The following is a 576,716-nucleotide window of genomic DNA, read 5'->3' as shown; positions in this document are numbered from 1 at the left end:
CACAATTCTTCACAGACCTTGAAAGAACAATTCTCAACTTTATATGAAAGAACAAAAGACCCAGGATAGCCACAACAACCCTGTACAATAAAGGGACAATTTCCAGAGCCATCACCATCCCTGACTTCAAGCTCTATTATAGAGCTATATTCCTAAAAACAGCTTGGTATTGGCACAAAAATAGACAGGTAGACTAATGGAATCAAATTGAAAACCCCAATATTAACCCACACACCTATGAACACCTGATTTTTGACAAAGAAGGTAAAATTATACAATGGAAAAAAGAAAGCATCTTCAACAAATGGTGCTGGCATAACTGAAATGTAGAAGACAAATAGATCCATACATATTGCCATGCACAAAACATAAGTCCAAATGGATCAAAGACCTCAACATAAATCCAGGCACACTGAACCTATTAGAAGAGAAGGTAGGTGGTACCCTCAAACAAATTGGTACAGGAGACCTCTTCCTGAACATAACACCAGCAGCACAGACACTGAGATCGACACTTTAATTAATGGGACATTCTGAAACTGAGAAGCTTCTGTAAGGCAAAGTACACAGTCAATAAGACAAAACAGCAGCCCGCAGAATGGGAAAAGATATTCAGAAGGGTGATTTCCAAAATATACAAAAAACTCAACAAGATAGTCTCCAAAACACCAACTAATCCAATTAAAAAGTGGGGTACAGAACTAATTAGAGAATTCTCAACAGAGGAATCTAAAATGGCTGAAAGACTCATAAGAAAATGCTCACCGTTCTCAGTCATCAGGGAAATAAAAACAACTCTGAGATACCATCTTACTCCTGTCAGAATGGCTAAAATAAAAAACACCAACAACAGTTCATGCTGGAGAGGATGTGGAGAAAGAGGATCACTCCTCCACTGCTGGTGGGAGTGCCAGCTCATACAGCCACTTTGGAAATCAGTATGGCTGTTCCTCAGGAAAATGAGAACCAGTCTACCACAAGATCCAGCAATTCCACTCTTAGGCATATGCCCAAAAGAAGCACATTCATACAACAAGGACATCTGTTCAACCATGTTAATAGCAGCATTATTTGTAATAGCCAGAACCTGGAAGCAGCCTAGATGCCCTTCAACTGCAGAATGGATGGAGAAAATGTGGTACATTTACACAATGGTGTATTACTCAGTGGGGAAAAAACAAAACAAAACAAAACAACGGAATCTTAAAATTCTTAGGCTAATGGATGGAACTAGAAGAAACCATACTGAGTGAGGTAACACAATAGCAAAAAGACAAAAATGATATGTACTCACTCATATATAGATTTTAGATCTAGAGCAAAGAAGTAGCAGCCCACAATCCACACTGCCAGAGATGCTAGGAAACAAGGAGGACCCTGAGAGAGACATACATGTCCCCCAGAGAAGGGGAAAGGGACAAGTTCTCCTAAGCTAATGGGGAGCATGGGGGAGGGGAGAGGGAGTTAAAAGAAAGAGGAGAGAAGAGGAGGGGAGAGGAGGACATGAGGGAACTGGAGATCTAGTCAGGGGAAGAATAGAGGAGAGCAAGAAAAGAGATACCATTATAGAGGGAGCCATTATTGGTTTAAAGAGAATTCTGGCACTAGGGAAATGTCCAGAGATCTACAAGGTTGACCCCAACTAACAATCTAAGCAATAGTCAAGAGGCTACCTTAAATGCCCTTCTCTGATAATGAGATTGATGACTACCTAATATGCCATCCTAGAGCCTTCATCCAGTAGCTGATGGAAGCAGAAGCAGACACCCACAGCTAAGCACTGAGCTGAACTCTGGAATCCAGTTGCAGAGAGGGAGGAGTGATGAGCAAAGGAGTCAAGACCAGGCTGGAGAAACCCACACCAACAGACCTGAACAAGGGTTGCTCATGGACCCTGGAACTGGGAAACCAGCATAGGACTGTTCCAGACCCCCTGAAGGAGGAAGTCAGTTTGGAGGTCTGGAAAATCTATGGGGCCACTGGTAGTGCAAGTACACAAATGAACTTTTGAAGCCCTGTCCACATAGAGGGATACTCTCTCAGCCTAGAAACACAGGCCCTGCTCCAAACAACATGACTGACTTTTAAGATCCCCCATCGAAGGCCTCACCCTCCCTGGGAAGCAGACAGGGGTTGGGATAGGGGGTTGATGGGGAGCAAAGAAGGAGGGGATGGAGAGGGCACTGAGATTGACATGTTAAAGAGGCTTGTTTCTAATTTAAATTAAAAAAGAAAACAGATTACCTTTTAAGATAAGTAATAAAATGATTGGTCCTTTCTTTGTAACCATAAACATAGCTTGCCAGTAAAAGAATATCTTGCTTGTAATACTATTAATCTATAACAAGTTGCTTGAGTATGAATGTATATGGGCTCTTGGGATAATTTGATTTTCATCTGTAATATATAAAATGTTTAATCATGTAAGGGATATGGTAAATATGCTCTTTTTTTGCTTGTATCATTGTAATCATTCACTTGAAAAACAGAATGTAACCAAATTGTAATTGTTATATTGCCTGAAAGATTTTGCTGGGGTATATAAGCTGTAAGGGAAAGAATGAGAGAGTTAAAATAAGTTAGAAGAAAGCATCAAGAATGAGAGAGTTAGAAAGAAAACATCAATAATAAGAGAAGAAAATCTTCAGGAAAATAAAGAATAGAGAATGCAAAAGAAGAATAAAGAAAGAGTCTGAAGGAAACCCTCAAGAGAGTGTGTATGTCTTTTCCCTGACACCTTCAGATAAAAATGTCATAGTATGTGCCAACTTTGTGGATTCTCTTTGAGCCCTGTGCTGCTGGAGGCTGGTCCCCCAGACAGCAAACTGTGGTTACAAATTGTGTTCACAAAATACTTCTACGTGCTCCTCACTCTCCTCCTCCTCCATCTTCCCTTTTGAGTAACAGTAAAGTTGAGTTTCTTGGCCATTTTGTAAAATCGTAGGTCATAAGATGAATTCTACCTCTTAAGTTGTAAGGAGAAGTGATGTGTGTGTCTTTTATATAAATATGCCATCCCTTAGAATTTTCTTGGCTTCTGCCATGAAGGACATATTCCCCATATCAGAAACCTAGTATTTCTGACTCATACCAAGCAAGAGACTCAACCATCATTGTGAAGTAAATGAATCAAGAGAATCAGTCAGCCTTGAGGAGTAACTAACTGAGATTTGGGAATTATTTGTCACACAGTGAAAAATATTGAGATAATTTATGTAAAATATCATTTGTTCAATATGTTCACCCATCCAGAACACTCAATTTCAACATTAGCCATCTAAATTACTGCAACTCTCTTTTAGCATTGTTTGCATGAATACAGGCATGTACATATTCCCATGTTTCTCTTCTTGCACCAAACAACTGATTAGCCTTCCATTCTTGGTACTCAAGGGGCAAAGTGGAGTGTGGCTTTAAAGGCTCAACACAGTTGTGGTAGACTCTCTAGACCTAAGGAAATCCCAAAGGAGTGCACTGATCTTAGTGTCACCCACAGACTTGGTAAATAAGCCCTAGGCATTTTAACAGGCAAGTCCTGTTATCAAACTATTATCAGTGTAACTTCCCCAAAGGAGGCTAAAGCAAAAGCAGAAATGGAGATGGTTCCTTCGGCCAAGGATGAGAGACTGGAAAGAGTCGGTTGGATTATCCTTCCCCACAGCCTGAACGATAGTTGGTCTGTGGGGACAACAGAAGACCTCCAATTAATTATTACTGGGGTACATGAAATTATAAACAAAATTCCTTATAATAAATTTTTCAAATGAGATCACATGTTTTATTTACAGTACTGACCCATTTTGGGCTTTAAAATGTAGAAACAAAAACAACCCCCTTTCTTTTTCAAACAGATGGGGAAAGTCCTCCATAGTTTTTCTTTCTCTGCTTCTGGGTAGTACATGCTGTCTGTGTGGGAGAGGGCAGGCCAGGCTCTGTGAGATGGAAGAATAATTCTCTCATTTGCTGTTGGAAGGATTTAAGCTGTATGGATCTCTTTACTCCAGGATGAGGGAAAGAAATTCTTACTGAGGGTCAGATGTTTTGTTTCTGAATTCAGCATGATTCTTGGCTAGAAAACAAAATATTATATGCAAAAGGTAAACTTCTGTAAGTGAAGAAGCTTCCAGGTTTGAAGAGATGGGTTGGTAGTTAATAGCATACAATGTTCTTGCAGAAGACTGGAGTTTGGTACCCCGAGTCCACATTAGGCAGCTCACAACTGCCTGTAACTCCAGCTGAAGGGGATCTAACACCCTCCCTCTGGATTCCAAAGGCACTACATTCTACTTGCATGGGATCTCCAAATGACCTGGTGACACTTTTTCAGGTGACATATATTCACATAATGTAAATTAATAGTAATAATAAAGACACTTCTTTCAGACAGTTTCTGCATCTAACATTAGGAATCCAACTGACACAAACATTATACAAAGAAAGTAAGCAAAGAGGAGATAAGTTGAGCTTCTGTGTCTCCTTGTCTTTTGTCTACCTGTAGCCTCATAAGGTGATTTATGAACCTTGAGGGAAGGGGTACTATATGGAAAAACCTCTGTTCTCACAGTCTTCAATTTGCTCGACTCTGTGATGCCAGTTACTAAATGTCCATATTATCTATTTACTGACAAATCTATGAATGCATACCTACAGGAATGATGGAATGAGGCATTAAGAAATCAGGTAGGGCCAGGCAGTGTGGCACTCGCCTTTAATCCCAGCACTGGAGGCAGAGGCAGGTGGATCTCTGTGAGTTAGAGATCTCTGCAAAAGCTAGTTCCAGTACAGCCTCCAAAGCCACAGAGAAACCCTGTCTCGAAAAAAAGAAAAAGACATAACTGTCCCTAAAAACAAAACAAAACAAAAAAACCATAAATGCATTGTTATAATTATGGAGGAAAAAATATACAAAGCCAATATTTCTATGAAATAAAAATGTTTCAGGGCTGTACAGCCTCCATAATCACTAGTAGAAAATCAATTTCTTGCAACTCCTAGCTTCTGGCAGCTACCAGTATTCATTGGATTATGGTTACATCATGAAGATCTCTGTCATCATCTTCTCATGGTCCTCTGTTCTTCCATCTGCCTCTCCTTTCCCTCTGTCTCCTTTTATAAAGTTGTTTGTGGTGGTGCATAGACCTACCTGCACAATCCAGAGTTATCTCCCCATTCTGAAGTTTCTAGCTATTAACATCTACAAAGATACTCTCTCCATTTAAGGTAGCATTTACTGTTTATAGAAATGAGATTGATATTTTCAAAACAAAAACCTTTAAGAGTCAAGTGTGACCCAACTATGGAAACCATGGTTTTTGACTACATGATCTTGATTTTTTTTTCTGGGTTCAGGGTATTGATCACCAGAGAAAGACCATTTCTACCAGGGGACACAAAATGTGTTTCACTAAACCTAAAATAGTGTCACCAGGTCATTTGGAGATCCCCATGCAAGTAGAGCTACAGGTAATGAATGAGTGATAAGAGTAGGGATGAATGTGCCTAGACTTCAGAAGACTCACTGGGTTTGCCATCTGGCTATTTCATATTTAGTAGAGAAGGTAAGTGGATAGATAGAGCACTGAAGGGCCAACACAAGCAAGAGTACTAATTAGGATGTAAGTCTAAGTCTCAAAAATGGACAAGTACCTCAAAGTGGCTATATGTTTATGAATGATGAGGGACACTGGAATGTGTGGTAGAAGAGAGGTCTCTTGAGGTAAATGCTAAAAGTTTTAAAGACCACCTACAGGTCCCTTGTGCACCATATCCAACCTCTCCACCAAGCCAGATCTTCCAAATCCTTCTCCAGGATCTAGCCCAATGACTCTCCCTGACCCTCCCCATCCATGCTTTCCCCCAACACTACAGATCTAGCCTTGGTCACACATTCAGTGTCCTGCTCTATTCCGTCCACCCTGGTTGCCCTGGACTAACCTTTATGCTTCTGCCAGTACCCTCCCTACATATCCCCAAGGACACAGGCCCCTCCAGTGCCACATTTAACCCTTCCCTCTGCCAGATCTATCCTCACACTAAGGCTTGGAGCAGGAGCCACATGCTGTCCATAATTCTAGTCCCCAATACCAACCCGATGTCTTTCCATTCAAGCCATTTCCAACCCCTAGGTCCAGCCTACTTGCACACCCTCTCTTTCTGCCCCAACCTGCTCTGTCCAGACCAGGCACAGATTTAACAAAAGAAGTCCACATTCCCAGATGTCATTGCAAAAACACCAACAATATGAGAGACATCAAGCCAGTATGTATTCTTCAGAACCTACCAGTTCTATAGAAAAGTTGCCAATGGAACTCAACTAGATAAATTCTAAAGCACAGAATTTAAAAGAACAATTGTAAGCTCAATCAAAGAATTCAAGGAGTTTAAAGAAGACACAAAGAAATAGCTCAATGAAACAAAGGGAGAAGAAAGTTACTGAGAATAAATTCCCAAGTGATATCCAAGAAAACACAAGCATAGGCTGATGGAAATAACAAGGACAATCCAGGACTTGAAAATAAAATTCAGTAAGGAGATAGAAACGTAAAATAGGTCTTGAGTTGAAATGAAGATTGAAATGAAAACCCAGTAAGTAACTCAACTAGAAAACTCAAAGGAAAACCTTACAAGTGAAATAATTCAAGCAGAAAATAGAATATGGGGACTTAAAGATAATGTAGTCTCTCTGTTTCTAGACTGTGGATCAAGATGTGATCTTTCAGTTTTCTGCTGCTGCCCCCATACCCTCCCACCATTGAGGACAGCTAGCACCCTGGAACCATAAGTCAATGTCCATGTGGATGCAGTAGTTACTTTCTTATTGCTAACATCAAATATTGTGACCAAAGGCAACTTAAGGAAGAGTTTGTTTTGGCTTTCAGTTCCAGATGCCTAGAGAGACCAGAAGTGAGGCAATGCTGCAAACCCTCAAATATTTCATAATGTACTTCCTCCAGCAAGGCTCCATGCCCTAAAAGTTCCACAACTTCCCCCAATAATGTCATCAACTAGCAACCAGGTGTTCACATACAGGAGACTATGAGGGACATGTCTCATCCAAATCATCACATTTCACTACCGTTCCTAATAGGCTTGTGGTCATCTCATGGTACAAAACTCATTTAGCCCAACATCAAAGGTCCCCGCAGTCTTTAATAGTCTCAATGCTATTTGAAAGTCCAAGTCTATAATCCTAGCACTTGGGAAATAGAGATCAGCCTAGGCTATCTTAAGCTATGAATTGAGACTTTATCTCATAAAGAATGGAATAGGATAGGATAGGATAGGATAGAAACAACACAACACGGTGACCTAATTTCTTGGACTATAGACATAATACTAAACATTTCATATATTTGAGTTTATTTACTTGTCTTAGTCATCCTAGGAGGTAAGTTATGAAAAGTGATAGGGTAAGATTCAGAGCTGGTCCTAAATTGAGGACACAGGACTTCAGACCAAACATGACTTCCACCCTCCAACCATGCAGACTACCTGCAGTGTATATAGTGTTGTTGAGGTTAGTGAGGACTTACTTGGCATATCAGGTGACTAATTTGCTGGACCTAATTTGGTCCTCCCACTAAGATGGTGACAGGTGAGAAAATGCTGACATTGAGAGATACATGGAAGGTAATTAGGCTACCCAAGTTGGATCAACCATGAAGCGGCCAATTTTAATCCATTCATTCTGTAGCTATGTATGCAATGACTTTGCTCTGTTGTCTCTGTCAATGATCTGTGATACCAGCTAAATTTATAAGCTAAATTTCTAGAGAAATTTTTTTCTGAGAACCAACTCTTGCATCCCTGAGATGTGAGTTTCACCAGGCCAAATATCCAGATGGAGATTTTCCAACAAGGCCAAGAAGCAGGTTACAGCATGGCTGGCTCTGTCCTGAGATATCATGCTTCTGAGGCTGACCCTTGTCGGGCACGATGGGCATCAAAGCCTTCAGGGAATGGGCAGTGACAGCCTGAAGGCTCCTCATTGGTCAGGCCCCATCAAAGGCATTCTTGCCAGTCTGCTCCACTGAGTCTGGGTAGATCAAAGGACCCTGTACTGAAGTTGGGTTTCTAGACAGCCCCAGTTCTGATCATCAATTGTCACTTTTGGCAGTGACAGCAGAGAGTCCAACATGACAAGACTGTCACAGCCAAGTCTCCCAGGGCATACATCAGAGCATCAGCTCCAAAGGGTAGGAAGCCACTGAAGGCCCCTCTGGGCCTTGACCCCTGATGGGAAGGGAAGGAAGAACTAGAGAGGCCTGAGAGGAAAACGTTTGGAGCAAGATCACTAGAGTAAAGTTGCTGCAGGCAGGAACCCAGACCCTGGCACTGATATTCCTGCCTCTGAGCCAGAGCTGATTGCTCACATAGCTGGGAAGCACAGTTGGCAAGCTCACACATATTTACTCTCTCACATATATCTGTGGTTATAAACCGAAATACACATATCTGGCCAGATGCCTATGATTATGACCATGTCCCCCTCACACAAATTCTCATGCAGACAAATTATTCATACACAATTTTCCTTTACAGATATTATATTACACACACACACACACACACACACACACACACACACACACACACACACACACACACACACACGCACATATGCACATAACCTGGTACACACCTAGGAATGCAAACCCATAAACTCCTAGGCACACATACCTGTGAGTTTGCTAATTGTACAGTCTTAGTTTGGAGTCCATTGGTGGTAATGACACAGATAGCCCTTTCAGGTAAGAGATTTATGCAAAGAATTTTGAATGCCACAGACAGGTAGCATGGGGAGGGTTCTGAAGAGAGCTAAGAAACATGAGGTTTTGGACATGGGGCTATGTCCCTTGCCATATATTTAATAAGTAGTCCACAGTATGTGCTTATAGTCAGGTTGCCTGTGACTTCTGTGTAGGAAGGTGAGAAGAAAGTTGTGGCCCTTTAGTTAATATGTCTAGCATATAGAATGTGCCACCTATAACCCCTGACTGCTGTATGGGGAGCTTGGTGAACTTCCTTTGTGGAAGTGAGCACATTAAGCATATACCCTCTAACGGCTTCTGCCATCTCTTAGGGTTGGCCTCCAGCATTCTCTTTACAGTAGGGAAGGATCATGATTCAACACTAGTCTCCAAGTGCAGAAATTGCCTATAATCCGCATGTGATGCCAGTTATTCTCTGAGTTCTCTATAGAAAAATCTAAACATGGTGTCCAAATCTGTATCAAACAGGATTTATGTCAGCTCTTTCTAGGGACTTCTGCCAACAGCAGCTATAAAAATATCAGCATGTTAGACTCCTGTTCATTGAGGGTTATCTGGTTTCCAGAAATTTCATGACCAATAGAAATATCACTTTTACCTTAGAAAATAGTTACATTTTCTGAATCAGCAGGGTTGGGTTTTTTTTTTGTTTTTTTGTTTTTTTAAGCATAATGGCCTAGCTGTAAATCAGAGGAATTGATTATAATTTGGGAAGTTGAAAACACTTTAAAAGGCAATTAATATTAGAATTTCATTCACTTTAAAATTTAACTGATGAATTTAACTAAAGAACTTTCCATACTTAAGTTTGGGTCTTACTCAAGCACCTTTCTGGCTCATGATAAAAATCACACAACTGAGAGAGCTAGCAAAAGACCCATTCCTCGAAAGACTGAAGCCAATACTTGCAAAAGATAGAGGCATGCACATCGAGTGCCCCATCAGAGCCTGGGCTGCTGGGAGCTGTGGCAGCTGACAGGTCAGAAAGAACTTGTTTAGAAGGGAGCGTGCCCATGGCAATGTTTCCTCCCTGGGGCAGATGTCCATAATGGCTGGCTACTGTGGACATACAAAGGTCTGGCTCTCTTGGCTCCATTTGCCAGTGATAACAGGTTGTCCTAACCTCAGATTCTTGCAAGATCAGCTGAGGCTTCTGTAATGACCACAGCAGAGTACAACTGAAAGTCCCCAATAATCCTCCCAAACCCAAATTTTTTTCAGAGGCAGTAATTGGCCCCAGCTGACTTGGCCAATTATCTCTCATTAATGTGCTCTCATCAGACATTCCAGTGTCTTCATTTTTTGACATTACTGACCATAATATAACATCAGCAAATGTATTAATAGCATATCCCAAATCTCCTGGTCTCTCCTCATCTCCAGGGCTATCATTCAATAGGAGCCACATCTCACCTGGCCCATCTCCAACTGTCTCCATCCTGGTAACCAGGTTTGGCTCTGGATCTCTGCATTCTAAGTTCTACACAGTAATGAGGGTAAGCTTTCCTAAACATAATGTAGCCATTACATTTCTTTGCTCAGAACCTTTTGATATCTTCCTGTGTAATTAAGAAAAGAACATCCCAAATTCTGTGCCTGCTCGCCTCTATCTTATGTGGCCTAGTATCTCCTTGCTCTGTGATGTCATCTCTTGCCTCCTCCTCCCTAATTCATCTCCAGCTCTATGCTACTGCCTCTCCTGTTGTTCCTTGAAGATGAAAGGCATGCTCCAGGTGCAGGTTGAACTGGCAGCATCCATTCTTGGATACTCGTGAATTATTCTTGAATTTTATTTGGTTCTTTTCCCAACCCTACTTCAACTGAGAGGTTGTCCCCAGCTGTTATCTAATATATTGCAATCTCCCACCTGTTACTATGAACCTTTCATTGCTAACACCACTTCATAGCCTTGATCACCACCTATGATAGCATATACTAACTTAACTCTCTGTATCCACTCAATGTGAATGCATGCAATTCTGACTGCTAGTGTTACAACTCCACTACAAGCTTCTAGCAAAACACAAGTTACAGACAAATACAAAGTGAAACGAGGCAGATAAGCATTGCTTTACACATGGAAGTTCTAATATAATGAACAGATTAAAATTGTACAGAGCAGAGAGACTTTGGCAGAGTCCAAGAGGATGTTACTTAGAATAGATAGGTGGGTATATGTGTATTTACTTGTTTTTTTTTGTTTTGAGGGGTGTGGAGTTTGAATGAAAAATGTCCCCCATAGTCTGAGGCACTTGGTCTCTGGGTGCTGTTTGGGAAGATGTAGGTGGTGAGGTCTTGATGGAAGAAGTGTGTTACTGTGGGTGGGCTTTGAGATTAAAAGCCTCTCATCATTTCCAGTTTGAGATTTCCAATTCAAAATGTGAGCTCTCTCAGATTTATGCTCCTGCCACCATACCTCCTGCTTGCTGTCATGATATCCCCAATGTCATGGGCTCTATCTAGTATTCTAGAATCCTAAACCCAAACAAATCCTTCCTTCTGTAAGTTGCCTTGATTGTGCTGTTTTATCACAATGATAGGAAGGTAGCTAATAGAAAAGCATGTGTCTAAGACAGATCCATGTCCTGCCTTCTTGTGCTAAGGCCAAGGGCTGAGACAGTGTGAAAGTTTTCACAGTTAGTTATAAGCATTGGGAGGGCAGATAGGTGCTCAAGTGGCCTACTTCTCCTCTGCTTCAGCCAATGATAACAGAGCTCTCCTGTAATCCACCAGGAAAGGAACAGGAAGATTAGCTGGAGTGGCTTGCGGCATCCAACCATGAGAACTAATTCAGAGTAGTTTTCTGAATTAGTTTTCCAGAGTCTGGAAGGTCTCCAAAGTATAGAGTCTGCCAGGCGTGTGCCCATCCTTTTGACATTGTGACACAACATTGTCACCTACAAAGTTTCTATTGAAGAACCGTACATTGAGTTATCCCAGAACAAAACAAAACAAACAAACAAACAAACAAACAAAAAATCCCACCAAAATTTCTTAATGTTTTAAGAAAGTTTACACTTTTTGTTTGTTTGTTTGTTTGTTTGTTTGTTTTGGTTTTTCAAGACAGGGTTTTTCTGTGGCTTTGGAGGCTGTCCTGGAACTAGCTCTTGTAGACCAGGCTGGTCTCTAACTCACAGAGATCCGCCTGCCTCTGCCTCCCAAGTGCTGGGCCTAAAGGGGTGCGCCACCACAATTTTATGTTTGTCCAATTCATAGTTCTCCTTGGATACACATGGCCCAGGTGCCACAGGTTGAACACACTTTAATATTTAAAAAGTACAAAAGCCATAAGCTGGCCTGTGGAAACAGATAACTGAGGCTGGCTAGGACCTTGGCTGTTGGTGCAGGACTAGATCACAGCCACTTTCTCCTTTTGCAGCTCTCAGCCCATCTACCCCATCTTACAGCTTGAAGCCATATAACCCTCCTTACAGAGAGCTCTGATGCTACTATTGGGGAGGAGGAACATGTGGAAGTGGCTATTCACAAGGTACAGACAAGGAACAGGGAAAGCTGTACTGGAAACAGAAAAAATAGGGGTGGCTATAATGTCCAAACCCCACCCCCAGGGACCTAGGCTATCTATCACCATCTAGGCCCTGCCTCCTAAAGGCTTCACAACTTTCCAAATAGGACCACAAGCCCAGCATTCAAAACATGAACCTATGAGGGTACATTTAGCATAGCATAATGGAGAGACTTTTCCTCTTTTCCTCCTCCAGACAAAGTGATCTCTGCCAGCATGCGTGCCCAGCCAGAATGAATCAAAATCCTTCTGACGCTATGAGCCAAGATAGATCTTTCCTCTGCTCTGCTATTTCTCTCAGGTATTTTTTCACAGCCATAGGAAAAGTAATGTACTCTGAACCAAGATTGCATTTCTTTCAACAAAGGACTTCTTAAAATAAACTCATGGGCTGGGAGATTACACTAGCTCCCTAAAATGACTGCAATGGAGTGTTAACTGATCAGTTTGTCTCAACTTCCAGCCCCTTCAGTCTACCTGAGGGATTATAGGGAGCTCTCTAGAATATGGATAAGACAATTGGTAAGAGTCCAGGTTTTCAAGTGAGCAGTTGAGAGTTCATATCCTGGCTCTGCCATATGCCAACTATGTGATATTATTGTGACCTCTGTGAGCATCAGGGTCCTCGTTCTGTTATGAGATGGAATACCCCCATGGTTACCGTATTCAGTGCTACTGGGACTCAATGGGATGACACAGGTCCTGGCCCAGGTCAGAAATTCTATTAATATTGACTGGCACCTCTTGCCTCTTTCTTGGCTTCATGGATGTGGTTCTTTCCTCTCAAACCAGAAGGAGAAACCTCCTCCTTCTATCAGTGTATTCTCTGAGGCCTAGGCTGAGGCGTCTTCCTCTGTGTTAGCTGATGTCATGCCTGTGTTCTTCAACACCAAGAATTAGCTCTTTATTACTGGGTCCCCTTACAACCTTGCATTCCCTGAATCACAAGAGGACTCAAGGAATAAATGGAGGCTCTTCTTAAAGGCATTGCATCAGGGAGGTGGTGTGGCTCTGGCTTCGGAAGAGGTGGGCTTGCAGTTCTTCCCAGGGTCTCTGTGAGTGTCCTCCACCTTCATTCATAAGCCCTCAGCAGCCTGGCAGCCCAGCAGGCTGGGGGACAGGGTTTCCAGGTCATCTTTCATCTTTGCTCCTGGTGTTTGTCCCTTTGATCCCTGAGAAGATCAAACAAAGCTTACTAATCAATGGCTTCCTCCTTGCCTTTCGGAATAGATCATCAAACAGCCTGCACCTCTCCCTATTTCCATCCTACCCTCTCTTGTTTTCAGATAGGGCTCTGAGGTCCAGGCTATGGCCCACCTAGCACCTTCACCCAAGTACTACAGGTATGATGATCTGTTTAGTTTCTTTAATTCTTATTAGTATAGGGATAATTCGGGACTCACTCATGGATACATGACAGCTAATTGCCTCTTACCTATGGCCTTGGTGAGTGGACCCAGATCCATTCTATCATTTCCTCAGATTGGCCTGGGAAGCACATAGCAATGAAAGGAGAGGGGGAAAGACAAATAGGGCCACCCAGCAAAGATGAATTGTTCTGAGCCCCTTTCCGATTTTTTCAATGGAATGTTGAAGTGAGGCCCTGGCAAGCTAATAGATGTCAGACATCAGGAGAAAGTGTAGCATTATAAGTGCATACAAGTGTTCCTTCACTTACAGTGGGGAGTATGTGAATATTCTAGTTACTGTTCTGTTCCAGAGCTGGGCGGTGGTGGGCACACGCAGTTAGTCCCAGCACTTGGGAGGCGGAGGCAGGCAGATCTCTGTGAGTTCGAGACTAGCCTGATCTACAAGAGCTAGTTCCAGGACAGCCTCCAAAAGCCACAGAGAAACCCTTTCCCAAAAAACAAAAATCATGATCCAAAGCAATTGAGGGGAGGAAAGGGTTTACCTTATCTTATGCTTCCAGGTCATAATCCATCACTGACAGAAGTCAGGGCAGGATCTCAAGTGGGAGTAGAGGCAAAAGCCACTGAGAAAAGCTCCTTACTGGCACTGGCCAACGATACCAGTTTTGTGATACAACTCAGGACCACTTGCCCAGGGAATGATGCTTCCCATGGGCTGGACACTTGCGCCTCAATCAACAATCAAAACAATTACCCACAGACAAGGCTACTGGCCAACCATATCTGGACAGTTCCTCAATTGAGACTACCTCTTCTCAGGTATCCCTCCATTATGTCTTGATGACAATGAAAATTAATCATGACAGTATAGATAAACACATTGTTTACCAAGTATTACAGTTTAGCAACATGGTACTCTGCTGTGTTGGTTATGGGGCTGACATGGAATTATAATTAAATCAAGCTATACATTTCTAACATGGGAGAACATTAAGTTAAAAATGGAACATTAAAAATTGAAGTACAGTTTCTACTGTTTATATTACTCTTGTCCCCTCTTCCAGTAAAAAGTAAATTATAAGTGGAACCACTGTAGTTTGAGCATAGAAGTCCTTCTCATTTTTCCACACTGTGACATAGGCAAGACTGTGAAAGAGAGTAACTGTGCTTCCTGCTTTTTCCAGGACCAAGGCAATTCCTAGAGTGCAATCATGGTGCTTGCTTTATAGTAAAGTCACACTTGAGAATCTTTGTCATGGGCTGAATTGTTGGATTCTCTAAACCTCATCTGTTGGGGTCCTAAGCCCCATTTTCACAGAATGTAGCTAAATTTGGAGATGGAACCTTTAAAGAATAGGTCCAAATTTTCATTGGAGTAGAGCCTAGCCCATTCAGACAGATGTATTTATAAGAAGAAAAATTGCTGATACAAAAAGAGACACTGGCAATGAGCATACACAGTGAAAGGGCCAAGTGTGGTTTCAGTGAGAAGACAGCCATACACAAGCCACAGAGGCTGTAGCAGACACCCACTCTGCCCACACCTGCATCTCAGACTTGTGGTCTCCACAATAATAAGAACTTAATTTCTGTTGTTTGAGGCACTCAGTCACTGGTATATTGCTCTGGCAGCCTCAGTAGATTAATATAGTGCCCTTGAAAAAGAGGAGCAATAGTAAAAGCTAATGGTTATAGGGCAGTAAACTGACATACATTAGCGCTTGTTAGTCTTCACAGTAAGTCTGTGTAGGGCTACATCATTTATCCTCACTTTACAAAGAAATGCCTGAGGCAGAGCAAGGCAAATCAGCCTGCTCTGAAGTCAAAGCTAGTAAGTAGCAGAGGGGTGGCTTCATTTTGTGTGCTCTCAAGAGCCAAGCCTAAGGCAGGAGTTAAAGGACTGACATTCAGGAAGAACACACCAGGGCCTTGAGGAACCCCCCAGCGGGTTCTGAGGATCAGTCAAAGTGAAAGATGAGGCAGGGCGAGATTCAAGACTGTGAATCTTGCTGACCTGAGAGAAGCTGAACCACCTTAATGGCAGCAGTGCTAAGCCACAAGGTTGGGGTTTTAGGTATCATCTGCAAGGAGAAACCAGTTCTTAGAGTCTATATTAAAGGGAAGAAGTAGGAACACTTAGAATGTGGCTGCTGCCAACTGTCTTTTCTCACTGACTTGGGACCACACCATAGGAAGTAAATCCCAATGCACTCCTGCATCTCACCAGTTCAGGCCCACTTCTAACATGTTCTAGGCTGAAAAGGCAAGAATGGGACTGTAGACATTCTTGCACTGCGGTCTCTTTACTAACTGGACCATGTACACACTCCAATTTCTTGCCTTTTTAGGTTAAAACATGTTAGAGGCGAGCCTGGCTGATTAAATTCAGATCCTCAGCACATACATAAAGGCCTGACACAGTGGTGTGTGTCAGTACTAACATTAGCAATGGGTAGGGAAGGGAACTAAGTGGAGACAAGCAAATTCCTGAAGCTCACTGGCCAGGCATCCCAGACAAATCAGTGGGTTCCAGGCTCAGTGAGAAACCATTGTCTCCAAAGACATAATGGGGAGAAGGATAGAGGAAGATAACCAATATCAAACTCAGGCTTCCACATGATCACACACACCTACCCACATGGATAAACAAACACCTACATAACACACACACACACACACACACACACACACACACACACACACAAAGAGGACAAGGGGCTGTACGGGATACATTGAAACCCTAAGGTCTAATGTGACAATACTTGGTTAGGTTGGGAATGGGTGTCTTTGGGAGATCATTAGATCATGAAGGTGGAGGAACTTACCATACTGTTACTATTCTTAAGCAAAATTTCAACCTCTCCACTTTTCTTTCTGTGAGGACATAGCAAGAAAGTAACCATTTGATGGCTAGCAAGAGCCTTCACCAGAAATTGAATCAAGCAGAAGGAAGGTTGAGCAATGTATTCTATTGTGTATGTTCTACTCAGTATAAAGTGATTTGTATCAGTCGCCCAAATGGACTAGGTAAGCTGACTAATACAGAGATCCACACACCATGTGTCTATTTAGTAGGGACACACAAGGAAAAGTAGCTGAAGAAGGGCCTGTTTCTTCCCTTCTCTCTTGTCCAGTGTACATTGCTTGTGACAGGAGAAGCCACATCAGAATGTGGAATTTTTAGGACTCTGCTATCAGGCGCTTTGTTGAGGTGGGTAGGGTGGACGCTCTTTCAGGTTCTCAGCTTACATGCTCTGCTTCTGTTACTCCCACCCCAGTTTGTGCCCTAACCCTTGAACAGCTTTACAAGTTCACATGTGGGAACCAAGTTCTATTCCCAATCTCACAGTCATCCCTGGGTCACATTTCAGGCTTGGGATAACTTAGTGATTGAAGGCTATTTTTAGGAGTAGAGGACAGAAGAGGCCCCCAAAGCAGTCTGGAGGTTATTTTCTCTGGAAATTGTGGTACCCACGTGCCATTGTGTGATCTTCAAGGAAACAATGAGGATGTTAGGTTCATACATTATGCTGGTGGCCCCTCATACTCCTCACTGTAAAGGGAATGTTATGGGTATCCCAGAGTAGTGCCCTATGACAGGTGGGACCCAGAGCAGATACCCGTGTTGCTCCTTTCTGAGACAACGGAGCAAATCATATCTCATACTTATGGCACAGCATCCTATCAAAATCTAGAGAGCTCCATCCAAGAGAGAGAAAATAAATACACTGGAGCACCTGAGAGGAGCAGAAATTTCAAGTCAAGCATAACAGGTTTTGAAACTGTGCTGTCTGGTTCTCTAGCCTATCTTGTTAGTACTTTACAGTGTTTAGGGGACAGAGACAAAGTAGGGACAACCAGGAACATTTGAATGGACAGAGACAGTTAACTGGAAACATGCACTTAGGGTGGCCCATGAAGGGCACCTATCAAGAATTTCAAGTCAGCAATCCTCTTGCCTTCTTTATTGTACACTCAGTTCTTAGAGCAGGGCTTTGCCTTCTTCTGAATCTAGTAAAGACAGGCTGTAGGCACATTAGAGAGATAAGTACTCACTGAGGAATGTCTTCTCATGTAAGTCATACTAATAGACTATGGCTAGATTATACTAGAGCTAAGCTAGCTGAGGCCTGGAAAGGGAAGTGGCCAGTTTGAGATGACTGAAGTCAGGATTTGAATTGCAGCATGGTGTTGCTCCAAATTACCAGTGTATTTTAGTTGTGAAATACCAGGGCCACCCATAGCCGCACTAAATGATAGTCACTCATGTTATAGAATAATGGTTTTGTACACTGTAAGGATGTGTCTTTGTCAAGATGCTTGCTGATTGGTTTACTTAAAGAACTGACTGGCCAATATCGAGGCATGAAGAGGTTGGGCAAGAGAGCCAAACTGAGAAGACTCTGGGAAGAAGAAGGGTGGAGATGGGAGTTGCCAGGCAGATGCAGAGGAAGCGGGTGATTAATATGGAGTGCTGAACAGAGGTACTACCACGTGCGAGAGCGGTAGATAAGAAATACCGGTTAAGTTGTAAGAGTGGATTAGCAAGAAGCCTAAGTTATTGGCTGAGCATTTATAATTAATATTAAGTCTCTGTGTAGTTATTTGGGATCAGGCTGGCAGGACAAAAAAACTGCCTACACACTCATTTCCAAAGGCATTTATTAGGAGCATTTCTGTTCCATCCACTGCTGAGCTGCCAGGAGAGAGCTGTGGGCCAGACTAGCTAGAGTTGCTAAACACCAATGGGGGCATGGACAGGTAAAGTGGGAGAGTACCGAGTGGGTGGTACCAAGATCAAGGCTTTAGAAAATTTAGGGAACACCCAGAGGAGAGTTTGCCTGGACCCTTGAGGGTAAACCGGAAGTAGCAGGGAACAGAGGGATACCCTCTCCAAAGAAGAGAGATGGGAATCAGATCAGGCATGGCTGATCTCAGAGCAGCCTGAAGCCCCCTGGACTTGGGGCATCCTGGAAGTTTGAATGTGCAATTGTCAAGCTTACCAAAGCCTAGCTGGAGATGAGCAAGGCCTCTGAATGACTTTAAGCCTCGAAAGCACCAGATCATAGACAGGGTATATCATGCATGGCCCTATTTACCCTGAAAAAGTATCTGTCCTTGCTCCTCTTCCTAATCCTGTCTAAATTTCTCCTGGACCCTGTTGCATTCATTTCTAGCCTTGTGCAGTGCCTGACATTCATTTGCTAAGTGAGTGAATGAATAGATAAAAGAACAAATGAGCAAATGAATGAATGAGTGACTGAGTGGATGATTAAATCACTGCTACATGGTTGCCTCCTGCTGTTTTAGCTACATTTTCTGTACTGTGCTGTTTCTGATTTTAGTGGAGGACTGAATGTGGGCTCTGCACACAGGCCCTGAGGCTGTAAGTCTGTGTGTGTGTGTGTGTGTGTGTGTGTGTGTGTGTGTGTGTGTGTGTGTGTGTGTGTGTGTGTGTTTAAATCAGCCAAACCAAATAAACACATGGCAGAACCCCAGGCCTGGGGTTCTTCCACTTGGCACATCCAGCTGGCACGTGGCAGCCCCTCCTCAGCCTCCCTTAGCACCTCCCTCTGAGTTGGAGGTTTGGCTGGGGATTTGAGAGCCCCCCTTCCTCAAACTCCAGCAGTAGCAGCAGGACTCTGGGCCCTTGCAGAGCTGTTCCCTTTAATTAGAGGGAATTTGAAACTGCTTCTGCCTGGAAACTCTTTGGAGCATTGGTTGGCAGCCCTGCAGACAATGAGCACCCAGTGGACAGGGCTGTGACCAAACTCCCTGCCGGGACAGGACAGGCATCTGACACCCTTACAGCTTCTTGCCCACTTTACCCTGTCCAGTTACACCTGCTGCCCACTTCTTGTGATCCACTTTGGGGAACTCTGGGGCTCTAGAAAACCTTAGAGTTTTCTTCCAGTTGGCACCATCAGTTTTCACCTCCACAGATCAAACGAAATTTTCCTGGATCCCCCAGACAGCCAGGGACAGACCTCATTTTCCAGTCAGAAACAGGGCTAAAACTATACACCTTCTTATACTAAGATTTTAACTTAGTTTTTCTATTATACAGGACTACATAAGGCCATTTTCATGCAAGTATATAATGTGCTTTGAGCCCATTGTCCCCATATCTTACATATCTCACTTTCTGGCATTCCTGCGTGCTTTCCAGTCCATTTTGTATCTATTTTCATGTCATCAAGACACATATGATACTATGTATCTCTGCAATCTAGGACCCACAAATGAGAGAAAATGTGTGTTTCTCTTTCATTTAATAGATTGTCTCCAGAGGAAGAAGAAATCGCTTAGCACTTAGGAGCACTTCCTGCTCTTCTAGAGGACCTGAGTTCAGTTCCCAGCACCCATATGGGTAGCTCACAACTGCCTGTAATATCAGCACCTTGGGATCCAGGGGGCTCTAATGCCTACTTCAGGCTTCAGTGGTCAGCTGTACAAACATGGCATATATACACAGGCACACATAAAAATATTTAAAATTTTTTCTTTTAAACTTTAAGACTATCTCCAGGTGTGTGTATCCATTTTACTGTAAATGCCATAACTTCACTCTTTACAGACAGAAAAAAATCCCTTTGCATATATAGGCTATATTTTCTTTCTCATTCCTCTGCATTTGGACACCTACTTTGGATCCGTGACTTCACTATTGTGACTGGGGCTGCAATAAACACTGACGTGAGCAAGTGTCTTGGTGATGTGCTGACTTGAACCCTTTGGGTAAATACCGAGGAAGGTATAGCTGGTCACATGGTGGGTTTATTTTTAGTTTTATGAGGGCATCTTCACCCTGATTTCCAGAGAGGCTGGACTACTTCCTAGCAGTGTATAAGAATTCCCTTTCTGTTTCATCACTCTCTGCTACCAACAGATAGACTCAACAAGCACTGTCTGTTGTCTTACCTCCCTGAGTCACTGAAGCAAAACCTCCTGTCCGTCTCCTCTGTCGCCCTCCTAACACTCCTCCTCCTCCCCTCCGTCTGCATTTGTGCACCTACCCCTCCTGGTCTCATTGCCACTGTAGCTCCTTCTGTCTCTAATCCCTTCTTCTGTCCGGCTACCACACTGATCTCCCTCAATTACTGATTTGATCTGGCATTTCCTTACCAAACTAAATAAAACACTTTCAGTGGTTCCTACAGAAGACATTGTTGTTTCTCATCATCATAGTGCCACAGTGATTCAGATCCCACAGTATAGGTGGTTACAAAGAATGACGACTACATTCTCAGCCTCTTTGCAGCCAGATATGGCCATTTGACATAGTTCTGACCAATCATGTTTACCTATACTTGAGTATACAACTTTAAGCATTTTTCTTAAGGATAAGTAGTATCCTTTTGTCACATGCGATGGCTAGACTAGAGTAATCATCCTGGGCAATCGGTGACAGTGCTTGTCATTCCTTCCAAAATCTCACATGAGAAAGGAAGAAACTTCCATTCTGATTAACCAAACATCTGCTGTGTGAAGGTTTCTTTGATGCCCAAGTCATTCCTAATTGTAATGAATTATCACCTACAGTGGAAGTCTGGGGGTCCTATACACTCATGGCACCAGGAGCCAGGTCAGCAGGACCACGGGTGACGCCGATAGGGCGTTGGAGACCAGGAATGGATTTGCTTATTTTTTTCAGTATTGTTGATTGAGTCATTCAGCTTTCCATTCAACAAGTATTTCCAAAATCCATTATGTACCAGGCACTCTCAGGCACTGAGAGGGCCAGGACAGATTGGATTTGGTCCATTCTTGGAGGGGATTCAGTTCTGTTTAGAGAAGACATTTCAAATAGATAAACAAAGAATCCTAGAGACTGTAGAAGCTGGTGCACAACAGTGATTATCAGCAACATTTAGAGAGGTGGATTAGTGGTTAAGAACACTGCACTTGCTGCTCCTCCAGAGGACTCAGGTTCAATTCCCAGCATCCACATGGAAGTTCACTACCATATATAACTCTAGTTTTAGGGGATCCAGTGCTCTCTTCTGGCCTCTGTGAATACCAGGCATGCAGACATACATTCAGATAAACATAAATAATGTTTATGTACACATAAAATAATAAGACAAATTTAAAAAAGAGAGCACTCGCTGCTCTTTCAGAGCACCCAGGTTTGGTTCCCAGTACCCACACAGCATCTCACATCATTACTAACTCCATTTCCAGGGAATCTGGCACCCTCTGTTGGACTTCACAGGCACTGTACACAAATGGTTCAAAGATAGAAACATGAAAGTCAAGCACTCAAGACACATGAGATACAAAGAAAATAAGATATTTTTAAAGACCAGCAACAGAGACTGAAAATGGAGTGAAGTCAAGCCTATGAACCTGACACACTACCAAGAGACAGCCTCCTGCCACTCCCTCATCCAGAGGCTGAGTGAAGAAGGGAATTCTGGACAAGAAAAAGTTGGGAGGATCCGATTCGCTACTGCTACAATCACTTCCCATTCAGAACTGGAAGAGAACTGGCTATAACAGAGCCTAAATGAATATTCCACACTGGCTTTGTTACACTGAAGACATCCCATGTTTGGCTTCTTCAGCTCTTTTCTCCATGTATGCTGTGCAGAATTAAATAGTACAGCAGAATGAGATGACACAGGTCCTTTCATCTCCAAGAGCAACCTGTTACCATATGGACAGAAAGGAAGATGCTCTAAAGAAACCCTTGTGCCTTCTCCAAAACCCTGCGTCAATAATCAGACTAAGGAGAAGGTGGGCCTCAAGGCTCTGGCATTTCCTCAGAATCTAATGCTCAGGGAAGGAAAGAATGGAAGCCTGGTACTAGCCGGAGAGGATCTTGTCTCCCAGAAGACAAAGTTCTGACAATTTGTCAGATCATTGCACAGGAGAGTCTAGAGCAGAGAGGGTTGTGGGTCACTGATGGGCATGACCACACCTTGATCAGCTGTGATCTGATTTGTCATGTATACTTCCTGCTCTCTGCAGTAACCTAAAGTTCATATCAGTACCCCGAAGATAGACTAGGGGTCACAAAATCCCTTTATGTGTTCCTCTTCTCAGTGTGGCCATAAGGAATGAATGCCTTTTTGGCCCTTTTACAGTTACTTGTAGTTGGCCAGTTGAGGATGGATAGCCAAGCCTAGCTTATTAGGGGTGCCCAAGCCTAGACTTAACCCTAGGAACTTCCATATCAAACCCACCCTTGCAGATCCAAGGCTTAGGGACTGAAGGCATGAGTGAGGGTCTGACCCATAATGGGATGCTGGTAAAGTCTTCCCAAGGTCTTTTGTATCCTCTACTTCTCTGTTCCAAAATGTGCAGCCTTTAATAGGAGAGCTGAGTAAAGTTGAAATTGCTCCTATCTTGAAACTTTTCAAAGAATTGGTTGGTAGACTTACAACAATGAAGAGTCCATGAATAGGACTACAGTACCAGGGACAGAATAGAGATCTGAAATTACATACTTCTAGATGTCAAGTAATATTTAAAATAGGGAACAACTCATTCTGCACAGGATTGAGTAATTAGATCTATAAATAGGTGTTAATAGTTGATATATAAACCTGTCCATCAGCTCTTCCCAAACAAAAGTTTTCAAAATGACTATAAGGGACTGAAGAGATTGCTCAATGGATTAAGCATACATATTATACAAGCATTGAGTACCCAGCTTGGCATTGTCCGCCCAAGATATATGGGGCCCAGAATATATCTATAAGAATCCCTGGGGCTTAATGACTGCCAACATAGTCAGAAAACCAAGAACTGCAGGCCTAGAGAGAGAGTGGAAGATATTACATTAGAAAGATGGTAGAGAGTGATAGATGAGTATATGAATGCCTTCCCCAGGCCTCTGTACGCACACACACAGGCACGTGCATACACAGAAGTTTAAATTAAAATGATTATATAAAAGTGACTTACTTGAGTCATATTAACATTTAAAGAGACCTCTCACTGTAGAAAGTGCACAAACAGAAGTCCCAGATGGCATCATTTCTTTCACTCCCATTTTGTACTCCTTACTATGGCAGTCTCAAGTGTCTTAGGCTGTCCCCAAACTCAGTATAGTGCAGAAGACAACCTTGAATTTCTGATCCTTCCAGTACAGGTATTACGAGCATGCACTAATCACACCTCATGTGTGGGATGTTGGGGATAGAACCCAAGGCCTGGTGTATGCTAGCAAGCACTCTGCCAACGGGGCTACACTCCCAGTTCTCCATTTAGCCTTGAGATTAAACACCATTTAACGCCCTGCCCCCGGCTGGGAGTCCATTGGAATCTGAGGAGCCAGGACCAGGACCTGGTGGTAATCAAGTCATCTCTGTCTCCTTGGTTTCCCCTGTGAGTGCAGATCCCTTCAACTGGTCCTCCATCTTCCAAAGCAGCAGCGAAATCCACTGCTCTGTCTGGTCTCTTTCATCTCACCTAATTCCATGTGTTCTATACTGTCCCTAAAGATAACCACAAGGAACACATACCTGACATATTCCCCCTGCAGGAAACACTTTGCTCTTGGGAAAATGATCTTCTAAGAATGCCTTCAGAGTATAGACAAGGAGAAGGCAGGGCCACACTTGTCAGCCGCTGAGGACCTTAGAAATAACTCCTCCAGCTGCTTGGTTCTAAAAAGGGAAAGCTGAGACCCAGAAAACTGGAGTACTTTGCCTGAAAGCACATACAACATTTTCGAAAAATTCCCCAGCACTTTGGGTGCTTCGCAATCCATTTCTCTGCGTGCATCTTATAAAGATGTTTTTGAACAGGTGGAAGAAGCAGCCTTTCAAAGCTAAGCAAGCCACAACGTCCTCTTGGTGAAAGGACCATTTAGGGATCAGAGCATTTGGGGAACCTCCATGGTCTGAGTATGTCAAGAGAGCAGAATGATGGTGGAAAGCAACGTGTAAGGAGGACAGGGGGACAGGACCATGCAGCAGCAAAGATTCTAGGGGATGGGAGGGGGATGGACTTTCCTCACTGGTCTGGAGGCAGAGAGCCTCTAGAGCAGTGGTACTCAACCTGTGGATCATGACACTCCCCAGGGGGATGGCGTTTTCACAGGAGTCACATATCAGATATCCTGCATATCAGATATTTACATTATGATTCATGACAGTAGCAAAATCACAGTTACAAAGAAGCAACAAAAATAATTTACAGTTGAGGGTCACTGCAACATGAGGAACTGTATTAAAGGGTCTCAGCAGAGGTTGAGCACCACTGTTAATTAATGGGTTGCAGTGGTGTTTGAGAACCACTGCTCCAAAGCCTAGCAGGTGGGTAGTCAGCTGGGAACATTAGTGTGTTTGTTCCACTCTGACCCTTTGTTTTTCTTGTTGGCAGCAGCTGGATTCCTCTAAGGGAGAGGATAGGGACACCTTGATTGAATGAAGAAGAAAGTGAGTGTGAGAACCTGTCTTCACTAACAATCTAGGAAGCCTTTTGTCATAGCCCACTGATGGGCTTCCTAGATCCCACTAACGATGTCTTCATCCTCTGCCTGCTCCCTTCAGTTCTCACCTACACAATGGGAGGATTAGTCTAGTCCAGTTGTTTTACAGTTTCACCTCTGTGGCATTCAAACCAATCCCTTTTGTCTGTTTTTACAACCAGTACTCACAGCGAAGCTCAGCCACAATAACTGGCCCTGGAGTCAGGGTCTACACCATTCATTTCCCTTCCTAAAGAAGCCCTGAGAATTCAGCTTTAAACATTAGGACCAGATGAGAGAACTTCTTGCTCCTGACAGGAGTCTCCATCTCTCTTAGAGAATCTGTTGTATACACAGTGCAATTTGACATCTTGGTGATATCACTTCTCAGTAATTGTAACATCAGCATTATGAATTGAAGTGCTGGCCCAGGGTTTCTAGTCCAAGAGAAAGATGAATGAGTAGAAGTCAGAAATGGCACAAGATTCATCTGAACAGATTCTGCAGGTCTTGGTTTTTTGTTTGTTTGGTTTGGTTTGATTTGTTTGCTTGTTTGTTTTTGTAGGTACCCTCCAGCTGGAATACTCTGGTCTTCCCTCAAGGCCTCTTTGCCAAGGATCTGTTTTCTGAAGATAAGACCTGGGACCAGATGTGATGGCAGGTACCAAGCTGAATAACAAACACACACACACACACACACACACACACACACACACACACACACACACACACACACGATAGTTTTTTGAGACAAGGTTTCTCTGTGTAGCCTTGGGTATTCTGGAACTTGCTCTGGCTGGCCTTGAACTCTCAGAGTTCCTCCTGCCTCTACCTCCTGAATTCTGGGATTAAAGGTATGTGCCACTACCACCCAGCAGAAAAAAAAATTAATGTTAAAAGAGAGAACTATAGATCAGGTATTTACCCTAATGTTCCATGGGAAGATATTTTTGTCACTAAAGGTTTTAGGACACAAGCGTGGAACTCTGACATCTCTAATAAGTGGGGCTCAGCCATGCTCTCCCCAATTCAGAGTACACTATTTAAAGAAACGGACAATAGTGATGTGCAGAGAAAGGAGGTTGTTTTGTTTGTTTGTTTTTATTTGTTTTTATGTGGACTCATGGAGAAGATAAGGCGATCCAGTATCTTAGTTAGGGTTACTTTTTCTGTGATGACACATGACAAAAAGCAACTTGGGGAGGAAAAGATTTATTTGGTTTATGCTTATATAGGAACTCAAAACTTGAGGGAAGAGCTGATGCATAGGCCATGGATAGGTGCTGTTTATTAGCTTGCTCCTCATGGCTTGTGCAGCCTGCTTTTTTTAAGACCCCAGGACCACCAGCCCAGGGATAGCACTTCCCACAATGGGCTGGGTCCTCCCCATCAATCACTAATTAAGAAAATGCCCTAAGCAGTACCTTATGGAAGCATTTTCTCACTTGAAGTTCTCTTCTTTCAGATAACTTTAGCTTGTGTCGTTGACATAAAACTAGCCAGCACATCCAGTAGTCCCAAGTCTGTCTTCAGTGTACTCTTGTGAGGATAGGGTTTAAATGACAGGCAAGAGGTAAATATTAACTATGAAGTCCTGATCAAGGTATGGTCCTGCTTGTCATTCTTTAGGCTCTTAATTTGCCCTTCATGGTAGTTTGATAAGGCATCCCTGGAAGACAAACTTCTTTGGATATACAGGACTTTTCCTTTTCCTTCCTCAGTATGGGATTCCTGGGGAAATTGTAATTTTTGGGGGTTTGTTTCAATAGCCTCACGGCTGGAGGGACACAAATGTCTCTAGAATATTTGTGTCTGCTAGGATGGTTACACTTTCGTTTTACTGTAAGAATATCTACCAGAGATGGACGTGTCTAATGAAATGGAGGAGTGGTTGATGAGTCTTTTTCCATTCAGTGACAGACCAGCCTCTGCTCAGGCCACCACATCTGTAGCATTCCCCTTCCACAGGTACAGTGTAGACATTATCTGTGAGACCCTACTTAACAGACTTCCCCAGGTGCCAAGATCACTCACCTGAGAAGTGAGAGATCTTCAGTGCTTCACACTATGGTCCCCAACTCCTTTCCAACCTCTTGTGTGACAAACAGAGACCTGGCCTCAGGCTCTTGCTGTGAAACCTCCCTCATCCTCAAAAAGTATAAAAACAGTTTTCTGTTTCTGCCAGGTGGGCTCTGATGTCTCTTCAGAGATCCCACCATTCTGTTTGAATTTGGTACTGGAGTCTGAACTCTTTGGAGCCTCTGCCGTGCTATTTCCTCTGGGTTTGTCCATAGGCTCACAGAGAGTGGCATTTATTAGGAGTTGTGACTTTGTTGGAGGAAATGTGTCACCAGGGGTGGGCTGTGAGGTTTCAGAAGCTCAAGCCAGGCCCAGTGACTCCTTTTCCTGCTGTCTGCCAATCCAGGTGTAGAACTCTTGTCTCTTTTTCCAGCACCATGTCTGCCTGTGAGCTTCCATGCTTCCTGCCATGATGATAATGGACTAAACCTCTGGAACTGTAAGCCAGCCCCAATTAAATGTTTTCCTATATAAGAGTTGCTATGGCCATGGTGTCTCTTCACAGCAATAAAGCCCCTAACACAAAAGTGGTGCAGATTAACTACATCCAGCTATAAAAACTTTGTTCCCTTATGCGTTGGTAAATGTTTCTGGATAGGCCTGCTGAAATGAACCCTGCCCAGGGCTGGAGAGGTGGCTTAAATGTCACCAGCCCTTGGTATTATTGCAGAGAATCTGGGTTTGGTTGTGTCCTCTATGCTTTTTAATCCAACTCCATTGTGAGTTCATGTCTTTGAGGGTAACTGTTGACTGTTCAGGAGGCCTGTTCCTGGTTAACAGAGTCTATTTCTTCCATCTCTGTGGGTATAAGGAAAAGAATAAGAGAATGTTAGTAGAATTAAGTCTCTCTATAAGCAGTGGTGCACAGATAAGTGGCCTGTTCCTCAGTAGACAGGAAAAGAAGTGGAGTGACCCACAGCTGTGCTTGGGCTGGTCCCACCTGCAGGCCTGGCCCTGCCCCAGCTCTGGAGCAGGGCAGGAAGTCTTTAAGCACCTTCAGAAACCAATCCAGTGAGGCTTACTGTCATTTGCCTTGCTTGCCTTCTTCATAAGTGAGTCATTATTTCCCTAGTACCGCGTTCAGGATTCCACTGCTTTCCCAGCTCATCTCTCATTGTTGGGTTGGCCTAGATATTGGTTTGTATTACTAACTAGGTTTCTGTGTTCCCCAGCTTCCTGTCACCTTCACCTGGTGTTTGGAGCTGGGCATTTCCAGTATGAGACTGGAATATTTAATCCTAATCTCTGGTGACTTCTCCAGCCACCATTCTCTTACAGTGGCTTGGGGGAGGGCACCATATTCTTTCCATCTCTTCTCCAGATGCTGAAGTTCTTCTGCCTCCAGCTGATCTCTGACTAGACAATTAAGGGAATAGTCCCCATGGAGATTTAGAGACTGCAGCATTACTTGGCACTCAGCTCCTTGAAGGTTGAGATTACATTCCAGAAGGCAGACAGGGCCTGTCTCATGCATACCATCAAAAGAATACTGGATGAACAGAATGAAAAGGTGTGTGCTCAACCTCACAGCTCACCTTTTCTAGGATGAGGCAGCAGAGTGACCTGGTCTCAGACTATGTATTCTTTTTTTTTTTTTTTTTTTTGGTTTTTTGACAGGGTTTCTCTGTATAGCTTTGGAGCCTATCCTGGCACTCGCTCTGGAGACCAAGCTGGCCTCAAACTCACAGAGATCTGCCTGCCTCTGCCTCCATAGTGCTGGTATTAAAGGCGTGCACCACCAATGCCCAGCATAGACTATGTACTCTTGAAGATAATATTCTTCTCTTAAATTCTTCACTTTCTGATATCAGCTTCTCTAGCAGATTCTGATGTCTTAGTTAGGGTTACTATTGCTGTGAAGCGACACCGTGACCATGGCAACTCTAATAAAGGAAAGTATTTAACTGAGGCTGGCTTACAGTTCAGAGGTTTAGTATATTGTCATCATGGCTAGAAGCATGGTGACAGGCAGGCAGACATTGTGCTGGAGAGGTAGTTGCGAGTTCTACATCTGGATCGGCAGGCAGCAGGAAGAGAGAATGACATGGGGCCTGGCTCGAGCATTTGAAACCACAAATGTCAGCCCCAGTGACATGCTTCTTACAATAAGACCTACTCCAACAAGGTCACCCCCCAATAGCATCACTCCCTATGAGCCTATGGGGGCCATTTTCATTCAAACCACCATACCTAGCTAGCCACATCTCAGTCCAATTCCTCCTTTGAGTACCATCTTTTGCCCCCATATCTCAACCCCTCACTACTTGCCAGTCTTTCCTGCCTTGGCCAGTCTCTTCTAGCACCATGCTCTGTGGATGGTTCTATCCTCATAGAGAGGTCTGTCTGTGATGGTTAGTCTTTGTCACTTGACCAAAATTAGTCATCTGGGAAGAGGGAGCTTTGGCTGTGGAATAGCCTCCACCAATTGGCCTGTGGTTATGTCTATTGGGCATTTCCTTGATTTGATGACTGGTGCCACTCCTGGACAGGGGATCTTGGGTTATATAAGAAAGTAAGCTAAGTAAGCCATGAAGAGCAAGGCCAGGAGAAGCTTTCTTCCATGGTTCCTGCCGCTGATCTTGCTTGAATTTCTGCTCTGACTTCCCCCAATGATGTCACCTAGAAGTAAGAGATGAAACAAACCTTTCCTTCCCCTACATTGCTTTGGGTCATGATGTTTATCACAAGACAGAAATCAAATTAGGGCAGTGTCCTACCCTGTTAGTTATAAAGTCCAAATCTCCGAGCCCTTCATTCATAAGAGCCTCTGCCCATATACCTTAACTATTTATATATACTATATATACTGCCTCCAGGGCCAACCTTGCGTCTTAACTGTCTAGGATGATAGAAAGAGCTTCATAAACAACCCTTCTACCTAATTCCATAGGAAAATCCTTATATTCAGCCTCTGCCTGTAAGCCAGCTGTTGCTCCCCACCAAACATACTTCTTTCTGTGGTGCTGGGAGAGGTAGGGACCTAGAACAACTTTGATGGAATTTTGCACTTCCCATGGCCTTCTAATGCTATAATGAAAAGACCTGCATCATGGATAAGAAGGGGCAGGAAAGGAAGAAGGCCCCCAAACCCTGAACCTCTCTCACTGTACTGGTCTCTGTTCTCACACAGCTCTGTTGCAGAGAAGGAAGGGCTATAATCATCATGGCTAAATACAGCAGGACTAGGAGGAAAAGCTGTTCAGAAAGAATGGAGATGTATGGAATGTGTCCAGTAAGGGGCTCTGAGGGAAGTTAGGGACAGACAGCGTGAGCTTTGGAGCTCAATCCCCAGAACCATGATAAAAAACAAAAACAGAGCCAGGAATGGTGGTATTTGCTTGTAATATGAGTGCAAGGAAGGTGGAGACAGGAGAATCCTGGTGTTCGCAGTCAGCTAGTCTAGCCGGCTGGTGTTCTAGGCCAGTGAGAGGTTCTGTCTGAAAAAAATAAAATAAGTACACAGTGCCTGAGGAATGATATTCATGGCTGTCCTTGGGCCTCTACAAAGTATATGTGCTTATGTGCATGTGAACCCACACACGGAGCATCCCCACACATTCTCTCTCTCTCTCTCTCTCTCTCTCTCTCTCTCTCTCTCTCTCTCTGTGTGTGTGTGTGTGTGTGTGTGTGTGTGTGTGTGTGTGTGTCTGTATGTCTGTCTGTCTGTCTTAAACCATACACTCCAATATAGAAAATCCTTCCCATCATTTTGGTAGAGCCACCCTATTGCAGAACATCTCAGGTACTGGATGCCTTGTGATTCTGTCCACAGCACCTTTGAGTACTATGCTCTTCATGAGTTGAGCCAAAGCCTCTCTTGTGACAGTAACTGTGTTAGATAGTCTCTTAGCTCTTCCTCCTGAACTTCCACAATCCCCCCCAGCTTGGGAAGAGCTCAGGTCACCCCCAGGAAGGCTAATCATCCCCCCCCCCGTTTATAACCCTCTTCTGAAGCAACCAAAATCCCATTTCTCTTTAAATGTCCCTGTGGGGCTAAGAAGAGTGTCTTATAAGAAGATAAAGTTGCAAGTTCAGAAGCCCATTTTAGGTCATTAAAACACACCAATGTCTTCAAGGCATTTAATTATGCTCCATCCTAAAGAGAAGCATCTCCCAGCCTCACTTCATCAGTTCCCTCCAGCTTTGAACCAGTGCAGGACCCTTGACAGCTGAGGGCAGCCCCCACCCTGTGAGCTCCCTCCCAAAGTCCATGCCTGCCCACACTTCTCATCTCTAACACCCTTTGCCATGGGGGCTGACTTTTTTACATGCAAATTTCACATAAAATCCTTCAAATGAAAACAGGTACTTTTCATTTTGCTCCTATAAACAGACACTTTCTAAATATTTAGACATCTGTATATAATGCCCTTAAACTGTTTGTTCTGAAGCATAAATAGGTATCTACATGTTTGAGTTACTGTCTGATGTGTTTCTCATTTAAGGAGAAAACATAAAAAATAATTGGAATAACCACAGCCAGGAACAATGCTTACCCAACATGTCAGTGTCTTTTATTATGTCTGAAAGTAAAAGCTTCAGTTGTGATTCTTTCCTTCTGCTGGAGAAGAACCATAGCATGGGTTGATTAACCCTTTGCAGTTTTCTGCTGGCTTTGAACAAGGGCACCAACACACACTCCATTTCAGTGTTTAATACACTTGGGGCAGTCAACTGGCTCTCCATTCCTTATCTTCACGTTGTCACAGAAGGGGATAGATTCTTATTCTATTTCCAATGTGAGAAAAGTATGATCCTTTCTTCAGTCACTTTTTTTTTTTTATTTACCTACCAAAGTGTAGAAGACTTGAAGAATAAGGACAGAAGCCCTATAGACTCTCCAGTTCGACTTTTAATTCTTATGGTCTCCACCAGTCAGGCCTGCATTTTTCTACTCATTTTCTACTCATTACATGGGTCAAGAAGCCTAGTTCAGGACAAATGAAGATTTAGGACCCAGAAGAGAGATCAAAGCCATTTTTTCTACGATTAGCTTTATACTGAATTTCTCTTTTCCATCACTCTGACTCTAGTGGGGTTTAGTTTGTTTACTTTAATATACATGTATGTGCATCATCATCTGTGTTTGTACTTCATGGATATGGAGGTTAGAGGTTGACATCGTACCCACCTCCATTGCTCTACCCCTTACTCTTTTGATACAGGTTCTCTCACTGAACCAATAGCTAATCAATTCAGCTAGATTGGCTGACCAATGTGACAGACTCTCTTGTCTGTGCCTCTCTTTCCAGCTCTGGATGAGAGGCATCTACTGCAGCTCCAGGCTTTTTTGTGTTCCTGGGGAGCTGAACTTAGGTCATCCTGTCTGATCAACAAGCATTTTATAGCCCCTTTGTAGTTGGCTTAAGTGGCTGGATTATATTATTATACAGTGGGATAAGTTTTACATCTAAATTTTTACTATCAAACAGGATACCCCTGACTCCTGAAGCTCCTTCAGTGAGCAGGTGAAATGTTAACTTTTATTCCATCCTTAAGGGGCAGCCTGCACAGATTATTATTTATGACTTGCTTCTGGGAGATTGAACTCATCTCTCCCTGTAGCATCTTTCAACAGCCAAAGTCTTATCCAGCCCCTGACTGTACCTCCCAGCTATGGGGAATTTTCTACTGTAAGAGACAGCCTCTTTCACTGTTGATGAGCTCTGGATGGCAGAATGATTTTTTGTTGTTATGCTTTGTTTTATTTTGTTTAAACAGTGTCTCATGTACCCATGGCTGGCCTTGATCTTACTGGGTAGCTGAGAATGCCTTGAGCTCCTGATAGCCCTGCCTTCACGCCAAGCATGCCAAGTGCTAGAATTACAGGTGTGTACCGCTACACCCAGTTTATGCAGTGGTCGGGAACAAATACAGGGATTTGTGCATGCTTTACAAGCAAGCTAGCCACTGGGCGATATTCCTATAACAGTACTATTCTTTGTAATAGGGGAGAATTCCCTGTAACATCTGTCCATTGGCTCCATTCATTCATTGTTTGACTTACAAAGTGGATAATCAAACATCAGTTCTATAATGTTCTCTACCAGTAATTAAAATGGAAACAAAAGTAAGGAAGCCTCCATTTCTGCAAAGCCAGTGAGAAAAATAAGACACAACACTCAGTAATTTTGGCTTCACATGATGTCCACCCAGCAGACAGACCCATTTTCATATGAGGGGAGGCCAGTACCTGAGCCCTTGGAGAACAAGGGTAGCATGACATCTTGCTTTCTTAGGGTAGTGTTGGATCATTTTTGGAAGTGGGGACCAGAAAGTCCATTTCCACAATGCAATGTAGCTTCAGGACCTTGAGTCTGTGGAGACCCCAGGATCCATGCACTTGCACACATTCAGAGTAGAGGAGTAGGTTTCCCTAGCCTGTGGCTGAGCAGCTCCAGGGTGGGTAGGGTTGGACAAACTCATACACACTTCTTCCTCTTTCTTCTCCTCTTCCGCCTCTTCCTTCCTCAATGAAGCAGGCAGAGGGACCCTTTTCAGATGTTAGATCTTACCACTGCTCATTATAGAACCTTCTAGAAGCTGAAGGAACCCAAAGGAATAGCTAAAGTGCTCTGAGGCCAGGAAGACCTGTATAATCCTATCTTCATGACCTGCCTTCACCTGTCTTCTTTTACTATTATAATAACATAAAATTAGATTGGTAAGTTATAAAGGAAAGGGTTTATTTTGGTTTATGATTCTGGAGGTCTAAATTTGATAGGTCACAGAGTCCCAAGGCACTCTCTCTCTCTCTCTCTCTCTCTCTCTCTCTCTCTCTCTCTCTCAAGTAAAATATTGTACAGGCCATCAATATTGTACAAGGAACATCTTTATCCCAGTTGTTGACATGGGCTACCACTGAAGACGGTGGATGGTCATTATCAGGCCAAACAACCCCTCTATATAAACTTTAAAGTGTCACCTCTAAGCAGATGGACCCTCTTGATTCATGGTTCAAAGAGCAAGTAAAGCCTGGGTTTTAGTGCTACCACCTCCTTTCAACTATAGCTTTGTACAACACACAAACTATCCAGTCATTTCATTCTGTGTCTCTCTGAGTCATGTTGACCATAACCACCTCCAGTCCTTATCACTCGCCCTAATTCACAGAGGACCATGGACTCTATGGTTTTGTTGTTAATCACTTAATGGCTGTCTTTCCAACTGGGTGATGCTTTGGAGGAGGGTGTCATCTGTCTTCACTGATGAGCAGAGGCAGGCACAGAAAGTGTTTGACAAGTATTGATACAATAACCAGTTAAAAACAGCATTACTATGAGTTGGCTCCTTCTCCCAGACTTGAGATGGTCCCAAACCTGAAGTCATTTTAGTTCATTGTTTGGGCTCTCTGATCATCTTGACACTAACATGTTCTCATTTCCAGCCAGTTTTACTGAGGCTCTGGGCCCCTCTTCACCCCAATTAGCACCTTTGAGACTCAGTTTAGCCCATCAGTGGTGTTTGAAAATGTTTGACTCTTCAGTGTGCAGCACTGGCTAGCAGAGGAATGGAAACTTGGACTTATGCTATCAAGTATGTGGAAGCTGATACTTTCCCCAAGGCAGAAAACAAAACTTGGGTTACAACATTTGCCCCATTTCATCAGAAACGAGGACTCCTGGCGATGAAATCACTGATCTAACCAAAGTCATATTGCATAAGTGGAGGGACTGGGACTCAAACTTTGATTGTTCTGCCTCCCTGAAGCCACAGTCTTTCCATTATGGCAGATCTCTGTGTTCATTGAATTAAATGTACATGCCAAGTCAGGGACCATTCTGGGTCCAGATATCTCAAGCCTGAGTGAGCAGGGACTGTGGAGGCAGGAGAGGTCAGAGTCTGGAGTTAGATCCACTGAGAGCCCAACATCAGTCACTCCACTGAAAACAGCACTGGCCTCACAAAGGAGATGACGACTTAGGCTGGGGACAGCTGAGAGGATGTTTATCAGGACAGCCAAGGGAGATTAAGTCCTGTTCACTCAGACGCCCTGAGCCTGAACTGCTGTTTACTGCCAGCAGCGAAAAGCCAGATAGAAACTTGTTTTTCCTCTTTTCCTGGTAATAGCTTTTGGCATTCATCTCAGGACAAAGGGAAAAGGTTACAGACCTGGGCCAACTGCCATCTCATTCCATCTTCTAAATAAAAGAAACATACCCCCCCCCCAATGAAGGCAGCAGATGGCCAAACTTCTTAACTTTTAAATCTCAGAGACTTTGGGATCACCAACAACTAGATGGATTATTGGAGTTTGGTGTCATCTTCGGAATTCTGTCTTGTTTAAGGGACATGTCAAGGCAGCTGGAAAAGATGAATGAGGCTAGTGAACAAAATCCTCAAACCTCAGCTGGAAAAAAAAAAATCAAACTAATATTTGCAGAGCCAAAGGACATACCACCTCTTGATTGTAGTCTTTTTTTTTTATCTTTGAAATGTACAATTAATACAGGCACATTAAAATGAATTAGAGAAAAATTTTACAGAAGCAGATTTTTAAAATCACATAGACAAGGTTTGCCTCTGGCTCATCATCTTGTCCAGATGCTCTGTGTTTGTTTGTATTTCTGTCTCATCATTTTGAGCTTCTATGTGTAACTGGGTTATAATCACCCTAATGATTATGTGGCTCACTACATCCCATGAACACTGTCAGAAACTTTGAAAATATATTTTTCAGGGCTGGAAAGTTGACTCAATAGTTTAGAGCACTTGTTCATATAGAGGACCTGGGTTCAATTCCAGGCACTCATATGGTGGCTTACAACCCCCTGTAACTGTAGTTGCAGGGGATTTGATGTACTCTTCTGACTTCTGAAGTCACCTATACACCTATATACCTCTTCTGACACCTGGTGCACCTACAGGCATGCAGGCAAAACATTCACACATATAAAATAAAATAAATCTAAACAAAAAAGAAATAAAATATTATAGTACCTACCATTATAGGGAATTATCTAATGCAGTTTAATTGTTCATTGACTATGATATTTAAGCTGCTTTTTATTAAGGCATTAGGTAGCTATTATTAATGTAATAGATTGCTAGTAAATTAATTATTGTTTAAATGTAGTTGTTCTTAAATTCAAATATATTGAATGCAAGAGGTCTTGTTTTGTAGGGAACTGCAAATTATACAGCATAATGATTAAATAAGAATTAACTACTTGATTCTTAGCATTAGCAGAGAATGTTAAAATCAGCTAAGTTAAATTCCGATTGATGATGGTATCCTTGAAGGCTGTAGTGAGCATGCTCATTTGTAGGAAAGTCTCTGTGCATGGAAGTGTCCGGGTCTACCTTGAGAGACTAAGACACATTCCTGTCAGCAACTTCCCCACAGAATGAGAAAAAAAAATGAGGTTCTTCCTTCCCTGTAAGAGTATCACTCTTCTCCCAGTCTAAGAGAGCAATTACAAAGTCACTTAATTTGTATCTAATCGTTTAATAAATATTTATTGAGGGCTTCCCACATGTCAAACACTTCCATAGTCACTGGATTGGAGTGAAGAACCCCACATACACCTCACCCTTCAGGGATCTTACAGGATTCTGGTGCAGGCAAGTTTGGGAAAGCAAAAGACACATGTATAGGTATCTTACACAGACGTCGAAGAGAAGGAAGGCAGCTCGGAGGAAGGACCCCAGAGCTGAGATGAGAAAGTTGGGTCAGTCACTCAAGACTCTGTGGAAAGTAAGTAGTTTAGGCAAGAGACAGTGTCCACAGAGATTAGGGACTGAGGAGATCAGAATGCACTGCCAGAGTGTCATCAGCATGGTGCTTTCTTGTGCACTGCCTTCTGAATAAAGAAGTATGGGATGTCCTAGGACTAAGGAGTTACAGAAGTCACATCCCTATGGATTATCTAGACATGCCCTGCAGCCCTGTTTTCCAGAGTGTGTGCAGAGGAACACTGCTGCCCTGAGTCATAAAGGTTTATACTGAGGTAAAAAGACTTCTCTGTCAAAATACATTCCAGATACATAAGGCTAAATAACAATGGGTACGTGTCTTTCACTGGGTACTGCTTGGTGTGTTTCCCAGGCACACCATCATGGTCATTCTCTAGGTGACTTTGATACATGGCAGGGTTTCTAAGCACTCTGCCACAAAACCATTCCCTGTGAGATACCTAACAATACCAAGCTTCAATGGAAACTTTTCTTCAAGAAGTTCAGACCAGTCGTGACTTTTTATTAATGGAGACTGAGGCTGGGGAGGGGCAAAGAGCACAGAGAAGGAGACTAGCAACTAGATCTGACCCTCGGGTCACTGTCCGCTTAAGTGTAATTTGGTGTCTGGCAGCCGTGTTCCCCTTTGAGTGTAAAGTCTCCCCTACAGGCTCATGTGTTTGAACTTGTCCCTGGATGGTGGCACTATTGTGAGTGGTTGGGGATCCTTCATGATGTAGGGCCCTGCTAAATGAGGTGTACCTTCCAGAGGTGGTCATTGAAGATGAAAGATAGGGCTTCTGTTTGGTCCAAATCTCTGCTTCCTGGTCTTCCCATGTATCTGGCAGCTGGTCAGAGTGACCAGAAAAATCATTGATACAGTCACCAAGCTAATGTCACTATAAGCTATTTTTCAGCCTGTCCTAGAATCTACAGTGTGTTATCTGTTAAACCCACAACTGCCCTGAAAAAACATGGTCTGGCAGCAAAGTTTCCACCTGGCCTTAGGGTCAATGCATGGTTATGGACACCTTTTTTTCAAGACCTGCTTATCCTTGCTGGAAGTACCTAGGTTCTGTACTCCATCCTACCCTTCCATGATGGGCCTGTTCTTCTGAAACCACCAACACTAGTCCTAGTGATGAATGGGCCAAGCAAAAGTGAGCTTAACAATCGCCCCATGTTAGCCCTGTAGTCAGTCAGTTTAGAAATGTCCATCTGTCCTCTTTGTAAAGGTTTCCAAGAATGTCACACTCACCAGCTCAGCCCCTCTGGGTCTGGATAGACTCCCAGAAAAAGTTATCTACACCCTGTCCAGAAGCCTAGCAAGAGCCAGTATTCAGAATCCCCAGTCATTGGGTTTTAGGGCAGGTGACTGCTGGGCAAAAGCATTTAGCTTCAAAGACTACCTACCCCAGTCTCTTATTTTTCCCTCCAGCTACACTATAGAGATGACTGGAACCTACCCTGGGGGCTCAGTGCTGGCAGCCAACAGCCATCATGTTTGACTTGAATAGCAAAGAGTTTCAAGATGATTTGTCTAAAGAGAAGCAGCTATGGATTTGCCTTTGATTGCTCTTCATTCTCATAATGAGAAAATCTATAAAAAGCACCAGGAGGAAGAGGGACTTTTTATTGTCTTTCTTTCTTTCTTTAATGACAACAGGGAGACATAATGAGGAGAGAAGGGGGCTTTCTTGTGGGTGCCGGGGTCTATCTCCCACAAGAAAAGCCTGGCTCGCCCCCAGCTCCTGAAGAAGGAACGCGTGAGAAAACGAGGCAGTGGGGAACAATAAAACTTTCAGAGAAGGACATGTGTCTTTTCAGGGAAAACAGGAGCAGCTGAGGGAACAGAGGGATCCTGATGAGATCAAGATTTGTGTGTGGCTCCAGCCACAGACCTCAGAACAGGCAAGGCAGGAGACTGCTTCAGAGATGGAATCTCCGGGAGGAAGCATGCAAAGCTAGCTCACAGCCATGCTGAACTTACACTATGGCTTATTCTTAACCTAACTTTCAAATTGTGAGAAGTGTGAGAGGCTCCAACAGGGCAAGAGGAGGACAAAGAGGCAAGTGTGAACTGTGTCCCTCCATTTGTCAGTCTGTCAAAAGCAAGATGACCACCCCAAAACCCCTGACCCTGATTAGGGGTGTAAACTTTCGAGTGCCTGTAGACTCTTACCTCCCTGACCTCCCGGACCATCTAGGCTCTATCCTAGACAAAATAATACCCATAAATTAGCTACTACAGGTCCAGGAGAGAGCATCTAGCCTCTAGGTCTAGCTTTCTACTTGGGGCCTGGTCTTAGGCCTGGCCTTCAGGGACCTTTCAAGCCAAAGGAATCAGCTGCCGTGAGTGGGTGTACGGTTGTGTGGGATATTAGGGGTATAGGAAGATGTCTCTGGGCTAATTATTTGGGCAGTTCACAGAAGGTGAAATGGAAGGTGAACAGGGGAGCGGCTCTGTCAGGATCATTTGGATGATTAAGCCCAGGGTCTGATGTTTTGAATCCTGTGGTAGCTCTCTTTCCAGGGCTTATGACAGACCACAGCCAAGTATGAACAGAGAGAGCTAGTGGCCTCCACTTCACAGAATCTAGACAAGGACACATACTGACTTTCTGAAGAAGTAGGCTCTAATGATAGTGAAGAAATAAACTTGAGAGTGTGAGGATAAGCAGGCAAAGAATGAACACTTCCTTCTTCCATATCCTTTATACAGGCTGCCTAGACAGTGTGGCCCCAGATTAAAGGAGGATCTTCCCACCTCAAAAGATGCAGTTTAAAGATGGATCTTCCATTTCAAATTATTTAATTGAGGAAAATCCCTCACCAATGTACTCACCTGGTTGAGTTTTAGTTAATTCCAGATGTAGTCAAGTTGACAACCAAGAATAGCCATTAAATATATACTAAAGAAAAGCCTGTCACTAGAGTTGGCCTCTGTGTCTGAGAGTCAGATCCACTTCAGGTGGTATCTTCAGAGCAGGATGACAGAAATGAGATTGTTATTAGCATCATTGCTGGAGAGGTCATTGGATTCCCAATGTACCGTTTCCCTCAAATGTTCCCTTTATGGTGTGGCTTCCAGGTTCTTCACTCTCAAGCATATGAAGATCAGGACAGTCTGAGTTTGGTTAAGAAATTATTATGGGAATAAAAGATTGCAAAATGCATCAGAGTTGGGGGTTTCATGAGTGTGAAAAGAGTAGAAGACATGAAGTTCTTTCTAGAAAGCCACAATCCAAGGCATAGAGGAAATGAAACGGGTGTTGGTGAACTGGAGAAGGGAGTCCTTCACCCTACAGTGGAAAGAGACTAAGAGGGCTGGAAGCCACTGACCATCACATTTTCTGAGAAGAACTACATACCCTTTCTACCTTTCAACTTCACACATATATCGTCTTGTTGGCAAACTGACACAAAACCTCAGGGGGATGACTATTTTCAGAAAGTCAGATCTAGCCAGTGCAACACAGTAGTAATGCTGGAAACTGGCTTTTAAAAGCATTTATAGCACAGACACTCCAGTCTGACAACCCTACCCATAGGGTCAGAGAAGCATGGCACTTCATGCCAACAGCCGTGCATGTTCTGAGATAACTACAGATGTCCTTAGGATGACTTTGTGGTACCCAAGTCAATAGTTTAAAGATCGGCCAAATAATATAAAAGGGGCCAAGGTGGAAAACCCAGTGGCTTTGGTCACAGGTTCCCGGGTGGGGGATGACTCAGGATAAACGGGAAAACCAGGAGCCACAGTGCTGATGTTCTGGTTTGGGCAGGGTTTCTATAGATGCCCAGTCTTCAACAGTGTCTGATATCAGAATGACTTGGGAAAACTAAACCAGGATCCAAGCAGAATCATAAACTGTTCTTAAGAACAGAAGATAAAAAAAAAGATCAAATTGCATTTTTTCTTAACGAGTCAACCAGAATAATATGGCATTGTTTTCTTCAAAGTTCCCCTGAATAATTGTTCAACAATGCTTCTATTATAGCCCTTTTCCTCATGAATAGTATTATATTACTTCCTAAGTAATTTGTCCTACATTTTCTGATACAGAATCTAGAAAGTTATATAATATTTTGACTAAACATTGCATAATTGTATTCTAGAGTACACCTTTTGTAACTTCAGAAGAAACTTGAATTCACTCCTTACTGGGATCCAATTTTTATTCCAAGATCTGCATTGTGGTTTGGGGAATGGATTGGTATCTGTAGTCATGAGAGAATCTAATAAATAGATACCATGGGATTTTATCTATAAAATCCCATGACTGTCCATGGAATTGTCTTGTGACTAGCAATGCTCTGCTCCCATGATGTCAGTGGAAGCTTTGAATCAAACAATACCATTATGTTTAGAAAGACAGACCAGTCTGTGCTCCAGGGCTGAAGAGATGCTTGGTAGGTAAGGGCATTTACTGTTCTTGCAGAAAGCCAAGGTTCAGTTGCCAGAGTCCGCATAGTGGCTCACAATCTCCTCTAACTCCAATCCCAAGGGATCCAATGCCCTGTTCTGATCTCCAACATTCTTCATACATGGACTGCATATACATACACTCAGGAATATGCACATACACACAAAATAAATAAAAATCTAAAACTACTGGAGCCAAAGAGGCAATAAGGAAGAAAGTTATAGACATACTCTCTTGCCTTAAAATAGTGAAAGTTCTGTCCCTATGGTCATCACATTCCTAGGCTGGAATACATGTATCCATGCAACACCTGCTAAGCACCTGTTATATCTAAAGCAGCTTCATGAGTGCAGCAAGGATGCTTGGACATTCTATAATTGGGTAATAGAGAGAAACATATGACTTAAGATTGACTTCACTGAATCGTAACTTGAGAAACTGAGATGGTAAGTGAAGGAATAAGAAGCCAGTGTTAGTGACTGAATGGGTTATTGCTGTATGCCTCATCTGGCCAGCATAGCTCTAGCCCTTGCTGTCATAAGGGCTCATAGATGGACACTTAAGTTACATTGGTTCTTTCTGTAACCAAGACTGGTGGCTAGCTGAGCAAGAGGTTCTCTGCACATGTGCCGAGGACTGATATAGATATAGATCTAGATATATAGATCCAAAGGCTATCAAGCTACATCTAATAACCACAAGGTCAACCTTAAGATGAAAATTAGCTATAAAGAAGCAAGGAGATAGAAGCTTAGTCCCAGTGGCATCCTGGGCTAAACTCAGCTCAGCCCTGTCCCTTCCCAGTTGGCATCACAATCTAGCTCTTAAGCTAGTTTGAGTTGACTTAGCTGATACTTTCCACATAATAACCATTACAGATACATTAATACCACATGCAAGACATTTGTAATAGAAATGACACATATTAATTGAATATAAATGGTATTTATGAACACATAGAAGGAAATGCCACCATGTGAAATTAAATCTTCTATAAACACTTTAAATTCATGTGACTTTATGTATGCAAAGGAATTGGGAGAGGGTATCTAAAAACACTAGAGGACAGTAGATGATGGAAGTTGCTACTGTCTACCTCAGCCAGCTCACCTATAGAGACTGAAACCCATCAACAAATCCTGAAGCAAGTGAGAAAGTTCCCCTCAACCCCAGTGAAAAATCAGGCAGGTGTATGATCCCGTATACTAGGATATGGTGACAATTTCTGCTTCCCTAATGCCAGCACAAAAGCCAGTCTCAGAGGCTTGCTTCCCCTCGTTCCTGCTAGGTCTCCAAATTCCCTGCTAAATTTGTCACTCAAAACTACACCCAGAACAGATAGCCAGGGATTTACAGTTCCATCATCTCTACACATTCATTTTATCCATGCAACTGGTTATTGCACGCACGTGTACAAAGATGCCCCTTGCATGCCAGGATAAGCCTGTACTCATCTGTGATGCAGAAGTGGTACCTGTTCTCCTTGCATCCTCAGTAATTCTCAGTTCCTGGACCACAGCTTATCAATATGCACAATGTGCAAGGCATCCAGGACATCTACTTGTGCCTGGCACCCTCAGTAGCTTCTCCCTCTGGTTCCTATGTTCAATGAAAGTTTCTCCCTCTGGCATGTCCAAAGCCTGCACAATTTCCCATTACAGAATAACTAACAACCAAAGTTCTTGCAATGTTGTTTATTACTCCTTATTGATGGCTTAAAATAAATACAACAATGAAATAATCCACAATAATCCATAGCTCACTAGTCCCACCATGGTCACTTCACAACCTAATCATGCAAAGAAGTGTCTGCCCCTCTATCCGTACAGAAGGGCAGAATTATACATCGTCTTATCTATGCCTACATTGTAGCTCCTCATTTTATGTCTGACACAAAGACATGCCATCACCATTTATCAAATTTTAAAACTACATAAATAGATTTTGTGTTTGTGTTTTCTTGTGTGTGTGTGTGTGTGTGTGAGAGAGAGAGAGAGAGAGAGAGAGAGAGAGAGAGAGAGAGATGGTTATATAGATGGTAAACTAATTGTCACCAAGACTAAGTCCAGAGTTCCTCAGAATGGGAAGGGACCTCAGAGAACAGCTAGCATGAGCCTTCATCAGTACAGAAATCCCCTTCAGTTCCTAGATGAGGCCACATCAGTTCTGTTGAACACTGGCTGTAACTGAGTCAATGTGAAGAGGTGCTGAGACTTCAGATTCCAGTTCATTGTCAAGCCCCCAGAGCAAGAAAGGATTAGCAAACACTGGCATCATTTATTACAGCTTAAAAGATCTTTCCTAAAGACTTGATATTTTGACCCTGCCAACAAATTTACAATATTTTATAATATATTATCTATTTTACGATGAGGAAACATACTTAAAAGAAGTTAAAGAAGTCCCCTGAGCAGCCAGCTAGCTGCTGTTCCATCTCTGGCCTCAATTTAAGTCTTAAGCTTCAGAGCCAAGGTTTCACGTCTGTTCCTTCTCTTTATAAGAGAGTGATTGTTTCTGTCTGTTTGTTTTCCTTTTGGAGGAGGCAGTACACAATAAGGACTGGACCTAGAGCATCATACGTGTTAGAGTAACACTGAGCTATATCTCCAGCCCTCTTTTTACATTTTGTTTGATGAAGGGATCTCACCAGGTTGTTTAGGCTGTCCTTGAACTTATGTCCCTCCCATGAGCAGCAATTACAAGCTTCCACCTCCAGACCTGGTTCCTTTAAATTTGTGAAATGACAGTAATCTTTTTTGAAATAAATGTTTATTGCATAAAGAGCCTGATAGATGGGATAAGGCAATGGTTCAGTTGGCAAAGTGCTTGCTGCTCAGCTCATGGATCTGAGTTTGGATCTGCCACAACTATACAAAAATCCAGGTATGTTGGAGAGCTCCTGCCCTAGTACTCAGGGAGGGGGTAAGGCAGAGCTAAGAGTCCCTGAGCTCATCTTACAGAAGCTGTGAACTTCAGGACCAAAACTCTGTCTCAAAAATAAGGTGGAGAGTGACAGAAGACTCCTGACATTACCTCTGGCTTCCACAAGTATGTGCATTCAAGCGCGCGCGCGCGCACACACACACACACAGAGAGAGAGACAGAGACAGAGACAGACAGAGAGGAACAGAGACAGAGAAACTTCTGGTAGCATGAAAGAATACAGGGGAGAAGGAACATAAGAATAGACTGAGTTATTGCAGGAGAAAGACATTTGTATTCAATATTACTTTACTTTCTTTTCGTTTTTTGGAAAATAAACCACCAACTTGCAACAATTAGGTTGTCATTACAGACAGCTTAGAAGAGGATGTTTTAAATTAACAGCTCAATTGTCAGGTTTCTTTGTAAAGCATTTTACTGGCGTGCACATTTGGAGAGAATCAGTCCTGGATGAGGCCCGTCTGCTGCTCACTCCACTCTGTGGAGCAAATGAAGGCCACATGCATGTCTCCTCTTTCCTCCTTCCAGATTTTGACACGCTAGCCATGCTTCCCTGGGCCACCAAAAGAGTGTACAAGGTTTTTCAGAAGGGAAAGGACCTCAGGGAACAGCAGGATCCTTCACCTGTGGAGGAATCTTCCTTCATTCCCCCTAAACCCCCAGCTAGACTTCACAAACCCTGCTGAGTGCTGACTGTAATTGAGTCAGGGTGAAGAGGTGCCGGGAGTTCAAGTTCAAGCTCTCTCTAGCTCCAGGGACTCAAGCCAATGCCAAAAACTCTCCGGAATTCATTGTGTAAAAATTTCAGAACTACAGTGAATGGCAAAAACAATACAAAATGCCCAGTTGAAGCTCTGGCTGATAGTAGTGTGTACCTAATAAATGTTAGAATTCTTTCTGTCCATTTATTGCTGGGTCCTTTGTGGATTCTAGGTCTGGTTCATCTGATTGTGGGGAGAAAATGTTTCTGTCACCCTTTGTGTATTGTCTAAGGGCTCCCTATGCCCTACATCACATTTTCTTCTGTACCAAATGCATGGCTTTTCTGTTCTTTCTTATTAAGAATGGCTTGCCCTATGCCATGTGTCCAAGTCTCTCTGATCTGCTTGCACCATGCATTTAAAACACCCCCCACCCGATGTCTAACCCCAATCAGAAATTCAGCAGTATGGGCAACCAAGTTAGAGGAAGATTATACTTCATCCTTCCTGTCTCTCCTTTTGTTGTGTAATCATTTCATTTGGATGGAAACATTGTGTAAGGAAATACCAGGGGGTTTAGGAAGCTCCCAAAATGTACAAGATTCAGGAAACCCAGAAGGTTAAAAGACCCATAAGTCCCCCTCCTCAGGGTTATATAAACAGTAAAGTATTTCTGGGGAGGAAAAGATTCTTCAGTGGAGCTGCCCACAAGATGGGCAGAGAACTCCCAGGTTGTATCTTTCTTGATTTGTTACTCAAGCTGGGGTGAGCCTTTTGGAGAGAAGCTGTCTTTGGACCACTCATGCTCCTTCACCACCAATAGTCATCAGCTCACCATGTTAGACTTGGGTAGAATCATTTCTTCCTCTGTTGTCAGTGTCCTATCTCCCAGGAAAGTCCATCTTAACTTCAGATTCTTTCCTGTCTTTGAATTTATGAATTACCCACTCATTGATGGCCCAGGGAGGGGAAGGCATATTGTTGGATTCAGGCAAGGTGTAAGTTAAATACTCTATGAGTGTGTGTGTTGGTGATGTGACTACATAAAAGCAACCCCAGAATCCCTCTGACATCAGCCATCCCTGTCCTAACGCCAGGGGATCCACATTGCCCACCTTTGACTTGATAGTCTAAGGGCCACCCTATCTTCCCTAAGGGCTTCTGGGTTAACAGGATACATAAACACAACAAAGATGAGCAAGGGCCTGTGCTTATTCATGCAAAGGACACTGGATTCCTCTAACCCTGAGATTCTTTGTTTCTTGGTATTTTTGTTGGGAAAGGCAAAAGAAATAAATTTGACTTGTGGGTTTGGGTTTTGCAAGATGTGGTGGTTAGAATACAAGGAAAGCATACATTGAAGAAACAGCTCAGAAATTAGCTTTGTGATGAAGTATTTGGTATCATATCCTAAGATAATGTGGATTTTTACCTCCACACTGGGAAGAAATGATTCTACCCAAGTCTAACATGGTGAGTTGATGACTATTGGTGGTGGAGGAGCATGAGTGGTCCAAAGACAGCTTTTCTCCAAAAGGCTCACCCCAGCTTGATAACAAATCAACTAGAAGTTACTGCAAAGGGAAACTAGTAGTTGGAGAATCAGCCAATTTGGGTCCCTCCCATCCCTATGCCAATTAGGGATGCTTTTGTGAAAAGCCAGGACAGTGCTAACATCATAAATATGGGCTGAGTTCTTTAATGTGCATCCAAAGCATTAGAATATGTAAAGAGATTTGCAATAATTAGGGGCAGATTTTTGAGATTTTAGCAAACCCTTCCCCTAATGTCTGATTTATTTATTATTGGAAAATCAAAGAATGCTTTGTGTTAATGCGATATCCAGGCCAGGGGCTCTCAATGTGTAGAGTTGGCTTTAAAGGGACAGACATGGAATCTAGAAGCAACTCAAGTCTATACATTTGGAACTGGGACTGGAGGCTCAGGGCCCAGTGGTGAGGGCTCAGCTTGTTTCAAAGATAAGTCACCCCAGGTGAAGGCTGGAGGAAATCGCATGCTGCCACCACAGTCTCCTTCAATGCTTTTGTCCCAGAACAAGTGTTCAGAGACTGATGTGGGTGTTGATGCCCACACTTTAGGAAGATGCCACAAACTGGAGAACCCCTCCCCAAGCTGCTGGCTTTCAAATGCAGGAGTCTGAAAATATAAACTTTCTTCAGATCTATTCGGGTCAGGGGCTGTGGAGGTAGCTCAGTCAGTAATGTTTGCCTTCGGAAAATTCCATACGCCATTTAAGAAATACTACCCACCCCCTTTCTTTTCAGAGGAGGCAAAAATCCACATTATCTTAGGATATGATACCAAATACTTCATCACAAAGCTAATTTCTGAGCTGTTTCTTCAATATATGCTTTCCTTGTATTCTAACCACCACATCTTGCAAAACCCAAACCCCCAAGCCAAATTTATTTCTTTCGCCTTTCCCAACAAAAATACCAAGAAACAAAGAATCCCAGGGTTAGTTTCCCTACAGCCCAAGGCTTGGGACAGCAAGATCTGCTGACCTCCACTGGACACCAGATGGTAACACTGAAGTCTGGAGAGAAAAACGCAAACTTAAAGTAGAGAGAATTTTAAACTGCACCTGAAATATAAAGTGTGCTAAAGCCACCAACTGTGGGACATGGGGCAAGTGACCTTACCTTGGTGTTCACTTTTGGAAACAAAGATCATTTCTAGTGTTGGGAAGGTGATGTGACCACCAGACGGGGCCAACACAGGACTGTCTACACAGTCTCTTAGTTCTTACTTCAACTAGGAAGTAGGAGCAAGTTGCCAGTGAGCATCATAGGGTGTAAGAGTATGGGGAAAGCCCCTGTCTAGCTTGGAAGCTTTTCATGGGCCAAGTGCAAGGCTCCAACCACTGAAGGAAATGGAGTAGCTAGGATGCAGAATGAAGTCCGTTTCCTAGCTCTGTAAACATCTAATAGTCCACTGTGCTTGGTGTCGAAGGAAGAACAAATATAGATGCCCTCATCTTCCCCGAATCATTGATTCTGTTTGGCTTGGGAAAAATTATATGGCCATCTTTATGGCAAACTGTAAAAAAGTATTTTTGTTCCTCATTTATCCAAGAATAACACAATCCCCCTCTAAATAGCTATTTTATTATGACCGCAATCAAAGCTGAAAACAATTTCATTTTCCTCCTTTGAGGTCTTCGGAAACAATTTTAATTTCCTAATAAAGCAAGGCAGCCCAGGGTTCATTTCTAAAAGGCAGCAGTCGGGAGTGTGAAGCAAGAGGCCAGGAATCAGAGCTGAGCCTGTGCCGGGGCTCTCCTGAAACCTGTATTCCAGATGGCTCAGAAGCATCCTGGAAGCCATCTGCAGGGCACTTTCTCAAAAGGTTCTGGTCACAGGAGAGACAGAACATGCATCCTGGTCACTTGGAAGCCTCAGAAGAGATACAGCTTCACAGAAGCAGTCCAGAGTTTTAACAGGTAGCACTGGGCTAAGGACTTCCCAGTGGGCCTAGAGCATCATAAATCCTGTCTTGTATCATGACAGCTACCAGCAACTCTCTGCCTTCGAACCCACTTGGAGAATGGCATCACTTCTTCTGCCCTGAGCTATCCAATGTCTTGTGTCCCTGCATGTCTTCAGATGCCAAGTCTTTCTCATTATTTGCTTGGACTTTCCTTGGATTTGCTTTTTGCCTTCTGCCTGTTGCAACTACATTTGCTCCCATGCTATCCCATGGCTTTCACAATACTGCTCCCTGAAGTTCTTATTGGTTGTTAAATAAAGCACTGTTGGTCAATAGGGAAGCAAGATAGGAAGGAGTAGGAGAGAAGGAGGATTCTGGAAAATGTGGTAGAGAGTCGAGTTGCCATGTGATCACCATGAAGAGAGGACACATACAGCCGGCAACCTTTTTAAGATAAGTCCTTATAAAATATATAGATTAGTAGTTATGGTTGATAATTAAGACTGAGCTAGCATGTAATAAATCCTAGGCCGGGCATTGGTGATGCACGCCTTTAATCCCAGAACTTGGGAGGCAGAGGCAGGCAGATCTCTGTGAGTTCAAGGCCATTCTGGTCTACAGAGTGAGTGCCAGGATAGGCTCCAAAGCTACACAGAGAAACCCTGTCTCGAAAAGCCAAAAAAAAAAAAAGAAAAAGAAAGAAAGAAAGAAAGAAAGAAAGAAAAAGAAAAAGAAAAAAATAAAGAAATCCTAGTCATTGGCCAGCAGCATTGTTACTAATATTAATCTCTGTGTGTTATTTGGGGGTCCTAACATGGTGGCAGAACTCAGGTGGCTGGCAGAAAGAGTTATTGTTACAGCTCCCTGCTGTCATTGTGTCCCCAGCCATTCCTTATCATCATTACCGGCTCAACCTTGCATTTAAGTCCTCTATCTAAATTATTCAAGGTCACTCAACTACTTTGAGCATTAAACTCCCAGGTTCTTATGACTCATCATTGTTCTGCCCCTGCTTACTCCCTGGGCTTCCCCTCCCATCTCTTCTACTTCCCTATATATTCTGAATTATAGCCATTTAGGTCATTCTGCTGCTTCCAGGCCCATGGAGCTGAAGTACTTTTCCTTCCCTTGTCTGCCTAGTGAGCCCCTTCCTCTTTCAAAAACATTACATTTTTTGAGAAGCCATCATGGACCCTCTTTTGTATGGACCCTTCAGATGATTCTGTTTGGGTTCGTTTACATAACCATGTGTCATCTCCTTGATTAGTCTCTCCATGTTTGAATTATCTTTATGGCTCCTTGTGATTGAGGCAGTCTTGCACATGTGGGTGTGAAGTAAGCAGGGAAGGGATGGGAAAAGAAAAGACAAGGAGGAGAAAGAGAGGGGAAGTCAAGAGAAAAGAAGGAGAGGGGGAGGAAATGGAGGGGAGGGAAAGAAGGAGTCTCAGCCCACAGAAACATCTTTTCATGTCTACCCCAAACTCTTTCCACTTGGAGACATAAAACTTAAACTTGTGTGGAATTCAGGACCTCAACAGGGCAAGAAAGACACATGTGCACATGTGCATGCGTGCCTGAGTACATACATTCCCAAGAGCTTGCATATGTCAGCTGTATGCTTTGGGGAGTGGGGAAGTTAGTACTGACAACCCCCCAAAATGTTATTTAGAAGAGTCTTATAAAAGTGGGGCCTTATCCTTGACATATTTTCTGAACATTTTATGGTGAAAAAATTGTAATGGTCAAAAGCTGAGAGAATTATACACCCATATACCCCCAAACTATAACTAACATTTCACGGTATTTGCTCTCATGTAGTGTATACCCACCCATTTCTCTACCAGGTATACGTTCAACTTAGTTTCTGATGCATTTCAGGATAACTGCCACCTTTAGTTGTTCTTACCCACTCCTTCCTTAAACAAGGCTACTGACTGATGGAAAGAAGTAAGAGCTACAAGCAAAGCTGAGCACTGAAAGATGAAGGCAGGATGAAGGGAGAGAAAAAGAACTTACCAGGCACCTCTGCACTATTAGCTATTAATACAGTAGACCTCCCATATCTAGAATCTGCTGCTTCATTTACCTACCAACCACAGCCAAAAAATATCAAGTGGAAAATTTCAGAAATAAATCATAATTTTTAAGTCACTTGCCATTCTGACTCTGATACCTTGCTTTGTCTTTCTGTCTTGCCCAGATCATGAATCTATTTTTCCAGTGTCTATTATATATATATATATATATATATATATATATATATATATATATATCTTCTATTGATCACTTAGTATCAACTCAGTGACCATATATGACTGTTGAAGTTTCACAATGCTTGTGTTCAAATAACCCTCAGGTAGCAGCCTATTATTTTTGCAATGCCTATGTCACCTCACATCATCGGATCACATGGCTTTTTGATCATGTCATGTTATTACAAGATGAATGAGCACAGTGTAGTAGGTGAGACAGTGAGACACCACATTCACATGCCTTCCATCACAGCATACTGTGGCAATTGTTCTACTTTACCACTAGCAATTATTGTTAATCTCTGATTGTGTCGAATTTGTAAATTAAACATCATCATAGATATACATGTAATATATAGGGGAAATGCACTAAGGTTGAGAATCCCTTTTTAAAAATTCTTGAGACCTAGAGTGGTTCTGATTTTGGAGTTTTTCAGATTTTGGAATATTTGCAAAGACTTCAGAATGTCCAAAACTTTGAACACCACTTCGGTACTTGAAAAAAAATGTCCTCAGAGCATCCCAGAGCTGGGTTTTGAACATGAGGAGTACCAGGTTGAGTATTCATGGTTGACTAGTGTCTGTCCCTGGGCTCAGTCATCATTGGAGATCCTGAAAAAAGAGCATCCTTGGAGTCCATAGACAGCCAACCTGGCTGAATTGATGGGCTCAAGGTTCAGTGAGAGGCCTTTCTTAGAACATAGAATAGAACATCAGGTAAAAAGGGCATAACACACATGCACACGCGCGCGCGCACACACACACACACACACACACACACACACACACATACACACCATGAGTGGGGGGGGGCATGAGAGATGGAAGAGAGAAAGGGGAGAGAGAAGAGACAGGAGAGAAAGGGATGGGGAAGGGACGGGGAGGGGAAGAAGGAGGGAGAGCAACCTGAACTGTAGAAGCCCAGGTCTTGACTCCTCCCCTAGCATCACTCTTAGCACAAGTGCCTGCACTGGCACTTCAGTTTGCATGCTGCCTCCAAACAATTTGCATTCCTTGCGATGTGAATTCTAGAAGGCACAACCCTAAGTAACTTTTGAGTTCTGAACACACTAGGCAAGGAGAAAGGGGAAGCGTTTCAGCTACCCACAAAATCAAAGTTTCTCAGGAAAAGATGCCCAAATTTGCTGAAACCAGACCAGTGAAGTCAGAAGACACATGAAGTTCAGGGCTGTGGATGGAGGCGTCCAGACTCATCCAGGCAGCAAGGGCATTCGGAGCAGAGAGTAACGAATGGATTTCAGCCTTGTCAGGCCATGGCCTTCATGCCTTTCCAATTACAGGGCCTCAGTGCCCGACCTTGTGCTATCACCATGGCGAATGTGGTTAGAGTCACCCTTATCACAGCAGCCTGTATTTCTGCTGGGTTACCTAAGGACAGGAACATAAAACTTGCTCAGATGAGGGTCATGTGCATCCCAGCAATCTGGCCCATTATCCTTGTGCTCATTTGCATGCGCTCCTCCTCAGATTGCATCAGTTAGCAGAAGCTTTTATAGGTGTGCATTGTGCTGTCAGCTTGCTTTACAGCGCAGTTAGCCCATAGACACTTACAATGAATGAGCTTCTCGCCACTGCTCACAAACACATTAACAGCGAGCAGGTAGCAAATTATCTACAGCTTCCATAATCTGCACTTATGTAAATACCAGATTCTTAGTAGGCTGGGATTGTTTAAAAGTCCCTCATCATTTGTCAGGTGGTATGTCAGTTTAATGGGTCTCCATGCTCATTTGTGGACCACCATATCCCACTAAAGTGTCTGCATTGTCTGGCTGGTCAATGGGCTTCCAGAAACCAACCATGTCTGAACAGGAGCCAAACTTAAAGCCTGGGTATTTGAACCCGTATTTCTTGGCTGTTCTGCTAAGGAATCCCAGAGAAATTCCCTAAATCTACATCTACAGGAAAGATGTAGATGCAGGCAATGAGGAAGAAAGCAAATCTGGACTGAATTTGAATATCTCTTCCACTTACTAGCTGTGTTATTTGTGGCATTTTGCCTCCGTTTCTTCAAATGCAAATGGGAATAACTGTAGCTCATACATAAGTATGAAGTGCAGTAAAGAGCATTGGACAACAGCAAACTTAGCCAGCACTGAACTGAGAGGTGTAAAACGTGCAACCTCACCTTCCTTAGGGCCCAGCTCTTGTTACAATAACTCCATCTGTAAACTCAGTGCCCCTCCCCCAGGCCCAAAGACACAGCTAGCCAGTGAGGGCTACTTCCCAGTCTGTGTTCTTCTCAAAGAGCTACTTGTCACAGTACTGGTTGGGGGACCAGAGAAAGAAATAGTTAGCTTTCAAAAACATCAGTTTGTGTGGGAGACAAGATCTTTGGACTCTGCAGTTCATGGTGCCAATGGAATAACCACACCATGAACTGTTCTTGCTACATAACAGTAAGTTGCTGACTTAAAGAAACAGGGTCCCAGGGAGCTGGAGAGATAGTTCAATGGTTAAGAAACAGGGTCCACGGACAAGAGCCCAGTGTGGATAAATAGGGTCTTCTGCATAGCCAAGGTGTGCAATAGGCCATGTTCCTTTCTAGACTTGAAATCATCTTTCTGCCTATATTGAGGTAGAATTCAGGTGCTTGCTCATGGAACTGCAGAAACCAAGTTCCTCCATGACAGAAAGGTCACCTGATAATGGCTGGCTGGAACTTAAAATGTGAAGAGCTTAGAAAAATCCCATCACTAGATCTATTCAGACTAATCTCTCTATTTGGGGAATATTTGAAAACTCTCATAAATAAAGAGTGAGGATAATAAAGGAAGCCTGCCAACAACTTAGAGACTAAGTATACATTGAGATTTGCATAGGGTTCCACCCAAGAAGAGCAAATGTTTATTGAGATCCCTTCATATGCCATGCTGTAGTTCCAATACTGAATGCAAAGCATGTCTATGATGGAAGTATTAGAGCCCATTTTATAGACAGCGATACTGAGGTTGAGATAAATAAATGGGGAACCTTCTAATTGCATCTTTTGTGTTGGATGCTACTGTAAGATAAGCTAAGGACTGTGGAAACAGACCATAGAATAATAGAATGTGAGCAAAGGCATAAAAACTTATAAGGGGTTGATAAAATACAAACACAGATGAGGGGCCCCTGAGGGAGAAGTGGTACCAGAAATGGATCAAAGAGGAGTTCACAGAGGCAGAAACTACTAGAACAGAAGGGAAGCAAACGTGACACAATGTGAAACCCTGATAAAGTTTGTTGTGGGGACTGGGAATGGAGGCATTCATTATAGTGTTTGCAACACATTTCAGAATGTGCTGGAAATATGCATAATAAAAATAAAATTAAAAAGATGAAACACACAAGGCCTCAAAGATCAGTTATGGCTTTGATCACCAACATTAATTCTCCCCAGGAAATGTCCATGGGTGAATCCCTGCCTGCTGCAGCCACTAACAGTACTCATGAGTACATGTCTTGAATGAGTCTTTGAAGTTGGCTGGTACAGTCCAGGCTAGACAACAGGAAGTTTATAGTTCAGAAAAATGCTACGCTCCAGCTGTGACAACCAGGAGTCATGCCGGGTAGGCATGCCCAGTGTCCTTCAAGAAACAGAGAGGCAAGAGTTCTCAGCTAGGAAGAGTGTAGGCATAGAGGGTGACCTTAAGAGGGACATACTTTTAAAAGATAAGGAGAGAGACACAGAGTGCCTCCTTTTTTTCAGAAATCCATAAAGCTCTCTGAACAGTCATCCCATCAACTGTGTACAATAACCACTAGGTAGATACATTTTACAGATACCCATATTTATACCAATTTTACAGATGAGGTTGACCATGACGCAAACTGATAAAAATGATCTGCACAGATATGCAACAGGAAACTGAAGCACTGGAATCTGCCTGTCCAGATCCTGTGTGATTTTAATACAGCTGTTCTTATCCCACTACTATGCATCCTTCTGGGAGTTCCTTTCTGTCCAAGGTAGTCTCTTTCTTTGTACCTGTACCAAGCAGCAAGAAGGAGTCTGTTATCTGGAAGACTGTGTAAGGCAGAGGCCCATGCTGGCGTGGTCAGTCAAGTGTTTGCCATGCAAGCATGAGGATCTGAGGTTGCTCAATTCCTAGAATCCACCTATAAATCATGGGCATGCTGCATACTTTCCATAGCTGAACTGGGGGCAGGGTTGGGCAGAGACCGGCAAATCACTGGAGATTACTGGATGGCCAGTGTAGTTAATGTGATGAGTTACAGGCCAGTGAGAAACTGTCTCAAAGAACAAGGTGGGTAGTGTCCCAAAAAAGAAGGGAGTAGGTAGCAAAGGAGAATTTGAAGCCAAGGAAATCAAGATAGCAACATGCTGGAGGGTTTTGAGTATTTCTTGCCATACAGAATGGCAACAGGCACTGAGATGACAGGTGAGGAGGGTCAACCACACTAGACCACTACCTATGGACAGCAATTCCTTCTTGTTCTACAGAATAATGGATGCCTTAGAAGAAAACAGAATCTATCTGAAGGAAAAAGGGGACATGGAAGAGAGTAGAACTAATGCTAGTTTCAGGGATATCAACCACTAGGCCTTCAGACACCTAAGGCAAGTGACATTCACCGCACTAAACATGTCTGGTTGCTCAGGGGGTGCAATTGCCACCCAGTGCTTCAGACAATTTATAGAGAGGCTCCAGTCTCACTTCTCGAAAGGACAGCAGATTTGCCATACAAAGAGTCTGTTTAGTTCATCTCTTAACCAGAAGAAATTTCTCAGCAAAAGAGAGAGAGATGGAAAAAAAAGAAAAAAGGAAAAAGACCAATGGGGTGGTAGACACTTAAGCATGTAAATTCACTCCAAAGAAAGAGTTAAAGTGCTTTCTAATATAAATTGGTTTTCGGTATTTCAGTGCCAATATAATTAGATTGTAACAAGCAAAGCCCTGTAACATAACGCAGCGAAAATTTAAAAATTTGATTCTGCCTGGCAAACAACCAAGTCCCTGCGTGTGCGCAAACCTGACATTAATAAGCTACAAGAGATTACATGATTTAGAAAAGAAGCACGTGGTGTTACCAAATCAAATAATAGATCTCTAGGCTATAATTAGGAGAATTGGGACTCAACAATGAAGTCATAATACTGTAATTTAGCTGTGAGTAACAGAGCCACAAAGTCACATTAGGAGGTGGGATTGTGTCGCAGTGGCATGTAGCTCGCAGTGGGGCCACAGCTCCAACATGCCACACACAGCCACCTGTTGCTATCAGGGAGCCACATCATGGACCCTGGCCCTTGGCAGCCTCATGGGTTCCCCACAGTGCTTTAGAAACACCACCTTCAGATGGAACTCCCCAGGGAGAGCTTAGTCGGGGGAAGAGCTCCTGCCAGGGTGATGTGGGGCAAATTGGTCCCTCAGCGTGTGTTGGGGTCTAACAAAGGACACATTATAAACATAGAAACATAAGCAAAGCAAAACAAACACCATGAAAAATACAAAGAGAGAGTGAGAGAGTCCACCAGTGCCATTTATAGTCCCCAGGCTGCAGGGGATTGTCAGGTTGGGCGAGCGCATTTTTCCTTTGAAATCATTTCTGCTGAGACCAGACAGGGCTATACTCAGCCACCTCCTGGCAGAGTAACACTATCCGCACTCATTGGTCATAAAACCATATAATTTCATGTTGAAAAGAAATCCTAGCAGGCCTTCTTAATCTAGGGACCCCCCAAGGGGTCTGTGGATAGAACTGAATTTCAATATAATTGGCTTGCTTTGTAATCCAATGTATTTTATGCATTTCAGAATGTGATCCTGAGGGCGGGGGTCTGGAGAAGACGCTGGGAGTGCCTCTCCACACATCCCTCCAACTTTCCTGTAGGCCCAGCTGGCTCCCTAAGCCAGTCTCCGAGAATGTTCTCCATGAGCAGCTATGCAAAGCAGCACCATCTAGATACCCACAGGACAGGTACAAGAGCCAGAGTCTGAACACCATGGAACTCCCCAGCTCCTTATGTTCTGGGGAATAATTCAGAGAAGTTGCCTTGCATCTTGCGGCAGCATCCCTGTAGGATAAAGCTCCAATTTTCCACTTTATTGCCTTCCCACATCTCCATGGATATTTTCTGTTCCTCTCAAATAAGTGACTTGTGCTTAGGATCTGCTTCTGGGAAAATCCAAACAAAGACAGGGTCATACATCAATCAACTGCCAGGGGGACTTGTGGCAGTCAGAAAGGTTAAGAGTCCTGTGAGGTCTCTTCCCTCCAATTACCATTTCACAGATGAAGAACCTACAGTGCGGAGCTAAGCACCTTCCAGGCATGAGTTTCAAATCATGGCATCATCCGTTTACTGCCTTGTAGCTCTTGTTGCTCTCAAGATCATATCATGCTCATGTTTTTGTTTTGTGAAATCTGCTCTTTCTACCAGACTTCTTGTTCCTGTCCAAATTCTCTCTACCGATAGCCATGGGAAAGAACCCCCCACAAACACACACACTCCCACCTTGTATGGTATTTGGCAAAGACTTTGTCCTGCTTGACCCTACTTCTGTAGCCACTCCCAGGCATGAGCCACAACAGAGTATGGGGCAAACATCTCTCTTATTACCTCTAACCACTGGGGTCAGAGGACACTGGGTTAGGGACAGTGAGTGTTCCATCCATCACAGGGTTCCAGAGAAAAGCTAAGAGGTATAACATCACACTCGTATTGGTCCTAGCTTGCTTTCTATTTCTGTGATAAACATTGAGAAAAAGCAAGTGGAGGAGGAAAGGGTTTATTTGGTTTACAGTTCCAACCCATCATTATGGAAAGCCAAGGCAGGAACCTGGAAGCAGGAATTGAAGCATAGATGGTTGAGAAATGTTGCCTACTGACGTTTACTACCCTCCTCACACTCAGCTGCCTTTCTTATACACTCCAGGCCTACCTGCCTAGAGGTGGCACTGTTCACAGTGGAGTGGGTCCTCCCATATCAATCAAGAGTCAACTAAATACCCCCAGACATGCCAATCAGATCGAGGCAATCCCTCAACTGCAGTCCTGTCTTCCCAAATGAGTCTAAGTTTGTGTCAAGTTAACAGCTGAAGCTATTACAGCTCCACTCATATTCGTGTTATTGGCTTCTGATGGACATTGATCCAGTCATGATGTAATAAAGCTACAGTGCAATGAAAGGAGGTTACAAGGCTAACAGACAGAAGGAAAGTGAAGATACAACTGTACTCGGGGTACTATAATACATAAATAACACAGGGCCTTATCATAACATTAGTGGTGGCAAAGCCAACCACATTGGTTATTTTATTTACTTGTCACTAGCATCTCTAGAAGTAGACATTGCTACTTTGAGATAAGGAAACTTCCCCAAGAGCTTTTGTTTTAGTTTGATTTCTACTGCTGTGATAAAACACCATGATTAAAATCAACTTGGGGAGGAAATGGTTTATTTCAGCTTATAACTCTCAGGTCACACTCCATCACCAAGGGGAGCCAGAGTAGGAACTCAAGGCAGGAGCCTGGGGGCAGGAATTGAAGCAAAGGCTATGGAGGAAATTGCTACTGGCTTGCTCTTCATGGCTTGATCAGCCTGCTTTCTTATATATCCTACCCAGGAGTGGCATCAGCCACAATGGGCTGGCCCTCCTACATCAAACACTCATCAAGAAAATGCACTACAGAGTGACTCACAGGCCAATCTGGTAGGGGTATTTTCTCAATTGAGGTTTCTTCTGCTTAAATGACTGTATCTTGTGTCAAGTTGACATGAAACTAACACAGCTTGTATTTTACAATTCACCCCTCAAGCATGCAAGTGACTTGCTTTTTCTTACTCTTCCAGACTACAAAAAAGTCTCTTTTTCCCTCTTCCTTACAAGATGGGGAGTGAATGTTGGCTTGGTGTAGGGACAAAAATCCAGTGATATCTTCTACTTTCCTATAAATGACTTCTAAGATCTTGTGATGATTCTCAAGTTAATACAAATCACAGAGCTTTACATATTCTGACACAGAAAATGAATAAAAAAAATTACAGGGTACTATAGGTAGATTGTCTTCAGGCAAAATGGCCTTTCTGGATTCCACAAAATTACTTTTAAGACAGCTGGACTTTCCAGCCAGTATGCAATGGTCAGAAAGGCAAGAAAAAGGACAGAGAGGAGAGCAGGGGCAGGGGAGGGGAGGGGAGAGAAGAGAAAGGGCAAGGGCAGGGGAGGAGAGAAGAGCAAGGAGAGGGGAGGAGAGGAAAGATGAGGGGAGGAGAGGTGAGTGGAGGTAAGGGGAGGAGAGGGGAGGGGCAGGGAGGGGAGGAGAGGGGAGGGGAGGAGAAAGGAGAAAGACAGCCTGAAGCAGACAGACCATAGGTGGGCTCTGAAGGAGATTCCTCCCATACAACAGCCTTGCCCTCTCTGGTCTGACCTGCAGCACCTCAAATAATGGAGCAAATGAGGAGCTCTGGTAATGTGCTTTCCTCCTGTGACTTTCACTGGGTCACCATAAGAGAGGGTCAAGATCTAGGGTCTGCAAACTATATTGTAAATCCAAGCAATTCCATAGTCAAGTAACACCTCACAGCAGCCACGTCAGTTGTGGTTTTGATTTCTGAACTTTTAGTTACCCATAGTCAACCAAAATCCAAAAATCACCATATCACACTTATACCCCAAATCACCACATAATTCATTGACAGGACCAGATAACATAGTGACACACATTTTACTACAACATCCCACTACAGTGGTCAACTTTGTAATCCATTGTTGTCAATTTCTTACTGTGCATAATTAACACATTAAATGTTAGTATATTTGTTTTCATATAGTGAAGAACACAGGATGTAAAGAATTGAGTCCTAAGGTGACAGGCCTGCCATATCACTCTGTGTTCCTACAGGGAGATGCCACACAGCCAAGTTCTCCCTCTCACCTTAACTCATGCTGCCATTCACTTCTCTTCTCCCTTTGCCACAAGCACACAGTGCACTGTTGCTGTGACCGGAGCTACTGACCCAAGGGAGGACACACTGGAGACTTTCCTTGTGTTTATTCCTTTTGTCACACTCCTTCTTTGTCTATGCAGACCCAGTTTCTGCTTTGCTTAATTTTCCTGTCATTTATTGTGAAGGAGATACATGGTGATGAATTCTCTCCATTTCTGTTTATCAGGCAGTATCTTTGCTTCTTCTTCGCTGCCAAAGAACAATTAAAGGGGACAGAGAATGCTAAATTGACTTTTGTTCCTTTTAATACTGCACTCTCTTCTTACTCCAATGGCTTCAGAAGAGGAATCTCCTAGGACATTTACCTTGTTCCTCTTTAAGGGGGCCTCTCTGGTACCCCACCCTGCCTTCTAAAGACTTTCTCACTGTTTTAGTTTGTTTTAATTTTCCTTGGCTGAAACACTTCAGTAAAGAGCTTTGGTATATATATTGACGCCATCTGTGGCTTGGTGTCTACCATTGATTTTGGAAAATTCTTAAAATACTTTTGGATTCTATTCTCTTTTCTTCTGTTTTCCAATCATACACAGGTGTTACTATTTGAACTTTCTCTTCTAGCCCTTGGACAGTGTCTGTTTTTGATCATCATCCATTCTTCTCTTTGCATTTCATTTTCCAGAGAGCCTGCTATTCTACTCATGAGTTACTAATTAGTTTCTTGCCTAAGTCTAGACTACTGAAATCTCATCAAAGGTGTCTTCAGTCTGTCCCAGTGTTTCGGGTTCCGAGCATTTCCTTTTGATTCTTAGAAATTGCATCAACCTAGTTACATTATGCATCCCATCATTCTTGAACATTGTTTGTTTTCTGTGTTAGGATCTTAAAAAACATTGACTTTATTTTTAATTATGTATGTATATGTGTATGCATTTGTGTTGGTATGTACACATGTGAGTGCAGGTATCCTCCAAGTCCAGAAGAGGGTATCAGAGCCACTTGGAGTTGGAGTGAGATAGTTGTGTGATAACCTATGTGGGTCCTTTGCAAATGCAGGAGCACATGCTCTTAATTGCTGAGCCATCTCTAGGGCTCCTGCATTAAAGTCCTTAGCAGGTTAATGGTGGCTATGTTAAATACCACATCTAGTAATGAGGGCATCTGTGCAGTATCTGAGGCTGGTGCAGTATCTCATGCTTCATACTGTCTTGATGTTAGCATGTCTGGTAATATGTTATTTGTTGAAAGGCTGAGTTGAGGAACAGAGGACTGTAATGTGATGATTTGCAGTGATCTGGCTTGGGTATGGGCTATGTTAATATTGGCTGCAGCTGGGGGTACAAGAGGCTTTGAATTCCTCTAGTGACCTTGATTTTGTCTTTGGGCTTCACTGAGTATTCTTCAAAGAATCTGTGACTTACCTAGCATCTAATTGGCTATAATCCACTACTACTATGCTGGATCCCTGCTTGTATGGTGGTAAGATTCTCAAGAATATAGTATTCTTTAATTTCAATAAAACTCCATCTCTTGCTAGACCAGGGACATCTACCATAATTGTTACTAAATTATTTTTCATTGCTGCTTCTCCCCAAGGTGAGACAGGAAGGCTAGAGAGGCTTATGGTAGGAAGAACATCCTTCTCACTAACAAGGCAAGGTCTAGGGAGTCTTTTCAAACCCCTTCTTCCCATGGAGTGCCTCTCTGTCATAGAGAGTTCTCTGGATGTTTCATAATTATTACTCCTCTTCTGTACCAAAGCCACCCATAGATTTTTCTTGGCCTTGCTGATTGGAGATAAGGAGTCCTAGAGGCAATCCGTGAGAGTAGGAGATCCCAGTGACTGCAGCCACCTAGGTCACACAACCTCAAACAATTCATGGGGATTACCCATGCACTGTCCCTGCCATTTTCTGTCTCCTGCCACTTGTAACACGCTGAGCAGATCTCAGCTGTGGCTCTCGGGCCTACCTGTCTCTCCAAGTTTGCAGGAGCTGCTTTACCTGTGCTTCCCTGATGGGCCAAGGGAAGTTACTAGTTTGGGTGATTTACTCCACTTTCAGTTGTGAAAGAATAAAAGTTTAGATAAAGAAGGAAAAAGCTATTGTTGTGTATGTGATATCTTTCTTGCAGCCAAAGGTAGGAAGCAAACCCTGAAGCAGCACTTTAGATTCTTCCGTCACATTGAATTACAGATTGCACTATGAATATTAAACATGTCCTGTGATAACCACCAGGAAGTAAAGAACATCAAATTAATACAAGTGCTTATCTGTGTGTGTATGCATGTATATGTGGATGCATATTATATACATGTATAGATTAGACGACAGCCTTTAGTGTCATTTCCTCAGACACAGTCCACCTGTTTTTGAGACAGGAACTCTCATTGACCTGGAACTAACCAAGTAGTCTAAACTGGCTGGCCAGTGAGCCCCAAGGATCTGCCTAAATCCATTTCTCTATCACTGGGATTATAAGTTTGTATTGGATTCAAGTCCACATGCTTGTAAGGGAAATGCTTTACTGAACCTTTTCTCCAACCCCATACACTTAGATAAGATACATCTTCTCTGTGGCCATTTGACAAACTTTGTCTGACCAATCTGTCTATATCAGTAGCAGAAGCATTCAAGAAAATTGGCCTGTGTCCCCATCACTGATGTATAGTCTACCATCGAGTAGGTTTGTGACCAATGTTCATTGAATAAATATTTTTATAAATCTTTGTTGTTTGAGACACATAGGTGAATCTCTAAATAGTACTACATAAATTAACATCTATTGCTAAAGACATTTTATATGTTGCCTTATTACAAATATATAAAGTCAGTAAGATTGACAACCACTAACCCCAAAATCTGTAATCCAAAGTATTACAACACATTTGTCATTGGCACATTTTACAATTGGGGTATTTGGATAAGAATATCCAAAGGAAATATCCATACACTTGTTCAAGCATTTTGGATAAGAGATACTCGGCCCGGATTATCCACTGTTTTCAAGTGAGGCAGTTCAGGTACAAACAGCTTATGGGACATGCTCAAGGTCACAGGGCCCTTAAGAGTCAAAGCCAAGATTTCAGATGCAGGCCTTGGCATTCTATCACACTGCCTTTTCCCCTCAGCTCCTCCTGTGTGGCCTCAGCTCACCGCCTCTGTTCCCTCCTCCCTTCACACCAGATGAGCCACAGACGGCTAAGTAGGCAGCGAACACTTCGCAAGATGTTTTCATCGATTTTGCCAACACTCAGCTGCTTTATCGGCTCTGATGAAACATTTGTGACAACCACAGCAATTGCAACGATCATTTCCATGCTGAAAACATTTGCCTACAAAGCAGACATTTTTTTTTCTCTTTAAAGTAAACACTGGGGCTGCCTATGCTCCCTCTGAATCCTCGAAGGCAAAATACCCCAAGCCAGTTGGCAGTGGGGAACAGGAGGTAGGCCTCTACTCCAGGGAAACTTGTCTAACATCTCCATTCTTATCTTGAGGCATCTCACTCCCACTTCCATCCCTCAGCCTGACATTGGCACTGACTGTGCATGTGGTTGTATCTGCTCTGTGTCTTGACTGCATCATGAAGGGAGTGGGTAGTGTTCTCCTGATCTTCAGCCCAGAGCTCTGTACCTCCACTTCATGAATGAGTTAACAGTACAAAGAATATTTTGAGCCCCTAGTCAGCTGGACTGTTTCCAGAGGCAAAATGAGACAAAAGGTAACACAGCGGGATGGAAAGAGGAAGAAACTTTTGGACGGTTTCTTTAAGTGTGTTTCCATAAGTCCCCTTTCAAAGTGCACCAGTGGACAGTGTTGGCTACATTGTCAAAAAGGTTAAAGCTGAATGTAATGTGAAAGGTTATTGGTAGGTCTTCTTGGAACCTTGGGCATGCCAGTTTGCATGTTAAGTTGCCAAAAAGCTCATACAGTGTCCAGCGAATACAACTGAGTCTACATCAGTTCTTGCTGGCTCTTCTGGGTCCAGGTGTAACACAAAACAACCTTGCAGAAATGCTTTCTACACAGCCAAAGGGGAACCTCCAAACATGATGGTGCTTACATAGACACAAAGGGACAATCCACAGAGATCCGTGGCCTTCCCTAGTCTAGATTACTGAAGCCTTCCAGAGATATAGAAACTCTCTAGGTTACATGGCATCTTTGTTGGATCAGCCTATCAGACAACAGGGAATATCTGCCTGTAGGGCCATACTAGATCCTCCCAGGGACCTACACAGCCTTGCCAACCTTATAAATGCACATGGCATCCTATCACCTAGATCAGAAGGTCTAACAGGGACATCCAGTTCCTTGATAGCACATATGATGTTATTATCTGCAAAGATGCTGCACCACATTCATAACTATCATCAAATTCATGTGGTCTATGCTCTGAAATTTGGACATAGATGGTAGAATCATAGAGGCCTGACAGTAGGTACACAGAGATAAGGTAGGAACCCTCAGGAGCCCCTGAATTGCCTAGATGAAAGCCACAATCTAAAAACTGTGCACGGTGTGCCTTTTATCAAAGAATTTGGGATCTGAAAGTTTCATTCTGTCTTTGTAGGACCTGACCAAAAGTCAGCTGCAACCCATGCCAGCCAGTGGGCAGGTCAGAGAACCGCACCCAAGTCAGCCAGCCTCTCCCCTGTGTCTTATCTGCACAGCGACTCATGAACTTTGTCAGTTCCCCTAACTGACTGTGACTGCTTCGTTTTCAAAATATCAGTCGGCCTGTTGGAGTAATTTTATACTTAAATTATTTAAATGCAATCTATCTATTGAAGCAATTTCCCCTGCACTGGAGAAGTGTTTTCTTTTTTAGGAACTGAAGCATGATAAATAAATGAATAAAGACTTGTAGCTGTGTGTCTCTCCTGAAGAAGCACTTCAGCGGTGAGTCCCTCCTGCTAGAGATCTTGGAACTCATAATATTCCCTGTGGCTCTGCTGCTCAGCATTAAAAATAACCAAAGATCCGAGTCACAGTTATTTTTTCCTTCCTAGACACGGAGCACATTTTATGCCACAATGACTGGGACATCACGGGGACAGTGCAGAGCTTGCTAATGTTCTCCGCTGCCTCTCTCCCCAGGCCTGCAAGCAGTTAGAATGGCTTAGCGATGATCACAAACGCTGTCCCATTTGGAAAGCTCTTCTTTAAGACAGCACAGATTAAAATTCATGAAAGGCGGCTTGCTTGCATAAATAAATTAAAAGATGCAAAACTAAAGTTTAAACACCCATACACAACTAGCATTTTGCAAACACCATATGCACCACAGTTCTCAATTCGGGGCTGTCATGCAAGGAGGAAGGAAAGAGGCCTCATTGGGGTTGAAAGCGTAAAATCGGGAGCACCAAGAGCACCTTTGGCACAGAAGTGGCTCCGCAGCAAAGTGTGAACTAATTGATTTGAACCTTGTCTAAATGGGTATGGATTTTAGAGGCGCATGCCGATGTCTGGAGCATCCTGTAGACTCTGAGAGAGAAAAGCACACCATGCTAGGTTCAATGCCTTGACTGCCTTTGCTAAAACATGGCTGGTGACTAACACCCCAGTTTTGTCATTTGTGAGATAATCAAAGGATGGCTGAAGAGATAGTTCAGGCAGTTAAGTGTTTACCTTGCAAGCATGAGGGCACAACTTTGCTCTCTAGAAAGCACATAAAGCTAAGTGTGGTGGTGTGCACTGTAATCTCAGTGCTGGAAGCAGGGACTGTAGATCCCCAGGGCTTGCTGGCTGCTCAGTCTAGCCTACTTGGTGAGCTCTGGGTCAGTGGATGACATTCAAAGAATGACAGCTGAGGTGTCCCTCTAGCCTACACACACACACACACACACACACACACACACACACACACGTGTGCACCTACACACATGTGTGCACAGATACACACACATGCATGCACACACACTCATATGTGTACACATACACAGGTGTATGCACAGATACACACATAAACCCATACACATGCATGCATACACACACACTCACACATGTGCACGCACAGGTGTATTCACAGATATGCACATGAACACACACAATAAGCAAAGGAAAATGAAACTGTGACTTGAGACTGCCATGTGGAAATGAAGGCCTCTACTACTGCCACACCAGCTGGGTTAGAGTAGACCCTCCCTCCCTTCCTATCTATTTCCATCTTCTTAATATTTGCTATGCTTTTAACCTGTGGTGACAGCATGGAAAGAGAATGAGTTCTGGGGTCAAAACTCTCAGAAGTGAGAGTCCTGCATCTGCTGCTTACTAGCTATGTGATCTCAAAGAGTTCATTTCATCTCTTTGAGCTTCAGTTTCTCTATTTGTCAACTTAAGATGCAATGCCGGCCAAGTATCTGATCTTTGCAACACTATGAGAGAGGCATGGTAACAAGCGCATCATCATTTCAATAGAAGTAAACTGATGCTAAAAGATGGAACCCAAAGTCACTTGGCAGGTGAGTGGCAGAGCAGGGACCAATGGTCTAAGGAGCTTAAGCCCTGCAATTCCATGACATGTATATTTTTGGTCTTGTTCTGGGCCTTTTTCTTACCCTACAGGTGACCACCACCTATCAGCAGGTCAACATCTGGTCCAGTTCTATGTAGCCATGGGCAGTTTGGTGCATGAATGATTCATCCTGAAGCTCCAAAGCTTTGCCACTCACTTCTGATTCTTCAGTGCAACTGGCATCAACACAAGGGAGTTTATTCCCTGCTAAGAAAAAAGTGTGTTTTTGATAAGGCTTTTCAAGGATCCCAAGCTGCTGCCCTTAGATGGGGAGAGTGATGAGTTAGAAACTCAAAAACCTTTGCAAGGGAGCACTGAGTTCTTGGGAAACAGCATAGAAGTATCAGCAACCAGTTGTTCTAATGGAGGAACCCCAGGAACATCAATCTAGCATTCTCAAACTGGTACTTTCAGGAACACAGACCTCAGGCCAGATCCAAGGCAGCAGATTCTAAGTCACCTTGTATCTGTCAAAGTTCTTGATGCCCAGCAAGAAAACAAATTAGGATCAATGGAAAGGATTTTAAATGTGAGGCAGCTTTTTACAAAGAATATCAGGGGAAATATCCTTCTGAGGTAGGATGGTAGCCTGAACTCCTTTCCCAAAACACCTAGAAATGCCAGAAAAAGATGATCAGCAAGGCTTGGGTGATTGCTTAGTTGGTAAAGTGCTTGCCTCACAAGCACAATGACCTGTGACTGATCCTCAGAATCCATGACAAAAATATGGCATGGTGGCATACCCTTGTCATCCAATAGATGGCAAGAGGGCAGAGACAAACAGACTCCTGAAGCTCTCTAGTCAACCAGTTTAGCCTACTTGGTAAAGCTTCAGGGCAATCAGAAACCCCGTCTCAAGCAGCAAGTGGAACCTGCTTCAGTGGGGAGAATAAAGCATCACTGCCCGTGCACTGACCTGGGAACTGCTCTGATAAATGGGTGGGAGGTGGGAAAGGCAAGGAATTCCAACGTTATTGACCTAGAAGCTTGAGGTTTTATGCTGACATTGTAATAAATGATGAAGTCTGCACAATTTGATGTAGATGGAAGTTTCTGTCCCTCCCAGTCCTGCAGTCGTTCAGTCCCAAATAAAAACACAGAGGCTTATATTAATTATAAACTGTTCAGCCTATTACTCAGGCTCATTACTAACAAACTCTTATAACTTAAATTCATCCATAATTCTTATCTATGTTTAGTCACATGGTTTGTCACCTTTTCTTAGTATAGCATTCTCATCTTGTTTCCTCTGCATCTCACTGGAGACTGCATCTCTGCCTTTCCTCTTCCCAGAAATCTTTTAGTCTGCTAGCCTTGCCTATTCTTTCTTCCTGACTACTGACCAATCAGAGTTTTATTAAACCAATACAAATGACAAATTTTTACAGTGTACTAGAGTATTATCACACATCAATTTGATGCTTGAACAAAGGCCCCCACAAAAATCTAGGATACTCAAGGAAGAAAGAACAGACTTAACATCCCTTCTGTGATCAGCTTGCATACAGGATACACATCTGTCTCAAAAGGGGCTCTAGGGCAAAAAATAAAATCTTAGCCAAGAATATGTACTCATAAAGTCATATTTTTTCATGGGTCTGGATTTCAAATTTATATTGCATTGTTTGAAAGAATACCTTGCAATGAAACTAGGTAATTACAAAAGCCTCAGAAGCAGTTGAAAAGAAAATGGGTTAATGGACTGTCAGAATTATTTTCAAAAGAAACCAGATAAAACAGAAGTTAGAGGGAAAATATTGTCAAAGCACTGGAGAAAACAGTTGAATTCTAGACACAACTAAATGCCATCTTTTAATCATGAGATTAATGACAAGGACATTTCTGGACACACAAAGACTAAGAGAAATGGTGCTGATGGCCCTCCAGTTTTCAAAATTACTAAACATTACAAATAATAACAATGAACACTGGGGTGAGAAGGAAGAATTAAGCTCTCATAGTTTAAGTGCTAAGCACAGAAGAAATTGAAGAAACATAGCATTTGGTAGAGAGATAAAATTCCCATAAGGGCTAAGGAAAAGCATGGGAACTTTTGGTTAAAACTAGAGAGCTTGGTGCATTATTAATTATACTGTTATGTCTCTGAAATCTCACTAAATGACAGTGGAAATTCTTAAAAGCTATGCAGTAGGAAAGAATAAATAAATAAAAACAAAAGCATAAGAGAAGAAAACAATAAGAAAAAAATCTTTGAACTTGAAATGCTAAATAAAAATCTGCTAACTGTAAATGAACCTTCCAGCACTAGAGAGACTGAGGCAGGAAGAGGAATGTAGTTCAGGGCCAACCTAAGTTACATAGTATGAATTTCATGCCAGCCTGGGATACATCATGAAACGAGAAACAAACATATAAATTCCTAACAGTAAAACTGAGGAAGCTGAGTCCTAAGCCAGCAATGGGAAAAGTCAAGAGGCAAACCAGTTTACATCATAAAATTTTCCAAAGGTCAAAAACCATATAGCAGTAAGACCTTATGGGAACTAGCATAAGATGGGAGCAAAAACCCCATGGATTGGGTTTAAAGTCTGCATGGTATGACTGGATCTCACTCTGTTGTCCACATCGGACCCTGCCATCATTTACCATCAAAGGCAGAATCTCCAGAACAACAGCCTCTTCATTCCCTGGGGACTCCTGGGCCAGCAAACCATTGTCACTAGGTGCTACCTCCAGCTGAGAGGCTGGACCAAGCACCCTGGGATGCAGCAGCCTCTCTGGTGAAGTTAGGTAAATGCTGCTCTAAAGCAAGGGGGTTTTGAGGAGCAGGATGCTGGGCACAGTTGACATAGATGCCAGTTCTGAAACCTAGGAGTGGCTGGTTAGAGTTTGCTCACTGAATATGATGGCCATCCTCCTGAGCCATGGTGACCTATCTCATAACACGTCTAAAATTTCTATTCAGCTTAGAAATCTGAAATATAGTAAGAAAGCCACACACTATAAGCCACTCCTGTAACTGTAAGCCACTGCTTATCTATGAAAGCACCTGACAGCCCACATCTTTTTAATGGCATAAAATGGATGAGCACCGAGGAAAAGGATAGGAGAGCTCTAGAGACACCAACTGATTATATTCTTTCTTTACTAATGGCATTCTTAAAAAACACGAGTATAGTAAAATTTGGAAGAGGATGTTAAAAGGCAAAGAATAGGCCATGGAAATCTAAACCATTATAACAAAACAAGGAAAACAGCAGAAATTACAAAAACTTCCATAAAATACAGTGGTAATGCAAAGTAAAATATAAAGTAAATTAAATATAAGCTTTAGGAGCTAGTAATAAAATAATAGAATTTCTAAGAAATTTGAGGAAATGAAACATATATGCATATATACATATGTGTGTATATATAGTCATTTATGTATATGATTTTATATATATGCATGTATATATTTATATGTGTATATATACATATGTATATGCATAAAATTGCATGTGTATAGATATAACATATACATATATGTACATGTGTATGCATATGACATTCATGCATATACTACAATAAAAAGAGTCAGGACTGAAGAACATAAGCTCCTAAAATAAGATAAAAAAGTTCATCAAGACATGAAGCTTTTCAAAGTCCTTTTTAAAGACCACACAGCAAGGCTCATTACTATGAAATTTCCAAAGGCTGAAGACCTAGAAGCCAGATATGGTAGTGCATGGTTTTAGGAGGAAGAAGGCTTGCTGCAGGCTATCCCATGCTAACTGAGACCCTGACTCAAAAATTCAACAGCAAATATAATAACCAAGAAAAGTCTCACAGTTTCCACATGTGTTCAGAAAGTCATACATCACAAAAATTCAGGAGTGAGAACAGCTTCTGACCAGGACCAAGAAGGAAGCTGGAAAACACCGGGGTGTTTGATTGTTCCTAAACTATCATTAAAGTATGAGAACAGAATAGAAACAACACAAAGGTAAAAGGATAGTAACTGGCTTCCATTCAGCTTTCCCAGGAAGCTACTAGAAAATGCACTGCAACAGAATGAGAGGGAAACAAGAGTAAGGAACGGATCCAGGGGCTGGGGAGATGGCTCAAGCAGCAGACATCCACCTCACAACTGTAAGGACCTTAGTTGGAATCTCCAGAACCCACATAAAAAGCCAGTGTTGTGGCGTGCGCCTGCAATCTGAGGGACAGTGAGATGAGAGGCACAGGCAGGCAGATCTCTGAAGCTCACTGCCAGTGAACCTAGTCTACTTATCAATGTTCTCGGTCAAGAAAGAGCCTGTCTCAAAGAAAATGTGGAAGGCACGCGTGCAAGGACACCCAAAGTTGTGTTCTTACCTACACACACAGACATGCACACACATGGATACATATATACACAGCAGAAAAGGAAGCAAAGAAAGAGGAACCCAGCACAATCAAAAGATAAAATAGGAACTGAATGATCAAATAGAGAGTGTGTCACTGACATCATGGGAGTTAGTAACAATGCTATGAGCTCTTGGAAGTGAAGTGGTTGCTTCTGGAAGGGGAAGGATAGAGGCAGGGAGGTGTTGTTGGTGTGACTTTGGAAAGCTATTGAATTCTCTGATCATTATCCTATAATTCATCATAATATCAGAATTTGTCCACCATGGCCTGTTCCTGGTCAGGACAGGAAAAACATCTTGCCGGCTGCCATCATTGAACCAAGACTGACCCTGAACCAGATATTTCCAGTGCTATTGGATTCTTCAACTTTGGTCCTTAGTTGACTTAAATAAGAATCATTTAAAAACAAAGGGAAACACTAAAAGATGAAAAGTCTGGAAAGTTACAGTTTTACTTAAATATGATCATGTTTAAGAAACAATGTAACCAACAGAGGTGTAATCATTTTTTTCTTACTCAAATTAGTTCATTTTAGTAAATGTATTTTTAGATGTTCTGAGGATAGATGGAGTGGGGAGGTGCTGTTTTGTAGGTGAAATGACTGCTCTGAGATTCTGGCCTTTTTACTGCTGGTAGAAGAGGTGAACAAGACCCATTGCTTCTAGTTGCTTGGAGATCTTGCTGGAGTCACATGGCAACTGTTGGAGACACTCCTGGCAATGTCAAAACAGCAAGTGGCCTCATCTTCTGCTTTAGATTTTCCAAACAGGAAAGGACAACACAAGAAACAGCTTTTTCCATTATTTTCCACAGCCCCAAAGGAAATTGGCTTCAATTTTAATAACATTTCTCTTGCTTGCTTATCATTATACAAGACTCTAAATGTGGGGGATAAGGTGAAAGAATGAAAAAAGAGATTGTTTCTTCCGTCTAGTCTTTTATTTTATTTAACTAAAAATAAGATTTATGTTGATTTTTCAGGAGAAAGTAGATGGATGTAGATGGCTCAGGCCTGCCCAGCTGAGCCCTGCAGAGTACCAAAAGTCACACCATGGCACTGTAAAGAGCACCAGGCAATTCCTGCCTCACCCAGTCCCAGCCTTGCCTCCCACATTTATGACATAACCTGCCATGGACAGTGTTCAGTGCTGCTCTGTGCATATCCTCCAGTGATGTTCTGCTCTTCAAATGCCAGGATGACACACAAGCTTCCTCTAGGTCACTATTCCCTGCTTCCAAGGCTCCCAATAAGAAGCCCCACTAGCGTTTCTGCTAGTGTTTTGACCATATCATAAATCTTTCCCACGGCTACAAGGAGAGCTAGGAAGGTGACCATATGGCATTTTCACCCATCTACCAATACCCACAAAGGGCCAAGGCAGGGGCAGGGAAATAACCAGAACCCTATGACCTATCATAAATTGGGCACTCTCACACGGGAATGAGGTGTGCAGCCTCTGTAGGTAGATTACTGAGTCCAAGTTCTGACCCTTCTTTTCCTTCAGCTATTCAGTCACGCTCAGGACCTATCTTCCTGCTTCCCCTCTGCCGTGGATTTGCTTCTTTTCCACATGGAACTCTTCACTTAATTTGTTCTGGTGAAGTACACTATTTACATTGCATATCATCAATGGTGCCTCCAAAATTTGTCTATATAGCCCTGAAACCTGTCAACACAAGTTCTGCTATTTGATTATGTAATTTATCTTTTTCCTTACTGTTTCCCCATATTTATTCCTTTTGAATGTAAGATCCATGGGGAAAAAAAGAGGCTTTGTCAGTCTCTGCTGTATTTTCTAAAATTCAAAGGTCATCCTATAAATATTTGGTGGTTGGACAAGTTGGAGCAGCTACCAAGTTGCTTCTCATCATCTCTAAGATGGTTTAACAATTCAAGCTGCATCGTAAGGTCATGTGAAAGACTAAGTAGGCTAGAGTTTAGGTAGACAAACAGTGACGGTGCCCGCTCGGCTACCGTGCCTCCCCTGGTTCCATCTAAAGTCTCTCCTATGGGAGCACTTTGGCTGACACTCCTTCACTTTAAGAAAGTAGACATGGTAGAAACAGAGAGCAAAGATGGTGCACCCTTGGTTTTAAAGTTCAATGCACTGGGTCCAGAAGTAAGACAGAAAATACTTGAGAGTGTTGCAAGATGTTTGATTACACTAGGTAAAGATATATCACTGCTGTGATTGGTTTAACAAAAAGCTGAATGTCAATAGCTGGGAAGAAGAAGGGCAGAGACTCAGAAAGTTGCCAGTCAGAGGGAGAGGAAGCAGCGTGGGCAGTACTGAATAAAGGTAATAAAGCCACAAGACAAAAAGCAGATGGATAAAAACGGGTTGATTTAAGTTGTAAGAGCTAGTTAGTAACAAGTCTAAGCTATCAGCAGAGCTTTTATAATTAACAGCATCTGTGTCTGTCTGGGAGCTGGCTGGCGGGATAGAGAAAAATACAACTACATGAGAAATTAATTAACTAACTCCTGTTTTTACTGCATTATCAGTCACCTGTATAAAATTCTCCAAGTATAATATAGCAAGCAGAAGAGGTGTGAATTTTCTCCTTGGCTCCATCCCCAGCTTGGGTGCCAGTGGCAGCAGAGAAGAGAGATCAACAGACCCATGGATACCTAGAGGTAGACCCATCCTCAAAGTCCATCTAATCAGCCAGAGCATAGCAGCCTGAAGATATACATCATCGGGGAGCAGAGAGGGCAACACAGCCCTTAGGCTCTTAGGCTCTTAGTGCTTCCTGCATGGTCCTTTGAAAGTGGTGTTAGAATGTCATGGAAGGAAGCAGCAGGGATGGAGCATGCAGCAAAGGACAAGGTAGTGTGATGTAACAGTCTCTGTGTGTCTGGGTCAGGAATCCCAGTGACCCAGACCAGGAGTTCCAACTTGGTAGCCACTATCATTAGGAAAAAAAAATGGTCTTTCCCTTATATATGCCTGAGATAGGTTAATTCAAACCTTAGAATGGAAATGTCCTATGAAAGAGAGTGACAGAGGGGGAATTTTTTTTAACATGTCCTGAGTTTAAACACAACCTAACTTATGATATACTCCAGCACCTGATACTCTCTGGTGGCAACTAGAATTGGGTAAATGCCACCAGGCTACACGAAGACTTGACATGGACCATCTAGAGAGATGATTTTTAAAAATTAGAGAAAAGTTTAGAGAAATAGGCAAAGAATGATATGCATTTAACACACTGAGCATGTAGCTTCTTGCATACCATCCCTACAAAAATATGCAAAGAACTCACTGCAGTGTCTGGCACTGGTGAGGAGGAAGTTAAGTGCAAGCTGCTGTTATCACAGACTGTACATGCATCATCCCTACCTCCCCCAACTGCCCTGGGAGGGAAACATCTTATTGTTTTCTATTTACAAATAAGAATATTGGCCCTCTGGAAGAATTCAAAGATGTGCCAAAGTCACATGCTTAGACTTTGGATCTGGGTTCCCTGATTATGTCTCAGCTACCCACAGCCATGCCACTGTTCTGTTTAGGAAGGGGCACCTGGACTGTGGACACAACTTGTCAGGACACACTGCCTGGTGGCACTGCCAGTCATAATGGCTACCCTGTCTAGTCATCACAAGGGTTCCAGGGCATGAGTAGTTGACTAAGACTTGGCTTCTCCAAGGTTCTCCAGTAGGCAGGGATTTCTCTGTGATATTGAGAAAACCCAGGGACTCTGGGCTTTGAACTGGGGCATTGGTGGATTTTTCCCTCCAAGGTATTTTAATCCTTTAGCCTGGACACTCTCAAGTTGGCAAAGTAGTTGGGAGAAAAGCAAAGACTTTCTCTGAGAATCCTGAAAAATGAGGTGAGGGTTGGAGAGATGAAATCCTTAGCAACTCAACAAGGCATCAGAGTCAAAAGGCCACAGCCATGGATCCACCCTCTCCGAGAGAGAAACAGGTCCAAAACTGTGGTTTGCAGACTAAGGGAGGAGCCACAGAGCCCAGTGTCCTTCATAGCAACAGTGAGCCAAGTGGGTTTTAAAGGGGATGTGAGGGGCTGCATCAGAGAATCAGACACATTTCCATTTCCAAAAACCTGTGCTCTTAGATTTTGCTCACTGGATTGGGACATGGACAGAGAAACAAGGGGCAATGTTATCATGCACTGACTTCTGGAGAACTTGGCTGTGTTTCACCCCCTTTCCACACACACACACACACACACACACACACACACACACACACACACACACACCTGCTCGCACACACGAACGCAACTCACACGCACGAACGCAACTCACACACACATGCACATTACTCTAGAAGGTCTGCCTACTCAAAGCTTATTGGAGCTGTTATTTTCAGTGTTCTTTTAGCCTACTTCTGTTCCATCTCCCTTTCTGCACATCACCCCAGCACCCACCTAACATGGTCTCCTAGACATGGAGTCTAACTTTCCCTGTAGTTGATTTTCCTTGTTTTTTGAAGCACCTCCTAGGCTGGGGACATCCAGGAATGTCCCAGACGCTCACTGAAGAGCAAGAAGGACTCAACACAACCGCAGTATAGGCTTCCTTAGCTAGGACCCTGAAAAGTGAGAAATTTAAAACCATGCTGCTCACTCTATGAGGGGCTTCTATGTATCACCAGGACTGAGTGGCAAGGCCACAGAAGCAGGGAATAGAGTCTAGGCCAATGAAAACTGATAGGTTGGCACCCATCCATGCCAAGTTGTATCCCTCTCTCCATGCACAGGGAAGGGCCGAGGGAGGCATTCTTGTGATGGAATTCTTTGGACAGAAGCCCAGAAGGGCACAAACAGATGTTTTTGCTCTATAGTACTTTAAGACTTCGAGCAAAAAAGACTCTGGCTGGTGACATGTCCAAACCACACCTAGCACAGAAAAGGGGGCTTAGTTGCACACATCCATGGAGGAGTATGTGCTCCAAATGGGGGAATCTCTGTGTGGAATAGAGAACACCAAACCTGTTTTAAACTCATGGCCTTCGAAGCTGTTGTGAGGCGTGCATCTCCCCTGATGCTGATCTCTTTGAACTGTGATGTCTTTACCCTCATAAAAGCTCCTCACTCTGGCAGAGAAAGAAGAGGCCCAAAGTCAAAGCATCAGGGCTCTCAAAGAATTCTGCTGAGTCTCTGCTACGTGTCAGGACCTGTTCTCTGTGTGATTTACTTCCCAACCCATATAGCCCTCCCCTCTCCCTGAAGGTAGGTACAGTGTGCTATCCTCATTGTACAGGCAAGAAGACTGTGTGTTGTCATGTTCCTATCTAAATATCTGCCCTAACCTGGCCATGAGATGCCCGAGGGAAGACACAATATCTTTTTTATCTATACTTATTCTCAAATCCCAGCCAACATTATGCCTATAACCAATGTTCAGTAAATGCTTTGTCAAACCCCAGGTCTGTCCTTCAGAAATCTGCACCTCTGTAGAGAGAAAAACAGTATCTGTTGAGCTCTGGCCCACTGTGACCCTGACCATGACAAAGGCCAACTAGGATTCCTAGGAAAATGGGATCAGGGTCTTTAGCAGACACAGAGAGGAGAAAGTGGGCACTAGAGAGGAACGGGAGCCAGAACCAACTGTGATGTGTGAGTACCAAAATGGGAAAGAGGGTAAGAGTTTAAGAAAGGGGTCAAGGTTCCTCCTGGCAAGGAAGCTGATAGCTCTGGGACAGATCTGTTAAAGACTGGAGGATGAAGGAAGCTAATGAGCCTTTTCCCTCCCACCGGTTGGTCAAGTCTAAAATCGAGGCCTTCTGCCCCCTTGGCTAGGCTCTAGTGGATCCATCAGGAGTTTGCCTATTTCCTAGACAAGTCCCCTTGCTTGGTGATTTGACGTATATATCAGGGTCTGCCTGATACAGGTGTCGATATCCATTCCATACACACACACACACACACACACACACACACACACACACACACACACACACAGATACCTACAGACAGAGAAATTCACTTAGACACACACACACACAGACACACACACACACACACACACACACACACACACACAGAGCACTGCTAATGACCACAGGCTTAATGAAATCCACCCTCCCTCCTCGTCTGTGTGTGAGCTGCATTCATGATTCTATCTAGTAATAAATAAGCCTCACAAATCGAAAACTAAAAACTTCCAGATTTCACCCTGCTTTTCCTTCTGTCACTTATTTTATGCCGCATGAATTGAATATTAGTTTCCCGTTTCGCTGAAATGTCGGATCACTGGGGTAGCTTGAGCAGACTCAATTTCGCTTCCAGTAATAGAGTGAGATTATTCAAAATTATTTCCAGTGGGCTGCGCCGGCCTATTCCTTCTGTTAGGAGAATAGAAGTAAACAGGTCCCAACCCTCCTCCCCAGCTGACATCCTGACCTGGCGCCCCTCTGCCTAGTTCCTTAATCACGGGAGCATTTTGGCGTTAGCCACGCTCAATTAATTCATCCAGGAAAGTGTCCAGTCAGAGGGAGTTGACTGAAGTGAGATAAACTGGGCATCTGCTTGCGGAACCAGATGATCCCAGACACACAAGTCTTCCTCATCCTGAGAACTTGAAGCGCTTGCTCCACATTTAGAGCAGCCGCTTTCCAGTGCTGTTGTCTTTCTTTCCCCCGTGAGAATTTAAGCAGAAGCGTTGACAGAGGCAATAAATGGCGAGCTTCCCCAGAAATCTAACAGGGAACCAAGAGGTCCACCCCCTCCCTCAGGAACTTGCAGTTCCCAGCAGCCCCCAAGTTTGGCCTGACCAGGTGGAGAGCACTAGGGCTTCTGAGTGAAGCGGAGCTTTTCTCCTAGGCTGGACATGCGCAGCTGGCTCCTCTCTCCAGTGAAGCAAAAAGAGCTGAGCCAGCACTTAACAAAATGGGATGTCAACATTTTTTTTTTTTTTGCTCAAATTTGATAAGCAAAGAGAGATTAGCTCCCTTCCTCTAGACTTCATTCGGAACAATGTTCCTTTCATGTCATCCAAATTGGCAAGGGAGCCCAGGCCCTGCAGACAGCCCTGAAGCTTGTGGGGAGAGAAGAATGTTTTGTCATCAACCCAAGCCCAGTTTTGGGTGCAGTGGTGTTCCCATGGGGCCAGATGAATCTATTCTGTGAGTCCTCCCAGGCCAGTTCCACGGTGCTCTGAAGAAGACAAATAGGGAAGGGTCTGTCCAGTGGAGAGGAGGACCCGAGCTTCTAGTGGCTTCAAGCCCCCACCAGCCCCCACCTTCCCCGCACCCGAATCCTACTTCCACAGGAAGGAGAGCATTACATGGCACAGGCACGCTGGGAAACCAAGGACCAATAGAAGAGTTGAAAACGGGCTTTTTGCTCCAGGGATGGGTAAGGTTTCCACCCTGCTGCCACCCCTCACATTTTCCACTGATGTCACCTCAAGCAAATAATTGGTGAAAAAGAGATTTAAAGGGGAAGAAAGGCCTATACAGAAGGACAGTGGGATGGAGACAAAAGGCTGCGTGGACCCACTATGACCAAGGAGATCTTAGAGTCCCTTGGCAAGTAGAGTTGTGGGCCAGCCTTTTCCTGCAATAAGTAGCTTCCTCTCTTGACCACTGGATGCCACACTGAGGCAGGCAGGCTCTCCACCAGAGAGGAGACCTCTGCTTCACCTTGTACCTGAGCCAGGAAGCAGAGTGCTAAACTGAGGCTGGGGACCCAGCCTATCTCTACTGTGCTGTGCCGAACTGACAGATCTGCCATCCTTCTCTGGGCTTCGCCTCAAAAAGAGATAGCTCTTGCCAGTCTGCTTACATAATTAGCTGGTCTGTGACTATGTTACCAACAACCCAATCTGAAGGTCCCCGCAGGTGGCTTACAGCAGTTGACGCTTGTGAAATAAAGATTCCATGTCTCCTGCGAGCCAGGCACTGTGCCAGGTACTTTGCTTAGAACAATTTTGACTTGTGTTATCAACAAATGATTAGTTATGCACTCTCTGTGTCATCACTTGGCCAAGCACTGGGACAAAACAGTTAGTCAGACAAATATCCCCGTCATCACAGCAAGTACACTCCAGCTTGCTCAGTTTCACCTGGTAACACCATAATGCAGTAGCAATGGCAGGCTACTCTGTATCATATGTGAGGAGATAGCAGCTCAGAGAGGTGCAGTAACTTCCTCAGGGCCACAGAGCACTCAAGCAGAGTCAAGAAGAGAACTTTGGTCTTCTGGATCTCAATTCGTGATTCTGCTCATTTAACCTGGAGTCCCTGCTTGAATCAGATGTCAAAACACTCTCCCAGTTATGAGAGGGGACAGTGGGGAGGAGGAAAGGAAGGAGGGGGAGTGGAGGAGGGGAGAGGAGAGACAGTGGAGGGAGGAGAGGGAGAGAGAAAGGAAGAACAAGAGAGAGAGAGAGATCTTTAAGTCTCATAACAGAATGTTTTTGTAGATCTGCCTCTAGCTATTACTCTCTGGGAGGCCAAAGCTATGACCTGAACAAATTCTAATATGTTAAATCCAAATATTTCTTATACCAACCAGGAAAGAAATGCTGAAGGGGCCAACAAGGAAAATAAAAAGAAAGAAAAAGAGCCAACCAAAAAATAAGGCTCTTATCATAATAATAGGCTTACATTAAACCAAATAAAGTCATTCTGAAATGACTATAGAGAAATAGCAGAGGCGCCGTGCCCCTGGGCTGGCTTTCTGTTTATGCACTGCACATTACACCTTTCGTCACAATTACCTAAAGTGGTACATTTGTAATTCCATAATGTATGGAATTCATTACATAGTTTTGCAATGAAATTATCACACTGTGCTTGGGACATCTGCACTCTGTCATACATCATTCTATTCATTTCTAGTTAATTTAATCCCAATATCTGCCCACATGATAAGACAGATGTTCAGCTATGCTGCAGCTTCAATGGCTTTCTGCCTTGAAGAAAGTTGAAGCCGTTGAAAGAAATGACATCTATCAGATGGAGCACTTACAGTATTAAAAGTTGGGGCGTTTGCCTCGTCACTGTCATTAGCTTCATTATTTGTTGTTCTATTGAAGTAACCTTTGCCATGAGGATCAACATAAGGCTCTAGGAGGCAGGGGGCTAATGGGAGCACTTCTGTGAGCATTTCTGGAGCCTCGGGAAATAAGTCCCCATGAAAAATCATTTAGAAATATCTGTATGTCACTCAGGAGCAAACAGACAAACAAACAAACAAAAACCCCTATATAATTTGCATTATTTCATGAGTCACATTCCCTGCTTCCAAGAGGGAAGGAGATTGTATGGAGAGGCTCCTGTCTGCCTGGCCAGTCTGAACCCTGGCCTTGTGTAACCTCCTCGACTCCCTTTAGCTCCCCTGGAAGGCAGCCACAGGGTACCTAGATCTGTGACTTAAATCCACACTGTTCACCACTTCTCTAATGGAAACTTCCATTGAAATTCAGTGTCATCCACAGAATAGCTTCCCCTGGGTGGGAATTCCAGTGAGTGAGGCACCATCTGGGTAATACAGAGTAATTGATTCACCAGCTTAGAACCACAGCTTTGCCATTTTCATAAAGCAAACACTAATGTCTAAGTCACAGAGGTGGATCAGATGAGATAAAGTAGTGAGTGCTAGACAAGATAAAATACTTAGCTTGTCATGTAAATAATAATATCATGAGTATTTTTAACAATAGAATCAGACTTCACATATGTGGGAAGCAACTGGCATGATTCCTGCTCCACTGTGGCATCTAAGAGCCTTCACACTAATGTCACTATTACTGCTACTCCACAATGAATCATTTTACATAAATGATTTTTGTCCCCAGAAGCTATAAATTAAAATCATTTCTAATGTTTGCAATGGTCAATTAGTGTCCTTATTAGGTCGTACAAAAGTGGACCCTGGAAATACTGTGGGCATTAAAAGTGCTGCTGATGAGGCAATGACAAGTGAAATTAAAACACCATTTAATGTAGGATAGCAGGGTATGGATGCACTCCCCAGCAGGGCTGCCCCCTTAAGGACAGGAGGAGTCACTGTATAAGACATGAGGAACCAACTGCTGCTCTGTTTATTCATGAAACATTAGTTCCCAACTAAGTACCAGGAACTCCAATGGGACTTTTATAGTTCCACATTGGAGTAGATATTGCAGGGACATATGCATACATGTACATTTCACACACACACACACACACACACACACACACACACACACACACACACACGTATATGTATGTACATACACAGACATATTTTAATCTGACATTTTAATACAAAATATATTATTAGCATTAAATGACTAGACCTTGAGTTTAGACTTGCATTCCCAGTGTCCCTATCACTTTAGCATGCACATTGTCAGCTGAATAGCTGTTCAGGAGGCAGAAATCAGCTCCAAGGTAAGTTGGCAAAACTCTACCCTACAAAATTTTGTCTATATAACATAATCTTCAATATCTTTTTCCATTGTCCTGGGATTCTAACAACATCTAATATAGTCTCTTTATTTTCATTTTTTTACTCTGAATTCCCATATTTACATATTCATTCATTCATTCATTCATGGGACTTATCTTCTATAATCTTATCTTGTTTTTTTCCTCTTCTAACTTGCCATAGACACAGCAAGAGGTTTTGAAAGGTTCCATGGAATAACTGACTAAATCTTGGTGCTTTATCCATCCACCACGCTATTCTGCCACCCAAATCTGCCCATTCTTGACTCACTCCTTCTGTTACAGCTTTAGAATAAATGGAGCATTCAGCAGCAAACCACAGCAGACCCGGAGGTGGGAAAGGGCTGAAGAGATGCACTGGCTCTGGGTAGTAGAAGCCTAGAGGATGGGATGCTGGATGGAACCACAGATATTGCTCCATTCAGGGACTGAGCCATAACTTAGTAAATACTGAAGAGCTTGGAATTCAGAGCAGCGTTGTAGGAGATGAAGGAGAAGTAAAGGAACTTCCCATTTGGCAAGCAAGCCCTGACCACCAGCTTTCCAGATTTAGCAACATCAATGCAAAACAAGGAGAGAAAGTGGCCCGTTCCCTGGGAAGAGTTTAGGAGTCACATTCTGAGATGTTTACCCTAAGTGGCATAGAATATCAGAGGTAATATTCTCCTATATAGATGAGAACCATGAAAGTGGGGAGAATATTTGTATCTTATCATATTTCTTCTCATTGTGACCATCCTTTTGACTTTATGTACCAAATTCTTGCCCAGTGATGAGATCCCTGGTGACTGTTGAATGGTGGTTTAATGTAGTAAAATGAGGTGAAGCCCAGAGAAGTCTAAGGATGTACTAAATTAACGGAAAGATTTCCCAGTGGATCCCCCACCTCCAGTCTATACAATCTTCTTTCTGGACCCAATCACCACCAGATTTGCTTTCCCACAGCCCTGAACCCAGAAGGACCTATGGCAAAGACCAGGAAGCTACTCCCTTACATGAATCACTTGCAACACTTATTGTTCCAGCACCCCCTCCATCATTTGCCTATCTTGGCTTGAACTCCTAAATCAAAGGTCAAGTCTATTTACCCTCTGGACCCTAGTTTTGTCATCTTTAACATGAGCGAACTGGCCGACATCACTTAAATATGTTCTCCCAGCTTCTGTTCTCTTACCTCTGAATTTCCAGTGCTTCAAACAGTACCCTGATGTAGTTGATCTTTAAATATTTAATGACCACAAAGTAAATTAACAACCTAGGTGTTTAATCAGGTTTCAGCTCATGGGCTACCAATTATCAGAAGTAGACCCCCAGAGCCCTGCTTTAAGAAGACATTGAAGACAGTCCTGGGGCTTTCAAGGAATGAGTGTAGGAACTAATGAGCCAGGCTGTCATGGGCACAGGACTGTATAGTGCTGGTATTTGGCTGATATCAGGCTCAGTGGATACCACCAGGAGTTTCAGGTTCTTGTGGCCCCAGACAAAGAATCAAGTAGAGACACATAATGGCAGCAGTAACAGACACAGTAGGATACTCCCCGGAGGGAAATGAGTCAGAGCAAGGCAGAGAGAGCAAGAGCAATAGCTAGAGTGAGAGAAAGAAACATATGAGCCTCCGCCCACTCTGCACAAAAGAGGGGGCTTTTGTGGGACCTCACAATGATTTCATGATTCATTCTTGCAGCATGCTGTTGTGGTTTAAAAAGAAATAACTCCCATAGGCCATGTATTTGAAAATTTGGTCCTAATTGGAGGCATTGTTTGGGGAGGTTTTGGAACTTTTAGAACATAGACCTTTGCTGGAGGACATCACTGGAGGTGGGTTTTGAGGGTTTGCAGCCTCTCTCCACTTTCTGCTAGCTCAGAGTCTTCCTGTATGCAGTTGAGATGTGATTTCTCAGCTTCCTGCTCCAGCTGCTTGCTGCCATGCCTTGCCCTCTTGTAATAGTTGGTCTCTCTGGCACCATAAGCCAGTCAGTGTAAACCCTTTTTTTCTATAAGTTGTTTTTGGTCATAATGTTTTATCACAGAATCAGAAAATTAATGGATATGTAACCCAGTTCTTGTCTTGCTTGCATGCTACATGATCCTGCTTGTCATATTAGCATCCCAAATCTCCATGCAGGACTGTGAGATTTAGTATTATAGTGAGCCATTGCTTACAGGTCAGACCTTCCAGAGTTCCATTGTACCTTGACCAGAGGAGTGAGCCAGATTTAGTTGGCCACTGCTCATAGAGCCCAGCTTCCTGTTTACCAGTTTCCCCCTGATATTCTAATTCTTTGAATAAGGTTTTTGGGGCCTTGCTCTCTGCCCTCTTTTACCTTGGCATGGCACAGCATTCACCATCACCATACAAGATAAAACAACAGGAGGGAAAGAGAGGAAGGGCAGCATGCAGTTTGGTTTTGTGTGAGGAAACCACACAGTGATAAATTGGAATCAGAGGTGAGATGAAAGATAAAAGCTACTACCTTCTGCCTCCAACACACTCATCTTAAAAGGCGATGCATTCCTGTTCTTGAGAGCTCCCATTTAAGGCAGAGCGAAGCACTCCTTCCTGGCACCACCACTTCAGAGGACTCCTCCCTCTTTTCAGAAAGACCTACTTCTAAATTCCAGGATCTGGCCAAGCTGGCAGCTCAGGAACCAGGGTGCTGGGATGAGGGGACAAACACAACTCCCCTCTGGCAACCAGCTCTGCAAACCATGCCTTATTTGACACAGGAAAAGTGATTCATTCTCTCTTTGTAAAACAGAGCTAATGGTAACCGTGTCACTCCATAGCATTGGAAGAAATGAAAGGGCTTGGCATTCTGTGAATCTTTGTTTTGTTTTTAAGATTATCTCCTTCCTGTCTCACTTTGTCTTAGAACAGCCACTTTCAGGCCGCCCCAATATTATCCCCAAAGAGCCACCATTGCTTAAGTGGGTGGAAAGAAGAGGCCTCTCCTCTGTGGTTTGCTGCCGTAGGAGCTGTTCTTTCTAGATTCTGGAAGCCAGTTTAATATTGAGTTTCCTGGCTGGGGGCCTCCAGATAAGCCCTGAGCATATTGAACTCCAGCTGTTGAGCTGAGCAACAGCTGGAAATTACACAATTGACACCTAAATGGAGGCGGTGATCCCTGCACAATCACCTCTCTGTTACCTACACGATACTTTCTGCCTCAGCCTGGCTGATTTTTTTCCCTGTGGTTGCCCAAGGCCATGCTGACTTCCCAAGCTAGCCCAAGCAGGGAAGTATCTGCAGGTGGTGGTCATGGTGCTGATGAGGTGTGTGCGTGGATGCTCACTTATGTGTGTGTTTGGCTGATTATCATAGCCAAATTGACACCGAGCCTGGGGAAAGCATACTAGTTCCTCTCATCTGCAACTCTGCTTCCTAATGTGTCAAAACCCTGCAGCATCTCTTTCAGCAGCCATACATTGAGCAGAGCAAAGCTGTTCTTGGCTGCTTTCAGCCCTGGGGCTTGAAGCATCGACTGATCCTGAGAGACTAGGTAGGGAGAGCAGAATAGCCTGGTGGGCAGAGCACAAACTTCTGCTCTTGTAAAGTCCAAATTCCAGCTTTCTCCAAATTCCAGCTTTCTCCTGTCCAGCTGTATGACTTTGAACTGTTCTACCTGCCCCCACCACCACCACCACACACACACACACACACACACACACACACACACCTCTCTTGTAGGTCACTTACACAGGTCACAGTGAGGACTGCTGAAAGACAAAGATTCAAAGTGTGGTAATCATGTGTACAAGACAAGAGTATTTGTCTGGAGCCCCTGCCTTATATCCTCTTCACCTTACACTGTGGTCAAATACTGGGAGCAAGAGGCAGCAACTCCAACAAAAAGGATTTATTTTGGCTTTGGGTTTGAGGGTACAGTTCATTAATGTGGGGAAGGCATGGCACCAAGCTCAGCTGGGGCAGGCCACATCTAGGTAAATCAGTAAACTGAGAAAAGTCAGGAAATAGGCCTGGCTATAAACCTCAAGCCCTCCTCTACCCCAAACAACCCACTTCCTCCAGGTAGACTGTACCTCATACACAGTTCACAACTTCAAAAGCAGTGCCACTAGCTAGGAAGCAAATGCTCAAATGCATGAGACTATTGGACATTTTACAACTGAACCAGAATAGTCTTGCCCAGCTCTTAGACAAATGGCCTCCTTCATTTCTACCCCAATCAAATCTGACCCCATGCAGTTATCTGTACCTATAAGCCTCGCCTAGGTCTTCCAGCCACCTATCTGTCACCCCCTCCAGCACACACTAGAGATGTTTCCATTCTTAAGGACTATATAGAAGGAGCCACCCTGTATCTGTCCCTGGCTCTCTTTTCCTTACAAAAGGCAAGAAAAGAGAAATAACCATTAAGGTATGAGTATAACCTTCCAGGGGCTGCAGTTGCTAATAAATCCACTCATCAAGCATCCTTCCTTCCTGACTCATAAATGGCATTCCTGAGAATCATGGAGACAACATGCCTCACCTACATCCCCACAGGTAACAAAAAAAAAAAAAAAAATGCTAACTGGCTTTGGTGATCAGCCCTTAGAAGAAAAGAACGTGCCAGCCAGATGATAAGATCATAAGCCTTGCCACCTAAATCTGTGGCAGTGACCAGGAAGATAACCTGGGGCAACCAGGCTAGGGCAGTGATTAAAGCTGAAAGAAAGAAGCCAAACTTCAGGGAACAGATAATGGGTGAAGAAATGGCTCTGAGCCCATGAGAAGCCCAGGAGAGAAGCCCAGGAGAAGAAAACCTGGGACAAGGCAATGGAAAGTAAGAGACCCCCAGGAGAATATTATAGTCAGTCTCTATCGGTCTCTCCTCTTCCCTCCCTCCCTCCTTTCCTTCCTCCACCGCCCCCCCCCGTGCCCTGTGTGTGATGTCTTCCCTTAATCTCCTTTTTTTTGTTACCTTATGTTCTAAGAAAGGGCCTCTAAGAACCTGGAGCTCATCAATTTAGCCAGGCTGGCTGGCCAGTGAACCCCAAGGATGCTCTGTTCTCTGCCTCTCTGGCACTAGGATGGCAGAGACATGCCACCTCTCCTGGATTTTTGTATAGTGCTGTGAGCCAGGTCCTTGTACCTCCACAGCAAGCACTTTGCCTGCTTTGCCATCTCTCTAGAAATTAGAGACGGCATGTACCATTTCTCCATCACTGAGGCCCGTGTTGCTATTATCATGACTTCCTTCTTCAGCTGGAACAGCTTAACGAAGTCAGACACACATTCCAGAAAGTGTAACTCTTGTCTCCTTGTGTGCATTGAAAGAATATATATTGGCATCTGCTCCAGATGTTGGCTGAGACTCAGCGAATACAAGACAGGCAGGTCTCAACCCTCACAGAGCCTTCACTCCCATGAAAGGAGACAGACAATAAGCATAACAACCTAAGCTGGTGGTCCTCATCTTGAGTTGGTACCACCTGCCCAAAGGGGCACTAGCTACTACCTAAGGGGGATATGAAGAGCTGAGTGTAATAAAGACTGTCTCTTTCCACTCTGTCCACTCTTATGGTTTAAATGAGAAAAGTTATCCATAGGTTCGTGTATTTAAAATTGGCACTTATGGAGCAGGCTATGAAAGTACATCATGGGGCATGAGGAGCTTTGCTTTCTGTATATGAATATATTATCAGGCAGCTTCCTGATCAGGCCATCTGCCACCATGTCTTTCCTTGCTACTATGGACTGTCACTCTGGAACCATAAGCTAAGCTGGAACAAACTCTTCCTTCTATAAGTCACTTTTGGTCATGACGTTTTATCAGAGTAACAGAAAGTAACTAATACAGCCACCCTTATATTAAGTGGGGTCAAAAACATGGAAAGCTGCCACCTAGTCATGAAAATTTCCCTCCTATATGATAAATACGTGCCCCACTCTAAATGCTACCACGAACCCTGGTTGAGATCACTGTGGAAAATGCATTATGAATTAAGAAGCTCCCATGTCAGGACAGACACTTTCTAAGAAAAAGATCGAGGCAGTGAGATAAGGGAGGTGGTGGAATTGATTCTACATTGTGTGACTGGGGGGATTCATGCTGGTCCTCCCAGGAGCTACAACTTCCTTGTAACTCTTCCACGAACCCACCAAGTTTCCCTCACCTAGAAACACATCTGCAGCTGTGGTAAGAGATCTTGCCTGAGGGGATGCATCTTAGATGGCATCAGTGAGCCTTGAACCCAGGGTCATATCCCTTACTAAGATAAAGGTAGACAACCTGAGCAAGACAGGAGAGAAGACACAGTGGTGGGATCAGGGTAATGTATCCACAACTCAAAGAAGATTCCAGAACAGTGAGAAACTAAACAAATCCCCACAGGTGGCCCAAGGAGGTGCCTCTGAGGAAGTCACATTTATACCAACACCTCACCTCTCAGAGGGACCAGGCACACAGTGAGTCATGAACCTGCCTTTACAGATGTAAGGAGGGATGAACTTCCCAAGTCAGATGATTTGTGCAGGGGACAGAGAAGAATTTCAACCCTGTGTGCCAGGAATTGACCCCCAGAATCTGAATCTTGATTCTACCCATTGGTAGCTAATAAACAGGACAAGCCATAACCTGAGCCTATCTCCCTGACCCAGGAACCAAAGGGAAGGGAAGGAGTTTATTAAGCAAGCAAACTGCCTCTGACACAGTGAGCTCTCAATGGTAGCTATCATCACTATTATTGTTACTACATCAACTTAAAGTCTCAAATAGCCAGAATTCCTTCTTGATCACTAAGACCTAAGAGAAAGGATTATGCAGTGTGTGATACTATGAAAAGGCCGTGTTTTGCTGCTGAGTCTCCTAGTTTGGAGTGAGCACCATGGATGGTTGCTTGGGCTTGAACTGCACACAGCCTGCAGATTCCTGCCTTTCAGAGATCCGTGTACGTGCCACTCACAGATCTGTAAGGCACAAAGCAGCCTGATAAACAGATGATTGTCAGAGCCTCTGATCTCACACCTGAGGGCCCCGGGGAAGGGAGAGGCCTTCTTGTCTCTTTTCCAGGAGCTGCAGGCCGGCCCAGCAAGCGCAGTCCTGCTCTACACCTTCCTTCATTGAAAGTGCCAGAAAAAAATGTCCTGATGCATGCAGAAGAAATGCCTCCAAGGGGAGGGCCCAGTGCCCTACTTCCTTCCAGCACCTCCCAGAGGCCCAACACCATTGCTAAGTCTGTAATCAGCAGCTCAGCGACAAGTGACCTTGTCCACTTGTGGCCAAAGGTCAAAGTGAGTCCCCAGATTATAAAATGCCAGCTTCAGAATGAGAACTCATCCCTGGAACAGCCTGAGTGTTGAAGAAAATTGAAGAAAGGACTGGGTTAGGGAACAGACTCATTCAACAGGTGACTATGGGGAGAGGGTGATCTATGACATCCCAGGAGGAACTAGGTCCTGAGGGACTTAGTTAAATCAAGCAGCCTTGCCTCCCTTGTTCTTATCATCCAACGGGAATTAGGATCTAACTCAACCTTCCCCCCAAAACAAGTACATAATCTATCACAAATCAGATTTGCTTTAGTCACCAGTCTCCCCAGCCATCACCCCTGGGCAACTTGCTGTGCCCCAGGCTTCCCAATTTCTTCTTTCAGTCCTTAAAACCTAGGTCTGATTGCTACCACCCAGTGGCTTGACTCAATTCACTGTCAATGTCCTAGAACTGTAGGGGTTGGCCAAGCGCCATCCCTCCTCACATCCCAACTATTTCTCCATCCAGGCTTTGAAACTTAACTCCTTTTTATAGATTTGAGAGAGAGAGAGAGAGAGAGAGAGAGAGAGAGAGAGAGAGAGAGAGAGAGAGAGAGAGTCCTTAAACACCAGAAACTGATCAAATACCCTATGGATTCATATAGGTGGGATACCACTAAGATTTGGACAAGTATCCTTCATCCCCCCCCCCACACACACTTTTTCCAGTTTTAAGTTCTAGGTACTGGTGTCTATTCCTCAGAATACAGGAAAGAAAGTCAGAGAGAGAGAGAGACAGAGACACAGAGAGAAAGATAATTCAGGGTTACATCTCCTGATGTATATGCCATACACCTGGACCCAGAATACTGTAATTCTAAGGTTGTGTGTTTGCTTGTGTTAATAATTTGGGCCAGTGGGATGACTCATGGTGCTATATTGTTTATGAATTGATAAATCTTGCCTGGGGATCAGAAATCAAAACTAGTTGCACTAGTTAGCCATAGAAGCTGGGCAGTGGTGGTACACATCTTTAATCCCAGGACTCAGGAGACAAAGGCAGATGGATCTCTCTGAGTTCAAGGGCTACATGAGAGTGAATCAGTCTAAAAGAGAAACAGAGTTCATGTATTTAATCCCAGCACTAGAGAGGTATATAAGGAAGAAGCAAATGGTCTCATGTAAGATTCAGTTTCCAGTCACAGGGAAGACAGGATCTCCATTTCAGCCTTGGTAGAGGTAAGAGCTACTGGCCAGCTGCTTTGCTTTTCTGATCTTCAGCCTGAACCCCAATATCTGCCTCTGGGTTTTTATTATTCATGCTACAATGATTCAGCAGGTAAAGGTACTTTCCTCTAAGCCTGACGACCATAGTTCTATCCCTGGAACCCACATAAACAGAGAACCAACTCCTGCAAATTGTCTTCTGGTCTCCCTAGGTGTGTCATAGCATGTGTGTGAATACACACATGCACATACTCACAAACTGGTCATTTTATACTTTGGCCAGCTCAATCATACAAATGGGCACCACACACACACACAACAAGGTGTGGTCAAGGACAAGGCATGAAGCCATTAACTGCCAGGATGGGGAAAAACAGACACTTTCAGAATTGATGATGCCACTTAATAGTGGCTATATCACCAACAGGCCTGAAGTTAGTATGGATCAAGGATGGAAATGGAATACAAATTATGCAGGACTATATACAAAAGTATATCCTGATGCTACATTGTTTTATAAGACACCTCCAGCATCTCTTAAGGCTAACTAAAGTGAATTTCCTAATTGCACAGGTCCTCCGATATATGTGCCAACTCCAGTATGTTAAATGCTAGGTCTGTGTAGTAGTATATAAGCATGAGGTGTGTGCTATTAAATGTGAGCAATGGGGTGTACAGCCTCCTCCAGGAACCTGACAAAGATTATAAGGCTCTGATCTATGCACTTACATGAAAATCAGACCAAGAGTTTATACCTAGTAGTGTAGAGACACAATGTACACAAATAATGCTAGGCACAGCATCGCCCATGGTACACCACCAAAGCCCAGGGAAAAGAGAAGCATAGACTCCAGCTGACTCTACAGGACATCGGAGAGTTCATCTGCTCTTGAGATTTCACTAGACTGCTGAGTTCCTTGTTGACAGAAGTCATGGCCTTTGTGAAGACATGAAGAAGAAAAGGAATGATTTCAGCAAAGAGTGAGCCAGGTGGCCATGAACAATGCTCATTTTAGAGAGGTTTCATGGAGTTGTTAGACTAGAGCATGACTGTCAGTCTCCTTCACTTTCCTTCTCAAAGAGACTAACTCTCAACGCCATCTACACCTGGGTTTCTAAGGTAACTCAACTGCCCTGTAAGTAGTCAGTCACCCTCACTTCAACACTGGCTCACAGAGGAGGTGACAAGACATATTCTTTCCTTGTTTAAGATTATGGACAGCATGTTTGTCAAAGTCTTCTAAGCCAAAGCCAACAGACACCAAGTACTGTGGTAGTGGCTGTGGCAGCTAGGTCAGATGATATCAAAGGAGGTGGATATCAGATAAGAGAAATGTATAGAGACTTAGCAAACTCTCAAGAGGGAAGTAAAGTTCCAGTAGAATAAATGACCTTACTCAAGGATATCTGGCTAATAAATGGTGGAACCCAAATCTCCTGAGTCCTTGCATAGTATTGTGCCAGCCATACAATCTTTAACATTTGATCCATCTGCGTAAAGAGAATATACTTTGCTGAAAATGGCACTACTGAGTGTTTGCATTTACATCAGAAGTCCCAAAATTTAAAAAATTACTTTCAAAATGCAGTGGTCTTTTCTCTTCAAAAGTGATTTTATAATCTGGGTGATTAAATGCACTCTCATTAAATGTCTTTTGGTACCAACTTCCTGTCCATGTGGAGAAATCTAGTGTAGAAATGGAGACCTCAGCCCTGAAGCTAAACTTCTGGTTCTGACTACTCAACCTGGTGAAGAGAAACTTGGATGTGACCAGTAACCTCTCTTTGCTTTAGCTTCTTCATCCATAAAGTGATGATAAACACAGTGTCTGTCTATGTATGCTGATGGCACAAGCCAGTGAGTGGCAGGGCAGTGTTTGGGATAGTGCCCAAGCAGATGGAGAGGGAACAGGAAAACCTGATGCCTGGAGCATCATCCTTGCTACTTTGTATAGCTGAAGTTTGCCCTCCTCATATCAAGCCTTCAGGATTAAACTCAAGTCAAGTGTGCTACAAATGATGTTCATCTATCTGTTTCCACAGAAGACCCAAGTTACTTACTTACTCACTGGACCCACCTGGAAAGAGGCCAGAGAGGAGAGTTAAATAAAGGGGCATGAATAAAAGCTTAGGAATGAGTAAAAGAAACATACAAGGAGTGTTGGGTGGCATTCTAGTGTGGGTTGTGACCACTTGTTGGTCCTATAAGCTAACAGAGGGTATGGTGATCCAAATCTAAGGAGACGAAGTGAAGCTGTCAGAGAAGCCATGTAACAGAAGCTAACACTTTAAAGAAGGGACCTAAACTCCCATGGGACTCTGCCAAAGAGGACCTGAGTCCTTTGCTCTCAGATGTAGCTGGCATTTCCCACACATCAAAATCAAGCAGGGCCAGAGGCCATGACAGTGAGGTGATGTGAGCAGGCTTCTCCTGTGACAGGGCTGGACAGAGAAAGTGGGAGACCCAGGTGGGCAGAGGACAATGAGGAAGAACTGATCCAATTCCTTTCTTACTTGGATGTAACATCTTGGTTTTTTATGTTTTACTTTATGTGGACATATGATTTGCATGTCTGTATTTTTGTTTATTATGCATGTGCCTGGTGCCTGTGGAGGCCAGAGGAGGGCGTCAGATCTCCTGGAACAGAAGGTACAGACAATTGTGAGCAGCCATGTAATGCTGTAATCCTGGGTTCCTGGAAGAGTAGCTAGTGCTCTTAACTGCTGAGCCATCTCCCTAGCACCTCTTTCACTCCCTTGGTAAGTGGTGCCCTTTGGAGGAAAGGTCTGTGCTGGTGGCCTCTTGGCAGCTGAGTTCTGAACTGACCCAGGTCCCCAGCACAGACCCTGGAAGCTCAGGAAGGAGTTTGAAATAACTCTGTGAGTAACAAGGAACTTTGCAATCTCAGGAGAGGGATAATTAGAACAAATGGTGCAATTTGGCTCAGTCCTCAACTGAAAGATGCAAGGAGACAATCAGCATCAAAAAGCCTCCTGGTCCGGATGTCTGCAAGGAAGTAACTAAGGATTTTGTGCTTTTAATTTTCAACTGAACTAGGTTTTAATTGGAACAATATCATTTATTGTGAACTTGTCTCCATGTGGCCTCATAATCTGCTACAGATAAGGATTCCTGCTGTAGACGAGTTTATGACTCTTGGTGTCCTCTGGCTTGTGTAATGGTGACAAGGGAGTGTAGGGTGGCTTGTTCTGCAGTAGAGATATCAAATGAAGCCAGCAATGTTATTGGGTTTGTCCCTCCTCACCCAAACAGACAGATCTTCTCTTCCTCCCTTGCAAAGAACAGCAATAATTAAGACATCTGGTCACCAATGTTTTCATAACTAACTCCAGAATTTGCCTAGAGAGAAGAGTTTTCAGGTGCTTTCTTGAACCAGTGTGAAACTTCTGTTGAACACCTGTGGTGCTCTGCAATTGAAGGGATGATAGATATCAAAACAGACTCTCAGCAAGTAGTTTGGAATTAGGTTCAAAGATAAATGAAGACACAGGAGTACTGATCAACAGTGGCACAAGCTAACTGGAGGGCCAGGGGATTCCTCCCGGATCGCACAAATACCAAAGTGCACAAAAAAAAAATATTAAGAAGATGTCAGAGGAACGGATTCTTTTCTTGTTTGGTGTGTGTGTGTGTGTGTGTGTGTGTGTGTGTGTCTGTGTCTCTGTGTGTCTGTGTCTCTGTGTCATTGTGTGTGCCTGTGTATATCTCTGTGTGTGTGGGTCTGTGTGTGTGTGTGGGTCTGTGTGTGTGTGTGTGTGTGTGTGTGTGTGCTGCCATCCACCTGTTTGCTTGAGCGAGTCTCACACTAGCCTGGAGTTTTATGATACAGTGGTCTGACTGGTCAGCAAGCCCAGTATCTCCTTCCAGCACTGGGTTATGAGTGGGTGTTGCCATGCCCATCCTTTTCACATGGGTTCCAGGGACAGTACTGAGGTCCCTGTGCTCCTATGGCAGGCACTCTGTAGACTGAGTGATCTCCCCAACCCCAGAAATTTGTTTTAGGGGACTCTCACTAGGTAAATCTGAAATAGTTCCTTAATCTGACCAAGTAATACAACTAACTCTAACCCATGGTATATAAGAATTGTTAAGCCTAGACTAAGAAATAAATTATATTAACAATTTAATGAATGAACACATTTTGAGAAAGAGATATTCTTCCTTATAGTAGAATGTCAACACTAACAACTGTGTGAAGAATTTGATAAAAGGAGATGACTGCTTGGCTGCTACAGTGACAAGTGATTTAGAAAAGAATTACAAATCTAGGCTGAAACTAGCAGGTGGAATTGTAATGAGAAGTAGGATATATATTTAGTCAGAATATCTTCTAAAAATATTTATTCATTTCAAGGAGGGAAATTGTGAATACATGAAGAAGCCTGTGGCTATCACCTTAGCTGAGTGATCAAAGCTAACACCATCTTAGTGGGGCAGAGCTGTATCCTGAGGGTGATCCACTGTAAGAAGGATTACCAACATTAACCCCTGTGATGTCTGAGCCAAAATTTTAATTTAATTTTAATCTGATCATGAAAAGTGATATTACATCCAAACTGAGAGGCTGGAGCCCTAAAACTGACCAGTATCCATTAAAAGAATATGAAGGTCATGGAAGAAGAAGAGAAAGGGGAGCAGGGGGAGGAATGGAAGGAGGAGGAGGAGGAGGAGGAGGAGGAGGAGGAGGAGAAGAAAGAAGAAGAAGAAGAAGAAGAAGAAGAAGAAGAAGAAGAAGAAGAAGAAGAAGAAGAAGAAGAAGAAGGAAAAAGAAGAAGAAACAAAGATCTGAGGAACAACCCATACCCATCCCACCCATACCCTTCACTCACCCCATTCACACCCACCCACACCCCACCCACACCCTACCCACACTCCACCCATATGCTGAATGCTGCCTAAGAGGAAAGACTTTACAAGTAAATATAATCTATGATCTCAGAACCAGAAGAAGAAATTCTGTTTGTTTTCCATTAAGACTATTACAACAACTAGAATATTTGATTAAAGTCTATATGATAGATGATAGCATTATAGTCATAAATTTTAAACTTCTATTGTTTGAGACCCATGCTTTTTAAAAAGATAATATAACCACATGAATTCAGAATAAAGAACAAGGTATTCAGTCAATTCTTTTTAATTTAAAAATATCTTATTTTGTGAATGTTTGCCTTCTGGTGTGTATGTGCACCATATGTGTGTGTGATGCTTGGGGAAGCCAAAAGAGAGCATCAGATTTACAGCTGGTTTTGAGCCACTATGTGGGTGCTGTGAACCAAACCTGACTCCTCTATTGGAGCAGCTAGTGAGTGCTCTTAACTGCTGAGCTATGACTCCTACTCTCCAACCAATTCCTAATTGGTTCAGAAATATAAAGCAGAATAATAAAATATACATGGCAAATGTAAATATGCAGAAACAGTGAAAAGGGGGTATTGGAATAATTTGTACTATTTTTACAGCAAGTTTTCTGTAAGTTTGAATTATTTAAAAATGAAAAGTCTAAGATACAGTGCTGGGTTCTGGGGTTGACTTTACTAAATGATTCTGCATTTCTCAAACATTCTACAGCTAATATGTAATTAACTGAGATCAGCTCATGAATACATCCATGAAACAGTTTTATATGACTTTGTTGTCAATATTTATTGTGTTTTATGTTTTATTACAGCACATCATGTGGGTGGGTGTGATTTTTCCAATTGTGACTGATTCTTTAGAATATAATGTATCACTTATACTTTCTTAAGCTTCTGATGAATAGCAGATAATTTCTGCTTAATAAAGAAATCAGAAAGAAACTGTTTAGCAACCCTCTAGAAATATAACAAAGGAGATCTGAGGTAGGACCAGGGTATCAAAGAGATACAAGTTCAATACACATATCTACCAGTCAGCTATGCCACCAAAGCAAACATACCTTACCCGGACTCAAACTTCAGGTGGCTAACAATCAAGTTGTCTCTTAAGTTACTCTTAGCTACAGACTACCCACTTTCTGGAGTTCTGTTATGCTTGTCTTCCTCATCTTAGAAACCAGGATGGAAAAGTCTTCACTATTTTGGTGTCATGGTTAAGAAAACAGAATAAGTGGATTACTAGAAATATGCCATGGATTTGTTTCTGTTCACACTGGCACATGAGGATGGCACTCACATGGAATTGATCATAAAAGCTACATGAGGCCGGGCGTTGGTGGCACACACCTTTAATCCCAGCACTCAGGAGGCAGAGGCAGGCAGATCTCTGTGAGTTCGAGGCCAGCTTAGTCTCCAGAGCCAGTGCCAGGATAAGAGCTCCAAAGCTACACAGAGAAACCCTGTCTTGAAAAACAAAACAAAACAAAAACTACATGAATAAACAAAGGATGTGAGATAAGAAAGCACATCCATTACCCAGTGATGTTCTGGAAACACATGCCAAAACAAAGACATGCCATCTTGGAAAACAAGGACAACAAAAAAGGAAACAATATAATATTTAATAACACATAAATATCAGCTTCCCTCCATTCTACTTATAGTGTTCTTATGCAAGGAAGAAGGCCAAGGGCCTCATGGATTATTAGATTTCACAAAAAGCACAGGTACTTATAATAACATCTATAACCAATGTAATCCAAACTCAGCTCCTCTTGATTCAGAGATCTATGAACCAAACCCCAAAAGAATTATCATTTTTCCCCAAGTCAAGATGCTTTGCTAGCTGTGAGTCGAACCAACCACCACTGAGTCTCTCATGTGCACAAAAGAAGAACAGAAAGTCGTAATATGTGGAGTGGTCAGTGGGCTACAGTGGATCTGAAATCTAGCTAGGCACACTGTGAAAATATCCCCTTGGCGTGGCAAGTAGATGGCAGATGGGCTGCCTTGAGGATTCATCAGCTGGCCCTACACCTCACAGGTCTACACTTGGATTAGACATTCACTAGCCTCTGTGGATCTTCCTGTATCAAATGTTCACTTCCGCATGTTCATATACAGTGCCTCTGAAGGCAGCACAGGCTAATCATTTGATGGGCTGCTAGGACACACACCAATAGCCACCCTCATAGTCATCTGAAAGCCTTCTGCACACCATATTGATTTCATAGAATCCTCCTGAGAACTGCTTGTTCCTTCTTCTACAATCTGGGGTTACTCAGTAGAAAGAGCATTCATTATTTTGTTGATTTCATCTCTGGCCATTTCTTTCATTAGCCAAGAACTTATGGAAGTAACAGAGCCTTGTGCCCACCCAACTTCACACACATTGTTGTAATAGAATTACAAATAAGATGATCCCTAACAAACCTCAACCCCCAGGATTCATATCCCCTTGTAATTTCCTATCTGCGTTGAATCTCTGAGCCTCTGTAACCAGCAGAATGTAGTATAGTGTTCCAAATTTGGGCCTAAGCTTTAAGAACACCCGATTCATTCACCCTTCATCCTTGGGAACACTGACACAACTCTTACAATCTCCTGGGAAGTATACATACAGAAGCACTGTGGAGATGGGACCTGTGATCCATAGAGTGAATGGTCCTAGATTCAAGAAGACTTAGAGATGGTAGCATTCCAGCAAACCTCCACCAGTTCTTGGAGCTACAGTATAAGGCCGTGTAAACTACGGAGGCTGATTTAGATAGCACACAACTTCATGTTATTTCACATCCAGTTGATCCTGTATATTGAATATAGAGCTCAATCAGGCTGTGGTAGATGGGATAAGTTGACACTATCTGGGAGAAATATCCCATCAAAAAAGGGAGTGACCTTATATGTAGTGACAGCTCTGTGGGCTGTGGCGTGCCCCTGCTCAGGTCTTGTATGAACCACAGAAGTGGGAGGGCCACCAGAAAAGTCAGGATGTGAGACAGAATTTGGGTGGCATATGCCTCTGAAGGTCAGAACATGTAATGAAACAAGTCACACCACCTCTCCTGGGGGAGGCAGATTTGTCATGGCACATTCTGGAAAAATCAACTAACTGGTCATGGGTTCTGTTATTTCAAGAGCTCAGGGTCTTAGAGGAGAAAGAGCAAGGTGAGGTGGCGCTAGCTCCAAGGTGCTAGAATTCTAGCCAGCCTCTCCTCAGGAGGCACAGGGAGGTCTTTGAAGCCAAGTATCCTCTGAAATAGCTTTGGTTCCTGGAAATGCCTCTAGTCCTTGGAGAGAGATCAAAAGTCCCTGGAAAAAAGCCAGGACATGGGCAAGACAGGAGATCCACTAATAAAGAGACAGCACCACAGATTGACAGTGTGGTGCCAAGAACTAAAAGGAAAATAAATGAGGGAAAGTTAAATTCACTCCTCACTACCGTGGCCACAGCAGGCCTCAGGAAGGAGGGCGGCTCCCCAGGCACTGGAACCACAAGCTTGGGTGTCCTGGATGGTCTGCCAGGGTGAGACTGAGCTGCATTCCCCATGCTTCTCATCTGAGATAACCCTTCTCTAGGCTGAGGGAATTTTAGAACAAACAGAGCTTTCAGGATTTGGTTAAAACATGGTGGCTTTCTGAGCATCCCAGAAGGAGGTTTTTATAGTTATACCCAAGACAGACCTATCCCAAGTCACACTGGGACCTCAGCAATGCAGAATGAGGGGATAGACAGAAAAAGACTGACCCTGGAGTAAAGGCAGAACCAGGAGACCATGAGAGAATCCAGCTGTGTGTGGTGAGCCCAAGATTTAATTGGGATGTGCCTTATGTCATAGGAAACCCTAGTGGTGGGAGCCAGCTTGAAAACAAGAAGTCCAATCTGCATGAATAATGAATGAGTCAAGAATAATGGGAAACCAACAATTCAGAGGGTGCTGGAGTCACAAAAACAAACAAACAAAAAACCTCCAGGCCCAATGCAACAAAAGCAAATTCTAGGTTCTCATAGACACAGGGCTGAGCCTGGCAAATATTGAGTTAGCCTTGGTCACTACTTGATTGAAGACGCTCGTGTCAAAATCTCAAGAATGGATCATCTCAATGATGAGGAACTATTAGGCCCTCCAGTTTTCTTGAATTTTCTCATTAGACCAACAAACTTAATCTAGCAAAAGATAGAACTATATCAAATTTCATGTTTTGATGGGTCAGTTCTCACTATGTATTTGTCTATTTAAAAAAAAAAAAATCCCAGTGGTGCTGTGGCCAGTAGCTCAGCCTCTCCCTCCTACCAGAGACAGGAGAAGACATGTTCCCTTCCTCTCCATCTTTATCACTCTGATCAACCTGGGAAGAGAAAATGCTCTTCAGTGGCTACATCAGTACTCTCTTGTAGCCTCCTTCACTCCAGTTGATTACAAGCTATTTCTCCTTTATGTACAAGCCTCATCTTCATCTCCACCCAGACAAACCTCAGACATCTCACAGACATATTTTAATGAAGAAGAGAAGGCATAATGTAGATCTAAAACTAACAATAAAAACAAACAAAACAACAACAACAAAACCCATAATGAACTATTTGAGTTGGTGGTAGAACTTTTTTTTCTTTCTGAAGAGTATCTTACACAGTGATCCAATCTACATAGATGACAAAAATGTCCCAGGATGCTAAAGGTGGGAAAGGATGCTGATAGGAGTTACAGGCTCCCATGGGGAAAAATAAAACAGTTTATGTCAAATCACTTAATTGAAAAAAATAGAAAACAGAGGCTCAGAGAACAGAAGGAGGCTGCTCTGAGTCATGGGACACATTGGTGTCAGAGTCTAAGAAAGAAGGACCTTTCTGATCCCAGACTCTGCCTCTGAATATTCAAGATCAGAGGTTATCTGATATTCACATATGCGAATATAAGATAACCAAGTCATCAAATATATCCATTTGACTTGGACCCTACTTGGGAAATGTACAAATAAATCTACAAGATGTGAAGCCATAATTCATTAGTTCCATCTCTCCTTATTAGAGTTATTAGAAACATTTTAGGAAAGAGGTTGAATGGAAATTTATGCATTAATTAAATAATCCAGGGGCTAAGGAGGTAGTTCAGTCAGTAAAGCGATTGCCATAAGCTCATGGAAGACCTTGGTTCAATACCTCACGAAGCTGGTGAAAAAGCCAAGCTCAGCAGTACATACTTATCTTCATGCTGAGACCAGCAGGGACAAGCTGCTGTAGCCAAACGAATGAACTCAGGGGTCGGTGAGAGACCCTGTCTAAGCAAACAAGGCATAGGAGCTGTAGAGATGGTTCCACAGTTTCGAAACACCAGCACCTATATGGTGACTAACAATTATCTGTAACCCCAAGGGATCTGATCTCCTCTTCTTGCCTCCATGGGCAGCAGGCATGAAAGTGCTGTACAGACATACATGCAGGTGAAGTGTTCATATGCATAAAATAAAACAAAAATATTTAAAAGCATTTAAAGAAAGTAAAGGACAAATGAGGAGGACATCAATGTTGACCTCTTGTCCCCACATGCACAGGACACACATTCACATGAACTCCCCCAGGAAATCCCCCCAACATACAAAGAGATAATTTAAATATGCTTTGAAAAACATAGTTCTCTAATATGCCACTGAAATTATCTTTTGACCAAAAATCAAGTTATTGTCTTAAGGATACTGAGAGCTAGAATCAGCAATTGTTTGAAGCAAGTAGCAAGTGTAGAAACTGAGCAGGACATGAGGTTTGGCAATACCTATAGCTAATGGGAGAAGTTAGTCCTGGGACGCACGTTTTATAACACACATATGGTAGCTATATTTTCTTAAGGAAAAATCAGGACATGCAGTTGACAAGTAAGACTATCCTTATGGGGACAATGGAATAGATACAGCAGCTAGGTCTGCACCAGAGACCTGAAACATATGGCTCAGGAAGCAATCTGCAGAGATAATTTTGTGGGGCTTGTCTCCTTCACGATTTATTGTCACAGTTCACGGTTAGCAAAGTGATGTATCTTCACCATATCCGAGTCCTTAGCTTTCACTTCGCCCTCCTAAGGCAAACTTTGCAAACAAACAAAATACTCTCTGAAAAGTCCATGCACTGTAGAATTATGAACATGTGTTCTATCGTTGTGATTGTAAAACAACTGGACTAGTCACTTTTCTCATTACAGAACTCCTGACAAACACAGTTTGGGCAAGAGTAGATTTTATTTTATTTCACAGTTTGAGGGGCTATGATAGAGAAAGTGTGGAAGTGTGGAGGCAGGTGTGTGGTGGCTGCTCATACTGTGTCCTCAGGCAGGACGCAGAGAAAGTCTGGGACCGCAGCCATGGGATGGTTTCACTCACATTTAAGGTGGGTCTCTTAAATCTCTCAGAAACACACCCCCAGATATGCTCAGAGATGTCTTTCCTAGACAATTCTGAGTCTAGTCAAGGTGACAATCACAGTGATCCTTCACAATTATTTAAGAAATCTGTTGTTATTTGAACAAAATAAGTGTTCATTTATCCACCCAACACTATAACACTGTTCTGTGGTGGACTCTAATACATTGGGAATCTCTTGAAAAAGCCTCACCAACAACTCAAAAGAGGGCCTTCTCTAACCTGGTGTTGGAGTTTTTGTTAGATGGTCTATGGCTCTCGGAGGGAGCAGACAGTCCTGATGGGAAATTTTCATTTAAACTCTATATGTTATGTATGTATGTATGTATGTATGTATGTATGTATGTATGTATGTATATTTATATACCAATCTGTCCTATAGGTATTTTGGGATAGAGGGTTAGTAGTTAGTAGTATGATTCCTTATAACCTTTTTAGACATCCTTATCACTATTTTATCCCCTCCCTTCTTCTGCATTAATCTCCCCCCTGCTGTCTCTAATTGGAATCCTCAATTTTTCCCTTTCCCCCCTCAGATCACTCATACCCTGCTATTCCCCTCTCTATTGCTTTACCGCTCCCCTAACACCACAATAGTCACTTTTTGCTTTCCTTGTTTCTGTCCCATTTTTATTTCCAGGTTTAATAGGTTTGGCAGCATAGTATGATATCCTAGCAGGTCAGTTTCAGTCCTAACTCCACATAGACACACCAGATACTTGATCAATACCACCCCACCCCAGCACACACATCCTGGTAAGTTTTATCCTTTTTACCTTTTACATATACATGTGTGTGTGAAATGTATGCATGCTTGTATGATACTGTACATGTGTGTAGAGGCCTGAGATAGACATCATGAGTCTTCAATGTTCACTGAGTCAGGGTCTCTCAAGTGAGCCCAGAACTCTCAGATACAACTAATCTTGCTAGGCAGCTTGCTCTAAGGATCCTTTTTCTGCCTCCTGGGATTACAGTTGGGCTTCCATGTCCACCCAATATTCAGTGGGTTTTGAGGATCTTAACTCCCACCTGATGCTTGTGTGTCAAGTGTTTTAACTGCCAAACTGTCTCCCTAGGCTTATACCCCTTGAAATGTTCATGAGAGCACCCCCTCACACTGTGCCCTGGTAGGATGGTCTTTAACTGGAGAAATATGGGTGTTCTTTGGACAAAGAAATATGTGTTTGGTATTGATGAAACATTTAACTTCCATGACCTTCTGTCTCCCTAACATCCCACTTAGGACTCTAGCAGCTGGAAGCCAAAGCCTAAACAATAGCCAATGACACTTTCCCTTGCTTTTTCTCTTATGCAAAGTGTAGAAGGAGTGACCACAGTGTCTCTTCTGGAACCAGTAAATAGGGGAGCTGGGGCCACTCTGCACCCAACACCCAATTCCTATTCTACAAAAGCCATGATCTGACTCTATTCACCAGAGGCAGGAGGGCTAGGCCTTAGAGCAGCAGCAGCAGCAGCAGCAGCAGCAGGCTGTCTGTGGTCTGTGGTTCTCTGCTGGCTACACCCCAAAGGGCTCTCCTCCTCCAGACATGTATGCAGTGGAGACAGGAAAGGATTTCTCTGGAGGCCAGGAAGCCGGCTGGGCACCTGGGAACACAGCCATGAGTGACACATACAGCATTCTCACTATAACAACTGGTTAAAGGGAATAAACCATCTTTTATTTAAATGACAAGTGATGAGGGCTGTTCATTTTTGCTTTCAATAACAGTACAAAAGGAAAAATGTTTAAGAGAATGCAAAATGAGCCAAACTCACTATTTGAGCAGTGAGGCAAGAATTAGAAGAGGCATCCTACATTGAGATCCTAGCAATGGGTCCCCAAATGGCCCCTTTTCATCATCCTCACTCATTTAATTCTCTTTCTTCTTTCCCTCTTATGCCAACCTCCTGTTAAGCAGGAGCTTTGTGGATGAGTGATATAAATCCAGTTACCACGTTATCTGACTTTTATATTGATGGGCTCTAACTACATGCAAGCATTTCTTTTTCATTTCTTTTTTGGCTCATATATGTATATGTAGTATACCTCTGTGGACATGTGTGGACATACATGTGGAGGCCTAAGGTTGACAGTGATCATCTTGCTTTAAAGTTCTCCACTTTACTTGTTGATAGCACCTCTGGGTGAACTGGGCACTCACCATTTCTGCCAGTCTGACCAGCCAGCTTGCTCCAGGGACACCGTGTTTCTGGCTCACCATACCTACCCAGCTTCTACATGGGTCCTGGGGATCTAAACTACCATGTTCCTACTTGTACAGCACGTGCTTTACCCACTGAGACATCTCCCCAGCCTGGCTATACATACTCTCATCTGTATGCAAAGCCCAAATGACAGGAGCTTCTCTGAAGTTGTCAAGTTTGTCCTGCCTGACAAAACCACCCAGAGCCTGGTGGTTGACTGTGAAGAAGCAGATAAATAAATAGCATCTCAAAAAGTTTTTATCTCCTCCTTCCATCCTCACAGAGTTGCCTTTCCTACACAATTTATATGGCAGACCATATGATAGAATTAGAATGCCATCTTCATCGAGGCCAGGTTTGTCTCAAACTACAAAAATGGCTACACAATCCCACTTGATTATTTAGGATGCCAGTTCTTACTGGGGGTGTTTGTATTTGGTTTTGGTTATTTCAAAGTCACTATATATCTACTTTCACCCTGAGCATGCAAGGGAAGGGCTCTCCTACTGGTCCACACCTCCAGTGACTGCAGCCTGGGTGTGCTAGCCTTAGCTCTCCCCTGAGGAAAAGCTGGGGACTCCTTTGAGTGGGGTGAGCCCACTCTAGCAGCTGCATCTCCTGCCTTGAAAGCTCTGTCAGCCTCAAAGAGATATTCAAAGTGTTCAGAGAAAAAGAAAATACCTTAACAGAGCTGTCAAATATTTCCTGGGGAGAGAACTGCAGAAATCACCACAGACCTGACTGGGAAGTCTATGTAAAGTCCATTTAGCTCAGGCTCCCCACGGCAAGGGAGAGAGCCCCTGAGTACACAAAGGTGGATGTGAGGCCTATGTCCACACCTCAGGCTGCAGAGAATCGGTGCATTTTTAAAAATGATGTTTATCAGGGCTCGGTTGTTTTTCCAGTTCAAAACTCAGACACAAAAAGTGGAATTTTTAGCCAGTAACTCATACATTTAGATTCCTGGTTTTTTAGGTTTTGGAAAAAATGCACCTAGTTGTTTTCTTATTACAATGCTGCTGGTTTTGTTCACCGGTCCATGTTTTTCTTGGACTGTGGTGGAGTGGAATGTTTTAAATTACCGGCTTTTGCTTTTTACCCTCCGATGCGTACTAAATAAGTCCGTCGTCTAATTCTAAAATTGTGAAGCAGCAAACTTGCTCCTGTCGCCAACAAAGCTACACTTTTATTCCAGAAAGGGTATTTCTGTTCTAAATTTACAGCAAAATCGCTCCAAAGACAAAGGAGGGATTTTGGCTAAGCCAGAAGTGTTCCCTGTATAACGGCACGTCGTTGCTTCCGAAGTGCTGGCTGGGTTTCCATCACGCTGAGATCTTCTGTGCATTGTTAAAATGTATAGTAAATGTTTTAAGCCCTAGCTGATGTTGAGAAACAAACAAACAAAAGAAATGATTGGAGCCGGGTATAGTGGCTCACACCTTCAATACCAGCAACAGGAGGCAGAGGCAGAGGCTAGAGGCAGAGGCAGAGGCAGAGGCAGAGGCAGAGGCAGAGGCAGAGGCAGAGGCAGAGGCAGAGGCAGAGGCAGAGGCGGAGAGGCGGAGAGGCGGAGAGGCGGAGAGGCGGAGAGGCGGAGAGGCAGAGGCAGGCAAATTTCTGATTTTGAGGTCAGTCTGGTCTACTTAGGGAGGAACAGGACACCCAGGGCCACAAAAAGAAACCCTGACTTGAAACAAACAGAAACAAAACCAAAAGGGATTCGTTGTGTTTTGATTTAAGCCAATACAGCAAATTTCAGTAACAACTGCAAAAACAAATAGACCACTTCGTGGGATTGAAAGCAGGCTGGTATATATTTGGACTCAAAGGCTGAGTTGTATTTTAGGCTTTCATTACCAGGCATATCTCTAATCCAAAATCAGAAGTAAAAGTGAAATGGACTGAGTCCCTGTGGGTGGGGCTTCTGCAGTGGGGCTGCATTCCTTGCCCCCTTTTTTTCCACCCAAATCCTTTTCATGCCTGGGCTCAGGGTTGCATGCTCCTGACCTTCAATGTCCCTGCCCTATGGAGATTCCAGGCTTCTTAAACCAAGCCTCTCTGCATTAGTGATGCTGACTCTTTGTCCCTTGTGTGCCACAGGCAGCTCCCCTGACACAGGGTGCTCCCCTAGTTGTTCAAAGGACTAAGAAAGCCATCACCCCTGTGCCTTCTAAGGCAGGAAGCATCTAGTTACTGAATTTGATCCTGCCAGCAGTCAGGAAACCAAAGGTAAAATGAGAAGCACTTGGTGTGGCGGTGGGGTTGGGATGGGAGTGGATGGGGGACTTTTTACCTTAAACCACTTACAGAAAACAACAAAAACTCTTCATGAATACGTTGCATTATATTCAGTTATTAGCATTCCTACTAAGAATAAATAAATCAAATGAAGACAGGAAAGATATTTGGTAACTATTCCCTCTCCCACCTTCTTTCCTTTTGTTTTTCTGTGAGTTTGAATCAGTCAGTTTAGTGACCATGTAAAAAATTGCCAGTTGGCAAGAACATAATTTCATCACTGGTCCCATGTGATTGCGGTGTGTTTTAGGAGTGGGGAAAGGATGACTGCACTGTAGCCACCACCTTCCAGCCACCCACACTCTTCAGTCCATCAAAGGCCAGCCTCCTACTGGCCATGCAGGATGGTGAGGCGAGAACATTCTGTCACTGAAAAGTCATAGGAAATCAATGCCACTTACAGAGACTCCTTTCTTCAGCTCTTGTTCTATGTGACTTAGCCATGTCTTTTTTATTTCCCATCTACTCCACGCCAATAGCAGAATCTGGGATCACTTATCAGAAGGCTTTATGATTATAAGACAGATCAGTGTGGGAGAGAAGAAAGTTTCACTTCATAAAACATACTATGCAAGATGGAGTTGGGGGCAAGGCTTAGCTGGCTGTGCACTTGACTATCATTCACCGGGCCCCAGCTTCAATTGCCAGCATGACTTATAAGGGGCATGGTGGTGTATGCCTATAATCAGAGCACTCAGAAAGTGGAGGCAGAGTGATCAAGATTTCAAGGCCACCCTCAGATATACAACATATTTTGCAGGAGCCTAACTGGTCTACCTTGTCACCTTCCTTAGGAATTTCTTATCTTTTTTTTTTAATTATTTTTAACCTCTACTGCTTGGCCTCTTACCTTTTTTCAGGTGCTAATTCTGCTTCTCACTTTCCTGCCATGTAAGTCATCTACTAAGTATAGTTCCACTAACCCTCCATCCCTCCTTCTCTCTCTCTCTCTCTCTCTCTCTCTCTCTCTCTCTCTCTCTCTCCCTCTCTCTGTGTGTGTATGCACACTTGATATGTGTGGAGACATTTGTGTGTGGGGTGCATGTATGTAGAGGCCAGAGTTTCACATAGATTATCTTCCCCAGTTGTTCTCCTACCTTATATTATGAAGTAGATCTCTAAGATTCATCTAGGCAAGGTAGCCAGCCATTCAAGGTAGCTAGCAAGCTCCTGAGATCACCTATCTCTGCCTCCTGAGCATTATTGGTGCCCCAACCCACCCATCTGTCCAGTTTTGAGGTGCAGGCTGTGCATCTGAACAGGACTGTGGTCCTGGAGCTTGCAGCAAGCATTTCATCAACTGAGCCAGTTCCACACAGTTACTCCTGATGTTTCCCCAGCCCCCCTGCTTGACCTTGGGACCTGCTCCTTTGGGGCCTCACTACTGCGCACTAGTCAAGGTTAGGATACCACAGGTGTGTCAGATGCTGATGGGGGGGTAGTTAGAGGTAAGATACAATGTGATTCCAAACTCAGCACTGTAGAGCATTGTATTTATTATCAAGAAAACAGATGTCACTACATGTGATTTGAAAGATTTAACCCTTCCATACTCCTCTATTCTGGGAATGCCCTAGGGTCCAGAATGCATGGGTCAATCTACAGAGTTCCCAATGAAAATGATGTCAACTATTTGGGAAGCGTGCCACACTTGAGTTTGTTCTGTATAAAACTGTAACAAACAGATTCTCCATATTTATAAAAGGTCCTCAGGTATCTCCTATTCTATCTGCTCAGTCATTATGCCAAAGAGAACTCATTCATCTCTTCACAGTTCCCTGCTTCATATGAAGTTAATCCTGGTTAGCAGTGATCCTAAGATGCTGGGACATGGCTGGGATTTAAATTCTTCTTGATCATTTTGTTTTTGTGTTATTATAGAAATATTATAACTAAGTATTACTTAATTTCAGTAAAAGGGGAGGGGCTTTATTATCTTAAAGGTAGAACAAGTAAATTCTATTCTACATGAGCCAAATCCTACAACCCTTATTGTCTTTTATGACCGTGGTCCTGGCACCTGATCAATGTTCTTAATTTTTCTTCCTTATGACAAGCAGGTATAATTTTATCCTTCTTTCTGCTTCTACTCTAAGTACACAATTAACTCTCTCTGAAAGCTCTCTGGCTTATCAGGAGTGTGATGGTTGGTTTCAATGATCAACTTGAGAAAATCCAGACTCATCTGAGAATAGAATCTCAATGAAGAGTGTCTAGATTATGGTGGCCTATGAACACATCTGTGGGGAATTACCTTGATTCTGTTGAGGTGGGAAGACCTGCTCACTGTGGGTGGCACTATTCACTAGACAGGAAATCCTGGATACTGTAAGGGTGAAGAAAGCATGCTAAGTACTAGCATGCATGCATCTCTACTCTCTGTTCTATGACCAGCTCCCTCAAGCACCTGTTGCTGTGACTTCCTGGAAAGGAGGAACTGTTATCAGGAACTATGAGCTAAATAAACCTTTCTCTATTAAGTTGCTTTTTTCAAGTATATTTTTATTACAAAAGGAAAGAAAACCTAAGATGAGTAGTATTCAAAAGTGGAATGGATTTGAATACAAAACATCTAGTTTGAGCTTAGTATAGACAACAGTGCAGTGTTACCCTCTTTGAAATGGGTAGTATACTTCTATTAATACAGCCTTTATGACTCTCTTACTTAGTAATCACAACATACTTTAGATTTGTTTTGTTTTTATGTTCTATTTATCTAAAAATTCCTTCTGATGTGTGTGCATAATTTCAATCTTATACTTGGATTGATTGATTTTAAATCTTAAAGGATTGACATTACATCTTGTACTTTGTGTTCATTATTTTAACCCTTCAATATTCCTATGAATCTTGTTCCTACTAAATACTAGTTGTGGTGCTGAGGTATGTGCCCACAGTGAATGTCACAGTCATGAACTAGGTAGACTGACAATGGGCCAGGGATGCCTCATTTGGAAGGGTTTGCCTCCAAAATGTCAGGGGTGATTCCTAATTGCCTGGGAGATGGTGTAAATTAGTAAATCCAAAGCTTAGTTCCTTCATGTGATAAATTCTCACTTCTTCTACTTGAAATTATTGTAAGGTTAAAGAATTCCAAGAAAATGCCTAGGAAAAATGTCTTGTGATAGTTAACATTGTCAGCTTAACAGGGTCTGTGGTTTCCTAGGAAGCATGTTTTCAGGAACACCTGTAAGGGATTATTTAATTGGGTTATCCTATATGCTTGCCTGTGAGAAATTGTCTTAATTCATTTAATTGTAGTAGGATGGCTCACCCTAAAAGTAGGGAACACCATTTCCTAGGCTTGGGTCCTGGATTGTGTAAAAAGGAAAAAGCCAAGTTTTCAGAGTGCAGCTGAAGTATCCCCACAGTAAACACTGCAAGTTATAATACTAACTTGCCAGACAAGATGTGCCCACCAGTACAATAGTGGCACAAAGGTTATAGGGGTAACCAATTGCTTTTGGATTGAATTCATGCCTGGGATTATAAACCTGGTCAAAAGCCCATGGAGGTTACAGGTCCTAGGAAGAAACCTACTACTGTTGTTTTGCTAAGTAAAATGCTGTTAAACTGTCTTTGGAAGATTTATGCCCAAAGATTAATGCTGCCCTCACCCTTGTCCAGAGAAGCTTCTCTGTGCAGTGGTTAATACAGAGACAAGAAAGTGCTGAGAAAAGGTAACTTCAGAGTCATCAGTCCTAAATGGGACATCTATATCAAATCCCCCTCCAACAACTCAGAATATCACAGAAGAGGAGAATAAAGCAATACACCAATGGCAACCCACAGAATGGGAAAAGATCTTCACCAACCCCACATCTGACAGAGGGCTGATCTCCAAACTTTACAAAGAACTCAAGAAGCTAGTCTCCAAAACACTAAATAATCCAATTAAAAAGTGAGGTACAAAACTAAATAAAGAATTCTCCATAGAGGAATCTAAAATGGCTGATAGACACTTAAGAAAGTGCTCAACATCCTTAGCCATCAAGGAAATGCAAATCAAAACAACTCTGAGATTCCATCTTACTCCTGTCAGAATGGCTAAAATCAAAAACAATGACAGTTTATGCTGGAGAGAATGTGGGGAAAGGGGAACACTCCTCCACTGCTGGTGGGACTGCCAACTTGTACAGCCACTTTGGAAATCAGTATGGCGGTTCCTCAAGAAAATCAGTCTACCTCAAGATCCAGCAATTCCATTCAGGCATATACCCTAAAGATGCACATTCATACAGCAAGCACATATGTTCAATTATGTTCATAGCAGCATTGTTTGTAATAGCCAGAACTTGGAAGCAACCTAGTTGCCCCTCAATTGAAGAATGGATAGAGAAAATGAAGTACATTTATACAATGGAGTACTACTCAGTGGAAAAAAACAATGGAGTCTTGAAATTCACAGGCAAATGGATGGCACTAGAAGAAACCACCCTGAGTGAGGTAACCCAGTCACAAAAAGACAAATATGGTATGTACTCACTCAAATATGGATTTTAGATATGGATCAAGGGATTGCCAGCCTACAATCCACACCTCCAGAGAGGCTGGGAAACAGAGAGTACCTTAAGAGAGACATGCATGGTACCCTGGAGAAAAGGAAGGGGATAGGATCTCCTGGGCCTATTTGGAACATGGGGGGAGGGGAAAGGGAGCTAGGAGAAAGAGAGGGGGAGAAGAGGAGGGAGAGGAGGAAATGAGGGAGCAGGAAGGTTGAGTCAGGGAAAGAATAAAGGAGAGCAGAATGAGAGATACCATAATGGTGGGAGCCATTATAGATTTGATGAGAGATCTAGCACTAGGGAGACTTCCAGAGACCTACAAGGATGACACCAACTGGCAATCTAACCAATAAGTGGAGAGGCTTCCTTAAATGCCATTTCCCAATAATAATATTGGTGACTACCTTATATGCCACCCTAAAGCCTTCATCCAGTGGCTGATGTAAGCAGAGGCAGACACCCACAGCTAAACACTGAACTGAACTCCTGTAATCCAGTCACAAAGAGGGAGGAGTGAAGAGAAAAGGGGTCAAGACCAAGCTGGTGAAACCCACAGAAATAACTGACCTGAATAAGGGGGAAATCATGGACCCTAGACGAATGGCTGGGAGGCCAACATGGGACTGATCCAAACCCTCCCTGAATGTGGGTGTCAGTGAGAAGGCCTCGGCAATATATGGGACCAATATTTATCCCTGGCATATCAATAGACTTTGGGAGCCCAATCCAAATGGAGGGATGTTTTCTCAGCCTGGACACATGGGAGAGGGCCTAGGCCCTGCCTTGGATGATATGACAGACTTTGGTGATTCCCCCATGGAGGGCCTCACAGTCCCTGGGTAGTGGAGGGGAGATGGAGTGGAGGATTGGTGGGGGGCTGGGAAGAAGTGGAAGGAGAGGGAGCTGGGATTGACATGTGAAGCAGGCTTGCTTCTAATTCAAATAAAAATAAATTTAAAAAAACAGTACAACAATTAGAAGAAGGAGCAAGTGATGTGAAATGCTATCTTCTAGACACAAAATTGCCATTGCATGCATGAATTCACTGCAGCTATGGTTACCCGAATGAGACCTGAACAAGATCAAGTCAATAACTATGATCAGTTAACATTCCAACAGGAAGCACTAACTAGACTCAGTGTAAGTCATCAACAATGAAAGGAGAAGATAATGAAGGAAGGAGGGGTCATGGTGGTGGTGGTGCCTGGAGGAATGAGAAGGAGGAGTTTGGGGATTCTGGTGGGAGTTGGGAGTTCATATAATCAAGATTCATTATTTACACTATGAGATTATCAAAGATTACATAAAATATTCTCTTTTTCTAAAGGTCAAAGTGAGCTGAACACCAGCATTCATCTTCTCTGCTTCATGATCACAGGTGTAATGTGACCAAGCACCCTCAAGTTTCTGCTGCTGGAACTTACCCATCCATGATGGACTAAACTCACTAACTGTGCATCACAGTAAATTTTTCTCCCTTAAGTTATTGTAAGTATTTTATCACAGCAATGGGGAAAATATCTATCTGTTGCATAGAGGCCCCTTTACTATCAGCTTCACTTTCTATTTTGGTAAAACGTATTCAAATAAACCAGAAACTTAAGTGGTCAGACGGTCACGCACATGGCTAACTGCCCTTCAGAAAGCCACTCTGTCTTGTATGTGGTAGTTCTGCCTGGAGTCTACCAGATACCCAATAATAGGATGCCCTTCAGTGCTCTTAAAATTCTGCTTTATTGTCTGTTGTGTTTCCATAATAGCTTTGTGTCAATGTCACAATGGTATGAGATTAAAAAGTGTAATCATTTGTAATAACATAGTTTCCCATATTTGTGCAGGATTTGGGAAGTTGTAAGAGGTTTTCAAGAAAACTGTCATCTGTTTTTCATAGCAACTCTGTCCATTTAGGATTTCTAACCCCACATTACAGATTAGCAACTTGATATCTGAAGCATTTCAGTGACCTGCTCAAAGTCACATAACCAATGGCTGAGCTGGTCCACAACTCTCTTGTGATGGCTGGTTTGGCACTCCTTCATTCTGCCCGAGACTATTTTGGTTGTAAGAATGACTAATGTCTCAAAGGCTATGACTGAGTAGATGGTGAAGACGACCTGGCTTAATACAGATTAGAACAATTTCTCCATGAACTACAAGAATCTGTTTATAAGATCAGCCCAGGTAAAGAGAAGATGACTTTAAGGGGCAGATAATTTTACACAGAGAAGTACAGAAAGTGGCCATTCAAAGGCCCAAGCAGTTTAACTAGAGTGTGACTCAACCCCAAGAAACCCAGAAGATGAAAGTAACATTGGAGACAGTTTTTGTCAACATCACATCCAATCCAATCCAGTTCTATTTATAATGTGTATCTGTACTCTTCACCCTGAGATATTAGGAAACACCTTTTTGCTCCCCAGTATTCCCCATGATTCTTGCTTCATCTAGGGTCTGTATGGTTTGCCTGAATTCATTCACAAAGTAACGGCTCACAGATTATACCAAGAAAAACATTCGTAGTGTGGTCATGCTCCAGTGTTGCTCAGCTCCTTGTTGCTAAGTATGCCTTCTCCTATGTTCTCCAAGGAGCTCACAACATCCAACTCCAGTGGCAGCTGACCATCAGATCCATAGGAGGTAGCCAGCATCACCAGACATAGGAAAAGAAACCCCATTCCAGGTCCCAAGCACACACAAAAATGCTAGCATATTTGTAGACTTCCTTGCCTTATTTTGCACAAGTATGCATTTTCCATTAGACTTACCTATTTATCTAAATATTAGTTTGTATGCATTCATGTCCCATTTCTTTCCACTAAGTATCTGAAGTGACCATAGTGCATAAAAGCAAACATCAAAACAAAAATAAATGAAATGAAAAAGTAGAGAAGTGAAAGCATAAATGGAACATCAATATGGAAAAAAAAACGGGAGCATCAATATGAATATACCAACCTTTGGGTCAGCAAGAGTGTTCTGAAAGGCAGCCATCCTGCCACATATGTGTGGCGGGTAACAAAATCAATTCAATTTTTATTGAAAGGGGTATTTTTTGTTGCTTCAAAACCTGAAATAGCACTAAGAACTCTTGCTTCAGCCTAATGTTTCAGAACTCAGAGTTTCTAAACAATACAGCTAAAGGTCCATTCCTGTCTGAACACTTGCTCTCCAATCCTAATAAGTCCTTAATAAACTAGCAAGCAGTAAGAGCAAAGAAAACAGACCTGCAGACCACACAGCCCTCCTCCTTTTCCTCCCAATTTGGCATTTTTAGGAAGGGATTGAGAAGGATACTCCTCCTCCCCCACAATCACAGGCAAACATTATTAAAAGGGTGTGAAACCCAAGAAATCACTCCATCACTGTGAACTATGCACATGGGGGCTTATGAGCTAGAAACAGTGCCAGAATATTTAAGTCAACAAGTGGCCAACTTGCCAGAAGTTAAAAAAACATCAGCAATAGAATTAATATCCATTTTGGTGTTTTGAATAGGTGGGAAATTTCAATAGAAAGTGCTGAAGTGAACTGAAACATATAATCAGCTGGAGGGTGGCAAATTTGCTCTGTAAAAGACTTGCAAATAGTAAATACTTTAGGCTTCACAGGTCATATACTTCATAATTATTAGACTCGGTAGGTAGAGTTACAGCATGAAGGAAGGCATGGAAATGGGCAAATGAATAGATACAGCTGCATTCTAATAAACTATAAGACAGAGTAATGTCTGGTTTGCTTCCTAGGCCATAGTTTGTTGATTTCTGCAAAAATATGGAAACCAAAATGGGAAGCTCTTTCCTTGAACAATGGCTGTGTGCTGGTAGTGGTGGTGCACACCTTTAATCCAAGCACTAAAGAACCAAAGGTAAGTAGATCTCTGTGAGTTCAAGGCCATTCTGATCTACACAGTAAGTTCTAGGACAGTCAGGGCTACACAGAGAAACTGTCTTAAACACACACACACACACACACACACACACACACACACCAAACAAAAAAGAGAGAGAGAGACAGATGGAGAGAGAGAGAGAGAGAGAGAGAGAGAGAGAGAGAGAGAGAGAGAGAGAGAGAGTTGTGCACTGTGAACTCTATGGGTCCTTGGAGTTTCCAGAAATGCCAGTCAAAGAGCATGCATCCTGACCTGTCTTTCTTCACCAAAAGATGCTTGGTCTGAGAATGTCTACACTACAAATAAACATAAGATCAGGAAGCATGAAAATACTAAAGATACTCTTTGGTACATAGAAGGTGCTTAGCCCTTTCATAGTCTACTTATTTATTTGATTGTTATGAGATAATCTCTTTATATACTGTGAAGATGTGTCTCTACCAAGGCATCTTCAGACTGGTTTAATAAAGAGCTTAACAGCCAATAGCTAGGCAGGAGAGGATAGGTGAGGCTTTCAGGGAGAGATAGGAACTCTGGGAAGGAATCAGAGACACACATATTTGCTAGCCAAACATGGAGTAAGTGGGGTACATGATATTGAGCAGAGGTAAAGGGCCATGTGGCAGAATATAGATTAATATAAACTGGTTAATTTAAGTTTTAAGAGCTAGTTGGAAATGCCTAAGGTAAAGCCAAGCTTTCATAATAATAAGTTTCCATGTCATTAATCAGGAGCTGGTGGTACAAAGAAAGTTCCCTTACATTTTGATACAAAGTCTCACATATCCCAGGCTAGCCTTGAAATGCTGTCATTGAGGATGATCCTGAATTTCAGATCCTTCTGCCTTCACCTGTGAAGTCACCACATCCATCTACCTCACAGTTTTGGAGGCTAGCACCTAAATGTGTAAGACATATCACAGAGACTGCAGGCTTCAATCTTCTTGCCATACTATTATATGATAGAAAGATGGTTGGCATCCCCTTTATAAGTCACTAATTCATTCATGAGGACTCTTCCCATATGACTTCATCATCTTTAATGCCAAGGTTTCTAAATATCATCACCTAAGATTTCAACATATGAATCTGAGGTAATACATTGAATCCATTGCATACAATATGGTACTTACATTTACCCAAGATCCAAAGTTCTGTCTCCTACACCCCATCATTACTTAGAAGCAAACTGGAAATAGTGGCTCCCATTGTTCATGAGAAATTATCAAGAGGCTGGAGATGGGTTTTGGTGAGTTGTGCAGAGATGACCAGCTGGATTGAAGCCACCCTAATTTCTATAGCATCTCACTGTGCCTCTGACACCCCGTTGACTTCTCAGAAGGCCTGTCTTGCTCCCCTTTATGTCTTAGTTCACAGATCCATCAGTAGTTTGGGATCTTATTAGCAAAGGGTTTGAGTAGGAATCTACCTACCAAGCAATAGTTTACAATGTTCCTAAAAGCCTTCCTTTGATCAGTCTAATGTCATTAAGTAAAGTGTCCAAAAGACAGGTTTCTTGTTAGTCCCTTAAGAAATGCAGACAAACAACTGACATTAAGGAAGGAATTTCTGATGCTACTCTTTTTTTTTTACTGGTGCTACTCTTAAAAATGAGTTGTACACATTGAACTAGACTATTACAATTAGGAGGAATAGTGGAGATCCTAGAATCTCTCTTGCCAGCCCCTAAAATGCTGTGGACCACTGATGTAATAGGGACCTCACTATATTACAAAGAAGCCTTTATTTGTGAACAATGCTGATATGGGAATAGTTCATGTTCATTGCTTATATTGTTTTTATCCTTTGAGTTCCTGATTGCTGTTCAACTAACATTAACCATGGCTATCAGCTTTGTTGTATACAGACTGAATACTATTAACCATGTGATTTCATCAATGACTGCAACCAAAATTTGAACCTTATTAGTAATCCTAGACAGTCTACTATGTATACTAATTCTTTCCCCAACTATTTTGTGTAGCTGTTCACATAGCTGTGAAATCTCCACAGGGTCTCTGAGCAGTGTGACATCCAGAAATGAAGTCTCCTTGGTGATAGGGAAAGACTAAGAAGAAGGAATATTTAATCAGCCTGACCAACCTTAGACTGGATTCTAAGGATCTCAGGCTATGGATCAACGATAATAAATCTCCACCTGACAACAACCCAAGCCAAGTTAGGGGGAAGTTGGTGGATATTCATTTGACAAATGGCTGACAAGGAATAGTGTGACCTAGTGGATTGATTTGATTTCTAAACATTACTGGAAGTCCAGTATATTACACAGAATAAAGCTACTCTGGTTGCATCCCATCTTTTCACTCAAAGGGTTTCTGAAGCAACTCCATGGACAGACTCTTGGAGACACACATTAGAAAACAACTCACAAGTCATCATTATAGGATTAGTCCCACTGACCCACTGTTTGAGTCTGCTCTAAGCAGGACTTTCCGCACAAGTGAAGTGAAGTTAATGGAAGTAAGTTTTGCTTCTCCAGCAATGCTATGACTCTTTACAATCTTTATATCATTAGATCCCCTAACTCTCTGACATCAAGGCCACCCAAGAAAGTGATGTGTCAGCCATGGCCCCGATGGAAATATCTACAGGGGTGGGAGAGGATTCTTAATCATGTAGTAGCCACACCAGCCCAAACTATAGTTCCTGCACCTCATAAATTGAAGCAATTGTTTCTACTTAAAACTTTTTGCATAGCCAGAGATATGTTAGGAAAAAAAGTAAACAATTTTTCTTGTTACAATATATGGCTCCAGAAAGTGAAATGTTTTGTTCACAGAATTCTTTTAACAGAATCATTGCTTTGCAATGAGGTAATTGATTTTTTTTTTATTTTATAAATATCCATCAATTTTACTAAACTTGACACTTGTTGGCAAAGTACATTTTATCATTTCATCATAGAAAGTCACAATTGTGTAAAAAAAATACTAAAGACAATAACATCTAAAAGCAAATGGATAAAACAACAGGTCTTCCATTATCAAGATATTTGTATTGGTCTTGTTTTCTCTGGCTGGCCTGCTATTCACAATACAGCTCAGACTGGTCTCAAAATCATGACAGTATTCCAATTTTACCATCAAGATGTTGACAAACCATTTTTCTAGACCTTGCAATGTCAGATCTCTGTCTGTGTCTTTTGCTCAACAATATATAGCTTTGCCTGTTTTTAAAAACAAAATGAGTTTCCATGGAATTTCATGTGACGCCACTATACCAATGTCCTACATTCAGTGTTGTGCTTCTCTTTCTATTGTTCTGGTTTGTTTTACTACTAGACATGATTCTTCATCAAACATTGTTTTTTCCAATTATCTCCATAAGATAAACCCTTCTTAATGGCGTATCTGAGATTTACAATAGGGGCACAGGACATATCACATCTATCAAATTCTGCCTTTCTGTTTCTTGGTCATTCCATCTGTCCACTTCAACTTGAATTCTCCCATTTCCTCACATCCCTGACAGCTCTGGATAGTGCCTCTTTTTCTCTTGCTACCAGTCTCATGTGGCACAATGAACCCAAGTCCTGAGTTTTATGGTTTTACTTCATCAGCAGTTGAGTTACTTCTTCAGGTGTTATGAGCATTTGTATTTGTTTTCTTTCAAAGGCAGCCTAACATTTTTATTCAACTTACAATTCAGTTGTTTGGCATTTCTCTTATTTGAGAACGTTTCACAGTTTGTTCCTAGAATTTTGACTTTACATAGTTTTTCATGTATTGAAATGTTTAACAGGGTCAAACTCTATCTTTATTGTTTATGAGTTTTGTGGATTACCCTAAGAAAATAATAATGTTTATGACCATTTTTAGTATCCATGACTTTAATTTTTATATTTCAATATATGAGCTGTCTGAATTTCATTTTTACACAAAATATAAAATATGAATTCATTTTCTCAAATGGCCAATCAACTTCTAACACTATTTATTACCTAGTCTATATTTCCTGCCACTTATATGAAATACCATTCATAAAATACATTCCCTCATTTATTGGAATTCGTCTCTGAACTGATCAATTTTAGTCAATTGAACTATCTTTCTAGCCCTAAAGGAATATGGCACCACTTTAATTAAAACAACTTTATAGGAGCTGGAGAGCTGGCTCAGCTCTTAGCAAGAGCTTCTTTCTGCCTTCCCAGAGGCCTGAGCTCAGTTCTCATCACCTACATCAGGCAGCTCATTACCACCACCTGTAACTCCAGCTCCAGGGGATCTAATACCCTCTTTTGACCTCCACAGGTACCTCCTCTACCCACCATCACATACCTATGCACAAATCAAACCTTAAAAAATAGATTTGTAGTTTTCTTTAATCTTGCATACAGTATTATTCTTTCTAGCAAGCCTTGTATATAGTTAATCTCTCTGAGTTTAATTTTAGGGTAATACTGATTAGTTTCCATTACAAAGACAATGGGTACACTGTTTAGGCTTTAATTAAATTTGATGTTAAGAGGTGTTTTACACTAGTAAGAGTACTAATGCCAGACAAGAAAATATTTCCCCTTGAGGCTGAGATTGTAGTGACAGAGCAGTTGCCAACATGTGTGAGGCCCTAGGTTAGATACCCAGTTCTTGGGGGTGGGGAACTAGCAAAAGGTGGAGGAGGGGCAGGAGGAGGGAGAGAAGGGGTAGGAGGGGGGAGGGGAAAGGAGGAGGGGGATTTTTCCTGCTCATGTTATTTTATGATAACATGCTGTCTGTTGGCTTCTTCAAACAGAACTTGCACATTTCTTGTTGATTTTACTACTTACATTTTTTTTCTATAAGAGATGAGCATTTTATTTCATTTATTTGCTCTTTGTAGTTGAAATGTAGGAAAGCTATTATGTTTTGTTTTCATTAATCATTACACGAGCCTTTTAACTTAATACTTGCTATTTTCTAATAGCATCTGATTATTATGCAATCATACTAGTGAGTAATAATTGCTGTTTGCTAATATTCACGCACACAGCATTCTATACTAATAGTAGTATGAAATGTCATATAAGTACCTGTTTCTGAGACTGCCACACTGTTCATCACTAGCTAGAGCAGTTTATGGTCTTACCAACCTGGAGACTGAACCCAACAAGGACTGTGAGCTAAATCCCAAGCATGGGCATAACTATGTTCCTTTCTGAGAACTCCAATGGGAAAGGATCTCCTTGACCTTCTCCACTCCTCCTGTGGTGTCTCACATTCCCTTCTCCATCCAAAAAGTGAGTGACCTTGTATGTGTCTGTGCCTGACCTCTGCCCATCCCTTTCTACTTTTAAGGACCCCTGGGTTGCCTTGGTCTCAAGACAATTTTGTTTTAAGGTCATCTATTTAGTAACATTAAGTCCATGTTCTTCTCCTTTGCTGGGGAATGTAATCTGCTCCCAATTTCTGTTCAAGAGAACCTAGATGAGTTTGGGGGATTAGTATGCAGCCTATCACAGCAGGTGTCTTCGTTTCACTACTGAATTTAACCAGAATCCATCTAGTGACTCAATCAGGCATATTTCAGTGTGTGCACACCCAAGACAGAAACTGACTTTCTGTCTACTCTTAGGATGTTGCTGCTGCTATCATCATTTTAGAATCAAGAAAAGAATTTTAGCTTTTGGTAAGTTTTCTCTAATCAAAACAGTATGGTGGTCTTTTTCTTTTAACCTGTTAGGATACTGACTTATGCCAATATATGCCATAGCATTTGCGACAGGATCTTCCTATGTAGCCTTATCTGTCCTGGAACTCACCATGAAATACAGACTGGCCTCCATATATCATAGTGTGAATAATCATAGCTCAGAATGGGAAATCTATGACAGGCAGGGATTCATTCATCTGTTGTGGTTAAGGTTACACACCCACACACCAGAACATCACATCTCCTCAGTGATTGTTCAGTACATCAATCTGATCATTGAATTGTGTGTTTCATTCCTTTTGAAATTTTTAATCAAAATTTATAAATGAGATCAAGTCACGATTTTGAAAACCGAACTTAGTAACAATCATCAATTCTACCCTTCTTCCCCTGAGAGAAAATGGGCATTTTAGTTGTGCCATTCTTACTTTGTTTTTACCTTAACTTTACCTTATTTTTCTTTAAAAACTCTACAATTTACAAACATTTTAACTGTGATTACCTTGTTCTTGAGGTGTAATTACATGTTTATCATATTTAATGTTCAATTCCATCCTTCGATACTCAGTTTTTCCCATTCTCGAATGTTTCCCATTCTCGAAATACACTTTCGTGTATTTCACTCAAATACACCCTGGCTGCCTGAAATTCTTTTTTTTAATTTTTTTTCAAGAAAAGCAGGTGAACAAAATATTTCCAAGACCTTTTGTATTTCAGCACATTTTCTTTGCTTACACACTGGTTGCAGCTTAACTGCTCACTTTTTTCCTGGAATTCTAGTCAACTTCATTTCTTTTTCCTTTCACGAGTTAAACTCTTTTGAAATTTACAGAGACTTTCCAGCTTTCTTGAAATTAGTACCTTCATTGTATGATAGCTAATGGGGTTTTGCTCCCAACAGGATCTGTCCCTTGAGTTAGAATTCAGTCATTCCTTCAACTGTGAAATGCCTTCTCTTGTGTCGTGGATGAATTTCTAGTCCAGTTGTGGTGCTTTCTTTCCTTGAACACCTTGGCTAGCTCTCTAGTGTCTGTCTTTTTGGTGACATTGTCCTGCAGGAGAACATGTTCATCATTTCCCTGTTCTTTAGCCTCTTGTTTTCTCAATCCTTGCTTCAAATGCACTTTCAGGCATTGGTCCTGGGAGCTAGTATGACTATTACAGAATATTCTTTTCATTTTATTCATTTCCTTATCTCTACTAGCTTTCTTCTTATTTCAACCAGTTGCATAATTATTGATAATATCTCACTCCCGGAAGTCTGTTTTCCTTGAGGTTGTGAATTAGCTTCAACTAAAGTGGTTTTTCCAGTACACTTGTAAAAAGTGGGTCACAGAAGAACATGTCTGTAACCTCGGCACTGGGTAGGCAGAGACAGGTGGATTTCCAGGGGCTCCCTGGCCAGTCAGTCTGGACAAAATGGTGAACTCCAGGTCCAATGAGAGACTCTGTCTCAAAAAATAAGGTGGAGAACATTAGAGAAAGACACTTGATAGTAACCTCTGGTCTTTACACTGCAACACACACACACACACACACACACACACACACAGAGAGAGAGAGAGAGAGAGAGAGAGAGAGAGAGAGAGAGAGTAAAAACTAAGATGTTTCTCTATTTTCTTAAACATACCTTCTTTCAAAAAATGCTCTACTGGGGCTGAGGAGATGAGTCAGTGAATAAAGTGTTTGCCAAGAAAGCTTAAGGACCAAGTTTACATCCCTAGGACCCACAGAAAAGCTGAGTGGGTACTGCAGCTCATCTGTAATTCCAGAATATGGAAGGAAGAGACAGGCAATTCAGCTGTGTAGCCAGGCTAGCTGAAACATTGAGATCCAGGTTCAGTGAGAGACACTGCATCAATCCATATGTGAAAAGAAAGACATCCAAAGTCAGTTTCAAGTTTCTCCATGCAAGCATGCACATGTGCACTTGCACTGCATCATGTGAACACACATATACAGGTACACGTACACAGCACACATATGAAAACATTAAAATTTGCTCCATTCATATTTTTTGTGTCATGTTCCATTATTCAAGTACTTTTTCATTGTTGCCAATTCTTACTATGGTTTCCTGTGGGGTGTTTCTTCCCATCTGATTTGAATGGGGCTATTGTATCTGAAGCTGCTCCCTCCCTGTTTTGCTGTGGGGTTCCAGTAGCCCTGTGATCTGTGGGAATTCTTTCCTTGAAAAGTGAATTGGGATACTGCATCTCCCCATGCCCTCCAGTCACTCAAGTATCTACAGGGTGTGGAAAGATGCTGGGGCTCATGTAACCACAACCAGAGAATTCTGTCTTTTTGTTAAAATCTGTCTATAATTGTTGGAAATAACAAGAACATCCCTTTGTTGCTGACCCAGTTTGCTGATCTCTCTCAGTGACTGACTTCAAAAGGTGCGGGAATCCTCAAAATCCTTGTCTCCAACAAGCCTTTGACTTGGCTTATGTGTGTATCAATTTCCACACTCAACTGAGGCTGTGTTTGCTGCTGTTGTTGCATCAGTCCAATTTGACCCCTAAGAAACTGCCTGTCCATGCCTCTCCTACCATCTGGCCTGCCAAAGGTCAAAGGAAACATTGGCAGCAATTCCTGACAACTTTATGGTGCATTTTATCAGCATGGGGAAAGGCTCTTCACGGGAGGTAGTTCCCCGGAACAAGCTGCATCTCAATCCCAACGCCTCTGAATCTGGAAAGTCAGCCAGTTCAGTGTTCCCTGCCCTTTCTTATGGCTTGATGCTTGCTAAGGATTAGGTGCTCACACTAGGCATCTTTGTCCAATAGCATCTAAAATCTGAAAAAAAAAATACCCTTTCCATACTTAAGAGTGTGAAATTGGGGCACATGCCCAGTTTCAGTTTCAGAGTTTGCTACAGTTGCTTCAATACTTTAAATTCTTATTTAAGAAGAACAGTTACCTTTTGAATGTGGCTTTCTTTGACTTTTATTTTCTAATTCCCTATTTATTTATTTATGTTATATTTTAGAAGGAGGTGGGTGCAGCCCAAGCTGTCATTGAACTCATTTAGCTTAGGCTAGACTCAAATTCACAGCTATCCCCCTGCCTCGTCTTCTTGAATACTGGGATTACAGGAGTGAGCCAATTTTTTCTCATTTTTTTACATCCACTTGTCCTGTTTCACAGTGTGCTTTAATAAAATGACAGTACATCAGAAACAGCCTACAGGAACATCATTCACTTTGTGTATTATCTACTGTTGCCCTCATTCATTTGTGTATTATCTACTGTGTCCCTCATCTCTCTGCTATTATCCCACATAAGGTAGTCTTTCATCACTTTCCCTCATTCTGGGAGTTCATAAGATGGGAAATACTAACCTGGATTTCTGAGACTTATCATTGTCCTTGGTGTAAGGTAGCTGCCTAGAGAGTGCTCAGAGTGACAGGAAAGGAATGAGTTCTAATCTGTCACTAAATCACCTCAATCTGAGAGCACACAACTGTGAACAGCTCAGGGCATCCTGCTGGAATCCCAGCCCTGAGACTTTAAGAGTCTGACAAACAATCCAAAGGAAAATAATGGTTCAGATTTCAGCCACTGACTTGGAACGTTAACACATCTATCTGGCAAGCATCCCAACAGACATCGTAGTGGAGGGAGAATACTTGGAATCTGAACTTCACTGCTAAAAATATGTATTCTTTGAGAGCTGTGGTGAAACTAGATGCAACAGCAATCACCCCTCCATCCACTGGCATGAATTCACTGGTGGCTAATCACAGCCAACCAACCTTTTATCTTAATGCCGGTTAAGCAAAGAGACAAGTATGCATCCCAGGAATTTCACAGATCTCAACCATATTTAAGCAGATCCATCCCTAAAGATGACAACTAGTCTGTCCTCTTCAAGTCTGCAAAGAGCCATGTTATTTCACTTATTCAAAATCTGATGCTGAACTGTAACTCCATCATTCAAAGATGGAGGACCTGTGGAATTCTGGATAGACAAGACTCCCTAAAGCACATCATTCTGTGGTCTGGGTGGCTATGAAAAAGTAGAGAAAGACAGAGAAAGGTGGCATGATGGGGGCCAATTAAGACTTGGCCAGATGCCAAGGGAGGCCCACATTTCAGTGCTTCCTAGGTAGCTAGCTTGCTTTGTGACTTCAAGTCCTTGTAACTCTGAAATTAGCTTGGGTCTCCTATCCTCCTTATTGTCTAGAAGAACATAATAATAAGGAGTCCAAGTTTAATTTTATGTCTTATATGTGTCTACTGTAAATTCCAAAGGGTCTTGGGAGTATTTATTCAGGTCCCTGTGCTATTCTGTGTAGATGCAGATAGTAAATTCATTCTTGGGCTAATGGAATGGCTCAGTGGGTACTTACAGTCAATCCTGAAGAGCTAAGTTCTATCCCTGGGATCCACATTGTAGAAGAAGAAATAGACTCCTGAAAGTTGTCCTCTGGCTTCTACATAGTTATCATGGACAGTCTCTCTCTCTCTCTCTCTCTCTCTCTCTCTCTCTCTCTCTCTGTCTTGCTCTGTGTGTGTGTGTCTGTCTGTCTGTCTGTCTTTCTGTCTCTCTCATACGCATGCACACACTTTTGTGTAACTCCACTGAGGTGCACGAGTGGCTGAGTCAAAATCCTTGAAAGAAAATGAAGACTTGGTGAGAACATGGTACCATCTGCCATAACATCTTTTGGTGGCTTCTGATGTTCTTCTCTCCTCCTCCTTCCCATCCCTACCACTCACTTTCCCACATAACTTAATCACTCTTGTTATTTCATAATGTTCTTACCTGTCAAGCATGAGCATAACCTCAGAATGCTGCACAATCAAGCAGGTTCTACTATCAGACATGGCCTAACAAGGCCAATTTATTTGCCACCTAACCCAACTGATTCATAAAAGAGGGTATTTAAAGCCATCAGATTGTTAGCAGAGGCAAAATGACTGTAGTCCCAACAACTGGGAGGCTGTGGCATCTGATCACCAGGGGCAGCTTGCACTCAGTCTACATACAGTGTTAAGACTCTGTCTCAAAAACAAACAAAGCCCTCTTGAAATTGTTGCCTAGATTGTGTTAAAAGATGAGCCTGTAATTGAATCAGGTTCTGGTGTTGAGCACTCTTTCCACTGTGTCAGTCATAATCTTTTATCTCCTTAGTTGTGGCTCCCAGTGTAGCCACACCCCAACCCAAGGCACCTGGCACAGAGAAACACTTTTGTTTGGCAAGTGGCACAGTGCTCCAGAGCTGCTGAGTACATACTCTCCATAGGACAATGGGAAAGTTGTTCTACTTTGGTGGCCCTGAACTGTTTCTCAAGGCAATCCAATTTCACCTACCTGGGTTTAACTGAGGCCAACTGGAAACAATAGAGTGTCTTTGGATCCAATTAAAGATGTTGCCCATAAACAGTAAGTTTCATGGCATTCATTGGATGGAAACATTATTTTATAGCCAAGTTTCTGAACACAGTTTTTTTCTTTCTTTTTTTTTTATTACAAAGGAGATTTTTATCCTGGAAAATGTGAAACAAGATTTCGGGGGTGTGAACATGTTGTTGAAATGATTCCTCCAGACACAATGTAATCCACCCAAGTTAATTATTTATCAAAACCCACCCACTCTCTGGAAACATCTTTGTTTTAGCAGAGTAGTTTCCATTCTCCAGGAAGTAGGTCAGTGGATTTTTCTGCCACCTTTCCTTATTGTGGTACCTGACTTTCAGAGTGAGCTGTTTCAAGCATCTGCCAAGCACCCAAGTGGGCTGGCAAGAGAGCAGTGAGAGGACTGGGGAGATACTTCACTACATAAAGTACTTGCCCTACAAGGGTGAGGATCAGAGTTTGGATCCTCAGAATCCAAGTAAAAGAGCCAAGCAGGTGTGTTGGCCTGACTATAATCTCAGTACATCAGAGACAGAGAAAGGACCCCTGGGACAAGTTGGTTAGCTAGACCAGCCTGAATCAGCAAAATCCAGGTTCATCAAGAGAACATGCAGTAATAAATAGTCAATGAGAATGTCAGCTTCCAGCCTCCACAGACATACATGTGCACACATGTGTGTGCACCTGCACACATAATGTAACCACACTTGTGAACATGTACATACAACCACAAGAATACCACAGACACATACGAAAAAGTTGAGAGAGAGACAGAGATAGACTACCAAGGCTTCTGGCTCCTGATTCTCCTTTCAGGGTGCTCCTAAAACAGAATAAACAAGAGCTATTTAAGTACTCAATGTATGCCAGGCCTTGTAAAAGACACATGACTCTCTTTTCATTAGTCCAATGAGACAGCTGTGGATATATCCATTTGCTAGGCAATATAATTAGGCTCAAAGACCTTAAATGCTTCCACTGTATCCCTGTCTGTCTAACTCCATGTCATAGACTCCCCATGTCTGTGGAGAAGAAGCAGATACTATGTAAATAAGGTAGTTATTGAACCAATAACTAGCTGTAGTGATTTATGGAACCTTATGGGACCAGTCTTGACCAAGGACAATCCATACATCAAGTGAGTTTAAGTCTGCTGCTATCCTTCGCTCTAGCCCTTCAGGCTTCTTTAAATCCCCAGGGGACCTCTCCTCTGTCCAGATCTCGAGTAGTCTGTGGGAATCAGATACAACAAAAGCAGCAAAGAAAGGCAGGAAGAGAAGTAAAAGGAAGGCAACTAGGAAGGGAAAAGGGAGGCCAGTCACACTCTGGACTGTCTGACCCTTGAAGACTCGCAGCAAACAGCTTGATTCCCCAGAAGGAGCACTCAGTTAGGTTGGTTACAAGTGCCATGCTGACATCTCTGCCTCTTTTATGTTTTAACTCAGGAAAAACCCTCTCCCATCTGGGCATGGCAGTAGGAGTGCCTTTACAATTTTAGGTTCTGGGTCTTATGGAATCATGTTTTTCATTTTTCCAGACTCACTTTCAAACAGTCTACCCAGCATGATTCCATTTTTCCATCAACCCTTAAGGACTGTCCAGTGAGAAGGATCCACAAGGAACCCCTTCTGTACATAAGTTCTGCCATCTACATCAGCTCCCTAGTCCCCATCCTCACCAGCAATTCTTACTCCTGGCACATGGTACCATTACAGAACTCTAGCCCACTTCCCTGGTTTTGGCACTGAGGCACATTCAGAACAATGTCTCATTTGTCTCTATCTCTGGTTCAGGTCAATATGATCCTCTTAGGGAGGATGACCTCTGGGTGACTCCACTCCCTCAGGCCATTCTTGGCCCAGTTACTCAAAGACTCTTATAGGTGGTGGCTACTGAATCCCCATCTGCAATCACACATAGTCCTTCTCACCTTCATCCCTTCTAGCCCCAGGGATGCTGTACCCATGAATGAACCATCACACCCAAGTGGATCAATGTAATCTAGGCTGAATCTCAGAGTAAGACCTCTTGGCCCTTTATCCTATACCCAAGGAAGTATTTGAATGTGAATATTTTAAATACATATCATACATGATTCTGGTGCATGTGTTGGAATCCAAACTGGAGATATAATGCATTAGAAACACAAGTAGCCCTGCTTACCCTAGAGTTTGTACAGAGAGGATAAGAGCCTCTCTGTATATCACTGTGCTCAGAGCCTCCCCTATTCAGCATCCTTAAAGTCTTTCTCATCAAGCAAGTTGTGCTTTAGTGGGCTGTTGACCCATCTTCGACACTGAATTTCCAAGCAAAGGTTGTCCTGGAAGCTCTTTCTGAGATACCACCACTGCTAGTGGAGCAGACATTTGTGGCAGAGTGTGGGGACTCTTTCAAATATGAGTTACTCTGGAGCAAAAGGCCATGGTGCAAATTGAAGAAGGATACACTCATCAGTCAAGAATAATTTGAAGTCATAACTATTTTCTTGTTTTTCATGGAGATGGCTCCTAGAAGAGGGTAATTAGTTTTCACCAGGTAGTCCATGCCCTCTGTTCCCCAGCCTCTCTTGTAATTGGACAGGGGCTCTGTAATAGTTCAGAACAAGCAACTGTGAGTGAAAATGATGTGACAGTGCCACTTTTGAATCAAAGCTTTTAAAATCCTATGCGTGTCACTCCATCTCTCCCATTTCTGCAGGATGAATGAAGATTTTGCATTTCAAACTGGAGTTAAAAGATTTTGGGGGTGTTTGTCATCTTGGGCCCCCCAAGTGACTTCATGAAGGCAAATTCCCACGATGACTGGTAGTGGTGTTGTAAAATAAAAAATAGGCATCTATGTCATTGAGCTGCTGGTGGTCTGGGATCAGTTCATTACTGTAGCAAATGAAGGCTAATACAGCTACAGTAGTAGAGAAATATTCTGAAATAAATTGATTTAGCAGATCAATAGTTTAAAAAACAGTAGAGGGTCAAAAGGCTAATGGCAATCTTCAAAACATTCAGTACATGGCAGGTCTTACAACTGGTCTGTGGGTACAAATTTGTCACTTCCTACCATGAAGAGGTAAGACAGGAACTACTAAGTGTTGAATGTATTTGTGCTAGCCACTTTATATAATTCCTGCACTTAGCCTACTCGATAGTCTCTGAATTGGCTCCTATTACTAGTTCATGTATATGGCAACAAGTTTTATTGGTCACATATTACTAGCTAAATGGTAGAGCTAGGATTTGAAGACAGGAGACTTGCCATTCACAGCTATAACTCTTGGAAAGGGGCTGGTAATGATTGAGGCAGGAATCAGATGGCTCAGACTCTGACTGCTGCTGCCTGGAGTCTTCAGAGGTCTTTCAATAAGCTTCCAGGCTTTTCAGTCCTTTCTGGCCCATTCATTCCTTTTTTATCCTCATAACATCTTCTTTATTTCTATTATCATTTTGCCTACTCTATTTCTGATACACATTCCTGGATGCAATCTCGAATATCCTTATATCAGGCATTCCCAACACTATACACCAATACTAGAGATTGAAGCTAGGGCACCATGCATACAAGGCAAGTGCGTATACCACTTAGCACTATCCCAAGCCATAGGTTTAAATATTATTTTTAAACAGGCTCTCACCAAGTTTCCCAGGCAGGCATTGAACCTCAGTCTGTAGTGCACAATACCCTTGAACTTGTGACCCTACGTTTCAGCATCCTGAGTAGCTTAGATTATAGGCCTTGTTCATAGTGGGAATTTTTATGCTATAAGTAACATTTGTAAGCACAACTCAAAACAATCTAATGCCCTTTCAACTTATATAATTTAAAGACCCAAGGCAGGGGGTATGGTCACAATTTAGCAGGTGCTGGCACCCTCATGGAGTGAATTTACTTACAGACTGACTCCTCTCAAGGTTTTAGGATGGTGCCGAGCCTCAGCCTGGACCTCATGTTTCCTGTTCACACTCAGAAGGGACAGGAGACATCTCATGAGCACTAATATGAAGAGCTTCACATCAGTCTTTTGAGGCCCCAGGAGAATAACTTTGGTCTCTTTGGCTTGAGTCTGCATTACCAAAACCAAATTGCTATAGCAGGGAAGAGACTCAGACTGGTCTCCAGCAATTAGGGCTCACCTCTAGAAATGATCTAGGTATATATCTGCCAAGGGGAGTAGTCACAAGGTGTTCTTAATGCCAGGTGATTGGCATTGAGACTGCCAATGTCAGACTCACCTGTCCACTGGCTAAAAGTCTCACATGAGGCTGTCAATAGGGACACTTTCCAGTTACACCTTCAGACTCAGGATCTGATAGGAGCCAGTGGAAACAGATACTTTCAGATATGGCTCCCACCCATCCTTACAGTGAATCTCTCTGGCCTTAAGATTGCCTCTGTTGCTTGCCATTTGATCCAAGTGATGCTTCCCCTTACCACTTTGATTCACACCTTCACACTGGTCTCTCTGGGGAGAGTCCAGCCATGTCTGTGTAAGTAGACAGGAGACATTTGGGGCACTGGGTGTCTTACAAGATTTATAGAAGTTGCCAGGATGAGAACACATGTGCTCACATACTCCCAGTCCTCACCTCCGTCCCTGATCTGCCACTTTGTACTCCAAACCCACTTACAACTTCTGCTGGCCTAGCCAGGTCATTCTGATACACTTACTTGTGCGAAGGTACAGCTCTGCTTTGTCCCCCACCAGCCTTCCTGAGAATTGTTCTGTGAAAATGCTATCATTGTGCCCACAGCTGGCCTCAGGCTAAAGTGAGAAGTAGGAGAAGCTTGCTTGCATTTGGCTCTCCCCAACCTCTCAAAGACTCCCCCCTGCAGCTACCAGCTGCACCCCTGACCTAGCTTTTCCCATCCCACTGTGCCTCCATTAGAAACCACCCTGTCTGACTGGCACTCCTCAGGGCCTTGCTCTTGGCTTGAAAGATGTCAGTGGGTTTTCCTTAATAGGACTTTCCAAGAGTCTGAGACTTAACCCCCAAATGCTGTCAAGTTGGAATGATGTCTTTGGGCAGAAAGAACAGTATCCATTTAGGGAAACTAAGAGACGCACCCAGGCAGTCCTAAGCCACCATGCCAAGCATCGCTTTTTCACACCAAGTCCTGAGCTCATACCCCTTGCTCCTTTGTGGCCTTTTGTGCTTCTGGCTCCAAGATCCCCTGCCTCCTATTTCCCATGCAAAGTTCTGCCTCTCCCTTTGGCCTCAGCCCACAGTTATACAGTCCTTAACGTGACTACCCCTCCCATTCTTCACATCCCTCCAACCCTGTCCACCTCTTGAGGCAAACCATTCCCTCCCTATACCCCTTAGCAGTCTCCTCCCCTCATCTCACATCTCTGACCTCCTGTGGGACAAAGCTGGTCCAAAGGCAGGAGTCCCAGATCTTAATAGAGAAGAGGTAAGTACTTGACCAACACTCACAGCTCACATCTTGAAGATACAGCATTTCTCTGCTTCAAGCCCTCACTACTGAGTGCTCCTGCAAGGTCACTGGTGAGCATGAGACCTTGTCCAGTAACAGGGGTAGTTGTATTCCTGACAGTAATGTTCTGGGTGTTCTGGAACTGATCCTGCAAATGAACAGTGACATGGGCTGCTTGGCCAGATGGGGGCAGCAGAGAGCTATCTGAGGGTCAAGCTGGGACCCATGGGGCCACCTGGGGGTCCAAAGTGGACAGCCAGGACCCAAGGCCTAAGACCAAACAGAGCAAGCTATACAAGCAATAGAACTAGGAACAACCTCTTCTGAACCATCCATTTGGCCTCCCCTGCCACTCCCCACCCACTGTACCTCCCCAGATCTCCCATCTCCATTTGCTGATCTTTCTAAGCAGTGTGTTCCCTCTCCAACTGACTCATCTGAATGGCTCCACTGTGAGCAGGGAAAAGAAGAATACTCTTAGGTAGCAACCCAAGGCTTTCAAGGAACCAAGCATGGATCAAGCATGGCCTCCCTGCTACCTCCTCATCCGATAGCTGAGTCAGGCCTTCACACGCATGCCTCCACTCTTCTGTGCTCTATTAAGAATGCTGTCTGGCCTTATCCCCAGGGGTGTCAGAATCCTGCCTGCTTTCCATGTGGAGCTCAAATGTTCTCTTTGTAAGGAAGCCTTCCTGGATCTGGCCAGTACCTAACTAGAAACATTCTCTTTGGATGTCTCTCAGCCCTTCACATCAGATTTTCCAGTGGTGTCTGTGGCTGTCAGCATCCCATCCGAAATCATAAATAACAGCATCTCAGCCTTTGTGATACATGAAGTTCTGTCACAACTGTCTCCTCCAAGATGGGAGTCATGACAGCTTCCTCATCGCAAGCTGAAGACTGTAAGGAGAGAATGGATAGAAAGCACCTGGAGCCAGCCTGGTGGTGGCAAGCACAAGGGGACTGTTTTGTCACTACCCTGTTTTAACATCATCATTATAGAGGGGCTTTGCTCCCCAGTGACCAAGGAGGCAAAGCCACAAGTCCTCAACTTGTCCTCAAGACAGACTCTAGACAGTAAAACAATAGCAAGAATTGAGGCCAGAAAGATGGTTCAACAAGTAAAGGTTCTTGCCTCCAAGACTGAGGACCTGAGTTCAAGCCCTAACACTGGCATGGCAGAAAGAGAGAAACGACTCCCACAGGCTGTCCTCTGACCTTATCATCACTGTGTGCATGCATGTGCATGTTTGCGCACTCATACACACGCACGTGTGCACGCGCGCGCACGCGCACACACACACACACACACACACACACAGAGAGAGAGAGAGAGAGAGAGAGAGAGAGAAAGAGAGAGAGAGAGAGAGACAGACAGACACACACACACACAGAGTAAAATGTAATAAAAAGTTTAAAACAATAATGACCTCTTGTCTGGAGCTAGTAATTTCAAGCCATAGAGAGAGTCACTGGAGAAGCCAGATGTCCCTTGCTGAGGCAATATGAGAGTAGGTAAAAGGACAAACTACGACAGTGACAAGAGAAAGAAACTTTTTTGTTGTTGTTATTTAGAAAGATAGTGATGTTTTCAATAAAAATTTCAACCCGGAAATTAAAATTTAAACAACGTAAGTGCCTGGGAGAACCAAGCAGCAGCAAGCAGTCCCTTAATGGCAAGATGCACAGCCTTTATTTTTTAATGTAGAGAAGGAAAGGATTTGTCATTAAAGTTTAAAAATAATCAGGATCTCAGAATCAAAATCCCTTTTGTTCCATCAGGCTGGCAGCGTTGAGGGGTTGATTGTGTGTGCTGAGTGGGTGTCCAAGAAACAGTAGTCATTTGTGTGTGTGTGTGTGTGTGTGTGTGTGTGTGTGTGTGTGTGTGTGTGTGACAAGAGTCTCGTCCAAATCTAAATTTAAGCAAGTGTTGGCCCTTTTTGGATTGCATAATTTTTAGATAAATTATCCCAAACTAAGTGTCAGAGTAGCTTGTGCATGCCCTTCTCTCTGTCCTCCTACTCTTCCTCTCCCCTGCCTTTAATAATTATAACACTTGAGCTAAAAATTGGCTGGCCAGCTGCAGTGGGATAACTGTCTGGTTCACTCATTATTTCTAGAACTTGATACAATCACGGCCTTTGAGCCAATTAGGGTAATATTTGGTGTGTTGGTATTCTGTTCCACCCTCCCACCACCTCGCCGATGTGAGGCACAGACAGCTTGTGTGTATAATACTAGAGAATTCCATCTTCTCAGATCCTATAAGCCACAGTGCCCACTGATGTGTCTGCCCTGCTCCTTCCCACAGTCTGAGAAGGAAAGACAGACTGAGAAGAGCCTCCAGTGAAAGAGTCAGACAGCTCAACTCTGCTTCTAAACCAGCTGTGTGGCCTTGGCTCACTGGACTAAGTTCTCTGAGTTTCATTTTCTCATCTTGAACATGTAGCAACATTGGTCAAAACAGTGGGGCTGAAGTCAAACTTCTTGTCTTCAAATCTTTTTTAAGTTGTTTTTTATATTCAATTATTTATGGTGTACATATGTGCATGGTGGAGGCTGGGTATACCTCAGCTTGCATGTGGAAAGTTAGAGAACAACTTAAAGGAGGTATTTTTTTGTCCCATCTTATGGGTCCTAGGGATCAAACTTGGGCTTGGTAACAAGTGCCTTTGTCCACTGAGCCATCTCCCCAGCCCTTGATGTCAAATCATATGTCTATACCTCCTATACAACACTGAACTAATTATTTAACCTCTCTGGCCCTCAATATTCTTATCTGGAAAATAAGTGAAATAGTGTAATAATACCAACTGCCGTGGTGTGTGTGTGTGTGTGTGTGTGTGTGTGTGTGTGTGTGTGTGTGTGTGTATGAATTAAAATACGTGGAAAGAGAAAAATAACACACTTCAAGTTTAAACTCTGTAAGATTGTGGGGTCCTTCCTGCCTGTTTTGTGCCCTTCTCTATCCATAGGATGTAGGAGAATGATGGTAATTTTCCTCAGATGAATGAGGGAGCCAGTTTATATTTATTTGCTCATTCCCAGCTTATTTTTAAAATGATTCTTCCTGATTCACAATGAAGTGAACACAATGAAAACAGAACATCAAAGCCCCGGAACAGGAAGCAGCAACCTAAGGCGGGATGTGTTTGCCCTCAGAGCTACCCAGGCACAGAGCTACACAGCCTCTGAGGGCCCTTCTATCCCTGACAGCAAGGGCCTCACTTGAGAGTCATAGCCAGGATTCCTGACTTGGATATGACTTTAGCAACTAACTCTCTAACCCTATCCTAAGACATGGTTTTTCTATCTGTAAAATGTGATTTCATCTAAGGAGCTAAAACTCACTCTGGGAATATATGTGAGGATATGAAGACAAAAACTATTGGATTTTTATAATCTAGGTGTTCCCAGTTCTCCGAGCGCTACAGTGCACATGTGGGACTCGCTGAGTCAAGCTGGAGAACACTACTACAGAAAGATAGTTCCAATGCCACACACCAGTGAAAAGGATACTCTTGTCTGGGAAAAAAAAAACCAATGCAGCCTTCTGCAATAACTGTAGGTTGGAACAGTCCTTTGATAATGAAAACAATTAACTGATATCCATGAGGATAGAATCCCTAAATTATGGGAGGAATATTGAGAAGAGCAAGAGACATAGCAAGTAGCCCAGAAATAAAGCTAAGAAGCCAAGCAGAAATCAGAGGTGGAAGATGTGTGTGCTGACACCTCCAAACATTTGTCCATGGCCAACTTCACTCGTCCCTCACAGCTTTATGCTGCTGAGTCAGTATGTGGATTCAGCATCCTTCTCAACCAGTGTTCTAGGCAACTACTCTCAATCACTCACACAGGACAGAGGGTGGAACTCAAGTTCCCTTACACACATACTCCAATGGTACACATGTAAGCATATCTGTATCTAACATACACACATATATTTATACATACACACCAGTGGTATAAATGTGAGCATATCTGTGCCTAATACACAGAGAGAGAGAGAGAGAGAGAGAGAGAGAGAGAGAGAGACTAATGATATAAGTAAGCATATCTATGTTTCCATAATATATATATATATATATATATATATATATATTACACAAATGTCAATGTGTACATATGTGCCCATCTGTCTATATCTCTCATAGCTGTGTATGTTTATGTTTGGTTAAATACATGTACATATATGTAAAGATTTGACCCAAAGAGCTAAAACCTATAGCAGAAAAATAAGCCTAGAAAACAAGGCAGTACTAAGCTACCAAAAGCTTTGGTGCTACAACGAGGATCAGGAACAATGGACACACTGGCATGTCCCTCCAGGCTCAGCTGCTCTCTTCACACTGAGGGGATAGCCTTGGGGTTTGTGGGCAGCAGACCTCACAGTCACACACATACACTGAACTGTAGGAGTTGAAGCCATCCCTGCCGAGGATTTCCGCCCTTCATCTGGCCCATAATCCACCTCCCAGGCCACACAGTGCCTGGCTTGTGCTTAAACAAGGCACACACTGTACCAGTGTTCTCACATCACGCTGCGGGAAGGCAAACAGAGCTGGGGACCTATGCCAAGGTTTTCAAAGGCTGCCCTGAAACGTAAATGTGGCCTCTGTACATTCTTCAGGCGATGCTGGGGATCATCTCTGTGGTACCAGGGCCGGCACAATTACTCTATTACTACCCGATGGCGACTCTTGATGAATGCATCTCTGTGACGGTTCCATTTAACCTGACGACAGGAAAAGGAAAATCTATGGAAGGGGGCATGAGGCAGAGTTCCATGAGCTCATGTCTAGTGGGGAAAGCTAAAAGCATGTGAAGGCTGGGGATGAGTGGATCACATCGTTTCTGGCTTTGGGGGCAATGCTATCCCCTGAGGACCTCCACACTCAGTCTCAGTGTGTGAGGACATCTACCAGCTGGAATTCAGTGGAGCAGGGGCCACAAGTTCTCTCTCTCTCTTTCTCTTTCTCTCTCTCTCTCTCTCTCTCTCTCTCTCTCTCTCTCTCTCTCTCATTAGTTCATCTCCCATCCCCTTTCTAAAGCCTCCAGGTAGCTTCCCTTAAGCAGCACTTCTAACATCATGGAAGGGAATAAAATTTAAAGATGTGCACACTTTTTGAAAGACCTGATAAAGAGAATATAAAACTCAGGTAAAGCCCAGAGTAAAACAAGCCACTTAGGTTTCCTTAGCTTTTTTTTAGAAGCCTCAGGCTCTACATCATCAAATAAAGGAATAGTGATGTCTTTGTAAGATGATTGACAGGGTGGTGAAATGCCCTCTCCTATCTGCTACCGCAAGTAGGAAAACTGGGGAGGGGGTTGTTGGGACACTGGTCTAGCCTCACTTCTGAAACAGCATCTCCCCCCAGCAACCTCTCCAAGCTTGAAGCTACTCTATGAAGTGGGACACCTGCCAAGGGCAGCCAGCAGAGAAAGGGGAGGCACTATGGTAACTAGCATTTGTGGAATACTTCTCGTGGCTCTATGAGGGACATGGGTTTTTGCAGCTATTATATATTTCTTCTGTGTCGAGTTTATCTATATAGATTTCCTTGCTCCTCCCAAGGCCGTGGCAGGTCAGGAGAACTGGGGAGAAATCAGCCTTCATGACTAAATGCAGATTCTGACCTTAGGAAAAGTGTGGTAGTAGTGTCTAACTGAGAGCCCTGTGCTTAAGATGAAGGAAGGGATCCTGGAAAGAGAAGCTGAGTCTGACCCTGGGAGGTGATTTCCCCAGGAGCAAGGTGATGGGGAAGAGTTTCAGATGGAAGGGCCCAGGCAGGTTAAAGCAGGCATACTGAAAAATACAAGAGTTTGTACTTTTGTACAAGAAAATCAGACAAGGACTAGCTTTTCGCAGCTCATCAAGTACTCTTCTTTGGGTAAAGTGTCCATCACTTCTCTTATCACTGGAATAAGAAACCAAGTTAAGAAAGGGTTTGACTCATGGTTTAAGACAGGATGGAGTCTGGAGTCCCTTATGATGAGGGAAAGCATGGCATCAGGGGTGTGAGGCAGCTGGTCATTCTATATCTGTAGTCAGGAAGTAAGGCATGGCCATGAATCCCCCTGACCCCTGACCCTGACCTGCCCAGGTCCTCCTTTGATGACCCACTTCCTCCAGCAAGGCTCCATCTCCTACAGTTCCACATTTCCACCATAGAAGATGTTTCATATCCAAAACACTGCAGGAAGCAACATTCGAATTGACTGAGGAATTCCTGTTGTCAGATTCTTAATCTACTTGAGTTAGATTAATCCCATCCTACCTAACTTCAGGGGAAACATGTGGCCTCCAGCCCAGCCAATGAGGGCGCTTTACCCCTTTGTCAGGGTGACTGACTTAGGGATAGATGTATGCTTGGAGATTACCCAGGGAGCCTCATAAATGAGCCTTCTCTGGAAGACGACAGAAGAAAAATTCTACTGGCCTTGCTGGCCTGATGGGGTCAAGGACTGTTGGTATGACTGGAATTGAATTACCCTGAAAAAGCAGGTGCCATACACAAAAGTCACTCTGGGAGATAAAATGGGAAATTTTCAGCCTCACATGTGTACCTTGCTCCAGCCACAGCCTCACTCCTGGGTGCTTGTTGGTTTCAAGGGCAATGACTGATTTTGTGAATACAATATTGTATGTTTCTTGTGCACTTGACCTAGAGAAGAAATAGCCTCATTTATTTCATACCTAAGCCAGATTGACTCGAGCACTTGTCACTCACATCCATAGGAATCCTGCCCAATGATCCAGATGAGTGGACATTAGCCACTCCTGATGAGACTGTGGCTGTGGCTGTGAGGGAGGGTGGTTTCAGGGTGAGCACTAAGGGAGCCTTACCTGCCTGAATGAGGTGATGATGAAACCTAGGAAAGAGTCTAAGAGTAGCAGGCTTATTAGACAGAGACACAGTTACAGTAACTGAACAAACAGTTCCTTGTCAATGGGAGAGAACCAATGGGGGTGGAACCAGCCTCCTTCTGGAAGCCCACAAGAATCCTGGGGCCAATCAGCAGTGAGTGAGGCTGGGATGGGTAACTCCAGCTCTTTCCTGGCCTGATCCTGTGTGTTTGAGCCTCTTGCTGGGCCAAGGAGTGACTTTCCAGGCCCTGATGGATTCTCGTCCTCTCCCAGGGACCTTTCAGCTTAGGTTTGGCTCCTATGCCAAGGCTCTGACAGCTTTATTAGCACCTATAATTCAATGCGAGCATCGATGTGTTGGGAAACACTTTGGGGCTATCTGTTAAAGTCAGTTTAATTCCCTCTCAAATGCCTCTTTGTTTGCCAAAGTGCCAGGCAGAAGACTTCCAGGTAGGCGGGGAGATGAGCGCCAGACAGGGATCAGCGGGATGTGTCTGCAGAGCGCCCAAGTCACTTTGCTGGAGGCTGATGTCATTTCCAGTTAGTGGGCTCCTGGCAGAGAGGTCTGCAGAGGCTCAGATGACATCATTGGAGACTAGGCTGTCATTGGGGGAGATAACGAATGGAGCTCAGCCCTTGAGTTCCTGCTGCCTCAGGAAGTCTCAGTTCATTCCTTGGCCTCACTCTGAGAGGTGTCTAGAAAAGAGACACCTTGGACCCCAGGAAGCATTCCTGCTGGCTGCTTTATGGAAGCAAAACACTGGGGCATCTGAACTTTTCTCAAAGCTCCCAATGACTATTATCATAGTCACAGGACAGCCTTGAAGCAGCAGCACACACCGCTGGTCATCCACCCCGTGTCCATTCTCCCTTCTGCTTCTAGAATGTGCCATAGCCACTAAGGCATGCTGAACTTCAAAAGACTGGATCTCCCCTTGGCATACACCTCACTAGTCTAAGCCATTAATTCATTTGTTTAACAAGTTTTATCTGGTGCATATTTCAGTGAACATCTAGACACCAAGGATACTTATTTTAAAGAGAAAACTCAAGTCTTTGCCTCCATGAGTCTTAATTCTAGTTGAGATGACAGGAGACTAGCACAAAATGTATTATATAATAAACATAAGATGTCAGGCTAAAGTAATCTAAAACATGATGGAAACAAAACTGAGAAACAGGCAGCCTGTTTTAAATGAGGTGGCGATTGTGGGATGGTGTTTGAGTCTTGGGAAGAGTCATTTCCAATGAGGAATTCAGACTGGTTGAATGAGTGAGTGAATGAATGATTCCGTAAGCTCTGATGCTCACTCAAATCTTGTAGGTACATTAGAATCAGAATTGGTAGATCTGGCTTCTAAGTCTGGTTCTTTTGCCTGCTCATTGTAATTCTGAATTAGAACATGAGCTTTCAGAGTCTTAGTTTCCCCATTTGCACACTGAGGAAATAGTGCTTAACAGTCTCTTAGGGCCCGGCTTCCTCTGCCATTCTATGAAGTTGTAAAAATACAGGCTTTTGGAACTGCTGCCAGCCACCTTGGTATGCAGCTTCCAACAAAGCAGTGTTCCGGTACAGCAGTATCTTCATTCTGGAAGGATGGTGACGTATGGTCAGTAAGTATACGGGAAGTCATGATGTGGTCTCCCGAATTCCCCTGCTGCTGGAAATGGTGAAAACAAGGAGAACAACCCCTGGGAAGAAACAAACACATAGGGACTCACATAGACACACATGCACAGCCACATTAACACATGTGCATGCACATATATGCACATACATGGAAGAGAAGCTAGACATTTCCTTTGAAAACAGTTGTATCCTGGTGCTTTTCCTAGATACCAAGCCTGGTCAGGGTGGGCACGAGGGTCTTCCTGGGGTCAACATGATCTGGGGGAGGTATTGATACCCTTGAACACTTCTTCAATAGCTAGGAGCCACCCTAAAAATCTCAAGCTCAGATGTTCTGAGTCATTCCTGTGTGTCCATTGAGGGCTTGGGGATGAATCACAGCCTGTGGATCTACAAAGCTGTTCCAAGCAAGATACACAATGAGTGTTCAACTGTCTTCTAGCTCAGACTTCTGTGTCTGAAGGACTAAAATAACAAGTGAGCATAACAGTAGATTATGAGGCATCTACACAGCTCAGAATTTAGTGTGAGAAAAGTCAACAGTGTCCCAGTCTAGTTCATTCATTAAAGTTTTCTAACAAAATTGCTAGCTTCTGAAGGAAAAAAACAAAACAAACAACAACAACAACAAAATAACCAATGGAAAGGCTTCTTGTACTGTAGTTATCAAGCCCACCCAGACTAACTGAAATATCTGGTTTCAAATTATGCTTGCTCCATGTTATTAACATTATTGACTCAATATCATATGTTAAAGTTGATTAGGAGTGGATAGAAAATTGTAACTTATATGGTAGTTTATGTGTCAAGACTTAACCATTTGTGACTTACAAAAAGAGATTAATACAAGGGATCTTCCATATCTGAGAGTTTGAGAGTCAGAAAGCTAAAACATTGACTTCCTGGCCAGAGGGTTGCTGGTCATTGTATCACTTCTTTTGATGTCCAGAGCCCAAGGACCTCTGAGCTATGTAGGAGTGGCCCCAAAAGCAGAGACTCCAGGGAAGAAGGGGAAGAGACACTCCATTGACAGTGACTAATTTCATTTCCAGTTAACTGGCTTTGGGTAGACATGCTACAGATGTGCAGATGACCTCATTAGGGACCAGGATGTCAACAAGACAGATACGAAGAGTCCTGCTCAAGTTCCCCACAGGACTCATAGCTTTGGGATCCCTTACTTCCTGAGCTTTTCAAAGAGAGAGGATTTCAGCTGGTTTCATGTGGCATCATAAAGAACTCTAGAGAAGATTCCATTTATCTTGCTTGAGATAGGCAAGTTGCCATAAGAGCCCAGGTCTCCCCTGCCCTTCAATCCCAATTTGTGTGTCATTTTCATTGTTTTCTCTGTCTTATGAGAACTCTCTAGGCAGAAGGGAAAGTAGGTGTGCCTGCAGAAGTCACCAACTCTAAAGGAAAGAGAAAGCCTGTACCTCCGTCACTGTCTAAATAATGCTGATAACCAGGCAATGTCAGGTGTTCAACTACTATGATGATGACCAGAGAAGTGATATGTAAGTGGTCAGGCCTGGATATAGAGGTTGCACATGGCACAAGGCTCTGATTCTGCTTCCTGTCACATCCTCTCCCAGCCTGGTGTCACTCACTAAGGAATATTCCTTAGATATGTGTGGAGAAGAACCTATTTGCTCAGCACAAACTAGGAAAGTAGGAACCAGGCCTAGAGAACACCAAAAACCTCAATAAACTCCTGCTAGAGCCAGGAATAAAAAAAAAAAAAAAAAAAAAAAAAAAAAAAAAAAAAAAAAAAGATTGCATAGCACCTTACAACATGAATGAAGATCCTGATTTTACAATTCAACAATTAAGGAGGGTCTCCCAGCTGCCAGGCTCCACTCAAAGCTTAAACTGTGGCAGTAGAAACAGACCTGGCACTTGCCCTCACAGAACTCTCGGTGTAGTATGAGTGAGATATCAAATAATCGAAAGAATGACAGCAACCAGCTTACACAGGTACTTGCTGTGTGTCAGGGCTCAGACTGACTGCCTAACACATATCAACTCAGGTCATCCTTGAGCAAGCAAACAACAGAGCCTGGATTCAAAGCCCTGTCATCTGGCCCCTAGCTCTATAGTCTTCATCATCATAACTGTTCCCCTAGTTAACAGCAGTGAGTGCTGCCAATGTTCTACTGGATGCAGAGAGGGAAAGGAAGGCTCTTAAGCATTTAACCCAGTCAGATCATAGCAATGGATCTGCCAGTCTCAACACATGGTGTCCTTCCCACCTGGGTCATGGTGAAGATTTGGGGCAGTGGCAGACCCCCCACATCTCCAGCAGCTTAGATTCAAGTTCCCACTAGTGTTGTTCTGTTGCTTTGCACAAATGGCTTTTAGACATTCATCCTACCTTGCAAGAACTGAGAAAGCAGTAGTCTCATCCAGGGAATATCTGTCGAACTTAGTTCAAGCAGGATGCTCTCAGTCTTGAGAACGATGAAGGAGCCATGGAAGGTTACTTGCTTTTGTTTATATTTGCAGTCAAAGCATTTTCACACATTCATCAACATACAGCTAAAGCAAAGTGGGAGGGGCTTATACTATTAGCAAGTGGTTGAGGGCCTTTCAGAGCAGGTGATTGGCCAGTTGGCATGCTGACCAGCAGTGAGAATGTTATTCTTGCTATTTGTTCCCTCACTTCTTCCGTTGAGGGAGAATACAAACTTTTGTTTTGTTCTGTTTTGTTCTTTTTCTTGACTGAGCAAAAAGCCATGTCTCTCTTTTCCAGAGAATGTGTTAGAAGGGGGAATAAGGTCTCCAGACTTGGAGAAAGGAGAAGATAGTTTGGACTCAAGGTCCTCTCCTTCTTCCACTGCAGCCACTGTCCTTACCAGGAAGTGCCCAAACTGACCTTGCCTGCATGCTGCAGAGCAGGCCAGGGGCCTCTCCACCTACTAGCACTGAGGGACAAGGTGTGAGTAGGCCAGGTGACAGAGTGTCGGGGAAATTTTAACACAGGTGTGTTCAAGGCTACTCAGTGGGGTCAGCTGCTAACAGGTCATTTCCTTTAGCTGATGTAATTAGCAACACCCCCATTTGGAATACACGTGGAATATGAAGCACTGGGTTCCATTTACAGGGAAGGAGTGGAGCTTATGTGAGTGGGGTGGCCCCAGCCCCATCACATGTCACAAAGTACCCCAGCAGCAGGATCCTCCTTAAGTCACCAAACTGTATTTAGGTTTGGAGACCTTTTGGGGTCCCCAGCAATCCTTCTTTATGTGCTCTACTCCCCCTAAACTCCATGTTCTCAAGTGAAATGAGACTTGCAACAGTTTCCTTACATACCCTCAATTTTACCAGCAATGTCCCCTTCCATGGGAAATGAAGAGGTTGGAGATCAGCCTGCAGGATACAGGCAAGTCAGGTCCTTTTGAAGAGGGCAACAGAGACAAGCTTCTCAGCCCACTGATAAAGGAAAAAGAAGCAAAACAAAACAAAACAAAAACCATTGTGAGATAGTGAGATTTGTTTTTTCCCTGAATCATTTCTCATTTTTTATTTAGGCTTCACACTTTTCCTAGGGCCTCTGGGCAGCCTTCCAGCCCCGGATCCATGATTGACTCTGAGTTCCCAAAATAAGTGATCTGTCAGTCCTGGGCCCGGGAAGGGGCAGAGGCAGCCCGCCTGGGCTGTACTTGGCTCAGCCCCTGACATTGTACACACTAATGTGATGTGAAGTAGCAAGTCTAAATAGCCTGTCCAACTTTTTTGATGTCCCTGAACTCACAGATGGGATTCATTTCCATGCTGTTCACAAAACGTAAACGATACAAGGACATTAAAGAGCATTAAATGACTTGATGACATTTTGGTCACATTAATGAAAAGTGGCATTTTTTTAAACTACCAAGAAGAAAAAGTTTGGTGGGTGGGTGGGGAAGGGGGAAATAAAGAAGAGAAGAGACCCAGCAGGGTGTGGGGTGGAGAAAAATAGGAGGGTTTGAGTGCACCCAAAATGTAGAAGAAATGATGGCAGCCTTAGCTCCTGTCATCCCTGCAGGGGCTTTGGTTAGCAAGACATAAGCATTTCAGTGACGGGATAAGTTGACAGAACACACACACACACACACACACACACACACACACACACACACACGCGCGCGCGCGCGCGCGCGCATACACAGATACACACACAATCTCTGTCTCTTTCTGTGTGTCTCTCTGTCTCTCTCTCTCTCTCTCTCTCTCTCTCTCTCTCTCTCTCTCTCTCTCTCTCTCTCCCCTCTCTCTCAGGCTGTGTTCTCTTCCAGACTGCTTAGTTTGGCTAAAACACTCATGTAAATAACATTTTCTCTTCTAGACTGCTTAGTTTAACTAAAACACACTCATGTAAATGATGAGGCCGGGAATAGTGTGATTCACCTCCTCCAGGAAGCCATCTGAGAATGCTTCCCTTGCCTAGATTGTGTCTTCTCTAGACAGCCAAAGGACCTTCATTGAAGTTCACACCACTTTGTCATTTAGCTGTGAGTTAAGTTGTCAGATCCTCTCTGGGTTGTGGGCTTCTTGAAGGATGAAGTCAGGGTTAGGAGCATAGATCTAGTTAAGAAAAATTATTAACTGTGTGACCTGGAGCATAGCTCATTGTCTTCTCTGGTTGTCAACAATGCCACCTGTAAAATGGGGTGAAAAGAACACTCAGCTCTTGGCATTCTCATGGCATCAAACGAGGTAGATAAATCACTCAGCCTTATGCCATCTGTTATAGATTAGCCTTTGCCTTTGGCCGGGCATCCCAAGAGCTTGGCATACAGAGGGCACTCAATAAAGGCTACTTAAGGAGAGTATCTCAACAGACTCATTTAAGAGGAAAAAAATAACTTCCAGGGGAACCAAGGAATGGAATTTGGAGCCACAGGGAGTAAAAGTGGGTGGCAGAGACATAATTTATCAAGTCCTATACACTTGATTTGAAAATACACTTTTAAAAATGGAACCTGTCTCTTAGCAGTACCTAGGGAGGTGTTCTGGTCAGCCCCCCCCTCAACTAACCAATCAACCAACCATGGCTGGCAACAAGGGGTGATTAAGGCCCCCACTCCCTGCCCTAACAGCCTTGGCAGGGCTTTCTCCTTCTAGCCCTGGTGGTTACATTAATTGCTAATGACAATGGCAACTTTCACTCTGTGTGGTTTCCTGCCCAGATTCTGGATACTTTACACGGCTCCCTTTTCTTTTCTTTTTTTTCCCCTCACAGATAGGAAATGCAATCCGAGACGTGTAAAGAAAAAAAAGAGAGAAAGAAAGAAAAACAGAGTGCTTATTGTCATAGTCTCCACTCCTCCTGGGCTCCCAGGCGTCAGGGCTGTGTGTGCTCTGGGGTGCCTGCCCCGCCACAGGGAAGAATAAACCCAGACTCAAATCATAGGAAATTCGTCAACTGTGCTTCTTAGAGCTGTGTCTTTCAAGGTCTGTTTCCCTGCCATATGATCTCTATAAACCACATTGCTGCTAGCCAGGGCACAGGACCAGAGGCGCCGGGGGCTCATAGATAATGAATGCCAAATGCATGTGACAATAGTCTGATCAGAGAGCAGAATGGAAATTTCTGCACTGTGCTTTTATATGTACACATATAGACCTGCACACCTATGTGTATGTGCACGGGCCTGCATGTTCACAACACGTCTGCATACATATGTGCATACATACACATAGGTCAAGCACACAATAACTCTTCAGGACTAAGTCTCTGCTGCCAGACTCAGGTACCTAAGCCCTCAATTACTCTATTATAAATTAGTAATATAAAGAAGCCCTACAGATCAAGAGAATCTAGTGAAAGAAGGGAAAAACAATCAGACCCCACTTCAGCCAGAGGCATTTGAGATAGAAAAATTACAGACTGAACTGCCACAAGACATGGCACATACAAGGGGCTCACAACTGAAAAGTAAAAATGGTGAGGACACATCCCTAAGCACCAAAAGTAAATAGGGAGAAATTGCCCCAAAATGGAATGAATCTCTAATGATCTTCCCAATAATAGTTTGGTTCCTCCTAAGTCTGCCCAAACCCTTCAATGGCTAACCAGTCACCAATGTGGCCAGGGAGTGAGGAGGGGGAGGGGAAAAGAGGAACTCAGGGAAGGAACTAGCGGGCAAGCCAAAGAAGGCAAAAAAGGTAATTAATGTTATAGCCCTTTAGATTCTAGAAAATACTGCACTTAAAACTGCAAGTCAACGAAGCCGGCTGTCGGCGACCAATAAATGCTTCCACATTCACAGGCATCAGCATTCTTCCCGTTACCAAAAAAAAAAGTAATAATACATACATATTAATGGATTACATTTTGTCCTTTGGGAAACATAATTTTTAAAAGGGCCAAGGCAGCAGTAATAGTTCCCTTAAAAATTCTAAATGCCGTAATTGTTTTCTCTGAATTATGGTGCTAGGATTTAATTAGTGATGAATGTTCAGTGTGGGGTTTGGACATTTTTGATGAATTCAGCCAAACAGAAGAGTAGTCTTGTCCTCATGGCCCTCTCCTCATGGTCCTCTGTATAGAACTAGTGTGTCAGAGTTGGGTTTTTACTTTCCCCAGTCTAGCTAAGTTACAAAGGAGGTTGTTTTAGCCAGAGTTCAAGGACAAACATGAAATGTCCCTGCAACTCAGTGCACATTTGAAGTTCCTAGGTTATGAGGGGGAAAAAAAAAACATAATAGGTATATAACAGAAACATTCATATGAAGAAGTTGCCCAAATCTTGGGTCTAAACTCTGGGCTTAAGGAATTCCTGGTTGTTAGGGCTAAAGGCGTGGCCAGGCTAGAGATTTTTTTCATTCATCTCACAAATGGGGAGTAAGCAAGCTCTACTGGGCCCACATTCTAAGGGAGGAACTGCTCACAGGGCCCTGGCAATAGAGTCTTGCCTGGGGGTAAACACAATTGCTTTGTTCTGCTGTTCTGAGCTAAACCACATCTTTTTAAGAGCAGCTGGAGAGAAGCCCAGAGCAGCACCATCCATAGTGGCCCACACAGCAGGGCCCCTGGGGCCCAGCTTGCTCCCCTGTCCACCTTCAGGACTGCTTTCATTTGAGACCTGGACGCTGTCCTGGGTTCTCTGGATGCCCTATTAACATGCAAATATTCCTGGGAAAGGTCACACCTTGAGGCCCCATCAGCTAACCTCTGGCTCACTAGTTTCTTCTTAGCAAGGATTAGCAGAAACAGAACACCAAAGAGGGTCCTCGTGCAGACTGCCAGAGGGTAGGGTTGGCAGGGAGGGGAGGTAAAAGACCTCTTTCTCATATTAAGATTTTTCTGGACAGTCAAATTTTTAAATTTGGTGACAACAAGCCAATGTTTTCATTCCAAAACAGGTTGATGTTATAAAACTGTAAAATAAAGCCAAGTCCAGTTCTCATACCTTTAAAGCTGTCCACTTAAATTTATTCACAAATCAGGGATCACTCCAGGTCTTCTGATAGACCACAGGAATGCAGTCATCACCCCTTCCCTGATTATGCTTTAACTATCACCTGTTCCACAGTTTTCCTGGACAATAGAGATGCCGGTCCCTAAATGGCAGGTTCAGGTGATCAGTAAAAATGGCAGAGTCTGATGGTGTGTTAAAATGACATACATCAGTGGGTAGTTAGTAAAAATGGCAGGCCTACGTAGTCAGTTTTTAAAAAGTCAGACTGACTTAGGTAGATAATACACCAAACTAGCATACCTGGGTGGTCAGTGGAAGTATTGTTTGCTCTGTCTAATATTCCCTTTATTTCCCTCCATCTTCTCCCTCCTCCATTCCATTACTATTATTTGCATCTCCTCTTGACATCATAGCAATTCCTTATTCCCACACTCACTACTCTTCTCTAGAGATCTGTTGAAGCCTGGTGGTCCAGCTGCCAGGGAGCTCCATCATTCCTCTCAATGAAAGACTTAAAATGCCATTCTGTAAATAGTCATGCTTGAGAACCAAGAACCCAGAAATCAGCAAGAAAAACCTTAGTTCAAATCCTGGTTTCGCTACTTCTAGATACTGGAAGCAAGTGACTTCTAGTCCCTTTTCATCTATTACCTTATTTGTCTCACAAAGGAATGGGTGACATCAAAATAAGGGCTCAAGAAAAATCTCTACTGTTGTTGCCACAACATACTGCTATGTTTGTGAAATAGAACTCCAAAATAATGTTCAGCTGGTTAATATATACATATATGTGCATGTTATATACATGTATATATATGTTATATACATGCATATGTGTATCTACTGTACAAATATATGTGCAAATATTGCATATATAGATGTAAATATATGTGCATGTGTGTATATTATATACATATATTTATATATGATATAAACACCTATTACATGCATATATACTATACATTTATATGTGTGTATACATATAAAGAGATGGGGTGAAGATGACCCTGTAGGTGGTCATGGCAAGCAGAGAAAGAAACCACAAAGAGGTAAGAATGAAAATCAGTCCAAATTGACTTTGTCAACATGGATCAGGACCTCAAGGAGTCAGATCTCAGATAGTTTATTCCCAACAAATTTAAACACAGTATAATTGGGGGGGTTCCTTGTATAATACATTCCCCGGTGCACAAGGAAGTGTAATTACATCAAAACTCAACTCAGGGTATGCCATTTTTTCCAAGGAGATGTGTTATAGAAACAGTCCACCTATACTAGCTTAAGGGCCTAAGAAAGGGTCTGGCCTGGTCTCAGTCATACAGTAGTATAAAGGTCATTTGGGCTATAAGTCAGCCTTTGGTTCTGGTTGTGGGAGCCTAGGGAATCCCTGGCTACAAGGGTCATTTAGATTACTAGCCACCTCCATCCCAGGTTGTAGGAACATGATATGGCCTGGCCCAACAGATAACACAGAAATCAGGGTATTATTAGTCACTTCCAATTCCCAGCCTCTTGATGGAAGAACAGGTTTGGTTTTGTTGTTGTTGTTGTTGTTGTTGTTTTGTTGTTGTTGTTTTTGGTTTTGTTTGTTTGTTTTTTCATCATTCCCATTTGCAAGGCAAGTCTATGTGTTTAACCTTCCTGGAAATCTGTGGACACAGGATCTTCATGCTGTGCTACCAACAGGGAGGACCATAATGAACAGATACAGTATCTCTCTCCAAAGTTACTCTATTTGGGAAATGGTTCCTTATTTCAATATTGTGTCACTCGACATAAATATAATTCATCTATGCCTTCAATCAACTGAACACTGATTTAGCACACCTCCACTAAGTCTGGAGCACTGAGCTGGGTATTAGAACATGGAGCTGGACAAGTTTGATCCAGGCTTTTATGAGCTCACCCTAGCATGTAAAAACAAAGTGAGCAATGATGGATGCCTATGAATAACTATCAGTAATAAACTAACTGTTGGGGGATATATCTGAGCTCTGAATTAAAAGAGGATAATTGTTATTGAAATTTATCAAGAATTCCTTTGTATACTCACTGAGGAGAAATTTTTCCTTTCAATTTAGTCTACAAATGACTGTGCAGGGAAATTCCTCCTCGTGTGGCAGAGAATCCTGGTGCTCTGAGAGTTGTGTGTCTACATTGTATAACTCTATATTCAAATAACAGAGACTTCAATAGCATGCCAATTAGCTTCTCATATCAGAAAAGGGGAAACAATAGCTTATAGACACATCTGCTTTCAAATTCTATAATATTTATACATACAAAATAATGTGCTAATGTACTTATCACACAGAAATGTATTTTTAAAAAAACATGAAGAATGATTGATACATTCAAGTGACAGGTACATACAAATATGTTTATGGTATAGCATCTTCATACATGGAGGAGACAATTTTACCTATATGCAGATGTGAGCATGCAGACAACTTCCCTTCTTTGCTCAGTGACAGATCAAATATCCTATTTCAGTGCCAATAGCAAATGCACATCCAGCACACCATATTGATCCTGTTGTACATTCTTTGGATCCTTGTTGTGCTCATCTCTGTTCAGAAATTTAGAGAAATTTCTATTTTAAAGTTATTGTGATTTGACATAGTGTTGATCATCTTCTGTCCAAGGTACATTTCTGGAAGAATTGATGAGCCACATGTCTAAGATTATTTGATGGATCTCCTCACATTGTGTCTTATCATGTACAAATTGACATACCTATTATCAGTTTATAGAGATATCCCAACATTTTGAGGTTTTGATGTTGCCGTGTTTCTTTTTTTAAATCTTAATGATTTGTAAAAATTCTTTATATATTAAGACTCGAGGCTCTTTGCTTTTCATACATTCCATGGTACATTTGCCTTATAAACACGTTTACATTTTATAAGTGAAATCCATCATTTTTATGACTTCTGCAATTGATGTGATAGTTAGGCAAACCTCTTCACAATTATCATTAGATATGTTGTGACACAATTTGGTTTTACTTTTTAATATGTCCACAATTTAATGCAGTATATGGTACGTGGGAAGAATTCAAATTATATGTCTCCCAGCCCTCCACACAGAAAACACTACTTCTCTTATGATAAAATGTATTGAAGAGCTTCTATTATTTTATGTTGAATTATGTCTACTTTTTTCCACAGAATCATGCCTGCTTCACATATCTTTTCTGTTTTTTTATTCTAGAGGTGGGATGTAAGGTGAAAGATGACATTAAATATAACAGTCTTTCACCTGGGACAGGGGATTCTGGCTGTTAATTCCCATGCCCCTATACCATGTAGGACTCTTCTTGTTTTCAGACTTGGTCTGCAGTGTTCCATCTACCACTAGAGCAGTTGCACTGTTTTGCACAGTCCTTGGATGGCAGCTTGGTTCATTCTGTCCACTAGAAAACCAAGTAGCATGATAGTTAAGAACACCATTCTTGTTGTGTGACATTGGGGCAGTTATTCTACATCGCTGATGCTCAGGGCCCACCTTTGCCTTAGGACTTTCACATAATACTAACACACAAATGACCATATAAACAAAATACACTAGACCAATATTAATTATATTATCACATCCCAACAGTCTTGACATCCCAAGAGTTTTCTGATTTATCAGACTAAGAAAATTATGGGAAAGTTTTAAATCAGGAAGCTTCAGTTGAAGAACTTTATAAGCCTCTCTGCAAAAGTTTCTAAGAATAAGAAGTTACCACGAAGTTGTTCCTTCTCATTCTGAGATTCACAATGGTAGGTCTTTAATGAAGAGTATGTGAAGTCATATCAGGGCCAAGTGGTATCATATGAGGACTCTGAGCAAGTCAGTTCATTAGAAGCTATTGTAGATTCTCCTTGGCATCCTGGCCTTGGCTTTTGTCTGCCAGATCAGCTTAGGTCTCAGATATTCACTCAGTATCACTGTGTTCTGCTGCTGTGATAAAAATCCCATGAACTAAAGCAACTTAAGGACTAAAAGGGTTGTTTTGGCTTAAAGTTCCAGAGAGATCATCCACTGTGGCAGGAAAGACATGGCAGGAATAAGAAGCTGACTGATCATATTTTCATCTACACACAGAAAGCAGAAAGAAAGAACAGGAAGTATGGTATGGTTATAAACTCTCAAACTCCACCTTTTGTGATGTACTTCCTCCGGTAAGACTACCTCCTACAGATTCTATAACCTGCCAAAATAATGCCAACAACTGAGTACCAAGTGTTCAGATTCATGTGACTGTGGGAGACATTTCTTATTCAAATCACCAGACCATCTTTCCTGCCGGCTTCTGCTCTATTATCAGCTGACACTCTGTAATCAAATTGCCCTGGCGTGATGCCACAACTCTGTCCCAGATGAAGAAATGGGGATGCCAGGCTATCCCTTCCACCTCCCATAAGGACTGTGAGCATAAAACACATGGAAGCATTGCATAGAGTGCAAAGCCTGCAATAGGTGCCTCATAAATGTTGCTGTATCAAGAAGGAGTGTCTGATTCTTAGCAGCAGAAATTCAAACCAGCTTAGCCATTGAAGGAAACTATGGGTTGAAATAACTGGAAACCCAAGAAAAAGCTAAAGTTTAGAGGCGATTTAGCTGAGCAGTGGAGCCATGTTGGTTCCTGACTTTGCCTCATCTTTCTTCTCTCTCCTCATCACAGTCAACCTCACCCTGAAACTATTCCCTCTCACAGCCCCAACAGGTGTGTAGCATCTAGGAGAAAAAGACATGGCTCCAGATGTGAAACTAGAGCTCTCCTGAGAACACCAAGCATGCATCTCATAAGGGGCATATTTGAAGCAGTAATTAGGGCCAGGGCGGGAGAGGGGATTGCACGTGCAATCCACAAGCCTCACAGTTAAAACTAAAACCACCTTCATACTGTCTGTATCCATTCATTTTCTGCTGCTGCTCCGGGAGATAAGAGGCCATTGTGGCAGGAAGGTATAGAAGCAAGTGACAGAGAAGACATGGCAGCCAGGGCAGGAAGCTGAGAGATCACCTCTTCAGCAGCAAACAGGAGGCAGAGAGCTGAACTGGAAGAGGAGTGAGGCTATAACCCCCCAGCCCCCACCTATGTTGATGTGCTTCCTCCAGCAAAGCTGCACTGCCTCCCCAAACAGCATCGTCAACTTAGGGACCAAGTGTTAAAATACTTGAGCCTATACGGGACATTTCTCATTCAAACAGCCACACAGGGCCAGAACTGGAAAGAGATAGAAGGTTACAAACTAAGCCAAAGTTGGGTGATTCCAGACAGAAGGGGACTTTGGTGGTGGTGGTGGGGAGCCACAATACCCACTCCTGTTTATTCAGTTCCCCAGCAGAACACAAGTCCACTGCAGCCTGAGGCCTTCAAGGATGGATTAGATTCTGGGTCAAAAAGGAGAGGCGTGTTCAGCCCACCACATAGTGACTAAAAGTGTTTTCCTAAACAGCAACAGGGATGGCAATAATGACAAGGTACAGAGTGAGACATGCGTTAAAAATAGTCTTTTCTAAGGAACAGAAATGCCATTGTTCTATCCAAACCACTCGAGAAGCAGTGATTCAGATCTGTGCTGGTGGCCAGGGAGCCCTTCGTGGGCACAGCTGTTGCTCTCCTCTCTTTCTTCCTTACCTTCTCTGTTTCTCAGACTCCTCCCGGGCAACCTCTGGGATTCTGTTTTCTGGCTTCCTTTCCTCAGCACCTCAGAAGGTGAGGGAGAGAGGGCACCACAGAAGAGCTGGGGTCTAGGGTGAGCCCATGTGATTTCTCAGCCCACAGTACCCACTGAGGAAGACTTGTCCCCCAAAAGGTCGAATGATCAAGCTCCAGTAAGCCTTTCATGCCTCCAGGTTGCTAAGCAACAAATACTTCAAGCTTGGAAATCTTTATCCATACCGGATATATTATCCTGGCAAATTGGACTTTCAGATCTGGCAGCAATGGAAAGAGTAACTTCTTTAAAAATAGAGACAATTTAGATGATTTCAAAGCCATCTGTTCTCTTTTTCCAGCATGCCCCACTCCTCTCTTTCACTAGCACATGGGATCCAAACACTTCACATGGAGGAAGCCCAAGGGCTCTGAGGAAAGACCTTTCTTAGTCACAAAAACCCAGCTACAGAGAATGTGGATTGCCAGGTAGGAAGATCTAGAATGGCCAGGGAGATGGCACCAAGACATGTCTTCTTCCCTTCGTTTGCCCTCTTTTAAACTAATTTATTTCTAGTCCTTCTCTCTCTCTGATTCTCTTAGTTACTACTTACCCCCCTCTCTCTCTCCCCTCCCTTTCTCCCTCCCTCCCTTTTCTCCCTCTTTTCCCCATCCTTAGCCTGTCCTCTTTCTAACTTTTCTTTTCTCATATCAAGAAAACACACGAACAAGGAGCAGCTTGGAGGCTAATAACTGCATTTCTTGACACCCCCCCACACACACCCGTTACCTCATGGGACCCCAGAGGTGGGCGTTCGTCTTTTGCTCAGTACTCATAGTTAGGGTGATCTCAGGGCTCAGTTTTTTCTCCCTCCCCTAGATCCTTACAAAAACAATCAAGACAAAACCAAACACCACATACCTCCTCCACCTGCGTGTTAATAGCTGAAATTCCTCCAACAGAAAATGTTACATTCCACAAGTAAAGACCAAGGTTAAAGCATAAATAATAAACAGTTCACATCTGGGGAGCTAGTTACAGTTTTCCAAACACATCCAGCTGTTCCCTACCCTTGTATGACCCCCACAATCATCTGGGGGTGGAGGCCTTGGTACTGAGCCTCGGAGACACTAGGTTGGTGCACCTTTCTGCCTGACTCTCTACTCCTGCCCCATCTCCCTTCTCAGGAGGGAACCCTAACCCTGCCATGATAGGATACCTTCTCCAATTTCCCCAACCCTCTGGTTTCCTGCTGGTTCCTGTCTCTAGAGAATCCTTGGCATGGAGTACTTCTGACACCTGCCAGGGAGGTATGCTGCCTCCAGATGGCAGATGAGGCAGGCTTGCACAGTGAGCCCTAGGCTCTTACCATAACTGAAAATGAGCCATGCTTTTTTTCTATATTTTATCTTTTTATAATCAAAATTACAGTTCACTAAAAAATAGCTCAGCACAGCAGCATCCCCTATCTATCTAGATGATGATATGGAGCAAGATACATATTTAGAAGAATAAATACACAGGTTGACTGTATGCCTATGAAAATGTTCACTGACTCCAAGTCTGGCTCCTGCTAGCCCTCCGCAGGGTTACTTTGATTCTATCCTGACAGAGTCCCTGAACACCAGCTCTGCTGGAGAAGAAAAGAATGGTTCCCCAACCCTGCATCCATCTAAAGCACTAGAAGGACTTGTGAAAGTCTCAGCCTGAGTTTTAGATTCTAAGTTTCTGACTCAGTGGGCCCAAATGGAGCCAGAGAACTTGCATCTCTAACTAGTCCAGACCATTGTTGGTGGCAATGCTTTGGCGACATCTATAAAGCCACTAGACTAAGGCAATACACTCTGTGTCTCATGAGCTCCCCCACCCCTTCTTCACCTCTCCTCATACTATGGAGGAATGAGGTTGGTTTTATGGGCTTCCTAGCTTGAGTCTAGGTTTCTTTAATAAATAACTAACAGACCGAAAAACTGTAGTTGGTATCCAATTAACTTTGGGTCACTTTGAAAAACTGGGACTCATGTAGCCCAGGCTATGCTAGAATGCTCTACTCCCTCGAGACAACTGGGCATGCCCTTGCATGCTCAGCTTTACCTCACAAGTGCTAGGATCACAAGCGTGGCAGCATTATACCTGTTTTATGGGTGCTGGAGATAAATCCAGAACTTCTTGCATCCTAGACAGGCACTCTCCCAACTGAGCCACATTCCCAGCCTTTAATACATATTTCTGCTGCTTAAGATCCCCTCTGATCAGTTTCCCTGCTCAGTGCCTACAAGTATTGTGCACATTGCTTATTATAATGAGAGGAAGAGCTAGCCTTTGTTAAAGCTGCCAGTCCAGAGGTTAAAGACTACTTTCATTGACTCATTAAACCATCACCATCATTCTACAAGAATGATTTTATTATTATTCCCCCTTTGCAAAGGAGGAAATCAAGGTCCAAGATTATAAAACCAGGACATCACAGTATCTGGACCAAATGCCAATTTTTGTCTCCAGAGCACAAGCTATTTGGAGCTGTAGAAGGCTATTCTAAGTTTTATATGGACAGTAAATGTGGCTTCCTGTCTTCTCGAATTGGTTTCTCTGAGCTCTGGCAGTAAGGGTTATACTTGTCTCCACCAGCCTTCAGATGCCCAAATGTCTTCTGCCTTACTGCGCTATACTGCATGGAAGGAGACATGGACAGAAAGATGGTTCTTCAGGCTCCTCCAGAATCTTAGGGTAAGATGTGTCCTGGATAGGAACATTACTTTCAAGGCAAGAAAAATCATAACTTATAATGAGCACCAGGAAAAGTGATATGGGTGAGATAAGGCAGCCTTAAAACATCTGCCCTTTATTCATAGAAGACCTGTGCAAACAAATGTTTTTAAAGAAAGAGATAGAAAGTGGATGCAGGAATAAAAGGAAAAATGAAAAACAACCTTTGAGAAAGCATGGCAAAGAACAGACAGGAATTTGTCACCACTCTTTCATGTTGTACACAATCTTAATGAGAACATAAATCCAGGAACATAAGGCCTGAAAGACAAGATAATGAGTTTAAAAACAAAAAACGGAGATGGAGGATCTAAGAGAGCAAACCAAGGACCCAAGCCACCTCATTACTGAACCAGCACCAAAGTTAGAGAGAGAAGACAGGTAGAGCCTCTGAATGTAAATTATTTATGTGGATGTAAGTTTGAGATAGAGTAAATGCAGATTAAAACAAAGACATAAGAGCTGGTATAGAGAAATTAGTTGGTTTTAAAGCACTTAATTATAAAAAGATAAGACTCTAAATCCAAAAGTAAAAAAAATTAATTATACAAATTTTAAAAATTGAATATGGGAACAAAAAGGCATGCCATATTCTGGGAAAACTCAAAACCACTCAAGACACTGGCTGGTTAAGTGATGATACTTCAGGCATTCAGACAGCCATAGAGAGTAGGCATCAAAGGGGTTGCATTCTGGCTCATTTCAGCACTCTCTAGGCAGCACTCAAAGCCAAAAAAACAATATTCACAATGTGCTTAGAGAAAGAAAACAAACAGGGCACAGGATAGCACACGATAATGTTATGTAAAAACAACAGTTTCTCAAATGTAATAAACCCAGTGATACAATACCCACAAGTCCTCCTTGAACAAAACTCTGTGACAGTGGTGGTCAGTCAACTGAGAAAGAAAAAGAAGAGAATAATTTAGGAATAAAACCCTGTGAGGAAGCACTAATGGAGGCAATACATCCACCTGGTACTTATACTAACACTAAGCAACAGCTCTCAATGAAGCTCCTCCGTCTCGTGTACTTGGCAGAACTCCGAGACCTGCAGCACCCTTATCTCCCTGGCTCCACTCAGGAGATAGCATGTGGCTGTCTGTCTTCCTTTATGTTGTTCATTTTCCTCCTGCCACCCCCACCTGCAGCTATGCTGCTTAATCTTCATTGTCAACTTGACGGGATTTGGAGACATCCAAGGGACAAAGCTCTGTCTGTGTCTAGAAGAGGATTTTCAGAGAGAATTTACAAAGGGGGAAGCCCCACCTTGAATGTGGGCGGCACATACCCTAGGTTGGATTCCCAGACTGAGTAAGATGAGAGCAGCCAGTCAGTGTGGCGCTTGCCTTTAATCCCAGCACTGGGAGGCAGAGGTAGGCGGATCTCTGTGAGTTTGAGGCCAGCCTGGTCTACAGAGTAAGTTCCAGTACAGGCTCCAAACCTACAGAGAAACCCTATCTTTAAAAAAAATAAGAGAGAGAAGATGAGAGCAAGGCAAGGCCATCACTCATCTCCCTCTCCCTCCTGACCACAGTTGCAGTGTGACCAGCCACCCTACAACTCCTGAAGCTGCTCCTTCCTTCCATGGTGAGCATGATCGCCTGAAACTCTTTCTTCCTTAAGTTGCTTTTTGTCGGGAATTTTATCACAGAATTTTTTCTTTAAGTAACCAACACACCATTCCTGCCCACAAAGAGTAAGTGGGCCAGGGGGTGGAATAGTTACATATATAGAACTACCCTAGTCATAGATCTATTTGTCTAAGCAATATAAAACTAGTAACCAAAGAACTCCAGCTGTCTAGGGAAGGGAGCAGGAAGAGGTCACAGAGCACTTATGAACTCATCCTTTTCAGCCCAAACAGGACTGCCACATACCTGGAGGTGGGCATGGACCCGCCCCTGGGATGCCAATAGATCTGACTTTCTCCTCTCCTTTTCCCATCCTGTACTTGCAATCCTACTGAGGTCATTTGACATCTCTGATTATCATTTTAAAATCAGTAAAATGATTGTTACTACTGGACTGTTTCCAGAATTTTCAGGTGGCATCTGATAGCCTGAGAAGTTCTTCATTGAAGATTCTGGTGTTGGAAGGACATCCTGTATGAGAAGGTAATACCTACCTGTGAACAACTGAATCATCATCTCCCTTTAAAGTAAATGACGACAGCCTCTTCGGATTAACCTTAGAAGTGTTTTCACGAAATACTATCCCACTGTAAAAACCTATTTCCGCAATAACTTCTATAGTCTTGTTTGAGTGTATTTTCTTCTGTTAAATTCCAATGAAATTGAAAGTGGTGCTTTCATGTTTTAAAATAGTATTTAGAATTATGAGCTCATTTTATTAAAGTGTTTTTAGGGGTCTATATTTTTCTGTCTATGATTATGCAAAAATCATAGTATGTGTGCTTGTTCTCAGTAAGGGTTGTTTATTATTTCACTGTGTTCATCTTGCAACTTTTTCTATTTTATTAATTATCTTTAAGGAGCATATCTTCCTCAAATATAATGAAATGGTTTGGCTTTGTCTTAAGAAGGAAAGGGGGAGAAGAGGAGAGAGGAGGAAGTAGGGATGACAGAAGGGATCACAAATGTCAAAATACATGGTGCAAATAACTGAATTTGAGCCTTCCTCTTTAGCTCTCTCTCCCTCCCTCCCCTCTCCCCCATTTCTCCCTTTCTTGACCCCTTCCAAAACTATGAGTTAGACTGGCTACACAGAAGGAAGGAAACCAATATGAGAACCCCACCAGGAACTTTCTGATAGACTCTTGGTTAAGCTCATTGGATGAGAGTCATTTCCATGGCATGGAGGATAGTGCTGAGTCTCAGGCAGATCTGCTTGGTGTCATGGAAATTATAGTGACAATTGCATAAGCAGCTGCTGTGAGCCAGGCCCCAAGCTAGGTAGATCTATGAAGAACTAGTTCCTCTTCCTGCTCCTAACAGTTAAATATCAACAATTCTTATTTCTTTTTAAAGCACAGTCCAGACAGATGAGCTTATATCACAAATGCTGCACAGCTGGGAAGAGGAGCGTCAGGTCTGGAAATCAGTCTGCCTCACACCCAGTCCTCTACTATTTCTTCCACTCCGCCTTCCCTAGGCTAGAAGTGGAGTGGCCTGTGCTGACTACCATGAGATACTGTGGCAACAGGACCCAAGGGCTTCAAGTGTTCAGAGGCCATGGAGGGGCAAGGGACAAGAGACAAAGAGGGGACAGGGAGGGTGAGGGAGGATAATGGAGGGTTAAGGAGGATCAGGGAGAGTCAGCAAAGGTCAAGGAAGCTCAGGGGGAATCAGGGAAGGTCAAAGAGGGTCAGGAGGATTCAGGGTAGGTCAAGGAAGGTCAGAAGGATTCGGGGAATGTCAAGGAGGGTCAGAGGGAATCACGGAGGGCCAGGATCTACTTCCTGCCACTGTATTACTTGTCTCCTTTTGGATGCCTGGGTTGAGCTGGACCCACAGAAGGAACGCTCTGATGATTTCCCAAGGTGGCCCCAGGGAAACTATGACCTATCTCAGTGAGTATTTGGTAGTTATCCATGACACAGTGAACACTGAGAGGTAAGTCCAAGAATGGACATCTCACTGTTGCAGATTGTCTGTTCACTGGGTGTATACTGGGAAATCTAGATTCTACCCTTCTCCTGCAACTCATCCTTGTGGTGTGCCCCCAGGGACACCACATGACGACTTTGAGACTCATTTTCCCCAGTGGTAAAATGAAACTATGCAGTTTCTGGAGGTGCAAGTTCGGTATCTCCATGATTTCATGGAGGAAAGAGGTTCTCTTGCCCTCATGCAGCCTGGGGGATTGGGGATAGCATTCTCTTTTAGAAGGCAAATGGCTGGAGCCAAGCCAGCAAGAGGCCAGAGGCTACTGGCATTAACCCCAGATGGGCAAGGAGAGACTTAAAGGAAGCCAGTTTCACTCTGAGGCCCCAGGAGTGGAGCATCTTAGGTGAGACCCAGTCTTTCCTCCTGCAGTGGAGTTTGACAGGCAGACTACAGGCCTTGAAGGATTACAGGCTATGAGATTACCTGCTAATCATGGCCTGGACATGAGCCCGAAAGAGGTGTCATCTGAATAATGAGATGCTTTTTATGATGTTGTAAAAGAGGGAAAATCACCTCGGCCTTTAGCCTCAGCTGAACTCAGTAAGAGAACACTGGCACCTGAAACCAGGGGCTCTGAACTCGAACTTTCCACCTGGGGTTGCTGTTTCCTGATGGGGCCACAGTGTGGACAGGAGGAACACACTCTCTCCCTCCCGACATTGAGGTGGGGCTGGGCACTACCAAAGCTACAGGAGCTAGGATTTTTGGAAGAGATGGAATCCCATGTGTGACATAAACAGTTTAAAACACTCAACTGGAGAATATGTTACCATGTATATCTGGCTAGGCCTTTCTTTCTAATTCATCATTCTCTCTGAAAAGTTGACTGTGATCAGAGCCACTGCTCCACCCACTGACCACTTCTACCCACCGTCAGAACATCTAGTGAGGATTTTCACCCCAAAGATAAAGCAGTAGGTTCAACCCTCATTACCTGGTTGCCACTTGTGTGCTTTTTGAAGGTAGGCTGACTGCCTGAACATTCATTCAAGGGATGCAAAGCTAACAATACCAGTTAGCATCGTAATTCTCATACCCAGGGACATGTGGTCAAGGGCTTGGGGGTGTAGTTCATTGGTAGAATGCTTATCCAGCATGCAGGAAGCCCAGAGCTAGGTCCTCATCAACATATGAACTAGGCTCAGTGACTTCTGCATGGAAGGTTAGCACTAGAGCCACATATCAAGTTCAAGTCTAGTTTGACAATATGGTTCCTTCTTATCACAAGAAAAAAAAATGTGTTATTAATATCACACCTCCATTTCACAGATTGGTGTGCTGAGTCCCAGAGAGGTTAGATACCTTCTGAGGCCACTAGCATTGTTGTGCTGCAGAGTCACACATCAACCCAGGCAGGCTTGTGTCTGCATTGGCATCTGCTTGTAATTCGTAGAAATACTATGCCTTCCCTCCTTTCGGGAGGCTCCTTCATCTTAATTCAAGGAGGAAGAACCAATCTCTTGCACCACTGAAGTGTTAGGAAGACACGTGCCATCCTTTCCCTGTGCCTTCCCTCAGTGCTAGAGTGCTGTAAGTTGACAGAAACCCTTATTCCATGGGTAGCTTTTGGTCATGGAGTTTTATCATAGCAATAGAAACCTAACCAAGACAGTCTTCCATTTCCCAGATAGAGCAGGGTACCTTTCTGTCATCTTGACTCTGCTTTTGAAAATTAGGAGCTGGGTTGGTCAGTGGTGGTGCATGCCTTTAATCCCAGCACTTGGAAGGCAGAGGCGGGCAGATCTCTGTGAGTTCAAGGCCAGCCTGGTCTACAGAGTGAGTTCCAGGAAAGCTAGGACTGTTACACAGAGAAACCCTGTCTTGAAAAACCAAAAGAAAAAAAGAAAAGAAAGATAAGAGCATGGCATTGTCTTTACATAGCTCAGAAGAACATCAAAGGCTTGTCTAAGACCAAAAGAACAGATGCCCTGTCTAGATGCTGAGACACAGGGGAGTGTGGAGGGAAACCGATGATCTGTGTGCAGAGATACAAAGGGGCTCTACCTTCCAAGGATATCATTTCTCTCCTTAATAGACAGGAATCTTAGGTTGGGGGGATTTAAACAACAGTTCTGGGATCCATAACTGTTAAACAACCAAGAGATACAAAATTACTCAGAATCTTTGCCACTGAATGAAGCTCGCAAGTGACAGATCCCAGTCACCAAACTTTATGAGTGCCTGTCTAAGCACTGTTCCTGCAGAGTGAGTTGGGAGCTGGAAGACTGAACTCCAAAGGCAGTGTAACAGGGGCAGTCCCCAGGACTCCTCTAGCCCCCAGGACTCCTCTAGCCCCCAGGACTCTGCTGCATACTCATGTCATGCATTCTTCTCAGGCCCTTCCAGACAGAGAAGCCCTTAGTCTGAAGTTATTTATCTGACTCAGGCCAATTCTGTTCACTACCCAGAGTCAAGGACCACTGGTCAGTGATCCCATGTGGGTCATTCTGAAGCCATAACCCATCTTTGCAGAAACACTTCAAATGCCCTTGCTGCTGCAATTCTCAACCTGTCATGCTTTTGTGCAAGAAACAAGGCAGGGGTGGGGTGAAGAGGTACAAGGCAGACTTTGACTTTAAAAGGAAGAATAGAGACTAAGGAAGGGTGAAAGCAGGGCACCCTAACTGACAGCCATCAAGGTGTAATTCTGACCCTTTCCTTCATTGGTTACATCACTAACATCCCCTACTTGCACCTGTCTGCTACCTTTAGACCCAGCATCCCCTATTCCACCTGCAACCCCTTTCCATCTAAGAAACTTTTACGTGACCGTGGGCATATAGATCTATAAAACAGTATACAAGCCAAATGTTTACTAATCAGTTATCAGTTTACTTTGAAATGCTTTATAGCCCAAGTTGTTGTGATGGTTAACATTGAATGTGACCTTGAAAACCCCCAGAAAAAGACAAGCCTTTGGGATTTACAAGGAATTTTCTAGATTAGGTTAATTGAGCTAAAAAGACATATTAATACAGGTGACACTGTCCTGTATTAATAGGCTGGGGTCCCAGGCTGACTAGCAGAGGGTGAGCTGGTACCCATTCATCTCTCTCTGCTGCCCATGTGGTCAGTGGGATCAGCCGGTTCTAACTCCTGATGCTGTGACTTCCCACTGTGATGGACTGCAGCCTCGAAATACTAACCAAAGTAAACCATATTTTCCTTAGGTTGCTTTTGTCAGGGATTTTGTTCTTACAACAATGACAAGTACAACTAACATGGACATAATTTTACCATTTATTAATGATGAAAGTAAATACATACTAATTATATAGGTGTGCTTCTCCATTTTTTCACAAAGAATCACTCTGGTGAATATTTGATACTGCAGGACATGGAGCACCTTTAACACTTTTTAAAGTTGATCAGTATTCTGATTTTAAAATAGTCAGTGCTGAGAACACTGCTTTACATAAACATGTACTGCACAATGACAGAAGTGTGTGTTGAGGGCCATTTCAGAAAGTCCTAATCTCAAGCCAAAATTCACTTAGCAGGTTTTTTGGGGAATGGGTTGTTGTTGTTGTTGTTTTGGTGTTTGTGTGTGTGTGTGTGTGTGTGTGTGTGTGTGTGTGTGTGTTTGTATTGTAAATGAAACTCAAGTCAGCATGTCAAATAGCAGTTTTTAAAAATCAAACATTCTAATCCAACCCAATGACTAATTTGCTATTTTATTCGATGGAATGATAATAGGAGGATATCAACTCTTTACTTTCTGTAATTAAATCATTGTTTACTGAAAAGAGCTGAAAACTTGTATTAAAACTACTGCCATTTATAATATGCTTTTCACTCTCACAAAACATCGTTTCAAGAATCCTTCTGGAACATTCTTCATGTGTCCCCCTATTATTCTATAGTAAGTTCTTAGGTCACTTGCTGTGTGTGATTCGTCTTTACACTCAGTGTGTGTTTTGTGTTTTGCTGCACTGAGATAAATTCCTGACAGAACAATTTGAAAGAGGGAAGGATTTATTTTGGCTCATGGTTTCGGAGGGCAAAGTGTATGACCAATGGTTACCACAGCATGGGTTGAATGTTGTGGCAGCAGGAACAAGTGATGGAGGAGAGCTGCTCATAGCGTGGCCAACCAGAAAGCAGTTGGGGATCGCAGATTCCAATGGGCCTGCCCACAGTGACTTACTTTCTCCCCTTCAGACCTACTTCCTAGGTTTTCAGTGTTCCCCAATAGTGTTACCACCTAGGGACCAAGCATTCAAATCATAAGCCTGTGGGGAATGCCATGCATCAATGTGCTCTTCTACCATCTTGTAAGACAGTACTTGGGTCCTAATGTGTTCATCAAAACTAGAACCTAAAGCAAAACCATGGCTAAAGCATGGTTTCTTCTCTTAAACTCCATTTCCCCCACTACCACAGAAGCTGAGAATCATCTCATGAGTTTAAGGGGTCACTGTTTTTACTATGACTGGCCATAGTAAAATTCACCCTATTGTAGGTGAATTGCAATGATAGCACCCTTATTTGACTTCTTGGTACTCACGTCCTTGTCTGTAATCCTTTCCCATTACAAATGAGCTCGACTTAGTGGCTTGCTTTTAAGGAACAGAATAAATGAGGGATGACAATTTGTACCTCAAAGACTAGTTTATAAGGGATGGGCTTCCACACTGTCTTTGTCTCATCGACAACTGCATAAGGCAAAGTGCCACTGTTTGCTACTGTTTTTAAGAGTGTTAAAACCTGGGATTAGAACCAGGGCCTTGCACATACTACACTCATACTCTACCACTGCTGCCTTCTGGTCTGTTCTCTAGAGAGGCCAAGAACCAAAAGTGGCTCCTAGGAAGCAGCCAGCAAAAACTAAAGTTCTCAGTCCAAAACCCTGAATGGTAGTTTGAAAGAAAATGCCCCCCCAAAGGAAGAGGCACTATTAGGATATGTGGTTTTGTTTAAGTGGGTATGGCCTTGTTTGAGGGTGTCACTGTGAATGCAGGCTTTGAGGTCTAATATATGCTCAAGTCACACCCAGTGTCTCAGTTTACTTCCTCTTGCCTTTGGATCAAGATGTAGAATTTTACAGCACTGTGTTTGCCTGGATGTTGTCATATTCCTAGTTGCCATGTTCCCCACCATGATGATAACAGACTAATGCTCTGAAACTGTAAGCCACCACTTCAATGAAATGTTTTCCCTTATAAGAGTTACCATGGTCATGATGTCTCTTCACAGCAATACAAACTCTAACTAAGAAACCTTGATAACAATGGAATCTTGTGGCCCACAAGTGACAGAACTTGGAAGGTGGCCTTCTCCCGTGCACCTTGAGACCATCACTGTCCTAGCCAACACCTTTACTGCAGCCTCCAAGGTAACCTGAAGCAAAAAGATACAGCTAAGTCTCATTGTGAACAATGGGACAAATGCTTTATTGTATAGCTATAGGTAACAAGGGCATATTGCCTCCCTCACCTTTTCATTTGTGGGCATTCAACATAACATGGTTGAATATCCCTTGTGTGATAAAGAATGCAGATATGCTCTACCAAACTTTGGTTATCGTTAACTTGGATCATCAATTTAAAACTTCTTAATTTCCTCAACTACATAAGTTATCTATCTTTTAAAATTTGTGCCTTGCTTTAAAAGACTTATTTTTAGCTACAGACTCACATATGTGATAATTATGGATCTACTTCATTTGGCCTTGTGGACACTGAATTATGTGAGGATTGTGGCAGGCCATGCTCTGAGGCTTGTTTGTCTACTGATGTAGAGCCCTAGCCCTGAGTGTAGAGAATGTACCTCATGGGGAGCTGGCATTCAGAGAAGGCATCCTACAGACAGACTTTACAAGTTGGCATTCCTCCCTCTGTATGCTTGCCCTGGTGTCTAATCTGTTACCTGAGTTTCAGGTTGAGGGTGTGTGTATCTCTGCTTCCTCTTTGCTAAGATGGAGAACAGGTCCCCTCCACCCCCTCCTGTCCCTTCCATCCCTGACCCTAATCAAGCACATGAATGCTGCCTTTCTCTGTAACTGCACAGTGGGACTCCTCAAATCTCTACAATGCCAAAGACCTTACACTCTTTTGAGGAAACAGACTAAAGCAACCTGAGGATTTCACTTCAAGTGCCAGTAAGGATTTACTGTCAAGGGATATAAGAATTTACAGCAAGAATTAAATGAGCCACAAGATACACCTGAGAAGAATGTGAACCTAACCGAGCCCTGACTCTACCCAGGCCTCTAAGATGAAGTTAGAGGCTAACAGGGCCAATAGCCAGCACAGAGAGACTTCAAAGTCAGAGAACCCAGGCCAGGCCAGGTCCTTTTGACATGTGGCACCAGACAAAGAGTTAAATCTTGGAGGGATAAAAGAACCAGGCACATGTCTGTCATTTAATACAGAAGAGGATGGCACATGCTGCACTACAGCCACCAATACGAAACCAAGTCCCAGAGAAGTGAGGTGAACTATCTACAGACTTGTTTCCGGTTGGCATGGTCAGGGCTTTTTCTGTGGAAATAGTGAGACATGGGATCCAGGAGGGAGTCAAGACTTCAAGTAGGGGAATGCCTGTCTCACTCCATATGTCCAGAAGACTCAGCGTGAAAAATCCTTTTCCTGGGGAAGCTGAGAAGTAAGCTAGCAGCTGGCATTCCATCCCTACATTGTGCTGGGAGAAGGCAAGGTTTCGAGATCTTACAGCTGGGAATTTAAATTGGGCCATTTGGACTCTTCAGGGATTGTCATTGGACAAGGACATAGAGGCCTGGTGGATCAAAGTCAGGCATTGTCTTTGGGGGAAGAATGTTCACCTATCAGACTCAGAACTAGAGTGCACAATAGCATAGCTGGAGGTGGGAGGAAATGTCAAGACCCGTCCCAGCAGCAGCCTCTAGGACCCGGATTCAGCTAGAGAGAGGCCTCTTTCATCAAGACAGCTAACTAGCTAGCTGCTAGGTACCAGACAGGAAAGTATAGTAAAGTATAGTAAATAGGACTGGGAAGACAGCTGAAACAGTAAAGTGCTTTCTGTACAAGCATAAAGACTAGAGTTCCTTCCTTGGACTTCAGAGTATGATGGTTCCTGCTGTGATCCCAGCAATGGGGTGAGACAGGCAGAGTCTAGGGATTCACTGGCCAGTCAGTCTAGTTGAATTTGTGAGCCTCAGGCTAGTGACAGATCATGTTTTAGAAAATAAAATGGAGAGCAATTGAGTTTGACCTCTAGTTTCCATGTACACATACATTCACACACATACATGTATATGTGCATATACATACAAACAAGGTATACAGCAACTGCATGGGACACCTCTGGCCTCCTCACAAGTGCACAATCACACACATAAATGAACACAGGAACACATACTTATATACACACAAAAATACAAACCAATCTTGCAGTTCCCCAAGACATATCCAGAATAATGATAAATCAGCCAAAGCACCTATATTCACCCTGATACAGCTGTGGGTGTTATTCCTGGAGCCAGACCAGTCAAAGTTACCCCAACCCCAGGACATGTCTCATGCCTTGGGCTCCTCTTTGTACACATATATTCTACTTTCTTAGTGTTTTCCCTCTACGTTATCAAGTCTTATGCCAGAATTTACTATATTATCACCCATGATAACTGGTTTGGACTTGAAAATGTTCTCCTTCCAGATTTTTTTGTTTTTGGTTTTTCAAGATAAAGTTTCTCTGTATTGCTTTGGAGCTTGTCCTGGAACTCACTCTGTACTCACGGAGATCCTCCTGCCTCTGCCTCCTGCGCACTGGGATTAAAGGCGTGCACCACCAACGTCTGGCTCCTCTCAGTTATTTATCAGGAAGAAAACAGAAGTAAAATTTAAAAAAATATTTCAAAAATATATAAACCAGAGATATCACTATCTTCAGGCAAGTTTCATTTGTTAGAGTATAAACAAGATACCACCACATCACACACACACACACACACACACACACACACACACACACACACACACAAATCCAACCCATAAATTTACTCATAAAAAATTACTAAAATAAGACATCAGTGGTAGTTGTTGCTGAGGATGTAGAGCAACTGGAATGCCCAGGCATTGGTGAGAGTGATAATGAGTTGGTATAATCACTTTTGAACATCAGAAGCATTGACTAAAGATAACCAAATCTATTCCCTGTGACCCAGAAATTGTACACTTGAGTTTATACCTAAGAAGAGTGAGTCCCCTGTGCCTTCCAAAATACTTTATTAGTCTTAGCCCCCAAATGCCCCTTACAATAAGCACAGGGGAAAACATCTAAACTTCTGCAAGGGCATGAAACAGGATATGTAAGCAACAGGACAGGGTACATCAATGAGGAAGAATGAACTGTTACATACAACGTGGGAGAATCTCACAGCCTTAGTGATAAGCAAGAGAATCAGGGACTATGCCCTTCTAGTCATAGACATTTAAGACAAACAAATGGAATACTAGAAACCATGACTGTTGTCTTTGCAAATGGGCATAATGGAGCCTTCTAGGGTGCTGGACTGAGTGGTGCTTACATGTGTGTACATACATGCAGTTATTCATCATGGATCTATATACTAAAGAGAGACTATTAAACCTCAATCCAAGAACAAAAGAGAAAAGCCCACAAGTACCATACAACAAGGATCCTTTCACAGTTTCTAGAGTTTCACCAATGAGGAAATACAAATTTCTCAACTCCACCACTGACCTTCTAAATCTCATAGGAAGAGTCTAGAAGTCTGTTTCAGAGCCAGTGGGACTCCAAAGTTTGCTAAAACTTTAAGCAACTTTGTCACAAAAGGAAGGTATGATAAGCCATTCTTATACATATATGGAAAAATAATATTCATAAAAACAAAGTAATAGGTCAAAGTAGAATTTGAAGCCAATCAGGCTCTGTTTCACATTCGTTTTAACCAGACCCTGCCAGGTCCCTGTATAGACACATGACTTACCCACAAGAGCATGATGGGAAACTCTTATATGTATTTTTTCCATTCATGGGAAGAGGATTCTAGCTCTGGGTACCTGCACTTCAGACAAGGCAGAGGGGCATGAAGTTTAATCTCACAGGTCTTTGCAAAGGGGAAAGCCAACTGACAACCATCTCCTCCTTTCCCTACACTGGCCTGACACTGGAAGAGCTGCTGGAGGTGAAAATGGAGAAAGAAATGAGAGCATGACATTTTGAATCTAAGCTCAAGAATTTGAACTTTGACATTGAGACAACATGTCACAGGAATCACCTCTTTTCCTCTCTCTCCATGAGCATGCCCAGGAAGGTGAGAGCCATGCCTTTCACTCACCAGTGCATACCCCACCATGTTAGGTGGTAGAGACTAAATCAAGATGTATTAAATGTATTGGTTATTTCAGGCTGTTTCTAAAGCCTAGCCCCAGTACAAAGGTGGAGGGCTCATCTGAAGAGATTAAAGGTAGAGGTAATGATCAGAATGGTCAGAAGAGCCAGTCTTAGTCAACACAGCAGGGAGCCAGGCTCCTGTCTGCAAGGATGGAGAGGAAGGAAATTAACCCACTCACTGAGCATTCACATGTCCAGTCAAGTGACATCTGGCCAAGGCACATGCCTTGTGAAATCTTTCCACCTGTAATATGGTATAGCATGAATTTGATAGAACTTTGGTGGTCAAATGAGATCCTGGCATAATGCTCAGTTCATACTCAGGACTCTAAAAGAATAGTATTCAGGTTGATAAGATGACTCAGCAGGTAATGGCCATTGGATGTTTACACGTGCGCGCGCGCGTGTGCACACACACACACACACACACACACACACACAGAGAAAGAGAGAGGGAGAGAGAGAGAGAGAGAGAGAGAGTAAACATGTATACACAAAATAAGCAAATGCAATTTAAAGGCTGAAGAAATATAATATTCAACAGTATATCACCATTGTTATTTCAAATGCAAAACCTTGAAAGGATCCCTACACTAGCAATTTCATGACCTTGCTGCATGTGGTTCTGGCTGAGTCTGAAAGAATCATTTTCGCTGCCCTTATCAATAAAACCAGGAGGATGACTAACTGACTGGGTAGGCATTTTAGCCTTCATATCCCCTGCATGCTTTAGCTTTGATCCATCAGCCTAGATAGACAAAAAAAAAAAAAAAAAAAAAAAAAAAAAAAAAATCTCAGGAGAGGATGAGACCCAGACCCACCCAGCATGGAGATTTAGTGTCTGTCATATTTTTATTTGATCCCTGTGTTGTTGAATATCCCAGAAGCAAATTGGAGGACAAAGAATGTTAAGTGTAACATCTCTTCAAGGGCTCTTTATTAGTGGGATCATTAGTGCAGGGAGGGGGAGGCATATCTCCACATTTCTGAGTATCTGTTTTCTTCTTGTAAGACAGGGAACAGAATCCAAGCTTTCAGACTGTTTGTAAAGTAATCAGCATTAATTTGTTCTGCTCAGGTTTTAATTATACACTGCAGGCCATTCTGACAGGACACCGCCACCACCCGAGTCTGTCAGAGGAAATAATTTCCCACCAGGATGACCACGTACCTCATGAATTATACATGAAACTCTGTTTCCCTGTGACTGTTGCTAAAAGATGCTGTCAGCCTCCTGAAATCTCCAAAGATCCACAATTGTTTTTCGATAAGTCTAATTAGCAGGAAGTAGGTGGGGAAGTGTTAAGAATGACTTCCAAGTGATGTGAGATGCTGAGAGTCCCAGAGTGGTCCCCTCCTCAGCTGGGGACCCCAGAGGGCTTCATGCAGGCCTTGGCTCTGCATTGGGTGTTGAAGTCAGGTCAGGGAACTTACTCCCATGAGTAACAAGATTTACTCTTGTTTCAGGGAGACTGAGCCCCAGCCAGCCCGCCTGAGACTCTAGACATAATTCTGTTATTCAAATTGGAAAAGAGTTTGATAGCTATGCTAATGACTTTTATCTGTGAAAACATAACTAATAGCTTGGTTTACATTTGCGTACATTTATGAGCATAATTTTAGCACATAATTTTATTGCACAATAAAACATAATGCAGCATTAGTCTGCTTTGCCAAAAAAAAGAAAGAGAGAAAGAAAAAGAAAAGAGATACCTTCGAGTGATCTGCACGTAAACCTTCACACCACATTTATGTGACAGTATCATTTAAAGACATTGGCCTGTTTGAATTAATGAGAGAGTTTCCTGGTTAACAATTAGCTACATAAGGTCATTTTCTGAAGGCATAATATTGGAGGCAATGCTTATGATTTGCTACATAATTCACCATACCATTTATTGCTAAAGATTGGTTTTCAACACTGTTATTCTTAAAGTTAAATCAGAGTGAATGGAGGTGGGCCTTCCTGTGTCCATGCACAAGTTTCCTCAGAGCTAGGCCATGTGGCTTCCATTTAAGGGAAATAAACAGCAACTAGATCAAAGGGTCTCTCTTTGGGTTTGAGGACACAAGAACTTGGGGTTGGCATTAGGCACCCTGTTGCAAAAGAGATCTAATGATGCAGAATCCAAATACGGGTTCCTGGGGGACAAGGAAGGATGAGAAACCTAGACTGGAGGTGAGGGTTACAAATAGCCGAGGCACAACAAGGACATAGTGATGCTTAGGAGGTCCTAAAGGAAGGAATCTGCATTACCCTGGCTGAACGAAGAGTCAAAAAGAAGCAAGGTTGGTGATGTCCAGGGCCAAGCACAGCTGTTATTACTAGGTGCCCTAGGGAGTGCCTGTTGCAGTTGTTCTCAACCTGTTGGTCATGACCCATTATGGGGCAGTCAAGCAACCCTTTCACAGGGGTCACCTAAGACCATCAGAAAACACAGATATTTATATTATGATTCTTAAAAGTAGCAAAATTACAGTCATGAAGTGTCAATGAAAAATAATTTTATGGTTGGGAGGTCACCACAACATGAGGAACTGTATTAAAGGGTTGAAGCATTAGGAAAATTGAGAACCACTGTGCTAGGCTCTTCTTTGTGTGTACGCACATGTGTGCATGTAAACATATGTGTACATGTGTGTAGGATGTATACATGCATGTAGAGGCCAGAGGTCAACCATGGATATCATTCCTCAGGACATCTTGGTTTTTAAGACAGATTTTCTCATTGGCCTAGAACTCAGGGTATTAGGCTGGTTCTCTGAGCCCCAGGGATCAACCTGTCTTTGCCTTTTTAGCTCTAGAATTATAGGTGCGCATCACCATTCACTGCAGAGAAGGGTATGCTAAGACGGGGCTAACTGAGAAGCTGACTCAAAACAAACAAACAAATGGACTTGGAAGACTGTATGGGCACATAGAACTGAACAGGGAGAAGACTACCTTTCTGAGTTAAGCAGGAATATTGAAAGCAAACAGCAGAGAAGATGGGGAAAATCAGGGCCTATAGGAGGCAACCCAGTCTCTGTGCCAACTTCTTATTGCCATTTAACAAGTGCATTTTGAACCAAGTGGTTTAAAACAGTGGGCTTTAATTTCTTTCTCTACAAGAGAGTTGAAGAGGCTCAGAAACACCTTCTCCTGGTCCCACACAAAGGGGCTCCAGGAGACAGTCCTTCCTGCCTTTCTGGTCCTGATAGTCATGAGGCAGAGTAGGACATTTATCATTGGAGTTACAGTCCACCCAGGAAACTAAGAGTAGTCTCGTCTCCAGATTTTAACTTAGTGACACCTGCAAACACCCCTTTCTAAAGCAGATGACTTGTACAACATTATCAAGTGAGGGAGTTCTGACAGGTATTGTCTTGTGGGAGACTATCATATAATCAATGTAACCAGCAATCAGCAAGGCTAGGAGATATCACAGGTGTCCAGGGAATCCTTGGATGATGGAAGAGAAGCTGACCTCAGGCAGAGCTAACATCAACTTGAGGTCCCCAATGAAGTTCATGATCTGTATCCAAGATGAGGGAAAAGACAAAAGCACCTTGTGTATATGCATACCTCTTGGGGAAAAGAGATAAAACTCCCCTGGTTTTATCTGGTAGGCTGCAAACAAAATTTGAGTTCCTAGAGTTTATCTTTGCATGAATCTTGTTATATAGATATTCACTTCCTTGTTTAGTAAATAACCCTAATGTGTGTGATTAGTATTTTAGATTTTTCATGAAAGAAGTGACTTACGTTGATAAATAATACATGCTAAGAAATCAACTGCCTAGCCAATCCACAAGACATCTCAAAGTTGGATACCCACTATAGAATTACTAATCAGTGAGAGTGGATGGTCACATTCACTGGGTTTAATCATTTTGCCCTGTCTGACAGCAGGTTCTGTCAAGTTCTCTGAAGTGTGATATCCTAATTGGGAGGCTAAAGCTGAGCACATGGCCATGCCCCTACCTTACAGAGGACACCCTTAGCACCCATTGACAGTGGGCTTCATCAATAGGAGTACAGTGGAGCTCCTGAAGGCAGGCCAAGCCATGATGATGCTGAGACACGAAGCCCTTTCCTCCTTATGCACTGCCTTGCTTGTCCCATTTTGCAGAGGGAAAAATGGAAGGTCTTGGAAGAGAAGGATATATCCTCCATCTCACAAATCTTAAGTGGCCAAGTTGATGTTTAAATACAAGTCCTTTTAAACTTTGATATTCTTTTGGGAACACTATCTTCCTTACATAGCCCAGGTTAGCCTTCAACTCCTTCATTGTTCCAAATCTGCCTCTGTGAGAGTGTTGAGGTTACAAGTGTATACTACTATGTCCAGTTAGTAGGCTACTAATATTGGTACCAAATTTCACCTGCTGGTACAGCCCTTGAGCTAGTCTGTCCTGAATATGTGTTTTAAGTAATTGCTAAGACAAGTTCTTATCAGAAATGTCACACATGACTAAGCCAGGAGAGGCAACACCATTAGCAACTCTCTTAAGTTGGCTGATTTCAAAGGATAAGAAAGTTATATTTTCTTTAAATGTAGGAAGATAAAAGTACAGGATATATGAAGAGACCTTGGTTTGGAAATCCAGGAGAATCCCTTTATTTCTCTGACAGCCTCTGCAGAATTTAAAAGCAGTCATGGTTTGAAGATTCGTATCTTAATGGTATCCTGAAAGCCCTTTTCCTTTCTTTTTCTGCACAATTGAAGAGGGAGACCAGAAACTTGCTCAAGTTTCTCATTGAGGAACAGTCCTCTGGTCCCAACTGGATTTCACTTTTCCCTCTTTTTCTCGTCTCCTTCTTTGCCTTTTTAAAAAATAATGTCTTACCCTTAGTCCTTTGTCCAGCCAGCTCACCCTGGAGAATACAGCCCTTTACAAGCCACTAATGACACCTACTTTGGTTCCTGAGGAGATAATGGTGAAGAAAGCTTTCTCTGTGGTACTGGAGCCCCTTCCCAGCCATATGTTACAACCTCAGCATGAAGCAAGCTTTGTGCAAATGGAGACAACTCCATTTAGAAAAAGACACAGAGACCTGGCTGGTCCAGTTGTGTCCAAAAGACACAGGCCCTTGGAATGTTTTCCTGCCCTTGAAGTAAAAAAGCCAGCAAACTCTGGGATATCTTTCTTAGAATTCCTCAGAAAGACAAGTCAACCTCCATAAACAGACATGTCCAGAGAAGGGGAGCATGAAGTTATAGGAAAATGGGAAATTCCAGCCCACTGCTAGTTAGCCAAAAGGTGGTCTTGGGTTTGCTTTCCTACCTGACCCATAGTTCCCAGTTTCTCTGAAATACTGGTCAAAGTTCCCTGGGTTCTCTTTGGGGTGATCTGAGATACCCATCCATTTCCTCCTTAGCTGCTTCAGCAAGGGCTAGTTCAAGTGTCCACAGGGCTCCCAGGCTTTGTTTCCAAGGGCACTTGGATGAGGTTATTCATGATTCTTATAGTAAGTTGTATCTCTGTTGTTTCCGGGCCCAGGGAATAGTAGGGTCAGTCATTCCTGTCTGTTGAGGAAACCAACAGCATTCAGGTCTAGGGATATTTCAACCTGAATTTTACAAATGGCCTGGACAATGGCAGAGAATGCATAGTGGGCAAAGAGATGCGGAGAGTGCAACAAACTGGACTGGGCTCACTAGGCCTAGATCGTAACTTCGGAGAAGCAATTCTAGAAGCCCCAACAGAGTGGTCACAGCTTCCCCTTAAAGGGAGAGTTGTTAGTAAATATTTATTATGAAGTCTTTTGCCACCTTTACTTATTATTTTGAGACAATGTCTCTCAATGTAGCCCAGGTTAGCCTAAAACTCTTGTCAATCCTCCTGCCTCATCCTCCCGATCACTGGGATAAAGGTGTGATCTACAACACTTGCCCCCTCCCCTGAAATTAAAAAATAGATACAAATAGATGAGAGAAGGTTGCTAGGGCTGGAACTTGGTATTGTACAAAGACCTGAGTTCAATTCTTAGTAATACAAGTAATAGTTTAGATAAATATAATTTAACCCAGGAAAAGTTAAACTTCTTAGAATAAAAGCCCCGTTGGATGGCTGTCAATGCCCAAGTTTCAGTGGCCACCAAACACTGGAGCATCTGGTAAACTGAAGCAAATGTGATGGACAGATGTCATTCTCTTCTTGTGAAGTAGAATATTTGTTTAACTAAGTAAAGATTTGTTACATTTGCTTAACTATGTAAAGATGTGTTGCTGTTTTACCTTGCTTGCCTAAGGCAACTGATTGGTCTAATAAAAAGCTGAACAGCCAATAGCTAAGAAAGGAGGGATAGTTGAGGCTGGTGGGCAGAGAAAAGGGAAACCGCTGGCCAGCAAGTGGCCAGTCAGTCAGACATGAAAAGCAGGAAAGCAGGTTGGACAGTGCATAGATGAGGCAAACCGGCCTTAAGGCAGCACATAGATGACTAGAAATGGGTTCATTTAAGTTTAAAAAGCTAGCTAGAAACAAGCCTAAGCTAAGGCCAAGTATTCATAATTAATCATAAGTCTCTGTGTCATGATTTGGGGTCTGGCAATTCGAGAAATCCTGCTGCAATTCTCCTCCTTGTTTTACAAAGTCTTAGCTGAGGCTTTGTGTTGGTGAAAGGCTAGACTCCATGCCCTGTGTCTTGAAAATGGATGGGGCCCAGAAACTTCTCGAGTGACCTGGGAATAGTCAATTGAGCAAATGCCTTATCAGATTGGTCTGAGAGGTTTATTTATTTATTTATTTATTTATTTATTTATTTATTTATTTGATTAATGATTGGTGTTGATGTGAGAGGGTCCAGCCCACTGTGAACAACACCAGTCCTAGGCAAGTGGTAGTCCTGTGGTGAATAAGAAGATATGCTGAGCAAGGTACAAGGAACAAGGCAGTCAGCAGCACTCCCCACAGTCTCTGCTTCAGTTCCTGCCTCCAGGTTCTCTCCTTGAGTTCCTGCCCTGACTTCCCTCAGTGATGGACTGTAACCCCTTTCCTCTCCATGTTGCTTTGGATTACGGTGTTTATCACTGAACAAAGAAACCAACCTAGGACAATTTCTGGACAGTCTGAGTGTTCATCTGTCCTCAGCAGTGTTCTCAAGGTACTGAGTGGCAGTAAGGGAGAGGGAAAAAAAGAACTACAGGTGGCTTGAGGTGTGCTGCAGCACTGCCCTGGTTTCCAGAAAGTTCCAGCAGACTGTATCTCCATCTCCTCAGGGACCCAGAAGATGAGGTGTGGAAGCTACTGCCTGGTAACACCCTCAGCCATAAAAGTAACACTGTGAAAACTCCATTTGGTGGGTAACAATGAGAAGTTAATGCAGGAGCCATTACCCTTTCGTTAGCACAAACTTTGGCAGCAACTTTTCCAGGCTCCAGACAAGCCTCTGGAGAGCACCAGTGCAACCCAGAAGCACTCCATCACTTACATGAATAAAAAAGAGTGCAAACAGATTGTCGAGATGTCTGCTCACATCACCTCTTTTTTCTTGCAAGGGATCCCCTCTGTAATTACATTTTGACTGTCAGTTCATAAATTTTTCTTATTACAAACTGGCCATTATTGATTGCTTTTTAAAAGTACTAAAACCGAGCCCAAAGCCGTAGATCTCTCTGTAAATTCAAAACATGCTGTGTCAAGTCTCAGTCACTGGCCAGGGAGGCAAAGGGGAAAGTCTCCAAACTCCTTTGCGGCCTCTGAACAGAGGCAGGCCTTTCTACCACACATGCTTCTTCCAGGCCTTTGTGTTTTAAGCCACAGTGAAAATAATAAATAAAGGATAAACCGGCTTGGCAAATGCTGGTGCTTTGTTAGCCAAGTTGTCATTGTTCTTCCACGGGATCTGACTGCTCAAAGGGTTCTGCTCTGGCTTTAGCATTTTTAGCATTTATGAGCAGATGCCACCAACTAAAGAAGAGAAAGACGGTGATATAGAAGGACAATAAACACTTCCAGTTTGAAGCTCCTAAGTTGGATGGGACTTTCTAAAATGTTCCATCTTACGGTGGTTCTGTATTTAAGCCTATCAGGTTAAAAAAAAAAATCTCAGGTGCAATCTGTATTCTGGGAAAAGATTGGGGTTTGTCATCATTCAAGATTGGAGGGAAGTTTCTGGCATCTTCACTAAACACAAGGAAAGGAAGGGAATATACCATCAAAAGATATGATTCCAACTCTCTGCTTTGGCTGAGATGTTTGAGCAAGAGGATGCCCCCAGGGTAGGAACTCCCCTATGCCTGCAGCCCAGACCCTTAATGCAGTCTCAGGAAACCCCAGGGCAGGCTGCCAGCACTCAGCCCTGTAAGCCACAACTATACAGCCTGGGCTGGGCAGAGAGGGAGGGAAGAAGCTGCATGTGGATGATGGCTGCTGATTGGGACTGGATGGAGCCCAGCAACCAGAGGGCCCCAGAGTGGTTTGCATGGGCCCCTGTCTTGGGGAGTTGGCTCAGGCAGGCAGTGCTACCAAGCAGGCCTTGAAACAAAGCCTCTTTCAGGTTTGAGTCTGTCCTTAATATCAAGATACCAGCTGGGGTCTCCAGCAGGGAGGAAGCTAAGCCAGGCCAGGATGGCAATCACACCTGAGTCAACCAAGGGCACAAGACGGGAGACAGAGTGTCTGAAAGTGGAAATCACTTAGGGTCCTCCTAATGTCTGAACAATGTACCAGTCACACTTGGGAGTAGGAAGCCTAAGTCCTGTTGGCTCATAGGCCTTCTGTTCTATGTGCTGATGTTTTCCTTCTTAGTTAGGGATCTGTGTTCTGTGGCTGCATAGTACTCACCATGTAGCCTCTGCAGACTTAGCACTAGTGCTTAGCAAGAGAAGGAAGAGGTGAACAGAAAAACTAATCTAGTCACATGTTGTCTTGGGAGATTGGATACAACCACCACCAATTCTACCACCACCATCATCATCATCACCATCATGTCTTATTTGGTTTAGAGGATAGCCCTGCCCATGGCACCAAACCCAGGGTACAAACAAAATATCACAGCCCAAGGCTTTAGCAATGGTCCTACGCACTGTTGGACTGGGTTGGAGGTGAAACTACACATTGGTTTCCTGTGGATTACTAGACAAGATGAGAAAGGGCTGGGCTGCTAGAAGGAGTCAGAAATCCAGGCTCTAACCCAGGGGTAAATCTTCTGCCTGGATCCACCCCTACTCTGCCTGGTGTGACTAGAGATTCTGCTGGGCTTGAGGGACTGTCTCCATACTGGTATTGGGATCCAAAGGGAACAAGGTTGGCCTGGAGGAAGGCCAGCAGGACTAAATGGGGAGATTGAGATGAGGACTGTAGACAACTTACCCCTAGCTTTGCAGATGAGCATGCCTCTCATCCCTCACCCAATACCCTAGTGTTCTCAGCAGCCTTACCTGACAGGTGATGAAAACAGCACAAAGAGGTCAAGTGACTAGCCCAAGACCATCCAGGCAGAGTCAGAAACCAACACCAGAGCATTTGCTTAGGGCCCTTTGCTGTACCCGGAGAGACAATGCAACTCAAAGTAGAGACTTCTTGAAACGCAGGACACATTAGCTGAGACCTACTTGAAAAGTAGGAGCTGAGGGATAGAGAGATGGCTCAGCAGGTAAGAATGCTTTCTGCTCTTGCAAAGGAGTTAGGTTTGGTTCCCAGCCCTCACAGAGTAGCTCACAACCATATGTAACTTCAGAGCCAAGGAGTCTGATGCCCTCTTCTGGCCTCTGTGGGTACCAGACATGCAAGTGGTACAGAGACTTACATGCAGGCAAAACACCTATGCACAAAAGAAATAAAATTATAAAAAAAAAAGTAGGGCCCAAGGATCTCCTGGGATGGTACCAGCCCTCCACTGAGCCAAGCTTGCTAGCTGGGGAAGGAGACAGCTCCATTCTTTTCACTCCTGCCCTGGTTCCATCAGCTCCATGTTGGTAGGAGTCTCTAGGATGAGAACAGTATCACTCAGGGGGTGGCCCTGGAGAGGTGTCAGCCTCTGGAGGATGTCAGAAATACAAGTTCACAGGTCCCCTTCTGGCCTCCAGGTTCTAACCACTCCACGTGTTCTTGACAACTCTAATGAATGGAAGACTCCAAGGTGGAACACAGTCCTAATTGTCTCCTGGGGGTGACTGAGGGGGCCAGCAAAGGCCGCTGGAAGCACAGAGCTCAAGATCATTATGCTGTTGCTACCAGGACCAGCTCAGCCTGTGACTTCTCTCCATACTGCACAGTGAGATTGATGACAGGTGGGAAGCAGCCACTGCCCCTCTTCCCAGTTCTCTCAGAGCTGACTCTCCATTCCAGAGGAGACCAGCCTCCACTTCCAGTGGTTAGGAAGGAGGTAGACTGGAACCACTCCAAATACCATAACCAGACTTCAGTGTGGCCCCTGCCACTGACAATGCATCTGTGGTGAGATCCTGATGGCTACCCACACCAGGCAGATGGCACAGAGGGAACCACAGGACAAGCAGAAGAGGCTGAACACAATCTCTACTTCTGGGTGGAACCGGCAGTCCCAGGGCTTCCTTGTCTTCATCATGCACACAACACTAGAGATCCTATCACCTATATCCTGGTCAACACAGTGGGAAGGAGCCATGGGAAACTGTAGGTTCCCACTGAGCACAACCCTGCCTCCTGGCCCAGAACAGGTACCCCACAGAGGCATCCCATGCAGTGTCCTCTGTCAGATCCAGGACAACAGGAAACTGTGGCCTTCATGGACAAGGACCCAGCCTCAGCTACTGCCTGAGTGTTTCCACAAACTCTCTATAATCCTTCCCACTTCTTTAGGATCAGAAAGTTCTGAGGGCCTGAAGCCCAGCTCCTTCTTCATTCATCTATGGGGATCACACTGATTTCATTGGGTATGACCTAAGTGGAGGTAGGCAGGCCTAGCTCCTCCTTCATCCAGCAGGGTCTGTCTATATTGATACAATCCAAGGCAACACTCTAGGCTACCTTCTGACACTGTCATCAAGTACTAAGCTGTACTCCTACAAGAATGTAAGTGTTTGGTTTTATTTTGTTTTTCACTTCCACTGTCTTCCATTGGGAACAGGGATGGGCTTGCCAACATTTAGATGGAATATCAGAGCAGCCTCTGGAATCTTCTCTGCCAATCCTGGTTGTCCCCACTGTTCTCCCTATGCCCTGAGCCTGCACACTCCACATTCCTCATTAACAGCAGAGTCAATAATTGCACTTCTTTGACAAGCAAGAGTCAGACCCATCCCCAGGCACCCCAGATGCCCCAGCTCTGTGTACTTTTCCAGAATTTATATTTAAGAAAATATAATAATGACAGCTATCTCCAAATGGCAGATTCCTCCTGACCTGCGGTTTCAGCTTTTTCTCCTGAGCTCAATTCTGAGGCCTGAAGCCCTGGGGTCTTCATGGGCAGGCAGAAGGGCCCCAGCAGGCCTTGGGGGCACCTCTCCCTGCCCCTCCTAGTAAGTGATGGAAACAGTCTCCTTAATTAGACTCTCTCTTTAAGTTCTGTAGCCTGCTAATGAGTGCCAGCGCCAAGACACTTGGGAGCCCTGAAGAAATTATTTGAAAGCAAAACCAAGTGGCCTCCATAAAATCACTAGTTCAGTCAAAGGAGTTCCCCTTCCCCCTCTTTACACAGGACCACCTGACACAGCTCAGCTGGGGTGTGGTGAGAAATTAGACACACTGGCTTTCTGAGGGAAACAGGCCTCTCTTTGTATTCCCAGGTCCTCTGTCCTAGGCAAATTGTTTCCCTATCAGTTGACCTCTGCTTGACCCTGAATGTCACTCACCAAGTCAGGAGCCAGGCTTTCCTTTTGTTCTGTCAAAGGCCCAGAGAGGGTAAATGAATTGTCTGAGGTTGCACAGTAAGGATAAACAGGACAATACTACCACTTCAGGCTACAGATTTGAGGTCATCCTATTGAATAGCCAATAATTCTGAGTGTTCCTGAGTGGCAGGCATTGACTCATGTGTTCCTTTGTCAGACAATTATTCAATTACAGGCCTGCTGGGCCAAAATCCCTGATGTCCTGCTTCTTACATTTCAACAAGTATCCCAGCAGGATGAAAACATGTAAGATAGTGTCCCCTACCACCCACAGCATCACAAAGAAAAATGCACAAGATAAGCAAATAGAGAGGGGCTGGGTATGTGACAGGGAAGTCAAGGGTGGCCCACCTTAAGGAGGGGACAGCTGAGCAGAGATAAGTGTAGGGCTTTCCTGTGTAGTTTTCTAGGGGGTAAGCATTCTAGACAGAGGGAAGAGCAGAGACAAAGGCTCAGAGGCAGGAGCCTGGTCAGCAATATATAATCAAGGTTTCAGCAGAGATGAGAACAATTAGGGCACCAAGGAACGGGCAATTTATGGTGGTGGTGGTGGTGTGTGTGTGTGTGTGTGTGTGTGTGTGAGAGAGAGAGAGAGAGAGAGAGAGAGAAGAGAGAGAGAGAGAGAGAGAGAGAGAGAGAGACAGACAGACAGACAGACAGACAGACAGACAGAGAAAGAGACAGAGAGACAGAGAGAGACAGAGAGACAGAGAGAGACAGAGAGACAGAGAGACAGAGAAGTTAGGGCTTGAAGAAGAGGCAGAGGAGCTGGTAAAATCATCTGGTGGGTCCTGTCACAATAAAGTCACTGGATCAGGAGGGATTAAGGAATTGGCTTTATTCCAGCTGCTGTAGACAGGCTGTGCATGAGTGGCTTTTGACCCAAACCTGGAGCCCCAAAACTCGAAGACCGAAAGACACTGCTTAAGAAGTTCTCTTTCATTGGCTTTTCCCCAACCGCAGCCCAGCCTCAGTTTACTTACAAGCAGGCACTGGGGGCCTCCCTATGTCTCAGACAGCAGCAGCCAGGGCTTTGATGGTCAGGACCCCATCCTAATCCACACAGCAGCCTAGGGCTTGGTATATTATCCAGAGTTAGCCTATGACAAGGATCCCTTTCTCTCAGCAGAGAGAGTGAACACATTCCAAAGCCGATTTGGGTTTAACTCACAGAAACCTCAGCATTTAATCGACCAAACCAGAAAGTAATCCTTTTCTTGGCTGGCCCTGGAGCCTGTGTTTGCCTGCAGCCACGGGATCCATGACTCGAATTCTCTCATGTGCTCACTGACACATATTCCAGGATCCAGTGCCCATCAGGTGCCTGTGACACTCATCTCACTGAGTAGGAATCGCAGTGCTCCCCATGCTTCTCTGATACCCCTGGAGACCCTCTCTCTCCTCTTCAGACACTGTGCTGTCTTTAGGCCATGTGGCCCATGAATATGCCTCTCACCCTGGGGTTCTCACTGCCCCTTGTCTGCCTTACTCTGGCATCCACTTCTAGATCCACCAGGTCTATGCGGCTAACCCTAACCCTTGCCCCTAACGGTTTTCTTCTCCAAAACCCCAACCTGGTACCTGGCTCTTGTCTTATGACACCATTATAGTCCACTGTGGTGGCTTGCACAAATAAAGCCTATCTGAAGGTCAGAGAATAGAGCTTGCCACTAACTAACCATAGAGGTCTGAAGGTCTGTACAGGCAGACAGGAAGTGAGCTAGCTGGGTGGAAACAGGATATAAGCAGGGAGAAACAGGAACTTGCTCTCTTGTCTGCTGAGACCTTAAGGAGGTAATGTGTGGCAGTGGCTTGCTTTTTCTCTCTGATCTCTCTGCATTTTCCTCTATATCTGACTCTGGGTTTTTATTATCTAGACCAAATAAGAACTCCATTTACAGTCCACCCTGTATCAACTCTGTGGGATAATAGGCTGACCCTACTATGCTTAACTCTACCCTGTAAAGACAAGCAGGTGCTCAGGGCCTTCATGACACATAGATGCTATAAAGAGATGCAATGGATTAACCCCATAAACTCTAGAGACAAGGGTCTCTGCCTTGGATGAACACAGTTACTTTTGGTTTCATTTTCCAATATGCATGACTTCATCTTTCCCTATAGAGATTTTTTAACTAATTGATGAACAGTGTCATCACGACACAGGGATTTTAAAAAGCTCTATAGATGATGTTCACAGTGACCACTGATCTAGGAGCTTGACTGTAGGATTCAATTCTCTACGCCACCAGCATTAGCTGGTTATCTCAGGTGGTCCGAATTCCCAAGCTCCATGGCTTGGAAGGGTAGAAAGGGATAATGTAGTGCTGAGTTATGGGAAGGTCTGAAAGGGCAGGGCAGGTAATACACACCAGATATCGGCAAGAGGGGTGCACATGCAGGCTCAACCCCAAGCTGCAGAAACATGATGTATCTGCTATCCTTGATATTCCCAGAAGCAGGGCATGCTAGACTAGGGTATATAACTCTCTCAAGACCTGTATAGAAACAGCCCCTCAGAAATGACTCTTCTACTGGAATTCCTTTAATTGAATGCTCAAGGTTCCTTTTGAAGCTTCCCTGAGAACTTGGCCTCCTTAGTCAGGTTGGCCATATTGACCCTCTCTGGGACCCTTTCCAAACCAGTTCTATGAAGCAATTGAACATTCAATAAAACACAGGCCCTGACATCTACCACCCGCCCCCTTCCCATCCCCTTAGAGATTTGGTTTCATGGTCCTCCTGTCCAATCTCAAAGGATTGCAGGCAGTGAGACTCAGGGCCAAGACCCTCAGCACCCTCACACTGGCCATCATGGTCCTCAGTACCTAGGGCATTTCATCGCATAGATTCATAAAGACCAGAAGCTCCAACCAAATTCTCAGCTGCCTCTCAGATTTCCCACATTATCTTTCACTCTCTTGCCTTCTCCTCTTCTTGACTGTCTGTGCTGTGAACGCTAGATCCATCAAGGGGATGCAGCATCTCTCCTGCCTCTGGGGCATCTTGACCATCAGGAGCAAGATGTTGGCCAACTGATCACCTGGTCTTAGCTTGCTCTCAAGCTCCCACCAGTCCCCAACCTACAAGCAGATGTGTGAAAGTCCACAGCTCAGTTTTTGGGAAAAGCCTTTGGATGCCTTGGGGGCTCTGCTGTTAGAAGAACTAAGAAATAAGAGAGGATCACAACACTCACCAGAGACACTACTTGGAGTTGTGCCTAACCCTCCAGAGTCCACGCAAGAAGACTTTCTGTGGGAAAAGAGTCAACTCGGACTAGCTTTCTCCTCAATCCCCCTCACAGAGAAAGCCAACCTCACCTGCTGGCTAGGGATTGGTGCCTGAGCAGCTGAGTTACCTTGTGGAATCCTAACTCCACCCCCTCAACCCCAGCCTGCAGGCCCCAGGACTACTTGTGACAAAGTTGGTAGAGCATCAGTGTTGTCCTGCTTTGAGCCATCCCTGTGCATTCTTTCCTTTTCATATTATTGTGATCAGATACCTTACAAGAAACAACCTGAGGGGAGGAAGCTCGTGGTTCAAGAGGGGACAGAGTCCATTTTAGCAGAAAAGAAAGGCAAAGGAGCTTGAGGCCATTTTGTCCAGTCAGAAAGCCGAGAAAGATGAATTCTGCTACTCGGCTCAATTTCTGTTTTATATTCAGTATGGGACTCTAGCCTGTGAGATGGCGCCTCCCAATTTCAGAGTGAGTCTTCCCTCCTTAAATACTGACTCTGAGGTGAATTCTGAATCTAGTCAATCAACAGATGAAAATAATTATCACAGACTCCTAGTCTCCTCTCTTCATCTCACAGGCAAGCTACAGCCATGCTGTTGACAGTGTGATCTGTATCTCAGTCAGGCTGTGAGCTGCTTAGTTCTGGCCTATGATAAGCAAAGAACTTATACCAGAGTGGAAATTGACTGTGTCACTGCCATGCAGACAGCTTGGCTCTGTTAACACTTTTTTTCCCTAGCAATACTTTCTTGTTGAAAGGACCTTATGACAATTATTCTTTTTAACAGAAGGATGGTAGCCTGTGGAAGGCTCATGTCAGATCTCTCTTGCGATCTGGACCATTCTTCAGACATGGTGACTGGCCAGCCCTTACACTTGGATTTGAGTCCCAGTGGAGGGAATGAGATCCCCCCTGTGCTCTGAGCCAGGGTTCTTGTGGGGAACCACTAGACTTGTGTTAGATTATAGGAAAGTGTTAGTTGTGTTTTGTTTTCTCATTAGCCTTCATTTTGCCACATCTCCAGTAGCCTATAGCCTACCTGGGAGGAGGAGGAGGAGGATTCACCAGGCAGAATTCAGGCTTAAATATAATTCTCTCTCTCTCTCTCTCTCTCTCTCTCTCTCTCTCTCTCTCTCTCTCTCCCTCTGCAGCATCCTTACATAGTTGCATTCATATTTTAACAATGCTTGCTGGTATATCTATGGTTACCTCGAAAGAGGCAATGAGTTTTGTCTGGCTGGTTATGTCCAGTGGAACCCACATCTGCACATGGACCTGGAAATCAGAAGTTCAGGAAATACTCCACAGAGCATCTCCCTAAATACAAGCTAGCACTGGAGGTGGCCAGGACCTGTTGGAATGATCAGCACTGTGTTTCCCATGGTAATAAGCACATCCCCCCACATGGAGTGTTGTATGCGTCTTATCAATCTTAGGATAACAGTTTAGGGCAATTAGGTCTCAAGATACCCCTTTTAGCATTTCTTATGTATGAGCCAAGAATGCAGCCAAGACTCGATATCCCTGTCTGCAATAAAAGAGTCAAATTGGACATCCTGGGAACACAGGTTCCCTGTCTAGAAGACTTCCACAGGAAGGGTAGCCTAGGGCTGAGCTGACCAGAAAAGCTTATGGTTCCTAATGTCCACTTCCAAAGTCTATCACAGTTATGAACATTAATAGGGGTCAAAAGTTATACTAGAAGATGAAATCCACCAGCCTTAACACGATCCCCTGGATGTATTTCCCTGACCTTTAAGGGTCTGAGGGCACAGGTTTCATTAGCATTCAGTCTTACCCAGATGACTTAAGATTACTGCAGAGAACAGCAGTATGTATGTATGTATGTATGTATGTATGTATGTATGTACGTATGTGCACCTGCGTGCGCGTGTGTGCGCACACACACACACACACACACACACACACACACACACACACACACAGCTTTCTGTTCACTTTAACAATCCATGCTCCTTACCAAGCAGTTTGTCTTGTACCAGGCACATGGGGCTGATGAGGAAGTTACTGTGATAAGGAACAAAGCAGGACTGGCATTGGTTTTGGTCACTAGGATGCTATAGTCTGTTCCTTGCCTTGACCTTTTGTCTAACTTCCCAAAACTGATATAGAATATGGGAGCAGACAATAGTGTTTCACAAGTTCTCTTGCACCCTCACACAAGGCAGGTGCCTGTTGCCAGACTGAACTAAAATATCACATGTAGACATGCACAGTGCCAGCCAGAGTAGGTCCAGCTATGCCATTCTCATTGTCTTCTACCCATAGAAGTCCCTCTAAGTCCTGCAAATCAGGAAGGCACCACAGGTGGCACAGAAGCCACCTGGTTTCTGAGCCCCCTGAGCCCATTGGATCCCAGAGCCGAATGCCCAAGCCTCAGACACTGTCAGCTCCCAAGTGGGTGGTAATCAGAGATTCCAGTGCAAGCTTTGATGAAGCAGCCGGCGAGGCAAGCCGGCACTGTTTGAAGTGCCTGCCTGTGTAATAAGGATTCCTAATTCGCTCGAACCAAAGCAACATTTGCAGTAAAGATCATTTTTGGAATGAAAAATAAATTGTGACTGGAGGGTCTGGGTTTGTTTCAAAAAGGGAGATCACCCACAAGCATCTCGTCTCCGAGAAGCCACCCGCCCGTGTATGCTCAGATGGAGAGCACGCCACTTGGAATTTCAAAGTGCTGCTAATTAAGAGCAGTTTATTAAAATGTCAATCTTTTCAACCAAAACAACTCTCTTCCTCCGCTTGCTGAGTGGCTTTCCCTGCCACTTTTCCCACCTCAAATAATCCAGTGGGCAGCTTCACCTGGGACCCCTGAAGTAACTGTTGCCCCGAACAGCTGGAGGAGAGCTTCTAAGTATTGCCATCCCGCTAAGGAGAATCTCACAGACCCTGCCTGTGCTTCAAGAGTCAGGGAGACTAGCCAGGCTTGCTGGCACAGGCCTGCAATTTTGGAAGGCTGAGACAGGAGAAGTGGAGTGAGTTTGAGACCACCCTGGGTGAGTTAGAAGGCAGCGTCAGAGCTGCGGTGACACTATCTCAAAATAACAAGAATGAGCCTAAGAATGGTGGCACATGTCTATAGTCCTAGCACTCATGGAGATAAAAGGATAAGGAATTCAAGGTCATCCTCAGCTACATAAAATGTTTGAAGCCAGCCTGGGATTCATGAAACACTGTCTCAGGGAGCAAGGGCAAAGACAAAGCACATGGACACTGAAGCTATGTGACAGAGAGCAAATAATAGTTAAGCTCTTTGGGCCCCAGTTTATTCCTCTGTAAATGGAGCAGTAGTGCTTCTGTCTACTGGAGGTGATGGCCAGAATCGAGGGCAGTGGTGTATGCAAAGCTGCCGAATACTAATATCTGATGGGCATTAACACTATTGCTTCCTGAATGTGCCATGAGAAGGCACCCTTATGTCTCACATCTTCCAGAGACATGTCTCTTTCAAGGTAGAAATGAGCTGTCTCAGCTTTCCAGCTCTAACAGTTGAGACCCGGTAAATGTTTGGTGATAAGTGTCAATTAATCTGCACACGAATGAACACGTGCGGTGTGCAATCCATCCTTATAGTCAGCAAACACGGCATGTTAGCATGGGTCGGTGAGCTGATAACTGTCCACACAGGATCAGACTGTGAGGTGGGGCAGCTCCTTGCCCTGCTCGATACTCCCTGGTGTCAGCACCTCCCTGGAATATACTTTAGACCTAGGACATCCACCTAGGGAACAGAATGCAGCAAAAGCAAAGGGAGGCAACCAGGAAACCCTGTCTCAAAAAAAGCCAAATAAATCAATAAATGAACAGGCAAACAAATAAATGAAAGCAAAAAGAGGCAATTCCATGTAGCATTCTTAAGCCTGAGCATCTGCCTCTTGGCACTCTCTTGCCTTGTCTCTCAGCTTGCTGGCTTTGATGAAGCAAGCTTCCACACTAGACAATCCTGTCAATCACCATATGAGTTAATGAGCATAGATCGGAGGACCATTATCCCATTGAATTCGGACATGACAATGGCACCAGCTGGAACCCAACAGCAGCCTTTAAGTGACTTGGAGCTGAGGGCCCAGTCAAACTGCATAAAAACCTCTTACCTATGGAAACCATGACACAAGAAATGTGTAATTTCAAACCACTGAGTTTGGGGCTCATTTGTTACTCAGCAATATAGACTGTAAGGGAAAGAACCCTTGACTTGGAACAGGGATGCTGTCTCCCACCTATCTGGAATCTTTCAGCTTGCTCTACTAGCCACACAAGTGTCATATTCCAGCCCCAAGGACCCTAGGAAGAAAGCGCATATAAATGTGGTGGGCTGAGTTAGGTCCTGATACATGTTACTTCTCCTCTATGTTAGAGGGAGGGAGATCAGTAAGCTGACCACTGGTTGTATTAGGGGAGGTCGTCATCATATGTGAGAAACTGGATGGCAAAAATCTAGGCTTTTCTGAGTGGAAGCAGCTAGGGAGATGTGTATCCTCACTCTGATGGCCAAATGAGACACAGCTGTTTCTCATAGGAATCAACACACAATTATGGGGCAGCCATACTGTGCTCCAGGTATGGCGCCAAGCAGTGAGAGCATGGCAGTAAACAGAAGCATGGTCCCAGGCGCTCCACACAGAGTCCCGCTCTTGAGGGGGCAGAGACATTGAGAGAAGATGAAGTGCAGCCCTTGAAGTGTGGTCATAGAAGTCCAGGGACTGTGGGAGAGAAGAAATGAGGGCATGACCTATTGAAGGCCTTTAAAAAGACATAACCTTTGAGTTCCAACTATAAAGGGCGAGGGAATTCTCTGAGTTGAAAATGTGGATGGTTCAAAGAGCCAGTGTGAGTTAATAACAGGACTAGTTTCCTCCTGGACTGTGGACTCAGCACACCCAGTACACCAGACACCATTCTAGGTGACTGGGTTACAACACTGAGCAGAATAGACCACTTCCTTCCTATGGAGGCATACGCTTAGATGGAGTTATCTTTCACAAGTGAAATGAGGAAAATAATATAGGAGAGATTTCCAAGGCTGCCATTTGACCAGGAACCTTGGTAACGTGAACAAATGCAACTTCTGAAGGTACACTTGGAAAGGAGGGACATATTTGTTATGGGATACCAGGCAGGTGGAATGGTTCTGTGGCAGGAATGACTTGATACTCAGGACCACAGGGCTAGGGGCAGATCTAAAGTTCAGTGCTAGAGCCCTAGCACTTGGCACTCACCCCAATCACTGCCACCACTGTTAAGTGGCCACAGGAGTTAAAAACCCAGCCCAAAGGCTATGTGTGTGTTTCTCTGATCACCAAGACCTGACTTCCTCTTCCACAAACTTCATATCCCTGTTAGAAAAACAAATGACAGATGGTATCTTGCAATTCCCAGCACCTCCATCCAATCTGGCTAAACTTGACAGGTCTCTTGGAGTCCAAGGATTTCTTGGTAGTTTCTCCCTCCCTTAAGCCAACATGCTTCACATTGGTGAGTTCTAAGGGTGTCCCCTCCCCCTGCTGTACACCAGTACCAAGCAAGCAACTGCCTGCCCTAGCAGCTCTGAGTCTTGAAAGCATCCCCTTGGTGTCTTTTCCTGTGGCAGGGTTTGAGAGTTGCAGGGGTTGAAACAATCTTACCCATCATGAAATTATCCAACACCTACCTAGTGCTCAATAGTCATGCTATGAATGAACAAATGAGTGACAAGTATGGGAACACACAATGAATGAACAAATGAATTACAAGTATGAGAACATGGACAAATGAATGCCCCAATGTAGGCTATTGGGGGTTGTTAATCAATTTATTGCACAGATATTTATTGTGTGTGACTCTTTCCCATTTGGACCTCCAGAGATTTGCCAATCACTCACCAGGAAGGTGCCCTTCAGGGGTCTCAGTAAACATGTGCCTAAGACACCAGAGTGTGAGAAAAAGAGGTCGCTGCCCTACCCTGCTTGCCATGCCCCACCTGCCCTGCCCCATCTGATGAACCCTGACTGCAGGGGAACCATCTCCATAGCCAGATCTGGACGGTTTCCCTCCCAATGGACAAAGTATATAAAGCCATCTTCTCTCTAAACACACCACCTTAGCGTACTGTGCCTGGCCACTCTTGTAGGTATAGAAGGTAGCAAGGAAATCCCTGCTGTTGTGGAATATTACTTTAACTAGGCAAAGACGTGTTACACTTGTTTATGCTGAATTTGTTTAACAATGTAAAGATGTGTTGCTTTGCCAGCCTAAGGTAGTTGACTGATCTAATAAAAAGCTGAATAGTCAATAGCTAGCCAGTAGAGAGATAGGCAGGGTTGATAGGCAGAGAGAATAAATAAGAGAAGGACTCTAGGCTCAGGAGAATAGAGAGAAAATGAGGGAGAAAGGGGGGAGACACCCAGAGCCAGCCAGCCAGCTAGGCAGTTGCCAGACAGTCAGACATGGAGTAGAACATGCAGAATGAAAGAAAGGCAAAACAGATGAAGAGAAACAGGTTAAGTTTTAAGAGCTAGTGGGACAAGCATAAGATAAGGCTGTGCATTCATAACTAATAATATATTTCTATGTCATGATTTGGGAGTTAGTTGATGACCCAAAAGAAAAGCCTATTACATTTGGTGCCCAACATGAGGTATGGCCACACAGACAGAGGTCACGCCATCAGGATCTGCTGTGAATGCAATCTGGGCATCTCTGTGTGAGCATAGAGCATAGTTTGATGGAAAATGTAAACGAGGGGATAAATGACCAAGCTAGAATTGACATAATGTTGATTATAATTACTATTGGTTTGGTAATTAATATTTTCTCCTTGAAAAGGTGGTTTGATAACTGTGCCAAATATGGAAATTTGATTGATAAGATTTAGAGATATTTATTATTGATAAAATTATAAGGCTTAGAAAGACCTACTAATGAGAATAAGAAAAATATTCACACAGAGACAGAGGAATTTAGAGTAGAACCTACTATACCATTGCATTATAAAACTGAAGAGGAGTGGCCAAAGGTTATTAGAAAACCAAACTTAATATATCCAGTTACCATTCAAGAACGAAGATAGGAACTCCCAAGGTTATACAGAAGTTAATTGGAATCCTGTAGAAATGTTAGCTTTGAAAAGATTTAGGGAAGCAGTCATTTCATATGGTATGCATTAACCCTTTGTAAAATAGGTGTTAAAATTCATGGACAACTAGGAACAGAATTATTCCACAAGACTGGAATTATTTAGTTACAACAGTATTGGAAGCTGGTCCTCAGTTACAAAGGAGAACATGATGGAAAGAGAAAGCTAAGGCCATGGAACAATGAGGTAAGATTAGAGGTCATGAGATTTCCCAAGACCAAGTACTTGGTGAGGGTCAGTATGGTGATTCGCAAAGACAAACTACATTTTATGATCACACCTTGGTTCTATGCCTTGTAGCAGCTTTGAATGCTTGGGACAGGGTTGAAGATTCAGAAAAGAGGACTAAGCCATTTAGTAAAATGATTGAAGGCTCCAAAAAAGCCTCCACTGACTAACCCTAACTTTACCCCTCTTTACAAGGATTGACATCAGCTGTAAATAAAATGATATCAGATCCAGATGTTAAACAAATATTAATTGAGCCTTTGGCCTTTGAAATACTAAATCATAATGCAAAGGGGTCATTAGGCCTTTAAAAGCAAGAACAGCACCCATAGAATAATGGATCTGAAATTCAGGTGATAGTAGACACGACACTTCTGATGATACCTGGATAGGCACACTGCCTAAAAATATCAAGAAAAATCAAAATGTTTGATGTTTTAATTGTGGTAGACAAGGTCATCTGAAAAATGATTATAGGCAAGGTACTCCTAGAAACAACATTTATTCTAGAAATAATCCAAACAGAAGGCCCCAGCCTTCTGGAGTATGCAGGAGGTGTGGCAAAGGTTGGCATTGGACTAATGGATGCAGATCAACAAAGGATAGACAAGATAACCCTTTGACATCAGGAAAGGCCCTGAGGGGTCTCTCACAGGCCCCAATAATAAGTATGATTCAATCATTCCCTGCCAGAATTAGGGAAACCTCTCCACAAAGCAACTAAATGATTTAAGGCATGTTGTTAAAAATCATACTGCTCTGGATGCTAGAACAGCATCAGTAGATAAAATAAGATGTTCAGGAGAAACCATAAAGTATTTGGGCAAACTTGTATAAATGACCAAAACTAAATAAACAGCACAGAAGTTGAGGGTTTGGTAAGTTGAGGGTTTGGTAGACACAGGTGCAAATGTAATAATAAATTCACCAAAATCTTGGCATCCAGATTGGACTCTTCAGGACATAAATGTTCAGCTTCTAGGGATTGGAACTTTATCTCAGATAAAACAAAGTGCAAGATGGGACAAGTGTATAGGTCCAGAAGGACATATGGGAAAATTAAAACAATATGTGACAAACATAGCAATGAATTTAGGGGGATGTGATTTGTTGCAGCAGTGGAAAACACAGATTAACATTCCTCCAATCTCAGAAACAAACTATAAAATAAGGAATGCTTCTGAGATAAATACTAAAAGGTATTATCAAGGACGGTTACAGATCATTCAAGTTGTACATACACAGGGCAAAGCAGCTGTTGGTATTTCAAAGTTACCAACAGCCCTACATTTAAAATGGTTAACTGACAAACCTGTGTGGGTAGAACAATGGCTCTCAATATCAGAATATTACAGGAACTAGAACAGCTAGTATAGGTGCAGTTAAATAGTCAGCATACTACAGAATCTACCAGTCATTGGGATTCTCCTATATTTGTCATTCAAAAGAAATCTGTAATATGGAGACTGTTAGCAGATTTAAGAACTATAAATAAGGTGATTCAGCCAATGGACTCTTTACAGTCTGGAATTCTCTTGAGTTTTTGTTACTTAAGCAATAGTATATTATAGTGATTGATTTAAAAGACTGCTTTTTTACTCTACCTTTACAAGAATAGGATAGAGAAAAATTTGCCTTCTCACAGTGCCTACTTACAATAATTCCTAGCCTCTTAAAATATACCATTGTAAGGTTCTTCCACAAAAAAATGTTAAACAGCCTCATTTCATGACACTATTGTGTACAACAGCCATTAGAACTAATTTGTAAACAGTTTCCTCAATCTATAATTTACCATTACATGGAAGTTATCTTATTGGATGATTCAGACACAGATACTTTAGAAAAAAATGGTTGATGAAGTAAAGAGAATTTTGCCTTGTTGTGGATTACAAATTGCTCCTGAAAACACACACACACACAGGAATCTATTGATTGTTTAGGATATAAGACAGGTTTACAGGAAATTCAGCCACAGCAGGAGAGATCAATTATGAACTCTTATTGTTTTTCAAAAATTGCTGGGAGATATTAACTTGCTATAGTCTGCAATTGGATTAACAATTCAAGAATTAAGTAACTTATTTTAAACCTTACAATGTGATAAGGACTTAAATAGTCCAAGAAAATTAGCAGCTGAGGCTGAAAGAGAATTGGCTCTGGTAGAAAAGAAATTACAGGATTTTCATGTGGATCACTTGAATCCAAAGCTTGATTGTATTTTAGTTATTTGACCTTCTATACAGTCTCCTACAGGAATTCTTATGCAAAGAGAAGATAATATCTTAGAATGGATTTATTTTTCCATAAAATCAGAGTTAAAAAACTAAAGACCTATATAGAAAAATTTTCTGAATTGATTTTGAATGGAAAATTGAGACTTTGTCAGTTAACAAGAAAAGACCTAGCAGAAATTGTGGTACCTTTTTATTAATGCTGAAGTTACTTCATTATGGGCAGAAAATAAACATTGGAAAAGAGCTTCCAGTAATTTTTCTGGGAGAGATTAGTAACAAATATCCCAAAGCAAGAGATTTCAGTTTATGAAAAGAACTAATTGGATTATCCCTCATATAATAAAAGGTACCCTAATTTCTGGAACCCCTAGCTTCTATATTCATGCAAATAAATCAGGAAAGGCAGGCTATAACTAAAAAAATAAGTTAAGTGCCTCAAAGTCCTTATGATTCAGTTTAGAAATCAAAGTTATATGCTATTCTCATGGTATTAAATTTTTCAGAAACTCTTCACATAGTTACTGACTTTCAATATGCAGAAAAAGTTGTTTTACATAATGAAATTGATGAGCTTATTTCAGATGATTCAGAATTAGCTTTGATATTTATTCAACTACAATAAATAATCATAAATAGAAATCATCCCTTATATATAAAACATATGTCAGATCCCAAGGTAATGATAAAATTGATCAGCTATTGGTAGGAATTGTGCTAGAAGACTCAGAATTTCATAAGAAACACCATGTTAATAGGAAAGGTTTGAAGAATTTTCTACACTTGGCAACAAGCCAAGGAAATTACAAGGAAATATCCTACTTATTCTTTGTATAACCAAACTTGTAAATAGAGTTCTTAATTAGTCTAGATAATAAAAACCCAGCGTCAGATATAGAGGAAAATGCTGAGAGATCAGAGGGAAGAAGCAGCAAGACGCTACCAAACCTTACCTCCTTAACATTTCAGCAGACAAGAGAGTGAGTTCCTGTTTCTCTCTGCTTATATCCTGTTTCTGCCTAGCTAGTTCACTTCCTGTCTGTCTGTACACACCTTCAGACCTCTATAGTTAGCTAGTGGCAAGCTCCATTCTCTGACCTTCATACAGGCTTTATTTGTACAAGCAAGATATCACCACACAAACTCACTACCTGCAGGCAGTAACCCAAAGGGTACTCAAAGAAATGAAATTTGGCAAATGGATATATTTCATTTTGCAGAGTTTGGAAAATTAAAATATTTGCAGCAAAGATACATATTCAGAATTTCAATGAACCACTGCTTTAAGTTCTGAAAATCCTGATTCTGTAATTACACAATTATTACAATCATGTCCATTATGGAGATAACCTGTACAAATTGAGATGGATAATGCTCCAGTATATTTCTCTAGTAAAATGAAAGTTTTTACATATTTCAACAATAAGCATGTTACAGGTATACCACACAATCCTACAGGACAAGCAGTTATAGAAAGATCTAATTGTAGTTTAATAGATATGCTAATAAACAGAAAATGATAATAAAGACCAGCAGAGGTAGATTACACAGTGTTTTATTGACTTTAATTTTTTAATGCTAATGAAAAAGGAACAGTTGTGGAGAGACATTGATAATAGAAAAATGGCTGAATTAAATCAGACTATGTATTTTAAAGATGTGTTAACTTCAGAACTGAAACCAGGATATAAATTACGTTGGGGTAGAAGCTTTGCTTTTCTTTCCACAGGAGAAGAAAAAGTTATGGGTACCATCAAGATTGATAAAGATTAGATTTGAAAAGGAGAGACTTCCTGATAAGGAGAGGCAATAGTTCATCAAACAGCTTGGTCATCCAATCCAAAATAACTTTTAAGACTATCAAATGTCTTTCATTATGAAAAAATAAACAATAACTTTATTAGTAAAAGATAATGCATTTTCTGTTACCACAAAACATTTTGTCTTAACAAAGATATAATCTGACAGAAAAGGAACTCCCCAAAGTTAGGGTTGGGGCAGGGTTTTGTTTTTGTCTTTTCAAGAAAGTGAGAACATCCAATTAAGGAATTTGAAGACCACTGGACAAATGAGACATCTTGCAGACAGATGTTTCTTTCCCACCCACAAATTTCCAAATAACCAACACAGAGACTTAATATGAATTATAAATGCTCAGCCAATAGCTCAGGCATGTTGTTAGTTAACTCTTACATTTTAAATTGATTCATATTTCTTATCTATTTTTTTCCACAAGGCTCATGTCTTGTTACCTCAATTTCTACATGCCCTGCTTCCTCAGGGTCTGGCTGACTTCTCCTCTGATTCTGCCCCTCATTATCCCAGCATCCTTAGTTTGGTTGTCCACCTACACTTTTTTCATGGATACTGACCAATTAACTTTTATTAACAATGAGAGCAGCACATTTTTTACAATATAAAGAATTATTACATAGCATTTCCCCCTTTTTGTCTAATTAAAAAGGAAGATTTTAACCCTAACATAGTAAAACTATATATATATATATATATATACATATATATATATATATATATCAAAAACAGTTATCAAGCAAGAATGTTACAGTTAAAATATTCACTCCATTTATACTTGGCAAAATTAGAGAAAATATCCTATTATCTATCTTAGTGAGTCTAAAAGTTATATCTAATTTACCTTTTTATTATAACTAAAGAAAACTGTAACTATCTAGGCTTCAACTCCATCAAAGACCTCAGAGCATAGCAAGTGACTTTCAAAAATTGAGAGAAATTCCAGAAACATATGGCTATCTGAACAATCACCCAACTTTCTGCTATAATGTTGGGGCCCCATCCCTGACCTATAGGCCTAGAAAATCTGGCAGGCTTTTTTGAGAAGCAGGGAATTTTGAATGACTGTCCTACTTGGTCTTGGCAAAATTTGGCAGTCAAACTGGCCTGCTGGTTCAGTTTGAACAGTTACTCTCATCAGTTGAGGAAAGGTCAGTTTCTTTGTCCACATGACTAGCCTTGGCCATAAATAAAACAAAGTCCCTACAGAGTTTTTCAATGCCAATTATCTTCTCTGAAGTAGATTGGTACTGTCAGGACCAGACATATCTCAGTCATGAAAAGCCTTATGTTATTAAACATATTAAATGCCATATTCTGTGTAGGTCTCTGAAGTATTTGAAGACCATCTATCTATCTAAATATATCCATGTATGATCTTGAAAACATACCTGATATGACTATAAGTTTGATTATTATAAATGACTATTAATCTGTATTTTTAATTATGTTACTTTTTAAATGAGCTGATAAACCCAATACTCCCAACAAGAGTAGAAATATACATACAGTATAACAAAATTAACTTTAAATTTGTATCAATGTGCAATAATCCATACCAATGTAAAATATTTAAGACCAATAGTTTCTTTTTTGTGGTTTAAAAGTAGATTCAATAATCTACCCTTTTATCCTATCATTTCTGTATTCCTCTTTTTTGTTTCAGAAAGACATCCTTGAAATATAATCTCTTTTGTTCAACTTTTTATCTGACCATTACCAATAACAACTTGTAACCAACCCACCTTAAATAATAATAAACATCCATAACCCATCTTTTGGGAATCCAGGCATCATTCTCTAAACTATTTCTTGTTGTATGGGGGTCACTAGTAATCTTTGCACCCTGAGAAAATTTAGGAAAATGGTTAAGTCTTGGCTGTAGTATTCTGTGAGGCTTCTCATGACATTTACAATGTTTAAGTTTTCTGCAGTGAACCATAACCATTCTTAATAATGACCTTTGAAGTCTCTAAAAAAATGATGGGGCCCCACAATAATGATTCCACCTGGATTATAGTAATGCTATTATGCTGAAAAACACCACCCAAGATCAGTTTCAAACTACAAACTACAGGGCCCAGCCTTACAAATGACTCTAGCCAGGACTTCAGATAAGCCTTGCATTTTCCCATTATACAGAGACTGGATAATAAATGTTACAGCTAGTTATCCAAGAACTTGACCATTATCTTAATTTTCTTAGAGTCCCTAAAGATATATTGCCCCCAGACAACAGGAAGTCATTTTAAGAATATAATGCCTATATTCCAAGAGGGTTAGGATTGGATTGGAATATATTTTTTTTTTTTTTTGGTTTTTCCAGACAGGGTTTCTCTGTGGAGCTTTGGAGCCTATCCTGGCACTGGCTCTGGAGACCAGGCTGGCCTCGAACTCACAGAGATCCGCCTGTCTCTGCCTCCCAAGTGCTGGGATTAACACTTTGAATGACTAAAATGGGTGTTTGTCATCATTTAGGGGGATTGGTTTCAAATTGTTATTGGTCATGGTAGGAGAAGAAACTAAGCAAGGGAGGTTAGATTCAAGGATCTTTTTCTGAAAAGAAATAGAAGGATATAGGAATGATAGGATAAAAGAGTAGATTATTGAATCTATTTTTAAACTAAAAGCCAATTATTAATCTCAACTATTTTACATTGGTAAGAATTTTTATATATTCATGCAAATTTAAGGTTATTTTTGTTATATTGTATATATGTTTCTTCTTTTAAGGGATTGTTTGTATATTAATACAAATTTGAGGTTATTTTTGTTACAACATACTATATACATTTATACTCTTGTTTAAGATATTATACCTAAACAGTTCATTTTAAAATGTATGATGAAGTTCTAGTCCTTGAAAGGTATTATTATAAACCATTTAATATAATTAAGAAACTCAGGTTAGTAGTTATTTATAACAATCAAATTATAGTCATGTTAGGTGTGTTTTCAAGATCATGCAGAAAAATATTTTAGATAGATAGGTGGTCTTCAGATACTTCAAAGACCTACAAAATATAGCATTAAAATGTTTTGTTGCCGGGCATTGGTGGCACATGCCTTTAATCCCAGCACTCGGGAGGCAGAGGCAGGCGGATCTCTGTGAGTTCGAGGCCAGCCTGGTTTCCAGAGCGAGTGCCAGGATAGGCTCCAAAGCTACACAGAGAAAACTTGTCTCGAAAAACAAACAAACAAAAAAGATGTTTTGTTAACACAGGACATTTCTTAACAGCAAGACATGTCTGCTCGACAAAGCTAACTCATTAAACTTCTCTGGTCTTAAGTGTTGATAGTTGTAGTGAGAGATCTTCTAGGTACTGGTTGCAGTTTCTGTATTATATCAGATAGTATGCTGTACAAACTAGACAAGAAAGACACAAAGGAAAAAGACTGCAGAACTTTGCCACGCCACGACAAGGTGGGACAGTCGATCAAAATTCCTGCTTCATAGAAAAATCTGCCAGATATTCTAGGCCAAAGATGGATGCCCCAGCATTGCAGAGGAAACTTTTGTGACTGTCTAGGCAGCCACATGCCTCTGTCCTTATTCTTTAGTTTTGAAAGTTGCTTGATCTGCATTTGCTGTTTACTCAAGTAATATATTCTTCTGGGGTCTTTGATGGAGTTGAAGAATACAGAGTTATAGTCATAGTTTTTCTTAGTTATGATAGAAGGTAAATTAGATACAAAATTTTGAACTCAGCAAGACAGGATGAATAATGGAGTATTTTCTCTGAATTTATCAAATCCAAAGGGACTAGATATTATCTAAATATTATAAATGTAATTCTTTTCGGGGGGGTTGAGACAGGGTTTCTCTGTGTAGCTTTGGAGCTTATCCTGGCACTGGCTCTGGAGACCAGGCTGGCCTTGAACTCACAGAGATCCACCTGCCTCTGCCTCCCGAGTGCTGGGATTAAAGGCGTGTGCCACCAATGCCCAGCTATAAATTAATTCTTACTTGATAACTGTTTATATTATATATAGTTTTATTCTGTTAAAGTTAAAACCCTTCCTTTTTATTTAGACAAAAAGGGGGAAATGCTGTGTAATACTACTTTAACTAGGCAAAGATGTGTTGCATTTGTTTATGCTGCCTTTGTTTAACAATGTAAAGATATGTTGCCTGCCCAAGGCACCTGATTGGTCTAATAAAAAACTGACTGGATAATAGCTAGGCAGTAGAGAGATAGGCAGGGCTGGTGGACAAAGAGAATAAGTAGGAGGAGGACTTTAGGCTCAGGAGAACAGAGAGAGAATGGGGAGAAAAAGAGGGAGATGCCTGGGGCCAGCCATCCAGGCACCTACCAGACAGATAGACATGGAGTAGGACATACAGATTGAAAGAAAGTAAAAAAATCCCTGAGGCAAAATGTAGATTAAGAGGAACAGGTTAAATTAAGTTATAAGAGTTAGTAGTACAAGCATAAGGCCCAGAATTCCTGACTAATAATAAGTCTCCATGTCATGATTTGGGAGCTGGTTGGTGGCCCAAAAGAAATCCTGTTACACCCTACCCTTGTGGATCTCACCTTTGAGTAGAAAGTGGACCTACAAGAAATGTTTTAGGTTTCTAGAAAGTAATTGACAGGATGTTTCAATTCATGGTTTTTCTACTTTAAGGTGGTACATAAAGCCAGCTATCCTAACACTTGGAAAGAGGGGGTAGATGGTCAGAGTTCAAGGCTATTCGAGGCTGCATGAGAAGCTGTCTCAAATTAAATTTAAAAGAAATCCAGGTATGGCTAATACATAACTTTAATCTCAGCACTTTTGAGGCAGAGGCAGGTGGATCTCTATGAGTTTGAGGTCAGCCTGCTCTACATAGCAAGTTCCTGACCACATAGCATTACAGAGTGGGACCATGTCTCAAATAAGTAAGTTTGTGTTTAAGCACTACATATCCAGCAGAAACTGTACTTTGGTCTTTGAATTTTACCACCTCGGGAGCTAGTCCAAAGCTGAACAGGCAACAAGCCACAGCTCTAACCCAGACCCATGCTCGGGATCCAAGACAACTGAAGCTGAAGAGGGCAGCGCTAAGCTGAAATCTTAGTAGGTCCAGTGCACTGTCTGTGATGCATCCTCTTTGCAATGAGATTCTGTGGGCCTGGCTGCTTACTGAGCAAAGCAGCACCTGCCCATGCTAAGAGAGAAGAGATTCTGAGAAGGTCTCACTGAGAATGTGACAGTCGGTGACTGGAAGTAACCAAGGGGCATTAGATGAGGGAATACTGGCAAAGGCTCTAAAGTTTGTCCCCCTTGATAAAGGACTGAAGAGAAGGCCCAGCCTGGCATGACCTCTCACAGGTGCCTGGGCTTAAGAGACTGTAGACAAAGGGCAAGAGGGAGGGAGGGCAGGAAGAAAGAATAGAGAAGCTGTAAGGGCAGGTGAAGTGTTCCTAGGGCAATACTATGGGCACCTCATGAGCCAATGGAGCCATCGTTACACCCTGACTGATGCAGTCTCAGACTCTGCCTTGGACATTTCACTCCTTAAGCCAGGTCAAGGCTCAATCCCCTGCTCATTCATGTGCATGACAGCCCTCTCTTCTAAACACTCCCCATTGGGAACTGACCACCACCCATACTACAACTCACAGCCAGAACTAGTCCCCAAAGTTTCCCTTGACCCAGGCAGCCCCACAACTTGACCTGCTTTCTTCCCCAGGCCCAGAGGCCAATCAGACAGCTATGGGGGTAAGGGGTAGGGGCAAGAGGAAGGTAAGGACCAGCAGAGGGCAGCCCTGCCTGTGCCCAGGGCCTAGCACATCTGTCCCTGGAGACTCTCCCCCTTTGGTGATTGTTTCCCAGGCTCCCTGGAGCCAGAGGAGGATGGAATGTTCTTATCGCTTCCCAGAGGGAAGGCTTTCTTCTTCACAAAAATGTTAAGCTTCATAATCCGATGGAGAACCTGGACAGGCTGCAGCTGGCGGCCTGGGTCCACTTCTGGGAACTGCAAGGAGAGGGGGAGACATAGGGGTGGGTTCGGGTGCTGGGGGTGAACTACTCCAGGGAAGAGGGAGCTTATATCTAGAAATACCCCTGCCCCACACTCAGGGATGGGAGGTGGGGGCCTGTGCTCCCAGTACCAGAGGGGCTGAGGCAGGAGACCAGTTCAGGCTGCACAGTGAGACCCTGTCGTTAAATAAATCAACACGTGAAATTTAAAATGTCCCTACTCACAGACTTGATATCAAGTCTGCCAGCTTTGTAGGGATGAGGCCGGTATGGGAGAGAATGAGACTGAGGCCCCATTCCTGTCAGATTCCCTGAGTCCTGTTACAGCACAGACTCATCATGTCACCAAGGTGACTTGGCATTGTTCAGTCAGCTGACCATTTTGCAAATGTTTGCTCAGTTTGTCTGGGTAAAAGCCAGCTACAGAGCTACCAGGGCCTTGTGAAGCCCTCTAGAACTCCCACAGCCATGAGCACCACAGCTCTGGGAGGCCAGCAGGCCAGGCACTCCCCCGGACTCCTCAGAAAAAGAGCCTTCCATCATCACCAGGCCATTAGTGTGAAGGAAGAGGAGTGTCAGGGGACCCAGGCCCAGCCCTGGCAGAGCAGCCTGCCTTCTCTCTCCTCTTCTGTACTCTATTCCATAGGGGTGACCATGGCTAACTGTTAAAATGGGCAATCCCACTGTTTAGCTCCAGTTTACAGGTGTGTGCCCTACTGGTCAGACTAGGCCAGCACACCTTTTTACACAGAGCTTACTACCTACTGAGTGGCTCATTCCACAGCTGGGCATCTGTTAGATAGCCTTTTCTACTTCTGTTAAAAATCAAGTGTGAGCAGTCACGAGTGGAAACTGACTTCTTAAAGTCCACGCTATAAGATGGACATCTTCCTCCAAATGGATTAATTTCATCTTTGTACATGCAACTGCACATACACATGCACAAAAAGAGCACTGTGTCTAAGTAGGGTTCCATAGAAGATGTACATGCTGCCTGAATTTTTATAAAGTAAACATTATTTTATAATAAAACAAGTGCATTTGTGTTCTAAAACTATACTGTTTGGTAAAAGAAAGTCCTTGTTTTGGAGCCCTGAGGTAAACTATAGGAAAAATGTCAATATTTTAGGGCTTGGGAGAAGATGAGGGTAGAATTGATCCAGTTGGTGCCCAAAGGCCACCCCTCTCTGTGACCCATCCCCTCCCAGAACATCAACATTTCTGGGGTAAACTTGGCCCAGGAAAGGACCCAGTCTGGTTCCAGAGCACTCCCAAGCCAACAGAATCAAAGCCTAGCCATTCGTCTAACAGCTGTGCCCTGTAACGCCAGGCTGTCATCTCTTTGGGCCCATTGTGCTATTGTCCTGTGGACCATAGACAGAACCAGCTACAATGAGCAAGACTGAAAGTGCTACCTCTGCATTGCTCAGGGGACAGACTCCATCCCCCTTCCAGTTTCAGCCTCTGTAGGCTGTACCTAATCAAAGCTGACTATGTCCATGATCTCAAGTTGAAGAAAACCAGAAAAAAATATCCCAAGAGAACTACAGTGAACGAGGGTGGCACATCTCTTCCCTTAGAAGGATGGCTTTCAAGGAACAGGAGAGAGGCACATCTGTGGGTCTCTACAGAGGACATTGTGAGAACACTAGGGGAAAGTTGAGGCAAGAGGGACCTCTGGGCATCTCAGCTCATCTGTCCTTACTTTTAGGAAGTCAAAACCAAACTAAACTAAATGTGTGGGCTGCTCACCCGAGAGGGTTCTATAGGCCCCTGGGCTGATCATTTGTCACCTATGAACATTCTTTTGCAGTCCATGATCTTTCCCAGAAGTCCTGTCAGTAGGCAACCCAACTTTTGATTGATTGATTGATTGATTGATTGATTGATTGATTGATTGATTGATTTTTGACAGCAGCCAGAACTTAACCTTTAACATTCTCCTGTGGTGAAAACTCAGGCCCAGCCTGTGCCCTCAACCAAGTGCTCCCCTCACCTGGAAGCTCCCTTCACCCCAGACTTCCCTCCCCCTACTCCAGGTCTAGTGAGGGCATCTACAACCACAACACTTGATTCCAGGAGAACCAGAGCTAAGTTTCTAGAACATCTAACCACCAGGGTAGCTGACTACAATGGTGACATCTGAGGCACTCTCCTGGCACCAGCCAGGTTTATGAGGTGGATTCGGATACTGCTGCTGACTTCAGGGCCTCTAGCAGGGGACCATGGCTCTCCAGAGATCCTGGCAGGTTCTGAACACATTTTAGGGAAGCCTGTTGCCAACATTAAGCAGAATTAGTTGCTGTGTTTGTGAGAGAAAGCCAGGCCTGCATCAGAGACCTGTGAGAACCAGAAAAAAAAGAAAGAAAAGAAACACATGGAAGGTATGAAGGTGCCAAAAGAGACAGTAGCTGCTCTAAGCCACCCGTGGACCTGTTGGTGTGCCCATGCAGACTCATGCACCATCTTGCAGCAACAGAGAAGCCCTACCCCATCCCTTGGCACAGCCCACCTGGCCCCCAGCCTGTTTCTAGTGCAGCACAAGAAGAAACAAACTCACTCCAGAGTTGTGGTTGTGGCTGTCACGGATCTTAAGTGTACAAGCATAAGGGTGAGTTAATGTCCCCTTTGGCCACTTGTCTAACCCACTTGTCGATGTAATCAATACAATCTTGCTTCATACCCAAAGTGATTCACTCACCCCGTACTCCATGAGTGTAACACCTTCACTTGCAACAGAGTATTTGGGGGTGAGCCTCTAGTAAGCATGGCTGGCAGAGTGAGAGGTATTTTGTCTCCTCCAGCTCATCTGTCCAGCATTCCTTCTCCCACAGCTTCCCACCAAAGCACCCACTATCAGGGCTGTGCAAGATGTCATAGCCCATACCTTCTCTACTCCCCTTGGTCTACACACTCCCTCCCCTGTGCCCATTTTCCTTGATGGTCTCACTACTGAGTGTCTGCCTTTGATTCTCCCTTCAAGGGCAGTGCTGGAAGGGTTTGTGCAGCAACTGGGAGGATCTGGCTACTCAGGGATGGCACAGTCCCATCTCTGGAGGTCCAAAATGCCCATTGCCACTCCGCACACTAGCTCTGTTGGATATCACAGCCAGAGCCACAGATCCATCTGGGCCATGTCCTACTCCATCCTCTGGGAACAGAAACCAGGTATCTGGCATTAGCTGGCCTAGCTCTCAGCAGCACCTGGGACCCATGCTCAGCCAGCAGCTCAGCTTGCCCACTGACCACCAGACTCTGCAGCAGCAGAGCCTCTGAGCCTATCCCATTAACACCCACCCGTCATTCCCTCTCCTCAGCCCAGGCAAGGCTTGGCAGAGGTGTAGAGCAAGTGAGCTGGATAGGGTGCCCTGGCTCACTGAGCTCCCAGGACCTTTCCATGAGGCAAAGCGAAACCCAAGCTGGGGCCAGAAACAGAACATTTTGAATGACTTGAAGGAAAAAATTACTCGGACCAATTTTAAGACATCTGAGATCTCAAAGGGAAAACCCACAGCCCCCTCTTTGGGGGCTGGTGTGTGTTCTCGCCAAACCCAGGCAGCTTGGACTGAAGTAGCCTAAAGGCAGAGGACTGGCCTGCCGCCTGGGTGCCGCTCTCTGGGCTACTGGGCATTTCCTCTCCTCTGAAGTCAAGTCCCCTGTTCTCAGGCCTCCTACTGTGCCAGGCCCAGCTTAGTAGCACACCTACCAGCCAGAGTTATCTACTTGTCCCTAAAGCCCATCTCATACACTGTTCCCCGGACCTCTCCAGGACACCTGGTCGTGTACACATCATTGACTGAGTCCTACCAAGCCCTAGGCTCTGTGCAGGGAGTTTCAAATGAGTCATCCTGTGTGTGAGGTGTCCAAGCAGGGCAAGAGTGATCAGCCTGGAGAGTGCTGAGTCTCTGACCTGACCTATGTAGCCACACAGATACACAGGATACACAACAGATAGATGCTCTACACACATCCCACACAAATAACACTCCCACACACCATGCAACACATACATATATGCCATAGCATAATGCCCATATAACAGAAAACAAATACCATATAAACATGAATACCTTACATATACACTATCCTCAACATACCATACAAACATATACTACAACACATACAATACATATACCACACATCACATGTACCATATAAATCACACATCACACCCACAGATGCCACACTACACGTACAATGCCACATATGCTGAATACCAAACACACACCAGCCACATACCTCATACATGAATATATACCATGCAACCACACATATTAGCTTACCACATACCACACATATACACAACATGAACATATTATACACACATACACCATGCACACCACACACATTACACATGCTACACATCAAAGCACATTACACATACATACATACATACATACATACATACATACAGATACATCAGAATAAATGTATATCATACATGCAAATGCCACACACTGCACATACCCACATGTGCTACAACATCACACATCCTATACTATACATAACTTAAAAATACATATACTTCACACACTGTACACCCCACATACCATGCACACATACTACTCACCACATACATGCCACATAAACACATATGCCACATGCATCACATACATATATACATATATACATATATACATATATATATATATATATATCATGGGCTCACATAGCATATGACATATAACATAAGCATCTTTACTATACGGGCTACACATGTACATACCACACTTATCACATCCACACAATACTTACAGATGCCATACATACTACATACACTACCATATCATGTCTGCATATGCCACACACACCACATAAATCACAGGCAACACAAACATATATGCCATACTCATGACATACTACACACACACACACACACACACAAACTAAAGGAGCACATACACCATGAAATAAATATTAAACCATGTCTACATGTGCATACACACACATGAGCACACACATACACAAACACACACACTACATACACTTGGCTCTGTGATCCATGGTGGGCACACCTGAGGGAGATGGAGGCATCAGACCTGAAGTGAGACCTATCTTCCCTGACCAATCCCAGCCAGGCCCACTCATGAGCAGTCTCAATACAACCGCAGTGCCATTTGAGGCTGTGGACCAGCAACAATGCAAGGACCACATCTGGGAGGCTTTCGGTTAGATAACTTTAACAACATATTGCCTACTTTCTGTGACATCTGATCATATTTTAATAACAAAACTATTTGGTTTAGTTTTTATTTTACCCCTTTAAAAAGTAACAAGTGCTTATAACAAATAGAATTTTAGCAGCCATCGTCCAGATACCACAAAAGACATGTTACCTTTCTTTCACTCCTGCCCATGCCCCTTCTTAGAGATTATGTAAGAGCTGTACACGTTTTTGCTTTGTAAGTATATTATCCAACCAACCAATAAATATTTACTGGGACCCCATAATAGTCAGGGATTGCAGTCCCTTGCCATCCCAGCTTCCACAGTCCTGGGACAGACTGTGTTGGGGAGTCCTTTCACTTCAGGCCACTATGAGAATGAAAACCTGTTGGTAGCAAATGGGTGAAGAAAGTCTTCCCTTGCAGGAAGACACTTTATCTGAGGCCGCATGGGTGGGGGAAAAGGAACTCAGCACAAAGGGACCAGGCCTGAGGTGACTGAGCTGATGAACTTAGATCCTGACTGAAGAGCAAGAGGGTTTTAAGAAGAACAGAGATGCTATCTGCAAAGTGAGGCCCACCTCCAACATGTCCACATTCTGGTCCAGAACCTTGGAATGCGTTATGTTTTGTGGCAAGGAGATATGAGACAGAATTAAGGTTGCTAAGCAAATAACCTGAAGACCAGAAGAACACACTGACTGTATGGAAAGAATCCAGTGTAATCGTAAAGATTCTTAAGAAGGAGAAAGGTGGGCTAGGGAGATGGCTCAGGGGCTGAAGTGCTAGCTGCACAACTGTGAGGATCTAAGCTCAGATCCCCAGCACTCACTTGAAATCCAGGCATGGTGGCACACATCTACAACTCCAGTGCTGTGGGGGCAGAGATGAGCAGATCCCTATGCTCACTAGCCAGCCAATCTAGTCCAACCTGCCATGCCACCTCCAGATTCAATGAAGAGACCCTGTCTCAAAAAAAAATGTGGAAAGCAATTGAAGAAGACACTGCTCGTGACCCTGGGCCCCTATATGAACCAAATGCATGTGCACACACACACACACACACACCTATACCACATACACATACGCAAGACACACACATAAGAAATGAGTGGGGAAGGGAGGCAGGAATGGACAGTCAGAGTGAGGTAGTGACTAGACCTGTCATCATTGGCTTTGAGAAGGCATGAGGAAGCTTCTAGAACCTGAAAGAGGCAGGAAATTAGCTTCCCAATAGAGTGTCCAGGAATCAATAAAACCCTGCTGACACCGAGTTTCTCCTTGTGAGACTATTGTCAACCTCAGAACTACAGAATTACGAGATGGAAAAACGATGTTGACTTAAGCCACTACATCTCTATAGAGGCAAACAGGAAGCTAATTCCTGTTAGAGGCTGAGAGGTCCTGGGGTGTGGACCAATGTGGCAATAAAGAACTAGACAGATCATAATAAGAGAGAACTCCAAAGAGGTTCATGGTGGGGGATGAGGATCAATAGGCTGCTGACCTCTAGCGAGAGGAGAGACTCCTGTGTGGCCCTGGGATGGGAAGGCAGACAGGTGTATACTTTGCAAGCCCCATGAGGGCAGGGTCCTTCTATCTTCCACTGCTGTGTCCCCAGCATCCATCAGAATTCTGGGAACACATCACATGTTCAATAACTGCTTGTTAAATGAATTTAGTAATTTAATAAAAGAGAATCAGAGAAGTTCCAGTTTGAGAATAAAAACATGAATTCAAAACTCAGTACCACCTCTTCCAAATTGTCCTTGGATGGAACACCCTGCTGGGTAGAAAAGATGGGGTGCTGCAGAGGAGTCCCCAGCTCTACTGACTCCCTGGGAGGGGAGGCTGAACTCATAGTGTGTCCGGCCATCCTCCCAGCTAGAGGCAGCTTGGTGCTGACATTACCCACTAATAGGAGGTCCTTAGCACCCGGGATGGAGCTAGCCGCTCCACTTAATTCAGGGGAAAGCTACTCTCTGGGAAACAGGTGCCAATTTGTAGCAATCACAATAAGAAACATCCTCTCTCTGGCTGATGCAAGCCAACAAGGTAATAGGGCATTGTGCAGTGGGAAGAGATCAAAAGGATTTCCCCCCTCCAAGCCCACAGTGTGTGCTTAATACATCTTTTGCTCTCTCTCTCTCTCCCTCCCTCCATTATGGCCTGTGGACATACTATTTATGGCACCTGCATTAGCAGAGCCACAAAACCACTTTGGAAGGAAAGTGAATTAGAAATGAATTTGAGATATACAGGGTGGCTCTCACCCCCGCCTCCCTACCCTGGCCAACAGCACCTTCCTACCCTGTGAAGCCATAACTCCCAGCATCAGTGGCATTCACCCAGAGACTATGAACACAATATCCACAGCCCATGAGACTGGTGTGAGGGGTGAACCATGGGTATACCGTGGGTAGAGTGTGTCAGCTGATCAGAGCAGGAAGTGCCAGTATGGGAAGAGGGGCTGAAAGAAGTACTTCCAAGAAATAGGTTCTGGAGAACAGGTAGGTCCCTTTAGATGGAGTCCTGTGTGTGAACCATCACAGCTTTGTGGAGTCTCCTGTCAGGGCCAGAGGCCCAGGCTTCTTTAGGGCCTTTGTACTTTTAACTTTGGTAGCCTCATGATTGACAAAGAGCCTCCTCTATAGAAAGGCCAGGACCATGGTTGGTTGATGACCACTGCCCAGTTCCCCACTCCCACCCTTTTTCTCCTGGACTGTTTTCCAGAATGCACCACTCTCCCTGATACATAGATACATTCCAGGAGTAAGATTCCATGAGGGCAGAAAGTCAGGGTTGTAAGTTGGCTGTCTCCTGGGAAGAACCTCAGGGCTGGGCCCTTCTTTATACATGAGAAAATTTGTGAATGAGACTTGCCTGCAGTCCCTAAAATGGGGTCAAGAGCTGACTTTATTGACCCACAGTCAATGCTCTTGTCTTCATTTGAGGAGTTTAAAATCTGAGGACTACAATGGGGAAGATACTTGGACTTCAGGGAAAACTCTGGTTTTGGATTGGAGATACAGAGGGTAAAAGAGTCCATTCCAGCTCTATTTAAATTGTCCTATTAGGGCACTGTCCCCTAAAAGTTTCAAAGATAATGACTATCCAATGAGGGGAGAAATGAGGACACATGGTGTACACGCTGCCACCCCTGCTGTTTCACTGGTGTGACAGACTGTAAGAGCTCTGGGTGACTGACTTTCAAGACTCAGGCTTGTGATTCCTTCTCTTAAGAGCCAGCTGGACCCAGAAATGGACTTCCACATATGAAGTATGACAGAAGGTTCCAGAGGTTTTACTTCTGTCTTGCCCAGTCAGACTCATGAGTTTACTCGCTGGTCCGGGCCCTGTGACAGCTGCTACAAGTCACATAGTGAGCTTCCCTTTGAGGAGATCTGCTTGACAAGCACCCAAGGACCCTGGCCCACAGCCAGGGACACCCTACCAGTCCTGTTTTCTGAACTCTGGAATGATGACAGTAAATGCTGAGGCAGGATTATTTATCCTGGTACAGAACATAGAGCATGCAGGTCATTTTCTGGAAGGGAGCATTTCATGAAAAGGTCCAAGCTGAGGAAGCAGGGGTCGCCATGGGAATGCCACATCATGATAACCAGTGAGAAGACCTAGGCATCATTCCTGCTACTGTTTTACTCTATGGGCGGCAAGTTCCTGTCTACACACCCTCCTCTGTTTCCCCAGAGCACTGCTGTGGGGGTGGGGGTGTGTCTACTATGTCTTGCATGTGTCCCAAGACTGGGAAAGGGAGACTAGCTGTCAAAGGTGACAGCTAAGGTCATGAGAAAGAAGATAAACTATCTCTTCTGCTCTTCTCTCCAGACCTGACCCCCATGACACAAGGCCTGGCCTCAGCCTTCAGTGACTCTGTGATCTCAGAGGCCTGGGAGATCTCCAGAGCCTGTAGAGAAAGACTCTAAACACAGGCCTTTCTTGGTGCTGCCTTCCTGCCCCATGCTCAACATGCACTCTGATCAGTGTGAATCCTACTTCCTGTCTCACAGGATTCTAATTTCTAGTCCCCTGTCCACTCCAGCACTTGCTGAAGACTCCTAGCTCAGTCCCTGGCTCCAGGTAGAAGACTTCTCAGGGCCTTGGTGTTAAGAGGAGACCTTGGATGCAAACACCACACCCTTTCTTTCCCATCAGCAGCAGACGCACCTGAGAAGGGACAAGCTTCCCCAGGCCTTGCTTCTTTCTGTGCCCAGGAGGGGGATGGGTACCCTTCCCTCCACACCAGGCTGGCATGATCCCCAATGTCCCACTTCCCTCCCTGGAGTGGCAGGAAGGCCTGGGAAAATCCAGGCAGCCTTGCAGCTTCTGGGACAAAAACAAGCCCAAATAAGGATCCATTTCTGAAACATTCCTGTAGTCTAAAGGGAATGCCAGGCCAGGGCAGGCTCCCATTGCTGCCAGCCCCTCAGCAAAGCCAGGCCAGGCTTGCAGAATCCACTCTGGGAAGACCTATTCTATATTGGTCCTCTCTGCAGTCCAGGCGACAGGACCGATGGGAACCAACTCTACCCTCCAACCTAGCAGTGGGAGGCTAGGACTTATCAGGGGCTCTTGCAGCCATAGTGGGCAAGTCACAAGGTTCTCTGATTGCCCCTGAGGACAACTGCCCTTCAAGGCGCTGGTCAACCCTCTCTACCTCTAGATTCTAGAGTCTAAAAGTCTACAGCCTAGAAGCTACTCAGTCCTCTTAACTCAGGGCTTCCTGGCTATTCTACATTGCCATCAGGGCTAGATAGAGGACCTTGTCTGACCACTGTAGAATGTCAATAAGCATCCCTGGTTTCTACCCACTAGATGTCAGTAGCATACCCCCACCCTGACAACTGTACCAGCCAAAAATATCTCCAGGTCTGCCAGCTAGCAGCCCCAGTGGAGAACCACTGTCTTAAATGGGAGGAGGTACTTTTTGCTGGCCACTGGCCACGTGCCCTGGCTGCAAGGCTTAGCAAGAAGGCAGGAGGGAGTGAGGAGAAGGAATTCTGCTGGTTCCAGGTCTCCCTTCCTCCAGCACTCTTCTCTCTCCCAGCAGACACACTGGGTGTAGAGCGGATTAATCCAAGGTCCCTGACTTGAGAGGCTGGTATAGCTGTTTGCATTGTTAATCAAGTGCCAGAAGGTCAGGTGTCACTTGCAAGGACACACAGCTAAGCAGAAACAGGGCTGGGACTAGGTCAGGTCTGTAGCCCCACCCTGTAACCCATACCTAATGCCAGGTTGACATGCAGTGTGGTTGACCATTCCACACTGACCACTGGACAACCCTTAGTACCATCAGGTCCCAAGAACAGAAGGCATCCCCTTCATGGTCATACTGCTGGGGGTACAACAGTCCAAGCACACACACCCTGCCTTTCCCACCTCTGCCACATTTCCTGGGCTTCCTTGATTGACTGTGTCTTCCAGTTGCTCAGTTGTCCTGATGTCTGGTAATCGATTTGCATACCATATCGATCTCAAGGGCTGTGTAATATGTTTGATTTGTGGCACTTTGCATAATTTTCTGATTAAGTTACTTATTTAACCTATTGACCTTTTCTCTTAATTAGAATACCTGTGTATGGCAAATGTTGAGTAGTAATTAAGTTGTATATTTCCATGAGTGAAATCCACATCCTCCCCACCTCCCTGCTTCTTCAAGTTCTGCCTTCCTCTGGAGTGGGTTGTGTTGAGCCAGCTGGCCTTCCACCTACCCAAGAGGAATGAGCAGGGCACACAGGAGCCAGGCTTTCTCTGTCCCCTGCTGTCCAGAAGTTTGGAAATGAACTGAGACAGGAAACAATGTTGGCTCGAATAAGTATTCACAGCTGAGTGGACATATTGAGACTAGTGTGAGTCAGAGGTTTGGACACTGTACCAATTAGCTCTCTGTACATCATCCCAAATAGAGTTGCCCAAAATATCAATTCTTTGTAATAATATCCATTCCCGTTTTTCAATAGACTCTCTGAGTTGTCTAGACAGTCCTGATACTCTGGCATGATGTGGGCTGAATTCAGTTTGTTGCAGTCAGTTGGTACTGAGTGGGCTGGCAATGGGCTCATCTAGTGTGGTTTTTACCAGGGTCACCATAGCCTTCTTACTATATCTCATAAGTCCTCAGAATGCTGATTTTCTACAAGATATCCATCTTTTCTTGAGGCAAAAAAAGAATAAGTGACCAGAAGGAAAGACCAGAGAGGAGTGTCTGGTGCATGAAGATCTGTGAAGGCTGTGGGCATCTTATTTATTCCCATCCTAATGGTCAAAGCAAGCTGGCAAAGTTAAGGGCCTGGTCCACAATGGGAAGAGTTAAGAGTTAGATCCTATAAGAGCTTCTTCTGCTTCACAGAGAGATATGCACAACTTGATGATGGCAGTCTTCACATGAGTGCAAAGCCAAGGTGGACCTCCTCTTCCTGAAGCACCTACCCCCTGAGCACCCATTTCAAACCCGAAAGCTGCATGGCATGGACTTGAGGCTCAGGGAAGTGAGAGCTCTGAGGGTACAGTCTCCCTGATGCCTCTTGCTGGACACCTACTTCTTGGAGGACTAGAATAAACACCTCTTATAATATGCTTATCTTCTAGCCACACTGAGATAAGAAAGGCTATTACAACTCTTCTGGTCTTTCTTGCCATGAGGCCCTGTATTGTCCTTCAGTCAAATAAGGGACAGAGTTTCCAGTTCTTGGAACTTCCCAGGTTGGGTGGGGCTTCTCTCTACTCCCAGATCATCACACCTGTCTAAAATGGGAAAAGCTAGCACCAGAGAGGACTCTAGACCAATGGTCAGAGACATCCTTGACCTCTCCCTTTTGTGTTAGACTGTCAGTTTAGTCCAAGTCTACTCTCTGTTCCACAAACAAAGGGCTTGAATGAAGATACTTATCCCTTTGGACCTTCCACCACAAGGACATGTTCAATATATCAACTGTAGCTTGAGTTACAGGCATGGATTTTGGAAACCAAACTCCATTCCTGTGGAAGAGCAGGAAATGTTCTTATTCATTGAGTCATATATTCAGTCACAAGCTGAGCTGATTTGGGGGGGGATTGTTTGTTTTTGAGACAGGGTTTTTGCATCTTCTTTCTTGACTGTCCTGGAACTAGCTCTGTAGACTAGGCTGGCCTTGAACTCAGAGATCTGCCTGCCTCTGCCTCCCAAGTGCTGGGATTAAAGGAAAGCACCACCATCCAGCTGAACTAATTTTTTAAAGTGGTAGCACAAATATTGTGTGAGAATTATAGTTGTCCCACATTCTTACTAATGTGTTCTATGATCAGTCTTTTTAATTTTAGCCACTCTAGTGATAGTTTAGAAGGACCTCATTGGTTTAATCTATCTTTCTTCAGTGACTAGTGAGTTTATGGTCATACGCTTATCTGTCATCCATTTTCCTGCTTTTAAATGGGGAATTTGATTATTTAACTAGAAAATATTTTTCCAGACTCTCTTACTGGTATGTGGACACACTTTTTTTTTTAAATTAAGTATCCACTTTTTATTTTTATTTAATTGCTTAAAAGATTACTTGCCCTCAACTTATGTGCTGTATCTGCCAGCTTTCTCTGTTGTATAAGATGACTCCCAAAATCAGATGCAAATAATTCTAAGTTTCTTGCTCACAGGACTGTAGGTTTCAGATCAGCTGATCTGTCCTAGGCCAGTGTAAATCCGGGTCAGTTCCACATGCTTCATTCTTGTACCAGGCTCTGTAAGTGGCAGCTACCTCATGCAAGCCCCACACATAGCCCAGGTGAGAAGCTGTCAGGAGCACATACTCATGTCAATTCTTATAGCTTTGATGTGGCTGTAAGACTGGAAAGTTGTCTTACCAAGTAAAACTGGGTCCAAAGAAACACATTTGCTGAGCAATGTATTTGCCAGTGCATTCTTCCCTTCCTACCAGGTGGCTGTGAGTGTATCTGGAACTCACCCTTGATCTTGAAGCTGATAGTGGGACAGGTAGAGGGATCAAAATCCCTGAGAGTCCTTGTGGAGCATGATTGTTTGCTACTGTGGCCTATCCTTACCTGAGCTTCACAGCATGAGATCAAAGTATTTTCCTCCTTATTCGTGACATTTATAACCCATTGCATGTGCATGACATATGTTTCATATATGTGCAATATAATTATCCATGTCAAACACCAAGGCCAGAGAAAGGAAGCCATATGTCTTACTTTATTACTCTCTACCTTATTCCTTTGGGACAAGATCTCTCATTGAACCTGGAGCTCTAGGATGCCAGCCAACAAGTCCTAGCCATTTTCCTGTCTCTGGCCCTAACCGTACTAGTGTTGTAGGGCTGGATGCTACAACCATGGATTGGCCATGCTAGGCTTTTTACATAAGTGCTGGGATTTCAAACTCCTCATGCTTGCACAGCAGGCAGTTTAACCCACTGAGCCATTATCTCCACCCCCTTGAACACACATAATTTCAGCAGTCCAGACTTTAATTCATGTTCCAGATTTTTCTTTTCACGCACAGGGCAAGTTTCTGGTTTTGCTATGCTGGATTATCTTCTCAGGTAGATGGAGGAAAATGCCACATACCCCACAGGAATTATCTTGTCTATCAGTCCAGATAAGGGAAGATACAGAGATTAAAATGCAGATGCTACCACCCCACATTTCCACCCAAGACCTTGGCTTCTGTCCTGATATTTCCAAGCATCCCAGGGACCAATCTCATCCTGGTGAGACTGTATCCTTCCAAGTACTTCCTTCCCTCATACCCGGGGCCAGTCTAGCAAAGGCAGGTGTCAGCCCTGGCAGGGCCTCCAGACGGCCTCGTGGCTCCACTCCACAGAACTAAATGACAGGCTGAGCATTTCCTGAAGCTCTGTGCTCATTAGCACACTAGGAGGTAAGTGTAGGCAACTGGGGAGAATTTACCCTGCAGCAACAGACTTTCCCAATTGAGGCCAAACACACCCCAGCAGGTAGCAAGTCCAGAGATGGGATGCCTCAAAATGTGCCTTTTTTTTAACCACCCAAATAGCTGTTCCCACTCCTGCTCACATCTCTTGTAGATCTTGTCCATTCTCAGAGTTTCTTTAGCAGTCCTGCCTGACAAGCTCTTTTCCAGGGTAGTTTCCGTGGAGCCTGCATTGCTCCAACTCCACCTGGTACCTCTTCCACTTGGACACACTCTCTGTCCACCTTCAATTCTACACCAAAGCCCCAAACCCTACTGTCAACTCTTGTGTGCCTGTGACATATAAGCCTTCTTCTCTACTTGGTAAACTGCCACCCTGTCTGCAGGTTCTGATTATATTTGACTTTCTTGAGGCCTCCCAAAGCACAGTGGTTATTTTGTCCCCCAGATTCACTCTGTATCCCTGTTCCAATGGCAGCATAATATCTATTTTCACATGTACCTGCCCCTGCTGATTCTGAGGACAAAGTCAAGATCATTTAAATATTTGAGTCCCCAGTGTCTGGATCAGTGGCCCAACAATGACAGGATGTGTGCCTGACTGGAGGGAGGGACAATGTACAAAAACAGACAAATGGATAAGCCAGCAGCCAGATGGATGGATGAATGGAAAGCTACTAGGATGCGCTTTCCTGGTCTAGCACTTGCAACTTATCTCAGGCATTTGTTTGGCATCTCCTGTCTTGTCCTCTTGGCAGCTTCTGAAAGTCATGTCTATTTTACTGACAGCTCTAGTCTCAGTAACCAGTTTGGCTGGGATCTCAGAGGGTACACAATAAATATCTTTCATGTAAGTTAAGAAGGAAGAGCTTGCCAGATTGTGTGGTAAGTGGGTGAGGGACTGGTACTCAAATAAAAGCAAGATGGCCCCAGGCATTCTGTCATCTAGAAAGACTTGGAGCTTTCTCCTGGGGGAACACAGCTCTTTTGGGGTAAGAGTGCTGTAACTCATCTCTTGTGTGCTTTGTAAAGTCCAGGCTGTGAGTACCATCACAAAGTGATTAGGAGGAGGCCAGGGCCAACTGCTTTTTAAAAGGAAATAATTCTTCCTGAGTCTTCTCTCTTTACAAGAGCAGGTAGCTGTACTTCCACTTTTTTATGTTAAGAAAGATAGGTTTTCATTGGGCTGTGTCATTACTCCTGGTGGGTAGACAGATGGAGTATTCATGGCTCTGAGTCCAGACAGAGAAAAGAAACAAGAGAAGCCCCTGGGCTGGGTGGACATAGCAACAGCCCTTCTTAGGCCCTGCAGCAGGTGGAGAAGAGAGTATCAGGAAAGAGTTCCTCATGCTTGGCCATGCATGACAGACCTTCAGTATATGAGGTTGAACTATTCCTTGTCTGTATCACCATTCTTGTAGGATATCCTCAGGACTACCTGGAATTTGTGACAACTTTATGCCCACAGTGCTTGTGAGACTGACAAAGGCTGTTGCATCTATGCTTGAACTAGGGTGCTATAGTGAAAGAAAAGAGACCAGAGGAGCATGAGCAAAGAAGCCAGCATGCAGCTCAGTGAGGTCCTAATGTGACATAGCCAGCGGGGGTAGACACTGCCCAGAAACCCTCAGAAAACTTCAGGTGGGGCTGACAGTTCCCCCAGTTAGGCAGAACAAGGCTCAGAACTAATAGCAAAGGGAATAAAGACCACAGGCTCTAGAAAATGGGAGGATATGGATGGATGGATGGATGGATGGATGGATGGATGGATGGATGGATGGATGGATGGATTGACTGGGGTTGATATTATTGTGCCCATTTTTTATTTAAGAAGATTGGGGCTCAGGAAAGTTATCTAGGACATAGAGCCAGATTTCAAGCCCAGCTCCTAAATCCATGTTTAATATTGCTCCTGGTCTGGTATCAAAGCTTGTTCAAACAGAAGAAAGGAACCCCTAAACATTGAAGAGATTTCTAGATGTGGAGAGGCTCATCCCATTCTTTTTGAGGGCTTGCTTTAGCTTCCCTGAACTAGAAAGTTTCAGAGACCTCCATCTTTTGACCTTCTTCCAGACCCATGGACCACAAGAACTATCACTAGCCTCATAGTTCTGTCCTTCTCCTACAGCTTCACACCCAGAGAAGGCATCTGGCTTCCTGGTTGCCAGGGGTGAGCATTATTGGCCCTGGAGTACCTTCACATCTAGCCTTTCTTCTGGTCAGAGCTTCACGGTATACTGTAAAATGCCCGCTGACTCGAACCAAAGCAAGTAGGCTCTGTGCTGTCTCCTGCTCCCTGCTTTCCCCAGTTATCCCCTCTCTCCCATCTGTGTTTCAGAACACACTGTCTATAGCTTCTGGTGTTCTACTTTCACTCAGTGCTATAAGAACATATCCAGCCAGACTGGTCTCCCACAGTGCCATTGGCTTCCTTTCCCTCTCTTCTCACGAACTTGGTAAATACTAACTGTTCTTTCAAGGCTCAGTTTAAGCATCCTTTCTTGGTCCTTTTAGAACCCTCTTCCACTCATCCCAACATTGAAACAAGCATGCCTCCTTTAGGTCCTTCTCAGTTTGTCGCATGCCATCAGATGCCCACTAACCAATGAGTGTTCTTTTCTAGTGTCCTGGTTAGCTTCTCCGCAATAATGACAGAACTTGACTGAAAGAGTGTCAAACCCCTTTCTCCTTCATCTTTATTCTCCCAGCACTCAGCCTGAGGCAGGCACCTTATGACTGCTTGGTGGCTAAGTTGTTATCACTTGGTGAGGATGGAAGGGCAGGTGTTGGGGAAAAGCATAAGTTCAATTTCTTTGGTGTAGAAAGTTTTGTGGCCTCTGTAACAAGACAGTGGAGAGCCTCCTCTAAATCACTGGAGAGCCATAATGGTACCACTGTGGCTTCTAGAAATTTCTATTATGTACATTAAATTGCACTGTTTCTACTCATGTTCAGTCAGAGAAAACCATAAGAGAGCCAATGCCTGAAGCCCATGACATTGCTAGGAAAAATGTTTGGCAGCCTCTGAACACCCAGGCAGCCACAAATCACTTGGGTACCTTGGGATCTGGGACCCTTCATCCATCAACCAACCCACAGGTCTGAGGCCAAGATTGGTGAAGGACAAAGCACAAGAGTTTCCTTGGTGAGTTTTCCTTCTAGGGACAGAGACCAATTTGATTGAGTTTTCATGTGCAGCCCTTGACTTCCAGAAAAAGTGTCACTGTAGAGCTCTAGAGTTCTGCTGTGTTTTCTCAGGGACATGGCTGGAATGCACTAAAGACTTACTAGCAATATTCCAAGTATGTCTCTATCATAATCTTATTGTTTCATAAACTCGGATGAAAGTCATTTGGGGTGAATTATGTTATTCTGGTTTTTCTTTCCTCATCTCCCTCCTCCTCTTCCCTAATCCTCCTCCCCATCTTTTTAAACAGCATTGGGAAATTTCTTCTTTGGATCTCCAACCAATGATCTGAAAAAGAACAATGAGTTTAATTTACCCTTCAGCCCAGGAATTCTCCTTTTGCTAATAAATTTAGAAAGGCTCAAAGTGATTTTACAAAGATGTTCACCACAGTGCTTTGTATATTAACAAAATGTTGCATACATAGAAGTAATGCAGAACCTAAAATTTAAAAATAAGGCAAGAGTTAAATAATTATGATACAACAGCTCCATGAGATGTGATATGGTCAGTAGTAGTGAGGGCCAGAGCAATGTCAAGCACCATGTAGCAAGCCAAGACTGAAGAAGAGGCCATTGCCTCAGAACCCTACCTCATTCACTTGAGACATACTAACCACCTGTGACATGCTGCTTCCTTCTTTCCATAAGGCATATGTCCTTCCCCTTAGTACTGATCCCACCAAGACCTTTCCTCTGTACATCCAGATTAAGATCATGTGAAAAGAATTCAGGATTTTGCCCTGACCTACCCAGTGCCTGGGACTCCTAATGGCTTCCTCCTGCTCAGAGCCTATCATAGAGGCCCAAGCAGAGCATGGAATTGGTTCTCTGCTGCTCTGCCTGGAAAATAGCTCCAACAACCTCTCAGAGCCCACCACTGGATACCACACTGATTATAGCAAGCCGAATTCTAATAACTAGACAGGATCTTAAACAGACCACCTCCCCTTCAGATGACGCTGACTCAGAAAGAGCCCACACAGACATGACCAGATTCATCTGGAATGAGTGAGTGTCAGAATGTTGACAAACCTTCAGCCCTCCAGATCGTGGCATATTGCAATTTTAATGTATACATCACAAATAGAATCCTATGTTAAACAAGAGATGACCAAAACATTGAGCTTAAAAATGTGCAAGAAACAGGAAACGACAAAAAATTGACCAAGCAGATATGAAAATAAATAATAGGCTACTTTTTAAGAAATGAAATATAATCTTTCAGATGTTGAACTTTGGTTGAATATGTTAAAACAGCAGATCAGACACAACTGAATGGAGGATCAGTGATTTAGAAGACAGAGCTGAAGGAATCTTTAGAACTGTAGGTCAGATAGAGAGATGAAAAATACACAAGAGGCAGAGCAATATGAAGGGGAAAAAATGAGCAGTGACCAGTGGGTAGAAAAAGAGCCAGTGGACCTGGGTGTGGTAGCACACACTTGGGAGGCTGAGGTAGCCTGCACTATATAAGGCCACTTCAAGGGGAAGAGAGAGGAATGGGAGAGAAAAGAAAGATGACAGTGTTAAAAGAAATAATATTTGAGGACTCAAAGACCAGCAAGATTGCTTAGTAGGCAAAGGCACCTGTTACCAAGCCTAATAACCTAAGTTTGATTCCCGGGACCCCCATGGAGGAAAGAACTAGTTCCAAAAGTTAATTGTTCTTTGACCTCCACATCCATGCCTTGACATGCACATATGCACATACATACAATTAGGTACAATTTTTAAAATGCAATAAAAAATTGTTAAAAAGAAGTAATGGTTAACTTTTTTCAAGAACTAATGAAAAGATATGAATCTACAAATACAGAAACACAAAAATCCCAAGCAAGGAGAATAAACAGACAAATAATTCCAGATCTATGATGAAATAAACAGGCCATGACTACAACCCATAGAAGTGGCCAGGAACAAAAGCATCTCATCAGTGAATGACTGACAGCTAGAACCACATCTTGGGGAACAGTGGTGGGAGCCAGAGGTAGTAGAATAAAGCTACCACCAGCCTGCTAAGAAAAGCGCTAACTTCAGAAAGTCAAAGATGCAGCAGGCTGGTTGGTGACATGGCTCAGTGCTTGCCTAGTGTGCACAAGGCTCTGGGTTCAATATAAAAACAAGCAATGGTGACGACAACAACAAACCAGAGTGAGGAGAAAATAAAAACACCTGACATAAATAAAAGTCAAGTTTGTGATCCATCGGACCTTCTATAAAGCAATTTCTAAGTAACTCCAGAAAGAAAAAAGCTGATCTCACAAACATCACAGTCAAAAACAAAGAAGTTGGAAAACACATAAATAAACACACCCAGGCCTCTACTCATGCTAACAATATAGACTATGCAATGCGCTAAAGCATACAACTGACCCCAAACACTCAAGGACAGTGCCTCAGACAAGAGTGACTGTAGCTGAAATGACTGTAACTGAAGCATTTGAAAGGTCTCGTGTTCCTGTGTTAAGAAGACACATTTAGATATTATTTACTAGTGTCATGTGTGCAAAACAAAGATATTATTTACTAGTGTCATGTATGCAAAACAAAACAGTGTAACTAAAATAATAGAAACTAAATTTGCAGCTTACAAAATTTTAAAAGTGGAAAAAATAACCCTTAAACCAATGACTGAAAACACACAAGGAAGAAACAGTCCTGAGGAGGAAAAGCAAAGAAAAAGAATAAAGACTAGGGCAAGAAACAGACACATTAAGTATCTATAATCAGGACAAACAAAATGAAAGGACTAAAGATACAAATTGATCAGAAATTGATATGCAGAGCTTATTAGACTTTACTTTTTAAAAATGTTTAAGTGCGTGCACGCGTGCGTGCACATGCAGTACCTCAGATCTTCCGGAGCTGGAATTACAGGCAGTTGTGAGCAAATTGATGTGGGTGCTGGGTAAGCGCTCTTAAATGCTGAGCCATCTCTCCAGCCCCTGACTTCTTTCTTTTTAAAACTATATACTATTTAAAAGAGAAAGGTCTAAAATGTAAGGACATTAAAAAGATTGAAAGTAAGATGATGAAAAAATTATCCAGCTAAGTACACCTGAGTAAATCCGGGTTGACTGTATTGCTTTAAAATACACTTGAAAAAACATGGGTGTCAACATGTTACAATAACTTTTCCACTCTCCAGGAAGTTGTAAAGCCTATTAGTTTACATTAAACTAAGAAAATAGTTCTAAAGATTGTTAGAAACAGAGACAGAATTTAAAACAAAAACTTAACTCCATAGTTAAGGAAAGCTCAACACAGCTCTCTAATTTTGCAAGAAAAACAAATTTAACAACAGAACCAGCTCCCTGAATGAATACTCCATAATCTGCCATTGCTTGACATTTCCTCTGACTTACATGGGAAATTTGGGTCACATTTTTTAAAAAAGTAAGAAAAAAAAATACTAGCCAATCAATCAGCCTAAAAGTATTGGATCACATATTGGGACACCAAATAGTTTACAAACAATTCTCATCATGTTCCTGAGTAGTCACAAAAATATCATGTTTAAACGTCTCTTACTAATGCCAAGCATCAGGACAGCCCTGGACATTTCACAGAACACCTGACACACAGGATCTAACACTCGGGGAGACCCCAGTGAAGCAGGTGAGGTTATCACCACTATACAGATGAAATGGCCCCGACTGGCCTCTTGGGTTAATGTGCCCACACAACACACAGAGCAGCCACTGATGGGCCCCTAAACAAGTTTTCTGTAAAACCGCACCACACATCTTTGTCAAAAGACTTCCCACTCCAGAAAGCATCTCCAGGGCTCTGGGGCAATTTGGTTCTGAGAAGCCCCAGAAGGCAAAGCTTCCATGCCAGAGGGCAAAGGGCAGTGAGCTAGGTTTAGCAAGCCGGATTCCTCCAGCTGTCCCTGGAAGGGGCCCCATGCCAGCTTCTTTGATGTCTCCACTTGAGGATTGGGACTGGATTAGTGTTCCCCCACACCCCACATGCTTACAGATGGACAGGAAGCTCTGCAAGGGAAAGAAGGATAGATTAACATTCACACACTCTGAGTTCTGGCCTTGGTTCTGCCATGTACCATGTGACCTGCAGAGCCCTCATCTATAATGCACATGGCGAGGCTTCTGGGAGCTTGGGGGGGGAGTAGCTTTGGAGGGATGTGTGGGCAAGAGGGAAAGCCACACTTCTGACGGCATTGTTATTCTTGCTCACAGTCTGGCTATTCTGACCTGGCCTGTCATGAGTGCTGGTTCTCTCAGGGATGGCTCAGGAGACCCACAAATCCCACATGTGTTAAGTGGTCCAAGTGCTGTCACCAAACTCAAAGTTTCAGTGGCCCAAGTTAGGGTAGAGAGGTTTTCCTCTCACAGCATTGGCAGCCAGGGACGGATGCTTGACTCCAGGATGACCATGGTGTAGGATTCTTGCAGCTGCCATTCCACTGTCTCTCTTACCATATGGCCTAAATGCTGCTCAACCTGTTTCTGTTTCAGGAAGCAGGTGGGAGGAACAAGTGTCCTTCCCCCTGCCTTCCACAAGATCCCATTGGATGGAATTCCATCATATGGCCACATCTCACCACAGTGGAAGCAGAGTTATACAGCCATTGACTGTGCTATATCCAGTTATTTATTTTTCCTAATAAAAAGGAGGTAAATACACTAAAGGGGTGATTTTTGGCCTTTTCCATGAAGGGAGAACAAAGAATTTCTAGGGTTGAAAATGAACTTTCTAACAGTTTGGGGCTTGGCAAACATTTTCCATTAGCTGTGATTTGTTGAGTTATTCAGTGGTCATTAAGCCAGAAACCTCAGCAAATCATCACCACTTCATCCAGATCAGCCCAGGAGTACAATGTAGGATGCCCCTGAGGTGGTTAACCTTGATTGCCCGCTGTTTGGATATGGAATCAGTGAGGATGCTCTGGGCCAGTCTGTGGGGGCTTTTCTAAGAAACATTAACTTAGAAGGAGACACTCTCCCAGAATGAGTAGCACCTTCAAGGTGGCCTAGATATAAAAGGGTTCACTGAAATGGAGGTGCTGCTTGGTTATCTACCTTTGTTTCTTGCTGTTAAATCCATCTACTCTGCTGCTATTGCTGGCACCACCACCCATCTTTCAATGCCATCAGAGCCCAGTCCCTTCAGCTTTCCAACAGTGGACCAATCCCAGAGGCTCTCAAGGAATCATCCAGGAGCATCCTGCCTGGGCCGATGCTACTTGTTTCTCAGCCTCTCCTGTATATAGCCAGCCATTGTGCTACACAGTCCAAATGAAGTAATATGACCAATCTAATATGACCTTTTTGTAATATACAGTCATTGCGTTGGCTCTGGTCCTCTAGAGAACCTTAATATAGCCTCCTAGGTCCACTACTCTCAAGGGAGGATTCTGCCACAGTTGCTAAAACACAATCTTGGCATGCTTCAGAAGAGGCTTCCTAATAACCAGTGTAATGTTCACACAATAGGCCTCCCTCCAAACCATGGAATGCCTGAACCTGGTCACCACCCTTCATATGCCCAGGGCAGAAATGAGTGACTTGAGTATCCAGAGAGCCTGTGTATCCACCATCGTCAGCTTGTCATCTACAGAAAGCAGGGGGTGGGAGCAGAGCCCAGAGCCAAAGCTCAGGGAACACCTTGCCTTCAGCTGAATGGCAATGCCCTCATCATCAGAGGCATGCTCCATTTTGAGGCCACCAGAACTGGCAAGGTAGGTAAACAGGCAGATGTAGCTGGAAGCTCAGGTGTCCCTCAATGAGTTAGCCATGAAGCTCTGTTGTAGACCCAGAGCCCATGACAAGGGTTAACAGAACCTTGTGCACAGGGCAGGGAAGGTGGTGACTGCATTCCCCTGGAGCATGGCCCTGGACATAGAAGAAAATCAGATTACCAATGTTAGCTCAGCAGCAGACAGAGGCCTATTTGTACCAGGAGTCCTAATAGGGACTTCATGTATATATTTAATAGAGATAAATAGATTTATCGCTCACTGGAAATCCATGGGGAATGAGGAAGGTGAAAGTTAAAGAGGTCAAGTGACTAGCTGCAAATCACCCAGCGGGGAGATACAGGTCTCAGTGCCACTACACCACACTCCAAACTAGTGAGCCAAAGCCCAGAAGCAGAAGCAGGGGACTGCAAGCAGGGTGGGGGTTGAGTTAGTGGGTGTGGGTGGGAATCCCAGCCTGTCACTCCCACTATCAGCCAGGTCCTTACAAGTACACCTCCTCTTTGACAGAGCACCGTGTCATCCATGTGACATGCCACCTACCCAGAGCCTTCGCGCCTGGGACACTGTCTTCTCCTCTGACCCCACACCCTGCCATCTCTCCAGCTCCCTTCTTGTGCTAGTTACTTGTCTTATTAGTGTGACAAAAACACTTGGCGAAAGCAACTGGAGGAAAGAAGGGCTCGTTCTTGTCTTGTAGTTCCAGGGAAATGTCAACCATGGAGGGAAAGAATCACACTGTGAGCAGAAACTGTGAGGCAGAAGTTCACAACCAAGGAGAAATCAGCAACAGGAAGGAAGTAGAGCTAGGCTATGAAATTTCAGCCCCCTCCCAAGTCCTAGGAGACCCATTTCCTTTAGTAGGGCTCCACCTCCTGAAGTTTCCATAACTTTCCAAAAGAATGTCACTGGGGGAGGGAGGAGGGGGAGGGGAAGGGGGGAGGGTTCCAAACAAAATGAAATGGGGGAAGGGGGTGTTCACATCCAAAGCAAATAACAGGGCTATCTTCATTGTTCCTTTACCTTTCTTAGCATATTTCCACTTCTCTGATGCATTAATCTTTTTATTGTTTGTGCTTGAGAATGTAGGCTTAATTAGGACAGAAGTTTTTGTTGTTTCTGGCTAACTTCTGTAACTTTAATGTCCAGGTATTAACAACAAAATGTGCATACTAGTAACTTCTTGCTTTCTTCTGAATGATGTGTTTTATTGGGGTTGAGGGGGAGCGCCGGAGAGATGGCTGTGTGCTGAAGAGCCTTTGCAACTTTCCCAGAGGACTGAAATTTGATTTCCAGCACCTACCCGGTTGCTCACATTAGTCTGTAACTTCCATCCTCGGTAATCTATTGCCCTCTTTTGGCCTCCTAGAGTACTGCACACATGGTGCATAGACAACATTGCAGGCTAAACACCTACACACATAAAGTAAAAATTACTATTTTATTTGCATGTATGTGTGTGGAGGGGTGTCTCCAGAGGACAGAGGTGTTGGATCCTCTGGAGCTGGAGTCACAGCTGCGTAGCAGGCTTTCTTTTGGACCACTAACCAGCTTCCAAACAAAGACACGGAGACTTCTTATTAATTATGAATGCTTAACCTTATCTTATGCTTGCCCCACTAGCTCTTATAACTTAACTTATCCTGATTCTCTCCATCTACATTTTATCTTGGGGCTTTTTGCCTTTCTTTCATTCTGTATGTCCTACTTTGTGTCTGTCTGGCTGGTGGATGCCTGGGTGGCTGGCTTGGGGCATTTTCCTCTCTTTCCCCCTCATTCTCTTCTCTCTTCTTCTCTCCAGCCTAGATTCCTCCTCCTACTTATTCTCTCTGCCCACCAGGTCCATCTATCTCTCCTCTGCTTAGCTATTGGCCATTCAGCTTTTATTAGACCAATCAGGTACCTTAGGCAGCAAGGTAAAACAATGATACATCTTCACATAGTTAAACAAATATTTCACATAGTCAAACAAATATAACACATCTTAATTAAAGTAACATTCCACAACAGAGCTGCCCTCTGTAAAAGCAGCCCATGAGCTTTACTGAGCTGTTGCCCTATGAGTTGCTAACTGCTGAGCCATCTCTCCAGCCAAGGATACTAGTAACACTTAATAAATGAACCCTTCTACCCAGCAGATAGACAGCAGTAATTTGGTTTCTACCTATAAACTTCAGTAGAAAAAGCCTTATGGAAGGGAGTTGGTCACAGAAGGGGCTTAGATATGGTGTGGTGGGAAGGGGTAGGGGACGGTGGATGGGCCTTGAGGTTTTATGGCCTCATTTCACTTCCTTTCTACTCTCTCCTTCCAGTGAGATACAGTGTGACTTGAGGATACAGTGCGACCATCCTCCTCACACTCGTACCCTCCCCTTTGTGACAGATGATCTCCCAAAACTGTAAGACAAAATGAGCCCAACATCTAATAGATTAAACAAATGCTAGTAGATTCAATGCAAATGAATGAATGAACGAACTTCTAATTATAGATTATAGAAATGCCTTCAGATGTCCCAACTCTAATGGCGGGTTAAAGAAAGCTTGCTGTGCCTAGGTGAGCACACACATGCACACAGGATGTAGGAGGTGAGAATGTCCATGGCTTTAGCGCTTTTAGACTAAGGCAGATATGGTGGTACATGTCTGCAATCCTAGCACTCAGAAAGCTGAGGCAGGAGGATCTGCAATTGGAGGTCCAATCTGAACTACATAGTGAGACCCTGCCTTGATCTAAAAATAAAATAACGACAAAAAAAAATCCCTATACTGCCGTGGGTTGGCTTATGCCCTCTTTGAGAAATGGAGACATGGCATAGCCCCAGGGCCATCAGTTTCTTGCCTGGACTCACACCCTTCCAGCTGCCCACACAAGGCGATGAATAGCCTCTTCCAGCAGTTTCTAAAACACCCTTTGGAGTCCCCTCCTCCACTGACTTCTCCGAGGCCAAGAGTCACTTTAGAAGACAGCTTCTTCGGGTTCCCCAAAGCAGGACACCCTGTCACTTGGCATCCCAAACAAGCTTCTATTTGCTTCCACCACACACAGAGGGTTCTGGAACGTTCTGAGGAATGGGCTTTTTTGGCCAGCAAAGTCAAACCCCAAGAATCAGATAAACAACAGCAGCCGGGCCTCCACCCCTCTTGGGGCTGATTCATGAGGCCCAGGCATGCCCTTTAGCTGCCAGCACAAGGCCCTGTGTGCTCAGAAAAATCCTGCCTGGGGTCTGGGGCGGCGGCATGCTCCTGAGAAGAGAGAGCACCGCCTTCATAAGCAGGCGTCCGCCTCTGCCCGGGAGCCCATCCGTTATTCTCTGCAGCACAAACACCTTCCACTTTGTACTAACATTTTGGCAGTTCCCTACAAACAAGCACTTAGCACTGCTCCATAACTCTGCGTTGTTGCTGGGCCCCGGCTGGCACAGGCAGCCAAGTGGGCTGTAAAAACAACAAAAAAGGTCAAAAAGCAAATGAACCATTTGTGCTTTTTTTTTTTTTTTTGGATAGGCCTCTGCAGCCTCTGCTGCTCCCCGACACTGTGGCATATACACAAGTATGAGTTCAGACCTTGCACCACACATTTTTTTTTTTTTTGGACAGGCCCTAAGGATGCCAGCTCTGCAGGTTTCAACAGGATGGATTGCAAGGCCCCTGGGTGCCACTTTGTGTCCTGGGCCAGTGGCTTCCTGAATTGTTGCCCTGCATCTACAGATTCTGTGCTCACCCACTGCTCACTCACTCATGGTTTGAGCTTCACTTATCATCTGGGTACCCATGTCACAGGCTGTTCTTAAAGGAAGGATGGAGAGTCTTAAACACAGTTGCTGGTTACCCAAAACTCTGTCTCCACAGGCCTGTCCCCTACAGACCTTGGGCCTAACAGATCAAAGACTCTGAGCTTTGGCTGGTGGAGCTAGTGTCTCCTCCACAAGAAACAGGTCCTGGGGCCTGCCGATGGCCACAGCAAAAGCTTGTCTAGCACAGAACTAGCAAAGTGACTTCAGGGGTAGGTAACAAAACTGTTTGCCTAGTGGCCCTCTCTGGGCTCCCAACTGTCTGATTCATTCACTTAGCCATTACCTCTTTGTACATTCCCTGGATCCTCCAAGAGCTCGAAATATTTCCAAGGTACCTGGGAGGCCTTTCCAGACGCTATGTGCTACCCTGGATACTTAACCAGCTATTTTTCCATTAACTCCTGGAAACAGCATTTAATTCTGGGAGGGAGTAGTTCTTCCATTGGAAGGCATAAATGCTTGGGCTCAAAGTGACCTGCCCAAGGTTATACAGCTAATGAATGAGGATTCTGGGATAGAAAGGAGGGTCGGGAGTATATCATTCTTGGGTACATAGTGAATTCAGGGCCAGCCAAGGATACTTGAGAACTTACTTAAGCTGGATGCTATATGTTTTTAATTCCAGCACTCAGGAGCCAGAGGCAGGTGGATCTCTATGAATCTGAAGCCAGCCTGGTCTATATAGTGAGTCCCAGTCCTTCCAGAGCTACCTATGAGAACGTCTAAAAACAAACAATAAACAAAACACCCTAAATTAATTAGTTAAAGAATAACTTACTTCTGGGTCATACCTTTACCACCAAACCATCTTGAACATTTTTGCCAAATTTTAGGGATAGCATCCTGTGGACATGTACTTTGCAACACAAGGAACTGTGTCCCCTCCTTGCTGGCCTAGGACATCTGAACATTGAAGGGTCTGGACCTGGTCCTTCCTCTGATCTTCTGTCTATTACAATTAACTGTTGTAGGCTCTAGTCTTCGAAAATGCCCATCCTCCTACTCAGGTGCTTGTCTCCTTCCCATTGGCCCCCAGCTACTCCCTGTCTCAAGTAAACACATGCACAGTGTACCAACAGGAACCCCGATGGATAGTGTAACCAACTACAACAAAATGAGCACACTCCAGCTCACTGGTCAAGCTCTTAAGTTCTGGTGCCTACACTCAGGGACAAAGCAATCAGGGACACTAGCAAGCTAGGGAAGAAGCAAGGTCCAGGTAGAGCAAGGAGTTGCAGTTGACCTAGGACCAACCCAGCTTGGCTGAGGACATGAGCACTGGAGTGGGTGGTATGAGTTGAGGGTGGGGGCAACAAGCCCAGTCTCAGATATAACTGGAGGTGGGGCACAGGCTGACCAGAGCTTGGTTCAATCCTGAGCTGAAGTCAGCTGACTGGAGAGATGGCTCAGAAGGGAAAGCATTTGCTGCATGTGTGTTAAGGACCAGTTCTCCGATCCCCAGCACCCAGGTAAATATCAGGAGGGTGTGGTGGCCTGCCTGTAATCTTACCTTGGGGCAGGCAGAGACAGGGAATGCTCAAAGCAAGCTGGGTAGTAAGACTAGCCAAATATGGGAGCTCTGGGTTCAAGTGAGAGATCTTGCCTCAAAACAGAAGGTGGGAAAGTGATGATGTCACCCAAAATCAATCTCTGGCCTCAACACACATGGACATCCACACATGTCTTCACACCTGTGTATGAGCATGCCTACACACACAGTCATTACATAAAAAAGAGGAGGAGGGAGAGGGAAGGGATCCACCATCATCGCCTCAGTTTCTGGCAGGTGAGTTGGTGCTAAGGTTTTGTCCCAGGGTGACCGGAAGGGATGCGAAGGAAGACATCTGATCAGAGGTCAGGCCTGGTAGAAAAATCTCAAAACCCTGAACACCCCACTGCCTTGGAGATGAGCCTTGCTATTTATTACTTTTACATGGAATACAGTAAGAGGTCTCCCCTTCCAGGCTCAGCCTTGAGTCACACCAAAGGCTTAGACAGAGTCTCAGGGAGACCAGCCTGCCTAGTCATCTTTCCCAGGGGAAATCCCAGCCTCAGACTGGCCACAAGGTCCTGAAAGCCCTGCCACTCAGGCCTGGGAATTGACAGGCCCAGCCCACCCAAATTAACCTTTTCTGGGCATCTGCCTCTAGTTAAAGGCACAGCTCCTCTCAGTGGCTCAGAACATCAGTCATAAACAGTGCATCTGCAAGGCGCATGGTGTCGTTTAAAAATAGCTCACGCTTGGGAACCACATTTTCCTGCCCTGGGAGTTCTTGGAATAGGAGAAAAAGCATCTTTGGAGGATTTCGCCCTCTAGCACGCCTCTCCAGTGAGCCATCCTTGGTCTCAGGGCCCTGGACAAGAGCGAGGTGCCATGCTGGCGCAGTTTCGCAAATAGCCACGAGGTGGTGCCAGGGCTGCCTTCTGGTGTCCTATGGGCCCTGGGGCCCCCACACTGCAGTCCTGGCTAGCCCACCCCTGGGCCCGGGAGCTGGCTGCGGGCAGCGGCTTGGCAGGCTAGAGCTGGGGGCGGACGACGGGTGGTGTGGGGTTTCAACCTCCCCGGAGGGCCCTCACTGCTGCTGCTGAGCAAACGTTCGGGCCTGATGTCGGCAACATGCGGAACCAATTTGCAAGGGAACTCAGCAGCCAAACCAGCCACCTTTGGGCGGGAGGCAGGATCCCTGTCGCCCCCAGGGGGCTCAGGGTCTCCTGTTTGGGAAACCAGAGGCCCCCTTATGCTGAGGCACATGGCCAGCCCAGCTGAAAGTATGGAGCCCCAGGGATTGAGAGGGTGAGCTCACCTGCCCAGGGCAGGACAATTTAACTGAATTAACTCAGGACTCCATTGTCATGTGTCATAAACTACCTAGCATTGAGGCCATCATCCAGGGTCCCAATCTTTAAGGAGTGTTAAGACATCGCTAGAGTAAACTAGAAACCTAACATGGATCCAGGACACACAAAGTAACCTGACTCCTCAGCTCCTCCAGGGCACTTATGCACAGACGCTTCAAACTCAAGGCCATGGGGCCTACACCAGAGCTTTTCCCAGTACAGACAGCAAAAGCAAAATGAGTGAAAGGGTTTCTTTTGACTCACTGTTTCAGGGTCGGTCATGGCATAGTAGGCTTGCAGGATCTGGCCACTTTATGTCCACAATCAAAAAGCAAAGAGCAGTGATCGAATGCTTGTCTCTGTCTCCATTTTGTGCAATCTAGGAATCTCAAACAGAAAATGGCTCTGCCCACAGTGGGTGAGTTTGTGCATCTCCACAAACACAATCAAGATAGTTTCTCACAGGCCTGCCCAGAGGCCTATCTTCCAGGTGAGTCTAGGTTCTGTCTAGATGAGATCACTAACCATCATACCATGTAATTGCTGGGCAGCTGTGTTGATTAACTGTCAGCCAAAATGCAATATCCCACCCTTCAAACTTCTAAAGAAGTTGATTTTCGACCCCCTAAAGGCAAAACCTAATCTCAACTTTGCAGGGGACAGGTGTAGAATGGATTCCAAGTTCAAGGCCAGATTGGGGAATTTAAGCCCCTGTTTCAAAAAAGAAAATGAGAAACAGGAGTGGGGAATGTAGCCCAATGGTAGAGTACGAGGCTATGGATTCTACCTGCAGTTCCAACAAAACAAAACAACCACACAACCAAACAAAACAAAAGACAGTAAGTCCTCATTTCCCTCTAAGTCAGCCAAGTGGCAGTCCACTGGAGCTTGTCCCAGAGCCAGCCAGACCTAACTTCTACCAGCTGCCTGCTTCGGCCACCTCCCATGCCTGCTAGACTCCCCCCACCCCCAATTGCTTCCTTGGGCAGACTGATATAGGGAGTGGTCAGGCCTGCTCATCTGGCCCTAACCATAGGTGTGGCTGACACTGAGGAGTAGCCAGTATTCATTTGCTCTTTTCTTAATTGAGGGAAACCATGGAAGGCCCCAAAGAGTTAATGTTGAGTAAAGCCCACAAATGAGGACCAACAACTCACAAACACAAATGTAAAAACTAACACCAGGGCCTGGTGTTGCTGGGCAAGCTTCAGCAGGTGTCAGGGAGGCATCTGGGAGACACTGATGGCTAAAGCCGTCTTCATGGAGACAGAAGAGCATGTGCAAAGCCATTGGTCTGCTGAGGGGTTGTGGCTATCTCCGAGCCACCTGACACAGGAGAGATGATCTTGGGGAAAGCTTCAGAGGCTGTGCTATGGACTGGAGCCTTGCTTTTTAGAGAAATGGCAGAATGGCGAGGCAAGGTGGTGGTGAAAGGTTGATAGCCTGTAGGGTGTTGAGCTTGCATTTTGAAGTTGGTCATAAGGGAAGACCAAATGGGGTGTCCTGTCCCTCCAACCTGGAGAGGAAGGACATATGATTCATACTCTGGGCAGCCCAGTGGGCCTGATGCTAAAGGAAAGAAGGGGAGACTCCAGGAGTCAAGAGAACCTGACCTGAGGCTTCCTTGTCCTTGGTGATGAGACTGTTCCCACCACACCACATTCTAGAAAATAATCAATGGATTTCTTGGGTTTACAACATGTAGTATTTTTGCATTCTGAATACCCATAAAGAGGAGAAGCTGGCCCTGTTGTAAGGGAAGCAAGCTTAGGTAGGATATTCTGACTCCTCTTAACCTCACAGGACAATAGTCAGGTCATACCAAGATCTGGCCATGGAAACAAGCCCCATGAAGCATGTGTTGCAATTATGTGTGCTGCATCAAGAATGGAGGGTCCTGTCAGGCCATTGCCTCAGCCAACCAGTGCAGTGCCTCACGTGCAGCAGGACTCTTTGCCTCAGTGGGCAGGGTTTGCAATTCAGAGATAACAGGACACTTTATACAGTTCTTCGTTTAAATGTACAAGTATAATCCTGGTGCTGTGTCGGGTGAGCAAGGAGGGGCTGTTATCCTAGACACAGGCATATAGAGACTGGGAACGTTGTGGACCAATATCATTGGGATAGAAGTTCCAGCCTCCAAGGAGGCCAGAGGATAAGGGGCAGCGTGGCTGACTGGCTGCAACAGGGAGTTCATTTTGACAAACCAGGATTAGTGTTGAATTGTGAGGCATGTGACCTTGAATAAGCTAAGTCCTGTCACCTCTTTTTCTCAGCTATAATACATGGATACTAATTTGTCCTGTCAAGCAAATCATGGAGGTGCTGACACTCCATAATACATAGAGTATGAGAATGAGAGGCCTTGATATTTTCCCACAAGGACTCTGAACACAGAACCAGGATGATAACGCGGGAGCCTTCCTCAGAGTTCAGGAAGCAAGAGGCACTTGTCATTTCTTCCCTCCCCACCAGGCTGTCTCTGTGTCCTGTAATAGATATGACCTGTGAGTGATGAGTTCCTTCATGCCCTCACCACCTGCCACCATGTCTAGTGGAATGCAAGCCATGGCTCTGAATGGCTCTGCCCTGTCATTTGTATGTCCTCCAAATGATCTTCCTTTATTATTGTTGTTGTGGGGGAAGGGTGGGGGGAGGAGGGTAAGCTAACCTTACACAGCCATGTAGCTGAAGATGACCTTGAATTTCTGGCTTTCTGCCTCTACTTTAACACATTCTCAGTTTTATGCACTTCGTCAACTTGAACCCAGGCTTTGTGCATGCTAGGCAGGCTTTCTAACAATTGAGCTGTCCCTGCTGTGCCTACCTTATCATCTTAGTCCCATAGTTTGCCATTAGGCATGACTCCAGCTATAGTTTTGCATAGATGTCACAATAGTAACATTCCTCATCTCTGTGATGACAAACAAATCCTCCAAACCTGATAGGTGACTTTCAGAAGTTTGCGCTCACAGTTTGTGAGCACACAGTCAATCATTGTGGGAAAGCAGGAAGCCTTGTGGCTGGAGTTTACAGTGCAGTTTTGTTCCCAAGTTAGCAAATCAGGAAGCACAGAGCTATATCCGAAGCAGGCCAGGCTACAATCCTCAAAGCCCTCTCCTAGTGGCCTACATCTGGCAGATAGACCTCTTGTCCCAATGATTCCATAACTACCAGTAAGTGTGCCACCAGATGGGGACCAAGTACTCAAACATATGAGTCTAATGAGAACATTTCTGCTGCAAACTTCATAATAATATACTTCACCAGCTGAGAGTGTTCACTTCCACCAGTCATGGCAACTGCTGATGGTGGTACCTGCAGCTAGGCAAATGATGAAGAAGACGATGCAGGAAGACCATGAGTTTGAGGGTAGCCAGGGACAGCCACACACACACACACACACACACACACACACACACACACACACACACAGAGAGAGAGAGAGAGAGAGAGAGAGAGAGAGAGAGAGAGAGAGAGAATTTGCTTCTATTTCCAATCCACTAAAAGTTTACTAAGAGAAATAGGATTTGATGGGGCTCAAGTGTTTTTCTGCATCAATGAGGTAATAAAATTGGTTTTCCTGTTTGTTCTTTCACATATGAATTACATGTATTGCTTTTAAAATATTAAACCCAGAGGCTGGAGTAGGCTCAGTGGTTAATAGCACTAGCTGCCCTTGCAGAAGACCCAGACAGATTTGATTCCCAGGCCCTGAGTGGCTGCTCACTACCTGCAACTCTGGTTCCAGGGGATTCAACGCCCTCTTTTGACTTCCATGGGCTGTTGCATGCATATGGTACACATGAACTCACATGAACTCATGCAAGCACACATAATACATGTGAAAATAAATGAAATTAGTGAAAAAATAAATAAGATAATATATTAAACCAAGCTTAAATTCTTAAAATAAACCTCCCTTGATCATGATTTATTTCTCTTTTGATACATTGTGGAATTTCATTTGCTCATGTCAAAGATTCTTACATCTGTGCACCAAAGATACTACTCAGGTTTTCATTCTCCCCTTTGTCTGTCCATCCCTCCACCCCTCCCACATTCCCTACCACCCCTCATACCCATCCCTCCCATCCATCAACCCCTCCCATCCATCTATCCACCCCTCCCATCCATCTATCCTCTTCCTTCCTCCCTTCCTTGTGAAGTATCTGTCTGGTTTTAAGATCAAGGCAATACTAAAATCTTAAAAGAAACTAGCGGAGCCTGACATTGTTTGTTGCCTTAAATATTTGAGTTTACCAACGATACCTCCAAACCTGGAATTTTCTTTATGGGAAGAGTTTTAACCACAAAAGCTCTAGTTATTTTGAAAACTAGGACATTATTCATATTTTGTACTGTTTTTGAGTCTCCTTGCTAATTTTTAAATTGCCCTTCAAGTTTATTGACTAAAACAAACGGACATTTTTTGTGGCATTTCCTATTATCTGCTGCCTTCTGATTCCTGTTGCCCATGGGGTTTGTAGCTCTTCTTTCCCTCTACATCACTCTCCTTCTAGGTTTATTATCCTTTGTATTGACTTTCTAAAGGAAGTAGCTGATGGTTTCTTTGATTTTCCCATTGTGATCTGTTTCCTAGCTCATTGATTTCCACTTTTTACTGTTTCCGCCTTCTACGAACTTTGACCTAAGAGACTTTCAAGCACTTGGGTCCACTCTACAATGACAACCACATTTGCGAATAGCAACTCTGCCCCCTCCCAACCTGCTCCCTACCCCCCCACCAAGGTTTATCAGTTGGTAACTTCCCCAGGGCTGTTTTAAAACAGAGTCAGCCTGCCCTGTCATCTATCCAACAACAAGTCATAAAAGCCGACTGCAAAAGACATATTTTTAGGTGAACATGGCCATGCTGCAATCCTACCCTCTCACCCTGGGCAAGAGGCTGGAATTGCACAGACGGTTCCCTGGGTCTAATGGGTCAGTCATGCCCCCCCACCCCATGCAGCCCAGACACACCATCTCAGAGTAGCTTTCCGAACAGGTGGAGCTCACATTGTAAGCTACACATCACACTTTCACACTTCAGATTGGACCACACACTTCCAGTTATTCATGGCAATCATGTTTGTGAGTGGTTTGTTAAAACTGATGTTTGTTTTTCTTGCTAACTCACCACTGCCTCTCTCCACAAACAAGCCCATTGTCTGCTTCTGGCTTAGGCCTGCTGGATGCTCAGCCCCCAAGTCCCCTGGCATCCAGCTGTGTCACCATGGTTCCCTTTCTTTATCTGGTTGTTCTGGTCTTGCCTCTCAGGCCCACCTTCCTGCTGAGCTCATTCTTTTGCATTCAGAAGTTGAGTCCATTCCTTCTGGAGACCCCAGGCTACAGAGGATGGCCATCCCAAGAGAGCAGGACATCCAGATGTGGGCCTCTGTTTGCATTGATGGCTGGAGCCCTTGATGGGAATGGCTCTTCCATATGCCCCTCCTTGCTCTCTGTGTCACATGTTCTCTGACATCCCAGCAAAGAGACATGGACTGGCTAGCTTCTTGTCCAACAACTGGAAGGAAACCCGTAGCACATTCATACCTGACTAAGGACCCTTACCTCACACAGGCATTTCACAAACTATGTGCCTCTGTAGATCTTCAGGTTCCCACACAGCCAATAAAAAATAAAATTTAATTTAAAAAAGAACACTATCCAGAAAAATGTTTTAGGTCATTTGTAGTCTATGGACCCAATTCTCATGGGACAGAAGAGGTACTTACAGGAGATGTTGGAAATAAGAACAGCTGCTGGAGGAGTTCCCTCTGTGCTCATATGGCCCACTGGGTATCTCTGGGATTAACTATTGGGTTCCAGCTGTCCATCAGCCACTGGACTGTGCTTTTCCCTCTCAGTTTTAATTCCGGCTGTTTCATGGATGTGGGATAGATCTCCAAGCAGAAACTCCATGAGGCTCTGAAGGCTGTGCCAAGGCTTGTTTAAGGTTTCCTAAGCATGCTTTTATATTTACTGCTTCTTCATAAATGGCTCCTACAGTTCAAGTTAACCATGGTGTCCATGGTGGCCAATGTGGCACTGTGGGCCTCCTGGGAGTTTATGCCTCCACTCTCAGCATTTAGGAGCTAGAGGTAGGATGATCAGGAATTCAAAGTCGTTCTGTGCTACATGGTAAATTTTAGGCCAGTTTGGGCTACATAAAAGACTGTTCCTCCAAAAAGTAAAATTAAATGAAACAAAAAATTCAGTTCTCAATGTCACTGTTCACATTGCACCAACACCTGTGACCAGGGGCACCTCCCGACCAGTGCTGTTTTTTTGTCCTCCCAGAAAGTGCTACTAGACAGTGTTGCTTTGTCTGGATCATCACTGATTCACTGTGTGGACATGAAGCTGGCTGTCTCCAGAACAATTGTGGGGTTAGCAGCCTCCGTCCTGCTCAGTACTGGATGGGGCATTGGCCTTCTGCATCTGCTTGGAGAAGAAGCAAATCTGTCTTTGGATGTGATGAACATCTGCACTGTGTCAGACCCTCTGCCAGGTGTTTCAAGGGAGAGATGAGGGCTGTGCCCTGAGAAGCTCATGTCTAAGGTGGGGGCAGACTGTGAAAGCCTGCTACAACCCCCTTGGGCTTAGCACTCACTGGAGGATGAACAAGAGGTGTGAGAAAAGAGTCTAGGGGTTCCCCTGGTCGTCCCAGACAATCAGGGAGTCCCAAAAGTGAGGAAGAAAATGTGCTTGAGTAAAAAGCAAGATGTGACCCAAAGGACTGGGCGCTATAGCTAAGTTGTTATATGTGTAGGACAGGACAACCCAACAGTGCCCCATCACCCACAAAAACACCATAATAGTTAGCTGCTCAGTAAATATGCGGACAACTGAACAGTGGTTCTAAAACCCCAGTATGCAAGAACTATGTCTGTTGCTCTCATCTTCAATTGAATTTCTCTTTGTAGTTCTCATCATGTCTGGATGCTGGGAACTCAGACTAAGGGATTATGGCTGACTCTCTCTGGGTCTCTCTTAGGTAATGGTTCAGATCTCTTCAGAAGGCTGATCTACTCTGGAATTTGCTTTATGAATCTTTTCCCCCCTTGGTTTTTTGAGACAGGGTTTCTCTGTGTAGCCCTGGCTGTCCTGAAACTTGCTCTGTGGACCAAGCTGGTCTCAAACTCACAGAGATCCATCTGCCTCTCCCTCCAGAGTGCTGGGATTAAAAGTGTGTGCCACCACAGCTGGCTAATTCTTGTGCATTTAAGCTTCATAGGGTTCAGGCTTTTTGCCATAAAGATCCCATTTACAGGAAGGAAAGTGGGACTTTGAGAATTGAGAAAGTGGCACCTATCCGGAAGACATGCTAGAGCAAGGGTTTCCCAATCCCATCTCAGACACAGTCACAACTTGAACTTGAATTTGCAACCATCCCTGGCTGATGCTATATAGCAGCTTCATTTTGACTGGCTCAGCCTCTTAATTGACCCAGAGTCACTCAGTGGAGTCTGAAATCTTGCCTCTTTGACTCCAAGCCCAGAACTTTCTCTACCCTTTTATATTGGTAGACAGTCTGACAATGCATTTTAGCAGACGAATACTGTCATGACTATTTTTTGTCAACTTGACACAAACCTAGGCATACCTAGGATGACAGAATTTCAGTTGAGGAACTGCCTCCATCAGCTTGGCCTATGGACATGACTGTGAGAGCGTTGTCTTGATTGCTGAATGATGCAGAAGGGCCCAGACTACAGGTGTCAGTGTCATCCCTGGGCAAGTGGGCTTGGATTATATAAGAAAGGTAACTGAACAAGCCAGAGGAAGCCAGCCAGTGAGCAGCATTTCTTCACAGCCTCTGCCTCAGTTCCTGCCTCCAGGTTCCTGTCTTGAGTTCCTGCCCTGACTTCCCTCAGTGATGGAGTGTAACCTAGGAGACTGAATGAACCCTTTTCTTACCACATTGGTTTTGGTTAGTGTTTTATCATAACAACAGAGAACCAAACTGTAACAGTTCCTAAATGTGTTTGTTTTACTGACAACCAGAAAAAAATGGCATGAGGGCTAGGAGTAGAGGACTATGCCTTTAAGCTGCCAGTCTTTTTCCCTGTCTGGCTATCTTTTACCCACAAAGACCTCTACCTTTTATACACACAGTGCTTCATTATGTGGGCCACTTAATTACATACACAAGGTGGAATGAAATTTCATACGTCCATATGGAGTTGCACTAGGCAGTATTTTCATGTTACTTCCAGTCATCGTGTGAAAGTCGTAACCTCACTGCCACGTAATTTCTTGGAAATTCACACCTAATACTGTACAAGTAATGCTAAAACCAAAGAAACTTTCTTTACTCCCCCATCCCCACCCCAATCCCTGTACCCTTCCCTCAGAAGCCCAGCTGCTGCCATAGGGAATGCTAAATGCCAGGAAAACTCTAGAAGATCTAACATAAAACTGATCTTTGTCTCCAAAGCCAAGGAGGCTGCAGACCTGGCTGTCTTGTTTAGGCCAAGTAGTTGGTGTGTGTGTGTGTGTGTGTGTGTGTGTGTGTGTGTAGGGGATACCTTTACCCCTGGAGAATTTAGTTTAAAAATTAGGTTTTGCTTTACTCTGGTGATTGAGAAAGACAACAGAAGAATGCTAGTGGAGAAAGACTAGGAGGAAGGGGCCAGCAAACCCAAAGCCAAGAGGAAGTAAGGTCGTCTGGAGGCCTGGAATTACCCACATGTGGGTAGCATCCTGGTGGATTACAATCCACTTACGTGGTGGAATGTAAGCCCGTGAGAGCTTGGGCTGTGTTTATTTAAGTCCAGTAAACATTTACTGTGCTAAAGAGGAGGCTGGCCCTGCGCTAAGTGCCGAGGACCTGGAGATGAAGTGAGCACTTTTCCGTGTGCAAATGATGGCTAGGGATTCAGGTCAGACACTGGTGTATGGAGGTGGCATCAACCCCACAGAGATTTTCAGTGGGGATGTGATTACAATTACTATTTGGAGAAGGCCATTTTCGACAGCCACCAATGTTACTAGGCAGAGGCCATGTGTCATTGTTTCTCTGTCACTGTGATACAATCCTATGACCAGGTAAAAGTTACAGAAGAATGAGTCTACTGGGGTTTGCCATTCATTCCATAGGGTCAGGAATCCATCAAGGTGGGAAGGTGGCATAGAGGCTGGAGTAGGAGCCTAGATTCACAGTATCAATCACAAGCAGGGAGCAGAGACAGAGATGGTGAACTTGAAGTAGAGCAAAGCTTTTAATGCCAGAGCCTGCCTGCCTGCCCCCAGTGACACACTTGCTCCAGTGGGGCCAGCCACCTAACCCTCCTCAGTTGGCACTGCCAACTGGGCCCCAAGTCTTCAAGGGCCTAAGAGTATGGTGACACTTCTCATGGAAAGCAGCACAGATGGGGTGTTGCACTGGGATGCAAAAGTCCAGGTAGTGAAAGCACCACATGTTCAGGGAAGAACTCTTAAGAGTCTGGAGATCCTGCAGGACAATCAGGAAACAGGGGCGCTGGGGGATGCCAAGGGGACTAGGACACGAGAGCCTCATGTTCAGGTGACTGACTGGTAACATCAACTAATTCACGGGACAGCAGCTTAATTGACAATTTCCAAAATTCGTTAAATTAGCCATCCTCAAAGACATCGCTACCCTTTAAAAGTGGGTAGAGCTGTGTCCTATTAAGACTTTCCTTAGAGAAACTGATGTTGGAGTCCATTTGAGGACTGGCTACAGTCTGTAGATACACTCTGGTGGTTTCAGTCAGAAATGTCCTCCTTTGAACACTTGCTCCCCAGTTGATGGTGCTGTTTGGGAAGGTTTAGGAGGTGTGGCCCTGCTGGAGGAAGTATGTCACTGGGGACAGGCTTTGAAAGTTTAAGCCCCCCATCCCAACTATCTCTCTCAACTTTGTGCCTGGAATTCAAAATGATTTTTCGGCATCATCCCCTGTTGTCATGCTTGCTGCTTGCTGCCATGTTGGACTCCTCTCCCTCTGGAACTGTAAGTCTGGATAAACTCTTTCTACTCTAGGTTGTTTGGATCATAGTGTTTTTCACAGCAACATAACTCATACATGTGCTCTACGTGGAGATTTTAAGCTCCCTCCATGTGGGGGCTGTTTTCTTGAAAGACTGCCTGCTGAGGGAGAGGAGATAGGATTCACAGTTGTATAGACTGTAAGAAAGAAGAATGAAAAGAGGAGGAAGAAGAAGAGGAGGAAGTGGTTAAGATGAAGAGGAGGTGACCTGAGGCCAAGGCTGTGCTACTGGTGCTGTGGAAGCAAACACAAGCTCCAAAGGAATCATTTTTATGTAAGAAAGATCAAGGTCTACTCTGTGAACTTTAATCTCAGACCTAGTAGCAGAGATGCTAGAGCCATCCTTGCGTTACTATACAGAATCAGGCATGTGCTCCTAGCTAGCCCTCTACTGCTGCACTAGTGCCCTAGTGAAGATGAGTAAGACCTTGCTCTCAAACTGTTGTTTGCTCCCTTGTGAGAAGACAGGTACATGGGAGACAGATAGCAATTTGTGGTGACTGTCATGAACCACACTGAAGACTAGATGCTGCTGAAGACAGAACAGGTGAAGTCAGCACCAAGCTGCCAACAACACAGGTGGCCCATGTCGTCCAGGATCATGGAGATGATGGCTTCATCTCTTGAAAAGAATCCTGGAGATTCCACTGCTGTTTCCAGAGCCCTTCCTGTGCCAGGGACAAGGCACAATCCACCCAGCACCTTCCCCTGGGCACTGGGTTTTTCTTGGAACACCAACCTTCATCTACTCAGTTTATATGATGATGGGAGGGTCTGCTTTTGTTCTTTTCCTGGACCATGGTGACTGGCTCTGCCACAGTCCTGTGATGCAAGCAAGCTCAAGGAAACTGAATTCCAGTAAATCTGGAATATTTTTGGAGAAAGAAAAGGCTTTCTTGTGTTGAGGTCAAAGCTGAGCTTACAGAAGTCTGGAACTCTTATGATAAGTCTTTCTGCCAGCCGCCCGAGTTCCACCTGCCACTTTAGGGCCCCAAAAAATACACAGGGATTTATATTATCTACAATGCTGCTGGCCAATGACTAGGATTTTTCATCTGCTAGTTCAGTCTTAATTATCAGCCATAATCATAAGACTTATCTTATGGAGGATGCCAGCTGAAGGCATCCTATCTTCCTGGGCTCACATGGTGACACCGTAGAGGAGAGCAGGAGGAAGAGGAAGAGAAAGACAATGATTTCCTACTTATATTCTGAGTCTGCCTCATGATGGGGGAAGTCCTTCTATGTATGTTTATCTTATTGGTTGTTGAATAAAATACTGTTGGCCAATGAGGAAGCAAATTAGGCGGGACTAGGAGTCAAGGAGGATTCTGGGAAATGTAGTAAAAAGAAGTCTTGTGATACAGGCAGGAAGTGACATAGCACTTATATATGAGGCAGACTCATATATAAGCAGGGACAAACAGGAAGTCACCCTCTTGCTCTTCCTCTTCCTCCTGCTCTGTTTTCTATGGAGCTGCCATGCAATCCCTGGAAGAAGATGTCAGCAGAAGGTGTCCTCGATAAGTCTTATAAAATATATAGATTTATGATAATTAAGACTGAGCTAGCATATAAGAAATCCTAGTCAATTTGCCAGCAGCGTTGTAAACTAATGTAAGACTCAGGGTGTTATTCTGGGCAGCCACGTGGCAGCAGGGCTTGGGCAGATGGAACCATGGTTCCATTACATGGAACCGTGGAATATTGCCCCATGGGAAAAGATGCTTTTTGGGGCATCTGTATCCAAACAATCCTGAAGTCCCATAGTGCATTGTGGTGTGTGTGTGTGTGTGTGTGTGTGTGTGTGTGTGTGTGTGTGTGTGTACACATATGTTTGTATGTGTATGTATGTGTGGTATATTATGTGTGTTGTATATGCATATACGTGTGTATGACTGTTTATATGAATATATGTGAATATATGCTTGCATATTTATGTGTGTATGTATATGTTTGTTTGTGTGTATGTATACATGTATGTGTGTGTTTATGTGTGCATGTGTATTGCATACATGTATATGTATGTGTATGTATGTGTTTGTGTTTATGTGTGTGCTTCAGTTATGTAAGTAAGTTACTGATTCCATTTTGCTTTCTAAGCCATTTAAACTGGTTTCTAGTCACTTGTATCCAATAACTTATAACTTAAATAAAGTGATATTTGACTTTACCAGTATTTTATGGTGTTTGCTTTCTTTTGTTTCCAAGGTCTCAGGTGCTTTAACTCTGAACCAAGCATTCCACAGATGACCAATCTGAACACTGGCTGCAATTTACATGTCTGTTTGTTCGGATCTTAATATTGCAGATATCAATCTATCAATCAGTCATTCATCAACCTTCAGCCTTGTCTAGCAAGTCCTCTCTTTAGTCTGTCAGCATTAAGGGGTTGAACTGACACACATGGTTCCATTTAATCTCCAAGCATCCTATTAAAATTTGCAAAGTTAATTTCAGCTCCAAGTTTTGATGGACCCGTTTACCTCTTCTATTCGTCATTTCCCCAGATTTTCTTGTTTAAATTAACTGGACTTTTGCCACCCCTTGCAGCAGAGTTGCAAAAATAGAGAGCCCCAGATATCACACTCAGTTTGGCAGGCATTTGAAATTCAACAGCCCGCAAGCCGATCCAGTTTCTGGGCTGTATTTATAGCTGCACATTTATCCCCTTTGGTGCGTCTTATCTGACACAGTTTAAGGTCCAAAGCCACTTATGTTTTCCACAGCATTGTCCAGGGCAGGCATGCTTGGCTCACACACCCTAACACATCCACAACCTGTCTTCCTGGCACCTGTGGAAGTCCTGGTTACCTTTGCAAGTCGAGACTCCAAGGTACTAGGGTCTAACCATAGGGAACTGTGACTTCTTGTGGATTTACTTACTTCTCCAGTGGCCTGAGTCCAGGCACTCAGCAGGTGTTAGTCTTTTCAACATTCACAAACAAGAAGCTTTCCCAAGCAAATTAACTTCTTTAAGATGGGCAATATTGCACGTGGTTCTATGAGGATATTTATCCAAATATAGAATATGATTACTTTTTGCAATTAAATGAATTCTAATTTCCCTGTGAGCCATGATAGCAGGACAGTGTGTCATGGCTGAACAGCTGGCTTATCCCTGGCTCAGGATTTCAACTGTTCTTGATAATCATACGATTCTTTGGATTTTTTTTCTCTGTATTAATTTCCCCACCTGTCTGTACAATCCATTAATAATGATATCATTACTTCTTTAATTTCCAAAGGGTACCTGAATTATTCATTGGAAAACTGATAGAAAGAATCCCAACTCACCATTTCCTATGACACTAGGATATAATGTACATCTTTCTATCTCATCGTTTACAAACGGAGTATTGCGGGTTTACAGAAATTATCAGTTACTGTTACTGTGAAAAGAACTATAAATAAGATTCAAAGAAAAGAATGCACTAGGAATAATCATCCTTGCTTGAGTGTGCATGAAACTGTCGATTAGCCTATCAGCCTTGATGAGAAACTCAAGATTTTGTTGAGATTGACAGTTTTCCTCACCCTAACCTTTTAAGTGTAGTTGATGATACAGGCCCTTTAAGGACTGATTTTTCTGAGCCAGAAAACTGTTCAATTATTTTTTCTGTGACTCTGTGGCTCCTCTGCTGATTATTGCTATTTTAAAGCATCTTTTGTTGCAGTGCTGACAGACGTATCAATATGGGCTTTGTGTTGCCACTGGTATTCTGCTGAGTGACATTACTTTCTTTGATGGGCTTGTATAGAGATGAATATTAGTCAAATTCCATTGCAAATACTCCAGGGAACTCATCCTGATATGCATACTGGCATAGACTGGTTTGAACAATTCTATGAGAAGCTGAACTGAGAGGAAGTCCAAAGCCTTCCTCAGCAAGGCTGTAGCTGTAATGCCCATTACTCACAGTTTGTTTGAGAGTGTTTGATGTTCCGTGAGCTACTCGATTCCCGTTGTCCTCTTCTAGGATCCTTGGGTCCTGGTAACTACATACTGGTTTTTGTAGGATTGGACCACAGCTCAATTTAAGGCATTGATGTCAATTTCAGGCATGGTGTCCAACACTGACCCCATGCAAGGCCCTGTGGAGATAAGCTGTAGTTGGGTGTGGGGTCTCGGGGTCAGAGTAAACAGGCACCTAGAGTGGCAGGCTATGCTTGCCAGTGGGTCAGGGCAACATCCACACCCTTTCATAACTCCTCCAGTAGGGGTGGGGTTGGTTTCCTCCACCCTCAAATTGGACAAGAATCCTGACTTGCAGTTTGGGTTATGAAAGAAAACACAACTTGGTCTGTCCCTCTTTCTCTCACTTGATGCTCACTCTTTACACGCAACCACCACCATGTTCTAAGGCAAATAGGGCTACACTCTGCCCTGGTTGTGGGAGCAGATAGATAGGAGCAAGCATAGGAGGAGGGTAACAAGAGAGTGTGTGTCTGTGATAGTCAGTCTTGTCCACTTAACTGCATTCAGAACTCCCTAGAAGAAACATTTCTGGTGAGTTGAATTTCTAGAGATGTTTATTTACCAGGAGAGAAGACCCATCCTAAATGTGAGTATCCCCATTCAATGTGGTAGGGGCCCTAAACTTAATAAAATGGAGGAAGCAAGCTGAATACCACCATCTATTCTCCTTTGCTCCCTGACTATGGACGTCATGTGACAGGACGTATCTGTTAGACTCTTGCAGCCACACCTTCTCCATTATGAGGGACTGAACCTTCAAACAGTGAGCCAAGACAAAGTCTTCCTCCCTTAAGAGACTTTTGTCAAGAATTAGTCAGATCTGTGGGGAAAGTAATACAATGTCTAAAAAGGTAGGGGTATTTAAAAAACAAACAGACCAAGAAACTCTGAACTGGAAGAGTCAGAGATAGCCTGTCCAAAGAAAGAGTCACACTCTGATTGGCCAGAAATGATAGAAATGGACCTGACTTCCATGAGTTTTAGTCTTATCCTCAGAAAAACATGGGATAATAGTCACAACATGGGAATTGAGACACACATGTCCTTCCAAAGTATTGGGTGTGAGCCCAGAAGCGAAAACTGGTGACAAAAGCAGGTGGGAATTTCCCAAACAGAAGGGTGAGATTTCCCTCAGAAGAAGGGAAATTGCATGACCCAGAGGAGTGTGAGAGATGCAGAAAGAAATTGTGGGTATGTTAGAGCTGGGCAAGATGAGACTGTGAGCCTGCAGAAGCTTAGCTGTGGAGGGAGGAAGTGAAAGATTATAGGAAAGCCTAGGAGGGCAGGCCTGGGCTTTATGAAGACCAGTGGCAGGCAGAGGTCAGCCTGGCAGTGAGAGAGGCTTGGAAGAGGGAAACAGACCCTCAGCTATGCCTTGTCCTTTACTTGGGTCTACTGTCAGGCCCTTTGTGCTGATCCACTGTTATGCCTCTTACACCTGCCATCTAACTCCATGAGACTCTCACCCCCTGATCTCCTACCCAGAGAAGCAGAGGAGAAGATCCCATTTAACAGAAGGGAACACTGACTCAGCAGGCAGAGACAGGCTCCCATGATTCCAAAGTCCATTCTTTAATGCCAGGCTTACTTAGAATTTCCAAAGCCTATGGACAACTGGGAGTGGTGACATATGAGTCCAACCTCAGAACTTGGGAGTTCAAGGCCAGCCTTGCTATGTAAGATCCTATATAGAACAAACAAAGAAACAAACAAACACTCATAAAAGCAGAAAACAACACAACAAAAGCCTTTGGGGGCTGGAGGGGAGCCTTGGGATGCAAGGTTCTAGATTGAAATCAGCTTGTGTCAACTTGCTCGGGATCAAGTTCCACAGATTCTTGCCTTCTCTCTAAAGAGAACTTATGTATAGGGAATACCAAGAAAAGAAGGCACACCACCCCATTACTCTGGCCTGGCCTAGCTTTGATTTGTCAAATCTACTTTAAGGGGACCCCCACCCACTCTGGCCCCTCAGACACTGAGCCTCATTTAGTTCATCTGTCAACACCTTAATAGCCACCATTGCAGGGAGCAGAAGCTGGGAGCTTCCTGCAGGAGGCATTCAAGTTAAAACTCCCAAGCACCATAAACTGCTATACTTGGAAAGACTGGGTTGGGGAGGAGACAGGTGCAGAGGAGGGGCTAGGTAGGAGGAGCCACTGGGTTGGGGAGGGGCTGATGCAGGGGGGTCTTCCCATTTATTCCGGCTCATTCACTCTCAAAAAAAGTCAGGAGGCAGGCAGTGACCTCGTCTCTCCATCTTTGAAGCACCCTGTCTGCTCCCGCCTCCTATCAAAATCCACAGGCAGTCCTGCTGCCATGCTGCGTGGGCCATGAGCTGCAGGCTTGTCTTGCTGAGTGAAGGGCTGGGCAACTCTCAGCCTCCCTCCACGTCGCAGTGGGTTCAGGCAGACAACACCATAGGAAGCTTGGGACCTCTGGGGTCTGGCTGAAGATATCTGTAAGTTTGGGTCTTGCTGTGCTCTTCGGAGGAAAGGTTTGGGGACATAGACTAAGCCAAACACAGATATCATAAAACAAAATTTATCTTTAATTGGTGAGTGTCAACAGCAGTACAAAAGATGGAGTGATGACAACTAGTTTAGGGTAGAGGACAGTCTTGAGGTAAATGAGCATAAATAGGCAGTTCCTATAGACACTCCCCCGTGGGCCTGAGCCCCATCATGGCATATACATCATCACCCAAGGATGGCATGTCTAACACATATCAGGAAAGCACCTTGTGCAAAGAGGGGGGAAATAGCTAAGGTGCCAACATATTCCAGGATAGACAAAGACGGCACGCCTTTCTATCACATCTTTTCCCTTAATCGTGAGGCAGAGCAGGGAAGCAGCCCTGGAGAAGTTCCACTGGAGGGTGTTCCATGCTGAGTTTGTCTCATGCCAATACTGTCCAACAAGATCCAAGAGGTCTGTATGTGACAAAGCTAAGGGCAGTGATCCACTCCTTCCGATTCTAATTTCCCGTTTCTTTAAGTCTTCAGCAAACTTCTTTTTTTTTTTTCACTATCCAGAGGAGAGTGTGCGAAAGCTGTGATGGTAACCCTTCAGGTCATTTAAAAACTTTACACTGGACTGTACAAGATTTTTTTTGATAAACTATTTACATTTTCAGACTTTCAAACATATTCAAAGCAGCAATAGACACTAGTTTTTTTTAAATGCTTGTTTGTTTTTCTAATTGCCCAAAATAGTTACCAGCCATGGGCCAAGTAGGTACCTGTGGTATTCATAGAATTTCAACAAAGAGAATCTGCACTTAAAATTTGCTGGAGGGTGTGCTGAACGTCCCTAGAGTCTAAAGGGTCACACCCACAGTGTTGCTATGGGAACCAATGCACAGTACCTTGACAACAGAGTTGTAGTTGTCTGGACAGCCCTACACAAGCTTTACACTTCCAAACAGCAGCCAGCATGTCAGTCCAGCATGTCAGTGAGTTGTGCTGATTAAATTAACATAGAATACAATCTCACAATATACATCACAAACAAATTACAATGTAGGAAAAGAAAAGAGTTACAGTAAGATAAGTTATGTAGTAACAGCTTAGAGGCTTGTATAGGGTAATTCAGAATTGTACATGGCGAATACAAGAATGAGCCAAAACAAGTGCTAAACATCCTAACGTGCTACAGGCTGGAGGAGAACACAATGAAGACTGCATTTTTAAAAGAGAGCAAATGCACATGGGATGGAGGAAGACGGTGGAGGATGCACACCAGCAGACCTGCAATGTGTAGCAATGGCAATTAAACCTTCGAACATTCCCCAGACTCCAAGAGTGCTCACACTGAAGCCCTGCTCTATGCCTGCACTTCTGTGGAAATAAGACACCAGCAAGAAACATCACCCACTGTCTTCCTCCAACTCCTTTGTCAATAGAAGGGAATCTGCAGGAAGCCTTCCTTTTCCATCCCTCCCCCACTCACTGCATCTCTGCCCTCAAGCATCCCCAGTGCCAGTTTACAAGTGGAGATGATGGGATGGGGACAAAGAAGAGCTTTGCTTGCATATCATGATTTTCAATCTATTTTTGATGTGCAGAACCATGATCAAGCGTATGTGGTATCGGAAACAATGTGATTGGCGGGAGAAATAGCTGCTTAAGAAGAAACCATGTCAGGGGTAGAGGACCTAAAAATTGCAGTGCAAGTGAGAGGAGTGAGGTCACCACTGTCATTAGACTTTCAGAATGAGCTCAAGTGCCAGCCCAATCCTTGAAGGAAATGTAGACATGAGGCAAGGCTACAGCTGGTGTTGTTGCCACTTTCTTAGTAAAGAGGAAGATCCTGCCATCATATCAGTCTGTTCCTCTAGACACATCTCTCTGGAGTTGTTGGCACTTGGTACAGAACTTCTATGGCTCAAAATCATGAAGGAATTCTTATTTCCTATCACTAAGGAATTGGTAAAGTCAACTGATTGAAACTGAGTGACTACAGAGCAACAGCCTCCTGGATGGCATCATCGTGACCAACCAGGCCATGTTTCTAAAGGGAGGTGCTCATCTCCAATTGCTGAGCTCCAGGCTCAGAAGGTTGTACACTAGAGATGTAGCCTGGCTTTACTGAAGCCTGGTTTCAGCTCTAGAGGGATCATACCCTTCTTTAGCACTCCTGGCTCCCATAGGGCTGGTGTCCAGAGGAGGCCAGCATTTGACAAGTGGAATAGCTCTGTGAGGCCACACCTGAATTTAGAACCTGGCCTGGGAGGTGTCAGGCCTTGGTGAAGGGATTCGGGCCCAAGGCAGGCTAGAAGGTATCAAATACCAAATGAGGCAAACCTGAAAGGCTGAGAGAGTGTTTGTGAAAACAACATGGCCTGGAATTTGCCAGTGAGGAAGAGAAATTGCCAACCTGGCTTCTCATGGATGGACCTTCTCTTACTCTGACCCATTAGCCCTTCCTTACTATTCCATAGAGCCCATTCATTAATAAGGGGATTGCTTTATTATTATTGACAAAGAAAAGCCTGATCCAGTGAGTTCTTTCATGGAGACAAACTTGGGTTTTGATTTAAAGCTAGAGTAAAAGAAGGAACGCTGCAGGGAGGTGACTTCAGAAGCCCCTAGACTGGTACCATGAGGATTATACTAACCTTGCAGGCAGATCTTTACCTCTAAAATGCAACCCCTGCTTCTTGCCTTACAGGGCCTCAGAACTATCTGGGGAGATGGATCTGGACTCACAAGCAAACTGACTTACTCCTAGCTCTGCTGGAAACTGAGTGTGTGCAACTCCTCAGCTTTCTATAAGGGAAGAGGGGGGGAGTCTGAGTTGGAGGACCAGTGGATTCCGGACCGCATGAGAACAGGTTGGAGTCCTGGTGTCTAGGCTAAGGATGGACACTGCCTCACTGGAGCTGATAACTCTGTCCACACTAAATGTGACTGCTCAGCTTTCAATGTGGAGCAACACATATGGATAGAGAACAGAAAGAAGATACATAACTTATATGTCACTAGGAATTCATGAACCAAAAATAAATTCTATTTCTATGTTATATTTACACAATTAGAAAACTCTAAAAATGAGATGGTGAAGTCATAAAAACTTTGTTTAAGCCCCACTGATGTAAGTGATCTCTGTGATTGTCATTCTCCATTCCCATGGATATTTAGAGCCAAATGTGGCTAATAAATAGAATAAACTGTGTATGCACAAAATTTAGATTAGAATACAGCATTACTGTCTGAGCCAATGAGAGGCATTCACACCCCATCATTCCCAGACAGCCTTTGTATTTGAAAACATGGCTAGAAGTTACTGGACCCAGTGCCGAGGCAGAGCTGGAGCTGACACGAAGTTCCCTACACACATGTATTTTGCATAAATAAATGAAATAACAAGACATAAAAAAATGACTCAGATCCGGCAACTGTGAGGCAAGCCCACACGAGTCGAAACAGATGACTTTTGTTCATGTAGTTTCCATACCAGTTTCACATTAGTCAGTGATAAAAAATACCATTTATATCCAGTGCTTGTAACACTTACGAAACAGCATCTGTGAGTGTGTGTGTTTTTTGTTTGTTTATTTGTTTTTTTCTTTTTTTCTTTTCTTTTTTTTTTTTACTACAAGCAAATCAAGTTTCAATCCTACAGAACAGTCCTTTGTTCTCCACCAGCCCAGAATATTATTTTGGCATGGTCATAAAAACAAACAAAATTAACTACTATGCTAAATGTTTGCCTTTGTGCAAAATTAATTACATACAATACAATGCTAGCCATATAACATTCTACCTATGCAGCACAATTTTAAAAAACAAAACAAAACAAAACCAAAAACAAACATACCAGTGAGAGCAGAAGCCAAAGAGAAAAGGAGAAACATGAGAAGGAATTGAGGAGAGACAGAGAGTCCAAGAAATCAGTAAGACATAATAAATACTCATTTTGCTTTTGAAAAGTGACCTCCTCCTCATATGAAACCAATGTACAAAAACAAAGTTCCAATCCCCAATCAATATTAAGAACAAAACATTCCTATCAGTACCTTAAACAGCTTATGGGGAGCACTCACAGCTAATGACACAGCTGGTCATCTCTTGGCTAGACCTATTTATTGCTATTAGGTATGGCCTGGAGCACTCTTCAAATACATGTGAAGTTTTACTACTTTCTCCCAAGTGACAAAATGGCTCAAAAAATGTGATGGAGCTGTTCTTTGTCCTAACGCTCAGATTCTGGACTGTCCTGTTCACTGACTTGCTCCCATGGAAGGGTTCTGGGTAAGGCTCCCTGTAGTAACCAGGCCAGGGTTCAGGAAGATCAAAGTCACAACACAGTAGAACTGCCTGTAGTTAGAAGATGGGAGAGGGAGCCTCATGCCTCCCAGCCCAGCAGCATGTCTCCAGAGCTCACCTTGAGTGACAAGAGCAGATCACCTCGTTTACAAGCAGCCACTGAAAAATGAGGTCTGCCAAGGAGCTGGTGGGCTGCCCCAGGAGTCATCTGTCCTACAGGCTGGCAGCACTCTCATGTTTCCCCTTCCCTGTGGCTACCTTTTGCCCTTGTCTTTGTGTTGAGGCTTCTAACACCCTGGAAATTTTGCAAAGGTCTCCATGGATGTGCCAGTTGGGACCAGGTTGCTCAGTAAAGGTGACAGCATGCTAGCTTCACTGTAGACCCCTGTGTGGCCTATGGCCCTTAGGCTTCAGAGTGGCTGCCAGAGGCTCCTTGACCCGCAGTGACCATTGCTGACCTTCACTGATGAATGGAACTCAGGTTTTACTGTTTACTGAAAACTGAAGGAGGGAGAAACTCTAGGCAAAGACCTGGGGTCACAGTGACTCATAGGGGCATACATGTTTGTTTACATGTAAGACACCTTGACCCAGATTCACAAGCCTGCAGCCAGATAGACACTCATCTTTAAAAACAACAATATATGCATTTACTAACATCACTTCAGAAATGTTTCCAGGGCTCTGGGGACATGAGATTGCTATGTACATCTTTTGTATCCAGCAGGAAAAAGAGGTGAAAGGGCAAGGAGGGCAAAAAAGAAAAATTATTAAATTAATGCCACCAATAATTTTTAAAATAAATAGTAAGTGGACCCTTGACATTCTGGAATGAATAAATTATTTAAGAGAACAATGTGTTAAGATTGAATGTCAGGGTGAAAGGCAAGGGGAGAATGGATGTAGTGAGAGGTGGCCTCAGGCAGGGGAGACCACCATGTCGGTGTCTGGTGTGGTGATCACTCTGAAGCGTCTGTCATCCCACGCCACACACTGATGGCACATCAAGAGGCAAACACAATTGGGTTCACGCACTGTGGCAGCCTTGCTCATTCCTTACAATATCTTGTCTCCAGATTCCTGAGTACTTCACCATTTTCTGGGAAAAAAAAGGTGTGGTTTGCTATTTTATTTTAAGATGCCAAAGATTGTCTAAGACTTTGCAGTGTCTCCTGTAAGACTTTCAAAATAGTTAAGATTCAAAAGTTATGAAAAAAGTTTGGCACATTCAAAGTTGAATTCTACACATGGAAAAAAAATGGAATTCCGAGGCCTTTTGAACATGTTCTATATGCAGCCGCACACACCGTGGACTTGTCCGGTTTCACAATATGAAATCCTCAGTTGTTTTCTAAAGTAATTCAGAATAAAAACACATTCACAACCTGTAGCCGGCACAGCATACCTGAGTGAGAATGTTTAACCCCATCTAAAACAGTAACTTAAACCCTTTGTCAACATCCCAAAGAAAAATAGTAAGACAGAAATGTAAGACTTGAAAGACGGCGATGGGCGGAGATAAGTTTCCAAGTCCCGGTGTCTCATATTTAATACGTCTTCACCTAAATAAACAACAACAGTAACGGTAACGACAAAAACTCAAGTTTATGAGAAATCAGGAAAACTTAATCTGTCTCACACGTTACGAAGCGATTAAGACCACTCTGCTGATGTATGGTGGAGCCACAAATGCATGCGGGCTCTTTAAGAACTTTGTTGTTGTTGTTGGGGAAAGGGGGTGAAATGTCAGAGTGTTTTAATTCAGCAAACAAAAGCTCCTCAGTTGGCACTGACAGGCTCTGGGGCCTCATTTTCGCTGCTATAGTCTGATTTGGGATCATCTTCGTAGTCGTCATAGGCTTCCATTTCATCCTCTCCATTAATCATGTCGTTCCCAGCCAGGCTTGCGCCATCCATCTTCATACCATACGTGCTCTGGATGACAGGGAGGCTGGGCTCTGGGCTGGCAGAGGTGCTAGAGCAGTCAGATGTCATCTGAGGTGATGGTGTGGTCGTTGCCATAGTAATAGCACCAGGATACACAACACCTGTTCCTGTGGTGATGGGAATCTGAGGCTGTTGCCTGTATAGATTCAGAAACAAAATGAAAGAAAAGGGAGATGTCTATAGGTTCTTATATGAGGCCCAGGACTTCCTAACCCACATTTCCAAACCAGGCCCTCTGTAAACATGCTAAGTGGCCAGAAGGGACAAAAACTTTTCTTGGAAGAATCCCTGGATTGTCCCTGATGCTGTGGCTGGTGGTTAAACAATACAACACAGCAATTTGCTGACAGTTTCACAACATAAAGGCAGAACTTTCAACTTGGCAAATGTCACTGAGCTCAGATCACACTTGGCATTGGGTTGCACACAAATGCTGTAGTTAAGACCACAACGGTCCATGTGAGACCATTTTAAAAGAGAGGAGGGAACAGCTTTTTTTTTTTCTTAATAGTCAAGAGGCAGGGGCATATTGTAATGATACTCTTAAGTGGGTTGGTGCCATCTTTAGCTTGGTTTGAGAACTATGGATGAAAGAGAAAAATGAGAAAGGACCTGGCAAGTCGCAAATAGTCAGAACTGGCAAAGGTTTCATTCCTTCTCTGTTCTAATGTGTTCTTGTTGCTGTAGCTGGACTTGGCAAGTTAGGATCCTTCCAGAATAGTCATCTTAGATGTCACTGCTCCTGAGGCTGAGGATGGAGCTAGGGCTGGAGGACTAGGCAATAAAGAGCAGTGAGATTTGCACCCTAATAATAAGATGCACCAGGCATGCTGCTCCTGCTACGTCTCAGAAGATGCCAAGTCAAGTCACACCAGATCACTTCTTCATACTGTGTCCCCAGTTCAAACAAGTGAGCAGATCTCATGAAGGTTGAGCTCTCCCGTATTAAAGACCTGCCACAGCGTGTCTCCTTTCACCCAGCACAAAAGAATTAAAACTCCACTCAGCTCAGACACTGTGTCTGAGGTGACATTTTCAACCATGTACAGTTTATCAAGTGGTCCTCAGTGGTTTGGGGCAGCATACACCTCAAGCATCATTGTAATTGCCTTTTCTGAGCTTTGCTATTCATGTTTGTAAAAATGGGGTCAGGGTGTTCTGGAAGGTCCTCCTACCTATTGTAACCAAGGCTTCTAGTCAATCGTCATTCGAGTAATTCTTATTGGCCTTCTACATCAGTAAGACTTTCTACCCACCTCATTCTCAGGAAAGATATGCATATGTATGAAGCAGCTTTGTGGCCAGCTGGTTAGGGACACCCAAAGATGGTGTCATTTCCTCACAAAGGCCCCCCAAGATGTCTGGAGATAATGAGCTCACACTGCCTTTAGGGATGGACCTGCAGCCACCACAGGGGTTCCCCCTGATTCTTTAACCCTTTATTAACATAACACACATTTGTGTGGTTGTCACACACACACACACACAGATAACTTAATTCAACAAACAAAATCACCCATTAAATTCCTATTATTCCTCAGATGACATAAGCTGACGACTCAGCAGCACATAGCTGAGCTAGTACTGACTCTGGACCTGCTATTAACCCAGTTCCTGTGATTCCTATGTTGAATCTGATCTCCTGAAGGAAGCAAGTGATAGGAGAAGTTACTGTATCTGTAGATGCACCCTATGAAATCCTGCTCCCTCTCAAATTCCAAAAACATGTGCTTCTTGCTTCTTAAATTTGGGGTAAATTAGCACAAATTTAATTTCATGCTGACATTCCAATATATAAATGCATTACATTTATAACTGATTTTGGCTAATTATAGTAGAGTTATTTTTGTCTTAATTTACAAGTGTAGACAGAACACTTGACTACAATATTGGCCCATTTTACAGATTTCCTAATATGACAGTTATTCTAAACTTTTCAGACCAATACAAACTATCAAATGGAACATTTTCTTTAAGTGCAGAAAACACATGCTTTTCATGAGAATAGATGGTCGCTTTTTGGAGTATTTTAATTAAAATATCTGTATGATATGTATATCTGTTATTTTTATGTCTTAAGTAGATGTAAATTCAGCCAAAAGCTCAGCTCTTGGTTCTGTCAAGCCCTCCCCCAACCTAACTTTCTTTCCATGGTTCGTTGCTATTCTCCTCTCCAGGCCTCTGCTCCATCTACCACCTTCCTGAAAGTTCTTTACTAGTGGGTCTCGAGGCAGGGCCACTCACTCCCTGCTCTGCCAGGCACTCAGATGAACCTGGGTGGAGAAAGTGCACTGCCCTGCTTCTGCTCTCTACATGTAACATGTGAGCTTTGCAACAGCCTCTGGTGCTGTCAGACAGCAACATTTGGCACCTTCTCCCAGTCTACTCCTTTCTCTCTCCAAGACAGCCAGCCCCTTAGTACTTTCAACACTCATCAAAGCTGGCTTGTCATTCAAAGATGATGGCCTGGCTTTTCATTTCATGTGGCAACTAGACACAACTAGAAGCTCCCACCATCACACTGACTCACTTGTGTCTCTGAGCCCAACCCTCTGCTTGCACTTCGCATGTTTCATAAGGTCAGAATCTGACACAGAAGCCTCTTGCTTGTCCACTGAACTGATTTCCCATGGCTTACTACCTCTCCTCTCCTCTCTAGCTGCTGCCTACTTCTCTGATGTTCTAAAACAAAACTCAGGAAGGTTGTCTCTCTTCATTTCTTCCTCTCAGTTCTTCCTTAGACCCATTTCCATTACTCCAATACTATACTGAAAACAACTCCAAATACTAAATCCAAAGTCAGCTTGGTTCTCATGCAATACTGTGGTTTTAAATAGTATCAGTGTGCTAATACCACCAAAGTTTATATCTCTAGCAAGTACCTTCCCTCCTAAACTCATACTCACTCTCTCTTTCTCCCCTCCTTCTCTCTCACACTCACGCTTGTGTGTGTTTTTATTTAGATGCTAAAGACTATCTCAGTCTTATAGGTGAAAAACCAAACTCCTAGTCATTCTCTGGATTTCCAGTCTTGAGTGGCCACTCTGATCTTGGCTAACGAGTACTCCCAATCTTTCCAGTTGCTCAAGCCAATCCTTAGTAAGAGTTCTTTCAATTACTACAGTTAATCCATTAGCAAACCATGTTGGTTCTACATGGGGAAAGTATCTAGAATCTATCTACATCTTGGCACCTCTACTCCTACACACCTGGTTCAACCACCATCAATTCAAGTATGATTTATCCTAGGAGCCTAGCCTCTTTCTGACAGGCTGTGCCTCCTCAGACAAGTTTCAACAAAGTGACTGGAGTGATCCTTTCAAAGCCCAGAATCTTTTGTTTTCCTTTGTTTTTAATTCTTCAAAGCCTTTCCTCTATGCCTAAAGTTAAACTCAACTTCACAATGGCCTGTAAGGTCTTTCACAGTTTGCCTCCATGACATCTATAATTCTTCCCATCTATTCCTCTGTTCTGCTCCTGTCATTCTGGACTCCGTTGTCTTTAATGAACAGGCATAGTTACTCCTAGAGACCTAGAGGACTATGTCTCCTCTGACTACTATCTGCACAGCTTGCCTTCTCACTTTCTGGAAAATGCTGGGGCTACCCTAACCACTGGACCAGCTTCCAAAACACTCTGCCACTGCCCCTTCCTATTTTACTTTTCTCTGAAGGTGCTTGTAGCAATTTTACACTTATTTGTTCATTGATTGATTGTATGACTTCTTCCACTACTAGTATGTAAGCTTCATAAGAATAGTATTCTTCACTAACTTAGCTCCAGAGTCCAGACAATGCCTGACCATGGAGCACACTCAGTAAAAATTTGGTGAATACATTGAGTTAGTGGATAAGGGAACAGACCAGTAAATGGGAAGAAAGAAACAATGGAAAATATAAGTGGCATTTCAGACAAGAAAAGACATGAGATTAGAAGTCTGGGAGGGATAATGACAAAAAAGATAAGGATATGACAATCTTTAGAGGTTGAAAGATTGTCTGCATAAACAGAAGACCAAACCAGAGTACCAGGACCAATTTGCAAATCAACAGGCAGATTTCAGAGCAGCGAAGGAGAAACAACCTTCTAGTACTAGAGAGGTTTCCCAAAGGAAGCATCTTTCTTGGGAGGTGGCAAGCCAGCCAGCCAGGAGCCTTAGTGAAAATGCTAAGGATTACAAGGGTGGTAGGTGACATAAAGCACATAAGATCTGAGACCCTTCTGAGGCTACAACAGACTCTGTGGAGATGAAGTACAAAGCTATATTCTACTTTGGCTGTGTCATATTATTAAAGTGAGCACAACTAGTGTGAGCTGAAGCACCTTGGCTCTCACTGTTGCTCCACCCAGTCTATTTTATATGTTCATCACCATCTCCTTTGTATTATTGCATATTTGACATTTTCTATCCCAGGCATCAACCCCCTCCTTTATTCATACTCAGGAATCTACTTTCTACTAGCCAGACCTTCCCAAACCTCAAGTGCCTCCCTCCAAGGTACCTGTGGATGGTCTGGTCTTACTGCATAGCAAACTTCTTTCCTGGGCTTCAGTTATTCCTGTCTATGTGTCTAGATAAGCACTTCATCATGCTGTACTGTGAACACTACCTGTACTGTAGCTTGTGTGCAAACTATTATCAGTTAACCCAGTGTGGTAGTTTGAATGTTATTGGCCCCCATAATCTCACAAGGAATGGTACTATTAGGAGATGTGGCTTTGTTGGAGTGGGTATGGCCTTGTCGGAGGAAGTGTGTTATTGTGGGGGTGGCTTTTGAGGTTTCCTATGCTCAGGATAGTACCCAGTGTCTCAGTCTACTTCCTGTTGCCTACAAGATGTAGACTTCTCTGCTACTCCAGTACCAAGTCTGCCTGCATGCCACCATGCTCCCTGCCATGATATTAATGGGCTGAACCTCTAAAACTATAAGCAAGTCCCCTCAATTAAATGTTTCTTTTATAAGAGTTGCCATGGTCATAGTGTCTCTTCACAGCAATAGAAACTCTAACACACCCAGTGATGCATGTGTCTGGCTTATCTAACCATTGAACGCTCCAAAAACTTTTGTCTATAGGAAATGCCTTGTGTTTTGGTGATTTAGTACAGAACTGGACATCTTGCTGGTTTCTAATAGGCTCTTAACAACTGACTGGTTAATCAATAAACAAACTGAAAAAAATAAGCCAGCAGCATTATGTGCTGTCTATCAGGAATCACTTTCCTAGAAAAAGCACTTTTTTTCCTTTAGAGATCAATTTCAAAGTCAAAATTCAAACACTGCACATTTCACAGATAGGAGTAGCTGGCAGACCTTGAGCTCTACAAATAATCCAGACAGAAGCTGAAGATGTCTTGGAAATATTTGCATGCAGCTGACTGGAACAAAGCATTACCTGGGCTGGATTGAGACCAGCATGGAGACATGGTTTTAAATCACAAGAGTAATTCTGGAATAGTCTGGCTGTGACAAATATAAAAGGATTACATGTTTATGCTGGTGAACCTCAATAGTTTGCTCCCCCTTAGACCCTGTCAAGGTCTGTAAGTGGAGGCAACAGGACTTGGTTCATGAGAATGTGAGGTGGGTTGCATGGCTCTGCAGATGATGCTGTAGGAAGGGGTGGAAATATGAGCAGTCTTCTTGCATTATCTACTAGTAGTTCTACACTAGCTCCTTATGGGACAGTGCAGCAAACAGAAAACTGTGTCTTAGGCTTCACTTGACTCCTGTATATTTAAGATGAAAATGGTGGGTTTTCAGATCACTTAGGGGCACAATTATCTAGGAAGATAATACTTCTAATATAGTATGAAATAAATACTGGACTCATAGATTTTTCTAAAATAACAGGTCTGCACATTAGTCAGTGTTCTTGGCATTTTCCATTTGCTGAGTCATATTGGTGCCATGGTCATCCTTATTCTACATACAGAAAACTGATAGGCAGAGTTGGAGGTTCTGAGGAACAAAGGTTTATCCACGCCAGTACAATGATGAAAACACACTCTAGCACCGGAGCCAGAACAGACTGGCTCTGGAGTCAATGCCTTTACTACTGTCCTACATGGGTTCTAATTGTGACGTGCATACAACGTTAAGGCAAACATATATTATAACCATATCAGCCTGACTTACATCTCAACCATGCGCCTGACTATGTGCCTTGGACAAGTGATTTCATGTCTACCAACAAAGTGCCTGTCAGTCCTCAAATAGTGATGGTGTCTATCCAATGCATTTGGTATATTTTCAATAATCTATATTCTTCACTTAGAACATCATATTGCATAGTATGAGTATTCAATACTTTTCCACTATCGATGCTTACAAAGTCATGCCACTTGGATACTCTTCAGTGTCTGTGTAATTTACTACTAGTTCTGGGGAAAATTACTAAATGTGTTCTAAATAAAAAGCAACTTTAGCAATGATTCATTAGTAAAACATAACATTGTAGCTAGACAGGCCTCAGAAAATATCAATTCTGTAGTCATAGAATGATCACAAAATCCTAATACTTCATGTGCCATATGAAGGAGTTAAGTGACAGGTAAGAGGAAATTCTATTACATATTATTGACAGAATTTTTTTGTAATAGCTAAGTTTTCTAACTCATCAGTTAAGTTGTACAGTCATGGAAATGCACAAAAATGTCAAGTAATGTATATGATATTCTGGCTTGAAAGGGATGCATGTCTTTTCAAAATCAGCTATAAAAATCGATCATGCCCCATCAAGACGTCAATAATAATCTTTGAGTTTTTGTTTGTTTTGCTTTCTGCTCTGCTGGTTGTAAACTTACAGCTAATAAAGATCAATTTCCAAAGATGAACCTTGGGGAGTTACCACTCTATCAGATTTAACTATTTAGAAGAAAATACTAGCTTTATGTAGCAGGTATTCCTGGAACTGGGCAGAGGGAAGCAGTCATCTGGGAATAAAGAACAGGCCTGGTGGTAGTGGTGGCCCATGCCTTTAGCCCCAACACTCAGACAGCCAAGGATACACAGAGAAACCCTATCTCCAGAAAACACACGAACAAAGCAAAAATAAAAAACAAATACAAAAACCCAGAACAGACGTTCTGGTCATTGCCTGTCCTTTGGCAGCACTGTTTGTTCTAGAGAGTGAAGCTATCCTTCCTTGACAGATCTTCTTGTGCGGTCAGGAGCAGTCCAGCCCCTACAGCTCATATCAGCACATCCCACAGCCATGTACTGCACTGCTTTCAGGGTCCAGGAGCCCTTCACAAACTGCACGGCTATGTTCATGTCTGTCCCAGAAGAACTTATGAGGCACATTGTGAGGATATATGGTAAGGAGGGTTTCTTTGCTGTTAGGGATGACAGAGATGAAGATGTGAAGTTGAGCTTTCATTTCTCATCACCTTTGGGAACCATGCAGATTCTCTGAACCTTAATTCCTGTATCTTACTTAGAGGGTTATGGATTGAGTGACCTGGGTATACAAGCACCTAGTTCAGTGTGGGCACCCAATAAATTGTAGATGTCACTAAGTTAACTGAGAATTACCAATCTCATCAGTCTGCACCAGTATGTGATGGGGTATTTGGATACAGACCCAGTTTAGTGTACTCTGTAGCAAAGATGACTAAGTTAAATAGCACTGCTATAACTCATCTGTTCAAGTATCAGGAAACAAACAGTACTTCTGATAACCTTTAAGGACTGTGGTCAAAGAGACCCAGCAAGTATCACTCAACACATAGGGGCATAAGAAGGCCAGGAATCACAAAAGCCCTCAAATTTAAACTTTTCAAAAAGATAAATACAGTCTCGAGGATGCAATACCAGGTTAAACATACAGGATGTTGTTTAACATCCTGCAGTCTTAAATCCATATTGTGTTAAAATGACTAGTCTGCTGAAAGGGCACTATGAACCTGTATTTTTCATAAACTGTCTCATTATCATGTGAATGGTCCAATTATATTGCATTGTACTTTTTGTGTTAAAAGCATCATTGTAAAAGGTGCAAACACTCACAGCACAGAGGTATTTGATAAGCCTATTTTGCCACACCTTCATTTATTAACATGTTAGAATCTTCAATTAATAAGGTGGGGCAATTCTCTTTATGCCAAGAGTCTAGAGAAACTCCTAGGTGAACTAAGGAGATAAATAGCTTTGCTGGGATAGCGGATACCTAGTAAGTCAAAATGCTGGTCCCGGGGTTTCCAGCTACTGTCCTAAGCACTGTCTTCTAAAAGTTCTGCCTTCTTGACTTGTCTCAGTAACTATACAGATTGTCTGTTATCATTCCTCCCATTTTACATGTGAGGAAATGGAAGCTGGCTAAAGGTAAGGTCCCTGCCCAAGTAGGTGACAGAGTCAGCATTTGTTGCCCAATCATCAAACCCCAAAGCCCCAGTTGTCCCCAAGAACCTATTGTACCACACATAGAAGGCTCTTTTACTGACTTCCCGCTTATGCTATTTGTTATTTGAATTCATTTCACCCTTTTAAACACAGACTTCTAAGACCAGCAAGTTCCATCCTCAGGGTTTCCCTTGGAGCATCCTTAAACAGGAAGAGTGCCGCACTCACTATGTAAGGCCCCTCTCTTTGCACCTTTAAATGGAATTCTCTTACTAGGCCAGGGTACAGCTCCCCTTTGTCCTTCACATGTCCTGGTAATGTGGTTTCCTTTCTGCTTCCTCCACTCCTCTCTCTCAACCCTCTCCTAGGATTCTCCCTCTGTCTGCAGCTGCTTCAGCTTCTGTCTCCAGGGTGCCCCCCCCCACACACACAGGCTGCTAAGGTCTGAGTGCTGGAATCTCTAGGCATCTGCCCACTTATCCTGACTACTGTGGTTAGGAGGGGCCGCTCTTGAATGCAGACAGCCCGTCAGCCAAGTCGAAATTTATACCAGAAATCTATTACCTAATTTTTAAACAAAATGACATGAAATCAGACTTGAAGATATCAAAAACATGCCCAGTTTCTGATTTAAGCAAGAAAATCCACATTGTTACTGCTTCCACCACAGGATAATTTACTGCAACAGGAGTTCTGGATACGGTGCCAAAAATGAGGTCTTCTAACCAATGTCAAGGCCAATTATCTTGTGGTAGATCCCACAACAAAAGCAGACCATTGTGACTACAGTCAGAAGCACCACCAGAGAAGCCGGGAAGCTGTGGGGATTTCTAAGAGTCAGTTTTTACTTTTTCTCCCTGTGTGTCTGTCTAAATAAACTACCAGAAACTCTGTGTGTGGGCACTGGCCCTCTCGGGTGAGCATGGAAGACATGCCATCAGCAGGTTTGTGTGGAGGGGGGCAGCAGACAAGCTGTAGGCTTGTGACAAGGCAGAGAGAGTCCCATAGCCATGCTCTCCGCGTGTCACAATCCTCCCTTCACTAATCTCTTTCCCAAACACATACACTAGAAGCATCTATGGTTCTTTCCTGGAAGGGGAGGGTGGGGCTCCACTCAGGGCTACGTACCCCACAGTGAAGAACTGTCGCATCTCCTGCCTCCGGGAGCGCATCAGTTGCTTGTATTCCCCAATCCGCAGCTTCTTGCCATCCACGATACACGTGCGCTTCGGCCGGGGTTTGTACTTGTAATTTGGGTACTTCTCTAGGTGGATCTTGCTTAGCCGGGCCTGTTCTTCATAGTAAGGTTGCTTCTCCTGATTGGACATGGATTTCCAGCGAGATCCTAAACATGAAATTAGCCTTAAGTATATAAGCGGTCATGGTGAAGTCCACATGTCCCAGATCTGTATGACTGGTCATGCTTCCCATTACTTTACTGCCTTTGCCCAGGAGCTCCTGTTACCACACACCACTGAGCCTCCCAACCTGTCCTTTAAATCACAGCACCACACAACAACAACAACAAAAATACAATGTGTTTATTGTATTTTTTCTCTCAGTATTTTATGGCTGGTGATACTATGCTATTTTTAAAATTATTGTCATTATTGCATGTGTCCGTGGGTGTTCAGGTGTGTCAGAGGACAGACATCTTTGGGAAATTATTTCTCTCCTTCCACTTTTATATCAATTCTGAGGATTGAAGTTAGGTCACCTCGCCAGGCCTGTGAGACAAGTATGTTGCCTTCTGAGCCAGCCCCACTGCGCAATTGTAAAATGGTTTTGCTACCACAACCAACAGCTTCCCGGCTTAGCTGTCTCTCAGCTTCCACATCTCTCTCCTTCACTCCCCTCCTCTCTCTCTCCTCAAGGGTTAATATCACAAACCTTCAAGGCATGCTTCTGAGACTGGCAGGATTCTCAGGGAGCAAGAACCTCTCTTGGTCTCAGAAATTGCAGTCTCTCCCGCTCTCCAAGCATCTTTACATAGATGTTAGCATTCTTGCATATATAGAAACCTACCCTGTGCATTGTCACCTTTAGGATGACACAACTCTCCTGAAGAGGTTGTAGCTATGGAAGGGGAGGTGCAGCTGAAGTCATATGCACCATTCTCAAGTTCTATAAATGATCATTCAAAGACGAACCAGTAAAAGCACAGATTTTTAAAGGATGGTTTATACAGGAAGAAGGAAAAGTATTCCCTTCTCTAATATTGTTTACAAAGAATTATCTAAACACTTGATGGAGAAGGGATGTGCTTTTTCACATGTATTGAATTGCATTTTTTGTGTCTGGTGGATAAAGTGCTTACAGCTGTGCAGACTGGATGTTAGCAGTTCTTCAGTGGCGATTTTTCACACGTAAACAAATGGCAAAGTTGTACAAATAGTCTCAGTAGCTAGCAGTACCCTGGTTTGCTCTCACAGCATCCCTGTCCTTTCCTGGTGGTTGCATGAAATTGTGCAGATCCTTCGGCTATGCCAATCAGCTTGTTATGTTGGCTGCCAGCATAGGGCCCCAGGTTAGGATTGCTGGCACCCTTGAAATGTGAAATGCTCGTGCATAACAGTTTACATTTTAATGAATATACTTTTTATGTTCCTTGTAATGTTTTCACAGGATGCATATCAATAATAGAGATTCTTCAAGGCTGCCAAGATGGAAACAGAGGGCGTCTGTGCCCATCTGAAAGCTTACAAATGCTGCTACCAAAAATGCAAGAAACAAACAAGAAGTTATCAGTAGCTGTGAGGCTGGAGTAACACTGATTTCTTTTATAGGTCTTTGAATTTAGAATATATATATATATGTGTGTGTGTGTGTGTATTCTGCCCATTAGGAACATTTTAACTTGTACTTAAATTAAAAAGAATATCATCCCCTTGCCTATCTCTGAAACCCTAAAATTGAAATTTCTCTAAATGGAAGTGATATTTAGCATTTGCTTTAAAATGCAAAAGAAACAAAAAGTAAAAAGCCTGTGTTTACATGTTCTACATCTATTTGGTCCAAAGTATGTTTTAAATTTTCTTAGAGGCTCCTGTCTCAAAATGTCTCAGAATCAAGTTAAATCATTTATTTTGTGACAAAACACGTGTATTTGTGTGTGCCCAGATCACTGGTATTTACTCAGGTTAAATATTTATTGCTCTTGAACAAAACATTTAAAGAATTAAAGCCACAGTTTAAGCCTGGTGCTTTCCAGAAACTTAGGCGGCTCCTTTGGGTTCTGTTCTACAGTGGCAGCTTAAACAGAACAGGGCCGTCTGTGTTTCTTCTCTCAAAAGAGGAAACATGTTGACTGTAATGCTGCATGTTGAATAAAATATGTTCAATATGTTGAGCACAACAGTTCCACACTGTGTAATCTATGCGAGGCAAGCTTACCCTGATGGAACAAGGCTTGAATTTAAGCCTGAGAACCTGGAGGATGGTGCTGGCAAAGCAGGGCTTTACCCTGCGGTTGCAGCTCGGCTCATGGCTATGAAATTTGAACTAGGCATACAGCATCAGATTAAATGTAGCTTTATTTTACAAGTCTTGAAGTTATCATTAGAGACATTGTTCTGCACCCTATGAATTTTACACCATTTGGGGGCACCCCTAGTACTTGGTGAATTCCCCCAGTGGGCCATGTGAACCTGGGTTGTAAGGTCTGTGTTTACAGGGCTGCCTGTCCCTGAGAGTTCTGTGAGCTCACTCAATAGTTGTTAAATTTACAATGTAAGCACATTACTCTAAATTCAGCTCTAAATTAAAGTTTTTAGCCAGGCTTACTTGGTGATAATTCTGTCCAAGAATAAAGTTTACAGGCAACATCCCTTCACCTGAACTGTGTTGTGACACTCTGAGAGAAAATGCCCAAGGCTGCCATGGCCATTTGCTTTAATTTCATTTGCCCCCTGCCGATGGGTTTCCCTTAGGGAGTCTCTTCTGGTCCTGCTTGCCACCATTGCACCCAGCCCACCCTCCTTGTAGGGTAAGATATCAGCACCAGCTGGGCTGCAGCACTCGCCTAAGATTTTGCTAATGTTGGAGTTATGCATGTCAGGGAAAGCCTGAAGAATTTTCCTCCTTTCGTCCTTCGCCCAAACCATGAACGCATTCATTGGTCGCTTGATGTGAGGCTCGCTGCTGGCCCGGCCGCGGGCATCCCTGTAGACGCGTGCTTCAGCCACAGTGGCGCCTCCTGTTGGCCAACAATAATACTGCTGTAGTTTAGCTGCAGAGCCATTCATTGCTTTGCTTCCTGTAATGTTAGGGCAGGAAGAACAAGATGGGGAAAGTATTATTACCAGGGCATTTCACATTTTTCTGCCTGGCTCCACTGCTGTGCCCAGGCCCATCTTCTGTTCTAAGACATTTTTTGGAAGCAGACAGTTTTAGATGTTTTTAGACAAGCCTTTCTGACACAGAGTCAGAGAAGGTAGGCCAAACTGATTTTGCACATTGTTCCTTCTCTACACCACATAGTACACGTTGTAGGTGGTAAGAAAGCCCCAAAGGCCTTCTACTCCTCCATGCCAATCCCACTATCTTTCGAGTCCTATTCAGTTGCTGCTGTTTCAGGAATGAATTAATTCAATAAAATGTATTCACTGAGTAATCACTTACTAGAGAAGCTTTATGCACCAGGGACAGGAAGGTGAATAAAGCCTTCAGGAAGCTCACAGTCCAGTGGGGCAGACACTTATGACTGGCTATGTGGAAAATTCTGCAAGACTGGAATTAGCAAGGCACCAAGAGAATACAAGGTGGGATGGTCAGTCAGCCAGTACATTCTGAGAGACATGACATCTCAGCTGATTCTGGAAGGATGAACCGGCTGGTAAGTAAGGGAGGGGATGAAAGGCAACCTGGAAGGGCATTCAGGCTACAAGAGCAGCCATGATGATACAGAGGCTGCCCATTCAGGATGCACTGCCTCCCTTGGCCTATAGGCTCATGCCCTTAGTAATCACTGCATATGTGACTATCTCCTTCTGACAGTTCCACTTCATCCCTGGAATGTGAAATCCCTAAAGTTAGAAACCCTTATTCTCATACTTGTATATTAGTACTTCCCAAAAAACCATAGTAAATATTCATTGAGTAGGAGATAATTGGTCAATTCATATGCAAAATAGTAGGCTAAATACCCATTTCAAGGGTCTTGATATATGTTTCTGATGATTAAAAGGATATCTTTACTATTTATGAAACTTTGACACTTTCTAAAGAACTAATTTATTAGCACAATGGATGGACAACTCTTCCAGGACGAGGTGGGGATAAGGCTTACCTGCAGTAGTATTTCTGGGATCTGGTGACATATGTGACACACAGAATTCTAATTACTGAAGTGTGTTAAATGAATGAGTAGATGAGGCTCTGGCTTTTCATACACTCTATGAGTGTGACACAGTGATGTGTGCTTTGCCTTGTCTTAACAACTGAATATCTCTATATAGATTGACAACATCTATGGTAAAATGTGAAGTAGGCACAGTTGATGGCCTCAGCTAGTGTTTCTACTACACAAACTAGTAATCCTGCCCCTCAAATTCAGTATGCATTAACACCAACACCTCCATTTTCTAGAACAATCCATTCAGTCAGGTAGCACAGTTCTGCAGGAGCAACATGCCCCATCAATCTCTGGTCCTTCTGTCCTATTTCCAGATACCTTGCTTAAGGAGCAATTTGTTTGTGTCAAAGCCAGTAATAAATTAGGACATTAAGGGGTGCTATTATTTGGAAAATATGGTCATCATTTACTACAGACAAAAGACAGGATGAAAGGATGAAATTTGGCTAATATTGTGAATTTTTCCTTCAACATGAAGGAGGGCAGTGAGGTCACTTTCTGAACATTATGAAAAAAAATAACACACATTTTATAAACAGACCTTCCTTAAGCCCACTAGACAGAATGATGCGTTACTCAGAAAGGCTCAGATCCCAAGATGCATAACTAATATGCTACCTTTTTGCCACCATACCCACAGTACATTAATTTCATTTAAAATGCACTGACCATACAGGATAAATTGATTTCACTTTATGTGAGTTTGACAGCCATGTTTATTGTGCAGTGAAATGCAGTGTAGCTTCCAGCTGACAATATCCATCAACATGGGGCAATATGCTGACTGCTGGGCCAGATGAAGGCATGCATTACTCTGGAAGCGAAACACTCATTCAGATACGACAGTGTCTTCTCCTGAGGATCACCGTGGTAATTTATGACACCCTTGGTGCCATTACTTTACAACTGACATGGATGCAGCAATTTATATACTGGCATGTGTACACATAAAAGGAGACAGGTTTGTGGAGAATGTCAGATGTGAAAGCATGTCAGTATTATTCTAAGTTAACTATTATGCCACAGGTGATTAACACTCAGGACCTGCTTTTTCTGCTGGCGTTTCCTCTCTGCTAGCAAAACCGGATAGCCAGCTTCTCACTTCTCCCTTTGCAGCATTATTTCATGGTGACATGGGATGCTTTACCCTCCCACACACTGACAGAAATCATGGTGAGATTTTAGAATTTAGTCCAGAGATAATCCATATATTCCACACCACCCTACTGATGCTGATAGTTATTCTTCTAGATTTGTACCCATTTCTCTCTCCTCTTTGTCTCTCTCCTCTCTACCTGTTCTCCTTCGCTTAAGGCTGTTATACAGCTTAAGCTTATTCTTCTCTTCAGAGCTCAGTGATATTCTGCATCTTTTTTTTTTTTTTGGTTTTTCAAGACAGGTTTTCTCTGTGTAGCTTTGGAACCTATCCTGGCACTCACTCTGGAGACCAGGCTGGCCTCGAACTCACAGAGATCCGCCTGCCTCTGCCTCCCGAGTGCTGGGATTAAAGGTGTGCTCCACCAACGCCCGGCTGATATTCTGCATCTTGCAAGGGGCATAGATCAGCTTCTCCCTCTACCAAAGTCTTCTCTTCCCCTCCCCAGCATATACCACTTTACACCATCAGTTTCAGAGAGGAATTTTGGGGCTCCAAGGATGAATCCATAGTGAATAATTCAAGTGCAGTACATATTACTACAAAATGCAAAGTAAGAAGGAGCAGGCAACCCTTGAGTACATAGGTCTGCATCTCCCTCCCTCTCTCTTTCACCCTGTCTTTTGCTTGTCACTTCTTTTCTTTTCCAGAAGGAATGAGCTGAAAAATGGTGTTAGGAAGAACCAAGATTTTGGAAGAAGAGACTTATCCAAGGAGACCAAAGTTTAAAATCATGAATTGGACTAGCTGTTATTGCAGTGTGACTTTTAACATGGTACAAATCTACAGTCCCCAGACCCCACTGTTGGGATACATGTTTGCCTGGCTTCCCTCCTCCTCCTCCTTGTGATTATATCCATTCTCTCCTGTCTTCCACATTCCCTAAGGTAACTCACCACTACATAAATGATATCTGAGATGTTACTCTTCTTCTTAACTAGACAGTTAAGACTGATATATACTGTTGCTGCTGTTGACAAGTGGTAACAAGCTTACATTGCACATGAAAACTGGCATCTCACTCTGGACTCACTACTACTAATATCCTAGGAAGGGGAAGTTCTTTTCTGGAACTTACAATATCTGGATTTGTGTTCAGGTTGTTAAAGGAACATAGTGCTAAACTACAGATGCTCCACAGGGACATGCTGAAGGCCTCTTGTATTTTCACATTTTGTAGTGGCTGCATCTCACATAGCTTCTAGAGGCTATCTAGAGTTCACTGTGCAGAATGATGCTTTCTAACAAAGACTTCTTGGGCTGAATTTTTTGATAGGAAACATCTCTTGGTATCACTTTCTTTTTTATTGAAAGATGGCAACTCATCTATCACTTGAGCTTTGGCTCCAGATTTGAAAGAAGTGGGGAAAGAATTTCACAAAGATATGAGAGGTGGGGGGAGACTTAGAAAGTGTTACTAAACTTCCCTATCATCTCCTTTATGATATGAGAGAGCTGGGGACTCTATACATACACTATACATGCATGCATAAATTCAGAGCTTAAAAATGAAAATACATTTTTAAAAATCCCTTTAAAAAGATACAAAATGTTTTACAGGACACTATGCATTATTTCCAAGCTTTTAAATTCTATATATCAAGTGTGCCAAGGCCAATTCACTTTTGAAAACATCATTAGTTGCATAGAGAAAAGTATTTTTTTCTAAAATAACCAACTCTTAAATCAGAATCCAGCACCAGAGCCAGATAGGGATCACTAGGTGTTGCATGAGGGACTTTTAACAGTGGAGGAAAGATCTGTGACATCAAGAGAGTCCCCTAGAAAGTGGCTGGAAGGAGTGTAGACTCACAGCGATGCATCCAGGACCTCAGCTTCTCGACTGACCTTTGAGTCCTCATGGACCAGAATCAGCAACCCCAAGAACCTCTACTGAAGCCCCTGAGGACAGCAGTACCTACCAGGAGGCTGAAGCCCCTGTCTGCTCGGACCTCCTGCTTTATACAGTCTCCCTGCACCAGGGGGTTTATGTTGGTTAACTCATCCTTCATCTCCAAAGAAGGCTGTGTAAATACAACATTTCAGGTAAACAAAGACATCTGCAGGGAGAGGATAGGAGCTACCAAGACAAAGATTTCCTTAGGAAGCTTCAGAGTGAGTGATTTAGAGACGACAGAAAACAGAGTTTTTCCAGGTGGGTTGTTAAGAAGGCCCAGTTTACCATCACAGCCTATGTCAATGGTCCTGAACTAATTTTACAGAGGGGCCTTCCTGGGTAAATCCCAGGGGCTAGCTGGATAAGTGAGTGTTCAGTGTGGATTTGTGTATATATAAAGTTCTCTGAAAGACATGCTGGATATTTCTATACTGTGCTTGGTAATCACCCCTACAGATTAATTTAGCAAACTCTCACAATAAATTTTCAGTGTACTGGAAGCACCAGAAGTCTCCATGAGGTAAATAACACAGACACTAGAATTTTTCAGGGGTTGTTTGGATAGGGGAATGACACCTAGTTAAAAGTTAAACACCAGTGCTAACAAAGGTGATTTCAGAACATTACAAAAGGGAAGAGGAGCTCTGAGCATCCTTGGGGTACACACAGGTGCATTACAGGGAGACTTCAGAGATAGATTACTGCTTGAACCCTTAAAGAAGGGCAAGATTCAGTGAGCATGGTGTCAAAGTGCTCCAGGGAATCAGAATGAATAGACAGACTTGCAACTGGAGCACAGTAAGACACTGGCATTGGCTAGGGTTTGTGGAGAAGGGAGGGGAATACTAACGGATGAAATTAGAAAAATAAACAGGGGCTGGATTGTTAAGCAACTTGAATGCCAACCTCAGTCGCGTTTAAGGTATTTAAGCTGAGGAGAACAAATGTATTCTAGAGGAGATCAAAGCAGAAGCTAAAAGAGTGAATACCACCAAAGAGTCTCAGTGATTAACTGTGAACTCACATAAGGAAGGGAGAAAGACGGTGCTTAAATACTTTCTGAAAGGTTTTAAAACCTTACATTTTGTTAGATTGGATGAAAAAGACTGCAGTTAAAACAATCTACCCTTACATCTAGTAGTATCAGATAGCTTTTTATTAGACCAAACCTGAAATAGACAAACCCTTGAAATGCTCGGCAGCCATCTGAAGACACCAGAAAGCTACCAAAATCAAGCAGAAACTGCAGAGGACTTTATCCCAGAAGGAAGGGAACTTCATGTAATGAAATCCTATTTTTTTTAAAGAGTTTCCACAAGAAGAAACTTCCCACTGTGCTTGCACTGAGTGGCAAAATGCAAACAGAAAGCCTATCAATGCTGCTTATGGTGTCAGAACACAGACTGTGGCTTCCAGTTCTGAACCCTGAATTCCACAGGTAAAAGGGATTTCAGGTTTTTCACCATTTGAATGGTAAAGAGATAAAATATGGGACAGCAATAGCACAGTGACTCAGGAAACTAAGATAGTAAATGGAACCAAGTTGCTAAAGTGGCAAAAATCTAACGGTGAGAACAATCAAGGATTCTGACACACCCTCAGAAACACCATTAGAAATAGAGCTGACAGATCAGCAGTGGAGCATAGGGAGACTTTCAACACTGGGACATGGACATGAAGAAGCAACATGGAAGCAGAAAGAAGGTCTTTTAAAGGCAGATTATATGACTAAAGCCCATCACATTCAAAGTCACCTTAGATAAAAAAATGAGTTAAATAATTCAACTTTAATTCAGAGATTTTTTTCAGAATGAAATAGAAGAGAGACACATAGAGATATTTTTTAAGTGAAGACTTAGTAATTTGAAAAAAATTAATAAAATTGGCTTACCTATTCCACACTAATCAACAGACAGAGAGAAAAAAACCCAAAACATCAATATTGACATTGAAAGTGGGAATTTCACTATGGGTCCTAGTCACACTAAAAAGACAATAAAGGGATATTAGCAATGACTGAATTTTCATCAATCTGACAACTTAGATAAAATGAACAAATTGCTTGAAAGACACAGTTACTAAATAAGCAGAAAGCATGAATTCTCTGAGAGCTGAGAAAGAAAATTTATAAGCCAGAAACCTCCTGGAAAAAAATCTAATTCTATTTTTTCCTAGTGACATGGATTCACAGGGAAATTTCCAACAGGTAAGTGAATGATGATGATCGTCATCCCAAACACAAGAACAGAGGAAGAAGGAACACTTGCCAATCAACAGGGCAATTGGCTTTGAGTTTTAAATCTCAGGAATGTAAGAATAGTTTGAAGCTTAAAACTCAAACAATAAACCTTCCTTATTATATTAGAACACAAAGGAAAACATGACCAACAGATTCAGAAACTGGCACTGACAAAATTCTACATTTTTTCATGATAAAGGGACTCAAGAAGGCAGGACAGCAGAGAACCTTCTTCTGTTCAATGCATTTAAGAAACCTGCAGCTCACACCACAGTGAATGGCTGCTTTTCACCACCATTAGTGAACAGGCAACAGAAACACACAGGTTGGAGAAGAGCACTATCTGTTAAAAACAGTTGTTTGCAAAGCAAATTTTAAGAGATCTACAAAGACAATTATTAGAGTAAGTAAAATTTTCAGTATTGTGACATTAAATAACACAGAAATCACTCGTATTTCTATGCACTGGGCATAAACAATCAAAATCATTAAAAAAATTGAACTAGGATTGGTGACACACATCTTTAATACCAGAACTTAGAAGACAAAGGAAAGTGGATCTTTGTGATTTTGAGGGTAACTTGGCCTACATAGTGAGTTCCAGGCTAGCTAGGGCTACACAGTGAGACCCTGTCTCAAAACAACTTACATGTATAATAATATCTGACAGTAAAATACTAAATTCAACCAAAAGGTGTTCAAGACATTTATACCCCAAACAAAGCATTTGGACTATCAGAAGGCCTAAATAAATCAAGAATGCACCATGTTCATGAAGCAGAAAAGTCGACATCATTAAGTTATCAGTGCTTCTCAAATTTACTGATTTCTCACAGAGTTTCTTATAGATATTGACATCATTTCAAAACTTATGAAAAAAGAAAAGCAGGAAGAAGAGCAAGGCAGGCTTGAGCCTTAGTAGAGGGAGACCATGGCAGCCACAATGAGAACTGACAGTCTTTCAATAACTAGTACTAAGCCAGGGAATAAATACAGTGAAAAGAACTCTCATCCCACACTCATGAATTAATTTGACAAGAGTTATGACTTAAAACCAAAAGTAAAATTATAACACTCCACACAAAATAAACAGCTATATTGTAGAGTGACTTTGAGTTAAGAGAGTCTTCTGATGGTATTCACAGCTCTAAACTTGTAAGAAAAAACAACAAATTGAACTGAATCAAAATAAATTCATCCATTCATCAAAAGTCATACTTGAATATGAGGCCAGCTATGGGTGAATGCCTGTCATCCTAGCACTCCTCTAGCTGAGGAAGGAGGGTCACCAGGCGTGCCAGGCCTGCATGGTTACAAGATGTGTTCCATATGAGTCTGGGCACAGAGTGAGACCCTGTCTCAGAAAACAAAAAAACAAACAAATACCTGAATGTAAAGAACAGGCTGGAGAAAATTATGCAATTCATTTCTCTGGTAAGACTTTCAATCTAGACTACATAAATAACAGCTACAGAAACAAAATTAGAGCACCCATCTCTCTCTACTTCTTGACTACAAACAGTGGACAGTCACCTCACACTCCTGCCATGCCTTCCCCTACCCTCCAACTGAGAGCCAGGATCAATGGTTCATTCCTTAAAAACAAAAGGATAAAAGTAAACATCTAATTTTAAAATGGAAAATGACAGTTTATAAAAGAAGATATAGCCAATGAAGGGAGGGAAAGCTATTCTGTGTAATTAATCATCAGGAAAATGCAAATTAAAACCACAATGGGATTTCATTCCACATTTGCTACAATGGCATAGAAATGAAATGTTGGCAAGCATAGGGACAACTAGCAGAAATATGAAAGAGTAAATAATTTCCAGGCAGTTTGTCCTACAATACAGCAGTTTTACTCCCAAGTGCCTCTCCAAAATACATGAAAACTTCTGCCTAAAAATGTCATAGACGTTCTAGTAATAATAAACAAAACTTAAAATAATAAAAAAGTATACATAAAATAGGACACTGCCCAAAGAAAAAATGTTTTAAAATCTGTTAAATAAAAAATAAAAGCAACAAAATTTTAAACTGGAAAGCCAACCAATTTACAAAATGATTTTTTTTTTCTGAACATTTTTCCTAGGAGCCCTTAGAAATGTGTGGTATTTTCAGGTCATGATTAACTCACAAACATTCTTGTTCACCAAAACATCATCATTAGGAAGAGTCAGAAAGCTATCATTGGTTGCTTTTGAGTGAATGGAGGTGGGGCCAGCGTTAGGTGGCCCCATAGGACAGTGCACAACCGCAGCATTTCACACTGCTTCATCATTACTAAAATGATGGTTTTTCTCTGTGGGATTTTTTAGTTACCTGATGCATGTGATAGCCTCTTATGTGGTTAGTAGGGACAATGTAGATGAGAAGGTAATTCTGGGAGGCGCCATGGAATATTAGGAAGAGGAGTTAAAAATCACATTCAATTTGTTCACCACACTCATCCCACCAAATCTACATGGCTGTGGTAGGGATGCAGCTCGCTATTGTTGACAGCTGTCTGTCTCCAATCAGGAGAGCCCTTTGCTAACTTCTGTTCCTGCTTAAACCACCAGAAGGTTAACTTACTTTCATTACAAGAATGCTTATTGAAATTAAGATTTGATTTCTTCTTGTTTAAAATGAAAGAAAGAAGGTAAAACTGGGGAAAGGAGTTGGCTATCCTAGTGGTTAACTTAGTAGGAAACACATTCTGTGGCTGAGAAAGACTTTGTCATGAGGGAAGCAATTGCTCATCATGTTTGAGAAATAGACTGCCAGGCCTGCAGGGCATGGCTTGTCCCTCTGCCTTAGAGATCATCAGCTAGGTGTGTTCGTTTGTTTGTTTTGCAGTGCTGGAGACCAACCCAGAGCCTTGCACATGTTAGGCAAGTGCCTCCCCGCTGAGCTATAGGCCAGGCTCTAGCTGGGCAGATTAGTGACACTGGCTTGCTTTGGGGAATTGACTTGAAGAAGACAAATACAGTTCATAGATGATTGGCTCTTCTGAGCTAGAGCCTGGAGAAAAACTAAGAACAAACAGTTCAGGAATGAAAGATGGGGTACCTGTGGTCCTTTGCCTAAGGGGTTAATTTTTACTTGCCAATGCAGGGAAGACCATAAATATGTTTTCATCTCAGGATTCTATAACTCTACTATGACAAGCACCCTACATTTACTTCAACTAAAGAACTTGTCTATACCAAGAAACTTAGTAGATAAACTATAATCATGGACAGACAGATAGTCACATGCAGTATACAAAGCAAAAGCCTAAGACTAAGCCAGAAGTCACATTCCAAGATAGCACACCAGGTGTGCTATGTAATTGTGCACAAAGCAATATTTACAAAGTGTGGTCACTAAATGCATGATCTCAGTCCTCACAATACTTTCAAATGAAGGTAGACAGTATTTGGACCAAGGCTCATAGATTATGTGACTATTCCCTGTAGTAACCAGTCTCCACCATATTAAAAGGAGCAGCCACACCTAGAACTCAGCTCTGCCAGCTTTCAGTCTAGCACACCTCCTCTAGGTCAAAGTTTCCAAGTCACCATGGGGAGATTTGAGAAAACTGAATTTCAGAGCTACCATTCTCCAGCTGGAATGGAAGTTTCTCCCTGCAAGGATACTCTTCCTTGTACAGCTAAGCACAGCAGAGAAGCCCATTGCAGGGTTTGAAGTTCATGCCCTTAATCGTGTTCTGAAATGCTGCCACCTGAAGATTCGAGCACACTTGCAGAAAACACCGAGGACTGAAATCATAGCAGGATTAGAAGGGTGTTAAATTAAGGAATCCCCTGATTTCAGGGTTATGAGAGTGCTACTATAGACAGCGCTTCTGTTTTTCTATTAGAAACTCTCTTCTTTTTAAAAGATTAACAAGAAGAACCAAAAGGGAATTCCCTAAGGTCAGCTCTGAGGAAACATAGAATCTAATTCAATAACTCGGCTACTGCCCTGAAAAAGGCTTTATTATTGCGACATCCATATGGAGCCAATTGGACATTAATGGCTAATCAATCCCTCCGCTTTCTATTCTACTTAAAGTGTCACAAACCATGTTTAGATTAGCCCATTTCCTGCTAAGGATTGCTCAAGATGTCTTTTGTTCTTTCAGGCCCAGCCTGATGAAGGCAGCTTAAACAAACACACGAGCGGAGTGGTGCAGGAGTTATAAAGTGCCATATGTGAATGAACAAAGGGGGCTATACTAAAGCCTTTTGTGGTATTTGTTAATGTTTTTCATCTGAGCTTAAAAAGGCTTAATGACTTTGTGGTGAGCTGGTGCATGTGGCCCGTGGCTTTACAAAATGAAGGGAATTCTCACCAGTGGCTCAGCAGTCTCCTGTTCTAGGTTTTGGTTTAATTTTTTTTAATTCTCAAGTTATACTTGCTGTACACAGATAGCTGAACAGAGTCCTTTAGCTGGTTTCAGCTACAGACTCCTATGGCAGCTGGGATGACTTCTGACTTCTCCATTTTAGTGATCTGAAAGTGGCACCGAGCATGGAATATTCCACTTATGTGTATGCCATGCGTACCTCAGAAGGGCTGCTGTGCTGCTGAGCCTCGGTGAAAAGCAACGTTTAAGTTTGAACTGGAGACCACTGGGGATGAAATAATACAATAACCAGTTTTGTCCTCCTAGGACTTCAGGGGAACCAGCCTCCAGTAAAAGCAGAGGCCCATGGAGGACACAGACAGAGGCTGCTGAAAGCTGGTGACCTAAATAATTCACGCAGCTCAGCAGCTTCTGGCTTCACCCAGACCTCGCTCCTACCATAGACTATATGAAATGAAGCACAAACCAAAGCAGAGAAAGGCTTATAAACAAGACATTACTTGATTCATCTTTCCAATTCTCCCTTACTGATTGCCTCAGCCTCCCAGGTCTCTGCCAGACTACTTTAAAATCTAGCCTTCTGGTTCATATTCTTACTTTCCAGGTTTGAATACTTTAACATCTACAGAAATACCACTTTTTGATATTTTGGTACAGAGTGGACAGTCACACATTCACTTCTGACCAGGCCACTCCTATATCTAAACCTCTCACACACCATCCAACCCCTGGATGAGTCTTAGCCTCCAGAGCAGCAGGTAAGTTTGTTTCTCTCTATGGCTCCAGTGCCGTCTATGCTGCTCTACTCAAAGCATGGCTTTTGTTTTGTTTTTCAGTAGTATGCTACCACTAGTTCCTACATACTGTTTTCATGTTATGAATACCAGCTCTCTATATTCCTGCAATGGCATGTCCATCTTGCATTCATTCCCTGCAGACACATTTTAAGGACTGCTCATTCTATGAAAGTCTTGCCAGGTTTGACTAAGCATTCTAGGTTCCAGTAGGGGGTACCCTGTGCCTTATGCCTACCTCTATCCTGATGCTTACCCTAATTTATTCATGTCACCAGTTACATGTGCCTAACTTCTCCAAATGCAGTGAGTGCATGATGTCCTATCCATAGCTCACTCCAGGGACTAGCACAATCTGTCATAAAGTCAATGCTGAACCATGTACAGAGGCAGCAGGAAATAGCAGCTATCTGCCACAGTAGGGATTTTAAGAGTCGTGCCTGTTGTTTTCCTGATATCTGGAAATTCCTATAGTTGGACTGTAACTCAGTCCCCATTTGATTTCTTATATCCTGTCAAGTGTCTGGTAAGAATAGCTGTGGTGGGGAAAAAAAACACATATATGCCTATGGTTGTTTGAGAGCCACACACTGTCATGTCTCCTTTTGCTACTTCTATTGACTTGCCACACTGGGCAGTTCTCATCTGCTACCTCACCACTTCCTGGATGATGCCAGAAGAAGGGTAAGAGGGTCTTAACTTCTTGAAGTATTAAGTATGAATGCTGCTGCCAGTGCCATATGTTATGTGTAAATGTATAGACAAATGCATGTATGAACTCATAAAACCACACAATGGAACCTTCCTTGAATAGCATAAAATTAGGGTAAGACATGCTCATAAAATCAGCAATAATAAGAACACTTACTACACACCTGTTGTTCCACAGGAAGAAAATGACCCCCGAGTCTCAGTTAGTAAATGACAAAAGCACTCGGGCAGCTCCAATCTTACTGCCCCAAGATCACATGCTTGCCATCAACATGAATGTCAAGAATGGCACAGTGAGCTGTCTCAACCACCTGTACACTTAGCTCCACAGACTCCTAGCAATGAACTTCACCGGCCCCAAATTCCTCAGCTTGGTGCTCAAGGCCCTCTGTTGAAGGGAGTCCAGCCACTCCTAGAAGATATTCAAGTCAACGGATATGAATGGAGTATAAACATGAGTGAGGCTTTGCATTGGAACAGAGGAGGACACATGTGAGAGGGTTGACTCCATTCTCCTGCAGCTTCCCACCTGCTTTACTGTCTGGGTCTGCTTTTATTATTTTGTCAGTGGAGTGTCCCCTCACTTTCTGTTTGTCTACCCTAGGCTTATTTCCAGCAATACTCTCAGGTCTTCCAGAATTTGTGTTGTCCACAAGTGCTGCAGCTTCCTCCTCTATTGGCACTTCTTCTCTTTGCCCAAAGATGTGCTGGACTATGGAATATGGTAGGCTGCTTTGTCTCCTGTGTATGATAGCCATGGAATCCCAGCTATATGAGTAGCTCTTTGAGAAGCAATGTGGCATATATTTTTAAATCTTTTTTTATGCATGGGTGGTGTGTGTGTGTGTGTGTGTGTGTGTGTGAGAGAGAGAGAGAGAGAGAGAGAGAGAGAGAGAGAGAGAGAGAGAGAGAGAACCCTGCATGAGTAAAGTCCTGAAAAATGTGTATTCTTTGAAAAGGTATGGCTATGTCAAGAATGTCAGATGATAGTAAAATATAGGATGAAGAAAAACAATGAGGAAGTCAATAACAGATAAGTGAGGAGGTCTTTATAGGTGCTGGTCTTTTAAAACAATGGAAAATAAAACAGAGTTTCAACCCTAAGGGGAAGGAAAGAAGGAAATAGCCAATTAGGCTAAACGGTTAGATTCAAGTTCAATCCTGACCTTAAGCAAAGAAAATTTCAAGAGTATTCAGAACTGGCCTAGTGCCTTTTGAATCCCATCAACCTAAGCTTGAGCTCAATGTTACAGCTCATATGGAAAGCTAAATGGCTCTTGCTGCCAGGAGAGGAAGATTCTGGGACAGGGGCCTAGACAAAATCATGCCTCAAGAGCTACACACACAGTCTGTGCATACATGTTAGACAGACCTGTGTGAGCATGCTCACTCTAGTAGATTGGTTTATATGAAGCCCACAGGCCCATGGCTGAGGAGGCAGTACTATGGAAGTTTGTGTTGGCTGTTGTTGTCTCGGGTCTGATTTTCATGGTAGGAGGTATTAATCCTTGTTACTTGTTTGCTGAAGAGTTGGGGACCACTCTGTGATGTAGCAATACACAGCCAGGTATTTCTCCCTCCGGATAAGGACATCCGTCTGAAGAGTATCGTGTGTGTGTGTGTGTGTGTGTGTGTGTGTGTGTGTGTGTGTGTGTGTGTGGTGATTGTACACACTGTCACTGTCAGATCTTTACAGTGCAGTCAGTGTACAGAGAAACCTCTCACTGGGCAGGTCTCAGTTTCGCAGGGCTCAGTTTCTCACAGGTGGGTGGGCGCTTGACTCGGGAAGCAGCCTGAGTTCTCCTTATGAAGCATCAGGATGCAGCTACACAAAACCCTTGACATTTCACTCTCTTGCCCCATCAGGCCCATCTATCACTTGAAGAGTTCAATGGAAATTGTTTTCTCCCAACATTAAAAGTTATTTGGGAGCTTTTAAGACACAGCAAATATATTTCTGTAAGAGAAGTTTATTTGCTTGTTTAAGAGCCCTGCACTTTATATATAGAGCTGATATAAACTGGTGCACAGGAGCCTCTAAACCGGTTTATATCCACAGTAAAATACATTTTTTGTGATACCCATACAACAGTTAGCCCAGAGCCGAGGGCTTTGTGAACCCTGCTCATCTCCCTGCCTGTGCAACTGTTACTCATCCCTACCACATCTCAGGCCTCCCTCACTACCAGCCTGCCTCAGGGCCTGCCTACTAGTGCCTGGGGTCTCTAAGATGCCTGAACATGTTGCTTCAGGCAGCCATAGAGGGCCAGATGATGGACCTGGAGCATAGTCCTGGCTAACACCTTCTGATTCACTGAAGTCTTCTCTACTTCTATTTCTTCACCCTTTATTCCTAGCACATGTTCTAGCAGCTTGACACCCTTCTGAGAAAAGACACACCAGCTCTAGCATTAGTCTACAAAAAAAATCATTTAACTAAAAGATTACACTGGGCTGGGGTTATAGCTCAGTGGTAGATCACTTGCCTATCTTGGGCAAGGCTCAGTGTTCAAATCTCACTACTGGCAGATTGACAACAAATGGCAAGATCATGTGGTCCCTAATTGATACTTGCTAATTCTAGCTGTGTTAAGGGTAAATGATTACAATTACAAGGAAGTAAAATTAGAGAGTTAAAGAAACAGACAGCCCTGAAACCATCTAAATGATGTTACTACTTCTTAATCTCTGGGTCATTACCCGAATAGGACCATTTGGCCAACAGTAAAAGGCCCCTGAACACACAGTGATCCAAAATTAATTCAAAATCAAGCACATAATAGACCTGAAGTGTTTCTTAAAGCATCCACCTGTGTTGTATTGGGTAGGCTCACTACAGTCTCAGCTCTGAACTCAGGCTACCTGCCTGACACTGTACTGCACATACAGCACCAACAGCCAAGAGAGCTGCCTTCCCTTCTCCCGCTCAGGTCTGAGATTGCCCCTTGATGTGAATCACAGAGTTTCCACTGTACTGTCCATTTTACGTTCTTACAGAGACAAAACAGCTTTATTACAGAAAAACAAATATTTTTATTATCTTTCCACCATCATCTGTCAACATGTTAGCATCAATCAGTGTGTCTATGGATAGTATTGTATTAGAATGCTCAGTTTTAAATTTGCCATTGGAGATGCTGACTTGATTTCATAAAAATCACTAAATTAAATTTTAGCTTGGGATTAGGACAATTTCCAACAATTTCTGAAATGGGCCTACACACACTTCTGACATTTTGTACTACCTATTTAGACAGAGGGGATTTCTCAGCATTGATAATTATAAAATCAACGTGTCAGTCAACTCTGAGAAATGCTGAAGGTGCCCCATCTCTTGTAGCATCAAATAGACAGCCAAGATCTAATTCCTTGGGTAAAAATGAACAAGTACAGCTATATAGTTAGCTGCAAGTGTGCTTTTGTCTTTAATAAGTGATAAAATTGAATTTATACTAAAGAATTATTTGAAAGCATATTTCTTTATTATTTATTATGAGTTCATATACTTCTTTTATATACCTATATGGGTATTTAAAACACAAAAGGTCTTGCAAAGTTTCTCAGTTGAAAGTGGGTAATGAAGACAGTTTAGAGGCCTGCACTACATCAACCTCCTGACTCAGGGTTAGAAAAACTGTGAGAGAAAATGGCCGCCTAGAAGGAAACAATGGCATGCAAGTCCTCTAACTCTTGAACAGACATGTGATGGTTGAAGGAGAAAGTAGCATCTAGCATGGTCCTAAGTCTTATTCTATCGGAGTCTGGAAGTCAGGCTAGACCCTTTGGGTGGAAGTTAAAGGAGGCATACATACACTGGTCTACAGATTATTAACAGAGAAATGAGAAAATTACAGTGCACCTTTAAGTCTATCACTCGGGATCACCTGAACAAAGTGAAGCCTCCATTTCTCAGGAACCAGAGAGCTCAGCTGAAACTGCAGGTGTCAGCACCCCTTTCTTTTGTCCCAGATCTGAGGGTCTGGTGCTGAAGGTAAAGCTGTGTACTTTGGTTGGGTTTGAATCAATGACCCTCACACTCCAAGACACAAGTAGCCATAGCATTAGAATCCCTCTTCAGATTAGGCTATAGTTTCTTCTGCTGCCTCCAATGAGTCCCATATCATGGGAGAAACTTTCTTTTCTCTGTAGGAGTAAGGATCCGGAGAGGCCAAGAGAAAGGAGAAAGAGACTTCAGAGTATGAGCCCCAGGGGAAGGGGGGCTGCCCAGAGAGGGCATGCATGCTAACTGACACAGAAGGAAAAGAAGAAAACACTGCAGTCTTCTGTTCTTACAAGGAGAGAGCTTTATGCTGGTGATAAATAAAACTGACCTAAGATAGAAGACTCTGGAACAAACAGAGGTTCAAAGAGGAAAAGGCCAGGGAGGAGGGGGAGGAAGAAGATGAAGAGGGGAGGAGGTGTTGCTTTAAGAAGAGCAACTTTTGTTGTGATCCAGTTCACCATTTCTGAAGCTAAGGAGAGCTTCTGAGAGCCACACACACACACACACAGGGAGTCCCTGGAATGGAGACAGCCATTCCCATCAAATCCACCCGAGTGCCTAACACACAGAGGACAACACACGGTTACAATTCCAATGCAGGTTACAAAAATCAGCCAAAGACAACCATCTTCAGAGCTTTTCCCTAAAGGATAGGTGCATATTTCACTGTTCCTCACATCGAAACGAGGGACAGATCCCTCCAAGGCTAGGACATATTAGCTGAAGGGGAAACATGAGAAAAGTAATGTTGTCTTACACAAAACATTCTGCAAGGCAGTGTAAAACCACAGGTTCAAACGGGAAACTGAGAGGGAAGGAGGGGAGAAAAAGAGTAGAGAAACAGATGGTGGAGGGAGAAGGGGAGAAAAAGAGAGTAAAGGGGAGGAAGGGAGAGAAAAGGGAGAGCTAAGGAGAGAGAAAGGGAGGGAGGAAGGAAGGGAGATCAAGAGAGCATGTGCCGGAAGGGGGGGCGGGGCCGAAGCTCATGTGTGATATAGGCAACAAATGCTGCTGAAGTGCTGTTTTCATTAATAAACAGTAAAGCACTAAGAACATGAAAACGCACTTCAGCAAGTGGCAGAAATATATCCTCGAAGGCATTGTTCTCTTATTTCTCTGAAAATGAAAACCTAAATGGAACTGACTGAGCTTCCTGTGGATATATCATTTTTCTCACTAGAAACAGACTGTTTTCTGAAGACTATTACAACAACCATGGGATTAGAAGGAAACGTCGAGATAATCAAATCCAACATGCCTCTTTTAAAAGATAAAGATACTTCTGCTGGGGGCATCAGTCACTTGTTTGCAACCATTGAGCAGAGGAGCATTTATTCAAACCTCCCAATAACCAAGCCAGAGCCCTTTTCATTACACAATGGAACTTTGAAGTCGCAGAACTGGGGTAGGAAGTGAACTCTTGCCTACAAAGAGCCCAGAGAGGGGAAACACCACACAGAAAGTCTATGAACAGTTCTGCAGCTGTTTGTCCTTTTTAATACAAGGACAAACCCAACCAATCAAGTCTTCCCATTCTAACAAGTCCTAGAGGGAAGTTAAAATGTTGTGTGGATTCGATACAAGTTAAGTCTTCATCAGCTTCTAAACATAACAGGACCTTAGCCATGCTTCCTAAGTTCCAAGCACCAGTGAAGTCGTAGCTTTATAAATATCACGGTGAACAAGAAATGCTGTCTTGTCACATTCAAGCCAAATAACAGCTGGACTTTAAAAATAAAATTTTGAAGACATTTGCCTTTTATATTTCTAATTTCTGTTTTCCCTGCTTATGGTTTTGTCATTTGATGTTGATGAGTGGTTAATACACATGCACAGCTGCCTCTTTGGGTGACCTTTTCTCTGCTGCCTCCATGCCCAGAGCTATGAAGCAGGCCTTCAAGCTGCTTACTGAGAAATACCATCCTTTGCATGGCTGGCAGGCACAGTCCTGGGAAGTATGGCTGGGAAAGGACCTGTCTTCTGCATGACTTACTTTTGTACTTAAGAAGCCCCACAGGGGGGACGAGAAGTGCAAGGATGAGATGACTTCGAAAAGGCTGGAGATGTTTGTGCATGGAGGGAAAGAAGTGATCTCCCAAGTTGGAGGTATAGCTCACCTTTCATCTCAGCCTCCCTAAAGAACTTGCTTTCTGGGTGCTTGGTAGAGGACCACAAAATCTTACTCTTCGAGTTGTGTTCTCAGTGATGATAAGGCACATATGCACAGCTTTCCCCTTGACTCTTGTATTCTCTCACTAGACCATAAGCTCCAGCTGCTGAAGGGCATCATTGTTTTAACTTCACATGGTTTGCCCAGGATCTAGTGCAGGGACTGGCACACCATAGGCATTCAAGAAATGTTGGATGAGTGTTTGTTTTGTTGGGCTTAGTGGGTGAGTAAACACACTTGGTTGTTGCTATTCTGCCCCTCCAGCCCTATTCCAATCTTCAGCTGAGGGGAATATGAACAAGCAGAGTAGAGAGACTATTGTTTGTACCTGCTAACTATCCTGACTTTAACATGAACTGTAACTCCAGCAGGATTTGCAATCAGCTCAGGCTTGAACAGATGCCAGGAACTAGCCTGGAGTCAGCAGAAGGCTGCTCCCCATCCCAGAAGTCCTCACAAAGGCACTGCACTGCTGTCCATATTAGTGCAGGTAACTCGACTCCATTCATGAACTCACAGTCCCCCAGAGGCACATGAGGTCTCAATGGCAACTCTGGGCAAGCTTCTGAAGGGAGGTTTTCACACGCTCCGTAAGCTCCTAGGCCACTACAGCTTGTCTACTGTTACACTCATCAGCATGCTGCTCCGTGTGATGGGGTAACATGAGAACTGATGTATGGCATGACCAGCTATATTTAGGGGAAAGGAAATGGGCCTTACTGAGGAAGGTCACAAGAAGTTTGTTCAGAAAAAAATGAAGGCATTACAATTATCCCGCCATACAGAAGTATAATATGGAATCTAGAGCCTGAATCTTCCATCATATTTTAGCTCTATCATTACTGACATTGTTACCTATACCATTTTATGTAATTTCTCTCAGCCTCAATCTTTTAACCTGCAAAATGAGGAAAAATAATACCATCCAGGTGCTATGGAATATAGATAGCATTTGGGAGACTGACATAAGAATATTGTATATTTAAGGTCAGCATAATAAGACCCTATTAACAACAATAACAACAACAATAATATATAATGACTTACTTACTCAAAGTGTATCTAAAGATTATATAAAAAAAAGGCTGTAAAAATAACAGATCCTCTGGCATATTAGCACTGGATAGATGTTTGCTAAAAATAAATGTAACTAGGAAAATGTATCTGAAGTTATACAATGTGGGTATTGAGCAAAATTTCCACAATCCTTCTGTAGATTTTTCTCTGCTGTTAAGGTTTTTATCTTTTTATAATGGCCAATACTTCCATTCACACTATCTCATCAACTTGATTAGCAGCATTACTGAGAGGCAACTCACTATATTTATAGCTAATATATAGTTAAGAAATCAAATGAAAGTGCTGGCAGAGCAAGGGTCAGGTGACAGAGCTCTGTAACTCCTGGTCCATAGCCAAATGAACAGACTGGATTCCCCCAAAGCGATGAAGACTGCTTGACTCACTATATATAGCCAAAGATTTAGGCACTCCACAGTACAACTTCACAAGGAGACTGAGACAGGTCTGCTCTGAAACACTTCTTTCTCAGACCAGCAGGCCAGCGATTATGTCCGTGTCACAAACTATTAACTATTTCAATCATTTGAATTCCGTGGCTGGCTAGACAGAAGAATCTCAACCCTTGTCAGTAGAAGCCTGCTGGTCTATGTGCCTATGACAATGTCGGTGTGATTGATACATACTCTTCATGGAGGAGAACAGGTAGTGTCCTCTTCTTAAGTGCTTTATCTTTTCCTTTCTACTCACCTTCCACTTCCCCCTTCCTTCTTCTTGTCTCTTTCCTCTCTGTTGTGTTTTCTCTTTCTATCACATTAGCAGACACAAATACATACACACATCACCCAACATTTATATTTATCCTTTGCACCTGTGCAGAACTACCCTCAGGAATTATTATCTCCAACTGACATGGAAGCCATGCCTTCTGGAGACTCTGAGGCCTTACTGCTGTCTGACACCATCAAGCTCTCAGTGCTCACATCGGGAATTTCCAAACAGCCTTGGGAGGCCCTGTTCAGATGTTACTGGGAAGAAACTCTGCCAGTAAAAAGGGAACTAGTAAGATTCTTCCTTCAAACTAAAATAGAACTTTCACTAGGGTCTGAGATGGGTAAAGGATCCTGTTACTCTTAAGAGAGCAAATTAATCTTCCCTGACTGGTGGGATGGATTCTGCCAGAGAAACTGCTAACGGGAAAGCCAGTCTCCACTCCGTGATGACACAGTAAATAACCAGGCCACATTACTAGCAAAGTGCTGACCTAACCTATAAATTGTACCCAGCCTCTGGGGAACAATTTCTGCTGACAGCTGCTTGGTGCATTTAAGACAAACAAACAAAAAGGAAGCAATGAGGACAGGCATTGACAGAGCTGCAGGTAGACATCCTAAGAATGAGGCTGCTCTTCCAATGAACAAACATAGAACAGGGTTCAGCCATGGTTAGTGCACACACAGGCCCAGAGGTGGGTCTTCTCTAGGCAACCAGTAGGTTTCTGCTGAATCTGTCAGCTAGTCCCAAATGGTTTGACCATGCCTAGGAATTGCTTGATCTAGATTCTTCAAAGAATTCCTCTTTGTATGTTTCTTATTTTTCTGAATAAGACTATAGAGAGGTAGGTGATACTCAGGTATCTATTACAGAAATGGAGTGAGATTTTCCACTAAAACTTTAAAATAACATCGTGAGGTACACAGATTGCTGTGTGTTCAGAAACAGAGAACCCAGCAGTGTCTCAAAGTCCTCAACTAAAATACATACTGAGGATCAACATTTCCTTTTTTGTCTAGAGAATTCAGAAAGTGACTCCCAAAAATGGCCATGAGGATCCCATGCCTAACTCAGACTCACCTTCAGAAACACAAGCCAGGGAAAAGCCACTCACCTTCTGCGTCTTCTGGCCGAGTGAGATCAATGACACCTGGGCCCAGCTTCCCATCTTCACCTGACTTCCCTGTTAACTGGGGCCCCAAGTTTTCAAAGCGTGTTCTTTCCTAGGACAAAGAATAATCAGAGGCTTATTCTAGTTTCACAGCAGCCACTTGCTTCCTTCAAATTTGTCTTTTGCTTAATTGGCAAAGCATGGCCTTATGAACATCATATCTGATCCACTCAAGCTCTGGAGACTACTGTTGGCTGAGCATGCTGCTGACATAACCAGCAGTGTCTACAAGACCAAACCTGGAAGGAAAGAGAGGCTGTCACAGGGAATCGGCCAGCACTGCTCTGCCTGCCTGTCCCATGCCCTATGTGTTGGATTTGCTTCGGGAATCTATAAGGAATGCAATGAATGGAGAGAGAGGGGCCAGATGTGAACATTTTTTTTCACTAAAGCCTACCACTAAACTGAATAGGAGAACAACCTTCTCATTTAGAGATCATGATTTTGGTCAGCCCTCCTGACAAAAGCACCAGTTAGAACTTTATGTGCCAGTAGTCCAAAGGCAAACTTGCCAATGTTGGTTGAGTGGACATAGGCATTGTTCCTTTGCTTGGAGCAAGTCTTTCAACTGAAAGCTCCTGGAATCTGAAATATGTGTGACTGTCACCCTGTAAAGAAGTCAGAAAGGTTCAATACCCCTGCTGCTTTGGAAGGGAACTCCAAAGGTGCTTGCTTATTCATCAGTTCTTCTAAGAGCAGGAGTCTGAGGCAACACACCAGAAGGAGGGAAGGAGCCCTGCACCTCTCAGATCAGTGGCAGTGGTGCATTGGCCATTGTTAGTATGGTGGTGTGATCTGCATAAACCCAGCATTGGTACCCCATTCTCATCTCCTATCTCCATGCTTAGTCTCCAGACTTACACTTGGCTTTGTGTTATCCTTATGAATGAATGAAGCTTGTTGTTTGTTACTATGAAACGATATTAAATGTCATGTCAGCTTGAATGTACAGACATGAAATAGCAGCTTGCAGCTCCGGGAATGGTCTCTGCATGTTATACTAATGCATTATGCAGCAGTAGAGTGCTGATTGCTGCACAGTCTATTGTTCAATGACCTAGTTCTGCACCGACCATGTTCGGCATCTGATGGAAACACGCCGAGTGTTCTGTTCTGTAAGATGTTTAGAAACTTGGAAATATTCGGAAGGAGCAAACATACAATTACTTGATAGAGGATGTGCCTCATTTGTACAGCCTCACTGCGTTTGTGCTTTCTAATACGATTATTTTTGAATATCATTATATTTCTATAATTAATTCCCATCAGTCAAATTGTTGCAGTAACTCTTCCAGTTTCCCTTCATCAGAGACCACGTTGAAATCTTCATTGGAAGAAAACACAGCCTAGGCTATGCTTTAATCCAGCACTGCTTCTAGGAAAGATTTGCAACAAAACACAATTGTGTAGCCATCATTTCTCCATCTGGGTAACACTAACTAACTACTTTCAACAGTGGAGTGTGGGGAAACATCTGAAAAACGACACATACAAAATACAGACTGAAAATCAAAACCAACGTGAATGAGGTTCTTTAAAACTTCCTCGTGTGAAAACACGGCTCCATGGGAACAGATTAACCCAGATGCAGTACAGAACACAAAGCCACCACCGCCATGAGCTGTGTGGGAGCTTCACACGTGGTCAGGGAAGGACAGCTGCTTTCTATCAGCCCAGTTCTATTTTTGCGTAGCACTTTGGGTTGTGGTGACGTAAAGAGAGTCAAACCTTTGTTTCTGGCATTGTCTCTCTGGAATATTTTCATGTGAATGTCTCTGTTGCAGGCCAAGAGTCCTTCTATCTTCTTGGAAGAACAACCTTTCAGTGGATTTTCATGGCAGGTGGGGGCAGGACAACTTTCTCTAAAAGACAACACTATGCAACCTATCAATATGCATATTCCAAAGATCTTTCTAGTCATTCATTCTCTTTGATTTTACTGGAAAATATTCTCAGTTAAAAAAAAGTTCTGGAAAGACTATCAGTATTTTTTTCAGGGAAGAAGAAGAGGGACGATTACATGCCATGCTTTGTAATAACCACAAGACAACAGAGCTTACATAATGATAATATCTTTTCTTTTCTAAAAGTGACATGCACTCACAATGCAGTAGCATCAGCTTGTTTTTAATCATAACAAAAAACATCCAGGATGCTCCACAACACATTCACCATGTCTTTGAAGTCAAGCAATTTTTCTGACTTCATTGAAAAAGAATTCTACTGCAAAGACACTTTCCCTGTAAAATATCAATATTTTGACAGCATAGAAGACAAGGAAGAACATCCTATGAAATACTGGTTAAATAGGCAGAAAATAAATCAATGATAAAAAGTGTTCAGGGCAGTGGGTTGCATTTTCAATTTGATAATATTAAGCACTGTGTTTGAGATTAAAGCAGGGCCCTGCAAAGCCAAGCCCTTTCATATAAATTTCCACCCAGTCTCCCAGAAGATTTCTTTCTTTTCTTCAAAGAATATCTCAGAATATTTATTTACCAGCCACAGAACCCTAAGACAGGATGGCCTGGCATCTTCCAGTTAGGTCTGTGCAGCTGAGCTAGGCAGAGCTGTACCAGTACAGTGGACATGAGCCTCATAAACAGAATGCAGCTATGGGCACCGATACAGTACAGAGATGCTTCAGTGTAAGAAGCTAAGTCTGTAGCTGTTAAACACCAACAAGTTTGTCACTGTAAGGAACACAGACAATGGAGGGCATGTCTTTAGGCCCCATCCCCACCCCTTCAACTATCCTTCCCCATGTATACAACTCCCAAGTAGAATGATTTAGAGATAGGAGCGAAATTCCTCCATGTGCACTTGACCCGGTGCCCACTCCTGAGATCTCCCTGGTTTTCATGTTGACAGTGGAATGCACATTCTCCATGCTGCCTCATGAGCAGACTCTCACTTATGCATTGTCAGTCACAAACATAGAGGCAACATGAAAGTTACTGAAAAAAAATTAAAAGTCAGCTCTGCTGTGTTGTAGGGACTGTTGGCTCTCTAAGTGCTTTGAAATTATGATGTATGAGGTAGATGTTGCATATTAAATAAAGATATTTAAATGATAAAGCCCCCGTTAGTGAGAGCTGATGAATGTTAAATGTTAGAAGCCACAAGATGGTAGCATCCATCATCTCCATGTGTTATCGGAATCAATGATGGGGCGGCTGACAGACAGACTCTGATGATTATCCCTTATTTCCAGAGTCAGTGAACAAACCACTCAGATCCTCTGGCATTATTTTTAACTTTGCATTAAATTAGCAACTTTTCCCTCCCTACCGTGGCAAGATTGATCAGTTATATCTTGGCACCAGTGGAGAGAGAATGAATTCAGGGTAAATAAAAGACCAGGGGTTTGTTCTCATTTAAGCAAGGAAATCAGCCACCTCTTCGTAGCAACAAATGTGAAACTGTGGTCTGGGGAAGGAACAGTGATGAAACAGTAAGCACACAATAATGGCTTTTCTTTGCACTTAGATAAAAGCTGAATTTTTGATGTGCACAGTATATTTTAATAAAATTTTATATACTGTGTTTTATACACTTATTGGCTATTCCATAATAATGTGTGTGCTCACAGTAAAATTGCTCTTAAATTTATGTGTGTTATTTATACATTCCCACGTAACAATGCTTTTTGTTGTAAAAAATATTCTGTTTATTAATGTAACTTTACAACCACTGCATCCAAGATCCGTGGTAAATTAATGACATTTTTATTATTTTATAGTGTCATTAAATTTTTACTGATCACTCCATCAAACAGAGGCAGTAAAGGCCATAATGTAAACTGGGACACTTAGATCAGGCAGTAGGAAGACATTCCATGGAGTCTGAAGAAAACTGCTTGCAATAAATGATATTTATACTATCTTTAAGCATGTGAGACTACTTGGATAAGTTTGGCAAAACCGTTTCAGTAGTAGAGTGGATGGTGTACTTAAATAACAGTTTGCTTGCCACTGAGACAAGCCACTTTCAAACCATATGCAAGATGATAGATTGTAGCTGTCCACAGAAAACTAACACATGAAATGTAATTCTGTGCCTCACCTTCCCTCTGGGTCACTGAGGGTAACCAGCCAGTTCTGGGCCTCAAGTCCTTTCAAGGTGGTCCCTGCTCTATACCCCAAAGGGGAAGGTGGTTCATGCTCAGAGGAGCCTTTGCTTTCTGCTTTACAAATGGATGTATTCCATTCTAGACCTGTCTAGATAATGGTACCATATACTTTACTCTTGTGGTCTAAAAGAGAGGCACTTTACTAGCCTTTATTCAGAAGCCCATTTGTCTGAGTGTGGTGTCATTCATAGCAGCCACAAAGCAAACAGCTGGGTGGGGGAGTGTTACCTATATTGTAGTTTAAAAAGGTGAAAATTATCTTGGGCTATTTTTATATGTAAAATACATTATAATTAGGATTCGCTCAACACTGACTTTCTTAAATAAACTTAAATGTGTGTTGTTAACTAATTGCCAAATACTCTATGTATATATGAGGTAGTAAATAGAAAATTCTGTGCCCATATAATTGTGGAATTAGTAGCACCAATCTCTCTCACATGGGGAATCTGACATGATTCTTTTTTATGTAAATAAGAATTTTGGTGTTACATAGCCAAATGAGCATTTAAATATTTAAAACGTTTTAAAACCTTTCAGATTTGTAATAAAGGTTAACATCATAGCTCATCAATCATGTTTTTGTGTCCTCCCAAAGCACAGGTATTGCAGTATTCTGAAATACTGTTTACCCTTGAAGTTCCAGCTATGTCTAATTATTGAGCACTTCCTGAATGAAGACTTTTTGTCTTCATCCCAGTTCTAAGCTTCAGTCTTTTTCTGGACATTTGATTTCACTTATAAATTGGGCTGGTGCTTCACCAGGTAAACACTGTCCTAAACTAAATAGAACAACCACCCTTTACCCAGCATCCTCCTGTCCTGCATTTGCACCAGTGCCAACAGGGTTTGGTTCATATACATTGCTAGGTATCTGGCATCAATATCAAAGGATTTTACAAGTCAGAGATTATATCTCAGGCCTTGCTATAGATCTCACACAGCAATTTGTATCCATGTCCACAAGGACCTGTGGTCTCACAAAGCCATGCAAGGGAGTGTCTAGAAGGAGCAAGAACCACCAGCTTCTCAACATTCCAAGTTTGTGAATGAGATGCTTAGATTCAATACACTCCCCACTGTATTGGTGAGAGTTCTTGAACAAAAGAACCTAAACAAACAAAGCTTGATAAGAACCTGAAATATTCCTACAGGAGGAAGATAAACAATTTTTAAAGAAAAGAAGAATGCATTTGATTATATAGCTTAATATAAATCTAAGTTGGAATTTCTGCAGGTAACCACAGGCATTTTTGCAAAATCCTTGTCAAATTCTGGCAAAAGAAGATATTCCCTACCAAAGACACTTGGCTTATTAAACATTACACATTTCAAAATAAACAATTTTGTTTTATTTTGTTTTGTAAGCAAGACAAATACAGCATAAAGTGATTCTCTGGCCAATTGTGGCCTGCTTTGAACATATCTTTTTGTGATTTGATCTCATAAGGCATTCTCAACCACACACACAGTCCTATTATTGAGTTACCATACATATCATTTTATTTTATGTCCTGTAGTTTATAATCAGTAGTTTAATGATCAGAAATGTTTGTTAATGATCAGTAAACATGTGTAGTGAGTAAGAAGATCACTGTTCTTGGAGAAGATTTGAATTTGGTTCCCAACACCCACATGGGACAGCTCATAAACACTGCCTGTAGCTCCAGTTCCAGGGGATCTGCACCCTCTGGCCTCTGTGTGCACCTGCACTCATGTGGTGCACATATTCTCACACAGGCACACACACACACACACACACACACACACACACACACACACACACACACACAAATATGTATAAATAAAAGATAAATAAAAGTGTAGGTTTGACACATAAAGGGGTGACTTTTGGGAGGAAGTTGCTCTAGAGGTATGGGTGTTATCAGAGTCAGTGTTGATGATAATAAAGCCTCTGGCTGGGAGAAATGAAGCTCATCATTGAGCCCTCCAACATTCTTACCTTTTCTATCTCCTAATGCATCCTTAACATCAATTATTGTACGAGTTAGTATTCATGAATGAGTTAAGCCTTGCGTTTTCTGACTGTATTTGCCCCCAGAACACAAAGACACTTATTGGAGAAGAGGGAAGAGGGTCACATGCTGACCAGATTGACAGAACAGAAGTCTCTCCAATGAGAATTTTTACCAAGCTGGTCAGTATGTGGCCCTCTGTCCTCTTATATCTAAAGAGAGATTAAACTGAGTTTAAAATGGTTTTGCTTAAGTGTTTATCCTATTACCTTTCATCAAAAATGGACATTTTTGTTTTGTTTTTTCAGACAGTTTCTCTGTGTATCCTTGGCTAACATAGAACTCACTCTGTAGACCAGGATGGCCTGTGACTCCTTTGAGTGCTAAGATAAAAGGCATGTGCTACCACTACCTGGCAGAAATGGACATTATTTTAATCAAAGAGAACTGCTAATAGTAGGCTGCTAAGTAGGTGTAAGAGGAATCTAAATTGTAACTCAATGGTAAAAATATTAAAAGAATAAACATTGTTTTCTAAGGATGACCCTAGAAATAACCAGGTCCAATGAGGTTGTTACAGTCAGTGCTACCACATTCTGGTGAGGTATATTAAGGAGGAGTTTGGACACAAATTTACATACACTGAAAAAAGGCCATGTGACATCAAGAAGAGCAGATATAGAAGCCAAGGATGGAGGCCTCAGAAGAAAATAGCCCCACTGGCATCTAGACCTAGGACTTCCAGCTTCTAAAACTGAGAAAATCAATTTCAGTTGTTTGGGCCACCCAATCTGTGGTAATTTGTGATATATAAAAAACTGTTATAATGACAGCTTTTGCTTCTTACCTCACAAAAGATTTCTTGTCACTGGTTAAAATTGATCACATAATCAAAAAGTAAAGTTTAGAAAGGTCATTAACCTCAGCAATGATCCTTCAAAAGCATTTGCAATCAGAACTGAGTACCAGTTCTGCGTTGATAATTCTATTATCTATCTATCTATCTATCTATCTATCTATCTATCTATCTGCCTATCGTCTATTGCCTAATTATCATCTATCTACTACCTTTCTATCATCTAACTGTCCACCATATATCTATCAATCATCTACCTATCACTCGTGAGCCATCTACATATCTATCTATCTACCTATAATATATCATTTATCTATCATCTATATATCTATGAATAATTCTTCAAGGAGCGCATTACCCTTTAGAGAGAAGGAAAGATCAAATTAACTCATCAAAATTGTCAAAAACCAGAGGATTAGAACTTGAAAAAAAAAGGAATCACAGTCAACAGGAGTGACATGAGCTGTTCAGATTTCTTCTTGGGGCACTGGGTTGGTATTTTTTAACCCCTGGACCAAAGGCTCCTTGGGAAGGAAAAGTGTATCATGCCCCTCTCTCCCTCACTAGTACTGGGTCCTGTAAGCAGAGAAGTGCCACGCAGCACTTGCCTGCTGAAATGAACTACTGTCAGCAGAGCTGCTTGTGGATGGTTTTATGGGGCTTTCAAAGACATTCTCAAATGATGTATGACAAGCTGCCCCCAGGATGTGAAGGGTGTACCAAGCCAGAAGGGTTCTGTCTCTACCATCCTGGCAACAGCAGAGTCCCATGCATCTACTGCAGCATGCTTAGACTTATGTCACCGACCATCACTTGACAAGTGACATGGCAGCATTAGTCCTGAAGACAGGAGACCATTTTAGCCTTGGGAGCTGCTGAATTCAATTATGTTTCTCTGGGTGATAGTGCTTACTGAAGCCCTGTAGCTAAATGCTTTCTGGTTGGCTCATATGGTTTTAATATGGCTCTAACCAATTGCAAGGTTATTTATAAGTTTGCAACTCCCAAGTAGACTTATAAAGCACCCAGATTTAAGCAGATCCAGTTGTGTGGCAGCCTAAGTCCTGCTTATATGTGGTTTCAACTTTTTATTCCTACACAGAGGCATGTGGCAGATTTGTTCATGAATATTCTCTGATTATTTGGTAACAAGTTCACAAAAGGTTCCATTGTAAAGTTACAGAAGCTACTTTGAAGGCTAACACATGATTTAAAAGCAGGGAATTCTATCTCATTTAAACCACCAATAAGACTCTGTTAGTCTAACATTCCCCAGATGAGCCAAGGACATCAAAACAAAACTGATGATGAGCTAGCATATATCTTTGTCCAAAATGGTATCTTGAGGATCATATAAATTTGATTTCAGATATCTAAGCAATTTGCAGTATATATTTTCAACATTGTTTGTGGGAACACAGGTACAATTTATTCAAACTAAAGACATCAAAACTATACAAACCAAGAATGAGTTTTTTCTTCGAAATTATGCATTCTACTTCAGTTTTAGCAGGCCAACTGATAATTTTGAAGATGTTTCTCCCACAGAAATATAAACACACAAAAATGGAAAAGCGTAAGGCACTACCACAATGTATCTGTTTTAATTTATGAGCTGTATAAATACATCATACCCCCTAAGAGGTTTTCCTGTAATTTAAAGAAAATGTGTATGCTGCAAAATTATGTTCTTAAGAGAAAAATAGGGGCACGGGGAAGCTGTAACTCCAGAAGGAAACATAAAGGTCTCCACTCAGACATCACTGAGGCCAAAGAGGCCAGGAGGCTTGCTTGAAGCCCTGCAGCCCCTACCAATATATCCAGTGCCCACCCTGGGTCCTAAAAGCTCTCAGCCGTTTGCTCCTTCTACTCGGCCACTCTGTGCCAGCCATGCTAGTCTCTGTTTACTTCATCTACACAATCAGGTAGTTAGCTTATCTCTGTGGATTCTTCTAGCTCTGAAACTTTTTGACCCAGTGATCAGCCTCTCTGGCTCTCCTAACTCTCCACCACACACTGTGAAACCACTTCACTGTGTCACAAAAAGTTCTTAGCAATTACTCATATTCTCAAGAAAAGCAATCAAAATTAATCCCTTTGTCAAACAAGCCTTCCAATCTGTGGTCATCTTTGGTCCCACAGTGTTTGTTTGCTGCTTTAGAAACTCTCTGGCCTCCACAGGCAATGGAAGGGGGGGGAGGTGACAGGGGAAGGAGAAGGAAGAAGGCATGGAAAACCAGAGGGAAGTCATTTTCATCTAATTGGCTTTAAATCTGCCTCTGTCTCCAGGCTGGTGTCCACCGTGGGGGAATCGGGGTACCAGGTACAGTGCATCCCTCCCATCTGCAAGCAGAGTTAAACAGAATGGCTGCTACTCACTTTCATAAAGAGAGACTCCTTGATGTCAAAATTTTGTGAAAGGAAGCACCATAGAGCCAAAGGACACTATCAATGAATTTATAATAAAAAATCATATATTACTTTGAATGCATTTAATTAGAAAAGAAGCTTTCTTTGAGTAAAATTAAAACTTAGGAACTATTCTAGTTTAGCAGGAATGGTTAGAAGTAATTTCAAAAATTTACAATATTTAATAGGCATTTAAAAGAAGAAGAAAATATTTAGGAACACTGTTGAAAATAGTACTCCAAGATGGCATGTCACAAAGGACAAAAGAAAGTGTCCAACTGTGGTGATATGTGTTAATTGTATGGCTTTCCAAGCTGTGGGAGAACTGGTGTCAATTACAGTATAATTACCATTACTTCCAACAGAGTTAACATGTAGTTACTACAAAGTAGTGCACAATTAACTGGTGTCACACTGCAGTCTAAATAAGATACAAATTAAAAATTCCCAAATGGGATCACAATATTCTTCTAAAAAAATAAAAATAAACCTAAAAGTAAAAATAAAATTAAACAAGTTTCCCCAATAATGTTGCACACAGACTTCATGTAATTACTTCGGGGAGGGGGTGTTCAAGAGATTTAAGTGAGGACACACTCTTTCTAGGTATTACATAAAAACTGCATAAAGACAGAAGTGCATACATTAACAAAGAATTTAAATTTCTTATGCTAAGCAAATATATTGCAAATAAAATTGGAGTTTTCTCACTTCTTTCAATTCTTGAACATTAAACAACCCTTCTTTGAAACCAAATTCAAGAGGCTTCTCAGTTTTTACTAATGGCCAATATACATTGCTTTATTTAATCAACACTGGACTAGAGAGTGCCTGGGTCGGCTACAGAGGCACACAGAAATGAGTAAGGCTGAGTCTGGGGGCAGAGGAGGGGGCTTACACAGACTGACAGGTTCTTTGCTATGTGTGGCAGTAAATCCTGTCAATTCTTTAGCATGAAGTGAAGGCAGGAAGAATGCTACAGCTCAGTCCATAGGAGTGAAGTTCCTTGTTGGGATGCCTAAAGTCAGCAATAACAACACAGGAGACAAGGGGGGGTGTGGTACAAGCTAAACACACATCTAGATTTAATTGGAAGGGAACTGTGAAGTTGATGAGAGGACAAAGGGAAAGTAACTGTCTTTAAAACACAGCTACACTGTGTCTGCTATATCCTTTTCAAACATCTGGGCTTCTGATTGAATTCCTGTGTAAGCGTTATTCAGAAATACTGCTCAGGACTATAGAAAGCTGATGGCTTTGTAACAATCTTCCAGGATAGAACTCTTGCTACAGTCTTAAATAAATCTGAGTGGAAACTGCTATGGGATTGTCATCTTCTTGTTAGCATGCTAAGAATAAACTTTGTAAATAACATGTTAATTAGTGTAGCAGACAATATTTTATTAGCAACTTGTGTTTTGCATATTTTGAACTTTTTTCTTTTAATTTCCCATGCCTGACTTTTCTTTATTCTTTTTTTTTTTCCTTGTGGTATCCAAGGCTTTCTTGAGATTAAATGCAGCTAGGCACATTTGTAAAAGGCTGTGCATCTCCTTTGAAATGACATAAGCATATGTACAGATCCACAAAGCTTTGGGCAGTTTGTTCTCTCTGAAGTCAACTTTTTCCTCTTTTTACTGAACATGAAGCCTAGGAATTGACATTTATTCTTGTTCCTGTTTCTGTGATTCACTAGATTTCTGACTATTTGTTAGGCATCAAGAGAAACCAACCAGGTTCAGAGAGGTGACAGAGAACAATTATGGGAGTGTGGTGATGCCAGACCCCTTCCCTCCTCTTGTTCCCACAGTGCAGCTACATTCCTGATTATTGCAGTCTCAAAAATGTGCTGATCGCTATGTGTGTCAGGCAATTCCATCAAACCTGAGAAGCTAATATCCCAGCTAGAGTACATGATGCATGTGATGTAAATGAGCTAGGGGCTCACTACATATCTGCAGTTTGTCATCAGAGAACCCAAGGACACCAAGAAGTATGCTCGTAGTTACTACCCTCCATCCTCTGTGTGAATAAATGATGAAGTAAATCAAAATCACCTGATCTTGATAACTGATTCTGGTTGACACAAAATTGAAGTATTTTCAATTCAAAATATAGTCCGTTGGAGTATTTCATTTATTGTCATTCTATGGGGGAGAAAGTTGTCATTTCCATGTTCAGAAATGTGAGGCTGAAGTGCCTTGTATTATAGCTGAGACAATGAAGTTTGGGACTGCACCAACTTGGTTTTCTAGTAAGACAGAAGCCAGTCTTCAGATTTATGTTTCAACAATTTAAATGCCAAGATGATGGCAGCATTGGAACTGAATTTAATTTAGTTCATAACTTTGAGTTTCAGCTGATCCAAGCACTAAACAGCAAGACATTTTAGAATGCTGGGTCTTAATTCTTGTGTAAAAGTTTCTATATAGTTGGACAGTCATCTCTTCAAAGTTAGAAATGCTATTTCATCCACATGAACTGTTTTGTAAATGAAACAAGAGAAACCCCTCCAAGGGCCTGCACCTCAATAAACAAGCACACAAGTGCTGTCCACACCCTGCCTTGTCCAGGAGAGACCTGAAAACTCAGCAGAGGCAAAGAAATGTTCACTCAGCCCCAAGACTGGCTAAGGAGAATTACTTAAATTGGTCTGCACAGTCTCAAGGGAAAAAAACAACAGTTAAGCACGAAACAACTTCCCATGTGGATATTATAAGTTTTAAATGTTTGCAGAATTTTTAACAATACTTTCAGACCAATTAATGAATTAAGAAGACCATGAGAATAACAATTACAAACTATTGAAGTTTTGAGAATATAGTTACTTCTATTTTGTTTTTGTTTTTGCTTTGGGGACAAGTCTCACTATGTAGCCCTGTTGGCCTGAAACTTGCTATGTAGATCAAGATGGCCTCAAACTTGCAGAGATTCACCTGCCTCTGTCTCCCAGGTGCTGGGATTAAAGGTGTGTGACTTGCCTATTAAAATCTGATTCTAATGAAACTCTGTCATATGTATCCAAAAAAAGAAAAAAACCTAAACCTAGAAAAAGACTAAATCTCTTTGTAACCAATTAAATAAAAGCTCATATTTAAATTTGTATTGATTAGAAGTTAGTTTTAATAAATGGAGATGATAGCCAAAAGAGTGGCAAATTAATTAATTAAGTAATTAAAATAAGTTTGGCCAAGCAGGCTAAGACCTGCCATTCTAACAAGGTTCTGAGTTGTGGGTTTGCTCTCCTGTGGGCCCTAGAGTATGAGGACAGACTATTAGAATGCTCAGACCCAAAGCAACAGTCTGAAAATAAATACATCTATTTAAGAGCTGTCTGGTTTAAAATATTAGCCTTCTCTGAAGACTAGTCAAGATGTCTGTGGGCTCACTATTGCCTTCGTCACGGTTTTAAAATGCACGTGTGCTGTTCTAAACAGTCACGAATAGTCTCACCCTCTGGACAAACTGACAACCGCAAAAGGCACTCTCAGTATGGCTTCTATATGAGTAGAAATCAGCATCTTTAGTCTTTAAACATCCCTCTCTGCTTTTGATTTCACTAAGCCACCTTTTAACATTATAAAAACTGGGAAAGATAATGTTCAGAAAACAGTCTCGGGGAGTAATATGAAGCCCGTACCCCTCAATGCTGTGGCTTTGCCTTGGGGCTGGATCAGTAGACATGTCAGCACTTAGCTGACTTACAGGTCTCACTTACTGCTCTGAGGAAATTATAAAACATGTCCTGTAAACACCAGTGATCTTGGGCACAACAGACCTGATCTACTCGAAATCAACTGCACTTCCTCTCCACAACCTCTCCTTTCCACCACCTCCCACAAGGATGATAAACAAAAAAAATATTGCTTTATTTATGGAAAACCAGAGAGGACACACTACTTATTTATGTATCAGCCTAAGGCTGCCAAGCTCATTCTGTTCCAAGGAGCCTACAGGCAGGAATCTCAGAGCATATCCATATTCCCCTTCTAAGCAGAAGCCACCACCTTACTTCTCTGGTCCCCTTCAGACACCAGAGAGCCTTACTCAGCCATGGTGACATCAAACAGACTGTCAGTCCTGGGCCTGCAATCTTACTGGAAGCCATATATATCTACTGATGCTTCAGAACTCCCTGAGGGAGGCTCAGTAATAAGAGACTTGTCTGAGTCCCCTGGAAAACAGGCCTCCTGCCTTAGCATCTGGCCTCAACTCCTTTTGCCAGTTTGCACTGCTTAATTTCCAAGACTTCACTTGGTGTTGTAGGCATAGGTCAGGTCATGAGGAGGCCACCATTCACACCAGCTCCCAAACCTCTGCAACTTGGCACTTACTGCATAAATTTAAATTTTTGAAGCTCCTCAAGGCCAAGACTTCATGTCCTTAGCACTTAAATAAATGAAGCCAACCTTAGATTCTGTAAAGAGTCTGTACCCCTGCCACCCTCCATACTGTGCTACCTCCTCCTTGCACAGAAATTCCTTTGTGGTTTGGGGGACCCTTCACAGGGTGCACACGCTGGAGCTCCCATGGCTGTGTTGCTACAAAGGTCAAAGAATGTACAAGGAGATGCAGTTATTATGGAAGGTAGCCTTCTCCAGAACAATCCAGAAGCAGCAAGTGCCTCTTACAAGTGCCACTGTAGAGTTTGGAGGAAAATCACCAGCAATCAGAGGCTGCACCCTAACCATAGCAAGCTTCAGATGGGAGGGCAGGCAGGGTGCCGGGGGTGGAGGGAAATGCAAGAAGGAGGGAGAAGCAGAGAAGGGCAGTGGATCAGAGAAAGAGAAATGTATCCTCTCACACATGAGGAGGCAGAGACAGAAGCAGCACACACTCAACACCAGACCCACTGCTGCTGGAAGGTAGGAAATCAGCAGTGAGGCAGAGCAAGCAGAGATTTTGACTGTAAAGCTCTCCTGAAGCCCAGCAAGAAGGCTCCCTGGCTGAGCAGAGCTAGGCGCAGGCAGGCCAGTGTGGAGACAGACTGAAAGGGATACACATCTTCATGCAGCTCAGAGGAACTAGTGCATTCACAGTCTGGTTTCAGGTCATAAGCACACAGCTAGTGAATGATAGGTTTAGATTCAATGTCAGGGAAAGGCTCGGGGATGAGTAGGACAAGGGTTCTTCCTTCTTGTTCCCAATAGCAGTAAGCTACAATGGTGGTATGAAGGCATAGAGCACAGGGGAAGTGCCGGCTGTCAGTCCTCAGTGATTCCCTTGAAACAGGACAGCAGAAAAAAAGAGCTCTGACATGGTTATCCTGAGAGGCCATGAAGATGCCTGCACCAGAGAACTTATTAGGCAAAAATGCCCATGAACTAAGCTAATTACTTCAGCTTTTAATTTGTGTTTACAGCCCCACATCCCTACCTTTGTCTTGCTGGAGAGAATAACTTATTACTTGCTATGTAACAAGTTCATTTTCTGAAAGTTTATCTGGGGAAATACTGTTTACCTCAGCCACTACCCTCCCTTTCCTCCTCCCCTCTTTCTATCTCTCTGCTCTCTCTGTTTCCTTCACCCCTTCCTTGGTCTATAAATCATGGCCATTATTCACTCGGTTTCTCCCCAGACATTCAAGAGCCTTGTCACTGGAACCTTGTACCTTGCTACATCCTACCTTGCCCAGATGAGAAGACAAATGCCAGTGTGCCTGGAATATGCTATGCTTGGGTACTTCATCTGGATGTTTCTCTGTGCTCTTTCTATGAAGCACTGCAAGTGCTTCCTGTTCTCAGGACTGCTTTCCCCTCCTGGTCAGCAGGGCCTCCTTTATCTTCTAGTGCCTCAAGCCCCTTGCTAATGGGTTCCCACAAGTGGCACATGGAGCTGATCTATCTTGTCTCCTAAATGAGACTATATTTCCACCAGGGCAGAGAGGGGCTAGCCAAGCCTGTACACAAACTTGCCCATCAAATGATAAGCACTTCCTGACCTCCTCTTTGCAATGCCCTAGTGCTGGAAACCATGAGGAAGCCAGAAGACTTACATCTGCCTTACTTCACAATACTATGTTATTGGCTCTTGCCCCCAGCCTTGTACATTTGTCATTTCTCCCTTCTCAGTGAGTAAACTAAGCCACTCAAAAGTAACGGGCCACAGGTGTCATAGCTGTAAGGCCATGTGAAGTGAATGGGGCATTCATTAGACTGAAGCTGAGACTCTGACCTCACTGTGACTTATTTAACAGTTTTGTCCCTTCTTCCACTGATGATGTTTGCCTAAACCCAAAGATATTATGTTATGGCAGCTATATCAGTGGTCTAGAATGCAAAAGACTAAATCTGTTTCCAACCTCCTCTGTAAAGGTATTACTAATTTAAGGTACTGCACTCTTAAAAGAACAAAAGGGAAGCCGGGCGTTGGTGGCACACACCTTTAATCCCAGCAGTTAGGAGGCAGAGGCAGGAGGATCTCTGTGAGTTCGAGACCAGCCTGGTCTACAAGAGCTAGTTCCAGGACAGCCTCCAAAGCCACAGAGAAACCCTGTCTTGAAAAACTAAATAAATAAATAAATAAATAAATAAATAAATAAATAAATAAATAAAACAAAAGAACAAAAGGGCCCTGCCTTCTTTTATTAATAATGGTAGGGATCAAACCCAGGGTCCCATGTATAGCAGGCAAGTCTGTATCACAGAGCTTCAAACCAAACCCCAGGAAGTTCTTGATGCTCCAATATGACTTTTTAAACCATGAGTTCATGAAAGTATTTCTTTAAATTTGTTTCTATTTTGGTGGTGGAAAAATGGAAACAGATTTTAATGTTGAGTTTACTAGCAATATATATATAAGGGGATCCCAAACTTAATGTTCTGCCTTTTCATAAAACCTATGTTGATTCTCCACAATAGAAATGATGATCTTTTTGGAGTTACTGGAGAGTGGCAGCCAAGAAGATATATGAACTAGGGTTAGTGGACAATGCATGTCATAAGACACTCTTTGTGTTTCTTCAGAGTCAGTGCTGTTGACTTCATTTATAAAAAGACATAAAGGGCAAATCAGGGTTGTACCAAAAATAAAAGCAAGCATTTCTCTCCATAGCAGGAAGACAGTACTTTGGGAAATTCTAATCTTAGTTGCAAATGTCAAGATTACAAACTGGATCTTAGCTAAAAGTGAACCTCTGCCAGAGTGCTCCTGAAGGTACATTTGGGACAATGCTGAGAGGGGATTCAGGAAGGAAAGAAAGTCATACCTAATGTAGAATTCTAGCATCTACTCTCAAGAGGCAGAGCTGAGACCCACAAACTGAAAATGAAAACAATCATAGCAACAGTCACCACCATCAGGAGGGTAGAACAGAATCAGAAATGAACACAGATAGAGACGCATATTCCATAAATCAACCTCAACATCATAAATCAAAGTCAAGGTCAAGAGACACAGACACAGAGATAGACAGACAGACAGACAGAGATAGAGAGACAGATACAGAGAGATAGAGAGACAGAGACAGAGGGAGAGCGCCAGTGTTTAGGGCTCACTAGGACACATGGAAAGATGTGGACTACAGAACCCTGAGAACTAAACTGTCATATGAAATGTATGTACAAAACTTCTTATTGGCATCAATTTAAATCATTTAATATGCTACCAAGTATTTGCTGTGTACTGAACATACCCAGAAAACAAATGTATCCTTTGACCTTAACTCTAATAAGGTATTATATAGCACATATATCATATATTATATATATCGTATGTAATTACATATATCACATGTGCATGGCTCACTATTGCAAGGATTAAATCAGGTAACAGAGAAGGACTACACTAAAGTTAGTACTATGTAAACTTCAGAGTCCCCAACATTGTTACCTTAGGACATGGATTGCTGTTCTGGGATCTAGAATGCACAGTGGTAAGTTAACTCATCTATAAAGTGAGAGTCTGTACTAACTTGTCTGTAAAAGCTTTCATTACCAAGTCAACTACACTTACAGAGTGATGAGATTAAAGAAGGTTGGGTAGTGTTAGTTTGGCTAAGAGAATGCAGAATGTGAATTTTTACTTCTATAAAAAATGAAAAGGTTCCTAATTTATACCTCTGGGGAGAAAAGCTGTCATCACTGGGGGAGAGAAAACAACTTCCAAGTCTGTAGATCTGGAAAATGACTAGGACATTTGTGAGAGGTCTCCAAAGAAAAGCAGACACAAGGTCACCAGTTCTCAGGGTGAAGAGAAGATAGAAGCCAGCATCATGAACTGAGACAGCTAGAGAGGCCCACAGCTTAGAAGCAGAGAGCCTGCCTCTTAGAGCTGTGAGTTCAGGTTCCAGAGCCCAGAGGCACCTAGGCAGGAGCACTGTCCTTTCAAGCAACAGGTAATGCTTTTCTGACAAGGTTGTGATACCCAGGGGCCTTCTGTGTGTCCCCAGGAGCTTGGTTAAAACAGGAAAACAGCTTAGAGATTATTCAGCATTCCTAAGGTTGTATGTTAAACAGAATATCACTTTGTGTTCAAAGTGTTATTAAGTTTTTAAAAATATGACAACCATTTCTCCTAAGAAGCAATTTCTCTGTATTAGGGCAGGTATAATAAATACAAGTTTTTGCCCCTTAACTCCAAGAGAATTAAACCTCAAAACTCTACTTATTTCTAAACACGATATTTGAGTGGAAGATGTTTTAAAATTAAGGTGCATGCAATTCAAATATTAATGCATATATATGTACAACACTATCTAGAATAGCATATAACCTCTGCCCTGAACTTTATAGGCCTTTTTAGAGGGTCCAGTAAGCCAAATTTCTTTCCACAGTAATACTAAGACATTATTTGTCCATTTAGTTTCTTTTCTCTATTGTGCAAGCAATGGGACTCAAAATATTACATGTCTAGAATAAGGTTTTAGTGACAAAGCAGAAAAAGAAAACCTGTCTATTTTCAAAATAAATCAGGCACTAAAGGAGTCTGTAAAAACTAAAAACAAAGCCATCCACAATATAATTTTGTTTTATAAAGCATAGATAGTGCTCAAAATGTGGCTTACATCAATATCTAATTGATCTGTTATTATTTTAAGTAAATGAGTATCCTAATGATTCAGTTTTTATATCTAATATGATGGATATTGGTTGTTATCATCCATGTAAAATAGCGCATACAAATTCAAAGTCTTTGAAGTCTTTAATAGTTTTCAGGAGTATAGAAGGGTCTTAAGACCTCAAGAGCTGAAAATATCTGCTAGAAATTTTAGACCTGGAAGGATGAAGTCTTGGAAAGTGCCTGTCCTGGTGAGTGACTTAATTAATAAGTCTGTTCTATAGATTGCAGATGATAGCTCTTCCAAAAGATGAGTACAAATCTATTACCTGACTGTGTGGAATCTTAACATGTTCACTGGGAGAACTGGTAACGGGATTTGGCATTTTGACCTAAATACTTGTAAACAAAACTAAAAGCTTCATATCTGCTCCAAACCCTCACATTTGTCCTTAAAAAGCATCTGGAATCTTAAGTCCTTACCAATTCTCACATTCTTCCCAATGAGAGGGCAGAGTGAACAAGAACCAGAACTAAGTAAGTTGTTGTTGGTTTGTTCTTTTCTTTTTTCTTTTTTTTTATGAATTAAGCCTTAAACCAGTAGCTAGGCAACCAATGAAGTAGCCCTGACAACAGGGAAGAAAAAAGGTAATGGTTGTATTCAGCCAGAGCCTACACACAGCACCACGGAGCTGCCCAGTGCTATTGGTTCAAATGCAAAATGCAGCATTAAAAAAAATCTCACTGCTCTCTCCTATAGCTGTTCATCTCAAAGAGAATACAGGAACACATGTGTTTATGTAACTGCCTGCAGCTCACAATAGTGACATGTTCATGAAAATGGATATTTGAAACTCTGATATACACCTTGGTTTAGATTCTTAGTAATACTGCCCCTTCCATCTCTGGAGACACAGGAAGAAATTTGATGATGGACAGAAGACATACTGGGGAAGAGTGGTCTTAGCTGGGTCTTTGCTTCCTCCCCTGGGGACCAGGAAGAGCAAAACCCATATCCTCGAACAGATTGAGAGAAACACAGTATGTAATAAGTAGTATTTTTGGAGCATAAAGGACTATTTAAGCATTGGTTGTCATGTGAAAAGTATTGTACAGTGTCTTTTGAACTGACTGCAGCTCTTTGCAAACAAAGATTATCACAGATCTGCCCCTTTTGTGAAATCTCTGCTGTGCTCTACATTCCTCCATAGTATAATTTCTTGGGAGCAGACTGACAGAGGAAACACTGCAACTGAACATGCCAGTCAACTGCAAAGACAATAATCCCAATTAACTGGTTCTGTGTACACTTGACTTGAAAACAGTAAGCACCCATTGGTCTATATAAGGAGTTCAGTTGTTCTATGGTGTGCCAAATAGCTTGTTCTCAGCCCCCTTTGCTTATTGTTGTAACGCTGTATTGGTCTTCTGATTACACTTACCCTGTCATGCAGCAATAAATATCTGAATCAGCTGTAGAAATAACAAGAAGCTGTGGCAATTGACCATGAGAAGCAGTCTCCTTCATGTGTTCCTTTCCCAATTAGAGGGGAAACTTATTATCACTGTGGTACCAATGTTCTGAGTTTGCAAAGTCAGGTGAGGAGCAAAGACTCACACTTTTAGAAATGTGGCTTTTAAGTAACTAGCAACATATTCACAACGTGTCTCAATGATGGGCTTATCATCCTCCTATTTTATTTAACTGGAAAAAATACCATTTAGGCATAAGTAATGATTATTGCTATCAAACACCAGGCAGAGTATTTTTTAAAAGAAAGTATGCATAAAAATACATTAAACCAGAAGATAACAAAGCTCCATACTAACAACAAATCATGTTTAAATATTATCTTGTTGGCTACACTCAGATTTTAGCAGGTAACTAGTACATGAAAGTTCCCCAAGGGTCAGTGAGATGGCTTGAAGGATAAAAACACTTGGCAGCAAGCCTGAGATCTGAACTCAATCTCCAGAACCCACATCAAGGCAGGTCAGAACTAACCCCACAGAATATCCTCTGACCTCCACATGTAACACACATGCCCACACCATCATGCACACACATCCAATAGAAATAATAAATACAATTTAAAACTTTTGTTTTCAAAGTTCTTTTGAAAACAAAAAAGGAAAATGTACAGGTAAATTTGTGAGCAGCTGCCTGTTAGGGTTTTCCTAGGCTTCACTCCATTCTTAAACACTGTAGTAAGGTACAGTAGTTTCACCCTTTATCAATGGAGTGTATCAAAGACAGAGAAAACTAAATGAGCACAGAGTTGACACATGGATTTAAAGTGAAAAAGAAGCCGATGCCAATAGAGCATTTTCCATGTGAGATGATTGTGACACTCTTCCTCAAACAACCCTTCAAAGGGAAAAGATTCTCAATATCTTCCTTTCATAGCTCTGGTCATTGAAACTCAGAAAGGTAAAGCAACATATTTAGGTAAGACTATCAGAAAACGTCACTGAGAGAACTGAGACCCAGGGTGAATCAACACCAAGACCCAGGCTTGCTCTCATCTATTTGTGGCCTCAAATTCTGTTCTGTTCCTCACTTAGCCATTTCTGTGTCTACATCTGCATCACCCAACCCTCTGTTATGGATCCTGAGGCAAAAACCAGAGCAGCACGAAGAAGGCACTGTGGAGACAGAAAGCAGCTTCTACACCAAAAGCAGGAAGCACATGCTCCTCTATGCCACAGCGTTTCCTTATTCCATCAAAGGTTTGAGACAGTCCCTGCAAAAGTTCTTTTGTATGCCCAAGGCTTAAACTATCACAGAAAGCTGCTAAGTAAATCCAATATTATTCTCTCTGTGGAAACAGTAATCCTGGTGAGGAACACCAAAACTTAATGCTTTTTTTTTTTTTTCAGTAAGTCCCTGTTTTTCACTGGGTCTGTTTCTCCTCTGTAACCAGCAGTCACCACACCAGATGGATGTAATGCTCCCTCCCATCTCCTCATGCTAGGAGTTTTTGGTGGTGGTGGTTGAATGGTTTGGTTTGCTTTGCTCTGATCTTGGAAACCCCAGGACTGTGAACAGGCTGAAAGAGCCCTCTAGCACTAAGCTCCACCCACCCACACTGTAGTTCCACTTGCAGCCATGTACTTCAGAGGCACCTAAGTATGATCCTCTGTCCCTGTACTCATTTTGACATCTCCAGAGGGCCAGAATCTTTCTCAAGCAATCCCCAGAGGGAGTAGTGGCTCAGGCCACATGTGTTTGCCTGTGCAGCCTGCCTGTTTCTGAGGGCTGTGATCCAACATGATAACATGATGCCTACACACAAAATTTTTCTATCCAATCACTGAGTACACACACACACACACACACACACACACACACACACACACACACACACACACACGTGCGTTTGTGCTCACCAAACATATCACAAACCATTCATGGAGAAGGCCACCCTGTCTCACCTCTCTCTTAGCCAGATGCCCTGAGCTTAGCTTCAGGACATTTATAAGCAGTGTGATTGAAATTCTGCGGTGGATTATCTTGACAAAAATACTTAGAATTGTTAGAACAATAAAATGTGGTAAGGAATTTTCCATAATATGATCATATGATCTAATCACACTGGTGCTCCAGCACAGATGGGGCCGGCTGGTGTTCTTGGTGGGAAAAGCTAACTTAGGGCCAGCCTTCTGCTGGCAGGACACTCACAGTGTGTGTGCAGAGGCTTATGGAGATGATGGCTCAAGGAGCTCCTGAGGTGCCGTTACAGTCTATTGTCCCCACAATCTATGTATTTAGCAGACCCTGAACTCCCTGCAACAGCCACCCAGAGCAACGCCACTGGTGCCGTTCTGGCCGATCAAGTCAATGATGTTTCATACTAAAGTGGCAAAATAAAGATTTGCTCAATAAACTGAAACAGTTCATGGGTAAATATGTATTCATATGGACACACATGTGAGCCTGTGTGTGCGATAAAAACAGCTTTTCTGTGCCTGGGCCATAAATGTTAACCTACATTGGTAATACTTACAGAGTCTTTTTAATTACACCTAGTGTGATGAAACATAATAGGCAATGGTTGACACTGGGATGTGATGCCCCATCCCCTTTAGCACTGGAAGGTTCTATCTATCCTATTTGGTCTTGCTTCAGGTAAAGATAGTCACCTCAGCCAAGATCAAGCCCTCTTTTCAGGGTAGCATTTATCCAAGAACTGACTGGCACAAGTATACAAAACTAATTCCTTTCTCTAAATTTGGAACAATTCTCAATAACTATGAGGCCCTGAGCTTTGAAGTGTAACCATTTCCTCACCAAGTCCTGCTTTGTCCCTGTCCCTTCTACAGATCACAGTTTTGAAGAGTACACGCACACACACACACACACACACACACACACACACACACACACACACACACACATACACACACACACACACACACACATCTGCCACTGATATCCAGCTAATGGCCTGTTTCCCAGGGAACCCAGGTGTGTGCTATGTTCTATAAAGAATGTTCAAGAAAAAGAGAGAGGTGTGCTTAATAAATGATAAGGTTTGTGACAGCAATGCTGTGAAACTTATCTAAAACTGTGACATAGGATCCAATGAGCAAATTACCAAGTCTAATTTACAGGTCTTTATATTTAAAGAAAACTGGGCCAGTAATTCAAAGCTGGGCAATTTTGAAGCCAGATAGCAAACTAGATTTGTTCCAATCCGCTTCCTAGTCTTACTGCACATCATATACTTAGCCTTTTTGACTTAGGAAAAAAAGTGAAAAGACATGGTTGTGTCCCTATGGAAGGAAAGTCACAACTTTAGGATGGAGATCTGAATCATAAGAGAGCTGAAGCTGCCTCGCTCCAGGGCTCTGGAGCGGTGCTCTTCATGCATGCCTCTAACTGCAACTAACCTAACTAGCCTGGCAAGTACAGAAATCCCCAAATAAGGCCCATATGATGACACCAATCACCTCTAACCAGTGCTCTCCTTCAGGAGGTCTGGGATTCTCTAAGAAGAGCCAATGAACATGCATAGTATTCCTAAAGAGCATGGACGTTTCCAGTGTCTCAAATTCAACCAGGAAACCACAGCTTCCTGGTTCTGTAGAAACCCTTTGCAGCTTACCTTTAGGGACTCAGTTCTCTTCAGCATGTTTTATTTTAGGTTATAATTATCAGTGCATTCAAAGTCAACCTCATTTCTCATTTTTTCTCTCATGCCTTCCATGGAAAAAATAAAGTTTTTTGGTTTTGTTTTTGTTTTTTTTAGCTTCAGATTTCTTCCTCACAAATAAATTTTAAAAAAGTCAATAGGAAATAAAAATTAATCTTTGGAATTTGAAGTATATAGTGTCCACATTTGGACCTTTAGCTCCAACTGACTATAGTACATAACTACATTTGGTATTAATTTGTTTATTTATTATTCCATAAGTATGTGTATGTGCCCAAGTTTATACATGATGTGGCACATCCTGTAGGATGTTACTGGCAGTCATAGTACAGGGGAAGCTGAGGGAAAAATCACATTAGGCTTTAGGAAGACAGCTCTCTCTAGAACTAAGCTTCCTAGCCCATATGAGGCTTGGTGTATCTCATCCTATTACCAGCTCCATCCTACCCTGCACCCCAGATGTCTCTAGTATGGCCCAAGAGTACAGTAAAGTCAAGAGGTTGGGAATGAGCTATACTTGTGCACATCTTGCAATGGGTCTCATTGTTTCTTTAACAGAAAAGTCCTAACTTTATGTAACTGTGAATATGACCTTGTTTTGAAATAGAGTATTTATAGATGCCATCAAGTTAGAGTAAGGTCATAATGGATTAGATTGGTTAGGTAGCAGACACACAGACAGAAGACAAGTAGAAAAGACAGGAGGAAATTGGGATAAAGCAGATGTAGGCCAGGGTTCTTGCACAATTAGAAGCCAGGAGGAGGAGGGGATGGCATTTCTTGAGATCTGCAGAGATCATAGCTTGTAACATCTTGCCTGGGGACTGGCCTTCAGAGTCACAGCTCAAGTCCCTGTTTCTCAGTGCAAGCCAGAGTGTAGTCATTTATGAAAGGATTACACCTGTGCATGCAGATGGTCTTGTCACACACAGAAACACAAATAGCACCACACACTTCCAACTTCTTCAAGAGCTAATAGAAAAATCCTGTGGGGGAACTAGAGAAACCACAAGTTTTTATCTTATTGTGCAAACCCTGCCACTGTGTCCTCACTACAGTTAGCAAGAGCTGAAACAAAGGGGAGACTCCTGGCCTGAGCCCAACAGCCTGCAGTTTTAGTTCACTGAATAAACACATGTAAGTGTTTTGTAACATTTACTTAACAACTATTACTATTGTCTATCACAGTACTCATCTGTCTCTCTATAGTAGTCCCAGACTTAAAAATAAATAAATAAATAAATATTTTCTCACAGTTTAGTGCTGGGCAAATATTTGTGTATAAAAGGAATGAATAAGTTGTCCTGCCAGCACCCTCCTCCCAGGCACCCAAGTCCACTCTTCCTCAGGAGGCCAAATGGTTTTTCCGTATGCCAGTCAGATCTCATTCACACGCTGGACAGATCCAGTGTGAGATGAAATGAAGAGGCTTCCTAGAGTCTGCCAAGTCGAAGGTGCTTTGCCCAGGCTATGACTGCTACAGCATGTCCTCCGCTATTCCCTCTCTTATGATATATGGCCACATTGGTCTGTACATGCATAGCTCTACCTGTCTGGAATGCCTTCCATCCTATTCTTCCTGTGGCCACAGCATTGCTTCATTCAGGTCTCTATTCTGAGTCATATCCCCAGACAGTCCTTACTGCCACTTCTAAAATAACCACCCTAAGCTGGCTTCTTCCCTTGATTCCCAGCCGTGGACTGACCCAGCCTTGTATGCTCACTCATCTCTTCATGGCCTCTGCCCTTACTAGTGTGTACTCCACTTAGTTCAGGCATTTGCTCCCTGGATAAAAGATTTGCTGAATCAAAATAATGAAAATCAAATGTAGTTTGAAATGTGCTTGTTTTTTTTTTTTGTTTTTTTTTGATAGGAAGCGTAGCATTAAATTTGATGGTAAGCAACAAATCACTTACCATTACTGTGAGGTTATGCATGTATCCTTTCAAATATTCTTTTACTCTATTCTCACTCTACATAGTTTACAATCTTAATAAGAAATCTCCAAAATATTGCAGAATGAGACAGAGAGACACCAACAGGCAAGTAGGTTGAGTACCTGGGAGGCAACCTAAGTACCAACCCCCAGTAACATGAAATATGACACAGGGTAGACTTGAATAAATTACAGGGTGGCCCTCAACCTGGAAGCCCATATCACTGGTAACAGGTTAGGACCTGGAAGCCTAAAGAAAGAGAGATGTGTGTGAGTGGATGGGCCTGCCATGCAGTGGAGAGGGACGCAGGGTTACCTTCTCATTCCTGCAGTTGCTCAGACCCATGTTGTTCATGGAGGACAGTTTCCCATCAACCCCATGTGGCTGCTGTTGCTGCTCCCGCTGGATCTGTTCTCGCATCTTCCGAGCCTCCTGAATGGCTTTCATCACTGTGTCCTGGTCTCCAAACAGGGCCGGAGAGTTGAGACTGGACAGGATATCTGCATACACAGGGTGCGTTATTAGAGGCATGTGGGGACAGTCTCTCAAGTGCTGGCTATGATCCACTCCCCAGAGGAACACTGTATTCTCTGAACAAGGAAGGGACACATTTGATATTAAGAAAACTACAACACTATTTAGCATAGAAAGCCAAGTCAAGCAAGCTATACTGGTTCTGGGTGCAGTTAGACCGTGGAGGACACCCCAGCACCCCAGGCTGGTAGGTTGCCTACTATCTCTCACAGGTTCTAATCTTGTATGTACAGGGGGAAGTATTTGCTGCTTCTGCCTATAGTATCAATGCTCCTACATTGCATTTCTAGCTCTACTGGGAGGAAGTAACCACTTTGCATCTGTCTATACTTTGTGTACAATCTTTCCTGACTTGTGCGGGAGGTACAAGTTGGGGGGATAGGCAGAGAGGCAGCTGGGATTTCTGTCCAGATACTCTGATGTATTTGGTGTGTTATGTGTGGGAGCAGTTTGAGGCTTAACAGGATGAGATCTGTGAGGGCACTACTGTGACATCTGTATGTGTGTGTTTATGTGTCCACTGCAGGAACAAGGGGGTTTTCCATTCTCCAGAGCTGGCTGGTTAATGAAGCATTCTTCTTATCATGCTGCCTCGGTTATTTACCAAGAGAATGACAACCCTGCCCCATCTTCAGCTTGGACACCCACTGCTCCCAGCACTCTTCCCCCACCCCCAATCCTGACATACAGTGATATAGTGAAGCAGTATGTGTGGCAATGGCTTTCATATGAGCACAAATCCTCAAATCAAGTAAGAATAAACATTTTCTTCCATTATATTCCATGTAACCCAGAGGGGAAAAAAGAAAGAGAAACTAATTTTCCTCTATGCCTTGCATTTTACTCAGCTTAAATGAATACTTTGGACCAGCTTTTCCATTTTTAGACAAAGGAGGGCAATTATTTGATTACTGATAGATTTCAGCTGCTGTTGTATATTTGAACATGATCTACTTGTGTTGGGTCCTTTGTATTTCATCACACATGTGTGTGAGGTATATCTCACACAGACAAATAGAGAAGCCAGACTACAATCAAGCTCATGCCACACACCTCGTATATACAACACATGTGCATATCCATGTGAGTTGTGAAGTTCCAGAGACTGTCTATGAAAATGTTTTTAAAAGTCAGTTACTTCATATGATATTAAATTGTTTTCTTTTATTTTGAAGATTTTTCTAAGAAAAGGCCACTTGGTGCAGTATTGTATGCACAGCCCGTTGTCTGTAGCAGATGCTTTTACTCTAGCCCACCTGGCTCTAACCTAAGCAGCCTGGTCTGCTGCTGACAGGAGCAGGGCCTATGACATGGCAGCTCTTTCCCTTGTCCCTTTGGATGAGCAGCCCAGGGAACAAGTGCTCTCCAAACAAGATGTGGAAGTGGACTGCATAAGGGCCACTTCAAGAGGCGGGCTATTTTCCTTATGTTGGCTCTCTGTGCTCTCATCTCCCTACTTCCAAAATGCCAGGGAAAGAAACAGTTCACAGTAATGCTCCAGGTGTGCATCACTTCTCTCTTCTCACTGAGCACCCCTGACAGGGGGTGAAAAGCTGTGGCTCTGATGAGATGAACGTGACTGGAAATCAGAACAGTCTATTGTCCACATCCTATCCTAATTTCCCCAGTGTCGGTGAGGACACTTCATCTCACACTCCGACCCAGTTGAGCACACCTCTAACTGAGCTTCCTGAGAGCAGCAGGTTCTAGGTAAGCATCCTGGGTATCAGTCATGGCTCTGCTCATTCACAGCACAGGTCTGGCACTCAATCATTCTACCAGTAAGAACGGAACTGTCTACCTTGTAAAGTCAAGGGAAATTAAATAAAACAGCAAGACTAGATATGAAATTGTAATGGTTCTATCCACACATTACCATATCCAATTACATTAAGCAGTAGGCTCCATGATTCAATAATGCAAGGAAGGCAACATGGTAAAGACATGGTGGGTCTAATCCCTAACCCCTTTGAATCTCACTGTCATTATTTGGGAAGCAAGAGACAAGAACAGTCCAGTCCTTTAATGCTTTTGGTTTGTTCCTGCTGACAAATGCTTTCTTGCCAATTGCTTTATTCTCCCCAAGACCATGAATGTGTTGGGATCCACTTATCATAGTCTTTCAAAATAGAGAGCTTTGATGTCCTGGATATTGCAAGACTCTTGTCATGTGGGCTATTCTTTTCTGGCCTCACAGTAGCCCATGAACTATACAATACTATTCCCTATTCAGGGTTTAGGAAATACTAAAGTCCAGAGTTACAACACTCAACAGTGAAGGTTTTGCGTTCAGGCATGTCCCACTGCAAAATCTATGCATTTGCCCTACACTTCTCAAACAGGGGTGTGAAGATCCCTAGAGAGTCTTAAAAATGCACATCAGAAAGCAAGAAGGAAAAGGTATATTGTGACATGGCTTCCTGAATGAAGCCAGTTCTTGATGCTCTTACAGAATTACTTTAGGACAAAATCTCGACAAAATTCAGACACCCTTAAAGTGTCTGATGGTCAGGATCCATTATCATCTTTAAAAAATGGATCCTAGCAGGATTTGAGACATTTTTCAAAAGTTATAGTCACCTAAGATAATAAGGTGAATTCTGTTTCAGTGGAGTGTCACTATCCTTCCCAAAGAACACACAGGACCCAAGGGCAAGACATCACTGGCCCATTTTGTTTCTTTGCTAGGTCATAGGTCTATTCCTGAGGTGGACTTTCCCATTTACCTAAAGAGGATCCTCTCCCCAGACTCCCTCCAATGGGGCTGGGGATGCTGCTCTTGTTTGGCAAGTTGATGGGGCTGGTTTTGCTGGCTGGGAAGAGGCTCTGGGTAGGAGATGTTGGGGACTTCACAGGCTCTGCTGTCTTAGGCCTCGATGAGAGATTCAGCGGCTGGGCTGTTGTTTCATCCTACAAGAGTTTAACATAAATAATTATTTTAAAAAAGACAAATGAAGCACATTATCACTTAGTAAGCCACAGTTATTTTACACCTCAGAGACAATGCCACGTTCTCCTACAACAATAACAAAAGAAGCTAATTATCTACCTCCTTGAAGATTCATCGGAAGGAACCTCATTAATTTCCCTGTGTTATGCTTCTATTTACATTAACTGTGTAGTTGGATCATTCTTTTTGCCAAATTAAAATCTGAATTAGCTCACATTACAGCTTAATTTCCTAATGTGTTTTCAGGGATCTAAATTAACCTAGGGCATTTACAAAGAATTATTTAAAATTTCAGTAGCTCTGTAGTGCTTTTGTGTTAGTCTCTCAGAAAAGTTCCTGTGACTATAAATAGTCCCTGCAGCTAATTTTTTAATATATATTTTAAATCAAACAATTGCAAGTACTTTAGAACAGAAACATGGAGAGTCTTCTTCTGCTATCCAGGGCCCCTGCCCTCAGAGTCCCATGCCACACCACAGGCTTCTATGTGGCTTTCTGGGTGTGGGTGCTCTTGTGGTTTATATTCTGGTCCCTATTCATGTTTAAAATTAATTTTTGTGAAGAACAAGCATACATTATAATTATGTTTTACATGCTATGCTATATGCAATTTATTTTTCATGTTTAAAGTGATGTCTTGTTACAATTTTTGCTACATATATTTATGGAATGTCTATTTTAAGACCATATCCTTCCACACTGAGCCCAGTATTTCCATCTCTGGCTTGGAGCGCTAGGGTAGCCAGTGACTTGAAAGTTAAGCAACTTGTTTTCATTTTGTCTCATTTATCCTACCATCAAAAAGTTGTGGACAATATTTCTATCATTTCAGAAACATAGATGTAAGTATGTGATTTAAAGGTTCAGTGTTAAGATCTGCATTATTGCATTCTGAAGCAAAATCATCAGCAAATGTCAAATCCTGTTTTGCCGCTGGGAGGGCACAGAGAACTTGCTTTCGATGACATTATTGAAAATTTACAGTGGAGTCTGGTAACAGAACATTCTCTCCCATGGTAAACATGTGACCTCACTGAGGCTTTATTTCTCCATCTATAAAAAGATGGCCTTATACAACGGGATGTCAATCAACAGACATGCCAAAAAACAACACTGGGGGGAGGAAGGATGAGAGGAAGACTGGGAGCATGTGCAGAAGCGACCATGATCCAAGCACTACACTAGGCACCTAAAGACATTAGCTTACTCAGCCACTGATGCTACTAGGAGGATGGGCTCTACTACTCAAAATTTACAAATGGGGAGATAAAAATCAAAATAATACAAATCGCCCTCCCAAGCCCATCTAGGGAGAAAGAATTTGAATCTAATTTGCTAGACTATGAATTTCCACCTCCCTTTCTACCAAATGACCAGGGAAAAAAATCATTTTATATTGATGTAGTGATGTTCTATGTTTCGGTTTTTGTTGTTATTGTTGTTATTTGTTTTGGCTTGTTGTGTATTAATAGGAAACAAGTGTCCTGACCCATCTGTGTTGCAATGCATTTTATATTTAGAATAGGACATGTTCTGAGGTAACAAGATCACATCCACTATGAATGTCAAAATTATCTGATGTACTAAACTAAATTGCTTCTTTTTTGCCCTTAATTCAAAGGCTATTTAAACTAGTCATTTCCTTCACTTATATTGGAGTCATAACACTTTATATGCTAAGTATTTGGCTCATGTTCTTCATGATTCTTTCATTTGGCCTTGGCTGAACTTCTAAAACATCTGAGTTTAGAGTTTTTGTCAAGTTAAAGAAATGTTCAGCCATTATTTCTTCAAACATAAATCCAAGTCTTTCCTCTAGTTGTGTGTGTTAGACAGACCATTTGACACCGTCCCAGGACTGAAGGTCTTTCCTGTGTTTCACTTTGCATAGTTTGTTTTGTGTCTTTACTTTCACAGGTGTCTAAATTGCCACGAATCCCATCCACTTACTGTTCATCTAAAGTGCTGCACTTATCACATGTAGGCAACTAATTAGGTTTTCTGTGTCTTGTTTTATTATATTAATGTTTTTCTTCAATTTTCTTGAAAATACAGAACTTAAAACATCTTTTTGAGTTTTAATATTCTCTAACTTATTATTTATAACTCACAATAATGTCAAGATGCTCTCCATTGTAATCATGATAGAGGGACAGGATCATGTTTACTTTTGAGGTAAAGGACCCACCCTCAGGAAACAGGACATGACTTTTAGACCACACTCTACAGACATTGATGCTGAGAGCCTGGGACAGCAATTTCTTAAATAAGTGAATTCTAGACTGGTCCACTTTACTATCCAGAAGGAGTTTTAGGGAAATGGTACAGGGAGCTCGGCGGCCTCCCTGAGTAGAGAGTTCAGGTTTACGAATGTTAATGTAGACAGAGCTTTTGAGGTAGGATACCAACCAACAAGGATGGTTCTGCAGAGAAAGAGAATGCCGATGAGCTGCAAAATATCGGACTGCATGTTTAGTTAATTGAATACTGATCAGCAAATGTATATGAGAAGGCAACTTGAGGTGCAGGCAAAATGACTGCATGTTCACAAAGGACTGGGAATGGCTTACTTTCCCATTAACAAAGGGCAAAGGTCCTCTGATGTACATACAGGACATTAAGTAAAGCCTCCAGGAAGTTGCTGCCTCATCATGGGGCTAAACAATCCTAAGATTCTTGGTTGTTTTGAACCTGCCTAAGGAATATGAAAAGTATATCCATAGAGGATCTAGGGGTTCTGTGTCTCAGAATAGACTTCAGATAGTTAAAGAGATGCAAACACTTTAACAGCCAATACTGTGAAATCCAAAATGTGCAGCATCTATTTAAAAACTATGGGTTTACACAGAAACATGACAATATAAATAAAGAAGAGAAAAATCCAACAGATTTTAAACAAACCTCAGAATGACACATATGGTAGAGCTAGCAGATAAGATAGGGGGTGGAAACTATAGGAGGCTAGGATGCAGGCAAAGCCACTCTCCTAAAATCTGGGAAAAAATGACAATGGCCATGTCATCAGTCTAGAATATATAATCTGAGAAAACATTTACATTCACTCTATGTAATGGTCATGAAATTTTGTGACATTTTGATAGATTACATGCCCCCCCCACCCAGTCTAAGACAACACAAGAAGTTATACAGGGGACACGCTGTAGGGACTAAGAGTGCCTTGCCAGCTTGACAGGCTTGTGCTGCACATAGAGCTGATAGGTGATACTCACAGCCCACCTCATTGATTCTGGATGTTTCTCGTTATGAAACTATGCAAAGAGACATTTCCATCCCCACATTGAAACTGCTCTCATCTCCTTCATGTCTACCATGAGCATCTTCACTAACACCACCATTTATAGAATTCTCATTACATGCTAGAGAACATATGGCTACATGTAAGGCCCAGATTACAGTGACAGACTTTTAATAGATGAAAACCCTGTGTGTATTTGTTACCTCCAGCACACATTGCCCTGCCATATTTCACTATGCAATGCACGATCGTTCTCTACAGAGGGGAAACAACTGTAGTGAGGACCCTGATGAATCTGGGTGATCAAATCTCCTCAGCAGACTGAGCTTACTCTCAGAAGTTCTTCAGTAATAGGAACATTCAATTGAAATGCTCATTTTATGTCTTGGTTTATATATTTCTGCTCACATAAATAATATATGATCTAAGAAGTATAAGAAATGGGACCTTTGTTGCTAACATAAAATACAGTCAAGTCAAACCTTACAGAACTCTTATGCCTAAGAATTTACATGTGGTCAAGTGAGTAATAAAATCTGTTGGCCCACAAAGTTGGAATGGTAAAAGCAGATAGAAACTTGAATTTAGCCAGGGAACATTTACTCATCTAGTAAAGGCTTGGTTTGGTACAGTTCCAGATGGCCAACTTAAATTACAAAATGACTTTTTCATGTTAAAACATTTAATATCCAAATAGCCCAAGTTGCTGGTGTTTCACATACTCTTTCTCTGACAACTATAAAGAGACTTAGTCTTTGGGTGGAGCTGCTGTGCTATGATTTGCATTCACAAATAAACTTTTGGAACATAAAATAATCTATTTCCACAAACTTATAATTCCTGTGTTAATGGTTATAGCTCAAGATTTCTAACAATTAAGTGTAATTTCACTCTGTTTCTCTAGAGAATCATTGAGTTAATTTTTGGGAATAGAGCACAGACAGGCTGTCTTGAGGATGACCATGCTTTTGGTCTTCAATACTTGGAGTATATTATTTCTGCAGACTTTCTGAAATCTCAACATTACCATCTGAAAATTCACCAAAATAAAGCAGCTTTGGTCGCTGGGTTTTGTTGGCAAACAGCTTTAATCCCAGCACTTGGGAGGCAGAGGCAGGAGGATCTCTGTGAGTTCCAGGCCAGCCTGGTCTGCAAAGGGAGTTCCAGAACAGGCACCGAAAACAATACAGAGAAACCCTGTCTCAAACAAACAAACAAACAAACAAAAAGACCAAAACCCAGCTTTGGTGACTGTAGAGCACCCAGTAGTGATGTCGGTTGCTCTCAACTACTTGCTATGTGAAGATTCAATAATTGCCCAAACTTCCCACATGCAGGACCTCTGCCAAATTACAACCACACATCCATACTTAGTGCACCTCTCTAAGTTCATAGTCAATTACATACAACAACTGCTCCTCCATTCTGTGTGGATGTAATAATCCAATATAGGAAGCAGATACAGTCCCCACCCCCAACCAACTTGTACTATTTACAGACGAGATGCAACATAGATTTGAAGTACTTGATCATTTCCCTTGTCACCAAGTACCCCCCAGGTGACCAGTTTGAAGACATTGAAAATCAGCTAAGAAAACCATGTACCATAACTCCACCCATAACTGTGAAAGCCCTTTTATCCTCTCGTAATGACATGGTACCAAAAGCATCGTCAGCCTTTGACACCTTATTCCTCAGCACCTCTTTGTAGCCTGTTCTGAAGGACAGAGCTACACCAAACTATGCCAAGTCCAGCATTAGATTCCCATTGATTCTCCTTTAACACCAAGGATTCTAGGTCCTACTCTGACACTGTGAGTGGGCTCCCCACCTGTTTAAGGAATGTGGAGAGAAGCATTGCAAGTCTGTGACAAAGACTGACAATAAAAGCAAGCCATTCCTGCCAGTGAATATTAAAAAATGAAATCCAGACTCTGAAGGGAGAGATTTTTTGAGGAGTGAGTTTTTGGAGTTAGGGAAGGATCTCACAATATAGCACAATTGTTATCGAAAGGGAAGCACCTGTTTCTCAATGCTCAATCATGATGTTCCCCATAAAGAGGGCTGCTTATTCCCAGCATAGCCTGCTTCACTACCTTTCTTACAAAGCTATTTTCCAAGCCATTTCCACAATCCCGCAAAGCAAGTACCTTAACTTGAGTTACAGGGCTGGTCCCTCTCTTTTCATTTTTTATCCCAGTAGGTGAGACCGCCCCTGCTGTGTTTGGTGGCTGTGGAGTTGATGGCATCTTTGCTCCAGGTGACACCTGCATGCTGGCCAGCTGAGCGGCATAGAGCTGCTGCAAAACAGAGAAGGCAAACGTCGTCTCGTTAAATGTAGCTGAAACAGGTTCAAGAAAAACTTACCGTATCGTCAGATAACATCTCTCACAACCCTGAAATTTTTCTCTCACTTTTTTTAAAGAGGAAAATAAGAAAAAAATCAAGTAACTCAGAAAGGAAGAGGACTAAAACGAGAAACAAGGTACTGTAGCTGTTCCAGCAATGACACCAAGCGCTGGGACAAGACTGGTGTCTCTAGAACTCAGTTCCTTCAATAGTACTAAAAGGAGTTTGGCAAAACAGTCTCTGAGGTTCCTTCCAAGAGCCTAAAATCACTATACAGTGTTCTTCAATGTCAGGTGTGCCCACTTGTGGACTAAGAAACTGACTTGAACTTCCCTGAGGGGACTTGGTCTTACCAACTTCTTTGGGGATGCAGATGCTGGAAGACCAGTGCTGCCCCGGAACCCCTAAAAGTCTGCCAGCAGTCACTTCCCTCTCAGGTCTTATCTCAAGGCACCATATAACAACTTTTTGACAGGGTATAACCAGATTGGTAACCACAGAAACAGAAAGTCAAGCTTCTTTTCCTGGCCTTAGTGCTGAATGAGGGAATCTAGTGTCCCCTCTATGGCCAGAACAGCTCTGTCTCCTGGAGGCTCCTTTGGCTTGGGACACTAGGCTTATCTCCCTATAGGGATGGCTGTCTCCTAGCCTTTTCTAAGTATTTGCTATCTTGCTATCTTATTCATTCTTGGGGCTCCCCCTTACAAGCGCTCCTCTCCCTGAGACAAGGTGAACAATCAATCTGATACTATTCATCTTTAAGTGATCAACATTAAGTGCATTGATTTAAGTGAATGCAGACTCAAGAATGGAATATGGGCCAATCTCACTTTTAGATAATTTTAACTTTTATCAAAATAATGTTATACATGGTTTCATAATTCAATGTTACTTTAAGGCTTTTAAATAAAAAGAAAATCACAACAACATGGCCACCTTAAATAAGGTAAAGCATCGATAGCCATCTCTGATGTCCTTGGCCTCCTGACACTGCCCTCCCCACCTCACTCCTACTCTGTGGAGACCATCCCTTTTCAACTTGGTTGACTGTTCTCACTTACTGCCTCATTTGCATGTGTTTATATGCTCGTCTGTCCTTAGCTGCTGATCTCACACAGGATGAAAGCTTTGCTTTCTTACATCACCAGCCACATGTGCCTTCATGTGTCCTCTAATTGCTTTATGTTAACATCACAGACTTGAAGTTAGTCAGACTGTTTCATTCTACTTTGGCACTATTTATAGCTGAGCTATGCAAAGAGTTATATTTTATTCTCTCTCCTCCCCCACCCCCACCCTCTGATACTAAGATTGAATCTAGGTCCTCAGGCTTGCTAGGTAAATACCACTTAACAATGTCCCAGACTTACTTCAATCTTATTTTGAGGCAGGATATCACTAAGTTGTCCAGGCTAGACTTGAACTCATTCTGAAAGCCAGACATACCCTGGACTTCTGATTTGCCTATCTCAGCCTCCCAAGTAGTTGGGATTACATGGATTAGACACAGCAGTAGCTTTTCTCTTTAGCTTTGTTGTTGTTGTTGTTGTTGTTAGATTCATTGTTTGTATTATTTATTAATGTATCTTTCATTTCTTTCTTTCTGGTTTTTGTAACTATCACTGGGTAATTCCCAGACTCTCCAAAAGACCAAGAAAATGCAACACAATACAGTTGAATATATGGCTAATCTCTGTATCTATTTCCCCCCTTAGAAATACCCTCTAGAATTCTCTACACTTTTCCTCCAGTTTTTCATTAGGCTTGTGTTACATAGAATTCCCCTTTGTCTCTCCTATGTTGGATTCCATTTTCTGTCTGTCACAGCTTCCTGTCTCTTAGTTAATTAATTCTCTTACGTTTGGTAGCACTTACCCTTCAGAAAATACTTGAGAAAAGTATCTGTGAGTTAGTTTTTTTAGGAACTAATGATTCAGGAAATTATTATTATTATTATTATTATTATTATTATCATCATCATCATCATCATCATCATCATCATCCCTTGATAGAGAATTCTAAGTTAAAAATAATTCCCAGAATTCCAAAGACAATAACTTATTGTCCTTTTACTCTAATTGCCAATGAAGCCTGATGTCATATATTGTTTCTCTTACACTGGGCCATTTTCTTAGGGGGATACTCTCAAATTCTTGTGTTGGTTTGAAGATTCAGTTGAATGGCATTATTGTGTCTGGTGTTCCAAGATAAACTTATGAATACAGCTTCTTAAGAGATCAAACTTTGAGTCTATTGCTAGGCTGTGTGCTGCTAATGAATGGTGGGGAGGAATTGGTAGCCATTACCATGCATGAGACAGAGAGGCCATCTTTTATTGATTTCTACCAGCCATCTTGTCAACCATTCTCCTCCTATCACTGCCTTCCATGGAATATCACCGTTTTCTTTTCTGGTGACAGTTACAACTCAGCTATTCCTTTCTTATGTCCCACCCCCAAACTTTTGCCTGCTTCTTTCTACTTGTACTCAAATGTTGCTACTTGTAATCCTAACTGTTCCTGTATTAGGACCTGTGTGAAACTGTTAATAAACAAATGTGTTAATTGCCTTGGTTAACCCACAGCCAGATATCCCAGTCTTAAGATTGCTGGTGCTTAAAAAAGCCATTCTAATATTTTTCTCTTCCTCTTAGAACCAAGATTAAGCCATTACCTTGATGGTCAGATTTCTATCATAATAGAAAGCTTCCTAGTTCATCAACTACAGAGAAATAGCTCAAACTTAGCCATATTAGTAGAGGAGAAAAAACAGGTGGTTTGTATATAATTTCCAGCATTACTATCATTCAGATGGACAAATAAAAAAAATTACAGTAATCAAAAGCAGACCTTTCAGCACATGTAATTAAATGAAAGCTTAATAAAGAATAATTTGCAAGAGCCAGATGTGCCTATGTCATGATTGTTGCTTTCTTTGGAACAATTTTTCTAATATAACAAGCCTCTAAAGAAATTAAAGTTTCTTAATTCTGTATGCAATGACTCAGTGGCAAGAAAAATTCACAAGTAAGAGTCAAACAGCTATAATTTAGGCAAAGGAAAGGCTGTGGTTTCATTTCTTTTTTACTTTGATGGATCTTTTTCTTTTAAATTCATCAAGGCAGAGCATGCAGCTCAGTTAGTAGAGTGCTTGCCTAGCAAGGACAAAGCCTGGGGTTCCTTCCTAACACTGCTTGAATCAGGCATATTAGCAAATGTTTGCAATCCCAGGACTTGGGAAGTAGAGACAGAAGGAACAGGACACCTTCTGCTTGGACTAAACCAGCAAAGCAAAGTTTAATGGTGAATGATAGAGGTAGCTACAAATAAAAAGTGCATTGGCTAATTTGGGGAGCTGTAAAAAATAACTGAATATTAAAGAGCCACAAAGTCTTAGAGATATGATTCCTTACAAATAATCTATTCCTCATCAAAGAAAGTTCATTTGGTTTTACTCAATCTTGAATCTTTTAGGGAGCTTCAACTAAAAATGCAAGGAAAACACCTTTAGAGATAAGTCTATATTTTAAATATCTGACTCAATTCAATGATCCTTCAGATTTACTGGACAACATAGTTAAATTTTAGAAACAAGGTAGTGTTAATTGCTTTCTCTAAAGTTCTAATAATAGTTTCATATCCACAACCAATAAGTTCTACACAGAAGAGACAAGACTCCATAAACTCATCCTGCTCAGAACTGGTCCTTATGAGTTATGATTCCTGGGATATTGGAGGCAAGAAGAAGAGCCACTGAGTGAAGTGGACTGTGAGATGCAATATAAGACTCATTACAATAAGCTTTGAGATAAAACTCAGAAAATGGAATACAACAAAAAGAAAGCAGGCACTTTTGAAAATCAATTTATCACATTCTACCTAATGAAGCATATTCATTTAGCTATAATTATCATCTTCAAATTGGAGATTTTAGATTTGATTTAGATTATAAGAATGCCATTCTGCCGGGCGTTGGTGGCACATGCCTTTAATCCCAGCAGTCGGGAGGCAGAGGCAGGTGGATCTCTGTGAGTTCAAGGCCAGCCTGGTCTCCAGAGCGAGTGCCAGGATAGGCTCCAAAGCTACACAGAGAAACCCTGTCTCAAAAAACCAAAAAAAAAAAAAAATGCCATTCATCAAATAGGCATACTTTACAAAGCAATTTCATAGTTAACTTTCTAAACTACTGTCAGCTGAATGCATTCTATGTGCAAGACTCTGTACCAGAATTGGAGAATCCAAAGTCTTGGGCCAACATTCAGCCTTGGAAGTGTGAAATGGAGACTCCAAACTTTGGCTGGCAACATTCCTGTGGTATCCATCACTTTTTGGTGATGGTCATGCATCTTTTGCTTCCTATACTTGCTAATAGTAAGCTTCCTGAAAATATGAGTGATCTAAAATTTGTTGAATGCCTGGCACTAATGACAGCAGCTTAGGAGTAACAAGTACCTGAGAAGTATTTCTGAATTAACATACTACATATGTCACTGCACAATAGAAGAGGTTCTGCAAATGAAACAGAGCCGCACTCAGCTATATTTATTATGTTATGAGAAATTTCACTAAGTTGGGTTCTAAAAAAAAATAAAACAAAAGGAATATACACTCAGTCTTTGCTAAGTTACATTGTTTCACATGAGTAGTTGGGGAGGAGAGGGAAAAGAAGGAAAATGAAGTATAAGTCACGTAAGTACAAACAGGTCTCAGAGAGACCCATTACTTTATATACTAACCTAAAAATTAGCTAAAGCATAAGTTTTAAAAATTATTTTGTTTAACCAAAAAATGGATCTTTTAAAGTTGTTTGATAAAAACAACAAAAATAAATAGATAAGGTGATTTGGTAACACATTTGCTAGGTGTTGAATAACTACTAGCTTCACTGATGTGTGCTAAAGTTTGTCACACAAATAGCAGTTGAAGCACAACTGAGAAATAGTGTCAGACTTTTCTTTTTTGTATATTTACAAAGAGCTCTAACATTTTTTCTGATATTACATCTTTTGGGAGAATATAAAAATACTAGTTATTCTAGCGATATAGCTTTAGTTAGAAAATTTCTTTGCAGACTAGATGGTTAGGAAGGAAAGGGGTTCTGGTGATATAGCTCATAAAGTTTATAAAAGCTTCATTCCATGCAGGGTTCTCAGACCAGAATTCACAGTGTAGGGATGACTATAACCATGGTACCTAACCACAGTTGAGGTCTGAGAAATTAGAAATGTAGAAAAGTGGACAACAGGATGAGTAAAAAGTCCCATAAATATTTCAATTTGGTGAAGACTTTTGTAAAAGCAGTTTTTTTTTTCATTTCAATTTTGTAAAAATGCTTAGTGATTTTTTTTGGATATTGAACTGCTTTGTTTAGCCACAATATATACAAAGGACATTCACATAAAATTGAGCCTACTTGAATTTTTCAAAATGATATAAGCACTTATATTTTATAGTACATAAAGAAATTATTTTTAACTTTATTACTAAAACTGCCCCATCCTTACTAGCAGATGTTTAAACAACATACTCAGCATTGGGACTTGGGTAAGTGGAACAAGGACATACAGAGATCTGAAGGGGTTGTGGCATGTTGCTTAAGCTGGCCTGACATCTTTAGTCTACTAGCAAACTGAGGTTCTAAGGAGCCAAAGCTGTTTCCCACAATCATATTGTTTAGTACTGGAACTAGAGGAACCTTCTAGCTCTAACTCCATTACCAGAATGTCACTGCAAGTAGAAATTAGTTATACAATCAATCTTTGCACCTTCCAAACACACTTCCAGCATTGATCAATTGTTCATTGACCAAACTGTAAACTCCATACTTATTAATTAAGCCTCATACTGAACACAGGAAGTGCATCAACAAGACCCTCAGGAACAACACCCAATTTAATGGGAAACTGACACTACCCAGCTGCCTAGGGAGTGCTTGTAAAGTGACAGTTAGAATCCCACTGAAAAACACAAACAGGATTTCAAGAAACTCCCTAACAGAGGCACTTGATACCATCTGGAGGATCAGCACAGCTTCTCCAAGGAGGATATATTTTATGTAAGTAAAATGTCTTCCAGGTGGAAAGATTGACAGGAAGCCACCTACAATAAAAAAACATCTAGTAGTCTAGCTCTGAGGTGGAAACGAAGGCAAGCCTTTGAGGAACTTAAAGACAATGTGCCAGGGCTGCCGGTTGCAGATAGGATGACAGACGAGGAGGCTGGTGACACAGGTGGGTGCAAGCCTGTCTCAGCCCATTTGTTACCATCACCTCCACCACAATAACAAAACATGAGTGGGCTGATGAAGAAACAAATGTATTTGTCATTGCTCTGAAGGCAGGGACACCCAAGGCCAAAGCTCTGGGAGACTCCACATATGGTAGGGACCTGCTCCTAGAAGACTCTGCCTTTCATAGTAGAAAAAGTAAGTGTTCTCTTTGGCACTCTTTTTATGAGGGCTCTATACTCGTGGACCAGTCCCCTCCTGCAGGTTTGTTTTCTGACATCATCATGTTGGGATTAAGGCTTTCAGCATATGACTTTTGGTGGGGACATAAATATCCAGCCCAATGCCAGGCTACATTTATAATCCTAGAATTTATCCCTACAGACAGGTACTTAGAAAGAGAAGTTAGCTAAAACCAGGAAGCACTGCCTCTTACTATTACTAACCATTCAACAACCTTTAAAATAAACAGATCAAGAAATTCTCTGAGGAGTACACAAACCTACAAACTGCATACCTCTAACAATGCTCTTGGGAGTTAGTCTGAATCTCAGGACCAGCCTCAATAAGGTCTTTCTCAGCTTTGTATCCTAGTGACACTTTCATAAGCAAGTCTGCACAGACTTAGCACAAGTCAATGGGTTCTACCAATCTAACTCAGTTTTAGGGAAAAATGTTTGAGAATCTTCTGGGATACACACTGGCTGAGACACATTGTCAGAGTCATGCCACACCACCCTTGTGTTTGGGAAGAGAACAATGCTTTGTACCGAAACAGCTAAAGTGATGCCAAATTATAATGAGTGGCAACTTGATGAATCTACATATATCATATTGTACATATTTTACACTTGTATCCTATCATGTAAGATCTCCAGTAGAGGATGCCACAGAGAAAGAATGCATGTATTTTTCATTTATAGTCATATCATTTTAACATAACTATTCTGCCCATCACCTAGTGATCACTACCATTCATTCACAATGTAATTCTGCAACTACATTCTTAATACTAAACTAAGATGTGGTGCTAAATATTTGGATTTTTTGTTTTATTTAATCTCCATTATAATTATATAGGAAAAATAATTATCTATGTTAGCAACAGTCTCACCTTCAATCCAATTTCTTCTTTAAAAACAAATTGTTTAAAATAACTCAACAATGACTCACAGTGAAACCCTTATCTGGGTCCTAGTCAACAGACAAAGATCATTGTCCCAGGAGAAGAAGGATTCTGATGTTCTCAAACAGCAAACTACACCTCCAGATAACTGGACTACTCCTTTAAAAATGGCAGTTCACAATCTCCAAATAATGAAAGAAAAGTTAATGGAACCAGCAGCCATCATATATTTAATCTAGACAAGTCCCACTTCAACCAATCTAAGCCTCAGTAAAAGCCCTAGAACACCGAGTTCAACAGACTAACAGATGGGAGAGTAGAACCATGCAGAATGTGGTAAAAACAGTGGAACTCAATAGACAGGGGCAAAAGACCCCAAGCATGTTACAGAAAATGGAAAATCAATACAAAAATCACAGTATAACTTTATACATTTTGAATTCCCCTTGGAGTAGATTCTCCTTGCAAGTTATTTCATCTAATAAGGACATAGAGTGGCCTGACCATTTCTGTCTCAAAAGAAAAGGAAAATTCTCCTTCAAGCATATGTTGTCTACTAGTAGCTAATGAGGAAAGGAAGGGAAGCCAGTATACTGTTCAATAAAACCAGACACCACCATTACTACCAACAGATTCAATTCTTACTTCCTATTTATCCCCATTAATACCTGAGAGCCCAGGCCTAGTGCAGACACCCGTTAACAGACCCCACCCTAGTATGTCACACACTGCTTAAGAGGACAACAGAAGTAGGAGATGATAAGTAGGAAAGGGAAGCATCCTGAAGGAAGTGACATTATTTACCTGGCTGATACCTCAAGCCTAGCTCAGTTCTCCAGGCATCCCCTGGGTACCTCTACCTACCCAGGAAACCATGCTGTAAAACTGGACAAGTTCAGCTGTGAAGAGGTGGAAACAGAGGCAGGTAATTAAGAAGCCTGATTTAGTACTTGTTTAGCAGAGAGGAAAATATGTCAGTACCAGTCATTCCAGACTGAAGGAGAGGTGAGGGGAAGAGTTTAAAAATAATTACTTGAAAGGTTTACAAATACTTTTACTTCTCATAAACCTTCAATGTCAACAGAATGATCCAGGAAATACAGCTGTGGTTTTCTGGAAGGACAGAACTGAAGTCCCTGTTTTCAACACAGAAGGTACTTGTGTGGCTAGTAATTAACATTTGAGGTCAAAGAAGCCTGCTGGTGGGGATAGAAGGTGACAGAAGGAATAGAGGAGGCCAGGCAGCTTTCATTCTATATACTGAGTTCATTGCCTAGTCAGTCTTGCACTCCTGCATATTTTTATCCTACACTCTTTCCCTTTCTTTTTTCCATTTTTTAATTAAACTACAATTACATCATTTCTTCCCTTACTCCCTCCAACCCCTTCTGTTGTGACCTCCCCCTAGCTCCCTTTCAAATTCATGGACTCTTTTTAATTGTTATTGCTCTGTGTGTGTGTATGTGTGTGTGTGTGTGTGTGTGTGTGTGTGTGAGAGAGAGAGAGAGAGAGAGAGAGAGAGAGAGAGAGAATAAATATATACATAAAACCTGCTGAGTCTGTTTAGTATTTTTTGTCTGTAAATATTTTTCAGGGCTAATAGCTTGGTATTGAATAACCATTTAAGAGGCTCATCCCTGTGGGCATGTGGCTAATTTTCCTTCTCTCAGTAATCATTAACTGCCTGTAGCTGTTCATCTAGGGGTGGGGCCCATGAGATCTCCTCCATCCTCATTGGTATGTCACAATTCTACCTATCTTTGCATCTCAAAACAAAATGTGGTTCTCTGTGAGACCTTCCTTCCCTTCTGCTCTTCCACATTCACCCCTATACCCTCGTGTTCTTTATGGACTTCCCTATATTCTTTCCACATCTTTCTCTTCCGAAAAATTTCAAACTCATCAAGAAATGAATGACTGGGTCTTCTTTAATCTACCTTACAGGTATTTAAGACAATGTCTGTCATTTAATGGCAGCCCTCCTCACATTTGGCCATTAAACCCCTTTCATTTCCATCTGGTGTCATCGTCTTGGAATTGCTACCATTTCTGCCAAAAGGCTTTTCTCCATTTTGCTTTCCTCCCTTGTTGAATCCTTTCAACCAATAGTCTTTGAGGGACTGGCTCCTTTGGGGCAGGGAGGGAGAGAGAGTCTATGTGTGGGTTGGGAGCAAGCAAGGGCTCTCTTGGGTTGTGGTCAGAAGGTGAATGGCAGCAGCCAGAGGCTAAGGGCAGAAGACTTCGGCGGTTCTCTACCTTGCTTTGACATTTATGAGTGATTCCCCAATAAATACCTGACTTCCCTTTATTCAGGTCTCTTGTGGACTCACTAAGAACATCTTTACTCCCTGGACAGGCTGGTTTTGTGTGTCAACTTGACACAAGCTAGAGTCATCAGAGGAAGGAGCCTCAACTGAAGAAATGCATCCTTTAGGTCCAGCTACAAGGCATTTTCTCATCTAGCCGTCACTGGGGGAGGGCCCAGGCCATTGTGGGTGGTGTAATCCCTGGGCTGTCCTGGGCTCTATAAGAAGGCGGGTTGAGCAGGCCACAGGGAACAGCAAGCCAGTAAGCAGCACCCCTCCATGGCCCTGCACTAGCTCCTGCCTCCAGGATCCTGCCCTGTTTCAGTTCCTGTCCCAACTTCCTTCAATAATGAAAAGCAATGTAGAAGTGTAAGCCAAATAAATTCTTTCCTCCCCAACTTGTTTTTAGTCATGATGTTTCATCGAAGTAATAGAAACCCTAAGACACTCCCCCAAAAGAATCTCAATGACAGGTCATCTTTGTTTCTGTCTTCCTGTAGCTCTGGACATGCATGATATACTGGTTCTCTTAGACAGAAACACTGGGTAGTGTGATATTAGCAGGATCACTGTGATTATCTAGTCTCTCCTCTGTACAACTGAAGAAATCTCAAGTCCATAGGATTAAAGTGGTCTGCTTAAAAATATTAGCTGACAAGCAGCAGGAGGAGTAAAATCCAGAGCTCAGGTTCATGGCCTTCTCCAATCACCTTCATATGCATGTTCTCTGTTCTATTAGGAAAGGGGCTACAAATAGAATTTGTACATTTTATCAGAGATAATTTTATCCAAAAAATACTTGAGAGCTAATTTGTGGGTTCCCAAGAATGATTTATTTTACAGATTTTTTAAATATTTGTTTTTAAATGTACATATTTAAAGGTGCCACCGCAGTAATTAGGTTAAGGTAATTATAATCATGTTAAGGTATTTTCAGATTTTTAATACTAAAGCTTATACAGTTATAGATAAAGGGGTAAAAATGTACCTCTGGTAGGGATAGACATAAGAGTTTTCTTGGTCTTTCTGTAATAAACCAAAGCAAAATAAAGTAAGCCATTGTAAGCCACTGAAAACAGGGACTTGTTGCATTTGATTCATATTTCCTGCAGCCAACTCAAGAAGATAAAGGAAAAAGAATGCAAAGAGTAGCCCCAATGGAGGTTCTCTTGCCTAGTTCTCAGGGATTCAGTAACTTGCTCCTCTGACTTGACTCCAGTGTGGGAAAGAGGAGAGACCACAAGAAGGAAAAGTGGATACAAGAGAGGCTCAAGACACCTTTTTAAAAGCCAGACTCACTAGATGACAGAGCTTCCAGTCCTCAGCTACAAAAATAGTTAAGATTCATTCTCTCATTGCACTGGTTACTTTGGGCTACATTTTAAAAGAGTAGTTCCTCACATGACTATGCTATGTGGTACAATTTGCTAAGAATAAGCAAAGCACCTCCTCTCTCTCCTCTTCTTTTTTTCTTTCATGATGCTAAAGAGAATATGTCAATATATAATGCCTTATTTACAGAAATAAAAGCAAGTCACTGAAACAATTGGTGATTTCATCCATGAAACAAGACATTCAAAGAGGTGACAATAAGGACAGATGGAAACCAGCATTACAGAATCAAGCAGCTTATTTCCAAGAGCTGAACAGGTACTGCTGAAAGATCCATTTTTCTGAATGCAGGAATGTCACTGTGACTTTCTAATCACAAAGCCAGAGTTCATGAGCACAACCCCAAACAATTACATCTCAGCTCCATCAAGAGGATAGAAAGACTCATTCGTGAGTCCAGAGTTTGGATTAGAAACATAAGCATTACTTTTTCACACACATGGACCTGTACTTTCCAGCCTATGTGTTGTTTTGTATAAACACGAGTTTGCTAATATCTGAGAATGAAGTTTCTTTGCAAACATACAATAAATTCATTCATCCCACCACCCATTCATTCAAAAAATTATTTGTTGTGTGGCACTATGGGTACTAGTAGATTTTAGAAAAACACAAGTGGGGAGTGCTTTGGTAGGGAGAGATAGGGAACAGACAGACAAGCATTCATTTGCACAATTCTGTTGTGATGTTTACTATAAAATATAAAATAACTGGGTGTTATAATATAAAATAACTGCTGGTTTTAGTGTTGAGTAGAAAGGAGGAAAACTCAAGAGAAGAGAACTGAATGAAGTGAGGGATGCTGGAGCACAGAACTCAGTCCGGGACAATATGTGGATGGCAGTCCTGTGAGAAAGGTGCCTTGGGAATCAAAGAATCCAGTGCAGCAGGAGTAAGTTGCACTAGGCACCAGATAAAGGATGATGTGTCAGTCAGATAGAAGGTCACATTCTATAGGCCTTTTACATTATCAAATGGACTTTGGATCCCACACTGAGTTTCTGAGTTTCTAGGAAATACCATGTTAACACAACATGGCTGACCTGGAAATTCTCAGCAGTACCAACATGGGAATCTGGAGGCAGGCCAGGCTGCCTTGCCTGGGCCCACAATGATTGCCAAGGAACCAGCTGTTGTTGTTTGAAAAATATTCTACAACTGCCTGGCTTTGATGCTCTTCAAATTCCATTTATAATGAAGCCTCCAGCCCAATACTGAATGAAGACAAATATGGGTTACTATATAACTAAATAAAATATTTAAGTTATTAAAATATATATGGGAAAACAAAAATTGCATGAACATACAATGTGTTCTAAATGGTACCTTTCTGCTTTAGTTATTGAACAGAACAAATGTTTCTAATTGAAAATGAGTGTTTAGTATGTAAAACATTGTGCTAGTTTCATCATGAACTTGCTTTTTATTTCTCAGCATACTTTGGAAGACTGAGCAGACTCATGCTACTAAACACAATTCACACCTATAATAAAATCCACAGATTTATTAAAAAATCCATTTTATATTAATACTAAAGTAAAATTTGCATTTTTAGAACTATTGAGGGAGAAAGGGATGTATTCTGAACTCACGTGTAAGTAGTCAGGTAAACGATAAGGAATAATGTAAAATATTCTCTTAATTTCCTCATAATTTCTTCTATACTTTCTTCAAATTCAAGTGAATGTTTTGCCCTATTTCAGGGCCAATTCCGCTGTCACTGTTTAAACAGCAAATTATTACTATTGCCAACTGGAGAACTTTGTCATATTTTGTAGTATGTAAATATGCCATCTGCACCTTGCAGCGATACCCATGGTTTACTCTCTAATTAGCAGAAAGGGGATACCTTGTATGTGGTGGCCATAGTGAAAAACCATTCAAATGGTAGATAACAGCACACAACATGCTTTATTGTCAGTAGATACTGATACAAAGCTCAACAATTTACCTTGCATCTTTCTTGCAGCAGACTAACCAGGGGATAACTACCAAAGAGCTGAATATGAAATCTAGAAAAATAAGATTGTGTAAGTTGCTCTGAGAAGCAGGATGGCATCATGACCAGAGTGCACCTCCTTCAGTCATTACCTTTGCTCACTAACTGACCTTAAATAAGCCATCTAGTCTCTTACAGGGGTGGGAAGTGCAGATGCAGGCAGAACATTCTCCACAGGTCCTGTGTGCAGTAAACCGAACTTAAGTACTGAAACTTTTTATTCTTATAGCACACTCTCCTTAAGAGTAGGGCTGAGGCAGGGGCTCAGTGGGTAGAGAACTAGCTTAGTATACAGGAATCCAGAGGTGAGGTGGGAGGAAAAGAGGGAAGGAGGAAAAATGGGAAGGGGAGAGAAAGAGAGGGAGAGAGGACACTATTGGTTGGGGATGTGGCTCAGTTATAGGAGAGTACTTGCCTAGCATGTGCAATTCATGTGACTTCGATCCCTAACACTGGGGCGGGGGTGGGGTGGGGGTGGTATATCAGAAATGAAAATAAGCAAACAACAAACCAGGACAACAAAGACTAATCTGACTAGTCATTTGCAAATGACAGAAACACCACAGCTGGAAATGGCTTTGACTAAGGCACTTAGCTGAGCTTTACTCCAGTGAAGCCCCAGAAATAGGCCCTTTGTTAGTTGAAAGGTAAAACATCAGCATTAACAGAATGAGCCCAATCCCTGCACATGCCTTGGCTGTGTTTAGCGATGTCACCTCCCCACCCATTCCTTTGGGACAAAATTGGGGGGCTTCACACTACAGAAATAAGATGTTCGTGCTAATGGTCAATGTGGCAAGATTTATAAAAGTTCCCTCCCCTCTGGTGACAGGGGAGCAGGACTTTGTTCACTCTTTGTTGTTCCTGTCTATTTTTAGAATGAGAGAGGACTTTAAACATTCAAAGCCCTGGTATTTTAGAGGGCGTTCCTGACTCTATCTCTTCTAAGCCTACTGTAACATGTCCAGAAAATTCTACTCCTAATGTCAAATCACCGCTTTGGTTTGTTAAGACGGCATCTTTCCAATGAACCACGGAATATTTATGTCTCTGTGCAGCTCTTTGAAGGAATAATCTTATGGTTTTGTGCCTGTCTTGGGTCAGGGGTTCAAATTAGCATTTCTTTCTGTCATTCCTTATATGCTGTGTGATAATCTACAGCATAGAAAGATGAATCATAAAACAAAGTGACTATTTGACTTCAGCAACTAGTTCTAATTAATCAAAGATTTCCAGCCTCATCTCAGCATGAAATGCTGTATGGAACGTATGAGAAGAACAAAGCGTTTTGTCAAGTAACACACCTCGTGACATAAACACATATGTCTCTTAAAGGAAATTTTATCGTTTCCACATTATCGGCACACAAAAGGCACATTCTTGTCGCAGACCTGGTGTGACTGTGGAGTCATCATGGTTGGAAACAAGAGCCTGATTAGGTTCCCACACAGATATGAATAGACTTTCCTTTTTTTGTGTGAAATAGCTGCTTTTATTTCTTTTCAAACAGACTGCTAATTGTCACCCTAAAAACACTGAATTGTGCTCAGGCAACATTTGTTTCTGCTCTTTCTTCCTGTCTTTTTAGAATCAGCCAATAACATTACTGTCCCTTCTGGTTGGTCTTCTTCTGGTGAGTCTGAGTTAATCCACAGCTGTGTAGATGTGGGAAAGGTACACAGCAGGCCACGGCTGCTAGTCTCTAGTCTGCTAATAAAGTGCGCAGTCTGCAGGACAGATGTTAGGGGGATCTGTTAAATAAGTCAGTGACAGAGATCCTGACCTCTGCCAGGGAACATTTTATTATTCCAGAAAGGGGCATAATTACAGCATGTTGACAATGAGAAGAACTGTAGTCTTTCTTTACAGATTTAACTTCTTGCTACATGTTTTGGGTAGAATAAGAGTATCTGGGCCCATTCACTGAGAAGCAGTTTGATTGGGTTGAGCACAAACTGAAGATTATGGGATTTCCCCAAATCCCCAGGAAATGGCTGGACCTTGGCTTTGTGTCAATCTTCCACCACGTTGTTTATTCAGCGTGTATCGTTACACTGTTTGTACAGTGTCACTTGCCACAGGGCACTATTGTTCTGAAGGGACTATCAATCTTAACAAAAACAGTTCCCTAACTATTAAATCCAGTGTAATGGGAAATGTAAACTAGAGATCAAATTAATAGAAGAATATCACACACTAAAGTTGCTCACTAGACCTTATATTGCTTTACTGTCTCTGGTGTGAGTAAAATCATGTCTACTACAGGCATTGCAGATCCCCTTATGTTGATAAAAGGCCTGCTGCTCTCTGCCCCCATGCTGACCTCTCTGGTCTCACCTCTGATTGCTCCTGCACACTCAACCTGGACCCAGTACTTCTAAAGGTGCCACACTGCCTGCTGCTATCGTCCCCATGTCTCCAGGCTGCTCTGTTTGTCTGGGAATCTTCTCTAGGTCTCTGCCATTGCACAAGCTTCCCCACACTCTTTCCAGGAGTCAATATTGCCAGCATCTCACCCAGGAACTTTGCCAGAACTCCCCCAGGCAGAGCTAAGTACTTCCTCCTCCCACAGTGTTTTCAAACTGGGAACATGTCTATTTTAACAATTATTACATTGCTCGCTAGATCATGAGCCCTCAGAGGGCAAGGGTTGAATTTTATTGATCTTACTATATCCCAAACAGAAAAGGGTGCTTACTATGTAGTAGACATTTAATAAACATTTAGGAAATTATTGTATAAGTGGACTAATTATTTATCATCTCTACCAGCACTATATCAGAGTATTATTTTGGTATTTTTAATGGGTAATCTTAATTAGATTGGTACAACCAAATGCAAACTCTTCCACACACACACACACACACACACACACACACACACACACACACACACACACACCTAGTATCTATATCACCCAAAATAGGTAACAATATAAAGTATACTGTCTTCTTCACTATCTTTCTCAGTTCATCCAATACTTGTCGATATGAAGCAAAGGGTTTGCTCTTTGCATTGGTTCCTGCATGTCTTCTATACCTTCACCCAAACCACTGATAAGCACTGCAGCTTTAGGTAACCTAATCTATCTCTTTGGGCCTCAATTTCTGCAACTATAAAATCAAAATACTTATATAGCACTTGCAAGTGTGCAAAGTACTTTCTATAGGAATTTTCTTATCCCCATTGGCATCATTCCTAAAGCCACTTAACAGAAGGATTTAGGTATTGGGAAGGTTAACTTGCCCAAGTTCAAGTAACAGGCTAGAAGTGGCAATTGAGCCTATAGTCAAGCCCTTTTTATCTTTCCAGAAATGGCAATCTGTGGCTTTCACAACCTTACTATTGACTTGTGAAATTTTTTCTTTCTGTATCTTGGGTTTTTGTTGTTGTTGATATTTTTAATCACTAGGAAATCAAAAATAAAGTACTTTAATTGCCAAATGGCTGTGATTCTTACTACAGTGCATGTGTGGAACTTCACAATTTTTGAAGTCAGGAGCAGGAGCATCAGATATAGATATGAGGTCAAATATTTCTCAGTGCCTAGGCTGGCCTCAAACTCACAGAGATCTGCCTGCCTCTGCCTCCCAAGTGTGGGGATTAAAGACGTGCACCACCACCACCCGGCTTTTAACTGTGTAGCCCAGGCTGGCCTTGAACTTGTGATCCTCCTGACTCTGCCTCCTTCAGCAAATCCTACTGATGAGAACCTCAAACAGTTTTGCAAATAGACAAACACCCATACAAATGAACACCCATGTGCTATCTGTTTCCATCACTTTGAACCACTATTCCATTACTTGATTGCCTACCTGGACTATAAGAGGGCAGAAAATTGCTTAATTTGCTTGTTTAACTCAAGGACATCAGACACGACTTAAAAATGCTTGTTAAATAAATAAATGAATTAGAATATAAGTACAAAGATCCAGAGGCAAAGGATACTGAGCATCTAACCATTTATCAGACCTTGTGCTCCTATGGTTTCCTTTAATTCTTTCTCATGAATACCCAATAAGAGATGAAAGTCCCACTTCACAGGTGAGGAGAATAGGATTTAGAGGACGTTAGTAAGCAGTCATTTAGTTCTTTTAGGGATCTTGTGGAACTAACAGGAGCTGTTTTCACAAAACCTCCAAGTCACTCACTAAGTTACAGATCAGAAAGTAAGAGGAGAGAGCAAGCCAGGGCTGGCAAGGTGGCCCACAGGTATAGCAATAGCTGCACACAAGCCTGGCAATCTGGGTCAGATCAAACTTCCGGAGCTACAGTGGAAGGGTGGAAGGAAAGAACTCTCAAAACCTTCCTCTGAGCTCCACACATAGGACATAGCATGTATACGCCACTCCTGCTTCATGTTCTTTTGTGGACTATAAATGAATGATTTTTTTTTTAAGAGAGAGCAAGCCAGCTGCTACACAAAGGGCAACATACAGTTTCAATCACTGGTCCTGACTTGATACCTAATGACCTTCGTGTCTCATAGTGAGGTCAGGAAAACCTCTGCAGATGGAGGTGTAGAACTGATAGGTTGTGGCTTCATAGAGGGAAATTCTAGGGGACTGTTGTTCTGCAACTCCTAAATGTCTTTTTCTGAAGACCACTGGTGAGCCGAAAGGAAACTGTGGCACTTACATTAAGGAGTCGCACATAGTCCTCCACTAGCGAAACAATGCTTCTCTTCTCTGTGCTCACCCCTCCCTGCTCTGGTGCTATGTCTGAGCCAATCCTGTAACTACACACTGTGTGAGGACTGTTCCCTGGGGTGTGGAGCCAGCCTATTTTGTATGTAAGCAGGTGACCATCATCCCCACCAGAGGGGTGTCTTCTTGTTCTTGTTCTTGTCAAGTTGAGCTGCTGAGAGTAGAAGCAGTGAGAACCCCTAGACAACATTTCTCCTTTATTTTAAAGTTTTATTTTTCCTTTATTTGCTTTTCTCTTCAAGCAGACCAAGTGATAATCCACTGGGATGCTATGCTAAAGCACTTTTCCTACTGAGTTTTGAAATGGGGCCTCAGAGAAGGAGCTTGATACAATTCAATGACTGAAGCAATACCTTTGTCCATTTGAGTATTAAATGGCCCGTTGCAATATAGCTTAGTTAAAAGGAAATTCAGAAAAGAGAACTTTCTATTTTTTTTATTTCCTTCCCAGTTGACTGGAGTGGGACTTTGAAAATGGAGCTCTCCCACTTTCCCCAGCCTCTCACCAGTGTTAATTAAATACAAATCACTTAGAATGGGAGTGGTTAACCAAGAGCAGCACAATGTTTCTCTCCAACACGTTCCTGTGAGCACAGATGTGGTGATCTGTTATAAGACGACTCCTTAGCCCAGAGGTCTCACTGATGAAAAATTATAAGAGGCAAAGCAACATAATGTGACAACTGTTCGTAGAAAAACACATTTTAAGCTACCCATTTCCATATCCATTGTGCTTAAGTAACACATATCATAATGGAAATTGGCATAACAGATGGTTTCAGAGTTAAGGAGCCAATGCAGAGTAGTTTTCACATGGATGCAGTAAAAGCTTCATGTAAGCCAGCTGGCTTCTTACCTACAAAGTCTACTTTCCCCTCAAGTTAGAGAAATTTCCCAGCACTACAAGTATCAGCATATTTTCTCCTTGTGTCAGACGCCGTGTCGTCTACAGCGTCAACTGGACAAGTTGCCCAAACTCTAAAAATGGAGCTTGCTGAACCGGCGCTTCTGTCCCGGCCACTTTAAATTAGAAAACTCTTCAGCTGCTCCACTAATGGTTCTGGAAGTTTCATACACTGTCTGGATCTATTTGTAAATTAAATCGTTTAAAATAAAGCTCTTTAATACTCCATAATCAGTCGTGTCTCTCGGAACATGACTTTACTGCGAATGCTCCTTTCCTGACTCTCCTATTGTCCCGAGGTTCCCGGGAAAGAGGCACCCAAGCGATAATTCCGCATTATCACTGCTCCAGTGCACTAATCGCTTGAAGAGGAGCAGAGGCTCCGTGCTCTCTGCCCCTGGCTCCTGAGGCCTCCTGGCCCCAGGCAGGCATGGCGACCCAGCCACAGCCAGATGTCAGGAGGCATACTCAGCTCCTCATGCAGCAGGCGCTCACTCCAGTATGGTCAAACATCTGCTTCCTCTGCAGGCGAGCAACCTGCTGAACACAATCTGAGGGCTGCACACGCGGAGGTGAGGGAGGGGGGAGGGATAAGGAGGGTGTCCAAGGGCACAGCCCCCAGCTCCTCTAGGAGACTCATCAAAACTCTGAAACTGTAAGACAGCCCCAGAAACTCTCCAAAGGATAGAGTTCCATGCAGCAGAAGCATTCAAAGAATTTCCTCAGAGGAAAGAAGGCTAAGGAGTAAGATGGGTTTCCTCACGGGTCATTCTCAGTTTTGTTCTGGTCTTTTCGGCTTAAAGTTTCTTCTACACAGCTGGAAATTTGAAAAAGTACATAAACTCCTTGGGGTGTGGAGAAGACCACATTGACTTTGAAAAATTTCCCCGTTATGATCTAATTAAATCAGCTTCCATTTACTTACATGCTACCATAAGAGAGGGGTATATTGTGTAAGGAGTCCCTAAATGGCTGTGCATCCTGCTGTGTTGTGCTCCCTACTGTGTCACCAAGAGTCATCTGAGTTTAAAGCAAAGAAGTCTCACCCAAAAATAAATTCTAAAATACACTCAGTCACCTACTAGAGTCTCACCTGTCAGGAGATAAGGAACATGGTCCAAATCACTTAATTTACCTGAGCTTTTATTTCTTTGTTAAACATATGGGGATAAAAATAAAAAATTTCTTACAAAGGCTAAATATATGTTTCTTTTTAAACCAGAATATAGGTGCTATGTAAGTATATGTATGTTTACTTGTGTGCACATATACAATATCACAATATTCTGTCAATGTACAATTAGCAAGCAAATGAAGGGTTTCATTTTGACAATTTTATGGACATACATCATTACATCTATTTTTTATTTAATAATATTCATTGCTAGCTTTTACTTTCCTTTGTATCAGAAAGGAATTCAGGTTTCCTTTATATCATTTATTTAATACACCAGATATAGGTCCTCTGCCAAGAATGGCTCATTCATACTACTGGCTCTAAGGAAAAGTCCCCACTGTAAAAGCTAATGACCAGCTCCCACATCCTCACCAAATCTCGTATTCACATCACTCTCATAGATTTGTATGCTGTCGAAGAAAAAATTAACACTCCCTTATTGAAAGCTAAGCATCTACTGTGTTTAATTCCATTGGGAGAGCTGAGGCTGCTCTCAGCAGAACTGGCTGGCTAGTATAAAACTTTGAGTTTTAAGGTCAGAGAAAAGCAGACAGAGGACAGAACAATCAAATGGATCTTGATTTGTAACAATCTGCCCATGTTTGGATGAACAGATAGGTAGACAAGGCTACTTCTGCCACAGTGAACATTTGCTAGATCCCGTTCTTTCCTCCATTTTCTCTTTCTCCCACCAGAATGCAAGTTCAGTGAGGGAAGGGGCTTTGTGGCATCTACTGATACCTCCTGGCATCTAGACACTTTTATCAAGCACAACACTTCAGATGGTGTGCCTCTGCTTGCCAATGGCTGTCTAATGTAATGCAGTTTCTCTAGGATTACTTGTATGGTGATCTCTTCCTATCTGATGCCACAGTAATCTCATTGCCCCCATGCCAATCAAAGCAAAGTGTCTCCAGACACTGGCAATCAAGACTTCAGGAGAAAACTGCCCTTAGTTTAAGACTGCTATCTAGAATAGTATGTGATACACAATAGACACTGAGTAAATAGTGACAAATGACGAAATCACTAAATTTCTTATGTTTGGATTTCCTTACAATCTATTTTTAAGAAGACATTAGCTTTGGAGCAGTTTGAATCTGACTGGTGAAATTAAGAAGGCACAGAAATTTTTCCACATCCCAGCCCTTATCAACATCCCCACCAGAGTGGAACAGGTAGTGACAATGAGGCTACATGAACTTGCATGCTCAGTTATAGGAGGGTCACTCAGTGTCTCACATTCTCTGTAATTCCACAAAGCCTGAGTTTATAGTCTCACAGTTCCAGAAATCTTGTGTCCTGTCTAGTCTACTTTACCCCAAACCTTGGAAACCACTGTTTTCACACATATATTTTTCAAACTTGCTAAGCATAAATCGCTTATAAACTCTCTTAAAGATATATTTTCATACCACTTTAATGATACAATACATGGGGTTTTATGTTTTAAACAGGGTTCATACAGCTCTGGCTGAGCTAAAATTTGCTATGTGGGCAAGGCTAGCCTTGAACTCCTATTCCTGCAAAGTGCTGGGATAACAGCCATATGCCTCTATGGCCAGCTAAGTAAGTGTTAGTTTTAATTGTCACATCCAAGCACATTTTCAAATTTTAATTCTCATTGGTTCTTTAAGACTTTTAGGCAGGGTGACGGTGACTCATGCCTTTAATCCCAACACTCGGGAGGTAGAGGCAGGTAGATCTCTGGGAGTCCCAGGCCAGCCAGGACTACACAGAGAAACGCTGTTGAATTTTATACACCATGTTTTAATTATATTCACCCCTTCCCCAACCCCTCCCAGATCCACCCTGCCCTAAATGCTAGTAAGACATAGTAAGATGGGTTTTAAAATATGATTTGCTTCATTATTTAACTCAGATAGATAGGTAAATTAGTAAACAATTGATAGATAAACCCAGTAGAATTTCTAGAAAACAAAGAGTTCTCTTTTGAACTGGATTCAAATACATACAGTATGCTACCAACTTGCAGGGTATGAGACAGTCAAATAACACGATGTGTCTTAAGCAATCGCTCTCCATATACATGTTCTTTACTTTTGTTTTCCTTCATGCTGCTCAAGGTCACTACCTCCTGGGGAAACACTGACAAGGCACTAAGGAGCAAGGTCTAGGTTAACTTATATGTCACAACATCAAGTGTTGGAAAAAGGTAATGTGGCTAGTGTAAAGGAAACAGGACAATAAATGGATTCTTCCACAAGCCTACAGAGCTTGACATTTCTAGCTTAAATGTTTGCCTCATCAATTGATGAGGAAGATGGAAACCATGAAAAATGTATCTAGTTCTACTCAGCTTTCATTCTTTTTAGTCTAGTAAACAAGAATGCAAATTCTTAGATATATCTGCATTAATTGTTTATTGATGTAATGGAATTGTGTCTGTTTATAAGGTTGGGGAAGGGATTGTTTATTCCTCTCAAAGTTTTGACATAAAATAACTACTACTGTTGCCAGTTATGAAGATTTGAACATACAGTGATTATTTTTATGCATGTATCACTCAGCACAGAGCAGTTACTTACAATAATTGACAAATGAATACTGTGTTAGTAACAAAGTTATATCTAACTAGCCAGCCAGCATATAAAAATTATAACTCATTATCAATAGCCTTATAATTTAGTAAGTCAAAATAAATTGAGATAGTTTCAAAAAGTTACACAGAGATGAACTATTACAAAACTTCCTTGAATTGACAATTGGGTAGACTCTTACAAACCTACAGACAAGTAGCCTATGAACTCTCCCATGAGTAAAACAGATAGGCAGATCTGGGAGGGCTAACCACAATATGCCAGCTCCAAGTGAGAAGTTTTGCAGGACACTTGGGTCATGTCTGGAAAGGAAAGCTCTGAGCTCCTTCCAGTGATGGGGGATGTCCTTCTGTATATATGTTTCTTTTATTGGTTGATGAATAAAACACTGATTGGCCAGTAGCCAGGCAGAAAGTATATGCGGGGCTACAAGGTGAGAATTCTGGGGAGAAGGAGGCAGAGAGAGGTCTCCAGAGAGACACCATGTAGCTGCTGAAGGAGTAACATCCTGGAGCATTCTCCGGTAAGATAAGACCACGTGGAAATAGTTAAATTAATCGAAGTGGGCTAATAATTAAGAGAGTGCTAGCCAATAAAAAGCCTGGGCCACCAGCCAAACAATTTATAATTAATATAAATGTTATTTGGGGCTAAACATTTGGGGTACCTGGCAGGACAGAACCTCTGTCTACATTCCAGCTTCTCTGTCTCTTTTATTTAAATATCACTAAGAAATGGTTTAATCTTGATCAGTCTTATTTGTTATTTGACCGATAAGCTTGTGATATATTTTTTCCAATATAAATTTTCTATTGACTGTACTTACTCATTCTATTCTTGAAAATTGAGGAAAGCCTTTTCTGCCACAGAATGTTTTGCTTTCAGACTTTCTAAAACATTCTCCATCATGTTCTGTCTCTAATTCTAGCATAGAAATATGTAGATAATACCAATCCAATATACTACAAAGCTTATTTGGAGAAACAATGATAGCAATGATACTATGGAAGATCTATTATTGTCTACTTACATACAAGGACAACTGTCCTTCAGTATCAGTGGGGGATTTGTTCCCATCCCATGGTACCCAAATCTCTGGATGCTCCAGGCCTTTACATGCAATCTTTACATATCTTTCTGTGTTCAATCTTCTATAACACCTAATGCAATGTAAATGCTATGCAAACACTTGCTATACTGTATTATTTAGGGAATCACGACAAAAATAACCTATAGACATTCATTAGAGATGCAATTTTCAAAACATTTTCTCCCCATGGATGGTTGGATTCATGGATTGTTGAACCCACAAAAAGTAAGGGCTGACCATTTTTATATAGTAGGAATTTTTTGATTGTGGAGTGACTAGGGGGGGTTGGAGCTGAATAACTCCTGGTGGGGTTGGGGGACTCTTCACATTAGTAGAGAGGAGGAACTGCATAGGTTTTGCATTTCCAGTGTACTGGCTTCAACTATCTATTTCTGAGGTTATAGTCTCACACCCCAAGAATCAAATAACAAACAAAAGGTAACAAACAGGGTTTATGAGAAAAGAACCAACTCTCTCAACTTCATGGCGCTACCTTAAAACTAAGTGAAAATCAATAATCCAAAGGAAAACTTTTACCCAATGTTTGACTACTCATCACTGGGGAAGAGTACACATTTTGACTTTGCCGACCACAGTAACCAGTTGTATTTCTAAGGACTGGAGAATACCTCTGCATCTAGCATCCTCCTTTAACTTGTCTTTACTTCCCCGCATCAGGATTCCCCAAGAACATGTACATTCTCTTAAAGAGACATCTGGAAATGAAGGATTGTTTACATGCTCCCACAGACAGAGCAAAAGACCAAACCTTTTTAGAAAAGTCTTGAAGAAGGTTAGACCTGATGGCCATGAAAGATGAAATTCATTCATTCATACATACATACAATTAAACACAATGCCAGGAAATGTTGGAGATTTTACATTGAAAAAAAAACAAAAGAAAAGAAAGCTCAAACCTGAGTTCACTGCCCAACAGTCCTATCTGTTAGATCTGAGGCACTTGGTGATGTTGGAAAGATTTTATTTCATTGCCAGCATTTGGGAAATATGGTAGCAGCTTCATGATCCCATATGCTATCCATTGCAACTCTGAGAATACATATTATGCTTTTTTCACTATTGAAAGGCTGACAAAGAGAGCATTTGGGAAATAGTGCTAGGCAAACAGCAAATAAGCCATGGTAGGGACTAGAGCTCAATGTCTGATAGTTCAAAGCACATTGGATCCAGCTGCTATGGTTCTCTCAAGTTTTAATACCTCCTGAAAGTCAAGAAAAGAAGCTGAGGGGGTATGATGGGCTAATTAATAAGAGGCAAGCATTGCTCCTCTAAGCATAGCTCCTTGGATGGTATCTTCAAGACAACTCCCCCTCTCTCCACTGGGTGGATAGTACACACACACACTCTCTCTCCTCTTTCTTCTCTCTCTCTCTCTCTCTCTCTCTCTCTTTCTCTCTCTCTCTCTCTCTCTCTCTCTCTCTCTCTCTCTCTCTCTCTCTCTCTCTCTCTCTCTCTCCCTCTCTCCCTCTGTCTTTCTGCATTAACTTCCAAGCCTATCCAAGAAAGCCAAAGCTAACCCTCCCACCCTCATCCCCAGCATGAGGCAGATTTACAATTGCCAAAAAGAAGACAGGGTCCCAGCGGCTAGAGAGCTTTTAAACAAACAGGACAGCCAACAGATGAAGCTGGAGCTAAATTAGCAATGGATCCTCTCCCACACAAATGGACATTGCCTCTCTTTCCACATGAAGAATTGACACTGTTGTTTAAATAAAGAATGTGTTCCTTTTTATTTAGCAAAACCTTCAATGTGCTCCTCCATCTTTGTAAACTTGGTAAGACTTTTCCTCTAAGTCATCAGAATATGACTATCAAACATGAAAACCTAATTCTATTGATATTTTTTTGAATTTCCACACCCAATTCCTTCATTTAGGCTACTACCCATGCTACCACTATAAGAACCAGTTTATTAAAATATATTCCAACCAAAGCTTGGTGGGCTTTGAGTGCTGGAAAATCCTTCTCGGGGGCTAATGAAGACAGAAACTCTGCCTGTGACAATATTAAGTTTGTTTCCTCTGGTGATTCAGAGAAGTGAGCAATCTGTCAGCAATGCATTGAGGGAAATTACTTGTCTTGGAGGAATAACTGCTGACAGTCACTTTATCTCAGGGCTGACCCAAACATCTCCCCACTGACAAACAAATTACTGTCTAACTTTGCAAAGGTAGCTAGCTGTTTTTAATTTTGATTGCCCTTTCAGAATCTTTCATATAAATACTCACTCCCACCATTTATTGTATTTTTAAGTTGGTAGCAGATGTATGGAGCAGAGTATGTGGAAGGGCAGGCTTGGTTTCATAAGCAAGATAAAAGGAAGAAAAATGATAAGAAAAAGAACTGTGAGGCTTCAAGACTGCACATGACGAAGCTGGGGAGCCGACTCGACATTAAGACTGGCAGCATTGCCAGTAACTGGCTGGGTGAGTGAACACATTACCCACACAGTACTGTAGGAATTAATTTTCTTCAATAAAATGATTTTTAAGGATCATATATTTCACAATCTAAACATATGTCACTGTTTCATAAACAAAATAAATGGATTAAAATAATACATTACCAATATGCTGACATGTGGAGATATTTTAATTAGAAATTCTTAAGCTGTGTGGTGTTTAACTGCTGGATTTGCCGAAGAGAAGCATGCGTCATTTAATAAGAAGGCAAGAGGCGCAGGTGTATCACTTTGCATATGGTACCAGATTGTGTTTAATATAAGCTACAACTACGAGACAACATTGCTCCCAATTAAAAGCAAAACAAAGCAAAATTATCCTAGGATTTATCATAATGATAGTAACTACATGAAATGAATCAATATCCCGAAACACTTTAAAATAAAATAAAATCCAGAAGTCAGGTTCTGAGACAGTATTTTCTTCAGACAAAATCTAACATCGTATCTATTTAAAGGCCATATTTACATGACCACCTCATTATTCTAGTCCCCTTTCCTGAACGTTCTTTTTGACTTACTTAAGGACCAGTGCTAACATAGCTACGGAAAGCAAATGGCAAGTGGTCCAGAAATGTATACGGTGAGAGCCCCGGAGTAAGTAGCAATATAATATATTGTTTACTGTGGAAAGTGCCCTCTGTTCTGGAAAGGTCAAAAGCATTGTAACCTTAGAATTACAGTTTCCGATTGTTCCCAGGGTTAAATACATTATCAAAATTAATGATTCGAGCCCCTCAGCCTTCAGATATATGAGTATTCGTCCCTCCATCTGCTGAACTGTTTAACTAAAAATAGCACCTTTGGCCCCCTCTCTCCTGATATTGTGCCCCTGAGGCAGAGACAACCAGGCCTTAGATCAGAACAGCTTTCAGTGTCTTCCTTAATTTAAAGACAAACTGGAATATGCTAATGTCAGAAGGGTCATTCAATTTTTAATGCCTTTTTCTTCACTTGATGTAAACTTACAGACTTTAGGGTATAACTAGTGCTGCTAAGGTTGCAGACTTAAACTGACATTAGAAATGACAACTTCTGAGGTAGAGAAAGCAAGTCTTGAGCAATGCATTGGTTAAGGGAGAGTATGTTAGAGAGTACTCCTCCTAGGAAGCTCTGTTTGTAACAAAAGCCAGGCACTGTCAGAGTTTATCATGACCCCAATTATTGACAGAACCATGGCATTCTAGCTTGCTAAAGGGAGGAAGAAAGCTCCAGCTTAAAGAGGCAGTAAGTTAACATCAGTAAAGCAAGTTATTATTAAGGTTTGCTCTAAATATTCTAATATTGTTCTAAAAATTACTCTCCAGCAGTTTAGATTTAGGTCTGTACTGTGTCGTTTAATGATGTCCCAATAAATATGCCATGCTCAGGCCAGGAAATCTGGGAAATCTGCCTTTCACACAAGTGTAACCAGTATAGCACAGAAATAAACATCAAAGGTTTGTTGACACATAGGAACATCATTTTTTGATGAAAAAAAAAAAACCACATATCCTTCCTCAGATACAGATCTAACCTATGAGGTATAAACCTCTTTATGCAAACAATTGTAAACGTGTATATAGTATAACGTTTAGAAAGGAAACCAAGGTAGGATAATATTAGACAACAAGGAAAGACAGAAAACAGGCAAAAGGACACATGAGTTGTGAAAGATGATATAAAACTAGTTTCAATTGTTTTCTACAATTGTTTTCTAGTTTCAAGTCTGTTGCAGTCTTTTTTTCTTTTTGTGGTAGATAAGTATATTAAATGTAGTCAACAGGGAAAGTGTAAAACCATAATCGAAGCTCAAATTGCCAATATAACTCTGCAGAAATACATTGAGTTTCAGGGAGTTTGTGAGTGACTTCCTTTAAGCCAGCTGTGTGAATTTTTCATTTGTGAGTTCATTACAATAAAGAGGTTTCGCCAGGCGGTGGTGGCACACACCTTTAATCCCAGCACTCGGGAGGCAGAGGCAGGTGGATCACTGTGAGTTCAAGACCAGCCTGGTCCACAAGAGCTAGTTCCAGTACAGTCTCCAAAGCCACAGAGAAAGCCTGTCCCGAAAAACCAATAAATAGATAGATAGAGAAAGAAAGAAAGAAAGAAAGAAAGAAAGAAAGAAAGAAAGAAAGAAAGAAAGAAAGAAAGAGGTTTCTTTATAATGAATTTTCTTTTTTCGAGACAGGGTTTCTCTGTGTAACCCTGGCTGTCCTGGAACTCCCTCTGTGGACCAGGATGGTCTCAAACTCACAGAGATCCACTTGCCTCTGCCTCCTGAGTGATGGAATTAAAGTATACACCACCACCATCCAACTTACAATGAATTTTTTTAGTTAAATAAAAAAATTAAAATGGAGGCAGTAAAGCATAATACAAATAAAATCTCAGGATATGCTCAGACAGATACACTTAAACAACAAAGCTATAAAAGCTCTTGCATAGGATGGGTTTGCTATTTGGCCCAATTAAAGTGACAGACATGTGACATCTCCCTAGCTTCTAAGCCAGCATATTGGAGACTCTGGGAAGCTATGGCACCCCTGTATATGACACCATGGGTTCCAGAAGTCAGATCTGACACAGCAAGCAGTTGTGCCTGTGAGGAGGATATCAGAGTCAAGCATGAGGTGAAATGAGAGATTTGGCAGAAACCTAGCTCCAGGAGGGAAGAAGGGACAGAATGTGATATCCCTACAGAGAACCAAAGACAGAGAGCTTGAGCCAAGATCGCCTGCTTTCCCAGTCTCCTAGGCATTTTATAGCTCCAAAGGCTTCATGTCTTGAGTGGGTCAGCTTGCTACCTACTATCACACAGAAAGGCTGCCCCCTATCTCCACACACCTTTCTTTAGTCCTCTGGAGCCAGCTGATTTTCACACTGCCCAGGAACATGGTGGCGTTTCTACAGCCAACAGAAGGCCTTTGAAAAAGTGTCTTCTGGCTATGAAGAAGATAGCAGGCATTGTGCTGGTCTGTGTCTAGTCATGTCACAGTAGAAACCCCAGTGCTCCTACTACCATCCTTGGGGAGTGACAGACAGTATTGCAGTTCATCCTCAGGCCATTTCAAGGTGGCCATATCTTGTCCTTCTCCTTCTTAGGTGTGATTACCCCATCATTTACCATCATTTTCCAAACAGGTAGATTAAAAAGTGGCAGAGGAGATCATGTCAAAGTGTCACAGATTACTGATGTATCTACACTGATAGGACCAAATAGATACAGTGAGAGTTTTTAGAGGAGAGGAATGGGTAAAGTTTCCCATCTGGGTTAGAATATAAAGTTTGGTATTTGGTCTTACCCAGAAAATTAATCTTTAAAAAAAAATCAGTAGCTACCTGGTAACCCACCCATATCTCTGACAGTCCCAGAGAGGGAAACTAATGATTGATACAGGAGAGAGATACAGTGTGACACCACAGAGAAGAAGACTGATTTCCTGCTGCAGAGAAGGACTTCATCTTCTAAAGGGACAGACACAGAAGGGGCATGAATTCCCCAAATCACGCATTTTTTCTTGGGTGGCTAAACACTTTAAGGACACCCAGGAGACTTGTGGGCTCATCTAGGCCCAGACACTCAATTTCAGGAAGTAAAAACAAAGTTAGGAAACCAGCTCAGACAGGGTTAGCAACTGTGAATAGTCACCCTGACGCCCCAAGTATTTAACAGCTGTGGTGGGCTCTCTGGACCTCTCTGTCCCTTGGCTATAGAACTATACAGTCAGAATCAGGGTTGATCAGTGTTACAGGGGAGTACAAGGTAAAATGGAAATGATCATTAAAGTATTTGTTAAACATAATACAACATTATACATAAGAATGGGTAAGAGTGTGGAAAGGCAGCTTTGAAGCTACTCACAAGAACACAGCAGAATATAACCTAGTTTAAGCACTTCAGGTTAAGTTTTGCTTTTTTCTCTGAAGGAAAAGGAATAAAAGAAAAAGCCTCCTTAGGAATGAGGAGAAAAAGGATTGGCGTTAGCATTCAGGCTGTTTGCCACTTTTCAGAAAGCCTAGAATATGCTGGAACCATCGAGTCCCCCACCCAAAGAAGCACCAACAGAAGCATTCATACCTCAATCTGTTTGTGGTTGTAAGAGTGGCCACCACCATGTTCAAAGGTGTCCAAATTCCTGCCAAAACGGTCACTTATGCCCTTTAGCCTTGGGTTAATTTGTGGGTGGGAGACATGACCCTTCTGTTTAATGGCATATTCAGAAAAAAAAAAAAAGACAAAACATACTGTCAGAACTCAAGAAACAACATGGAATTCAATGCAGGGTATAGACCACATCAAAGAATGGAAAGCAGTCCTAGACCCAGCCTCTCTGTTTTACAGAAACTGGTCAAAGGAGGAGCCAGTGAGTACTTCCTCCTGCCTCTAAATCAAGAGGGAACCCACAGCACAGCTGCACAGCTGGTACAGAACTAGAGGAGGGTTACCAGTGGGATAGCTCCCTTTAGATCCTCCCCTGCTGCTGGGAGCACAGTGTTGGAAGTGTGTAAGGCAAATGTCTGTGAAGAGAAGGAGTTGGCCATCCTGCTGGCAAGATGTTCCTGTCACTTGGTACCTCTAGTGCAGACAAGTTTATGCTGCCAAGGTGAGGCTTGTGACGGAAACTTCTTACTGAAAATGTTTAAAGTGTTGTGGGGTTTTTTGTTTGTTTGTCATTGTTGTTACAACAGTGGCACACTTTTTATGGTCAAGTCTCACAGGCAATAGCAACACAAAAAATACTATCTGTCCAGAAGCTATTCCCCAGATTCAAAAGGAAAGCTCAAATAAAATCAAACAAAAACTGTCTTTCAGGGATTTTGAACTGTAGGGAAATTTAACTAATCCTATATTGTTAAGTAATTTAATGCTAAAACTTTGACTCTCTGTTTTTACCACTGAAATATATTCATAGTTAAAGTCAGTTTATATTGGCTCTAGTAGGGGTGTTAGAAATATTTAAAGGCCACCAGGCCTATCCTAAATACCCCATTTCACTATGAGGAACGTAAGGTGCAAATAATTGTTCAGTCAGCCTTAAAGCATGATTAGCATGATAAACAAGAGACACTGACCCAGTACTGACTTGGGAACCATGCCTAGACCTTTAACCCTGGTGAAAACAAGGTCATGCCACACACTTGGAAACAGTGTGTCTATGTTTTGCTAAATAAAGTAACTAAGAATAATGTTTCTTATTCCATGAGCTACAAGGGGGAAAAGGACCAGCACCATCTCTGGTCTAAAGCTGATGGTGGAAAAGCTAGTATCTGTATAATAGAAACACGGGGGGGGGGGGGTGAAATACTGATAAGGAAAAGGGTAACACATTCAACAACTAGCCTTAAACAATTTAAAACTGTTAACTTTCCAAGGGAGAGAGCACACAGTACCAAATTGTGACATCAAATTTCCTTTAAAAATGGCAGGAAATGGCACTTTTCTCTTCCATTTCCAGTGTGCTAAGTACAGAAGGTGTTAATTCTCTGGACTATGATTAAAAATGATTTAACATTCAGGCCATTATTTAGAATACAGCTGGCTTGCAGGTTTCCACTAAAGCACTGGCCCCTCTCCCACATTCTTTTTACCTCCTGGCACTTACCTGGAGCTGTAAAGGGCTGAGCCCAGAAGCAGCAGCAGCTGCCATTGTTGACGGAATGAACTGTACAGGGTAGTTATCACCTGTCGAAAAGAACAATGCACACAGGTTAGACAATGCCCAGGGAATCGCAGCAGACAAGTATAAACATGGTCCTTGGCTCGCCCCAGCTTTACAACATTGCCCTAAGCCCAAACATCTGCAGAAACAAAAGGCTTAGCTGGGCACAGGCTTGCACTGCTGCCTTGGAACTTTTTGTTAACAGATAGCTGGTAGGCAAACTGGCAGAACATGAATGTGATGTTGAAAAAAATTAAATGTGCAATTCAAGCATGTTCGCTCCACTACAAATCTTGTAATACATCATTTTTTTTAAGAGTCAAAAAAATCTTAAAGCCAGGCTGATGCTCAGCACACTGTGAAAGAGGTTTTACTCTTAAAGAAACAAAGTTTAATCATGGTAGGTAAGGTAGAGAAGTGGAATCCTAGAGTCCAAAAGAGACTATTTGCTAATGACTGGCCATAATGCTAAGTTTTATTTCATAAAGAGTAAACAACACACTACAAAAAAAACCCCTTTAATATGGATAATCCTACCTGTTGGCACTCTGTGAAATGCTGGCACCTATTGACAGTGGAAATCTGTGTCTTTCAGTTCAACATTCAGTACTAGAGTAATGGAGCCTAGTGTAGAATCATGCACACAAGGCACTGATTGAACCATTTTTTGGTGATGATAATTAAATAACTACACATTTTGCATAGGCTGTCTGCACTTAAAATCTGGGAGTGAGTGCTCTCTATTTTATATTGTAAGGTGTTTCAAGACCAAGCCATCACCTACCCAGGATATTGAAGCACCTCCTGTGACCTGAGAACACAGGTCATGGTCAGAGACCCAAAGAGACAAGAGAAAGAACATGGGGGACATATTGGAATGGCGGTAAGTGAACTAAAAATTAATATTTGTGGATGAATCACACAATATCAATGACTTAATGTAGTAGCACTCTGGCTCCAGCTACTTATTTAAAGTCAGTGTTATGTACTATCTCTAGGCTATATTTTAATAGGCTGTTCCCCCACACATTTTGACATTTATAATAATCATGCTGTTTTGCATGAACTTTTTCCACACTGAACTCGGAATGTAATAATGAAGAGACATTGAAGGAAGAATTCCAGGCACTGGGGTTGTCAACTAGAAAGCAAGAGAACCTCTTGTTTTCTGTCTATGTGGGCGCTAACACCTGCAGCTTGCCTGGTACCCCGGGTCCTTGGAACTCATCCTGCTTGCCATGTAAAGTGCTACTCAGCTGGCCCAATGTAAATATTAAGTCGCTTTCACTTTTAACAAATTGTTAGCTTCTGATCTGCACGGTCTCTTTGCGTCATATCCATAATACCCCGTCAGCCCATTGAGCACAGTGTGTGCCTGTACACAGTTCAGTAACAATTGGATTCTGATTGCAAACGGGATGCTGCCGCAATGCACTCACTAACGCCATATTGTGCCGGTCTCCTATGGAGTAATGTTCAAAATATCTGACCTTGTTTTTCCCCTTCCATGAGGTTGATTTGAGTCTGCCCTACTCTGAGTTTTTTTTAAAAAGATAACTAGGCAAAATTATTTTTATAGTAAATGGCTATCACTTTATGCTTAAATAAGTCTACTGATCTTCTTGATATTTAAAGTAAATTATCTGAAGAAAGAATATCTTGATCTAAGTCAAATGGTATTTTTTTCCTTTGGTGGATATCTTATCAGCTTTTAAAAAAACCACAAATGATACTGAATTAATGATGTTTCAAAAATAGAGTGAAAAAAAATAACCATTCCACCCGTCAACACAGACCTCCTCCCCAAACATTTTAAAGCTGTTCTTTCTTTAAATGTCATGCATTATTCATGCAACTCTACACCACAACCCCCTCCCTGGAAGTTTAATACCAGTGGCTTTATTTGTACTAAAACATTTTTCATGTCAAACATATTTTAAAAAATCAAACTCTGAAAGAATTCCCCAGGGCACTCCTTCTCCATAGCTGTCATGCCACTGTGCCGTGAAATAGTCGGCTTTTTACATGGTTTCTGGCTTGCCAGTTAATTTATGACTATCTCTACCACACCCTGTAGTACTCTCCAGCTCACCTGCTGGCTACAAACAGCTTTCTTTCCACTGTTGACAAGCATATTTTCAAAATATTTTTAACCTTTCTGAGGGTTTGAATCTGCATATCTGAATAGATCTTCAGAAAGCTATTTCTCCAGAACCCATCATTGTATCAGTACTAAAAGTCAAAATGAATACATTAGAGCAATGGAGTATATCACCAGGATGGTTAGAAGTAGGAGGGGAGTAGAAAGGCAGGAGAGGGGAATTAGGGTTAACCATAGAAGAAAATAATGTAAGAGTGAGAGAGAGATTTCAGGGCAACATGAGTTTAGTTTGTGATAACAGAGTTACACACTTCCTTCTAATTTTCTTTGTAACAGTTGATCAAGAAAAGTTTGCAGTGGCTGATTTGGCAGGGAATCAGCCAACATGTTGCAGCAATTTTTTTTTCAAATTCGTTTCTGGATGTGAAATGTTTGCATGAGGACCATTCTTTTTAAATTTGTACAAAGGAAAAGGCAGCCTGTTGGAACAGGTTCACTTTAGACATGACGCATGATGGCAATCTGGCCCTTGTTACCTCAAGTCTAAGAAGACAATCTCCAAACACTAATCTGAGAAGCAATGGTCATTCTATAAGTCCAACTTCTGAAATCTAGCTATTATTGCAGAACAAGCATAAAACAGAATTTAGACCCACATAAATGTGGCTGACACTGGATTCATTCATCGAAACAGGCAACATTCCTTTGGCATCCCTTCCACACCAAGAGTTCCAAATGAAAGAAAAAAAGTAAATTCTCAAATTTCCAGAGACACTGAGATAAACCCAAACCTTAGTGCATTTAATTAAACACTAGAGAAGGAGAATTTATCCCAAGAACGTGGAACACATTAGACACCTCTCAGAATATTTTTAGTGGATGTGTTTCATATATAAATCCTACTTTCTAAAAGGAGTCATTAAAAAAAATCTGAAAAACATAGTCAAAATAGCATAGTAAAATTTTGTCCATCTATTTTCATTCTTTAGAGAGACAAGGAATTGGGAGAGTTGTAGATCCTAAGATTTTTTAATTATAGATATTAATACACTGAAAAAGTCATTTTGAGACTTGGAAAGAGTAGAAGGGAGAAAAAAAAAAGTCAGAACTAGGAGAGAGAACTCAGATTCATCAGTAATGGGACACAGTCTCTTATTTGATTTTCCACCCCTAACTTCACAAATTATTGTGGTGTCATCATAGGAAGTTGACAACACTATGGGCCATACTTTCATGAGATATAACTGTTCTTGTCACTTTACAAAGGTTTCTAATATAGACTTGAATGTGCCACTTTTGCACATCATCTCTTGATCTTCTGAGAAGATATAGAAGGTTCAGACTGTGTGATGTTGCACTGTAGCAAAGGTTTGCAGGTAATATGTGATATATTTAAAACTGACACAATACTTTCAATTTGTTTGGGGCACACAAAAATAGAAAGCATTATGATATTCATTGCTAAAACCAGCATATTCTCATTTCTCCTGCTAAATTTTTCTTCTATTCATCAAATACTACTACAAGTGAAAAGATTTTTTGGCTGTGTTTTATTTATTTATTTATTTAACTATCACCTATGTTGCTCTACATGCCTCTTAAAATCTAAAAATCATGGGCTAAATTTAGTCCTTCACTAAAAAATAAGTATATTTTCTTGCTGTACCTCAACACTCACAGTGAAAATAGAGGTGCTGATTGGAACATTGCAGAATTTCTTTCATCCTAGATATGTAGACTAAATTAATCTGTGTTCCAATGTTGGTGATACACCTCTGTTTGAAACATAATGAAAGAGAGATAGCTGGCTTTGTAAGGTGTTGTTTGGATAACCTCACTCAAAATTATTTCTTAAACAAAAGGTTTAAGAGTTCTTTAAGATCATATTTATTTAGACTGTGTTCCCAAGAGTATGAAATATCCATTTGGAGAACATTAGCCTAAATGCTAAAACCATTGTTTTTGAGATGTGAATCTCCAGAAAACTTAATTAACACTTATTTTTTTTAGTTTATTCTTTTCATTTAATAAAACAGAATACCACTTATCCCCACTTATATCTTAGGGTTGTTATAAAAATTAATGAGATAACTCACACACATGGGGTTATCTTGGCAAACAAATAGTATGCAATAAAAGAAAACTCAGCTAACAACTGTAAGTATTGTATGCCAGCCAATTAACTCAGAAGGAACAGAAAACACAAAATTTATATAACTACTCAAGCTCAAATAGGAAATGGCAACAGACCTATAACAAATACAGAGATTGAATTAGTGATCAAAACCCCCAACAAAGAAACAACTGGACTAGAAGAGTTCCCCAGCATTCTGTAAAATGCTGAAGAAACATTTATACACCTTTATGAACTCTTCCAAAGAACAGAAGAAAAGAGTTCTCTATTCTATGAGGCCTCAAATACTTCAATGACAGGTAAGTATATCACAGGAAAAGAAGATTTAAAACCAAAATTCTTTATGAATGTAAATGCAATATCCTTAAGAACATACAAGCAAATTCAATACAACAGAATATTGAAAGCATTATTTGCCATAACAAGTAGGATTTATCCTAGAAATTATGAGGTGTTCCATCTCCAAGCAAATCAATTAAATGCTTTACATAACAGAACAAAGGAGTGTGGGGGGGTGTCCTGCACAGTCATCTCAAATTATACAAAAAATATATTCAACTACTTCATGAAAAGAACTCTCAGAACTATGAGTAAAAGAAAAACTCAGAACAACCAAGAGTTAAAGATTCCCAACTAACACTGCATTTAATGGCAAAAAACAAAACAAAACAAAACCAACCCTAATAGCTTTTCCTCTAACATCAGGAACAAGACAACAAAATCCATTTCACTGGTGTCATTCATCGTTGTCTTGAAAGCTCCATACAGTACTACTACACACAAAAAAAGATGGAAAAATGTCCAAATTGGTAAGAAAAGCAAAATATAATCTCCTTTGGAACACACACACAAATACATACATATGTGCATATGTATATGTTTCATATACATATATTAGGATTAACACACAAAAGCTCAATTTAGTTATTTATGCCAATAATAAATATAAATAACCCAAAAGGAAATTAAGAAAGAAATTCCATTTATAATCCAGCCTAAAAGAATTTAACACCTGGGTATAAATCTAACCAAAGAGATGGAAAGAGTTACACCCTGAAAACTATAAAACACTGTTGAAATAAATAATGAAGCCATAAAATTGCCTAAGTGTCCACCAACTGAAAAAAGTGGGGGAAAATGTGGACACACACAGAACACTATTTAACTATAAAAGGATTAAAGTATGTCATTTGTGTCAACATGCATGAAACTGGTCATCATTGTGTTAAGTGAAATAAGGCAAAGCACAGAAGGACAAGTATTGCATACTTCTGTTCATATGTGGAAATCTAAAGTTAGTAGATCTTATAAAAATTGAAGATAGAATAGCAATTGTCAGAGGCTCCGGGAAACTTGAAGGGGAGAAGGCATAAGGACAGTTTGACCAACAGGTACTAAGACACAGTTAGGAGAAAGGAGCCCAGCATCCCAATGCCCAGCTTGATGACCACAGGTCATGATAATGAGATATTATGTATTTCAGGAAGGAAATTTTAAGTGTTTCAGCATTTAAAAAATTATAAGTGTTTGCAGATATTGTAGGCTTATCTTGATTGAACATTATATAATCTGTCCATGTAGCAAAACATACACCATAGGGGACACCATAAATATGTACAATCTTCATTTGTCAGTGGATATTTTTAAGTCAGTGGATATTTTTAATTCAATAAAAAAGTAAAGACAGATATACACAGAAAGAAGTATCTGCATTGGCAAGAAGACAATATTATTATGATGTCAATACTATTTAAAGAAATCTATGTGTTCAAGGCAATCCCTATCAACACCCTTTACACAAAATAGAAAAGAGCAGTTCTTAAGTTCATATGTAATTACAAGGGCCCCTCAAAACAGCAGCCATCTTTAAAAAGATGAGTAAAGGCAGAAGACTGACACCACCTCAACATCAACTAAAAGCTACAGTCACTAGTACAGTATTGTACTGACATAGAGATAGGCTGGCCAGCACAGCAGAATGAACAGCCAGAAATAAACCCTCACACATATATTCAATTTATTTTCGAGAGGTGTCACAACCATTACAAGGAAGAGGGTAGCATTTTCAACAAATGGTGTAAGAAAAACTGAAAACAAGAAAGAAGATACCATAAAAGAGGGAGACATTATAGGTTTACAGAGAAATCAGGCACTAGGGAAAGGTCTGGAGATCTACAAAGATGACACCAACTAACAATCTAAGCAACAGAGGAGAGGCTACCTTAAATGCCCTCCCCTGATGATGAGATTGATGACTGTCTTATATGCCATTTTATAGCCTTCATCCAGCAGCTGGTGTAAGTAGAAGCCAACACCTACAACTAATCAATGAACTGAACTGGAATCCAATTGCAGAGAAAAATGAGTGATGGGCAAAGGGGTCCAGACCAGGCTGGTGAAACCCACAGAAACAGCTGACCTGAACAACAGGGAGCTCTTGGCCCCCAGACTGATAGCTGGGATACCAGCATGGGACTGAACCAGACTCCAAGAACGTGGGTTTCAGTAAGGAGACCTAGGAAATCTACAGAACCTCCTGTAGTAGTTCAGTATTTATCCCTAGCATGGGTGTGGACTTTGGGAGCCCAATCCACATACAGGGATACTCCCTGAGCCAAGACACACGGGGGTGGGCCTAGGCCCTATCCCAAAGGAAATGATAGACTCTAATGACCCCCTATAGAAGGCCTCACCCTCCCCTGGGGAGCAGAAAGGATATGTGATAGGTAGGGTATTAGTTGCCAAGGGTGGTATGGGAGGAGAGGAGGGAGTGGGAACTGGTATTGACATGTAAAACAATCTTGTTTCTAATTCAAATTAAAAAAAAAAAAGGAAAAAATAAAAAAAGAAGAAAAAATGGTTACCCATCTGCAAATCATATGGATATCCAATTTGTATATTTTGTGTATGGCTTTCTCTTACACAGCAGTCATATATTAAGCTTTAGCTACTAGAATAAGGAGTATGTGGAGGATCGAGGTGCAAAAACATATCCTGCTCTTAGGATCTCGAGGAAAAGTCAAGGGTTCTGGTCAGACATAATGGTTTTAAAATCCAACCACAAAAGACAGTGGGATCAGCTGCTTCATCCTTGGAATACAGAGCATACCAGACATGATCTTATTTTTCAGGCAAGCCAACCCTGTTCTTATGGCAACTGTGACAAGGTTTTCTCCTTTGATTTCAAGCATCCATGCTTGTTTGTTTACTGTCTCCCTGATTGTTACATTTAGGTCTTACAATTTGAATAAGCAGAACAGCTAGTGTCTGGGGCTTATGTTCTGGGCCCTAGTGTATCCCTATCTAGAAAGATGCCTCTAATTATAGGACCAAATAAGAATAAAAAATAAGAGGTTAGAACATAGTAAAGCTACAAAAGCCAATCTGAGGGATGCCCCCTGAAGACGCCTTCTGTACCGCATCCTGGCAGCACGCTTCCTCAGCTACTTGAAGGTGGAAGATCTCATAGATGGTACCCTACAGTGACCATACATGTCAGATCACTTGGAGGGGAGTAAAGGCTCAGAGCCCTAAATTTGTCCTTGATGATATTCTAACATAGTATCCGAAATGGTCAACTTCAACAAGCAGTCAGTGACACACCAAAACGGTTCTTGCTTCTGGCAACCAGGACAGTGTTCAATCAAGTGAATCAGTTTACTCAGTTCACAGACACCAGGAAAATATGGCTGTTCCAAGAGAAGTGGAGGAAGCAAAAAGAACAGTTTTGATGTTCCATTTCAGAAAGACCGAGGAAGCACTTGTTCCTCTTCTCACTTAGGAGGCCCAGATATGAATATATGCCACTGTCTTCAGGCTTATGTATCTCTCTCCAAATCTAGGAGTTGCTCATGTACATTTCAACTGAAATGACTATGATTCAGTTTGGGACAAAATGTTTGCTTGTCCAGACTCCAGGCCAATAGTGTTCTCCCCAACTCTTATGATGACCAAGACTGCATGGTTTAGTTTCATAAATCTGTAAATTCTCTACTCATAGCTTAAATGTGTTTAATCAATTTCAAACATAGCTTTTATTTATAATAAAGCTTAGACTAACCAAAGTACTAAAGGACTTAAAATTCATATTAAATCATTCAATATAAGATTGGGGTTAATAGAAAATACCTTGAGACAACAGCTTGCCTGTGACTGAGAATCTTCCTACAAACCTGCCCCCATTGTGTTGATCTCAGCAAGGTTAGCCAGCCTAACCAAACACAGCTTTGCTATGCAAGGGCACACCTCTGGGTTTAGGAAAAGTCACTAAGTCCTATACAAAATTGTTCCTGTCCATATATGATACAGCCTCATCAATACCTGTGAGAGAGAAACAACCTCAATTCACTGAACACATAGCCATATCTGCCCACTAAGAAATGACACCATTGCTGTAATAAAATTAGGCACCATACAGTAAGATGTCTACAGAGGCAAAGAACAAGGCCCACATGTGTTTTTAAGCTGCAAAGAATGTTAGTGGTAAGAATATTAAACCAACAGACAATATCTGTATATAGTTTAACTGAAAGGATTCCCAAGGGGTCCCAGATCTGAATCAAGATGAAACAATAAACTTAGTTTACAACAATGATCCAAATAAAGTTGCCATAAAGAACTAACTCAGAGAAAGAGCACTGATGGACATACGCTCTCTTATATAGAATGTAGAGACCAACTTTATAGGGAGGGGTAACTTGCTGTGAGAATTATGTTGTAGGAAATTGAATGTTTAACAATCTGAATTACATAATTTCTTCCACTCAGATTTCTAGAAACCTCATGGGAATGCAGGCCCAAGAAGCCCTAATCTAAATGTGAAAACCAGCAGTACCTCAAATTTTGGAATATTTGCATAGATTTACTGATGAAGAAAAAAGTTAATACAAAATGTTTTAAAAGTCAGAACTTTTGAATTTCACTGTACACTTACCATTTCCTATTTCAGAGCACTTACTTTTTTTTTCCTGATCTGAGATGCCCACCCTTGACTCATTTGTGTTTGAAGACTTTTTAATCAGTCCTTCAATGGACCAGTCTCTCAGCACCAGTACTTCTCAGATCGCCTGAGCCTCCCCCAGACCACTTCCTCACAGGGAAGGGAGTTCTCTACCGAACACAAGGAAGGTATCCATGGTCAGAGCTTCTGGGCTGTTTCATCAGCTCCTTTAGGATCTCAGTGAGGTGGTTTACATCTGTGGCTTAAGCGTATTAAAATGCCTTTGTTCATGTTCGAAGTCATATATGCAAAGAAACTGCTGCCCTCAGATTGGCTGCACCCTGACTTGGTGGTTCATATAATCGGGTTAATATGTTAAAAAGAACTTGACACAGAAATTATTAATGAGCAGAACAAGGTCACTACTTCTGAGCTGGGGTCACTTACAAAGAACGCACAAATGAAATTGAGGTTGACTTCTGTGTACTTGGCTATTTTCTTACATTGGATTCCTTTGGCAACCTATCTTTAAACATTTAAAGCCATGTTTACAAGGAGGCTCTGAAAGAGCTTCAAACCATTATGCCCCTAATTGAATTCCCCAGGAGTCCAGTAAACTCAGAGGAAAAAAGAAAAATCATAACATTTGCTAAATCATCTCAAAGCATATTTCACTACAAGGTTATGTGACCTGCTTTATTTTTTTTGAGGTTCAAGGATGAATGAAGAATATTACTGAATGCTTCATTATTTAGACTAAAATAAAAAAGAACTTTACCTATTAGTGGTGAGCTAATTAAATCAGCAGTTTTAACTTTTTTTTCTAAGAGAAATCTTACAAAAAACAACAGCAGCATTTTTTACTGTATGTGACCAGTTTCCTGGTGTGTGAAAGCCTAACAGTGAAGGTGTGTGTGTGTGTGTGTGTGTGTGTGTGTGTGTGTGTGTGTGTGTGTGAGAGAGAGAGAGAGAGAGAGAGAGAGAGAGAGAGAGAGAGAGGAGCAAGAACAAACTCAAATGGGAGAAGAGAAAGTAAAAGTTCTAGAGACCAGTTAGTTATTACAATGCCCTGTCTCCCCAGCTCTGGTATTACTTTAAAATCAGCTTTTTTGGTGTTTTTATCCATAGCACCCTTGTCTGCTCCTATGTGGTGTTGTGACTACTGGGCCCAAGCATTACCAAAACAGTGCTGCAGCGACTTGCCACTTACCTGGTTTGTATGTTATTCCAGGGGGGAAGAGGAATCCCTGTTGGGCGGCAGCAGCTGCTGCCAGGGTCCGCTGGTCATGTGGAAAAATTGGGATCATGAGCGGAGGCATGTGCCCCTGAACCTGCTAAACAGAAGAGAGCCTGTGATCAGACAGGGAGCAGATGTCGCCAAGAAGCATTTGTTTTCCGCTGCTGAGGGTGCTCTGGTGCCCACACAGCCACCCACCCCTAACCTCATTCCAGATCTGAAGCTGAGAGAATTCAGGCAAACTTCACCTAACCCCTCTCCTTAGAACATCGGTGCTATCGTTTCACCATAGACCGACCACATCTCTGCTTCCACCACAAGGTGGTTAATGGCCTTCTGTCTTGACTTGTTTTCCTCACCTTCTTTCTTGAAAGAAAGAACAGGAAAACTGTTCTCTAGAGGTTTTAGAGGTTTTACCCTTTCCCCTGCACTACATTCTAAGCATCATTGTGGAAAAGTATGCAGTGTCCTTGTCCAGAAAGGAATATCTAATTGTTATATATTCCAGAAGCTGTGTCTCCCTCCTTGAGGAGCTTCTTCCAAAGCCTCACTGCATTATATTAAACACACAGAGCTTCAGATTTAAGGCTACTATATCTTGGCGCCCAATTAAACTAATATCCTTTGCCATACACACCTCGATGTAACATATAAATTGCTTGTCAGCTTTATGCACTGCCATGTAGCTCAGTAATTATGGAGTTGTATCCACTGAGCAACTCATAATAAATCCTACTATATCAGATTTCATTTGACCTCAATAAACGTATCAAAGACCACAAAAATGCAAAAGAGAAAAATATTCACTCTACATCAGTATTTGTACTCCATATAAAGGAAATCAGAGCTATGACAGAATCATGCTCCTGAAAATCACATTTTAATTTCCTAGCTCCTTTCTTCACTCTAGCATGCTGCCCTGGTTTCAGCACAGCAGAGCGGGAAGGCTTTGTCCTGACTTTTAGGGCCCAATTCCACAGGCTGAGCTATGGGACTTTCCTCATTTAAAGATCAGAACAGAAATGTGCTTTTTACTAGAATGAAAGGGCTACATTATACACTATTTAATATAGAAATGTTTGCCAGAAATTCTACAAACCCCCAATGCTTCCTCTGTCTAAATTCCTCAATCTCTTCTTTAGGAAAAATACCATATATGACCTGATGTCCCTGACTAAAAGGTAACAGTTTGCCTTCTCTTGGCCCTGGCCCTTCATAGCCAGGGACATGGGGCAAATGCTTCTGTGTGGGTCTGAGAGGTTTCATTTGCCAACAGTCTTTCTCTGGGGAATGCCCTAAGATGTGGGTTAATAAAGGGCAAGGAAAAAATAAACACTTTACAGTATTTTTCTGAATTCATTTCTCAGGAAAATCAACTTATAATAAAAAGGTCTTTGTGCAATTACTACCTTGCCAGTGGGGCGTGAAAAAAAACTAGCTTTGAGCAGCTATTTCTTCTATTTTAGCTGAGGTAAGCCCAAGCTTTGTACATGGGAGAACAAACTTAGCCTGCTTAAATTGATGCTGAGCCTTTAGTGCCCATGTCTCACCTTTAGCCTGGGAGAAAAATCACTACTTTTCTGTGACCCTGTGCACATGTTCAATGTCCAATATGAAAGTGGCATGTTTCATGCCAGAAAACAAAGGACAATGTCCTTATGAGTGACTACTGCTCATCAAAGGACATCCTTTCATGTTCCTCTAGAAATGTGGTTCTAACATGTGCTTGGAGCACCATGCAGATGCTTTACCCTGAAGAGGCAGTAACATGTTGTTTCTTTTTTCTTTCTTTCTTTCTTTTTTCACCTAGCAATGAAAGAAGTTGCTCCTGTGTGTAAGGGATTTGAGAAGCAGCTGAAGAAATCATCTCTACTCAGAGAGAGGAGGGGGGAGAGAGGATAACATGTTATCTTCTACTATTAAGAAGATAGTGTCAATGGAGTACCACAAATAGGACATCTATAACACCCCACCTTCCCAAGGTTCAGAGAGCGGGAAGATTCTAAGAGGTAGGGGTTAGAGAGAATGGGAGAAAAATAGTGTGTTCAGGATGTGACAGGATTGCTGCACTCATGGACTCCCAACAGCTGTGGCTGCCTGCACAAGATGAAGCCAGTCAACATTCTAGCATGGAAGGGGACTTGATGAGCCTTTACCTCTCACTAAGGAGCTATGGACAGTTGATAGCTTCTGGGACACAGAAAGTCAGTTTTCTTTAAGGATGTGGCTCCTGCAGGTTGACCATGCTCCAAGTAATGGTCTCACACTGAGGAGAATATGAGTAGTACAAATTGTACTAGATGAGTTATTTTAAAAGTGATGGGGCGGGGAGAGGCTGCAGAGAGGGTTCAGCAGTTAAGGGCACCTGCTGTTCTCGTAGAAGACAAAGTTTGGTTCCTAGCACCTTCATGGAGTCTTGCAACCATCTGTTACCACAGTTACAGGGGACCCAATCCCTTTTCTAGTCTCAATGGGCACAAGGCATACATGTGGCACACATACATATATTCAGGCAAAATATTCATAAAAATAAAATAAATTGTCTTTTTTATATACAGAAGGCATAGAGAGGTAGAGCTAGATCTGGCAGGAACTGAGGGAAGAGCGGAAAAGCAGGGTGAACATGACCAAAATTCATTATGCTAAAAGAATTAAAAACATATTCTTTAAAAAAGATAGTGTGATACATTTCCTTCATTTATTCAACATATATTTATTGACAACTTACAATGCCTTTGTTAGTGAACAAGCCCAAGTTCAAGTCTGTACTCCACATTTCCTAAGCCGTGTGGTCCTGAAAGACTTAACTCTCCTAACCCTATTTGTACAAGCTGTGAAGGCTGGGCACTTTACACAGTCACTGTGAGGATATGACAGACAACCAAAGCTAAGGCTGAAGCAGTTGACAAGGGCCAAACCTTAGCTCTTGACTATGATTGCCCATCAGAGAATACTGCTTTTGAAGTGCTTAAAATGGATGTGGTTGTTTTCATTTTTTAAATTATATATATGATGTTTATTTTTATGGTGTCTGTAGTGTGAATGTATATGTTCATGTGTGTGAATGCTGTGTGTCTGGATAATTGCACCTATGGAGGTCAGAGGACAACCTTGGGTGTTAGTCCTCAACTTTCACCTTGCTTGAGACCATCTTTGTTGTTAATCACTGCAAATGTGAAGATAGCTGGACCGCAAGCTTCCAGAGAATCTCCTGTCTCTGCCTGGCAGCAGCTCTTCCTAAGAGTACTACCACACCCAGCTTTATGTAAGTTCTGGGAATTCTAACTCAGATTTGCACAACAAATGCTTTACTCACTGAGCCATCTCTCCAGTCCCTGGAGAGATGCTAAATAACATAAGTGTAGGTGTTTCATATTAACACATTCTGTAAGAATTTGGGGTCATTCTTTTCTATTATACTCTGCAAATTAAGTTTAAAAAATAAAACCTTATTGACAACTATTATCCAAAGGCTGTTTCAGTAAAGAGGAGGGAACAGAGACAGTGTGAGAGCAGTAGTGCTAACAGAACCAGAGTTGGACTGAAGCTCATTGAAGACTTAGGCTGGTAGTTGGTAAAGTGCAGTTGGCAAAGTGCAGTGTCTGGCCAACAGCATCCAGCTGCATTTTCAAAGAGCAAATTCTCTGGGTCCACAGCACATCTTGACAAGGTGATGTGTTTACTCTGTCTCTTTTGATCCGCAAAAGCCCATGAGGCACTCACTTTATTCTTATTTACTAAATGAGAAAGACAAAGCTGGATAAAGTTAACATCAACTAAAGAGTGGTATGCCCAGGATCCAAGTTCAGATCAAGATCTAAGTTTGTGCTTGTCAAGGCTAAAGCTTCTACTATGAATTACCATGGTATATTAAGCATGAAGTTGTTGTGTTTTACAAAGCAGATCTAAATGGCATCAGGAATGCAGTTCTTTGTTATAAGAAAGAACTGACAGTTTTCTAGACAAAGTTGTAGGTTTCCACTCACTTGTAATGGACAATACAGTGAGATCATAGGTAGCCTTTATCTAGCATCCTTCAGTGGGAAGATGCTAGAATTTATAATATGATAGCACAAGGAGACTGACAGCATCCTCACAACCGCCCAGATTTGCCCAGTGTGTTGAAAACATTACATCTTAAAAGATTAGAAAGGGTAATAAAGTCCATTGATACTTCTCTCATCATCTACAGCTTGCTTATTAGCAGATTCTCCATGTGTACACTATGGTCTCTTGAACATGAGAACAAATGGACTGTGTTTTTGGGTGGCTACACCAAAAAGAAAACACCCCACACATGTAGCAGATGAAATAGTTTCTTCTTCTACAGGCTGTGAACTAAGTACCGCTCCTAGTACCAGTGGCTAGGGAAGATGAAGCATTATGAAGACACATAAAAGTTCTATGTATTCTGAAAAGTTCAATTCATCCTGACTTCTCTCCCTCTTCCCATATCCCACTCATTCACCCATGTGGTGACATGCTGGGAAGGGTAGTCATGTGGGAGAAGGCAACTTCCCAAAGAATTTTACTAAAAAATAAAAGTCATCAAATTCCCCACACTCCATCAAAGAGTGACCAGTCTCCACATGTCTCATCATGTGGACATATCAAAATTTCAGATAGCATCTTTCTTTCTTGAAACTGTAACTTTTTGTGCATATATTGAGATATTCTTTAATTATTCTATAGATAAAGAGAAGAAAATGATTTTATTAGTACAAAGAATAAAGCTTGATGTAGCCAAAATAAATCTCAGCATGAAAACGACATTATTTTTACTGCTTTGGAAGAAAGCACTAATTGGCAGGGTATTGAGTGAGTTAATGAGAAAGAAAGATCTCATCACAGGGCAAGCTTAGTGCATCCTGGAAGAACAAACGACCCCCAAGCACAACTGTGTCCCTGTCCTACCCTTCTGAACCCATGACCAATGTTTTTCCCTTTTATAGAGGGTGGGGAAAACATTCTCCATCCAACAGCCCGAATGCCTAGACATTTTAATTGGTAGGGTGTTCCTCAAATCTTTCAGGAAGGAAGACAGCAGCAGATGCCTGTGAAACACTTGGGTCTGCTCCCTTCCAAATTCGTGAAATAGCATTGCTGTGTCAAGACTCATGCCTTTGTTTTCCCTGTGCTAAGTTGTTGACGATGCCATTTCTTGCCATCTGCCCCCAGCTTCATTAAAGATACATGAATGGGCTAACTCTCGCCTGATAGCTTGTGAGGGACAGGTGCTATTGTTTGTCCCTGAAGACTTGCACTAAAGATCTGACTCAGAATACTTGAGAAAGAGCATCTGTAGCAGTCAGTCAGAGAGCAACTTGGCAGAGACCTGGCTGTGTGCTAATATGCAAACAGAGTGACACTCAGGGGGCCTCATTTTCTCTTTCATGGAGATGATTTCACTTTTTTTAGTGATATGCAATAAGTATTTGTATTGAAAAATCATGTGCATATTAATGTTTGTGCCTGAGTTAAAGACTGGTTTGTTTTGTTTTTTAAATGATTAATTTCTAGAAAATAATTCCTGGTGTGGTTTAACTGGAGAAAATTTTTTTTTTTTTTTTTAATGTTGGAAAGAAAATCTCCTATGTTTGTACACCATGATGGAAAGAATGAGAAAGCTGGGAGAGAGAGAGAGAGAGAGAGAGAGAGAGAGAGAGAGAGAGAGAGAGAGAACTAGAACACAGACAGACATGGTGGAGAAGGGTCAGTTTCTCTAATTGTCATACTTTTCATTGCCAGAATAGCTGAGTCATTTGCATAATGTAAAAACTACAGTATCTAGAACAATGAATGGATTTGACTCTAACCACCTTACATTCTGCCATCGTCTCTTACTTGTCTCTTATTCCTTAATCTAGGAAATAAAGAGCTTGACATACAACAACCTCTGACACTCTTGGGAAGCATGTTACCTCCTGAGGGAGAAGGCAGTGCCAATTTTAATTTAATTCTTCAAAAAAAATTATATATCATGTGCCTATCACTGGATGGCTGGTAGCCCGGCACTAGAAATATAAAGATGTCCATGGTCTCATTTCATCACAAAGTACTATTAAGTTAGTCTTCACTATATCCTGATACAGGAGCTCCTATCTGTCAGATTGCTTTGAAATAACGTCAACTAAGCAAGGAAGGATTTGCTTAAGGAGAAATCAAATTATGGCCAAAATTCCATTAACTATTGCTCCATGGTCTTTCCATGGTGCATACACCAGAAAAAAATTAAAGAATATTTATGAGGACATAAGTCAGATCACTTTCTAAAAAAGATGATAAATGTTAATTAAATGTGCTTAAGTTTCCTTACTATGTTTTAAGAAACTCTCACCAGGAGGGAAATAGAATATCCCAGCCATAAAGAAATTAATAAAACATGTTATGCAAAAGTAAAATTTATGATTCATTTGGAATTAGATATCTACCACCTTTTCAATCCATACAAATGCATAATCTTGTCAATTAAATATTATTGTTAAGGTCTAGTAGTATGTTAAAATCACTTTAAAGTGCGACTAAGGAAAATTCATGTGTGTTTATTACTCCTTAAGGGTCTATTAGTGGGCATTTTATTCAGATCCGTGCTGTAAAATCTGCATAAACTCAGCATATTGTTATCCCCATGTGTGCATTTGTTTGGTTAAAGCAGAACAGCAAATCTCAATTTTTGCAACTTCTGGAAAAGTCAAGAGAACTAAAACAGTCTTAATTTTAATCAGATACAAACAGTTATCACTACAGAAGTGAAGAGTTGACTATTATGCAAATAGTCACAGTTAGTGGTCACCAAGCCATCACAGAAGACCGAGCTAGTCAATTACTCTGGATATTTCCAAAGACTAGTGAAGATGAATGTCTTGTACTAGCCTGTCTTCTGTCCAGAGAAGTATGAAGCATTTTAGAGACTGATGATTGTTGTTCTTAAGTGGAAACCTCATTAAATACACAATGATCAAAGTGTTTTGCCAAGATGAAAATGATTTTTTTCATATTTTGTACAAAAGCCATGTGAGTACATTCCCATTTGTAAAGAATGTGGTGTTCCAGTCTCTGTAGCAGCCACATCCAGATATAAACCTTTCATAAACTTTTGACCTATAATGAAGGCAAACTGGCTTTGGCTCCTGAACTATTTTATACAAGTTTATTCTGTTAGCAAGGACCACAGTTCAATTATTAAATTCCTCATCTAGAAATGCAGGTTTACATTTGAAACTACAGGTCTTCTTAAAGTTCTGTTCAAGCAACTTAAAGGCAAGGCTTTGTACTCACCAGGGCTCAGCAAGGGGCCTTGCACAAAGTAGGCTTGCAGGAATTTGTGACAGATTCATTCAAAACTTGTATTTGAATTAAAAACCAAGCTGAGGTCATGATGAAGGCTTTCATCTGCTTGATCAAGTAGAAGTCCACTCATCTGCAAGCCTAACATGAAGGTAACAAGAATAGAAACCTCCAGGCACCTCACCATGGTGAGCTTGAGTCTAGCTATGTCAAAGTCTAAATTCCAGGTTTACTATTTAGTAAAAAATTTTAAAAATTGATCTCATTCATTTATCAAGATTGTTTTTCTAATATTGTCAGTTGAAATTTCTCTTTATATAATTTATAGATGATGCTAAGAGCCTTCACTAATTTCTCACCATTCCTGCCTAAAAAGATGAAATGTTGTCAACAGAACCAGGAGTATAATTTTCTAAAATAATGATTAAAAAATAGTTTGTTATGCCATCTTGGACTGGTTGTATGATACATATTCTAGAAAATCATTTAAGCTTCTACTATCACAGAGAACAAAAGCTATTTCCTCTCAAGTAAAGAAGGCCCAAGAAAGACACAGTTCAGGGTGTAAAGAAAAGACTTCCATGTTGTTGATAGCTGATGTGTGTGGACAGTCTTAGGAGGTAACACTGGGAGATGGTTCTGTACAGTGTATGTGGTTGGAGGACAAGGAGGTGATACTTGGAAAGTGGGTGCTGAGGACAGGCATAAATAGCAACTGTCACCACAAGCCAGATGGCCTTCAGGTTTGTCATCTACACTACACACCAGGCTTTTCCTTCCTTTCTTTTTTGTTTTTTTTTGTTGTTGTTGTTGTTTTTTGTTTGTTTGTTGTTGTTGTTGTTTTTAGAGACAGGGTTTCTCTGTATTGTTTTGGAGGCTGTCCTGGAACTCACTCTGCAGACCAGGCTGGCCTCGAACTCACAGAGATCCACCTGCCTCTGCCTCCCAAGTGCTAGAATTAAAGACAGGTGCCACCAATGCCTGGCCACACCAGGCTTTTGAACAAATAACCCAAACACTGTGATATCATCCTGGAGCAGTATGTACAATCCCTACTCCACTTTTAGAATGTACACCACACACACACACACACACACACACACACACACACACACACACATATATATATATATATATATATATATATAATATATATATTCACAACACACACAAAAACACACTCACACAATACACACAGTACACACACAAAAAGCCACACTTGCACAACATATACTAAACACAAACCATATGCATGCAAAACACACACACACAAACACATATAGCACACACATATACACATATACAGTACACACACAACACAATATAACACACATATAAACACACTATATATAAATATATATGTGTATATATATAATGCACTCACATACAAAATACACATATTCACCCAGATCTCATATACACTCAAAAAGCACATACAACATAGTTTCATATGCCACACACCATAGACACACACAACAATACAATATATGCTCATATACCACATACAAACACACACACCATATACATGCTCACCCACACACTATACACACATATGAAACATACATACAATACACTTTCATATACCACACACAACATGCATATGCCCACACACTATCCACACACACAACATACTCTTACCTACCATGTACGTACACAGTATACACACTCACATGTATGCATACTCATAACATATGTATAAACCCACACACACAATCCTACATCTTTTACTCAAAATTGGTGACCAAGTCAGTCTTTGGGCCAGCAAGAAGTTGGTGTGGGAGGCAGGAAGTAAAGAGAACTTTTTGGATGTGGATGCTCAAAAGCTTCTCTAAGGGAAGACAGACAATAGTAGTGGGAGAATATGCAATGAGGTTAGAAGAGAAGAGAATGACTTTGGCAGAGGGCTGTGGGTGCAAAGGCACTAAGGCAACAATGATAGCCCAGAGGGGGCAGTGACACCAGCAGGAATAGGAAGAGAGTGGGAGGGAGAGACTAGAAAGTCAGAGACATCAGAGCCTCTAGGGCAGTGAAGAGCTCCAGAAGGAAACTGGGTTTTATTCTAAGAGTGATGCAAAGTAACTGGGAGGGGTTGAAGAGAGTAGTGGCTTGAGGCCTGATTTAAGCTTAGCACAGGAAAAATTAAAATAGTGCTCATTTTAGAAACTTCCTCAGTGGTCCACAAGCAGGGGTAGTGTGGGCCTATTTCCCTCTTCCATATGGCCTCTGTTCAAACAGAAGGAAACATGTGGCAGACACAATCACAATAGGCTACCAGGAGAGTGTCTCCAATGCTCCAGGAAAAGAAGGACAGTGATATTGGTTGACCCCTGGTCTGCTAAGTACCTCCTTGGAGATGAAAGCACACCCCTTTCAACCCAGGTTCTCCTTCATGCTGCCAGCTAAGATGAGTAGATCTTCTAAACAGGATGGAGCCTGCTGTGTCACTGGAACTTTTAGCTACCCACTATGTCCCTTAACAAAATTTTAGGCAATGGAGAAAGTCACTGACAGAAACTAAATACAAATTCTTAATTCAATCTCTATGTAATAGATAAATATTAAAACACTTAAAAGCACCTACCACCATTTTAATGAAAAATATCAATAATAAAGATCACAAAGTCAGAATGTAATAGATGCAAACTGGCACAAATATTGGTTAAATAAAACTTCTCTTACATTTTCTTTTTTTCCTTTCTTTTTTTGATAATTAAGGCTAATGCCACATTTGCCAAATGAAGATGGACTCTACAGTATAGAACCAGATGTGACAGTCATTCACCTCTCATAACACCCTATTGTTAAAATGACCAGCCATTTGTGTTCAGTGCAGAGTAGCACTAACTCAATGCAACCAATAACCCAACAATATAATCACAACTCAAGAAACATAAACCAATGGTGAGGAGAAATGGAAAGAAGCTGGTGAGCCATTAGGATAAAGAGAAAACCAGGTTTCACAATGGAAAGTGAAACCAGTGATTCTTTAGCATAATTGCATGAACTAAAACATTTTATTAAGAACTAGTCAGAAGGGGGAGAAAACTATGAGAGTACTTGGGAGACAGGGGCATGAGGATTGCCACAGGATAAGGCTTGTACTGGTTATATAATAAAACTCAGTCTAAAGAGGAAAAAAAGAACAAACAAGCTAAGTATGGCACATGCCTATAATTCCAGTACCTCTGAGGCAGAAACAGAATAGCCTACAAGTCTGAGGCCAGTCTGGCTTATACAGCCAGTTCTAAGCCAGCCAAGGCTACATAAAAAGACTTCATCTCTAAAAAGAACAGGAGAAAGACAGAGACAGAGAGACAGACATAGAAACAGCGAGATGGATTTTAAGATTCCTTTATCATGTATTTTATGCTTTCATTTTTTACTTTAGCACAATATTGCACTTGCCTTTGATGATAATTCTTGATGAAAATATAACAAAGAATGTGCATCACAGATTTAAAAGTACACCCATATAAAGTCATCCCTGAACTTCTGGACCAATAAAAGAACACTGCTAGATAGGTTTGTTCTAATCATGAGATGTTAAGGAAAGAAAATGACTAAAAACAATATGGCAGGAGCACTAACGGAAAGAGTAGAAGGAAGCAAAGTTGCCATCTCTGCAGCAAGCGACATCTGTGACATGTAGCTTGACTCCTCTGCAGCCATTCTGTTGTCCAGGCTTCCACAAAATGAGACTCTAAAACTGAGAGTTCTGCTACCTACACTAGGAATATTATATGAAGGTCAGAATGACAAAGCCTCCTTGCAAAATTAAATTCCTATGAAAACTTTGAAATTTAAATATATAAAAACGTGTGCGAATATGTGCGTCTCTGAATCTATATGTGTTTCATGTGCTTTTCTCTTTGGTTCTGTTTCTTTGTTTTGTGGTGAGAGGGGAGGTGGGGAGGATCTGGATAGAGGTGGGGTAGGGAAAACCATATTCAGAAAATATTGTATGAAAAATATCTATTTTCAATGAAAAATGAAGAAACCCTTTTACACCCATATTCATTTCCATTCATCTTTTGTGTAGATACTCATGTGTTCATGTGTGTGCACATGTGTAAGAGCGCATTTACATAAAGAGTATGCATGCATGTAGGAGTCAGAGGTCAGCTTCAGGTGTCTTCCTCTAGCACTCTTCATGTATTTTCTGAGGCAAGTTCTCTCACCAAACCTAGAGACGGCTGACTGACCCACCCATCTCTGTTCATAGCTCCCCAGCTCCCTGAGGTAGAATAACGGGCATATTCCACACCTGGATTTTTAGGTGGATTCTGGGGAGCTGATCTCAGGTTCTTATGCTTTGAGTTATACATTCATTTGCATGAATTACTTTAAACTGAAATTTCAAGTGAACATTGAAAAGTTGTGTATTTAGATTGTTAACCATGTCAATATAAATACATGGACTGCTCTGCCAGTGCCACAACCATTAACTGCTCCTGGTGTAGGACATGGTGCTTATTGTACCATCTAACCATTTAGAGAGAGGCTATTTCCAAATCAAGCCTTTCAGACTTATACAAGTCATTTTAGGGTGGATAAATTTCTGTAGGTACAAAAGTGAAATAGAGAAAAAGAACCTTGCTCTCCTACTGCACCTCTTCAATGAAAGGTCAGTAAAGAGAAGGTAAAGATGTTTATCTCTTATTTCCACTGTTCTCTGCCCACTACTTCTCCAGTAACTAGAGGCAATCATGATTTGCTGTTGTTGTTGTTGTTGAAAGTTGGAATACAGGAGAAGTGCATACAGACATGTCCATGTGGCTATTACAGCACTGATTTACCACAATGATCTAGCAGATCCATGTCTCCAGCTGCAGTACTCATAATAAAGGAGTCAGGTGGCAAAGCCTCAATCCTCAGATTTAAGTTTTTGACATTGGATAGATTTTTTTGTTACAATTTGAACTCCTAATATTTAGCTGTCAATTTGTGAGCAGACACTGTCCATAGTCTTATTACTAAATCCACAATAATCTTGAACCATGATCAAAGCCACAGGCAGTTTTTTATTTTTTTTAGATGCACATTAAAATTTCCCCAAGTCAATGACACAAAGCCCAGCTTTGATTCTCTTTAGCTCTTTTTTTATTTAAGTTTTAAAAATAAGCCCTTGTTAGGTCCTTCAATGCTCCACTATGGCTGCAGTCTCCACGGTAGAATGAGGGTTGAATGTACATGGAAATTATGGGCCAATAACAATAGGTCTTTGTCCAGCTGTGACTACTTCCCTCCTCTACAACCAGTCCTTATCTGGCTCAGGAAATGCCTGTTTTAACTGACAGGTAGGAGATTAAATCTACAGCTGCTGCAACACAATCTCAGCTCTGTTAGATGGGCTTTCATTGAAAAGCACTACAAACACGTAATTTGTTTATGTTGTACCAGCAATCTCTGACAAAGCAGACTGTCTAGCTGAGACAAATGTGGTTAAACCCATTTATTGTATTATTTCTGCTACACAGAACAAGCTCTTAAAACGCAGGAACTAGACAAGGCACAAGGCTCTCGCTGTCTAAAGGAATCAAGAATAGACGACTTCTTGCTACACTGGCCTTTTACACGGAAAGCGCAGTCTCCCCTGAAAAAGCATCGATCCTGGTTTCTCTTTTAAGTGGGAGGCTCGATTGTGTTTATGCTTTCAGTTTCTAAGTTTCTTTTGTCCCTTACCCACATAAACACGCATGAAATTCTGGATCCAGATATCTCTAAACTCAGGAACATGATGAATATTTACAGCAAGTGCTGTATCATGTCCTCTAAAAATACCCATAAAGATAAATGCTAATGACAAATATTTATTGCAAATTCTGATCATATTTGATTTCTTTATTTCAGTTAACGAAAAAATAACTTCACAACTCATAGAGGCTATGAATAGCATTTCTTTCAAGTTAAATAGTCATGCAAAGAGATATCTAATTTCGTAAAATGTTAAAGGAGGATTTTAACAACAGTAATGAAAAGGGGTACTCATAGTTCCACTGTGAATACTGCTCTCTATTACAAATGACTAATAACTAGAATAGTAGTAAATCTTAACTAAAAATGGAAAATAATTTTGCTTTCACATCTAAAGTTTCTTCTTCATATTTACACTTTCATATCTAAAGTATACTTACTCAGCTCTATCTAGTACCCTGAATATGTTTATGCATAAACTGTAACATTAGTAATATCTATAGGTTAAAACTTTACATACACATATACAGATATGTGTGTGTCTTAAGAGTGACAATCAGCGTAACCAGATAGCTGATAGTATATAATTTAATTTGAAAAAAGGAAAACAGATGCTATAATTCAAACTTGCCCGAAGAATTAGGAAGACTGGTATAATAGACAGAAGGATTGTAGAACTGCATCTGAAATAGTCAAGGGCCTCACACTCAAACACATCATCACTCTTTAAAATCTTACTCTATTTTACCTTAATCATCACCATTAAACAGGAGAGTAAGAGAGGAATCTTCCAACTTAGAATGCTCGGAACCCTGAGTTAGTCTTAAAATACAGCAAATATGCAATAAACTAGCTGAATCCATGGGGTCTCCCTCAAACAGTATGGATAATGAGGGGAATCCATAACAGACATAAACAAACCCAGAAAGATGTCTAGACCCCGCATCATTACGTATGATATATGCCCAAGATAGATGGGCAGACATTTGAATGTTCAAGTTCAAACTTGGCTTCTATTAGACTGATTCAGTCACAGCATGGGGCTTTTTTAATAAACAAACCTCAGTGTTAGAAAATATTGGGGACTCAAATCATGTATAATGCCACAGCTAGTTAGAGGTGTGGTGTTCTAATGCCTTGTATTCGTTGAAGCTTTCTCACAACAGACTATAAATAATAATAAAGGAAAACCATAGCATATAAAACATACAGAAGTCTTAAGATTCTTGTGTTGCATGTTCAGAACAGTATATGCAATGGCAGCATTTCAACACATGGGTAGAGATAATTTGTACAGCCCATTAAAATTAGAAATGGTTTTAACTGTGTGGGTGTTGGCTTTTATTTTCCATTATTAAAGATATGGAATACAGCCACATAAAATATGTTACGGTAATTATTTATCTTACTTCCCCTCCAGGCTGACATACATAGTATACGTACATACAATATAAAAAGAATCACCAGAATCACATAGTCTTAAAAAGCTAGAAAGATTTTTAGAAAAACCCTTTTCTAAAACCTTTTTCCAACATACTCATTTTAAACATAAATACAATGAGGCCCAGAGAAAACTGATTTGCCAAAAACTTCAAAACCTGAGGACAAAGCCCAAACTGAAAGCCAGGTTTGTCTCCGTTACTACTCAAAACATTGTAAAATCCAATTTTTAGGGGTGAAAAGTATTTATAAACTATAATCCAGTCACTCTCACATAGACAAGGTAGCTCTCATGTACTTTTCCAGAATTGCATTTGCCCTCACTTGTTTTCTCAGAACCAAGGACCACAGGTGACAAAGGACAAGAGGCTCATAGGGATGCTGTGACTTGTCGGTGGCATTACCAGGTAAATAACATTCTTGTTATTAAATATGGTGAAATTCTATTTTGGTGATTGTCATTTCCATTTCCAATTTTTTTTGTTTGTTTTTTAACACAGAACTAAAAATAAAGGGCTGCCTTTTTTCCTCCCCACTTTCCTCTAAATGAGTTCTTTAACACAAGACCAAATCATGGGAAGAGAATGAAGACAAGTCTGAATGGACATTTGGCAACATGGTTACCAGGTGACACTGGTAATTGCCCTTCTTCCCTTCACCCACCCTGAGGTATACATTCAAATTAGTCATGTATTATCTTTTAAAAAATACATGAAACCATTAATTCTGTGAGCAGAATGATAACCTTTACCTTCACATTCCCCATAATAGACAGAACTTTCCAAAAACAACTTAGTAAAATGTAAATTGAGTGTGTGTGTGTGTGTGTGTGTGTGTGTGTGTGTGTGTGTGTGTGTTGTGCATAATCCAGAAATTAAGTTTGGTTTGTGTTTTTCTTTTGGTTTTGGTTTTTAAGACAGGGTTTCTCCATGTAATAGCTTTGTCTGTCCTGGAACTTGCTCTGTAGACCAGGCTTGCCTCGAACTCACAGAGAACCACCTGCCTCTCTGCTTCCTGAGTACTGGGATTAAAAGTATGTGCCACCATTGCTCATCTTAAGTTTTGAAAGCCCACACATGGGCAGGCTAAGTAGAATATAATATATGAAAAGAAAAATATATCATACCTAATTGGGGATTGTTTGGAGAATGCAAACATGTTTTAGCATTTGAAAACTAATCATTGTATTTCATCATAATGAAACTAAAAGAGCAATGATTATGTTAACAGTACAAAGAATTTATAAAATTAAAATCCATTTATTATTTAATACAGAAAACCTTCAAAAAACTCCTACCAGTAAGATTACTTAATAAGCCAGCAGTTGCTGAAAATAAATAAAATTCACACAGTATGGAAAGAAATAATAATTTTTTATCCATGGAAAACATGATTATGTCCACAGAAAATCAGAAAGAATCAAAATATTGTAAAAAGTAAAGAACTAACAAATGAATTAACAGTCAACTTGTTAACAAAAAAAATCGGCTTCCTTTCTATATATTGGCAATAAAGAACTAAAAAAAAAAAAATCTTGACAATTCCACTTATTCTAGCATAAAAAGGACTAAGAAAACCTTAACCAAAATATACAAGACTTCTATGCTGAAAGAACACATGACACTAAAAGCACAGCACACAGCCCAAGAACAAGTCAAACAACGCTCTGCTGTGATTCAACCCTGGCAAAGAATGAAGAGTTCTGGCCTTCTTACCACTCAAAGGAAATACTTGTATAAAGTAACAGAGACACTGTGATCATTTCAATGTACAGAGCACATAAAAGTAGAATATTATAACTGAAATATCTAAAACACCATAATAAGAATCATAATATATTCATAGAATGAAAGAGTTTTATTGTTAAAATAGCAATTCTCTTCAAACTTATCTATAGACTACAGTATAAATAAAAATTCCAGTGGAGTGTGAGTATTTAGTTCAACAGTAGAGTGCTTGCCTAATGTGTTCCTTGGTCCTAGGATCAATCTCAGCACTGAAAAAACAGATAATAGATAGATAGATAGATAGATAGATAGACAGACAGACAGACAGACAGACAGACAGACAGACTAGGTACATAGAGAGATGATAGATACAAATAATTGATATGTAGATGATAGATGGTATGTGATAGCTAGATAAAATATCTTTAAACAATGACGACAAGGTACAAAAAGGTAAGGATAGTCTCCTAAAAAGAAATTTTGTTAGAAATAAATACTGCAAGGAAAAGTAAGATTCCTTATTTATACATAAAAATTTAATACAAATGGATCAATATATAATCATAAACATTAAAATTAGAAAAATTCTAGACAAAAACATAGGAAGAAGGCTTTGTAGCATTGTATTAGACAAATAATTAAAATCTTAGTACACAATGAAGCTAAAAAAGGGAAAAGTATGCACATCAACCAAATTATGAACTTTGTTCTCAACAATATGCAACTGAAAACATAAGTTACAAACTGGGAGAAAGATTTTCAAAATACATTGTGTGTAAGTGAATATATCTATCTGCATGTAGATCTGTGTCTGTAAGTGTATGTATACATTGTGTGTAGATGTTGTGTGTGTGGTGTGTGTGTGTGTGTGTGTGTGTGTGTGTGTGTGTGTGTGTGTGTGTGTGTGTGTGTGTGTGTGTGTGTGTGTATCTATGTATCCGTGTGTGTTCTATGGTGGGGTGACAGATCTATGTGAATTGAGACTTCCAGAAGCATGTTTTAACAAGCAGCAAGAGATGAGATCCCAAGGAAACCCTGCATCTACCCCAGCACCTTTAACTGTTTCCTAAAACCTTCCTCTATGTACATATGCTGTACATTCTTTTCACACAGCACCCTCTTCTCCCCTACTTTTTCCTATCACAGCATATGATTAGAGGAAGGTTTCACGGAACAAAGACTAATGTTTTCACTGAAATGTCTGCAGAAGCTTAGCAGTAGAGATTCTAAATTATCAGACACAAAAGTAAGAGGGGCAGACCGAAGACATAATGACAGATGCTAATCTGAATCTTATGACATTATAATGATATTATGGTGTTATTACCCTGCTTTAAGCCACTGTGGTAATTACATGGGTGATGATAATAACAATAATGTAATAATACTAATGAAGGCCACACCAAGCCAGCATCTGCAACATGTCAGGCACTTTTCTATGAGCTTCATATGAACCAACACATGTAATTCTCAAAACATATAGATGAGGGAGCTACTGCTGTTTCCCCACTTTATAGATGAACTGAAAACCTTACTAGCTCCCTTGAGGTCAGGCAGCTCACAGGTAAAGGACTCAGGATTTGAATTCACACTGTAGGGGTAGAGTGGGAAGGAAAGGAAAAAGTTGGGGACAAAAGGGTGTTGTGTGGAAAGGAAGTGTATGGTGCCTATCACACATATGTACATATGTGCTGGCACCTTGTGTCAGAAATGAGGTTCTTCAACACACAGCCTGCTGGCTTTGCCATAGTTACGTGGTTACATGAATGTGTTAAGAGTAACAGGCTGAGCCGGGCGTTGGTGGCGCACGCCTTTAATCCCAGCACTCGGGAGGCAGAGGCAGGTGGATCTCTGTGAGTTCGAGGCCAGCCTAGTCTCCAGAGGGAGTGCCAGGATAGGCTCCAAAGCTACACAAGAGAAACCCTGTCTCGAAAAACCAAAAAAAAAAAAAAAAGAGTAACAGGCTGTTTGCTGTTTGCTCTAACCTCTCACTGTTTATGGAAAACGCACAAATGTTGAAAAGCATGTATCTTGGAAGATCAAAATAATTCTGTTGCCATATTAAACTAAATTTAAACTTAAACTAAAGTTTCTATCATGGTAAAGGATTAAACAAGGTGTTTTGCTTATCTGGGAAACATGTGGCTCTGAGAAAGGTTAGCAAGAAATGGCTGGAAAGAGACCAATGTTCCCATCTGCAAAAGCTCTGTTGCACACCTCTGGATTTTCCTACCATTTCAGTTTTGAACCAGTATATCTTGGTTTCCTTAGAAATAAATGAGAAAATTACTTTTTGCTTCCCTTGAGGTCAAGGTAAAATTATCAAAGAGATAGGGGAAATTCTATGAAAATGAAGTGTCATGAAGCACTGCATACTAAGACTCTACATTAGTATTGACACCACCCTTCGGAACATGGGATTTTCAACAGTGTTTTACCATGGTGCCACACACTGCAATGTCTAGGTAGAACAAAGCTCAAGATGTGAGACACTGATTCCTAGAGTCCCCAGGCTTTCCAGGAGATGCACCCAACCTTCGCACATCATTTCTACCAACCCACAGAAAAGTATAATGCATTCAGTCAGCCTCAGAAGGGTTGACAACCTCATCCAATTGACAAAGCCAGGAGTCAAAACCAAGCATTTCTGATGCTTGTCCTCTGAGAGTAACAGTCCTGAAGCATCCCCCCATCTCTTCTGAACTAGAAGTGACGCATGTCCTTCTTGACCTTACAACCATAGCAACTTAGAGAACTCCAAGCCATCTATTTGTAGACTGTCCCTAAGTTGCTTTGTTTTTCACTGGGATGTTCTTCATATGTTTTGGCAGGCATTTGACAAAAGAGGGTGCCCTGCTCCCCTCACCATAACCCATCAGTCACTGTAGGACACTAGTTTGTTCCTCCATTATTAGTGTTATCTGAGCAGTGTGGTATTGGCTAGGCTTCTCCACCACACTGACAAACTTCCCCTTCAGCTTCCCTGTATGTTGTCTGGGGCAATGCTTTGAGACTAGGTAGACACCCTTCTCCAGCCAAGCCCCTCAGGCAGCAGCGGCATCCCTCCACATTCCTCTTCTGAATGTATCATGACTAGCTAGGTTGGGTACAAAGTGGCTTCCCTACAATCTTGCACATTTTGTAGTTAGTACTCTAATACAGGAGAGTGTTATCTCTACCTATTGTTTTCATTTTTAATATACAGTCACATATACACGTATAGTTTTTTCATGCCCCTATAATTCTTTAGGCACTTCCTCACTTTCTAGAATATTCATTATTTTTCCTTTCCCAAAAAGACTCAGGAGAAGGTATTTTGAGGACATGATGGGATACTTTATTCCAGTGGTTCTCAACCTGTAAGTTGTGACCCCTTTGGGTATCAAATGGAGCTTTCACAGGAGTTTCCTATGACCATTGGAAAACACAGATAATTACATTATGACTCATTAACAGCAGCAAAACTATAAAGTAGAAACAAAAATAGTTTTCTGGTTGGGGATCACCAATACATGAGGAACTGTATTAAAGGGTTGCAGCATTAGGAAGGTTGAGAACCACTGCTTTATTCCTAGACCATTTCATTCACAAAACGGAGAGATATTCTTATACATGTATATGTATGCACACATGTACTAACAACTATATTCATATAGAAATATATGTCTCCATATCACTATAGTTTTGATATACAAGATCATGAAATTATATTAGTATTTTGAATTCTAATCCAGCACCTGAATTTATTCTTGCTTGCTCTAATCCATACTTGGAACTTTTTTTAAAGTAATGAAAGGCCTGGAAATGATTACATAATTCAATATGTATACATATACATGCTTATACATACATATAATATATATTTATAGTCTACACACACATTTTGTATATCTCTTCCATGTTAGTAATGTACGTCCTCATCCTTGCATCACTTCTGAATTCAATAGCCTTTATTTAGTGGGCCCTAAGTCTTACCATCACCATGATAAGCCACTTGCCTTACAGGACTGCTTGCAGCCTAGCCACCTTCCTCAGGGGGTCCTTCCCAACATTTTCAACCGAATGAGAAAAGGAAGGATGATAAGAAGTAGAGAGTGCTCTAGCTTTTAATGTTGGTTCCCACTTCCTACTAGTTAACTTATATGCCACCCGCACCCTCTTCATTTTACTGGGAGAAGCATGGTACTGTAGAGTGAACACAGGTTTTGAAACCAAAGAAAAATAAGCTCAACCACTGGCTATCACAGTCAGATAGTTACTTTAGTTTTCTCCTCTGCTAGGTGGCAAAAGTTAAAACTCATGATGTGTCATATTTATTAAAATTAAAGAAAATACACATAAAAAACTGGATTTATACTTGGTAGATAGAACCACAAATGGTAACTGCAATTCACTTGTCAAACTTAGATGGTAAGCACTAACATAAAGGCCTGTGTGGTTTATCTGTCATGGGTTTGGGGTGTAGCAACAAGAGAGGTCAGCAGAGCATTGACTTCTGTGCTGGCTTTTGATACACAATGGCTTAGCTCATGTGCCTCCAGTGTTGCCTTCTGCAAGAGTAAGTATAGAGTATGTTAAGTAAAGTATAATAATGGAGCAAGGAAAACAAAATTTAAGAGACAACCAAATAGATGCTCCATAATTAGAATATTTAACATGTCTCTTCATGCTCAGAGTATTAGAGATGAGGCAATGAGGACCATCCCATGCCCCCAGCAGCATTTGGTTGGACTTCTCCATTAGGCTTCTCGTGGAAGGGCACTCATGAGGGTTAATATTTCCTACTAAGAATGGAAATGAACCAGATTGTTCTTACTCAGACAGGAGATCCTAGGGAGGGGCTGAGTTGATCCCAGCCTAGAGAGCTTCATTGTTTCCAGTAAAATATCAGCAAAGCCATTATCTCTTAGATACTAAATCCTTTATGTCACCTGGATATCTTTAAAGAGCCTACAAGAAATTCTGTCACCACATTTTCCTCGAAAGGGAAAAGCCAATAGTTTGTTATGGGTAAGCACAGCAGGAAAACTTTTGCTTCCTAAATCATTTCTTTGCCAGAGTTGTGTGCAATCCCTTCTCCCTCAAAAGCAAGGCAGGAGGGAAAGGAAAAGTTCCCTCCTTCATTGTACTCACACTTCATATCTCCTGCTTAACAGGTAGAATGCACATGACTAACAGTGCTTCAGCATCCTGAGGGCACAGCCAGGGTACTGCTCCCTGCGTTCTAGGACAGCTTTCAACTTTTCAACTCCTTTCCTCTTCCTCAGCTTCTGTTACTCAGTGTGAGAATTAGAGCCTGAACACCAGAAGCCCCAAGTGAACCTTTTACACACGTTTCAAAAAGGACTTTCGCTATCACTTCTTAGTTCAGTGTCTTCTCATAAAAACCCACTGCTTTTTAGCAACTCATAAGTTGCAAATGACCACTGAGACAGACTTGGGTACTCTTGCCTGATCCTGCTTGCTAGTATTAGCAAACATGTGAAAGATAATGCCTAACATTTAGCATTCTACAAAAATCTAAAGTATGTTCTGCCAACCAGTTACTGAGCTAGACCACCCATGGCCACTTTTTAATTTTTCCACGTTGGAATAACATAGGAGAAAATTTCATGTGTGCTGTCCTCTTTCTGCATTTTCCAGCTAGATTAAGCTGTTGTCTACGCAATTGCCTCCCAGCTGCCGTGACTTATGAAAACAACAGACCCTGCTCTGTTGTCTGGAGAAAAGCGGGATTGTTATGAGTAACTTTATTGCAGGCACATGAGTGTGTTAAGACTTTAAAACACGCTCAAATGTCATGTGCACACCCAATGACGGGCAAGAATAATGATGAAAAAACAAGAGATCTATGTCTATGAAACCGTGTTGGACAAAACGGGCCATTCATTGTGTTCCCCTGGGAATGCCTGGACTCTGCAGTCAGAAAACAAAAAAGGCACTTTTTTCCTGCCGTAGGCTGAATGCTTAGCTTTGCCATCTGAGCCGTAAGAAAACACGGGCCCCTCTGCTGCTGGTGCACCCACACACGCTAAAAAATATTAATGCCTCTCTCTCCTGGCATTTTTTCCTTTTCCAGGCAATCCCTCTGTGTAGGCTGTAGCCAATATAATGTCAACACAAAGGCAAAATAGTTTATCTAACAGCAGTCCCCAACAATTTCCCTCTTGTCCTCAGCTAATTGCCCTTCCCCCAACATTCAAAAGGAAAAGCAAATAAAAAGATAACCTTTACTCCAGTGGAGAGCCTGGTACTGGCACAGATTTCATACACAGCAACATCCCCTTGTATTTCCTCGAATGTGGCTACTGTGAACATTTTACCATACACATAAGTGAGCTTGTTCACCTCTGCATTTCTGCTCTTTCCCCGGGAAGCTTTGCAGAGTCATTATGTTAAGTTTGCCAGCTTCTCAAAAATACCCCTCCTCTCCACATCAACTACCAAGGATCCTTCCAGCCAATGTGGGCACACACATTATAGGATAGAGTGACAAATGAACCTCCAGATCATTTTAGCCCCAATACATCTTAATGTGCTTATTTCACTGGAAGTTCAAAGCTTTTGTGCTTTATTGCCATTTTCAAGCATAGTCATTTTATATAAAGAGACAAGGTAAGTTATTCAGTGATTTTCCTAGATGGATACACTTGCACGTTGATAGTCCACTGTAGATGCTACAGTAATTTCCTTGGCAGCTGAATCAGCAGGAAGAATAAACAAATTTCCAAAAGAGTAAGCTTGAGCTCAGGATCTTCAATCTTGGACCCTTCTCGTTCACTCCAGGAAAGCAATGGAGGATTCTTGCTCCACTACAAGGTAGGGAAGAAGGTGTCAGAGAGCCAGTGGAAGGCCATCAATCCCCATTTCATCTTCCTTTCAGGAACTCAGCTCCTTGTTCTTGTATTCTCACCCAGCAACCACTGACATCAGAGCCTGTCAATAAGCTGGGGGCAAACTACAGAAGACAAAAACCCTTCTTTAGCTGTTTCTAAGAGTTGAGCATAGAACACATATGCCAATCCTCTGACTGGAGGAAGCATTTGAAAACTCTTCAAGTTTGAACATGTGCCCTTGTTCTTAGCTAATGAGCAAATGGCTTGGAAAGGCAACAGTTGAAGAAGTGAGATATAAATTTTGTCTGACAATAAAATGTGGTTATCTTTTATTTAGCTAACTGCAGTTAATGTAGCAGGCAAGCCAAAAGGCAGGTGATTGTGGGTGTGAGTATACACACCAGAAGACACAGGGTATATTTAACCAGCCTGCTGATTGTTTTGAGTGTGCTCCCAAAGCAGTTGATTTCATGGACTAAGTAGTTAAGTTTGAATCTATGACTGAATTAAGGAAGTCAGAAAACATTTTAGAAACCATCTAGTTGCTTAATGCTGGGTCAGTTTGCTTACTTTTTAATTTAAGTCTCTTGGGGCCACAGGCACTACCAGAAGAATCATTCACACCAGGGTGAAAGGCAGAGTACCAGAGAAGTAGGTGGCATCAAAAATCCCGAGAGAAGTGTATATCTCTAAATTGGGAAGAACTATGTGGCCAACAGCCACCCTCCACTGGGAAGGAAATACACGTTCCAAAGGAAGGAAGCATACTAGGACCAAGTCCAGACCTAGAGCTTAGCTCCAATATTTTTCAGAAAAGGTCTAGTGCTAGTTAGCAATGTCTGTGCCATTCTGCATAGAGACCCAGCCACTGAGAGAAGACATCGGTGAAGCCATCAGATATGGCCATGGCCACAAACAGCACTAATGGAGTCACTCGTGAAGTGTCAGGTTCATCTCAGGAAGTTTGCTAGCCTATAGCTCTAAACCTGGGTCCCAAATCAGCATATTAACCTGACACTTAAGTCACACTGACAAGGGGCCTAGAATTAGTCCTGTCTCCCTGGCTGAAAGATAACCACTTACAACCTTGCCAAGCCATCAGAGCAGCTCTGAATTTGTTTTAACAATTCAACAACATCACCATTCCTCATTCATCCACTTAGCTTAATTTTCCTAGCATCACTTGCGATGCTGAGGTTGTCTCTATTAAGCCATTTTTCTTGCATCATTAACTTTTAACCAGGCATCGATAGCTTTATTGTTTAAATTGCGTATGACTTTATTTAACGTCAGCATTTCTTCTAGCTCCTGACAAGAAGTCACATTTTATAACTAATTAAATTGATCCCTGGGAAGCAAAAGCCACTAAACGGAATTATTTGAACCCAAGTGTCAATATATTAAATCAAAGGGCTAATGAGTTGGGTCACTGCTTCTTTTATTGGGAGGCTACGGCAGAATAGGACTCATATTATCCTCTATTTTCTGCCTTAACAATCAATTTTATTTAAACCAAAGGCAGCTAATTAATACTTTTGGATCTTATAGTAAATAGTGCCTCTTTTCATAACACACAAATGGGGGTGGGAACCTTTCTCTGATGGCACAAGCAAGGTGTTCTTTGCATGCTTTACAGAAATAAACAAACAAGGTGATGCATGCATACAGTGTTCGGCAGCAGCTGATTTTGAGTTCTAGGTTTCAGTGCCTAGCATCCTGGGTATAAATCACAATGAAAATTTGCCTTTTGGAGCTGGCAATGGGGCCTAATGAGTGTGATTGGGGAATAGCTAAGTTTGTCACAGTAGCATTTCCCCTCACTCCTGTAGCCTCTGAGTAACTCTGCCAATAACTTCATTACTTCTGTCTGGACATTACATTTTAGTCCATCACCTTGTAACTCACTCAGTTCAGTCTTTCCGACCTAACTACATCTTCTGACAATAGTCCTTTTGCTTCCTGGCAAAGACTCTATCGCTAGCACTATCCCCTTGTTTTTCCTCACATGTGGAAACTATGATTGTTCTACTGTGTATATAAGTGAGCTTGTTTACCTCTGCATTTCTGCTCCTTCCCTCGGGAAGCTTTACAGTCATTTTATTAAGTTTGCCAGCTTCTCAAGAGTACCCTCCTCTCCTCTGCACATCAACAACCAGACATCCTTCCTGGCAGTGTGGACACACATATTATAGGATGGAATGACAAACCAACCTCCAGATTGTATAAGCCCCCAAACATTTTAATGTGCTTATTTCTCTGGGATCTCCCAGGGTATTCAGAGATGTAAGTTCCATTTAACATTTTACATCTTTTACATTTTCTTTGGGACAAATCATCAAATTCATCATTTTTTATATTTGGATAAGAATAGAAAAAACTAACATAAAATCAGCACAGAATCTCTCGCCATCACCCCAAATCATAAATTAAACACTATTTAAATCACAACTATCATACAAGCACTTAGCAAACATGGAAGTCAATAAACTGAGTCCTACCCTACACAATCAGCCTTGTGGCAATCAACCTTACAACAGTGAGGAGATCACCTCTGGGAAACAAGGTGCAGTAACAAAACAAAACAAAACAAACAAACAAAAAAATGAGAGTATGATGAACATTGAACATTGTTAGATACAATTCAGGCAACACCTTCAATGTAGGTGAAAGAATTTCATTGTGTATATCTGGCAAAGAGCCAGAATCACCGCAATTTAAATGTGGCCTTGAGATCCTTTAGCTTGAATGAATATTATTTATCATATAATAAATTGTCAAAAGTCAATTTCATCTCTAAAACTCAACTTTGTTGATTAACCACCAGGATCACATGTAGTGTGGAGGGACACCACTAATGTTTTTGACAAAAACATGTTCTTTCACCCACAAATAGTTTGCTTTTATAAACATTGAATTACAATTGCCTACTTTGTAGTCATAGTGGTTCTTTTTTGAAGCAACCTTAAATAGTCACTTTTCTTCATTTAAAGACATGTATGCTTTAGAGGTTCAGCAAATGCTGTTGCTGCTTGCCACAAATGCTTTGCTCTGTTTCCAATGGTCACAAGTCACAGGCATATTTGACCCCACCCACAGACAGTTTTGTTCCTTATCTGGAGAAATGATGGCCAGCTTCACAAATAAATGGGATCCCAACACAGGCCTATCAGTAAGTTACAGTTTCCATGGAACAGATATATATTCATAGTCAGAAAACACCCTTTGCCATTAGTGGAGATGACTGGCATAAGTGAACAGATATTCTTGATAAACACTTGATTTTGATTAATAACTATATTTCCCTCAGATGCAGTAATTTGTGTTAATTTACAAGTGTGCATACATGTATACACACACACACACACACACACACACACACACACACACACACACACACACACACATCCCAAGGATCACAGGTCTACCACTTTTAAGGGAAGAAAATAATAGTCTTAGAAAAGGGAAGATTTTGTGAACTAATGGGTTCACCTAATTTTTTTGTGGCTTATGACCTTAAAGAGCAGTTCTGAACAAAAACCCTACTCCAAACAGAACAAACAGCTTCTAATAGGACCAGTTATCCAAATAAATTAAATCTGTCATCCATTTACCCCACGCCCCCTCAAAAAAATAGAATAATAGTAAGGGTTCATTCCACCAAGAACTGAGCAACTGAATATACCCCGACAGACACCTACAGAACACATCAGAACTCCATCTGTCTCACTGTGTCTCAAGGGCTCCTTGGCCTCTAGTCTCTGGTCTCCTTGCACACGGCACACTCTAATCTTGCAGCTGCTACTTCTTAAATGCCAGGAAAACTAAAAATACTAGGATAGTGATTGATCCCGATTTGAGTTTTCTAACGTATATGCCAGTGGCAAGATATGGGAGATAATTTAGTTGCTTTTAAATGCAAAAAAGTGGAGACACAATAAAACTTATTTTCTCCTCAGAGTGTCATGCTCACAGGATCCTGACAAGCATCATTCTAAGAATGGACCATAGCATAATAAGAATGGATTTGGCCATTCTGTCCAGTAATACAAAAGTAGTAAGTGAAGTGTAACTGCCATTTATCCTCCCTAATTCAGCACATTCTCACCTTTACTACAATGACTGGCCACCACCTAGATAACTTCATGCTCTGATTGCTTTTTTGTTTGTTTGTTTATTTGTTTGTTTGTTTTATTTAAATTAGAAACAAGCTTCTTTTACATGTCAATCTCAGTTCCTTCTTCCTGCCCTCCTCCCCTGTTTGTTGTTGCTTGTTTGCTTGCTGTGTGTGTGTGGGGGGGGGGTGTACGCACACATGCACTGTGTATTGATACTGGACAAATTTGAACCATAACAAAAGTATACAAAGAGCTCAAAATCACCCAGTGGCAGAACTATAAGCCTTAATAAAGTCGAAGAACTGTGTTATGATCAGGATCCGAAATTTGTCACAAAAAACAGCTGAAGTTAAATGCACCACCGTACAGTATTAAGGGGCTAGGAAGGGAGTATCGACAGATAGTTATCTCAACAGGTTAATTTGTACATGTACACAAGAACATGTGTGCTTGTGCATACACACACACAAATGTAATTGTTTAAAGGTCTCTCGTTCTGTGTAGTTGTGAGTTTAGCCACACATCTCTGTTCATTATCCTTTCCACTTATACAGATTAACCCTTCCTCTCGAGTGTGTAGGAACTGACAAACGCTGCTGATGCTTCTTTCCATGCTCCAATGCTTCTATGCTGTCTTAGGTGACAACTTTACACACCTAAACCTGACCTTTATACTTCCCCAGTTCTGGAATCAATCAAATACAACAGACTTCTAAAACATTTCACCATAGCTTGATTATTTTAAAGTTCATGAGACTTTTGCAAGGTGTTAAAAAAAATAAGACAATAGAATTCTAGTGATATTCACATCCAATTTTCCCATCTCCATTAACCCATCTTATAGACAGTCACAAAACAGTATGCAGGCTTTTGCCTACCTTGAAAATAGGTTACACCTTGGGTTTATAGCCAGGCATTCCTGGAGCAACCAGCCCTCCAGGGAGTGTTCAAATATTTGTATGGGACAGTTTGGGTTGCACATATTTGACTTCTTACTCATGCATTCCTCGTTTACAAGTTGTAAATCTAGTAAATTTCCCATTTTTGAAACTATATTGCTCCATCTCCCTTTTTTCTGTACATGTTTCTTGAATTACACTCTTTGCTTGAACATATATTATTAAGCAAATCTAATTATCAGAAGAAATAAATAAATAAAACAATTTTTCACATGTGAATTGTTTTTCATAACTTAATTCTAATTTCCACTTTGACAAAGGATTCTACAGGTCTGTCAATCAAAGCCTCTGTGTAGGAAGACAGTGAGAGTGTGGTCACTATGGAGCCATTGGCCCTAGAGACACAGGCAGAGAAGCACTGGATGCAACAATTAAGATGTGGATTACAGGCTGGACCCTGCAGTAGATTAACCTAGGACAGATTGCTGGGCTCTCTATACCCCATTTTTCTCATCAATGAATGGGGATAATATTTCATATGCTATAGGGTTATCTTGAAGGAATCAATGAGTTCAAGTATCTAGAGCTTTAGAGATGTATCCAAATTGTATGAAATACTATGTGTCTGCTATTGCTAGTTAGAATTCTGAAGGGCCCTCTTAATGTGATACTTGGCCCAAGTTCCTGACTTTCTACACATCTGTTTCCTTGGTGGTCAACAAAGAATTACTCTGCTAATCAAATGACATAAAACATACAGACATTTATTATGGTGCAAGTGCAGAGACCAGTAAACAAACATCAGCCATTATATTGACATATGCATACAGCCTATCTTGTTTATCCACCTTCCTCTTCCACAGTAATTTCCTATTGTCTCCTCTCTGTCAAGTACAGTCTTTACTCGGACAAAGTTTCTTAGTGTATTTCCCTGTTCCCTGGAAGGAGCTGTACAAACACAGGACAGGAAAGGCAGTTTCATATGCTGCACCATGACATGTCCTTTCTTCCTTGCCTCAGTGTTCATACTCATATTCACCCTCAATCTGTTAGTAACCCATTCCAACATCCTCTGTAAGACCAACGTTATAGAAAGTTCTTTTTTAGTTCTTCTAATTCAGTGTCTTTTCTGTTTCTCAGAGTAACAAACAGATTGGTCTAAAGGCTCAAATTCCAGACCTGTCATTGTTACTGTCAAACTATGTAACCTGAGGGTGTCACTCTGTCTCCTGTCATAGTTCCCTCAAAAACAAAGTACATGGCTTTAAACCAGTGATTTCTTTTCTAAACTAGTATGTATTAATTGTACAAAATAATGGGTTCTAATATAACACTTACACATGCATGTATGTCGATCATAGTCAACCTGCTTTTGTCTCTCGACCATCCCCATTGATGAGCCCTTTCCCTTTCCTCAAAACTCCCTGTTCTAACTTCCCTTTCTGTTTCTGTGACAATGTAGTGGAAAAATGGGTGTATTTCAGTTAGTAGGCTACAGCCCAACACTGAGGGAAATCAGAGCAGGAACTCAAGCAGGAACCATGGAGGATGACTGTTTGCAAGCTCACTCTCTGGCTCACAACACTGAGGGAAATCAGAGCAGGAACTCAAGCAGGAACCGTGGAGGATGACTGTTTGCAAGCTCACTCTCTGGCTCACTCACAAGCCCATGCTTACCTAGTTTACTTAGATAACCCAGGACCTAGGGCTGGTGCTGCCCAGAGTGGGCTGTGTCTTCCTGCATCAATTAACAGTCAAAATAGTGCCCTCTACAAGCCAACCTAATCTAGACCATTCCATTAGAGGGTTTCCTCTCAGAGGACTTTATCAAGCTGACAATGCTGACCACTACATTTCCCTTTTTATTTTCATATTGTTCTTGTGGTTCTTTTGTTTGCTTGTTTTTTTTTTTTTAATCTAGGTTCTGCATATGAGAAAAAAAATTCTGTTCGTCTTCTTGTTGTTGTTTGTTCTGTTTTGTTGTGTTTTGACAGGGTCTCACTCTGTAGTCCAGGCTGGCCTTATATTCACATCACTCTTCCTGCTGCAGTCTCCCAAGAGCTAGGCTTACAAGCATGAGTCACTGTTCATATTTGGCTTTCTTAATCTGTATTAACTTTAACATGATGATTTCCATTTCTACCCATTTTCCTGAAAATGATTTAATATAATTCTGTTCTTGTTTGTGACTGAGTAAAACTCTACCATGTACATGTTTCACATTGCTTATGAATTCATCTGCCTGTAACCATTGGCCATTATGTCTAATACTACCAATATGGAGATACTAGTGTCTTCCAGCACACTTAGAATCGTGCAGGCATATAAGCAGGAGAAGCACATCACTGGATCTCATCATAGTTATATTTTTTTAGATTTTGAGGAGTGGCATTACATAGTGACCAGACTAGTTTACATTTCCACCAGCAAATATATGAGGGTTTCTTTTTCCCTGCATCCTCACTAGTATTTATTGTTTGTCTTCCTGATGACAACCATTGCTACTGGTGTAATAAAGAATCACAGAACAGTTTTGACTTACATATAACTGATTATTAAGGATGTTGAAGATTTTCGTGATTTATTGACTTTAAAGAAAAAGAAACTTTTTTGAGAACTATTCAATTCATTTGCTCTTTTATTGGGCTGACTGGGTTTTTTGGCATTTAATTTTTAGAGTCCTTGTATGTTATTCATATTTATCTCTGGTCAGACATTATGGATAGCAATGGTCTTCCCCATCCTGAAGGCTATTTCTTCACTATGGTAATTGTTGTTTCTTGCTAATATTATCTTAGTTATTCAGAAGACTGTTGCCTGTGCCTGTATCTTGAAATAGTTTGCCCCAGGATTTCAAATTTTGGGGTTTTACCTTCAGATTTTTTTATCAATTTTGAAATGACTTTTATTCAGGGTAAAAATTAGGAATGCTTTTTCAGTCATTTATATAGGAATATCTAATTTTTCAGTGCCAACTGTTGAAGAGGCTCTATTTTCTTTAATGTATGTTTTGCTATCATCACAAAACCTAGATATCTGTAGTCATGTGGGTTTATTCATCTGTTTTCTATTCTTTTTTTATTTATGTGTCTGTTTTATGTTCAGTGTATTGTTTCTCTTGTTTGGTTATGCAGTGTAATTTGAAATCAGGTATGATATATTCAGGATTATTTTGGACACTGAAATTTTTTGTGCTTCCATGTGAATTTTAGATTTTTTTTTAATTCTTGTAAAGAATGTCATGAAGATTTTAATAGAGATTGAATCAGGGAATAGCATTTAGCAATAAGCTTTTTCCCAATATGAATTCTGCCAATCCATGAACATGGGATGTATTTCCTAGTCCATTTCATTTCTTTCTTTAGTGGTTTAAAGTTTTGATTGAAGGGGTCTGTGCTGGCTAGTTTTATGTTGACTTGAATGTTTAGTCTCTGTGATCCTATGGTTTGTTGTCCTTTGCTGTTATACTGTTAATACTTAAAATGGCTCTTAGCATATACTATGTATTGGTAGACATTTGTGGAGTCATACAATATCCATCTTTTTTGGTGTCAACTATGGAGACCCATGCAGAAATATGAAGACTAGCTTAAATATCTTCTTCTCACACTCAGCCATTGGCTCACCCTAGCTCGAACCCTGTATTTCTTCCCTTTTCAGTTGCTTCAGTGGGACATTAAATGCCCTCTACTTTGATCCTCCCCATACTGTCGTCAAAATGGTTCTTCAGATTTGCAAATAACATCTCATTATCTTCCTTAAATTCTTTAGAGAACTGGTTATAGTTTGTCACATGAAGTTTACCAAATAGTTTCAGGTGCATTCTGCCACACATGTACTTGTGTACTCCATTGCAGTCTTACTGAGACTAATTTAGCCACAGATCATCAACTGTATTAATTAGTATTCTCTAAAGTAATGGTTCTCTATCTGTGGGTCATGACCCCTTTGGGGGTTGCATATCAGATATCATGCACATCAGATATTTACATTTTGATTCATAATGGTAGCAAAATTAGTTATGAAGCAGCAATGACATAATTTTATGGTTGGGGTCACCCCAACATGAACTATATTAAAGGGTCATAGCCTTAGGAAGGTTGAGAACCACTGCAAAGGAACAGAACTGATAGACTGAATATATATGGGAATTATTATATTGGCTTACAAGACACATTCCAGACAGTCCAGAATTGGCTGTCACATACTATACTAAATAGTCCGAAAGCACAGAACCTGTTCAGTTCATGGTGCTGGATGTTTCAGCAGTCCCAATCTGGCATCGGAGGCCTGGAGAACCACTGATCTTCAGTCTACATAGGAAAGTCAAAGAAGCTGGTTCTAATATTGGTGAAGGAACGCACTGGCAACAGGATGGAGGAATTTGATAGTAGAAATGAGAGCAATCAGGTAAAAGCAAAGCCTCCTTCTTCTGTATCCTTTGATTGGGGCTGCTACCAAAAGGTGCCGCCCACATTTAGTGCTAGTTTCCTGATTCAATAATCTGATCAAGAAAGCCCCCCACAGGAGTGCACAGCAGCTTGGGTTATAATTGATTGCAAATGCAGCCCATCTGACAAGTGAGATGAGCCATTCTACCAGCAAACATGCTTCTGCCTACCGGAGACCTTTGTCCAGAGTTCTTGTGTCTTGGTTTATATTCTTATTCTCACTTTAAACTTCAGATTTGGTTCAAATTACACTCAGGCCATCACTCAGACTTGTCAGTTGGGAATAAGTATCACCCTCTGCCTTGTGGTGATAATGGGTGACTGTTTTCGGCATGGTGTTTAGCGTATGACAGTGTGGACCATAAGAAATGTGTCTTTCTTTTGTCTCAGTGCAGTACTCAAAGAATGGTCAAAGTTAGTTTTAAATAAAATTTACTTTTTTCTTAAAAATCATTTAGGCAAGTGATTAATTAAGGCTAGGTGGACATATTCCAACATTAACTAAAAACTATAACTACCTCATTGATATTCTCATTGATATCAATAGTCTATTTACAATGTCTACCCAAACTACTCTTCTACTGCCCTTCTTCTGCTCCTATTGCAAGAAAATGAGAAAATAGAGGATGGAGAGAATTGGAAGGATCAAAAAGGAAAAAAGGGATGAAATATTTTGGATATTCTGGAATAGTTTCTCTAAATATTTAAATTTCTTTAAGTCAGAGTAACTGGTGTATTGGAACACAGAGCATCCCATTGTCTTTGGGGGTGGGTGACAATATATCTCACATCATCTGACTGCAAACCATTTTATATTGTGAATTTTAGAAAATGAGCAAAATATGAAATAAATATCATTTATAGGAGAAAGATAATGCCCATACAATCCCCAGAAGACTCCATGCCTCAGTTATATCTATCAGTGACTTCAAGAAAATAAAAACACACCATTCAGAGATCAACGTCATCAAACACAACATCAGTGCTGCTGTTGCTGGATAGAAATCTGACATGAGTTCCTCATCTAAAATCATTTCAGGTCAGTGGGGAGTGGTGCCTGAGTTTACTCCTACTCCAGTTGAGAGAATGAAAGTCACCTCTCAGATGAGAATGAGTAACTTCATTAAATATTAACAACATCGGTGTGATTAGCGTTCCTCACATTTCTGTCATACCCATCTATTTTATTTCTCAACATTTTCCTTCAGCTCTCCAAAACTGTTATGTGAAGGAATTGCTGCTCATTAGAGAAAAGACATGCTTCCTGCTTTGAATTTTTTGATTTGGCCTCGCAGGATCAAAAAGTAATTCGATAGAAAAAATATTAGGTGATGTGAACTTGTGAACCAATAGGGGGAAAAATGAGCACAAAAGACTGTTATGCAGCACTCTGAGTAATATAAGATCTAAACTATAAACCCATGGATGTTAGTAACCAAGTAACTATACACACAACTATGGAATCTTTAAAATTTTTGACCAAGTGGAATTTTAGGTTAAATTTAAAGTGTAATAAAGTTTGTAACATATACAGTTACTATTAAATAGTCTCCTTTCTACTGAGTTTTATTGGCACACAGAACAATCAGACTTTTGATAAGTCTGTTTCTACCTATAAAATTCTAGTTAACGCAACAGAACACTGGACTAGGTGAAACTTTATTACCAAAGTGCACAAGTGGCAGGCATTGGGGAACAGGTACTGAGATGTGAGTTAAATCTCTTATGCACAGTGATTAGTTTTTGTTTTGAGATTATCATGCAGTAGGGGTGGGACTATGCAAAGGACTACCTTACTAGGAATTTGGGGCTTACTTGCACTGGCTAGACCTGACAAAACTGCCTTGGCATAACACTAGCAGATATGTTCAGGACTGCAGCAGGGTAAGTTGTCTCTAAAAGCAGAAAGGGAAGACAAAACTTGGGGCACGGGATACTTACTTAATAAAGAACCATATTTGAAGGTGAGAAGGACCTAAGATAAGGCAGGTGAAGGGAACTACCACCAGGGCTTAACAAAATGTCATCCAACAGACAGAAAGCTCCAGACTCAGTGTCTTTCTGGTTTCTAGGCAAAAACATGCCTGATCTTCAGATCTATATCCTTTTCCCATGGAGGATTCCATGGAAGGGCAGAGTCTGGGATGTGAAGCTCGGACATAGCTAAGGCAGGTTTTAGATGATTGGTGGACTTAAGGGTCTGACTGCTGTCTTCCTGTGCTGGGCATTGAGGCTTCCTTACATTGAGGCTTCCTTGAGGAGCTCCCTGGACACCTCTTGCCTATTTCTCCCATAATCACTTTCCCTAAACACCAGTTAAGCCATTACACACAATGTGGTAAGTTGCTTAATGGAGACAGAAGATGAAGTGGCTCACTTTAGAAACGAGCATCATAAGAATACTCTTTATGCTAAAGTAGGTTGGTTCACAGACCACTGCAAGGCACTGACGATACACTGTTCAGAAAAATCATGGACTGGGGATAAAAATTAATTGTGGAATGTTTCATTTTCTTAGGCTAGATTTATTCGAATTTCTAAATTGTCCTTTTCCTGAAGTCTACAAAAGTAGCACAGTGTAGCACAGTGAGCCCAGGGGGCTAATTATTATTTCTGGCTGTGAATAACCTTAACATATTTTTAAATTAGTGAATGTTTGCAGCTGAGCTCTCTTAATTTTTTTTTATTAAATACAAATTCTTACCAAAGCTTCAAGAAGTATTCCAACTCCTGATACTATACTAATGATTCTGGCTCCTCAAGTAGTGTCAAATGCCCCTAGTTTAATAATCAATTAGTTTGTTGTTCTCTTTACTATTTCCCCCCTATGGCATGCTGGTGAGCCAAATCTCAAATAAGAAACTGCTCTGAGTCATGTGTCAGTTTCTATTGGTGTACACAGATTTCAATGAACCAGTATACTTTCATTGGTCCAGAATGTGGTAGATGCAACTGGTTCACAAGAAGCACTAGGTTGGTTCCTATACTGCACCACCTATATCTTTACAATGCATCTGTTAGAATTGCCATATATTTAAAAATGATAAACATAGCAATGATTTTAAATATAGCTATCCATCTAAATTAAAATATTTTATTTATTTTATTTGTATTGTCTGAAAGTTCCATAGTTGCAAACTGATGTCTTTTTGTAGAAAGGAAAACAGTGGGAACTAGATGATGAAACACATGCACGTGTATACTCCCCATAGATTCTTTAAGGTAAGGAAAATTCTAGAAAATTGAAAGAAGAACAAAAAGAAAATAGAGTGTTGGGTTTAGCACCACAAAGCTCCTAGCACATAAAAGTTGCTGGGTGAACAGCAGACATGGCTCACACTGGTGGTATAGTCAAATCACTACCTGTAGCATTTATGGTATGTGGAATTCTCATTCTTCCTCTTTCCCCTCCAAGTGCCATAGTATCTGGCACCTATCACAAACATGACCTTCATGCTTCTCCATATTATCATGGGCCTAAATTAGTATCTTTTTCTGGGATTCACGGTTCGAATACACCAACCTCTGGCAGGTGGTGTATTGAGGGCATTCTATCAGAGTAGTTACTCATCATCTTGTCCCTCATCGTCCTCCTGAAACTAAGACAATAAATTAATGGATGCTTCTAATTTCTTCCCTGTATATCATCTGACGTAAGAATTCTGTATAATTATATGTACTAGAACTTTTGGCCCTCTACTTTCTACCTATAACTCTCAATTTTTCCTTGCTGATAAGCATGGCTTTAAATTCATCATGATGGTGACCAACTATGTTAAACCAAAAAGCTGTCAGGATATCCAAATTTTACATGGGTATTCTGTTTAAAGTTTTAACTAGCTACATCCTGTATCCTTCAAAACATGAATTAGGTTCAGAGTTTTACTATGATGGCCACATAGTCCTAGATACATTGTCTTCTTTAAAGAGCCCCAGAGGCCTACATTTTCCATCAGCCTTGGCCTGAGTCCACAATGATTGGTTTGACCTGGGTCAATGTTTCAAAAATTCACATCCTTCCTTTCAATGGCTGCCCATCTCACTAAAACACCAGAGTTATTCCTGTCTGTCAGCCACACCAGCCCCCTGGTACTCCTTACCTACAGCTCGACTTACTTGCCTTCTGCACATCCTCTTCCCTCATCCTAAAATTGTCTTGCTCCATGTCCACAGGAGTGGCTCTCTCAATCCCTAGGGTCTCTGTGCAGATGCCTTTTTTGATCAGTGCTTGCTCACTCTATTTATAATCCAGTTCCTCTTCCCACTGTTCCTCCAGCTCCCGTCTGTCCACCATACAGCTTTTTCTAGTGTACTGTGTTAACTCACCTTTGTGCACTGTCTGCCTGTCCCAGGTGCAATGGAAACTTAACAGGGCAGAGGTTACTGCAGACCATCACACCCTCAAAGACTAGAATGATGTCAGAAGTGCTAGCATAGGATAAAAATTGCTGAGTGATTCAAAATCAGAATCTAGAGGGCCTCACTGGAGACATCTAAGCAGAAAAGAAAAAACAGAAATGGTTTTATAAGGACTACTTTTAAACAGATATACAGAGTGAAGTAGAGACAGAGACCATAAGATGAGGAAGCAGTTTAAAACTGTATCAGCAATTTGTTGATGAGCTATAGCCAGAGTCCTGTGAATAACTGTAAGACTGGGGAAAAAAAATCAAGGATTAGACCAGGGATACCCTCGAGTGAACTGGACTAGAATTGGTAATTTATGGTGTGTAAGGGAAAGCAAGTAATACTTATGACATGGGAATAAAATAGTGTTGTACAAGTAGGCCTGAACAAGGGAAAGCATATTGACCCCAGACGCTGATCCAGCCCCCTGATCATGGATGCCAATGGGGAGGCCCCTGCACTCCAGGGAGCCTCTGGAGGTGTACTGGCATTTTTCCCTGGTGTGTGTGGGGGACTTTGAGAGCCCATCCCACGTGAAGGGATGCGCTCTGTCTCTGGACACATGGGGAGGGGCCTAGGCCCAGCACAGGAAGATTTGGTGGACTTTGCAGAGCCCCTGTTGGGGGCCCCACCCTGGGGGGGGTGGTGGATGGGGTGGGGGTAGTTGAAGGTGGGGGAGGAGGGATGGGGTTGAGGGGAGGGAGAGGGAAAGGGGACTTACATGTGAAACAAGCCTGCTCCCTAACTTGAATTAATAATAATAAAATAAAAATAGTGTTGTACATAAGAATGGGAAACTGAAGAATGTAGGGGGACTTACAAGTGACTATTGACTTAATTTGGGAGACCCTCCTGAATAAAAATGAGAAGCAAGCTTAACCTAATTGACACATGTTAAAAAATAAGTGCTAGAATTTGACTCATTTTTGAACACACTAATACTTTTTATCATCTTATGCATTCTGATCTTGAGCATATGTGGCTTAATCAGCTCAAGTGGCTTATAGCATTTGGTTTCTAGAGCATTATTTATGATGTAAACCACAGTACTTCTGCATAGAAAGCAAGGTATCCTAGGAAAAGCACTTGGGAAGAAATAGCTTCCTAGAATGAATTTGGCAATCTTCCTTCTGTTTCTATTTTGAAGAATAATTTGAGGAGTATTGGCATTAGCTCTTCTTTGAGAGTCTGATAGAATTCTGCACTAAAACTATCTGCCCCTGGGCTTTATTTGATTGAGAGACTTTTAATGACTGCTTCTATTTCCTTGGAGGTTATAGGTCTATTTAGATTGTTTATCTGATATTGATTTAACTTCAGTAAGTGGTATTTATTGAGAAAATTGTCCATTTCGTTTAGATTTTCCAATTTTGTGGACTATAGGTTTTAAATGATATTCTGCTATACTCATAGACTAGAGCCTAGCCCAGTCATCATTAGAGATGACACATCTAGCAACTGACAAGAGTGGATGCAGAGACCCACAGCCTAACATTATGCAGAGTGTGGAGAACCCACAAAAGATGGGGAGGAAGGATTGTAGGAGCCAGAGGGGTCAAGGCCACCAGGACAAAACAGATCACAGAATCAACTAAGCAGGGCTCATTGATGCCCACAGAGACTGAAGCCATAATCAGAGCGCTTGTATGGCTCTACACTAAGTTGTCTGCATATATGTTACGGTATGGCTGGGTGGTTTTGTGGGACTACTAACAGTGGGAGTGGGGGTGTCTCTGACTCTTTTGCCTGCTCATGGGACTCTTCTTCTCCTACTGTATTACCTCATCCAGGCTTGATGTGAAGGTTTGTGCCTAGTCTTATTGTAACTTGTTATTCCATGTTCAGTTGATATCCCTAAGAGGCCTGTTCTTTTCTGAAGGGAAATAGGTGAGAAGTAGATCTGGGGGAGAGACTCCTTCAGACTCACCCATACTCTAGTTGAAATAGTGATGGGGTGAAATTGTGGTTTTCCTGTCACACCTGCTAATGATGCCTTCAAGAAGACCAATTTACTAATCAAATAGCATCAAATAAGTTGTCTGTCTTCTGCTCATCTCCACAATGGTAATGAATAGTTTCCACCTTTCTTTTATGTCACATGAAATCTACCATGTACAATATAATACTTCTCCATAAAATGAGTGTAAGGTATCTGAGTTGTGCCAAGATTCTGTATATGAAGATTTCCTGATTTTATGTTAAACATCTTTGATGTGGTATGTCCTTCTGTATGCTTCAAATACGTGTTGTTTTTATTGTTTGATGAACAAAAGAATATTCTGCCAATGGCCAGGCAGAATGTAGCTAGGTGGAAATCCAGAGATGCAGAGAGAAAGAAGGTGGAGTCAGGAGACGTCATATATCCTCCAGGGAAGCAAGATGTGAGGTAATAAGGCTCTAGCCACATGGTAAAATATAGAATGATACAAATGGGTTAACTTAATTGTGAGAGCTGGTTAGCAATATGTCTGAACCATTGGCCAAACAATTATAATTAATATTAAGCCTCAGGGTGTTTACTAAAGAACTGGCAGGTGGGACAGAAAACTTCCATCTACACATCTTAAATGTAGACTTAAAAGCATTTGGGGGAGTCTTTTAAGGACATCTAATATGAGTACCCTATAATTTATTTCATATCATAAAGCCATACTTTATTCTTGAGAATTAAGTTCAATTTGAAGAGATTTCCAGTTACAGTAACCTAAAGTTTATAGTTTACAATAACCCAAAGAACTGGTGTTTCCTGCTTTAAGAACATGGGAAACAAATCAGAAGATGTCATTTCTCCGAAGTAGCCCTGCCTTTATAATTTCCTATTTTCCCATACAAACACATTTTAACTAAACAGGCACTGATGGTATCTGCTGGAAGGTTCTGATCCTGAAAAGAACACCTTAGCATTAAAGATCCGTAGTCAAAAAACAAGACAAAGGGCAAAAGATGTACTTCGTTTTTCCTTTCGACTGGGGCACGTAGAGTTTATCTGTTCTTGCATAAGGCATTTATCTCCATTGTAAAATCAACTGAAATATAAGTAGAGGAATGTAATACAACTCTAATGAAAATTAAATTGGTCTGGTGTAGAGTTCTGATGAAGACAAGAAGAGTGCAAAGGGAAATATACATCTTTTTCCCCCTTTAACAATATGAATCCCTTTGAGACAAATAAAAGATTCAAAGCCTGAACTCCCACAGAAAAATGTTCCATAAAGACCCCTCTACATTTGAGGCCAGCACTGTCAAAAGAAAAGGTTCGCAGTGTTTCCAGGGGTGCCGCTTAGTAAATAGTTTAAATTCCTTCCACTTGAGACAGAAATCCCAAGCATATTGGCCTCTCCCCTCCCCCTCTGTTGAATTAATATTCCATGATATACACCAGGACTGCTGAGGGACACACCTCTCTTCAAACAGCGGAGATCAGCAAATGGCTATTTCACAGAGAATAGAAATATACCCTTGTAATTTTAATGTGTGTTTATATTTAAAAAAAAAAACTTGTGGCAGACCCCATGTTAATAAACCTTGAGTAGTGAAAAATGTAAACTAGTGGCTAAGCAGAGTAATTAGCCTTTAGCATCCTCTTCCTTCGAGAATGCTTCCTCCTGTGTTAGTTCTTTTGAACAGCTCCAGCCCTGGCTGCCTTTGTTGGGCTTGGAAATTGTTCACATATGAGAGAAATTAAGCCCTCATTTAACAGAGGCACATGCCTGTCAAGACCAGAGGAACAAAGCCTAGTCCCTGGGGTCTGTTCAGCTCCCAGAGACTGCCACTCATTCTGTTAGCAATGCTAACCCTTTACAGAATGTGCATAAAACCCAATGAATCATTTCATCTGCTCTGTTAGTGCATAAGAGCCCGACCAGTTTTCAGTGTTTTTCTTGTACAACTTCACAGCTAGTTGGGGAAAAAAGCCTCCTATTGTTTGTTTTCAAAATGTAATAAGACTTTTTTTTGTAATGAAAATGTCCCAACATAAGTGGCCCACATAAGTGAAGAGGCGGTGTCTCATCAGATTTCCTCCCACAGATCTTTCTCATGTGGATGGCTAATCTTGGCTTACTCATCCTGTAAAATGCCAATGCCTCTCACAGCTGGGTTTAAGCCCAGCTACAGGAGCCATTCCTGGCAACACTAAAATGGAAAGGCCTAGAACACCACAGACTTGCCCTCCTATTCAAATTCAATACCTCACCCCTCTAGATACAAGGTTAATATATTCTCTCAAGGCAGAGATCACAAGGACTGCTTACTGCCAGCTATTTCCACTAGTAAAGCTTGACAGCCTTCTTAGAAACCCATAGCAAATTCCCTTCCTGAATTCTCATTTCCCAAGATACACATTGCTCCTCTGGGGAGATAGTGATGAGGCAATCTTCAGTGTTGCCTCTCACCCTATCCCTACTTACTCCTTTCCCTGACAATAAACATAGAGGCTGTGGAGAAAGAGCATCACCCATGCTTTAAGGGTCTTCAGTATACTGAAAGCAGTGAAGGGATGGGCTTTAGAGAAATGAAGATGTGTCCATAATTACTAAAATGACTAATACATTTAAAAGTAAAGCACTCTTCTCACCGGTGTTATATGGAAAGAGAGCAAATATGCCAAGGGTTTGCTATAGCAGTGTCAATCTTTCCAGGGCTGTCACCTTCAGTCCTTAAGATGCCCTGAACTTAAGATGCCCTAGTAGCACAAGGACATCACCCTAAGCAGCACAGGACAAAAGCATGCCTGGATCTGATAAGTAAAACCAGGTCTAGCCAATAGATATATGGCAAAGCCCTGCAATTAATGGGGACCATAAACAACCCATGGGAGCAGTGTGGCAGCAGTTCCCAAGAATCTGCTTCATTCATATCTACTTAGATAACAGTCAGTTGTACAACGAGCACAAATGTCTCATACAAAAACAAACTCCAAAGTGCTTCAGTAGAAAAGAAAGAATGAAGTAGAAGTACATCAGAATCTTTCTCATTCAAGTTTATGAATCCTCCCCAGACGATTAACCAATTTTCAAATAGCAAACTGTTTTCACCTTTAAACCACGATCACACCTGCAGGCCTTGGAAGAGGCAGATGTCAGAGTGTGGAATTGAAACAAAAATTAAGCAACCCTTGAAAAAAGAAAACAAAGTTTATTTATAAAAAATGACATTAAGGTGAACTGTCTAATAAGAACAGATTTGCTTAAATAGAACATTATATGGTTCTGTTTTAGATTCATCCCTAAAGCCCTGAAATATATTAGAATTTTAGTGAGTAATTACCCTATTTACTTCAAACAAAATGGGAAGAAATCAGAAAACCATATTAAGCACTACCACACATCAGAAATGAAATTCTCTCATATTTTCATCACACAAACCAATAAATAAATTGTAGTTGGAAAATTCATTGGTACCAGAGGATGAAACATAACTAGCTCCAAATGAAGAAATGGCCACAAGGATCCTTAACCAAGTTATCTACATGGGAAACCTACTTCCAGGAAGCATGTTAGGAAATCTGTGCTTCACTGACTGACTGAACCACACTCCACCCACCCCTGGGGTTAGACAACGTTCCAATCACTTAACATCTCTCTCCAAATGAAAATACAACTGAGGGGAAAAACAAGAGAGACTGAGAACTGCTGTTGTACATTCTGTATGCCATTGACGTAACACTTTAAAGGGATGTGTTGTAATTTCCTGCAATTAATACCTTGGAAAGCTATGAATTTTTCCCAAAAATTGTAATATTTTACTTGTAACACTAAAATTAAGTTTGAGTCACCATTTCCATTATGGATGCTTAGTGCCAGGAATTTGTCATTAGCTGCAAGATGTGTTTACTGTCCTCTGAAAGGGGGCTTTTATAGTCCTCTTCCTAAATGAAGTTTTCTGAAAATCACCATAGACAGCATCTAGACAGCAAGCATTACAAACCATCGAAACATTCCACAAAGGGACCTCACAATTCCAAGCTCTTCCATGGTTTATACCTGAGGCACCCTCTTCTGTGAACATGGCCAGTGCTACAGTCAACCTGGCATTTGTCCTCAAGCTTTATTGGCAAGAATGCCCACACCCTCTCCTTTTCCTCTAAGAACCTATGCCCATCCTTAAATCCAGGAACAAAGCTCCTCAGAACTTCAGGGCAGGGCTTGGAACCCTTGCTCTAAACACAGGAAAGCAGAATATCTAAAGGACATGCAGCGAGACAGAGCAAAGACCAAGCACCAATGGCTGAGTCCAAGTCTGGGCTTCCTTCTCTCACTGAGCAAACCTTTTGTCTCTGCCCTGATTCTATTTTGTCTCCAACTTGAGTATAGAGCCCCTCCCCCAGCATCAAATGGGATTAAGTTCTACAGAGAGCAGTTTAGTCATCCCCAAGTATCGTCCTCTATAGGCTCAAAAGTTAAGGCTTCCCTGAGCCAAGGAGAATATTCAAGTGTATGGAATGTATCCATTGTCACAGGCAAAGTTGGAGGATTGGTCAGAAACAGGTGTAGGTATCAGTTAAAAATGGGCTTCAAACACTGGAAAAACCTTGATCTGCATATGTTTGCAAGCCACTTGGGAGACTTAGTTGTTTTAACTGAAAGTTCTGTGAAAGCAACCAGCAAGCATAGGCTGTTGTCCAGTCCTAAGAGTTTGGGATTGCATACGATGAGGGAAGACACAAGATGACAAGATTGACAACCAGTCTTTTCTGAAAGAGGAATAATGACATTAACCAGGCAAGTGCTGCATTCTCTTCCAGTATCTCTCTTGAGGCTTATTTTTCTGTAACCTTATAAGATCTTACTGTTTTTGCATTATTGTATCCTGGGTTTCTTTTCATGTAATGTTATAATATAAACATTATCTAAAATCATTAAAAACTGAAAAGAAAATAGATTTTATTTAATACTAAAGAGCTTTCAATATACATTTAAATTTTAAACTTTTTTATATAAAAGCACTTAGAAAAAAATCTTAAGCTAAAAAAGACAGCTTAATTTTAAGTCTACTATTCAAACGTATTTGTCTTAATAGCTATATATGAAACTGGGGTACAGAGGACATTACAAATCAGGGTCCCTAGTCAGGGATTCATCTCACTGGGAAGGAACAATGTCATCAATATGGAGGTCAAGTCTTAGTCACAGAGTTCAGATTACCTACTCTACAGACTACCACAATCTGAACTCTCCCCCACAAGAGATCATTCAGGGCTTAGAAATTCCAAAGATATTCCCCATCCTAAAATGGGGTCTGTGTGAGGGCCTCTGGGAACCCAGTAAATCTAACAATCCAATCAGAATGACATCAGAAAAATCTCAGCAGACACACAGCTGTGGTGTGGATGCCCCACTGCAGAGGGCTGGTTTCTGTTCTTGCATTACAGATGGTCAGCAACGAGCTGGAATTTCTTAAGTGGTAAAATACATGCTGATTGCGTCACTCTGATACTACTTATCTGAGAAACCTGATCCTCCATGGCTAACCTCTAGAACCCAGTAATCCATATTACTAGAGTACTATTGCCATAGACAAATCCCAGGTCAGTCAATGATGCCTGCATCTTATTTTGCCACCACATGACACAGACACCTGGCTACACACACAGCGCATAAAGAATTCAATAGAGTAGTATAGAGATTTTCCTTTTCTCAAGCCACCACTAATCACAAAATAACCATCGCAGAAAACCAAATTTTCTGCACCTTGGCACTGGTACTATGATCCCTGCTCAGCCCTCATGGTTTGCAGTGAAGTTTAAGTCAGGAAAAGGGAGGGCAGACACAATGAGTAAGAAAGAAGAAGCCCTTTATTCAACAAATACCTGAATTCCCTGTCAGCTGGGTTCCCTTCTCTCGTGGAAGATCCCAGTTTCCAACTGCCTCCTCAGGCTCCACTCAAGAATAATAACCTCATAGTACCATATATTTAACTGATTCTTCAATGTTTATAAACAACTTCTGCCAAATCCAGTTTAAGAAACAACAATATACTGGTAACAGTATATAAGAAATGTTTTATTCACTTGGGACACTGTTTCCTGAAGTTGAAAAAGGAAAACAGTTTTAAATCTTTTTTCCCTAAAACAAACATATATTCACTTATCTATTAATATATAAAATATATACCAACAAATATGCTTTCATATTTATATATAAAGGGATATATATATATATACATATATATACATATCATATATATATATATGATACATTTATATAAAGAAGAGTCAATGTGTGAGGCAATTCCAGTACAGAATGGGTCTGGCCTGCTCTCCGGCAGCCCATCCCAGCAGCAGTCAAGTTAGCCCAGTAGAGAGCCTTCCACCATGTTAGTCTCAGATACTGCAAGCAGACATTCTAAGGGAAAATTCTCTCACTGAATACATAGGTGTCAAGACTGCCACCTGACTGAGGATGGACTCCACTGTCATTCTGATCTGGGAACTACTGAAATCTCCTCCTTGAAGGGTCCAACTTCACATTTCCTTAATGGACTGGATGGTGGATGAAATGAACACAGTATCTGGCGGGAGACATTACAGTGTTCGCATCATTTATTTTCTCTTATTTTTGAATAGGTAAAAATATTGGACTCTGGCCCTAATAACTTTGAGTGGGAATTACTATATGTGAATTAAAAATGGTTATGTCAGGACATCTCTCAGAATTTAGAGGGTATTCCCTTGTGCTCCATCAAGAGCCACACAATATATCAATTTTTATTCCCTTCTCTCAAGTCTGCTATGCATACTGTTTAACTTCTTAAATTCTAAGTGTATATATAACTCACAGAAGCCAGGCAAGTGCTTGACTTATGGGAGATGGCACATGTAAGATTTATATCAACAACTCTAGACAAGGCCTTCTGTGTTTGGGTAGCCATACCACACAACTTCATCTGTGTTTAGAAAGCTATAAAATAAATTGGAAAGGTTCGTTTACTATCCTTCTAATTTCTCAAGCACTGTTGATCTAATAACAAGGCTTGCTTTAGTGTGAGAGCAGAGAATTGGACCCTGTTTTTCCACAATAAAATGTCCTGCTTCCTCTTGATCATCACCAGGCAGCACTAATTCTCAGTTGACCACTTCTGCATGCCTGATAAGTCTTACTCCCTGACAATGGAAACAACTCTCATTTGGCAGCCAGAAGAAGTAGTTGCTCTTTCTTTGCCTCTGGTTAGTATGGAGATAATAATTGATTACAGCATTACATAATGATTATCTTATATCCATATCACCAACTTGTGGGTTCTGAACACATATGTGTGTATCTACATAGAATTACATATGTGAACTTAATGCCTACACCTGGTTCTCCTCTAGGAGCTCTGAAATTATTCCTGCACCCCATCACCCAGGAGCAGCACTAATGATAGTGTGGTAACAGATACTAGGCATGGGGCTTACTTGGGGGCTCTTTACAATTATCTCTAATCTCAAAACTACAGTAAGGCACTGTAATCATCCATTTTTAGGGATTAGAAAATGCAGGCTCAGGGATCTAAAGTAACTTGTTTCTCAGATAGTAAATAGTAAAACAGAATACAAAGCTAATTATCAACTGGATTGGAATCTACATCTTGATTTATTCATCTCCAACACCTGTCTATGCCAGTTGCCCGTGCTCTAATAGAACATGCCTGAATCCAGATTGCTTGGTTTATGGACAGGAATCTAGCTTGAAATGTTCCTAGAAGTATCCATTTGCTGAAGATGTTAAAGTGTAGTCAACTCTACAATTTAAACACTTTAAGAAAACAACAGGTTATAAGCTGAGGGTGTAGCACAGTCCATAAAGTCCTTGCCTAGCATAAACAAAGCACTGGGTTGATCCCCGATATCAAATAAGCACAACGTGGTGACTTATGCCTGTATTCCAGCACTCAGGAGATGAAAGCAAGAGGTTCAGAACATCACTGTCATCCTCAGCTATATTGGGAATTCTAGGGTAGCCTGGGCTACATGAGACCCCACCTCAAAATCAATTAACTAAACAAATAAACAGAATTGTGGATGAATATATAGGCAAACATAGTACTTACAAGCATATGTGGTATGCAGATGTGTGTGTGTGTGTGTGTGTGTGTGTGTGTGTGTGTGTGTGTGTGTGTGTGTGTGTGTGTGTGTGTATTCCAGAGGGAGACAGAGTATCCAGCTCTATTAATCTGTGACTTATTTCCTTGAGACAGGGTATCTCACTGAACCTAGAACTTAGCTGGTGACCAGCAAGCCCCAGCAATTTTCCTGTCTCCACCACTGGCAAAGCTAGGTTTCAGGCATGAGCAGAGCCACACCCAGCTTATAATATAGATGCTGGGATTTGAACTCAGATCTTTATGCTTGTTCAGCAAGCACTGTTACCTGCTAAGCCATCTATCCAGCCAAAAAAGAATATGTCAGGGTGAGGAATAGTATATGTTGACATTTTTTTAATCTGTTTAAAATAATACTGAAAATAAGTCAGGTAGTGTCTGAAATATCACTAAGTGGTATTTGTCTCTTTTTATAAGACCACAATTCATACATATAACACCATCACTTTCTTATTATAGTCCTCATAACTCATACAAAAATTAAAAGCCAAATTATTGAAAGAGCTAGCCAGTTATTTGCTTCACATATAGTCCATTTAAGGTTACTAGGAAGTTGTCTGTGACCAAAGATGAAAGTATATTTTAACTACTCATTTAGTTTTTAAGCTATGTCACAATTTTCTGAACTATTGGATGGATGGATGGATGGATGGATGGATGGATGGATGGATGGATGATGGGTAAGTGGGGGGGTTGGATGGTTGGATGGAAACACAAAGCCAATCTAAACAACCTATAATTCACACTTAACTGTGTAATCCATAGTACCATGAAAAGGCCAACATTTCTCAATTTTTATTATAATTATACACAAAGAACCTTTAGCCTTGCCCATGCTGAGACTACACCCTAAGTAATTAAATAATTAAATCAAGATATTTGACATAGGTATCAGATGTTGGCACTTTTAGAAGTCTTCCATGTAATGACAAAGTACAAACAAGGCTAAGAACCACTAACATATCATCCATATTGAAATGAGCAGGAAACTCTGTCCCTGCTGGCTAGCTTCCAGAGTGCCAGAAGGTGCTGCTATTCAGGTTCCTGGAAAAGCCACCAATTGTCTGACCCAGCACTGGACCCTCTGACCTGCTAGACAAGATGTATCAACTAGTGAAATAGTGGCATGACTGTCATGGGGTAATAAATTTTTATCTGATTGATTTTTGATGATGTTATTACAAACCTGGTCAAAAGTTCTTGACAAGAAAGGTCATTGGAGCTGGGATGTTGGTGGCGTATGCCTTTAATCCCAGCACTCGGGAGGCAGAGGCAGGTGGGTCTCTGTGAGTTCAAGGCCAGCCTGGTCTCCAGAGCAAGTGCCAGGATAGGCTCCAAAGTACACAAAGAAACCCTGTCTCGGGGGGAAAAAGAAAGAAAGAAAGAAAGGAAGGAAGGAAGGAAGGAAGGAAGGAAGGAAGGAAGGAAGAAAGGAAGAAAGAAAGGTCATTGAACCTAGTAAGGGAACATAGTGTTGTTTTGTTAAATGGTCATGTTGTCAAACTGCCTATTTATATTCATATATTTTTGCTGCTCTCAACCTTGGTCAGAGAAGCTTCTTTTTACAATGGGCAGTCCCTCATAATGGTCGCTGTATTGAATATCAAGGACTGAGTGCTCAGATTCAATAAAGGGTTTTTTTTTTAAAGTACTTTAGAATAAATAAATAAGAACAAAATAAATAAGCAAATAACCAGAGGCCACATGTGGTGGCCCATCTTTCTCTCTCTCTCTCTCTCTCTCTCTCTCTCTCTCTCTCTCTCTCTCTCTCTTACTTTTTACATTCTAATCCCGGTTCCCCATCCCTCCTCTCCTGATTGCCCATCCCCATTCTCCCATCTGCTCCACCCAGAGGGTAAGGTCTCCCCTAGGAAGTCTACTAAGTCTGTCCCATCACCTAGTTGAGGCAGGACCAAGGCACCTCTCCACCCCCACACCCCTGTGTCTAGGCTGAGCAAGGTATCTCTCCATATAGAATGGGCACCACTAAGTCAGTTTGTGGATTATTGTTAGATCTTGGACCCACTGCCAGTGGCCTCATATATTGTCCCAGTCACACCATTGTCACCTATATTAAGGGAGTCTAGTTCGGTCTTATGCAGGCTCCCCATTTGTCAGAGATCAGTGATCTCTCACTAGCTTGGATCAGTTGATTCTGTGGGTTTCCTTATCATGGTTTTGACTCCTTTGTTCATATTTTCACTCCTCCCTCACTTAGATTGAACTCCGGGAGCTTGGCCCATTGGTTAGTTGTGAATTTCTACATCTGCTTCCTTCTGTTTCTGGAAGAGGGTTCAAGCTTCTCTGGGGTTATGGATTTTAGGTTGGGTATCTTTTGCTTTATGTCTGGTATCCACTTATGAGTGAGTACATAGTACATTTGTCTTTCTGGTTTTGGGTTACCTCACTTAAGATGTTTTTTTATAGTTCTTTCCATTTGCCTTTGAATTTTAGGATGTCAACATACCTCAAGACCCTGTAATACCCATGGGCATATACCCAAAGAAGGAACATTCACACCACAAGTACATTTGTTCAACTATGCTCATAGCAACATTACTAGCCAGATCTTGGAAACAGCCTAGATGCCCCTCAACTGAATAATGGGTAAGGAAAATGTGGTATATTTACACAATGGAGTACTACTCAGCAGTAAGAAACAATGACATCCTAAAATTCACAGGCCAATGTTCTTAATGGTAGAGCCCAGAAGCTGATGCAAAAGCATCACTGAAGGTACCAGGCCGGTGTGGGCTATGTAGTGAGACTTCATCTCAACAAGAAGACAATGACAAAAAGAAAAAAACACACTTGTATTATTCCATTATTGTCATATATCCCTCTCTCTGACACATAGAGGGGGTGATAAGGTTAACTCAAGAATTAGATAAAGCTGAACGCTCAACGTAAAGAGGACCAAGAAACCAACAGAAGAAAGTGACTTTCTCCTTATAAAAGTGAGTCAGCATTATGTGATGTCACCTGCTGATACAACCCGTATCATCGTGCCCTGCCTAGGAGGTGAGGGGACCTCCTACCACTTTAATACCAAGCAGGAAGCAGAGTCTCTTGCTTTCATGAATTTTCAGAATCTCTGATTTAGGAACCTGGGGATAGGATCTGAGAGGTAAACTGGTCTGATTAAGCTAGGGAAGTGTAGACTAGACAGGGTAGAAGAGGGGAGGATCATACACAGGAAAACCACCGACTTACAATCTCCAACTTCCCCCTGCCTAGCATCTTTGCACAAGCCATGTTTGAAAAGCAGGTAGGTAGTGGACTAAGTCTGCAGAGTATCTTATAGGATCTTGTCTATGCTCCTCTTAATTCTAGACCCATTCCAAACTAGAGTGATTAATGTGTAGTTTTAAACCACTCAAAGAGTTTGTCATTTTAGCTTTTATGGCTCTTGCAATTCATAAATTACAGCAGCTTTACCTATTCTTTACAATCTAAAAACTTCATTATTAAAATGTTTGAAGCAGGCTATACAGCATCTATCATTACTTTAAAAGTTAATTATATTACAGAAAAGAAATAATTAGATTTGCATTTTTATCTTGGTTTTAAACTTCCAAAGAAGATCACCACAGCTTGCCTGTGGGCAACTGAAAACAGCACACAGCAGAGAAATAGAGAGGAGAGAGGGTCTGTTTTTCTTGGCTAATTCATGATTGAAGATAGAATTACAAGATATTTTAAGGGCTTGCTGAAGCTGGGGGCTAATCCTAGACTTCTAAGCTTTGTTTATTTCATTGCATGGCAAGAGACTAGCAGACACATGTACAATGCCAATAGAAGTATCAAATTGCTTTCGATGGATTTATTTGCTTCTTTCTGAGGCTTTTGGAAGGAGATCCATTACCTGATCGATACCACACAGAACCAGACAGTTTGCTAGAGCCCAAACAGGAGTCATGTAATTGCCTTCTGTTTCTCAGCCCTAAATGCAGTTAGAAAAGGGATGCAACCTAAGCTGGCCTGAGAGGGGAAGCCAGCTCTTGAATGTGCTCTGCTCTAGCCATCTTAGAAAGACAATAAATGGAGGTCCAGCTCTTAAAATTAGAGGTCAATTAGATACTTAACGATGAAGCATATCCTCAAATATATATCTATTATTTTATGTTAGCAAAAAAATTAATTAACCAGGTCAAGCAGGCCATGAAGGCTAATGTACAAAGTAATTATTTCTGATCTTTAGACAACTATTTCACATAGAAAGGTAGTCCTTTATTCTGCTCAGCAGATACCTGAAACGTCTGTAGTTAATTATGCTGACAGAAACCATGGGCAAAGCTCAGCTCAAAGACAGAGGACACCTCAAACCATCCTGTCTGATTGTTTGGAATATTTGTATATCTCTGATTATCTCACAGGGGGAAGGAGAACCTCCATTTATTTGTGCTCTACCATACAAGTAATATAAAATATACCAACAGCATATAGGAATACATAACTAAACTACAAAATACTACATACAAAAATATTAATCTGCTCTTAAGAAAAGAATAAATCTTTCATGAAATAAAACTGAAAAACAGTTTGGGGGAAGTCAATAAACATCATGTTCTACAGCACTTAAAAGGGAGGGCTTCCCAAGACACACGGGGGTGGGCCTAGGGCCTATCCCAGAGGATATGACAGAATCTGAAGACCGCCTATGGAAGGTCTCACCCTCCCTGGGGAACAGAAAAGGTATGGGAAAGGTAGGGTTTTAGTTAGAGGGGTGGTAGGGGAGGAGGGGCGGGAGAGGGAACTGGGATTGACATGTAAAACAAGCTTGTTACTAATTCAAATAAAAAATGGAGGGAAAAAAAGGGAGGGCTTCCAGCACAGCAAAGTCTCTATAGAGAAGTAGCATGGCATTTGTGTCTGGCTCTCTACAGAACTGAGTTCCTCATCTCACACATGTCTGGAGTGATGGATGGATATTAATCATAAAATAGAGAGACAGTGATTCCAAGTTTCCCAGTTTTACTCAAGATGTGTCACATGAACTGACAAACATCAGCTCTTGTCCAGAAAGCCAAGTGCCTGAGGGAATCCCCAGCAGTCAGTTCATCTGCAGGAGACTATTCTTTAGTCAGTCTTGAAGACAGGCCACTTGAATGATTCTAAACCCTGGTCTGAAAAGACTTCGATAATTGGATAGCTCCAGTCATCTCTGGAAAAGTAACTTCTTTTCATAAAGATATTTTAATGAGCTCAATTCTCTTACAAAGACTAAGTTGCAGCATGAGATGCCATCATTAAATGTATTCCTAATGACAGGTTACAGGTGTCACAGTATGGTATATTGTATCCATGAAGAATAGCTTCTCTGATTGAAACCTATGATACAGCCAAATGAGAGTAGATGAAGAAATACATAAGGAAATCAAGATATCCAGATTTATAAAATATTTTCTTCTAATATAGCCTTCCCTTGACTAGTTGGTTAAAACTCTATAACAACTATCAGATACATCAAAGGTGGGTTTTGTATGTTAGTTCACCTAACTCCTGAATAAAATGCTTCAGAACCCTGGCTTGGGTACTACAGTACAGATGGTAGGGAAGGTAGGTTGAAATGACTGAAGCCATTATCTTTTAGAATTATAGCATTAAGAAGCAACATTGCCAAGTAGGAAGATTCACATTCCCTGAGCTCTTAGTTTTACATTCCATGGTCTTGCTGTCCCAGAAATATAAATCATGCCTGACTTTTCTTGCTTCCATTGAGGAGACTCACTTAACATGTAACAACTTCAAGGAATCGCCATCCCCGCAAATCACAAACAGGGATTTGAGTTCACCAGGCAAACAGCATCTGTTAATATTAAACTGTGTTAATAATCATTTAAATTATTATTCTGATTTTTAATGGTAAACATTAGCTCATCAAAACTATTTACAAAAGTTCACAAAATCATTCATTATATTTTTTCACCTCTATTTACACAGTCTTAGGAAAATCTTTTAAAAAGTATAATAATTAGGGTCCACCAAAGCAAAATTATGTGTATATATATATATATATGTATATATACATATACATATATATATAATTATGTGTATATATATACGTATGCATATATATGTATATATATATGTATATATGTATATGTGTGTATGTATATATATGTATATATATATATATATATATGCTCAGAGAAAAAATTATAAAGAAAAAATTATCTTAACTGCACATTTAGGTTCTGAATGATTACAAATAAAATTCTCATGGGAACCTTTACAATACCATCTCAATCATGTCTTTTCCTAATTCTAATGAAAGACCATCACTTTCATTTTGAACAAATCATTGAATTTTTTCATTTTTGCTCTTAAAATAGGTCCAAATGTGTTTGTATGCAGTTGTTAAGACAGTTTGGAAATTTTTTACCTTTCTACTAAAGCTTGCCAATTGGGAAACAAATCAGTATGCTGAACTAGAATAATGTCTTGAATATAGCTACTTAATACCTGCAGCTGATTGTGAAGCCAGTTCTTGCTGAACATATGTGCTAGCAGGTTCTAGGACTCAAGAAGGGGGGTTAAAAGTGTTAAACTTTTCAAATTGTCTTTGTAGTCATTGGTAACTTAAAAATAATAGTTAAACCAGCCTTTAATCCCAGAGCTAGGGAAGCAAAACAGCAGATCGCTCTGAGTTCCAGGCTAGCCTCATCTACACAGTAAGCCTCTGTCTCAGAAAGAAAAAAAATTTAAGAGGCTAGATTTAATTTTTAATCATCCTGTTAGCTATGTTTCAGATGGAAACATGTTTTCCTTTGTGTTATTAAAAAAGAAGTATTATTGAACTTGCTTTTAATCTCATATTTTTCCTCTAAAAGTACATTAAAATTAGCCCAACTATAATCTTCCTCATAAATTAGACTATGTTTATGGCTGGTAAGAAACTATCTTTAAAAATTCAGGTAACTCACATTTATACACCAAGGACATCTGTTCAACGATGTTCATAGCAGCACTATTTGTAATAGCCAGAAACTAAAAGCAGACTAGATGCCTCTCAACCGAAGAATGGATAGAGAAAATGTGGTACATTTACACAACGGAGTACTACTCAGCGGGGGGGAAAAAAAAAACCAAGCAATGGAATCTTGAGATTTGCAGGAAAATGGATGGAAATAGAAGAAACCATTCTGAGCGAGGTAACCCAATCACAAAAAGACAAACCTGGTATGTACTCACTCATATGTGAATTTTAGACATAGAGTAAAGGATTACCAGCCTACAATCCACACTGCCAGAGAAGTTAGTAAACAAGGAGGACCCTAAGAGAGACATACATGGTCCCCTGGAGAAGGGGAAAGGGTCAAGATCCCCTGATCAAATTAAGAGTACGGGAAGAGGGGGGAGGGAGCTAGGAGAATGAGAAGGGGAGAAGAGAAGGGGTGAGGAGGACATGAGGGAGCAGAAAGGTTGAGTCAGGCGAAGAAAAGAAGATAACAAGAATGGAGCTACCATAATAGAGGGAGACATTTTTGGTTTACAGAGAAATCAGGCACTAGGGAAATGCTGGAGATCTACAAAGATGACACCAGCTAACAATCTAAGCAACAGAGGAGAGGGTACCTTAAATGCCCTCCCCTGATAATGAGATTGATGACTGACTTATATGCCACCTGATAGCCCTCATCCAGCAGCTGGTGGAAGTAGAAGCAGACACCCACAAGTTATCACTGAACTGAACTGGGATCCAAATGCAGAGAAGGACGAGTGAAGAGCAAAGGGGTCCAGACCAGGCTGGTGAAACCCACAGAAACAGCTGACCTGAACAATGGGGAACTCTTGCTCCCCAACTGAAAGCTGGGATACCAGCATGGGACTAATCCAGACTCCAGGAACATGTTTTTCAGTGAGGAAACCTTGGAAATCTACAGGACCTCCTGTAGTAGTTCAGTACTTATCCCTAGCATAGGTGTGGACTTTGGGAGCCCATTCCACATAAAGGAATACTCCCTGAGCCAAGACACACGGAGCTAACTCATCTAGTCTCCCAAAGAACTACCTGAAAGGCTGAATATCCGAACTTGCTTTGTAAGTGTCAGAGATAAATATGTTTTGTGTAAGGAGTGTTTTCAGCATTTGAAATATTCTTAGAATGGTCTCCCACTGATAAGATAAGTGCTGACAAGATAGGTCATGAAGCAGGAGCCCAGGACAGAAGGAACAGTAAACACAAGCCTGGCTGCTCGATTACTTTGGAAAGCATGATTCTTGTTAGAAAGAAACTTAAATCCCTAAAATGAGCCTAACATTGACATTGTGTGCCTCTGCTGTTTTATATTTGGATTTCTGAGTTCAATTGCTGATTAGCTAAATTAAAAAATTTAAACAATGAAAAATGTTCCAAAAATTAGATAATTAAAAAAATCTATTAGAAAATCTTATATTCTTTTTTATTCTCTTGTGTGTGTGTGTGTGTGTGTGTGTGTGAGAGAGAGAGAGAGAGAGAGAGAGAGAGAGAGAGAGAGAGAGAGAGAGAGAGAGTAAACATGCAATGCATGGTAGGGGGATATACATGGGGAAGAGTGCATATACATGTATGTACATGTTGTGGAGGCCAGAAGTCAACCTTGCATGGTATTTCTCCTGTGCTGTCCATCTTATTTTACTAAGATAGGGTCTCTCATTGGCCTGGAGATCTTACCTCTGAGGCTAATCTGGTTAGCCAGCAAACCCCAGGAACACACATGTCTCTGCCCCCGCCCCAGGGCTGGGATTATAAGTAGGGTTCTAGGAATGAAACTTGGATTTTCACGCTGTGTGCGAAGCATTTTACCAGCTGATCTATCCCCCAGGCCCATTCCTATCTTCTTAAAGTGAATATTCAGATTAATATTTCAAGATTGTGTTTCACATTTACTTAAAACACATCATGTTATAATGATAAATCCATATGTAATCAATTTCAAAAAGCTACTATGAACTGACTGCTATTCATCTGAGGTTTTTAGTAACACAGGAAGATGTTATCAAGACAGTCAGTTTATAGAAATAACATTGGATGAAAAGCAGAATATATTAGAAATACATAAATACATACCCTTATAGGAGTGTCCACAGAGGGAACTAACTGATCATGTTATTTAACACCCCTGAGTTCTTGGAGAAAGCTAGAGAAATATGTAAGAAACCACAGACTAAAAAATCTTAACCCTAGGAGTAGGAAATACAGTGGAAACTTTAATAAATGCAGACAAGGGGATACCTGTATAGCTATGTGATTAAGGACCTCAGCATGAGGTAGGAAAGATATATCAGGATTAGAAATTATTTCCAGATTTAATTGTGAAGTCTGACCATCAAAAATGAAAAAGACAGTCTATCCTGATTTTGAAACATAGATGTGAATACAGAATACAGAATCAGAACAAAACCAGACAAGACATTCCAGCTAAATCCTCGAAGCAAAGTTGCCAAAACAAAAAGCTAAATTAAGGAGAGATACCTCTCTTCAGACACTGTTGAAATTTTCACTGTAGTCACGGTGCCCAGAACACTAAGAATGATTAACAAAATGAAGCAAAAATCTAAGTTAAAATCACTGGAGTTCATCAGTACAGTAGAACACTAGAGGAAGCCATGAATTGTATGTTACTGATGTTTTGGGGAGTAGAAGGCAAAGACATCAACCTCAGTAAAGACGCTGAGAAACTTCAGAAGACAGTGGCTCAGCTGTGGTGGACTGAGGGTTAATCTAGACAACCATTGCCTATTTTAGCACTTTCTACAATTCACACACTTAGGTTTCTATTCAGAAATAGAAGCCATTCTCCCTACCTATCTGGAACTGCTGTTAGTTGAATTAATCATCAAGTGTCTAAAGATAAAGAAACAACGAGAATCAGACTGACACCTTCCCTTTACAGACCCATAATAAACTGCACATTTTTGTACTACTGTTAGAAAAATAAATAAATAAAAATAATGACTTGACTTTTCTAAAATAGGTTACAATTATTCAGAACCATTTTTCTTGTTGTCTAGACTGTAAGCTCCTTGAAGACAGGCCACTATTCATTGCTCTGTCTGTTTTCCTTAACATCCAAAGACAGTGCAGTTAGTACTTGCTAAGAAATAAATTAATTATTAAAGGGTGTTTCCCAGATTCTTCTCCAAATTGACCCAACCAGTCCTAATGAGTAAATAAAAGTAATCTTCTCTCTGTGGCCCTACTACATAATAAAACACAAAGCAGAAAGTGACTTTTAACAGTGAAAACAGCATCTATGCATGCTGTCTTGGAAATCAAGAGGTTTCAGCTTAATGGCATTAGGGCAAATGGAAGAAGGCAGAGTCAAGGAGGGTGGGTAGGTGTATTCTGCTCACATATCACACCAGAGGATGCTGTGACCACCACCTGCCTGTCCCCCTGGACAACCACTGTGTACAACATTGTCCTTGAATAACAGCCATGTTAGCACTGTTGATAAGACAGGCATGCTTTTACAACACCTTAAATTCCATTTTCAAGGAGGAGCACATTGGGTAATCAGGTGAGGTAATAAAACACACTGACCTGGATCTGTTGCTGCAGGAGATTAATCTTGTGCTGCTGCTGGAGAAGTTGTTGCTGTTGTCTTGCGATCTATCAGAAATAAAGTTCCATTAGGTTAAAAATGAAATGCTTGCACCTTTGCCATTACTTGCATGTCTCTCCTGCTACTGCCCAAATGTTTTACTGCACTTCAATGTAAAAGACTCTTTGGATGGAGGCAGCAGGCCAGAGAGGAAAGAAGAATCAGGGTCAGTGGGGTGCCTCTACTTTATCCGGAAGTGTAAACTACAGTCTTGTGCTCTAGCTGAGAGCAAGCTCCTCAGTCTGCACAGACTGGCTGGAAACTATGGGACTTTGGATTCTTGCAGAAGAAAACAGGAAAACCCTGTCACATTTGTGCAAAGAGGTTAGTCTGGCTGTGAAAAGTAAAAATCTGCAAGCAAAGGGTTTCCTAATGTGCCACAGATCTATTTCTGTCATCTGGTCCTGGCACACTTACAAATATTATCAGAGAGACATGAAAACATAGTAAACAGTGAAAAATCTGTAGCTTTTGGATGACATTCTCTGATCTACAAAAAGCAGTTTTAAAATGGCGATGCACTTGTTATCTACTATAGGATTTGCATACAGGTGTTATAGTCCCTTTCTTTGCAAAGCACTCAAACTCAGCATTTTATGAAGTTATCTGGTCTATAGAAGGAAATACTAGCCATCAAATCCAAACCCGACAGGAGACCACATCTACCCCTTATAAGGCAAAGGAAGGCGGAGCTTGCTGCCTAACTGACCAGGAGTCAGCGTTCAGCTGCTCCCTGCCCACTGCCCACTGCCCACCCTCACAGCCCACCATAGCCTTGGGCACTAAAACAGTTTAGGTTTCTTTCAGAGTATGCACTGTGAAAAAAGGAGACATAGAGAGCCCAAGAGCACCCAGGAGGACTGAATTCCACTGTGCTTTGTGATTAAGAGTCTCTCCTCCTACTTATTTCTTGGATTCTAGAATGAGCTATGTTGGGAGTGAAAAGGAGCGTGGTGACTCCATTCTCTACCTGTATACATCTTAAGTCTTCCTGTTACCTCCCTTCACCTAGAACCTGGGAGATGCCCAATCATGTCATCCAGCGTATGACAACACAGCACAGTGGGAGATTTCCTGGTGCTGTGCCATGGTTTCTGGTGACAAGTGACTCATACTGGAAGTGTAATGCTGGGGCCTCTAAGTGACTCCAGTTTGAAAACTGGAATTGCTCCTTCCCTGGGCTTACAGTTCACATGGAAACAGGATTTAATCAGGTTAGCATGGGCTGCTCTGCTTGTTGCCACTCAAATCAGAAATGGACCACTCACTTTGCAGTTTTAGGTGTGGACACTGGAACCTCTGAATATTTATTTCCTCTTAGCAAACTGGTGAAACACCACCAAGCATCTAATATTGATGGTCCCTCATAAATGATAAAGTGCTGCCTAGAAATGCATCGGAAACACCACGGCACAATTACCATCATGCACTCTACACACATGGCTTTGACACAGTGAAGTATGGTACATAAGCACCATGTGGCTCAAACTCTGAATTTTATTTGCCAATCGGTTGAGCTACATGCTCGCTTCATTGAGCATGACAACCTAGTTTTAAGTGTCATTTAATTTTCATTTTGAAATATAATTACAAAGTGTTCACTGTAAGATATCACTCGTCTGCAAATGTGTCAAGATTAATTTGTGCTAGCTTATTCACAAGTGTCAATAGTTAATTACTGTGTCATCTCTGGATGGCTAAATGACATTCTAACTTCTGATTTTTTACAGTGTTCCTTTATGTTATTTTCCATTAGGGGCTGAGTCCATATTCCTACATGTGGGCAAATACTCAAGCATATAAAATACCAGACGTCACAACTCATTAAAATCAACAGAGCATATACTGCTCTATATATCCCTGTAAAATACATTTAACTGAAAAGATAATTCCAGTAATAATGTCAGATTTCTAAAAACTGCACATTAATTTTTGGGTCTGATCTAGGGTGTGAGACACTATGCTATAGGATCATTGTTATACTAATGCACTCTGGAAGACAAGAAAATCATTTGTAAAAGTGGTTCATTTTCTAAAAGATATACATTTACACTCTGATATTTTTTTCTTCCTTCTCATTTCTGAGTCAATCAAGTCTAGTCCTTTGAGGAGCCATGCACTAATTTGCTTTCAATGACTCGTCTGCACTCTAGAAAGTAACTATAACTCACCATCCAAACCAATACAACCTTCACATGGATGAAGGACAGCATATTAATAATTATCATGGAAAGTAAGCATAAGCCAGGCAGGGCTGTTTGGGGGGAATGAACTAAGGGGTTCTCACTTTAAAGTCAGAGTTTAAAAAAAAAAATCACTGAGCCAATGAGCTGAAAAGTACCCAAGTTTTTCTAGAAGATAATCCCTTCCTTTCTGGAGAGGAATGTAAGGCCTGGAGAGAATCTACCGACAGCATTGGAATTAGCTGACTATACCTAAGTAATTCAAAGCACACCTTCCAAAATTCCTGCCTGCCAGTAGTCCCACTAGCTAGGATGCATTTCTTTGCCCTCAGTTTTCTTAAATACTGGATTTCTAGAAGTCTCCCTCCTCCCTTCTTCCTTCCTCCCTTCTTTCTTTTCCTTTTCTTCTTTTGAATTTTCCTGATTTTTATTTTCTGAAGAAAGTCTACAACAAATAGACCAATCAGTGTGATTGCTCGCTGAGCTTGGCGCCCATCCCACCACATCTCTAGTTCCCTGGCTCTTTTTGCAAGCCTCACCTGTTCTTGTTGTTGGCGAGCAAGGTCCATTTGCTGCCGCTGTTTCTCGATCTGGGAGGCTGCCAGCTTTTTCTGTTCATCGTGCGCTGCCAGGAGCTGCTCCCGCAAGCTGATCAGCTGGGTAATCATGGTGGAGAGTTGTCGTTCCTTCTCTGCTAGGCTCTCAGGTGTACCTAAAAGGGAAATGAGAAGAAATCTCACAAGCTTGAGGAATGTCTGAAGGAATCAGAGAAAGAAGCGCAGAGTTTAGAAAGAGAACCTCCTAGACAAGGGTCTGGGACAGTGACTATTAGCCACTGTGAGCGCATGCGTGCTATGATGTAGTTAGTGCTTTTCATGGCCCAGAACTGTATAGTCACCTAGAATCCTTTAAAACCAAAACCAAAGTGGAACAATCTACTCATCTACTCCTTCTCATGAAATGCCCATCTTTTAAGCAAACCAAGAATTTGAAGGTTCTATAGGTACTTAATGGTGGCTGTGCGAGGGAGAAATATTTTCTCTAGTGGTGTAGCTATGAATAAGGAGCCCCAGCTCCCGTATATGGCCCCTTACCATGTCCCTGCAAGTAAACTCTAGTTTACTTACTAGTTAAACTCATTGGGTTACCAAAAAATAATCAAACCAAAACAAGTTCAAAACAACCACAACAAAAGACAAGAAAGCACATGGGGTAGGAGGAACTAGTTGAGAAGAGGAAGGACATCAACAAGAGTGGAAGGGGGACAACAGTGTAGTGAGAGGTGAGTGTCATCAAAATGCACAATATACCAGTATGAAGATGTGGTAACAACTGTGCTATTATGTAAAACTAATTTTATGTGCTGATAAAAAACTTTAAGAAAAGAAAACAAAGTTCTGTAGTTATGACCAAAGTTCAGAAACTTTTAGTATTTTAATATTCTCTAACTTCCCTCTCCTCGATGACTAAACACAATCTAAGGAGTTTCCTAAGCATTGTCCTCAAAGGCTTTCTATTGCCAAAGGTCTGTCTGAAGTTCAGAGGTAAGATGTCACTCTCTTGGCCATAGAACAAGTTTTCCCAAGAGAATAAAAACTGCTTTTGGTAAGAAAGATTTGCGGGTTTGTGGTTTGGTTTGGTTTGGTTTGGGGCTAGGGATCAAGTTAAGGTTTCCACTATAGTCCTCAAAGACAACAATGTTGCTTGGGGGCCCCCTTGCTCTTTTACCATTTGTTACTCTTCAAAGGAAGAAAATAGGCTCAGAGGCTGGAAGGTTATGCATAAGGATGTGTAGTTTAATGAACGCAAAGATGCTGAGCACTTATGGTATGCGTTAATGGCACTGCACAGTCTTTTATGGACAAATTGCACAGCTCTCCTAAGTAAAGGGGACAGAATCCTTTTGTGAATCTAAATTAGAGCATTTTACCGCATCGTAAGATAAGGATTGCAGCCACTGCATTGGAGCCTCACTGGTTTCATTATAAAGAAGAGACCTATGCTTTGAAAGCTTTTCAGGAAGATGCCAGCAGCTGTCAAAGGGGATGAAGAGTGCTGATTTTTGTGAATGTGGAAGGGGAGAATTCCAGCCCTGTGAATTCTTACCTATGCCTGCCAAGAAAGCACCAGAACAACCCAAGAAGCTAAAAAAAAAATCTTAATTATGTGTATCCCTATTTCCTGAGTGGCCCCCAGGTGTCTTCAGAGGATACTGGCTAACCTTTGTTGGCATGTGATTCCTTCAGGGTAAGACAGATGTCTGCAGAAGACAAACCAGTTAGAAACACCTTTGCATTTTTAATACCAACTCATATCCTTAAAAAAAAAAAAACTTCCCTGTATCCCTGAAAGAATGATCTGAAAGAGTATCTATAATCAAAATTAAAAAACAGGAGTGAGGTACAAGAAAGTACAAGCACTGATTCTGGAACTATACAGCAAGTCAGAAATGGCTTTTGGAAATCATTAAAGAAGAAAGATTTTTTGTTTCATCAGTAGGATTTTTGCATTTGGTTTTTTTTAAAAAAAGAAGTTCTGAACCCAGAAATATTAAATCAAAAACTTATAAATGTAAGTTGCCAAAGGAGATCAGAAAGTATCTTTAAAAGCACAAAAAGATCCAGTTATGTTTCATTATTATGTGTAAGGATGAGAAGATACAAGAAAGCTAAGAAAGTCATTTATTTACTGAATTCATTCATTTTTAATTCAGTAAATATCTTTTGATGGGAATAATGTGCCAGGTACTACATCAAATGATCACTATATGAATGTAAACTACTACAGACAAATTGCAAGCAAATCAACTATTTTAAAGGAGATTGACCCAAGTTTGGATTCAAGTTCAAGGAATCCTAGAAAAGCAAGAATTTAATAAGAAGACCATGAAGTGACTAGGGAAACAGTGGGAATGGCTTTTGGCCAAAGAACTTCCTAGAAAATATGAAATGTTGTCATGGTAAGGAAACTACAGCTAAGGGAAGGTTTGTGAGTAGTGGGTGATCAAGAGATTTCCAGAAGGACAAAACCAATATAGGCTCAGGCTCTGCATGTGTATACTGGGGGTATATGGGCTTCGGTGTGTTTCAGAGATTAAACAAAGGTGATTAAATATGAACAAGGAAAATAAAGGAAAGAAGGGTACCAGATGAGGCTAAAGAGGCAGGAAAATGTCACTCCAGTCATCCCATGTAGACCATATTTGATGAGTTTTCTGTCCATTCTGAGAATAATGCAACATTACTAACATTTTAAGCTGCTCTGACTGTGATGTGCAGAAGTTCTGAGATCAATGGAGAATGTACATGCTTTATTGCCTATGCTTTGTGTCCTATTCTTAATCCACTAATTTTCTTGTTATACTTGATGATATGAAGTGAGTTAAGAAACTTGCTGAAGACTGGGACAGCTAGCTGTCCTACCACTCTTCTTGGTTAATAAAGCACACAAGTTGGATTTATGTTTATATTTCTCAGTGAAGATGAAATTTTTCCTTCCTCCTTCTCTTTCTCTTCTGCTTGGTAAACAGAGAAACTGAGTATAGTATGTAAATGATAGCTTCTTGTTCAAGGTTGGGGCTAATAGTGTTATCTATAAATGCTTAGGTGACTCCATTACAAAGACCTAGGTTTACAGAATAATACATTTAGCTGAATCACTTTACAGAGTATGAAGACAGTGAAACAGATTATAAACATTAAATGTGACCTAAAAACTCTTTCATTGGAGTTAGCCAGGTGCTTAAGAAAAAATAAAACAAAGAGACAGCAGTAGTTGTAATGTAAGGATTTAGGTCCTCATATAATAGCATTTTTCCTTAAACTTAAGTAAAATTTATCGAATAGATTGATAGATAATAGATAACTCATAGATGATTGAAATAGGTGGTAGAAAAGGTAGATTATAGACAGATACATATATGATAGAATAGATAGATAGATGATTTATAGATAGATAGGTGATTTATAGACAGGTGTAGAAGATGGTAGATAACAAATGATACATAGCTAGATAGATATAGATGACAGGTGATAGATAGCTAGATGATAAATGATACCTAAATAGATATAAGTGTTATGTGATAGGTGATAGCTAGATGACAAATAGAAAATAGACAGACAGATGTTTGTATAGCTATAAGCCAAAACAAATGCTGCTTCATGAAATGCAGCAGCATAGAATATCTAAAATTCCTTTATAGTGAGAAATCCTATGTATAGCCATATAGCTAGTTCTTGAGTTCAGATCAGAGAATAATGCATTCAAACAATACAATAGTTTATGTTCTCTAAATGCATAGGTGTGTGTATGGAGGAGTGACTTTTCCGTTCCATACCCATTGTGTAAGTTTGGTACAAATATTTTAAAGATCAGTATTTGAACCTATATTAATAGATAGTTCTTTTTAATTGATGAAGTGTTTATCTACCCTGCTGTAATAAAATAATATCAAATGTGAATCATAGTGATCAAACCAACCTGAGAACACAAGTTATTTCATTACCAAACTTTTTCAGAGAAACTAGAATGGCCAAAGTGGCGGAAAGAAGAGGCAGCCAATGGGGCATATGGGACTCCCAAATACAGTCAGGGCATGTTAGGGAAGGCAACATATTGTAAGATGCTTCTTCAATTAACTTAAGGAGATGTGGAAAAATCTTACCCTAAATCATGTTTTGAGATTTGACAAAATTAATTTAGATAGATAAATGATAGGTGATAGATAAATGATAGACAGACAGACAGACAGATAGATCAGAGCGTTAGGATGCACTAGAGCCAGCAGAGGTCATGGGTAGCCTAACACCATCTGTTTCACATCTTTAGACTATCTTAAAATGACTCTCTCAAACGCACTGCCAGAAAACAGTCTCTTCTGCCTCCCACACAAAGCCAGAGGTAGTTTCATCAACCACAAAAAGGGAGCCAGCAAAAAAGCTTCTGCACACAGATTTTCCCCAAGTATGTCACACAGGGGTGCGGCTCACACTCCACCATAAACTATATCTATTCTCCAACTGCAGAGACAGAGCTGCAAGCTGCAGGCTGTTTTTTCCTTTCTTTTTCCTTTCTTCCCTTTTTTCTTCCATGGGGTCATCTTTATCCCCAAACCACATCTGTCTTGAGTTTCTCTCGGATTAGTAAGGTGGATCAGTACTCCCCAGGGCCTGCTCCAGCTGAAGTATTTTAATTTGACTAAACACCTGATTTATTTTATCTCTCCGATGAGAAAGGCAGTTTGTCTTAATAGAGCCTGTCAGCCCACAGCCCCATTCACAGCAATTTACAGGCAGCCGGGGACGCGGCGAGAGAAGAGTGCTGTGATTCTGTATTTTACCCTCCTCTGGAAAGCACCTAAAAGCAGCTATTCACTGCTACTGCATGTGGTATTTTAGAACTGAATTAGCTTTTTATTCAAGTAACTACACTTGTTGTGAATAGCTTATCTGTAAAATTGCTACATTCACTACTGATTTTATTAACCTTTGGCTCTATCACAAAATGGGCTTCAGTTAGGAAAGACCTTTAAAATTGACACATTTTTTTTCTGAGGTGCCTTTATTCCAGTGACTTCAGATTTACTGAATTTGATCCATTGAATTCTTTACCAGTTGTAGTTAAAATTTTGAGTCTCAATAGGAAGTCAATAGTGTGTAAATAAGGAAACACTTTTCAAAATGTAAATATGGTGGCAATTTCCCTCGTCAAAAGTTTTCAAATACTATCTTTTATTATAACAGTTTCAGAATCAGCCCTCTAGCCTTTTTTGGTCAGAATCTGGAGAAGTTATTAAAATTAAGTAAAATAGGTATTATATTTTTTAACTTTTACAAACCTGTCTTCAGGCTCAACACTAAAGAAAAAATATAAAGTATTTAAGAATTTACACAAAATGGATACCTTCTTTCTTGGTATAAAATAATAGATTAAAATGGATATCAAAATTCATATTTAAGATTAATTTAAAGGCCTCCCCCATAGATACACATCAGTTCATAAAAGTTAGCACTATAATCAGCCAACTAATTTTGCCCATATGAAGCTCATATAATTATAACTGGTGCTATTAGAAAAATACTGGGCACTGGAAGTATAAGGGGGGCTCTACTCTGCATGTGGGCTTGCCTCACTTCTTTTCAAATAAGAAGTATTTGTAACTTCTAGAGCTCGGGATAGAGATACTTAAAGAGAAGGGGGAGGCAGGACAGAGGGAAGAAGAGAGAAAAGGTGGGGAAAAGGTCAAAGGGGTGGGAGGAGGGAAGAAGACAGAGAAAGAGAAAAGAGAGAACAGATAAATAAAATGCTGTGCATTTCCCTGCATGCTTTCTATTTGTAATGAAATGAGGGCCTGTGTTGTCAAAGGAAAATATACTAAACCAAATAAAACCAACAGCAAATAGCAGTATTTGAAGCATGTCCAAGAGGCTTCAACACGAAACAGCACCTAACCAGCCTGCTTCATTGGATTCCTGTACGAGTTACTTTAACAGACTTGTTAGAATGTCACAAGGAAATTATAAGAATCCTCAGCTAGAAATGACTGTGCTTGGACTGATGGCGAGGGCTGGCAGAAATGCTGGAGTGGGGTTCCAATGAGGATATACTTTTCTACATCAGTCCTAGAAAGATTAAAGCACTTAACAGTAATTCCAAAGTGACATCAATCCAGGATCTCAGCCAACAATCCAGAAAGATTTTAAAGAAGTTGAAAAGAAAAGCTTTTATGAATCAATTCCTGGTCAGGTCTAATTGTTTTTAGATGGACATTGTCTGAGAAGAAAGCTAAAAATACAATGCCAATCATAAAAGAAAGGCACATTTGATCTTTCCTGCCCTCAGATAACCTGGTCAAACTGCTGCTTCTCCCACTGCAGCCCTGCACACATCAGATGGGCTGTGATGTTGCCACTTCACAAGACCAGTACATCATTTAGCCCTGGCCTTTTTTGATGGAATCTTCTTTTAAATGTCACAAAATAGGGCATCAAAAAGTCAACAAAAAATAAACTGGGTGAGCTGAGGAGATCCACAACACACCATAAGGTTCCTCGATAAAAGTTACTTTGTGGTGACTGCCTGAGAAATGAACCCCTGTCCCAGGGTACCAGCAGATAATTGAGTCCTGAATCCAACAGCAATTTTAAAAGCTTTCTACTCTAAGGGGCCCAGTGCATCATAAAGATAAAGGATTTCAGAAGAAAAAAAACCCACAAAGCCCTCTATTATCTTATCAGGCTTTGGTTACAACAGCTGAACCAATAGGACCAAATCCTGAATGACTTTTTTCAAAACAGCAGAACACTGGAATTGCTTTGTTTTCTCCTCAGTCGGCTATTGTCATGGCTCACATATGCTCCCATCCCCTCCTCAGTAAATAAAAAGTTTAATAAATGCAGCTGTTGTGCTCTTAGGAATGACTTCAGGAGGGCCATGCAGGAAACTGGCCTCATGGATTGAGACAGAGGTTTGTTTTGTTTTGTTTTGTTTTTACTAAATATATGAGAATTCCCTTTTCAAAATGTAAAGAAATCTCATTGAAAATGTCTTTGAAATCTCTTAAACAAGAGACAAGAAGACCCGGTCCTCCCAAATGAGGACCCATCTCCTGTCTATGCCAGGCACACTCACCTCTCCTTAGCTTCCCTTCTTCCTGGCTATAAAAGGAAGTGTGTTTCCTGGATGAACTGAGGTCCATTCATGTTGCAGATCCTAACTGAGCAAGAACAATCCATGGAACTCAGCCATCTGGGCTCCCAATCTCACAGCTGGGCATCAGACCATTGTGCTTTATTATCCAATCATTTGGGAGTCCGGAAATGAAGGCATCCTGACACATCTCATCTTCAGCAGGAGACAGGTTGCCATGACAGTACTGCTAGGTGTTTGTGATGGGCAGTAATGGCTATGTTTCCATAACAGACACATAAAAATAATAACTCTACCTTTCTGAAACATGGAAGTCTCTGCTCCTTATGGAGAGGAACAATGACACATTTTGTTTCAAACACCAAGTTTTGCAGACTTGACTTCATTGGACAGTCCATCATATCTAGAGGCTGGGAAGGGAGGAGTAAGACCTTACTAAGGGTGCTTTCTCTAACATTGTTTATATGTTACATTACTAAGTCTGCACCCTAAACTGTGTTCAGTTCACAGGTTAACAACTAGACCTGAGCTAGATGAATAGCTAAATAATTTGACCAACTCACAAAACAGTTGACTGGATTTGAATCTTTTCATTTCTAATCCACATATGTCTAGAGTCCAGACTACCATCCCTCAGCTCAGGCTGAGAATATAATCAGGGAATATACAGAAGTGAGAAACAATGCTGTGAGGGACCCTCTAGGCATTTTTAGTGTCAGGTAAATGTTAAAAATAGACAACTAATGTGTTTTATTTTTTATCTTTTTTAAAGATTATTTTTAATTACGTATATGTGTTTTTATGTGCACGAGCACAAATGCCCCTCCCTGCTTGAACTCTGAAGCTAGAGTTTCAAGAAGTTGTGAGCCTCCCAACGTAGATGCTGGAAAATAAACTCGGATCCTCTGAAAGTATATATCCTTAACCACTGAGCTATTTCTCTGATCCCAAGGAAAAGAAATACATAGTTTCTCTTTAAAGTTGTATTTGCAAAATAAGTTTAAAAGCTGGATTAGGAAATCAAATAGCTAAAGAGTTCAGCAAAAATTGACTTTGACAGAATTATAGATGCAAAAACAGATATTGACACTGAGTGACAGGTCTTGAGTTCCTGAAGAATCAAGCAGCCGGGCTCACATACTTATTTCTTAGGCCTACCCTCCTCTCCCCAAACAACATATGTCCTCCTGGTTCCAAGCCCAGACACAATGATTATGCAGGCTATGGCATTCTCCGACATTCTCTAACATTCCAGATACAATATTTACAACACCCATGAAAGTCTGAGAACTTCTCAAATATTTGCATGTGTCAAGTGTCAAGTATGCTGCTGCCCTGGATGCAGTGCATCTGTAGACTGAGATAAGTGTTGGCCAAGAGGAAGTTACATGGGGAAACCTTGCAAAGTCAGAGAAAACTCCTAGGTACCACTAAGGTTGGAACAATTCTTGTCAGCAAACCACACACACACACACACACACACACACACACACACACACACACACACACACACAATGTTCATTTCCCAGGTGTTTTTGCAATTTTTCTGATGTAAATCAGGACAACTCTTGACCTATCCTGAGCTCACAGTAGGTCCAATTTAGATTTCCACAGTGACTGTTCTGTGCTGAATTTTATATACATAAACTCATTTATTCTTCTGAACAGTTCTTGATAGAGGACTTTTATTTTTATTCTAGTTTATGTTTTATTTAACCTGTATCTATGTATATATCTATTATATACCTATGTTTACATATACATACACATATATGTCAGTTGTGTAATTGTTGCATATTATATGCATATGAAAGAGAAAATATATGTTCTTATGAAACCATATGTGGTTGCCAGGCATTGGTGGCACACGCCTTTAATCCCAGCACTCGGGAGGCAGAGACAGGCGGATCTCTGTGAGTTCGAGGCCAGCCTTGTCTCCAGAGCGAGTGCCAGGATAGGCTCCAAAGCTACACAGAGAAACCCTGTCTCAAAAAAACAAAAAAGAAAGAAAGAAAGAAAGAAAGAAAGAAAGAAAGAAAGAAAGAAAGAAAGTATATGTGGTTGGCAGTTTCCAGAATTCCATGGCTGAGCACCTGACCAGGTAACTGGCTATTTGTGCATCCAACCTGTTTCAAACTCAGGTGATGAGTCTGTGAAGCTCATATAGTTGTAAAACTTTGCTTTTTCTTCAATTGTTATTATACAGTTAAATACAGATGGACAAATACATATGTTCTTATTCCACTCTTTGGCATACACACAAAAGATACACATTTATACAAGGACATCTATTCATCTATGTTCATAGCAGCCAGAACCTGGAAGCAACCTAGATGCTCCTCAGCTGGAGAATGGATAAAGAAAATGTGGTACATTTACACAATGGAGTACTACTCAGAGGGAAAAAAAAAAAAAAAAACAATGGAGTCTTGAAATTTGCAGGCAAATGGATGGAACTAGAAGAAACCATCATAAGTGAGGTAACCCAGTCACAAAAAAGACAAACATGGTATGTACTCACACATATATGGATATTAGACATAGAGCAATGGATTACCAGCCTACAATCCATACCGCCAGAGAAGCTAGGAAACAAGGAGGACCCTAAGAGAGACCTACATGGTCCCCCTGAGAAGGGGACAGGGACAAAATCTCCTGAGCTAATTGGGAGCATGGTGGAGGGGAGAGGGAATTAAGAGAAAGAGAAGGGGAGAAGAGGGAGAGAGAGGAGGACATGAGGGAGCAGGAAGGTTGAGTCAGGGGAAGAATAGAGGAGAGCAAGATAAGAGATACCATAATAGAGGAGCCATTATAGGTTTAAAGAGAAATCTGGCACTAGGGATATATTCAGAGATCTACAAGGATGACCCCCAACTAACAATGTAAGCAATAGTGGAAAGGCTATCTTAAATGCCCTTCTCTGATAACGAGATTGATGACTACCTTATATACCATTCTAGAACCTTCATCCAGTAGCTGATAGAAGCAGAAGCAGACATCCACAGCTAAACACTGAGCTGAACTACTGGAATCCAGTTCCAGAGAAGGAGGAGTGATGAGCAAAGGGATCAAGACCAGGCTGGAGAAACACACAGAAACAGCTGACCTGAAAAAGGGAGAGTTCATGGACCCCAGACTGATAGCTGGGAAACCAGCAAAGGACTGATCCAGACCCCCTGAATGTGGGTGTCAGTTAGAGGCCTGGGGCCTCTGTTAGTGGATCCGTATTTATCCCTACTATACGAATGGATTTTAGGAGCCCATTCCACATAGAGCAATACTCTCTCAGCCAAGACACATGGGGGAGGGCCTAGGCCCTGCTCCAAATGATATGACAGACTTTGAAGATTCCCCCATGAAAGGCCCCACCCTCCCTGGGGAGCAGAAAGGGGATGGGATGGGGGTCAGTGGGGGCAGGGGAAGAGGGGAGGGAGAGGGAACTGGGATTAACATGTAAAACAAAAAAGCTTGTTTCTAATTTAAATTAAAAAAAATACATGTTATTTTCACTCTCAGCTTTGACTGCCACTGTCTTCTTGTTAAAACAAGTATTGCCAAGTTTATTTCATCGTAGTTTTGTGGAGATGCACTAAGTTGAGAATGATGTTTTGAAGGTTCTCTAGTAGTTCCCATTCATAGTTCACCATATTCAGAATAAAGAAATTAATGAATGTCAGAGGCAGAGAAGAAGACAATTAAACCCAGACCAGAAGTAATTGGGGGTCTTCTATCCCACGATGGTGTTGAACATGCTAAACTACAATATGAGGAAAAGATTCAGAATATCTCTTTTCTTACAAAATTAAATTAAAAGTTAATGTATGTTTGCTCAACTTATAAACAATAATTCATTTATACTCTCATAATAAGGCATCCATAAGCACATAGAAAGAAATTTCAATTCAAGGTCTTCAAATGATCGTTTTATAAGATTGTAGATTCTGATGAGAACTTGGAACTAATTTCATAAACTCATATTAACTTTAAAATATTTCTGGTTGTACAATTGTCCTATCAACTAAAAGATTTTAACTAATGTTTTAACATAATGGCAAAATCTGGGTGTGCAATATAGAAGCAAGATAGAACTATTTAAAAGCTTACAGAACAGAATAGAACACCACCACGGGGTGTGATGGGAGAGACACAACTCAGCAGTAAAGAGCATCACAGTTTGAAGAGACAAAAGTTGGAAAAAATGAACTTAAGTGTAAAACTTTTCTAAAGATGGCAATTTGAGAACACGTAAACTTCAAGCACACCCACAGTCACAGACAGACCTTCTTGATTCCAGGCCCAAGTTTAATTCCTTGATTGATCATAGTGCCACACAAATTGATCAGGAAGGTTGTTAGCAAGTGAGGACAAGTTGACCGGCTACCTTGTATACTTCCCACCTGAATGCCAGCTCCTCAGTGGCAATGACTACTTCACCAGCATTGCTGAGAAAAAGTGCATACATGATGTTAACTTGCACTTCTGGGCTCACTGAAGTTGAGATGACCTATTAGCCAATTCATAATCGGAGTTCTCACCAGTTGGAGGTAGGCAGCCACAGCAGTTAATAACCCAGATGGATGGTTTGGAATCCCAGGAATCCTTGTGCTGTATGTGACTTCCTTCCAGTTTGGGGACCACTGTAACCAAATGAACCTATTGGCCATCTCCATTACTATGTATGTAGCAGCAAAGCAAATTCAGAGAAAGGAGAAAGGTAATTTAAGGTTGTTAAATATTAAAGGAGTTCATGTTTAGGTTAATACACATTTTCAAGCACTTACTATGATTCTAATCCCTACTATGTGCTGGGGTTAATCATATTTTATCTGTGTTTCAACAAACTTGGGAAAGTAAGAATGAGAAAGATCACATGGCTTCTATTTAATTGAGGCATTACTCTAAGCAGTTGGTCTAATCTCCAAGTCTAGTCTCTATTCAGCAAAGCACAGGTGTTTTTTGTTTTTGTCTTTGTTTTTGTTTTTTAAAATAAACAGACCAGGGGGTGGTGGCACATGCCTTTAATCTAAGAACTTAGGAGGCAGAGGCAGGCAGATCTCTGTGAGTTTGAGACCAACCTGGTCTACAGAGCTAGTTCCAGGACAGGCTCCAAAGCTACACAGAGAAACCCTGTCTCAAACAAACAAACAAACAAACAAAAAGATAAACAGATAAAAGCCAGTTACCAGCCACTTTATACATAGTCCTCAAGAAGTACTTATGGTATTTTAATTTTTAAATACCTTATTTGTAGATATAACATTAATAGGTGAGGTACACTTAGGAAAATTATAATTTAATATTAAGATCTTATAAACATAAATGGAGAGTACTAATTTGAAAATACTCAGAAAATATTACAACTAGAATTTAATTTCAAACTGTTTGAAACATTTTGTCAAATAATTCTATGAATTTAAACTGTAAGTTAGAAGGAAGAATTTAAGCGGAAGACTGTATGAATTACACAGTCTAAGCATTTAAGGGGGACATTTTAAAGAGGCTTATATTATTGAAGAAATCGTTTCTAACATCACTTCTTTATTATTTTTTTCTAACATCACTTCTTTCAATAAAATTGGCTTATGTACCAATTCTCTATAGCTAGAGAACAAGTTATGATTCTTAATTTCACAGAGAAAAAGACTGCCAAGGGAGTTAAAGTTGGATGATAAACTAAAATCACCAAAAACTTTTTTTTAAGAAACTTTAAAATGAAATACAGTTTATATGAGTAAATTAATTCTTTTTTATTTCAAAAATTGGAGAATGACCTTTATTGTGATTCATATCTAACCAGACTTTGACAATTATCCATATCTGTGTTTCCTAACATTTTAAAAATCAATGAATCTATTACTTTATTAAACAAGCTATAGAAAGTCAATCAACTGAACAAAATATCCTTGGCTAATGGAAGTATACAGAGCACAGGAAGAAAACTGTCACTTTGAATAAGCTTTTATGTGCTATTAGTAACCCCATTTGAGAATTCAAGTCTACTAATCAAGAAAAATTTTAATTAATGGAGTATTGGCGGTTTGTTTCCAGTTTAAACAATTTCAAGCACTCTGACTTTATGAAGACAATGTAATTTTCCATCACACTGATGCATGAGCAGAACATCTGTGGATTTCCTTCTAAAATGTTGGTAGGTTCTTTCTGTCTAAATAATGTGCTGGGATCCTAAAAGGACCCAGTAATCGTGCAGAGTTAATGTTAATTTTTTATGTTCCATGGCAAAGTAAATTTACCTAATCTAATTTTGGCAGCCGTGATATATAAAACCTTATTTTTCTCATAACTTGTTCACTCTTAGCTTCCTAACATCTACAAGAGCTCCAGTCACATAAATGAGTGGACCTTCAACAACTATTTCAATTCTGTCACGTGAAGTCAACATATCATCCATGCGAGGTGATTCCTCCATGAAAGGAGATGCCATTAATATTATATCAACAACAGGGGTGTGAGTTCTAGAACACCATGGTAAACCTGGACACGTACAAACTGCAGTCATAACTTGCTATCAGTGCCAGTATCTAAGTAACATCACAGACGCAAAAGAAAGAATCCATGATTGATAAGTAAATCTTCCAAGAGTCCCATGACATGAGTCTACCTAATTTACAAACCTGATATATAGATGATGAAATTTTATAAAATTAATAGATTTAATTAGTTATTTTAAATATACAGAAATTCATAATAAAAATTGACTTTGCAAATGTATAGGTCAATACATAGGTAGACAGATAATGGCTTTTGTTTAAACTAAATCTACCAATGAAACAAATTATATAGTCTTGGTTCCATGCCTCTAGAATTGTCATGTATTTTGGAGAGAATTTTTTAAATTTAACATTAACAAAAATTTTCTATGAATTATTATGAAAAGTTATTCTTAATTCAGGGAATTTTAAACTATATAGATTTCTTCCTTTTGTAAAAAGCAGATGAATAGTTGTACTCAGTAATTAACTGAAAAACAGGAAGCTCCCAATCCAAAATATAGTGAGCATCAAAATATCTATATTTCATAGTATTATATTAGTATAAACTTTAAGTTTGATGTGAAGTACATAATGAAAACATAAACAGAAATGAACATTTGCTCCTGAATATTCTAAACCCATATCATACACAATAATAATAACTAATACACAATAAACTTGAGTAAATAATCAAGTTCATTATAAATGAACTTGTCAAGTCAAATGTCCCATCTAGCTTAAGGAATGTAACGCAAAAATGTTCATACTTCCAGTGAAGAATGGTACCAACTATTAGCAAGTGTGGATAGTTCAAAGGAGTTAGGCTGGCGACTCCTCAAAAAAGTGGGAATGAGTCTACCACAAGATCCAGCAATTCCACTCTTAGGCATATACCCAAAAGAAGCACATTCATACAACAAGGTCATCTGTTCAACGATGTTCATAGCAGCACTATTTGTAATAGCCAGAAACTGGAAGCAGCCTAGATGCCCCTCAACCGAAGAATGGATAGAGAAAATGTGGTAAATTTACACAATGGAGTACTACTCAGCAGAAAAAAACATTGGAATCTTGAAATTTGCAGGAAAATGGATGGATCTAGAAGAAACCATTCTGAGCGAGGTAACCCAATCACAAAAAGACAAACTTGGTATGTACTCACTCATATGCGGATTTCAGACATAGAATAAGGATTACCAGCCTACAATCCACACTGCCAAAGAAGCTAATAAACAAGGAGGTCCCTAAGAGAGACATACATGGTCCCCTGGAGAAGAGGAGAGGTTCAAGATCTGCTGAGCAAATTGGGAGCATGGGAAGAGGGGGAAGGGAGCTAGGAGAATGAGAAGGGGAGAAGAAGGGGATGCAGAGGACATGAGGGAGCAGAAAGTTTGAGTCAGGGGAAAAATACATGATAACAAGAATGGAGATATCATAATAGAGGGAGACATTTTTGGTTTACAGAGAAATCAGGCACTAGGGAAATGTCTGGAGATCTACAAAGATGACACCAGCTAACTATCTCAGCAACGGAGGAGAGGCTACCTTAAATGCCCTCCCCTGATTATGAGATTGATGACTGACTTATATGCCATCCTATAGCCTTCATCCAGCAGCTGGTGGAAGTAGAAGCAGACACCCATAACTAATCACCGAACTAAACTGGAACCCAGATGCAGAGCATAGAGGTCCAGACCAGGCTGGTGAAACCCACAAAAACAGCTGACCTGAACATCCGGGAACTCTTACTCCCCAGTCTTATAGCTGGAATACCTGCATGGGACTGATCCAGACCCCAGGAACATGGGTTTCTGTGAGGAAACCTCAGAAATCTATAGGACCTCCTGCAGAAGCCCAGTATTTATCCCTAGCATAGGTGTGGACTTTGGGAGCCCATTCCTTATAGAGTAATACTCCCTAAGCCAAGACAAACAGGGGTGGGCCCAGGCCTTATCCCAAAGGATACAATAGACACTGATGCCACCCTATGGAAGGCCTCACCATCCAGGGGAAGCAGAAAAGATATGTGACAGATAAGGTTTTAGTTAGGGGGTAGGGGAGGATGAGTAGGAGAAGGGAACTGGGATTGTCATGTAAAACAATCCTGTTTCTAATTCAAATAAAATAAAATACCATCTCTCCCCATTGTACAAGACAGCCTTAAAATATTCATATACCAATATAAGTACAAAGACTTTACAACTAATTATCTAGGAAATTAATAGTAACACTACATATGCAATGTCTTACCAACTCTATTATGAGTAGAATAGAAGTAGAGAAATGGCCTGTCCTTCAGGACTGAGTATCACCTGAGACCTAATTACATTTTCAAGTTCATACCTCATAAGTTCTAACTTGTCAAATAATTCTAATAGTCTCCAAGATAAGGCATCTAGGGTTCTGTATAAAACATAACAGGGATAATCAGTGTAAAAACTGATGACTCTAAACCAGGTAAAATTGTTTAAAATGTTTTGTGCAAACAAGCAAACAGAATAGTGAGGAAATATACTATGTACATCAATGGCTGGACCCAGAGCTTTGGAGAGACAGTTCCACAAGATCCTGGAGTTGTCTGAAGTGGGTTGCTTCATACTATGTCGTTCATACTAATAAAGGGTGTGTAAGAGGCAGTGGGATCAACACATTTAAGTGAAGGAGTCTGAATTACTAAAACATGTATTAATTAAGAATTTTGAAAAATAGCCAGGTATGGTGGCCCACATCTTTAATCCCAGCACTTGGGAGGCAGAGGCTGTGGATCTCTGAGTTCGAATTCAGCCTGGTCTACAGAGTAAGTTCCAGGACAACAAGGACTATACAGAGAATACTGTCTCTAAAAACAAAAATCCAAAAACAAACAAAAAAAGAATTCTGAAAACAAATAGCTGAATCACTGAAACCCAATGTCACTAAATCCAGGCTCGGCACCTTTGATGTTTCTTTTCCTTTCCTTTTAGAACAAATTCAATTAAATTGTAACTACTAACATTTGGAGAAAACTTGGTTGTCTGACATCCTTTATAAAGCTAAGAACTAGTCAAGTCAGAGTGAAGAGGGCAGAAACTGAAAATGTGCACACATGTTTTCTGTGTGGCAGGAAGATAAACAGGACAAACACTTGTCCAAGAAACTCACACAGCAGGAGTCTGGGGCCAAATGTATTCTAGACGATAAAGTGTACTTTGGATTCAGACACGAGCACTTCCATGTTTTAATTATCTATGCAGCAAGCCAAACATACGGGTAAGAAAATATCAGACATGGTTATGATCATGTGTAAACATGCAAGCTAAATGTAAGCACTTGTGGAGCTGCTGGTCTTTGTCCTGTGTGCAAACGAGATCACAGGTGAGCGACCTGACTACACTAGCTCCACACCACCATTCTTTCAAATTAGCTAGACAACTGTAGTGTAGGTCACTTGGGAAAAATCAAGACAAGTTTTTCTTGATATCTCAAGAAACATAAAACAGAGGTCATCAGCAAGGTGAGGAGATGTAGTCATTTATCTCACCATTAAAACTCAAAGACACAATAGTCTACCAGGCTACTAACTCTTCCAATTTAAAAAAATACACAGTAAGAAATTTTGAGTGTGAAGGAGCTTATTTTAGTCTGCTTTCCTGATGAATTAATAAAATAAGAAACCAATCTATCAGCAAATGGATTTTCCTAAACAGGTGTCAACTGAGAACGTATGAAAACTTTTAACTTGAAAAACAGTAAGACAGGAAGGATAACACTGTCCTGAGTAATTTTTTTCGTGAAAATCAACCAGACACAATCATAATCCAAACACTGAAAAGGGCTGGGATGAGCTTTGAAAGCACTTGGGTTATTTACTACAATCACCATTATGCATTACAGATACCACAAGAAAAGGTAACATGTGTTATAATACTAGCTAAATGTAGTTAATCCACAATGTATATATCACAAACATCAAATAATATATAATACTATGTAGATTTTTTCATTTAAAAACTATCTTTAATAGTTGATATTAACATCCCCACAAATTTACCAATGATGGACCACACAGGAAATGCATATGCCACACAGAGAACATAGCCAGACCTTGAATTCAAACCTATTTGCCTTTCTCATTCAAAACCTGTAGGTTATATAGACATACACACTGCTAGTATATGCTGAAGAGGCAAAAGCAGGAGGGTCATGATTTCTAATTCAAATGCACTGTTCTTTCTTTTTCCTCCATGCTTCATGTTAGTGGATTTGCTTGTGTGGGCACATGTGTATGTGTACACTCCATACACAATGTATGGAGGCTTGAGGCTAGTGTCAGGGCTCTTCCTCAAATGCTTTCTACCTCACTCATTGAGGCAGGTATCTCAGAGGAATCCAGAGCTCACAGACAGAAAACTAGTCTGTCTAGCCAGTTTGCTCAGGGGATCGATCACCAGTCTTTGCCTTCCAAATGTTGGAATCACAAGATGAGCACCACACTGCACAGCATTTATGTGGGCTCTGGGGTTATAAACTCTAGTCCTCACTCTTGTGCAATGAGCACTTAACCACTGAGCCATTTCTCCACAAACGTATTCTTTTAGGCTGGTATCTGAGAACATTTTACTCATCTTGAAATTTTTGGAGCTCTCATTAGCATCAGAGCATCAGCAGACTGGTTTTTTGCTGAAGTCCCAGATAGGCCCCATATACAGCAGCTTGTAGAGCCTCAGGAGGAATTGTGAATGTCACTGTGTGCATAGTGTGTCTGGCTACACTGCAGCTCAAGCTTTCAGATACCTGAGGTGTACAGGGAAAAGGAACTTTATGCAAAGAAAAGTAGTTCCCCCAACACTCCCCACTGCTTTTCATACTGGTTCTATCACCAGATGGAGATGATTTTTAAAATCAATCTTATCTATTCAAAAGTAATTGCAAAGTCTTTTTTGAAAAGCATGCTTATCCAGTCATAGACTCATAAAATCAGTGTTGGAAAGAATCAAGGGATCATTAAACCCCACATTTTATAAGTAAGGGAGCTAAAAACAAGCAAGAAAGGAAGATATAGCTGATGTCACACAGTTAATTAGCTAGTGGCAGAGTTAGGAATGGAACCAGAAGTCATGTGTGTGCTGTTGGGAATTGAACCCAGAGCATGGTGCATGCCAGTAGGTTTGCACCAAACTTTGGTCCCAGCTCTGGATCAGAAACCTTGATCCCAGAACAGAATTCTTTCCATTATAACACGTTTCTTAAATTAAGTTAAATAATTCACTTTAATGTCCCATTAGTTGACTTTGTCTTAAGAAGTTACATGGAGTCTTTACTTGCCTTAGCAGATTTGAATTTCCCAAGTACACCATACAGTCTATCAATGACATGACTGAAGCAATCATGGGGAAAAAATATCAATGATACCATGGCTTTCCCTCTAGACTCTTCCCATTATGCTGGTGTGGGGAGATTTAATAATAGCTTGGGTTAAATGAATATAACAGAGTCAGATACTGTTTTTTATAAAATTGCTGGGGGTTTTTTCTTCTCTTTTTTCACTGTATTGACATTTGCCCTGATGGTGCAAAAGTAATGGCTAATGAAACTGCTGTGGTCTTAACATGAGTTAAGGCAACAGCACTGCCCTCTGCTAATGTGCACTGGGGCCTGAGGGAGTGAGCACCTATGCACATTTTACTAACAGCTTGCTTTCACTTAAAACTTCTCTATAAAGCAGTCAAATAAATTCATTTTAAAGTTCAGTATGGAGTAGACTTTATAAGATAATGTGCATGACCAAATGAGAAGTAAGAGATATTTCTGCTACATGCCAAAATACGCAGTTGTCTTGAGGAATAACACTTGTGTGATTCTCTGAGACCTGAACTGGGTGCTTTGTCTAGAGAAAACAATAGTCTCTTGAGAAAATGAATTATAGACCAAGCATGGTTATTCAGATTTACATCTTTAACATGAATTTTGAAGAATCAATTAAGTAAGCTTTTGGGGGAAAAATGATTTTTAAAAGTTAGCTCCACATTCCTTGGTCTTTGTGATTTAGAACAAGTTATTTGCATGTTTCTAGAACCTTGGCTTTCCTACATATGAGACTTAGAATATCTACCAAAAGGAACTGTTGTAAATTAATGCTAGATATTTTCCATGTTCAATAGAGAACGAGTATGCAGTTCTTCATCTGGGACTAGGAGGAGCAACAGCTGGTTGGTTGATGGCTCCTGAGAGAGGGAGATTCCATCTCCTCCAGGATGAGATCCTACACAGTTTGTCCAATTCCAAGTGGTCAGGCCTGGCCATGCATTCATATGAACAACACTAAATAGACCAGTAGGTTACGTGTGTGTGTGTGTGTGTGTGTGTGTGTGTGTGTGTGTGTGTGTGTGTGTGCAGATGCAACAGTAATATTAAAGAAGAGGCTATGACTTTGGGAGTAGAGAGGCATGGGAGGAGTTACAGGGAAAGGAGTTATCTAGACGAAGTGCTCGGGTATTCTCCAAAACAATATTTTTGAAAGCATGAGCTCATGGAGCACCTATACGCCATGCACACTGTTGGTTAGAAGGCAAAATGGCAGCTACTAACTGACAGCTGGATGAATCCAATGTGGTCTGTATCTGTATCACAAAACAGTATTTGATGACAAAGAATGAAATGCAGTCACAGAAGATTGAGTCAAAGAGGCAAAGAGGGTTCAGGACTTAGGAAAAACAACAGGGGCAGTCCTGAACTTTGGAGCTGGCTACAGTGTAAACTGACCTGAAGGACAAGAAGACAGGTCCTGGAATGTAAAGTCATGAAAAGGTCAAAATCCACCCCAGCAATCAGATAAGAGATCTAAGAGGGAGTCCACACGACTTCCCTGGCCTCTGTTTCTGCCCCTTGTCTCCTGCTGCCTTGCAAAAACAGGCTCAAAAGTATAGGGCAGTGGTGTTGGATACTCCGGGGAGAGCATGGTAAATCTGGGAAATGATATTTGGAGTATCTTTATCCAGGCTGAATGGAAAGTTTACAGAGAGAAATGGATGAAAGAACGTTGCCTCTATACAGTTAAAAAACAACAGAGACAAGGTCTGTGTTGGAGAGAGAAATATGATGAACTCTAGCTGTCCAGAGTTTAAGACACTGAAGAAAACATGATGTTGCCCTGCTAACCCAAATGACTCTCTTTCTTTAATATACAATCCTTCTATCTTCTTGAAGAAAAATAAATCATAATTTGACCAATTCCTCTTTAACGTCCTCAGAAGAATGAACTAATATCAGTTGTCACCTGGATGCTGCTGGAGATGGGGCTCTTACAGGAAGGCCTACGTTTTTGCCATCTTTGCATTCCTGACACCTAGCACATGAGAACTTCTCTACAAGTGCTTGTCATAGAACTGGAGAGACGTGTTGGTGGGTAAGACTACTTGCTGTACATGCATGAAAACTTGACTGTGGATCCTAGCAGCCATGTGAAGCCCAGGGCACGGCCAGATTTATGCACCTGTAATCCCAGAAACAGGAGAACCACTGAGTCCCCAGCCTAGCTCCAGTTCAGTTACATACCTTGTCTCAGGGGAAGAAAGTGGAGAGCAATAGAGCAGGAAGGCCAACAGCCTACTCCAGCCTCTACATGTGTACCTACATGTGCACACACAAACACGTGCACGTACACACACTCTGAAAAAAATGTGAACCAGATGAGTGGAACTGCCGAAAATATAGAAGAATGAAAATGGCATGGGAAATTACAGGCTGTCCCTAAAGTGCTGTCTGCAAGGCAGTACTAATGAGAATTGTTTGCTACTACAAAAAGAACCTCAACTGACAGTAGATTCCAGTGTCCTCACTATCCTATGACAGGAAGTTGGGGGGAGGACAATAGCCAATTTGTAAGGGACAGTGTGAGGAGGCTAGGCAACTCTCAAAGCTGCTGTGAAGCAGACAACATGGGGTGGGAGGAGTGAGAGCCGCTTGAAGCTCTGACCCTGGATGGTAACAAATTACATTTATCCAGTTGTTTCCCCTGCTCTAGAAGCACAGCCTCCTTCTATTTAAAACAACAACAAACAAAAACTATGTAATGGACTCCGTGTATAGTAAATGTTTATCAATTGAACACATTTCACACTGTTGCCACATGAGTTTATATGAAAAATCTAAAGGGTTGTTTTATGTTTTCATTTTAAATAAATTATATACTAGATATGTAATTTTGCAGTTTTCATTTAATGTTTCCAAGCTTGTACATGCTGGTTTCCGTAGCTCTTTCTCTGTGTCTGTGGTTTGATTTCGATTAAAAGCTACATTAGAAGAGCGTTCTCCTGTGTATCCAGGAGTTTCTTCACTGCAGAAATGCACCAGCACAGAGCACCCCTCAGTGTTGCTAGGTGCCCAGCAACTGTGTTGAGATAGCCCGCTGCAAGCACTTATTTCCGACACTGATTGTTAGCCTCAGATGGAATGGTGTCTGTCTGTCACTTTAATTTGCCTCTTCCTTTTCTTTAGTTAACTCTTTCCATGAAGTGTCTATTTCATCAGTTTCTATCTAGCAAGAGATGTTGGTCACATTTATTCTGGTTGCAAGATCTTAATGTTCAGGTCTGTGAAGCATTTTCACCAAAGACAAAAGGCAGTACTCTGAGCAAAGGAAGTTTGAGAGTTTTCTTCTAAAAATCACAAAGTACAGTGGTGGCTCTCTGGATATCCTCCATGTTATAAATCTCATCAGTCATCCTGGGCTTTGGTAGCCTGAGCTACTTTCATTACTAGACCCCAAATCCAGGATAAGTGACTGCATATCAGCATCAGCATGGAAGAGGGATAGGAAGAAGTACCTTATTTTAAAATGTCTACATTCCATGTTAAAAAGAAAAGCTGGCAGAATTTAGGAGATTAGAGGAAAGAGTAGACACCTACAAATGCAAATGCCCTCTGCCTCTGAGTTTCCTTCACTTTGAAGGGAAACACTAACACTCTATGCACTTGAATTCCTCGTTAGTGTTTTCCTTAGCATATCTAATCTCTCTCTTCCTCTCTTTCACTATGGATACTTTCACATCTAACACATACCTAAACACACAAAATTAGAATTAGAAACAATGAACAATGCATGCATTAAAGCTACACTGGAAGCTATCTAGTTGACACTCAGGTTTTTGTTTTTGTTTTTAATAAGATGCAAGAATGGACTTTCCTATCTGCTATTAGTGGAGACAACTTAGAAGGAACAGTATGTTACCAAGTATACTCACACATGTGAGGAAAAGACCTCACTTCACTATCACAATCTTGTGTCTGATCACAATCCATTTCACTAGGAATGAAATACATCTTCATGGTGGAAAAGAAAACCAGCATTGTAAAATTATTTAAATAGATAAATACAAATTAGGAACACCAGTCTCAAAACTAGCCTCACATAATAGAACTCTTCCAGCAAAATTCTGTTTTCAGAAACCTCAATAAATTTGACAGAATATTACTTCTTGGCATCTTTAAAGTATATTGTTACAGAGACATCATGCTGAGGATATGTATACCTACATTTTGATAGTACTAGAAGGTCTTATGACTTGCATACCTTACAATAATACCGTCCAACAGAACTTTCTAGATAGAAGAGATTTTCTACCTCTTTGCTGGTTAATATAATAGCCACTAAACAGATATGATAATTAAGCACTTAAAATGTGTCAAAGGAACTAAATTTTAATTCTGGTAACTTTCCATTAACTTGAATTTCTTAAATAGCCATATACTGCTGGTAGTCCATATCGGGTAGCAGATCTAGAGTTATCTAGAAAACCTTTCCATTTATCTAGGCCTAAACATTGGTTTCTAACTATACAAAGTAAGTAGCCAGAATTGGGAAATCTCACCACAAGATCAGGGGTCCACTACACAAACACTATAAGCAGTGAGTAATTTTTCTCCTTTTAGTGTTGAAATTCAGCACATATGCTGCCCTGTAGCCCTGTGTCTTTGGCCCGGATCCCATTTTCACCCATCATCTAACCTATGGCTTCCCAGGCAACTTAGCTTTATGTTCTTCTGATTTGTGTCCTTGGGCATCTCTGCTTGGTTCTGCAGGATGACTCGGCTGCAATAACCATGAGCCCAGGCCTTTAAGCTCTCTTTTTCCATAAAGAGATGCAGTTTCCATGGTTCTAAATTCATGCCTGGTTCTGCTTTCTCATCTCCTCAAAGCTCCTCTTTTAATGGAAACTGTTGCAGACAACTTGATGACATGATCCTCAGAATAATACCGTTGTATTTACTACAACAATCTTCTGTATCATCTCAAATCCAAAACACTGGTCACTCCAAGAGTAGCAACAAGCCTGTTGTTTGGGTGAACAAAAAGGCTAAAACTGACTTCTAATATATCTTCACAGATAGCAGAAAATTACATTATAGATATGAAGACCCAAATAATTAACAGCACCTCGTGTGACAGGAGATTCTTGAGCAGAACCACACAAGGTCGTTGTTGCAGAGAGATGGCAATCTTCTCTAACTGCTTCTCATAGTTTTAACTTAATAATTAACCACAGTACAATCTGTTATTAAAATTCTATTCATGGTTCATAAGGTTTTGCAGTAAACACAGAAGTCTGCATGCCATTGTGCTCGAAGTGTAAAAATCCCAGAATCCTCACTAGCAGCCAGAGTGTCTGCAGCTTGTGTTCTACTGTTCTTCTGGTGACATATCCCTACATCCTTCACTGTGTCATTGCAGATCAGATATCCCAGAAAGTCGTACTACAACAATACCATGCAAGGAGACAGTGCAAGCCTACACTGAAGTTAATAGCAAACTAGAGAACCCAAGGTGCGGGTACACTAAAGGACAACCAAGAACCTCAAACCTGGAGAATTTAAACTAGCAGAAAAGAGTAGATTTGTACTCACAGGGTCTTAAATGAAAAATTACAGATATAAAAGAATAGAAATAATGACCAAATTCTCAAAACAAGAAAATGCACGATTCCCACAGTCAGAGCAGGATGGTAATAATTGGTGCCTGTTGTTTTGCTTGCCTATCTCTGTTCATCTGTCTGACTGGTTCAAACACTAGTTTGAAAGAGTTGAGAGACACATGAAGAAGTGTGGCTCAGTGGTGTCTGGGTAGCCCAGGGGGAGCCAGACTGCAATAGCTGCAATCCCAGCAACCCAGAAAGGACACCAAATTCAAATCTTGATTCAAATCTTGGCACGTCCAGTAGTATCTTGGTGTCTGGAGAAAACTGTTCTTTCTTTCTGAACCCTTCTTCCTTTTCAGTAAAATAAAGATGATGCCCCCCCATAGCCTTAACTTGAGGATTGTGTGAGATAAAATACACAAAGCACTAGGACACATGGCATTTGCTTAATAAATGTTAGATTTTGCTATTGTTGTACTCTCTGCTCTTGCTTCTAAAAAGTTCTGTAAAGAATTCTTGGGACTGGAGAGATGGCTCAACAGTTAAGAGTACTAGCTGCATTTGCAGAAGACCTGGTCTTATTCCCAGCACTCTGCTGGCAGCTGACATCTATCTGCCACTCCAGTTTCAGGAGATCCAATGCCCTCTTCTTGCCTCCTTGGGAACTGCATGTGTGTAATGCACAAACATATATGCAGGTAAAGCATTCATACATACAAACAACCCTCATGTTTGAGTGATAGGAAATGTGAAATAATGTAAATTCCATGATAAGCAGTCAAGGTGGATCAGTAGGTTGATTGAAATTCTACCAACACATTACTTCTTGAAAAACAGGAGAATGAGTGAGATGATTATGTTCAATAAGAAAAGTTTTACTATGATTGGTAAGATGGCTCAGCAGATAAAGGTGCTTACCATCAAGCCTGAAAAACAAAGTTCAACCCCACAGACCCATGTGGTAAAAGGACAAAACAGACTCCCACAAGTTGTCCCCTGAACTGCTCAAGGGAAACAAGGTGAGTGCCCACACAATACACACCTCTAGTTTTCTTCATGAAACAGAATACATAATACAGAAGACCGCCTCAGAGTCTTTCCTGCTATTTTACAGGAAAAAGAATCATGTTATTTCCTCTAGTACTTAAGCTCACTAGTCACTTCTTATGCATTAATTCTGATGCCATGTCAGATGAGTCTGTAGAGAATGTTCCTTCATGTCACAGAGGTCTCTTCCCTTCATTCCTGACATCCAAACTGAATTTACACAGACCTGGGATGAACAACAAGCCTTAGAATAGAATGCATTTCCACATCCACCTGGAAGGGTAACTAAACCCTGATAGCCACAGCAGAGAAACACACAGTGCACAGTGCGGGCTAGACAACAGCCACCATGCTTCCAGGCGAAGGCCCATTGGCACAAATTGTGCCTGGAAAAATAAAAGGGCTCCTTTCAGTAAGCAGTAGAAAAGAAATCTAGGGCTCTCTGTGGTTCCACAAGCCTGTGTTTAAGCAAAACCACAGCATGGCTGTGCCTATTTTGTTTTCTTTAGCTTTCTTAATAAACTTCTATTTATGCTCTCTTGATGTTACCAACTTAAAACTTTGGCTCTCAGTAGGTTTCCCCACGTTCAGCCCTACAGACATGTGTAAAGCACTCTTTGTGAGCTTCACTGTCTCCCACCCTCAGCACCAGAGCCGAGGATTGGAACAGTAGAGGTGGCCTCACTGTGTCCAGATAAAACAAGACGCTTTGGGAAAAGGCACAGAAGCTGAAAATTGCTGTAAATTAAAGTCAAAGTAGCAAAAATCCTACTTCTTCACAAGATAGCCAAAAGTATATCATGGTGTCCTTCCAGAATAGAACATAGGTCACATTCTATTGACGAGCCAGTACTGAAAATGTCCTGGGCTAATAACAATATGCAGGATTCTTTTATAATCTCTCTCCTATTGGTAACCACACTGGTTCTAACAGACCTTAAAATGAGTCTACTCCCAATAGAAAACTGAGATTTCTCTCCAATCATCTCAGCTTCTGACTTGATTTGAAAAATGTGGTCAAAGCTGGGAGCCATGCGCACGTGTGGATTTGATTCCATCTGTACTCCTGCCCTAATTCTTGTGGCTTGGACCTCCTCCAGATGCTCTGACTTACTCTGTGGTTTGTATTTGAGATCCCTTCTCCTGATTCATTGCATTCTCCTGATTGACAAACAGATTTAGATATGAAAACAAACAGTTACCTGCCTGTAATTGGTTTCTAACAGCTGTGCTGTTATAGTGCTTTTAAACCACAGTGAAGTTGCCACCCAGATCTGCTTCCTGCTCAATTGGGGGGGAGGGTGGGGCTGGGTTTTTTTCTTATATTCTTCCATTTAGGAGCCTTAACTATTCACCAAAGTAATCCATGACTTAGATCATCCACAATCTATTTTATAAACTGAAATATATGTATAATTTTATATTCCACAAACTGAATTTAAGTGAGCACACATTGGATTTTAATTTTCTAGACTGGTGGTCCTTCTGAGCAAATGCAGAATAATCTTCAAGGGGAAAGAGTTACCTGCTGTGATGTATACCACTTTACTGACAGTTTAAAATATCAGACTAAAATTAATTACCAAATAATGGTTTGCCTTATAACACCACCTGAATCACACAAAACACTTCAGACTAGTTACAAGAACAACTTACACACTAGCAACAATTGTAACTCCCTCTGAATTCCAGAGTAAGAGAGTGGGGCTTAGCATTTTAAAATTCCTGTGGAAATCAAATGTATTTTAAGTATCAGCTTTGATTATTCAATCAGACAACTTGCATTTTGCCCTGGCTAATTTTGAAGGCTGATAATATTTTACTCATAAAAATAATTGTGCACCTGTTGTGATGGGAGCTTGGTTAAACAAATGTGAACAGGAATGCAACACTTTGCTTTAACTGCAAGAACACAAATCTCTTATTATTATGTGAAGAAACCTATTTTTAAAGGCATGGAATGGATTTTTTTTAGATCCAATCTCTTCTATAGAGACATATTTAAGAATATCATAAAAGCACACACAACAAATAGCTGAGAGAAAACACTGGATGAGTCTACTGAACCCGATGCCTGTGGAATCCCACCTCTTCATCAAAAACCAGCCTTCATCGGCCTCACTCCCTCTCTTGCCCAAACCATCTTAATGACGTTGAGCCATTTCTGTGAAACGTGTACTTTCCTTTCCAGTTTATGATCAAAGGAGAAAATAAAACGAAGGTCGACAGAAACTCTACCCCTCTCGCACTTTTCTTATTTTCAGACCCTTTCAGCATTAGAGGTCTTTTTCAGTACCCAAATTCCCTGAGCTGAAAAAAAAAATTCTGGGCAATCATGAAGAGAGTCAAACTTGGACCTTTTCTCTGTGGTTTCTGTCATTTTGAACAGACTTCCTAAAAGCTACCAACTTGTGTCTATTTAGTCCATTTATGGGTGTAATCAATACCAAAGTGCTGGAAAGAGGCTCAAGGAAAAATAATTTATATGAAGTTAAACTAGCTAAAATGTGCATTCAGTTATAGCATCTCCCACTGACTCTGAAGGCAGGTGGTGTGGCCGTTGGTCCACCCTCCTGAAGGCTGTATTCAACGAGTAGTTTATTTTATGTTACTAAACTTGGAGAGTGTATCCTTTACAATGTAGAGCCTATGCTAATTTCATCCTGGTTAATGCAACATATGTTTACCACCAGGATTCAGAAAGTGAGTGAATTTTTAAAAGTGACCTAAATTCTCAAGGGTTTTCTTTTTCAACAGTTTAATGTAGACATGTGGATTGAAGGGGAATCACAAATAAACAAATAATTGCATCAAATTTCCCCAGTGCATTAAATTTGCACTCAGTGGTAATTACCAACACTGGTAACAAATTTAAAATGTAGAGAATAATGTACAATTTATGCTCAGTGCATAGTCCTTATTCATAAAAAACAGCATTTGGACAAAAATACAGACATTTTATTAAGTGGTCTGCCTGTTTTTTGCTCCCCACCCCATTCAGACAAATGACCTAAATACAAGGATTGTGGGAGATCCAGAAGCACATGCCAGGTTTTCTGGGATATAACCATGATCCCCTGAGAATGTGCTCAAGAGCTAACTCTAACCTACAGCAATATCTAGGGTGCACCCTGGCATCTACTGTGCTAAACACAGAGCATTGGTAGGGCCCAACAGAACAAGAGACTAATAATGTCCCATGAATTCTTCTTCCAAGAATTAGTCATGTATGAATATTACCATAAATATATATTTTAAACCCCTATAATTTATTCAAATGAAAAAGGCTGGGGTAAAATACAGCAAATGAATGTTAGTATATTTAAAAATGCATTTGTTGAAATCTCTGTGTGAGTGCTAAGATAAATGTATACATAGTAAATTTCATCTCCCGCAGTTACTTTCAAAACAAATTAAGCCAAGCCAGATTATTATCCAATAATAATCTCAGCACTGAGATTGAGGCAGTAGGATTGCCATGAGTTCTAGGATAGCATGAGCTGCAGAGTAATATTTTTCAAAAAAGGAAAAATAACCCCTCCCTAAACAAACAAACAAAAAAAAACTTATGTCAACTATGTGTCAGAAAAGTTAAATGAGCTCATAATATTTTAACAAAAAAGAACAAGTTGAGTTGAAAATCACTTAAATTTTTGAGTAAGACAATTTGAACTTGCTTAAACACAATAGTTTAATAATACTACAAAAGGCTTGGGAAGCCTGTGATAGTTAACATGCCTATTGTAACAAGATGGAAATGAAGCTGGACAAATATGTACCAGACCTAAATTATCTGAAAATGTTTTAATTATCAACAACTTGAAATTTGGTTGAGCAAACTTTAACAAAATATTCTGTGTTGGAAACTCGACAGATGGGTATGATAATGTCAGTTTCTTGGTCTATGAGATCTCTCAGACTTACACATGCTGGCTCATTTCCAATAAAATCATTTGTGATATAAGAGGTGGTTATCAAATACCCTTCTTCCTGTTCCCACTGGAAACCAACCAGAAAATTATTTCTTTACAATGCTCTATGAATTAATAAATACATATACTTGCCTCTATGTTTCTGTCACCACTAAATGTTCCAGATATCCCAGCCCACCTGAAGCCAACCAATCATTTCAGATAAGCTGCATGGTTGATTCTACCTCGATGGAATCAACAAAATTCAGAGTAAGTAAAACTTAAATTGATGTCTTGGAAGACATTTTATACTCAACTTATACTCAGTTCTTCTCACTTTTATGGAGATGGAAAAATGAGACCGAATTTGCCACCCAACAATGTTGTGAAATATCATACCAACCTCTGAGAGCAGTTTTTTTCAGTTTGACTAAATGTGCCATTCCATGTGTAGACCCCTGTTTTTACAAAGATCCCTGGTAGTGAGTCCAACTCGCCACAAGTGTGTGTGAATATTAATGGCTATGTTCCAGGTTTGTAAACTAATTTTGAAATAAAAAAAAGAGTTTCTGTTCAAAGAATATTACCTATTGTGGTAGAGAACTCCACCCTACCCCCCATCAGCCTACATCTGATACACATCATTAAAACTCCAGCGTGTTTTCCCTAATTCCATCAGAACTACAGATGTCCTGCTAGCCACCATTTCCTAGTAAGCAATCTGAAGGACTTCCAGGAAATTGCTAATAAATTGCATTTGACTTAAAATCTAGGCTGCAATTAGTAAAGTTTTTCTTCTCCATACTGGTTGTGATGTTTATTTTCATCACAGCAATCAGGAAGGAAAAGGTAAGGTGTGTTGTTTTCATGTTATATCAAAATGTATTCCTTTTAATTTTGCTATATCCCCGATGGACTAATGCATATTAATGTAATCATAATTGCACAAGAATACTTAGTTCTTTTTACTTCTACCCAATTTTGCCTCCTTTCTGACTCTGGTATGTAGCTCTTGCTAAAATTAGCCTTTTAAAAATGGAATCACTGGGAATATTTTATAATTGGAGACTATTTTTGCATTTAAGAATCTTTCATAATTAAAACTTTTGAAACCAGATATGATTTTAAAGTTTTGTGTTTTAATTATAATAATTAACTACAAGAAAGAAGTTTCTGATTCTTATTCATTGAATTTAAAATATGATTATGTGGTCAATGCAGTGACAATAAAGAACAATTTTAGCCAGTGTTATATTTATAAGCAGAACCTGCTATTAAACTTTAGTATTTTCTTTTATGTAAACATTGATTTCACTAATTAGATTCAGCTGATCTCACCCCAACATATCGATTTCTTTTAATCCCAACAGTTAACAATGAGTCTAATGTATCATAATACTTTAGACCTTAATCATATAGTAGGAATTTTTGCCGGTAGCTTTTGTTAGAATTTTAATTAAGAAGACCTTGTGTCTCCAACCTCCAGTGAAGGGGGGGAGGAGGCTTTAATTGCTTGCATGTATATCACACAGACTTCAAAAGAGGGAAAAGATGTTTATAGCAGAGAGTACAAAGGAGAGCTCTGAAATGTCTACACTCGTGCAAAGCGATGTAATTAGAAACCGTGGGTGCTGCTGGATTCAAATACGTGTATGTGTTCAGAAGGGGTTGCTTTGTGCATTTGTTGCTGGCTAAAGGAATCCAGGAGTTCTCCTGTAATTACTCGCTATTGATTACAAGACGACCAAAAGACTTTGTGAAATTGGCTAAACATGTTATTTGGAGCAGAATACTAAGTTTCTGCCTTAGTAATTTACCATGTGGTTTAGAGCAGTGACTTTCTGGACTGATCTGGAGAAAAGCAAGTAGGATTGTACAGCAGACAAAAAGCCTCCAGTACTAATTTTTGGAGTGTCTGTGACTTTCAATGTGACTCTGAAGTTCTACACTACAGGGACATGTACAAAAAGCACTGGATCAGTCAATTGCACAATCTCTTAAGACCAGGAGGTAAGAAGACAGCATCCCTAAATTCACAAGCTAGCATCTAAAGCAATTCAGTACATTTAAAAAATCAATTTAGAAGTTGCAAATACAGAGAATCTAAACGAACACTAACACATTATTATTTGAACTGTTTTTTTTTTAAATCACCAGATGAATAAACTTTGCTGATTTTATTGGAGAGGTGGCACAAGATTCACCCTTAATTATTTGCATTTTGTTTTGTTTCAGGATTTATTTATTTTTATGTGTATTTATGAGAGCCTGCTTATATGTGCATGCTGGTGTCTGTAGAGGCCTGAAGTGGACATCAGGTGCCCTGGAGCAGGCAGTTGTAAGTCACCATCTAGATGCTGGGAGTTGAACCTGGGTCCCCTGCAAAAGCACCAAATGTTTTCAACCACTGAACCAACTCTCCTGTTGCATTCCTTGTTTCGTGAAGTCTCCCCAGAGGAAGAAGAGAGGACCATAAATTTATGAGTAGAAATTCAAGAAAAACTCATTTATAAATGAATGTGCAAAGTGTACAATCATAGTTCCTGCCTAGCAAAAAAAAAAAAAAAAACAAACAAACAAACAAACAAACAAACAAACAAAAACAGAAAGGCCAAGGTACAAGCACTCTAGTGTAGTTTAGGTCCTTATGAGAATAAACAAAGTTGGAGGCACTGGGCATGTCAGTTTGTGACTGTGATGCAGAACACTGGGAAATGGGAATTGGGAAATCCTTTCTGACCTTGTAAATAACAACCCTGCCTAAGCTACTCCTGGAACATCCTGCCTTATTTGATCTTTAAGACCCATCAGGCCCTGAAAGTAATCATGACTCTGCATCCCTGTCCTTTCCTTTGAGAATCCCTGCCAGCAATCAAAACTGAAATGAAACCTCAGAAGAACTTCACAGGCTGACAGAACGAAGTTCCTTCGTGGTGCCTGCTGCATTTTAACCTGTGTGATGTCTCTGGTTTTGGAGACAGTCTCACTGTGTAGTCCAGGCTCACCTTGAACTTACAATGTAATCCAAGCTGGCATCAAACTCAGAATCCTCCTGCCTCAGCCTCCTGAGTTCTAGGATTACAGTCCTGACCACCATACCCAGCTTAAATTTATGTTTTTATTTCTGTATTTTCTACAATCACAGTTGTGATAGCTTGCATTATGAGACGTATAGTTCCTAGATTTAAATCTTCTAGAAACAACCCTGACAAAGAACAGTGGAGCACCTCTGTTCTTCATCGTGAAGTTGGCTAAGATCAAACCCTTCAGACATAGCAGTGAATACTATACAGGAATAGCTTTAAAGACACTGGAACCATTGACAGAATACCACTGAAAAAAATGTATTTCAGTCATTTTTCCATCAGAAGAAAGAACTCTTCATTTTTTTAAGCTGTAGAAGGCCATACCTTAAATGCATCTACCTTATACCTAAATGTATATAGTGAGCCATTTAATTATAACTAACACTAGAAAGGAATCATTCTTTTCCTTCATTGCTCGCCATCTTTTTGTGTCTCTTATCATCTGGTTGTTTGACAAACACAACCACAGCTCAGTCCGTGCTAACTCAAACAACCAACACCACTGTTGCCCTGGCACAGTGCCCAAAGAAGTGCCTTCACAGGAAGCAGGAGAGGCCAGCCACCATATCGAGGGGAAGATGTTCCAAGTAGTGTGATTGGTTCAGACCTTCCCTATCAACTGAAAAGGGGATCCTCTGAGCAGCAATGAGACATGGCAGGCACGGCTTGGGGTCGCCACTGCATTCAGAACTGTGTCTAACCACAGCTATCCTGGAATCCCCCAACACTTGGCACAACTCAAACCTGACTGTTCTTCTGTCTTGTACTCTGTCTTCTTGTCATGTGTCTCCACTCTTCTCTCAGTCATTTAAGCACAGATGGCAATAAGTATTGCATAGTGAGGCCATGTTGCCTGTGTCATGCCACATGTCAAAATCAAAGAGCCATTCAATGCTGTGGGAGAGGTCAGGGCCCTGGTCCAACTTCTCCTTCTGACAGTGGTAAGGCCACAGAGAACTTAAAACCACTTTATTACATCTAGCAGAGACTTCTGGGACAAAGCTGACCCCACCTCTACATCTCTCTGCATCATTGTGAATAGTTTATTTTCTGTTTTGTTTTACTCAGATGTAATAATCAACTATCATAAACATAAAATATTTTATAAATTTTGTTATTTTCTGTTTGGTCGGCTAGTGTTTTGACAGTCTCATTATGTAGCCCTGGCTGGCTTGGGAACCTGTAGCCTAGGCTAGCCTCAAGCTCACAGAGACCTTCTTGCCTCTGCATCCCTAATGCTAGGATAAAAAAAAGAAAAAAAGAAAAAAAAAGCCATCACACCTGGAATCTTTTGTTTTGTTTTTTGAAAGAGGGTCTCATTATGCAGTCCTGGCTATTCTGGAATTCACTATCTAGACCAGGCCTCCAACACATTGAGATCTACCTGCCTCTAATTCTCTAATTCCAAGCTTTAGGATTAAAGCCTTGCACCACCAAGCGTGGTGCAAAAAAAAAAAAAAAAAAAAAAAAAAAAAGATAGGGTAACTATCCTCAAACTCACCATGTAGTCAGGCTGGCTTCAAACTCATAGCAATCCTCCTGCCTCAGTCTCCTGAGTCTAGGGTTGAAGGTGTAAGTCAGTACTCACAATTTTTGGCATTTTTATACTTCTATTTGTAAACAAAAAAATAATCTCACAAGATTTATTGCCATGTTGACACAGGATGGAAACCTCTATGTTCCAGGCACCCTGGCACACACAATCCATCTGTATTGATGTCAGATGTCACAACTTCTTCAAATGTTGTTTTGTGTCTTAAGAACAAGTTCCCTGTTAACCCAACTCCCTAAAACAGCACAAAACAGACATTTGCCCTTCTAACCAACACAACTCCAAGTCAGATAGCATGTGTCAGGCAGATCCTTCCTGCCTGTCACAATAAATGTTCAGGGCTCTTCACCATGAGACTGCTGCTAAATTCATTCATGGTACCCCATTTTATCCCCAAGTAATATGGTGACTGGGAAGGAGGTGACCTGTGGAAATATGGCAGTGCACAAGGCTGTGGAGTTTTCTCCTGGCATATATAAAGGGTGCTAGGAGATATTTTAGATGTTCCTACCATACTGAGAAAAACAACTCTTTGAGATAATGTTGCTATCAATTGCCTTGGCTGCCACCACCCATTCAGAATGTATTTGTAATAGAAACATACTATTATCTGTCTTAAATATAAACAATAAAAACAGTGACTGGAGAGATGGCTCAGTGCTTTTAAGAACAACTGCTGCTCTTCTAAAGGACTCAAGTTTGGTTCCCAGCATCCATGACTAACAGCTGCCAAACACAAGTAACTCCAACTCAATGGGATATGACACCTGTAGCTTCCTTGGGTACCTGTATTCCTGTGTAGAAATTCACACATAGGCAATCAATGCACATAACTAAAATTAATAAAATAAACCATTAAAGGAGCAATGAAAACACTAGTCAAGACACAGACTCAATGACAACTCAGACTGACTGACTCAGTGGCTCTCAAACTTCAACCGTAGTTTGGCTGCTATCCACTGGTTTTAGCAGCTTTGTTGTGCTCCTTTTGAACAGTATTACATGAAGCAATTTTGTAAAATGAAACCTTTTTTTGTTTTTGTTTTGTTTTTCGAGACAGGGTTTCTCTGTGTAGCTTTGGAGCCTATCCTAGCACTTGCTCTGGAGACCAGGCTGGCCTAGAACTCACAGAGATCTGCCTGCCTCTGCCTCCCAAGTGCTGGGATTAAAGGCGTGCACCACCAATGCCTGGCAAAGCGAAATCTTTAAAAGAAATCATTGTTTCTTAGTTGTAAGGTCTCTAGGTTGAAGGCTCATTTTTCAATATTCTCTTATCCATTCTGTGGCCCCCACTTTTTTCCTCTACTCACTATTTCTTGAATATCCCACTAGAGTTGATGGTGGCTATTCACTCCTTTCAATAACTTTGTTACACTGTATGACTTTAAAATAAAATATAAACTTATGGAAAATATATAAACATAGATTAGTTAGCAAATCATATAATTACTAAATGTTCATAAAATGGCAAAAATTCTAAAAGCACACAGTCATGGGCACATAAGTGTATTTATAGAAATATACAACCAAGTGCTTTTTTATTAAGTTTAAAATTTTCAAATGGAGCATTCAATGTGGGAAGTTAGAGTACATAAAAATGAACAAAAAGTATGAATAAATAAAGAATGAAGAAACAGTACAGCCAAAAGCAAGATGACATGACTATTAGGCTGAAAGGGGTAGCACCAAGATACAAGCCCTAACATTGCCTCTTTAAGGGAGATGGGTAAATAGTGAAAAACAAAAGGAAAAACAGATTTGGAAAAGTAAAACTCAGATATTTAGCAAAAAATAGACAGGAGACCTGAAATGATAGATTAAATCAATGATAACTTGAAACACTTGAAAAATCTCACAAGCAGCAGGGCGTTGGTGGCCCAGCACTTGGGAGGCAGAGGCAGGCAGATCCCTGTGAGTTTGAGGCCAGCCTGGTCTCCAGAGCGAGTGCCAGGATGGTCTCCAAAGCTACACAGAGAAACCCTGTCTCAAAGAACAAAAAACAACAAAAAAATGAAAATCTCACAAGCTATATGATTTTAGAAAAAAAAAGGTTTTATGACAAAACTAACCTATAAAAGGAAAAAATGTTTTTAGAATCTGGTGTTTTCTGAATATATTATTCAGGATTTCAAGAAAGAAGTAATATATGTTTAACCTATTTGCTGTTTTATATTATCTAGAAATGCTATATATGCTATTATATATATTACAAATAAATAAGTCACAATCAACCCAATTTATGAGAAAGACACATCCTGCAGGGAATTCAGAGAAGAAGATCCCACAATTTACCTGGGTTTATTTCACAATTAATTCAAAGCCTCCAAACAAACAAGGTGTGCTATGAAACATAATTCCTCATAGAGATTTCTGAGAGACTAGAACTATATTATTAATTATAAAGAATAGCTAGTGTAGGCATGTTGGTGCATGCCTGCCATAGCAGCACAAGGGAGGTAGAGGCAGGGGAGGCAAGGGTTCAGGGTCATCCTTGGCCTTTATAGATCCAAGGCCACCCTGGGCTATATGAGATAGTATTTCAAGAATAAAGTAGTTTATCTCAATACAAAGTGTAAAATAATAAAACTAACACTATAATATTGTTCTTTGCAATTTAGGTAAGATGATGTAAAGTGATGAGAAAGAGTCATTCTTGCCAGCTGCAACATCATCAGACATAGTAAGCCCAATGAAGAGGGAAATTATACAGTGAACCAGTAAAATTAATTTGTAAAACTTAGTATAATCTCTAAATACAGCAACAGAAAATAAGTAAGATAAAGTATATCTTAAATATGGGTAAAACACAAAAATAACTGTGCTGAAACCAAAAGTTTCCTGATGGACATGCAATAATTGATTAAGGAGGCTGAGAGACAGCTTGGTGGTTACAAGTATTATAGTAGACATCTGAGTTCTGTTACCAGTACCTTCATGGTTGTTCACAACTGTCTGAAACTCCAGTTCCAGGGGATCTAATGCCCTCTTCTGGCAACAGTGGGCACTGCATGCACATACATGCAGGCAACACACACACACACACACACACACACACACACACACACACACAATCTTCAAAAAAGAATTGAATAAATCATGAAAATATGCAGTTTTACAAAGATGTCTGTTCACCCAATAGTTTTATATGATAGTAATTTTAAAACTTCTAAAATGTTAATTAACACTGATATGAAACAATCCAAGATAATTTTTTTTGGTTTCTCTCTCTCTCTCTCTCTCTCTCTCTCTCTCTCTCTCTCTCTCTCTCTCTTGGTTTTTCGAGACAGGGTTTCTCTGTGTAGCTTTGGAGCCTATCCTGGCACTCGCTCTGGAGACAAGGCTGGCCTCGAACTCACAAGCAATCCGCCTGTCTCTACCTCCGGAGTAATGGGATTAAAGGCATATACCACCAATGCCAGGCAATCCAAGATAAATTTTAGAAAAGTATGAAAATACCTTGGATAAAAGTTATGATAAACATGCCAGGTGGTGGTGGCTCATGCCTTTGATCCCAGCACTCGGGAGGCAGAGACAGGTGGATTGCTGTGAGTTCGAGGCCAGCCTGGTCTCCAGAGCGAGTTCCAGGACAGCCTCCAAAGCCACAGAGAAACCCTGTCTCAAATAACCAAAAAAAAGTTACGATAAAATATACTACATTAACAATTATTAAAGTACTAGTAAAAGTTTATATAAATGGTTCCAAATGTATAATTAAGTATAAGGAGAGATACCATTCCCCGTAAGAGGGGTCTGAGCATTCATCATAGTGTATTTATATTATTTTTTAACTGCTTAAAAACTATAAGTCTAGTTGAAATAATACATCAAAAATATATTCAGGAGGAAAGAAAAAGTTAAATGATTCAACAAAGAACCAACTAATTGGAAGAAAATATGGCAAAATAGTATTTAATCTCAAGAATGGGAGAGGCCTGCACAAACTTAAAGTTCTCAAGTTCTGACAGTCCAGCAAGCATTGGACAAGTCCTTTAGAAGAAAATGAACAATTTGTTGTTGAATAAAAGGCTTGGTTGATTCAGGAAAGCCTCCCTTTATGCCACATGTTTGCCAATAATGATTTTTAAATATTGTCTATTCAGATAAAACCTACAGTAAGGAGAAGTAGCAGCTCATAGGAGGGATATACAAACTTTATATAAAACTCAGGGTATAGATGAAAGCTAAAATAGAAAGCCAGTGCCACAGGATTTATGTAGAACTAACACTTTTGTTTTATTGTGTGTTGTACTATGTTTCTTACAAATAAATATGTATGAATTTTGGAATCAGGGAATAACAGGACCTTCCTCAGTAGGTTGAAACACAATGCTTGAGATAGGAAATACTGATAACCCACAACAGTATTCAAGTGATATATTGTAGATCACCTTAAAAATCTCAGCGAAAAGGTACTGAGTGCAGGACTGCAGCTGGCCAAGTCACATACAGAAACAAAAAAACAAGTGTGGTCTCTCAGCAACAGTTAAATCAAACTATTCAAATTACCCACTTCCCCTACAATTTTTAATGTCTAAATTAATGTATGATTGCTGTGTTTTCTGTATGTAATGTGTGTGGTGACAAAATGCTAAAATGTATGAAAAGAAAAAATGTAGAACAAGTTAAATGGAAAATTCAGTAATAATATTATCATTTATATCTATAAAAGTTCAAAACTGGAAGTTCAATAACCTATAGGACCTCCGGAGAAATGGAGTGGAGAGGCTTGATTCAGCATGTCTCACTTTTGAGAATTACGTATTTTGAGCATCTGAAACTTAAGCTATTTTTTATTTTTAAACTCATAATTAGAATTAAATATAAATAAAAGTGAAAGGTATGGGAGAAACACACCCTGAAGTGTATAAAAAGCCCGAGTTTATTATCATGGAGATAATAAAATGTTAGCTTCCATGCTGCTAAGAGAAAGCAAGACCCCCATCACTCATGTTGGCAAATGCTTGCCTTTACATAAGCCATTTCTGTCCTCACTGTTATAAAACCAATGGCTCTGGAAAGAGAAGAAAACACAAAATGAAGTGTGAAGTCATACAGCCCATGTTGTTGCAGCTGGATGGAGAATATGTCACTAATGACTTTTCTTTCTACCCATCAGTTATGTTGAGATTCCTTTTTTCCAAAATAGCAAATGGCCTTTATGAGTACAAAACAGAAGCAGTAAAATTCAAAATAATATTCCATTTCCACTTGATTTCGACACTCTATTAGTTAATGGAATGAGTTACTAATTACTCATCGTGAAAGGACAACTGTTCTCTGCATTCAATTTGAATGGGACAGAGATCTACAAACTTTCTGTGATACATTAAACATAACATTTTTGTGAGATATCTACTACCAAATGGTTGTCTTAACTGAACTTAATAACCCAAATTTGTTTGATAGGTCCAAAAAACTAATGTGATTAAGTCCCTGAAGTGTTACTGCTAACAGAGATGACTGACAGCATTAATAGGTGGCCTGGCTTCCTCTCACAACAAAGAAGGGTAAGAATATAACACCTCTTCTCCACAAAAAGAGCTAGACTCATGTCCACAAAAAGAGCTAAACTACACCAGAAGCCCAGACATTTTTACACACAGGCTAACGCAATGCTGAAATATATGGTCCTCCTTCATTTCTTAATATTTTAGAAGAATTACATACAGGCAAAGGGTGAAGCTACAGGGCTTCCTAGCACCTTGCCTAGTTCCTGTATAGTTCAGTTCCCAGAACCATAACAATTAATAAATTAGAAAACAAAGATATTCTTGGAGTCCAAAAGCAGGAAGTGCTAAATCCCAGCACTCTGTTTGCTATGAATCAATTCCCAATACTATGGGCACATCAATAGTAACCATCACAATAGCCTGCACTCCCCAGTACTCTGCAGAGTGCCAAGCTCTACAGTGGTGAGACCTTCACATGTGTCAGCTCTCCCAAGTTTATGAGTAGATGCTCTTATCACCCCTGTGGAGACAGGGACCAGAAACATAGATAAATTCAGCACTTTGGCCCAAACTATTCAGGCATAATGATAGAGGCAAGATGGAAACCAAGGTAAATAGGTCTCAGAAATAAGCCATAAAATGTGATACAAGACATATTCCATCTGATTTTTTTTAAGATTTTAAAGCTGTCCTCTTTCCAGCAGGAGAAATGCACACAAATTAACTTCAATCTATAAATTGAGCTACTATTATGATCTAAGAGAAAAAGACTAGACATTTTTAAACTGTTCTACATTGTTTGACAAAACTTTCCCTCCATCATTTTTGTCAAGTAAATTCACAAGGTAATTTGTATACTGACATCAGGTACAGCAAATGCCCATAGTGTACACCTACAGAGAAGACATCCAGGAATGTGTTGCACCTACTCTTCTGTGGGTAATCTAGTGTAAAAGTAAGAATTTAGGGTCCTGGCATAAAAATGGCAGCTGCATGGGGTATGTGAAGTAACATCTGACACATTTGATACTTTTTATACTTTACCTTTGATTTCTCCAAGAAGTTCACTCGTATTTAGTCTTTCCATTTTTTCCTTCCAGTCTTTTGAAAGTAGTTTTTCCATGCAGGAGGAATCTATTAAAATACAAAAGTAAGTATTAAAGATGTATATTACAGACCCAGAGAGCTAGATGATGGAGCAACTGGCTCCTTGGGAAACAAACAAAAACTGTTGCTGTTGTTTTAATTTTACCATTTCTCTATCATAAAACACCATGACTGAGTTAAACTATTGCCCCCAGGAAGCTAGTGTTCCGTAACCCACGCTTAGCAGCCTCAGTCTAGGGATATTTAATCAATTTATCAGACTGGTAAGACAGAACAAAGGATCTTTCCTACAGCTTTAAATTTATATGGTATTTCTTTTAGCCCAGGTTATATTTTAAAAGTCTAAGCAAAATTTATATGCTGTACAAGGAACAATGATAAATCTTTAGGGGAGAAGAGGCCAAATACCCTGTAACCACTTAGCCCTTTAAAAAGAAATCCAACTTTTGTAAAACTAAAAAAATAGACAAGTAAATAAAATCAAGATGCTCTTTGTACCCTTCATAGAGAAAACTACCAAAACTTTTATATAAAAATGATAATATGCTTATTAAAGAAAACATCTGTTTAAATAGCATCTGCCCTATTGCATGTTAAAATTATGTTCTCGACTACAGGGAGCAATTACGTCTATCTGTTTTTATAAAGATTCATAGTATTACAGAAATATAAACATGAGAATGCCATAATAATGATCTATTTTTTCTACATTCACTGTTTTCTTCTCTGGATTCAGATGGATTTGCAAGCAGGCCTCCTGCTTATAACTGTCTGCATGTACCTTTTCCAGACTCAACTCTTAACAAATAGGCCATGTTTCCAGGGAATGCAGATTTTAAAACTCCCATTAAACTTTGGCATTCCAAGTGTCAAGTTCTGATAATTTTCTTTTTAAATTATATTCAAAATGGTTTATCCAGTTTCAAATGCTTTTTCTCCCCCAGATCGGCACCTATCTCTTGAGCATTTTCTCTTTCATTCCCCACCCCTCAGGTTCCAAATGGTCCTTGAATTTTTCAGATTGACAGTTAGGTCAAGATGGCTCTAAAGGGCTTTAGAGGCTAGATAAGCTTTGGAAAAGGCAGTGATCCTTGCTTAAGAGATGAGAAGACCTTTGCATGATTAGAAAGCATTGCTGAAAACAATTAACATTTGTTCGTGACAAGATCGATCAATCAGAGAATGGATGGAATCCAGATCCTAGTGTCATGAAAGGGCTGATACTGTCACAGGACCCTGCATCCTTTCTACATAGAAATTCCATTAAGTGAAAGCCATCTGCCTCTTCCCTGACTTCTCTCCATTTCACATTCATAAATGAGGTATGTAGTTTGTTCAGTACCTACATTTTTTCCAATATTAAAACTGATTTTATAGGGCTAAGGAGGCTTCAGATCTTCAAAGGCTTGCCTACCAGACATTTTTGTTTCTCCTATCAGTTTGGGATTTCTGAGCAAGACAGTGATAACATTAGGTAACAGATGTGAAAGATCAGTAAAATGTCTTGAATTTTATACTCTACTAGGATTTGCTATATTTTCACCCTTCCTTGTATGTTCTATCATTGCGCTAAACTGATACCAACCATCACAGATGTAGGAGTCCAAAATATCTGGTTAAGTTAGAGTTGAGATGATATACCCATCAGACAAAATTCAATACATCAAGGATGGCTGCAAAGTCATGTCAAGTCCACACATACACACAAGATATAAAGCATGTCTCTAATTTCTATAAATAGACTCAAAATACCCCCAGAGATCTAAGAAAAGAATGCTGAAGCTCAATAAGAGACAAACATAGCTCTATGGAAAACAAGAATGTATGCTGCCAAATAAACCCAGCCAGATTCACATGGAAGCTACACATTCACAGGCTCCAACATTCTACTAAAACATCCATCCTTGAAAATGCTGAGATCCAGCTATACCAGCTCCTGCTTCAGTAGAAAAAGCAAAGAAAGAAAACAGGTTTTGTATGTCTACATTTATACACAGGAAGATATTTAGTAACAACTATTGATAATGTTTATCCAACGGCACTAACAGTCACTATATGCAACTTTATCATCCTTTGATCTTAATTCTAGAAGCCTTGAAATTAACATGGTCTCTTGACTCCTCATCTGACTGTTACAGTAAAGGAACACATTGGTGCTGTAGAGGAGAGCAAGTGAGATGGATGCGAAAGGCCAGAAGCTGATTATTACCCAGACACACTGTCCTAGTGGAAGTTTCTAATCAGAGATGAGAAAATATGTAAAATGGCCAAAGCTACACACAAAAAGTTGTGTTGTCAAACATCCCAGTCCTGTGGACTGGAGCAATGCACACTCAGTATTCTGGTAGGCATACTGATTAAATATGAGGCTCCTTTCCCATTCAACTACAGCATTCCAGCACATCAACAAAAGGGGTGCTAGTTTTGCAGTGGCAGCTAGTTAGAGCAGACTTTATCTTATTGTGACTTAGCACAACTGCAGAGATCAAAGAGGAAAAACTATATAAATGAGTCCTTTATAGAACAAAACAGTGTCTTCATGCAACAGTCACAGTGATTCAAATGGCCACTGAATACTTTAAAGTTCTATCACAGAAGGAATACATTTTATTTGATTAATTTGAAAACAACTTTCCACTTAAGCAGACAATGACAATAAATTTTATTGTCTAAGTTTGACAGGTCAAACTTCTATGACTAAACTATCTAACGCTACAGAATCAAATGACTCTTCAAGATTGAGAGGGAGGATCATAATACTACATTACACACTGTAGATTCCCTACAATACAGACACATTGAAAACGAAAACGAGCATAACTTACAGAGCTCCAAATTTGTGTAGCATGTCATTGGAGGCTAGACTTCACCCCTCCTACACTGAGAATGTTTAATTTCATCAAGCAATACCTAATCAACAAAACACAAGGTTATTTTGCCTATTACTTTATGAATGATGGGGATTTGATTCTAGCCAGTCTCTATTTGAAGCAATGATGCAAAGATTCTACGACTCTAGACAAGTAGTACTAGGTATATAGTTTGGGTAGGCTTGTTTTGGGGGTGAGGGTGGGGTTTCTGCTTGTTTGTTTACTTATTATTTAACGTTTTATCTTTCAGGAAATTTATTTTAAACTTTTTCTAACAAAAGAATGATACATGTCGGGACTGATTTTATTTAAAACACACTGTATAACAGATCGCCAAACATGGTTCTACTTCTTAGAAACTGAGGCTTTAGGCTAAGTAAAAGATACACTTTATCATGGTGTGCTAATGCACTGGCTTATATAAAATTTTTGGACAAAGAGATCTCAAGGGGGATTATCTCCTAATCTATAGATTGATATTTTAGGAATGGTTTTCAGTTACTCGGTATATATGCATATATATGACTTCAGGAGTTCTAACTATGATAAAAATTTTATCTTCTGTGTCAAAGAGAATAAATAAATCATAATTAAAGCCAAGAAAGAAGACAGAATAATGGGGAATGCTTCAGAATACTTTGAAACAGTTTAAGTAAACATTTATTATTCCTTTCACTTCCATGTGACATTAAAAGTCAGAGGGCTAAAAATGTCACAAACATGACACAAAAAAATCTTTCAAATATTTTAGTCAACAATCAAAAGTTTCAGTCACTATGTATACATTTCTTCTTGCTTTAGTGATATTTAAGACAATAGTAAAGGCATCCCTTTATTTTGCCATCATCAGAAGTTTCAAATGCAATCTCTGTTTCTGCATTCTCAAACACTGATAATTGATCTGAAGTGCTCATGACTTTAGTTTCCAGCCAAACCTGACAATGTACATTTATTCATCCCTCAGTAGCCCCAAGCATTTTCATTAGGGACGTACAGATGCAGTTAACAGCTACTGTACTTTTTTTTTTTTTCACAGTGGCAAGAGCTCCACAATACAGTGGGATAAAATTGGAGCTTGGAGAGCTTGAAGAGCACTCTTAAATTTTAATTAAAACCCTCCAAGCTCACTAAAAATAATTAGACACTAAAATGTGCCAGTTTTATTTTGAAGTCACTATAACATACAAAGCAATGCTCTATGGTGACTGTCCACATACACACACACACACACACACACACACACACACACACACACACACACAATGAAACAACTGACTTTCCAAATAAGAACAAGGGGTATAAATAGAGTCTGTTTTCAAGCAAGCTCTTCATGCTGGGAGCTGACAGAAAAGCCCACAGAGTGTGTTTTTCATACTGAACCAAACAAACCTAGAAATAACTTCCCTAGTCCAGTGTGCAGATCGCCAACCAACTCCACAGAAAATCCAGTGTGAAAAGGGCAGTGCACACTGTATCACTGAGATTTTCTGATCCAAGAGCCAAACCTTTAACCTCGTAAATGTTTCTGCTATCTTAAAATATCTCATACAATGCTATACCCCATCCTATTTTTAGGCAAGTAGCAAGAGAAAGCATGCCTTTCCCATACAGCAGGGCAGTGGTCTAAACATCAACACAGATGCTCTGCCAGGAAGGACTGGACTTCTCAAGCACTTGATCATTAAGGAATGCACCAACTGTTTGGGATAATCTCGTGCCAGCCCCCTTGTGCTCCACACTCCCTTATGGGAGTGGCCAATCTTGTTCTACTCCTAACTCTTCACTTTCCTCCTCCACAGCATACCCTCCATCCAAAAAGATGAGAAGTAAGGCATTTATGCCTAGCAATGAGAAAGCAGGCTCACTTCCCCAAACAGACCAAAACTTTGAAACAATTAACCCTCCCCTCTTCTTTCAGATAAATTGCTAAGTATAAAATGCAATCTGTTCCCTTTGTTTACTCAATAAGAACAATTTGTAAATGACTCAAGGATAAAATTCAGAAAATGTTGTGCTAAATTAGAACCATTATAAACATGCTAATGACTCAATACTCAAGTAAAACATGCATGATCGGTGTGAAGGGAGAGATTCCATTCCTGTAAAATTCTGTTGTGCTGCCTTAAAATGATTTGGTCATTAAATCAGATATAGTCCTTCTAGGAAAATCGTTAATTCCACAGCCACTTTACTGAACAATATGCTGTGAGTAGGGGGGCTCTGTTTGCAGGAGGGGCAAGCGGGAGAAGCAAGTGAGGTGCTGAAATGCTGTTAGGACTGTTAGACCCAAGATTCTGCCATGTTCAGAAGGAAACAGAGGCCATGCATTTTAAAACGTGTCAGACTCACATGCAGGCATTTTCACATCAGGGGCAATCTTTTCTCCAGGTACTATTTTTATCTAACAGGCCTTTTCTTAGGCTACTGTGACAACTGGCACTAAGCATACATTCATGAAAGTCACACTATTCTATACGAGCAGGCAAAAGGCATGTCCCTCATCTGCTCACCAAGGCTCCTAGCACCTAAAACATGAACCCAGGGATCATTAACAACCGAGTTCCTCTCACCTGCTCATCAAAGCATAACCACTCAGGTGCCAATACAGGAAAGAAAGCACACACTCCACCGGTGACTCCCAGCTCACAGCCTGGTGCTGGAGCTAGACCACTCTCATTTTGGAAATGAGGGAAAAAGGAGAGAAGATGAAGAAGCTGCTGGCATTACTGACTTCAGATGGAGACAGGTCGCACGGGCTTCAGTGCTTGGTTTACTCAAGACTATTTAAATCGCTGTTTAAACATCAGTTTTATGGTCTGTACAACGCAGCAGCAGCCATGGAAGGGGAATGGTTTTACACTTACTAGCAGTTGCTTCAGGTGTGGACAGAAACACGAACTCATTGGATGGGTACGAACAATACAGGGCACCTCAGGGCAAAGCGATGATGTCTAGCAGCCCAGTCTCCTTCACGTGTTGCTTGGCTAGTCTTTCCGACCCTCCATTTTGCTTTTCCCATAATGCTTCATATGGTTTGAACTAAAAGCTTTCCTTTCTTGAATACCATCTACTAAGCACGCAGTACAAAGTTCATTTAAAAAATGCCTTGAACTCAACAGGTCATTTCTTCCAAGACAGGTTTCGTTTTCCTTTGTGAGAACCACATGTGCAGCTTTAGGGCTTTGTTCTCCACTGTTAACCCTTACACAGAGACCTTGAGATGTACCACAGATTTACCATCAGAGAAATGTGGGTTAGAAACTGTCAGCACCCATATTTACTAAAATATATCCTACCAATGGCATTTTCACCTCAGTTACTGCTTCTCCTATTTATATTCACCAATTACTTGTTTTACTATGTCAGATTAATATAAAACTGATTTTAAAAATCAATATTGGATTATGGATATAATTTATCTTTGTGTGTCTAATGTGTCCTATATTCCATTTGTTTGTTTTGGACAGAATCTAGTGTGACCTAGCCTAGAACTTCTGATATAGCCCAAAATGATCCTTGAGCTGTAAATAAAGTGCTAGGGATCTAACCAAAGGCCTTGTACCTGCTAGCCAAGCACTCTATCAATTGAGTTACATCCCCAGAACTCTATCTTCCTTCTTTTGAGAAATTTTTTTTTTAATTTTATAATTCTAAATGTACACGTATCCCTATGGATGGGGGCTACATATAGAAGCCAAAGGGAGACAGACACATTCCTCAGTTTGACCTCCACATATTTTTTAAGACAGAGCTCACAGTTTCTTTAGAGTAGTTGGCCATAGAGCCCCAAGAATTCACTTGCCTCTGCCTCTCCAAAATTTATGCCCTATTCTGCATGGTTCTCATTTGGGTTCTGAGGACCAAACTGAGGTCCTCAACTACTGAGCTATCTCTCCAGTGCTCAGTGCTCCTGCAGTCTTGGAGTTGCCAACTGCAGGCCTACATTCTCTGGTTTCCATTGCCCCTCCTGACCACACAAAGAATTTGATTCATCAGAATGTTCTGCTAGAACTATTGAAAGCTTTTCTCATGCTCAGGTCAGAAACTAAATGTGTGTAGACCTGGGATTTCTGTGGACAACACAGACAGACCCGGCTCTAAGAAAAAAATATGAAGAGTAGAGGCAAGGGGTGGAGACAACAGATAGATGATGAAGTCTTGCATCATATTAGTTCACATATACTCCAATATGGAAGTCAAACACTATTCCTGGCCTTCTTAGTGAAATAAGCCAATATATTGTATTCACTTAAGTGTCTGTAAATTAGAACTTTAAAAATCTAAATAACATGAAAAACTATAACAAAAGAGTATGATATATATGCAGATATGTTATGTTCCAAGTTTGAGTCCACATGGAAACCAACATCAGCTTGCAATACTGTATTAAATGTATAGGGTGTAACCTTGAAATGAGTTTCTGACTTGATGGAAAGGTTTTCAAAGCCTTAAGCACCAGTGCTAACCACAGCTAGTCCTCAATAAAAATCAGTTTTTCTGAGCATGAAGCCACCTACTGAAAACACAGCAGAAACAAAAACAGAGACTCAGTAACAACAGAAGGGGGTGGCAGGGAAACATATTCGAGCTCACCAGACTTGCAGTTTCTAAGTTTTACACAAACAGCTTCCTGGTGAACTGTTATCAAGTTAAAGTGTAATATAAACTTCAATCAATGACACCCCCTTTGGTCTATTTTAATATTTATTGGCAAATTTAATATTTAATATTTATTGAACAAGCAATGTAATAGGAGGCTATACTATCCAGTGGGATTCAGGTCTCTTCATTATTGGCCCTAGTAATAATGCCTCCTACCTGGAATTCTCAGTTTTGCCATGTTAAGATGAGTCCTCAAAAAATTGTCTCACTCCCTATGCATGCCTGGTGCTTTCACAAGCATCCTCTCATATGTCCTCCTGATCAAAATGTCTCCCTCTTCTTGGGAAACACACACACACACACACTCACACACACACGCACACACCTACAATTCTTGATTGCCTACACTGACTTACCACTTCAAATATCAAAGCTCATTCTCTAGATAGGAAAATAACACTTGCCAAGCTTCTATTATCTCATTAATCTCCCACTTAATTTAACTCTGAGCATTACAATTCCTGTATCTATTACTACTACTATTTATCAATTTTCACCATTCTATAGACTAATATATGGTCAAGTTCACTCTATTTTACCTAACACTAAGTTGTTTGAGGGCAAGAAATGATTCTAACACCACTTGGTATTTCTCCAAACTTGATTAACCCCAAACTCTGCAAATCCTTTGATGTGGTTTTAAAAAATCATTTTACTGCACACCAAGTTAATTACAGAATAGTTTTACTGACATTTGTATTATTCATCTTTTTCTTGGTTTTTTATGTTTCTATATGTTTATATTAACTGTTATTATATATTATATCTATATACTTAAGAATTTATACATGTCATCTGTCAGAATATATATCATAAATATTTTACCTTCTCTACAATGTGCCTAACTTACACTATAAAGTGCTTTTGGATGAGTTACAGATTGTATTTATTATTAACTTTTCCCTCTATAACTAGTATTTCTAATCCTATGAAATATTGTCTACACTAAAATCTAAAAGATTTTTCTCCTGTTTTCTTGTGAAAGTTTTATGGTTCTGCTGACCTGTATGCCTAAACTTGAGGACTGTATTTCATGGTACCAGAGAGCTCTATGCAGACTTCCAAAGGAGGGAAGCAATCAACAGTACTATTTTAGCTATGACATCTAAGAGTCGCATCAATGGCCAGCTTGGCATGATAACCCTAAAGGCAAAGTAGTGGCATGCATATCTTCACAGTAAACAACAGCTCTTCTAGTTTATCTTATGGCCTGCTCAACAAGAGGGATATTATACCTGGTACTGACAACCTAGCCAGCTACCCAAAGATAGTAAAATCATAGATCTTGGAGGAGAAACCATAATACCACGTTACTAAACCAGCATAATCCCTAACTACATCATAAATATTGGTCCTTATACCAACAGATAAGAGGAGTCTTCACCCCTCATCAAGGAAACCTTTCTTTGCAACAGATGGAGATCATTTCAGAAAACTACAACCAATCAAAATGCAGAGTTCTGGAGCCCAGTCTCTGTGAATTTATCTCCAAAACAACTTCCATCCTAAGATTCAGGGAACATTGCAGAAGAGGTAGCAGAAAGATAAGAGCCAGAGGATCAAGGAGTTTACTGTGTCAAAAGCTACACCCATAAAGTCTCAACAACATGATGGCCTAAGTATAAGCTAAATAAGGATAACAATAGACATTCTAAAGTTGACAGGGGAAAAACCACTAGGCCTCAACCCTACACAAAGAACTATAGGTACCTAAGGAATTCTGAGAGTGGAAGAAATAATCTTCTCTAGTGGAAGAACACACCAATTGGTTATCCAATACCAAATGGTCAACCCTGAAAACATACATATGAGAGACAACATAGAGACTGAGCGGGAGGTGTGTGTGTGTGTGTGTGTGTGTGTGTGTGTGTGTGTGTGTGTGTGTGTGTATGTGTGTGGAGAGAGAGAGAGAGAGAGAGAGAGAGAGAGAGAGAGAGAGAGAGAGAGGTGCTTGGTCCTTAGCAGTTTTAAATGTGTCTTTGGATTGCCTTACTTATAAAACAAAAGGTTTGGTAGGATTTTTCTGAAACTTATATGTCAATTTTAAATCATACCCATTGCTTAATATGTGCACGAAAAGTTTTGCATTTCTCTCCAGCATTGTCTCAGTTGATCTGATACATTCTTTTTTATTTCAAAAACAATCTTATCTTACATATCAATCCCCCATTTCCTCGCCCTCCTATCCTCCCATACCCCCCACCAACCCTCCACAACCCATTCCCCAAAGATAGTGAGGCCTTCCACGGGGGATCATCAAAGTCTGTCACATCATTTGGGATACCCTCCTCCGTGTATCTGGGCTGCAATAGTATCCCTCCATAGGGAATGGGCTCCCAAAGTCTATTTGTGCACAAGGGATAGATACTAATTCCACTGTTAGAGGTCCCATAGACTTCCCAGGCCTCCTAACTGGCACCCACATTCAGAAGGTTTGGTTCAGTCCAATACTGGTTGCCCAGCTTTACGACTAGGGTGTCTGTGCTCTCACTAGGTCAGGTCAACTGTTTCTATGGGTTTCTCCAGCATAGTTGTGGCTCCTTTGCTCACCCTCCTCCCTCTCTACAACTGGATTCCAGGAGTATGGCTCAGTGCTTATCTGTGGGTGCCTGCTTTTGCTTCCATCAGCTACTGGATGAAGTCTCTAGGATGGCAATTCAGGTAGTCATCAATCTCACTATAGGAAAAGGACATCAAAGGCAGGCTCTTCACTTTGGCCTAGATTCTTAGTTGGGGTTATCCTTGTGGATCCCTGAACATTTCCCTAGTGTAAGACCTCTCTCTAAACCTATATTGGCTCCCTCTATTAAGGTATCTCTTTTCTTGCTCTCTTCTGTTCCTCCCCTGTCTCAGTCTTCCTGATCCCTCTTGTTCTCCTTCCTCCTCCTCTTCTCCCCTTTTCTTTTTCCTACCTCCCTCTCTTCTCCCCACCCCCATGCTCCCAATTTGCTCAGGGGTTCTTGTCCCTTTCCCCTTCTTCGGGGAACCATGTATTTCTCTCTTAGGGTCCTCCCTCTGTCCTAGTTCCTCTGGTGGTATGGATTGTAGTCTTGTAGTCCTTTACTCTATGTCTAATAACCATCTGATACATTCTTGTTAGACTAATTTCCCATTATTGTATAGTTAAATGTATTTTGTAGCTGTATATATTTCTTCTCTCATCCATGGTTGATTTAGAACATGTGATTTAGTTACCATTTGGGAAATTTTTAATTTTCCTTTTGTTATCAATTTCTAATCTTTTTCCATGTAACCAGAGAATGTATAATTTATAAGCCAAGTCCTTTTATTTTTACAGAGACTTGCTTACAGCACAAACTAAACTTTATACAAAATACTCCAAATTCACTTAAAATGAATACTAATGCAGAAGTTTGCATGTGTCATGTGCTGTCACCATCAATTAAATCCTTGGGATTAGCATTTTTGTTCAGATTGGCTAAATTCCCTGTATTTTCCAACAATAACTGAACTGTGGGTGTGCCTTTTGTTGAAGTTCTTTTCTTTATTTTGAACCTACATTATTAGGAGCACACAGAGATGGAGCAGAAATACCAATTGACACTTGTTGTTTCTGTTCCATGGGACTAGAGGCTTACATTCTTACACAAATTTAGAATTGTCTGTAATTATTTCTTCAAAACTTCCTCAGCGGTCTCCTTCAGGCACTGCAGCCATCTGCAGGGCCCACCATCAGCTCCACTGGCTCTGCAGCCTGTTCATGATCCTGCCTTTTTCTCCCCCTTGTTCTCATTCTCTGATTTGGATAGTTTCTACACTAGAATCTTCCTTCTTAACCTGCATTTGATTGTTTGCAGTTACATTCTCTAAGTATTGCTTTTCTCAGCTCTTGGCTATGGAAATGTTGTTTCCTGGTTTGCACTTCTCCCTTCACTGTGCTGGTGTTCCTGTAGTTTACTGTTTTCTACGTTCTCAAGACACCTGAAGGAGGTTTTGACTGCTAGTATTGGAAAGGGTCAACCCAGGACCTGTGTGGCCAAAAGCAAGAATAGATATTTTTAAATGGCATTGTAATACAGAAAGAAAACAAAACAATGTTGGTAATGATAGACTAGTATAACAATTCATGGTTAATATGAGAACTTCATGCTAATAAGTTGAAAATTTTAGATAAAATACAAAAAAATGCTGAAAATGCATATACAGAGATAGAAGAATGATCACCAAAGTGACTCTAGGCCAAAATTGACAGACTGGTGAATTTTCCCAAACAGTCAAGGAAGAAATATTAATAATCTCATACAAACACTTCCCAAGTATTTTAAACCAAACACTACCCATCTAATAAGGTCAACAAATTCTGATCAAAAATTTTACAAGAAAACAATTTATAGGTGCATCTCTATTATAATCTAGATACAAAAAGCCATAGCAGGCATCTGTAAGATGCCTCACAGGTAAAGGGACTTTGTCACCAAGCCTGATGTCCTGAGTTTATCCCAAGGACCCACCTAAGTAAGGGAGAGAACCAGCTCCAGCAGGCTGTCCTCTGATCTACACACACACACACACACACAGAGAGAGAGAGAGAGACAGAGAGAGAGAGAGAGAGAGAGAGAGAGGAGAGAGGCATTCATGTGTCCACACATACATACACAGAAACACACACATAATAAATATTTTATAGATAATTTCTAAATAAGTAAAATGCTAATAAACATTTTAAGTTATTATAAACATTTAAATTTAAGTTATACCCACAAAAAATTTTGCCAAGTAAAAGAAGGGTTTATTCTGGGACTGTTGTGTTCCATAAAGATTCAGATGTCATGCAGTAAAATGTTCCTTATTGTAGTTAAGGTAAAGAACCAACTGATTGTTCTGTTGGGTATAGATAAAGCACTTTATAATGCAATACCCCATTCATGGCATGACTTAAATACTCAGGCATCTAATAACAGGAGGCACTTCTAGCAGGTGTGATCATTAAAGGCAAACATGGGATGTTGTCCTATGACAGAAGGAATGAGACAAAAATATCTATACTTATCTTCAGTTCTCTGTTATCCTGGGGATTCTAGTCAGAGAGATGGGGGCAAGATACAGTATATATACTCAACTTCCAGGTTCCAATCCAGCTCAACTGAGTGAAAGTCAACAAGTCTCCCTAGATCCTTTAGAGAAATGAGATCATGCAACAAACCTTTGTCCCTTAATGGGGGATGCAGAAGTCAGACACAAAGAACCACAACTCACACACAGACATACAGAACCACAACTCATGCACAGACAGACACAGACAGAACCACAGCTCACACACAGACAGACCCACTAAGAACCACAAGTCACTACACAGATAGACACACACACAGTATTACAACTCACAACAAAAGCAGAAACAAACACAGCTTACAACACAGACGGGCCCACAATGAACAACTCACAACACAAGTGGTCATAAACAAAACTCACAAGAGATGCATAAAACACCTAGAATGATCCATGTGTATTGACCATTTTTATGTTTTTACTTGTGTGCTTTAGTGTTTTTTGCATGCCTTCTTTCTGTGGTTTGGTCTTTGACATCAATAATTACAGATTTTTAGTATTATTGTCCCCCTTGCTATTCTGTTTTGGAGATTTCTACCAATATTCCCTCGAGCTCAGAGATACTCCAGATAACTATGTGATCCACTAAGGAGCCACCAAATGCATTGTGCTATACTGTCTTCATCTCTAGTCTTTCTTTCAATTCTTGAATCTCCCATCTTCTTCCTTATGTTGCTAGTCTACTTCTGCATGCTGCCTACTTTCTCCACTAAAACTTTTAACACAGTAAGCATACTTTAAAAACACATTGGTCTTCCAATTCTGAACAACTCTTTCTTTAAGCTGCTCTTGGCCATGCTGTCTTATCCCAGCAACAGGAAGTAACTGACATGTCATCCCACCCCCATGGTGGAAACGCTCCATAAGGGAGCATTCACATGCTCTAGGCATTTGATAAAGACTCCACTCCACAACTGCATCAAAGCTAAAGCTGAGGAACACATTCAAACTATATCATCAAGTGAGCAAGAAATAAGAAAAACCATTTAGAATTCCATACCCTGTGAAGTTATCTTTCAAAAATGAAGTAGAAAAGAAAGATTTCTTCAAACAAAAGCTGCCTTACAAAAAAAATGAAAGCCGCTCTTCAGAAAGAAGCAAATGGTACTGATCAGTGTCTCAAATGTAGGAAAGAGAACAATGCAGGACACTGGAAACAAAAGTGACGCCTGTACTGGTCTTAGGCTCAACTGACCCACTTAGTTCAAAACAATAGCAACAGTGGGTTCAACCTATGCATATAAATGATTATATACTTCAACAGGTATTCTATTTCTAATGATGGTTGTGTCTGATTAAAAGGTGTGATGGCAATGGTGTGATGGCAGCAGTAGGAAGGTTTTCCTATGTGTGAACTCAGGCAGTTGTTTAAAACTTGACTTGGTTTTGTTGTAAATATAGACTGAAAAGTCTAGGCAATGACTGAGAAGTGTTTTCTTTTCTTTTCTTTTTTCTTTTTTCTTTTTTTTTTTTTTTTTTTTTTTTTTTTGGTTTTTCGAGACAGGGTTTCTCTGTGTAGCTTTGGAGCCTATCCTGGCACTCACTCTGTAGACCAGGCTGGCCTCAAACTCACAGAGATCCAACTGCCTCTGCCTCCTGAGTGCTGGGATTAAAGGTGTGCGCCACCAACGCCCAGATGAGAAGTGTTTTCTTAAAGAAACTGTAGCTGATAGGCAAAGAGAGAAGAGGAAATGGAATCATATAAAGTTCCAGATTCAAATCACAAAAGGAATGGGCAGAGAAATCCGTGAGAAGGCAGGGCAATGACATAGGTGTGTGAAGATGCCATGATAAACCCATTTATTGTGTTTGCAAACTTACAAAACTAATTTAAATAGACCCACAACAGGCAGAAAAAGTATAGAAGGTAAAACTAGGAATAAAACTAAAGGCAAAGCATAGACAATAATGCCACATAGGTACATATCAATTCAACTATAAGGAAACCATAGACAATCAAGGGTCTAAATATACCAAGTTAAAGGGGTAGAGTAGCCCATCACAGAATACCCAATTATGTTTTATCTAAAAGAAATCACTGTTGATATATAGATACACAGATCAAGTAATGAGGTAGGGGAAGCTTTGCTATGCTAACACTGCAAAAGAAATGGAGTAGCTGCAGTGAGTTCTGACTTCAGAGCAGAGGATGTTATCAGGGTTAAGGAGGTTACTGTCCCTAGAAACCCCACAAGACACGACAATCATTGATGTGCATACACCAGCAACAGAACATCCCAACGCACTAGGCAAGACTTGCTTGGAGAAATAGATGGACCCACTCTCACAGCTGGAGACTTTAACATCCTTTTGTCATAAAGTGGACAGAGCCAACAGGCATAAAATCAGTAAAGACATGGGTGACCTTAACACAGTCAATCAACTGGACACCCACCCAGCTGAAGAGTTTAAACTCACAATGAACAGTCAGAAAAGTGAGCATGCTGCGTGCTGTAAAATACAGCAGGCAAGTTTAAAAGAAGAGAATTTGTATATTTCTCTTAGACCAAAATGAAATTAAGATAGTAATCAATAATAGGAAAATAACAAATGCATAGATATGAGTACTCCTGGGCCAATGAAGAAATCTCAAGGGAAATGATAAAATATTTTGTTTTAAATGAAAATAAAAATATAGATTATCAAAAATTTTCAGAGGTAGCAAAAGCCATGCTTAGGGGGAAATGTATAACATTTATCTAAAATTAGCAAGCCTAACCTCTGCTTTATGACATTAAAGAGAAGGCAAATTAATCTCCAAGTAGGAGAAGAAAAGAAATAATAATAATAGTAAATGACACTGAAAACAGACAGCTCAGGTCTGGTAACTAACTCATACTTGTCCCAACATGTGGGAGGCTGAGGCAGGAATATTGGCATGAGTTCAAGGACTTTGAGACCAGTTTGGATTACAAAAGATGATTCAAACAAAAAAGGGGAGAGGAGGGGAGGGGAGGGGAGGGAGGGGAGGGGAGAGGAGGGGAGGGGAAAGGGAGAAAGAAAGGAAGGGAGGGAGGGGAGGGGAGTGGAAGGGAGGGATGAGAGAAAAATTAAAGGAAAGGAAATAGGGAATCAACAGATTGAAAGCTACTTCCTTGAAAATATTAGCTATCTAGAGAGAGAGAGAGAGAACTTAATAAATCACTGAGATCGGAAATGAAGAAGAAAGACATTGTTGCAGATTCTGGAATGAATAAAGGGAGAAAAAAGGACTTCTTTATTCTTATTAAGCTTCCATACCCACACATGTATTACCTGTCCAAGCTAAAATAGGACACAATAAGTAAACAAAAATACAATCTGCTAAAAATTCAGAAAGCAATGAGCAATAAGAGGATTTGAAGGTCTATATCTATGTCACCAACTGCCAGAACAATGTGGCACAGGATGTATGTATGTATGTATGTATGTATGTATGTATAGCCAGTGCAGGTAGCATGTAACAGTTTGTCCCCAAACTAAACATTCTCTAACAACATAGTTTAGGTTTCCTCCATATAAACTGAAATTTTAAATATGCACAAAAACCTATGTGTAAATGTTCACAGAAGCTTTACTCAAATTCCCTAAACCAGGCACCAATCAAGCTGCCATTTGACATGTAAATGGATAATCTGTGGTAGTTTCAGACAACGGAATATTACTCAACACTAAAAATAACTGAGCCATCAAATCATGAAGATCCATGGAGGGAACTTTAATGTATACCGTATTACCAAGTAAAAGAAGCCAACCTGAAATGGTACATACTATTTCATACAAGACATTCTAGAAAAGGGAAAACTGTGCCAATTAGTGCTGCTAGGAAACTACTTGGGAAGGGAGGATGAGTGAGCAGGACTGAGGACTGTCAGGACATTAAAACAAGCCACAGTGATAGATACACCATTGGACCCCTAGAATGAACAGAAGGAACTTTTGTGGACTATGGACTTTGGGGAGTCCATGATGTTGACACAGGTCCACTAGCTGCAATAGATGTGTTGCAGATTAACAGCTGAGAGGCTGCATGTATGGCAAGGGAAAAGGCTAAATGAGCATGCCCACTCAACTGCTGTGAAATGTGTTTATCAGTGTAAGAAAGTACAGTGAAAATGAATAAAGTACATTACAATTTTATCACATACAAGGAAATAAATGTAAGTCTGAAATAAGCTATGAGAATTAATAAGAATATTAACAAGATCCTTGACTATGTGGTTAATATAAAATACATTGCTATATATTTGAAAAATATAGAAAATATAAATGCAATGAATTTATCAAATATACAGACTTTTTACATATATACACATAGTAATAGCCCAATAAAATAAATTTCTTCACTCCAAACAAATGGAAGGATGTGTGCTCAGATTTTGAAAGTCATAATATAGATGTAAGCCCTGACCAAACTGATGTTAATTTAAAGATGCTAATTTAAATTCCAAAACCTTTTCCTAGAAATTGACAATTATAAAAATTGTATGTCCACAGAAGGGACCACAAAGAGTCAAGAATATTTTGAATAAGAAGAAAATTATCAGAATGGACTATCACATAGATATATCACAAATCTAATATTAAGTGTTGGGTGTTCTGTAGTGATACATTATTTATGATTTATTAAAGCTTGATTCAGTAAAGCAAAGTCAGCCACAAGCCTTAGAAGCCAGGCACACACCTTTAATCCCAGCAGCCAGAAGCTAGGAGGTGGTGGTCTTAATCCTAAAATTTAGGATTAAGAGATAGACAGATCTCTGTGAGTCCAAGGCCACCCATATATACACAAGAGTAAATCAGTCTGAAAGATAATTATAGCTCACACCTTTAATTCCAACATTAGGGCATTATATAAGACAGAAGCAAGGTCTCAGAGAGGCATTAGTTCTCCAGCCACACTGAGAAGAGGCAGCAGTTTGAGACTTGGTGAACAGCTCGTGCTTGGATCAGCCCTTTCAGCCTAAGGTAGAGGTGAGAGCTAGTGCTGCTTTGCTTTCCTGGTCATCAGCTTGAACCCCAATTTGAGTCTCTGGGTCATTTATTTATTCATGTTACAGTGCTCAGCAATGATAACCAACACATATGGAATGTTACATAGTAAGAAAATGAACTAACTCCTTACAGCAAAGACTCGTCTTAGAGACACACTGTCAAGTGACAAGAAGACCCAGGGAGGACAGCACATCTGCATGAAGGCTAAGGACAGGCACAAGGGTCTATGTACTGACTGTCTTGCAGAGGTTATGGTGAGGAGGAAGAATAAAGGAGTCTCTGGAATATTAGAATGTACCAGATCTTGCTACAGTGGTATATCCATATATGAGAAATTATAGATGCAAAAATTTATTGAAAGGCAAATTTAAGACTAAGGTAAACCACATGAGTACCACCTCAGTGTATACATTTTTTAAACTAAGCAATTCTTACTGTATTTGGGTAAATTCTTATGGATTGTATGCTTATACTATGAATGGTAATGAAAAGCATTTTGTAAAGTTACTTATGAGGTGAAATGTTTAACGTGGCAGTTATCTGAGAATATCCAACAGCCAAATATGACTATTGTCTAACTCAAAAAGAGGTTTTCTGGCATCTGTCTATAGACAAGTCCAATTCCTCAGAATAAGATGAGAAAAATCATAAAGAGCTAGCAAAATGGCTCAGCTGGTAAAAGCACTTGAAAACCTAACTACTGGAGTTTGATCCCTGAAGCAATGACCTCGGTAGTCCTCCATACACACAGAGACACATGCACACATCTACACATACACATGCAAGTTGACACATACATTCAATGCATAAATGAATAAATAAATGTTTTAAATGTATATCATAATAAAACTATATTATAATAGGCCAGAGTACTTGAACAGAATGTATTCTTTCCTTGGTCCAGAGAGAGGGACAAATGTCAAGCTGCTGTGAGCTTATTCTGCTTCTTGAGGAGGAGATGGAACAATCCAGGACAGATACAAGCTTCTCCAGCCTTTGATTTCAAATCCTCAAACATCTACCTTGGAGTAAGGTCCAAATTCTTTAGTGTTGCTTCAGAGACTTCCATGTTCCAGAAGGTGTTTTCTCTCCAGTCATTCTCAGCACTCTCGACTCCATCTTTCTGCTATATAAGTCTCACACAGAAGTTCTTTCAAATGCCCCAAAGAGCAGCTGCCACTAGCTAAGTGTTCTCTTGCCTGGGAGTTTCATGTATACACTTTCACCCGACTAGACTACTAATTTAGTGACAATTTAACATTTATGTCTGAATCAGTAAGATGGCTCAGTAGCTCAAGACATTTGCCACAAAGCCTGATGACCAGGCCCCACATGATGGAAACAGAGTGTGACCTCCAGGTACACACTGTGGCATGGCACATGCACACACACAATAAATATAATTTTTGAAAAATCAAATTCATTTCCTCAGGGGTGCCTCTGTTAGACTCCACTAGAGTAGAAGGCTGCATACATCACAACTTCCAGCACACTATTGTAATTACTTCATCATTGAGCCACTCTGGCAGTCCAACAAGCCCCATCAAGTTGCTCCCAGGCACACCCTTACTGTTCAGCATAACAAATAGGAGATTCCTAAAGCATCACACCTAGAGTTAGTGAAAATGAATGAATGACAGTGGAATTTGGAGTTCAGATTCTCCAGGGGATCCATTCAATGGGTAGACAAGTATTCCACATACTTGAGTTTTGCTTGTGGTTGATGCCAGGAGCCAGGCTGCTGCTTTGTAGCCCAGACTGGCTTTAAGCTTGTGATTTGCCTGCCTCTGCCTTCCCAGTGCTGGGATTACAGTCATGTATGACCATACCTAGTTGTAGACTTTCTGAAATTGCTTGCTTTTTGTTCTGTCACAGACTTCAGTTAATTTGTTATATATGTAAAGGGTGCCACAGATCCCAAAAGCTCAGCCACTGTAGGAGAGATCCAGGGAAGAGCCCCAGATGGGGATGCTTCCTACAAGATACTCTTCATCCTCAAGTTTTCTGAAGTTTTTTTTCTTAATAACCAAATGCTCCCTATTTATATGAGAAAATGACCTACACATGAATGGAAACTTAGAAATTCACAGCAGGGTGAGGCTGTCCATTAATTCTTCAAAGAATCCCTTCTCTCAGAGCTAAGACAATAAATTAAGTGATCATCAAGATTATAAAAAGTTCTATCTGAACATGATTTTTTTCCAATTTTAACCTGGCTTAGTTTCCAACATTTACATTTTGAGTGAAAGGAGAATCAAAGTTAAATTATGTTTTTAAAAAGGAATAATGTTAAAGCCACAGAAAGCCCGACTGAACTCTAAATAAAATCCCCTTTCTTTTTCTTTTGAGAGAGAACAGGAAGAATGACAACAAATTCTCAACTGACTATTGTCCCGTGAGGATGCCAAACACTGACCAGTTCTCTTGATCACACAGAGCACAAAGGCTCTTTCAACAGTTCCCTGCACAGCTTGAAGATGGACTACATGTGCCTCTTAATCCTCTATTCAAACTTGGCAACAGTTAGTGGTGTCAAAGGGAATCCAGCTACAAGCTAAGCTAGATGCTGGTAATTCTGTATGGCTACAAATCTGTGTGTGCATCATATATAAGTACTGAGCAATTTCTAACCACAGAAGCCACACATCCAGCATATGAACAAGTGAACCACTAAATCATGCAATTGTCAAGATTCAAAGGCTGTGCACATTATTGATCCAAATGTATATAAGAAAACACATAGTAAAATATACAGACTCACTCCACATAGTCACCACCAGAATGGAGAGAGAACACTCTTCTGTTGTCAATGGTAGAAGCCTAGGCTAAAATGTGATATCACTGAATAAGCAAAAAGCTGAAGAATAGGTCTCAAAGTGCACTCTAAAAGCAAAGGCGATGTCTCAGAGTGCAAGCTCTGTAAACCATTGACTACAGCCACAAACTAGTGAGATGTGTACAGAACAGAACAGCAACCCATGGCCACAAGACCTGGTCTGCCATGGATTTCAAAAGCTCTGGTGTCTACAGATGGACAGTCATTACAGCAGATCTGTTAGCCTGATAACACCATGCTTTTTACATATAAAGCCCTGTTCCATGTAAGTGCTTAAAGAAATATATACAGGCATTGCCTTAGCTGCAATAAATGACCCTTTCCATCAGCACAGGAAAAGAAACTGCAGTAGCATCCCAGGGTAGGATCAATGGTGCATTAAGATCAAAGCACTGAGAGTTCTGAGGTAGGAATCATAAATGACAAATAATTAGTTGTGGACAGAGACATTTCTGTGGGCTGTGTATGCCTCCCTACCTGGAAAACTGCAAACTCCACTCACATCTTGCCTGTTCTCACACTTCACAGTCCTGTCAAGCGATCTGCTGACAGGTGACTTTACTCCCTTGAAGTCACCTAACACACTCTTTGTAAAAAGTTCTCAGACTCCAAAGCTTACACATTTGCAGGTAAACTAAGAGTTTTATGATCATGGTTTTATTTAACTAAGCCAGGTTAAAATTGATTATAGTTTTATGATCTATGGAGAATAACAACAGTAATAAAAATATTAATAACAATCAAGGTGATGACAAACTTGAAAGAGCCTTAGAGAAGAGTTAAAAAGACTAAGAATAGCCTTGATTTCATCTCAATTTATAGCCTCCCAGAGAGCCCTAGGGTTCTTCTAGACACAACTTTTGTAGGACAATACTAAGTCCTACCCACTCCTACTGCCTTTTTACTTTTCTTCCTTCCTTCCTTCCTTCCTTCCTTCCTTCCTTCCTTCCTTCCTTTCTTTCTTTCTTTTCTTTTTTTTTTTTTGTTTTTTTTGAGACAGGGTTTCTCTGTGTAGCTTTGGAGCCTACCCTGACACTTGCTCTGGAGACCAGGCTGGCCTCGAACTCACAACAATCTGCCTGCCTCTGCCTCCTGAGTGCTGGGATTAAAGGCACGCACCACCAACACTCTGCTCCTACTGCCTACTTGATCAAAACATCTCAGGAGTAATTGTATTCAGCTTGTTATGGTTTCATTGTGCAAAGGAAAGAGGACAGATTCTGTGCCTCTTATTCCGAACTTTCATGAGGGATGATTGGAAGACTAAGCAGGATGCTTGATATTCAAGTAAACCATTCATCAGATGGGAGAAAGAAATGGTCCATGAGTGCCTAGTAGTTTATCAATTTGTATTCTTAAAGTTCTCAGTTACTAGCTCCTAGGCACTTGAACTTTCCAACAATTACTGAGTATCAGAAGTACAAGTCTAAGTAACTGACAACAGTCTTAGAATCTTTTTAATACTTATCAGGAAAACATGTTTTTAAATATAAAAACTATGGCCAAGTTTTCTTGCTTTTGTTTTTTTACTTTGAATATGCGCATGTGAATATTCGCGCGCGCACACACACACACACACACACACACACACACACACACACACACACACACACACACACACACACACACACACACACACACACGGTGTTAAGGAGAACCTCAGTCCATCCTTTAACTAGACTCAAATGTTAAGCAGTCCATAGCTGTATTATAGTTGTGTCTCTTAAGAGTGTGTTCTTCAGAAATAGCTGACCTGAACATCGGGGAGCTCTTGGTCCCCAGACTGATAGCTGGGATACCAGCATGGGACTGAACCAGACCCCAGGAACATGGGTTTCAGTGAAGAGACCTCGGAAATCTACAGGACCCCCTGTAGTAGTTCAGTACTTATCCCTAGCATAGGTGTGGACTTTGGGAGCCCATTCCACATAGAGGGATACTTCCTGAGCCAAGACACATGGGAGTGGGACTAGGCCCTATCCCAAAGGATACAGTAGACTCTGATGACCCCTTGGCCTCACCCTCCCTGGGAAGCAGAAAGGATATGTGATAGGTAGGGTTTTAGGTGGGGGAAAGTGGTAAGGGAGGAGGGGAGGAAGAGGGAACTGGGATTGACATGTAAAACAATCTTGTTTCAAATTCAAATAAAAAAATCTGCAAAAAAAAAAAGTGTGTTCTTAAATTGTTCTTTTCTTTAGACTTGGGCTATATAGTCCAAATACTAACCCAAAGTTACTGAGGCCAGTTCACCCGACCCACACTCCAACCATGCTTTCACTGCAGCTATGCCATTTTAGTATAGCAACATTTCTTATTGTTCTTTCCATTCATTTAGGCTCTCCATGCTTATTTGCTTGTGTGTTCAGAATGAGTAACAGTTCCAACAGGCTCAGTGATATAAGTGCAAAACTACAGACAGGGAAGGCCTTTCCCAGTGGCCTCTCCTCCCTGTCCATCCCCTCTAATCTGCTCCACCACACCCACTGCTCCTATTCCACTTATGCCTATTGCCTCCAGGTATCACTAACATCATTTTCTATTTTACATCCTCTGTTTCTCTCTATGTGATTGGACAGATAACCCTTGTTTGTACACAAAAGTGTTCCTCAAATCGCTCTCTTCTCTCTATCCCCCTCTCGTGTGTCTGTGTGTCTGTGTGTGTGTTTATATTATATTAGTAATAATTCCAAGTCAGTTTAGTCTCTTCGATCTTTTATACAGCTACATGGTATTCCATTTCATATAACAAGTTGAATAGTTTATCCAATCATTCTGATGTGTGAATATTTAAGCTGCTCCCCTTGACATTAATGTGACTCACTTTATGTATAATGTGACTCATTTTATGTATATCCTTGAGTCATTTTAGATGTCTCTCTAGGGTGAATTATAAGAAGGGCACTGATATAGCACAAGAAAGCATATATATATATATATATATATATATATATATATATATATCAATGAGATGCACTGTTGCTGGACAAATAGCTGGCTTGAGTGTCTTTGAGGATTAAGTTCTCCCTCATAATCATCAGCTTAGAAAAGCAAGAACTGGAACCACAAGATTCAGGTACTGATTAGGACCAGATCTGAGAGTGTATTACAAAGGTTCTACAGCTGCTATCCAGCTGAAGGCTTTCTGGTAGAGAACTAAAATCAACCACTGACCTATCCCTTAAGAGTTGATTCAAACAGGCCTGTCAATCACCTGAGTAGAGAAGTGCCCCTCTTAGGGAAAGCTGCCACTTCCTGATTTTAGAAACAGTGCAAAGCTGGCCTAACTGTAAGTCTGTGTGAGGTCCCTTTGGCCATTGGTGCTGTCAGCCTTGAGAGAGCTTCATTTTACTCAATAGACTCTTCTTGTCTCCTATGCCATGCTCTCTGTCTCATCTGAATTCCTTTCCCGAGATCACCAGGACTGGGGAGCTGAGGGGAGGCCAGAGCCAGATACTGGAAACACTGTGAATTTCAATTCCAAAGAATTGTGCCAATTTTCATTCTCCTCAAAAAGCACCCTTTTCTTCATAGCTTTACCAAAAGAATGTGTTTCATGGTTTTAATTTTAAAACTTGATACATTAGATTAGCATTTCAATTTGTATGGGTGTCTCATTCACTTCACTTTTGAGTATGGTAAACCCTGAAGTTTTTGCCACCTAAATTATGTTCAAAGAAAAAAACCATTCATGAATTAGATTTCACAGGTAAAATATATGATGACAGAGAACAGTATTCCCTAAGAGATGCAGGACAAATGAGTGAGCCCTAAAGTTGGTCTAGCTTACTACCTGGCAGAGAGAGGAAGAGGCCAGGCAAAGGCTATCTACACTCCCAAGAAGAGATAATACTGCAGGTTTCTGGAGATTGAGATGGCTGGAATTTGTAGCACAGAGTATGGGAGAAGGAGAAGCACACAGAGAGAAAAAGCTAGCCAGTAGCCACCTGCAGTATTACACAGCATACAAACAGAAGCATGCACACAGGGACACTAGAGAAGACAGAGAAAAACTACCTGCAAGCATGAGAAGAAACAATCATAACTAATAACCTGTAATAGTCTCCATCCTCATTATCCAAAGCAGAAAGCTTCAGCACTCATGGAAATCTCATAATGTTCTTGAGGGGGGTTGCATCAGTAGTGGGGTAAATCTACTGTAGGCCAGACAAATGCTACCTTGTCCTATTTAAAAAATTTAAAAACAAGACCTAAAAGGATCAAATTGCCTCCAAGTGACTAAACAGCATACTGGAATGAGGCCTAAGAATATTGATAGTAAATACTTGTAAGACAAAACTATGTCTAGATAAAAATCACACAACAATGCAGTGAGAATCCCAATGAAAACTACATCTGAGAAATAGAAGAACATTATTCTCTTATTACACAAGAACACCCCTTATCACACTGCTTATACCTTGAAACAGAGAAGCCTGACAAGCTAGCAGCACCCCCTGGAAACACAGTAGGAGGAGAACCAGTTCTCCACTGAAATCAAGGAAGATCCACAGACTATTATGCAACATTTTTTACATAGTGAAAGAAAAGGACAAAATGATCTACCTAAAACCTTATACCCAGCAAAAATGTCTTTCAGAAGCAAAAATGAAATAAGATGTTTTTGACTATACAAGACTGATGGAATTAGTCCCAGTAGATATCCACTCCAAGAAATAAATGTTCAAGGGAATTCTTCAAGTAGAAGAAAATGATACTGGGGAATCTGGATCTACCCTGTGGAATTATAAGGTGCCAGGAATAGGAGTAACAGGGCTATACATGAATGTTTTTTATTTGGTCATTTTTATTTAATGATAATTTACTACACACACACACACACACACACACACACACACACACACACACACCAGAGTGTGATGGTTAATCTTCCTTGTGGTCCCAATTTGATGAAGACTCATCTGGGAAACAAACTGTTGAGCACTGGGTATGTCTGTGGGGTTACTCTCAGAAAGGTTAATCTGAGAAGGTCCATCCAGCATGTGAGTAGGATCATCCCATGGACTAGGAGCCTGGACTGAATAAAGGCAGGGAAGGGAGAAGCCTGGTGAGCAGTGGCACCTACTGCTCTGTACTTCCTGACCTCCAGATGTAAAGTTCCCCTCTCATCTTTATGGGCTGGACCCTCAAACTGGAGACACAATAAATCTCCTCAAGCTGTTCCTGGCCAGGCATTTGTCCACAGCAAGGAGAAAAGTGATGAATACATCATGTATATAGGACTTCTACAATTGGTCTGATTAAAATGTACAGTATCAGGGCAAACTCTAGAAAAGGAAATGGAAGAATGCTGTGTGGTTCCAGCACTAGTTTGTGAATAGTTTGACAGCTAACGGGTAACTTATTTTTAAAAGGCCTGCATGTTCATCACAACACATAGACATATTTAATAATCCAATAAAGAAGGGAAATGGAATTACTTTAAAGTCTGTTAAAATAAAACAGAAAGGGGAAGATAAAATAATGAGTGTTGTATTTAGAAAACAAATGTCAAAATGGGTGATTCCATATGACCACAAACCTATGTATATCGATACCATTAAAAAGAAGGAAGGAGATGGCTCAGTAAGTAAAAGTGCTTGCTGTACAATCCTAAACACCTGAGTTCTGATCCCAAATTCATGTTTTAAAAAAAGCCAGATGTGGTGGTGTTATCCCAGTACTCATGTGGGAGAATGAAAACAGAATAACCCAGAATCTTGAGGACAATAACCTGGAAGTCAGGATGGCAGAAGCAAGAGACTCAATAAAATGGAGAGAGACAGAGACAGAGACAGAGACAGAGACAGAGGGAATACTAAATAATAATATTTTTTAAAAAGAAAGAAATTGTCAAATTGGATTTTTTGCTGGCCGTAAAATATCCACATAAATACCGAAAAGGATAAATAAAAATTAGGTTAAGAGTAAGATTATGGAAATATTTACACATCTTTACTAAGATTAATTTATCAGATAAAGTTGAGTTTAGAGCAAAGACTAGTGGTAGATAAGGAGGGGCATTTCATGACAAAAGTATGAAAGATACAGGATATAACAAGTAACATGTCAACAATAAGATGGAGAATATCTCCATTTTTATTTAAATTAGAAACAAGATTATTTTACATGTCAATCCCAGTTCCCTCTGCCTCCCCTCCTCCCCTGCCCTGCCCAACTAACACCTTACCTATCCCATACCCTTTCTGCTCCAAGGGAGGGTGAAGCCTTCCATAGCGGGTCTTCCAAGTCTGTCATGTCCTTTGGGATAGGGCCTAGGCCCATCCCATGTGTCTAGGCTCAGGGAGTATCCCTCTATGTGGAATGGGCTCCCAAAGTCTATTCCCATGCTGGGGATAAGTACTGATCTACTACAAAAGGCCCCATAGATTTCTGAGGTCTCCTCACTGACACCCACGTTCATGGGGTCTAGATCAGTCCCATGCTGGTATCCCAGCTATCAGTATGGGAACCAAGAGTTCCCCCTTATTAAGGTCAGCTGAAAATTGACATTTTAAATGCTTGCACACATAATAACACAGCCTCAAAATACGGTGCATTAACTGACCAATGTGTAAGAGAAAAGGAAAAATCCACAATTAAAAGTCAGGAACACCCAGCCTCATTTCTCAAGAATGGAGAGTAAGAGCTCTTCACTGTCTTTGTTATTATATTTATATTTGTATGTATGCATTAAGACGGTGCATATGCATGGCATGGCCTATGAAGGTGAGAGGCTGGAGTCGATTTCCATCATGTGGGTCCTAGGGATCAAACATGGGTCCTCAGGCTTGGCAACAAGACCCTCTACACACTGAAATATCTCATGGGCCTTCTGCGTAGTTTTAAGAGATATATTTGTGTTTGTGTTTGAATAATCTATCCTGTCTTTCTTGCTCTATCATATTGTCATACCTTTTAGCATCATGTTCTTCCTTAAAAACAACAAAAATGTTAGACATGTATACTGCATTATATTCTCCCAACACAAAGGATGTGGATTTATGATTAACAAGACATAGCAAAACTATATCACACTCTCCAGTGGATGGCTCAATATACAAAAGTATAAGGGCAGCACAAATTGAAGTCAACAAGTATTTTTTAAAAAGACACAAAGTTAGGGGGTAGAGGGATAGGGTGCATCTAGGAGAAGTCAGAGAAAGGAGTTAGAGATGAGTGTGATCAAAATACATTGTATGACATCCTCAAAGAATTAATATAAAAATATTTAAGAAAAACTAGGTCATACATTTTTCTTCCCGAATTACTAACTAAATAAACAAGAGTTTGGGTTTCCTTTGTTTTCTTACCAAGAACATGCAAACAAGCAAAGTAAAACAACTAAATACAACATGTCAAAAACTTGTGGCCAAGAAAGAAACAGGAGTGATGTAGATGAGTCAGTAAAATATTAAGATCTATCATTAATTCCCACAAATCTGGAAAGCATCCCAGTGAGCTTTGGTGGCCTTTTCATCTCCAGCCCAAACTAAAGCATCAAGCAAACTAGCAGGAAACAGAGGAGAGTGAGCCAACAGATCTTTCGGCTTACAGACATGACCATTCAGGTCTATACAGTAAATATGGGGAAAGATAACAAAAATGTCCACTTCAAGGAATGGTGGACCATGATCTTTTCTCACTGGAGCAGATGGAACTATGATGTCAGGAAAGAATCTCAGAAAAGACAACACAGCCCACATAAGAGCAGGGTCGCCTCAGTCAAGATCTCCTGACTTCACTCTGTTCTCACTCTGGGGGAATAATTTTTTCTGACTTCCAAAAAACAAAAGCAAAGAAACAGTAAGGAAGAAATATACACAAAAATCCAGAAAGAAAGTAAACCTGAGTAAGAATATAATGTTACAGAAATGTGTCATTCATATATGAAGTGAGACAGTAGATAGTTGTAAATGTGGGAACAAGAACCCCTAAGCCTTTTGTCTGGGGACAGTGCACTTAAGCTCTCTGCAAGGAAAATTAAATGCTCTCAATACAAGCAATCAAAGTGAATCAAAGTCAGAAGAAATAAGATGTGTTAAAGGAGTAGTGATGGGTACTATATCCGTGTACCTATGGAACACTGCTAATGTGTGAAAGTTGTGAGCATAGACAAAACAGGAGCAAAGCAAACACAAACACAGCATGGCAAGTAGCAGGAAAGCCAGCTGGTTCTGTCACACAACTGACTGGTCACAGTGTTCCCTCTTGGTTTTAAAGATGGAGGGGAGGAAATAAACATTTAGAACTCAGCAACTCCTTTAACTCAAGTTCACTTCCTTTCTATTAAAGTGAAAGAAAGTATTTCTGTTCACAATCACGTCTACAATATGACCCCACAATTACAAGCTTCCCATCTTACCTCAGTGTCTATCCATCTATACTCATTCTTTCACTCTTAAACTCTTACAAATGCAGAATCATGTCTACCTGGTATTGATGACAGTTTCTAAGTAGCTGCTTTGACTCTTCTATTTTCAAACTTTTCATTGTTGAGTTTTGACTCCAAAAGATATGTATTTCTCATTAAATTATACTTATTTTTCTATCAAAAGAAACTAAAAACAAATGTGCCTAAAGACTAACAATATTTACTTCTGGGTGGTATGAACACAATTGATTATCCCCCTTCTTTGTACTTTTTTAATTTGTTAAAAAATAAACTAAAAATTTTAAGATTTAAGGGGCTACACTCATCAAACCTAACAAAGCCCACAGCTATGCTTTTGCCTCAAGTACTTTACACAGTTAACTGAAGACATAGCCGAGTCTCTGTTGAGTCACTCATTGCCTACACAGCAGTCATGAGACTTCCAGCTCTTAGAAAAAAATAAACACCTGGGCTGGCATCGGGGATTGGAAAGCAAAGGCTTACTTTTTAAGTTTCCCCTTTATTTTATGGGAAAAGGGAAATAAATACTAAAATGAATATAGAATATCAAAAATTTTAAGTGTTTAGAACCTAAGAAAAGTACATAGAGTTTATTATAACATTTTCTATTTTGTATAATCAAGATTATTTTATAACACATTTTCTTAAATACCCTTTATATGTTACACAAAATATGGATTCTTTGTAACAGCTTGGAGAAGGGGTATTAACCACAAAGAAGCCAGGAACATGTGGAATAATTCATTCGTGTACTATTTTCTGTTCCCACTGCTAGACTGTGAGGCTACTGCAGCTAACAGAAGGCCATAAGCTTTCTAAGTATGCAGACCATTCCCTGATGTCTTTTGAAATCAGTCCAGTTTTAAAATCTCATTTCATGGACTACCGAAACTTTGCTTGGAACAGACAGTCAATACCATGTTAGATCTTGTCCTTCAAAGGTGATAAATATAAATGGGTATATCCTGTCTGTCACAATTCTTGAACTCTTGGAAACTTCTATTTACAGTTGTTAATTCCTTATGTGATCACTTGACTATACCTGATATGCATTATACCACAGAGAAGTCAAGAAACTCCATGGATAACAGACAGCTGATGTGTGGTAGAAATAACATTTGAACCTGGTCTGATGTTTGAACCTTTGCCCTCAGACCCTCACTGAGGTTCACTAAGTATGTTTCTGCTATTTTCTGTAAATGTACCAAAATTCTTCCTGAAAATATACTAAAATACAGCGTTCATATTTTTTTAGAAAAGTATAAGTAATCCCTGCTTCAGGAAAGCTCAAGACTTTGGCAGAGAGCAAATGGAAATCAAAGGACTGAACCTAGGATTTCTTTCCTGTCAGAGACTTCTAGTCTATTCATTACCGCCTTCCTTCTCAACTGCCTCCTATTAGAAAAGCTGGACAAACAAGCCATTTGCTTTTGTCTCCTTCACAGCTGCGGAAATCGGCCATATAACCCAATTCTAGATGAGACGGGGAAAACGTCAACAATGACGCTATTGAACAGACTCTCTTGTCTTGATTCTCTCTACCCTTCCCTTGCAAAGAAAGAAGAACATGTGGAATAATTCATTCATGTACTATTTTCTGTTTCCACTGCTAGACTGTGAGGCTACTGCGGCTAACAGAAGGCTATAGTTTGTAAGTATGCAGACCATGTCCCTAAATTATTAGCCTCCTGCACTAACACCAGAGTCTCTCCTCTCCAGACTGCTTGTTATGTGAAAAAGTTAAATAGCCATTTGTTTTAAATAATATTTTTATTTGTTCTTTGGGAGTTTCATATATTTACACACCATATTTTGATCATATCCATCCACCACCTCCTCCCTCCAACTCCCCCTCTGGCCTGACCCTAGTCTCCTCTCATTGTTGCTGTTATCAATACCTCTCAGCAACAGTGTGTTGTTGGGTATTTTTTAATAGTTTAGTTTCCCTTCTGTTTTGGTTATTCATACTTGTAGCCTAATACTTTCCCAACACACAGTTTTATAACTTAAATATGCCATGTGAAGTATGGCTAAGCCATATTTTCCTCAAGTGCCACACAAATTAAATGAAGTACATCTGAGCACCAAGCTTCTTATACATCATGAAATGTATGGTAAAACAGTTTCATCTCAGAGACAAATGCTTGTCATACTTGTCACACACAGACACACACAGACACACACACACACACACACACACGGAGGAAATGAAACTAAATACTCATTTTCACTAAACAATGCATGCTCAAGGCTTAGCACCTAAGAGGACAGGAGGACTATATACTAGGACTCATTTATGTCCCAATACTGCACATATTGAAGCCTTGGCCCCCAGATTCATGGAACACAGAGGATTTGAGGGGAGGGTAATTAGGTGAGGATAAGATCCTGAAGATGGGGCCCTCAAGATGGAATGAATGCCCATAAAAGTAGTGATGATAAGTGGCCTTTTTCTTGTTTTTTGGCTCCTATGCCTCTCACCCTTTGCCATGTGAAGAACCAGGAGAATATGGGCCAGGAAAAGCCCTCACTAGGAACCTTAATTTTGGAATTCTTAGGTTCTAGAACTACAATAAAAAAAATTATATGTATAAGCCATCCAGCCTATAGTATTTTGTGCTATACAGAGGCCCAAACTGACTGGGAAACTAGGTGATTAGCTCCTCTTAGAAATAAGCAGACAATGTAGCTGGGGAGATGGTTCATCAGTTAAGAGCACTGACTTCTCTTCCAAAGGGCCTGGGTTCAATCCCAGCACCTACGTGATAGCTAACAACCATCTGTAACTCCAGTACTAGAGGATCTGATCTGACACATTCCTCTATGGGTACTGCACATGAACGGTGCACAGTCATACAGGCAGGCAAAACATCCAGACACATTTTAAAATATTTAAAAAACAGAGAGAGAGAGAGAGAGAGAGAGAGAGAGAGAGAGAGAGAGAGAGAGAGAACACCAGTTTAATCCCATTACTAGAGAGACAGAGGCAGGCAGATAATGTGAGTTTGGTCTACATGGTGAGTTCCAGAACAGCCAGAACAAGTGAGAACCTGGGAAAAAAAAGAAAGGAGGAGGAGGAAGGGAAGGAGGTGAAAGAAGAGGAGAATCACATTGCTTAATGAAGTCTGCCTTCTCCCACAAGTATTTAACAAAAGATAAATCTTCTTTGTAGACTATCTACCTTCCATTTATCCTCAATCTGTAACTGCTCCAAAGGCTCCAACAATGCATGGATCAGGGGTGGGGAAAAAGAATGCTAGCTCATTTGTTTTCCTGTCCTCCCAGCTGGGAGAGGGAGCTAGAAAACTCCCTCTGCAGTCAGTTTCAACAGTCAGTTTCCTCACAGCTTACTACAAGCACATAGGGATTCATGCTGGGTTTGCAAGGGCTTAATGTGGTTTGAAATTCAAGTTACACAAATTTTAACGTCGTGGTCTTGATTAGGGCACACACGGATATCATACATGCTAAAAGCACATTTGCCAGTTGTGTCTGGCATTACCAACTTGTTTGATAAGTATCACAACAACAACAAAGTATCAGTTAAAGAATTAATTATGAAGAGCCCAAAAACTCTCCCCAAATCTGATTAAATGTTTAGGCACCCCACCTAAGTCATTAACAAAGATAGATTTCTCTGTGTCTACTATTGCTTAGGCTAGCTTATTTCCAAAATGTCAAAGGATTTAAAAAAAAATGTTTTAAGCAAAGAAAATGTGCAGTTTACTCCAAGTACTTTTCATTTAAATAAAATATCCCAAATGGGATCTAATTATTACCTACCAGAAAGCTTTCAAGTTAAAAACAAATATGTTTCAAATATCTCAACAAGATATAATTGCCTAATGAGTGTGTCCTATAAACACTAATAATTATGACCCACAGTACAACTCAGAATAATACAATCTACTTTTCCCCACAACTGCACTCCCCATCTGATCAAAACTATGTGCTAGAAGATATTACTCAGAGCTCAGAGCTCAGATGCCAAGCTTTCCAGCAGGCCTTAACTTGCACCTACAAAAGGATTGGTTAATATTCCTCTTCCCAGTAAAAACTAAATCAAACATGGAGATCTGAGGACCTGAGGCCTTAGAGTTTTAATATCAAGTTTGGAGATTGAAGTGGGAAGGAAAACAAAGGAGATAAAAAGAGGAAAGTGAAAGGAGGGATAGGAGGAGAAACAGGAAAGAGGAAGGAAGCTGAGGGAAAAAGAGAGACTACAAAATAAAAATAATATCCACCCATTTGAGCTTGGATAAAGATAAAATTTACAAACGACTTTATCAATAAAGAGCTAACACCTAAATGACAACATTTTTACAGATGAACAACTGATGGTAGAATACTGGTTTAGAACTAACAGGAAAGGGAAGTTCAGAGGCCTCCAAAGATGGAAACCTAGACAGAAAATCCTAGTGATCTATGATTTCACATTCCTGCTCTTAGGCATAAGATCAAGTTTGAATGGTAAATGATGAGTCAGTACCAGGAGGGAAAGGCAAGGCAGCTGTGAGCTAAATCCAAGCTTACAGAACTTTTCACCCATCGGTTCTATGGATGATGCAATGTAGGATTCTGGAACTAGATTGCTACAGTGGCTACACCCTCTCCTTTCACTGTGGAAGAATTCATTTCAGATACAATGGAAGGTCACTTCTGAAATACTAGAGATGGCATATCCTACACCATACAAAACGATATTTAGAGAGAAACAAATCCAAATGATAGAAGCTTGCTACTGGAAAGCTGAAACCTGAAATGTTTTAAATTCTTAAGAAATTTTCTTGGGGTTACTTCAGATCTACACAATGCTAATTAGCTTCTCTGAAGTAAGATAATACATTTTAAGAATTTGGGGTAAATGAATGATACCTCTTCTTTTTCTTCATGACCTTTGGAAATCGTAGTGTTCAAGCCTTTCTTGTATTCTGACTTTGTGACAAATTTAATTATTGTGCTATGTTCTCTCACATGGTAAACACCGCATTTATTGAAATTCCATCAATGCTGCTTTCTTAATATTCTTAATAGATCCTTCTTAACCTCAAGAATATCATGCTTTGATCTCAGAGGACAAGTTGAAACTCACCTTCTTCAAAACAAGTAACAAATTTCACAATTTAAGTATTTTCAAAGAAAACCCCTGAATCTCAACTTTATTATATATTTTTATTTGATTTAGTCTGTGAAAATCCATCAACTTTTTATTAATCCACAGGGGACATAACTGCTGGTTTAATTGGTACATATTTTAAACATAGTACCATCATTGAGAAATAAATTCCATACCTATAAGTATATTAACTTAGGAAAACCTAAACTAAAAGCCATATGCTGATCCGATCTCAGACAAATCAAACCAGAAAAGAGTAGATGTGATCAGAACGATCCAAAATTTGGTTTTGCCACATCATTTGAACACGGTATCTTCAATGAAATACAAATAGCAAAACTTATTAAAAAGTTAGTTGGTCCAAAGAGGCAACTTCTTTTTGAATGCTAGATTCAAAAGTCTTATGGGGCACATCACAGAAAATATATGCATTTTAAAAGTCTATTCAAGAGGTAAAGATTTTCTTGGACATGTCAGTTTTGCCAAAAAAGCAGATAAAGTATTCCTGGTGCCAAAAAAAGGTATCAAGTTCATTTCCACCCACAAAAAAAAAAAAAATTGGATTTCATCCTTGCTTTATCAAAAACAGAGACTTCTGTGGAAGGAGGAATGCTCAAATTGGTTAGCCCACCAAAATGCTAAAACAAAATAGAAAGTTACCATACTTTCTTTGAGCTGATGTTTATAGGAACCGTATGTATTACTTTCACTCTCTAGAAAGTGGTTTTCTCTTGAGCACACATCAGAACCATTCATCATAACATAATTGCAAGCTGTCAGTCAGGGCCGCACCCTTAGCTTGTGGCAAACCGCCAACACATCTGTCAGAAGCACGCATAAGCTTCCGTGTGTCACTGTAATCCTTTACAAAGGGAACAAGCCCAGTCACCGATTTTACATTCTCCAAATGAAACAATGACTCGCTTAAAACCACAAATGAAATTGTCCTGTTTCTCTATAGACATGAGCTGCTTTCTCACCAAGTGACTGGCTGTGCTGGTACCTCCAGGGAATCACAGATTTATTCTACAGTAGAATTCTACAGTATGTATTTGGATATGCGTGGCTAAAAACAAAGGGATGTGTACATAATGTCTGGCTATATGTATGTAGATTCAAATGCCCTGTTCTTAACTGGCTGGAAGGCCAACTGTGTTAGTATTCTATTTTAATAAGTTCCTATTCCTTAACCATCATTCTCTGGTTCAAAGGTAATGCATGGAAAGAAATCAAACTTGTTTCAGAAAGAACAAAATTCATTCTGGAATTACAGTAGTTACTTCAATTATAATTTATTTAAATCATCCTTACAGTCTGAAAAGTCAGCTCCTGAAAAGTAAGTAGCAAAGAGGAAAGAGTACAGTATTCCTTAGAACCACCATCTAACAAGAGTTAAATGATAGCTGTTTTATTCATTCCAAAGAAGTTTCAGTATCAGACACATAAATGCTATAGTCAGACTACACAACAAACCCACTGATAAAAAAAAATGGATCTGAGGTGTCAAATGTTCATGAGCCTAACTTTTTCCTTTGGTATTGGTTGTGGACATATACAAGCAAGAGGGGAAGGAGAAGGAGGGGTGAGAGGAGGAGAAAGAGTGGGAGGAGGGGGAGCAAAGGGAGAAGGAGGATTGCCACATCCCACTGTCACTTATCCTGTATCTCTCTACTGCCCCCCCTCCATTTAACTGCTACATCAAAAAGGCTTTTTGTATTTATTATTTGAATGAGATACATGAGCTACTATATCAAAGAAATGAGGATCTTCTACCTGTGAGACTGAAATCCTCACATACCAATGTGTTTTTTTTTTTTATATCATTGACACAATATTCATAATCTGCCTTGTAGATTTCTCCAGTGATACAAAAACATTCCAGAATTATATGGACAAAAATCTCTAAATACAACAAAACTTTATTGGTTCCCAGTAACCAATAACATTCACATTTTTACTAGCTCTTTCGGTGACCATACCAAACACAGACCCCATGTTAATATCTAAAACAGAGTACTTTGGTGTGATGATGCTCATCTGTAACCTCAAGTTCAAGGCTGGACTGGCGACATAAGAATTCCTGTCCAGCCTGGCCTATAGAAAGAGACTCTTAAACAACAACAAATCAACAGTAATTCATAAGTCAGATTTCAGTATATTATACTATTAAATATCGTTTACTGGTACTTAGATGTATCAATTACATGATAATAATATCCCAATATTACAAAAGATTCAGAGGTTAAGCAGCTTTCTCAAGTACACACAACAATCACAAATAACTGCTCCAGATCCTAAGAAATCCATGTGTGTCTTCACTGAGTTATATTTGAATATAAAAATAAATGTTAACATGCAAGCAAGTTACAATATCAGAAATGCAAGCATGTTATATATACTGTTGCTTCCTATATAAGTTGTATCTAATACAACACACAATATGCTTTAAAATACAAAACATATATTAACTTATACACACAACTTGTCTACATCTCATATATAAACTTCCATTCAAATCAGTTTTTATATATTAACTCCTAAAACATACATGTACCTTCATATTGAAAATGAAACTAATGATTTGGGGAATACAGGACATATAATAATGCACAAGAATCACAAGAAAAAATATAGTTTAAGTGGCTTATTTCATAATACAACTAATACTTTAGCTTCAATATGCTAATAGGTTTCTTTCACAATAAAATACAACCACAAAGTATAAAACTTCTCATCTCCATCCCTTCCATGGGACTGATAAGACAATTTTACCTCACTGAATTCTCTAAGAAGATAACAGAGTCATGTTGCAAGTCTTTACTGGAAGAAAGGACCCCTAGCTACTCATGGACTTTACTTGTCTTCAATAAACTGGTAGAATTCTAGAGTAACAGTGAAGTTTGTTTGAGTATCTTTATAAGTTAAACCGTTGAGAAATCTTCAGTGAGTAAGTGACTACTAAGCCTGGGTTAGTAGATTTTCATGCATATAGCAGCTAGCTTTAGCAGACTGACTGATACCCTCTACATTTTGATGATCTTGTTTAAAACCGGCTCCCTCCCAACAGATTAGTTTCTTGGGACATAAATCACCTGTTTATGTATTAACACAAAAATCTTTCTTTTGTCAAATTCAACACCAGTACATTCATTTACTTAGAAACTGCTCTTGATCAATTGCTTCCCACAATGAAATTTTAAGAAGAAAGTCAATGCAGCAATGCAAACCACCCAAAATCCAATCAATGTTAATTAGTGTTTTTGGTTAAAATAGTATGGAACACAGATTGTTTTAAAGATAATTGTAACAGTTATTTGTTTTCGTACAAGATCCAATTCTGAAAATAATGTGTACAATTACTTCAATTTCCTCAAATACAGTCTAAAATTAAATATATAAAGTATTTTAGCTAAGACTACCACACATTTGTTTTCCTTTTTAAGAATACAGCTATGGCCAGGCATTGGTGGTGCACGCCTTTAATCCCAGCACTCGGGAGGCAGAGTCAGGCGGATCTCTGTGAGTTCGAGACCAGCCTGGTCTACAAGAGCTAGTTCCAGGACAGCCTCCAAAGCCACAGAGAAACCCTGTCTCGAAAAACCAAAAAAAAAAAAAAAAAAAAAAAAAAAAAAAAAAAAAAAAAAAAACAAGAATACAGCTATGGAAAAAGTATGTTTTCATAATAAGAATGTTTGAGTTTGAGCAGTTTTTGTAAGTGTATTTTTAATTTAAAGACATATAATTTATTATTGTTAAAAGATTAATTTTTATTTTTATTTATCCTAAAAATGTAAATTTTGAGTATATTTATAGAAATTGCAAGTTAAATAGAAAATGTCAAAATATATATACATCTAAGAAACTATATATTTAATAATTAATTTCTACTTTGTCAGATATGAAAAGTATAGGTATTTTAAGCCAGCTTCACTAAAATTAATACTCTGAATATTTGAAATCTGATTATCCATGTGTACATATGTATGTGATATTTTGACACAATATCAAATATTATTCTATAAATTATGACAGAATTAGTAGAGTATGCTGTTCTAAGTCTATAATCCCAATACTCAGAAGGCTGAGGCAGGAGGAACTTGGGCTACAAAGGAAGACCTTGTCTCAAGAAAATAAACAAAAATAAGCAAGACAAAACAAACAGGTAGAATTAAAATGTATTTAATGTTTATGTACAAGAATGAGAACCTTGAAAAAAAGACAAAGAGGATCCATATACATGGAGGCCTGCATGGCCACTTGAGTTTGAAGTCAAGATAGCAGGTAGTAGAGAATTAAAATAGAATCCATGCAAGTAGTGGGCAATGTTATTATGTATAAATAATCATAAACAAGAAAATACGCCAACTTTAAAAATTAAGTTTGATTCAAACTTTTAAAACAGAAATATAACACCAAAGTCATTGTATGAAATCCTTAAAGTGTTTTGCAACAAGAATAGATGAGTCTGTATCACAAAATAGAAATGTCCAATATATCATACTTTTAAAAATTGTCATAGTGTACTTGTAAAGAGTTTAGTAGCAAATTGTTATCTTTAACCATAACTTATAAAGCAGAATAGAAACATACATACACACCAGCATGAGACCTTTCTGAAAACACCAAAAACTGATTGGCTTTGATTTTATTTCCATTGAAGCTAAGAAAACCTGTTTAAAATGTTTGAAAATGTTGTCTATATTGTGAGTACACACTATACAACAGGACATTTGGTCTCTCAAATAAATGGTAAGAACCTATAAAGGAACAAATAAATGGAAATAAACCACAAAGGAACCTACAACAAGAATGACTGTATTTGTCTAATGTTCTTGTTTTGCAAAAAGGAAACAGCTCAGTGGCAATGTTCAGAACCTCCATTCTTTTACAAAGTCCCCTAGGTCCATGGCATCCTTTTAAATGGCTATAATTTAAAGTCACTAAAGTAGCCCTGATACAATAAATAAAATTTTGCTGCAAAATGTAACTATGACAAGTATGAATCACAATCACATACAGGTTATAATGCTGGTATGTAATCACTGAGCTCATATTTAATAGGATGAAATGTTCCTGTTTTATGCAAATAATTAACAAGAAAAGGTATTATTTCCCTCCCTAAAATGTTAAATCCAAATACCTTTAAAAAATACCTCTCTGTCAAACGTACCAATTTGTTTCTGTTATCTATTGAAGTCAAAACTGGGGTGTTCCTGTTAATCCAATAATCTAGTTAGCAGCTACTATATTTATAGCATATGGGTTAGTAGTTTTCATAGAATTTGGAATATCTGCTACTATACATAACTGAGTTTTATTGCTTTAGCAATTACTGCATAACTTGAAAATACCATTTTCATTTGTCAATAGCCCAAAATATCTACTAAAAGAGTAGTCTCACCGGGCTGTGGTGGCACACACCTTTAATCCCAGCGCTCGGGAAGCAGAGACAGGCAGACCTCTGTGAGTTCAAGGCCAGCCTGGTCTGCAGAGCAAGTAGACAGGCTCCAAAGCTACACAGAGAAACCCTGTCTCGAAAAAACAAAAAAAAAAAAGAAGAAAAGAAAAAGAAAAAGAAAGAATATTCTCACAGAATACAAACTAAATGCATCTTGGTATAATATTTCCAAACTTACTCACTCCAAAGATGGCTTTGTAGGTTGAAGGATTTGTAGCTGGGTTGTAAACAAGGCCTTCCAAACACAGCAGGACTGACACACATATGGACTCAGAGACTGTGGCTGCATGCACAGGGTTTACATGGATCTGGATTAGATGGAAGGCCAGTGTTGATGGGGTCAGTAGGAAAAAGTCCCAATTCCTAACCCCTAGGGTATCTCCAACTGGCAAGTGCTCACAATGGAAAAATTAGTTTTCTCCAACAGAATCTCACTAAGCATACAAACCACTTTTTTAATTTTTGTTTTTTTAAGACAGAGTTTCTCTGTGTAACAACCCATGCTGGAACTCACTTTGTAGACCAGACCAGCCTCAAACACATAAAGATCCACCTGCCTCTGCCTCCCATGCACTGGGATTAAAGGTGTGCGCCACCACCACCCAGCTTACAAACCACTCTTAATAACAGTTTTGGAGATTCTTTGTCTCATATGCTTTGTCTGGACATTATTTCTATTTTTTCCTTTAATTTTTTTCTTTCCTCTTTCCCTTCAAGGTGTTTTGGGCAAATATTGTTTCTGGTGTTGTTTCATGGGATTTCTGTGTGTGGGAACATGTGTCCCTGTGTCTATATGTTTCTTGTTCTTTTTCCTTGGATCTTTTTCTTCTGTCTGTTCGTTTCACCTTATTCTGGCTTATTGGTATTTTATCATTATTTTTAGATGCCTGTTTGTATTCTAATGAAGGATAGAAAGAAAAGGTATGGAGTTGAGTGGGTGGGGAGTTGGGGAGGACCTGGGAGGAGTTGGGGGAGGGAAAAACCATAATTAGACTATATTGTATGAAAAACATCTGTTTTCATTTGAAAAAGATGGTGGCTTTCCTGTCCTGTGCCGTTTATTCTGCATAGTCCTCTTTACAGGTTTTGTATTACTGCAACTCTTTATACTCATCCTGTGACACAGGTACTAAACTAGGCTATGGGAAGGAAGGGATAAATTTTAAAAATGGGGTGCTGTCTGATTGGGCTTCCGTATTGTAGAAAACACTAGACACATAACCAGCAAAGTTCAAAAGCCTATGGCAGTGCTATAGTAGGGGTGGTATTGCTGCTATAGAAGCCAGGTGACATAGTCTGGCCTACCCCCGTCCATGAAAAAGCCCACCCACTACTACTTTCTTTCCTCTATTACAAGTTCTGTTTTGCCCAAACTTTTGTCATTTGAATTTTTAAGTATTTTGAATTACTTCTAAAAACATGACAAAAGATAATGTAAACTAAACACTCTCTTACCTCTTGTTATTTATGGTCATTAATAACAGGTCATATACCTAAAAAATATAGCATATACTATAACTACAAATTAAATTGTAAGTTACACATTTTTAGTGTTTTTTAAAAGGTATTTATTACCTCTCAGAAATAAGAAATCTCTATTTTCTTTTTTTTTTTTTTTTTGGTTTTTTGAGTCAGGGTTTCTCTGTGGCTTTGGAGGCTGTCTTGGAACCAGCACTTGTAGACCAGGCTGGTCTCAAACCCACAAAGATGCGCCTGCCTCTGCCTCCCCAGTTCTGGGACTAAAGAAATCTCTACATTTGATATATGTATATATGTCAAATAACAGTCTAATGTCTTGTTTCTTAAACTGTTTTCTCTTACACTAATTCCTTCCTTTCTCTTATAAGTTAATACAACATACAAAAGAGTTGATAGGATTATTATTTTAGATTTTTATCATATTAGTCAATCAAAGAATAACCTTATAAAAGATTATAACTTATACCTTGTTATGAGAAGAGGGTTATTGTTAGATTTGTCTGGTGAAGTGGTATAGTTAAGTAATGCTGACTGTCGGATACACCTGCCAGTCCACTTTTAGTGAAAACCAGAATCAAAGGAAGTCACATAAATTTCAGTTAACAGATTACAACAAACATAATGCTGACTTGCTAACTAGACTTTTATACTGAACTGATAGAAAAGAATAATTGTTTTTAAAAGGATGGATAGGTTAAGAACTGGGTTAGGTCTCTGAATCCAAGTAACAAAGCTGAATGTAGTGCATATTAGCAATCCCAGCACTGAGGGGTAGATCCCTGGCACTCCCTGGCTAGCTACTTAGCAAATACCACTCTAGCTACTTAGCAAGTACCAGGCCAATGAGAGATCCTGGTTCATAAAACAAAAAAATGATAGTACCTTAGGAATAACAACCAAGTTGCCCTTTCTACAAATAAATGTGCACACATGTGATCACATACAAGCACCTGCATGCACATCCATGAATGAGCACATGTAAAGTATAGGCACACACATACACAATGCCAGTCATTGCTGTATTTACTATGTCTAGAGAATTTCTCCAAGTGTGCTCTAGACCAAGGGGCTGAAACTGATTCTCAGAAGGTGCTAGATGGAGATAGCTTGGTGTTATTGCCAATCAGCTCAGCTGGGTCTGACGGCAGAGCACAGACACAGCAGTTTAAGGGAGTTTGAACAGAGGCAGTGACTTCCCAGTGGGCACACCTAATAGCAAGGTATACCAAGGCAGACAGGGTACTCCAGCAACACCTATGATCCAACTGCAGGTCAAAGAGCCTCAGTTACAGCACTGTCACCTGACATATGACTGTCACTGTGCTCAAGAAGGCATTTAGGAATCACACCAATTGTTATGCAGAATTCTATTTTTAAAGACATGATAGCAGGCATGTTCTGGTAAACCACAAAATGCTTTTATTACACCATCCTTAGTTTGTGTGCTCTGTGTCTATTTTCAATCTTTCAATTATTGCAGCTCATTATCATGTTTGACACACAAAAATAATGTATGCTGACTAATAGTGGCAGAAATTCGAGTGTATGTACTATTATTTTCTGAATGCTTGACATATTTTGTAATTTACATTTTAAATTAAACTTTAATCAAATAAAAATAGTGAGTTAGGTGAAATATTGATAATGTCTAAAAGCTATATAAAAGGTCCATAAAGGATCACACCATTCTCTGATTTTTTTTTTATTTCTTTGAAATCATTCTTAAGAAAATTAGGGGGGGTAATTTTGTTTAAAAACAGATTATAATTATTATGAAGACCTCAAGAAAGAAATATAAATTTGACAGTTCTTCAAGCAACAAGAAAATATATGTATGTCCTTTTCTCATTGTAGTTCATGCAGTTGTGTAGGTGGATCACTGAGGTGTAAATATGTTCTGATGAAAGCAATCACTCAAGAAAGAAGGACAATCGTGGGAGTCTGAGGGCAAAGAGAAACACACTATTTTGTCTGTGCCACTCTTTCAGACTTCCCTCCCCCCCACATTCTTCATAAACTGACTCTCCCTGAAGGAACCACCTCCCCCAGAAGGCAAATCAACTGCACAGAGAGGCTCCTAAGCAGCTGAGCCTGTCGCTCCTTACCTGGGGGCTTCATCACATCTAGCTCCTCCATGTGACACCATGATTATCATGTGCAACATAACACAGGAGAATAAAATGGGTCCTGAAGTAGCAAGTGACCTGAATATTTACTCCAGCTCCTTGTTTCCTGAGTAATCAATACATTAATCATTAATCCCCTCCTTCTAGAACAGCATAAGAATAACATCCTGTCCATCTTACCACTCCCAACTAGTTCGGGATTCAAATGATGCATGAGAAAAATCTTTTAAAACTCTAAAGACCTACATACAATTAAAGCATTATCAAACTAACAAAGTAGGATATAGAGATTTCCTAGTATGCCCAGTTATGCAAAGTAAGGCTTATATCTGAGGCCACACATGGAAGTATGTAGGGATCTCAAGCATCCTAATTTTCTCACAAACTTTAAAATAGTGAGTAAGAAAGAAAATACATTTTGTAAGTTGAATTTAGAATGTCTTTTTAAGCTTGTGTACATTGAATCTGCAGAGCCTGCCTCCTACTACTTTGCTATGCACCCTTCCGGCTTCAGCTGCCTTTCATTCTTCATGGGTACACTGGCTATTCATTAACCAGATTTTACCTGAACAAAAATAAATAAGTAAATAAAAAGGCTTGATGAAGGGACTGAGGTAGGAGTACAGTATGATTTCCCAAGAGTCCCTGGATACAGAAGGAAGCCATCAAATCACAAACAATTTCTTCAAGTCTTTGCTTAAGTCCTGAACGTGCCAAGGTATTGGAATTTTTAATGTCCTTACTGTAATAGCCACCTAAATAGCTTACTCTGTTTCTGTTCATGTGACCTCACGCATCAATTTTGTTGTTTGGTTTTGTTTTTTAGTCTGTCTTCAGTCTCATTCTTACCATTTCCAACTTTACAACATAATAGCAAATTAACTTTTTGTTCACTTACTTGGACATTAGATATACTAAGGATAAGGAAAAGTGGATATCAGTGTAGAAAAAGCATATATATTTGAAAGCTACAGTTTACTTAAAATAATTTCCTCATTTAAAAGCATCCCAAAGAACACTTGTGGATGCCCAGGATATGAAAGCCTGCATGAGTTTGTCAATGGTATGGAAGGCAGGGAATTTCATAATAACTTATCTGTCAAAAGGTATACATTAGTTTCCCCAGTATCACTGTGTGATGGCTTCATAGAGAACTTAGTATATGACAAAGGGAAGGTGTTGTCTGGAAGACTTTGTTTTCCAAAACAAATCCAAAGATCTATGGTTCTATTGTATCTCATATTTCTCACTTCTATTAAACAATTCATATTTGGCATGAATACATTTACTGCATCATTTCTTACAAATTAAAATTAAAAGTAGTTCATTGCTTTTAAATATCCCAATCAATACACTGATGGGTATACAAGTCAGATAAAGTATTATAAAGAATTCTTTTTTATAAGGAATTCTGAATGCTAAATATCTTCATATCGATGGACTTAATTAAGGGAAAAAACCTTTAAGTAATAGTATCAAAACAAATTATAACTTTTTTTAAATGACCAAGAAATTTCTATTAACTGTATAGTTAAAAGCAATGGTTTGTCTCACTAAAACCAGTCAAATGAAGCTAGGTTAAGATTGCTCTTGCTGAGCTGGGCAGTGGTGGCACATGCCTTTAAACCCAGCATGCGGGGGAGGGGGCAAAGGCAAGCAGATTTGGGTGAGTTCAAGGCCAGCCTGATCTACAGAGCAAATGCCAGGATAGGCTCCAAAGCCACACAGAGAAACCCTGTCTCAAAAAACCAAAAGAGAAGAAAACAAAAAGATTTCTCTTGCTGGGCAGTGGTGGCACATGCCTTTAATCTCAGCACTTGCAAGGCAGAGGCAGGTGGATCTCTGTGAGTTCGTACCAGCCTGGTCTACAAAGCAAGTTCCAGGACAGCCAGGGCCGTTGGACAGCCAGGGCCGTTAGACTGCCTCAAAAAAATAAAAAATAAAAAGATTGTTCTAACCCTTTTAAACAAGGTCACCTAGCAATTATTGGAATACAAAATAATATAATTACAAAGAACTGAAGTTGTGTGAATAAAAACTGAGGCACAGAGCAGGTGTCTAAACCTGCATTCTGAAGTAACTGAAGTGTTTGACCTGGGGAATCAGACTTCTATTCTTGAGACTGGCACCTGGCAGGGGCTTCTATTTTCTATTTTCGAGTTTGGGGGCTGTCTATCTTCTATTTGTTAGTTTTAGTGTGGAGATCTTTTATTTTGTATTTCTTGAACATAGCTACGTTGAAATTTTCATAATCTAAATAGCTAAGTTTCCAACAAGCATTAAATAATGTGTTTGAAAAGAACTGGGATATCTCACTTTTATCTTTTTAATCAAGAGTCAGATTGTGATGCCTAAAGACATTTTCCCTCTTCAACTTAAAGAAATGAACATGTCAGATTAGATAAATCACTAGACAAATGTTAACAAAAACCCTAGGTGTGCCTAACTTCCTTGAGCCCAGAAGCAGCCAAATCAAAGAATGAAAGAGCCCATAAATGGCAAGCCCCTAGAAAAGTTTCTGGGTACATTGGGGCTTTATTCAGAACCTATCAATTCTATGTCTGACAAACTAAGTATTGGACTTAAATTCATGTAACAAATGAAGGCAAGGAGCTGATTGACCCAAGAGGAAAATGGATTTATCAGAAGCCTGAAGTCCAGCTGAATCCGCTATGACGGCTGTGTCCCAAAGAACACCATCTTCAAGAAAGACTACAATGATGGAAATGGACTTTATACACTGCCATAATGGTACTTTGGGAAGCCAAAGTCTAATTAGAGTGATTGGATATAAAGTCTTTTAAGAAGCATCATTTTAATAAAGCACAAAACCTGAAATTTCCTCCACCTGTAATGATTTTCTGGGTTCCAACTTTAATTGCCACATACACTGCACTTGCTTTATCTACTACCTGAAGAATGGAGTACGTCAAACAAGATGGATGCACTGCCTATACAGTGGCAGGACCTCCCTCTAGGCCATGTATCTCCCCTCTTGACAAACACAAGCTAAGCACAAGATCTCTCAAAATCAGAGTGAAAATAAACAGCCCAGAGTCTAAGAGAAAATAAAATCACTTTCAAGTTTCCTCAGTGGGTGAACTATCTGCATGTGAAACTTGGGAAATCATTTTTATGACACTTTTAATAGTAATATTTGGGAATATTAGCATGATAAACTTCTCACCTATTCATCTTTTACTTTAAAAATCTGCTCATCTTATGACTAACACCTTGGCATTCAAACAAATGTGATGCTGAGACAGAAAAAAATAAAACCTGTATAAATGACAGAGTGTTCAACCATGAACACATTGTCTTTTATGAATATTATAATCACAGAATCAATAAGCCTACAAAGAAAAAACAGGACACAAAACGTGTTTTGTCATTTCTGACGAAGTTATAAAAACAACAGACATTCAATATGCCAAGTGTTCTTCAATCCCTCATAATCATAGCCTTATTGAAGTGAGGACAAAAAGGGTCTAATTGCATAGGAGCAATCTCAATGTAATAGGTTATACACCCAGGCACTGCTGCACAATACAACAAAAACAGCGTTCCCTGTGTATAGCAGAATGTCATCTCTCATTTTCAGGCAATTACCTTCTTTCTTGTCAACAGTTTTAATAACCTCCATCATCTCTAAAAGACTTTTGCTTCAGTTAAATAATTTTCAGCTTTTTAATATGCAAATGTGCTTGTTCATATGCATGGGTGAAGTGGCACTGCTACTTGAAATGTGTCAGTACATTGTGGAGCACCTGCACCTCGGGGAAGCTTGATTTAATTGACACCTAATACTATTCATTATTCCACTTAGTGAGCAACTCCTATTAGTCACCTGTAGGTTTGCCTATAAGCACTGCTTTGGCCACCAATAAAAATATGATATTTCTATAAATAGACTGTCCATATTTAGCAAACGGGGTTCACTACTGTTGAAGATTTGGGGGGACATGGGGAGATGGTATGGAATCAATAGGTTTTTCAGTGGGCAGTTTATAAACCCATATCTCTGTAGATTTCTATACACACGAAGACTTCCGCTGCTTTGGTAGACACGAAATGCGATGTTTTCTTTTACATGGTTCAATAAGTAGCATCTTGCTCCATGGAATGAATGACTGGCTGGAAGGATAGATAGGTAGATGAACATATGGATGATGGATAGACAAATGAAGAATAAATAAACAAAACTACCTTCCAAAACATACTACTTGTTTGTTTGTTTGTTTGTTTGTTTGTTTGTTTTAATCTAGAGTGTATTCTTAATTCTAATGGTCTCGGTTTATGGTGTTTTTTAGTCTGAATTGTTTACCACAGTAAACAGCCTCAATATGCCACAAAGTTAAAAGACAAAAGCAGAATCTTGTAGATAAATAGCCATTTATTGGTAGATTTTTTGAAGTATATTCATGGCAAAGAGAGTGCTACTGTGAAGCATGTGGAGTGTTTTAAACAACTTCCAAATATCAGCTCCAGAATTATAACACATATGGGATTTTGAGTATTTGTTGGTATTAATGTAATAAACATGTACTGTAAATAATTACAACTTAAGTCTATTAATCTTCTTGCCTTTATGAAAATGGAAGGATTAGTGTTGAAAAGAATGTGTGGACTTAATAATATTGGGGATGCTGCTTCACCACATGGTCTGTGACCTTATTGTCCAGGCTACTTTTCTTTCTGGCATTAATGCATTTGTTAGTCCCAGAGGCTTAAACTACAGATGTTTAACATCCTGCTTATGGACAGATCATCTGGAATACAAAGTGAGAAATCTATACTACTTATTAGTATATATTATGACTGTAACAGAGATTTAATAGCCCATTCAAATAAGATTAGTGGGACCATAGCTCAGGAAAAAAGAGGGGATCATCTCAACTGAAACACATTCTCAAACCTGTGCTGGGGGAGACAAAGAAAGAATGAAAAGCATATTTTCATCTGGAATATGTTTTAGAACATCAAAGAAATTGTCACTAATTAATGTTGTTTATATAGTAGCACAAGAAACATTAATTATATCCTTAATGTAAACCCAAAACCTTTTTATGGAAGGGATTTATAAATAAGGTGGTAACCTGCACTATGGAAGCTTATCTACAGCATGCTCTGAGTGATCATAAATCATGTTTATGTCTAGAAGCCAAAAAAAAGTGAGATCATAGTGAGAAAATATTGAATCCTCCTTCCCCCAGGTCCAGTCATTTCTAAGAAATACAGGAGGAAAAGGGAAAGAGAAAGCAGTGGTCAACCAGACCTTTGTTGGTATCCCCCAAAATGTAATCTCCAAACTGAAGAATGGCAGCTGGCAGAACAGCTGGTGAATAGGATTAATGTCAGAAGAAAGAAATAAAACTCAACATATGTCCAAGCCTGCGGTGCTGGGACCAAGCATGATTATACCCCGACGGATAGGCTGAGTACAGCTGGAAAGGGCCACTGTGCCATGCTTCTCTAGCCCACAAGGTCATTGCTGAGAAGCACAGGGATGTCTGAGCTAAACTCAACTTAGCTGAACAACTCAAACAGGGAAGGAGAAGGGGCCCGGATTTTTAACTGTACCAGTGTGCTGGGCACTTTAACCCTTGCTGCTTGCTTCGCTGTAAAGCAAACCAAATGGCAGATTACCGCTGAATCTAACAGATTGCACTAAAGTAAATATAATTTTTAAATCATTTAAACCCCTTAATCTCATCTCAATCATATCAAATATTTAGAGCAAACATATTTCCATCTTTCATTTAGAGTTTAAATAGGTACCAAGGGGGGAAATCTAATTAAACAGATGACAGTAGGTAGAGGTTTTGTAAATTGTCAATGCTTTCATGAACATTTTTTTTACAGTTATGGCATCACAATTGGCAAAAGAATAATGTGAAGGGGCTGTTTTTCATTGCGGGATTCTCGTGTTCTCACATCGTGTAACACCGGCAAGTTCTGTCTCCCTGTGCTACTCCCCTGCTGGAGTGGGCTGATTTTAGCTTTCTGTAATAGTAGATGAAAGACGACATTGGATGTAAGCATCCTAGCTGCAGTACAAAACAGTAACCACGTGGGTATGACGGATGGATGAGAAAGAGCTTTGTTATTTATGGAAACTTAGGCAGAACGCGGACTATCCAATTGTCTGTCTCCTCTTAGGAGGGCACTGCTGTGGTTCCCGGGTCCTTCCTGTCCCCATGATGAATGTTTCCATCAGAAACTCAGCTAACTTGTGCTCAACAAGCAGATTGTCGGAGGCCAGAGACCACCTGCTCATGTAAAAGCAGCTAGCATTCCACTGTCTTCCTTAAGTAAGGGTGGCAGTGTTGGAGTCCACAGAGAATTGTGTTATGGAGAAGAATGGAGATGCATGCAGCTCTTGCGAGCTCAAAAGAAACCCATGCAGAATCTACCCAACAGAAACCCAAATAAGCAACCACACTTCTGAGAAGTTACTTTTCACTTCTCATATTCAGGATTGCTCATAGAGGTCCTCAAGGTGAGAAAGAGCCAGGCCCTGTGACATGGCACTGCTCTGAGGCTGTGGAAACGCCAGCAGGCCTACTCTCTCAACTCAAAGGTGAGCTAAGCCATCTTCAGCTTGCTTGCTCTGATTTTTACCTCTTTACACATAAACTAGTGACCAGTGACAGATGTCACAACAGCCTCAGTTTAAAAAAATAAATAAATAAAGACAGAAAGAAAGTCTAGAAATTAGCAAACACAACCTCAGATGGTTTAAAGTATAGCCATAGTTTAAAATTCAAAGGGCCAGTATAACTCTTAAAGGGATTTCAAATAAGCAAGGCCACGTTTATAAATGGAGGCTCAAACCCAGAGGGAAATACCCAGTGGGCTTTTCAAGTGATATATTGAGCAATACATCAGGACAGAAAAAATGTCCTATAATATTGCCGCTTTGCTCAGGAATTATTTGTAAATATCTGATCATTTTGTGGACATGTTAGGCTCTACCGACATCTGGGGGCAGCAGCCTTCAATGCCTGCAGACATCCAAACATCTTCATTTTATATGTGGATTTTACTAATTCACAGTTTAAGAGCCTCCTAAGTATCTGGTACTTTTTAAATGTTAATGTGGTACTGTCTAAAACTCAAATTGTCTTACAGTAAATGTTTAAACATAAGGAAATAATCATTTCTGCAAATTGCAAATGTTAGAAAAGTCTAGGTCAAGTCCGAATAAAGATCTAAATAGAGTTACCAAGTTCCCTGTTCTTATAATGGCTGCTACCACTTTATAAAATCCAAGGATTGCAAGTGTGGAGCTGTAGTGGCATTCAACATTTCCTAAAATCTTTGCATGTTGAAAAAGAATGTTTCTATTTGTCATTGTAGAATATGGAGAGAAACCCACATAGCTTATTAATGTCTTCTGAATTGTTTAAGAGGATTTTAAGATATGAGTTAAAAGAATTTCATAATCTTAATTTCAATTTCTCCTTTTCATTTAATAGTAGACATTCATTAGGACCCACACACTGTAATAAATTATAATAATTTCAAACAAGAATTAAATTACTAGGTACCTAGTGAAAGAGCCATTTTTTCTTAGGTACCCTGTAATCTAACTGTCAGATTTAAAATCTATTCCCAATCAACTCTTCACAACACTCACATTTATTCATCTATGTTAAATTAATAAAAGGTGTGAATAATACTGACAAAATTGATCATTATTGTTCATGTAGATTTAGAAAATTATAAGGTAATCTAAAATGTAAAAGGAATTGAGAGAAACTATTAAGGTTCTTATAAATAAATTCATCCTATGCTATTTTTTTCAAATCAAGAATAAAACTTCTATGAGACTTATTTAAATTGACTACACATGCTATTTGATAAATTGTACATTTTTAGAGCATAAACCATTTTTATTATTTTTGACAAATATCAGTACAAAGAATCTACTGTAACCTTAGAGTGTAACAAATACTTTAGGACCATATATGCCAAAAGGATTCCAGAAAGTAAAAACCTAATAGTAGTCCGGGGCAATTCGGCTTGCTAAAGAAAAGACACAGTCTCGGGGAATATCAAAGAGCCTTCCAGAATTAAATATCACCCCTTCTTTTTCTCTAGGTGTAACAATGTACATAAGTTCTTACACAGCCATCAAAGATAAGTACAAATCTACGCACTAACATGACAGATAAGATTCCCTGTGTAGACCCTGTTTGCATACCCCAGTGTGCCTCCTACCCTCTAGCCTCACTGACCCTCTCCTTTCTAATGGGCATCCCTGAAGATAGTGGGAAGCATGGCGACATCTGTTCCCATTCACACCGATTTTAATTTACCAAAAGAGTTCCGCTATTTTCAGAGCAGACTGCAGAGCACAATGACAGATTTAGGGCCTTGGCTGAGGTTGCATTTCCAGTGTGTCAGCATTTCCTCCTCTCTGAGAGTAAATTCCAGGGGGTCACAACAGAGGAATTGCTGAAACCCTAGCTTCAGTGGAGACACTTTTCCCACCCTTACTTATTTCATCATAACTGGATCAGCCACCATGCTGCCCTGTCTGGTGCTATCAGAAGTGCTGCACAGTAACTGGATGGAAGTTATCTCATCTTAAGCAAAAGTGGAGGTCCTTTGGACCCTTCCTGTGAGGTTCTCCATATAAATATCTCTTCCAGAGCTGGCTGAAATTTACTAGCTATAAATGACAATTTTGTAACTACACATTTGTAAAGGGCTCATTTTTTAAAACATGTCCACATACCCAGTTTCATAATCTGATCACGAGAACAGTTTTAAGTTACAAATATTCTTCCTGACCTAAGAATTCCACAGTTACGTGATTTTTTTTTTTTTATGGAGTGCTTTTTGCAGACAATTTAAATACAAGAAAGGAAAGTCACTCACACCCACACCACGGCAGTTTTCCTGGATAATTCAGAGTTTTCAAGGCACAATATGAACAGCAACTTGGGAGAAACAATGGCCAAGTTGTGTTGTGATTACTCAGATCTGAGCAGCTGAGCAGGGGAGACGGGCACTGGAATGCTGTGCAGCAATCAGCACTGTTGACTAATCAGAATTTGAGACACTGGAAGGTAATAAGGGTATTATAAAGAATGGCTTATTGAAGGAGCAGCTGTTTATGTGCAGCTCACTAGACTGCCATGGTATGTTTTGGTGAAAATGTTTAACTCCTTTTAAAATGATCATTAGAAAAGAGACGACAGCAAGTACCAAGTGGCAAGTTTGGAGGAATCAAAACACCGAGATTTAACAGCTTTGGGGTGGTTATCTGGGTGCTTGGAAATGGTCAGAAATGCCTATTCCAAGGAGCTTTTTAAAGGAAAAGTACTTACTATTCATTCTTGTTTTTAAAAGCTTAGCAGTTAGGCCATCATCATTACTAGGTTGATATGGGTACAGAGTGTGGCAGCAATAAAATGGGAAAATCCTCAGGACAGAACAAAAGGAAAGAGGCAGCTGAAAATAGCCATGGGGCAAACACAAACCAGAGACTGCCTTGGAATTCAGAAACGGGCCCATCGCCTCAAAAAACATAAGGAGATGCCCATATCAGTCACAATTTCAAGTTTCAAATGCTGTTTTTGCCCAAAATATAACTACTAATACTCTTTCCTATTTTGGCTTCAGAGGAGTAAATGATTTTTAAGACGTGAGGGGAGAATGTAAAACAATATTTCATTCACTGATGTTATTTCCATAAAGCAACAATCACCCCAGTTGAACTACCAGTCATACCGTGTGTTAGCTTCATACTCAGGCCTGATTCACAGTTTGCTTTCTTTACTTTCACCCCAGAAGCAACTTCTCCTCTTTTTTCTGCCCCAACCACAACAGGAAAAACAACAAAAATCCATAAAGTTATACTATAAAAGTAACATGCATTTAATTGATTTATCGTAATAGAGCATTATGAATATTTCATTCTGACAAGTGTTCAGTAATATTTTAAAGCAGTCAGCAAGCGGTCAAAACTCTGCTATCTCTTGTAACAGTTCACATGTCAAACTGGCAAAGTGCCCACAGTGTAAGGCTGGAAAAAAAATCTATTTAATGTCTGCCCCACAAGGCGACATGAGGTTTGATTGGCAGAAAGCAGAGAGTGGCTTTTGATCATGTGTCCTAACAAGCAGTTCCAGCTCCTGTCTTCTCAGCTGATGGGCTCCGCATTACCCATTCAAACAGAAGTGACAGACCACTGTACCACTCCCTGGCTGCAGTCACACGCAGTGGGAGCTAGGCTGGGGACAGAGCCACTGATTAAATATATCACTTTTTCAAGACAAGCAGGTTGTCTGAATCAAAGTTGGACAGAATAGACTCAACATTATTAAAAGGGGATATAAAACTAGGATTGAGTGATGTTCAGCCAGTTTGCACAGCCTCGGGGATTCCCGGACTGACAGGGGGAATAAGGAAGAGCAGAACTCATAAAACAGGGCCAGAAATCAGCTGTGACACCTTGCCTATTTTCCCATCACTTCAGTGAGTTTCAAAATCCTGGAGTCCCCTTTTCCCTTTTTAACTTTCATTTAAAAAAAAAAAAAAAAAAAAACGAATTCAGTAGAGGAAGAAACCACATGAAAGGATGATGACTGCAGTTTGTCAATTACTGTCTTAAACGGGATAAAATGCCAGATGCAGGCTTTTGCATCTCATTTCAAAATACACTAATACAGGTTCTTCTAACAAGGATTCTTATTTTAGAATTTTATTACATTTATTCACTTGGCATTATAGTGTAACTTCAAATCTAGAAATAATCATAGAAATCTTGCAGTTTAAGATTTTACAAGTTCCCCGACTTTTAGAGGTCTATGGGAGTGCTAGTTATCATATTTAGCCCTCCTATATTCTTTGCTGTAGCATGTGTTAGTATTTAAACATCTTCTTAAAATATATCTATATACATAAACATCCAAAATGAGGACATGCTCAATACAAAACTTTATTGTCTCTATTTTATGGGTTTTTTTTTTAATTACTGAATGTAGCTTCTTACAATCTGCAAAGCATTAGCAGCTACCTATGGAATGTAAAGATATAAAATCTAAAGTCATTTTCTCTTTGGAAAAGTAAAAATAAATGTCCAAAGACATAAAAATTATACCCAATACCCAACTATCTGGCAATAGAAACTAGAGAAATAGACTAAAATATAAACAATTGAATGAAACAAATTATTTGAAATCAAAATACATAGTCAAGTAAATGGTCAGTCCAGGTGTGATTTTTAAAGCACTTGGAGTTTAATTTCTTCATATCTCTGATATAAGAACTGGATTTTATTTATTTCTGGCTGTTAGTGGCACATGCCAGCTATTTCTTGGAACACCTATGCTCTTATTATTCACTTTGGCATCACTGTACATATTTAGCAGCAACCTGCTTGTTAGATATTTACGATATCATTAAAGGATTAACTATTCCTACCAAGGTGAAGACAGCTTTAATAGAGGAGGGTAAGGTGCTCTCAAACAAGATATAGAAGTAATTGAGGATGGACAGGACCAGCAGAGGCAACTGCTAGACAATGGAAAAATTACAGAAAAAAAATGCTGGGGTTGAATTTGTAGAGTTGCTTATTGTATAATTCAGTTAAATTACTTTAAATTTCAAAGTTAATTTAATGCTTGCTGTTATATATTGGTGAAGTCATGTACTATTTCTCAGAATAATCTTAATTCAGACAGTGTTTGACTTATGTTCCATTTACCATAGAATGAGCTATTTATAATTGATAAATTACTCCATGCTAATCAAATACACATTCTATTGAATGAGAAATAAGTTACATGTCATGTGGCATCTGTACTTTGTGTAGTGAAAGGTCTTTGAGGAGGGTGAAAACGATAATGACAGATTTTATCCAAGTTCTCAAAGGCGCAACCAAGCAATCATGTTGAAATCTGGGGGTTTGATGTTAGAAAATTATCATGAAGAGGATAATTTGACTTCCTGTGTGAACCCAGATTTTTCTTGAAAAGGGAAGGGGGAATCTCCATAGGCAAATTCTTCTGAAAACCTGAAATAGCAAAATTGTATTTTCTTTTCTCTTCTCAGACACACATTATATTACTAGCCTCCCACCATTGCCATGTGCATTACCTAAAGCCTAGTGGGAAAGGACAGGAGATGGCTATGATTCGCTGTCACCTGGACTAGGTCCGAGGAAACTAGACTGGCCACAGTACTGCCAATGAAAACACATTAGCCCAAGTAAACCTGAAGCTCTCTAAAGCACACTCTCCCTGTTCTGTAATCCAATTGTGAAAGAAGGAAAGTAAACCCATTGTTCAGAATAAAATTTTATATTACTCTTGCTTTACCAGTTGAGTCATTCATATTCTATGCCAGGAAAGCCAAAGAAAGGGAGAATAAATTCACAAAATGTTTTGCAACAACATTTTAAAAATAGAGAAGGAATACTTTCTTTTTAAAAAAAAATCAAAATAATTAATTATTTTAGCCACTATATTATTGCTTACAGTAATACACGGCAATAACATTTACATTGATTGAATTCTGTTTCCTTAATGTGAAATTTGTTTGGGGTTAATTAGCACGGCTGAGGAATAAGCTTAATAATTTTATCTTGTTTACACTGGAGGCAGTTTTCCGAGAGCACTGCTCAGGGAGGAAGTGACATCTAATTCCAGACAAAACATGGCGGTGAGGGCGCTGCTCACTGTGGGGTGGCAAACCAGGCCTTCCTCCTTGAGCAAGACTCCCACTACTTGGGGAATCTAATGGCAAACACAGAAAGTTGTCAAATTATTTCTCAGACATGCTAAGTTTTTAAAACAAATATGGAGCTGAACAGGGAAGAAAGAAAAGGACACATACAAATGGAGAAAGTCTACGATATTAGACATTTTTACTGTCCCTTTCTAAAGAAAAAGCAGGTCTAATTAGTTGTCTTCCTAAAATGCGTACCTAGCATTTTTATTATGTATTATAACATTTTGCTCAGAGCTGACATTTTTATTCTGACAAGCACTGTCTGGAGAGCTCTCAATAAATAATACATTGACAATTTTCAGTAAATAAGCAGTGGACACAAATCGTTATCCTTACTTACAGCTGCCCCACTCTAATAGTGCTTTTACAAGTGAGGTGACTATTCAGTCTAATGCAATCCTCTCAGTGCTAGAAAGACATTTTCATTCATTACCACGGTCACAAGCACTTAAAGCACTTTTAAGCCCTGTTGCAAAACAGCAGGAATGGCAGAGCGAGTGGGGTTGACGAAAACTCAAGTTCATCACCAGAGAAACCTGAGGCTGTTCACCTAAACACTGTGAAATTCACTTCTGCCCAGGCCACCTCCACACCTCTAGAGCTGCATGTCTAAGGAGAATACCGGATTTCTTTTGGTAATTAAATGCCTATGTTCTTAATGCTAAATTCTGTGATGGTGGGCTTTGTTTTCTGTAGTAAGTATAGATTCATTAGCCAGTGCTATTTCCTAAGCACCATAGAGGTCATATTGTAACCTGCAATCATATCTTTGAGGAAGGACAGAAACTTAAATAAAATTGGAATCCAGATGAATACATTTGAAATAACACAACTTCCCTTCTTTGCTTTGACAGTGTGTTTTCCCTGAAAAGCCCCTAACACCAGCACCCTAACCAGTACTTAGACCATTAAAGCAGATTCAGATTTCATTTGTCTTTAAGCTACAGCTTCAGTTTGACTGTTAAGCTATGTGAAAACACAAATCCACAGAATAAGTAATCAAATGGGAAATTCACATCTATACATCTTAACCTAACTCCCCCACAGCTAGTATTTTCACCCAACTACTTAAGTCTATGAGCAATTATTTGAACACTTTGATCATGGAATTGTATTACCCTGTTTGAAGATAATTCTATAGTGTGTCATTGTCATTGACCATGTCATGATGTTTTAGTCAAATCCATAATATATATGACAGAGGTACCAGATGATAATGGAGTTAAAAACTCATATCACTATATTGACCAGGCTACTGTACTGTAGCTCCCTTCTCAGGATTGTAGTGATCCTGGCATAAACAAACCCACTGTCGAACAAGTTTCCAAGAGTCTGCCATTGCTACATGGAGTTGTGTGGAGAATATAACACTTGGAAGTGATAGTAAACCAGTACATCATTAGTATGCTGGTTTCTTTCTCAAGTGTCTTTAGATTTATAAAAAGCTTAATATAAAGCAACACACCAGCTACACAGGCAACATCCTTGTTCATCTTGTGTCTACTGAATCTTTTGATGACACTGAAGGGCCAGATGTAGTGATTTCCCTGTATCATCAAGGACTGTGACCCTTCAAAATGAGTTCACTACGGGAAGAGGAATTCAGTCCATGGCAATGAGAGGCAAGGGGCTCCAAATGGTATTCCTCTTTTAATTTCTTGGATAGTCCCTTGTACATCTGCACACTGGGTGTATTTTCCATCCACTGAGAGAATACTCAGTACATGTAAACCCAAACCTTTCCATGAAACTTTTCATCCATAGTAGATGGACCATCTCAATGGCCTCAAATCTCATTTTCAGTTGTCTGTCAAACCTCATACATCACATCCAACTAGCAACTTCAACTGTATCTCTAAAAGCTAGTTCCCATATGTCTTCTGCTGGTGCTTTAACTGTTACCAATACATGCCTAGCCCATTACAAAAGCCTACAACAGACTGTTCCTCACTGCCCATTGCCTTTCTGCAATTGACGGTCAGGATACCAACAAAGTTATTTTTTAAAAAATCCAATCTGTCACTCATCCCCATACTTAAAAGTTCTCTGCTTTCCAGCACCAAATGACCAAATTCGATTTTTGGCATGCCTTCAAACTATTCTTGTTTACATTTAGATCTCCTGAATTAGCCACAACTAACTTCTGGAGAAGCTCATTCAGACCACTGGCATTTTATTTACATTTCCTCTCTACCTTGGATCCCAATCTGTCCCTTGTTCGGAATAATTATTTTATAGTTACTCAAAATCCAACTCAAATCATGTAAGTGCTTTTCTAGGCTGAGACAAAACAACTCTTCCCTTCTATCCTACCAAAACACTGATAGCATCCTTATATTACAGCATGTCCAGCCTTTACCCATTTCATGTTCTTCCCTCCAAACTATAAGCTACTAAAAATATCTATCCTTATATTTGTTTTCTTTTCCTTCTTTCCTGACTTTTACTTCTCCCACTTCCCCTACTTTTACCTCTCCCACCTTGGTCCACTACAATACCATTTGAAAAAAGGCATTGAAACCAATGCCGAACAGAACTATATGATCATGGCCACATGCAGTCAAAGAAAGAGCTATGACTTTGATCCAAAACAAAATCATCAATTTCCTTTAAAAATTATGAGATTTTAATGATTTACTTCATAAATACTTTGCACTGTTCTCAAGAATGAACCTTGTGACAAAACGGCAGCACACAAAATGGGAAAAGATCTTCATCAACCCCACATCTGACAGAGGGATGATCTCCAAAATATACAAAGAACTCAAGAAGCTAGTTTCTAAAACACCAAATAATCCAATTTAAAAAGTGGGGTACAGAACTAAATAGACAATTCTCAATAGAGGAATCTAAAATGGCTGAAAGACATATAAGAAAGTGCTCAACATCCTTAGTCATCAGGGAAATGAGATTCAAAACAACTCTGAGATACCATCTTACTCCTGTCAGAATGGCTAAAATCAAAAACACCAACAACAGGTTATGCTGAAGAGGATGTGGAGAAAGGGGATCACTCCTCCACTGCTGGTGGGAGTGCCAACTCATATAGCCACTTTGGAAATCAGTATGGCAATTCCTCAGGAAAATGGGAATCAATCTACCACAAGATCCAGCAATTCCACTCTTAGACATATACCCAAAAGATGCACATTCATATAACAAGGACATCTTTTCAACCATGTTCATAGCAGCATTATTTGTAATAGCCAGAACCTGGAAGCAACCTAGATGTCCCTCACATGAAGAATAGATGGAGAAAATGTGGTACATTTACACAATGGAGTACTATCAGCAGAAAAAAAAAAAAAAAAAAAAAAAACACATGGAATCTTGAAATTCACAGGCAAATGGATGGAACCAGGAGAAACTATCCCCAGAGTGAAGTAACCCAGTCACAAAAAGACAAAAATGATATGTACTCACTCATATATGGATTTAGATCTAGAGCAAAGAAATAGCAGCCTACATTCTACACTGCCAGAGAAGCTAGGAAACAAGAAGGACCCTAAGAGAGACATACATGGTCCCCCAGAGAAGGGAAAGGGACAAGATCTCCTAAGCTAATGGGGAGCATGGGGTAGGGGAGAGGGAGTTAGAAGAAAGAGAAGGGGAGAAGAGATGGGGAAAGGAGAACATGAGGGAACAGGAAGATCTAGTCAGGAGAAGAATAGAGAGCAAGAAAAGAGATACCATCACAGAGGGAGCCATTATAGGTTTAAAGAGAATTCTGACACTAGGGAAATGTCCAGAGATCTACAAGGTTGACCCCAATTAACAATCTAAGCAATAGTGGAGAGGCTACCTTAAATGCCCTTCTCTGATAATGAGATTGATGACTACCTTATATGCCATCCTAGTGCCTTCATCCAGTAGCTGGTGGAAGCAGAGGCAGACACCCACAGCTAAACACTGAGCTGACTCTGGAATCCAGTTGCAGAGAGGGAGGAGTGATGAGCAAAGGGGTGAAGACCAGGCTTGAGAAACCCATAGAAACAGCTGACCTGAACAAAGGGTGGCTCATGGACCCCAGACTGATAGCTGGGAAACCAGCATAGGACTGTTCCAGACTCCCTGAAGAAGGAAGTCAGTTTGGAGGTCTGGACAATCTATGGGGCCACTGGTAGTGAATCAGTATCTACCCATAGTACACAAATGAACTTTGGGAGCCTTCTCCACATAGCGGGACTATGACACACTGGGGAGGGTCTAGGCCCTGCTTCAAATGATATGACAGACTTTTAAGATCCCCTCTGGAAGGTCTCACCCTCCCTGGAGAGCAGAAAGGGGTTGGGATAGGGGGTCAGTGGGGTCAGGGGAGAAGGGGAGGGAGAGGGAACTGAGATTGATATGTAAAAGAAGCTTGTTTCTAATTTAAAGAAAAAAGAAAAGAAAAAAGAATGAACCTTGTGGGTGATGACATATTAAAATATTGAAAGGTTGGCCATGCCTATAAGTGTGTCTAGGTCTCACTAAACATGGAGCACCAGAAAGCTCCAGCCCACTATTGTATTGTTAATGCCAGTAAGGCTACTATTGTTTACCATGGCCTCAGGTTAATATGCCTCCTAATTTGCATCTCTATGCACCTAAGCATCTGAATAGGCCCTCACCTGGGCAGGGAGAGCAGAGGTGTATGAGTAACTTTAAGGAGGAAAGGTTAGGAGTTAGGGGCAAGTGACCAGAGAGCAGAGAGGGAACAAAGAGAGAAATGGCTCCCTCATGGTCATGGCAGGATGGTTAAGAAACAGCAGAAAAGATGGCTAATAAAGAAATGACTCTAGTTCTACAGCATGGAACTGAGAGCTCTCTAAAGATGTAAAAAAAAAAATTCAAGTATGATGATGTACATATTACTTAATAGGTCTTACCAGATTTTAATAGGAACTATATTAAATATTAGGTCATTTGTGGAAGAACTGAAATCTTCAACACAGTAAATTTTCAAGCATATGAATATATGAATATCATATTCTGTTTTTTAATTTAATTTGCTACTTTTTGTGAACATTTTGCAATTTCTGCATACAGGTTCTTACAATGTGATAAGTACATACCAAATTTTTCACTTTATTGGGAAAATTATAATAATATTGTTTTAAATTTCAGTTTCAATTGTTACCATAGTCCAAATGTTTCTGTCCTCCCAAATCCACATGCTAAAATTGAATCCCTAGTGTTGTGGTATTAAATGGTAAGGATTTGGTAACTTGGTCACAAGTGAAGTTAATTGCCCTATTAAAGAAGTCTAAGGGCACTTGTTTGTCAGGAATGATATATGAAGATGCAGCAACAAGGTACCAAACTAAGAAGAAGGGAACATCTAGACAACAGTTCACCTTGATCTTGGGATTCTTAGACCCTAGGCATATGAGCAATGGGTCTCTGGTTTTTGTAAATTTCCCAGTTTGCAATACTTTGCTATATCAGCCTGTATGGACTAAGACCTTGGACAGAACTGTGATTGATTTCTCTTAATCATATCCTATGACTGATGAGTCATCAGCTCCAGACTACTTCTGTTCTAGCCATTACTACAGCTGCTGTTGTTTTACTGTGTTCTTTTGTTCGTGACTCCTAGGGACTTCTGATGTGGCCAGTCCTGTCATTTACAGTATGAATCAATGGAGGTAGACAAGCCTTTTCAACAGAGGTGTTAACTATCTGTCAGCTAAAAACATAAAAATGAATTCTTACTTAAACCTCACACCTTACACAAAAGTTACCTCCAAATTATATGTGGACTTAAATGTAAAGTGTGGTCTATACATCCTTTAGGGAAAAAAGTAGGAGACAATGTTTAAAACCTAGGTCTTGGCTAGTTATTCTAAAAATGGATATCAAAAGTATGATTCATAGAGCAAAGGATTATTCATCTGGACTTCATTAAAACTATACTTGCAGGTATGCAGGCACATAGAAAGACAAGCTAAAGACTGGCAGAAGATATTTCCAATCCACATCTCTAATGTAGGCCTGCTATTTGGAACAACAAAGAATGGCCTAATACAAGAGCAAGAGAATATCTGATTTTATACAAAAGGACCAAAGGTCTGGAAAGATGTTTCACAACAGCAGATGGCAAACAACACATACAATTAATATCACTAGCCATAAAAGAAATACACATTAACTCAGCATGAAATGTAACAACATACCCATTAGAATGGCTAAAAGGAAAGTGAGGAAGCTGACAATTGACTAAAATGCAGAGAAACTGAGTTACTCCACTATAACAGTGGGAAAGCAAAATGGCACAATGATCCTATAGCACAGTGCAGCAACTTTTTATGAAACTAAAACTGAAACCATCATCTAACCCAGCAATTATTCTGGGTATTGGTGCCAGAGAAATGGAAACTTCTTTTCAGCCAAAAAGTGACAAGTTTTATAAGAGTTTATAGAATTTATTTGTAATATTGCCACACTGAAACCTGTACAGATTTACTTGATCTGGGAAATGTGTTGCAGATTCATACTATGGAATAAAGAAAATAGGAACCGCTCATGTTCACAGAAACATTGATGAAGTATTAGAAGAAAATCTAGTCTGGAAAGAAGTATCACAGAAGCTATTTTCCACCAGCTAAAAAGAGCACACCTCCCTGAGGCTAATGCCACAGTGGGCCAAGGGTGGAGCACCCACAATTAGGGAGACTGAATTCAGATGTTGTCATGATGTGTCTCCATGGAAAGACTTGTGACTTCATATCCATGGTGAACTCAGAACTGTTTCAGTTGTAAGTCTACACAAGGCTGAACTGAAAACTAATGGTCTATGGATTCAGAATAGAGAGTGCATCTCCAATCCACTGGATGATGAAAAATGGCATCATACCAAAATCACATTCCCATTGACAGAATGTCTTTTAAACAGGTCTTCTCGACCTAAAAAGGGGAAATAATGTCATCAAAAGAGAAAATTATCTAGATTTTCTTTACTGATGGGCATGCAGTAACATTAAAGTTATACTTAGAAGCCGAATTGTGAGGGTGCGGTGATTGCAAAGGTAGGAAAGGCAGAAGTAAAAACTAGAAGTAATATTCAATATAATTTAACAAGTTTCACTTTTTTCAATCAATAAACTTTTTTGTTTTTCATTTTAAATTTTTTGTTTATTTTACATACCAGCAAGTTTCCCATCCCTCCTCTGCTCCCATACCCTCCCCCACCTTCTTTCTACTCCCCACCTCCCCCCATCCACTCCTCAGAAAGGGTCAGGCCTTTCATGGGGAGTCAACAAAGCCTGGCATACCAAGTTGAGGCAGGACCAACAAGATCCTCTACCTTGCATCAAGACTGAGCAAGGCATTCCACCATAGGGAACAGGTTCCAAAAAGCCAGCTCAGACACCAGGGACAGATCCTAGTCCCACGGCTAGGGGCCCCACAAACAGACAAAGCCATACAACTATTATCCACATGCAGAGGGCCTAGGTTGTCCCATGCAGGCTCCCTAGCTCTTGGTCTAGAGTACTTGAGCTCTAGAGAGCTCAAGGCAACTGTCTCTGTGGGTTTCCCCATCATGATCTTGACACCAGGCCCCTCCTCATATATATCCCTCCTCCCTCTCTTCATCTGGACTCAGCTCAGCCCAGTGCTTGGCTGTGGTCTTCTACATCTGCTTCTATCAGTTACTGGGTGATGGTTCTATGATGACAATTAGGGTAGGCACTAATCTGATTACAGGAGAAGGTCAGTTCAGACACCCTCTCCATCACTGCTAGGAATCTTAGATGGGATGTTCTCACTCATAAGTGGATATTAGATGTAAAACAAAGGATAACCAGGCCCAGAGAAGCTAGAGGGATGGGACCCTAAGGTAACAAGAAGGACCCTAAGAGGGATGCATGGATTACTCTGGGAATGGGAAATAGATGGGTAAACTGGGGATGGGTATAGGAGAGGGAATGGGGGATAGGAATGTGAGAGACCTGGACAGTCCAATTAGGGGAAGAACTGAGAGGAGAGAGAGAGAGAGAGAGAGAGAGAGAGAGAGAGAGAGAGAGAGAGAGATCTTGATAGAGGGGGGCATAATGGGGTTAGGGAGAAACCTGGTACCAGAGACAGTCCAAGGAATTAATCAGTAAATATTTATTAGGAGTTGCAAGTACTGGGAGACAGCCCTGGGCCAGCCCAGGTTGACTCTCCACCTAAATGAAATGAGAGACAATACAGACCACAAACAAGGAAGTCACAAGGCAGTGAGGCTATGAAAATGAAGTACATAATTATGTCCAAGAGAGATTGTGTGGCTGGGAATGGAGCCCAGATGGCAAGAGTTTTTACATAGCATCCATGAAGCCTGCATCCAGAGACCCTCAACACACGTTACAACATAAAACCAGATGCGACAACAGATGACTTTAATCCTAGTACTTGGGAAGTGAAGGCAGAAATTCAAGGTAAGTTTGAGGCCAGCCTGGGCTAAATGAGACCCTACCCCCACTCCATTCCACCCCAAACAAAAGAAAGAAAAGGAAAGGAAAAGCAGTGTGACTGCTTTTAGACCTGGATCCTAGGGTTACAGGCAAATAAGACTTCTCCAAAGTAGCAGCATTTTTTGTTTTGGTATTTCCTATTCTATTTATCTGTGTATGGATGTGAGTGGCACACATGCCTTGATATATGTGGAGGTTAAAGGACACTCCACAGGGGTGAGTTCTCTCCGTCTACCATAGTGGTCCTGGGGATTGAACTCAGAGCACCAGGTTTTGCACCAGGCTCTTTTATCCACCAAGCCATACAGGCCTGCCTAGAACTGAAATCAGAGTAAGTAGAAGTCAGGCACAAGGATCTATAGGATCATTCTTTTAAAAAGGCCAGAGTGAGGGAGATGACTCAAGGGTAAAAGTGATTGCTGGACAAACTTGATAAAGTGAGACTCACACACACACACACACACACACACACACACACACACACACACACACACGAAAAAAAAAAGAAAGAAAGAAAGAAAGAAAGAAAGAAAAAAACAGATGTGGATATGGTGGCATGTATCTGTAATCCCAGCACTCCTAGAGAGATAGATGGAAGGCAGAGACAGCAGAACCAGCTGGAAGCTGGCTAACCACTTAGCCTGAAATATGTTGTACAGAAACATCAGGAGAGACCAGCGCCTGATAAGGTGGAAGGAGAAATAGGACTCCTGAAAGAAGTTGTCTTCTGTCCTCCACACATGCACCACACCACAGTATGTTCACACCCAGGCTAACACACACACACACACACACACACACACACACACACACACTTATTAATTGATCAGTTAACTAAAAATGAATGAATAAATTGCATTCTGGAGTGCAATCAAATTTCAGTGCGCACACTTTATTGGACTTCTCTTAAGATGTTCCCTAACTCTTGTTTGTATTCATTAAAAAAACACACATTGGTGTGACTGATTTGGCTGTTGCTGATACTACAGCATTTCTCAGCACAATTCAATGTTTTGTCATAGTTTCATAACTATTCAGTATATCTTCAGCAATTTTTTCTAACCATCTATCTGTAGTTACTTGTTTTTAACATATTCATTATCTGTGAGCAATTGTGCAGACCTACAAGCCTCTAACTTTGTCACTTCTGTGGTAATGGACAGCCTGCCTACTCTGACTTCATTGTGGAAGACTTGTCTGGACTTGTGTGGGGCCCCTAGCACATAAACTCTCAAGACACCAACAGAGAAAGCGCATACATGTTGGTGCCACAGATAATTCAGTGCTAAGCTAGGCCCTTGAAGCCATGGCTTTATAAGTACTTCATTGGACAATGTCTTCTTCAGACATCAAAACTGGATAGCTGCTTTTATCTCTCACTTCATAAATATTCCAGGATCAAAAAGAAGAGATAATAACGAACACTTTCAAAAATAAAAGAAAACGAATCATGAGATTGGTTGAAATGAGTGATTTATTTCGAAAACAGTTTGGGAGAGAGACACCCTGATTAGTGGACGCTGAAGTTTAGCTATGATTTAAAAAAAAAAAGTTAAAATGTTATAGAATTTTAGAATTTACCCTTTAATAAATATATAAGCCAAGATCATTTTATAAATTTAAAACATAGAACTTAAATCAATTAGTTAATTACTTGATAACATGAAGTAAGTTACTAGAAATCGTGAAAGAATACATATCAAGTACAGGCCAACATCTGAAAGAATTTCTCCCTTTTATTTTTACTGGAGCTGTACATGCATGCCTGGTAAGTACATATTCACAAATGTAAGTATGTATATAGACCTGTGGAGATCAGAGGTTAATTTTGGGTCTCTTTCTTGATCCATCTTCACCATAAATATTGAAGCAAAGTCTCATTTGAGCCAAAGTTCATAGATTTGGCTAGTCTAGCTAGCCAGCCTGGTCCAAGGATCCTGTCTCCAACCCCACAGCGCTAGGAGTATAGGCAGGCCTCCAACCCATCTGGTTCTGGGAATCTGTACCACTGAGCCATCTTCCCAGCCTCCTGGAAGGATTCTTAAACCTTTGTAAACTGCTGAGGATGCAACCAAGACTCCTCATACATACAATCCAAGCACACAAATGCTGGGTTATATGCCCGGCTCTCTTTTTCCTTGTCTTATTTTGAGACACAGTTTTCTGGGATGGTTTTGAACTTACTATGTAGCTCATAATGGCCTTGTACTTATGACCTGCCTGCCTCAGCCTCCTAAGTAGCTGGAATTATAGGTCTATGACATTCTAAGAGAGAGGTGAAGATTTCCATTGAACAGGTCAATTGATTAGAAAAATGTCTATTGCAATAGAAATGATGGGATAGATCAATAATCAAAAGGCTTGTAATTTTGAATTTAAAGTATTTCAGGAAAAAAATGAAGGTTGTAAACCCAAGATAGTTAGAGGTCAGGAATTGCTCTAATTCTAAAACCACGTCATAAGATGGAAACATTAATAAAGAAGATCAAAAGGGGAACAGTGTGCTTCCTAATAAATCTAATAATCACAGTCCAGCAGAAAAAGATACCTGTGTTTGGCCATTGTTGAAAGGGCTGAAGACATTCTATTATGACAGGAAAAGAAGAAAATTGCAGCAAAGGGCCCACTGGATACTCTTGTTGAGTTTCTGAAAATGTTAGTGATTGAGGAAAAAAAAAGTGTGTGTGTGTGTGTGTGTGTGTGTGTGTGTGTGTGTGTGTGTGTGCATATATGATACTGAACATTTGAGGAAGACAGACCAAAGAGGTCTAGACAGTTAAAGCTTTCAGAGACATGCATGGGGGAGGGCAGAGAAATAGAGAAACAGAGACAAAGAGAGAGAAAATTTTTCTTTGAAAGGAAGTGAAAAGAAAGAGTACACATATTTTTCACTATCAGTACTTCTCCTGAAGGGAATCCCAGAGAAGACATGTTCATCATGTCAAGTACAGGAACCTCTCTGGCATTATTGTCATTATTGTCTGCACAACTGAAAAATGTGAAAAATTCAAATACCTAGAGACAGAGGACAGTAGAACAGACTATTCCATGCCACACCATGGAGTAGTATATGGAATATTTTATAAAAGTGAAAATGTACTAAACTACACAGCAAAATAGTATGTAGTATAGTCATGAGTATACAAAAGGTCTCAGAAAACTACAGGGTGGCATCATTTTTATAAAATCCTAAAGAAAAAAACCATATTATTTGGAAATTTAAAATATTTCAGAACAAAAATGGAAGATAACAGCAAAGTCCTAGCTTGTCTAAATCAAAGACTGCACAGGTGAAGAGCATACAGGCAGTCATGAAGACTGCCTTCTATAACAAGCTTGACCCTGAGCCCGCGAGCTTTGTCCTCTGTTCATGGGCTGAGCGTCAGCTGCCATGTTTCAATGATCCTCTTCCTTTATGGGTTCGTTTTCATTTTCAAGTACAAAAAAAAAAAAAAAAAAAAAAAAACCTAAAGATCCAAACTGCCCCTATTTATTTCCTGAAACTCCCAGAATAAATTCTGACAAGAATGCAATGGATGTTCAAGGGAAAATGCAAAATTCACAAATGCAAAAGGCAGAGAATGAGACTGGTCATTAGGAAGCTGCCTCTTTCTAAACAACAAAATGCCTAGAGCACCTTCAACATCCCTCCCCATTCACTTAGAGACAAACCTGAAACAATTGCCCACATCTGCTAACATTATTAGTGAAAAGAGCAAGCCAGGAGGAAAAAAAAAAAAACTTTTAAATCTGAAGACCTAGGAACAGGCCAAGAAATCTACAGCATCTTTTCAAAACAGAGGCTGAGCAAAGAGAAGTTAAGGACAGGACTCAACTGGATGGTGTGGTACCTGGACTGTAAAGGGAGTCACAAAATAGCTGCACACAGAGCTAGCCAAGATGCGTCCAAAATGCCTGAGGCCTCAGAACTCTTGCTCATTCTGTGACTCCTAGAGTTACATGAGAGGAAACCAGTTCCCAAAACTTGGAAAGTAAATACACTAAGCATAATTCCTACACAAAATAGTTCAAAGCAGTAGCAAGCATGTGAACATTATCAGGAGAAAACATATTTTAGAAGGAGAAAACCTTAATTTAAATTAAGTTGTACTAGCACTGTTCTGACTACTCAACTCCTTTCTCACCAAATTGTGAGCAGCTTGTGGAACCTTAGTGTTCACTTGAGATGCCCGAGATGATACTCTGCAGGGGCTGTAGTGAATATTCAAAGCATTTCTGTGTGGGTGTGTTCATGTGTGTTCGTTTAATATGTATGTGTACATGTTTGTGTGGAGGTGCATATATACATATGCATGGAAGCCTTGGGTCTAGGGGTGTCTCCCTCAATCACTCTCCACTTACATCTTGAGATTATACCTGGAGCTCAGCAATTTGGCAAGCCTGCAGGATCCTCCTGTGCCTACCTTTCTCAGTACTAGAGAGGTCTTTTAAGTGGGATCTGGGGATCAAACCCATGCACTCATTCGAGAGAGGCAAGCACTTCACTGGTGAAGCCATATCCCTCAGTCTTTTTAATGTGTTTTATGCATAAATCTCACAAATGAAAACCAGAAAAGGTTTGGAGATGCTAAAACTTCAACAACCAATCAAAATTGTTTTGATGCTACAGCATGGCCTGATTGTCAGGTTGCTCTTATTATTACACCATGGGATTTCAAAGATTTTATTGCAACAGGAACACATTGTTCCTGACAGGAGTCTGAAACCTCATCCAAGGCTCCACCAACCTCAGTGGCTGACAACACTGCATTCCACATTTCACAGCAGGGAAGACTGGCTTCCAGTGGGGAAACTTTAGTATCAGCTTTTCCAGAAGGCCTAAAAGGCCAGCAAAACTGAATTGTTCTTCCAGAACACAAGAACACCATTGCTGCCAAACACTAAATCCCTTAACACCCTGGGACATTTCCTACAGTCTGCGGCATGCAATGAGATTTTTATAATATTTTTCTTCAAAAAGTTTCTTCAAATAACAAACGCTGTGATAGTAGCTACAATAACAATAGCAGTAATAGTTGTGATGAGAACAGGGATATTCAGTCTCCACAATCCAGCTTCATAGATGAAGGAACTGAAGCACAGAAGGGTTAAGTCACACACACAGGTCTCATGGCTAGGAGATAACTCTGGCTCCTTTGAGTGCTATCCTGTGTACCCACAATGTTCCATGTGCCTTAGTGACTGGCTACTGCTTGATTCTCATAACAGCACTATAATTTTGGAGGTTTGAAAGAGAATGATCCCCATAGACTCATGTATTTGAATACTTGGCCCCCAGTTGTTGGAACTATTTGGGAAGGATTGGGGTGTATGGTTTTTTTGGGGGGAGATGTGTCACTGGGAGCAGGCTAGAGTTCTTTCTGCCTCCTGGTTGTAGATCAAGATGTAAGCTCTCAGTTATTCCCTCGCTCTGCCACCATAGACTAACCAACTGAAACTGCAAGCTAAATTAAATGCTTGTATTTCATCGGTCGTGGTATTTTATCACAGCAATAGAAAAGTAGCTAAGACAATAACGATGCACATTTAGGGTAAATAAAAAAGCAAAGCACAGAGAAATTCAGGCATGTGTGCTCTGGAGTTCATGTGGTAAATGCTCAGTGACCATAATGCTCCAGCACCTAGCTTTAGCTCCATCTATAACTCCACATGCAGCTTGTCCTGCTTCTGTGAGTACTGAAACTTGGGCTCAAATTCTCATGATGACAGTAATTATTACCCAAAGGGGACTCTTGAAAAGTACAGAGAGTCAGAAAGTTTTGTCAGACACTTGAGGGTTTTCCTGTTATGTCCCTATCTCTCATGTGACTCCCAATCCTGACTGCAACCCATCCCAGCGGCCTGGGATCATATACTTAGTAGTATGATATACAAGGCATGACAGTGGCTGGAGCACTATTATTAAAGAGAGATTAAAACAGCTGTACATTATGCTGAAGCACTCGCTCTTCCCTCCACAAACAGACGGTCCTGGATTACAAGCAGCACTTGACCGTTTAAATCACGACAGCCACCACATTTAACCAGCTGGGCCATATTCTCCTAGCGCTGCCTGTTGACCTCCTCAGTCGCAGCTGCTCAAATGAAATTCTCATTAGACAACTTATTTTCAGAAGCCAAAGGACTCTCTGATTAAATATATGTATTTAGATAGAGAAGTCCTTTTTAAAGTATTCATTTTCTGACAACTGTCGCTTATGTTAGGACCCAGCTACACTGGCAACAAGATGGGTGACACAAGGATAACTAGAATTCATCCTTTAATCGCAGCTGAAGGATTTTTATCTTGGAAGTATTCTAACCTGACTCTATTAATCAAAGCCTTTCTGTGTGCTCTATCCGCCAGTATCAATGGGATTTTAAAAAAGATTCTGAGATTCAGTCATTCAATCCACCCCTGTGTCTATCTACTCTCCCATCATTTCCCTACCTGCCACCTACCTATTCATCTACTTATGACACTAAATCAAAGTTAAATTCATAAAAGGCAGCACCCTTGTTCATCTTCCCATCAGCTTCACTGTTATAGTGGCGTGCTTCTGACAGAATGCCATTGTTCATCAGATTCTCAGTAATCTAGGCAGAGCAATGCTCAGGGAGGAACAGTAATACAGTGGACCAAGGCATCTGCCTGGAAAGTTGCTGTTTTATCATGTAAGCAATTGTTTAAAATAGACAGTGATTAACTTCATATAGATGAGTTTCTACACTAAGAGGAATGAGAAGGAAGGTGTTTTTAATTTGATAAAGAGTTGAAACATTCTCTGGGAATAACTCCAGAAAGGTCTTCATTTGTCATGTAATCTATACAGGCTTGTCAATCAGCTGATCCTATGAAGTAGAAATGAGGAGGGGACATATGATAGATGTGAAAAGCTCTTACATGCCCCATGAGTTGCCATGTCCCACCTGAAGGGCCAGACCTGAGCATTTAAAAAGTCAAAACCAAGAAGATGCTGGAACTAATTATGTGACCTCCTGAGGCCTATGCTATAATCATTTTAGAATCAGAAATCTATGCTAAATATTAATGGCTTTTCTATATTTCTTTGTTCTCCCACCATATTATTCTGTTCTATTACCAAAAGATAATTGAAATGAGTATTCAGGGCTGAGAAGGTAACTGAGTGGGCATAGCACTGGCTGTAAGAGTACCAAGACCTGAATTCAGAATCCTAGCACCCATGATTCTGTACACAGGGGGGGACATATGTTATTTCAGCATGCCTATGCAAGCTGAGAGGAGGGAATGGGACAGTTCTTGGAAGTTTGTAGGGCAGTTAGCCTGATGTACATAGAGACAAGCAACAAGAAATGCTATCTGCAACAGGGTGCAAAGTAGGGGCTGATACTTGAAGTTGTCCTCTGGCCTTCACACAGTCACTAAGGTAGGTATGCCGTATATACACATGGACATGTGCATACATACACACACACAAAAATGGGATTCAAAACTAAAAAAATTATGAAACTCAAAATAAAAATTAGAAACCATGCCTCGCTCCCATTTGCAAACCATATTTGTTCGTTTCTTTTTACTGATTGTATTACCACTGAACTACATTTAGATGTCCTCTTGATTTCCACTCTCATGCATCATCTTCTCAATGCCTCTCCTGATTCCATCCCCATATGCAGCCCTCCTTTCCCATTTCTGCTGGCTTAGTTCAGGCACTTGTTGCCTCTAACCTAGAACAAATGTCCTTAATGCCTGTCCATGCTCCCATCCACCCTACACCAAACTGCCAGACTCACTTTCCCAAAGAAAAGTTTCAATCTATTACCTTACTGGGGTAAAAGAGTCAGCAGCCCCTCCATTACTTTCAATAAAGCATTAGAATTCCTTCGACAAAACTGCAAGGCCTGCCACAATCTGAATACAGCCTAGTTTTTCATCTTTACATACCATATGCAAATTCACCTCAAGTTAGAACCTGAAGGCTGCCTGTTTTAAGTACAATGACTGTTCCTCAGCCTGAAATGTCTCTCCCCTGCATTCCACCTATAGAAACCCTTTCATTCTCCATGACTAGTTAGGACTTATTCCCCATAGAACTCTCCTTCCTTGTAAACACCCCAAACAATTTCTCTGTACTGCTTTCATGGAACCTGTCTGTTACTGTTAGACTTCAAACTAGATTTCATTTGATACATATCTTCACTTTCTACTAGAATATGAATTGTTTAAACTTAGACATTACTGTTTTTATGCATTGTGAACACAGCATGTCATCTAGCATCAGAGATCTCAACCTTGAGTCCATAGACCCTAAGAGACAGGGGTAGACAGAACTCAGTTGAAAAAGCAAACTTTCCTCAACTAAGCTCAAATGAAAAATTTTGCATTTCCTTAAGTGATGGATGAAAGCAACCATCTATTGTGGCTATAATGCTATCACACTAACAACAGGCAACTTTCTATCCCATTGTACTTGTTAAAACTGCAGATGTCAGGTATAGTATTGCTAAACTAGAATGGCATTGCTGGAGGCCTACCTTAAACTTTATTTTATTGTATTAGTAAAGGATCACATTCTGCCTCATCACATTTTTAAAATTATTTGGTAGTTTAATATGATTTGCCTCTCTACAAGTCTATGTATTTTATTTTCTGTGTTTACCCTACCTCTAGGAAAGGGGAAATGGGTTTCAGTAGACATTGAAGGGAGTCATAAGGAAAATAAAACTCTGAAAGAGGAGGAGTCAGCACAGAGTTCGAACACTAATGATCACATGTTTTACCCATAATTGTTCATTGACCCTTCTAGAGCACACTTGTTCATGCTTTAAATATAGACCAGAATGTGCCAATCATCTTATTTCACAATCTACAGAAAAATGGGAGAAACATACTAGATACTACTGACAATTGGGAAAGAAATAAACAGCAATCCAATATTGGAAAGGCAACCAATGCATATGAGCACACATGCACACATGCCCATAGGTGGGGAAAAAAAGACACAATCACACATGGATGTATGCAAAGATGCATATGGATGTATGCATCAAGCAAACACAAAACTCTAAAGGTCTATAATTGAAGAGAAATAAGTTGAACATCCTAATTACCTCAGTGGTCTCCAGAGGCATCATTACATTAAAGCATGGTGGAATAATTGACATTTATAATGTGATAATTATCAGGAACATCTCAAATTCACATAGTTTGCAGCTTACAAGAGACTTTTATATTCATTGTTTGAGTTAATTCTCGATGTTTGAGTTACCACGTCAAATACAAGGACCAAAACAACTTTTGAATTCTGTGGCTTACAGAAACTGAAGAACTTGGGGTAGAACTGAAGAAACTGAAGAGCTTGAGTAGTCATTAGATAGGGCTGCAGTTCCTAAACTAATGCAGAGTAACCCTGTGTCAACAAAAGCATCTATGTACATACCAACAATCTGTTTGGCATGACAAGGAAGTGAGCAAGACCTTTTAGAAAGAGTACCACAAAAACCAATTAAAGACAAACTAAGTTTTTACAAGAATAAAATTAAGTTAGGTGGGCACTACCTGCTCATCAAATCCTAGTTCCCCTATAGTGCCATGGAGGTCTAAATTTCACTTACAAGTGATGAATCCAGGGCTATGTTAGGCCTGAAATACTCAGATAAAGAACACATGTACACACTCATTGTGATAACCACACAGCAATTTGTTTAAATACAGAGATTTCTGTAGAGAAACTGAGTGCAGGACATCCATGGCAGGTGCCACATCAAAGCTCCCACCCTTGGAGGTCATTAGCAGCTCTCCACTCTATTTCAACATTCAAGGGAGAACATTAATTTAAAATGTATAACAGTCATTAAATGGAATTAAAAATACACTAGAAAAAAGTTTACTTGGTTTTTTGACATATGATCATAAAACTATCTTCCAAAAGGAAATTAGAGAAAAGGCACTAAAATTGTAGTTAGGAAAATTTCCTTACTGTCTTTTTCCAGGGTGATGGTTAAGGTCAGTTCAAAGCCTTAGGGTGTTGGAAGAAACAAAATGCACAGATTTCCAGAAAGCCAAGGCTATCTGCTTAGCACTCCTAATGGACTTCAGTCAGCTGTCACCATAGTAACCTCTGAGAGACTGTTCCTAGCTTATGGCGCTTAGGCACTTTGAGCTATTGGAATTCTGGTCATTTTGCTATGGGTGGAAGAAAAGCCCAGAGGGGAGGTCCACATACCCTCTTGTTCTGACCGAGTCATCTCCTCCAGCTTCTTCTGCTTCAGTGTGTCCACCACATCGGCAAGGCTCCCTTTGCGGCGTTCCGGGGTTCCAAAAGTAACACTGTTCATTATCTCGCGCTCCCGACTCCCTTCGTCAGGCTTATGTGGTGAGGTAGACGTATTTCGGAAGGAATATAGGGAACATAACTTATTATTCTCTGACTCCTAGAAAAATGAGAGTGTAAAAAAAGTCATTAGTGTACAGGCTTCTTTTGAAACCATTCCAAAAAAATAATAATCAAAATCCCTGACTAAAGGATAGCATATAATAGTCACTGGCTCAAATAAACTAAACTATATTAATAAAGTAATTCACTCAGTAAAACAAATAAAACTACTTCTCTGATAAGCAGTGCTGAACTCTAACATAGTTAATTACCAAAGGAACTCAACTCAAACTCCAGGTTCACGCTGTTTTATTTCTGAGGTAATAAAACAAAACTGGAAATTTTGGCTTTCCATTCCTCATGCTTTGAATTTATGAACGTTCAGGTTCAGTGAACTAGTGTTAGAATTGGTAAAGTTTTTGACCCCAACTGGGCCTTTTTTATCAGCAATACTCTTACCACAAACCAAAGTATGTACATAACACCAAAAAAAAAAAAAAAGTTTTTCTCTCATTTAGAAACAGTGGAAGTTGGTTTCAGTGCCCAACAGTCACTGTTCACTAGACATTACATAAAATGTCTAAACTTTGCCAGAGAGTCAGGGATCTGAATATTTTGCATGCTGGGATTTGAAGGAATTGCTTGTTTCAAGCTACACACATGCTCATAGTCACGGAAGCGCCAGTCCAGTCCTCAGCCTTGCCCCTGATGCTCTAGCACACATGTGGCATTTTAAAACTGATTTCTAACAACAATAAAATGCTCATTGCACAGGAATTACTTTACAGTATACAAAAGTTTGCTAACTGCTAGTAAGCTCTATCTATCAGCTTGCAGGGGAGGAAGCAAATCTTAGGTTAACAAATAAACACCAAATGGAAGTTTTTTGAAAAGGAAGTAGTTTTATAATCTCTGAATCAGAACTGGGGATTCAAGGACAGAGAGATGGTTCAGCTGTGAAGAGTTCATGCTGTTTTTGCAGAGGACCACAGTTCAGTTTCCAGCACTCACATGGTTCATTTCATAATTCTATAATTCCAGCTCCAGGGTACTTGATGTCTCTGGCCTCTGTGTGCAACCGTATTTACATTCACATATTCACATATTCACAAACCCACACATACACATAACTTAAAATATAATAACAAAACTTTTTTAAGAACCAATATTAGTAGCAATTATTACATGACTATAGCCCTCCAGTAGTCCTCTATACATCTTATCTGAGCAAAAATATTCTTTTCCTGATTAAAAACAACAAAATCTGTGAAGTGTCTAGTCTTTAGAAGCTTCAAAATCCTAATGGTTTCTAACCTTTTTCCTTCCAAAGGCAGCACAGCCAGCCTGAGTGAAGGACGGCTGGGTCAGCAGCAGAGCACTGGCCTAGTAACAAGGTGTCAGGTCTGGTCTCCAAGAACAAGTAATAGAACTAAACTAGCACAAGAAAAATAGGAACTAATGCAAAAGAGTCAATACATAATGGTAGAGAAGCATGAGATCTAAAGCAGTGGATTTCCATATGCAGTAAATGAGACAATGGCTATGTTAAATAGATGCTGGGATTTGGGTACTACTATCATTGTTCATAAGGTGAAAGAGGTCTTATTTTCAAGGTTTTTGAGACCATAGGATGTGGTAGCACTTGAAAAGCCTCTGGGTATGGTGAAAAAGCACTGAGGTGATGTCCTGAAGGAAGGGACAGATAGAGAACTAGGATTAGAGGGATTGTGAAGTAAAGGCATTGATATGACCCTGAGATTAACTTAAATACCATGAGTACCTGAAAATCTACTAAACTGTCTGTGTTAAATGGATGGTATGTGTTTCAATAAAGCTATTTAAAATACTGGGAGATGAGTCTTCAGCTCTCTGCCTTCATATTGTTGCTAGCACAATGCCGGAGGGGATGCATGCAATGGCTTTAACCTGAAAAATTTTGAAAAGAACAAAGTAAATGGGTGAGGTCTAATCTAGAATTCTTTATCTTACATCCAGAGCACCTCAGTCACCTGTGAAAGACTTGCCATCTTAGCTAACATCAAAAAGCATCCTACGGAGAGAGGCAGAGAAGCCCCTTTGAGATGCCTGCTATGCTTAGGTCTTGACTCCTTAGGAAGGTCAGCTTATTCTCCACATTGCGCAAACAAAAGCCCAAGACACATAGTTGCTGGTGCCACCGTGACTGTGGCATTGATGAATCAATAATCATCACTAGACCGTTTCTCCTTCAGTTTTCTTCAGATGCAAAGGGTGCTCATATAACCTAAAGGTAAAAACTAAAGGCCTGGCACAAGCTAAGAAGACCTGAGTGACAAAAACAGTGGCAGAGAGATCTGCTGGCCAAAAGGTGATTGCATTGACCAGAACGAAGATCTTCCCATTGGTCTCAGATGGAGGTTGCAAGACTCTGGAGAGGCACTCCAGACTAGCACCCCATGCATGGAGTGCCATTTAGCCCTTGGCTCAAGTTCAAACAGTCCTGTGAGCTGGTTATCCCTTCCCTATTAGACTGTGTTCTTTCTTTTATGGTCAATGGGAATGCGGTTACAGCCATCCTATACCAAAGACAATAACCATGGGCTCTTTTGCTTCAGTGATGACCCATGCTGTTCTCTGTCCCATAATCTGTGTAAAGTGTCTCTACACTATCAAGTACAGAGCATGAGGCTGTGAAGCCATGATTTCTCCCTCAAAAACCACAAGAACTTTGTAATAAGTTGCCATAACACCAACACGGGGAGTAAGTAAAGTCATGGGAGACTGAGGTAGTATACATTTATAGTGGCCTTTGGAAACCTGAAAAGGGGGTATGCCTATCACTTTTAAACTTTATAAAACAATAAATACTGGGTTTTTCATGAACAGAGGTCTACCCCTAATCCATTTGAGTAAAACTGACAAATAAGTCAATACAGCTTTAAATTTTTATCTCATGAGAAGGCAACAACTCCAAATGAAAGAGGGGGAAACATGGAGGGATGAATCCTCCCACAAAGACTCAGAAAAATCATAGAAGAGAGGATGGAAAGATTCTAAGAGCCAGAGGCTGGGGAGTACTGCTTCAAATTGTGCTTTCTGGATATGCCAGGGCCACTGCACTCATGAACTCACAGCAGCTGTGGCACCTGCACAGGATCTGTACAAGATCAAGCTGTCACTCCAGCTTTAATGGAGAGGGGCTCATGTAACTCCACTCCTAGTTTGAGAGATCTTGACAAGTGATCATTGCTGAAGGAAGGAAGGTCAGTTTTCTTCAGCACTATGTCCTGCCAAGCAAAATAAACATTTAAAAATACATAAAGTACCAGATATGAATTTTGGGGGAGGATGGGCAAGAGAAGAGTTGGGGGAGCAGGAAGCTACAATCTAAGAACATTGTATCTTTGTGTGAAGTTATTGAAGGAAATATCATTAGATAGAGGGGAAATGTATATATAGAAAGAGCAGCAAGCTTTGACAAAACATTTCTAATCACCCCAGAGCGTTACATTATGTTGTGGGAATTTTCTTAAAGAATAAAAGCCTAGTTTATTTTGTAATTTTCTGGGACCAGACAGGTCATATGCCAGACCAGCATGTTCAAGAACATAAGAACAGTGGCTCAGAGACATAGGTCCTCATCTCCTGGTAGGAAATATCCCTCCCTAAGAAGACATGAGAACTGGATAGCTGGATCAATCTGTAAAGTCATACAACATAGGCATGAAGACCTGAGTTCAGATCCTCAACACAGATGTAAAAACTGGGCATGGTTTCAGACACTTAAAATCCAACTTCTAGGGAAAGAGACAAGCTGATCCCTGGAACTGATTAGCCAGACATTTTACACAAATGGGTGAGCTATATCCAGTGACGGACCTGGTCTGGAAATAAAGGTGGAGAGAGATAGAAGAAGACACCTAGTATCAATCCTGACCTACAAAAAGGGACACGATAGCGCGCGAGCGCGCGCACACACACACACACACACTACAAAAACAGTTTTGTAAAATTTTAAATTGAGTTTGGCCTTGACATTGTAATGTGGATATAAAAATCAATAAATTAATAGTGAGATGTGACTTTTTATAATAACAAGACAGGAGATGGTTCCCCTCCTTTTGATCTTTCTTTGGAAAACAATTATTAAGTCACATGAGTGATCACAGGAACATCACAAAAAGCCAGGAATGAGGAACTCAGTGAGTTCCTGAGCCACTGTTGCATTCAATAGAAATTACAATAGACTTGTTTCCTCTCTGCCCCTAATCTCAACGGTTCCACCAAAAGTAACACTAAAGAAAAATGTTAGTATCTTTTAAAAGAATTTCTGTGCCAACACAAGACTAAGATGATGACAAATTTAGATTGTGTTAAAATTTCTTCAGTGTGAATCAATTAAACACGTGAAATACATGCAGATGACTGAGAAAGCCAGAGTAGTGTAAAAAAACATCATTAGCTCCAGAGAAGAAAAATCCTTTTTCACAAATCAAGAATTTCAGTGAAAATGTTTCCCAGTGGCTGAGGGGACAGACACATAAATATTTTTAAACACAAGATAGTTTTAATTGTTCAGATTTTCCAGAATTCTTGCCCAAAATTGAGGGCTAGGCGGCAGTATTCAAAGGAATTTGAGTTACTACAATCTATGACTCTGCATGTCTCATTACCTCCCATAGAATGGCCTGTGTCCTCCTTGACTGGGAAAGCCACGTGTCAAGTACAGAGCAAACCTGCATTTCATCCCTAAATCCCTCCCTGACCGCATAGGGCCTCACCAATCCGCTGATGCTCAGATTACACACTGAAAAATTTAACCAAATGCACCCAATTCAGCAGTTATTAACACAATATAATAGGTGGTTCTTTATTATTTTGGATATCATGGAAAAATTTACAATTGAATTTTTACTCTTGAAGTTACATACTAGAAACTATGAACTGATGAACTTCCACAAAACTCTCCAAATAAATGCAAAGAACTGAAAATTAGAACAGAGGGAAGATTTCTTTACAACCATGTGAGTGTGTAAATAAAATCCTTAGAATGGATATACTTAAAAATAAGTGATTGATGATACATAGAATACCACAAAAGCATCAAAATTCCTCTAACATAGTTGAATATAGTATTTATATATATAATGAAAATTCATCTAACATAATAGAATATAGTATTTATAATGGTGAATAACTATAAGTAATCTAATTGCCCAATTGTAGGGACTGTGGCTTTCTACACATAATGGAGTACTTTAAAACCACTGAAAATCATAGTTTTACAGGATGTTTCATCACATGCAAATACAGTGAAAAAATAAGGTTGGCAAAAATCTTTAATATGCCTATTTTGAGAAAAAAATTAGAAACCAAAATATCCAACAAACAAAATAGTGATGGTGTTGATTGTTGGAATATTATTTTCTTTTTTAAGTTCTTTATTGAAAATATTTTATATAAATGGTATTTAATTAAAACAAGTAAAATTTTCAAAGTTGAATGTGGATATTTAAAATGTTGTAGGAAAAAACTTCATAAGAAAAGTACTAATCAATAGAAAAAGGATATATCACAGCATTTAAAACATAAAAGTGTTTACTTCTGCTTGTGCCCCTCCTCCCTTACACTAGGAAAATATATTCTAAAACATTTATGATGATTTCTAAATGATGGTAAGATTATTTGGAGTCTTATTTTTATATTTTTGTTCATCTGGTCTTCTAATTTTTATCAATGAACAGATTACTTTTGTAATACAGAAAATCAAAAGTTGTTTTGGAGTTGGACACTTAGGAAAAATGGAAAAGATTCATTCATGAGCCTAAAGCCTGGCCTGCATGAGGATCTTCAGAGTGCCTTTGTCATAGTCTCTCTGAACCAAACCAGAGAACAGCTGCCTCCATTTGCAATGAAGGATTTCAAATAATACCTACCACTAAATGTAATTATTAACAAGAGAATCCTTATGAGCTAAAATCTAGATCCTTGCTTCTGTGGTTTAAAAATATATCACCTCCAAAACCTCTAAGTTAGAATCTATGACCTAATTATAGGGGTAAGGTCTTGAGGAGATAATTATTGATGGGGCAAAGCCCTCATGGATGAAACTTGTGGCCCAAAAATCCTGGTAACAACTTAGCTAGGCCTTTTTGTCATCTTTCCATTTCAACAGTAAGGACATTGCTAATCCCACCCCCACCCCACCCCCCACCCCTTCTCACACACAGAGGGAGCAGCAATGGACACTCTCTAGCCACCTTGAAGCTGAACAAAGCCTCACCTGACAGCACTGATGCCTTGATGTTAGACTTTCTGACTACCTTAGTTTTCTATTACTGTAACAAATACCTAAGATGTATCAACTTATAAGGTAGAAAGCTTCATTTTGCCTTATAGCTTTAATGGTTTTGATCTCTGACCTATGAACCTCAAGCCTACTTTGGGCCTGTGGTAAGTATAATGATGAAAACATATTAAGGGAAAAGTTTGACCATGGAGAAAGTGGGAATGAGAAGGAAAGGAGGGATAGAGACCAATATTAGCACCCCACAATCCCTTTCAAGGGTACAATTCCAATAGCTAAAATTCCCCACTAGGTTCCATTTCCTAACACCTCACAACATCACCCTGTGCTAGGAGCCAAACATGCACATTGGGGACACTCATCCAAACCATGGCACAGGCCTTCAGAAGAACTGTGTGGTATTAATAGATTTCTGTTTATGAGTTACTGAGTCAGGATATTTTGTTGTAGCATCAGAAAGTACTAAGGCTCTATTACATCATTTCCTGTTCACCCTCCAAAAGTATACAACATCAATCTATATCCTCTTCCATATTAAAGTTATTGAAATAACTTAAGAGATCAAATTAATAGTATCTAAGGAAACTCTGTCTACTTTTCCCCTCTCATTTCTCATTTGACATAGTTCCCAGGCCCTTAATACAATCCAATCTCTATATGCCTTCAAAATCTCCTCCGGCACTAAATACTGAATTCCCAATCTTCATTTTGAGTGGGAAGCAAGCCAGCCCTCAGCAAGGGTATCTCCACCATGCCACTTAGTGGAGTCGGAAGGCTAATACCTAAATGTGGGTTTTCTGCTCTAAATCCAAAGTTCTTTCTACTCCACAAACCTGTAAAACATTTGCCTCAACAGTAAGCTTCTGCAATTCCAAATGAGCCCACCTTGTAAACCTTTCTGTTCCAAATTTCCTTACTAAAAGGCTGAAACTGTATTTTTATTATTAATCTAACCTGAGAATTAGCAAAAGGAAGTTGTAGTGCTTGGGTGCTGTCACATAACAAATCCTTTCAAAATTAGGTACATGTAACAACAATCAGAACTGCCCAGGTTCCATCTCAAAGTCTCTTGGGAAGTTGCAGTGAAGTCTGTGTAATGGCTAGGTCACACCAGAGACTTCCCTACTCTTAGAAATGTAGTACCTGACTAGGAACACTTCAAGGGCTCTGGGTTGGAGTGGGTAGGGTTTCACAGATACCTTCCTCTATTTCTGTGAGACTGCTCTGACTACTCAGGGAAAGAGCCGGATGGAGGTTATCGTTGACATTGTTTAAATTAATCACAGCTTTCTATTCAATACTTGAGTCATTGAGGCTTGCCCACAGTCCAGAAGATGGAAGTTAGACTACCTTTTTATAGGATGGAGTTATAATTATATCCTCAAATAGTTGCTATGAGAAATGAATCACTTATAAAGCACTATTAACTATTCAGGAACTCTTATTACTGAATCCACATGTCCTTTGTCCGTGTGCTTTGTGTCACTTATTCATGTACTTTGTGCCACTTGTCACTTCTGCATACTGTCATGATAGCCACTGGGGCTATTTTTATGATTTTATTCATACTAATTCATCTGAATGGAGTATTAAGCCTAAACTACATTATGCTCTTTGCTCCCAAGCCAAATCCACTGAGTACTGGCTCCTCACAGAGCACCAGAAACCTTAGCAATTAGATTTTTTTTCTAGGAATGTTATCAGTGAGCACTTATCCTACGTGCACATGAGCTATCTCCTCCCTTATACAATACTCTGAGTCAGCTGGGCTGCCGCCACACCTAGGTGAGGAATGTAGATGGGCAGTCATCATAGGCAAACAGAGGAGTGAAGTGGACCAGTGTTGCAAACATCAGAAATGTTAGCTGAGCATCCCAGCTCAGAGCTGGGAGCTGGAAAGCACAAGTCAGGAATGGGATTTTGCCTATATATTGGAGTCAGGACCCATAAACATATGGAAGTCATTGCTACTGAGAGAAAAGCTTGAGAAATGGCCTGTGTGGCTGCAGGAGTCCACTCAGGGACTAGCTACCCAATCTGACTCTCAGGACAAACTATTGGCCTCTCTTACCCTTCCTTGAGCCCATAAGCAAAACTAAATGGAATGTATCTATTTTTGCTGCATTGTACATTGCCCATTCGATGCATTTTCTTATTTATTTTTTCTTTTGAAATATTGCCACATGTATCCCAAACTGTCCTGTAACTTACTAAGTAGTCAAAGATGACCTTGAACTTCTGATTTTCCTGCCTTTACCTCCTGAGTGCTGAGATTGCTGACATGCATCACCATGCCTGATTTATGAGGTGCTGGACCCAGGCAGGCTCTGGGCATGCTAGACAAGCACTCCACCTCACCATCTCCAGACTCTGATGCCCGTTTTAGATGCAGCTTTTCTAGCCACAGCTTTATCCTCACTCTAGCCTGTACAAATATCTTGCTTGTACAAAGAAAGCTTGTCTGAAGATCAGAGCTTGTTACTAGTTAACCATAGAGGTCAAGAGGTCTGTCCAGACAGACAGGAAGTGAGATGGCTGGGCAGAAACAGGAAGCGAAATGGCTAAGTGAGAGAGGGTATAAGTCGGCAGAAACTAGAACTCACTCTCTTTTCTGCTGGGAACTTAAGGGGTTAAGGTGGCTTTGGCTTGCTCCTTCTTCTCTCTGGTCTCTCAACATTTTTCTCTATATCTGACTCTGGGTTTTCATTGTTTAGACCAATTAAGAACTCCATTTACACTAGCCCACCCTCCCTAAAGATAAGGTTTATTTAAATAAAAAGGTGTATTTATTCATCATCAATGATATAATTTAGAATTATACAGTGAAAAAAGCTAAACAAGTTTTTCAGTGTTTTCAAATTCATGGAGTGATATTCTTTGAGATTTAGCAAAAATAAATCAGAATTGCAGGGTAGTCTCAAGAGTTTTTAAACTTCTGGTATTTTAAACATACTTCTAACAATTTTCACACTCCATAATCTGAATAACCGAAACTCTACTTTAAAGCGTTAGAGACAGTTTAGTACCATGGAGAACAAGAGCCTACAGGAATAGTCAACGAAAACAGTTCAGGTCTTGAAGTAAGGGAACTCCCTTCAGGGAATCACAGGTGCATACTGTCCATTCCATTCCAGAACTACTCATTACTTTGCATTGAAAATGTGCTATACCTAGAGATATAATTAAAGGGATTTACAGGAACTACACTATCTATGTGAAACCACTGGTGAACATTTTGCATTTTTAAATTACCCTTTCTGTCCTCCTTTCTAAATGTTATACTATCACACATACATTTGTTTACTTATGTCCATGCATGTGCTATAGGCTAAGGTCCATATATAAGGGAGAACATGCAGCATTTTTCCTTAGGAGACTGGGAGGTCTCACTCAGTATTATATATTCTAAGTCCATCCATTTTCCTAAAAAATTTTGTGATTTCATTTTTTAAAAGTTGAATAGTATTCTGTTTTATATATGTACCAGGTTTCATTATCTGTTGATAGATAGCTAGATTGGTCCCACTACCCTGCTATAATGAAGACATCTGCAGTAAACATGGGGGTGCAAATATCTCTATCACAAGCACAGAGTTCTCTAGGTACATGTCCAGGAGTAAAATATTGTGCTCATATGGTAGTTCTATTTTTAATTTTTTTGAGAAGCCTCCAAAACTGATTCCCACTATGGCTGTACAAATTTGCAATCCCATCAACAGTAAGTCCTCTTTCTCAGCATCCTCTGCAACATTTGTTGTTCGATTTCTTAATACCGTTATGACTGGGTGAGTGCCACCCCATTCAAGATAAAAATGTTTACTGAGATTCTAAATCATAGATTTGCTCTTGAATTCTAATACTACCTAATATATAGTCACTATCCTCAGCCCATACCCTCAGTCATTTGAAGAAAGCCCAAATCAATAATCAACCCAACTCACTGAATTACAGTGTGTTCCTGGAAATTCTAGAATTACAAAGGTGAAGTATCTATCAAAATGTTAAAAACAATAAAATATCAACTAAAAATTGATAAGATAAAAATAAACTAAAAGTTGTGTTTGCTTTGACAACCTAAAACAAACATGTCAGAGAGTCAATTTTCTCTGCCAAGGTGAAGAGTTCCCACAATGACCTCAAACCTCTTTGTGGACACTGCTTGTATCTACTTTTAGGTTCCAGTAGGTTGTTCAAATTGTATTAAGTAAGCTGCATGTATCTTCATATTTAATATACAGTCAGTGGCATTTATAATACTACTTATGCACCATGCTTAGTTGTAGCTTTTCCAGCTACAGCTTTATCCTCACTGTAGCCCACCCTCCCTAAAGATAAGGTTTACACAAAGAAAAAAATGTTTATTTATCAATGATACAATGTAGAATTATAACGTACAGTGTGTGAAAAAAACAAGTTTATCATTGTTTTCAGACTATCACTTTAAAATGTTTTCTGATGAACCAAAACCTACATTCTAGTTGCCCTGTATTATAGGTCTTCTACTGTCTTAAGTGTTTCAAAAGAGTTGTCTGCTCTAGGTTCTAATAGCTTCTGGCTACAAAGGAATTTAACTTCTTTAACATGTTGAAGACTAAAATAAATGTCAAACACATGAATCACAAACCCAAAGCTTTTCTAAATTGCCTCATTATCATGCTATGTAACAAATGGAAATTAGTATACTGATCAAATATACACAGAAATTGAAGGGAGGGGGAGAGAGGGAAGAAGAAGGAAGGAGGGAGGGAAAGAGGGAGGGAACAAATGAAGGAATGAAGGACCGAAGGAAGGAGGGAAAGAAGCCTTAAAGCAGATTCTGTAGAGACAAGTTCCTAAGAACACCTTTCATGCCAATATCCTTAAAATCATAGTTCTCCAGTCACAGCCAGTGCATGGATCCTTGTGCAGAACATGGAATGATACACTCCTTAACTAGGCGACAGGCAGTAGGGCCCAGTTTTTCGAGTCTAATTTCCAGCTTTTCCACCTTTCATCCATTTAAGCTTAGACAATTAAACTCTTCTAGCTTTACTTTCCTTCACTCTAAAATGGAAGCAATAGCACCACCAATAAAGAATAGACCTCAATGGGTTATTATTAAATGCATGACTAAACATAGGACTCTCAGATCTGTGCCAATTATATATGCACTAACTGAGTGATGGTGGTGCCAGGGGTGGTGGCAGTGGTGGAAAGCCCTGACAACCAGCTGTGTGGTTTCTTTGAAAATACCTCTCACTTCATGGAGGATTCACTACCTCCCACAGCAATCTATTCCATCTTTAGGGAGTTGGCAAAAAATTCTCTTTATAGGAATATAAAATCCAATTCAATCTATAACTCTGTCCTATGGAAACATTCGGAGTGAAACACTTTCAACACAAACATATGGCTACCACATCACCTTTGTACCTTATTTTTCTCAAACTAGGGGAAATATTCCAGTTTCCCTCATTTCTTCTTCATAAAGATACAGATGTGAGGTGGCACACAACTTTACTCCTAGCACTCTGGAGGCAGAGGCAGGTGGATCTCCAATAGTTTGAAGCCAGCCTGATTTACAAGGTGAGTTACAAGCCAGTTAGGGCTACAAATTAAGACCCTCTCTCTCTCAAAAAAAATTAGTTAACAAAAAAAAGACAGTTCAGTCATTCTGATCAGTCTCCCTGAAGTATGTGCTATCTTGTTTTTCCTCTCTCATAAGAGAAGTGAACTGAGCAAACTCATTATTGACTGGACAAGAATTAAGTCACCCTATCAACACTGCCTAAGAGTTGTTTTTAAGTTCTAATGCCATGGCCAGGAAGCCTCATAGACATCAATACTCAGTAGTGTTGTTTGTTTGTTTGTTTTTTGCTGTTGCTTTGGGATTTTAGTGGTGGTGTTTTTTTGTTTGGTTTGGTTTGGTTTGGTTTGGTTTGGTTTGGTTTGGTTTGGTTATGGGCCATAAGCATTTTTTAGGCAGGAAGACCTAATGTTGAACTCTTCAGAGGCCAAGCATATATATATGCTTTAACTCTGAAACTGGGTGGTTTGAGATGTGGCAATTGCAGTTCAAATCTTTCCTTTCTAAGAGGAGGAAATTTGAGTCAGGAGTTAAGAGTGGCTTTCCTGAGGTCACATGACAAATCAGTGGCAGAGATGAGCATAGGCTTTTTGTAAGGTAACAACCTTATTCTGACGAGTCCCTCCCAGGTACCAGGGAGAACAACTCCACTGAAAAGAGAAGATTCCCTTTGCTGGAGATGTTGCACATATCCTTATAGACCACAGGTCCTCTGTGCAGAGAGGCCCAAGATTCCACAGTTTTTATCAAAGCTAACTGTTCTAGTGTCAACTCCACTGCCTCCTGCTATACTCTGTGCAGATGCTTTCCACTCTTTCTTATTTGAGAGACACTGGGGTGCTTTTTAAAAAAAAAAAGTGTGTTATCATTGTGGTTGTTACAACCAGCAAGGCAAGTGGTATGCTTGAAATTAGACAAACCACTCAGACCTTACTTCTCTTAACATTAAAATGTACCAGATCCCAATTAGGGCTTGTCAGATCCACTTGTGCCTCAACAGAGATGCTGATGTGAAGTCCTTTCAAGGCTAAGTTAGTCTAAAGGAAGACAGACAGGACACATTACACATTGAGCCAGCCCTCAAGTCCTCTCTCAGCCCAAAAAAATCTCCTCATTGGATCCTGTCCAGTACATGTTCCAGTTTTGAGGATTTCACTGCAAAAGTCTTCAAATGTCTTTCTAATACATCAAATACCTATAATAAGCTTAAAAGGAAACTAGTGGTAATCTAGGAAAACAAATGTAACATGGCTAGCATTTTGATTTCAGTTTCTACAATTAGAAAAAATTACGAGTAGACTAAAAATGATTTCCAGAGGCTATACTGTTGCAAAACCACCATCCATCCACCCATCCATTCATGTGTCTACCTACTTATCTCTGTGTTCGAAAAAAAAGGAAAAAACTGGGCACTGAATGTCCCAACATTTACACAAAGCAGCAGGAATCTAACCTGCCATCAGGTCCCCCAGCGCCTGAAGCTCTGCCTTTCCCCACCTCAGGCAATAAACCTTCAACTGATGTTACTGGACAATCTCATAGCCAGCCAGCCAGTGATTTTCCTCTGAAATAGAACTTCCAAATACCAAAAGTCTAAGATGCATTCCTTAATCTATTTTGTCATTTTTAAAAAGAAAAATAGTCAAAACCATTACATCCAATTTATAAACAAAATACAGTAGTATTTGTGCAAAATGAAAGTTGTGTTATCAAAGACTAAAACATGCAAAATAAATTGAAACAACTAAAGGCCAAATATTAATAATAAATTCGTGATCAAAAGTTCTATCATTTTCTTAATGGAGACAAGAAGAATTACTTAAAGACATTGTACAAGAAAATATATATACATCCAAACCACCTGTCGACTAGAAGCAAGCCTGTAGAGTTCTTCATTAAGAGGGAAAGTATTGGCATCCTCAATTTGTTTAATCCTAGTTACTTCCCAGTAATTACAAAGATGCAGACACACACAGACATACATGCATACAGATAGATGCATGCACACACACACACACACACACACACACACACACACACACACACACAAATTACAAAATAAAAAAGATTGTCATCTAAGTGTTCTAATTCTTCCTTTTCCATTTCATTGACATTTCAAGTCAATGAGTCCCTTCTGTGATACCACCATAGTTTATATGTGTTTAAAAGTCCTGTCAGAAATTGATGGACTTAATAATATTGTTTTCAAGGTACTCTCAACACACTGGTGGTGGAAATAACTTGGAGTGAAATTATAATGAAAGCAAAAGTTTACAAAATAATTTCCAATCATTTTGGTAAACAAGATTTTCCATTTTCTAGGGTGCTAATGAAATATAAAGGAGATAAATGAAATGCATAAATATTCATTTCTAATTTCAACCTAATTGTAAACTTTTATTAGTAAAGGTTTATAATTTATACTTTGGATCTAAGAATGTAGTTTACACAAAGATAGATTATTGAACTCAATTTGCATCACCTAGAAAAAATGCCTAGGGGTCATGAGAAGGTAGTAGCACAAAAGTAATAGAAGGTTAGTATTACAAAAACTAAATGTTATCTCACTGAAGGCTATGTTAACAGACAGGATAATAGCCTAGTGTTGTCCTTTTAAAGGATTACACTTCTCTTGGGAAACAAGGAAAACTTTTAATTGAGAAGGACAATCAAATGGGGATAATTTGCATATTAAGGTGATTAAGGCACATTCATTGGAGGCTTGTTTAATAGAGTGGATATGTTTGTAGGGAGAACAGGGTAGGATCTCTCCATGACATAGGAGGTTTGAGTCCTCATCATAGCCTTTTGATCTCTCCTCTGAATAGTGTAGTTGGGATTCTATTGCCTTCCTGGAAAACAGCTCCCCTAGAATTAGAGAAGTCAGACCCTAAGGAATACAAACAACCCTAGCTTCTGGTTTCAATGCAGAGTACTACCACACTGTCCTCTCCATCTTATCCCATCAGTCTACAGGGCCTGGAGAGTGAGTTTGTGCTCCCCCAATAGTTCAAAGTAGTCACAAAAAAAAAAAAAAAAAAACCACTACACGCCACTCAATCTATACACCCACTGTCTATAGAATGTGGTTTAGAACATCACAAATGTGTAGGTTTCATTATTCCAGTTACTGTTTTCATTGTGTTGATGTACCCAAATCCAGGCAAGAAAGGATGACATGAAGAATTTTGAAGGAATTCGTACATGGGCACAAAGCACCTGCAGACTGAAAGCAAACCTATGGAGTTCTGCTTTAAGAAGAAAATCGTTGGTGTTCTGAAGTAATCCCCCACTGATTAATGACAACAAATTCTAATTAGATCATTTTAAAAATAAAAGTCTTCTACATTCAAATATGTTAGTCCAGAAGAAAAAAAATAAAGCCTGAGAATCATCCTGTTCAAGCTGTTTGTTCTGTGCCAGATTATATCAGAGTTTCTGCTGCAATAAAATCTTGCTTTAAATAATTATCATAGGACAATGTCTGCTCTCTAGAAATGCTGTGGACCCCAAGATACACTCTACAGTAAACCTGCAACACAAAGAATAGAAGCATATATACTATTGTAATTCAGGAAAAGAAAAGAAAACTATTCATGGTGGAAAAAATCAATAAAACTGAATAAAATTAGGAAAAGATGGCTGAATCCCACAAAGGACAATACACATGATGGGGCAGAAATGTGTAAATGACAGGTGACATCAGTGATGGAGTTCAGATGAGATGCAAGCTCTAGTCAGTGCTCTGCAAACTAGCCACTGGAGGTTTATACAGCCTGGAAGAACAAAGTGAGTTGAGCACAGCATAGCCCAGTTCCTTGAAGATAAACTGTATGCTGTTTTTGTGTTTTGAGTTTTGGGTTTTGGGGGTTTTGGGGGGGTTGGTTTTGGGGTTTTTTTGTAACAGGGTCTAATTTTTCTTTTTCCTTTTTCTATTTTTTTACTTAAATTAGAAACAAGTTTGTTTTGCATGTCAACACTAGTTCACTCTCCCTCCCCTCCTCCCCTGCCCCCCACTATCCCCTTATCCCATTCCCTTTCTGATCCCCAGGGGGGTGAGGCGTTCCATGGAGGATCTTAAAAGTCTGTCATATCATTTCAAGCAGGGCCTAGGCCCTCCCCTGTGTGTCTAGGCTGAGAGAGTGTCCCTCTATGTGGAATAGGGTCCCAAAGTCCATTCCTATGCTAGGGATAAATACTGATCCACTACCAGAGGCTCCATAGATTGCCGAGGCCTCCTCACTGACACCCACATTCGGGGGTCTGGATTAGCCCTATGCTGGTTTCCCAGCTATCAGTCTGAGGTTATGGACTCCCCCTTGTTCAGGTCATCTATTTCTGTGGATTTCACCATCCTGGTCTTGATCCCTTTGCTCATCACTCCTCCCTCCCTGCAACTGGATTCCAGAAGTTGAGCTCAGTACTTAGCTGTGGGTGTCTGCTTCTGCTTCCATCAGCTACTGGATGAAGGTTCTAGGATGGCATATAAAGTAGTCGTCAATCTCATTATCAGAGAAGGGCATTTAAGGTAGCCTCTCCACTATTGCTTAGATTGTTAGTTGGGGTCAACCTTGTAGATCTCTAGATATTTCCCTAGTGCCAGAATTCTCTTTAAACCTATAATGGCTCCCTCTATTATGGTGTCACTTATCTTGCTCTCCTCTATTCTTCCCCTGACTCAACCTTCCTGCTCCCTCATGTCCTCCTCTCCCCTCCTTTTCTCCCCTTCCTTTCTCCTAGCTCCCTCTCCCTTCCTGCCATGCTCCCAATTTGTTCAGGAGATCTTGTCCCTTTCCCTTTCTTTGGGGGACCATGTGTGTCTCTCTTAGAGTCCTCCTTGTTTCCTAGTTTCTCTAGAGGTGTGGATTATAGGCTGGTAACCCTTTGCTCTATGTCTAAAATCCATATATGAGTGAGTACATATAAGTATGCTATTTTATTACAGTGGCAGAAAAGATATCATGGTCTGATTTTCCTCAAACTGTCAAATTACAGAAGAAATGCAAGTCTTGTCACGGATGGAGCAAAGTATGGGATTCTTAGATTTTTGGCAGGTGTTCAATATGCAGCCCACATAATCACATGTTAATGACTGGATTGTGCTAATCAGTGTGCATACCTGATCCCTTCATGCCCAAGGGGAAGTCAACCATTGCAGAGCAGTTAGTGTTTCTGCTTCTGATAAAGATTTGATGATATGCCAGCTAAGAAGAAAAACTTTTCCAGAAAGTGTCTTTGCAAAGACCTGTGACATCACTAATAGGACAAAGTAGGACAAGGCCACTCAGACTTCTATAAGCATCAAACCTCTCCTAACAAACGTTCCTTAATCCTTTTTTTTACTTGAACAGCCTAGGTTTGAGAAACTCTTTTAGAGTACACTGGAAGAAAAATAACATAAAAGAAACACAGGGCATGATCCAGGCATGAAAGTTACAGCAGTGTATCAGTGTCTTAAACAGATAGACACATTTCCTATTTCACTGCCACAGCAAGGCTTAACAAATTACACACAGTGAAACATGGTTTCACTCTGTAGCATGAACTACAAATAAGTTTGTGATTAAATTTCTGGAATAGATTTTTAAAAAGAGACAGTACTGTGTGCTAATTTCAAATTTATGGGAAAAGGGAACCCTTCCTAGAGAATACTGTTTGGTGGCTTCTGGGTCACAGTTGGACAACTTCACTTAGTCAATACCTAAGTTTGAACTCAAAGTTGAATGAATTTCTAAAATCGAAAAACAAGAATAGTAGTGTGGTGGTTTGAAAAAGAATGAGTCCCTTAGGCTTATATGGTTGAATGCTTGGTCCCCAGTTGGTGGAACTTTCTGGGAAGGAATAGAAGGTATGGCCTTGTTGGAAAAGGTGCATCATTGTGGGTGGGTGTCTTAGTATTCTATTGCTGTGAATAGACATTATGACCAAGGAAACTCTTAGAAAAGCATTTAATTGGAGCTTGCTTGTAGTTTCAGCAGTTTAGTCCATTATCATCATGGCAGTGAGCCTGGTAGCATGCAGGCAGGCAGAGTGCTGGAGAAGTAGCTGAGAGCTTTACATCCAGATCCTCAGGCCACAGACAGAGAGAGTAACACTCAGCCTAGGGAGGCCTTTGAAACCTCTTACAACAAAGCCAACCTCCAACAAGGCCTCAACTACTCCAGCAATGCCATGCCTCCTAATCTTACTAAACCTGGGGACTATACATTCAAATATATGACCCTATGGGGGCCATTCACATTCAAACCATCACTGAGGGCATTGAGATTTCCAAAGCTCATGCCATTCCCAGTTCTCTGTCCCTCTCCCTCTCCCTCTCCCTCTCCCTTCTCCCTCTCTCGCTTTCCCTCTCTCGCTTTCCCTGCCTTGTGCTTATGGATCAGTTGGGAGCTCTAAGCCACTGCTCCAGTACCATGTCTTCATGCCTACTGTGCTTCCTGCCATACTGGTCATGTACCCACCCTTTGAAACTCCCATTAAACTCTTTCTTCTATAAGTTGCTTTGGTCATGGTGATTTGTCACAGCAAAAGAAAAAAACAAAAGAAAAGCCTTCTCAAGAAGGCTAAATCTTGCCAGTTTCAGAATTTTCCCCCACAAGGGGCTTAGAGATTGATCAGGTACCACACAGTAGGTATAGACCAACCTGACCTTAGACATGAGGACTACATGCTAGTCAGACCAGGTGAGCCAACTTTCTGAGTTATAGTCCCAATAAAAGTATTGAAATTAAATTCATCTGGGTGGTGCCTAGTATCTTAAATTACTAAATCTCTTTCTCTCACATACACACACACACAAAAAAAAAACTTGGCAATAACTCAACATTCTTAAATCTTTCAAAAAGAAGCAAGAGGAGAAATCTTCTAAAAGTCTGTCACAACATGAAGTGTGGCTGAAGATTAAATCCCCAGTAAGAATTCCTGGACTATGCTATCACACAATGACAACAGCCCTGTTCCCAGAAATGGTACAAAGTCCACACCAGAAATTTTATGACTCCAAGTGAACTATGTGAAACACTCCAGAGCTGACGAGCAACTTCTCTGGGCTGAAGAAAGAAAGGCAGAGAGGGGCAACAGCCTACAAGCAAAGAAGCATTGTTCCTGGTCACTATTAAGTGGTCCAACATGGCTATTATTGTTTTCTTTTGATTATAACAAAGGACATTCTTTGAATCTTTTATTGATGTGGATCTTACTTTAAAACTTTTTTAAAGAATGAAAATCACCATCTTAATGTTGCTCATTTCTGCATTTTTTGAGCATTTCATTGATTGATCAGATACTACATCAGTCCTATGGTAGGCTGCATATGATCAGCACCAGACATGCTACACTTGCTATTCTACAGTCCTAATATAAGCAAGGAAATGTATTTCATTTGCATCTCCAAAATAAGGGGTTCAGACATTCTGGGCTGAGGATATAATGCAGTTCTTTCCACTTAATTAAATAGGTAGTTCAAACTCAGATATAAAATAAAAATATCAACATGATTGTGAATATAAGTGCACAAAGGCGTATGTGCATGAGTTGTACTTTCAATCTTACTGTCACATTGTGCATTTTCCAAGAAAGATCCTTTTGGAAGCACTTCCCAGAAAGCCAAGTTCAAATCCCCAGGACTCACATAAAAGTCACGCATGTAAGGTAGTCAGCTTGTAATCTCAGAATTCCTGAGGTAGAGACCAAAATTCTGGGCAAAGTTAGTTAGCCAGACTAGTCAAATTGGCAAGCCCTGGGTTCAGCAAGAGACCCTATTGAGGAAGACAACCAATGCCACTCTCTGGCCTGCGTAAGCACATATACACATGTGTACTCCCAAACATCTAGCTGCATGCAGTAATCCCACACACGTCACATGCACATGCACTCTACATATAAACAGAGAAGGAGAGAAAGGCAGACCACTGGTGCCTCACCCACATTTTCACATTATACCACAGAAGTAACCATGGTTTCTTCAGGAATATGTTTGTTCCCTTGTCCTTGGCCCTTGGTCTTACTTCTTTCACTCAATTTTGGCTAAGCTCCTGCCTTCGTGTTCTCCATGAATAATTTCCCTAAGTATCCACATTTCTAGCCCCATCCCAGCCACATTGGCACAGTAGCCAATGTGATCTATTAGAAATGTAAGTAAAGAATTATTATTGTCTTGCTTAAACATCTTGCAACGGCTTCCTCTTGCACTTGAAGTAACGTTCCAACACTTCATTAGAGCCTCTGAGTCTCTATAGTACCTATCACCTGTCTGCCACTTTGATCTCATTCCAGATCATTCTTTCCTCTCCATACACTCTTGCTGTGTTCTGTTGTTCAAATACACTAATCAAAAGATGTTTGTACTAACTGCTAAAGACACTACTCACTTTGGTTGCAGAACATTAGGAAATTACAAATTGACTGGAAAAGTCTCTCCCTGATGGCTAGCTTTTGAAGTGACACAAGGTGATATTCAGGCTACTGAAACAGAAAAGACACTTCCCAATACTAGACCCTGAATGCTACAACATCAGTCTGCCCGGAAAGATGTTTCCACTGGTGTAACTGTGGTATGACTATTACTATAGTAACCAACTTCTTTCTCATTGGGTTGAGACTTGCTCTATACTATGGATTTCATGTCTGGTACTGGCACAAAAGTCATGACTTCGAAGATCATAGGGGATCATAGTCCATGACTTGGAAGATCGTAGGGGATAGACTGAGGCTGTTTCACTAAATGTACAGTTGTCAAACTGCCCTCCTAATATTTATTTTTATACTAGTACAATTGTACTGCTCCCAACCTTGGTCAGAGGAGCTTCTTATTGTAGTTGATAGTAGTTAATTCAGAGACTCATAACTGGCCAAAGTGCTGATTTTAGGTACTCAGCAATATAAACCTCTCCATATACAAGATTCAAGGAACATCATGGAAGAGTGGGAATAAAGGATATAAGAGACAGAGAATGGGGAGGAGGGCTATAGAATGCTGCCTTCTGGACATGACATGTCTGGTGTACACATCAGCTCATATCAGTGGTGGTTATCTGTAAGAGACCTGAACATGATCAAACCAGTAAAAATCCCAGCATGAATGAGGAGGGATTGCTTAGGCTCCATCCCTACCGAAGGATGTGCCCACTGGTAAGTTGACTATGCCCCAGTGGAGGGTTCTACATCCTTTCACATGTGTTTTGCACTAATTGAACTCAGGGAACTATTAATATAATTTATTAATATAATAAGAAATTTTAAAAGAGGATATGAAGTCAAGAAGGAGCTAGGTTGGTGGTTCCCAAAGAAAGTTGAAGAGACGTGGTGGGGAGGAAGTAGACAATAGAAATATGTTCTAAAGATGTGTGAAATTTACAAAGAATAAAAACCCATGATTTTAAGTCCAAAAATGTAAAAAAAAATAACTAATTAATTATTTTTTAAATAGTTTTAAAAAAATTTTTTAATTAAATTTTAAAAAGACCTTTGTACTTATTACACACTTGAAAGGTTCCCACCCCCAAGCTTCTGCACAGTTGACTTGTTCCAAATTTTAGTTCAGGATTGTCATCTCCAGGAAGCTCTTCCTTCTGTTCTGTCATTCTCCCTTTCTAGATTTCCCCATTGTTTGAATTGCCTTACTATGAGACTGTGTGCTGTGTAAATCCTATTAGGACAGAAATCTGATATTATCAAAAGTCAGTCTTGGTGTCTGGAACTGAGTCATTATTTCAAATGTCCATAGCCAGTAATGATGATGATGCTAGCTCTTTAAATTGTACTTTAAAGAAAAAAAACAAAATTGTACTAGGAGAAGAACATAGGACGGTTTGAATCTCTCAAATCATTCATTTGCTACAAGTAGGTACATATAAATACCTACACAACATACCCCACAAAAATCTGTATATTTACAGAGAAGTTTACTAGCAATGCCTGGGCTCACACGTATTTTCTACACTTGAAACTTTTCTAGAAAATAACCACCTATAAGAACAGATACGGATCACTACAAACTATCACAGAGGTGCTCCTTTATGCTGACATAAGAAAGAATGGTGCCCTGTGCATTTTCACATGAAGAAATTATGTGGGCAAATTCCTTACTGATGGCATGAGGCCAATGAGAACAATAATGCATGTCATTGGACAGTGCCAATGTTCCTGTGCCAAAAATTCTATCAGTACCCTGAAGCCATGACAAAAACAGAGTGGTTGTACACAGAAGCAGAGAGCAATTTTTATGTGTACTAACTTTTCAACCATCAAAAAAGAGTCACCAACTGATATAAGACACAAAATTGTAAAATAGATGTTTTGGTTTCTATAATTGTTTAAAATGTGTCTAAATGCTTTATATTGCATTGGGCTGTGAATTTCTCTCTAAAATCTTGATCCTCCTTATGTGCTTAGATTATTACACATTTTTTTTTACTTCTTGGAAACTGTGTGAAGTCTTATTTTGTTGAATTTCCAATTCAAAATAACCAGAATTCTAACATGTAATGTTTTTTCTAGTCAATTCATGGAGATTGGCAGAATTTCATTGCTTTTTCTACCTTTGTTTAGAGAAAGCCACCTCTTGGGTCTTCATATTTCCCAGTGAAACCCTTCTGAACTCAGTGGACAAAATGCTATCAGGGAGATGAGAACCACCATGGAAACTAAATTACAGAAATGGAAAAGGTGTTAACAAATGTGTGTTGTAGTCATTCTTAGCTTTTATTTCTCCAAAGTATTTTATGGGACTCAGCTTATGGTATGTGGGAAAACTACAAACAAAAGAAGCAAGCATGATCCATTGAAAAGAACTGCAAATTTCAGGTATCTTTATCAATGCTCTTTTGGACTTCATATTTAGTGAACTAATTAGAATTTTACTTCAGTCACAGTCTTCCTACTCCAACACACACACACACACACACACACACACAGAGAGAGAGAGAGAGAGAGAGAGAGAGAGAGAGAGAGAGAGAGAGAGAGAGAGAGAGAGACGTTTGCATGTCTGGCAGGAACTTAAAATCCTTCCGTTGTTTTTCTTTACAAAAAACAGAAGCTGACTGGTGACCTGATGTGCAGCCTAGGTCATTATAGGTCTAAGGTTACAGTTGCCACATTGTTGAATCTATCTGATGAAGAGGGAACACAAAGAGAGTTTCCACATGCAGCTGCTATTTCCCATTTGTTAAATCCTTTTATTGCACCATATAAGTACACAGCTGGAAAATGCTATAGAGTGGGAGTTAAACAAATATTTTGGCTTCCCAGCGTTCAAAGAACACAAAAGCTCTAGCAGAAAGCAGAGCGAAAGTTTGGAAACATTTCTATGAGAATGGTTTCTGTCTCACTAATCTCTAACATGTTTGCAACCTTAAGCGATTTGGTACTACCATAAATCATATGTAACATAAGTTATTACATATATATTAGTATCTATTTTTGACAAATTCTGAATAACTAAAGCTTCAGATGAACTCAGAAAAGCAACTTGCAAAATATAAAGTTTTTCTGGGAAAAATAAGGAAAGTGCCCTCTGAAGAAATAGAACTTGAACTGTATTGTCCCTGCCTTTACCCACACATTTTCCATTCCAGTTACTTTTATTTGGTCAGGCCTGCACATGGCATAAAAGCAAAACTCTCTTGAACCAGTCCCTCTCTGTGTCCCCTCTTTGTCTACACTAATCCAAGCCACCATAATCTTTCATCTAGATTTCTGACATAGAAATCCCAGTGGCTCCCCCTCCTTTCACTCTTGCTGCCTGCCCATCCATTCATGGTACCACAGTTGGAATTATCTGTGAGAAACGTTCTTCAGCCCTTCAAAGGCTGTTCCCACTACACTCAGATGAAATCTCACCTCCACAATGCCATCTCCAAGGCCTGGATGATATGGCCCCTATCTGTTTCTCCAACCACATCTGATGTATTCATTATCCTCTGACCACAAAGACCATCTTTCATTTCCTTAAATTAATTTATGGTTTTATCACCTCAGATACTCCACACATACTGCTCTCTCAACGGATTTCCTCTGCCCTACTCTGACTACTTCCTGTCATCCTGGGCTTGGAGAGGGCATCCTACCAATCTATTCAGTTAGACTCACTTTATTGTGCTTTCAGACAATATTCTGATCTTCACAGCACATGTCACAACTTTAACTATGTATGTATTTGCATGTCTATCCCATGCCCAACAGTACAAAATCCCGGATGGCATGTATCACATCTGCTTCACCATACTACAAATGTATTTAGTAGAATGCCTGGCAGACAGAATGTGCCCAATAAATATTTGTTCAAATAAAGATCAAGCAGAGTCTCATTATCCTGACTATCTCTCTCATCCATGCCACCTTGAAGACAAGGAATGAACAAGTTAAGTTCAATCAGAAAATGTACTTCATCCTTGTCTCATTATATATTTGCCTCCACCCTCCCAGTGGGAGATACATCTATAGCCAGCAAACTGTACATTGTTGATTCCCCACAAACAGAACAACAAAATGATGTCATTTGGAAGAAAAAATGGAGTTCATCATGTTAAGTGAAGTAAGTCAAATGCACAAGGACAAGTATCCCCGCTCCCCCATATATGAAAGTTGGGTATGTTGGAAGAAGGGAACACTGACCTAAAAGGTCTATTAGGAATATAGAATAGACAAGGAGAGGAAGAGGGTGCTTAAGAAATGGTAGAAGAAAACTATAATTAAAAAATACTATATGCATGTATGGGAATATCATAGTGAAATTTGTTCATCTGTATAATTGAGATGTGTCAAAAAATAAATAAATAAAAGCTTTTAGATCCTGGAGTAAAACTAAAATTATTCAAGACATGCTTCACACATCTTTGGATCCGCACCCCCTTCCCACCTACTGCTCTGGAGCACAGGCTGTGTCTACAAAATTATTTGAAAAGAAAACTTTCTTCCTATAGAAGTTATTCATCTCCATACGTGCTTTTGTTAGCAAAGGCATTTTGAATGATATCTTGGTTTTTGTTAAGGAATAAAACTCACATTGTCTGCTTAAATTTTTTTTTCATTAACTTAATTTTTGGTTACCCACAAGTTAAGGAAAACAAGCCAGGGTTGAAACTTCTAACTTAATAAGACATAATAAGGTTCTGGCTTCTTCTAGATAGATGATAAAAAATAAAGATTTTTTTATTTGGACTAGATAATTAAGTCACTCATAAGGTTTGTATTTTGATGGTTAGAAGATAGAATTCATCATGGGAAAGCTGCCTACTCTCGTCATCACCTAACATGTCATTTCTGCTTGTAGGAGAAAACCATGCAGTCTGATTGAACCATTAACTAGGAGCCTTGCATGCTGCTTTGAAATTATTATATAGGTACATGAGAAAAGTATTAAAAACCAAAACTTGTCATTAAACATTATAGATACTGATATATCCTTATTGAAGATGTAGTCATACTATGCTCTCATTCTCATAGACATATTTGCTTAACTTAATTTCTCAATATTAATACACAACCACACTTCATTTTACTACCTCTTTATGACATTACTAAATTTGTCACATTAAATTGGAATACAAAAATAAGATAACTGACTCCTCTTGTTTAAAAAGTAAATCAATATTCTTTTGTCAAGTGGACCTAATGATGGACATACCCTAAATCACAAACTACTTTTCAACTTTTCCCAGTTACTAAAATAATAGCAACTGTATGTCTTGTATTTCTTTTCTGACCTGATCAGGAATAACACTGAAGCCATGTGTTTTAGTTTTCCTTAAAGCATCTACTTATAATGAGGATGTAGACATAGTTGGTAGCAGTCACAGACTTTCAGTGCTCACCATTCTTTGCTGAGATGACAGGACGCTGTCCCAGTCAGCATCTTGTTGAATGGTACTGACAAGCGTCGGTAGCTCCTCAGAGTGAGGTTTGTTGTGCATTATGGGGTGCAGAGGCAGATGAGAGGCCACATGTTGATCACTGCTCTCTTCCTTTTCCCTTGAGGTCAAATCCTGGGTCATTGTTTCCTCTCCATCAGCTGTACAGGCAAATGGAGAGGTGGCTTGCTTGGAAGACATTCTTCTGCAAAAGAAGGGAAACACCATGAATTAAAGAGGACTCTCAATAAAATTAGAAGACAGACAAATTAGATACAAATTAGATACAAATATCATTGTATTTGATTAATGCGAGCAAAAAGTAAAATAAAAATCCTTGAAATTGAGGGATATTAACAGTCTAAACTACAGACAAAGGACTGATGGCTTACCTGTTCCATTCCCCCCTCTTTGCTTTCCACTCTCTTAACATCTTCCCACTAACTGCTGCATATTTTCTCTTACATAACCCCCAATATGATCCTTATAAGTTTTCATGATGTACAATATATGTATTTGTACGTCCTTCCTCCTAGCTTTCACAACTGGATTTTGAGTTTCTGGAGAGTAATTAGGTTGGTGGTTAATAATGAAAAGAATGAGTGAATGAACTGATGAGCCAGTTTGACGAATGACTTCAGAGCAAAATTATCTAACTTTCTCCCAAAGCTCTGAAGGAAAGAAAAGAGCATATGTAAAACATAAAAAACAAGTAAATAATTCATCCTTAATATGCTAAGCAAATTGGCCATGACTTCCTAGCTTACACCTAGATTGTGAATGCCAGATCTAACATCAAGGGCCAATGTGAAGCTTGCTGAAGACTTCCAAGATACTTTAAGTATTGCTTTTTAATATTTAAGTAACATGTTGACTGAGTGGCTTCTAGAGTTAGATAAATCTTGTAACAACTTTGTGCCATTTGAGTTGAGCTTCTGAAGTAACTATCAGTCTATTTCATGACAGAAAGTACATACATGATTTATAGCACTTACTATGCAAAAATTAAATGCTTACTGTGCATACCAAAAGCTCATAAAACAATATCATTTGTTGAAGTCTCCACAAAGAAACAATCAAGAGACTATGTATGATGTCTTTGTTTTGTGTTTCATATGAGGTCAGAAATCATGATGTTATACAAAATTACAAAACTTTGAAAACATCACTTTAGAAAGATGAATTTCTCAGGAAAGTGGTTAGTGACCCAACCACTAAAAGTTTCTGAATTGAGGGAAGAAACCATTTTTCCCTAAAACTTCACGTTGATTTTCATTTATTGTATTTCCTTTGAGACTGCTAGGTAATGATGGGAATACAATCGCTACCTTAATTGCTCTTTAACATTAATTGATTTCATACCATTTTTTAAATGCACAAATCAGTTAACATAGGGAACCACATGAGCATTTTTCAAATTAGCAAATCATTAACTTGCCTGTACTGTTTCTACAGACAAATAAATACTGATTAAAGAGTCTAGAAATCTGAGATTAACAGTTAAATTTACAAATCTGTCACATGCTTTCATGAATATTGCAGTGAAGGAAATATCAAGTGCAAGGAAAAATAATTAAGTTAATTCCAATTTAAACAGTAGTTTTTATGTAGCAGCCCATGTTTCACATAGGATTTAACAGCTAATGCTAAATTTCTCACAATTAATGAGGGGGCTCAGAGTTAGTATCCTACAGTGAAAAACATTAATAGAAGATCAGCTAATCTAATTATGCACAGTTCTAAATAAAAGTATTACAGGCTTTTGAAGTGCTTTGAAACATATTAAAATGCTGATACCTACTTATAATAATCATTGTACAAATACTAAAACTATTTAGATGAGACTGGAAAATAAAATAGGGAAAGTGTGCAGAATAGCTCTATTTCCCCTAAAAAGAGAGAAACTGAATGTTCTCAACAGTACTGTTTCAAAGACTCAGACACATTCTTCAGTGACTTCTCTTGGTGCTAACAAATGGGCAAATACATGCACACATGGAAAATCTTAACCAAAGGATGAGTCTCTATTAAAAGTCACTGCTGAACCTACTGTGCTGGCCCCAGATATACTACAGCAAAACCAGGAAATTATAACTGTCCTGCAAGTTATTAAGGGATGGTCACAAACAGCAAGGGTGTTTGTATTGTTCAGATAATGGGCAGTTACATCTCATGTAATCACACACACTAAAAAAAATGAATGAATGAGTAGACTGACACCTTTTAGAAGCAATTAAATACAAGTAAAAGTCATAATCCAAAACTCAGAGTGACTTTGGTTCTCCCAACAAACAGCCTCTTATTACAAAGTTATCAGGTGCCTTCTAGGATCAGTAGCTGTGATTATTGCTTTAGTAAAAATTAATCATCATACAAACCCAAAAATGCAAATAGTCTCTTAAGGAATCATTTTGACGACAGACTATACTAGTTAACAATAGTGTATGATCCTCATTAATAACCCTGCAGCTGTAAAAATAGACTCAATCTGTCCAAAGCTATGAGTTGAGTTTAAAGGCTGGTTGGTGAGAGTGTTTTTCTTAAGGAAGGCTGGGTCCTCAGTCTTAATCAGCCAATAAATTATTTCCTGCAATTACATTAAATAGAAAATTATCTTCAAATGGGGAGTGTTAATTGAAAATCAAAATTCAGAGGGAAGTTTAGAAATTACACGCTGAATACAATTAGTGGAGAAAGGCTTCACCTCTCCTTCATTGGCAGTCTTCTGGTGAGCCCTCCAGTGACCCATCAGAGCCTATTTACATTGGCACACAAGCTGTCTTTTATTTTACACCTACAAACACAAATGTGTATCAAGGTTGCAAATACCAGATAGGCTGCCAGTATATTAAAGTCGACTGTTCATCCTCAGCTCACACTACAAATGGGACAGAGGAGTAGGGGAGGTAGGAGAACCAGGGAAGGCAGGCCTGGCTCCCCAGTCCAGCCCTTTATAAAGAGGTCAACAGGCTGGGTCCCAAGAGCACTTTCCAGATAACACTTTACTTCCTCCTCTGTGCTTGTTTTATTAGCATTCTTAACTATGTTGTCCATAGAGGAAAAGAAGACTCTTGTTCTCTCACCAAGGTATTTCCTTTTGATAAAAATGTTGGGCTGTTTCAGTTTGTTCTCAACAGTAGCTTTGTTGCTATATTATTCCAGGTCAATGGGTCTCAGCCTTCCTAATGCTACAGTCCTTCAATACAGTTCCTCATGTTGTGGTGACCTTCAACCATAAAATTATTTTGTATCTATTTCATAGCTGTAGTTTTGCTACTGTTGTGAATCATAATGTGAATATCTAATATGCAGGATATCTGATATTCGACCCCCATAGGGGCTGTAACCTACTGGATGAGAACCACTGTTCTACATCGTGGTTTTGTTTATTTTATAATAAAATGCATGCTACTTAGTTTTAATACATTTTTAATATTATATTCATTGTGTGTGTGAGTATGCATACATACATACGCATGCACAGACATGCATGTTTGGAGGCCAGACAACAAGAGTGGGTTCTCTCCTTCCACTACATAGGTCCTGGGGATTGAACTCAGGTTGTCAGTGCCTTTAGCTGCAAGGGCCTTTATCTGCTGAGCCATCTTGATATCACATAGCTTAGAAAATAAATCATAGACTTACTACTACTGGATCTGGTTTGCTAATTTGTATACTTAAATTGTTATACAATCTTTCAATTGAACTAATCACCCTACTTCTGTTATTTTTAATATTTGGGTAGGAGCAGGGAGGAGGAGGTGCAAGCATGCACTTGCCAAATAGTGCATGTGGCAGTCAGAGGACAACTTCCAGGAGTGAATTCTGGGAATCGAACTCACATCAGGCTTGCACAGCAAGCAGTTCTAAGTAGCCTCACCTTGGCACTCTTGCTAGCCCTAAAATTCCCCCCTTGAACACATTCCTAGAGCAACTGAACTGTACTTTAGAATGCACAGACACTTGACTTTGGCAATACCCCTACTCCTACACTGTACCCAAGTCACCTGCTTTATGAATCAAATGCACCTTGTTAATTAAGATTTTTCAGCTTTGTGTGGAATTCTTACACTTACTTTTAATGCACTCATGGATGATACTATCCATCACAAAAATGTTCCCACCCACTGCACGCCCCTGTACATTAGCGAGCACCTTACCTAGCTATGTACCACCGAACTAATGAGCAAAGAAAAATTAAAATCCTTGTGAAAATGGTCAATTTCTATGTGACTTTACTTTGTTTTATTTTTGCTCTATTATAACTTAAAAATCATTCAAATGAATTGTTTTTTAATTTGTATTAAAAAAAATATCTTCCTAGTTAGAGCCCCTGAAAACAGGGGTTTATAATGGAAGTGCTGACACAACCCTACTAAAGCAGCGCAAATGTTGCCGCTATAATACACAAAATCAAGTTCTATTATTCTCAACTCTCCTCGCTCATGGGATTTTTCTTTGCTGTGCTCCCAGCCAAACTGCTGAAGCATGAAAAATTTAAATGCAATCAAATGTGCCCAATTCTACTTTACTAGAACAAGTGTCTACAGTGGTACAATCTTAAAAGGAAATGCAACAGATTTGTTTGGTGTTTTTTTTTAACTGTTTATTTATAATACAGTGCATTGGAGATCAAATAAAAGAGGAAATTACACTCACATGGTACCAGTGTATTGACTACACAGAGCACATTATAATCAGAGAGGAAAACTACATTGTCAACTTATCACACTGGTTAAACAAGATGGTTTTCTGGGGCATAGCTATTATCAAGGAAAACCTCCAAAAAGAATTGTATTGTATGTCTTTGGAACATGTAAAACTCAGTTCCCATCACATGTTCCCTACGCTTCAACTGTCTCTGCCCAACAGAGCAAGTGAATTCCCTGAATACTAGATCATTGGGAAGAACTGTCAACTTAAGATTTGGGGAAATGAGATGGAGATAATGCCTCCATAATTATTAATGGTCTCCAGGATACCAGCAGGAACAGCTCCATCTCTACAAAAATGACAAACCATCCACCTCAAGCCCTAAAGTAACCCAGATGGTAAAGATACGTTGTGTTCTTGAACAAGAAAGGTGAGGTGATCCAGGCTATATAAAAGAATGAGGATGGTGGGCATCCATCCTCTGCTCTGGAAGAGTTTCTTATGCATAACCATTCCAATATGATGTCACAGAACTATTCTCTAATATTTCATTATTTTTGAATATTATTAAATAACACTCACTTTGGGGGGTATGTTACACTTATTTAAAAGAATTCTGTATCTATACATAAATGTGTGTGACAACAATTAAAAAAGAGGCCATGAATTTGAAAAAGAACAAGGGGGAGTACATGGGAGGGTTTGAAGTGAGGAAAGGAAGCAGGAAATGATGTAATTATATTATAATCTCAAAAATAAAAGAAGCAATAAAAACTAAAAATAAAAAAGACATGCTATTCTAACATAAAGCAGCATTTTCATAGCTCATTTACTTATAAGATCAATTTTAAAGTTCAGTCCAACATTTATATATTTTTTTTGATCTGGGCAATCCATGTCAATTCACCTCAATTAGATAATCCATGGTTACCTGAACATTACACTTGATCTGGTACTGATAAACTGGTTTTCCAAAAACATAGCATAGCACCTCTCAATCTAAAGAGCATGAGTAACAGATACGTTCAGCTGCCAAAATGCACAATGACCAGGAACCCTCACAAAGGATGCCAGTCCACCCAACCCAGAGCAAAGAATGACTTCCAAACCTCTTCCTGTGCCTCTAATTCCCACGTTCAGGGATTTGAGAGGGGTACAAGGAAAAGCCTAACTCTAAAGTGAAGAAAATGCTGGGGGACTGGAGATATGGCCCATTTGGTGAAGAACACCTGTTGTTCTTGCAGAGGACTTGGGTTTAATTCCCACCTCCACATGGTAGCTAACAACCCTCTGTAACTCTAGTTCCAGAGGGTCCACAGTCCCCTTCTGAGATTTGAGGTCACCAGTCACCTGTGTGGTGCACAGATGTACATTCAGGCAGAACATCCATACACATAAAATAAACAGATCTTAAATTGTTTAATTAAAAATAATAATAAAATGAAGACACTCCTTGTAGGACCTTCCCCTGGGGAGGTCACAGCTGCTACTGGGTCTCTGTGTTCTTTGAAGCCACAATCCCATGTCCTCTCCACTCCACCCCCAAACGCCTGTGGGCTCTTAACAAGTTTTTTCTTCCTTGTCCAAGTTTAATAAGCAACTGAGAGAATGCAAGAGTATTGTTCTCAGGGCTACTGGAAAACTTTCAGCCCAATCTTCCTTTTAGCATCTCAGCTCCTCCTTCCAAGTTTCTATAGAGCCACTGAGAGGTGATAACTGTTAGGAAACTCACTGATCTGAACAAGCTGTCAGGTTGACAGAGATGAGGCAAATGAAATACACTTGACATGTGACTAAGAAGGGGCTTAAATTAATGGGTCTTGACTTTCCTGAGGCCTCTAATTTTCCATACCAATGCACCAAAATTGTCACCAAAGGCCCTCTGAGGTTCTTACAGAACAGGAACTACCTGGAACAGATTCCTCTCAAGTCAACAAAGTTTGTGTCTCTGGAGTCTATATTTAGCTGACAATGTTGCTGTCACTTTATATAGCTTAAGACTGTTCTTTGGACTAGAGCTCATATGTCTTGGAATGCTTTGACTCATGAATTGTTTCTCCTGATAATGTTACATCACGTAACCACCTCTGTCTAATTGGTCAGTGTCTTCAGGAAGGCACAGGCAACCTGTCTACTGTCTGGCTTCTGATTGACTGCCTATGGAAAACGTAAAATTATCACATTTGTCCCCATGTATCCAGTTTCTTTCTAAGATCAAAACAACTTGATATCATGGAACCACTACACTTTGCTTGATAGAAATAAAGGGGACTTTTCTCACAGTTTATCTACCAGTGCTTTGGAAAGCCACTACCAGAGAATATAAATAAATTCAGTGGCTTGACAGTCAGATCAAAACCAAACAATGGCTACTATAAATATGCACCATAACTCAGAGGGTTTTAATCAAGCTCAGCCACTGTACAGCTCAACTGAAAGACCTCTTCATGGCTTTCGTGAAAGAAGACTGTCTAAAATGACAGCATAATAAATTTATTCCTGCATGTTCACTTAAAATATCCTCTTCACATGGGATGAGAACCTAATTTTTGGGGGTGTCCCCACCTGTCTAAAACTGATTCATTCATAGAGGTATCCAACTATGGGACATCTCATCTGCTTACTAAGAAAAGTCACAGACCTGAACCACGTCTTCCCAGACAGAAAGTATAAGAAGCTATCCCCAAATTTTCCCACTCTTCCCCCATTGTCATTCTTTGATTAATATTTTCAGAAAAGGAGAGAAAGAGAGAGATGAAAATTTGATACTGCTGAGATTTTTTACAATATGAAATCTCAAACATGGCAGTGCCCAACAAAATTATGTAGAGGCTGATTTTCTAGGTTCCCTTCAGTTACATAAAGCTATGGGACAATTATCTCTGATAAGAAAATATCAGGTATATTTCAGATTCCTATCCAGGAAGGATAGGAAAGTGGAGAAGAGGGGAAGAAGGAAGGGAAAGAGGGTGAAAAACAGGAAGATGCACAGCAGTGCAGGGTAGGGGGAGTAGAGGAAGGGGGGCACCAGAAGCCAGTCTTTGCAGTTCATTTTCAGTTTGTCTACTTAATGAAAACCTCATTGCATAGTCCTGAAAACCATCTCCAGCAGGAGAAGCATTTCTGATTCAGCAGAGGTTACACAAGCATCAAAGCAGTTAAATATAGGTGCCAAACCGCATTGCCAGGAGCTCTCAGTACTGTGAGTTAGTGTTACCTGACAGCTTGGTGAATATAAAATTACTTGTTTCTCCAATTGAAGACAATCAAATTGTCACCTTCCATTGTAATAATGCACAAGTAGTGATCAGCAAAGTGCAAACATAATTACCACAAAGAAAACAAAAAATCAAATCGAAGCCTCTCTACGGAGTAAACACATCTATCTGGCTCCCCCAAGAAGCAGTGCATTTTAATCCTGAGTGTGCGATGTGAGCTCCATGTTATGTAACAGTAAGATTTATTGGTCTTACATCAAATAAAAATGGAAAACAACAAGAAGGACCAATTTATGGAAAGTGAAAACAAATATGAATAGGAGCTTCACAACCTTGCCCATAGTGTACAAAGGCCTGCAGGTGACATCACAGCTGCTTACACCCATTTCACTCAGCAGCATGTCCACCACAAAACAATCTCACTTCTTGAAACTTCCCTTAAGGCTAGAATCCTTCCTGAGAGTGGGAAAGCAAGCAAATTCCAACCTCATTAGCTTTTACTTAACTTTTACTTAAAAGAGAAAGTAACTGTTTTCTAAATTGGCCTAAATTTTTGAAGTTGGAAATTTCTCTTCCAAATTAACTATTTCAATCCAAATTTCAGGAAAAAAAAATGGCCACAAATAGGATACTTTTCTACAGTTGTTTTTGAGACCTTCTGAAATTCTTGCCCAAATCTGGTAACCAAACTGACTCACTCTCCCCGGGACCCAAATGATTCCAAATTGGTTTGGTTTTAAAGCTCTGAAAACTTAACCTGGTTTTCCCACATGCAGAAGATGCCATGGTCCAGTAAAAACTATCATGACCCATCAAAAGGAAATCTACCATATAAAGCTCTGTTAGTAAAGTAATGCTCGTTTATACCTAACTCAAAATTTAAAATGCTCAGATTCAGATCAGTTCCTCCAATGGGGTGGGGGGGGGTGGAGGAACACTTCCTTTTCCCCCAAACACTCCCACTTTAGAGGACTTTTCTCTTTTTCCATCAATAGTGTCCTCCCTTTGCTAGAAAGGTGTATAAGGTTGCTAAAGTCTGGTACTCCGCTTTTGCCTCTCACCTCTGCTCTACAAAGTGCCACTTATAGTCATTCACCCACAAGGAGCTAGTTTAGTGGAGGAGCAGAGACACCTACACCAGGAGAACGAACAAGTGGAGAACCATCAACAGCTCAGGATGGCCTAAGCCTGAATCTGAGAATACAAATCAGAAGGTGACAGTGGTGTCTCACTCCCTGTCTGGACACTTCCCTGACACCAGTCTGAAGTGGACATTCAGACTCCTTGCATTCCATTTTCTCCATTCTCCTGTGATTTCAGGGAACGGTAAGAGATGCTCATGCAGGCTGACTGTTCACACAGTGTGCAGTCAGAAACTAAGTTGGGAGGACCAGATATGTGATAAATTCCCTGCTGTCCAGTGGAATGTTTGGATGAAGGGAAAAAAGACTGTTTTCCTCAATCTTACAATTTCAAGTAATATAAAACTCTTCCATCTAAAAGATTGTACATGTGACCTTACACAGTAAAAACCTCCTAGCTAAGGAGATGTGATCAGAAGTTTTGAATTTCAGAGATGGTTAATTTAAGCCGTCATTGAAATTATTCTCCCACATGGTATTCCTTACAATGCAGAGATAATAAAGACTATACACAAGAAAAGGTACACCTTGTCAGAGAAATACTTCCAGGACTCCAGCAGACATTGTCACAGGCTTCCGTTAAGTGGAAAAAAGAAAAGAGTAGTCATGCACAGATTTTTATCTTACATGACCCACAGACAGGCTTACACCTTAGTGTGAGCAGTCTTAGTGCCTGCAGTATGTACCATACCTTACAGATGCTCAGTAGTACTGGAAAGAAAGGCAGAGGGAAAAGTAGAGAGGGGGTGATGAGCAAATAGATCATTCTTTTTTACTTAAGTGAACAGTTACACACATCACTCAGGAGCTGAGGCCTCCGCCACCCTCACCTCTATCCTGCCCTTTACTCTTGATCAAGTATCTCTCTGCTTTATTTCTAAAGCCCATGATTATTTTTTTCTAGTCCTGACATTGAGCTCTCTTCCTTTCCTGGTAGGCCCCAAACAGCCACAAGTTGTTAATATTAAGGTACACTCTGCAATACCATAGCAACAAAACTGAAAACTAGCTTCATCAGAATTTTCCAAGCACCTTCCTGTGTTTACTCTGGTCCAGAAGAGCACAATTCTCAGAAGGCTCCTCATTGACAGCCTACCTCAACTGCATCAAACCTCTCTGGTGATATCTCTCAGGCCCTCCTTGCTCACCATACCTATAATCACCTCAGGATGGGGTTTACTGCGCATCAGGCTCAAACTCCAGCAACCTACTCTAAACTAGCTTATCTCTTTCATTGTCTTCCTCTTTCAATGAATTGCTGCCATTCCATCTGCCTCCACTTTCCTAATCAAAACATCAGTAGCTCTCCCCTGGAAACAATAAAATCCTGGCCCAGGCATTCAAGGCCCTGCATCCAGATCCATCCAATCTTTCTAAGCCTGCCTTCTCCAGCCTATACCTTCACTTTCTGTTCTGAGTACACTGGTACTCTCAAGCTTTGCTCATTTTTGCTGCCTTTGTTCTACCAGGCTCCTGTCATTTCCCTCACCTCTCAGGAAGTCATTCTTGCAACATTTATGCAATATTTGATGCACACACCCTACATATCCTTTTTTAAATGAAAAATATAAACAATTGGGTAAATTATCCCAACCAGGCTATAGAGTTTCCAAGAAAGACAACAAAACTCCATGTTTCTCTGCATCCCATGGTGTCAACCTCATACAATATTTGGTGCAAATACAACATCAGTAAATATTATCCAGTTGTTTAAATGCCATTAAATGATTAAGGAGAAACAGGTAGGGTATTAAACTAACCAGAAAAACAGTAGCTGTGACAGAAGGTTTAAAATGAAGCTTCTAAACCTTCATACACAATTAAGTGTCTCCTCTTTCCACATGCCCTGGCCCATTAAATACATTTCAAACTTTAAACATAACTGCAATTAAAAAGCCAAACCAATCATTAGTTTATGTTTCCAGGAACATTAAAAAGATGAACAAATGGGTTAGTAAATGGATAGATGATGGTTAGACAGATGGACACTGGAGAAATCACTGAAAGATTCACAGTTTCCACTGGAAGCTTAGGTAGACCCTGCCCTGGGCTCTGTGCTATTACATACAGTGTGATCTCATGCTCTCAGGCCACTGCAGGACTTAGGTGATGTCACTGCCCTGTTTAATGATAAGCAAACTAAAGAACAAAACTGCTTATTAAAAAATATAAAACTCAAGGTCAAATGAAATGGCATACGCCTGTAATCCTATCACTCAGGAGGCAGAGACAGGAAGATAGCTTCAGGTTCAAGGTTTTCTCAGTCTATATAGTAACTCTGAGGCCAGCCAGGATCACCTAGCAAAAACCCTGGCTCATAAAGACAAAGAGAAAATAAAACAGCACTCACCCAAGGCCATACCGAGCAAACAGAGGGCAGAGAGTGAATGCTGGTAGTCTAACTCCTAGGCAGATCCTAGGGTTAAAGATTTTTGAAATATAAAGTATTAGCTATTTCCAATTATCACATGAATCCTACATTACTAATATATTCCCTCCATAAAGAATTTTATTACAAATATTTGGTGTGTGTATATGCATGTGTTCTAAATTGCTCATTTAATTAAACTTTAGTGAAAAGATACATTCTCGTTTGTTTTCTTTTAGGCCTGAGGTATAGCTCAATGGCAGAGTGCTTTCCCAGCCCTGGATCTGATCCCTAGTACTTCAAAAAACAAAAAAAAAAAAAAAAAAAAAAACAAAAGGTAATTTCTAATCCTATAGTAGGGAGTATTTGATTACTAGATAACAACTGAGAATAGGAACAGAGGTAAAGACAGAGAGTGATGAGAAATAAGAACATTCAGAGGAAGAGGAGGGAAAGACAAGGAGTGATGTGGTAGTTGAATGAGAATGGCCTCCATAGGCACATATATTTGGATGTTTGGACACAGCTAGTGGTATTGTTTGGGAAGAATTAGGAGGTGTGGCACACACACTGGGGGTGTGCTGAAGCCCTTCCCAGTTACCTCTCTATCTGCCTCATGGTTTTTGTCTCAACATGTAAACCCTTAGCAACTGCTCTAGCACCAGAGCGTACTGCCTGTTGCCATGCTACCTACCATGAGGGCCTTGAACTCTAACCCTCTGGAACTGTGATCCCTCAAATTAAAAGCGTTCTTTTGTAAGTCGCCTTAGTCATAGTTTGTTGTGGCAATAGAAAAGTAACTAAGACAAGCAGAAAGAAGAGGAGGAGGAAGAGAAGAAGGAAGAAGAGGGGGTTGTTGAATAGGCCATCCTGACTTTCATTCTAGGCACTTTGACAGTAAAATCAGTTAAGCAAGTAACTACAGCTTCTAGTACAGGAGACTGGGAGATGCTCTGTAGTTTCCACGAACTATTTCTTAACATAAACCATGCTTTTCTAGCTTGCATTTTCTGGTTAGCATTGATTACCCACATATAAAACTATGTCATTAAATGGTCAATAGTGAAATACAAGGCTATCACTGCTCATTCATTTCAAGGCTTAGAGGATAAGAACCAATTTATACTTACCAGCTCTGACCACAGAAGTCACCCTGGACACAGGTCAGAGCTGGAACTACTTCAAGAAGTATGACTCCTACTGCTATACAAGCTACAAAAGCAGGTATTAGGAGAGCTGTGAGGGAAAAGAAAACAGGAGTTCCCATAATATTCAGTTAGATACAAATGTCTCAGCTGATCCCAGTGAGGGCACAGGAACTCAAATAGCCTCTTGAAACTTGACTGCATAGGATATTACATATACCCTAACTTCTACGGAAAGGGGAAGAAGCGCTTCAGACACAGGACATGAATTGTTCTAAATTACTGCTGTCTCTAAAAGCAGAAGAAAGGCGTTCACCAGCAATCCAGATCCCTTCATTTTGATATGCAAAAAGCAGTCTTCTCCCACAGATAACTAGAGTGTCACTATCTTGTGTTTTTCACTCTATACCTCTACAACTCTCTACCTTCCTTATAGCTATTTACTTTAAATTTCTCACTTGCATCTGCTGGTTACATATCATAAACAGCTCCAGGAGAACATGAGAATCCAATTGTCTCCATGAATCACTGCACAGAATTGTTTTGCTTATCATTATGAAAGTCAAATGTGGCTGCCCACAGCCTTGCATATTAAGAGACTCTTTACTGAGCAGCTAACTGCATGTATCAAGCTAAGAACCTCT

At 41.0% G+C, this 576,716-nt stretch overlaps 1 protein-coding gene across 2 annotated transcripts; it reads right to left on the bottom strand.

The window, feature by feature from the left end:
* Nucleotides 1–245,741: 245,741 nt before the first annotated feature.
* Nucleotides 245,742–563,747, bottom strand: Sox6 (SRY-box transcription factor 6). Of its 2 annotated transcripts, XM_035442268.1 has the most exons (15): nucleotides 563,511–563,747; nucleotides 537,698–537,905; nucleotides 463,262–463,351; nucleotides 422,681–422,853; nucleotides 419,898–419,966; nucleotides 362,404–362,524; nucleotides 351,963–352,042; nucleotides 350,438–350,560; nucleotides 320,208–320,357; nucleotides 314,578–314,761; nucleotides 311,633–311,817; nucleotides 285,797–285,905; nucleotides 264,257–264,490; nucleotides 261,364–261,580; nucleotides 245,742–252,029 (listed from the first exon to the last, which is right to left on the bottom strand). In XM_035442268.1, exons 1-15 carry the CDS (start codon nucleotides 563,745–563,747, stop codon nucleotides 251,726–251,728), a joined length of 2,484 nt encoding a protein of 827 aa, XP_035298159.1. In that variant the 3' UTR covers nucleotides 245,742–251,725. The 2 variants fall into 2 exon arrangements, with proteins under 2 accessions (XP_035298159.1, XP_035298160.1); XM_035442269.1 differs by lacking the exon at nucleotides 350,438–350,560 and having other exon boundaries at nucleotides 362,404–362,527.
* Between the last annotated feature and the right edge of the window lie 12,969 nt (nucleotides 563,748–576,716).

This window comes from Cricetulus griseus, chromosome 3 (genome assembly GCF_003668045.3).
Source record: "Cricetulus griseus strain 17A/GY chromosome 3, alternate assembly CriGri-PICRH-1.0, whole genome shotgun sequence".
Lineage (NCBI taxonomy): Eukaryota > Metazoa > Chordata > Mammalia > Rodentia > Cricetidae > Cricetulus > Cricetulus griseus.
Note: the sequence above shows the minus strand (reverse complement) of the source record. Positions and strands in the feature narration are given on the sequence as shown.

Excerpts from the sequence above, each read along its gene's own strand:
- Sox6 (XM_035442268.1), bottom strand. The coding sequence starts at position 563,747 with ATGTCTTCCAAGCAAGCCACCTCTCCATTTGCCTGTACAGCTGATGGA. Across the intron at positions 350,561-351,962 it reads TCAGCCCTTTACAGCTCCAG|AAGGGTCATGTCTCCCACCC; the intron begins GTAAGTGCCAGG and ends GCCATTAAACAG. Across the intron at positions 314,762-320,207 it reads GCCCTGTAACTCAAGTTAAG|GATGAAACAACAGCCCAGCC; the intron begins GTACTTGCTTTG and ends AAACTCTTGTAG.